Source organism: Lissotriton helveticus, chromosome 7 (genome assembly GCF_964261635.1).
Source record: "Lissotriton helveticus chromosome 7, aLisHel1.1, whole genome shotgun sequence".
NCBI lineage: Eukaryota > Metazoa > Chordata > Amphibia > Caudata > Salamandridae > Lissotriton > Lissotriton helveticus.
Window position 1 is genome coordinate 1,656,420,303 of NC_136068.1, and position 576,716 is coordinate 1,656,997,018.

The 576,716-nt window shown below is 44.7% G+C and overlaps 1 protein-coding gene across 2 annotated transcripts; it reads right to left on the reverse strand.

The window, feature by feature from the left end:
• Positions 1 to 25,660: 25,660 nt before the first annotated feature.
• LOC144767596 (alpha-tectorin-like) lies at positions 25,661 to 321,135 on the reverse strand. 2 transcript variants are annotated; one of them, XM_078651005.1, is made up of 4 exons: positions 320,933 to 321,135; positions 143,891 to 143,975; positions 127,998 to 128,033; positions 25,661 to 26,564 (listed from the first exon to the last, which is right to left on the reverse strand). In XM_078651005.1, the coding sequence occupies exons 2-4, from the start codon at positions 143,931 to 143,933 to the stop codon at positions 26,212 to 26,214; spliced, it is 432 nt and encodes a 143-aa protein (XP_078507131.1). In that variant the 5' UTR covers positions 143,934 to 143,975; positions 320,933 to 321,135; the 3' UTR covers positions 25,661 to 26,211. The 2 variants fall into 2 exon arrangements, 1 of the variants encoding a protein (XP_078507131.1); XR_013598275.1 differs by lacking the exon at positions 25,661 to 26,564 and adding an exon at positions 65,106 to 65,339.
• Between the last annotated feature and the right edge of the window lie 255,581 nt (positions 321,136 to 576,716).

Consider the following 576,716-nt stretch of genomic DNA (forward strand, 5'->3'; position numbering starts at 1 on the left):
GTAATAAAATTTGCAAAACAATAAGAAATGACAGCAGCTTTGGCGGGAAACATTGTCACAAGGGCATGCTATATCCAATCTAGAGTTCATCATAGGAAATGCAACAAGATGATGAACGATTCCCAATCGTAATCGTGTTAGGACAAACCGGTGGGAATTACGTGTGACACCTGAAAGATAGGGTTGGAAACCGGTGAATAAATTAAAGTCCCGGTAGGTCATCACGGTTTGTAACTTTCCTGACACCTTTGCACAACCTTCTTTCTTGTGATTTAAAAACCTTTGTTTGATGTCTTTTTTTGGGATCGAAAATACAGAACTAGGGTCAAGAAAAATATCAAACTTAAACAGGAGATAAAACCAGTGGTGTATGTACTTAAGCCATGGGATACGTGAGGATCCAACCTAAGACAATCAAGAATAATCTCCTGGGTAAATTGGGTTTCAGACTTGGTCCAAATTGAGCGCCAGAGCAGCAAAGGGCGCAGTGCAGCTAGATCCGAAATAAAATCAATTCCTACTTCTTCATGAATTAAATCCACGGATGCTGAAGATGGTACACATAACAGTTTTCTGAGGAACGTATTTTCGTCTCTCTGCACGCTAGGACCAACACAATGTCCCCAGACTCCCGCTCCATACAATGCTGAAGACACACATTTTACATTATAGATATTTATCATGTCTTTGATACTCCTCACCCCAAGTTTGGATGAGAATCTAAAGATACTATTGGTTGATCTCTTCGTTTTTAAGCTAATGTTTTCGAACTCAGAGTGCCATAACCCACTATTGGCAAAGGTGATGCCTAAATAACAAAATGTTTTTACTTGTACCATCTTGACCTTGTCAATAAAAAAGCTAGTTTGGGTTTTCTTAGCTTTCGTCCCACAGGACATTACAAAGGTTTTAGATTTGTTTACTAGGAGCTTCCTACCTTCAATAAACTTCATGAAACAGTCAATGAGGCTCTGTAGGCCAATCTGTGTGCGGGACAATAGCACAGCGTCATCCGCATATAGTAAAATTGGCACCGGTTTACCTCCAATCAAGGGTGAATCAGCTGGGGTCTGGCACAGTATGGAATCAATTTGATTAATAAAAAGGGAAAATAAAAGGGGGGCCAAACACAACCCTGGCGAATGCCTCGTGAAACCTTAAAAAATGAGGTACATTCGCCAAGAGAACCATAACGCACTTTACATGACAGTCTCTCGTATAGCCTTGCCAGGAAATGAACAATTTCTTTCTGAGCTCCTGACTCTATTAGGACCTGCCATAATATGCGGTGGTCAACCAGATCGAACGCGCTACTCAGGTCCGCAAAGCATAAAAACAAATTCCCCTCTTTGACTTCCGTGTATTTATTAAATAAAAGATCTAAATTAACACACTGCTCTAGTGTCCCCATACCTTTTCTAAAACCGTATTGAACCTTCGTTAAAATATCCTTATCATTTGCCCAGGTTTCCAGCCTCAGTAACATAATTCGACTCATTACCTTCACAGAGGCATCCAATAAGGAAATAGGGCGATAATTACTTGCCTCTGATTTGCTACCTTTTTTGAATATGGGAATTATAACTGATTGGCCCCAAGATGGTGGTGGGCTACCCTCGGCTGCAGCATTGAAGACCCTCACTAGAATGGGTGCCCACAGATTCATTTCAGCTTTAAGAAGGTCTATGGGTACCCCGTCGGGGCCAGGGGCCTTACCTCCTTTGCTATCAGACAATCCTTCATAGACCTCCTCCAAAGTAATTCCTAATGGTAGGGGCAACCAGAATGGAACCTCTTGGGCAGAAATTTCTAATGTCTTCCCTTCCGGGTTAAAAATATTGGAGAAATGTTCAATCCATGCGTTACAGGCTACATAAGATGTAAGTTCTGGGATCCCCTCGGTATTAAGAAAAGGGCTATTTATAGTTTCCCAATAGAGTTTACTATTTTGGGTTTCCGCAGCTTGATTAAGGTTATCCCAGGCTTCTACTTGTAAAGCCTTTTTCCTGTTAGAGAGAGCCTCCTTATATTTAACACGCAAGGATTTGATGTATTTATGATTGCGTGGTTTGATGCATAAAGCCTTTTTGAGTTCACGTAAGGACGAGGTACAAGGTTTATCAAACCATCCCATCCTAGATACCCTGGTTTTGGGTTGCTTCTTGGTAAAAATGGCTTCTATAGCAGTATTTATCCTGGTGTAACTAGACATCAAAGTAGTCATGTTGGTCTCTTTGCCTAGACAATAAAAAATCTCATCTTGACATTTATCTATGACCTCCTTAAGTTTTTTCACAGGATCGACTCTGGCCCACTTGATTCTGGGGCCATTTGGTCTCAAGGGGGCTATATCAATAGAACAAAATTCGTTATTGAAAGACTTAGAACCCCAGCCCAGTAGGGTTAAAAAGATACTATTATGATCACTAAGTGATTCTTCGTTTACCCATAAATTTGTAAAGTCACTGGTGTTTGAAAGCAAGATATGATCTATATTAGTATTAGCGTGTCTGCCTGTAAATGTAGGACAAGGATAGTTAGACTTGTTTCTATTGCAGCTAAGCAGATCTAAATCGAATTTGGCTATCAAATTGTTTAAAAGATTACCATAAGTACAGTGAGGGAAGTGAGAAGAATCCACTTTATCTGTCACCCCGTAATTACCCAGCTCGCTCCTGAAACCACATGGGTTACCGGGTGCTAGATGGCAAGGCTGAAGGTTAAAATCGCCAGCCTACAGGATGGCTGCCACTCTCCGGGAGGATGCCAGTACACTATTAAGTTCATTTTCCAGGGGGAATAAGATGTTACCCCTAGAAGCATCAAAGATGTTATTATAAAAATTAACGAGGATTAGATCTCTATATTTGTTGGCCTCCAACCGTAGCACCTGACTATGGGGTTCAATGAAGGAATAGCTCTTGATGTTAAAATCAATCATCTTGTTGGAGATTAACATCAATAGGCCACCCTTGGCTCTGCCCGATGGAGAGTTAGATGCATTAAGGCATTATGACGAATATCCCTCTACATAAATTGGTTCTTGGCACCACGTTTCTTGAAGGAAAATAATGTCGTGACCGGCCCCTATAAATTCCTCCCAAAAAGGGGTATTCAGTTTACCTGAAATGCCTGCTACATTCCAGGTAACAAAGTTAAGCCCTGCCGATTTGACTGCTGTAAGAGTAGCCCTATCTCGTAGTGGGGCGGGCGAGATGTCAGGAGCAACCTGCTTGTCACCTATGAGCTCTTTAGGTGGCTCCTGATGGACCACTGGAGCGGCTACTTCGGAGTCAGGGATCCTGCATAGGGTAAGAGGGGCAACTATGTTTCTGATGGAGTTTGATTCGCAGAGTAGGTCTGGGGCTACATGAGCTTCATGGAGAGTAACCATAGTGCTACCTATCATCTCATCTGTCCTCTGGTCCCCCTGGATAGAATCGTCCCTAGGTGGAGTGGCCGAAGGTCAATCGACCATTTCCAGGCAGTCAAACCTATTGCTAACGGGGATACCCTTCCACCCCCCTACGGTAGGGTGGTCACTAATAGGGCGCCACGGAGGCTGACCCCACTCTCTACTTCTTTTCTTCTGTGGGTACCAAGAACCTGTATTATTCCACGTACGTTCGGGAGGTTGTGCCCAGTTTCGGCCTGTCAAAAATTGGCACTCAGGTGGTAGCACCCAATTGGGAGCTATCGGAGTCTGACTCTCAGGGGGTTGTACCCAGAATGGTACACGCGGGTACTGACTCTCGAGGGGTTGTACCCCGTTAGATACTATCGGCTGCTGCAGTTCTGGTGGTTGCACCCAATTTGGGACTAGCGGGTATTTGCGCTCAGGTGGTTGTGCCCGTTTTGGGACTATCGGGGGCGGGCGCACAGATGGTAGCGCCCAGTTAGAAACTATTGATTGCTGGCGCTCAGGTGGATATACCCAATTGTGTGCTCCCATATTCTGTTGACTACGTGTATAGGGATAGAAGGAGGAGAGGCGATGGGCATCAATCCCCCCCTTCTTGGCCAGAGCGGGCCAGGAACAAATATAGTCCACCATATCTGGATCATCGCAGGTCACTATGATACAGTCTCCCTGAATATTTTTGGGTTCATCCCCGATCCATGGCACCCTACGAACTGCCGAAATTCGACTATTTTGGGGAGGTTGAAGGGACCTGTTCATAGTGAGCCACTGTGAGACCTTATTCCAAAGGGACCAGGATGGCTCCTCCTTATTTGTGGGTAGCTCGGGGACCCCAGTAAGGATGATAGTAAAGGGGGACACTTCTGGTGATAGGTGAACGGGACGCCTAGTCCTAAAGCCCTTTTTTCCCTCTTCAAGTCGAGTTGACGTAGAGTGCTGGGGTAGAAGTGGGGTAGTGGGCCTTTTATTTGATGTTTGAGGCAGACCCTTATTGGGCGCAGACAGAGTGGGCTGGGTAGACTGGGTAGGGGTGGGCTGACAGGGAAGGGTGACCGTGTTATCGGCCGTACGCACACTCCCTATGGGGGTTGAAGAAGATGTTTCTGGCTTTTTATGCTTGATTAAATTAGACTGAGTATTTAATGTAGGGGGACAATTAACTATGCTAACCGACTGGACCCCTTGTACTCCTGATCTAGAAGGGATCGTTATACCCACCCCCTGTTTTACTTGGGCCAGACTAAGCCGGGTCGAAGGTTTCTGGGTAAGAGTGGCAAGTTGTTTTTCGATTGACATAATGCTAAGTTCTAGGGGTTTCAAAACATGATGTAAGAGTTCCCTAATGTTCACTAGAAGCTGAGAATTAACATCCCCCAAAGAACAGACATCCCCATCATTGGACGTAAACGCTGGATGTAAAATAGGTTCCTATTGTGGTGGTAGATGACGAAATGAGATCCTTCTGGGCGCCCTGCTGTGGATTAATGGTTGCCCCTTTTGTATTAGAAATAGCTGGTTCATAACTCATGGGATTGCTATTCTTTAGGTCCTTAGCTTGTTTTGGGACAGCGCCCTCCTTTGCCCCCCTTAGCAGAATCTCGGGGCAATGATCTTGAGATAGCAATGAATGAAGGTCAGGAGAGTTCTCTAAGTTTTCCGTGGAGTCGAGATCAGAAATAATGTTAGTAGCTGATAGGTCGACCGTGTTCGAGATGGAATGGACCTCAGCTGTAACATTAGGTTGCAATAACACCGGGATGGATGTAGATAATTGATGTGGCGATTGAACTGATGCTAGAAGGCCCAGGGAGGACCTCCTAGCTATAGCCAAGTCATGTGACACCCTCCGCTCCAATAAGGAAATACTTAGGTTAATAGCCTCATTAGTTCTACTGAGAAATTGGTCGAGCGGGCCAGTAAGCAAGGCAGATTTCTTGGCCGTCTTGCTTCTAGTTCCCCTGGTCATGGTGGGGGAAAGGGAATTTAGAATGAAGGAAATATCAATACCCTGAAACGACAAAAGTACCTTGGTTTAGATATGTGTAGAACAGATCACGGGGCCAAGTGGGGGTGGCCCAGCCCGGCCTTGCTCGGTCTCGAACGGGCTAAAACGGGCCCGCCCTTGGCCCGGGCTTCGCCCCGAGCTACGACCCGCGCGCGTCCCGCGGTGCGCGTTATTAGGCCTGCTTAAATTTGAGAAGGAGGCGTGGCACTGGGAGGGGGCGCGGCTCGGGCGGGAAGAGGAACCAGCTGTTGGTGGTGACAGGAATGCTGGTCCTCGCAGTCCCGGGGGCTGCGCCTCTCACCTCCTCTGCGGCCACGAAGATGGTCTGTTCTCCACACGAATTTCAGGAGATGCAGGAAGCTTGAAGGGCTACTCCTGTAGCGAAGGGCTGTGGCAGGCAATTCAGAACACCTCTAGCGAGCGGCCCCCGCAAAGCGGGGGCCGCGAGAGGTAAAGAGCGGTCAGCGGGAGGCGTGGCACTGGGAGGGGGCGCGGTTCGGGCGGGAAGAGGAACCAGCTGTTGGTGGTGACAGGAATGCTGGTCCTCGCAGTTCCGGGGGCCGCGCTCTCACCTCCTCTGCGGCCACGAAGATGGTCTGTTCTCCACACGAATTTCAGGAGATGCAGGAAGCTTGAATGGCTACTCCTGTAGCGAAGGGCTGTGGCAGGCAATTCAGAACACCTCTAGCAAGCGGCACCCATCTTTCTCAGTCACTACGTTCGACATCATAGGTTTGGGAGCTATCTCTAATGTAGTTGACTGGGAGTTTTTGGGGCTTTGTTCTTGGATCCGATCGACTGAAGAATTGGTAGTGAGGCAGGACAAATTTGTATCAGTTATTGTACCCATGGCCATGTCTTTCTGGGCTGTATCAATTGGCGATGTGTTTCCATCTATGGTTATGCTTGTATTTGCTATAGAGCCAATATTCTCCAACCCAGAAGACAATTTCTTGCCTCCCTTCTGGTGGAAGTCCTCATCAAAACTAACTCCAGAAAGCCTCAATGCCATATTCTTTACTCCCCCTTTAGCTTGTATCCATTTTCTAAGCGGACTGTCATCAACATTTACTTTAGTCTTTGGCGCAGTTTTGGATACAGAGGAGTTTTCTTTAGTCACCGATTTGCCAAGAGTTTTCTTCAGTTTATTCCTAGCTTTACTTCTTGTCTTCCTTGAAGCTGTTTGTTTAAGATAGTTCTGTCTATTGTGCGTGGTTTCTATCTCACTATCTCCACCTTCTGACACCCCTTCATATTCAAGATTAGTTCCATCTTCATATGCCTCAGCTTCATCTATTAGTATGTTCTCTGTTGACCTTGTTTAATTCTGGTCTAGTAATCCATTGGATCCATTAAGGTCATTTGTCAGCTGAGTATCAGATGTTAAATCATTTCCTAGATTTTTGCCAGTCTCTAGATTTTCTGTATTTATTTCTTTAGCGCTTTCTAGTTGGTTTCCAATTGGTGCTGCTCTCTCGCAATCTGGGCTTGTCTTCTTTCCAACACCGGCACCGTCTCTATTCAGGGTTTTGATCGTTTGGTTGAGATTCTCCTCTGACTTCTTCTCCCCTGTGACCTCGCCCTCAATCATAAGTAGCTCTGAATACTCTGTCAGGCCTGTCGGCGTATTCAACGCTAACATTTAGTTGTTTGTAATTGGACTTAGGGGGGCGCTATGACTTACTTCACCCCTAGTAAGTGACTCTGATTCAATGTTTCGAGCGGCTTTTTTATCAAATACCCCCGGGCTATTTATCTGTCTAGTGTCCAGCATCATACTTCCTTTACCCCCTTCAGAAGTTCCTGCAGCAGCCACCACTACTTTTCCTTTGCCATTATTAGTACTTTCTGTTGCTTTAGAGTTGCTCTTAGAGGTAGAAGTTGAGATATTGACAGTACCTGAGCTTTCTTGTCCTCTCTCTTGTCCTCCGTTTTTTCCGGTCCGTGCAGATCGTGTGTTCAACTTAGGCGCCATATCCGTGTCTGTTTCCTTATCACTCGCTCTTAGTTCATCAGGCGTTCTCCTCTCAGCTCTAACAGTAGCTGTGCTCAATTGTGCAACCAGAGCTCCTATTCCAGTCCAACTGTACCAGTAAGTTTGAGCTTTAAAAGCTCTTCTTGTCTTCAGCGCCGGCAGTATCCTTCTGCTCAGGCTGGAGCATTCAAAACCTCAGCCCTCCACCCTCCACGGGTAAGCTTTTCCAGACTTTTTAAACTTATGGGGTAGGGACTGTTGTTGGTCGACAAAAATTAACAATCCGTGATCCGGACCGCTCAGCCACCGAGATGCTATCAACAGCAATCAGTAATCAGTAATCAACTAAGAGGAGCTACATATCCCCATTTCTCTCTGGTCTGCTGGGAGAAAAAAAAGTGTTCTCCCTCTCCTCTACGCAGTCGCTTCCATAGTCACCGACTCGAGTCGTCCTACGAGTAACAGCTGAAGCCGTAGTTAGTGAGAAAATTGGCTCCGCGTTCTCCGCGTTTCACAGTGTTTTTCCGCTGCCACAGCTGTAGTCGCTGCTGCGTTCACTCTGCCCCGAGCGCCCTGGCTGAAGGCATCTCTCCTTAATGTCGGCGGTGAAGCTCCTCCACATTGGCGGCCTCAATATTGCTCTGTTTCTGGTCAGCCGGCCCCCGGGAGGCCGAGAGGCGGTTCCTTCTTCTCTCACCGCCCGACAACCGGAGCCCCCAGTCATCCCACAGGGAACAGCTGAAGCTACAGCCGGCGAAGAAATCGGCTCCGCGCCCCCTGCTGCCACAGCTACAGTTGCACTCTGCTCCAGCCGGCCGCCGAGGGGCGGCTTCTTCCTCTCTTCCTCTATCTCCGCCCGCTGTCCGGTGACCGGAGCTTCACTGCCCAGCCTCCCGGGACACCAAGCACCGAGACTCCGTTTCTAGCTTCCAGCGTCGATCAGCTTCAAGCGCCGGGTAAGTCACGAGCTATATCGACACCGCTTTTCAACAGCCATGTCATTAATCAGACAGTCGCCAGAGACTAATTGTTTTCTAATCAGTTTTTTGCAGATTATCCCTGAGGTAACAGGAAGAGCTAGCCCGTGCTGCCTGTCTCACCTGGCGACATCAGCCCGCCATCTTGACTCCGCCCCTTGCCGGGCCCCGAGGAAAGGAGCCTTTATTAAAGACTTTATTTTCAGGCAATAAGGGTAGAGACAGGGAATTAGTTAGGATTTGGAAATGCTTATTTTCACTTATTTCTGCTAATGAAGAATATTTCTTGAACTAAGCTCTCTTATAAATGCTGAATAAACTTGTCTTTATAACATTTTCTAATGCTTGTTTAATAAAGTTCCAAAACCTACGTTTTCATGAATATGTTTAAATAAACTTACTAAATGACAAGATGGTCTTGTTTATTGTGGATAGTTTTAAACAACATATATAGATCTAATCGCCTCATGATTCAGTCGCTCTGTTCTTGATATGGGCCTAGTATTGTATGGAAAGTTTGGTGGTAGTAGGTAGAGTCATTTATGCAAAATGTTGGTAGTTGCGCTGGATCACACTCATGCCCGGAGTAGAGAGCGCTTACATCTCGCGCATGCCTAGTGTAGTAACTGACGTCGCTCCATGTCACAGGTTGGAAAATGTGCTCGATGTACAATCATTCTAAGAGTGTTGTCTTAGCGATCAACGGGCATATACAGTCTTGTATCTTAACAGACCCTTGACCCAAATTGCGACGCTACATATTAGCTGGCTGCTAAAAGAGGAGGGGGGGGTCTCAGTTGTCAAGCAGACACCGTGAATGTACACATGGAGCGGCGCTGCTCTCACGTCTAAGCACTCACAGATGTAAATGTCAATTCACAGGCAATGTGTGAAAATATGAAAAGAATATTGCTGTGGCACCAAGAAATGGAAAGGAAGGTTTGACCATCTCCCTTATCGCAAAATTACACTCCACCACTCAAATAAGATATTATTGATCATGGAACCAATGGGACAATGTAGATGTTTCTGTCTGCCAGAGTGGAGAAGCGTGGCTCAGGTGGAGAAGCGTGGCTCAGTGGTTAGAGGCGGCAGACCCGGAAGCTGAGATCGGCCGTGGACCAGGGTTCGATTCCCCGCCTCGGCGGGTCTCGGGCCCAAAAATTCCACGGACTCGACAATTCTCGCTCCGGTGCCTACTCGACTCACAGGGTCACACTCTGCGACTCTGGGCAATAGCTTGCTTAATCTCCACTACGGCCCCTCGCGGCGGGATGCCTGGCTTTCACCTTGTGGATACCCTGCCGGGGTATCTCACAGGGGAATACCAGGACGGGTTCCCTAAGCAAGCGCCTTGAGACCCCTGGGTGATTCGTGCGCTATATAAATCGAAATACATACATACATACATACATACACCCACGGGATGGTGTCATTCAGTCCCTTACTATCACTTTGGAGTCTGAAGATCCATTTTTGCTCATTAATGAATAGAAACCTTGAGTCGTCACTAATATGTGAACGTATGTATGGATGTTCAAGGATCACCCATTTCAGATTTTCTGCCTGGTGTTTCATAGATAAAAAGTGATTCGTCAGGCAGGTAGACTGTTTATGACATCGAATGGTGCTCTTATGTTCACTTATTCGAACCTTCATTTTGCGTGTAGTGTGGCCAATGTATCTTAGTGAGCATGGACAGGTTATCATATATATGACACCTTCCGTGTTGCAATTAGTGTGTTTTTTAAGCAACCACGGTTTCCCTGTACCGAAATCCACTTTGTCAGCTTTGTAGGTCTGGGGGCATGCATTACAAGAACCACAGGGAAAGTGACCACGTACCGGTGGAAGATTCCAGAGTGTATTGGACGTTTCTGTCCCTTGTGCTCTAGGTCTAGTGTGAACCAGACTGTCACGTAGGCTCCGGGCTCTTTTCGAGGAAAACAAAGGTGGCAGAATATTAGTTTGAGCTACATTCAGAATGTTCCAATGTTTACGTACTGTCTTCTGGATCTTGTTGGAAATAACACTAAATGTGCTGACAAAAGTCAGCCTCTCCAAAGGTACCTTTTCAGGTCTCTTGTCCAGAAGAGCCTCTCGATTATTGTTCGAAGCTCGTTTCCAAGCCTTTCTTACTAAATAACGAGGGTACTGTCGCTCCTGTAGTTGTTTAGAAAGAGCTCTGGCATGTTTCTCAAAAAGTGGTTTGGATGAACAGTTACTACGAACCCGTAGGAACTGTCCCACTGGAACATTTTCGCGTAAAGCTCGAGGATGGTGGCTGTTGAAGACTAGCAACGAGTTCCTGGACATAGGTTTTTTATAGAGTTCACATTCAAATTTCCCTTCTTAAGGGAAGATAAGAATGTCCAGAAATGGCAGTTGTTCCCGGCTGAACTCTACGGTGAATTTGAGAAATTGGTTCTGACTGTTAAGCCATTCATGAAATGATTCAATATCGTCTATGTATCTCTTCCATAGCACCACCTGGTGGAAGTAGGGGTTGCTATGGTTGAGAACATGCTGTTGTTCAAACAAGTGAACATACAGGTTGGCGAGGCTCGGGGCAAAAATACTCCCCATAGATGTCCCTGAGGTTTGGAGATAAATTTGATCTTCAAATTTGAAGTAGTTCTCCATCATTGCCAATCCTGCACACTCCATAATGAAGTTCACCGGGGTTATGCTCTTCAAATCACGTGTGGCTAAGAGTGATCTAATAGCCTCCAGAGTCTCTCCCTGCGGTATGCAGGTATACAGGGACTCGAGGTCGAAACTGACTAAAAGGTCAGTTGCGACGTCGAATTCCACCTCCGGTAATAGTCTGAGTACATCGGCCGTATCTTGCAAATACGTGGGCATCTCTTTGACGAGAAGCCTCAGAAAAAAATCCACAAATGTGGACAAAGGTTCCAGCAAGGATCTGATCCCTGAAATGATCGGGCGTCCTGGGGGGGGGGGACCTGGTGGATTTATGAATTTTCGGTAGACAGTAAAAACCCGGCATGACCGGATTGTTTGTTACCAAAAACTTGGCCTCTTGAGGTGTAATACACCCTTCTGCACTTCCCTCATCCACTAGGATCTTAATTACTGTTAAGAGTCGCGGAGTGGGGTCACTAGCTAGTCGTTGATAAAAGTTGGTATTGTCCAATTGTCTGTGGCACTCCTGACGGTAGGTAACCATGTCCATGATGACAGTGGCACCCCCTTTATCCGCCGGCTTAATGATGATGGATTGGTCTTCAGATCAGTTTGCAAGAGCAATTTTTTCTTTGATGGACAAGTTCTGGAAGCTACGTGGGTTTCCCTCAAATAAGGCCATGACATCATGGGTCACTGCTTGTTCGAACGTTGTTACTTTTGAGGGTACCTGGTGTGCTAGTGGAGTAAATGTAGATTTGGGGTGGAGCCCCGTGTTGATTGAACGGTCGTCTCTTTCTGTAGTCAAGTCAGTCTCTTGAGTCTTAAAGAAGAAATGTAGGCAAACTTTCCTATAGAATTTCTCTAGCTCACATCTAGTCTCAAAAGGGTTCCCCTTATTAGTAGGAACAAAACCCAATCCTTTTCCTAAGACATCCTGTTCATCAGTGGTCAAATCTTGTGAGCTAAGGTTCACTATTAAGTTCCTGTCGCCCCCGTGCTGGATGTCGCCTGAGCTACTCTTCGGCTCCTGGTGTTGGGGAAAGTCTGCTCTGCCTCCCACTGGACATTCTGCTGGCCTCTTCTTCTGTCATAACTGCGGCTCCGACCCTGTCCTAAAAAAGACGGGTCTTGAAAAAATTGAGGATGTGGAGGAAATGCCTGCATATGTTGTGCAAACGGTGGTGGTTGAAAGCCCCACGGCCCACCATTGGCCTTGATTCTGATAGAATCCCCGTGTGCCTCTTCTCCTACTGAATCTGTGCTGTTGTCCGCCCCCTCTCATTTGTGACGTCCCTGCGTTGGAACTGTCAGAATCAGTGTCAACATCTGATCCGGAGGACGAGTAATTGGAGCCATAGCGTCTTCCCTTATTATTATAATCTGGTGCAACCCAGTTATCGCCAGTGTATGGATAAAAAATTGTCATTGAAAAACGCGCTAGATCCTTTTTGAACTTCTCTATTTTAGAAAGAAGAATGTTGTCATTGTAATCCTTGTTGGTTTTGTTGGTCTCATCTAGATGTTTCTTAAAAACAGTATTGGTAAGAGTGGCTTTAATTTGTCCCTCAAGTAGCTGAATTTGTATTAAAATAGCATTGGCTGTTCTCTTTGCGGTGTTAACTATGAGGATCAGCCAGTCTCGCGTGCACCGCCATGCGATGAGAGACCAATCACGAAGAAAATCTTTATCTGTTAGGAAAAGTCGCGGAGTGTTTGCCCCGTAAGTACTCAGCCATTATTATCCCATGTATGGAAATTCGGGAATGGCTTTTCTTAAGGTTCAATAATATTAACCAATCGTCTTTTATGGTGTTAACAGTATCAGGTAAGGAGTCTAGAATGCTTGGGTTTTTCGCCAGAATATAGTTGAGTGCTTCATCATCAAATGCCAACCCCGTGAAGTCAGCCATGGTCAACAGGAAGCGTCACACACAAATAACCTGGGTGAGCGAAAAGAGGTGCAAACAATAGAGTTTGCACCCAGGGAGATATGACGCACAACCGAGGTTGCTCTAATTACCCAAAAATATTATTTCTAAGAGGGTCAAAGGGAATGTATTTAACGACCTGACATCTCACTCCCTTACTCTAATCATATCAAAAATATAGAACAGAGATGGCAGGTCCGCTGTGTATGCTTCTGTACTAGTGACTAAGAACCAATGGGATTCATGTAAAGAAAATATGAGTTACATCTGGCTGAGAAATTCCCATCAGCCCACCCTTCTGGCGGAATCCCATCATGTGGGATCAGTGATTCAGTCCAAACACCGCCCAAACCATCAATTGATGGTGAGGATGTGGATATCAGAAGAAACTCTAGCCAGAATGTTACTCAGAGGGTGATGCTAATAGAGTGCTGTGCAGTGCTTTACATGAATCCCATTGGTTCCTCGTCACTAGTACAGAGGCATACACAGCGGACCTGTCATCTCTGTTCTATATTTTGATACTCTTTGGCAACCCCATAACAGACCGACACCCTCTGGCCACTAGATTGGCCCTCCAAGTTTGCTGGAATATTCACAAGGGATTGAGGTGGTCGCAATGCCTAAACAAAGAGACACCCCTGTGGCACATGTCCTTACTTAGCCAGGTGCCCGCTTTACAGAGCTTCAACATCTGGGACATCATCATTATCTCTAAGCTGAGAGATATCATGACTGGTATTATGCTCAAATCCTTTGCCAACCTCCAAAAAGAGTATGACTTGCACAAGACTGAATTCTTTAGGTAACTTCAGCTCAGGCATTTTGATTTGATTTATTTGATTTGATTTTATAATTTATACAGCGCACGAATGCCCGGAGGCGTCTTGGCGCTAGGGACAGTAGGACCAAATCATTAAAATGGCCATCACGCATCAAGTCTATTTGTGAAGAGCCAGGTCTTCAACGCTTTTCTGAATGACATGAGCGATGTGCTACTCTAGGATTTGGGAGGAGGTTCCAGATTTTGATTGTACCCACTAGGAAACTTCTTCCTCCACAACGAACCTACTTGAACTTAGGTGTTTGCAGCAACTTGGAATGAGAAGATCTAAGGCTCCTACCTGGTGTATACCATTTCAGATGCGTCTTCAGAAACTGGGGGCCAATGCCTTTTAACGCTTTAAAGGCCAGGCATTGCGATTTAAAAATGATCCTTTTGGCCACTGGAAGCCAATGTAACCGTTCCAATCTATGGGCAACCGGCTCATGTCTGGGAATATCAAGTAAAAATCTTGCTGCTGCATTCTGTAATCTCTGTAGTTTCAGCAACAGTTGTCCTTGCAACCCAACATAAAGAGCATTGCCATAGTCCAATCTGGACAAAGCGATCGCTGTGACTAATGTCTTCAGTGCCTCACGAGGGATGAAAGGACGGATTTTCCTAATCATTCTTAAGATGAGCCAAAAGGTAGAAGTTAGCTAATTAATCTGAGCACTGAATGTAAGCTTGTCATTAAAGACAAACCCCAAGTTCTTATCCTTAGAGACTGGGATGGGACAGTTGCCCAGACTATCAGGCCACCATCTTAACGACCAAAAGGAAGGATTGTGGCCTAACAGCATAACTTCTGTCTTTTCCCCGTTTAGCTTAAGACAGTTGTCCTGCATCCATTCATTTACCTGCCTCATGCAGTGATTGAAACATTCAGCTGTCGCTTCCAGGTCATTTGAGACCAACACCACAACCTGTGTGTAGTCAGCCTAAGAGATAGCGGAGAACCCACATTGTCTATTAATAGAAGCCAATGGCGCCACATATAAATTAAAAAGGATGGGGCAAGTGAAGAACCCTGAGGTACCCCACATGGCAGTTTGAATAGTTTGGAGGCAATGTTTGCATTGTCCAGCATTCCGTCCATCAATTGTTTCTTTTGCATATGTGCCCTAAGTGGGAAGGGTATGCCCAGACGTGGGTCCCGTGCTCACTACCCCACTGGATTCAAGCTAGCCTGGCTGATGAAGAGTGATGCCCTGAAACCGGTCCCAGGATGCTTGTTTCCAGTCGAGGGAGGTCCTGGCTTGGCAGTTTGGGCTGGACTGTTCCCACAAGGAACAGGGTCAAGACTGATTTGCATATGGCTGGGTCCAAACTGGAGTGGTGTGGTGAGCAATAGAATGATGAATTCAACCCAGAATTAAACTGTGTCTAGAGGAAGCTCCACGGGTTGTGCATAGGCATTCTTGTGCAACTGCACATTTGCTGATGTGAATCTCGAACTACAAACAATCGTATACCAGGAGAAGTGCCAAATATCCCAAGCCTCCTCGAGGCAGGTGCAAAGAGGAGACATTTTTCCATTCCTGCTAAGTTTTTTTCTACGTTGCATGTGTGCTGTATTGTACAGCACACATGGAAAGCAGGAAAATGTTAAAGGACCGTTTTGCACTGAAAGGGTCTACTTCCAGTACAAAAACTATTTATTACAGAATGTGCACACCCTTGCAACTATTGCACAGGGGTGTGTGTCTTGGTGCATGGCAGCCAAAAGTGTGGCATTGCAGGGAGAGAGGTAAACAGCATCATATACCAGTATATATTGATCTGTTCTCCTCTCGTTCCTTCATGCAACCAGTGGGGTAGGTAGCAACATTTACATGCAGCATCACCAGCACCCCCACCGACTAACTTCCCACCCAGCTTTTACATATGTACAGCAACTAGTCTAGTTATGCTAGTGCATCTTTTCCAAGATGTCTTAGAATAGCTGCCATCTGAACACACACAATAGAATGTAGAACAAATGCTAAAAGTAGGACATTGTCAACTGTGTCTTTTTACCAAGCCTGTAGAACATTGCTGGCAAGAAACCATTCAACATTTTGAAAATGCTAAAACAATATCAGGACCCGGGTATAAACCCCATTATCATGCAGAGTTCACCTATAGACAGGCAGATTACAATACTCTGATAATCAATATGTTTCCCACATTATGTCAGTCTCACGTTAACAGAATATGCACTGAAAGAAAAAAAATGAAAACCTTAAAGGCTTCATTTATGAGAAGTGATGCACTGCTGCATGAAAGCAGCATTGCATCACTTCTCAGTGCGCCCTCCTTGGGACATGATGGATGCATCATATTTACTGTATGACGCATCATGTTGCAAGGAGTTACAAATTCGTCAGTATATCTCACAAATCTGGAGGCGCAAAAGTGATGCATTGCTGGAGTGTGTCACAAAAGTGATGCAACTCCAGTAATGTGACCTTGTGAAAGGGCCTGCATCAGTCTTATGCCTACTGTGAGGCTGGCGTAAGATATTGACGCAATGGTGTACTAGAAGTGGAGCACTAAAATCTCATAGATTTCAATACGCCAGTTCTACAAGTCTTTTCTGAGGGGAACGCCCACCTTGCATATATTATACCTGGCTCAGGTATGATGTGGTGCAGGTGTTTACAAAGTGACTCATCTGCCTAGATGCGTCACTTTGCCGGTTTCTCATAAAAAGTGATGCACCGCCAGCGGAAAAGTGACACAAGAATGCTATTTCAAACAAGCATATGGGGATTAACCCCTTAATTGCTGCCGTCGGCCAACGGTCGTCACGGCCACTACCTCCCCAGTGCTGCGCACGACCGTTGGACGTCCATTCAGCACTAGTTCCAATGGACAGCGCAGCACTGGGGAGGTTTATTTACAAGCTCTAAAGGGGTTAAAGCTGTTAGGTACACAACAGAGGTCAAAAATCTAAAGTCTGCAAATCAAAATGCCTAGAATACATCTAATGGTCAGTGTGGCTTGGTGGATATAAACAGCAAGGTGAGCAGCAATAATCAATAATATTAAGATTTTATTGTGTATAGTTAAATAAAACTATTACAATTGTAGCTTAAAATCATCAGTGTGACAAATCATTCCTATTTAGAAACGAAAACATGTGTTCTTGTTACATAAAACGTATACATAGTATACTACTGGCTATTGGTCACCCTCAATATCAGCATTTAAAATACTTGTGCAGAAATGCAAGTAATCAAATCACAATAGCAGCGGTAATATCCAAAAATCGACCTAACACTGGATGCTTTGGATGCTGGGAATGGTGTATTACATGCTTATTGAGCAGGTAGTCAAGTAGGCACTATGCTTGTATGCTTATCCCTTTGTAGCCACACCTAAAATATGTAAGCTCTTTAAAAGATGATACTAGATAATTGTCAACCTCAAATGTATGGCTAAGATCATGTGAAAAAAATGCAAATGTAAACTATATATAAGTAGATGTTGAGCTTTGGCCATCGTCAATTTCATAACAAAAGTTGTGTGCAAAATACAAATGTAAACTACATGCTAATTGATGCCAACTGTTACAGAGCCTCAATTTCATTGCTAAAATCCTGTGGAAAAATGCAAATGTAAACTGTATGCAAACCGGTTCTAGATCTTGAAGATCCTCATGTGCATGACTAAAAACAAGTGCAAAAATGCATCTTTGCATGTCCCTGTAACAGAACTAATATGTCTGAACTCCTATACGCAAATACAAATGTAAACTATGTACGGCTTGGTACTGGATGTTTATTGTCCTCATATGCAATAATGCAAATAAGACTGTCCCTGTAACTGTGATAGTATCTAAAATCGAATTAGCATTGAAACAATTGTATAACAATTGTATACCATGATTATTGATCATGATATCAGTGTTCCTCGATTTCATGACTAAAATCATGCACAAGAGTACCGTTATGCCGATCGCTGTAGCAGTAATAAAACTTAAAATCAGCTCAGCACTAAATGGATTGGGACTTTTGATCTGGAGTCTGGCATGAGTATTATGAAACATTAAAGTGAGCACTATTTGTTTGACTTTTGTAATAATGTGCTGACTTGTTGCAAGAGTTTGGTGGCACGATCTAACTTGAAGCGAGCTGGGAGTAGATAATACCGCCTCAAGTTATTCACTGCTGGGCAGATGCACAACAAGTGTATACGTGTCTCTTCCACCTGGTCAAAAAGACTGCACTGTGTGGTTGCCCATGTTTGTTTCCATGTTGGGACCTGATCTTTTGAGCTATAAGCTCCCAGTCGGATCAAGAGTAGCAAATGATGCACAGCTGGAGTTGTGTGTTAGACAAGGTACGGCTGTGGTGATCGACTCTCATTTGAAGATAAAACCATCGAGCAATGTTTTTTCTTTGCCATGGCAGCTTTGTCCATTAGTCAAGCAGTTTGATTTGCGGTGTTGTTAACTATTTTTTTTTAATGCAATAAAGCGGTAATTTGCGACCCAAGCATCCTGCATATTGAGCGTTATTAAGGCCTGTTCAAGTACTTTTTGCCAGTCCTTTTTTCCTTTTGGCTGGTTCTTCAGTTCCATCCAGCAATGTCCAAGCAAAGATTCTTCTTCAGCTGCTCTTAACTTCCAGCCATTTTTATTATTGCTGCTTGCCGTACCGGGTATTGATTTAATAACCCAAATTTCAGACGAACTTGTGCTTGGGATGTAAACTGCGAGATCGAAAAATTTGTTTAAATAGGCCTGATTGTTGAAGGTTCAGGAAGTTTGCATATTGGCCTTTAAATAATTTGGAGCCATAATTAAGTGTTGGGAGAAACTTGGCAGCAATAACTTTTAATAGATAGGAGTTTGATGGGCACTTTAATTTCAATCTTAGGGTGGTTAAAGCATACCATAATTGGTTAGCTTGTGCTCTTCTTTTAATAAGGTGGTCTTTAAGTGTAAATCTTGAGTCCACCAACACTATCAGATATTTGTAGGAGGCACTCTATTTTATACTGCTTCCTGCTGCATACCACTTATATTTCTTTCTCACAGGCCTGGTGTTTGTTGAGAAACAGATAACTTTGGTTTTATTGTAATTTAGCGACAGACCGAGCTCCTTTGTGTATTCCAGCAACTTCGTTATGAGGCGCTGTAGGCCTACTGGGGGTCTGGCTGCATAGTACGATGTCGTCTGCATACTGCAAACTTCTCACTTGTCAGTGAGCTATCTTTGGCGGATTGCTTTGGACTTTTGTTAGTCATTTGTCTAGATCTGCGGTAAAAATATTAAAAAGACTGGGAGCTAACACTCATCCCTGCTTTAAGCCAATGTGCGTTGGAATCCTTGCAGTGGATTTTTCCCCATTTCCTAAAATTATCCGGACCCAGGTGGATGTGTACAGATTGACTATAGCCCGTAGTAGCAATGGTGGAATGCCCCATTTTTCCATTTTTTTCCGCACGAGTTCTCTGGGTACCATGTCAAACGCTGCCTTTAAATCAACAAGACATGTGTACAGCCTGGTGGATTTTCACTTTTTCTTTTCGAAGAGAAGATTCAAGACCAGATGATTGCACGTTGTACTTGTGCCCTGTCTGAAACCTGTCTGTGTGATTGGCAGAATCTTACTAGAAGTGACCCATTCTTCTAGTTCTATCAAAAGGTTTGACGCGTATATTTTGGCTTCTACATCAATAAGTGTGATTAATGTATAATTCACCAGATCTGAACTGATGCCAACGTTGAATATTGGGTGTAAACCTATGCCTCTCCATGATGCTGGGATGTTATTTGATTGAAAAGTATAGTTGAACAATGGAGTGAAAAATTCTGCCCAGAAGGTTTTATGTTGTTTTATGTTGTTTGAAAAGCTTGCTTGGCAGGCCGTTTGGGCTGGGGCTCCACTTGATCTAAGTTTCTTTAGAATGGTCTGGACCTGGGTAGTTCAAATCCAATTTTCCTCAAGCACGATTTCTGATTGGTCATTTGTTGATGCCAGCCATGCTTGTCTTTGTCTATGGCTTTATGTGCGATATTTCCGTCCTTGTTTTTTTGTATTAAATGGTCTATCCAGTCTAGCTTTTTTGTGTGTCTGTCCGGCTCTTATGGCACAACAGCAACGACTATTAAAACGTATTTGCAACGAGCTAAATATCCGCACCTGTAGACAAGCAGTAACTTGCTGGCTGGGTGGGAGTTCTATCATTTTGGCATGCTGGGGAACAAAATTCTTGGCAGAATTGAAAAAATGTTTGAGTCAAGTAGAACAAGGAGAAGGTTAAGAAGCGGGTCATCCAGGCTGCCTTGATAGTAATGACTGGTAAAGTTCGCACAAACATGTAAAAATACTTTGATATTCCAAGATAGCGGGAGTATCTCCGGAAGAACTTTTAAAACACTGTTCCACAACATTTTTAACAAGGAGGAGACCTAATTTTAGTAAACATATTTACATTTTGTATTATAATTTATCATGTGAAAATTGTAATAATTTTAATTAATTATGCAATAAACCTTTTTGAACTTTGAACAGTCTACCTCTAAGATATTTGTGTTATGTTGACGGAAGGACCTGTTTGCTATATTATTTATTCAGCCCAGAACTTCTTGTTGTTATTTGATTTGTGTTATAAACATGAAAGTACAAGAATAGCTGAGGCGTCTGGTAAGAAACTGCCTTTATTCTTCACTGCTCCGCTCTCCAGCAATCACTCTCCTCACATGAACATTCTAAGGTCAGCTTCATAATTTAATCATAATCGAAGCAAGTGCCCTATCAACAAGGGGGTGTTTGGAACATACCAAAGTGTACTCATATAATATGATGCAACCGAAGAATAACATATAAGATTGTAACACATCTTCCCCCCTTAGAACCAATGTAATAAATAACTTCAATCGATACAGTCTAAAATAACATGTCTCCCGGAGGAGGTTCACTTGTACACAATAAAGTCTTTATGCCAGCCAGGTGTCTTGCGTGTTCTTTGGATAGGGGTAAGGTTGGATAGGTGCTCAGAACTAGGATGGTTTTGGGTCTGTCTATTTTGTTCTTGTTGAGCCTTGACTAGTCTGTCCATGCTCCACAATTGGTCATCATCTAAAATGACCGTGTTTCTTTTGACTGCTGTTATACACATTGGTTTTGAAAACTTACTTTCAGGATTCCTACATCTTGGATTTTTTTATGCAAACCCACTCCCCCACCTTCCATTTGGGGCTTTTAGTACCATGTTTTGAGTCATAACGCTCTTTGTATTTGTTTTGATGGTTTTGAGCTATGTCAGTGAAAACACTCATGTCCCTGGTGATGAGAGATCCTCCCCCTAACCAATTGGGAAAGAACTTGGTACAGCGTTTTCTCCTTCGTAATGATGAGAAAGGAGAGACTCCTGTGATTTGGTTGGGTGCGGTGTGGTAGGCCCATAACATTTCCTGAAGACCTTGCTCAATAGGAATATTGTTGCTACTGGCTATTTGAATTCCACCTTTAACCATGCGGTTCATCCTTTCTACCAACCCGTTAGCCCTGGGACAGTACAGTGGTGAGGTGATGTGTTTTATGTTTAGATTGTTGAGAAATTCTGTCATTCTATGGGAAACAAACTGGACCCCATTGTCAGTGACTATGGATGCAGGTATGCCTTTTGTAGCAAAGGTGTCCCTCAGAAACTGAATTACTGTTGCAGTGGTCATTTGGTTAACCATTTTAACAACCGTCCAATGCGAGTGGTAATCTGTTAGAACTATGGCAAATTTCTTAACCACTCTCGGTAGATTAAGTGGACCAATTATGTCGAGAGCAATCTTTTCCCATGGTCTACTTGGAATGGGGAGCGGGAAAATTGGGACCTTCCTAGGTATTTTTGACTTATCACTCTTACTGCATGCTTGGCAAAGTTTTACCTTCTGTTCTACTAGAGTGTCCATGTTGGGGATCCAGTAGCTTTCACGTAACCTTGCCTTAGTTAACCTTCTGCCCAAATGACCTTCGTGTACTAGGTCTATAATATTGTTTCTTAACGCTTCCGATGGAATTAATTTGTCCTTTCTAAATAATAGTTCTTTGTCTATGCAAAGTTCATTACGTACTTCCCAAAATTTTCTTGTGTCATCGTTCAATTGTTCTTGAGACTCGAGCCATCCCTGTAATGTGTATGACCTGAGTTGCGTCATTGTGCTATCAGAGCTCATGTGGTCTAACCATTCTTTTGGAGAAATAGTTGATAGCTCAATTTGAAGAATAGGGTATTCGCCTACCTCAAATTGCTCTTCTCTCTTGAGTGGGCTCCTGGAAAGGAAGTCTGCTGCAGAGTTTTGTGTATCTGGCACATATTCTATTTTAAAGCAAAACCCTTCCAACCCCAAAATCCACTTAGCAATTCGTGGGGTGTTACAAGAGTTGTTCTTGGGATTGAACATGAAGACCAAGGGCTTATGATCGGTTTGAATACAAAACTGTATGCCCCACAAGAAGAATTTAAAGTGTTTTACCCCCCAAAAACAAGCCAAAGCTTCTCTCTCCACCACTGAGTAGTTCAATTCCGCTTTGCTTAAGGTAGGTGAGGCAAACGTCACATTTCAGCTTTAGCCAAGTTTCTGTTTGATATGAATTTTTTGCTGTCCACACTTCTTCTTTGTATTTCTGCCTTAACTGGTGAATTTGATGTTTTGTTTCTTTGCTCGTTATTAGTGCATTGCCACGTAGTTTTCTTATTCCCGATTTAATGTCCTTTTTTTTACCTGCTAATGAGCTGGCAGGGTCTGGAAATGTTACCCTAGGATTGTTTTCATACTACCTTTTCTGTGATGAAAATGTGGAATTAAGCGTCATTATGATGTTTAACCAATTTGCCCATGGTTGTATCGTGTTTTTCGCTTGTGTATTTGGCATTAGATTTTTTAAGTAATTCATTAGTGCACAAGCATTTTTGCCATTCCATGCAAGCCTTTTTATATTGCACGGGCCAGGGACTAGCAATAGGTCATTACATTCAACCGCTTTTGGAATATGGATGCAACAATCAATAACATGAGGGCTATGGTCACTCTTTAATCTGTGAATGATTTGGTAGCTGGAGATCGTTTGTAGTAGCTCTGTGTCCACTAGTGGATAGTCGAGGACAGGGTGTGCCTGCTTAGTTGTTCTTGTTGGTGCAGCTGGTTGATCTTGTGGGAGGCGTCCATTTACAGCTATCATCCCTATTTCAGCCAGAATTAAGGCACAGAGTTTGCCATGATGATCTTTTTTGCGGTAATTCGTGATTGCAGGCTGAATACTTTTCCCTTTAAACTTATTTTGCTGTTTGCTTTGGACATGGTCCTCTTGTAACAATAACATATTGTAATCGCCTGACAGCACGATGTCTGTTTGTGGAAAGGTGGATTGCAGCGATTTGAGCAGAGCCTTAAGCTTCACGATTTTTTCCTGTTTTGTCTTTGATCCTGGGTGAATATACACATTGCATATTAGTAATTAATTTTTTTCATGCTTAAGCAACAAGCCATTGGAGGGGTCTTCTGGTAGTGACATTTTAATGCATTGAATCCAGTTTTGACCTAGCTCGATCGATTCGGAGACCCATGGTGTGTTGATGCTAAAGTAAGTTGATAGGCCACCGGATGCTCTACCTGATGCTCTTCCCTTGGTGGGGTATTGATGGTATTCTTTGAAGCCGTTGATGGTTGTGGGTGCCATGGGCCAGGTTTCCTGAAATAATAGGATGTCAAACTTTTTAAGAAAACTTAAAAGGTCAGCCTCCTCTAACTTACTGCCAAAGCCATAGATGTTCCAAGAACACATTTTTAGATCGCTTTTTCATGCCTCATTTTTTTTGTTCTCTGAACTCCCAGTAGCTGAAAGTAGAACTTTGCAGCTTTTACTAACTACTCTGGGTGCTACCTGATGGACAATGCGTAAAATGGGCCAGCTGGGCTGGACAGTATCGGTGGGTCCTACTCAGAGTAATCCGCTATCTGTTGCCGATCTCAACTATATAACTTGTAGGCGGAGTTTGGAATTAGGGATTCGTAGTAAGTTGTTATTGGCTTTCTCTTGCAGCGTTTACCTTTTTTGGGATGATCGCCAATCTTATTGTTTCTTTCATTTTACTTTTGTGGCCCTTTATTTTAAGATGTTAAACAAAAAATCGTTTTAGACATGACAGCACTAACTGCACTGCTCTGAATCCACAAATTGGGAAGGGCCATTCCATACTGTATTTAAAAGACTTCTGAACATGGAAGTTGGTCGGTGCATCAGTGAGGTGTCTATTTGTTAGTGGTAAGTACAGAGGGAGGTCCTGTGTATGCAACATTGGTGATCAGAACTGGGGGGAACATTTGCAGGTAGTTGGAGTGTATGTGTGCAGTTCTCTAAGTATCCCACAAATACATGACAAGTGTTGGTCTTCTGCGGTGTGGACCTCAGTATTGTAATGGATAATACAGGTTTTTTATTTGGGTTTCTTTTTGGAGGTATTTTCGCATGATCAGTGTTTTATGGTTGCCTTATTCTTATATGAGAATTCCTAAACTTCTGGATGCCCCTTTTGGAGGGCGCAGAAGCCACATTGTCACTTTCAATAAATTCAAATAGTTGTAGAGTTAAATTGTTTGCAAAAAACTGAGAGTGAAATTAGTAGAGGTTGGAAGAATGTATTTAATTATTAGCAATTTAACAAGCATGAAGTAAAATATGATAATGGGGCCTAGGAGATAAAGGAGAGGAAAGCTTATTGTTGAGAGTGCATTGTAAGCTTTTGGTACCACCACTTAGAATATTAAAAATTCGAACAAAATGCAGCTTTGCACTAATTTATTCTTGCACATTAAACTTTTATTTTTGAAGAACAATTTCCAGCCAAATGTAATTCAAACAAAATGGATGCAAACTATTGGCAGAGAAACATCTGCAGGAAATCTGGATTGCTAAAAACAGATTTGGGTTACAGGAGAGCAATTAACACCATGAACAATCTCTATTATGTTGAACATATTAAACAGTTGCTCATGCCAGGTGCTCACAAAAGAGTGGATGGTGCTTTGTAAATTGGTGAAACATACAGATGGCATAGGTCTTCTGTAGCGGTAGACATGTTAGGCCATGATTATGATTACTGGGGATTATGTCAAGGCATGTGTTAACCAGGACATTGTCCAGAGATTTTCATCCCTCATTGGGATATTTGACCAGCAGAGGAGTAGGCACATACCATATTTCCACAAAGTTCCCCTAATAAACTTAGCATAATCTCGTAGATGAATATTAAACCAGGGCAAACTTTCAATTATGCCGGAGCTATCACAGTAATTTCGGTAATCCCGCATTACTCTTTGATGCAGGATTATCGATAGTTACACGATTACTACTTCTCGCATAATTAAAAGTAATTTGGGGGGGAAATGGTACAGGAAGAGCACATTTAGCAAGTAGCTGCTACCTCTCACTATTCGTGTTCTCTTGCAGTTAGGGATATTTTGTAGTGCAAAATGCATCGTCCGTATTAGGTACAAAGAAGCATTTTTGTGCTAGGAAATAGGGCTAAGTGTAGAATTACTCTTCTTGCATAATTTTAGCTTATTCTTGCGGAATTCATAAACAATTCCACGTGTTTATGTTGTGTAAAATTACAAGGTTTACACCCACCCCTAAACAAAACAGACAGAAAAGAGGAAAAACATACCAAAATTCATGTTGTAAATTCTAATTGTGAATACTATGCAGGGCCGGACTGGGAACCGAAATCGGCCCTGGCAAACTGCTCTGTCGGCCCCCCTGAGGGGGAGGAAGAAGGGGCAGGCAAGCTGTATGCCAGGGGTGGTTTTGGGTGATTTTGTTACAGGGGGCTGATAATGCCGGCCCCCGGTAACAAAAACGCCCCCCAGGGGCCTAAAAGCAGCTCCCATCCTAGCAGCCCAAAGGGGAAACGCCCGATGCCCACTACGGCCAGTCCAGCACTGATACTATGCCACATTCTGACACCGCAACTTCAGAATAGAATGTATTTACCACACTCTGTAATTATCCCACTTTGGCAACTGGTATTAAGCTGGTGCTTAAATACGAATCCTCCTTTTCTGCTGTATAGACCATCTAGGCCTTAAGCATTTTCCCTTAGCAGATTTTCCTAGTCCATTACTGAGCTCCAATGTGAGAACATTGGAGCTTAGTAATAGACTAGGAACATTTGCTGGTCAGATGTGCGCCCTTGTGCCTGGTATCTACTACTTGCTCCTCAAGTCTGTCGAAATGGACCCCAGGGACTGAGATTAACACACTACACACCGTTCAATGGATTATTATTGAACATTTTAATACACTGTTTCCCGCCTGATAGACACATCTGGTTGTGTCCCAAGCAATCTGTAGGGAGTCACTTATAAGCAGAGAAAATTGCTAGCAGGACTAAATGAATGGGAAGCTGCCTCCTTTAATAACTGAGCTCTCAATAGGGTTCCTATGTACGGCATTCACTTGGGAGGATGCAGTCACCTTTATGATTGACAAATCCTTTATTACAAACACAGCCAGGAGCACACATGTCGGGGCAGGGAAATGATGCTTGGTTGTAGTTATTGCAGGTTCTCTGGCATTGCACATCACAGGCACTGTAATAGGCATTTTCTGGACATGAGTCACAATTCTCTTTCAGTACACAGCTCTGAGAATCTTCATGCTCCAGGACGTACCCGGCATCACAGATACAGTCAGCGACACACTTCTTGTTGCATTGCTTGATCACATTTCGATCTGCACAGTTTGCTTGACAACTAGCACCACAAAATGTATAATGTTGGTTTTGGGGGCATTCTGTGGAAGAAGGTAATAAAAGTTATTGGCACAAAGACAAAAACATTTTAATCCAACAAGTCCTGGTTTAATGCTGGAAATCTCAATGGGCTCTTTGAAGTATCTTTCCTTCTCTTAAGCTGGCTTAGTAATGAACCGAGCGTGGTAATAAATTCAAAGCATAAATAACTAAAAGACACCAGATGCGGACACGAGTTACCGCACCTCACAGGAAGTTCCAACAAAATAAGTTTCGCACAATTCTTTTCCGGTACCTGCTGTTGTTCAGTACCACTGTCCAACAGAAATTGAAAATGTAATAAGTGGAATGGTGCACATGAAGATATGGTTGCCCACAGCAACCCCATTTGTATTTCAAAATATATTTATTCCTTCTTTTATTCATATCAATAAAACAGTTTTTTTCATAAGAGCATCCAGCCAACGCGTTTCAAAATAAGTCACAAACATTATATATTGTATTAAGTGAATATTGGCGTCCCGTTTCAGACAGCATGTTCGTCATCAAAGTCTTTGTTGACAAACATGGCGTTTGCAACATTTATTATTTAATTATTTATTTATTTATTTCACTTATAAAGCGCGCTATCACCTCGCGAGGCATCCTGGCTCTGGCAGACTCGAAAGAAAAAAGGAGGGGGCAGCTGATAACAGGCTAAGGATTTGGAAAAAGACAGGTTTTCAAATGCTTTCTAAAAGCAAGAAGGCCGGTGACCTGCCAGAGTTCAGTGGGAAGAGAGTTCCAGAGCTTGGCCGCAGCCACACAGAGCGATCTACCTCCTGCTCTGGAACTCCTAAACCTCGGTACGGTCACCAACCTGGCAGAGGAGGAGCGTAGACTACGGGCTGGCACATGCCATGAAATCTTCCTTTGTAAGCAGGCTGGGCCTAACCCGTGGAGGGCTTTAAAGGTCAGACAGAGGGACTTAAATGTCACCCTCTGCCTCACTGGGAGCCAATGCAGCTGAGCCAGAGCCCCTGAGGAGGAAGATCTAGTTGGCCACCCCAGGGCTAATTTTGCAGTGGTGGACTGGAGTCTCTGGAGTCTGTCCAGGAGATAGCTATGGGACTCCAGCAGCAAGGCGTTGCAGTAGTCTAACCTACTGAGCACTGTGCAATGCACCACCTCTATTCAAGCAGGGGGCGGTAACAAGGGCAGGATTTTTCTCAGGAGGCGAATGATGGTCAAGCAGCCAGCTGCCACCTTTGAAACCTGCGCCTCCAGGGTGAGATCACTATTGAACATCACACCCAGATTCCGTACTACCTTCACAGGCTGGACCTGTGGAGAATAATCCGTTGGCCAGAAATTGCTAGGCAGAAGAGAATGAACCCTGGGCCTTGGACAAAATAACACCTCGGTCTTTCCTGTGTTAAATTGCAAAGAGTTTGCTTTCAACCATTCCGCTGTGGCTCGCAGGCAGTTGTGAAATTCCTCCAAAGAGGTAGATTTGTTTCCCTCCAAGAAAAGAATCAATTGCGTGTCATCAGCGTAGTTAACAATTTCGATCTGATATTGTTTGGTGACCGCTTTTAAGGGCTTCATATAGATGTTAAAAAGTATTGGACTAACTGCCGAGCCTTGAGGGACACCGTGCAAAATGGTAGAGAAGGAGGACTGAAAAGGAGGAAGGGACACAGCTTGTTCCCTACCCTGGAGGAAGGACTAAAACCACCCAAGGGCACTCCCTGCCACCCCTAACTCTCTCAACCCGTCCAACAAAATGCCAAGGTTCACTGTATCGAAGGCGGCAGACAGGTCAAGCAGGATCAAAACCCCTGCCTGTCCCCTAACTGCCCGCCAACGTAGCTCGTCCAGCACGGTCACAAGGGCCGTCACAGTGCAATGAGCTGGGCGGAAGCCAAATTGAACATCCTCCAGGAGCTTGTGCTGTTCAAGATGTCTGGAGAGGGTGCAAGCCACCACCCGCTCTACAATTTTTGCTGGATAGGGTAGGAGCGAGATAGGCCTAAAGTTCTTAAGGCAGTCTGGATCAAGGGTGGGCTTTTTCAGGAAGGGGGTCACCACCGCTTGTTTCCACTGAGGTGGAACCACTCCACTAGCAAGCGACTGGTTCCACACCATTCGAAGCGTGGGGAAGAGCTCAAGCTCGAACTCCTTCCAGATTTTAAGTGTTATGTAACATGATATTTATCAAGGTATCATTCTGGATAGACTCATTTCTGTATACTATGTGACAGGACAAATGCTTGGACTGGATGGATGACATCCGTGATTAGGATTACAATTGGATGCCAAAATTCACTTATATAATATATGATGTTTGTCATCACAATCTTGGCCCAAGTCAAGGAGGCCATTTTCTGTATATAGCCTTTTATTTCGTAACATAATCAGAAGAGAAACTTCTGCTGACTCCCAGCTGAAGCTTTGGCCTAGCAGCTGACTGACATCTCTGTAATGAGTGTCCAGTTCGTGACCAAGACAGGGTCATACATTTTTACCCACCAGGTAAAGGGATTAAATCATCCAGAAGTGGGTTGTCTTGGCAGCTCATGCATTTCCTCCCTAGACATGTAGGTTAGGGTTACCATCATAGGAGTACTCTTGATTCTTATTATCTTTTATATGTATGCATATATGACCTGTCTCAACAAGATGGTGGAACTCTTTTTTGTATTCACTTTGTTGACATTCATTATAACCTTTGTTTGCTTCAGTCTATTAATCAGCGCAGTCCATTTTTCTATGGAAGAATCACTATGGTTCAATAAATATTTAAAACACCCCATTGTGTATTCTTTGTATATTTCTCTGAGCAGAAGAGAGCACGAGTAACTGGGACAAAAGTTTGAAGTCTTTCACTACAGTTCCTAAGGAAAAAGAGTTGTCATGTTCAATGGTTGCCAGACCTGTTCGCTAGCTGCTTAGGTTTAGGGGGTCTAGCGGTGGCACTGTGAGCTAATCGGTCCAAGGCACACCATAGCCTGAGCGAGTGCATCAAATCAGTCTGAAACCATCCTAAATGTACGTCATCTGCAAACGTACATTTCCTGGAGATTAGTGGAAAGAACATGACAGCATTTTGTGATTTTTGGAGCTATTTCTCACTATAAACATTAACATCCAATATCTCCAGTTGTTCTAATTTGATTTTTGTTGTTTTGGTCTTGTTTGTTTAATAAACTATGTTATATTTTCCTAATCTGGTGTGGGATCCTTGTTGTGTAGTCTTTTAAATGTTCTTACTGTTTGAAGTGTTGCACAAATACTTTACACATTGCCTCTAAGTTAAGCATGACTTATCTGTGCCAAGTTACTGGAAAGTGAACACAGGTTAATTTAGGCTGTGCCTGTACCTTACAATGACTAGGATTGTAGTTGCTGCTTGACCAAGGTTAACTCCCCACTCAACCAGAAAACGCAGTTTCTAACACAAGTCAACACTACTACTACTGCTTTTCCTTTGAAGGGTTCTATGCTAAATTCTAAACCATTAGTACTGAATTAGCTTTTATTGCCGTAGTGGATGAATGACACTAGTTGATTAACAAAGGTGCAAAGCATATTTGATTCACCTTGATTCTCAGCCACTTTGACACCATCTTCCATGACATTTCATTGTCCAGACTCTATGATACTGGGATTAAGCATGCTGCCATTGACTGAATTACCTCTTACTGTCAAGATTGCATGCAAACTGTGAAGGTTTTTTCGTATTTCTTCACAACAAAATTAGTGCATCATGGAGTTCAACTAGGGACCTTCTTTGATGCTCACTTTGTAAAAATATATATATCACTCTTCTGGACCCCCTCATCAGCCCATAAGACTTTACTTTTATGATCTACGTGGCTGACACAACATTTTTCACCTGCTTAGGCAGTTCAGGGGGCAGGATAAAAGATGAATCAAAAGTTCTCACTCAGCAATGCACAAGAACATATTCCTCACATTTGGTGGCTCTTTTGAGAATTAGTTGGACTCCTGCTGGCTCCTTGATCTTGCCCCCACCCCCACCTACTCTAGTCACTGCTTTGAAATACCTTGGATTCTTCCTGGTAACTTCTCTAAAACTGCATTCTCGGGTATACGTAATTCATTTTTTCCGCATTGTCATCCCATATTGTTGCCATTTACTGGAGCCTATATTTCTATGGCTCAAAAGCTTTGTGAATTTTACTTCTGCTAACTTGAAGTAAAGTGCCTGCACCCAATTGGTATATTTAACTTACCTGTATGTGCCTAGTATGTTGTAGAAGGTGCTCCTGTGCCTGAAAGTTAAATACCACCAGTGGACAACACCTTTTGGGCCATCCACTACAGTGTTAACATAGCTTTAGGCCTAACCTGTGTAGCCTGGCTGTAGCAGTAAAAAATCTGAAATCCATAAAGCCACTAGTCACATAAAAACACATTCTTAAGTATTATGATACCCCTATGTAGGCCTTCTAGCGCACAAGGCAGGGTGCATGGTATTTTAAAAGTAGGCAGAAATGTAATGTTAACATGTGTTTGCAGTAACTATCACTCAAAGCGAAATACGTTTCACTGTGGCAGGCCTAGATCTGCGATGGAGAAGTGTGGCTCAATGGTTAGAGCGGCAGACCCTGATGCAGAGGTGTATCCCGGCACTAGGGTTCAATTCCCCGCCTCGGCGGGTCTTGGGCTCAAAAATTCCACGGACCTGATAATTCTCGCCTCGGTGCCTATTCCAATCATGGAGTCCCACTCTGCAACTCTGGGCAATAGCTTGCTTAATCTCCACAACGGCCCCCACAACGCTAAGGATCCCTGGCCTCCACCTTGGGGGTGCCCAGGAGTGGACACCTCACAGGGAAAGCCAGGATGGGTTCCACAGCGGTATTCGTACAAGCGCCTTGAGACCCTTGCGGGTGAGTAGTGCGCTATACAAGTATCAATTTACATTTATATACAGATTAGAATTCTAATATTGTATCTAAGGAATGGGACTATCTATAGAGGTATTTTTGGAATCCATGATTTTCTCAGTGAAATAAGTAGATTTTGCCTCGTTTATAGTTTCCTTGTATTTAGCTAAGGCATTTCCATAATGCTTTTTTATCATATTCTGAGTATTCCTTTCTCCAGAACCTTTCTTTGGCTCTGCAGATTTTTTTAAGGTCTTTTAATTTGGTGTTATATCATGGGGCCGAGTTTATTTTTGGCTCTTACACTAGTTTCAGGAGCTAGGATTACCACCGCCTGTTCCAACCAGTGATTGAGATTTATCTCAGCTTGGTCAGGATCGGTGTCCAAAATAGTGTTCTGTAATTGCAGCGTGTTTTGGAGATCAAAAGGGTTAATTTGTTTCCACGAACGTGACGTCTTTGGTATGTTGGTGCCAAAGCTTCTATTTAGGGGACCAGTTGTATGGACTTTAAAAAAGACTGCACTATGGTCCGTCCAAGGTAAGGATAGTATCTTGGTAAAGTGTGTCTGTGCGTGATTTGTAAAAAATACCATCCAGGTTGTGTTTACCTGTATGTGTTTGCTCAGTTACTATTTGCTTTAGACCTAGGCAAAGGAATCGGTCTGTTAGAGTCCATGTTGTCAATTGCCTCCAAATGGAAATTAAAATCTCCCAACACAATAAAATTAGAGTGTGCCATACATGATTCCATAACATTCAAAATGGATTCAATGAACGTATTTCTAGGTCCCGGTGGTCTATATATTAGAAGTCCATTAAGGGAATCAGTGCTGGTAGCTTTGAAAGTAAACAGACTAGCCTCTTCTTTAAAATGAGGAATTTCGGAGAAGATTGCTTTAATGTGTGAGCGATAGACAATAGCCACCCCTCCCCCTCTTTGTCCTACCCTGTCAATCCTATATAAATCATAGCCCGGTGGTATAGCGACATTTAGGTCTGGTTCAGAAGAGAGATGAGACCAAGTCTCCGTAAGGAACAATATGTCTGGCGAGTGAAACTCAATAAAATCAGCAAGTTTGTGCCTATGTTTAGGAAGTGATCTAGTGTTCAGTAGGACACTTGTTAAGGTACGCTTATTACCGAAACGTGTATCGAACGGAGTAAAGCCTACCTCTTCAGAGGGAGGAAATATTGAATGACTTTTATGAAAGGCAAGATGGCAGATAGGGCACACTAATGCCTGAAAGTCATCTCCTAGAGAGATGGGCTGACAAACATTATCCTTAGTTGTGTATTGTAGATTCATTAGAGTCGACTTGGTATAAGTTATTCTTGAAATTTGACCAGGGGGTGTGGCGCAAGGCGTGACCCGGCCGCGGACGGGCGCAGACGGGCTTGCCTTTGGCGGGCCCGCTGCACCCGTCCTCTGCGCGGTCGCGAGAGCATTTGCTTTTATAGGCTGAGGTGGAGGGAAAGTGCTCGGCAACTAGAGTGCTGAACACTCCAAAGATGGCGGCTCGCCCACAAAATGCGGGACCGTCGTGAAGAGAGTATTTAGTTTGGACGTGTGCGCAAGAAACAGAGTGATGACAAACAATTTAAAAGCATGACATTTTCAAAAACGATTTTTCCTATTTGGCAATTACCAGGTACCCCCAGCTGCTGTGTTCAATTCCCCTGGGACTACGCGAATTCAATAGTGCTGCGCGGTGGCAAGAGCATTTGCTTTTATAGGCTGAGGTGGAGGGAAAGTGCTCAGCAACTAGAGGGCTGACCTCCACAAAGATGGCGGCTCGCCAACAAGATGCGGGGCCGTCAGGAAGTGAGTATTTAGTTTGGACGTTTGCGCAAGAAACAGAGTGATAACAAACAATTTAAAAGCATTCAATTTTTAAGAACACATTTTCCTAGTTGGCAATTAACAGGTACCCCCCAGCTGCCATGTTAAATTCCCCTGCTACTACGAGAATTCAATAGCGTGCAGAGTGTGTGACTTGCACATCAGTCTTGTGTTTGTTTGATCATCAATGTGTCTTGAGTTTGTTTGTGTAGACTTTGTGGCCCTGCTGCTCCTCACTGGCATTGTGTTTGTGTTTCTCATGCATTGCAGGCACATGGTGCCTTTTCTCCTCCTGTATGGCATGGTATGTGTGGCATGGTGTGTGTGGTGTAATGCCATCCTCTATGTGTGCCACTTGTAGCTAGCCATTGTGGGTCTGCACTCCCTCTATTTATGTATGTCTACTACTGACATGCAAGTCAGTTGACTTTGATGCCAGCGGTCCCCTTGGTTTACATGTGCATGTGCCTCACCATCACTTCATTTGTGAGACTGTGCCTTGGGGTGCAGTTCTTGGGCCAAGAGTGATGTTCCACTCTGGACATTGCCGCAATGGTTTATGTGTGATGTTCTTGTGCTATTAATCAGTGAGGATTGCTCATGTGCACTTAAGCTGGGTGTGCTGCCCAGGGCTCTGGTGGAGATGGTTCTGCTCTTTGATCCCAGAGTGGTGCATCCTGTTGTTGTGTTGGATGTCTGTATATTGGCTGTGGTATTGCTTCACTTCCTGGGTATGCTGTTGTATTTGTGCTGTGCTGATTTGTGGTGTGTGTGTTGAGGTTGTGTAAGTCATGTCTGTGTGTGGCTGTTGTACTTGTTGTGCACACACTGCTTGTTGTGCATACAGTGCTGTGTTTGTGTCCTTGGCACTGCCTGATGTGCATCCCCTGATGTCATGTGGTGTTTGTTGATTTTAATTTTCATATGCATCTGTGGTTAGTTTGATGTGGCATTGTAGTTCTGTGCAGGTGCACTTCTTGTGTGATTTGTGGTATGTTGTGTGTGTTTTGTTCCTGAGTGATGATGTTGTGCACTCATGTTGTATCTGTGCTCCCATTGCGTTTCCACAGTTTGGCTGACAGGATATGTCTGTTCCTGTTGGGGTTCTGTGTGTGTTCCTGTGGTGTTTGTGTGTTGTTTTAAGGCAGGCATCTGTTCAGGCTTCCCTGTGTGTGTGTTATGTTTGTAGCTACACCCAGGGTGTGTGTTTGTTTGTTTGTGTATGTGCTGGCAAGGATTATCAGCCTTCAGTGTGTGTGGCAATGGTGTTGTGTGTTCCTTGTCAGCCAGTCCTGCAGTCGCTGTCTCCCTGGTTGTTTGTTGTGTGGTGCAGGGTGTGTATTGTGCTTGCTTGTTGCTGTGCTTGTTGCTTGTTGCTGTGCATGGGGTTGCACAGGATGGGCACCTGGCCTGTGACTTGATGGGGTGTGTTGATGTGTGGTTGGGGGTGGTGTGTCCTTGTGGTGTTTGGGCACTGCTCATGCCTTGGAGTGGCCCTGCCTTCTACATTGTGCACATGTGTTGACCACTGCGGTGACGTGAGCAGGACGTTGCTGCTAGTTTACGGTCAATGTGTGTCCAGGATGCAGTAGGTTGACTTGGTAGCAGGTGGGTCATGTGTGGGTGCCCTTGTGGATGTGTTGCTACCCCCAGCAGGGTGTCTGTGGTGGAATTGCACCCTGTGTCAGCCTGTGTGTTGGGTGTTGTATTTGTATAGTTGCTTACCTGCGGCGCCGTCCACGGATGCCCATTTGATAGTAGTGCTGTAGCAGGTACATCACCGGATGCATAAGTAGGGCTGGGTCCATGACATTCATGACCGGGTGGTGTGGACCGGGTCTCTGCTGTCCCGCTCCGCTGTCGAGTTTCCGCCGTCTCAGGTTGTGCGGTGTCTCTGCAGCGGTGCGTCTGCCTGTTTGGGCCATCCTAATTTGTGGAGCGGGGTGGACGTCATTCCGCACGGTGGTGAGTCTCCAATGGCTCCCACTGCCGCGGTGACGGGCGCACTTTGATGACGGTGCCCGGCGCTCGGCGGCAGACGGGAAATGACCTATGTTTTGCTATACAAATATGGCAGATGTGAGTACCGCTGCTCGCGGGCGGAAAAAGGCATTTTTCCGCCCACACCAGCACTGCGGTGGTGCCACCGCCCGACATCCTAATGGACCCCTAAATGTTGAGCAAAAACAAATATATGAGAAAGTGAGACAACAGATTGACCATGGATAACTTCATGAAAAGAAAGAGTGCTCATGCATGTCATTTCAACCTATCCGAATGTATGTGAGTGGACAAGCTGGAACAGAAAAAAGTTTTTTTAATTAAAGTATTTATAAGTTATCCACAAAAAAACAACTGAGTCGCATTTGTCTTTTGTTGTCACTGCTCCAACTAGGTTGGCAACATACAACATTAAAGGAATTACTTTACATCGTTTACTAATGGTACCAGTAGAGCATGAAAACAAATTGGAATACCACAAACTATCTGGAGAAGCTTGTTGTGAAGTTTCAAGAGTCTTGAAGAAAATGAAACGTCTTATTATTGATGAGGTAAGCATGGTATCAAACTTAATGCTTGCGTTTGTGCATTTAAGAATGCAGCAAATTCTTAAAACAGAGTACGACGTGTTATTTGGAGAAAAACGGGAAGCATCCTTTACAACGCAACATTTACCACGCAGTGCCTTTACGACGCAACTTTTACAACACCAACCATTACAACGCATTGCGCTGGGGGGCGCTCTAGGATAGGGAATAAGTTTAATTTGCTATCCAACACCTTCCCTAGTGTTCACGGGGACTGGAGTTGGAATAGTAAATTAAACTATTCTCTATCAAGCACCCCAAAGCGCTATGCGTTGTAAAGTTTTGCGTTGTAAAAACCGTGTTGTAAAGGCATGCAATGTAAAAGCATGCGTTGTAATGTCATACATCCGAGAAAAACATTTCATAGTTTTTGTAGATCTACTGCAACTGAACCCTTGTAAGAGGACAACCAGTATTGAGCATGAAGACACAAGAAAGTCTCTGGGTAGTGTTGGAAACGTGAACATGGGGTCATATTTTGAATCCAAAGAACTCATTACAAATATGCGACAAGCAAATGATGTTGATTATGGAACTATTCTCCAAGATATAAGAATTTGACTATTGACTGAACATGGCAACTAAGCTTTGCAGACTCGATTACTTTCCAATTTGTTTCCAAATGAAAACGTAGTTCCTGAGAAAATATATATGAAAATTGCAGAAAACAAATCTGTACTCAGCTTAATGCCAACATTGCGTCAGTGTTCTATAGTCAACTAACAACTTTTGAAACTGGAAAATGAAGAAATAATAAAAATGGAAGCCATCGATGAAATAGAGCATGAAGGAATCACTATTATTTCGAACGAAAAATGTAAAGACAAAATTGGATTCTTTAGAAAAATCAATATAGAAAAACTGCTGGTTTAGAAAAGAATCTATATGCATGTAGAAACTGGCAGATCATTTTAAGGCGTAATTTAGATGTACAAAACGGTTTAGTTAATGGAGCAATGGGCAAAGTTGTGGATTTAGTTAATTACCAAAATATAGATGGTATTGAATTCTTAAAGATTACATTTGATCAGATTGAAGAAGTTGAAGAAATTGGTTGTTGTTCTGTTCTTTTTTTGCTTGTTAAAGATTTATATGTCCGTAGAAAACAGTTTCCAGTTTCTCGGGCATATGCAGTCACTATTCATAAATCTCAAGGTTTAAGTGTTGACAGTGCTTTGGTGAACATTGGAAATACTGTGTTTAAAGAGGAAATGGCATATATTGCTTTGTGGTGAGTCAGAACATTATCTGGTTTGTTTTTCATTGATTTTGATGATACAAAGGTTACTGCAGATGCCAACTATGTCAAAAAGTACAATGGGTTAAGAAGAACATATGCTCCTAATTTAGGTCAGTATTAAGCGTGGGCGTAAAATCCATTTAGTTAGCGGAATTTGCGGAATTTGCCCAAAAATCCGCAAATTCGCAACCTGCGAATTTTTTTGATTGGTCGCGCTTGAAAAATACAATATTGCGCGCGCTGCGTTGACTTACCGTGATTCTGTGTTCGCCGAGTTGTTTTTCTCCCGGTTTGTGTGCGCCATTTTGGATCTTGCTGCGTGATCGCGCGAGAGTTTTTCAACCGCGATTACGTCATCGCGGCTCGCAATCTTGCACAGCGGGAGTTTGACAATGCGAGTACGTCATAAGGGCCCGCGCTCACGCATTGCGGGAGTAAACAATGCCGAACACGTAGATGCGGCGCGCAGCTGACTTCCGGCGGGAGATTTAAACAGCTTGCTTTCCCGAAATTGCAAACATTGCAATTCTGCACAAGAAATTCACCGCAGGCAGCATAAACCTTCTGAAAATTATGATTTTGATCAGAATAACTCCTCCGATTGACATTTGGCTGCACTTTTTGGTGCAAGGAGTCCATTTTTGAGGGGGGGGAGGAAAGAAGTGCCCCAGAGTCTCCAACTTCCTGTTCCTGTCCAGCAGGCTCCTCCAAGTGCTTTGTCCATTTCCTGGTCACTTTTGATTCGGATCTGGAGCTGGAAGGATTACTTTTTGTGGCTGCTGCTGAATATTTGTATTTGAGGACTTTTTGGACTTTGGAGTTTGGATCTCTTTTGGACTTGCGATTTTACAAGTAAGTTGGTGTTGTTTGTTTGGGGCATTGAAGTTGCTGCAACTACAGTTTTAAAACTTTTTCACAACTTTAAAAAATATATATTGTGGGTAGCCACAGTATCCCGTAGGCCCAGGGTTAGTCATGGGTGCATGATACAACTGTTTCTGTGATTTTTTTAACTTAATTCTCATTTATGTCATGGAATTTTAGCTCACTGTTATATGCTGATATTTTTTTTTTGGGGTGCCTGTAAAGCCTTACTAGCCAGTAGGCCCAGGGGTAGTGAGTGGTGCATGGACCAAGTCTTTCTGTGGGGTGTCTTTAATTTAGACATCATTGAGGGCATGGATGGCATTGGATTGTGGTGATTTTGTATGTTTTTCAACTTTTTGGGGGGTTGTTGGGGCCTGGCCATGTGGGTGGGGGCCATTTTGAGGCCTGGTCCAGGGCAGGGCCTGGCCATGTGTCTGGGGGTCAAGGGCCCATTTTGAAGCCAGATAGTGTGCTAAGGTCTGCACCCAGTTTGCCTTGCTTTCTTCCATTAGGCCCAGGGGTACTCAGTGGTGCAAGGACCAAGTCTTTCTGTGGGGTGTCTTGAATTTAAACATCATTGAGGACATGGATGGCATTGGATTGTGGTGATTTTTGTGTGTTTTTTTACTTTTTGGGGTGTTGTTGGGGCCTGGCCATGTGGGTGGCGGCCATTTTGAGGCCTGGTCCAGGCAGGGCCTGGCCATGTGGCTTGGGGTCAAGGGCCCATTTTGAAGCCAGGCAGTGTGCTCACGCCTGCACCCAGTTTGCCTTGCTTTCTTCCATAAGGCCCAGGTGTACTCAGTGGTGCATGGACCAAGTCTTTCTGTGGGGTGTCTTGTATTTAAACATCATTGAGGGCATGGATGGCATTGGATTGTGGTGAATTTTGTGTGTTTTTTTTAAACTTTTTGGGGTGTTGTTGGGGCCTGGCCATGTGGGTGGGGGCCATTTTGAGGCCTGGTCCAGGCAAGGCCTGGCCATGTGGCTTGGGGTCAAGGGCCCATTTTGAAGCCAGGCAGTGTGCTCACGCCTGCACCCAGTTTGCCTTGCTTTCTTCCATAAGGCCCAGGTGTACTCAGTGGTGCATGGACCAAGTCTTTCTGTGGGGTGTCTTGATTTAAACATCATTGAGGGCATGGATGGCATTGGATTGTGGTGATTGTGTGTGTGTTTTTCAACTTTTTGGGGTGTTGTTGGGGCCTGGCCATGTGGGTAGGGGCCATTTTGAGGCCTGGCCCAGGCAGGGCCTGGCCATGTGGCTGGGGGTCAAGGGCCCATTTTGAAGCCAGGCAGTGTGCTCAGGCCTGCACCCAGTTTGCCCTGCTTTCTTCCATTAGTCCCCGGGGTACTCAGTGGTGCATGGACCAAGTCTTTCTGTGGGGTGTCTTGAATTTACACATCATTGAGGGCATGGATGGCATTGTATTGTGGTGATTTTTGTGTGTTTTTCAACTTTTTGGGGTGTTATTGGGGCCTGGCCATGTGGGTGGGGGCCATTTTAAGGCCTGGTCCAGTCAGGGCCTGGCCATGTGGCTGGGGGACAAGGGGCCATTTTCAAGCCAGGCAATGTGCTCTGAGCCATAGGCCTGCACCCAGCCTGGCCTGCTTTCACCCATTATGCCGAGGGGTAGTGAGTGGTGCATGTAGCAAGGCTTTGTGTGGGGCCTCTTGAATTTAAACATCATTGAGGGCATGGATGGCATTGGATTGTGTTGATTTTTCTGTGTTTTTCGACTTTGTGGTGTGTTGTTGGGGCTTGGCCATGTGGGTGGGGGCCGTTTTGAGGCCTGGTCCAGGCAAGGCCTGGCCGTGTGGCTGGGGGACAAGGGGCCCTTTTGAAGCCAGGCAGTGTGCTCTGAGCCATAGGCCTGCACCCAGCCTGCCCTGCTTTCACCCATTATGCCCAGGGGTAGTGAGTGGTGCATGGACCAATGCTTTGTGTGGGGCCTCTTGAACTTAAACATCATTGAGGGCATGGATGGCATTGGATTGTGTTGATTTTTGTGTTTTATTTTACTTTTTAGGGTGTTGTTGGGGCCTTGCCATGTGGTTGGGGCCATTTTGAGGCCTGGTCCAGGCAGGGCCTGGCCATGTGGCTGGTGGTCAAGGGCCCATTTTGAAGCCAGGCAGTGTGCTCAGGCCTGCACCCAGTTTGCCTTGCTTTCTTCCATTAGGCCCAGGGGTAGTGAGTGGTGCATGGACCAAGTCTTTCTGTGGTGTGTCTTGAATTTAAACATCATTGAGGGCATGGATGGCATTGGATTGTGGTGATTTTTGTGTGTTTTTTGACTTTGTGGGGTGTTTAACTGATGTTCCTCTGGCTTCCTTCGCTTTTAGGTGCATAAGGGAACCACCAGTGCCAGGAAGAAGTCCTGCGGTGGTGTGTGCAGCACAACGTCACGTGATGTCAGGTGTGGCCACAGACAAGACAACTCTGCAACTCATGCAACTGCTGCCTGCTGTTCTGACATCTGAAGAAGATGGGCCCAAAGAAAGGTGGCCATAGCGCCTCAGCGAAAAAAGTTGCCACTGCCAGTAAGAAGGAGCAGAAGAAGCTAGTGGCACCACCTACCAAGTAGACTGGTTGGCCCACCGACACCTTTTTTGGGAAAAAAAAACTACGCCTGCAGCAGCAGCGGTGTCCACCGGGGACCAAGCTGGAAGCAGCACCTCCGCTTAATTGGGCTCAGTGCCACCACGCCAAGTTAGGTCCAAGACCATGAGTGCTGCTGAGGCAGCCACTTTACTTTCTCAATCACCATCGACCAGTGATGTTGGCTCATCACAAGAAAGCACCATCCAATCAACGCCGGGTGTAACTCAGCTGACGAGTGTTCAACAACCACAGATGCAACGACAACCACAGGTGCAACTAGTACAAGTGCAAGTACATGGGCAAGGAGAGGCACAAGGAGAGGCGCAAGGAGAGGCGCAAGGAGAGGCGCAAGGAGAGGCGCAAGTAGAGGCGCAAGGAGAGGCGCATGGAGAGGTGCATGGAGAGGTGCAACTAGAGGTTCATGGAGTGGCACAACTGACTACAATGCTTGTTCCTCCAGAAGTAGGGGCACATCAGGAAATTGATATTCAAGCGGAGGTATCATCCGAGGAAGCCACTCCTCCTGATGATGATCCATTGCCTTCCAGATCCCCAGCAAGAAAAAGGTCAAGGAGGGCTGCTACTACTACTACTACAAGTTCTTTTTCAAGCCCCCTTCATTCTGATGACCTTGATCTTGATTGGAACACAGCAATGCAGTCTGACAGTGAGGCACGCCATGAGCCGACAAAGGTAGCTAAGCCTAAAAGGAAGGTTCCCGCAAGGCTTCGACTTATGGGTGATGACGACGAACAAGAAGTGGTGTCTTCTGCTGCTGATGAACAGTCTGACGACGACCCAGTCATCACAGACGTCACTCCAGCCCCAGCGGGCATGCAGCAGATAGACATTTTCACCCTATCCCGAATGTCTGCTGAGCTGGATGTGGGTGGCGTGGCACTGGTACCACCACCAACGCAGTTAACTACCACACCAACACCGCCTACAGCTTCCATATTTTTTAGTCAGAAGGGCCGGCAGGGACCTCCATCCAGCTCGACCTCCATTACCTCAAGTAGTGGTGCTGTAAGTGAACAAGAGAAACTAATTCAGCCACGCCCATCCTCCACCTCTTACTGCTAGCGAAAAGGCAGAAAACATGGTTGTTTGTTCGATTTGTAAAGTATTAGTTAGTCGGGGTAAGCTTGGTACCAACTATGGTACCAGAGGCCAGAGAGGTCATCTCAAAAAACACCACACTATCCAGTGGGATGCGCACCTAAGGAACATCCGGGAAGCCAAAAGTAGAACTGACCCAAATGAATCAATTCACAATGCACCTGATGCTGATGAGGGTCTGATTGTGCAGGGGGGAAGTCAAGTACCGACCGACATTTTTTCTGGTACACCCAGTACCCCTGGCAGCAGCACTGCAGTGGTAGCACTCACACCCTCTACCCCTGCAACATGTATGAGGCACACTAAGAGTCTGGGAGAGACACCAATGTGAAAAAGTACATCAATGAACCTAACTGGTATGAAGAAGTCTGCATAATCATCATCACGTAAAACGGTCCAGCCCACCATTAGAAGCGGATGCGCCATTTGAACGCAACCACCCAACGGCACGTCTGTATAACGCTGGCTAAAATGCTAGCGCTGGACCTTCTCCCTTTTTCTTTCGTGGAAGGGGTGGGTTTTCTAGAATTTGTGGCAACAGTCTGCCCTAAATGGAAGGTTCCTAGCCGGTCCTATTTTGCCAGTGTTGCGGTTCCAGCACTACATCAAGATGTGCTGGAGGTGATTGGGGCAGCTTTGCAGAAGAGTGCTGTTCACACTATCCACTTGACAAAAGGCATGTGGACCAGTTGCCAAGCCCTTGATTACATGTGCATCACTGCACACTGGGTTTCTTTTGAAGGGGTTAAAGACAAGTTACAAGTAGGTGTTGACCCGGACACAGTTTTTCAAGCTACTCGGAAACATGCAACAGCAGCCATGTTTGATTGCAAGTGGGTTGAAGAAAATCCATGGTGGAAAAGGGGAGTTAGGGCCTACCTGCAGAGCGCATTTGGAGTGATTTTTCAAGTAGGCCTCAAATTTTCTGTCACATTTTCCATTTTTGCTTTTGGCCTGTTTGGGGGTTTTCTCCTTTTTTGCGGATGGGTTGAGGGGTCTTGGGGCAATGCTGGGAAGGTCTAATATCGGATGCAAGTTGTTTGGAAAACATTGGTGGAAAAGTGGGGTTTGGGCCTAGCCCTAGTTGCAGAGAGCGTTTGGCACGGTTGAAAGTTAGGCCTAGTAGTAGTAGTGCATGTTTTTGGTGGGCTGTTTGGGGGGGTTCTAGATGTTTGGGGGTGGGTTGAGGGGTCTGGGAGCACTGCTTGGAAGGTCTAATTTTGTTCTAAAATCACAGTTTACACTTTACAACTAGCTTGAGGGGAAAGATCCGCAAATTTCGCCCACACAAGTTATTTATCCTTGAAAAGGAGACTCAGAGTACGCACTTTCAAAATGATGCTTGTATGTATTGTAATACTGTCGACTCTGAAACTGAAAGTTTTATTTTTGCACTTCACAGCGTACCTTATATTTTTTTCTCCGTGGTGTTTTAATATTACAGGGCGGCTTTTACCCTGTGCAATGGCAAAAAGGATGAACTCAGGCTTATAAATAGGGACCCGCAATTCAGCATCCGTCAGGCAGGCAGTGGACAAGGTGTCTTATGGTCTCCAACATTGATCAACGGAGGGTCAGATGGAATGGAGGAGTAATGCGAAGAAGAGGAATGGCTGGATGCATGCAACTTCCCAAATTCAACAGGACAACTACAACAACATACAGTTACAGGATCCATCTTCATTTCTACTTATCTTTTAACACCTTCAATGCTACAGGATATTTTCCTCCTGTGCTGCAAATCGATATTTACCATTGTTCATGACGAGCTCAGCTCGTCATAAGCACACGACCAGTGTACTGCATGGCGAGCTGAGCTCGTCATGAGCAGCGAAGGGGTTAAGTAATGTTATTACTGTGAACTTCTATGAGTGTGACTCTGTGCATTTGTTTGCTCTCTGCTACAATTCATCCCTCCAGCCATCGTATACTTTTTTCTTTGCTATTTTTTAAACTAATTTAATGTACTAAGTGGTTCTTCTCTCTGAGGGCAGATAGGCAAGTGAAATTGCGTAATTACTGCAGCCCTGTACTGTCACATTGTTTCTTCATAGTTAGTACATTGTAGAAAGTACTACTTACTTTTCAGTAACCTATCCATTTAGCAAACAACTTCATGCATGCAGTAGTGCATGCACTTCCTTTATGTCCCTTAAAAGATTTATGGATAGCTTCGTATCCAAAGATTTGTTTACCTTCATTTGTTGTTTGTCCATGCTGTGTTTTTTTTTCTTCCTCTCTCCACAAAACTTTCCCCACAAACCCCATTCTCATCCAAGTTCCTAACCCTCTTCCCCCGGGCTGTGTGGTTTTCATTGAGGTATGAGTTAACTACAACAATGCTTCCACACACTTCCTGGGGAGGATAAGGTGCAAGCAACCTACTCAAATCAATTTTAAGGCAGCTAGATGAATCCTAGGATATTGTAATTCTGGTAAAAAAACAACAATGAGTATTTTAAAATAAATTCAGAATTTCATGCCCACCATCGCTTGGATCCATCATCAACGTCATCCTCCTACATGTCAAGAAGACTTGTTGTTACGCTGCTGTGTCACTGTTCTTGTTGCAGCCATAATCATCCAGGCAATTCTTTTTTCCCCATACTTATCTTCAGCATTGCTTAGGCTACTGTTCCTTCTAATACTCCTCCCAGGCCACTCAATGTCAAATTTTTTTACTTTGTTTTTCATATGCTGCTACTGCTAGTGTGGTACCACTCCTACTAACACCACAACAACGGAATTTCTGTCCGGGGTGACATAATCGCCATTTGCCATGCAGCCAGCGCTGTGCCTAGCTCTATTCTCAAACACGAATCACAGGTAAGATAAGCGTTTTGGGGAGGTATAATAATGGGCTAGGACTCGAAGGAGAGACTGACAGTAGTACTAGTAAAGTACTAGTAGGCCAATTGAATTCACTAACTCTGTTAGTAGAACTTTTGAAGATATTTGGATGTTTTAGATAATTCATGCTGGTAAGTTTGAGGAAACCAAACGTGCCGTAACCCCCGCCCACCAACCCACAAAATAACATAAACGCGTACACTATGTCGAAGTATGTAAAATAAATAATTGTATTTACCCTACAAAAATAAACTAGTCCCACCCCTCCCTAACCCAAACAATTGCCCATTTCAAATAGTCCTCTGAAAAGTCCCAAATAATCCCCAACTCCCGATTCCCACCCCCCCAACAGTCTTTAAAAAAGGGGCAAGGGACAGTCACTTCCTCCAGCGGTGTCCTGTAGACATGTGGTCCCGCTGCTCTTTGCGGAGATCCCGCAGCTCTTTCCGGAGGTCCCGCATCTGGCGTTGTTGTTTCTCAGCCGATATTATGGGGCGATTTTCGCCCCATCCCAAAGGCACAGCTACTCTGAGTGCATCTTGCCTTCTCATTTCAAACCTCGTTTCAATCATTTTCATCTGCGTAAACATCCATTTACTTTTTTTTTTTTGTTTCTCAGCCAGGCGCTCCAGGAAGTCCACTCTTTTTCGGAGGCGGCGCACACGTGTCATCCTGGCTCTGGGGGGGGCAGCAGTTGTTTTTGCTGCTGTGCGGCGATGGCGGGAGGCTGTCGGGCCACGGCGCCGTTTAGCTGGAGGCTGCTGGCTGGTGGACCTGGGGGCACTGGAGGAGGATGCAGTAGTTGCCGCCTCCTCGTCCTGCTCCTGAGCCCATAGCTGCCGATATTCAGCGCAAATGGCCTCCAGCTTACGGGCCCTGGCCGGGACACCCATCTCCTTCCGGGTGAGCTTTTGTTGCGTAGCATCTATATGAAGAAAGAAAGAAAAATACTGTAGCCAATAGTCTTTAACATTAACTCAAAGTAATTCATCAGAAAGTTGTCTTACAGTCAGTAACACTAGCAACTTGCAAGCACAGTATAACATTTTGGCATGTATCTTTCCACCGTCTTTGTAGGCCTGTGACATTAGAGGGAGTTTCAGGAATTCTACTAGCAGCACTATGGACTCACTACTACATAGTCAGAGTGTCAGAGACTACACCAGTCTTCTTATTTTTTCCTCTTGTTTTGCAAAGGAAATTACTTTACGTGAACTTGTGGTAGCCTAGCCGGCAGCATAATGCTAGCTCACTCAGCTTGCACCCAAGAAAAACAGACACAAGCCATGATGACTCGCATTACCTTAAGCAGTACATGCAGGTGGTGATAGGGAAGCTCTTTCTATAGGGGTGGCACTGGCCATACTTGGTTACATCAAGGGCTACTGCTCAATGTAATATGTAATTTATATTTTGCTCCCCCCCCCCCAGGCCTTGACTACTAGAAAAGGAAAATGAAGATTATTCATTTCTGATCCTATATCCTGCCGATCACATGATCTTTGCTTATATGATGGATGGCTTTAGGTGCTTTGTTTTGATAGATTGAGTGAACAACAGCAATAGTCCACCCATAACACAGCTGAAAGAAAATTATTAACATAGGGAGTGAGTGTAGTACCCATAATTGCCGGAGGAAGGGACTTTACTTGATATAATGTCAAATATACAATACATTGACACTATATGCTGTGCTTGCAAAGTAACTACTGTACTGTTAGTCAAGGGAATATTTCTGAACAATCACAACTTCTAGTATTTGGATTTCCTCAGCTTTGCTTCTCTGGCATGCTGTTCAAAGTAACACTCTACTCTACTACATACACCTCTGCTGTCTATGAGGAAGAAGAAGATACCATCCAGACTCCCAAAGTAAACGTCTATCATTCTTCTTAATGTCTCAACTGTACCAAGTTTACTTTTTCTCAACAACCAACTAACAACATTTTCATTTTATTTGGTAAACCACCGTCTTGACTTGCATTCGAGTTTGACCCAAATGATATATTACAATGCACACCACACATGCATTGTCTCTGATTCACCCACACAGGCAGTCATCTTTTCTTTCTCCTCCAACTATCCTTGTTTCAAGCAGCCATGCATGTGATTCCTTCCTATCAGCCACCTCTGCCTGCATTCAAAAACACGTATCGTTCTTTACAGTCATAAATGTTACGACTCGCTCATCCTACCTTTCGCCCTTCTTTCCCTTTTCGTTCTTCACATCCCTCAAGTTCCTCTGATATGACCTGCCTTCACGATAAAAGTTTCCCAGCTGAGTTGAAGTCATAGAGGTGGCCATTGCTTACCCGAGAACTACCGCCGCAAATGCTATGGCTAAGTAAAGGTTGACTGTCTTCTCCGTGATTAGCAAAAATGTAGTTCTAAATTAGTAACTGTTCTTAACAGTACAGTGTACTTGTACTAGTGTACTGTCTACTGTACAGTACATCATACACTCCTTTGCGAGCCTTACTCAAAAATGTCAATAAGTAAGGAGTATAATAACTTACCACCGTCCGCCGCTGCTGAGCCTTCCCCCCAACTCCTCCTGGTGGCACTTGTTGTGGTGCCACCGCATCACCTGGAGTGGACCCCTCCGCACTGCTGGCCCCGGCACTGGTGGTTGGTGCCGCATCCAATGTGGTGACGTCTAGAAAAAACATGTCATATTTTCAGATGCCATACACCACCCCCTATGTCGTCTCGTAATGAAAGAAAATGTTAATACATAACCAATTTCTAATTATTGGGAATGAAAAAAAGTGACGGTTTTGGGGAGGGTGATAACCTTTTATATGGTTAGCCATTAAATGCTTTTTGGCACAACTGATGAATGCTTGCTTTTTAACGTGCACCATTTTTATAATTACAGAAAGAAGATTCCATTGCCCTTCTGCCAACAGGACAATTCACCACCCACTCCTCATCACCAGCAGTACTTTAAGTACTTTAAAGAAGGTTGGGGCTCCCGCACAGTTATTCTAATAATTTGATGTGTTAAGTTATATTGATTTAAGGGAATGTTGTTTAAACTTTAATGTCATCTATCTCATCACCAGTGCTCGCTCGCAATACTGCGCTATTAAAAATGAAAAAATAGTTTTTTTATTTCTTATTTGAAAATAAAACTTTAAAACTAACAAACACTGTGTGGTTTTGTTCACGAGTGAGTGAACGGAAGGGTTTGAACTTTGAACTACTGCACTGTGCATGCATGTTTCCGTGTCTCTGATAGGTCGGGACTCGGCGGTAGTCTTCTTCTGTTCTTCTGGGTCGTAACGTAATCATTGGTCAGACACACTAGATAGTCAGTCAGGGGATTGGGGGTTCAACTTCTGTTCAGACTGAGGTATGTGGAAAGTCGAACTGCACCTATCATCAACAATGTCCTATTTCTCTTGTACATACTTCTGTATGTGTAGAAAAGTCCCTGAAACACTAGCGGTATGGTATGTGCTCCTATCAAATCAAAAAAGCCAACTACTAGCTTATTCTTGTTGGACACATTGACATTTTGTTATAGGAAATTGTCAAAGCACATACATTAATAAGACTGGAATAGACAGCAAGGGCAAACCAGAGGACTGCACTCAGTCCTTAGGACTTAACACCGTTTGCCGACTGGGCAAGCTTAGCTACCTACAAAGAATGACTCATAATAATAGTAAACAATAGTAGTAGCACAGAGAGTGACGGTAGAGGCAGGATAAGAATGTAGAAACAGTCTACAAGAAGATCAAAGACTATTTTGTAAAAAATAGAATTAGGAAACAATTTTGAATGAATAGGACCTGTAAAAGTTAGGGAAGTATATTTATTAATATTAACAAAAGAACAACTTACTGGGGCCCGCAGAAGAGCCTGCAGAGAACCGTTCCTGCCCACCTTGTTCCGCCGGAGTTTCAGTCTTCTTGCCCCTGGGAGGTGCTGATGATCATGAAATAAACACAATAATGTGCATATTTCTAGGACCCCCTGAGAAAGTAGATACTACAAGTCCATGGTCAGGGATAGATAGCATGAGAGATAACAACCAAGGCACTTTAACCAACCAACTGTTTTTATCACAATAGAAAAATCATATAAAACGAAATAGTGTGAGTAGGTCTAATTAAAATATTTTTATTATAAAGTATATAAACAAAGAGGAGTCAATCATACAGAATATATAATTCAAATCTTAAAATCATGAACAAAATATTTTATAACAAATTAATAGAGACATAAAAAACAATCAGTGCTATACAATATATAAACAAAGAGAATTAATCACATAAATTATATAATACAATTCATAAAGTTAAATGCAAATTATTTATCAACAAATTAATAAAATGCATGAAAAGACAATACAATACAAAAAAAGACATAATCATAATTTAAAAAGTGGCATAAAGGAATAATTCTCACATGAAATAAACACAAACATGGATGATTGTGTTTTTGAAATATTTGATTTCTTTGACCACAATCTAAAAATATCTCGGGGAAACAAATTACCAACAATTGCACTACATGTATTGATTGACCTATCTGATCTGGTCAACTAGGATAGATAGTACAGTATTGCTGGATTCGCAGACCGTCTACTTGGAAAGTTATGTAAATCACTAACTAAACCAACAACAAAAAGGTTCTACTACGACTGCCAGCACTCAACAGCACGCGACGTGAAAGACACAGTCCATCATCATGATTGCAGACCACTAAAAAAATGTCCTACTAAATAACAAGTCATAATATACTCAACCTATCAATCCACCACTATCTCTTCTTACTGGCAGCAGGAGTACAAAGCAAGGACTAGACTTGAGTCTCTAGTCTCTCTAGCATTACCCAGTTCTGCTCTCTAATAAGCACAAAGTTGCAAACAAGTAAGCATAGTAGCAACGCCACTGAGCAGGCAAGCACCTGCAATCACAGAAGCTATTTAAACGTTAATTTACCTGCAATGTAATCGAATCGGCAGCATTCTTGCTCTTCGGGAAAAACAAGTATTAGCAATATAACACAGAGCAGAAGAAAACAAAGTAGTTATTAAATAGCTACTCACCAAGGGCAGGGATCTCCACACCTAGCAGGTGGAGCAAGTCCTGTTCGCGGTCAAGGAGGTCTGACCACCGGTGCGTCGCTTGATGGTAGGTGCGCCGGACCCTCGACTCCCTCCGCATGGCCCGGCACCACTTAGCCCACAGCTGGCGACGCTCCCGGAGGCTATACCCTGAAGCGAGCCTGCCCCCTGCTGCCAAAGTCTTGGGGAGGTGGTGCTGCACATAAAAGATCAGTGCAGCCACCTCCACCGGGCTGAAAATCTCCCTGGCCGTCACATCCTCCCCTCTTAAGCGCCCGCAAGGGAGCCGGCTACGGGGTGCAGGACCCTTCCCCTTCAGATCGTTGCCGGCTCCCTTTGCCATGGTCCTGGACAGTAAAGTAAAATAGGCAAAAAGTAAAGAAAAGAAAAAGGAGTTAAAAAAGTAGTTTCAAACTAACCAAAAGTAGAAAAAAACACAAAATATAGTTGTAGAAAAAGAGAGGGATAGAAAATGAGTAAAAAAGATTTTCAAAAAATTTCAAACAAAGAAAGGATCGCAAAGATTCAAGCTGGATACAGAAAGCATGCCCAGAACCATAGCAATAAATGAAAACCAAGATGGCTGCGCCCATTGAGGACCGCGTGGGTAAGTTTGCGCGATATTGCCCACGCGAGCACGCAAAAACACACGCGAACTCGTAATAGCGCGCTGCACACAACGCGTGCTTGCCAATAGCACCCGGAAACGGAAATACGCAACGCGCACAAGATGGCGGCGCCCATGTACGACTGCATGGGTAACTTCGCGGTCGGTGCGCTGCAAGCGGCCCGCAAACACGCAAAAAGCCCCGCGAACACAGAAAAAAAAACATCCGCAAAAATTCACACGAATTTGCGGATTTTGCGGATCGCGAATTCACGCATTTCGCCCATACTTAGTCAGTATCCTGTATTTGAAAAGCGTGTGGTTGGTTGAAAAAGAAGGTCTGAGAATATCTGTTCAGAAGGTGTAGAAAAGGGCAAAAAACAAAATAATGCTGTGATTGCAAGCAAACAGAAAAAGGACACTGTTGAAGAGATTGTTGATTATCAGTTTGAAAATAGTTCTGGTGTCAATTGCTATGCTAATGTAGTGATCAATGTTGTTTTTTTATTGAAGGTTTGCAACAGCAAGTTATGGAGAATTGGGAAAAAAGATTTTGTTCCTTGTTGCATTCTGTTCATGAAAAATTGAGAACTGATAAAAGTAAAATACAAAGCGTTTCTGATGTTTGTAATCTTTTGGATGTATGTTTTGGTTCTACACAATTTAGACAAAATATCCAACAAGATGCTCAGGAATTTCTAATGTATATGCGGACTGTATTGAAAAATGAAGGGGTAGACATAGAGAATATTTTTAGCCTTTGGTATAAACGGGATATACAATCCCAATAAATAAACAATTGCTCGGGATAGATAGATATACTAAAAAGTATGATGAAGAGAATCCTATTTTCACTCTTCATATAGATATAAATCTATTTAGACATTTCAAGTATCCATAGTCAATGGCCAAACAATATATGTACTAGATTCAAGGTTCTTTGAATTGTATTTATTTCATACGTATCTTTGCGAAAAAAATATTCTTTTTGTTATATTCTGAAAAACACATATACATAAAAACATTTCAACACCATATATATACATAACACCATATATATACACATATTTACATTTTATACATAAAACACAATAACAGACCAAATTCCTGTCTTATTGCTCTCTTTGCCCTTATTTTAAAGCAGGATGCACCTCACTTTATATTCAACAATGTGCAATCCCTTCCCAATTAGATCACCATCCTGGATTCACCTAGCGGTTTTATCAATTCAAACCCCTAATTTTTTAGGTACTCCCAAATTGTTCTATATTATTTCAATTTTTTGTGGTGTCTCAAAATTTCTGTCGACGCTTTTCAGCCACTATTCTTAGTTGGCCTCATCAGGACTAGGGCAGTCAAGTGCATGAACATTCCATCTTGGCAAAAATCAACTGAGCACCATCAATAGTACGTGTACACCTTTTCCACTACACTTTGTCTCTCTCAAATGGTTCCATGGACGCATAACTTCTATCGGCATCTCCTCTCCGTCGGATTCTAGTCTCCTTGCTCCTCCGGTCTCCCACGACTGTAACTTCCCGGGCGTGCATAGATGGGTGAGATTGAATGTTCATGCACTCGACTGGCCTAGTCCTGTTGAGGCCAGTAGCAAGTTAACTATCAATATCAGGAAGGACTTTTGTAGCAGTAGCAATCATTTTCCACGATGGTCCTTCAACAACATCTGGATATTTCACTGCCTAACTAAAAATTGCTCCATTTATGCAATTAGACGACCGCATTTTATACATGTCCTCCGGACTTTCCCAAATAGGGGACCGATGTCGGGAGGCGTTAATGACGTTGATTGAGTTGCTCCACTTGTGCTTAGAGCAGCCGAAGGATCAACAGGATTGTGCCTCAGCCTTCTCAATTCCTCCCTTGCAAAATTCACAGGGTGTTTTGTTTGCAGGTGCTTCGGCATACTGGCAGTACAACACAAGTATTTATTTTTGGGGTCTCCCCTAGAAAGCACTGCCTAGCAAATGCGACAAGTAACTTTAGTAGCATTTAATTTCTTCAGGCCTGAAGGAAATGTGAAAAATGTCCACACAATACTTAAATATCTCTCTTTAGGGGGAGGTTCTGCAATAAATTCCTCTGCTGAAGAATTGTCTGATTAAGAGGAAGGTGGTCAATTTGCAGCCATAGTGGAATCAGGTGAATGAAAAACAAGATGGCCGCGCCCATTGAGGACTGCGTGAGTAAGTTTGCACGATATTTCCCTCGCGAGCACGCAAAAACACGCGCAAACTCGTAATAGAGCGCCGCACACAACGCGTGCTTGCCAATAGCACCCGGAAACAGAAATACGCAACGCGCACAAGATGGCCGCGCCCATGTACGACCGCATGGGTGACTTGGCGGTAGGTGCGCTGCAAGCGACCCGCGAACAAGCAAAAAGCCCGGCGAACAAAAAAAAAAAAAATCCGCAAATTCGCACGAATTTGCAGATTTTGCGGATAGCGAATTGGCGCATTACGCCCATACTTAGTCAGTATCCTGTATTTTAAAAGCATGTGGTTGGTCGAAAAAGAAGGTCTGAGAATATCTGTACTGAAGGAGTAGAAAAGGGCAAAAAACAAGATAATGCTGTGATTGCAAGCAAAAAGAAAAGGGACACTGTTGAAGAGATTGTTGATTATCAGTTTGAAAATAGTTCTGGTGTCAACTTCTATGCTAATGTAGTGGTCAAGGTTGTTTTTTTATTGAAGGTTTGCAACAGCAAGTTATGGAGAATCTGGATTTCATTAAAGACACGGAGGCTAGCATTATGCTTATAACTTTTAATGCAGACCCAAGCAGCCGCATATGTCATAAAGTAAAAGTTCTATACTAGAACATAACAGATGAAACAATAGCAGTAGTAACCAGGCAATCAGCCTCTTTTAAATGTGGATCAAAGGAAGGAAAAGTCCAAGGAGCATCCACGAAGTACAACTTGAATGAAGATAGAGAAACCAAGAACTTCAAAATTCAAACAACAGGAAGCAAATCCAAAGGATGTAGAACAGGAGCCATACGATAAATTCACGAGAGGTTATCTGAAAAGAAAAAAGGTATACATGAATTCAGAAATATGAAGAATAAAACAAAAAATGTTTTCTTTTTGCAGTAAATCATAGAGTAATCAAAGATAAATCCTGTAAAAAGGATAGAACAAGTATAACATGAGAATAAAATACAAGTGCAACAGATATGAAATTAAATACAACCACCCAAGGGATGGGTGGGAGGGATAATGCTAGCCTCCGTGTCTTTAATGAAATCCAGATTCTCTGGTCATGTTAATAGGAGAATCGCAATTTCATTACAAGACCGGAGGCTACCATTATGCTTGTTGGTAGTCATGTAAAACAGCATCAGACATATGAGTAATACGTTTGCAATAATGATGAGCAAATGTCCTAGAATTAGACCAATCAGCAGATTTAAGAATGTCTTCTAACTTACCACCACACCAGAAAGACTTACTTGCCATAGCACCTCTAATGGAATGTGGTTTAAAAAGATCCAGATTGATGCCAGCAAGGCCCATAACAATTTTAACCCGTCTTGCTATAGAACTGGAATAAATACCTTTATGAGGTTTAACAAAGGAGATAAGTAATTGATCAACGCCCTGAGGACGAAGAGAATTCATTCTTAAATCATATTCTTTCATGCAGTGAACAACACAAAGTTTATTACACATGTCAAAACGTGGGTAAAAAATACAATCAGACATGGTTTTGGTTCTCCTATAAAGTAAAGTAAAGTCCACATTTGTAAAGCGCACAATCACCCGTAAGGGTCTCTAGGCGCTGGGGGGCCGTCGGGAAGATTAAGCGAGCTATTGCCCAGAGTCACATGGTGCTGGGCTAACCTGCCGCCGGAGCCGGGGATCAAACCGTGGTCCCCAGATTCCAGCGTCAGTCGCCCTGGCCGCGGCGCCACCTATGTAAATCAAATTTGACTCCAAACATATCATAGCTCCTATATGAAATGTCAAGAGCTTTAACATCAGAAACTCTTCGACATGATATTAAACAAAGAAGAGTTGCCAATTTTAAAGACAGATTCTTTCTACTCAAAAGGGAGTTCTCAGGCCAGGAACAGAAAAGGTCAAGAACTAATTTAACATCCCAAAGATATTGATATCTTGGTTTAGGAGGTCTGCTGATCCTTATACTTTTAAGAATTCTACATATAATAGGATTCTTACCTACCGTCTTATTGTTGACAAGGGAATGACCAGCAGAAATCGCAGACCTATAACAGTTGATAGACCTGTAACTCAGACCTCTATCAAATTGTTCTCCCAGAAAATTAACTATATCAACGATAGGTGCTTCCACGGGATCCAGGTGCCTCTCCAAGCACCAACGTAACCATATCTTCCAGATGTTGTTGTACCGGTAATGTGTACCGGGGGCCCAAGATTCTCCAAGGAGAGCAGAAGCTGTTGACGAAAGTCTTGCGAGATGGTTAGATCTCCTAACACCTTCCAGGCAAGAAGGCTCAAATTCCCCGTCTGAACGAGAGGGTGAATTCGACCGTCTATGTCTGTAAGGAGGTCTAAAAGTGAAGGAATCAGGAATGGGAGATCGTAAGTTAGTTCCAGAGTAGTGGGAAACCATGCCTGGGACGGCCAAAATGGAGCTATCAGAACTATTGAAGAGCGCTGTTGTCTCACCTTTTGAAGTACTCTCTGGATCATTGCAAATGGAGGGAAGGCATAGCCGATGATCCCTTCCCAAGATTGGAGAAAGGCGTTCACCGCTAGAGCACCCGGATCGGGCATCCAGCTGTAATAATTGTTCAGTTGGAAAGTCAGTCTGCTGGCAAAAAGATCTATTTGGAAAGGACCCCAGAAGTGATTGAGGGAATTGAAGACAGAAGTGTTGAGTTTCCAATCGCTGTAGTCTATGAGGAACCTCGAACTCCAATCTGCACATAGGTTGGATTTTCCCAGGAGATATTCTGCTCTGAGTGAGATCTCTTGTTCCAGGCAGAAAATCCAAAGTTTCTTGGCCAGGTTTGACAGGTCCTCCGATTTGGTGCCACCCAAGCGGTTTATATAGGCAACAGCGGACATATTGTCCATTTTCAGAATTACTGATCTGCCTTGAAGAGAGTGCTTGAAACTCATTAGAGCATAGAGCCCTGCGGTCAATTCCAGATAATTGATGTGTAGAAAGGATTCTTCTTGAGACCAGATCCCACCAGTGTTGATCCTTCGATGTCGGCTCTTCCTATCATTGTGAAGCAGAATTCACCAAGCGTTGGATTGTTCACCCACTAATAGGGAACGTGAGCTGGGTTTAGACCGTCGTGAGACAGGTTAGTTTTACCCTACTGATGATGTGTTGTTGCAATAGTAATCCTGCTCAGTACGAGAGGAACCGCAGGTGAACACAAAAAAAAAACATCCGCAAATTCGCACGAATTTGCAGATTTTGCGGATAGCGAATTGGCGCATTACGCCCATACTTAGTCAGTATCCTGTATTTTAAAAGCGTGTGGTTGGTCGAAAAAGAAGGTCTGAGAATATCTGTACTGAAGGTGTAGAAAAGGGCAAAAAACAAGATAATGCTGTGATTGCAAGCAAAAAGAAAAGGGACACTGTTGAAGAGATTGTTGATTATCAGTTTGAAAATAGTTCTGGTGTCAACTTCTATGCTAATGTAGTGGTCAAGGTTGTTTTTTTATTGAAGGTTTGCAACAGCAAGTTATGGAGAATTGGGAACAAAGATTTTGTTCCTTGTTGCATTCTGCTCATGAAAAATTGAGAACTGATAAAAGTAAAATACAAAGCGTTTCTGATGTTTGTAATCTTTTGGATGTTTGTTTTGGTTCTACACAATTTAGACAAAATATCCAACAAGATGCTCAGGAATTGCGATTCTCCTATTAACATGACCACAGAATCTGGATTTCATTAAAGACACGGAGGCTAGCATTATGCTTATAACTTTTAATGCAGACCCAAGCAGCCGCATATGTCATAAAGTAAAAGTTCTATACTAGAACATAACAGATGAAACAATAGCAGTAGTAACCAGGCAATCAGCCTCTTTTAAATGTGGATCAAAGGAAGGAAAAGTCCAAGGAGCATCCACGAAGTACAACTTGAATGAAGATAGAGAAACCAAGAACTTCAAAATTCAAACAACAGGAAGCAAATCCAAAGGATGTAGAACAGGAGCCATACGATAAATTCACGAGAGGTTATCTGAAAAGAAAAAAGGTATAAATGAATTCAGAAATATGAAGAATAAAACAAAAAATGTTTTCTTTTTGCAGTAAATCATAGAGTAATCAAAGATAAATCCTGTAAAAAGGATAGAACAAGTATAACATGAGAATAAAATACAAGTGCAACAGATATGAAATTAAATACAACCACCCAAGGGATGGGTGGGAGGGATAATGCTAGCCTCCGTGTCTTTAATGAAATCCAGATTCTCTGGTCATGTTAATAGGAGAATCGCAATTTCATTACAAGACCGGAGGCTACCATTATGCTTGTTGGTAGTCATGTAAAACAGCATCAGACATATGAGTAATACGTTTGCAATAATGATGAGCAAATGTCCTAGAATTAGACCAATCAGCAGATTTAAGAATGTCTTCTAACTTACCACCACACCAGAAAGACTTACTTGCCATAGCACCTCTAATGGAATGTGGTTTAAAAAGATCCAGATTGATGCCAGCAAGGCCCATAACAATTTTAACCCGTCTTGCTATAGAACTGGAATAAATACCTTTATGAGGTTTAACAAAGGAGATAAGTAATTGATCAACGCCCTGAGGACGAAGAGAATTCATTCTTAAATCATATTCTTTCATGCAGTGAACAACACAAAGTTTATTACACATGTCAAAACGTGGGTAAAAAATACAATCAGACATGGTTTTGGTTCTCCTATGTAAATCAAATTTGACTCCAAACATATCATAGCTCCTATATGAAATGTCAAGAGCTTTAACATCAGAAACTCTTCGACATGATATTAAACAAAGAAGAGTTGCCAATTTTAAAGACAGATTCTTTCTACTCAAAAGGGAGTTCTCAGGCCAGGAACAGAAAAGGTCAAGAACTAATTTAACATCCCAAAGATATTGATATCTTGGTTTAGGAGGTCTGCTGATCCTTATACTTTTAAGAATTCTACATATAATAGGATTCTTACCTACCGTCTTATTGTTGACAAGGGAATGACCAGCAGAAATCGCAGACCTATAACAGTTGATAGACCTGTAACTCAGACCTCTATCAAATTGTTCTCCCAGAAAATTAACTATATCAACGATAGGTGCTTCCACGGGATCCAGGTGCCTCTCCAAGCACCAACGTAACCATATCTTCCAGATGTTGTTGTACCGGTAATGTGTACCGGGGGCCCAAGATTCTCCAAGGAGAGCAGAAGCTGTTGACGAAAGTCTTGCGAGATGGTTAGATCTCCTAACACCTTCCAGGCAAGAAGGCTCAAATTCCCCGTCTGAACGAGAGGGTGAATTCGACCGTCTATGTCTGTAAGGAGGTCTAAAAGTGAAGGAATCAGGAATGGGAGATCGTAAGTTAGTTCCAGAGTAGTGGGAAACCATGCCTGGGACGGCCAAAATGGAGCTATCAGAACTATTGAAGAGCGCTGTTGTCTCACCTTTTGAAGTACTCTCTGGATCATTGCAAATGGAGGGAAGGCATAGCCGATGATCCCTTCCCAAGATTGGAGAAAGGCGTTCACCGCTAGAGCACCCGGATCGGGCATCCAGCTGTAATAATTGTTCAGTTGGAAAGTCAGTCTGCTGGCAAAAAGATCTATTTGGAAAGGACCCCAGAAGTGATTGAGGGAATTGAAGACAGAAGTGTTGAGTTTCCAATCGCTGTAGTCTATGAGGAACCTCGAACTCCAATCTGCACATAGGTTGGATTTTCCCAGGAGATATTCTGCTCTGAGTGAGATCTCTTGTTCCAGGCAGAAAATCCAAAGTTTCTTGGCCAGGTTTGACAGGTCCTCCGATTTGGTGCCACCCAAGCGGTTTATATAGGCAACAGCGGACATATTGTCCATTTTCAGAATTACTGATCTGCCTTGAAGAGAGTGCTTGAAACTCATTAGAGCATAGAGCCCTGCGGTCAATTCCAGATAATTGATGTGTAGAAAGGATTCTTCTTGAGACCAGATCCCACCAGTGTTGATCCTTCGATGTCGGCTCTTCCTATCATTGTGAAGCAGAATTCACCAAGCGTTGGATTGTTCACCCACTAATAGGGAACGTGAGCTGGGTTTAGACCGTCGTGAGACAGGTTAGTTTTACCCTACTGATGATGTGTTGTTGCAATAGTAATCCTGCTCAGTACGAGAGGAACCGCAGGTGAACACAAAAAAAAAACATCCGCAAATTCGCACGAATTTGCAGATTTTGCGGATAGCGAATTGGCGCATTACGCCCATACTTAGTCAGTATCCTGTATTTTAAAAGCGTGTGGTTGGTCGAAAAAGAAGGTCTGAGAATATCTGTACTGAAGGTGTAGAAAAGGGCAAAAAACAAGATAATGCTGTGATTGCAAGCAAAAAGAAAAGGGACACTGTTGAAGAGATTGTTGATTATCAGTTTGAAAATAGTTCTGGTGTCAACTTCTATGCTAATGTAGTGGTCAAGGTTGTTTTTTTATTGAAGGTTTGCAACAGCAAGTTATGGAGAATTGGGAACAAAGATTTTGTTCCTTGTTGCATTCTGTTCATGAAAAATTGAGAACTGATAAAAGTAAAATACAAAGCGTTTCTGATGTTTGTAATCTTTTGGATGTTTGTTTTGGTTCTACACAATTTAGACAAAATATCCAACAAGATGCTCAGGAATTGCGATTCTCCTATTAACATGACCACAGAATCTGGATTTCATTAAAGACACGGAGGCTAGCATTATGCTTATAACTTTTAATGCAGACCCAAGCAGCCGCATATGTCATAAAGTAAAAGTTCTATACTAGAACATAACAGATGAAACAATAGCAGTAGTAACCAGGCAATCAGCCTCTTTTAAATGTGGATCAAAGGAAGGAAAAGTCCAAGGAGCATCCACGAAGTACAACTTGAATGAAGATAGAGAAACCAAGAACTTCAAAATTCAAACAACAGGAAGCAAATCCAAAGGATGTAGAACAGGAGCCATACGATAAATTCACGAGAGGTTATCTGAAAAGAAAAAAGGTATAAATGAATTCAGAAATATGAAGAATAAAACAAAAAATGTTTTCTTTTTGCAGTAAATCATAGAGTAATCAAAGATAAATCCTGTAAAAAGGATAGAACAAGTATAACATGAGAATAAAATACAAGTGCAACAGATATGAAATTAAATACAACCACCCAAGGGATGGGTGGGAGGGATAATGCTAGCCTCCGTGTCTTTAATGAAATCCAGATTCTCTGGTCATGTTAATAGGAGAATCGCAATTTCATTACAAGACCGGAGGCTACCATTATGCTTGTTGGTAGTCATGTAAAACAGCATCAGACATATGAGTAATACGTTTGCAAAAATGATGAGCAAATGTCCTAGAATTAGACCAATCAGCAGATTTAAGAATGTCTTCTAACTTACCACCACACCAGAAAGACTTACTTGCCATAGCACCTCTAATGGAATGTGGTTTAAAAAGATCCAGATTGATGCCAGCAAGGCCCATAACAATTTTAACCCGTCTTGCTATAGAACTGGAATAAATACCTTTATGAGGTTTAACAAAGGAGATAAGTAATTGATCAACGCCCTGAGGACGAAGAGAATTCATTCTTAAATCATATTCTTTCATGCAGTGAACAACACAAAGTTTATTACACATGTCAAAACGTGGGTAAAAAATACAATCAGACATGGTTTTGGTTCTCCTATGTAAATCAAATTTGACTCCAAACATATCATAGCTCCTATATGAAATGTCAAGAGCTTTAACATCAGAAACTCTTCGACATGATATTAAACAAAGAAGAGTTGCCAATTTTAAAGACAGATTCTTTCTACTCAAAAGGGAGTTCTCAGGCCAGGAACAGAAAAGGTCAAGAACTAATTTAACATCCCAAAGATATTGATATCTTGGTTTAGGAGGTCTGCTGATCCTTATACTTTTAAGAATTCTACATATAATAGGATTCTTACCTACCGTCTTATTGTTGACAAGGGAATGACCAGCAGAAATCGCAGACCTATAACAGTTGATAGACCTGTAACTCAGACCTCTATCAAATTGTTCTCCCAGAAAATTAACTATATCAACGATAGGTGCTTCCACGGGATCCAGGTGCCTCTCCAAGCACCAACGTAACCATATCTTCCAGATGTTGTTGTACCGGTAATGTGTACCGGGGGCCCAAGATTCTCCAAGGAGAGCAGAAGCTGTTGACGAAAGTCTTGCGAGATGGTTAGATCTCCTAACACCTTCCAGGCAAGAAGGCTCAAATTCCCCGTCTGAACGAGAGGGTGAATTCGACCGTCTATGTCTGTAAGGAGGTCTAAAAGTGAAGGAATCAGGAATGGGAGATCGTAAGTTAGTTCCAGAGTAGTGGGAAACCATGCCTGGGACGGCCAAAATGGAGCTATCAGAACTATTGAAGAGCGCTGTTGTCTCACCTTTTGAAGTACTCTCTGGATCATTGCAAATGGAGGGAAGGCATAGCCGATGATCCCTTCCCAAGATTGGAGAAAGGCGTTCACCGCTAGAGCACCCGGATCGGGCATCCAGCTGTAATAATTGTTCAGTTGGAAAGTCAGTCTGCTGGCAAAAAGATCTATTTGGAAAGGACCCCAGAAGTGATTGAGGGAATTGAAGACAGAAGTGTTGAGTTTCCAATCGCTGTAGTCTATGAGGAACCTCGAACTCCAATCTGCACATAGGTTGGATTTTCCCAGGAGATATTCTGCTCTGAGTGAGATCTCTTGTTCCAGGCAGAAAATCCAAAGTTTCTTGGCCAGGTTTGACAGGTCCTCCGATTTGGTGCCACCCAAGCGGTTTATATAGGCAACAGCGGACATATTGTCCATTTTCAGAATTACTGATCTGCCTTGAAGAGAGTGCTTGAAACTCATTAGAGCATAGAGCCCTGCGGTCAATTCCAGATAATTGATGTGTAGAAAGGATTCTTCTTGAGACCAGATCCCACCAGTGTTGATCCTTCGATGTCGGCTCTTCCTATCATTGTGAAGCAGAATTCACCAAGCGTTGGATTGTTCACCCACTAATAGGGAACGTGAGCTGGGTTTAGACCGTCGTGAGACAGGTTAGTTTTACCCTACTGATGATGTGTTGTTGCAATAGTAATCCTGCTCAGTACGAGAGGAACCGCAGGTGAACACAAAAAAAAAACATCCGCAAATTCGCACGAATTTGCAGATTTTGCGGATAGCGAATTGGCACATTACGCCCATACTTAGTCAGTATCCTGTATTTTAAAAGCGTGTGGTTGGTCGAAAAAGAAGGTCTGAGAATATCTGTACTGAAGGTGTAGAAAAGGGCAAAAAACAAGATAATGCTGTGATTGCAAGCAAAAAGAAAAGGGACACTGTTGAAGAGATTGTTGATTATCAGTTTGAAAATAGTTCTGGTGTCAACTTCTATGCTAATGTAGTGGTCAAGGTTGTTTTTTTATTGAAGGTTTGCAACAGCAAGTTATGGAGAATTGGGAACAAAGATTTTGTTCCTTGTTGCATTCTGTTCATGAAAAATTGAGAACTGATAAAAGTAAAATACAAAGCGTTTCTGATGTTTGTAATCTTTTGGATGTTTGTTTTGGTTCTACACAATTTAGACAAAATATCCAACAAGATGCTCAGGAATTGCGATTCTCCTATTAACATGACCACAGAATCTGGATTTCATTAAAGACACGGAGGCTAGCATTATGCTTATAACTTTTAATGCAGACCCAAGCAGCCGCATATGTCATAAAGTAAAAGTTCTATACTAGAACATAACAGATGAAACAATAGCAGTAGTAACCAGGCAATCAGCCTCTTTTAAATGTGGATCAAAGGAAGGAAAAGTCCAAGGAGCATCCACGAAGTACAACTTGAATGAAGATAGAGAAACCAAGAACTTCAAAATTCAAACAACAGGAAGCAAATCCAAAGGATGTAGAACAGGAGCCATACGATAAATTCACGAGAGGTTATCTGAAAAGAAAAAAGGTATAAATGAATTCAGAAATATGAAGAATAAAACAAAAAATGTTTTCTTTTTGCAGTAAATCATAGAGTAATCAAAGATAAATCCTGTAAAAAGGATAGAACAAGTATAACATGAGAATAAAATACAAGTGCAACAGATATGAAATTAAATACAACCACCCAAGGGATGGGTGGGAGGGATAATGCTAGCCTCCGTGTCTTTAATGAAATCCAGATTCTCTGGTCATGTTAATAGGAGAATCGCAATTTCATTACAAGACCGGAGGCTACCATTATGCTTGTTGGTAGTCATGTAAAACAGCATCAGACATATGAGTAATACGTTTGCAATAATGATGAGCAAATGTCCTAGAATTAGACCAATCAGCAGATTTAGAATGTCTTCTAACTTACCACCACACCAGAAAGACTTACTTGCCATAGCACCTCTAATGGAATGTGGTTTAAAAAGATCCAGATTGATGCCAGCAAGGCCCATAACAATTTTAACCCGTCTTGCTATAGAACTGGAATAAATACCTTTATGAGGTTTAACAAAGGAGATAAGTAATTGATCAACGCCCTGAGGACGAAGAGAATTCATTCTTAAATCATATTCTTTCATGCAGTGAACAACACGAAGTTTATTACACATGTCAAAACGTGGGTAAAAAATACAATCAGACATGGTTTTGGTTCTCCTATGTAAATCAAATTTGACTCCAAACATATCATAGCTCCTATATGAAATGTCAAGAGCTTTAACATCAGAAACTCTTCGACATGATATTAAACAAAGAAGAGTTGCCAATTTTAAAGACAGATTCTTTCTACTCAAAAGGGAGTTCTCAGGCCAGGAACAGAAAAGGTCAAGAACTAATTTAACATCCCAAAGATATTGATATCTTGGTTTAGGAGGTCTGCTGATCCTTATACTTTTAAGAATTCTACATATAATAGGATTCTTACCTACCGTCTTATTGTTGACAAGGGAATGACCAGCAGAAATCGCAGACCTATAACAGTTGATAGACCTGTAACTCAGACCTCTATCAAATTGTTCTCCCAGAAAATTAACTATATCAACGATAGGTGCTTCCACGGGATCCAGGTGCCTCTCCAAGCACCAACGTAACCATATCTTCCAGATGTTGTTGTACCGGTAATGTGTACCGGGGGCCCAAGATTCTCCGAGGAGAGCAGAAGCTGTTGACGAAAGTCTTGCGAGATGGTTAGATCTCCTAACACCTTCCAGGCAAGAAGGCTCAAATTCCCCGTCTGAACGAGAGGGTGAATTCGACCGTCTATGTCTGTAAGGAGGTCTAAAAGTGAAGGAATCAGGAATGGGAGATCGTAAGTTAGTTCCAGAGTAGTGGGAAACCATGCCTGGGACGGCCAAAATGGAGCTATCAGAACTATTGAAGAGCGCTGTTGTCTCACCTTTTGAAGTACTCTCTGGATCATTGCAAATGGAGGGAAGGCATAGCCGATGATCCCTTCCCAAGATTGGAGAAAGGCGTTCACCGCTAGAGCACCCGGATCGGGCATCCAGCTGTAATAATTGTTCAGTTGGAAAGTCAGTCTGCTGGCAAAAAGATCTATTTGGAAAGGACCCCAGAAGTGATTGAGGGAATTGAAGACAGAAGTGTTGAGTTTCCAATCGCTGTAGTCTATGAGGAACCTCGAACTCCAATCTGCACATAGGTTGGATTTTCCCAGGAGATATTCTGCTCTGAGTGAGATCTCTTGTTCCAGGCAGAAAATCCAAAGTTTCTTGGCCAGGTTTGACAGGTCCTCCGATTTGGTGCCACCCAAGCGGTTTATATAGGCAACAGCGGACATATTGTCCATTTTCAGAATTACTGATCTGCCTTGAAGAGAGTGCTTGAAACTCATTAGAGCATAGAGCCCTGCGGTCAATTCCAGATAATTGATGTGTAGAAAGGATTCTTCTTGAGACCAGATCCCACCAGTGTTGATCCTTCGATGTCGGCTCTTCCTATCATTGTGAAGCAGAATTCACCAAGCGTTGGATTGTTCACCCACTAATAGGGAACGTGAGCTGGGTTTAGACCGTCGTGAGACAGGTTAGTTTTACCCTACTGATGATGTGTTGTTGCAATAGTAATCCTGCTCAGTACGAGAGGAACCGCAGGTGAACACAAAAAAAAAACATCCGCAAATTCGCACGAATTTGCAGATTTTGCGGATAGCGAATTGGCGCATTACGCCCATACTTAGTCAGTATCCTGTATTTTAAAAGCGTGTGGTTGGTCGAAAAAGAAGGTCTGAGAATATCTGTACTGAAGGTGTAGAAAAGGGCAAAAAACAAGATAATGCTGTGATTGCAAGCAAAAAGAAAAGGGACACTGTTGAAGAGATTGTTGATTATCAGTTTGAAAATAGTTCTGGTGTCAACTTCTATGCTAATGTAGTGGTCAAGGTTGTTTTTTTATTGAAGGTTTGCAACAGCAAGTTATGGAGAATTGGGAACAAAGATTTTGTTCCTTGTTGCATTCTGTTCATGAAAAATTGAGAACTGATAAAAGTAAAATACAAAGCGTTTCTGATGTTTGTAATCTTTTGGATGTTTGTTTTGGTTCTACACAATTTAGACAAAATATCCAACAAGATGCTCAGGAATTGCGATTCTCCTATTAACATGACCACAGAATCTGGATTTCATTAAAGACACGGAGGCTAGCATTATGCTTATAACTTTTAATGCAGACCCAAGCAGCCGCATATGTCATAAAGTAAAAGTTCTATACTAGAACATAACAGATGAAACAATAGCAGTAGTAACCAGGCAATCAGCCTCTTTTAAATGTGGATCAAAGGAAGGAAAAGTCCAAGGAGCATCCACGAAGTACAACTTGAATGAAGATAGAGAAACCAAGAACTTCAAAATTCAAACAACAGGAAGCAAATCCAAAGGATGTAGAACAGGAGCCATACGATAAATTCACGAGAGGTTATCTGAAAAGAAAAAAGGTATAAATGAATTCAGAAATATGAAGAATAAAACAAAAAATGTTTTCTTTTTGCAGTAAATCATAGAGTAATCAAAGATAAATCCTGTAAAAAGGATAGAACAAGTATAACATGAGAATAAAATACAAGTGCAACAGATATGAAATTAAATACAACCACCCAAGGGATGGGTGGGAGGGATAATGCTAGCCTCCGTGTCTTTAATGAAATCCAGATTCTCTGGTCATGTTAATAGGAGAATCGCAATTTCATTACAAGACCGGAGGCTACCATTATGCTTGTTGGTAGTCATGTAAAACAGCATCAGACATATGAGTAATACGTTTGCAATAATGATGAGCAAATGTCCTAGAATTAGACCAATCAGCAGATTTAAGAATGTCTTCTAACTTACCACCACACCAGAAAGACTTACTTGCCATAGCACCTCTAATGGAATGTGGTTTAAAAAGATCCAGATTGATGCCAGCAAGGCCCATAACAATTTTAACCCGTCTTGCTATAGAACTGGAATAAATACCTTTATGAGGTTTAACAAAGGAGATAAGTAATTGATCAACGCCCTGAGGACGAAGAGAATTCATTCTTAAATCATATTCTTTCATGCAGTGAACAACACAAAGTTTATTACACATGTCAAAACGTGGGTAAAAAATACAATCAGACATGGTTTTGGTTCTCCTATGTAAATCAAATTTGACTCCAAACATATCATAGCTCCTATATGAAATGTCAAGAGCTTTAACATCAGAAACTCTTCGACATGATATTAAACAAAGAAGAGTTGCCAATTTTAAAGACAGATTCTTTCTACTCAAAAGGGAGTTCTCAGGCCAGGAACAGAAAAGGTCAAGAACTAATTTAACATCCCAAAGATATTGATATCTTGGTTTAGGAGGTCTGCTGATCCTTATACTTTTAAGAATTCTACATATAATAGGATTCTTACCTACCGTCTTATTGTTGACAAGGGAATGACCAGCAGAAATCGCAGACCTATAACAGTTGATAGACCTGTAACTCAGACCTCTATCAAATTGTTCTCCCAGAAAATTAACTATATCAACGATAGGTGCTTCCACGGGATCCAGGTGCCTCTCCAAGCGCCAACGTAACCATATCTTCCAGATGTTGTTGTACCGGTAATGTGTACCGGGGGCCCAAGATTCTCCGAGGAGAGCAGAAGCTGTTGACGAAAGTCTTGCGAGATGGTTAGATCTCCTAACACCTTCCAGGCAAGAAGGCTCAAATTCCCCGTCTGAACGAGAGGGTGAATTCGACCGTCTATGTCTGTAAGGAGGTCTAAAAGTGAAGGAATCAGGAATGGGAGATCGTAAGTTAGTTCCAGAGTAGTGGGAAACCATGCCTGGGACGGCCAAAATGGAGCTATCAGAACTATTGAAGAGCGCTGTTGTCTCACCTTTTGAAGTACTCTCTGGATCATTGCAAACGGAGGGAAGGCATAGCCGATGATCCCTTCCCAAGATTGGAGAAAGGCGTTCACCGCTAGAGCACCCGGATCGGGCATCCAGCTGTAATAATTGTTCAGTTGGAAAGTCAGATCTATTTGGAAAGGACCCCAGAAGTGATTGAGGGAATTGAAGACAGAAGTGTTGAGTTTCCAATCGCTGTAGTCTATGAGGAACCTCGAACTCCAATCTGCACATAGGTTGGATTTTCCCAGGAGATATTCTGCTCTGAGTGAGATCTCTTGTTCCAGGCAGAAAATCCAAAGTTTCTTGGCCAGGTTTGACAGGTCCTCCGATTTGGTGCCACCCAAGCGGTTTATATAGGCAACAGCGGACATATTGTCCATTTTCAGAATTACTGATCTGCCTTGAAGAGAGTGCTTGAAACTCATTAGAGCATAGAGCCCTGCGTTCAATTCCAGATAATTGATGTGTAGAAAGGATTCTTCTTGAGACCAGATCGCACCAGTGTTTTGGTCTTGGAGACAAGCACCCCAGCCATGAAGGCTCGCGTCTGATTCCAAAATAAAATCTGGAGCTAAACCAAAGATCGATCTGCCATTCCATGCGTCCAAATTGTCTAACCACCAATTCAGTTCTGAGACAGCCTCCTGGTTTAGAGAAACGTGGTCTCCGTACCAGAGACCAGATCTGAGAGCTTTTGCCTTTATTCTTTGAAGGGCTCGATAATTTAAGGGGCCCGGAAAGATAGCCTGAATGGAAGAAGAGAGAAGGCCTAAGATTCGGGCTAGTTCTCTCAAAGGGAGATTTCGTTGTTTCAGGACATGTTTTATCTCTTTCCTTATTTTTGAAATTTTCTTTGGAGGAAGAAGAAGAAGGCAATTCTTTGTGTCTACCGTGAAACCGAGGAATTCCATCGTTTTGGAAGGGGAAAGAATGGATTTCTCCTTGTTTATGATAAAACCCAAACTTTCTAGAAGGTCTACAACAGTTTTGAGATCTTGAATGATCTGATCATAATCTTGAGACAGTATAAGGATGTCGTCTAGATAAATGATGAGACGAATACCTTTTTCTCTTAGGGATGAGGTGACTGCCCTCATCACCTTGGTGAAACACCAAGGGGCTGAGGAGAGGCCAAAAGGAAGGGCCTGAAATTGGTAAAGATGGTTCTTCCAGATGAATTGAAGAAAAGGTTGATGAACTTTGGCCATGGGGATGGTAAAGTAGGCATCTTTCAGATCCAATTTGACTAACCAGTCCCCTTCTAATAAGAGGTCCCTGAGAAGATGGATTCCCTCCATCTTGAAATGTCTGTAAACAAGGTATTTGTTGAGTTCCCTGAGATTTATAACGGGTCTCCAACCTTTGTCCTTCTTTTCTACAAGAAAAAGAGTGCTTACAAACCGCAGAAATTCCATAGGGACTTCTATGATGGCACCTTTTTGGAGCATTGAGGAAATTTCTTCCTCTATTATTTTTTCTTGATCCAAAGAAAGTGGAATTGGCTTCGGAATTGAGTTCTGGACTGGGTTTTGAAAGAAATCCACATAGACACCAACTACAGTATTTAGAACCCAAGGATCTTGTGTGATAAGTTTCCAATTGTGGTAAAAGAACTTCAGTCTGCCTCCCACTCTTGGATTCGAAGAAGGGGGAGGGGAAGGAGTACTCACTTTGAGGGTTGGCGTCGGCAGGAGCTCCTCTCGCTCTGAAACCTCTGGAACGAAATCCTCTTCCTCTCGGGGGATAGAATGGAGGTTGGCTGGGGGGTTGATATCCTCTTCCGCCATAACCCCTGGATCTAGGAAAGGGCCGTCGGTTGAACCGGCCGAAAGATTGGCCCCTTCTTCCGGCCCTTCCAAAAAGGTTATTAGAATTGAATACCTTTTCCATGTTTTGATGAGCCTTATCCAAGGCGGTAAAGGTATTAACATATTTACCAAGGCTTTTTATTAGGTCTTCACCAAAGAGAAGACCTTTGGGATTAAGAGAAGGTTCTTTGTCAGCCAAATCGTTTAGTTTAGGGCTAATTCTGGTTAAAACCAGTCTTCTCCTCTCAGAGTTGAGCCCTGCATTAGCATTGCCCAACAAGACTAGAGCTCTTTGACTCCAACCACGAATTGAAAGGGTATCAAGAGGGGAGTCGTTGAGGTAGCTTTCCTCTGCTGCCTCAATAATTTTTGTCAGGGGACCCAAGATGTCTAAAACCTTATCTTGGCATATTTTTAAGGATCTTTCCAGTCCTTTACGAGGGTCCCTGCCGAGTTTAAATAGATAAGTAATTAGCTCAGGATCGAGATTTGGGGTTTGGCAAACTTTACCCTCTATAGAGGGTCTGGAGCATTCGGCTCTCAGAAGATTTCGAGTCTCCCTCTCCAAAGGGTTTCTGATCCACTTAGTGATAAACTTACAAATGTGGTCATGGGGGGTCCATTCGGAACTTCTAGGATGTTTAATATTAAGGGTCTAAAATACTATCTTTAGAGGATGACGGAGCGTCACCACCAAAGAGAAGTGAGTCATAATCTTGGTCATTATCATCTAGATCAAGGATATATTCATCTTGAATATCTGAGGCATCATCATTGAGATCATCATTGGTATAATTTTGAGCACTTTGGTAATATGTGTCGCGGGGGACACCTAAAACTTTTGTGCCGCTATGGACACCTTTCGATTTTGTGCCGCCAGGGACACCTGAGGCAAGTGAGGTGAATTTACCTCCGGTGAAATTCAAGGTGTTAGGACCTCCCGTGCTCTCTGGGGTGAAATCAATATTATTCGTTTTTTTGTGCCTCTTACCCCTTATTTCTGCGTTCTCATCCTCAAGGTCGTCGTTACTAAAGTCATCCCTTCCGGGAGGGAATGATCTCTTGGAGGACATGACCTGGGAAAGAGTAGAGAACATGCAAGATCTAATTTCTTTATGTATAAGATTCCTGATAGATTCATCGTTAAAATCAGATTCAGCTGTGTTAGCTTGATCTGAGTCGGAATCAGACATGAATACTTTGTTTGTGCTTCTTGAAGTTTGCTGCATTTCCGGACGTTCCTGTGGGGCTGCCCGCTGTGTCTTCATTCTACTGCTCGTGGAACCCGCTTCGCGGGTCCCGCTTCGTGAGGAGGTGTGTCCCAGGAATCAGCTGTTGTTACCGGTGAGCCTAGGGGCTGGGCAGGGCTGCGAGCGTGAGTGCGGGGACTCCATTTCCCAGGAGTCCCTGCTCGGCCAACTTGGAACACCTGGCCCGCTCTCCCTGCTAGCCGCGCCCCCTGTGCACCTGTGCTCTGCTTATAAAACACTCCTCCCAGCTGCTGACCGGTGGGTCTCCTGTACTTTGTTTGTGCTTCTTGAAGTTTGCTGCATCTCTGGACGTTCCTGTGGGGCTGCCCGCTGTGTCTTCATTCTACTGCTCGCGGAACCCGCTTCGCGGGTCCCGCTTCGTGAGGAGGTGTGTCCCAGGAATCAGCTGTTGTTACCGGTGAGCCTAGGGGCTGGGCAGGGCTGCGAGCGTGAGTGCGGGGACTCCATTTCCCAGGAGTCCCTGCTCAGCCAACTTGGAACACCTGGCCCGCTCTCCCTGCTAGCCGCGCCCCCTGTGCACCTGTGCTCTGCTTATAAAACACTCCTCCCAGCTGCTGACTGGTGGGTCTCCTGTACTTTGTTTGTGCTTCTTGAAGTTTGCTGCATCTCCGGACGTTCCTGTGGGGCTGCCCGCTGTGTCTTCATTCTACTGCTCGCGGAACCCGCTTCGCGGGTCCCGCTTCATGAGGAGGTGTGTCCCAGGAATCAGCTGTTGTTACCGGTGAGCCTAGGGGCTGGGCAGGGCTGCGAGCGTGAGTGCGGGGACTCCATTTCCCAGGAATCCCTGCTCGGCCAACTTGGAACACCTGGCCCGCTCTTCCTGCTAGCCGCGCCCCCTGTGCACCTGTGCTCTGCTTATAAAACACTCCTCCCAGCTGCTGACCGGTGGGTCTCCTGTACTTTGTTTGTGCTTCTTGAAGTTTGCTGCATCTCCGGACGTTCCTGTGGGGCTGCCCGCTGTGTCTTCATTCTACTGCTCGCGGAACCCGCTTCGCGGGTCCCGCTTCATGAGGAGTTGTGTCCCAGGAATCAGCTGTTGTTACCGGTGAGCCTAGGGGCTGGGCAGGGCTGCGAGCGTGAGTGCGGGGACTCCATTTCCCAGGAGTCCCTGCTCGGCCAACTTGGAACACCTGGCCCGCTCTCCCTGTTAGCCGCGCCCCCTGTGCTCTTCACACCCAATAAGAACAGGATTATCTCCCGCTGCCCGGGAGTTCGCCGGGAGAAGCCCGGGACAAGGGCGGGACCGTCTGTAGCCGTCAGTGGCTGAAGGCGGCTGGGCTGGGCCCACTCTCTGATATCGTGTTACTGCTCTGGGGACACTGATTTCACTTGTAAGCCATTCTGATATTTTGATTCGCTTAACTTTCAATTCATTGCCATAGTCTGTTACTGTGACTTGAGAAATTGTGTTTTTGGCTTATATTGTTCTTCCCTTACTAAGTATACTGCCTGCTAAGTATGCCTTCCCCTCTGACTACCCCTGTCCAAAGCTCCCCCCAGCCCGAGATGGGGCTAACAATCTTGGGTCCCGTAGATAAATATTTTAGTCGGGCAACTCAAGATATTGATAAGGAAATTGCTTTGGAACTCCTTAAAATTCCCTTGGAGAAACGGCCAACCTGAGTAGCAATACTCTCCAACCCAAAAAATGCCCTGATATTGTAGCCACGGGTACCAAAGACAGTTCCAAAACTGGTAACCCCGTATTGAATAATTTCCAACCCCCACCAAGCATTCCAACATCCCGCCCTGTTATTCCTGCCCCTGGTCTGCCTGTTACACTTCCTATGAGGGCCACTCGCAGGACACCACCTATGAATCTCCCTCCAGATTCTTACCCCTTCGTTGCTATCCTCACCAATGTACCACCTTTGCAGGTTGGGCAAAGAGAATCCTTCCAGATGCTGAAAAACAAGGCAATACACTGGCTAAGGACCAATAGACGATTGCCCAGGGAAGTGGACGGGCTGATCATTGGAGTAAGAAGAACAGACTGGATAGGTTGCACTCCTAAGCGCTTGGAGGGGGATTGTATAGTTGTCAATTTCCAGGATTCCAGGGTGGTACGCTTGATCACGAGGCAAAATTGGGGCACAAGCAGTGCTGGAATTGGTGTTGTCGACCTTACATTCTTCTATCCAAGACCACCAGGCATTCAATTTGGCATAGTTCCTGAAGCAGGCTGCTACAACAATCTCCCCTCTCCAGGATTTGTTCCTTTCGCTGCACCCTTCCAACGGGGAAACTATTGTAATGTACCAACGTATAATCGTTTTGAAGTGATGGCAGATCCAGGGTGGGTTCATTGACCAAATGGAAAAAATTCCCAGGGTTGGGGTTATGACGGACCTAAATCTGATTATACCACGAACAACTGGGAAAATGTGAATCTTTGGGATACATGTGAGGAGTCTGTATTAACTCTTTTGACAACCGAAAATGTGGAACCAAATGAAATTAGCACTAGCGGGGAAACTGTGAATTTGGAGGCAACATGTGGGGAGTTTATCCCAATTTCTGGGGTATCTGTAAATGAAGATTAAATTACAACTAGCACTGCTGGCACTCTAGAGGTTGTGAATAATAATGAGGACAAAAATTGTGATATGGAGAGGCTTGTAGGAAATCCAACACCCCACTCCGGGGTGTCTGTAAGAGCAGACCTTATAGAACGTCCCTGCTTAGGGAAGATGGTTTTATGGAATATCGCGGGTTGAGCAGCAAGCTGGTATCCCAAAACTGGATAGACTTCATAAATGGTTTTGATGTATGTCTATTTCAAGAGACATGGGCCTGCGATCCTATATTTCTCCCTGGCTATCTAAATTTTGCAATCCCGGCTAGTAGAGGCGGCAGGGGGCGACCGATGGGAGGTATAACAATTTGGATACGGCAAAGAAATGGTAAGAATCGCATCAGAACACTGGGGAGGGATAGACATTTATAACATCTATGCTAGGGGCAGTACCATAGGGAATTCACCCATTTTAGAGGCTGTGTCCACTTTTTTGGAAATGCAGTCCTTGGGAAATAAAGTTGTAGTAGCTGGTGACCTAAATAGGACTTTCGAACCATTGGATAGCTCCGATGTTCCCTTGGGGCAAGAGGAAGACATGCAGTGGGGCGTGCCTATTTTAAATCTGGCCCCGGTTAAGCGATGGACGAAAGATATACTACAACTGAATGCCATTTGTTTGGAACAAGGACTAAGAGCCCTAAATGGGAGAACGAAGAGCGATAGGGAAGGCGCCTGTACATTCGACAATGGTCGTCACCAAAGCCGGATAGATTATGTCCTTTGTAGCCTAAACTTGTGGCAGTTGGTATGCGACATGGAAATCAAGGGCAGATTGGAGAGTGATCATAATCCTCTCTGTGTGACCCACAGTTGGTGGTTGGACAAATCAGGGAATTCTTCATCGACTGATGGCCCACCGCCTATTATGGCCAACGACATGCGCAGACTTAAATGGCCGAGTGTATTGGCTAATGCAGAATCTATGGCATTTATAAGTTCTAAGGTAGATATTGCAATCACCGCTATGGAGGATGCAAACCCAGTAATCCCTGGGTCTAGGGAAATAACTGACATACATGACAAGCTCTTCTCCCTCCTAAAACCGCACTTCCTGAGGCCTCGCAAGACAAACAGGAAACAACCACCCAAACCAGCTAGGTGGTTTAACCATCAGTGCAGGGAAGCCAGGTTAAGTTTGGGCAGAGCAATTAGGAGCAGGGACAAGGTAGCGATTAGTGGCGCCAGGAAGCACTACAAGGTTAGCATATCCCTAGCTAAAAAAACATGGGACGAAAAGCATTGGGTTGAACTAAAGGAGGCTTCGGGGGCTAAGGACTCCAGGTTATTCTGGAATATTGTCAAGTGGGGTAGAGGTGGAACTCCAGACAAACCCGATAATAATGTCGCCGAGGGTGCCTGGGTGGATTATTTCAAACCCCAATATGCTGAGACTGCAGAGTTTAAGGATGTGGAAGCAATTTCGGCTGTATTCCCCACTGGGAATTTATTTACCCTTAGAGAATCAGAATTCGCAATATACACTGCCCCCGGGGGAAGGGCCCCGGGTTTAGATGGTGTACCATCTGATGTTTTTACAAACGACAAGGTGAGGTGGGCCAGATATGTATTTCTTCTGGGTAATGCTATAGCAAAGGGAACGGCTGTCCCTGAACTATGGAAGGGAGCAACCATCATACCCATATATAAAAAAGGGGATCGGTCTCTCCCGGTTAATTACAGGCCGATAAGCTTGATCGCCACTGTCCAAAAAGTGGTAGGGAGGATGGTGGTAAACAAACTAATTGATTGGGTTGACGAGAACAATGCCCTGTCCCCTTATCAGGCTGGTTTTCGGCGGGCTACAAGTACAGTCGACCAGGTGTTTCGCTTTGCTCTGCTGCAGTGGGGGACGGTGGTGCTTGGCGAGGGCAGCCTGTATGTTGCTTTTGTTGACCTGCGGGCTGCCTTCGACCTGGTCCCAAGGAGAAAGCTCTGGGCAGTTCTGAGCGAAATAGGTCTTCCGGCTGAGCTACTCACCCTGATAATGAGGTTGCACAAGTGTAATTTCGCCAAAGTCCAATGGGGCATGAATGGCGAATCATCTGCTGACTTCCCGATTGAGCGTGGAGTGCGGCAGGGGTGCGCAATGGCTCCCCTGTTTTTTTCCCTATTTATTAATAGGATAGTGGCTCGGATGCTGGATGCCAGTGTAGACGCGCCTTCGTTGACGGGCCTCGGGGTTCCGATCCTGATGTTCGCCGACGATACGCTAATTCTATCCAAAACCGGGGGTAAGACCAAGCTGATGGCCTTCACATCAAAACGCAGACCCCGGCAGAAAACATTTCTGAACAACTGGCAGCTTGAAGTGGTCAGTGTATTTACCTATCTTGGGATACAGATAGCAAACGACTCAAGATGGTCCCAACACATAGAAAAGGCGGTTCTGAGGCACCAACAGATCTCGGGGGCACTTCGGGCGGAACATAAAAAGTCTAAGACTAAGCCAAAAAAACCCGTCTTGGCTGTATACGACGCCAAGGCTCTTGGGTATGCCCTCTATGGGGCAGAGTTGTGGGGATTTGGGAAGCTCCTCCCTTTGCAGTTATCCGGGAATAGGTTTCTTAGGGGAATCACAGGACTCCCGCAGAGTACACCACTAATCCCACTTGGTCTCGATTTAGGGAGAAGACCAGTTAGCGAACAAGTGAGGTTGCGCCTGATTCTCTATTGGAGACGCCTCTGGACTACCCCGGAGATCAGGCACTATGCAGATGGGTTCTCGGCCATAATTAAAGCTGATACTTTCCATAAGATAGTTTGGCTAAAAAATCTCAGGACTGCCTTAGGCGATCTTGGCCTCTCAAATCTATGGGACAATCCATCTGTGGAACCCTTCCCAAGTAAAAACACGATTAAAAGCCTATATTGGGACTGGGTAGCTGGAAGACTCTGGAACAAAACGAGATCTGACACCATGACGGGCGCTTTCTCGAAGTTAAACAATATCCTGCATTGGAACCATATTGGGACAGTATTACCAGCCCAGGGGATAGGAAGATTTTCTTCCAGCTACGATCAGGTGCCCTTCCTCTGAGATATTTGACCGGTAGGTGGAGAAGCTCCACCACCTCCTGCTGCCCAGTTTGTGGTGCAGCAGACGAAAGCATAGGCCATTTTTTATTTATGTGCATAGCTTATACCACCCCGAGAAAAGTCTGGTTAGCCCCTGTCTGTAGAAATTTAGGGACACTTAGGGGTGTTGAGGCACTACGAATACTTTGTACCTCCACCGACATGCCTGTTGTCCTAGCAACAGCAAAGTACGTGGGGTGGGCATGGTCCATTAGACAAAGGGCAATTCTTACTAATGCAAATTGATCGGGGTACTTTTTGTGGGTTCTGTGTAATTATACATCAAAGTTTCTTATTGATTATGTCTGCACAATTGTTTTAAAATTTTGTATAATTCGAATGTAATCTTTTAAATGATGTATTTAAATGTATGTTTGTGCTTTTATGAGTATAATCCTCGAATAAAGCTTTGATGATGATGTAATAAATATATGATGCCTTGATAACTTAAGGGATAAAAATTATAATATATATATTTTTTTTAATATAGTACTTAAATAATTTATAATTCACTACTCTTTTTTTTTTATTAAATGTATTAATATAGCAGGTTAGGGTGGGGAGGGTCCAGAAGGACGAAGAGACTCTTAATTAATAAACAATACGTATTAAGAACAAAACAGTATTAAAACTGCAAAAATGTGAGGATAGGGTTGGATTAATCGATCGTTTTAAGAGAAATATAGGTGAAATGGTAATTTTGGTACGAGCGCTAAGAAAAACTGTAGTTATGGTCAGAAGCAGCTGATCGCGTCGGGAAACTGCCTGTCTCCTCGAGCGCGATCAGTCTGTTGCTTAGGAACACCCATTGAGAGCAATGGGACCGAGGAAGGTACCTAAGCAAGCATAACACGCAGCGCGTGTGTTGCCAACGGTCCTTCCTGGGGTCCCGGTGGACTCGGAGTCATGGGCGGCGATGAGGGGAAAAGTCTCCAAATCCGCTAATGGCGGGAAGAAGCGAGAAACGCTTCAGGGAGAGGCACATAGAAGCACCTTAAGAGCCGAAATCGGCAAATATAAAAAAATATGGCATAAGCAGACAGCGAAAACGGCGGAAAGGGGAGAGGAAATGAAGGGAAGCCGATCTCCGTAAATTGGAGAACGGGTGCCCGAATCAGGGATAGGGTAAGGAACAAGTTATTACAAGTAACTAAAACCCATTTGAAAAGTAAAATGTTCGTTAGATAAAGAGAAGGTAGTATAAACAGTACATATAGGTTGCTAATAAATAACTCACAATAAGTAAATAATCAGATAACAGTCAATAAAACTAGTAATGATAAGGATAAGAAAAACATGACTTATCTGCTTGGAGCCGCATTTAAAAGAGGCTAATTGCCTGGTTACTACTGCTATTGTTTCATCTGTTATGTTCTAGTATAGAACTTTTACTTTATGACATATGCGGATGCTTGGGTCTGCATTAAAAGTTATAAGCATATTGGTAGCCTCCGGTCTTGTAATGAAATTTATAATGTATATGCGGACTGTATTGAAAAATGAAGGGGTAGACATAGAGAATATTTTTGGCCTTTGTTATAAATGGGATATACAATCCCAATAAATAAACAATGCCTCGCGATAGATAGATATACTAAAAAGTATGATGAAGAGAATCCTATCTTCACTCTTCCTATAGATATAAATCTATTTAGACATTTCAAGTATCCATAGTCAATGGCCAAACAATATATGTACTAGATTCAAGGTTCTTTGAATTGTATTTATTTCATACGTATCTTTGTGAAAAAATCGTCTTTTTTTTATATCCTGAAAAACACATATACACAAAAACATTTCAACACCATATATATATATACATAACACTATATATATATATACACATATTTACATTTTATACATAAAACACAATAATAGACCAAATTCCTGTCTTATTGCTCTCTTTGCCCTTATTTCAAAGCAGGATGCACCTCACTTTATATTCCACAATGTGCAATCCCTTCCCAATTAGATCACAATCCTTGAGTCACCTAGCGGTTTTATCAATTCAAACCCCTAATTTTTTAGGTACTCCCAAATTGTTCTATATTATTTCAATTTTTTGTGGTGTCTCAAAATTGCTGTCAACGTGTTTCAGCCACTATTCTTAGTTGATCTCATCAGGACTAGGGCAGTCAAGTGCATGAACATCCCATCTTGGCAAAAATCAACTGAGCACCATCAATAGTACGTTTACACCTTTTCCACTACACTTTGGGCCAGATGTAGGTAGCCCAATACCGGTCGGTAACGGCCGAAATTCGGTATTTTCGGCCATTACCGACCGGTATTGAGCAATTGGGATGTAGGAAAGCGAAAATTGTCAGATTCGGTAAATTTACCGAATCTGTAAAGTTACCGAATCAGAAAAATTACCGAATCGGTAAAATTACCAAATCGCAAGGGTTTGCGATTCGGTAAAATACCGATTTGGTAAATAATAAGTGGTAAAAATGAATATTGAGATGTAGGGAAGCTCTTAAATACCGAATTTGCTTGAATTTCGGTATTTAAGAATCGGTAAATGGCATTTACCTACATCTGGCCCTTTGTCTCTCTCAAATGGTTCAATGGACGCGTAACTTCTATCGGCATCTCATCTCCTCTCCGTCGGATTCTAGTCTCCTTGTTCCTCCGGTCTCCCACGACTGTGACTTCCCGGGCGTGCATAGATGGGTGAGATTGAATGTTCATGCACTCGACTGGCCTAGTCCTGATGAGGCCAACTAAGAATAGTGGCTGAAACGCGTCGACATAAATTTTGAGACAGCACAAAAAATTTAAATAATATAGAACAATTTGGGAGTACCTTAAAAATTAGGGGTTTGAATTGATGGTGATCTAATTGGGAAGGGATTGCACATTGTTGAATATAAAGTGAGGTGCATCCTGCTTTTAAATAAGGGCGAAGAGAGCAATAAGACAGGAATTTGGTCTGTTATTGTGTTTTATGTATGTGCATATATATGGTGTTATATATATATATATGGTATTGAAATGTGTTTGTGTATATGTGTTTTTCAGAATATAAAAAATTTAAGATTTTTTTCGCAAAGATACGTATGAAATAAATACAATTCAAAGAACCTTGAATCTAGTACATATATTGTTTGTCCATTGACTATGGGTACTTGAAATATATATAAGTTATTCTAAATAGATTTATATCTATAGGAAGAGTGAAAATAGGATTCTCTTCATCATACTGTTTAGTATATCTATCTATCTCGAGGCATTGTTTATTTATTGGAATTGTATGTCCTTACCCAGGTGCCTTAGGGTTAAATTGGGTTACCCCTGTTTTAAATTTGTTATAAATGGGAACATCAATGTGAAAATTGTACGTATACATGTAACACTAATGTAGATATTGAAAGATTTCTATATTTGACATTACCAGACTGTAAATTAGTGTCTTTCAGTAAATTAGTTAAAGCTGCAAATCAAAACATGGAGTGTAGTCAATGCAAATCAGATATATTATCAACATTATTTATACAGAGATATGGAAAATATATAATTTTAATGATGCAACGTTGTACAGCTGATTGAAGACACTTTAATAAAACATTTTGTAGCAAGTTAACTATCAATATCAGGAAGGACTTTTGAAGCAGTAGCAATCATTTTCCAGGATGGTCCTTCAACAACATCTGGATATTTCAATGCCTAACTAAAAAGTGAGAAAGGCTGGAGTCTTTCTAATGATGCAGAGTTGGTTTTCAATCAATGTTTGCCTTTCGAATTACCAAATTCCTATCTAATATTTTTAAATCCAAAGTTTTAGGAAGGTAATTCAGCCTCTGACAAGTGTATTATTACCATTAAATAGGATTACCATTGGACAATTTACACAAAAATGACTGCAAAAATACAATTTGGCCTCAAGAAAAGGTATTTCTTTGAATTATTAACTTTTTGTTGCACATTGTCTCTGTGTATAATTGTAACTGGCATAATTTATAGATTTATACATTTAAGTTATAACATTTTCTTAGCAGTAATCATTCTATATATGTGTGCACTATATTATCTTGTATTTTACTATAGATGGATTATTGTTTTTTTTTAAACAATCTAATTAATTGGTTTTTTTTGCCCGCTGTTATGTGATGAGTACGATTGAAATCACTATTCCTAGTGAAATTCAATATATTCTGAGACCGGCAAAAAAGGCAAATACAATACTTTGTTAAATGTTAAAATTATGCTGTGCTATTAAAAATGTATTATTACATGTTATAACTATTTTTTCCTTTCTTTTACAGATCTTAATTTTAAGATATAGAATTTACCACAATTTAGTTTATAAAAAACAAGTGAATAAAATGTGTAGCATTTTTTAGGTGTATTACTGTTGAGGTAAGTTTTAGTAAGTCTTAAAATGCACAATGGACTGTGTTTCTACAAAGTTGATGAAAAGGAAGATGGATGGACTAGATTTGTGCCAGAAAATTCCAATGCAGACAGGTATGAAATAGGGGACAGCTTCAGAACACCTGTCTGCAAGATACATGTTATAGAACATACTAGACACATATGGTGGTTTTGTTGGTCTTGGTAATTTAAGAATTAAAAGAAATTAAACTCTTTCATTTAAACCACGTCACTGTTTTTGCACATGTCATATTAGGCCCCATCTCTTCCCTTCAGTAATATATAAACATGTCCAATCAGTTCCCTAAAACTTAAGTAGTTATAAATGTATCTAGTTCTCTGTTATCAGTACAGAAATGTACTCCATAATAACAATTGGCCTAGCCATAAACTCTCTTTCTTATTTTCAAGGTGAGGAAAAGGCATTCTGTATACCTTTTCTTTTCCATGTAAATATAATCTCATCATACACACCACTTTGCGTTGAAAAGGCGTTCTATAGGTTTTGCTGTGCGTGTTAGCACTGAACACTCATAGAACAAGACACATCTCCAGATTTATTAGAAATCATCAATCTGGACACGTTTGTGAATGCTGTACCATTCTCCTATTGGTGTAGCAAAGCACAAAGAAGAACATTGTTTTTACTTGTCCTCATTTTTTCACTTTAATATATGCCACAATGCACAGCATATATTGAAGGAGAAAAATGCCTTTACTGATTTTTTTTGTGCAGGAAGGGGTCCCTTCCTGCACAAAAGCAATCTCCACCTGACACGGACATCCTTGCCCCATGGTGCAAGGGTGCCTGTGTCACCACATGGCTGCAGTTTAAGCAGCTGTGATGAGGGAAGCACAGACCTACAACATATTTATATACATATGTTGTATCCACAGCATGCTGTAGTTAAACAGTTTACAGTGTCATGCTGCAGCACTTCCTTATAATTCTGCACTTATGCATTCACCACACATCACAAATGTATTTTTACAGTCAATTATGCACTACAGATACATTCATCTAAACTTTCACACACTACCATACTAGTTAGTTTAGCTCTCTCTTTAACCAGAGTAGTTAGTTCAGAACATAACTTTTTTTTTCTTTTTGTTCTTTTTTTTTTTAACGATTTTGTATGTTTTTTTTAAAAGAGGGGAACAAATGTGAACTAGAGAAACAGAACTCAAAACTGTGAGGAGAAAACTGAAAACGGCGGTTGTCAATGGCTCGACACACCAGATCTACCGACTGCTCCCTTCATGCAATTAGACAACCGCATTTTATACATGTCCTCCGGACTTTCCCAAATAGGGGACCGATGTCGGGAGGCGTTAATGACGTTGATTGAGTTGCTCCACTTGTGCTTAGAACAGCCGAAGGATCAACAGGATTCTCCCTCAGCCTTCTCAATTCCTCCCTTGCAAAATTCACAGGGTGTTTTTTTTGCAGGTGCTTATTTGTGGGGTCTCCCCTAGAAAGCACTGCCTAGCAAATGCGACAAGTAACGTTAGTAGCATTTAATTTCTTCAGGCCTGAAGGAAATGTGAAAAATGTCCACACAATACTTGAATATCTCTCTTTAGGGGGAGGTTCTGCAATAAATTCCTCTGCTGAAGAATGGTCTGATTCAGAGGAAGGTGGTCAATTTGCAGCCATAGTGGAATCAGGTGAATCTCTTCTCCAATCAGGAAGGAACAGCAGGTCTTTCCCTAAGAAAAGTTCTAAGAAGAGTGTTTGAAATGGATGGGGTCCTTCCATAGTTTCAATAGGAAGTCTAATGAACCAATCAAATCTCTTTTTTTGAGGTCACATGGGGTACGTGTAGGATGCACGCACTCAGCAAGCACCCTGCTCACACTTTGCTCGCAACCAGCGCGACTTCGCTAAATTGCATTTAACAGTGATGTCATTTTTAATAAAGTTAAAGAATATTATTTTTATAATAACCTCAGATAATGTCTTGTCTTAAAATTAATATTAAATATATATATAACTTTTTGAACATAAAAAAAATTCTCAGGAGTAGGGCACCCCCGCGTCCGATATGCATATGACGTCACGCCCTACCGCGCGTCCGTCACTTCACGTAATATGTATACCTCGCGCAGGCGCCAGAATTTGCCTACAAGTCGCATTGCAACCGCGTTGGAAAAGTTGTACCCGTTGCACACCCTACCCAGATCCTATACAGCAATCCTAAAATGGCAGACACGATGCGCGCAGTAAATGAGCAGGGTGCGCTTTGGGTGCGCGACTCCCAGAAAAAGAAAAAAAATAATAATAAAAATTATTTAAGTATATTATAAACAATACAAACTAATTAAACAATATATATTTTTATTTTAAAAAATGTTTATAAGAAAATGTGGAATATAATTTTAAAAATAACATGTAAAAATAAAAAGATTAAAGAAATGTAGTAAAAAAATATAAAACAAAAACAACAATAAATATATTTAAAAATTATCAGTTGAAAAACCTTTGAAATTCACTAAAAAAACATAGGTTTGAGATATGTTATAGTTAGGAATTAGCATTTAAAAAACCTTCTAATTCACTGAAAAAATCATGGGTTTCAGACATGTTATAGTTAGGAATTAGCATTTAAAAAACCTTCTAATTCACTCAAAAAACATAGGTTTCAGACATGTTATAGTTAGGAATTAGCATTTATAAAACCTTAGAAATTCACTGAAAAAACCATAGGTGTTAGGGGTGTTATAGTTAGCTAGACATTTCACTTGTACAAAACCATTGAAATTCCCCTGTTATAGTTAGTTGTACTAACTATAACTCGCGCACCCGCAATCCACTGCACTGCAGTGACATCACTGATGACATCACTGATGACATCTCAAATGACATCACTGATGACATCTCTAATGACATAATCCATGTGATAATCTGATACTCCTCATCATACAGTAGCAAAACATTTCAACACTCATTATAAAATATGGAGTACCATGTTTGAAACCATTGACACACCAATACAAGTTTATAAAAACCCACTAAGGGATTCCTACATCTAAACACACATCTAAACACTTACCTATAGATTCACTCATACATGCTAACAAAGATCAATAGACCATGATCAAATATACATATACACCTACATCAACATTACACACCAGCACACATCCTATTCACTTATGCTGTCACCCTACTCACTTATGCAAACAATTGATCATACTTACATTTACTAACGTACACACTTATAAAAAAACTACTTTATTTATTCATATAGATAGTAACTTATACTTAGTGTGCTATAAAATCACTATTACAGGTATACAGTGTTCAATACAGTCACTCATATAATCACTGAGTCTTATGTATACTTATTTATAAACAACAAGTGTCACATACACTGCCATTTATATTTCAACTTTGTTGGATATGTATCATTGAGAAATATATTTAGTCATCAGCACACCCATAAAGAGATTCACTCACCCAAAACATTGTTTCCACGTGCAGTATTAAACTCATATAAATACTAAATACACTATTTACACATTTTTGGACACTCACGCACCTCCCATCCAACCACAAATACATTCACTATCCCATACAGATACTCACTTAACTAATTATTAGTAATATAGACTTTGAGGTGGAAACCAACTTATGTAGTAGTTTACACAAAAAGAGATAAAGTGAAACAGATATTTACACAGTTTAATCAGTATATCATATATTCAGTGAGACACTTTAAATTAGTCACTTAGACAGTCAATCACAGTGCTACTAAATGCTCCATCCAGACACTTATACATCCACTCATTCTTCACTGCAGATTGCTATATATATAATACATATTTAAATATCTAACCAAACCACATTCACTGGATGATGTCATTAGTGATATCATCAGTGATGTCATTTGAGATGTCATCAGTGATGTCATCAGTGATATCACTGACCATTTCATGAATGATGCAATATGTGATATCATAAGCAGTGGATTGCAGATAAATAGTAGCAGTGGAGCGATACAGTTTAAAAGAGCTTACAAGCACAACACTTCGTATACAATACGGCGGTTTACAAGCTCGACAAACAGGGATTGGAACAAATTGAATTGTGTAACACTTTGAGGCTCGAAGAAGTGAGAGAATCAGACATCACACTGACAAGATTAACGAGGCAATTCAAACACTGCATGGAGGCGCAGGCAGCAAAACGCGCCGGAAAGGCAGCGAATCACTTCAAACCACCAGGAGACATAGCGAATGAGACATCGAGTGGAAGTAATGCAGCAGTTCTACAACCAAATACCCTGAAACAACTATTTAATCAGGCGGAAAGAATGTACAAAAAAGAAATTAATAAAAGCTGGGAAATTGTCGCTCTGTAAAAGTATATAGAAATCAGACGTATACCAAGAGGCTTAAGGATTTTTACAATGCCCACAGACCTTGACACTAAAAAAGACCTAATTGATGAATGGGTTGAAAAACAATGTGGAATGTTCATTGAATATGAGGCGCATATTAATTAAGCATGCAAAAAAGACATTTGAGAAATCACTACCAAAATCAACGAAATAGAAGACATGATTAAACAACAGATAAACAAAGAGTAAATAACCAAGTTTAGAAAGGAAATGGATACAAGACTAGACAAATATGAAACAGATATGGAGGAGCGCAAACACAGAAAATATATAAGAGATGAAAGGGACTATGCCCAAGGCAGAATCCTGACATTTGCCAAACGTTTTGACAATTTGAAAAAGATCATACCGTACCACCAGCAACCAACAGGTACACCAGCAAGTACAAGTGAATCTGAAGTTAGCGAAAACGAAATGACGGACAGAACAAATGCACCGTGCGATTTTTTTAGAAGAAGTGCGGCTTATGAATCTGGACAAAACAATATCCCGAGGAAGAGGCCGCGCGATGAATTCCAGCCAAAATTGTGGAAGAGGACAACAAACAACTGCGCAAAAACCAGAAAAAGCAGAAGAGCAAAAAGAAAGAAGATATTACCCTCTAAGAAATCGAAAATAGAAAATCTCATCATAAACCTGTCCGGACATGTGCTAACAAAGGAAGAAACATCCTTCCTCAATAAAGGTCTCTCATTTTGTCCGGAAAAGCACTTTGACCAAACACAGGTCAGGATTGATCTGTACAAATACGTACGAAAGTTGAAACTAGTGAAAATGCATGCTCGTCAAGTAAAAAAAACGCCAGAAACCAGGAGCGATATCCAAATGAGTCAAAATGTCAATTGGACAATAGAGGAAATACTAGATCTTCAAAATATCTTTGGGCTTATGGAAGACTCAAATACAGAGGACATAACGGAAACACAACTGATAGAAACCGACAAAAGAGTAGGAAGTGGTCTTAAACCAAAATCATGATTTTGTCCAATATTGTCCCCAGGTAACAAATTTGATTTATTTTCTGAAGCAATTCTGGATGACATCGAAAAAATCTCCAACATATGGAATGTATCCAGAAGAGAAAATATGACAAAAAAAGAAAGAGAAGCCATCAAATCCTTAAAAGAAGATGCAAATTTAACAATTAAACCTGCGGATAAGGGGGTCAACATAGTCCTGATGGATACCCAGGACTATGTTAATGAAGCCATGCGCCAATTAAATGATCCAAAAAACTACTGTAAATTGTACAGCAATCCTATCAACAAAATGACACTGCAATTAAATAAGCTCTTACAGGAATGGCACGAAATGGGATTACTGTTGATAAACTCACGTTTTTATCAAAAGATTTCCCAGTAATCCCTACAATTTATTTCCCACCCAAAATCCATAAAACATTGATTGATCCACCGGGTAGACCTATTGTTTCCTCATGTGACAGTCTCTATGAAAATGTCTCACAATACGTTGACATCTACTTACCTCCAATTGCTAAAAATATGAGCTTGTATATCAAAGACACGGGACACTTTCTCAGAATTCTGAATAACATCACATGGAATGAAGAATTTCTGCTGGTGACGATTGACGTAGTGTCTTTGTACACATCGATCAGACATGAAATCGGCCTAAATGCCTGCAACTACTTCCTCAAACAACGTAACATCAAACATGCTCCAGGAGATGATCAAATTGTGTCTTACTAATAATGTGTTCCTGTTCAATCACCAACTCTACAAACAAGAATGTGAAACAGCAATGGGCATTTCTTTTTCGCCGAATTACGCGAACATAGCAATGGGCTGGTGGGAGAAGACAATCGCCTGGGATCCAGCTAATCAAACGGACCTAGACAAAATAATTCTATGGGTCCGATACAAAGATGATGTGTTTTTTAATCTGGAATGGAACACTGCCGGATTTCTATCTCTACTTTTTAAAACTGTGTCAGAATGAAGTGGGTTTGGATTTCACATATGCCACAAGTAAAAAGGAAATAGACTTTTTAGACTTGAAAGTCTATATTGAGAATAAAAGAATTCACTCGGCACTATTTCGAAAGGAAACATCAACTAACAGTATATTACATGGCACGAGCTTCCTTCCCAACCGACTGATTGCCAGCATACCTTACGGCGAATTCATTCGCATGAAGTGAAATTGCTCAAAAGAAAAATATGTTGAAGACAAAATAGAGGAAACCATGACCAGATTGAAGACAAGAGGCTATAATGAAAGAAGCTTAGAGAAAAGCAAAAGGCGAGTTGCACAAAAATCGAGAACTGAAGATTAACAAACAGAAGGAAGAAAAAGATCCCCCATGGTTTATAAAAACATAAAGCAAGGAAAGCGGCCTCATTGCTACAAAAATCAGAAAGTGTTGGCATCTCATATCAAATGATTCAGACATCGGGAAAATGCTAGGAGATGGTCCATTGATCAGCTGCAGAAAACCTGACTCATTACAAGATTAACTAGTGCAAAGCCATTTTAAGGGGAAACATACAAAAGAGAGAAGCAATTGGTTGATTGATCAACAAAAGGGCTTCAAAAAATGGAACATGTGTAAGGCCTGCAAAATCGGGCAGAACAAAAACAGCATTAAACAACCTAATGGCAAAATGATGAAAATATAAGAAAGAATAACAAGCACGTCCACACATGTGGTGTACATCATTGAATGTGAATGCAAAATGCAATACATCGGAAGCACCACATGTATGCTGAAAAATAGAATATTGGAACATATAAGGGTAGTGAAAAATAAAGATATGTCATATGCCACAGCCAAACATATGGCGTCTTGTAAAAACAGCAACTGGAAAGCTATGACATACTACGAAATCTTCATGGTAATGCCGGATGAAAGAGGAGGAGATAGACGGAAAAAACTGAGACAAACTGAATCACGTCTAATCATCAGACTCAAAACTAAGGCACAAAGAGGGATGAACAATGACGAGGAGCTCTATGTACATCTTAATTGACAATGACACGGCAACATTGGGAAAGATCTGAAATACAGGATCACATATTCTGTCCTTAAGAAAATATAACTAAATTGACCTGGTCTCTCATTTTAGGGTACTATACCCCTAAAGACTGCTCAATTAGAACTGGTGAGAGAATCATGGATCCTTTAAAAATGAATAAGATATCTATTCCGAGGATGACATGACTCAACGTAATACGCTTCACTATTTGAGATCAAGTTAGAAGTGTGAATCACCAGTAATAAAAACAGAAACAGCAAAAACATTAAATATAATGAGAAAGAGAGATGATACAAGAAAAGGACTATCACTTCTTGTTTGGTCATATTGAAAGAATACCAAAAGTACAATGATACCAGGACAAGAGACTCTATGATTGACTTGGCTATTGATTGTAAAAGGCTGCACTACTTATTCCAGCATGCGACATGTGAGCAGAATAATGTTGTTTTTCAATTGAAACTGACAAAAATATGTAAATATTGAAAATGGGAACTATACCCTAAAGTAAGCACGTAAACTTGCTGCCATGTCTATTTGCAATGTTTATAGGTTTAAAAGCGGAAAAGTGATAAACGTCTGATTAAATTGTAAATACAACGTATGAATACCAGAACACTACGTATCCCATAATGCCCCTTTATGGCAGATATGATATAAAGTAAACACAAACAATGGCTTACTACCGTGAACAAAGCCGTGGGAGGCTGAAACGTGTTGGTCGAGCGAAAGTGTTAATAAACTAAGCCTTGAACAAATACCCAGTCTGGAGTGCCGCGTCCTTGGATGAAAATTGTTGTTTGGGCCATGATCCAGCCCCTACACTGAGCATCGGTAGTTGAGCGCACTGCGGTCCGAGGGTCACATTGTTGGAGATATATATAGCCTTGGTTCTGACATAACGTTCCATCTCACTATACAATGTTAATAATTGTTTCATTATTAGTTCTATTCCAACACTACCGGTTTTCCTTTGTGCATATATATGTTAAATTTACTGACATCCTATGTATATAATGTGTCAATAGATAGCAACGTTATAAAATAATGGCAAAGCACTGTAATAGCTACAAGCCAAAGTAAAAAGACTTAGCCAGGACTCATGAGTAAAGCATGTCAATAACTCTGCTATGTCTGCTAAGAGTGCCATGATAGCATCATCATGGCAACCAATCAAGTTGAAACCTGTTGTAAAAGCAGCTTGTATAATTGTATATATAATGAGCACCTAGGTTTGCGCAGATGTAGTGAACAAGGCGGGCGCTTACCGCCGAAACGCGTCTGTGAGCAGCAACTGAGATAAATAAATCTTCTTTGGATTACAATTCACTGAGTCAGCGCCTTTCTTGACAAAGAATTTGGACTGGTTTTCAATACGAAGGATTTCCTGTCCTGGAAATCCAACGCTGACCCTCCTCGCTCTGGAAGCGCTGAGTTTAAAGGACACTTGGTGGTTTTCTCTTTTGGCAAAAAAGACACGCAGCGCCCCCCGGAACCGGCATCCTGGGAACCGAGTAATCTGTCAAACCAACACAAGGCTGACTGACTGAGAATCTACGATCGCTGGAGGGTAATCGGAGATTGTCAGGTAAGATGGCGATGGTTCTGTGAGACAGTGAGCGGGCAACCGAAGTGGTTTATGGGAGAGGAAGTCCCGGTGTGAAGAGTGAAACACACACGGGCAGTGAATTATCCAAATAACATTGCAATTTCTCGGCATGGCTGCGGAATGGGAACGGGAAGAGGCAGCACTGGATATTTTTACCGACTCAGATACGGGCAAAAGCACTAAAAACAAACAAACAGCCCCAAATCAGGAAGCGGACAAAGATAATACTAACAAATTATTGGCAGAAGTAGAAAAACTCTGAAAAAAGAGGTGGCCAAGTGGTGGGAAGTAAAATCCCTCAACAGATAACTAGATGTGGGGCGAGTGGCTAGAGGGCTGAGAATCATGACAGCCCCTACATACGAAAATCCTGACCCTGATATGCTGCAAGACTGGGCCGACAACAGCGCCCAGTCATCACAGAACATGCTAAAAATCTTGATTAAATATGCAGCGAATGACAGGGTGAAACTGATAACAAGGAAAGAAGAAATCCTCAAATAATTGGATACAAGGGAGAATAAAGAAGAGATTACAACAGGAATGAATGACATAAAAATGAGACTGACTAAACACGAAGATGAAATCAAAGAGAGAAAGGCGATATAATTCCAGAGGGATAGAAACGATTACATGAACGGTAAAATATACACCTTCCCCAGGAAGTTTGACCAAGTAAGACGTCAACCCATAGCAACGACAACAAATGGCCAAGGCGCCACGGCTGAGCCAAGCGAAAATGAAGTAAGCTCGGAATATGACACAGATGCAGAAAGCAACCACAGCGCGGGTGCGACTGGCCCTGTACCTACCCCTGTACAAGAGTTGGCTTTTTTACGGCTACAGCGCCTCACAACTCTGAGGCCACGAATACCGAGGCAGGATTGGGGGGAAAGCCAAACCAAATCAAAATCAAAAACAAAAAGCAGACGGAGAAAAGACAGACGGCGGGGAAAAACAGGTACAAAAACAAACAAAGGCCCAATACAGAAGGAACAAACTCCGATAATGGGAGAAAACAAAACAAAGAACACTGACAATACAGTAATCAACCTAACCAATATGGAGCTATCCTCTCAAGAATTAGAAATGTTATCCCTTGGTTTGACATAATGTTCGAGCACTAACTTTGACTACGCACAGACAAGAATTGATTTATTTCAATATGTACGCAAGCTTAAGCTTCAGAAATATTTCAAGAACTCCAGCAGCAGAACCCTCAATAAAACAACTTCACCTGATCAAGGACAAACATTGACCATAACGAACATGGAGACACTAGGAGATCTGATGGATTTGGAACATGAAAATGAAGGAGACCGAATATCTCCATGTGCAGCAGCAGCACTCACAGACTTGGATATTTATCAAACAGCAAGAACCAATTTCAAACCGAGATCGGTATTTATGCCGATACTACCGAAAGATGGCCTCGATCTATTCTCTGATTATGTCATAAAAGACCTTAAAGAACTATCACTTTTGAGCACTAGGGATTTTGTGACACAAGATCGAAACCACAGATTGAAATACAACAACCCTATGGAAAAAATCAAAGCAATATCTGACATTGTGGTGAGGTGGTCGGATAAGGGGGGCAACATTGTCCTATGGCCACTAGAAATGTATAATAAAGAGGCACGTTCACAACTCCAAGATCAGGAATGTTATTCTAGAATCAGTCCTACCCACATCGTAGGAATACAAGAAAAGTACCACAACAAACTATACCAATGGAAAGGGATGGGAGTGTTGAACAAACAAGAATTTGAATTCCTTAAAAATGATTATCCTGTGACTCCACAAATATACTTGATCCCTAAAATTCACAAAAATGACAAAGAACCACCCGGAAGACCTATTATATCTGCCATTGGGAGTTTATTTGAAAGTACAAGCATTTTTGTTGATCATTTTTTGCAGCCCTCAGTGAGAGAATTGCCAGCATTAATAAAGGATACTGGAGATTTGTGTGTAAAATATATGATTTACAATGGAAACAAGATTATGTGTTTATGACATTAGACGTACAATCATTGTACACAAGTATACGTCATAAAGATGGACTCAGGGCACTAAAATACTACCTGGGAAAAAGACCAATCTCATTATACAACCACACAAATATGCTGCTAGAAATGACTGAATGGTGCTTAACAAACAACACATTCTTATTTGACAGACTGCACTATAAACAAATGCAGGGTTCGGCTATGGGCACTTGCTTCTCCCCCAGTTATGCGAATTTGCATATGGGCTGGTGGGAGGAGCAAGTGTTATGGGTCACACAATCAGAAGCCATGAACGCAAATCTAACTCTATACAAACGATTATAGATGACATCTTTATCCTGTGGCAGGGGTCTGTGGAGAGTGCAGAAAACTTTGCTTCAGAATTAAATGCAAATGCATTGAATCTGAAATTCACGTGCAGTACAAGCACGACTACAATAGAATTTCTAGATCTAAAAAACTGTATATTGAGAACAACAAAATACAAACACAGACATACCGCAAACCCACCGCAGGAAATGCATTGCTGCACGCAGATAGTTTTCACCCTAAAACACTCAAAGAGTCAATCCCATACGCGGAATGCCTAAGAATGACCCGCAATTGCAGTACCAATAAAGGTCTGACAGAAGCAAAAGAGAATTTATTCTCTAGACTAAAAAACAGGGGGTACAGCCAAAAAACCTTGAGCTCAGCTGAAACTAAATGTAAAAACAAAACAAGGAAAGATCTCTTGTTTCCTCCCAAACCAATTCCCGAGAGCAATGAATTACGCCAACCACCGAGACTAATCACTGGTTTTAACAGGTATCATGCCAACCTCCGGAAGATCCTAACCAGACATTGGCCGTTGGTACGGAATGATCCACCCATAGGACCATTGTGTGGTAAAACACCCTTGATAACCTTTAGGAAGGCTAAATCCATGCGAAGTCAACTTGTGTGCAATGCCCCGGCAATTAGAAAACCTACCAACTGGCTATTGACTCACAAGGGGTTCAAGAAAGGTACCAAGTGCAAAGCATGCAAATATGGGACCAACACTAGCACTGTAACAGTACCATTCAGAAAAAAAACATTCACAATCAGGAACACGTACTCATGCAAAACTGAGTATGCAGTGTATGTGTTGGTATGTAGCTGAGGGAAACGCTACGTGGGGAGCACCATCCACCCAATACACGTGAGAATACTCCAACATCTCCATGCGGTAGCCAATAACGATCAGGCTTACCCGGTAGCAAGACACATAAACCAGCTACATGCAGGAAACACCTTAGATCTGTCCTACTTTGTTATTGATAATGTACCCAAGAACATCAGGGGAGGTAACCGTCTATTGTCTTTGCGACAGTTGGAGTCAAGATATATAATTTTACTTGACTCTAAGTAACCCCATGGGTTGAACGCAGATGAAGCGCTTAATGTGCACCTGTAATCCAGTCTGTACTGTCCCGAACCCGAGTACCATTCCCAGAATCATCTACACTTTACCAGCGCTATGATTTCACATCACTTGTACATATGAGTACAACACACTCCTTCGTTTGACAAACACTATTTAGATAAGAACATGGCTAAGTCTAATTAGTTATACACACAATAACACGAGCATTAACCTATCCCCGGTTGTGACCTTAGATAGAACATTGAGTCGGACCACATGGAGACGCTTAAGGCATGCAGTCACAGGATAAGTAAAGGGCACACACACAAACACACACCGTTAGCACAGTGGATTGTTTCCTTACTTCACTTGGAGACGAGGTTCAACAAAACATTTTAAAACACAAAGAGTAAGTGGACACCATCCAGGGTTACCATTCCCTTAACACATGTGTTAACAATGTACTGACCGCGCCATTGTACTAACACTCAGTGATGTGTTACCTACACTTTTTGATTACATGTGCCGGTGTTTAATGTTTTGTTTTGGTTTATTCTGTGTTGAGGCAAGTATTATAGTCAAGACACAAATGTCCTTTAGATAAATGTTATCGATTGACTGTGCCTAAATCTGTGATAGCTTTGGTTCTGACATAACGTTCCATCTCATTATACAATGTTAATAATTGTTTCATTATTAGGTCTATTCCAACACTACCAGTTTTCCTTTGTGCAAATATATGTTAAATTCACTGACATCCCATGTATTTAATGTGTCAATAGATAGCAATGTTAAAAAATAATGGCAAAGCACTGTAATAGTTACAAGCCAAAGTAAAAAGACTTAGCCAGGACTCATGAGTAAAGCATGTCAATAACTCTTCTATGTCTGCTAAGAGTGCCATGACAGCATCATCATGGCAACCAATCAAGTTGAAACCTGTTGTAAAAGGAGCTTGTATGTTTGTATATATAATGAGCACATAGGTTTGTGCAGCTGTAGTGAACAAGGCGGGAGCTTACCGCCGAAACGCGTCTGTGAGCAGCAACTGAGATAAATAAATCTTCTTTGGATTAGAATTCACGGAGTCAGCGCCTTTCTTGACAGAGAATTTGGACTGATTTTCAATATATATATATATATATATATATATATATATATATATATATATATATACATATATTACCTACTGGCGGTCGCCAGTAGGTATATATAGTTAGGATTTTTTCCCTATGGGATTTTTGAAAATTCTATGTCTAATAACTTTGGCGTTTGTGGACGGAATTGGCTGAAATTTTCAGGAAAATGGCACATTTTGTTTCTGAGCAGCCCCTGAAAATTTTGGGGGGGTTCGTCAAGGGGGGGCCGAGAAAAAAGGGGGGTCCCAAAACGCGTTTTTCCCATGTTAATTTCCATAGGGCGGTTGGCCTCACTTTTAGCCCGAACGGCTGAATGGATTTGCACGAAACTTGGCAAAATTGTAGGGACTGGTAGCCCGATGTGCCTTTTGTAGGTCTCAATATATGTGCTCCAGTGGATTTTGAGAAATTAACGTTTAAAAAAAGATATATATCTGTAACAGCGGACCGGGCAGCGCCCCAGGACGCGTACTTTTCGCGCAACGGAGCTTTGTGAAGCGAAGCTGATTGGTTCTCCGGCGTCTGTCAACATTCCAAACAGTCCGTAGCGGCCGCCATCTTGTCTCTCGGTAGGATCGAGAGACAAGAGGAGGCCAAAGCGAAGGGGCAAATGACCATAAGGGGGCATAGTACATTGTCGCTGACCCCCTAGGTTTGATGTGGAGGTTTTAAAAGGGCCCCGCGGGGCAAAAAAAAATAAAAATAATAATAATCGAACAGCTGAATGGATTTGCACGAAACTTGGCAAAATTGTAGGGACTGGTAGCCCGATGTGCCTTTGCTAGGTCTCAATATATGTGCTTCAGTGCATTTTGAGAAATTAACGTTCAAAAACAAGATATATATCTGTAACAGCGCTCCGCTTCGCGGAGATAAAATTATATGTGTATTACCTAGCTGTTGCTAACACCAGTTAGCGACGGCTAGTAGAAGATAGCGACCATCTTGGGCCCCACTTTGCATGTGAGTGATATTTATCACTAATGACATGCAAAGTGGGCATGCCAAGATGTTAGCGACTGGAAACAGTCGCTAACATCGCTATCTCCTATTATCAACTTTTGGAAATATTCGAGATAAGCGCGAATATCTCCAAAAGCTACCACCTGCCCTGAGCAGTTCTTAGCCATGTTATCCAATGGGAGGTGGATAACATGGCTAAGAGCATTAGCTCGGTAAAACGAAAACTCAGCGATATTAATGCATTGCGGTCGTTTTTTATCGTATTTCCGATAAACCTTGATAATAGCAAGGTTTATCTGCGATAATTTCTGACGGTAAAAAAATCGTTGCTAAGCATCGTTATGGATAAATATCGCTTAACTTTGGTAATATGCCCCAACGTCTGTTAACGTTCGATTCGAAGGAAATCAGGAAGTGTTGAAAAACATTGTCTGCGCCATCTTGTCTTTTTTCAAATGCCACACTTTTGTCGTGCACGGCAGCCATTTTAGATGCCTTGACCAGACCCACTCTGTGCACGCTGTCGATCCTTAGCATGGCTCCCCACCCTCGCAAGCATCTCCCCCAGGCAGTGGTCACGCCCGCTCTCTGTCTTATGCATGGGTAATAAACCTCCCCCCATCTGCGCTGCTCTTCCCTGAGAATCACACCCTCTGCCCGCCCGACACCTCCCTTTCGCCCTATTCACTACCGCACCCTCTGACACTCCTTTTCCTCTGTGTCCGATTGTCCAGGCTGGTCCTAGGGTATCAGCTAGCCCTGCAGATGTAGTTTATGGCCACAGCTGTAAAGAATCACCCCTCTTCAAAGGAGTTATAGTAGATCAAGGCCCACACCCGATGAGATCCGTCACACCACACGCGTTCCTACTATCTGAAAACCATCCTGTATTGTGATTGGGGAGGGGACCGAGCCTGAAGCGGAAGATTCCAGGGATGACTCTTTGTACATCAAAGTTTTTACAATTATGTGTCACATAAAAAATATATAGCACTCCGACAAAGTAGTAAGATTATAAAACTTTAATAATTTATAAATATATACAAGAAAACAAAAATAGTAATAACATATAAACATTTTTAGGGAAAAACAACGAAGTAGCGGTCGGCTGTGCGAATAGTCCCAACACAGCACAACGTCCAGATTTCCGGCATGGGGCGTGGGCCATCAGTAGCAAACTGTTGTGCGAATAGTTCCAAGGCAGCAGAACATTGAAATCTAGATGACACGAAAGTGATGTCTAGTAAGTTGCCACCCAGCAAATAACGGCATGGGGCATCGCGGGGGGTGGGTCATCAGTAGCAAACTGTTGCGCGAATAGTTCCAAGGCAGCAGAACGATGGCACCAAGGTGATGTCCAGTAAGTTGCCGCACTGGTTTTGGTATCGTACAATGCTGCTCCGAATAACGGCGTGGGGCGCCCCGGGGGAGGCGGCGTGAACGGGCCTCTCCAGGTGGAGTGTCATCTGTTGTAGTGGGGCGCCCCTTTACCGTTTCAGTTGCCATTCCGTCCGTTTTTGGTCCACTGTGTCAAAAGCCGCAATTCAGCTGAGTTGCGCCCACTCTTGCGGTGCAGCGATAGGCGGCTGTCACAGGACTCTCAAAATTGCGGCAGGCTGTTTCCTTTTTGGGCCTGGTCCACTGAAATGGCCCTGGGACACCTTGGAAATCGGACGCTTGTCTGCTAGGTCTTGGACCCCATTCTCGAAAGCATCCCCTCCGCCTTGAGAATTCATCAAAAGTTTTGGGGGCTCCGACTCCTGCAGGCTTCTGGTGGGGAGCGGCTGCCATGATTGCTCGCGGAATGACCACGACTGAGCTACGAGATGGTGGTGCTCTCATGCTGACGCCAGCTTCAGTCTGAAACATCCAGAAACAAGGTGGGGCTTTCATCGTTTGGGAAAAAAAAAAGTTTTCATCCAATGAAAAGTGTTGTTTTTAGGTCACATGATCAAGCCTTCCATCATTAGGAAACCAAAAGTAAAATGAACCAATGAAAAGTTTTATAAACAAGTCACATGACCTGTTATGCGGCATAGGGTGTAAAATGCGGAGAAAATACGTTGGCACGTGAGGCGGCGTCATTAGCGGACCGATGTGCGAATAGGCCGAAGGCAATACAACGCGCCAAGATCCGGATGGCACCGAGGTGGTGTCCAGCAAGTTGCAGCAGTGGTGTGGCCATCCTACAATGCTGAAAGTCGGCGTGGGGCGCCCCGTTGGCCTGTGAGTTTGCGTCAGTAGCGGACCGATGTGCGAATAGGCCGAAGGCAGCACAACGCGCCAAGATCCGGATGGCACCGAGGTGGTGTCTAGTAAGTTGCCGCACTGGTGTGGCCATCCTACAATGCTGAAAGTCGGCGTGGGGCGCCCCGTTGGCCTGTGAGATGGCGTCAGTAGCGGACCGATGTGTGAATGGGGCCGAAGGCAGCGCAACAATATTTTCGGAATAGAAGACACCACTAGGCGCTGAGATGCCAAGATCCGGATGGCACCGAGGTGGTGTGTAGCAAGTTGCCGCACTGGTGTGGCCATCCTACAATGCTGAAAGTCGGCGTGGGGCGCCCCGTTGGCCTGTGAGTTTGCGTCAGTAGCGGACCGATGTGCGAATAGGCCGAAGGCAGCACAACGCGCCAAGATCCGGATGGCACCGAGGTGGTGTCTAGTAAGTTGTCGTAATTCTGTGGCCATCCTACAATGTTGAAAGTTGGCGTGGGGCGCCCCGTTGGCCTGTGAGATGGCGTCAGTAGCGGACCGTTGTGCGAATGGGGCCAAAGGCAGCGCAACAATATTTTCTGATTTGAAGACACCACAAGGCGCTGAGATGCCAAGATCCGGATGGCACCGAGGTGGTGTCTAGCAAGTTGTGGCACTGGTGTGGCCATCGTACAATGGTAAAAGTCGGCGTGGGGCGCCCTGTTGGCCTGTGAGATGGTGTCAGTAGCGGACTGATGTGTGAATGGGGCCAAAGGCAGCGCAACAATATTTTCTACAATATTTTCGGAGTAGAAGACACCACAAGGCGCTGAGATGCCAAGATCCGGATGGCACCGAGGTGGTGTCTAAGTTGCGGACCGATGTGCGAATGGGGCCAAAGGCAGCGCAACAATATTTTCTGAAGAGAATACACCACAAGGCGCTGAGATGCCAAGATCCGGATGGCACCGAGGTGATGTCTAAGTTGCGGACCGATGTGCGAATGGGGCCAAAGGTAGCGTAACAAGATTTTCTGTATGGAAGATACCACTAGGCGTTGAGATGCCAAGATTCGGATGGCACCGAGGTGATGTCTAGCAAGTTGTGCCACTGGTGTGGCCATCGTACAGTGGTAAAAGTCGGCGTGGGGCGCCCTATTGGCCTGTGAGATGGTGTCAGTAGCGGACTGATGTGCGAATGGGGCCAAAGGCAGCGCAACAATATTTTCTGACTGACACCACAAGGCGCTGAGATGCCAAGATCCGGATGGCACCGAGGTGATGTCTAAGTTGCGGACTGATGTGCGAATGGGGCCAAAGGCAGCGTAACAATATTTTCTGTATGGAAGATACCACTAGGCGTTGAGATGCCAAGATTCGGATGGCACCGAGGTGATGTCTAGCAAGTTGGTGTGGTCATCCTACAATGCTGAAACTCGACGTGGGTCACCCCATTAGCCTGTGAGATGGCGTCAGTAGCGGACCGATGTGCGAATAGGCCGAAGGCAGCACAACGCGCCAAGATCCGGATGTCACCGTGGTGGTTTCATAGTTGAGAGGCACTTCATCTGCAGTGGGGCGCCGAGATCCGGATGGCACCGAGGTGATGTCTAGCAAGTTGCTGTACTGGTGTGGTCATCCTACAATGCTGAAATGTAGTGGGGCGCCCATTTACCGTTTCAGTTGCCATTCAGCTGAGTTTCGGCTGCTCTTGATGCTACAGCGACAGGCGGCTGCAAGAGGACTCTCAAAATGGCGGCCTGTTCTTTGGATTTGGGCCTGGTCCACTAAAATGGCCCTGGGACACCTTAGAACTCGGACGCTCGATTTTTTTTTCCTTTCCTGTACATGCAAAAAAAGGTAAATGCCCGGTACGTTACACGCTTCATCTGCCACGATAAACTCTCCAGAGGAACCGAAAAAAAATATAGTTGTGGTAACTATACCATGCATCGTCATATGGAGAGGTGGCACCAATTAATTATAGTGCTGCATAAAAGAGAGATTTGGAGGAGAACCCCTGACCTGCTAGTACATTCATCAAAGAAGTGGCACTGAGAGCTTCAGAGGCAAGGGAAACGGTCCCAAATATTTAGAAGAACTTTGGAAAGATTAAAATGACATGTTTAGATTGTGGTAAATTAATTTCATGTGGACAGATGAGTGTTACTCTAATAAATACAGCATATGAACATCATCATAGTCGATGGTTGGTAGAGACATTTTGACTATATCCTGGACCTGCCCGTCCTCGCCCAAAATGGCGCCGGAATAAATGGGACTCGTAACTCCTTGTTGTGTACTGGTTGCAGAACCTTGAAATCACGAGATACGTATGCAGTTTTGAAGCACATGGCGGGCGGGGACGAGAATTGATTGAATATTTCGACATCCCTATTGATATTAAGTTCTGATGTGTTATTGATTACTGTACTGTTGAAAATTCGAATTAACGTCACCCATGGTACTTGCCCGCAAATGTATATCTAGATAATTTTATTGTAACTGGCCCTGTCGTATTTTAATTATAAAATGTACGTCCACCGATTCCGTAACTGTTAGACACCTTAGTTCTTGCAACCTAATGGCCCGCCCGTTACGTTCCTCTACAGTGTAAATGTCTATTCATCATATACGATTACAGTTTGCTCCGTGGCAGGCCCACGTGGTTATAGGCTCGTATTTGTATAATGAAATTTTCACAATAAAGGTTTTTAAAAGAAAACATGGTAGTAGTATATACATTGGTAAAGTTTTTAATAATAGTCACTGTTTTAGAATCATTAAAAGGCAAGTGAAATAAAGCAGACCAATTACATGAAGGGTAAAAGGTATAATACGAAGGAACGCAGTAAAGATAAATGGTCAAGGGCTGTTGTGTTTTCTATTCCTGCAACATAAAGTGATCGATAAGAATCTCATATTCAGGCGTATCGGCGACTAAGACAGCAGGTCGACCCTCTTTTGCTCAACGGCTCCGTCATGGGACGAAGAAACGCTCTTTTTCTCGAAAAAAGAATATATTTTACTTGCAGAACAGTTGTAAAATTTCCGGGAAAGTACATTAGCCTGGAACATTATAACATATATTTAAGAAAAAATAATGTTCGGAAGTAATTAAAAGCGTAATTTTTAGGTGATATGACCAAGGCTTTCATCATTAGAATAAGAAAAGTAAAATGAACCAATGAAAAGTTTTATTAACAAGTCACATGACTTGTTATGCTTACGTTACGCGCTGCGCGCCCCGGATGACTTCCGGATGCGCTAACGCGGCGCGTCATATGACGCATTACGCGACAACGCAGGTCCAGAATATAGTCAAAATGTCTCCACCAACCAGCGGTCGAAACACAACCCCTTTCAGCAGGCTAAATAGTTCTGTTAAATGACAACAGAAGGGACAGGCAACAAGAACCATCAGTCAAAGAGGGGAGGGCTAGTTCTTCTCTACCGGGTTACATTGGGGCGCTACCGGAACTGATCGAATTGGTAGTCTACAGTGTTTCTGGATGTTTCAGACTGAAGCTGGGGTTAGCATGAGAGCACCACCATTTCGTAGCTCCGTTGTGGCCATTCCGCAACTAATCATGGCAGCCGCTCTTTATCGTTATTTTGGGCGGGGTGGGTGGCGGAGCCAAGCTGTTTTGCAGCCATCATTGTGTGGAGTTCAGTTCATCTCACTAGTTTTGTATTTGTCATGAGGGGTTGTTCCTAATGTTTCTATTTTAGCGAGGTCAAAAAGAGATCCCATTAGTGGCCTACTGATTTTACTCGATTCCTTTTCTTTTTTTTTACACGATTTTTCGTTATCTGCAAAGACTAAACAGAGTATTGCGACTCTGTGTTTGTTTGTAAATAGAGAATGAACCAAAGAGAACTAATTCTAAAACAGTAAATACTTGGATAACAATCAATCAAATGGAGAGAGAAGCAGGCACGACGGATTACAACCGGGGCAAAGGCCTGCGTTAACTACCTTTCACTATCTGCAAAGAGAGAGTACTCCTAATAGAAATGAGGGGGGGGGGGCACCATTCAAAGCAGATCAGTGTGCATAAACACGAAAATGTTTTTACTTACCACGTACTTGACATTCGACAGCTTATGATATTTGCTATTAAAAAACCATTGAAATTCACTGAAAAAACCATAGGTTATAGACCATATATAGTTAGGAATTAGCATTTACAAAACCTTGAAAATTCACTGAAAAAACCATAGGTTATAGACCATATATGGTTAGGAATTAGCATTTACAAAACCTTGAAAATTCACTGCAAAAACCATAGGTTAGAGACCATATATAGTTAGCTGGACATTTTATTGACATAAAACCAATGAAATTCCATATATAGTTAGTTGCACTAACTATATATCGCGCACCCGCAATCCACTGCTGATGATGTCACATATTACATCATTCATGACATGGTCAGTGACATCACTGATGACATCACTGATGACATCTCAAATGACATCACTGATGACATCACTGATGACATCTCATTTGACATCAATGACCACATTACTGATGATATCATTCATGTGACAATACAATGCATCTCCTCACATTTTAATATAACCAGTGTTAAAAAGAGAGTATAATTTTTGAAACCATTGACACACCAATACTAGTTACTACATACGCACTCACTGATTGCTACGTCTACACACACCTTCACTCATTCACCCATACAATCATTCATACATACAATCACTCATCTTTACACTATCATATGCACTCATACACCTATACAGACACTCACAGTCTGCCACTCATTCATGGAGTTACTCACACACCTAGTCAGTCCTGTAAAGAATCAATGACACTTCCATTTTCTTGTCTATACAGTTAAACATAGAGCACCTTACATTTTCAAACATATACTAACATATACTTACCTTCTTATACAATCATTGATACAAGTACACATTGATCTGCACAGAGTCACACACCTCCCAGCTAGCCACACACACACTCAGTCTCCCATACAAATACTTGGGCAATCAATCAATAACCCATATAGTTAGTCATATAGCTACTGATCAACACATGCAGCAGTTTACAGAACAACAGACATAATGATGCACAAATTAAGACAGTTTAGTCACTAACCCATGCACTCAGTGAGACACATTTAATCACTCACTCATACAGTCAGTCATGCACCTACTAAATCCTTCGTCCAGACACTTACACATCCACTCATTCTTCAATATGTAAGACATATTTAAACTTTACAGAAACAAAAAATCACTGGATGTTGTTATCAGTGATGTCATCAGTGATGTCATTTGAGATGTCATCAGTGATGTCATCAGTGATGTCACTGACCATGTCATGAATTATGTAATATGTGACATCATCAGCAGTGGATTGCGGGTGCGCGATATATAGTTAGTGCAACTAACTATATATGGAATTTCATTGGTTTTATGTCAATAAAATGTCCAGCTAACTATATATGGTCTCTAACCTATGGTTTTTGCAGTGAATTTTCAAGGTTTTGTAAATGCTAATTCCTAACTATATATGGTCTATAACCTACGCTTTTTTCAGTGAATATATATATATATATATATACATATATATTACCTACTGGCGGTCGCCAGTAGGTATATATAGTTAGGATTTTTTCTCTATGGGTTTTTTGAAAATTCTATGTCTAATAACTTTGGCGTTTGTGGACGGAATTGGCTGAAATTTTCAGGAAAATGGCACATTTTGTTTCTGAGCAGCCCCTGAAAATTTTGGGGGGGTTCGTCAAGGGGGGGCCGAGAAAAAAGGGGGGTCCCAAAACGCGTTTTTCCCATGTTAATTTCCATAGGGCGGTTGGCCTCACTTTTAGCCCGAACGGCTGAATGGATTTGCACGAAACTTGGCAAAATTGTAGGGACTGGTAGCCCGATGTGCCTTTTGTAGGTCTCAATATATGTGCTCCAGTGGATTTTGAGAAATTAACGTTTAAAAAAAGATATATATCTGTAACAGCGGACTGGGCAGCGGCCCAGGACGCGTACTTGTCGCGCAACGTAGCTTTGTGAAGCGAAGCTGATTGGTTCTCCGGCGTCTGTCAACATTCCAAACAGTCCGTAGCGGCCACCATCTTGTCTCTCGGTAGGATCGAGAGACAAGAGGAGGTCAAAACAAAGGGGGAAATAACTATAAGGGGGCATAGTAGATCCTCGCTGACCCCCTAGGTTTGATGTGGAGGTTTTAAAAGGGCCCCGCGGGGCAAAAAAAAATAATAATAATAATAATCGAACGGCTGAATGGATTTGCACGAAACTTGGCAAAATATTAGGGACTGGTAGCCCGATGTGCCTTTGCTAGGTCTCAATATATGTGCTCCAGTGGATTTTGAGAAATTAACGTTCAAAAAAAGATATATATCTGTAACAGCGCTCCGCTTCGCGTAACGGAGGTTTGCGAAGCTGATTGGTCATTCTGTCACTGGGCTATAGTTGGGCTACATCTGGCTGATATTTGGGCTACATTTGGTTTTTGTGTGTCTGGCGGCCATCTTTGGGCTACATTGGGCTACATTGGGCTTCATTGGGCTACATTCGGCTAATTAGCAAATAGCTCATCGCAAACTAGGAATGGTAAAGAATCGCTATTTATTCCTTAAAGTTCGCTATTTAGGAAATGCAAAAAACTTTGATGATACATATGGCGGTTCATCTCTAACAAGATAAGAAGCATAGGGATACATTTATGATGACTGGCGCATCACCAGGGATGTGTTAGTCATTCTGTGCCGCTGTTCCGTCACCTATGGTGTGCTGCATTTACAATGCGGTGCATCATGGGGCAAAAACAGCACAGATGCGTGATGTATCTGTGCCGTAAAGGTGGCGCATTGCTGGAGTTGTATCGCAAGTGTGATGAAGCTCCAGCAAGGGTCGGGGGTGCCCCTGTCGCAGGGTTTCTGTTCTCACACAGAACTGTGGACAGAGGATTGGAACCTCGGCGAATTAGGGTGTCCCAAAACTCACGTTAGTAATGAAAAACTCCTTAGGAAGCTAGGTACAGTGTCACATTGGATATAACAAACTCTCAATGTTTAGACAATCCAGAATATGAACTTATAGTACCTCAGGATACGTGGAACTCATGAACAGTAGGTCGTTATAGATTTCTTAGAAACCAGAACATGGAGTTAAGAAGAACAGATGTGTATTTGAAATGTTTATTTACTAATGCCGTCTTCTCAGGCGTAGTACCTTAGATAATAAAAGTACACATATTATCAGTAGCAAAATTACCAGCATAGTTACTAGTACATAAAAAGTGAATGGTGATAGTATGTTAACATGCTGTAAATGAATAAGAGTTAGCAACACTTATAAGCAGCCGCGGGCCGTGGAGGGAGTTACGGTGAGGCAGGGAGGCGGGGAGGGGGAGGGGCAGGGTGGAGAATACAAGTACACATATTATCAGTAGCAAAATTACCAGCATAGTTACTAGTACATAAAAAGCGAATGGTGACAGTATGTTAACATGCTGTAAATGAATAAGAGTTAGCAACACTTATAAGCAGCCGCGGGCCGTGGAGGGAGTTACGGTGGGGCAGGGAGGCGGGGAGGGGGAGGGGCAAGGTAGAGAGGGCTCCACCCTGCTTCTCCCCCTCCCCGCCTCCCTGCACCATCGTAACTCCCTCCACGGCCCGCGGCTGCTTATATCTCACCCTCCCTAATACACATATTATATTATTTGCTAAGAAGGTCTCTTTGTGTTGGTTTAGGGCGTGCCCATACTTTAGTGTCTTAGATTTGAAGGAATCACATCAGCATACACCAGCTCTCTCTTCATGTGAACCGCATCAACTGTTGTGTATGTGTGTTCGGCAAAGCAATATAAAACCCGCCTCATGCCCAGAATTGGCAGAAGTTGCACTTATGTTATGAGTATGAAGTCGTGGAGATCAGACCTCATAACAATTCTGTATCGTGTTGTTCTTGAAACTTTAGCACTCGCTGTACAGATATAGTTTAACAAGCAAAGCAGATAGTAGAGCAATAACATATTATTCTCATGTAAACCACGATGAACTACTAGGTGGAAAGCTAAAGCAACAACTAAGTGTCGTGTGCAGAAGTTGCAAAAAAGGAAAAATGGCGTTTAAACCGGTAATGAGCCCATGCTAACTTAACACGGTGTAAAGATATCCAGGACCTAGATGACACCTCCCCATGATCCGGAAACGAACTGAATAAGATAATAGAAGTGCCATCTCATGAGAGCAGATTGCAAGTTTATATGTGGACGGTCCGCAAGGTAAAGCATTAAAAACTAGGAAAATTTAATGCTAAAGAAAAATAAAACAGCCAAGTACTTTATCGAGTCTTAAGCCAATAGGCAAGGTAAATAATAAAAACTTGACAAATAAGTCAATGAATTGTCAATGAAATGCTAGTACTCAGCATATCAAACATGAAAAAGGTCTATGACATAACTGTGTATGCAAAATAAGCTGCAACAGCCTCCAATAGGAAGTCACCGTCTTCATCCGAAAACAGTTCAGCCATCCAATTTAAAAGCGGAAAAGAACATACGTGCTCTCCCAGCACCGGATCCTCTATCACCATCAGAGGACAGCTCGGTGGGTTTTCAAGAAAGCTCTGTTCCAAGAAAGACTGTGCTGCCGCCAGTAAATTCCAGGGACCAAGTAGTCCATGCATCAATGCCACAGCCATAATCCTTTCGCCAGGACAAACCAACTCGTGAGTAATGATAGGAGTCATCAGCTGATTAAAGTCGACGTCAGGAGAAACCGGTCCGCAGAGACACAAATCAATGGCCCAATCGAAATCACAGGTCAGGCAGTGAAATACAGACTGATTTGCATATAGCCATGTCTGAACTGGGGTGGCACAGTGGGCTAAAGAACGGTGATGGATTAAACCCAGATCTTTTGACTGGGTGTGAGTGTTTGATTGGTTCAGATGCTCCGTCCATTACCACCCCCTTTTGTACCGCTTTTGGCCGCCATAAATGTGGCAGGGTATGCTCAGACGTGAGTCCCTTGCTCACTTTGCCACTGGATTCAAGCAAGCCGGGCTGAAGACGGCTGTAATGCCAGAAACCGGTCCTCGGAAGCTTGTTTTCGGTCCAGGGAAGGCATGGCTTGGCAGTTCGGGCTGGACTGTTCCCATGAGGCACAGGGTCAGACTGATTTGCATATAGCCATGTCTGAACTGGGGTGGCACAGTGGGCTAAAGAACGGTGATGGATTAAACCCAGATCTTTTGACTGGGTGTGAGTGTTTGATTGGTTCAGATGCTCCGTCCATTACCACCCCCTTTTGTACCGCTTTTGGCCGCCATAAATGTGGCAGGGTATGCTCAGACGTGAGTCCCTTGCTCACTTTGCCACTGGATTCAAGCAAGCCGGGCTGAAGACGGCTGTAATGCCAGAAACCAGTCCTCGGAAGCTTGTTTTCGGTCCAGGGAAGGCATGGCTTGGCAGTTCGGGCTGGACTGTTCCCATGAGGCACAGGGTCAGACTGATTTGCATATAGCCATGTCTGAACTGGGGTGGCACAGTGGGCTAAAGAACGGTGATGGATTAAACCCAGATCTTTTGACTGGGTGTGAGTGTTTGATTGGTTCAGATGCTCCGTCCATTACCACCCCCTTTTGTACCGCTTTTGGCCGCCATAAATGTGGCAGGGTATGCTCAGACGTGAGTCCCTTGCTCACTTTGCCACTGGATTCAAGCAAGCCGGGCTGAAGACGGCTGTAATGCCAGAAACCGGTCCTCGGAAGCTTGTTTTCGGTCCAGGGAAGGCATGGCTTGGCAGTTCGGGCTGGACTGTTCCCATGAGGCACAGGGTCAGACTGATTTGCATATAGCCATGTCTGAACTGGGGTGGCACAGTGGGCTAAAGAACGGTGATGGATTAAACCCAGATCTTTTGACTGGGTGTGAGTGTTTGATTGGTTCAGATGCTCCGTCCATTACCACCCCCTTTTGTACCGCTTTTGGCCGCCATAAATGTGGCAGGGTATGCTCAGACGTGAGTCCCTTGCTCACTTTGCCACTGGATTCAAGCAAGCCGGGCTGAAGACGGCTGTAATGCCAGAAACCGGTCCTCGGAAGCTTGTTTTCGGTCCAGGGAAGGCATGGCTTGGCAGTTCGGGCTGGACTGTTCCCATGAGGCACAGGGTCAGACTGATTTGCATATAGCCATGTCTGAACTGGGGTGGCACAGTGGGCTAAAGAACGGTGATGGATTAAACCCAGATCTTTTGACTGGGTGTGAGTGTTTGATTGGTTCAGATGCTCCGTCCATTACCACCCCCTTTTGTACCGCTTTTGGCCGCCATAAATGTGGCAGGGTATGCTCAGACGTGAGTCCCTTGCTCACTTTGCCACTGGATTCAAGCAAGCCGGGCTGAAGACGGCTGTAATGCCAGAAACCGGTCCTCGGAAGCTTGTTTTCGGTCCAGGGAAGGCATGGCTTGGCAGTTCGGGCTGGACTGTTCCCATGAGGCACAGGGTCAGACTGATTTGCATATAGCCATGTCTGAACTGGGGTGGCACAGTGGGCTAAAGAACGGTGATGGATTAAACCCAGATCTTTTGACTGGGTGTGAGTGTTTGATTGGTTCAGATGCTCCGTCCATTACCACCCCCTTTTGTACCGCTTTTGGCCGCCATAAATGTGGCAGGGTATGCTCAGACGTGAGTCCCTTGCTCACTTTGCCACTGGATTCAAGCAAGCCGGGCTGAAGACGGCTGTAATGCCAGAAACCGGTCCTCGGAAGCTTGTTTTCGGTCCAGGGAAGGCATGGCTTGGCAGTTCGGGCTGGACTGTTCCCATGAGGCACAGGGTCAGACTGATTTGCATATAGCCATGTCTGAACTGGGGTGGCACAGTGGGCTAAAGAACGGTGATGGATTAAACCCAGATCTTTTGACTGGGTGTGAGTGTTTGATTGGTTCAGATGCTCCGTCCATTACCACCCCCTTTTGTACCGCTTTTGGCCGCCATAAATGTGGCAGGGTATGCTCAGACGTGAGTCCCTTGCTCACTTTGCCACTGGATTCAAGCAAGCCGGGCTGAAGACGGCTGTAATGCCAGAAACCGGTCCTCGGAAGCTTGTTTTCGGTCCAGGGAAGGCATGGCTTGGCAGTTCGGGCTGGACTGTTCCCATGAGGCACAGGGTCAGACTGATTTGCATATAGCCATGTCTGAACTGGGGTGGCACAGTGGGCTAAAGAACGGTGATGGATTAAACCCAGATCTTTTGACTGGGTGTGAGTGTTTGATTGGTTCAGATGCTCCGTCCATTACCACCCCCTTTTGTACCGCTTTTGGCCGCCATAAATGTGGCAGGGTATGCTCAGACGTGAGTCCCTTGCTCACTTTGCCACTGGATTCAAGCAAGCCGGGCTGAAGACGGCTGTAATGCCAGAAACCGGTCCTCGGAAGCTTGTTTTCGGTCCAGGGAAGGCATGGCTTGGCAGTTCGGGCTGGACTGTTCCCATGAGGCACAGGGTCAGACTGATTTGCATATAGCCATGTCTGAACTGGGGTGGCACAGTGGGCTAAAGAACGGTGATGGATTAAACCCAGATCTTTTGACTGGGTGTGAGTGTTTGATTGGTTCAGATGCTCCGTCCATTACCACCCCCTTTTGTACCGCTTTTGGCCGCCATAAATGTGGCAGGGTATGCTCAGACGTGAGTCCCTTGCTCACTTTGCCACTGGATTCAAGCAAGCCGGGCTGAAGACGGCTGTAATGCCAGAAACCGGTCCTCGGAAGCTTGTTTTCGGTCCAGGGAAGGCATGGCTTGGCAGTTCGGGCTGGACTGTTCCCATGAGGCACAGGGTCAGACTGATTTGCATATAGCCATGTCTGAACTGGGGTGGCACAGTGGGCTAAAGAACGGTGATGGATTAAACCCAGATCTTTTGACTGGGTGTGAGTGTTTGATTGGTTCAGATGCTCCGTCCATTACCACCCCCTTTTGTACCGCTTTTGGCCGCCATAAATGTGGCAGGGTATGCTCAGACGTGAGTCCCTTGCTCACTTTGCCACTGGATTCAAGCAAGCCGGGCTGAAGACGGCTGTAATGCCAGAAACCGGTCCTCGGAAGCTTGTTTTCGGTCCAGGGAAGGCATGGCTTGGCAGTTCGGGCTGGACTGTTCCCATGAGGCACAGGGTCAGACTGATTTGCATATAGCCATGTCTGAACTGGGGTGGCACAGTGGGCTAAAGAACGGTGATGGATTAAACCCAGATCTTTTGACTGGGTGTGAGTGTTTGATTGGTTCAGATGCTCCGTCCATTACCACCCCCTTTTGTACCGCTTTTGGCCGCCATAAATGTGGCAGGGTATGCTCAGACGTGAGTCCCTTGCTCACTTTGCCACTGGATTCAAGCAAGCCGGGCTGAAGACGGCTGTAATGCCAGAAACCGGTCCTCGGAAGCTTGTTTTCGGTCCAGGGAAGGCATGGCTTGGCAGTTCGGGCTGGACTGTTCCCATGAGGCACAGGGTCAGACTGATTTGCATATAGCCATGTCTGAACTGGGGTGGCACAGTGGGCTAAAGAACGGTGATGGATTAAACCCAGATCTTTTGACTGGGTGTGAGTGTTTGATTGGTTCAGATGCTCCGTCCATTACCACCCCCTTTTGTACCGCTTTTGGCCGCCATAAATGTGGCAGGGTATGCTCAGACGTGAGTCCCTTGCTCACTTTGCCACTGGATTCAAGCAAGCCGGGCTGAAGACGGCTGTAATGCCAGAAACCGGTCCTCGGAAGCTTGTTTTCGGTCCAGGGAAGGCATGGCTTGGCAGTTCGGGCTGGACTGTTCCCATGAGGCACAGGGTCAGACTGATTTGCATATAGCCATGTCTGAACTGGGGTGGCACAGTGGGCTAAAGAACGGTGATGGATTAAACCCAGATCTTTTGACTGGGTGTGAGTGTTTGATTGGTTCAGATGCTCCGTCCATTACCACCCCCTTTTGTACCGCTTTTGGCCGCCATAAATGTGGCAGGGTATGCTCAGACGTGAGTCCCTTGCTCACTTTGCCACTGGATTCAAGCAAGCCGGGCTGAAGACGGCTGTAATGCCAGAAACCGGTCCTCGGAAGCTTGTTTTCGGTCCAGGGAAGGCATGGCTTGGCAGTTCGGGCTGGACTGTTCCCATGAGGCACAGGGTCAGACTGATTTGCATATAGCCATGTCTGAACTGGGGTGGCACAGTGGGCTAAAGAACGGTGATGGATTAAACCCAGATCTTTTGACTGGGTGTGAGTGTTTGATTGGTTCAGATGCTCCGTCCATTACCACCCCCTTTTGTACCGCTTTTGGCCGCCATAAATGTGGCAGGGTATGCTCAGACGTGAGTCCCTTGCTCACTTTGCCACTGGATTCAAGCAAGCCGGGCTGAAGACGGCTGTAATGCCAGAAACCGGTCCTCGGAAGCTTGTTTTCGGTCCAGGGAAGGCATGGCTTGGCAGTTCGGGCTGGACTGTTCCCATGAGGCACAGGGTCAGACTGATTTGCATATAGCCATGTCTGAACTGGGGTGGCACAGTGGGCTAAAGAACGGTGATGGATTAAACCCAGATCTTTTGACTGGGTGTGAGTGTTTGATTGGTTCAGATGCTCCGTCCATTACCACCCCCTTTTGTACCGCTTTTGGCCGCCATAAATGTGGCAGGGTATGCTCAGACGTGAGTCCCTTGCTCACTTTGCCACTGGATTCAAGCAAGCCGGGCTGAAGACGGCTGTAATGCCAGAAACCGGTCCTCGGAAGCTTGTTTTCGGTCCAGGGAAGGCATGGCTTGGCAGTTCGGGCTGGACTGTTCCCATGAGGCACAGGGTCAGACTGATTTGCATATAGCCATGTCTGAACTGGGGTGGCACAGTGGGCTAAAGAACGGTGATGGATTAAACCCAGATCTTTTGACTGGGTGTGAGTGTTTGATTGGTTCAGATGCTCCGTCCATTACCACCCCCTTTTGTATCACATCAGCATACACCAGCTCTCTCTTCATGTGAACCGCATCAACTGTTGTGTATGTGTGTTCGGCAAAGCAATATAAAACCCGCCTCATGCCCAGAATTGGCAGAAGTTGCACTTATGTTATGAGTATGAAGTCGTGGAGATCAGACCTCATAACAATTCTGTATCGTGTTGTTCTTGAAACTTTAGCACTCGCTGTACAGATATAGTTTAACAAGCAAAGCAGATAGTAGAGCAATAACATATTATTCTCATGTAAACCACGATGAACTACTAGGTGGAAAGCTAAAGCAACAACTAAGTGTCGTGTGCAGAAGTTGCAAAAAAGGAAAAATGGCGTTTAAACCGGTAATGAGCCCATGCTAACTTAACACGGTGTAAAGATATCCAGGACCTAGATGACACCTCCCCATGATCCGGAAACGAACTGAATAAGATAATAGAAGTGCCATCTCATGAGAGCAGATTGCAAGTTTATATGTGGACGGTCCGCAAGGTAAAGCATTAAAAACTAGGAAAATTTAATGCTAAAGAAAAATAAAACAGCCAAGTACTTTATCGAGTCTTAAGCCAATAGGCAAGGTAAATAATAAAAACTTGACAAATAAGTCAATGAATTGTCAATGAAATGCTAGTACTCAGCATATCAAACATGAAAAAGGTCTATGACATAACTGTGTATGCAAAATAAGCTGCAACAGCCTCCAATAGGAAGTCACCGTCTTCATCCGAAAACAGTTCAGCCATCCAATTTAAAAGCGGAAAAGAACATACGTGCTCTCCCAGCACCGGATCCTCTATCACCATCAGAGGACAGCTCGGTGGGTTTTCAAGAAAGCTCTGTTCCAAGAAAGACTGTGCTGCCGCCAGTAAATTCCAGGGACCAAGTAGTCCATGCATCAATGCCACAGCCATAATCCTTTCGCCAGGACAAACCAACTCGTGAGTAATGATAGGAGTCATCAGCTGATTAAAGTCGACGTCAGGAGAAACCGGTCCGCAGAGACACAAATCAATGGCCCAATCGAAATCACAGGTCAGGCAGTGAAATACAGGCTGGACACAGGTGAAGTAGGAGAATCGAAAAGATAATCCATATGCCGTGCTTAATATCGCCAACGGCATTGTACATAATATTCTAGCATGCGATTGCGGAACAGTGTCAGCAGCTGCAGGGTGGGAGGTTGCATAGGAGGGACATCCATATTTAAAAATGTAAAAAAGCACAAGAGCGTCCGCTGGTAATGCAAGTAAAAATGCCAATCCACGAACCAGAGTGGAGAAAATAGAATGAAAGGAAGCAGGGATGACTCCAAAGATTTTCTCAAATGAAGTCACGAGACCACTGGTAACAACTTTAAAAAAGTGCGCCAGGGACTTTGTGGAGGATGCGTTAAAGATAGTCGGAAACATGTTGCTGAAATTGAAAGGCAAATCTTAATTGAAAAGGGTGTGCACCTCTGTACGGGTGTTCGCTATGTGAAGTACGAAAGTTTCACGGGCCGAACTCAAGGCCACCTCTCTCTGAGACAAAAGAGCTCTTATTCTTGCCATGCCGTTGAAACGTGTCCCAAGGTTGGTATTTGTGGCCAGATTGAAAACTCCCTATGTTCATGTGTGGGAGGAAATAGAACATTTCTGCAGCAAATAACCCGTTCACTTACTGTTACGATAAAAGGAATACTTTTAATTAACTCAGAACAATCTTCATTATTGAGCATCAAATAACTACCATTTTCCAACAACTTGAACGTGGGGATGATAGCAGGAACTGGCGTGCCTTGCAACACGCAAGCCATATTTGGTCGGTGTTTGTTGCATGAACCGTGTAACTGTATGTGCCTACACATTAGTGAATGATCTGGCGTCTCAGTGCATTCCTCTCCATTCAGATAAACTTCTTGATCATCTTTGAAACATCTGTATGTGTATGGAAGCGACCAGACCTCATGAAGAAAAGCACTACCTAAAGGTTCATAACGACCTATTGGTATATATTTCATACAATTTGAAAACTTATATAAAGCAAAAGGCAGCGTTATTAAACCGTGGATAAGGCATGTTGCCAAAAAACCCGCAATCCTCTGCTGATGATGTCACTGAGCATGTCATGAATGATGTAATATGTGACATCATCAGCAGTGGATTACGGGTAATAGTATCTCTAGTTTACTCCCCTATAGCTGTCTTTCTTTTAACATAAGTGTCTGTTTCCTTCCCTTATACTTACTGTTTTTGGTTCGCTTCCGGTTCGCGTACCGGCGAGCGAACTGGGAAGCGAACTAAGAGAAATAGAGGTTGGCACAGTTCCAAATATTGTACCAATTTTTTAATAACGGGGAGGTAGTTCTGAAAAGAACTTTTTTTTTTATTTTTCTGAACATTTTTTTACTGTTTTTGAATTTTTCGGAACAGTTTTATATTTTTTGGGGTTTTTCTTGGAGGGGGCAATGAAAACGATTCATTGTAAAGGGCTCAACAGGAGCAACAAAACAAAAAAAAGAAGTATTTATTATTTTGGACGTTTCGTACAAACTTGCATATGATAGTCAATAGCTCTGTTGATCAGAGTGATGCTTTTTTCTCCGTAGGAAATGAATCCATCGCAAAATACGCAGATGTGTTTTACATCACCAAATCTCATTTGTATATTTGGCACCATCTCCCTGCCCTCTGGTCCCGTCACTTCCGGTACAACAGATCTTCTGGCCATAATAGGGAGATTATCTAGGTCGTTCCGAAACTGTGCAGCACTGTAGTTGTTAGGATGCCACCTAGTCATATGGCGATGCATTGTGTAGTTTCCGAAACTGTATTTTTTTGTCGGTCCCTCTGGACAGTCTATCTTGACATATAAGGCAAGTTATGTATCTTGCATTTACTTTTTTCTGACCTTTGGGAATTTTAAAAAATTGCCAAATGAAGTTTTCTTTCCGGTGAGACGTCCTGGGCTGCTCAGGCAAAAACTGCCTCTCTTCGTGCTCGTCCTCCTGTTCCTCTTCTTCTTCTTCTTGTTGAATTATAACTTGAGCAGGTGGTCCACTCTTCCTTGGATGTGGTGGAGGTGGTGGGGAAGCACCAGCTGAAGCTACTAAAGAAGCCATTGCTCAGTGATCACAAAGGGTCTTTCTCTCACAATGATGAAAGTCAGAGTGAGGAAAGAAGGAGGGATTTTCATCATTTGGGAAAAACAAGAGTTCTCAACCAATCAAAAGTGTTCATTTTAGATTATATGACCTAGTCTTACATCATTAGGAAACCAAAAGTGAAATGAACCAATGAAAAGTGTTATTACCAAGTCACATGACTTGCTGTGTTTACGTTAAGCGCTTTGCAGGGCCTCCCGGTTTGCTTCCAGAAACCTGCGCTTTGCGACTCGCTTCGCGTACCAGTTCGCTAACGTAGTACGTCATATGACGTATCACGCGACAACGTGAAACGTCATGCGGACGGGAGGCGTCACGATGTTGTTTTGTAACGCGGCACTTGCGGTAAAGAAACGTTTACCGGCTCGCGGTCTATTTCGCGGCATCAAGGTCAGCTAACGGGAAGCTTCCCGATTTGCGAAGCGGGAACGAAGAAAAAAAAATATTTAAAAAAAAAATTATTCATAAACATATAAAATATATTTTTGGATTTAAAGAAGAATACATTTTACAGCTACAGATATTAGCTGATAAAAAACCAATGAAATTCACAGAAAAAACCATAGGTTATGGACCATATATAGTTAGGAATTAGCATTTACAAAACCTTGAAAATTCACTGAAAAAACCATAGGTTATAGACCATATATAGTTAGGAATTAGCATTTACAAAACCTTGAAAATTCACTGAAAAAACCATAGGTTATAGACCATATATAGTTAGGAATTAGCATTTAAAAAACCTTATTTTACTCACACAAAACCATTGAAATTCCATATATAGTTAGTTGCACTAACTATATATCGCGCACCCGCAATCCACTGCTGATCATGTCACATATTACATCATTCATGACATGGTCAGTGACATCACTGATGACATCACTGATGACATCTCAAATGACATCACTGATGACATCACTGATGACAACATCCAGTGACTGTATGTTTCTGTAAAGTTAAAATATGTCTTACATATTGAAGAATGAGTGGATGTATAAGTGTCTGGATGAAGGATTTAGTAGGTGCGTGACTGACTGTATGAGTGAGTGATTAAATGTGTCTCACTGAATGCATGGGTTAGTGACTAAACTGTCTTAATTTGTGCATCATTATGTCTGTTGTTCTGTAAACTGCTGCATGTGTTGATCATTAGCTATACGAGAGGCTATATGTGTTATTAATTGGTTGCCCAAGTATTTCTATGGGAGATTGAGTTTGTGTGGGGGTGGCTGGAAGGTGTGTGACTCTATGCATAGATGTGTGAGCAGTTTATTCACTAGGTGTATGAGTTCAAGAGTGCATGTGGAAACAGCTACATGGGCAGTTGACTGTGTGCATGAGTGTATTGATGAGTGAATGGATATCTCAATGCTACATGTCATAGTAAGTACATATGTAAAACACAGTACATGTGAGAGTTGGCATATATAAATAACTGTGCATGAGAGCCACTGAATGAGTGAGTGGTTGTATCGATCATTGTGAACTTGTATCAGGGATTGTATAAGAGAGTAAATATGTGTTAGTATATGTTTCAATAAGTAAGGTGTGTTTAACTGTATAGTTGAAGAAATGGAGGTGAGATTGTTTCTTTGCATGACTGACTGGGTGTGTGAGTAACTCCATGGATGAGTGGCAGTGTGTGAGTGTCTGTATACACTGAGTGTATCTAAGGTTATATTAGAGTCTGAAGAGGTTTATCGTATTAGCACAAGAATGATGTCAAATGAGATGTCATCAGTGATGTCATCAGTGATGTCATTTGAGATGTCATCAGTGATGTCATCAGTGATGTCACTGACCATGTCATGAATGATGTAATATGTGACATGATCAGCAGTGGATTGCGGGTGCGCGATATATAGTTAGTGCAACTAACTATATATGGAATTTCAATGGTTTTGTGTGAGTAAAATAAGGTTTTTTAAATGCTAATTCCTAACTATATATGGTCTATAACCTATGGTTTTTTCAGTGAATATATATATATATATGTATATATATATATATATATATATATATATATATATATATATATATATATATATATATATATATATATATATATATATAACTCGAAAAAGGTTGCCCCTGTGAAAGAATCCTCACGCAAATCTTCTTATTCCTTTTTATTGGACTCCGCCTGCTGGTAAATTGCAGTGTGATTCCCACTTCATACAAAGTTCTTAAGCACAAACTCCAGACGCGTTTCAAGAACCCCTGTCCTCTTTATCAATAGTGGTGTGCTGACTGCTACAAGTTCATTCATGCTTCTTTGCACTATGTTTATTACCGTCCTGCCCTTCGTGCAAATTAATACTCACCTGGTGTCTCTTCCATATTATTATTATTAAGGGAAATTTATAAAGCGCCTGGTTACGCACAGATGGTGTGTCCCCGCGCTGTGGCGAGTGGGGTCAGCAGAGCCGTGCCGCAAGGTCAGCTCGGCTTACTGTGTGTAGAGGTGGGTTTTTAATTTCTTCCTGAAGCCGAGTTCAGATGGCTCCAGGCGAAGGTCCAGTGGCAAGGCGCTCCAGCTTTTCGCGACCAGGTATCTGAAAGACCTACCTCCCATGCGTGCCTTTTTTATCCTGGGGACCTTTAGTAGCCCTACACAGGAGGATCGCAAAGCACACGCAGGCGCGTACCGGGTGATCAAACCCTGAAGGGGAGCTGGTGCCTTACCACCCAAGATGCGGTGGCATGTGCAAAGGGCCTTAAATTCGACCCTGCTCCTTACTGGGAGCCAGTGAAGGGCCTGAAGGTCTGCCTTGGATGCTGATCTCTTGGGGAGTTTCAGAATCAGGTGAGCCGCTGCATTCTGCAGCACCTGGAGGCGGCTAATCACCTTACTGGTGGCTCCCAGATACAGCAGATTGCCATAATCCAGGCGCGATGTGACGAGGGCATGCACCAGCGTCCTGCGGGCTGACGTGGGGAGAAGATCTAATACCTTCCGCAGGCTTTTTAGGATGCTGAAGCAGACCCCCACCACACGGCCTATCTGGGGTCCAAAAGACAGGTCTGCGTCAAGGCACACTCCCAGGTTCCTGGCTTCTTGACAGGGTATAGGGACCTCCCCTAGACATGATGGCCACCATGCCGATGACCAGACAGATGGGCTCCCCCCCACCACGAGCACCTCAGTCTTGCTGCTATTTAGCTTAAGACAGTTGGTGGACATCCAGGTAGCCAGTTCCTGCATGCAGGCCCTGAATCTGTCCACCGCAAGACCGGGCGCGCGTGACAGGGAGATGACCAACTGCGAGTCATCGGCATAGGACACTATGTGCAGACCATGGCTTTCAGCGATGGGCGCCACCGGGGTGACATAGAGATTAAATAGGGTTGGGCTCAGGGACGAGCCCTGAGGCACGCCCTGGCCTAGGCCAATCTCCCTAGAGTAACAATCTCCCTGGCGAACATGAAAGCCTCTCCCTGTCAGGAAGGACTGGATCCATTCAAGTGCAGCTCCTGATATCCCACCATCATTCAGACACTGTAGCAAGGTGGTATGGGCTACAGTGTGGAATGCTGCACTTAGATCCAGTAGGATGACAGCCATAGTCTGGCCCTCATCCACCCCCTGACGTAAGGTCTCCACTGCCATCAGAAGCGCTGATTCAGTCGAGTGGCGGGGACGGAAACCAAACTGGGTCTTGTGCAGGAGGGCAGCCTCTTCCACGAAATCCATCAGTTGTATGTTTACCGTTTTCTCCGCCACTTTAGCCAGGTATGGTAGGAGGGAGATTGGCCCGAGGTTCTCCAATTTTTCGAAGCTGATGTTAGGCTTCTTTTGAAGAGGTAGCACCACCGCCTGTTTCCAATCTCTGGGCACAGTCTGGGTCCTGAAGGAAACGTCCAAAAGATGTCTGATGTATGGTTCCAGCACTGGCAAGCTTTCGGCTAGCCGTTTAGGCGTGGTGGGGTCCCGCGGGGAGCCTGACTTAACAGACATACAGATCTTCAAGAGAGTCTCCAGGGATGGGGTGACAAAGTTGGTCAAGATGTGTCTATCCCCCCACTCCCTCGGGGTTTCTACAAACTCCGAGCCTACGGTAGGATGGCTAGGGAAGGCCGAGTAAATGTTCACTATTTTTTCGGCATAGAAGTCCGCAATCCTATTACAGCATTCCACTGAACAATCATCTGGGGCAGTGGAGGGCATCCCACCCGAAAGAGTTTTATATAGCAAAAACAGTTCCTTCGTGGAGTTCCCAGCTTCCATAATCCTAGTGGCATAGTGTGCTGCCTTGGACTTCCTAATTAGCCTGTGATAGGCGCGCCTCTCAGTTAGATAAATCACATTGGCATCCATGGCGAAAGCCCCTCGCCACTGCCTTTCAGCCCGCTTCAGTGCTGCTTTAGCAACTCGAAGCTCATCACTATACCACGGGGCTGTTTTTTTTAGTGCGGCCACCCAATTTTACAAGGGAGAGTAGGGCCGTGCAGTCAAGTGCTTCAGTGATGCGTTTACAGAGGTTGGTATTAGCTGTATCGGCATCATCCCCCCCAGGGCTCCCCCCTCTAGTAAGTGCCGCACTGAACTTAGCCTGGGAGAAGGTGGCCCATGTCCGCCTAGGGTGGTACAGTGGTGCTGGCTCCGGTAATCTAACCCCCGGGATGCGTATGGAAAAAGGCACTAGGTGATGGTCCGACCAGGGAATGGGAATGGGATTCAGGGCGTCTACTTCCCCCCAGTTGACAAATATGGGGTCTAGCAAGTGGCCCAGTTGGTGAGTGGGGCCACTTACTATCTGATTCAACTGAAATGCCCCCAACGCCTGGCGGAAATCCATGGCTGCTTTGTCCGTGGGGTCATCTAGGTGCATGTTGAGGTCCCCCAGTACCAAGAACTTGTCTCTACGCAGCGCAGCCTCAAAAATGCCTTCTACCAGGCTCTCCCAAAACCTGGCCATGGGGCCAGGGGGTCTGTAGATCAAAAGACCCTTCAGCGTGTAGCCGTCATTTACCTTAATGGTAAAGCCACCCGCCTCGCTGTCAAGGACAGGGGAGTAGTCTAAGTGGCACCGTAGGCGTTGCTTGGCTATAATAGCAATGCCCCCTCCTCTTCCGATAGGTCTGTCCTGCCTAAGCATTGTGTAGCCTTCTGGTAACGCCTCCATAGCGTCAGAGGTAGAGCACTCGTCTAACCAAGTCTCTGTGAGAAACACAAGATCCCACTGCTTCTCAGTGAGTAGATCGTAAAGATCCAACTTGTGTTTCCGCAGGGAGCGTACATTTAGCGGACCGCAGGCCAGGTTGTGGTGCTTACGGCCCACATCCCTGTCCAAATTGTAGGAAAAGTGGCAGTACTCGCAGCCCGTATTCTCCTCCACTCTCATACTGTGTAAACATGGGCTGGAGGTGGTACTGTGGAGAGCCATCAGCTCCCTTCTGCTCCATTGAAAGTGCCCCCCCCCGTAGGGCATAAGGTCCGGCCCTGGCCCACGTGCGATCGCGGACAGGCGCAGACGGGCTTGACTTAAGCGCGACTTTGGCGCGCCTTCGTCGCGCCCGCTGCGCTGCCGGAAAGGCATCCGCCTTTTATGCCCCACAGCGTGAGTGCCTCAGGAGCACTAGACCGCTACCCGGCCCCCCCCCCGCGCACCGGAAGTGGCAGTCTCCACCTTCCTCGCCCTCCGCGCAACGGTGCTAGTCACCGCGTCGGACCGGGGCGGGAAGGAGGGAACAAGAGATCAGCCCCCGGCGTCGGGTTCAGTCAGGTAAGCCAGCAAGTCTTTGCGCAGCAAGTTTAAAAGGGAAGCCACAGTCGCTATCCCGTAAAAGCCCCTGTGCAAATATGGGATTTCAGCAGCAAAATTAAAAACACGTTTAAAATGCATCAGCGCTGAGCACAGTGGCTGTAGACACTGCCACTGCCTACTCACCACCACGCGACCCGGCTCCTTCAGTGCCTTTTATGCCCCACAGCGTGAGTGCCTCAGGAGCATTAGACCGCTAACCGCCCCCCCCCCCAGCGCACTAGAAGTGGCAGTCTCGACCGTCCTCGCCCTCCGCGCAACGGTGCTAGTCACCGCATCGGACCTGGGCAGGAAGGAGGGAACAAGAGATCAGCCCCCGGCGTCGGGTTCAGTCAGGTAAGCCAGCAAGTCTTTGCGCAGCAAGTTAAAAGGGAAGCCACAGTCGCTATCCCGTAAAAGCCCCTGTGCAAATATGGGATTTCAGCAGCAAAATTAAAAACACGTTTAAAATGCACCAGCGCCGAGCACAGTGGCTGTAGACACTGCCACTGCCTACTCACCATCCATAGGGGCAACTCTTTTTTGAATTATGTTAGCGGCCTTGTCCGGTCGCGGAGGAGATACACTGCAAGTGCGGGCCCGTGACGACTTCGAAAGAAGGAATCCCGAAACGGGAGGTGATGCAAATTGGAGTGCCGTGAACGCAGCGTATTCTCAAAGAACTGTATGCTTTTCGCCCACTGGGGTGTTTATTAACTTTTAAGCAATTTCAAGGCGCAACTCACTGGAGGTTGATTTATGGTGCAACTACACGAACCAGAATGCTGTTGAACAAGCCACACCCACTGAGGGAGGTTCGTAACATATATGAGAAGCACCGGCAGTGCCTTGATTCCTTTGCTGTCCCAATGCTGATGAACTTTTATGGCCCTGTGGAACTGAATAAAGTATTTGATTGAGGCAAGTGGCAACCCGGCCCAATCCACTTCTTGTATCCGAACGCCGCTCCATCACGGTCGGTCATATCTTTTCATTTTTCATCTTTTGTTGTGCAACTGAATGTCTGCAGTATTGCGCGCTTGTCTGTAGTCTTTTGGGTGCAAAAGTTTACTTATAAATTAATAACTCAAGTTCTACTGATTTGATTTTTGTCATTGTGGTGTCAAATAATTTGTTAAATCTTACTCTATTTGTCTTAATCAGTGTGTGGTTTTTCTTACGTTGTGTTTTCACTTTATTACTGTTTGTGTGGTGCATAAATACTTTACAGACTGCCTTTAAGTTAAGCCTGACTGATTTTTGGGCCGTGCTACCCAGGGTTAGGTACAGGTTAATTTAGAATCAATCATTTTTATTGTGTGGTAGCAATGTCACAAATACACAGCTTAGCTGAATACATCAGGGAGCCGGCAGAGCGAAAACTGAAGAGCATTACACAGCGTTCAGGTCTACATCCTGGGGAACGACCTCGCGATGATTTCAAACCTCAGGGAAATCGTAAGGCACCCAGCGAAGGTACCACTTTTATACATAATACGAAACAAAGAAAGAAACGTCCCCCCACCCCACCCTCCAACCTCCCTCCGCATCAGTTGAATACTGCCTTTTCTGTCACCCCCCCAGCCACTAAGCAATAGTCAATGTCAAGCAATTCAATCAGTGGATGTACCAGGTAGTTCTAATGGTATGAGCTGTAGGATTTGCAGATATTTCTGGCACGTTACATCCCACATGTCTTTGGTAAGGAGCTGCAGGAATGGGGACCATAGTTTCGCGTATTCCATGCCCTTCCCCTCTACACTAAGTGAAATTCGCTCCATTTCTAAGAGTTGCCAGAGACTCTGAATCTAGTCTTGAGGGTTTGGAACTATGGAAGACCCCCAATGCGCTAAGAGCACCTGTCTCACCGCAAGTAGTGCTAAGGCTATCTGCCTGCCCCTCAATGATTTCAGCGGGAAGGATATAGAGTGGGGAAGTCCCTGGAGTGTATGTTTGGGAGCCCGTGGCAATGTAATCTGAAAGGCTGCATCAACGTCATCGAGGATTGCTGTCCAGTAGCGCACCAGCTTTGGGCAGTGCCACAGCAAGTGCACCAGAGTACCGGTAAGGCAACACCCCGCGCCAGCAGAGGTCTGACCTGGATCTGTCCCAAGACACTCTGGAGTACAATACCAGTAAGTGACCACTTTATATGCAGATTCCGCGCCCGCTTTATTGGAAGCAGTGTGATGCGCACAGTAAAAAATGTGTTCCCACTCTTTGTGTGTTAAGGGCCTCCCCAGCTCAGTCTCTCACCTGATTTGTGCCTTTGTGCGGTGTCTCTTAGGATGTGTAGTGATCATGGAGTAGAGTTCATATATGAGTTTACGATCATCCTTCTTACACACCAGCAATTTTTCAAAGGTTTTAAGGGGGCGGGACATGGGGGCGATGTTCTCAGACCGTGTGACCCAATGCGCGACGCTGGTAGATCATAATCCTTATGTAACTGAGGAAAGGGGTTCAAGCCTTCAAGATCAAAAAGGGACCCAACCCTTTTGCAACCCTCCAGCGATGAAAGACCTGGGACACACAGCCTAGTTGAAAGTCTGGGTTGTCCACAATGGGAGACATAGGAGAAGGAAACGTGGTCCACCCTTTCCGGCGTGCTAGCCGGTCCCACACTTTGAGGGTCGGGGAGGTGACCAGAGAGGGGTATAGCCCCCATGCACTGTATTTGCGTAGTAGCCACAGTTCGTGCCATATGTTTTGTCCGGCCACTGTTTGGTCCATAAAGTTCCAGTGTTTACTGGACAGGGGCCTGATCCATTCTGTGATGTTGCGGAGGCTTGCCCCTTGGAAGTATGCACCCACTAGTGTGAAGCCAAGCCCTTCCCGCGCTTTCAAGGAGGTTACAAGCGTCAACGCGAACCGCGGTTTCTTGTTATCCCATAAGAACGTGTTAAGGAGTGCATGCAGTTTCCGAAGGATGCCTGGGAGTGGATTCACAGAGAGCATTTGGAAGATATATAGGATGCGCAGGAGCACCGCCATCTTTACTGCCGCTAATTTCCCATACCATGCCAGATTGAGACGTGACCAGGTGGACATTGCCTTGGCCGTTTGTTCCATCAATAAGGCATAACTGAGGGCGGCCGTCTTAGCGATGGACGAGGTCAGCCGAATGCCCAGGTATGTGATGTCCGTGCGCACCCATTGAAAGGAAAAGTCTTGTTGTGTATTCCGGGGATAGACATATTAAGAATTAGCGACTTCGCAAAGTTGACTTTGAACCCTGCGACGTCCCCAAAGGCAGTAAGTTCCCTAGACAGGTACCGCAGAGTTGACCGAGGCTGTGTGAGCGAGATGATGACATCATCAGCATACATACTAGTTTTATGCGTGTCAGCTCCAAATTTGATACCTACAATGTCAGGGTTAGACCGAATGCGCTGGGTGAAAGGCTCCATATAGAGAGCAAATACAAGTGGGGACAAGGGACAGCCCTGCCACGTGCCCCGTGCAATGGGGTAAAGGGTCGATTTGCAACCATTAACCCGCACCGCTGCCGTGGGGGAGGTGTACAAGCAATGCACCCACCGGACGAAGTTATGACCGAACCCGAATGTACGCAGAACTGCGAATAAGTACTCCCAATCGACGCGGTTTAGGCCTTTTACGCGTCAATCGAGAGCAAGAAGGCCTGAGTGCGCAATTGGTGTACAAGATCAATGAGGTGTAGGAGCCTCTTAGTGTTGTCCCCTCCTTGTCGTGTTGGAATAATACCGGATTGATCCAGATCTAAAGAATCATCCATAAGAGGGAGTTGTGAGGCCAAAACACTCACAAACAACTTGGCATTGATATTAAGGAGCAAAATTGGCCAGTACGACCCACATTCTTTAATTTAAGTTCCTTACCAGGCTTAAGGATTACAATAATTGCTGCTTCAGACATTTAAGGTGGTACCTCCCCAGTGTCGAGGAAGGAGTTAAAAAGCCTTGTTAAAAGGGGAGCCAGCTCCATGCAGAATGTTTTTATAGAACAGCGCCGGAAAGCCATCTGGCCCCGGTGACTTAGCCAACTTTAGCCGGGCTATAGCCGATATGACTTCCTCTATGCGAATGGAAATTGTCAGCCATTGATTCAAGCAAGGGAGTAATACCACAGGAATTCAAATATTCCCCTGGGTCATGCAAGTGGGTGTCTCCCTTCGCGTAAAGGCGTTGATAAAACTGACGAAAGGCGTCAACAATAAGGGTATCTGTGTTATGTTCCACCACCACCGCATTCAGGTCCAGTATAGATTGGATTGCAGACATCTGTGCTTGCACTCAGAGTCTATGTGAATTTGTGAAGCAGTCTCAGGAGAGCATGCTCAGCTATATCTAGGTCCAAATGCTTCAGCATGCGTCGCCACAAATCCAACTCTCTCCAAACTCTCGGCGCCCCGGTTCACTCCTCCTTTTCTGATTCAGCGTGTTTTTCTTGGCATAGTCACGCAAAGGATGCCGCAATCACGATAAATTCACCCCGCACCACCAGTTTCAGAGCTTTCACACCGCAGCGAGGGGAGTACCCTATAGGTCATTTTCCAAGAGGTAGTGTATTATTGTATCTCGGATATGGTAGGTGACCTCCTCAGAATGAAGAAGGGAGTCGCGGAGGCGCCAACTCGGTGGCGTTCAATGCGAGCATCGCGCTGTGAGTAGGACTGAAATGAGGGCGTGATCTGAGAGGGAGCGGGGCTTATATCCGCAGCGTGCAAGTTAGGTAGGAGAGATGAGGAGGCTACAAAATTATCCAGACATGCATATGTTTTGTGTGCAGCTGAAAGTAAGTATAGTCGCGCTCATTAGGGTGCTGAATATGCCACACACCCCCCAATCCACAGTCAGCCAACCATTGTTTCCCTCAGACCTCAGCTCGGACCTATCCAGCCCTGGATCCATCACAAGATTTAAGTCTCCCAAACCAAAAGCGCTGTATCAGGAGAGGCAAGAACCTCAGATAGAGCTAGTCGCAAAAAGGATTTGACGTTCATTTGGGGTATATAAGTACCCTATCATCATATGCGTGTCCCCCCATTGTACCTGGACTGCTAAGAACCTGCCCTTCATGTCTGCCACAGTGGAAACTACTTTGCATTGCGAGCATGCACTAAAGAGGATTGCCATCCCATTTTTCTTGGACGACCAAAACTGCAGTGAGAAACGCCTATCCCTCATCCGTCTGGTATCTTTAGTTAAAAGATGGGTTTCTTGGAGCAAACAAACATCACCATCAGCATTTTCTAAAAGGGAGAGCAGTGCAGACCGCTTAACAGGACTATTTAACCCCCGTACATTCAAACACACAATTTTCAGATCCTTACCCATCGCAGCTGAGGGTGGGAGAAAGGTCATACGTCTGCCCCAGCCTGTAAGAATAAAAAACAGAGAAGGTCCTCCCACATAACCTAGTTACCTACCAACCCTGCCCAAGAACTGATGCGGAGCCACAAAATAATACCCAAAAACCCCAAACCCCAAGCAATAGAGAAGAACAAAGCAAGGAAAAAAACGGTAAATTGAGAGATATGACACAAGTTTGTCTCGATGTTCAAATGTTCCGGGGGACGTGGCGCACTTACAGTCTGAACCATGTAATACAGAGCAACCACTTTGTATGCCATGGAGCAGTGTAACTGCTCACATTCAGACTGCACCCTCCTTCCGGCGCCAACAAGTAAACCCAGATGGATGCCAAAATTTGTGAAGATCAAGGAACGTTAGTGTTGTCCGTCACCTGTGACACAGATGAAAGGGCCGCCTCCCTCTCAAGCCCTCTTGAAGCCTTCTTGAGCTGGGCGACAATCTCCCAACTCGCTGCCATTCTGAGTAGCGTTGACGCCGTCGAGAAAGAGGTTTATTATCCCCAGTCGTAGCAGGGGGCTATTCCAGACCCAAGATATTACATGCGTCTTCCAGGGAGCAGATCTGCAGGAGTTTGCCTTGGTGTTTGAAGATGAGATAAAACAGATGGCCCCAGGAGTAGGGGATGCCGTGATCTCAGGGGATGGCTGGTGATGGGTTTGAATTCTCTGCACTTACCTAATGTGGAGGCCGACAAGTCCTGATAGAGTGCGAGCTGGTGGCCCTGGAACTGAACCGGGTAAAGGTCTCTTGCCTTGTGGAGGATTTGCTCTTAGAGTTGAACGTCATGCACAGTCAAGGATAACAGGGGGAGGAAGCTTTAGCAACCCACCGAAGTCGACGCAGGCACCAGGCGCAGGCCCCAACCACTCCTCTCACCATCCGCCGACTTGCGGACCCGATTTCTCATCACTCGGCTGCACCCCACACTCCAGGTCCACCACTCCTCAGCTCCAGGCACCTGGGGGGCAACCAATTCCAGGCAGTGCGGCAGTGCTACTTGAGGGCACTCTTCAGCGCAGGGATCCTGGGCAGCCTACAGGCCTCTAAGCAGCCCAGTCACACCATCAGGGCCACTCCTCTCTGGCACCGCCACCCGCAGGCCCCAGCCCAGCAGTGAAACACAAAATGGTGCCACTTCCAGCGCCATAACGTCAGGGCTCCGTCGCACTTCCAAAGACAGCCAGTCAGCAAGGCGTACCATCGTTGTCTCTGCAAGGGAGCCCCGGACGGGAACCTCACGGGGAATGCTCACCAGTCTGCCACAAGCCTGTCGGGTCACAGCAAAGCCAGGGCCAAAGAGGCCACCGCAAGTAGGAAGACTTTAAGGCAGGTGGGAAAGAAGGGCTGCCGCCAGCATCGGGATGTCTCTGAAGTGCCAGCAAATCTGCTACACGCCTGCCGGGCCGCAGCGAAGCAGGAGCCGGAGCAGCCGCACAGAGAAGGCAGGTCCTGTGGCAGGCAAGAATGAAGGCCGGCCCGTGATGTCAGGGCGTCAACGAGGTACACGCAAGATCACCACTAGCCTGCCGGGCCTCAGCAATGCCGGGGCCGGAGAGGCTGCAGCGAGCAGGCAAATCCACAGGTAGGTGCAAAAGAAGGTTAGTCTCCGATGCAGGAATGTGTGTCCGAGCCAGAACGAGCCCGAGAAGCTCAGATGGGCTCCAAAATGGGCGATATAACAAGGCTAAGAAACGGCAGCACCAGAGGGATAGGAATCTACATCCTACCTCACCACCATTTGGCCACGCCCCCTACAGGTTAATTTAGAGACGGGATGGGAGCTGTTACTTGACCAGAGTTAGAATCCCAGTCAACCAACAACCCAATTTCTCACAACTTCAAAATGTTTTGGCAACTAAATATTTCATATAACTGCCCCACTGCACAGGAAATCCCTGCTCAAACAGACAATGAATTCATGCAAGAATATTTCATTGCTTTAAATTATTTGTGAGAAAACGATCACAAATTAAACCACGGAATTTAGCATTTAAAGAAACATTTATAATTTTGATTTTGTACCTCAAACCTGTTATTAATTCATTTAAATTTTTCATCCATAAAACCACATTTTTAAAAAGACATACACTCTAGGGGCATGTCTGCTCTAGACATAGTCATAAAACGTGTGTGAGGTGCATCTTTTCACTGCCAGTTGTAATTCAGTACTGTTTTAATACTGTTTTTTTCAGTTTTTAGCGTTGAGGCTTTTTTCATTTTGCTCGCTAAATACCGGCATTTTAACAATGCTAACCTATGAAATTACGGGGTATATTATCAACGGGGTTTATCTCCGCTTTTTTGGCTTTAAAATCCAAGAAAGCGGAGATAAAATTATCTCCCTATTACCTAGCTGACGCTAACACCAGTTAGCGACAGCTAGTAGGAGATAGCGACCATCTTTGGCCCCACTTTGCATGTCAGTGATATTTATCACTAATGACATGCAAAGTGGAAACAGTCGCTAACATCGCTATCTCCTATTACCAACTTTTGGAGATATTCGCGCTAAGCGCGAATATCTCCAAAAGCTAACACCTGCCCTGAGCAGTTCTTAGCCATGTTATCCAATGGGAGGTGGATAACATGGCTAAGAGCATTAGCTCGGTAATGCATGAATATCGCTGACTTTTCAGCGATATTCATGCATTGCGGCCGTTTTTGATCGCATTTGCGATAAACCTTGGTAATACCAAGGTTTATCTGCGATAAAAATCGCCGCAGCTCAGCGGTAAAATGTTGTCTCTAACCAAGCAATAGCGATAATTATCGCTATTGATTGGTAATATGCCCTTACATCTTTACCTATTATAGCATTGCATGATCAGTCCCATGAATTCTAATGCCATAAAAACTACAACCACAGCCAAGTTTAGCAAACACCATGTTACAAGTTGCATCGTAATTGCGCCAGAGCAGATCCAACAATGGAATATAAGGGACATCCCTAAAATATACATCTATCACAAATTCACATATCTGTAATCCACAATTTTAATATTTTGCGGTATTATTTTACCAATCAGTATAAATAATATGTGCCACTTTTTAAGTTTATTTTTACATGATAGTTATTACAAGACCTGATTTTTTTTTCAACTTTGAATACCTTTACTGGACAATAAAGTTTACCTATTTTAACACATTCTCACCTTTGGTTAGTCCTTTCTCAACCGTGAAGGAAATAACTGTTAATAGAGAACACAAGCAAAGTTAGCCCATGTGCGGGCAGTCTTCATATAGTGCATTGTGTAGGCAATACAGAGAAGTTAAATCAATTCACAGTGTGTGTTTATGAAAACACAAATAGCAAGATTACGGATTCATTTTAGCCAGCGCAGTTTATAAACCGTGAGAAGGGTGTTTAAAATAAGACACTAACACGTAGAAATGTTCGTTTTAAAACAATTCTCTTTACACATTGCAGGGACATAAAAACAAGTGCCCGGGTCTATGCTAAGCCAGGGCAGCCCATCATGATTGGCCCCAGAGTATCATATCTAAAATATTGCACTTCGAAATATTGTGGGCATATGGATGTATAAATAAGTATGAATATACAATGAATAACTAAACAAATATGTGCATATATATATTTATATTGGAAATTTTAAGTTATGTTATAGTTAGGTAAAAATGTTCATTAAAACGTAACATTATAGAAGTAAAAACAAAAAAGAAATTCACGTTATAGGGCCAGAATAGAATTGCACAAGTCGACCTACCTCATGAACATTGATGAGATTGTCACAATTTAGAATTACAGCATTCACAGGGATGATGGCCTGCTGAGGTCACCAGAACACGATGTCTGTGATTGCTTTATGATAAAAGCTTCTTATATTTTTTTAAATACAGCCAATTTTCCTTAAAGGAAACTGAATGCATTTAAAAAGAAAAAAAATGAAATTTGAAAGTTTCATTTTTCAAGAGTAGGCAGCGGTCTGTGTGTTCTCCAGAGGACCCCTTCCCATTTGCGAATGGGTGCCACTAGTTTGAAAGTGGACGTAAGGTATGACTATTTTTCAACGTCTTCCTAATTCTGACGGCTATTCTCAAGAAACTTGCTACATTGAAACAGATAAGAGGACATGCCAGGATCTAGAAAGGCACCAACGCTGGTCTTACTTGCTCAAAAGGTTGGTCCCTAAATAAAGGCAATATGTACCAAAATCACAAAATTCTGTAGCAGTCACAAAAAAAGTTGAAATGCAGAGTATATCATCACACAAGCAAGGCCCTCTATCTTTCACCTTGTGGGACCGCATGGGACCAGTGCAAAAGGATGAGTCTGAATCTGGTCAGCAGGGATCGGTGATAAGACAAAACTGTAGGAGTAACGCGTTCCTGCGCCTCCTTTTCTGTGCTCATCATGCAGACAAAATGCTTCTTTGCCCTAAATAGAAGCCCTCTTTATAATTCCTCACAGATGTTCAAATAAGTCAGGTCAACACAATTTGTATGTAACATCCTTAATATATTTAATCCATGGGACATATAATACTCTGTCTAAAGTCAGACAGAACTCTATAATATCACGGTTGAGATTGAAAGAAATGCCAGAGCAAGTAGAAATATTTCTAATCTTTTTGAATCCTTTTAATGAATCCAGTGTATTTTTAAATCAAGACTCTTTCCTCTTCTGAGTCATTCAGAGTGAAGTACAAACAATGGATAAGAGATTTGTTACACAGCCGCCAACATGTTTTTCACCCCCCCAAAAATGGCTTTTCTGCCTGGGGCTTCCTCAGGGTTGTTACATCAATTTCAAAAAAGGGGGTGGTGATGGACAGAGTATCTGAGTTAATCAGAACACTCCTACCCAGTCAACAGATCAGGGCTTGATCCATCACCGTTTTTTAGCTCACTGCACCATCCCAGTTCAGAACCTGGCTACATGCAAATTAGTCTGTCCCTGGCCCAGTGCATCATGGGAACAGGGCAGACCAAACTACCAAGCCAATTCTTCACTGGAAAGGAAACAAGCTTCCGGGGACCGGTTTCTGGCATTACAGCCGTCTTCGGCCCGGCTTGCTTGAATCCTGATGGTGCAGTGAGCAAGGGACTCACGTCTGAGCATACCCTTCCACACTTATGGTGGCCAAAATAATTTCAAAAAAGGGGGTTGTTACATCAATTGTCATAAACAAGGTTAACATGCATAGACAATGTACACGTTTCCAGAAAAGCAAAAGTCATTTTGTAGAAATCAACTGCATTTGGCCATCAAGGGCAATTTTTAACACAAAAGTTATAACAAATCGAAGTAAAAATCTTAGAAAACGGGTAGCTAACAGAAAGAAAAGGATAAGATATGTATCATTATAAAGAGTTCTACCCGGGGGAAGGAAGAAGATGACAGTAGAAAAGTATATATGTATCAAGTGTATTGAGCTGTGATAATCAAATAGAAGTAAATAAGTAACAGTTACATACAGATAGAGTAGTTCGAAATGTAATATATACATATGGTTATGTTGTAGTTTTGTTGGGAACAGTAGACATAAATCCATACATAGAAATATAATTCAATAAAGGGATTCAAAAAGATTATAAATATTTCCACTTGCTCTGGCACTTCTTTCAGTTTTGTAATTCATGGGGAAGAGGTCCCCTATTGCCAAGGACAAGTAAACGCCAAAACATATCCTCAAATACACACAGGAGTGCATAAATACCTGGACCCACTAACCCCTTTCCCTCTTTCTACGGTTGAGATTGAGCACTGGGTTACACCATACCCTGATCCATCTAAGCAAGGGCAGACGTGCTAGTTGATCACACATATCAACTCTACCCACAATTATTCATGTTTTATATAAGTTGGTACTGACTGTGGGACATCTAATAGACTTCTTGAAAATGTATTTTCCACAGACTGAACATCCCTCATATCTTGGTATCCACAGATATCACTAGAATAACAGACAATTGGAATGTATTTACCCCGAGAGCCTGCATAGGTGTGGCGCCACTCTTTCAGCAAAATCATTCCTTTGTATCTTCTATTTTGAGGCCCAAGAGCCTCTTTCATCATAAAGGACCCCTTTGTATTAAAAAGTCAGGACCTTAACCAAGTCTAAGCTTCAACCCCCCAAGCAGTTTTTCTGGTGCTTCCAATCTGCAAACAACCATGGAGTAGATTTATAATAATTAGTATTTAGATATGATTCTCTCATAAAAGCCACAAAGGAGTCAACCAACTGTTGCAGACCTACTGCAGTCCTAGAAATTAAAACAGTGTTGTGTGCATAAAAAAGTGCAGGCACTACAAATGAGCCAGCCCTCAGAATTTCTTTACAAGCTGCACACAGTTTATGGTCCAACATATTAATGTATAAAATAAAGAAATGGGGCCAAGATACAACCTTGTCTCATTCCCCTGTGTACACTCACAGAATCTGACAGGTTCCCTGCCAGGTCCTACGTTATAGAGGCAGCTAGATCCAGAAGTAAATTATGTAAGAAATGTACTATTTTTCTGGTGCTCCACAAGGGCAATCAACACCCTCCACGCTTTTGATCTACGCACATGACCGAACACAGAGGTGTGATCCATAAATGTCATGTGCAATGAGCCCATCTTTGCCACGGTGTATTTTCAGATGATCAATTGAAGGCTCAGTCATTGGTCCAGGGAACTCTTATCTGGTCTGGCCTGGACCCATATTGGAGACCTGGAATCACTTTGCTCTGCTCAGATCAATCCACTAACTTTACCTAAGCCCTTAATGGTCGTATCTATAGCGGAAATAGGTTGATAGAATAGCGGGTCTGATCTTGACCCCTTCTAAACACAGGAACAATCATGGCCTTAGACCAGGACTTTACTTTACTTTAACAATTGTATCTTATTGAAATAACCTTTAAGCAACAGTTATTCATACATGAAGCATTCAAGGTTACACCTTTCATTTTAAAACCATATCACTGTAACATTACACCAAAGCTTTTTTTCCTTTCCGTCTACGAGGGATTCATAGTGAGTGGGACTCTTGTGTAACAACATAAAACATACCCCCAGAGAGAGCCAAAAAAGATCTATTTCCCCGTAGCGAGTCTGTCTCTGTGCTTTGTAAAACAAAACAGTGTAAAAAGTCTAAGCACAGGCAGGTTGTTTATTCACAGTATTGACTGGTGTAATGTTACAGTGATATGGCTTTAATGTCTTTGGCACTTATTTTTGCACACATTTTTATTCTGAAAAATGAAATGTGTAACCTTGAATGCTTCAAGTATGAATAACTGTTGCTTAAAGGTGATTTCAATAAGATACAGTTGTTAAAGTAAAGTACAATGACTAAAAGTATTGAACTTCAAATCTGCTGATTAAATGAGCAGGATTGTGAATTGGAGGCTTGGTAATTTCTATTTCATATAAATGAGGCATAAAAGGGCAGTGGCTGGCTAGACTTTGTGCCATCTGTGGCTCTCTCTACGTTTGCCGTCCGTGGTGCCCACATATAAGAATGGGGGGATGGGGTGGAGGATGCTGGCAATTCCTTCATTTGCTGCTATAGCCACCCCCACTTGCTACGCCACTGTAAAAGTACGTCACTTCCTCTAACCTTACAGTTTAGCATTTTGATTATTGGAGGCTGCAGGGGACTGAGCAGGTCAGGCAGTGAGGGGCTGGCGCTGTTCTAACCCTGTGAGGTGCTAAAAGCCTCTTGGATTGTTCCAAGTTCCTTACAGCACCGTGGCTTAAACCTAAACTGGTCTTACCTTTGAGTTGGATCACTACTGCCGTCTTCGTGATCTTTCCTAGAATGAAGGTTGCTTGTTGGACATTGACTGATGATCTAATTGAGGGTCTAGATAGGGGAGTTTCACAAGGAATTGAATCTGACTGGGTTTAAGGTTTCTATGCTTAAACCTTGGATGAATAATTTACCGACGATGTCTATTTTCTTTCTAATTGATTGCAAAATCCACCAAGAAAAATCGTACTTTGTAAAAGGTGATGAACTGTACCTAGTAAATCATTATTAAATATGGGTGACTTCAATATACACCCATGCCGCTTGAAGTGTATTATGGAAGATAACGGGGGGCCACCTTACGCGTTGCCCACGCATTTTGAACATACGAATCAAGGGGAAGCTTTGGAGAGCCTCCTGGCCTCCTTTAATCTTTACGAATCAGGTTGTGGCGCAGATGGGCTTAGACCCCCTACGTTTAAAGGTATAGACACAGGATCAGTTATTGATTATATTTTTTTATCTTCCTTTATTTTGTCCATGATTTTAACCTACAGGGTAGAAGATTCTATTTTTAGTGACCATAACCCCGTGATATTAGAGGTTGCTCTAGGGGGGTTATTGGATTTTAAAGACATTTAGGCATCATGTGCCATGGACCTGACAACAAAAGATCAGGGTAGGAGGCTGAAATGGTCCAAAGTGACTCCGATCACCTTTCTACAAGATGTTTTGGCCAAGGTTGAAGTGGAGGTTGGGATTTGCCTAGATCGCGCTGGCTCTAATATCAGGATAACCAAGGCATTTCATACAATATGCCAACAAGTGAATGCTGACTTAACGGTTAAAACCAAACCAGGCGGGCCAAGAGGAAAAAGATGGTTTGATTCAAACTGTACCAAGGCACACTCCGCTCTTCTAAAAGCTCTGAAGGAAACACCTAGAAACAGAACACATATAGTTATCCTTAGGAAGCAATATAAACAGGCCATTCAGGGTCGCAAAAGTCAGATTAAGGAAGAGGCATTGAGTGACCTGTAATCAGAAGAAGTTTTGCGGGATAGTTCTAAATTTTGGGCGGTCATCAATCAGCCCTATTTTTCAGGCGTGGAGAACCAAGGTGTGGAATGTATTATCCCAGATGAGCAGTGGATTGCCCACTTTGGAAGCATTTATAGCCAGTCAACCCTTGGACCCACACGAGTCTTTTCCCTTCCACTATGTAGGGCCAATTTTGGCCTTTGGGGAGGAAGACGCGGAAAAAGCTATAAATGAGACTCTCAAAAACAAGGCCCCGGGCCCGGATGGGGTTCCTGCGGACTTATACAAGTGTGCACCGAAATTCTGGGCCAAGATCTTGACCAATGTTTTTAACGCCTCAAGAGAAAACAACTTTCCGGAGTCCTGGGCAAGGTTTACTATTACCCCAATATTTAAAAAGGGCCAAAGGGGTGATCCTGCCTGCTGTAGGCCTATTTCCCCTAATAGACTCTGCCGTTAAAATCTTGGGCAGAGTCATCTTAGGTAGAATGACAACATGGCTGGAAGGCAGAGGAATCCTGTCCAATGCCCAGTATGGCTTCAGGGCTAAAAGGAGTACATTGGATCAATGTTTAAATCTTCATCTGATTATCAGCAAATATACAACAGTGAAGGAGGGGGCCTTGTACATGGCCTTTATGGACCTCTCCTCAGCATTCGATCTGGTCAACAGGTCGAGGCTGTGGAGGGTCCTCTTGGACATGGGCATCGACCCTCCGTTGGTTGGTTTTTTAGCTGACCTTCACTGCGGATTACAGGCCTCTGTCAGAGTTACTCAGGAGGGGAGGTGCACTAGCCACTTTAAATCGGAGAGGGGGGGTGCAGCAAGGGTGCATCCTTGCCCCCCTCCTCTTTACACTATATATAAACGCCCTTGAGCCAGCCTTGGCCACTTCAACGGTGGACGTTCCGCATGCAGGGGAGACCAATATTCCGTCCTCTAGTACGCGGACGACGCCGTTCTCCTGGCACGTACAGGTGTGGCCCTTAATCGACTATTGGCCTCTTTCGGCGATTTCATGACCTCATTAGACCTGAAAATCAATACTCAAAAATCTCAGGTCCTGATTGTCGGATCGACCAGCAGGAAAAAGAAATCAATAACATTTTCTTGCACAGGCAAAGAAGTAAAGAGGGTCCCAATTTTTACTTATCTGGGGGTCATTTTTTACGATAGAGGAACCTGGGGTGCCCAATATAAGTCAAAAACCAATGCAGTAGCAAGATCAGCTGCAGCCCTGTTGAGCTTTGCCAAAAGGATGGGGGCGCGACCAATGGAGGATATCCTTTAATTATTTAAAGCCAAATGCTTGACCATAGCCACCTATGGTTCTGTGATCTGGGGATTTACAAAACCTGACAACATCCAGAGGGTGGAAAACACATTTTTCAGATCTCTGCTCTCTGTTCCCCAGTCCACTCTCACTTTCACAGTACACTCAGAGCTAGGCATGGGGTTTGTATCAGACCTAATAAAATCCGCTCCTGTCATTTGCTGGTTAAAAACCTGGCTTAACCAGGAAATTTCCTTAAATCATTCGATTCTTAAAGACTGCCTTGCCCTGGACAGAGCTCATAGAATACCATGGCTGGTTTCCGTTAAATCGATGCTTACAAATGTGGGGCGTACTGAGCTCTTTCATTTTCCTGAACGTATTAAAAAAGAGGATGTCATGGTGATAAAATCTGCACTGCTAAACCTGTTCTCGGCAGAGCGGGAGGAGATAGAGATGAGAAAACCACCTGTCAGAAGGAATTATGCACTCACAACTGTCCCAGGCATTCAACCTTATCTTATTTTTGTAACTAGACCATTTCATCATTTTCTTTGAACCAGATTCCGTTTAAATCTGATACATTTTTTGCTTGGTTCCTATACTACTTGGGATATCCCAGTTAACGCTAATCCATGCGATTGCGATCACTTTTCCACACAGGACACATTACATTTCACCATGTTTTGTGAACACTATGCACAAATTAGAAAAAAATATCTGTTACCTATCTTGCGGGAGGCGGGCTTTCTACAGGTCAGGCCAGCGCTCCTGTTTTTACAACTTTTATCCAGTGCACGTGTAACATTTCATGTAGCAAGTTTTTTAGTGGCAGGTGCTCGCATAAATAAGAAGCGCTCTAATTTACGGCACAGACATATTACAATCGAATCATGCTAGTAGTGCCGGCGCCTTCTTAAAACCATGTAGCTAACTGTTAAATGGAATTAAAAAAAAATGTTTTATTGAACCCATGAGATATGTTCATTTTAAATTTGAAATGTCATTTACATTCTCTATTTTTATAATTAACTGTAATCGTATGTATTGTTGTATTGTATTGCTTGTGATTATTTGTATCTTGTGTCTTTTTCTGATTTTTATTAATCGAATAAAAGTGATTGACTGACTGACTGACATTATTAAATGACTATTTGTACAGTGCACCAGTCCCCTTAAAGGGTTTCTAAGTCATAATCATCAGCATTAGGCTTCTTTCGCTAATGCACTAGTGGGAAAAACAACTCCACTGGCCTCATTTACATAATATTAATTATAGGCGTATATGTATGCAAATCAGTGGTTATAACCACTCATTCAACATCCGATTTGTTTACTAATTAATACTTGCAACCACACATTGAAAATAAAGTCTGCTTCTTTGACACATGTACAACATGCATCAACTTGCTGTTTAATTAGTCACATTTTTATTTCCCAGCCCTAAGCTAGTCCTAGAATCTCCTCCTGCCACAGATACTTCTGTGATGCATGGAAATCGTGCAGTTTTGACACATAAATCATGACAACGTTTGCACTTAGCAGGCCAACTATTGACTATGCATACATTCCAGAAACTATTGAGTATCTCTAGCATTAAGAAATGGATGTAATTTCTGAGAATCATTGGCATCAAACATTACAAATTCCCCTTACTTTGCTTAAAATGGAAATACAATTCAATTGAGCTTAAATGCACAAGACCTGGTCCAATTTTCTATCGACTAGGTCATGGAATGATCTCAATCTGCTGCTCTGCAAAGGAGCTGGATGCAACGGAATGGCGTTTTTTGAAGAAAAAGTGCTGCTAATAATGCACACACTATCTGGGGATGGCATTAAATCAACATCCTTCCAGATAACACAGCTCACAAATACATCACATGTCCCTCAAAACCGGTTGCACACTAGGATCATGATAATGCCACTGCTACGTTAACATGCTCATTCGAGTTTAAATGTCATTTGAGGCTGTGAAATTCAGAATTAGAACTAGACCCTGAAACCGAACCAACTAACATGTAAAAGGTCTGACAGCATTAGATGAAATTGCATTACAATGAAAGTCAAATAAACTTTGGATTCAGTTGATGTTAGACCTAACACACTTTTGGTAGTGCTTCCCTAAAGTGTTTGCATTTTCCTTAAGTGTTTCCTTTTTTGTCCTTTTATGGCCTCAGGGCTCTGGGTATTTTTGCACTGTAAATGCCATTTTAAAATTAGGGCGCCCTTCCTACACATGTTAGAGAGTGGTCCTTCCCTGATGTTTTTAAACATGCCTCCAGCCTGCCATTGCATCCCTGTGTGCACACTTGCACCTATGAGGTTTTTTAACATATGTCAAGCCTGCCTTTGCAGGTCTGTGTATGCAGAAGCTGCCAATCCAAATTCAGAACCCCAATCCGGCCTCTAGATTTGAAGACTCATAAGTGCTACGAGTGTTACGGGTATGGAGACTGCAAAAGAGACCCTAAGTGTCCAAAGTGAGTGCCCCCATCCACTGGAGGAAAGGCTCTGGGGTTGGCAAGCGTGGTAATCAGGGACGAGGTGTTTCTAGGTATTAAGTGGGAATTTAGGGATGTCACCCTACTGTCCCTAGGTGACAGTGAGATGAACCAAGTGCCTGATACTAATGTAAAGTATAGGCAAAGGGTAGAGGCTCTGAGGGTAACAGGGGCCAGCATGACTATGGTAACGAGTCGGCTGGTCTTCGAAGAGCAGGTAATTCCCCAAGCCATGCACCAGGTGATGGTGGCTGATAACAGAGAATGTTGTTTTCCAGTGCCCCAGGTGCCATTTCGATGGGGGGAGGTTTTTGGCCTGTTAAAGGTCACCATGACACACGCCATACCAGTGTCTTGTCTGTTGGGTAATGACCTGGAGTATACTATCTGAAAGGAAGTGAAGCCTCATGTGGAGATGTTGGGTTTACCCGACTGGATCTGTTCTACCACACAGTCCATGGCTGCATGAGAAGGAATCCAAAAATGTCTGGATTCTGGGACAATGGCCCAGAACCTGCTAGGAGGGGGAGAGGACGATGAAGTGGGGGGACCGCCTCGGAATCTGGTGAGATGGAGGGATAACTGGTCTTGGCCGCCCCAATGTCCACTGAAGAGGACATTGCTCCTCCTAGTTTCCTGCCCGAGCTTGCCGGTTGGCAAGTGGAAGGAGGCCCCACCAGGAAGGAGATCTGTAGGGCACAGAGATAGTGCCCCACTTTCGGAACCCTGAGGCAGCAAGCCGAGGCCCAAGCAGCAGGGGATGGATCCAGGACTCATCACATTATCTGGACGGACAAAATTCTGTACAGTGAGCCAATGGCTCCTGGCCAGGGAGGCTCGAAGGGCTTTGGTGGTCTCCCAGTGTTATCGGGCCTTCCTACTGGGAGTGGCCCATGGCATTCCCCTGTCAGGACATGTGAGTCAGGACAAGACATTTGCACCATTTGATCCTCACTTTTATTGGCCCATCCTCAGCGTGTTCTCCAATGAATTCTGCAAGACGTACGTGACCTGCCAGGCCAGTGGTACGGTGGGACAAAAACTGAAAGCTCCCCTTAAAATGTGCCTGTTGTTGACACCCCCTTTGAGACTGTGGGTATGAACATTGTATGGCCTAAGGATCCCTAGATGGACGTAGGACAGAGGTTCATCCTGGTTCTGGTGGATTATGCTATCCAGTAAACAGAGGTGTTTCCTCTGAAGCCCACAATTACACCGGCAGTGGCAAAGGCCCTGATGGGGATTTCTACCTGAGTGGGATTACCCAAGGAGGTGGTGTCTGCCAGGGGCCAGAACTTCATGTCTGCTAACTTGCAGGCCACGTGGAAGTAGTGTGGTTCGACATATAAGTTCTCCACCTCTTATCACTCCCAAACAAATGGGCTTGTTGAGAGATTAAACAGACCCTGGAAGGCAAGATCAGAGGCCTTCCAGATGCCCTGATGAAAAAGTTGGATGTCCTATTACCATGCCTACCTCGAGGTCCCTCAGAAGGGAATGGGTTTTTAGCCCCTTCGAACTTCAATGCAGATACCTATCCAGGAGACCTCTGAGTACAGTCAAGGAGAGTTGGGAGCAATCTCCCAAGAGAACTCCCTGGGATGGAGTATGCTACATCATGGCTCCCGGAGCCAGACAGGATGTAATGAAGGTGTGGTACTACAGGAACGCCACTCCTATGGAGTTGACACCTGTACAGAAAGTGTGTATGATGGAGGTCATAGAGCTGTGGGCCCTCCAGGACTGCTGGACCAGGCCCTATGAGGTGATTGAGAGGAAAGGGGAGACAGTTGCAGCATAAGGTGAGGTCTAGCATCCAGGCACAGGTCAAAGATGGTAGAATGGAGGGTCATAGAACCCCTGGCGAGCCCTGGTGCAGTCCGGTGGTTCTGCTACTAAAAGCCACCCCAGCGGGCATCACATATGAACTAAGAACCTGCATCGAGTACATGGGGCCGAACTTAGTGACCCGTACAGAAGCCCATCCAATGCTGTGGGCAGATAAATTGATCACTAGGTTTGGGCACAGCCCAGTATTTAAGTATCTTTTACCTCACCTTCAAGTACTGGCAGATTGGCCTCACTGAGAAAGTAAAGGAGAAAACTACCTTCTCCACTCCGGAAGGGCATTACCAATTCGGAGTCATGCGCATTGGGCTCAAGAATGGCCTTGTCACGTTTCAGAGCCTGGTCAACCAAGTCCTTGCTGGTATCACAAACTTCTCTGCTGCTTTTCTGGATAACATTACCATCTTCCATAACAATTGGGAGGATCATCTCTTTCACATCCAGGAAGAACTTCAGCCCTGCAGTAAGCAGTCATCTGAACATCAATGCCTGTAAATGCCAGACGGAGCTGACTTCAAAGAAGCGCCCAGAAAAGTAATATGGGCCAAAGCCTGCTCAGGGCCCGTGACCTTTCGTGGGAAATCATTTTTCAGACAGATGCCTCGAATATGGTATCAGGGCGGTACTGTCTACGCTGAATAAGGAGGGCCTAGACAAGCCAGTAGTCTTTATCTCCTGGAGGTTACTACCCCGGCAGCAAGGGGACCGCGCAATCAAAAGGGAAGCTTTAGTGGTTGTCTTGCCACATTTGTTTGGCACTCACTTCTTGGTTCAAATGAACCACAGACCCCTCAGGTGGCTAATGCAGATTAACATTCCAAGCTGTTGAGCTGGTCCATTTCAGTACAGAGGATGGACTTTAGGGTGGAGCAACGACTGGGGTAGACCACTTCAACAGACAGTCTATCTAGGTTTTTCTGAATTAGTGAGGAGGACTACCAAGAAGCTGGGTAGAACCCCCCCACTTTCAGCTGGGGGGACACTTGTTAGACCAGACACGCTGTTGGTAGTGTTTCCCTAAACATTTTGCTTTTTTCTCAGGGGTTTTGCTGATTCTCCTTTTGTGGCCTTATGCTCTGGGCACTTTCCCACTATAAATGCCAACTGTAAGGGTGCACGCCTTTCCTACACATGTTAAGAAGGGGCTGCTTACCTGATGTTTTTAGATTTGTCTCCAGCCTGGCCTTGCAGGCTTGGGGCTGCACATTTGCAGCTGAGTGTTTTTATACATGCATCAAGCCTGCCATTGCAGGCCTGTGTGTTCTCAATTGCATTTATGCTCAGGTTGGCCTTCCTGACCACTGGACAACCCCAGGGGATCTTTCACTACAAATAGGGCACCCTTGGGGTAAGTCTTAAGAGGTCATGTACGTGGTATCTGAAAGGCAGGGCATGTAGACGTGTGTTCCCTGCCTACGAAATGAAGAATACCCATGTGTGTTTTCAAAACTTATGTGGTTTGGTCTCCCCATCGGTCAATATGGGGAAATGGTTGAAATTATTTCAAGCTGCTATAATGGCTGACAGTGAAGCAACTTTATAATGTTTCCTAACATTGGATTCAGAATGACAAACCCTCTCCTGTGGTAAAGAGTGATTTGTCATTAATAGCGCAGAAATGCCACTTCTTTCTCTGCTCTCAACTCTTTCTGTGCCGTTGACTCCAGTCCATGCTGAGGGAACACATCTGTGTGGTCTCCAGAGACAGCTATAAACATAGGGCATACAACTGGAACAACAGACTTCTGCCATTTGAGGGCCTCGCTTGATAGATTGGAGGGAGAAGTTTTGACACTTGATCTCTTGAAGTCAGATCATGGCCCCACTGAAGAATAAGATCTGCATTCAATGGCCTCCATGAAGACAGGGTTGAAATTTATGGGAAACATCTGTGGTTCAAAGGGAAAACCTTTAAACCACCCCTCCAAATTTGAAGGCACACTACAGTATAACTACTGGTGCCATACCTCAGCAGGGGAGAGATGCACTGCCAGAGGAATCTGTTGTGCATAAGGAGGATCACTGCTATTGGAATGCACCACACATCCTTCCTGAATAGTGGTTGGCCTGGGCTGACTACCTGCTGCTGTGTGGCACCCTGTTTTGTGCTCTCAAGGGCTTGTTGGCTTGCCCCTGTTCTCTTGTGGAGGTCTCAGGGTCATCTAAGACCTCCCAGGAGGGACCAACACCATCTACTTGTGACACCTGGCGAGCGGTGCCCTCTTAACTGCCCACAACATCTGCTGGATCCCATCTGATTTTTGAACTGAGTATTGTACCTGGAGCACCAAAAATTACTGCCTACATCTAAAGTGTGTGGTCCCTACATCATGGGGCCTCATCATGCATAAAGCGTCTTGTTGGTGGTGAGCGGTTTCACCGGTTGCAGGACCTCACGGGGTCCGCTTTGTCGATCATGCCACATCTCTCTTGTGTGACACACCAACTGCATGCTCAAAAGTCTACGTCAAAAGACTATTTTACCCCACCCCTCGTCTTCTCAAAATTGTGCCGGTGCCAGAAGGCAGAGAGTGGAATCCTCAGCCTGCTTCTGCTCCACAAACTGTGGGTGAACTTTCCAAGGAGTGGCCAAACCCCTATTTGCCGACTGTTGGCCCAGTTATCAACCCCCAACACTCTTCTGTGGAACCCTGACCAAGTGTGTCTCTGGCCGCGATTGGTCTAGAATCAGGGTGGAAGATTTTCTTTATCTCCAGCCCTTGGGTGTAGGGTAGTGGGGTTTAGGTGAATGGTGAAGGAGGGCTTGAGCCACAGGGTCTGCATGTGCATTATCAACTCATCTGCTAGATATCAGTGGCACTTCATTATGGTGCTGTGTGCTTGTGTGAGAGTTTGCTCCAAATCGACCTGCCTGATGTCCGTGGCACCCCGTATCGGTGCTGAGTGAGTGTGTGGGACTGACTGTCTATTATTAATTACACTGCACGACAGAGTTGCCTTACACATTAATTCTCTGCCAAAAGGATACTATTTTTGACATTGTTTTTTATCCATGAGGCCTTGGCCAATGATGCTGTTTAAAAATGTTTCAGGTACCTGTGTGTACACATTACTGACCTCACTGTAATCTGGGTTGAACCCTATAACTGTGTGGTATTGAATTATAATAATTGCCTGGGTGGACCTTTTTCTGACAAAGTTTCGCCTCGCTGGGGGAAGGGTCAATTATGATCTATTGCAAGTTTGCTTATTACTAATGTAATTTTACCATTGTAGGGGATATTGCTGCCAGTGATATTTTCAAAAGTGATTTATCCCCAGAAATACATTATGTTCATGTCATGTTAGTTAAAGTGTGTGTTGAACACAAATTTTATTTACATACACCATGTGTGAAGTCCCTTTTGTGACCCTCATTGTATTTATTGTTTGAGAGTGCTGTGCCAATGCTTTACACATTGCCTCTACGATAAGCCTGACTGATCGGTGCCAAGCTACTCAAGGGTAAGCGCAGGTTAAACAGTGAGTGTAATCGCCCACTCCGATGTGAATAGCAGATAATGTCTGGATAAAGCCTTACCACAACCAATCAGAATGTGGCAGTTCCAACAGTTGATCTATTCGAAATTTCAGAACAACCTAATATTTCCTATAATCATCCTTTGGTCCATGTGCATCTATTGTTACTCGTCATTCTTCGACCTTATGATGATATACTGACCTTGTTTGTGGCAAAAGGTCAAATGTGGCATCTGTGGATATTTCACTGTTTCCTAATGGTAACATTTTATTAATATATTGTGTTTTTGGGGGTGAGAGATGGAATTTCCTGGCATAATGTGCCTTGAACCACACCAACACTGTAGCAACTACAGATGCTACTGGAGAAACCTCTTCAAATAGACCAAAGAATTACTCCTCCTGGACACAAGGTGGCACTGAAGCCTCATTGGACCGATACGACGGATAGGGCACACTGACCTGATATGCAGTGCTTTACACCTTTAACTGGGTGTGCCACACGCAGATCAGAATAGTGCACCATACAAAAAAATTAATGAGATGTTTCTACTACAGGTGTGAACTCTCCCCTGCCCTAGGAGCAGTACAATAGAGAAAAGAGGACTGCTATTTGAAGCACCTAGCCCTCACTGTGCAGGTTGGAATCCGGTCTGCATTTGAAAGGAAAGCTTAGAACTCCCTGCAGGTGGAGGCAGTGAGTGACTGTACCTGTCCGCTTGAGCGTGTCCACAGGACCTTATTTCTCATCTTTGAAGAGGTACCCTTCTGGGGTGCACTGCCTGAGTGAGATCTCTTTTTTTGCAAACTGACAAGGCATTGCTTAATATCTCCATGAGTTCTTTGCTAATAACTGTAATAAGCCACAGAAGCAACTAGGCAAATAAAGGATCTTTCCTCCAAGACTCCAATATTACCAAAGTGCCTTTGGGCACAGTAGGCACACTTGCATGTCCATTGCTACGCTGCTGCACTCAGTCTATTATGGCCATTTGTGTTTGTTTACATCCCCTCCACATTGACATGGAGCCAACAGTCAGAAGCAAAAATGTTGCCTTCAAACATTTGTATGATTGAAAGTGTAAGTGAAAGCAGTATTTGTTTCTCTTTGCTTTTTGCGCTCATCTTTTTCATAGCAGTTGACACTACCTATTATAAAACGGTATGCTATAACAGCTCATTACACATGTGCACTCACCGAGAGCCAGTAGGAGGAAGAACGACTTAGTTTTAATCATCATGAATTTATGTTGTTCTGACGGCTTGCTGGTATAAATCTGAAACTGGAGGAAGAAAATGCTTCATTATTCAATTGTCTTAGTGCTGAGTGACATTGGTCGAGGCTAGACAATTTAGATACAAACAGAACACAATAGATGCATTTTTTGGCAAATTATTTTTCATGTTATTTTTGGCTCACTAAAGCTTCCCTTTAAAAAGAAAGTCTTAATTATTGAAGTTAAGGAATTAATCTATTTCTACCTTCCAGATATACAACTATTCTAATTATCTTGATGTGTATAAGTAACCAAAGGATCCATGATACCAGTTGTAGGCATGTTTCTAATTTTTATGCACTTGTGACCAATTAAGGAGAATAGGGAACATTTGCATATTGGTAACTTGAACATATATGGAAAAGATATATTAAATATTAAGGCCCTTTTTACGATGCCTGACCAACATCGGTTTGGAAGTGGCACCGCCCGACAAGTAGTTGGCAGTTCCACTCCCGATGGTATGATGTGACCACCAGGATGGTGGTCAGAAACACAGCCTTTACCATTGCGGCTTGTGCTGTAGCCCGGAGAAGGGCTGCATTACAAGCTGCAATGGTAAAGTGTTTGTTTCTAAACATCTATGCACCATGTGACAGGCACCATGTTTGAGCATAGATGTTTGGGGGGAAGCACATGTGCTACCAGGCCAAACAGGGGAGGTCTGGAGTGCGGGGGACCTGCTACGGGCCTCCAAAGTCCCTTTCCAACAGCCTTTCCACATCGGAAAGACCAAAACTTTGACAAGTTGTTGGATTTAATCTGCCCATGAATTTGATACCTCGAATGATATAAAAGTTAGACTTTATTAAGTTTAATAACGCCTTCCCATGTTAGCCTAAGGGGCTAGCAGGACTACAATAGGGCATATAAAACATATTTTATATAATCCCTGCTTTTTGTGCCAATGCGCCCTACCCTTGGGGAACCTAGTGTGGATCTTAGGGGTGACTTATTAGTTATGAAAAGGTAGACTTGGGCGTTGGAAGTACTTTTAATTCAAAAGTCAAATTTGGACATGGTTTTGTTTTAAAACAAATCTGAAAGGCAGTCCTGGATTTAAAATGACACCAGACACCACATCAGGGCACACCTAAGTGCATTAAGTCCACTGGGGTCCTAAACGAGCATGTCGTACCATATACTATGGATTTAAGGAAGGTTTTCCTGGCCAATTAGAATTAGACCAATTACCATAAACCTTTAGAGGAACGAGAACCAGCCCTGGGCCTGGTTTGAAAAGTGCAAGACACTTGGGGTGATCAGGGTGAAAATGCGGACTTTCCTACACAGCTTTTTCCGAAATTTGTAGGTATCCAAACACTATAAGAAATGGCAACATTGACCACCAGTAAGACTGCATAAGTAGCCCACCATTGGTGATATACCATTTTTGCAAATGATTAAATATGTTTTTTTTCTTGATAATAGAAGTAGCATAAATGATAATACTTTATGTACAAATGTACCAAACTTAATTTATTAAATCCCATGCTTTTAAACGAAACATTTAGGGATTACACTTGAGGTGATCCCTATTCCCAGTTCTGCAATCTTTTTAATTTTGCCTGAATCTTGTTTTCAAACACCTTTAATATAGTAGGCCTGTAAACCATGGTGATGACGTATATTTAACTGGCACCGGTTGGTTTACATGAGTGTCTCCAGCTTCCAGAAGATCCCTATCACATGCAGCATCCGCCAAGGTTCCATCTTGTCCCCTGTCATCTTAAACCGTTATGTGGGATAACATCATTAGAATGTGTCAATGCACTGAAGACATTTAGGTGACTCCACTGATCCAGCCATTCATTGTTGTAAATTTTGCTTGCACCTCACCTACACCTGAATGACCAGTACCTAGTTGAAGCTCATCCTGACTAACAAAGAATCCCTGCCATATGTAAAGAACAACATTAATGCTTAGGCAAAACATTGCTCAATTACATGACTTGAATTCCACCCAAATGTTACCCAATTGCAAGTCGACCTGAACCACAAGTGTCCCATTACTAAGAAAAACAAGAGAGCCTGGTACAAGCCATCTCTACTGAAGAAAGTTAACAGGCTCTTCCCACAAAGAGACTTTAGAACTGCTGTTCTAACCGTCATGCATCTGGATGGTGGTAATGCCCTTGGGGCAAACTACTTGCCAAGGAATGCCTTATAAAGGGCCTTAAGACATATGGGCAGATCATTTCCACCCTGAATGAATTCCTCGGGTTCCCCATGATGGCCCAGTCCATTTTCAAAACTAGCTGTATCATCTACAAAGCATTCAAAGCCTGTAAGTGTACGTATCTGACTGACAAGCTCACCCCCTCTGCTGGGTCACGAAACAACTGCAACCTGGACAACATCAGACCAGAGATGAAGATAGAGGGCAAAATGTCTTATCCATCTATGCACTAAGGGGGATGCCTCAAACCAGTTCCAGTTTAAGGAACAGCTGAAGATTCACCTCTATAAAGAACACTTTACTCAGCAGCAGTTCTTTTCACTCTTTGAATCAGGCCAACACCCTGGCAAAACTCATGCATAGAATTAATCTTTGCTGTTGCACTGTATAGCTCTCTGCTGCACTTCGTGTAGGTTTAAGCTACTCAAAAAACTAACACATGAATACACAGATTCATACATAGTCGTTATTTGGGTGTTCCTTTTCCACTACCAGGACTGGCTTTAGCACTGGTGGTTCCCAGTGAGACAATATTTGTTGGCCCCCACCAATGACCACCTCCGCTATGGATTCTCTCACTGCCACCCTTTAACAGTGCCCCTTAAGTCTCCATAACCACTCTCTCTCACAGATGCATTCAATTAGGTTTTTAGTGCCAGGGTTTCAGAGAAATTTACATCACACAATACATAACACACACATAACCAGGATATAGGAAATGTTACGGGGAACATCCATTACGACGTGGTCTTTACACTGAAATACCATTACAACGGTGCTTTTACAACGCAAGTCGTTACCACAACTTGCGCTGGAGGGCGCTCTAGGCTAAGGAATTGTAGATTTACTATTCCAACACCTTCCCTACTGTACGTAGGCTGGAGTTGGAATAGTAAATTATACTATTCCTAAGTCCAGCACCCTACAGCGCAAGTCGTGATAACGACTTGCGTTGTAAAACCAGCGTTGTAATGGCAGTGCGGTGTAAAGACCGCGTCGTAACGTCATCCATCCAATGTTACATAAGACAGATCCTACCAGGTGTAGGATTAATGTAATCCATACTGGTGGGCAGTATACTTTAGGAGTTCTTGGTCTGGGAAAGCACAAACTCCGAATTTAAAATGTAACATCATGGTTGGGGGTTCTTTATAATAGTAGGAATTCATTTCTATCCAAATGAACAGTTTTTGCAGCATAAAGATAATGAAAGACTGGGAAAAAACTGTAAAGCTTTAATCTATCCCTTGCAGTTTTCATGCAGCACTTTGAAGACAGTAAATAAGTTTAACAGTTAAAAAGCTAACTGTGCTATGTTAGGATCTTAATTTATAAACTGCAGGTAACAAAATGATCTCTCTGATAAAAACAGTAACTCACTGACCTATTTACATTATATGCTCTTTGTAATCTGCATAGCATACATTCTTTGCCGCAGGCATATTAACCATCGGTGCTATTTTACGATGAGTCGAAACTTCCACCAGCCAAAAACTCCGATCTCATTCCATGAAGAACATTAATCTCATGAAATATCTTGATATTTTTATTGTTGACTGAAAATTGCTAGAGGCCAGGAACGAGGCAGCAGGGAATTTATAACCATAATGGGCTTGCAAAAAGGCACCCACACCCGATGTCAGCAACTGGTGGGATGCACCGGTCGCACCGCACTAGAGCTAGCCCTGCCCACTGCAGAGCAAGGAACCTGTCATGATGAGGGATGGCCGCTGTGCAGGAAGGTCTATTAGGAAAGCAGTTTTTTTAAAAGAAATGTACATTCATAGTTTATTTTTTAACACATCCTAATCAATTCGAAAATGAACATATAGCATTAAACAGAAGCCTGACAAGAGCAGATGTTAGAATTGCAAATTGAGGAGGAAAAACTTGTATTTCTCCTTGATTTTGATTTTTCTGTGTGCTGAGTTCTGCGGCACACACAGAAAGAGCAAAACACCAATAATGATTGTTAATTTGCAGGAAGGTGTCCCTTACTGCCCATTAACAACAACTAAATAATGACAATTTTCTCTTTGTATGTGTGCTGCATTCACAGATGGAAGTAACAAATTTACATTAGTGATTGTTTATGTGCAGGAAGAGACTGTTGGATAGGGAGATATGAGAATCCCATAAATTCCCCGGGTGCTCAAGACACAAACCATATCCTGTTATAATATTGCTACACCCTTTCACAGAGGAAGAAGTATTACAGTTGACATTTAGTGCAGAGTGTAGTATGCGCTCTTCATGCAAGCTCATGAAAAACATATTTATGAGCATGGCCTTGTGTGCCTTCGTAAATCTCAAGTTATGTAACGCAGCGTATATAACTGCGTTGAGTTACTATGCTCCAGGAAAGCATTTACATGGGTGTTCCGTGGGCATTCCCGCACAACATCCATGGATTTTGACGTATTCCCAGATTTACAAGAACAGGTAAACCTGCTAATGAACCAAAAATATAAAATTCCCCAGGAGATGTGCAACGAGGAGAAATATCTTTATTTGTAATGGAAAAATGCCTCACAGGATTGTTTTTGTAGTATTTGAAACACAAATATCCTGGGACTGGATATTGTGTCAAAAATATCATGGACAAGAATATTGAGGAGGTCATTTGCTGTAGGAAAGTAAATTTATACTAAATATATCTCCACATATATGTATCTTGATTATATATATATATATACATATATATATATATATATATATATATATATTCACTGAAAAAACCATAGGTTATAGACCATATATAGTTAGGAATTAGCATTTAGAAAACCTTATTTTACTCACACAAAACCATTGAAATTCCATATATAGTTAGTTGCACTAACTATATATCGCGCACCCGCAATCCACTGCTGATGATGTCACATATTACATCATTCATGACATGGTCAGTGACATCACTGATGACATCACTGATGACATCTCAAATGACATCACTGATGACATCACTGATGACAACATCCAGTGACTGTGTGTTTTTGTAAAGTTTAAATATGTTTTACATATTGAAGAATGAGTGGATGTATGGAAGACTGAGTGTGTGTGTGGCTGGCTGGGAGGTGTGTGACTCTGTGCATATCAATGTGTACTTGTATCAGTGATTGTATAAGAGAGTAAGTATGTGTTAGTATATGTGTGAAAAGTATGGTGTTCTGTGTTTAACTATAGATGAGGAAATCGAAGTGTGATTGATTCTTCACAGGACTGACTAGGTGTATGAGTGCATATGATAGTGTTCTAATAATAAGTGACTGTATGTATGAGTAATTGTATGGGTGAATGAGTGAATGTGTGTGTAGACGTACGAATCAGTGAGTGCGTATGTAGTAACTGGTATTGGTGTGTCATGATGTCATCAGTGATGTCATTTGAGATGTCATCAGTGATGTCATTTCAGATGTCATTAGTGATATCATCAGTGATGTCACTGAAGTATGGTGTTCTGTGTTTAACTGTATAGATGAAGAAATGGAAGTGTGATTGATTCTTTACAGGACTGACTTGGTGTGTGAGTAACTCCATGGATGAGTGGCAGTGTGTGACTGTCTGCATAGGTCTATGAGTGCATATGATAGTGTTGTAATAATGAGTGACTGTATGTTTGAGTGATTGTATGGGTGAATGAGTGAATGTGTGTGTAGACGTAGGAATCAGTGAGTGCGTATGTAGTAACTGGTATTGGTGTGTCATGATGTCATCAGTGATGTCATTTGAGATGTCATCAGTGATGTCATCAGTGATGTCATTTGAGATGTCATCAGTGATGTCATCAGTGATGTCACTGACCATGTCATGAATGATGTAATATGTGACATCATCAGCAGTGGATTGCGGGTGCGCGATATATAGTTAGTGCAACTAACTATATATGGAATTTCAATGGTTTTGTGTGAGTAAAATAAGGTTTTCTAAATGCTAATTCCTAACTATATATGGTCTATAACCTATGGTTTTTTCAGTGAATTTTCAAGGTTTTGTAAATGCTAATTCCTAACTATATATGGTCTATAACCTATGGTTTTTTCAGTGAATTTCATTGGTTTTTTAACAGCTAATATCTGTAGCTGTAAAATGTATTCTTCTTTAAATCCAAAAATATATTTTATATGTTTATTAATAACTTTTTTTTAAAATATTTTTTTTTCTTCGTTCCCGCTTCGCGAATCGGGAAGCTTCCCGTTAGCTGACCTTGATGCCGCGAAATAGACCGCGAGCCGGTAAACGTTTCTTTACCGCAACTGCCACGTTAGAAAACAACATTGTCACGCCTCCCGTCCGCATGACGTTTCGCGTTGTCGCGTGATACGTCATATGACGTGCTACGTTAGCGAACTGGTACGCTTACCGAGTCGCAAAGCACAGGTTTCTGGAAGCAAACCGGGAGGCCCTGCAAAGCGCGTAACGTAAACACAGCAGGTCATGTGACTTGGTAATAACACTTTTCATTGGTTCATTTCACTTTTGGTTTCCTAATGATGTAAGACTAGGTCATATAATATAAAATGAACACTTTTCATTGGTTGAGAACTATTGTTTTTCCCAAATGACAAAAATCCCTCCTTCTTTCCTCACTCTGACTTTCATCATTGTGAGAGAAAGACCCTTTGTTACCAGTGAGCAATGGCTTCTTTAGTAGCTTCAGCTGGTGCTTCCCCACCACCTCCACCACATCCAAGGAAGAGTGGACCACCTGCTGAAGTTATAATTCAGCAAGAAGAGGAAGAAGAGGAACAGGACGACGAGCACGAAGAGAGGCACTTTTTGCCTGAGGAGCCCAGGACGTCTCACCGGAAAGAAAACTTCATTTGGCAATTTTTTAAAATTCCCAAAGGTCAGAAAAAAGTAAATGCAAGATACGTAACTTGCCTTATATGTCAAGATAGACTGTCCAGAGGGACCGACAAAAAATACAGTTTCGGAAACTACACAATGCATCGCCATATGACTAGGTGGCATCCTAACAACTACAGTGCTGCACAGTTTCGTAACGACCTAGATAATCTCCCTATTATGGCCAGAAGATCTGTTGTACCGGAAGTAACGGGACCAGAGGGCAGGGAGATGGTGCCAAATATACAAACGAGGTTTCGTGAAGTAAAACAAGTCTGCGTACATTGCAGTGGATTCATTTGCTACGGAGAAAGTAGCATCACTCTGATCAACAGAGCTATTGACTATCATATGCAAGTTTGTACGAAACGCCCCAAATAATAAATTCTTTTTTTTTGTTTTGTTGCTCCTGTTGAGCCCTTTACAATGAATCGTTTTCGTTGCCCCCTCCGAAAAAAAAAAAATATATATATAAAACTGTTCAGAAAAATTCAAAAAAAGTAAAAAAATGTTCAGAAAAATAATAAAAAAAATATAAAACAACAAAAACAATTAAAAAAAAAGTTCTTTTCAGAACTACCTCCCCGTTATTAAAAAATTGGTACAATATTTGGAACTGTGCCAACCTCTATTTCTCTTAGTTCGCTTCCCAGTTCGCTCCCCGGTACGCGAACCGGAAGCGAACCCAAAATTTTTTTTTTAAAAAAAGAACAGTAAGTATAAGGGAAGGAAACAGACAGTTATGTTAAAAGAAAGACAGCTATGGGGGAGTAAACTAGAGATACTATTACCCGTAATCCACTGCTGATGATGTCACATATTACATCATTCATGATATGCTCAGTGACATCATCAGCAGAGGATTGCGGGTAACAGTATCCCTAGTTTATTCCCTATAGATGTGTTTATTTTAACATAACTGTCTGTTTCCTTCCCTTATACTTACTGTTCTTTTTAAAAAAAAAAATTTAGATCAGTCAGAAACAGTTAAAGTAATGAAATATAAAAGACTACGTAGAATATGAGCACTGTATGCAAGAACTTTGACACTTACAGAAGCCTCTCCTTCTCCATGCCTCCTACACAGTTCTAAATGTACATCATAAATGGAAACAGTACAGAATTAATTATACATGTTAAATGGTTTATTTTTGCTGTTCTCAGAATGTATCAAATTTCACTAAAAACAGTGACTTGAAGGTATTCATCATATAACAGCTGGGAAAAAAAAACACAATCAAAATGATTGTGTTTAAAAAACCCATACAACATAACAAATCAGAATTCAGAACTCCTTAAAGTTAACTTACTTTCCATGACGTCAAAGGATGTCCTATGAACAGCTTACACTCTGTTGTGCTGTTATTACTTTCAGCCCGCCACTTTCTGAAAGAAAACCTCCATCATTTTGAAAAACATGTTACATACAATAAATGACTTCTTGCTCTCTACCACAAGTTTCCACAAGGCCAAATCTTGTCAGAGCCATTTATAACTCTTGGATTTCTTGTAAGCCAATCCCGTCATTTGGCATTTCCGCAACTTTCAGAATTAAAATGTTGAAGATCATTTTCACAATCCTGGACTAGTAATATCTTCCCCTTCTTCCTCAGTCATGTTCTACATTTCCTATGACACTGATACTGCTTACTATGAAGCAGACTTACACTACCTCTATGACTACTACAATTATTTAATTTTCTACATCACTTTTAATCACAAAGCAATGTAAAACAGTAGACAGCATTGCAGACTTACATTCCCTCTACTCTATGTTTTGATTGGCTGCTTCAATTAGCTTATAAAAAGAAATAGTTTTTCTGAACTCATTCAAAGTGCACTTATTTCTCCATGATGTCCAGTCTTATGGTTAGAAGTTATGTCTCTGAACTACACTTATCCTCAAGGCCAAATCGTGTAGGAGCCATTAGAACTTCTTGAAATTCCTCAGAGCACATCCCGAGATTCTTTCCCTAAAATTTTGGTTTTAAAAACACCAGGTAAGAGTTTTTAAGGTCCTACGGCAATTTTTTTTTGAAAATTAAAACAGAATCATTGCAGAATGACCAGCCATTTCTACACTTTAAATAAGCTGTATAATGTCCTGATGTTATTGAAGGACCATCATGATATATAATTGCTACAGTTACAAAAGTCCTTCCTGATATTGACAACTGTGAAGCCACAACATTTTTAATTAAAGTTGTCAATTTTGTTCCATCAGGCCTACATCGTTGGAACATTAAAATGACATACTGGCCATATGTTCGTATAAATAATGTGGACATCATTTCAGATTTACATTGGCTACACTCCATGTTGTGATCAGCTGCTTTTACTAGCTTATTAAAAGAGACTGATTTACTGTCTGGCAAAGTTAAATATATAAATCTTTCTGAGTCTACACTAGTAGTACTTGATACCCTACAGTTCTCGCAGTCATGCTGCCATTGATAAGAAAGCCCAAACAGGTGATCTACATCTACACCTTCATCATGCAATACATCAAGCATATACATTAAAAACTCCTGACAATCTTGCTGACTATTTTGAGAGAATTGTGTTTGGCCTGAACATCTGTCTAACAGATTTCGAATTTCAGACACACTTTCTATGTTTGTTCTATCAGTGCTACATTTCTCTAACACAGAATTTAACAAACTGCAAAATCTTTGATCAGAATTGACCACAATCTCTTCTTTTACATTTTCTAGAGAAAACAAAACATTAACCACTACATTAGCATAGCAGTTGACACCAGAACTGTTTTCAAATTGAAAACCAACAACATCTTCAACAGAATCCTTTTTGTTTCTGCTTATAATTTCAGGTTCATCAACTTTTCATCCTTTTGCTACAACTTCTCCAGTATTGGTCACATTTCTTCGTTTCCGGCCTACCACACGTTTCTCAAACAAAGGATACTGAGGCAAATGTGGCGCATACTCTCTTCTTAACCTATTGTATTCCTTAACACAATCTAGATCCGCACAAATGTTTGTGACATCACACTCAATCAAGTACAATCCCGATAAAGTTCTAACTCGTGACAGTGCCACATATGCCATACCCTCCTTGAACACAGAACTGCCAATATTCACCAATGCGCAGTCTACACTTAAACCTTGCGATTTATGGATTGTCACCGCATATGCCAAGCAAACAGGAAACTGCTTACGACGAACATATAAGTCTTTCACAAGCAAAAATCTAGCAGAACAACGAGCAATTAGCTGTACTTCCTCAATGCCATCAAATTTAATTTTTAAAAATTCAATTCCATCTCTATTTCTGTATTTTACAAAATCAACAACATTACCCATTGAGCCATTTACCAGACCTCTTTCAACATGTAAATTCCTTCTTAAAATTATACGGCAGTTCAAGCACACATTCAGAGTCTTTTCAAAACCCGCAGTTTTAGATATACTCTTCTCTAATGAATCCAATTTTGTTTTCAGATTCTCAGACAAAATAATTGTTGATCCCATATGCTCTACTCTGTCAATAGCTTCCAGTTTCACAATCTCTTGCTTTTCTAAATGCAACATTTTGTTGTTGAATTTGGCACATTCTGCAAGAGTTGGCATCAAACATATTCCAGATTTTTTCTCAGTAACTTTCTGAAAAATATTCTCAGGCACAACATCTTCGTCTGGATATAAATTTGTCAGTAATGGTGCATGTAAAGCTTCTTTCCCATGCTCGGTCACTTTTCCAATTCTAACATCTTGTAGAATAGTCTTGTAAACTTCATCCTTTGCCTGACGCATATTTTCATGCAGTTCAGCATAATTGAAGTTTAACCATATATTGACGTTGCCAATGCCCCCTAAGCACTTCCTGGTATCTTCATGCGTGAGCATTTTGAACACAGGTTGCCCTTTCACTGGTGTCAGCTGCAGAAGATCTCCGAAAACAATAATGTGTTTGCCACCAAATAACACATCATACTCTGTTTTGAGAACTTCTTGCATTCTCAAATGCACAAAGGCAAGCATGACATTGGAAACCATGCTTACTTCGTCAATGATAAGAAGTTTCATTTTCCTCAAGACTCTTGAAACTTCAAAACAAGCATCTCCAGATAGCTTGTGATATTCTAATTTGTTGTCATGCTCCACTGGCAGCATCAGTAAATGATGTAAAGTAATCCCTTTAATGTTATGTGCTGCCAGTCCAGTTGGAGCGGTGACAACACAAGACAGCGATGACTCTGTCCTTTCCTGCAAATAACATGAAATTGCTTTAATAAGGAAACTTTTTCCAGTTCCCGCTTCTCCACTCACGTACAGTCGGACAGGCTTCAACGACGTACATGAGCACTCTTTCTTGTCATGACTTAATCCATGATCAATTTGCATGGTAATCTCGTCATATATTTTCCTCTGCTCAACGTTGAGTTGTCTTTCCAACTCTTCTAAGTTAACCGCATCCTCCTGAGCATGTGCCATGGCTCTTTCCACTTCATTCATAGCAGTGGCAGCTTCATTTTCGATAAGAGGTCCTCCTAGTGGATCCTGACTCAATGAAGCAGAACTCTGACTGTCCTGAGAACTGTCTCTGGCAATCTCGGCTGCAATCGTTGCTTCCTGCTCAATTTCCACATTCAACATTTCTACATATTTGGGAAAAGCAGGACATTCTATGGTCTCCTTGGCAGCATTGAATGAGTCTTCGTAACAAAGGAAATCTCCAAGCAGTTCCTCTTCTGCACGCCAAGGCTTAAAAAGTTGCAAAAGTGCTAAATAGAAAAACTCCTTTTTTTCAGGAGATTCGCCACTCAATTTTCGATGGTTTATCAAGTGGCTTTTTCTTTGCTTGATCAGACATCCCTCACTTCCTATTACAGCATACACTCCTTTCTCAGTATCTTCTTTGATGTTCCTCTTGAATATGTAATTTTGCAGAACCTCATACAGACAAACATTCTCGAGGTGACTGCTTCGATTTGGATAATATGTATCCAACATGTTGCTCTTCAAAATGTCGGTACTGTTTGGCTCCTTTTCCGCCAAATACTCAATTTCCCGCACAGGTTTCAGAACTCGATTACGCGTTGCAGCAAGACCAACACTCGCCCAAACGATACTCCTGGACTTGGCATAGAGACTTGCTGAAGACAACCGGTCAGAACATTCGTAAGCTCCGATTTCTCGATGCGACAACATCTTCAGACTGAAACTGTACAACTTCTTGCTGAGGCTCTTTTCATGGGAAATGTCCTCCCACATATCCTTCAATTCTGTCTTCTCTTTTTTGGTGTTGTAAGATGTCACATACCGAGCCACAGCCATACAGTTATCAGCCACAAACTGTATATCCATGTTAGCATTCCACATGGACAAAATCACCGGGTTGTAGTCGTTGATGTACTTAGACTCTTCGTTCCTCTTCAAATTGTATGTGTTTTTAGGTGATTTCTTCATCACATTATGTCGCAGCGAAGACATCAAACTGTTCACTCTTCCTTTAGAAATCACCGGTCGTGGAAAGCCGAAACGACATTTGGTGTAGAACTTGTCTTTGTTCCGGAATTTACGACGACAGTACTTTCCACATCGATGGCTTTGGAAACGTAGAACTTTTTCTCTTAGGCTTTTTTTCTCCTTTGCGTTTGGAACAGCACACGTAGAATACTGTTCTATGAAACTCATCACTGAGTCTTCTGCATCCGTTCCAAATTTAGGTGCATCCTTGATCCACAGCAACATATGTATATGAGGAGCACCTCTTGCTTGGTACTCCTTCCTCCAGAAGAAATCCAACACCTCTCCAAGAGGTGGATTCTTCTTATTCATGATGAAAGACATCATACCTTCAAATCTATGATTGAAGTACCTACATACATTGACTGGATCCAAAGAGCACAGTTCTCCGGGTGTCTTGAATTCGATGTTTTCTACGTTAGCATTTGCCTCTCGTAGAAATTCAAGTAAGTCTTCCCAGCCATACTCAGCACAGCTCAAAGTGAGGAACCATGTGGGAGTTCCTAAGTTCCTCAGCATACATTTTAAATCACCATGACGACGGTACTAGTACTCATTAGTACCACGCTGACACGCCATGAGATTAATCAGGTGAGAATCCAAAATACTGTCTTGGACATTGACTTTATCCATAAAGTCACTTGCCGAGATGTTTTGCATGTGTATACCACTTTTCAAGATGTGGTTCACTGCATATGACAGTCCAGACAGATCGCTTTCAAACAGGAGATGAAACAAATAAGGAATGCATTGTCGAAACCTAGGATCTCCTGCATACAATCGCAAAGTCCGGTATTCAGAAGCAGGAATTTGATGAGATCGCTCATCATATCTTCCTCCCTGACCTGTTGGAAAAAGCTGTGGGAAACACCGAGCTTCCAAACTTTCCTCCCAAACACTAATGGGACTCCCTTTCGCTTGTTTCATTTGAAACAACTCAATAGCATTCCCCATGACTTCCTTGGAATGCAAAGGATGAACACTATAATGTTCATATATTTCTTCACTAGTACAGGGTTCTACTTTCTCAATTTGACCAGCACACAAATCGCTATCCTCTTCCTCACTTACTTCCTCTTCTGCAACATATACATTTTTATAGTATTTATTATATTTTTTCAAATACAATGTTGCCCTTTTGACTTTCCTAACATCTACTAAATCTTGCCATATTTTCTTATTCTTTGTCGGAACCCCATTAACTAAGATAACAAGAGGTTCCTCTTCCACTTTTTCTACTCCAATTGTGTTAATGTTTTTCTTCAAATCTAGAGGCAAATAAACAACTCTTCCCTTTAATCCTCTCTGTAAATCTGATGGAGGCAATTTCCCTGTCTTTGGCTCCATTCTTACAATAGCCTGAAAGGGATGGATACTTTGAATCAAAATAGATTCATAAGTATTTAAATCCTTCAATTCAGAAGGAATCTCAACCAATTCCAGATTATTATGAACTGCTCTAGCAGGCATCTGGTTTTGATTTAATTGGTTACAACAATAAGTACACACACGTTGATCCAATCCCAAATCAAAACAATTTTCTACCATCAAGTATGTTGTAAAATCCTTCCATTCACTATTATTTTCCCTTTCACTTTTTCCATATAAATCCACTAACTTAGTCTGATTCTTATAATAAGTGCGTCGACAACACACACAAGTGAAATTTGGCCTCTCACTTGATTTCACCTCAAACGTCGCAATGCCTCAGAGCTTGAACTATGCATCCATTCTCCAGAAAAAACTTCACAAAAATTACTACGATTAACTATTCTCTTCCATCTACTATTTCTTTTGAAATCATAAATTGCCTTGTTTAGCTTCCTAATTCTATTGATTGTCAAAATAAATAACTTACGTTTAATTTCAAATGCCTGATCAATAACTTTCTCAACTATTTTTTTTCTCTTATAAAAAACCACTTTCTGTTGACCTTTCTTAATATTTTTTAACAAATTGCCAATTATCCTGTTGCGGAACATTCGTTTACGAATGTCCCTAAACTGTTGTTTCCTTCTACTTTCATGCATAGAGTTATCTCTTACTCTAGCAGTAACATTTCTCATTGGCCTTTCCTTACCGTTTGAATTGCTTCTCCTTTTCTGGACTGAAACATTTTCTGTAGTAATATTTTTTTTACTAGAAATATTTCTTATGAATGTTTTTGTACTCTTACCCGGTGCTTTCTTGGTGACTTGACAAATCTTTTTGTTAGAGGACTGCTGCTTTTTTTCATTCACCTGCTGTCTTTGACGTTTTGCAGCCTTTCTCACTCTTTCTTTGCTTGGCATCCTAAAATCTGGAAATAATCTGCAGTTGAATCTGTGGTAAAATATAATAAAAAATGTTATTAACCACTATTACCCAACAGTAAATTAATAACAGTCATCAAAAACTTAACACACTACTTAACATTTTTACATAGAAGAATTTTTTGTACATGGCAAATTTAGAATACAGAAATAGCAGAAAAGAAATGGAATTTATATTCATTTTACCTGTCCTGTTTTATATATGAATCTGATCTAATTTTATGACCATATTTTAATATTTTATTGAAGACACTACACATAACCTGTTTTTGAAGGTGTCTTTATTTTTAAATTAAAAGGTTTACATATTTACTTTTTATTTATTATAAATTTATAAAATAAATGTTTATAGTTCCATAGGCTCAAGCAAGTCAGCTTCCCATCCTATGTCATACAATTCTGACAAATCTGCATCCTCATCACGTTCTTCTTCATCCTCAGGATTGAAATAATCCAAGGGATCAACATCCACTGATGTTTCTATTACGAGTTCAATGATGAGGTCGAAATCAACTGATTGCTGATTGTCGCTCATTTTGATGTTGTCTTTATCTTTAAAGAAAGATAACAACAATGAGATGTTGCACAGTAAGAGACAAATCTCAGAAATTATAATAGTAAAATTGTTTAACAAGAGTAACATTTTGCAGCTATTATTTAACCATGTCCAACGATGCTGAGGAGCAGAGGAGGTGAAGCCTATCTCCAATTTTTCACTGAACAGGACTCATCTCTTCTTAACCTTGGATAAACCTCACCGACTCTGCGTCCCCTGCACATAATTAAATGTAAAGGGGCAGATTTATATTAACTAGCACATCCCCAGGGATGCACCAGTTAACGTGCACCGCTGCTCTGCCACCCACGGTGTGCCGCATTTACAATCAGATAGGACAAAGCTACATCAAAACCCTGCGCCTGCTTGAAGCAGGCATAGATCTTGACGCAGGTAGGCTGAAAGCTAAAGCAACAACTAAGTGTCGTGTGTAGAAGTTGCAAAAAAGGAAAAATGGCGTTTAAACCAGTAATGAGCCCATGCTAACTTAACACAGAGTAAAGATATCCAGGATCTACATCAGTTTGGGGTTCACGAACCTGGCAGGTACAAGGCACTGAGGCTTTGCACCGTGCATGTCTCATCCCAAATCATATGTTGTTTGTGAATGAAACAATTTCCCAGACCAAATGCTTTGGATTGGCTACTTCTAAAAAATTAAACACCCCTACTATCCCGGAGTTACAGGAATATAATGGTTGGAGTAATTTTACTCGGTTGTCCATTAAAGATTTACAGGCCCTACTCCGTAATTCTTCCTTTAACATTTCCAGTATAAATCCAAAAGGTTGACTGCTTTGGCAACGTGCCTTATCCACGGTTTAATAACGCTGCCTTTTGCTTTATATAAGTTTTCAAATTGTATGAAATATATACCAATAGGTCTTTATTAACCTTTAGGTAGTGGTTTTCTTCATGAGGTCTGGTCGCTTCCATACACATACAGATTTTCAAAGATGATCAGGAAGTTTATCTGAATGGAGAGGAATGCACTGAGACGCCAGACCATTCACTAATGTGTAGGCACATACAGTTACACGGTTCATGCAACAAACACCGACCAAATATGGCTTGCGTGTTGCAAAGCACGCCAGTTCCTGCTATCATCCCCACGTTCAAGTTGTTGGAAAATGGTAGTTATTTGATGCTCAATAATGAAGATTGTTCTGGGTTAATTAAAAGTATTCCTTTTATCGTAACAGTAAGTGAACGGGTTATTTGCTGCAGAAATGTTCTATTTCCTCCCACACATGAACATAGGGAGTTTTCAATCTGGCCACAAATACCAACCTTGGGAGCACATTTCAACGGCATGGCAAGAATAAGAGCTCTTTTGTCTCAGAGAGAGGTGGCCTTGAGTTCGGCCCGTAAAACTTTCGTGCTTCACATAGCGAACACCCGTACAGAGGTGCAGACCCTTTTCAATACAGATTCGCCTTTCCATTTCAGCAAGATGGTTCGGACTATCTCTAACGCGTCCTCCACAAAGGGCCTGGCGCACTTTTTTAAAGTTGTTACCAGTGGTCTCGTGACTTCATTTGAGAAAATCTTTGGAGTCATCCCTGCTTTCTTTCATTCTATTTTTTCTACTGTGCTTGGTGGATTCCCATTTTTACTTGCATTACCAGCGGACGCTCTTGTGCTTTTTTACATTTTTAAATATGGATGTCCCTCCTGTGCAAGCTCCCGCCCTGCAGCTGCTGACGCTGTTCCGCAATTGCATGCTTGAATATTATGGCACAATGCCGTTGGCAATATTAAGCACGGCATATGGATTGTCTTTTCGATTCTCCTACTTCACCTGTGTCCAGCCTGTATTTCACTGCCTGACCTGTGATTTCGATTGGGCCATTGATTTGTGTCTCTGCGGACCGGTATCTCCTGACGTCGACTTTAATCAGCTGATGAATTCTATCATTACTCACGAGTTGGTTTGTCCTGGCGAAAGGATTATGGCTGTGGCATTGATGCATGGACTAATTGGTCCCTGGAATTTACTGGCGGCAACACAGTCTTTCTTGGAACAGAGCTTTCTTGAAAACCCACCGAGCTGTCCTCTGATGGTGATAGAGGATCCGGTGCTGGGAGAGCACGTATGTTCTTTTCCGCTTTTAAATTGGATGGCTGAACTCTTTTGGGATGAAGACGGTGACTTCCTATTAGAGGCTGTTGCAGCTTATTTTGCATACACAGTTATGTCATAGACCTTTTTCATGTTTGATATGCTGAGTACTAGCATTTCATTGACAATTCATTGACTTATTTGTCAAGTTTTTATTATTTAGCTTGCCTATTGACTTAAGCCTCGATAAAGTAGTTGGCTGTTTTATTTTTCTTTAGCATTAAATTTTCCTAGTTTTTAATGTTTTACCTTGCGGACCGTCCACATATAAAGTTGCAATCTGCTCTCATGAGATGGCACTTCTATTATCTTATTCAGTTCGTTTCCGGATCATGGGGAGGTGTCATGTAGATCCTGGATATCTTTACACCGTGTTAAGTTAGCATGGGCTCATTACCGGTTTAAACGCCATTTTTCCTTTTTTGCAACTTCTGCACACGACACTTAGTTGTTGCTTTAGCTTTCAACCTAATAGTTCATCGTGATTTACATGAGAATAATATGTTATTGCTCTACTATCTGCTTTACTTGTTAAACTATATCTGTACAACGAGTGCTGAAGTTTCAAGAACAACACGATACAGAATTGTTATGAGGTCTGATCTCCACGACTTCATACTCATAACATAAGTGCAGCTTCTGCCAATTCTGGGCATGACGCGGGTTTTATATTGCTTTGCCGAACACACATACACAACACTTGATGCGGTTCACATGAAGAGAGAGCTGGTGTATGCTGATGTGATTCCTTCAAATCTAAGACACTAAAGTATGGGCACGCCCTAAACCAACACAAAGAGACCTTCTTAGCAAATAATATAATATGTGTATTAGGAAAGGTGAGATATAAGCAGCCGCGGGCCGTGGAGGGAGTTACGGTGGGGCAGGGAGGCGGGGAGGGGGAGGGGCAGGGTGGAGCCCTCTCCACCCTGCCCCTCCCCCTCCCCGCCTCCCTGCCCCACCGTAACTCCCTCCACGGCCCGCGGCTGCTTATAAGTGTTGCTAACTCTTATTCATTTACAGCATGTTAACATACTGTCACCATTCGCTTTTTATGTACTAGTAACTATGCTGGTAATTTTGCTACTGATAATATGTGTACTTGTATTATCTAAGATACTACGCCTGACAAGACGGCATTAGTAAATAAACATTTCAAATACACATGTGTTCTTCTTAACTCCATGTTCTGGTTTCTAACAAATATATAATGACCGACTGTTCATGAGTTCCACGTATCCTGAGGTACTATAAGTTCATATTCTGGATTGTCTAAACATTGAGAGTTTGTTATATCCAATGTGACACTGTACCTAGCTTGCTAAGGGGTTTTTGATTACTAAGGTGAGTTTTGGGGCACCCTAATTCGCCGAGGTTCCAATCCTCTGTCCACAGTTCTGTGTGAGAACAGAAACCCTGCGACAGGGGCACCCCTGAGCCTTGCTGGAGCTTCATCACACTTGCTATACAACTCCAGCAATGCGCCACCTTTACGACACAGATACGTCACGCATCTGTGCTGTTTTTGCCCCATGATGCGCCGCATTGTAAATGCAGCACACCATAGGTGACAGAACAGCGGCACAGAATGACTAACACATCCCTGGTGATGCGCCAGTCATCATAAATCTATCCCTATGCTTCTTATCTTGTTAGAGATGAACCGCCATATGTATCATCAAAGTTTTTTGCATTTCCTAAATAGCGAACTTTAAGGAATAAATAGCGATTCTTTACCATTCCTAGTTTGCGATGAGCTATTTGCTAATTACAAATTACCCATTCATTTCCATGCAGCAGGAGGCCCATAGGAATGAAGGTGCAATTTGCGATTAGCAATTACCTCATCGCAAATTACGAATTTTTCCGAGGGTGCAGGAGTGTCTCAAGAACACCCTCCTGCACCCCTGAAAAAGAAATTTGGGGGCATATGGCGCACATAAATTTTGAAAACATTCCTTTACCTCAAAAACGATTTTCAACTCATAATTTGAAAACACTACACATGGAGAAATGACTTAAAATGTCCTTAAGACACATAAAAGCGTTTTTTGATTGCCTTTGCAGCATGTTTAAGTCACCTTTAACATGCCTATATAACGCAAACATTCAAAATCTAAATTTGCCATGCACAGGTGGCAGCATATTTACAAGCAATTTGCTCCACAGACAAACTTCTTACATTGAAATGGGAAAAATAACATCAGAGACTCTCAATTACCTTATAAACAAGCAGACACCATTATGTCCTTGTCATCAATATTAAAACCATTGCTTTTTTCTCAAAAACGATTTACAAGTCATAATTTGAAAACACTCCACAGCTCCTATGCACATAAAAACCCTGTCAGTACTAATACTTCACATTTTCTCCAATTATTATTTCTCAAAGAAACAAAATCTATTTGTAAAACACTTGAGACAAAGCAACATTTGAAAAACACAACTTTCTTCATAATTTTCTCCTTAAAGCACACTATTTTCTATCTAAATTAAAGAAATCTTTTCTCACCTTAGCAAATACTTTGAGTTTCAAAACAGTCTCAGAAACACACCAATTTGTCTTCAGCAGAGCAAAAGGTATGCACTCCAGAGTCTGCAGCTATCAAAACCCTTCCCCCCTCTGCCCCCTCTCTGCTTTTTCTGCATAGCAACCACCTCTTGCAAGACCTCTGGTGTTTCCAAGTTCACACAACAATGTTGCAATTGAACTCTGAACTCTCAGTGCACCTGCATATCCAGTGCAATCTTTCATTTAATGATTTTTTCTTCGCCACTCAAAATACATCTTTCAACGAACTCATCCATGCACCCTAACTTTCTGTTTTCAGCAATCAAAATCCACCAATCACTCTTACTGCTTCATTAACACAGAAACTCCTCAGTTTTTTTCATTTTACACTCTCATTTTTTCAACTGCCATTTCATTGCCACACTTCATCTGACTGCAGGAGAACCTTCTCTTGCCATGTTTTCTGTCTGGATTGTTGGACATAGTTACATCTATTGGGCTCAGAGGTACGCTGAAAACAGGAATTTACTTAACCTTAATTTACAAGATTTGGAAATTAAGTGGTTTGGCCACAGAGGATTAAAATGTCACCAATTGATACCATTGGTGAAAACCTTTATGCATTTGCCAAAACCTGACCTGTTAATTGTGCACTGTGGAGGTAATGATTTGGGCACTTTGACTGGGGTAGGTCTGGAAATGCTTTTAAAGGACACCTTTGAGCAATTGATGGCACTTTTTCCTCAGACTGCCTTGGTATATTCAAATATATGCCAAAGACAAAAATGGAGGTGGTCGAACCAATTTTGTCCACAAATTGAGAAATCGAGGAAGCATGTAAACAAATCTGTTTCAGCTTACATGAGACATCATGGAATGGGCTCCCTGTACAACAATAACTTGCGTTACTACATGCAAGATATCTACAGACGAGATAGAGTTCACTTCTCAGATGAGGGCAACAGAATTTTCACTCTGAATTTAAGACTGTGCATTGGTACCTACTTATAAGTACCTAAATGTACCATAAACCCAAAAGCTCTTCTCAGAGCTACCCTACATCTGATCACTCACAATTATTATTTTACTCTAACTTTTTTCACCAATTTTCAAGAAAGTACGCTCCCCAGAACGCTTCCCGGTTCGCGAACCGGGCGCACTCCACGCAAAAAAACTAAAAAAACGATATTTTTTTTTTTGCCCTGCGAGACCCTTTTAAAGCCTCCACATCAAACCTAGGGGGTTTGAGACGATCTACTATGCCCCCTTATGGTCATTTGCCCCTTCGCTTTGGCCTCCTCTTGTCTCTCGATCCTACCGAGAGACAAGATGGCGGCCGCTACGGACTGTTTGGAATGTTTACAGACGCCGAAGAACCAATCAGCTTCGAAAAAGTCCGTAACGCGAAAAGTACGCAAAGCGGAGCGCTGTTACAGATATATATCTTTTTTTGAACGTTAATTTCTCAAAATCCACTGGAGCACATATATTGAGACCTAGCAAAGGCACATCGGGCTACCCGTCCCTACAATTTTGCCAAGTTTCGTGCAAATCCATTCAGCCGTTCGATAATTATTATTTTTTATTTTTTTTTGCCCCGCGGGACCCTTTTAAAACTTCCACATCAAACCTAGGGGGTCAGCGAGAATCTACTATGCCCCCTTATGGTCATTTGCCCCTTCGCTTTGGCCTCCTCTTGTCTCTCGATCCTACCGAGAGACAAGATGGCGGCCGCTACGGACTGTTTGGAATGTTTACAGACGCCGGAGAACCAATCAGCTTCGCTTCACAAAGCTCCGTTGCGCGAAAAGTACGCGAACTGGAGCGCTGCCCGGTCCGCTGTTACAGATATATATCTTTTTTTAAACGTTAATTTCTCAAAATCCACTGGAGCACATATATTGAGACCTACAAAAGGCACATCGGGCTACCAGTCCCTACAATTTTGCCAAGTTTCGTGCAAATCCATTCAGCCGTTCGGGCTAAAAGTGAGGCCAACCGCCCTATGGAAAACTCAATGTTAAAAACACGTTTTGGGACCCCCCTTTTTTCTCGACCCCCCCTGGACGAACCCCCCCCCCAATTTTCAGGGGCTGCTCCGAAACAAAATGTGCCATTTTCCTGAAAATTTCAGCCAATTCCGTCCACAAACGCCAAAGTTATTAGACATAGAATTTTCAAAAATCCCATAGAGAAAAAATCCTAACTATATATACCTACTGGCGACCGCCAGTAGGTAATATACATATATATATATATATATGAAGAAGGGAGTTTCCCGAAACGCGTTTGTGCAAGCGTTGTAAATAAAGGATTATTGGCGATCACCCCGCGAGTGCCGTGCTTCTTTCCGGCTGGGAGAGGGGACCTTCTGAGCGCTAATATTACACGGAGCACCACCGTGTACTCGGCACCCACCTGGGTGTGCCCCGTTGTTGGTAAGGGTGCAACTAGAGCGAGCATATATATATATATGTATAGATATATATATATATATATATATATATATATACATATATATATATATTCACTGAAAAAACCATAGGTTATACACCATATATAGTTAGGAATTAGCATTTAAAAAACCTTATTTTACTCACACAAAACCATTGAAATTCCATATATAGTTAGTTGCACTAACTATATATCGCGCACCCGCAATCCACTGCTGATGATGTCACATATTACATCATTCATGACATGGTCAGTGACATCACTGATGACATCACTGATGACATCTCAAATGACATCACTGATGAGATCACTGATGACATCATCCAGTGACTGTGTGTTTTTGTAAAGTTTAAATATGTTTTACATATTGAAGAATGAGTAGATGTATAAGTGTCTGGACGAAGGATTTAGTAGGTGCATGACTGAATGTATGAGTGAGTGATTAAATGTGTCTCACTGAGTGCATGGGTTAGTGACTAAACTGTCTTAATTTGTGCATCATTATGTCTGTTGTTCTGTAAACTGCTGCATGTGTTGATCAGTAGCTATATGATTAACTATATGGGTTATTGATTGATTGTCCAAGTATTTGTATGGGAGACTGAGTGTGTGTGTGGCTGGCTGAGAGGTGTGTGACTCTGTGCAGATCAATGTGTACTTGTATCAATGATTGTATAAGAAAGTAAGTATGTGTTAGTATATGTTTGAAAATGTAAGGTGCTCTATGTTTAACTGTATAGACAAGAAAATGGAAGTGTGATTGATTCTTTACAGGACTGACTAGGTGTGTGAGTAACTCCATGGATGAGTGGCAGACTGTGAGTGTCTGTATAGGTGTATGAGTGCATATGATAGTGTTGTAAAGATGAGTGATTGTATGTATGAATGATTGTATGGGTGAATGAGTGAAGGTGTGTGTAGACGTAGCAATCAGTGAGTGCGTATGTAGTAACTAGTATTGGTGTGTCAATGGTTTCAAAAATTATACTCTTTTTAACACTGGGTGAAACAGAGGTTATATTAAAATGTGAGGAGATGCATTGTATTGTCACATGAATGATATCATCAGTGATGTGGTCATTGATGTCAAATGAGATGTCATCAGTGATGTCATTTGAGATGTCATCAGTGATGTCATCAGTGATGTCACTGACCATGTCATGAATGATGTAATATGTGACATCATCAGCAGTGGATTGCGGGTGCGCGATATATAGTTAGTGCAACTAACTATATATGGAATTTCAATGGTTTTGTGTGAGTAAAATAAGGTTTTTTAAATGCTAATTCCTAACTATATATGGTGTATAACCTATGTTTTTTTCAGTGAATTTTCAAGGTTTTGTAAATGCTAATTCCTAACTATATATGGTCTATAACCTATGGTTTTTTCAGTGAATTTCATTGGTTTTTTAAAAGCTAATATCTATACCTGTAAAATGTATTCTTCTTTAAATCCAAAAATATATTTTATATGTTTATTAATAACTTTTTTTTTTTATATATTTTTTTCTTCGTTCCCGCTTCGCGAATCGGGAAGCTTCCCGTTAGCTGACCTTGATGCCGCGAAATAGACCGCGAGCATATAAACGTTTCTTTACCGCAACTGCCGCGTTAGAAAACAACATCATCACGCCTCCCGTCCGCATGACGTTTCGCGTTGTCGTGTGATACGTCATATGACGTGCTACGTTAGCGAACTGGTACGCTTACCGAGTCGCAAAGCACAGGTTTCTGGAAGCAAACCGGGAGGCCCTGCAAAGCGCGTAACGTAAACACAGCAGGTCATGTGACTTGGTAATAACACTTTTCATTGGTTCATTTCACTTTTGGTTTCCTAATGATGTAAGAAGCTTCCCGTTAGCTCAATTTGATGCCGCGACCCGGTCCGCGAACCGGTAAACGTTCCGTTAGCGCAACTGCCACGTTAGAAATCATTATCGTGACGCGTCGCGGAAGCGTGACGTATCACGTTGTCGTGTAATGCGTCTTATGACGCGCCGCGTTAGCGCACCCGGAAGTGCTCCTGGGCGCGGACCGAGGCGCGAAACGCAGCTCCCCGGAAGCGATCCGCGGCGCGTTGCGTAAGTGCGACGTATCGCGTTACCGCGTAATGCGTCTTATGACGTACCGCGTTAGCGCACCCGGAAGTGCTCCGGGGCGCGGACCAAGGCGCGAAGCGCAGCGACCCGGAAGCTATCCGGGGCGCGTTCCGCAGCGCGTAACATAAGCGTGAGAGGTCATGTGACTTGGTAATAACACTTTTCATTGGTTCATTTCACTTTTGGTTTCATAATGTTGTTAGGCTTGGTCATGTGACCTAAAATTAACACTTTTCATTGGTTTAGAACTATTTTTTTTTCTCAAATGATGAAAACCCCTCCTTCTTTTTACCTCATTCTTACTTTCTATTTCCAGAGGGCAAGACCTATTTTTCACAATGGCTTCTGTAATAGCTGCAGCTGGTGCTTCTCAGCAACCACCACCACCACCACCACCAAAAGGACCACCACCAACACTGGACTTTGGTGGAGAGGAAGATAATGAGGACGAAGAGGAGGAGGAGGAGGAAGAGCAAGTAAGGCAGTTCCTGCCAGAAACACCAAGGCAGAGCCATATTAAAGACCACTACATATGGCAATTCTTTAAAATTCCACCTGGACAAAAGAAGGTCAATGCACCCCAGGTGTCTTGTTTGATTTGCAAAAATATACTTTCTCGTGGCAACCCCAACAAGAAATACAGCTTTGGCAATCATACAATGATTCGCCACATGGAGCGATGGCATCCTAATAATCTTTCCCAAGCACAAGTAAGGGATCTTGCTGCCAACCCCCCAGATGTCATCCCCAGCACCAACAGGGGTCAAAGCTCATTCGCCGGACCAGAAGGCCGAGAAATAATCCCCAATATTCAAGCTCCTTTTGCACACTACAAAATAGTTTGTATATATTGTGGAGGAACTATTGCTTATGGAGAGAAGAGTATTACTTTGATTAACCGAGCTGGAGAAAATCATAAATGCTACAAGATGAGAAAACAATGAATCCTTTTTATTTTTTTTTTGCTCCTGTTGAGACATGTTCTAACCCTGCTTTTTTGTTATTTCCCCCTTACAAAACACAAAAAAAACACAAAATAGTTTTCAAAAATCCAAAAAAATATCAAAAAATTGTTCAGAAAATTCATTAAAAAAAAGAAAAAAAAGAAAAAGAATAAAAAAACAGTTCTTTTCAGAACTACCTTCCATTTATAACAAAATTGCCAAAATGTTTATACCCTGTCTTTCTTTTCTCCTCATAGTACGCTCCTCCGACCGCTTCCCGGTACGCGTACCGGGCGCTTCCCACGCAAAAAAAACAAAAATTTGTTTTTGTTTTTTTGCCCCGCGGGGCCCTTTTAAAGCCTCCACATTGACGCCGCCTCACGTGCCAACGTATTTTCTCCGCATTTTACACCCTATGCCGCATAACAGGTCATGTGACTTGTTTATAAAACTTTTCATTGGTTCATTTTACTTTTGGTTTCCTAATGATGGAAGGCATGATCATGTGACCTAAAAACAACACTTTTCATTGGATGAAAACTTTTTTTTTCCCCCAAACGATGAAAGCCCCACCTTGTTTCTGGATGTTTCAGACTGAAGCTGGCGTCACCATGAGAGCACCACCATCTCGTAGCTCCGTCGTGGTCATTCCGCGAGCAATCATGGCAGCCGCTCCCCACCAGAAGCCTGCAGGAGTCGGGGCCCCCAAAACTTTTGATGAATTCTCAAGGCGGAGGGGACGCTTTCGAGAATGGGGTCCAAGACCTAGCAGACAAGCGTCCGATTTCCAAGGTGTCCCAGGGCCATTTCAGTGGACCACGCCCAAAAAGGAAACAGCCTGCCGCCATTTTGAGAGTCCTATGACAGCCGCCTATCGCTGCACCGCAAGAGTGGGCGCAACTCAGCTGAATGGCGGATTTTGACACAGTGGACCAAAAGCGGACGGAATGGCAACTGAAACGGTAAAGGGGCGCCCCACTACAACAGACGAGACTCCACCTGGAGAGGCCCGTTCACGCCGCCTCCCCCGGGGCGCTCCACGCCGTTATTCGGAGCAGCATTGTAGGATACCAAAACCAGTGCGGCAACTTACTGGACATCACCTTGGTGCCATCGTTCTGCTGCCTTGGAACTATTCGCACAACAGTTTGCTACTGATGACCCACCCCCCGCGACGCCCCACGCCGTTATTTGCTGGGTGGCAACTTACTAGACATCACTTTTGTGTCATCTAGATTTCGGCGCGTTCTGCTGCCTTGGAACTATTCGCACAACAGTTTGCTACTGATCACCCACCCCCCGCGACGCCCCACGCCGGAAATCTGGACGTTGTGCTGCGTTGGGACTATTCGCACAGCCGACCGCTACTTCGTTGTTTTTCTCTAAAAATGTTTATATGTTATTACTATTTTTGTTTTCTTGTATATATTTATAAATTATTAAAGTTTTATAATCTTACTACTTTGTCGGAGTGCTATATATTTTTAATGTGACACATAATTGTAAAAACTTTGATGTACAAAGAGTCATCCCTGGAATCTTCCGCTTCACGCTCGGTCCCCTCCCCAATCACAATACAGAATGGTTTTCAGATAATAGCAACGCTTCTGCTGTGACGGATCTCATCGAGTGTGGGCCTTGATCTACTATAACTCCTTTGAAGACGGGTGATTCTTTACAGCTGTGGCCATAAACTACATCTGCAGGGCTAGCTGATAGCCTAGGACCGGCCTGGACAATCGGACACAGAGGAAAAGGAGTGTCAGAGGGTGCGGTAGTGAATAGGGCGAAAGGGAGGTGTCGGGCGGGCACAGGGAGAAGTGGAGAAGTGTGGCTCAGTGGTTAGAGGCGGCAGACCCGGAAGCTGAGATCAGCCGTGGACCAGGGTTCGATTCCCCGCCTCGGTGGGTCTCGGCTCAAAAATTCCACGGACTCGACAATTCTCGCTCCGGTGCCTACTCGACTCACGGGGTCACACTCTGCGACTCTGGGCAATAGCTTGCTTAATCTCCACTACGGCCCCTCGCGGCGGGATGCCTGGCTTTCACCTTGTGAATACCCTTCCGGGGTATCTCTCACAGGGGAATACCAGGACGGGTTCCCTAAGCAAGCGCCTTGAGACCCCTGGGTGAAACGTGCGCTATATAAATCGAAATACATTTACATTTACATTTACAGGGTGTGATTCTCAGGGAAGAACAGCGCAGATGGGGGGAGGTTTATTACCCATGCATAAAACAGAGAGCGGGGGTGACCACTGCCTGGGGGAGATGCTTGCGAGGGTGGGGAGCCATGCTAAGGATCGACAGCATTCACAGAGTGGATCTGGTCAAGGCATCTAAAATGGCTGCCGTGCACGACAAAAGTGTGGCATTTGAAAAAAGACAAGATGGCGCACACAATGTTTTTCAACAATTCCTGATTTCCTTCGAATCGAACGTTAACAGACGTTGGGGCATATTACCAAAGTTAAGCGATATTTATCCCTAACGATGCATTGCAAAGATTTTTTTACCGTCAGAAATTATCGCAGATAAACCTTGCTATTATCAAGGTTTATCGCAAATACGATAAAAAACGAGCGCAATGCATTAATGTCGCTGAAAACTCCGCGATATTCATGCATTACCGAGCTAATGCTCTTAGCCATGTTATCCACCTCCCATTGGATAACATGGCTAAGAACTGCTCAGGGCAGCTGTTACTTTTTGGAGATATTCGCGCTTATCTCGAATATTTCCAAAAGTTGATAATAGGAGATAGCGATGTTAGCGACTGTTTCCAGTCGCTAACATCTTGGCATGCCCACTTTGCATGTCATTAGTGATAAATATCACTCACATGCAAAGTGGGACCCAAGATGGTCGCTATCTCCTACTAGCCGTCGCTAACTGGTGTTAGCAACAGCTAGGTAATACACATATAATTTTATCTCCGCGAAGCGGAGCGCTGTTACAGATATATATCTTGTTTTTGAACGTTAATTTCTCAAAATGCACTGAAGCACATATATTGAGACATAGCAAAGGCACATCGGGCTACCAGTCCCTAATATTTTACCAAGTTTCGTGCAAATCCATTCAGCCGTTCGATTATTATTATTATTATTTTTTTTTGCCCCGCGGGGCCCTTTTAAAACCTCCACATCAAACCTAGGGGGTCAGCGAGGATCTACTATGCCCCCTTATGGTCATCAGCCGTTCGATTATTATTATTAATTTTTTTTTTGCCCCGCGGGGCCCTTTTAAAACCTCCACATCAAACCTAGGGGGTCAGCGAGGATCTACTATGCCCCCTTATGGTCATTTGCCCCTTCGCTTTGGCCTCCTCTTGTCTCTCGATCCTACCGAGAGACAAGATGGCGGCCGCTACGTACTGTTTGGAATGTTTACAGACACCGGAGAGCCAATCAGCTTCGCTTCGCAAAGCTCCGTAACGCGAAAAGTACGCGAAGCGGTGCGCTGTTACAGATATATATCTTTTTTTGAACGTTAATTTCTCAAAATCCACTGAAGCACATATATTGAGACCTAGCAAAGGCACATCGGGCTACCAGTCCCTACAATTTTGCCAAGTTTCGTGCAAATCCATTCAGCCGTTCGATTATTATTATTATTATTTTTTTTTGCCCCGCGGGGCCCTTTTAAAACCTCCACATCAAACCTAGGGGGTCAGCGAGGATCTACTATGCCCCCTTATAGTTATTTCCCCCTTTGTTTTGACCTCCTCTTGTCTCTCGATCCTACCGAGAGACAAGATGGCGGCCGCTACGGACTGTTTGGAATGTTGACAGACGCCGGAGAACCAATCAGCTTCGCTTCACAAAGCTCCGTTGCGCGAAAAGTCCGCGAACCAGAGCGCTAACCGGTCCGCTGTTACAGATATATATCTTTTTTTAAACGTTAATTTCTCAAAATCCACTGGAGCACATATATTGAGACCTACAAAAGGCACATCGGGCTACCAGTCCCTACAATTTTGCCAAGTTTCGTGCAAATCCATTCAGCCGTTCGGGCTAAAAGTGAGGCCAACCGCCCTATGGAAAACTCAATGTTAAAAACACGTTTTGGGACCCCCCTTTTTTCTCGGCCCCCACTGGACGAACCCCCCCCAAATTTTCAAGGGCTGCTCAGAAACAAAATGTGCCATTTTCCTGAAAATTTCAGCCGATTCCGTCCACAAACGCCAAAGTTATTAGACATAGAATTTTCAAAAAACCCATAGAGAAAAAATCCTAACTATATATACCTACTGGCGACCGCCAGTAGGTAATATATATATGTATATATATATATATATATATTCGAAGTATCCACAAAATAAGTGTCTTTGCGCTCTCAGGCAAAAAGGCAAAAGGGATCCCAAGTGTCAATGAAGCAGTTTATTACACAACGCGTTTCAGCAAAGAAGCCTTGACACGTGAACAAGGCTTCTTTGCTGAAACGCGTTGTGTAATAAACTGCTTCATTGACACTTGGGATCCCTTTTGCCTTTTTGCCTGAGAGCGCAAAGACACTTATTTTGTGGATACTTCGAATACATTAATGTAACCGGACTGCTTCGCCGGCATCTGCGCCAACTTCCGCTGGGTTCCAGCACTCCAGAAGAAGCTGTTTGTTGTTCTTTCATATATATATATATATATATATATATATATATATATATATATATATATATATAAATAAATATCTTAAAGGTATGTAGATCTGGAATTAGGAATAGTAAATTGTTTACTTACCTGTTTGCACTTACCTACCCGATATTCTTGTCCTTGATATTTTTGACACAATATTCGGTTCACAAGATATTTGGATTCCACTAATTTGTCAGTGCACAAAAACAATCCTGCATGAAATGCAGACACCCTTGCAACATGGTGCAATAGTGCCTGCTTCAACACTTGGCAGACCATTGTGCGCCAGCGCAGGGGAAAGGACAAGAATGTGCTGTATTGCCTTAAATACAGCAGATTCCAGCCGTTTCCCAGTGACTCAGCGCTGCAAGGTGACTTGCTGCATGACTTTTTCATGTTTATGGCCTCATATTATTTGATGCAGTCCTTACTGACATGGAAAATTAAGTTAAAACATTTGTTCAAGTATGAATTCAACTAAACCATTGAATTAAAGACAAGGAAGCTACTTTACTAAGAGGTTACACAAATGAAAATAATACATTGCTGGATAAAACTCACCTCCGCTTTCTACGCTTCCAGAAGCACAACTGATGAAATCTATTGCTGCTAGGAGCCACTTCCGGCTTATATTGCCCATGAGGAGTTTTTTTTTTATAGATTGTCATATTGAAGATCACTTGACATTCTTATGTCAAGAATGGCAGAGCCAAGTTGGATAGAAAAAGCAACATCCTGCTGGTGTAGTCTGAGAAGCACGCACAAGAATGTACACATATTTTGTCTCATGATTATAAATCATGATGCCTATATTATGTGTCTTAATATTTGCATGGACGCTTACATTTTGGGTCTTATGAGTAGCAAACGCAAGACCTGTTTTGAACCCAGAAAAAGTGACTTGATTCATTTTACTTATCTTATATCTAACGTTGATTATGAAACGTTGATTATGATAAAGTTAGTTTAACACAACCCTTTACACCGTGGTTCAATGAAATGCTCTATAATCGAGGTGTTCTTAAAGTGGGGTTTGTGCTATTTTGGCAAAGTAGTCTAGTAACAAAACTGCAGGCTGTGGAACTGGGAAAGTTCTAATATTCTCTACACAAATGTTGTTGTCTCCTAGCTTCTTGTACCCATTTACATAGGCTTGTAGAAGTGTTTGTGTCCATGTCATCACTGGTCTGTTCTGTCTTGGACTCATACTGAAACCTTGCACCTAGGACAGCATCTTTCTTACTTGATCCACTGCTGGGCGACCACATCCAGCATGTGGGTGTTGGTACTTCAATTGGTATGTGGGTCCTGCAATTACACCGTCACTTCCGGGGTCTACCATCAGTATTCACAGAAGGTCCACCATAGCAAAATTGCTTGGCAGAACTTTTGCCACAGTTTGTTAAAAAATATCTGCCACAGTACCAGCGTTCAATTATTGAAAAACTGTGACAGGAAGATGTTTTTATTTAACTGTAGGCCCTGAAACAGTGCGCAATTCCCTTTTTAAGGAAAAGCTGTAAAGTCTTCAAGAAATATGCACAGCATTTCTAAATTGTTATGAGTCTGCATGGAAGTTTTCACTAGGACCTTGATCATAAGGCAGGCAGAGTAGTGAGTAGAGCTCACAGTCTTTAGTTTCTGTGCAAACTGGTAATATCACGATTGCACATACTCTATTTTCTTGTGCTCACATTTGTCATGTGACTGTTATTAATCAGCAAACTTAAGTGGGCCCAATATGAGTAGCAGATCCAATGCTAGAGTTCCAATAGGGATGAAAAATTTCTGAGAATGGTGATCAGGACAATTAATTGTACCCTAGAATGAATGGTGTGTATAACTCTCCGAAAATGTTTTGTAAACCTTACACTCCTCCCTGCTGTATTTTTTCAGCACATAACAGACTTTGCAGACACTGAATATCCAGATTTTAGGTCTATGACACGTTTTAGAACCAGACATTGAATGAAAAAATGCCTATATGCGTGTGTGGTGGTTTTTAAGATGGTCACCTGATCTTGTAACTCCGCATCACATTAAGAAATGCAGCGTCAGTTCTAGCGGTTCCAAAACTGTTTATCTTTTTAAAGGGGGCAATTCATGTTGCGGAATAGCATCTGCACATGAGGCTATGTTGACTTTTTTTCTCTACTGCTACTGCTTCAGGCTCCTTATAAGGGCGTGGGACCCTGGCTGCTGCAGACTCTCTACCATTTTGAATTCCTTTCTGACTGAAGGAATTCCTTTCCGCTAAGGTACTGTTTATTCACTCTTCTTCTTTAATGCTAGGCATGGTCTCAGTAATTTGGGGATTCCTTTTACTCTTAAAACTGAACATTTACATCACTGAGCTATTTATTTCACTTGGAGGACACTTTTACTGATTTCTAATGCTCACGCTGGATGAATGTTTCATTTAACACATGGGCAGAAGTAAACAGTTACTACATTCAAGTAGGAGACCTACTGTTGGTTTCTCTGCATTGGGCTCTCCCTCCCTTGAGCCCTCCGTGGTTGGTTTGCATAATTCTGTCAAGATGACTCCATCTGGTTCTTCTAGATCAACGTCTGTGTCCATTGCACCATCAAAAATGCAATCACCGTCTTCTGCTAACGAAAGGCTCAAGCAAGACCCCCCTTCTCTGCCGACATCTGTTTTTCCTGTTTCTTTGGAGACTGTTTTGGAGGAGATACTTGCTTTGAAACCTTTTATTGAGGAAACTAATACACATCCACAGGTTCCACATATGAAGCAGCCCTCACTTGAGTCAAAAGTATTCACAGTAGAACATGTAATTGATATACAGGATGTCTGGGCAAAGGTTTTCTTTCTGTTGAAGCAGGTTTTGCTCTTCAAAAAGTTGTCTGAACATCTTATAAATAGAAACAGTCCCAACAACCTTCGGTGGTACAGCCTTCCACAAGTAATTGAGGATGATGACCCTGTGTCCTTCTTCACCGCCTTTCTTAGGAACTTTTGGACCTTCCCATATCAGCAGCTTTGAATATTCAGCATTCTAACAAACTGGGCCCCATTTTGTCCTCTTCATCTGCTTCTTTAAAACTCGGTAGCCTACTCCTCCTATTTTTGAAGTTTACTGATCTTTTACAAGTCTTAAATGCATCTAAAGCTAAGAAACAATTACTTTGGTCCGGAGCTAAATTGTTTTTATCTCAAGATGTCTTCACGGTATTTATTTATATATTTAATGTATTCATTAAAAAGTTTTGTATATCGCAAACATGACCCCAGCGGGTATCAGAGGGCTTTACATGAGGGTTGAAGAGGATGCAGGTCAATAGCAGTAACTGTCAAACCACAAAAATTATTTCTTGACCTTTGACCAGCCTTGCGTAACATGGGTGGACGATATGGGGTATTTCACCCTTACTTCTTTAAGGTGACTTTCCAGAACTGCACCTCTACATTTAAAAATCCTGCAGACCTTCGGAAATGTCTTTGAGAGAGCGCAAATCGAGAAAAAAATAGAAGTGCACCATATTTACAAGCACGTTGCATCAGTTTAGTAAAGATTACATAAGAGTGTCGAATTTATAGAGTGAAAATACATAAGAGTGTTTAATTAAATAGAATGCATATGTCAGTGTGAAAAGCTAATGTACAGATGTTAGAATGATGTTGAAATCCCATGTTATGTGGCTGTTGTAGAGGAGAATGTAATGCTGCTAAACCTAGAAATGTGTAGGCCACATGGCAGTTCACAGAGAATGAAAGGTGCTGTTACACTCTCACATGATATGGATTTTAATGTTGTTGTAATTCAAAGTATTATTGATCATAGAACTGAAATATATGTTTTATAGAAGTGTTTCATATAACCATTGTGTGTAATAAATTAGAATACTGTTTAGACTAAGAAATTAAAGGTTTACAGAGTGCACAGGCCCGTTTCATGTAATTCTAATAGGCCTGAATAGATAAGGTCATTTCTTTTGATCTGCATGTGTTAGTTAGAGGAATGTCATGTGGAGCATAAATTGCGGAGCCTGCTCAAAGGTTTACGACTTAGAAGATACGGTGGAGGCCGGAATTTGGGGCCCACTGTACAAGTGTCTGTTTGCAGGTGCGAGGAGGTTCCAATCAAGAGAGTGATGAATAGAGTTTTGTTCAGTGAGCCAGGCACAGGCCTGGAGGAGGCTTCAGGAATTTCCTGGGGGGTACCGTCCTGCCGGAGAAGAGCCTGAGAAGCAAGGTCAACGCTAACGATGGGCCCAGAGGAGTATCAGCATGGAGAATGCCAGACCCGACACCACGTGAGGGGCGTCTCTAAAGGGCATTTCTATTGTAAATGTGATTTTTGTATTAGGGACAGCACCCCTGGGTGGAGTTAGGGCAGATGGTCTGAGGAACCTAAGAGAGCGGATGGGTAGGCAGATACCGTGGGAGACACCGATTCGATTCACAACAAAGACTAAGGGAAGTGAGTGATCTTCTTTGGAAATCACCACGGCTGACACCTTTTTAGGTTAAGATTTTACTAAGTAGGGATGTCACTTAGTCTAGTGTAGGGACAGTCTAATCTGGATTGTCTTCCTTTCTGTAAATGACTCACAAGTTACAGCTTGTGTCTATTCTTGCAACTCTGATGATTTTTGAATTGGTTTTGGTGACATTCTTCTGCCGACTAAGAGCATTTAGAAAATGTATGTTTGTATTGATACCAGTATATCTTTTGAACCTTATTTTGAGATGTTTGTATCTCCAGTTAACTTTGGCTTATAATAAACTTTTAAACTTATTCGTAGTAAGTGGTTCTTTAGAGTTGTGGAAAAGTAAATTTTGCCATGTTCTGTGTCCCTACGCCTCATCCATCATATGTTATGTGTGCATGACCAATATGCATATGTTATTCCCCATGTCCGATTAATGACGCAATTCCAGTTGTGTCCACCTTTAGTATGCTAGTTTCCAGTCCTCGTGAATACTACGAATATCAGGCCTATGTAAAGTTATGTTGCCACGTTTCTCAGTGTGCACGTTATTCCATTATAAAGTCCCCGTTTCCAGGCCTCAAAAGGGCCCGGACATCAGATTCAGCTCCTGTCTCCTGAAAGCCTCGCTGAGGAGCGATACAGCCCCCACCTGTATCCTCGACCCTTCACTTACTTCCTGCCTCGCAGTGCCCGGTGCAGCTTGGCTCTGCCTCTGAGTCTGCCAAAAGTATGTTATAGTTCCAGCTATCAGTTCAGTCCTCCTCCTCTGCATTCCTAAGCTACTGAACTGCATCAATAGTTTCCGTCATTGTCTAGCCTTCTCGTCTCCATGTTAGAGAAATACTGTATTAATGGTCATTTAATATTCTTCATCACGCACTACATGTAGAATAATGCATGGTCCAGTCTTAGAATCAAGTTAGCTTTTCCCCTCATGACTTCTAGTTTATATCAACATGTTCCCTAAACATCAGATACCAGATAGGGTTTAGGTACATGTCGCTCCGACCCTCCAGACTCTAGTCTCTGCTCCTAGCACAGAGTTCGTAGCCCCCAGCTTCTCCTAGTAATACGTCATTGCCAGTTTTCGCGCACCATTAGGTTAGAGGTCCCGGCTCCTTAGGTAGCCCCCTCCTATGTTTCCGCCCATTCATGACATATTCTGTTACGTTTGCATCACATGTCTATGTATACTCCCAGTTACACCTCTTTTTACTGTTATCTTTCGCGACTGCTACGCGTCACGCCTTCTGCTCCACCCACTGCTACGCCTACTGCAATGTAATGCTATGTGTTTGCGCTATGTATATAAGTTGATGTATTGTTATTAAAAGTGAGCGCGCTCATCCCAGACCTAGCCCCAGCAGCTGCTGGGCCTCTTTTCCCCTGCTGGGCCCCAGTTGTCCTGCTGGGCCCTGTCACCTCTGTTCCTATGCAGGTTGTCCTGATCCTGTCCTTATGCTGTAATAAACCTGCAGAAACTCCTACTACCTCGAATCTTGACTCTTATTTTATTGAGCTATCTGTTATTCATTCATTCATCCAAAAATAGATCCGGTATTATTTATTTATATACCACATAATGGCGCCCGAACAGGGACTTGCCCTTTCCCCACGCGTCGGTGAAGCCACGCCGACCCCCTGACCCTCTGCAGCCGTGACGGAACCATACCGGCCACGTGCAGATATTTCTGCTTCAAGTATCCCTCAGGCCCACGGAGGAGACGGAGGAGGCGGTCCAGCATCCGAACGAGACGGTGGAGGAACGCGGCGAGTCCCGACCAGAGCCCAAGCCGAGAGTCCAAGGTCCGAGGTATCCGGAGGCCCACCCGTAACTGAAGTCCGAAGTCCGAAGTTCGTCGTCGTAGCAGTCCAGTCCCGTCCGAGGCCTTCCGTTCCGTGCTGCCCGGTGAGTACCATTGCTGGGGTAGTATCTAGACAGGACCAATCTAAATTGACTCCTGGTCCGTGGGTTGGTGGTGCCCAGACTCACAAACGAAGTGTTCACCTAGGTGGATACGGGTCTTGATGCGTCCCTTTATGGGACCGGTATGTTCCGTACTGTTACAGCAGTGCATCCAGTAACTCTAGTCTGTTCCGTTCTCGAGAAAATTCTTGTATTTCTGTTCTCAGTATTTCAGGTAAATATTCTGTTCGAACTGATATTTATAATGTTCTTTATGTATTTTACTGTTGTGGTATGAGTGCGATGTGATTTCGTGTTTTTATTGTGTATTGTATTGTGTCCAGATTACAGTTCAGTCATGCCTATATTTTCCAAGTTACGTCAGTTAAAAACTAGAAAGGGTCTGTTAGAGGAAGCAGTTCCTGTCCCACCTAGGGACAGTCCAGGTCACTTTATGTATCAGAAACATGGCATAAGCGCCATAATGTATCTAGATTTATGGGTAGAGTATACCAAACAGTTAGAAGAAAAGTATAGATGGCCCGTATCGGGTACATGGGATGCCGAATGTATCATGCGAGTAGAAGAAGCATTATGGAAAAAGAAAGCCAGACAGTCACAGAAAGATGCCATCGAGTTATGGCGTAAAGAAGCGCATAGAAGAACCGAAAAGGAAGTCAGAAAGTCGGAGTTAAGTAGAGAATCCCAGGAACGAGCCCAAGAAAGAGAATTAATCGAGATAGGTGAACAAGTCAAAGCCGAACAGTCAGACAGACAGAGGCATGCCCTTATTAAGGGTATGTATCCTCTTCTTGCCGAAGGTTTGCCAAAAGCGACCCCAGAGGCATCCAGTAATTTCCCGCCACCATTAGTTCCGACCAAGCTACGTCATAAACAGACCGCAGCTGATATTTTTATTTCGTCCTATCTGGACGACACAGTCCCCGAATATGCAAATCCTGTTCGCGCTCCGCCAGTCCCTGCAAATCAGGCACTTCCCGCTCTTCCAGACACCGGAGTACCTGCTACGGTACCCCCGGTCCAGCCAGCATTTCAACTTCCCGCTCCGCCACGAAGAATGTCAGTCGACGATTCTAGTCTAGGGGCCGCAGGAGGAGGTCCTCCTCAAACCCCGCCGCCACACAAGCGTTTAACGTTAGCCGAGTTACATGCACAAGCATCACAGCGTACGCCTAGATATCAGTCTGTTGCAGAAATCAGACAAGCCCTTGCCGAATGTGTCTATGATCCAGTCCCAGGCGAGGATAATATGGTTTTATATTCATTCCGCGTAAGAAAGGTGGCCGAGTATCTAGTCACCTTACCGAATATGAAAGAAGATCTAGACAGAATATATCGTTTCATCCGAACAGGGGATGATCCAGAAAGTATTGGCGAGATTATGTCTCAAAGGAAAGCCGAGATCCAGCTCATGATATTAAAGTTCCTGATCAATTGTCTAATAAGAGAACAAGATTACCCGTCTAAAGATCCCGCCGAAATGAGAATCCTGACAAGGTGGAGTGATAATATAGCCGAGGGTAAGCACAAGACCGTCGGTGCCATGGAGAGTATGTACAAGAAAATTCGTAAAGAAATAATAAGGTTACACGAACAGCGTAAAGCAGCACAAGTAAGCGAGAAAGAAAGTATCTCTGATCCTGAAGAGGAAGACGAGAATTCCGCCAGAATAGCGTATGTAGGAAAATCTAGATTTCCAGATCGCCATTTACGTCTAGAACCCAAGTCTATTTTTCATCATCCAGCACCAGAACAAGGTTCTCTAGAACAAGTATTTCAAGCTACCGATCACATTCTGAAATCACGAATCGGTTACAGTGAGTTAAGTACCATGCATGAACAAGAACTAGCCCGATCAGCAGTCCGATGGATTACTGATTCTACCACTTTTCCAGACGAAATAGTGGCACAAATGTTTCTGAAACTGCCCCCAGCCGAGCAACGACTGGTGGGTACGTATATGATCCAACACCTCATTACTCTGTATGAGGGTCAACATTCTGATCCAGGTCCGTTGCATGATGTCCTGAACGAGTTACTCCAGTATAGATGGAGAGGTCTAGGTACCGATTTAATTAGTGTCATTCTAGAACAGCGTCACAAATATAGAACGTTCCTGAACCCGCATTTTGTTCATGTCTCACCCCCAGAAAGTAAATCATTCTACATAGACAGACAGAATCCGTTACGAGAAGTCCACCCAGTCCAAGGGGCGGGTGGCGTAATGCAACGAGTGTTTGTATACACTCCGATTTCAAAGATGGAACTTCTTGAAATGAAGAAATTAATTCCCTGTCATGATAAAGATCCAGCAGGGTTCCATAGAGAATTAAAAGACATGCTCCGTATGGGAGAATACACTTACCCAGATATCATTAAAATGTTAAAAGTCCTGCTGCCCGCAGGGGTATATGAAAAATTAAAAGAAAAAGAATGGGAGGTGGGAGAGAAAAAGATCGATTGGGCAGCTCTAGAAGCTGAAGACAAGGCACGAGTACCAGGTACCGGTCTTGGAGATAAATGTAAAGAATTACCAGAATTATTGATTCAAGTTTTACCCAGATTATTGACAACGAGAAAAGAAGACTGGGATGCAATCTCAGCCTGTAAACAGAAACAAGATGAAGATATTAGTGATTTTTATTCTAGATTTGAAAAATGTTTCAGTATCAACAGTGGTCTCAAGACAAGTAGTGAGTCATACCCTCATCTTTTCGTTACTAAATTAGTCGAGAATTCAAGCCCACAAATTAAAAATCGAGTTTTGAAAGTCGAAAGCACCTGGCAAGCAAATACTCCGTCCCAGATGCTCCAGATGCTCCAGTATCACCAGAATAGAATTAGGGAAGAGCAAGAACACGAGAGAAAACGTATGAAAGACACGAAAATGAAAGTGCTAGTTGCACAAGCTGTTCCTCAAGACAGTCAGAAGAGGGGTCCGAATCAAGCCAGTCATCCTGCAGCTCCCGTTAAAGGGAACTGCAATTATTGTAAACAGCCAGGTCATTTTATAAATGAGTGTGCAGTTCTGAAACATAACATAGCTACTGGTAAGACTAAAGAAAGACCACGTCCGCCTAGACAAGAACAAGTTTCACAGATTCCTCAGTCACAGAATGCACAACAGACAGTTCCCGCACCGCAGCCTATTGCTGCAACACAGCACGTTACATCACAGATGTACCAGTATGCACAGTCCGAGTATCCAGAGTACCAGCCATATTCATGAAACAGCCTAGAGAGGGAGGTAGGCTTGCCTCTCATCGAGATACCTGTAGATCAAGAAGGTCCCTATGTTCACAGTCAAGTATTAGGGAAAGATAGAAAGTTTTTGATCGATACAGGGGCAAGTAGGACCACAATTAGTCATGCCGAAGTTCCAGGGGCTCCGCTCTCAGGCTCAAGAAATGTTTCCCTTGGATTTTCAGGAAAGCCAATAGTTAATGAGATATCTAAGCCAGTTACTCTAGAAGTAGGTCCATTGTCCCGCACTACTGATCTGTTACTTACTAAGTCATGTCCAGAAAACCTATTAGGCATTAAGACACTGAAAGAATTAGGTGCAGTAATTTGCTGTTCCCCAGAGGGAATACGATTGTTCCTACGTGACTTTAAGGGTCACTATGTATTACGAGATTTTGATTCAAGATTGTCTAAAGTTCCACAGCATCTATGGGCGCAAGGTCCAACTGATGTAGGTTATATGCAAATCACACCCCATCGTGTGACTCTCAAACCAGGTGTAGTGTTACCCCGAATCAGACAGTACAGATTGCCACCTGAGGCTGTAGCAGCCTTATCCAAAATTATTGACGAGCTCATGGCTCAAGGAGTAGTTGTAGAAACTGACTCCAATGTATGCAATTCTCCGATCATTCCAGTCATGAAACGTACTGATCCGAATGCACCCCCAGTATATCGATTAGTGATTGATTTACGAGAGCTTAATAAATGTATTATTCCTCAGTACCCAGTTGTCCCAGATATCTCTTCCCTGTTAACAGCCATTGATTCCGAAGCCACGTTCTTCACTGTCATTGACCTCAAGAATGCATTTTTTAGTGTTCCAATTCATCCAGACAGCCAGTTTCTTTTCGGATTTTGTTTAAATGGAAGGAGCTATATGTTTACACGCGCTCCTCAAGGTTTCACAGAAAGCCCTAGTATTTACAGTCAAGCACTCAAGAGACAACTAGACAACATTCACATGCCAACTGACACTGCCCTGCTCCAGTATGTCGATGATCTACTGATCACAGCCCGTTCTGAACGTGCTTGCGAGCGAGCATCACTTACAGTCTTGTATTTTCTAGCCGAGATGGGGCACAAGGTGTCACCTTCGAAGCTTCAATTCTGTGTCCAGCAAGTGGTATACTTAGGACACTTGCTGTCCAAGAGGGGTAGGCAGTTGACACCAGACCGTATCCAGTTAATAGTGAGTCTTCCCCAGCCCAGAACCCAGAAGGAGGTACGTGCTTTTATCGGCCTTACTTCTTATTGTAGGCAATGGATTCCCCAGTATGCATTTCTAGCCAAGCCACTGATACAGTTAACGACACAGGAGGCAGCCGTATTGACTGTCCTCCCTTGGACATCTGACCATACACTTAGTTTCAACGAGTTAAAGAAAGCCCTATGTCAAGCTCCAGTTCTAGCTACACCGAACTACAGTAAGCCTTTTACACTTTTCGTTACTGAACGCGAAGGTACAGCATTATCTGTTCTCACACAAGATCAAGCAGGACAATACAAGCCCTGTGCTTATTTTTCGAGCACATTAGATCCAGTCGCCCAGGCGTTGCCTGCGTGCCTCAAGTCAGTTGCAGCCACAGCACTAGCTATCAGACAAAGTGATTCCATAGTTTTAGGACATACTCTGACAGTACAAGTCCCACATTCAGTAGAAGTACTTTTAAACCGAACACAAACTCAGCACTTGACAATTGCACGTTTAACAGGTTATGAATTAACACTGTTCCAGCCACACATAGAAATCAGACGCTGCAACGTCCTGAATCCTGCTACACTGTTACCATCAGTTAATCCAAATCCTGACCCACATGATTGTGTGGAAGTAGTTAACATTACGACAAAGCCAAGACAAGACCTGACAGACATTCCGTTACCAGATCCCGACCTGACACTTTATGTGGATGGTTCATGTATGAGAACTAGTACAGGAGAACTAGTCGCCGCGTATGCAGTGACTACTGACACTGAAGTTATTGAAACACACCGTATTGACACCCTGTCCGCTCAAGCAGCAGAGCTAGTCGCTCTGACACAAGCCTGTATACATGCCAAGAACCTGAAAGTTAATGTTTACACAGATTCACGTTACGCATTCGGAGTTGTACACGACTTCGGAGTGCTCTGGCAGGAGAGAGGTTTCATGACTTCTCATGGAACCAAGATTCAGCATGGTCTCCTTATTCAAGCTCTGTTAGATGCCATACATTTACCGACATCCATTGCTATCATGAAGTGCAAAGCACATACGAAAGTTACAGACATTATTTCCCGAGGTAATGATCTAGCAGACCGTACAGCCAAGCTTACAGCACAGACTCCAGACATTCCAGTTAATCAGACACATACTCCAGATCCGATTACATGCATGACAGTTAAGGACCCTACACAAGATGTCATAGATATCCAGTTACATGCTACTCCCGATGAAATCAAGAAATGGTCTGAACAAGGAGGGGTCCAGACAGATCAAGGATGGTTAACGAAGGGTAGAGCCACATGGTTTCTCCCCGATTCTATGGTTCAAGTCATTATCAATACCGCACATAGTCCAGTACATTTAGGAGAAAAAGCTATGTTAGACAGTATCCAGAACATTTGGTTCAACAAGCATTTACGAGCTGCAGCCAAGCAGAAAGTCCGTACCTGTATGATATGTTGTCAGTTTAATCCAGGTAAAAGTGTCCCGGTGGAACAAGGTGGTTTCCAGCCCCCTGACCACCCTTTTGAGGTCCTCCAGATGGATTATATTCAGATGGAGCGATGTCGAGGTTTCAAGTATGTCCTTGTAGTAGTATGCGCTTTGTCCAGGTGGACAGAAGCATATCCAGTCCCAGATTACACAGCCGCGACCACTGCCAAGCAGTTGGTTCGTGAGTTTTTCCCTAGATACGGACTCCCTAGAGTCGTATATTCTGATAACGGTCAGCCATTCTCCTCAGAGTTAATGAAGCACGTTTCCCTTTTGTTAGGGTACCAGTGGAAGTTCCATTGTGTACGCCATCCTGAAGCAGCCGGTCTGGTCGAGAGACATAATCAGACTCTGAAAATCCGTATTGCTAAAGTCTGTAAAGAAAAAGGTGTGGACTGGCTAGTAGCTCTGCCAGTCGCTTTGTTTTATATGCGCATGGTCGCACATTCCAGATCAGGTCTGTCCCCGTATGAGGTCGTATTCGGCCGCCCCCCTAACATGTGGGGTACTCCTAGACCCCGAAGTATTACCGATGTTTCATGTAATATGCTGACAGATTACCTAGCTTCCTTGATGTCTGCCCTCAACTCATGTCGTTCACAGGTTGCTGCCGCCTTTCCAGACAATACCGAGGTGGCACCGCACGAGATCGTTCCAGGCTCCTTGGTGATGATCAGAAATTTCGACAGATCAAGTCCGCTGGAACCACGTTGGAAGGAGCCACGTCAGGTCCTCTTGACCACCCGTACTGCCGTCAAGTTGGAAGGCAGAAAAGGATGGATCCACCTTTCTCATGTAAAACTTTTTAAAGGACTGAAATCCGTTTCTAAAAACATTTCCCAGGATTTGAAGGACTGCCAGAATATTGCTCTTAAGGACTGTCCCGCACAAGACATTATTACAACCCCTCCCTTGTTAGAGAAAACTCCGCAGCAGGAGTATAAGTTAAAGCTCAGGTCTAGTAAAATAAGTCAGTCAGTTTGATTGTATAAGTCCTCCCCTAGGTGAAACGGTTAGACTGTTTCTGACATGTATAAAATAGACCCCCATAGTGAGAGAGTCAGTAATAACTCAATTCGATGTATCGTTTTTCTGAGTTTCATATTATTCATCAGCATTTTGATTTCCTGCACCAGCTATGCGTTCTATCTGTATTTTACAGTTCCTCATGTAAATATGTCTGCTAATGCTACAGTAGAGCACACGTTTAGTGATCTGCCTCCTCACGAATATTCTTACCGCCTCGCTATGCGCAACAACACATTTATCCGTATGTTACATTATTCACACCAGACCAGCAATGCCACTAATTGTTGGGTGTGTGGTCGACTCCCCCCTTTCCAGACCTCGAAGGGAGTTCTGCCACTCTTTCCTTATCCATTCTCACACAATGGTTCGTGTGGAGCATGGTCCACGTTAACGTCATCCTCAACAGATATGTCTTTTCTTAACAGTACATGTTTTCCAGACAAGCAAGGTCTCCCCCACAGAACAGGGTTAGATCTAGAAAATGAAGTTTATAATTTAGGTAATTATTCGTCGAATTTCATGGTCCTGAATGTTCAGTCTGATACTACTCCAGACTTACCTGCTATTTCAGTACTACCTGTCAAAGGCGAATTATGTGTCCGTAGTTATGGTTCCATACATGTAGGTCATAGTGAATGTATTACTGTTATCCAGTATAGTGACAGTAGGAAATCTATCTTCAAAGCTTCACGTCATTCTTATTTTATTTGTGGTCAAACTGCATATGTTCGTCTGCCCCTCGATTGGGAGGGAACCTGTTACATTGCCTTCCTACTGCCACCTGTTTTCCTAGCCCCATCTGATTATCACAGAAACACACATCTAGTACACATTAGACATAGAAGGGAGTCCCCAATTGTCGATTATACTGAAACTACTCTAGAACAGTATACAGATTTCAATAAAGGTTTCTTCTTTTTCGTAGGACCTGTCCAGAATAGTAAACTGATCCGTAGGTTAACAAGAACCCTTGAAGCTGTAGTAAATGAGACTGCCTCTGCTCTAGGTAACTTAACCGAAGAACAATCTGCTATGAGATTTGTCGTTTTGCAAAATCGTCTCGTCCTTGACGTCATACTGGCCGATAGGGGCGGGGCCTGTAGAGTCATCGGATCTAGTTGCTGCATTTTCATTCCAAATAACGCGCCGTCTGTTTATTCAGCTATAACCAGACTCCATAAAATTGCCCATCTGTTACACCAAGATCCAGGCACCTGGACATGGTCCAGTTGGTTCTGGAATATAATTTCCGCATGGGGATGGAAAGTCCTGTCCTTTCTAGGTATTGCAGTAGCGATCATATTCAGCTGCTGCCTCTGTATACAATGTGGCCCTGCGATTTGCAGCATGTGTGCTACCTCTTGTATTCCTAGTCCCAAGCCCCGTTCTAAATCCCGTTCCAAGACAATTCGAGACGAGCAAATGGTACTGTATGAAATGATAGATGGTATCATGAAAATTGATGTTTCCTGATGGAAACGTAGTGACAAGGAGGGAATGTGGAAAAGTAAATTTTGCCATGTTCTGTGTCCCTACGCCTCATCCATCATATGTTATGTGTGCATGACCAATATGCATATGTTATTCCCCATGTCCGATTAATGACGCAATTCCAGTTGTGTCCACCTTTAGTATGCTAGTTTCCAGTCCTCGTGAATACTACGAATATCAGGCCTATGTAAAGTTATGTTGCCACGTTTCTCAGTGTGCACGTTATTCCATTATAAAGTCCCCGTTTCCAGGCCTCAAAAGGGCCCGGACATCAGATTCAGCTCCTGTCTCCTGAAAGCCTCGCTGAGGAGCGATACAGCCCCCACCTGTATCCTCGACCCTTCACTTACTTCCTGCCTCGCAGTGCCCGGTGCAGCTTGGCTCTGCCTCTGAGTCTGCCAAAAGTATGTTATAGTTCCAGCTATCAGTTCAGTCCTCCTCCTCTGCATTCCTAAGCTACTGAACTGCATCAATAGTTTCCGTCATTGTCTAGCCTTCTCGTCTCCATGTTAGAGAAATACTGTATTAATGGTCATTTAATATTCTTCATCACGCACTACATGTAGAATAATGCATGGTCCAGTCTTAGAATCAAGTTAGCTTTTCCCCTCATGACTTCTAGTTTATATCAACATGTTCCCTAAACATCAGATACCAGATAGGGTTTAGGTACATGTCGCTCCGACCCTCCAGACTCTAGTCTCTGCTCCTAGCACAGAGTTCGTAGCCCCCAGCTTCTCCTAGTAATACGTCATTGCCAGTTTTCGCGCACCATTAGGTTAGAGGTCCCGGCTCCTTAGGTAGCCCCCTCCTATGTTTCCGCCCATTCATGACATATTCTGTTACGTTTGCATCACATGTCTATGTATACTCCCAGTTACACCTCTTTTTACTGTTATCTTTCGCGACTGCTACGCGTCACGCCTTCTGCTCCACCCACTGCTACGCCTACTGCAATGTAATGCTATGTGTTTGCGCTATGTATATAAGTTGATGTATTGTTATTAAAAGTGAGCGCGCTCATCCCAGACCTAGCCCCAGCAGCTGCTGGGCCTCTTTTCCCCTGCTGGGCCCCAGTTGTCCTGCTGGGCCCTGTCACCTCTGTTCCTATGCAGGTTGTCCTGATCCTGTCCTTATGCTGTAATAAACCTGCAGAAACTCCTACTACCTCGAATCTTGACTCTTATTTTATTGAGCTATCTGTTATTCATTCATTCATCCAAAAATAGATCCGGTATTATTTATTTATATACCACAGAGTGGTGTAAGTCCTTAACCGATTGACCTAGTAGTGGATTGCCTTTTACTCTATGACAGGTATTAACGGTTCAGTCAACCTGAGTTGGGATCTAGATCTATAGCAATAGATCAGAAATCCCGCCGTAACATCTTCATTTACATTCCACGACTTCCATGGATACTGGTGGTCCTTCCTTTATAACGTGACCTTTATGTAACTGCCTGAAATAATACATTTTCCTCCTCATTCCCATTTGTGCTTTCTTTACAGGTTTTTTGTTGTCATCTGGATTTCACACATATCTCTCTCCTGTTTCGTCTAGCTCTCCCAATGTGGTGCGTTTTTTCCCTCTGTTGGCAGTGCCGTCTCCTATTTCTCTTCTCTCATTTTTCTCTCATTGTTCTTACTGTATTTTTTCTCCTAAACATCCTTCTCCTTACAATTTCTTTCCTATTTCTTCATTACTGTAGATCGTGTTCTTTCTTATCTAATTTGTATTTTCTGCATTCAGAGTGCTTTCATGAAAAGTGAACGGTTTTATTAACCCTATAAAGAGGCAGAGAAAATTATCCCATTTAGCCTCATATAATCCTACTTTAGGGGCCTATTACGATTGCGGTTTTTCCGCATCCTCCGGGCCGGCGGAAGCCAACACCGGCCCGGAGGATGCGGAAAAACCGCAGCGGACCCATCAAAGACCCACCGCCACATTAGTATGGCTGGGGGGGTCCTGGTTTCCGTCCGCAGCTTTTCCGCCGCGGTTGGCTTACAACCGCGGCGGAAAAGCTCTAATATGGTGGCGGTGTCTCTCAGACACCGCCAGCCATATTAGGATGGGTTTTCTAAAATGCTTTTCTGCGGTGGATTTTCCGCCGTGGAAAAGCATGTGGAACTTCACTGCGGGGGCCCGTTGTGGGCCCCCTGGGTGAAGGGGGGGTGCACATGGGGGGTACCTATGGTACCCCCCTGCATTTGTATGCAGAAATCGGCAGGCACCGCGCGGTGCCTGCCGCTTTATGCATACAAATGTAATGTATACATTTTTACCATTGCGGCGGGTGCAGCTTGAAGCCGCACCCGCCGCAAGGGTAAAAATAGAGGATGTGACCGCCAGGATGGCGGTCACATCCTAATTGGACAGGAGGGAACTCCGCAGGCCATGCGGAGGTTCCCTCCTCCTCTATGGTCGCGGACGGACTTAAGTCCGTCCGCGATCATAATGGGCCCCTTAGTTCTGCTGCAAGAAACCCATTTGTCGGAAACAGAAGCTTTGAAACTCAAACAAAATTGGGTCAGTTGAGTCTTAGTGTCTCCTATGACCACTAAAAAAATTGTATAATTATTTTATGTCATAATACCTGAAATGTTCTCTTATCTCTCAAGATATGGACTCGGAGGGTAGATGGTTATTGGTTCAGTTACTTATTAATGCTATATATTTACCTGTATGTTTATGGCCCGATTCAACCACATCATTCTTTTTGGCCTAAAAAAATATATGTTTTGTTCTAGGAGGTGATTGTAACCAGATTATTGACCCATTTATTGCCTTCCAATCCCAAATTCGCTTTTCCCCCACAAGACTCATAAGCAATTCCATAGTACAATCATGCAGCCTCACTTGGTGGATACCTGGGGACTATATAATCCAGATATAACAGAATTTTCTCTTTTTCTCTCCCCCGCATAGTTCTCTGTTCAAATTAGATTGCATATTTCTCTCTAAATATTTATCGCAGAACCTCTTTTATTCCTCAATTGAGCCAATTGTGATGTCTGATCATGCCCCGGTTATTGCACATCTCAATTTGATTCTTCCGTTAGCCAAATCCTCTAGATAGATATTTATTAACTCTCTTTTGAGAGTTAATAAATCTCTTTTTCTTCCTCTTTTATTGCCTTTGCTGAGGAATTTCTTTCTTTGAATGCAAATCCAGATGCCTACCCTGCATTGTTATGGGATGCATTTAAGGACACTGCTTGTGACTTCATTATAGACTTTGTCTACCAAAAAAAGAAGCATTCACTTAATCATCACAGAACTTTATTAGCTAACATTAAACACCTAGAACATCAGTTTTACTCTTCTGCATCTGATTCCGCATTACAGGATCTTGTTTGCGCAAAGTTAGATTTTAACAAAGTTAATACGGATAATGCCTCATCTACTCTCCTTTGTAATAGTGCTAGTTACAATTGTGGACACTAATAAGTTGGGAAACTTCTGGATAATTATCTCAAATCTCAGAAAGAGTGGGTACTGATTGACTCTATCCACTCATTCAGTGGGAAATATCTTTCAAAGACCAGGTCATCCTAGGTGACTTTAAGAAATAAAAATCTATACACTACGGAATGTCCTACGTCCAACTCCTCTATTGATTCTTAGCTTGGGCAGATTTCCCCTGCTTCTCATGCTAATCTTGATTTTGCATCTCTTAATCTGATATATCGATTCTGGAATTATCTAAATATTTAAGTCGACTTAAAAAAACCCGGGCCCAGATGTGTTTACGGTAGAATTTTATCTTAATTTATCAAACTTACTACTTCCGAAACTCTTGCATCTTTTTCAATACTTTGGTAGTACTGGCAAGGTGGATGGCACATTTTTAGAAGCTACAATATGTCTAATTCATATGATGGTTGTGATCCTAAGTAACGTAGGAAATATCACCCTTTATCCCTTGTAAATGTTGATTATAAAATTTTTGACAAATTACTAGATCTATGTCTTGAACCTCTCGTGTCAAATTTTATTGGTCTAGAGCAGTGTAGCTTCGTTAAAGACAGACTAACATCAGAAAATTCCCGGTTCCTACTTAATGTTTTAAATAAATCTTCAACCCTTTTTTACTCTTTAGATGCAGTTTCTATTAATGTGGAGAAAGCTTTTGATAGAGTAGGTTGGTTATTTAAAGCTCTTCATTGGCACGGTTTTGGTCCCAAATGTATTTCTCTTATCTCTTTACTATATACGATTCCTAAAGCTTCTGTTACAGCTAATGGCCTTTTTTCTCAATTTATTCCATTGAAACATTTTGTGTATAAAGTTTGCCCTTTATCTTCCCTTTTATTTCTTTTATTGCTTGAGCCTTTTCTATTCATATCCGCCAGCAGGGATTTTTTTACTGTATCAACATTTGAAAATGTCAAACTATATGGATGATATTTTGCTTTTTCTATCTAATCCTGAAACTTCTATTCCTCATTTATTGCAAGAAATGTCTCATTTTTCCTAGTTTCAGGTTATAAAATAAATTCTGACAATACAGGAATTCTCCCCATTACCAAATTCTGTTTAAAACATTACTTGGGAAGTGCTTGGCCAAGATGGTAGCCGAGTGAGATGCTTCTACAAGTCTCTCCAGCACCATCGTCAATTCGCTTTTACATAGCAGCCAGGTGCCGGCCATTATGACTGTGGAAGACTGGTCACAAGAACAAGGGAACATTTCAGTCTGGTCCGTAGGCTCGGAGTGGGGGTTAGTGAAACTGCTGCGGCGTGTGAAGGATAGAAGCTGGGCCAGCATCGTGAACCCTGAACCCGAGAGAGAGAGAGAGGCTGACTCCGGCGGGCGGCCTTGCGTGACTCACCATAAAATTGAGGTTGTGGACAGATTCTGCTATCTCGGAGTTACTTTTAACAACAAAGGGACTTGGGCGCAAGAGATTTTAAATGTCAACGGTAGAATGGCTAAAAGTTCCTCTGGAATTTTTCGATTTGCAGCAAAGTTAGGGAGTCGCCGCATACCAGATATGTTAGATATCTATAGGCATAGGTGTGTATCCATTGCTCTATATGGTTCTGGTATCTGGGGCTACTGTCAGCATAGGGAACTGCAAGTCACTGAGAATGGGTTCCTTAAAAGACGTCTTTGTTTACCCCCCTCGGCATCCACTGAGTTGTGTCATAGCGAGGTGTGCTTGAATTATCTAACGGATTTGATGGGATTGAGACCTTTATTGGTATGGAGGTCAATTTGGGCTAAAGACGAGACTGACTTTACCAGGCAGATTATCCTAGATTGCCTGAATCTGGACAAAGCCCTCAAGATCCCCTGGTTAAACTATGTCTCTTCTTCCTATAGTGATGTTTTTAACCTTGACATCGTCAATGACCCACATTGTGCCGTTACTGTATCAAAAAAGGAACTTAAAAATGTTTTTATTGGAACTAAATCTAACTTACGCAGGGCGAAGTGTAGCTCCATGTCTACTCATGTATTTTATTATTCTAATAGGTTGGAAGACAAGGGCATGCCGATGTATCTTAAATTTATAACCAAGCAATCTCATCAGTTTGTTCTTACGAGGTTTAGACTTGGTATTGCACATAACTTAGTGGCCTTCCCAGTGATGAAATTACATAGCCAACCCCCCTGTCCCTGTGATGGCCAGTCTAGGCAAAGCACTTTGCACTTTATGCTTATTTGCCCACTTTATATGCATCTTCGCCGTTCCTACCTCAGACCTGTGTTTTTAAAATCCTCTGTGTATACTACAGCCCAAGCCCTGAAATTGTTATTTGCACTTGATTCTGCAGATATCTGTTTTTTAACCGCTACCTTTTTACTTAAAGCCGTTTCGCATAGGAAAAGTCTGGTGTTTTAATACTTTTAAATTCTCATACTGCTGAGTTATTGTCCTCACTGTAATGTTCGTATTGTGTGTTTTTATATTGTATGCTTTTGTGATTGTTTTTAATAATCGAATAAAGCTTTGAAAATGAATGAATGAATGACTCACCGCCTGGGTCAATAGCCATAACGAGGGCAGCGGGAGCCTGTCAGGCAAAGAGGAAGGCTCAGGCTTGCTGTTTGACGACACAAGATGCACCAAAAGAAGGTGAGGCTGCATAGCGAAAGAAGCCTGAGAGTGACGGCGGCTTTGCCCCATGCAGGACCCGAGTTATCAACCGGTGATAGGCAGAGAGGGGGCTGCTGCAGCGGACCGAGAAGGAATTTAACCAGGCGGGGCACATACACCGGTGTCATCGAGGGGGATGATCTTGCGGCGATTGTGGCCCCGGCTGGAACCCCCCTGTGGATGCCTGGCATGGCCTAGAGACATCAGATGCCCCTGCTGCAGAAAACCAACTTGTGTAATCTGACACTGAAGAGCATCCCCCTGGGCCCCTGAGAGTGGTGAGCTCTGCAAGAAGGGACCAGAGCAAGTTGACGGATGGTTGAGCAGCGGCCAGAGTGAGTCACTACCGGTCGCTCGGACCGTCGGGCCGGTGAGTCCCCCCCTGCTTTTGTGCCCAGCGCAGGTGTGCGGTTATGAGCACACCCCCCAATAGAGTCTTACCAGGTTGGCGGGATTGCAGGCTATGTGCGGGAGTAACAAGTGACAGCTCCCTGGTCATGGAGCTGAGGTGCAAGGCCGAAGAGTCAGTCCCTGAGGCCCGGCGGGCCATGTACTTATGGATAGGGGCCTTGGAGGCGAGGTATCGGGCCACAGGTGGAGATCTGTCTGCTGACATTGACAAGCTGTGGGTACTTAGGCGAGAGCCAGGAGAGAGGACTGGCAATTAAAATGGCCTGCCGGGACCCTGTATAACTGGGGGCGATTACTGAGTGAACCAAGCAGGCCTGGGAGGACACAAGAGAGCCTATAGCTGATTGCTTGGTCTGCACTGACCCGGTTTGCGGCAGGCTTCTCCTGCTAGGCCCATATGCAAGGTTCAGTGGTTCATCCAGATTTAAAATGCAGAGACCCAGACAGTGCTCAGAGGGGGCCTCTGGAAGTAGTACTCTCCCACGGACATCGCTGTTGCTCCCACCCTTGCCATAGTATTGCACCCACCAACTGCGGGAATAGACAGGGACAGCCCCAGGAGGCCTAGACTAGAAAAGTTCTTTGTGAACTGCCCAGCGCCAGCACTCAGAGAGGCTGTGAAAGATGATGCCAATAAGGGCTTCCAGACCAAGCCAACATCGCCGATTTCCTCCCTCCATACAGCCGCCACCCTCCATTGCTCCAATGTCCACTGCCAGGAATAAAAAAGACAGGTCCATTAAAGACATGCTACTGAAGCGACCTCCTGTGCCCTCTATATTAAGTGTGCCAGTGGACGACAAAGTTCTGGAAGGAGATCTGGAGGCCACAAACGCTCCTGCAACCCAGGTCTTTATGTCCAAGCTCTTCACATCTCTGAGAGAAGACCTGCTTGCCATGCAAACGTAACTCTCGGCAGACCTGAAAGACATTAGAAAGGACTTGGATGAGGTTGGGGAATGCGGCGCATCCCTGAAAGAGTGAGAAACCGGTAGGGTTGAAGAGCTGAAAGCAGCAAGAAATATTGCAGCATATTTAACTGAAGGCGGCCACAGAGGAACTAGAAAAACTTTTGCTCCACAACAATGTGCACATCAGAGGCATGCCTTCCCAGGCAGAAAGAGATGACATCCGCGAATACGTCCTTGCTCTCTTCAAACAAGTACTAGGTGATGAGAGCCTACAGAGTCCCAAACGGACAGAGTGCACTGAGTGGGTCTGCCCAAAGGCAACAAAGCCCCCCTCAGCCATCCTTGTGTGTGTACATGTTTGTCAGCCTAAAGAAACCATCCTACATCAAGCTAGAAAGGCACACCTGGTACAGTTCAGGGGGCACATGTTGGCCTTCTTCTAGGACCTCTCCTTGACCACACTCTTCAAAAGGAAGGAGTTTTGGGCTGTCACCACACATTTGCGTGAAAAGGGGATAGCCTATTTCTGGGTCGGTGAGGGGCCCCTCCGCTAGCCAGAAGCCTGACTCGGAGACAAAAGCGAGTGACAGAATGGCAGTGATCAACGCCCGGCCCAAATCGCCTGAATGTGTCTCCCCTTGAATTGTGTCTCCTGGGCACCGGATGGCGTGACTCCAGATGGCACCTGGGAACTCTCGACCATTGGACTTCTCCTTCCTTAGTGACAACGAAGAGACTCCACTATTCTCACAACTGAAAATACATCCGGGGTCGGCTTTTGCTCCCTGAGCTCTTTCTTCTGATGGACTGATGTCTCCTGTTGAGATTTTTTCTTTTTTTGTGGTGGGAATATTTTGGGCCATGTTCAGGATTCTAATATTGTTCTTGTTTCCCCTGTCTTTGCACCTCTTCTTCTCACCAATACCTGACTATAACACTGTTCTGGCAGGGTGAGAGTGGCTATGTAACAGGCGGACTAGGCGCAGCAGTAGGTACATGCACACTAACGCTCAACCCCTTTGCACCTTGAGATGAAGAGTAAAGGTTTAAAAATTGTATGCCTAAATGTCTGTGGTCTGAATCACCCAGTGAAACGAGCAGCGCTATTGTCCCTCCTGGAAAGCTCCCGGGGGGACATTTACCTCCTGCAGGAAAATCACCTTTTGCAGCTCAATGTACTCTGCATGCATTCTCTAAGCTATCCCTTCCAAGTATGGTTGTCTTATATGGCCCAAAAGACCAATAGGGTCGCTATTGTCTTTAGCGCAAAGTTTAGCGGCCAGCTCCTAGCCACCATTGTGGTAATAAAGGGTTGGTCACTGGCTGTCAGTATTCAATGGGAGACCTTGCAGTTCATGCTCCCCAACATCTACACCCCAAATACACAGCAAGAACAATTCATCCGCAAAGCCCTGGGTGAAATCTTATTGTCCACAGATGCAGAAATCTTCGTGGGTGGAGATCTTAATCTGGTAATGGACTCAAATCTAGACCGCTCAGGACAAAGACACACGCAGATGAGCTTCCTGTCGGCTGATGGCCTGCGCTGGCCAGGGGAACACTGTTTTCTTGATGTTTGGCGCAATCATCACCCGGACATCAGGGACTACACACACTATTCAGCAGCACACAAAACATATGCACACATAGACCACTTCCTGGCCTCTCTGTTGCTCGCCTCGACTCTATCGGATCCCACCATGGAACCCCGCTCTCTATCAGACCACGCTGTGATCATGGTCGCCTTACAGAAGAAAATGCATACCCCACTCCTGGCAGGATGGAGCCTGAGAGATACCCTCCTGCTGTCCAAGTCGGTTTCTAGAGGTGGTTCACGCCCTTATCATAGACTATTTGCAGATCAATGAAACAGCGACGACTTTCCTTGCGACTGTGTGGGAAACACTGAAACTGGTGGTCAGGGGAGACTGCATATTGATCTCTGCAGGTGAGAAGAAATCGTACCGGGAGCAAAGGCAGAGCATAGAGCAGGAAATGCGGGAGTACCCAAAATTTGGAGGGAACAGGAGAGACTGTTGTTGTCCAGACTAGATCTTGATAGAGCAGAATATGCACTTTTATGACTCAAAAATAAAAACGTTACTAGCGGCGACAAGCTTGGCAAAATGCTGGTGCAAAGTCTCAGAGCAAAGACCTTAACGACTATGATCCGCTCCATTAGAACAGAGTCAGGGGATGCGGTGCAAAGAGATAGAGACATAGCAAGAGAATTTCCAAATTTCTATCAGCCAATATATGCAGAGGAAGACACGCCTCGGATGTCCCCCCACTTCTTTTTGCGGGACATACATGTCACCAGGCTGACTGAGACTATTGCAGAACAATTAGACCATCCTATCAGTACAGACGAAGTGATCGCGGCCCTTGCAAACCTCCAAAGACACAAAGCGCCGGGACTGGACGGGTCCACGGCCCAATTTTGTCAATCATTCTGCCCAGAACTGGCACCACTTCTGACCCAAGTCTTAAACTCTTTCCGAGAAACCAGCTCTCTGACAGACTCGATGCTGGAAGCTTTGATCTCTGTTATTGTAAAACCAATGAAAGCCCCAGCTGATTGCACTTCTTATCGCCCGATCTCATTATTGAACATCAATGCTAAGATATTCGCTGATACTAGCGACCTGGCTCCACCCGCTGATGGTGGGATTGATCGATGCGGGCCAATCGGAATTCATACCTACCCGGCAGAGCGGGGACAACACGAAAAGACTGTTACACATTACAGATGTTATACATAGAACAGGCGGGGAGGCAGCACTCCTTTCAATTGACGCTGAAAAAGCATTTGACCGGGTGAGGCGGTCCTATCTGTTTGACACTTTGTGACATTTTGGCTTCGTTGAGGGCTTTATCAAATGGGTTTCTTGTATCTATAGCGCCCCTAGAGCTTTTATTAGGGTAAACGGAGAGTAGATTCAGTTTCAGAGAAGCTTTATTCGATTTTTAAAAGAAAATCATAAAAGCAAACATTATAGTAAGAAATGCCCTAAACATTTTATAATTATACACAGTATTTTTTTTAATTCGATAATAAATAGATAAAAACAAATATTTATCAGTTATCACAATTGATAGTAGGTTTCTTCAAACAAGTTAATTCATTGTAATCCGGAATTTTATGACAAGTTTTAAAAAACCAGAAACTGCATAAATTAAAAAATCATTTTCCAGTTGCGGAAGTCTGATAAAAGCAAGTTTGCAAGTACGGATACCCCATTGTTTTAAAATTGGTTTCAGAAAGGTCCTCCTTGGGATTTCATAAAATTTACAAAAAAAGGCACAATGAATGTTAGACTGGACGGATGTATCATCACAATGACAGATTAAATTTTCCATAGCCCAATTATTAACATGAGGGAAAGTAATCAAATGGTAGAAGGTACCAAACCTAAAATGAGAGAGTAGCATTCGGGCATAACAACTGGGGTTAGACGTAAGATACCTTTGGAGCCCTTCCAGAGGAGTAATTTGTTGGTATCTTATGACAGTATGCTTGATTTTTTCCATGCCCCTCCTCTTGCTATTTAAGTGGTCCATGACCATCTTTTTTAAGGATTTCCTAGGTACGAGTTCCATGGTCAATGGGCTAGTATATCCGAATGTCCGAGCTCTGTCATCATGTTCTTCACAGAGGTTAGCCATTTGATATTGCCTACTCCTTCAAGTTTGAGGCACTCATTAATTAGATCACGATTTAATGAGGTCTCAGGGGTGACCCAGATTTTATGCCATAATAATATGGGCGCTGTTTTAATGATATCCAGTATGTAGTGAAGCCCCAATTCAATATGTACAAGGTAGGTAGGTGTTGATTTAGGTACAGCCAATAAATGGCAGATGAACGGGTTTTCGCTGTACTGAATTTTTTGGGCATTTTCCGTTCCCCAGAGGCCTGAGCCATATACAGCTGTAGAAACACATTTGGCATTGTAAATATGGATCAGCTCTCTCACTGGTCTACCCCCTATTTTAGCCTCAAAATTGTTCAGGGCGCCTATGGTCCTGGAAAAAGCTAGCTGTCTAGCTGACACAGCAGGCTGCCAACTACCTTTTCTATCGAAGTGTATACCCAGATAGGTGAATCTATCTGTGGACTCAATCCGCCTACCATCAAGAAAAATAGGAGAGGGAGTCCTCCTAGTCCCTGTCCCACATGACATTATGTATGTTTTGGGAATGTTGATTTTTAAACCCCTTTCTGCAATGTAGTTAGCGAATTTAAGGACGGCTCTCTGCAGTCCAATCCTGGTACGGGACATGATGGCAGCGTCATCCGCATATAAAAATAATGGAGTTGGTATTCCCATTATAGTTGGATGATCGTGTTGGGACTCCCTAAGATGTTGGCTGATCGAGTTTATGTAAGGTGTAAAGAGAAGGGGTGCAAGAATGCACCCCTGTCTCACACCCCTCTTAATGGGGAATTTTCCTGAGCACTCACCCAATCTGGTGTAACGGACCCTAGCACCTGCTCCCCTGTAAAGTTCTTTGATAAACTGGAGAATTTGATTGTCCAAGCCCAGGTGTTTTAATGTTTCCCATAAAAAGTTGTGGTTGACACAATCGAAAGCAGAACTCAGGTCAACAAAGGCAATGAAAAGATGCCCCTTCTTGGCCTGAGTATACTTCGATATTGTCATAGCAAGATTTAAACCCTGCTCTATTGTGCCTTTCCCCGTTCTAAAACCATATTTCAAATTTGATATAATATCATTTTCCTTAGCCCATGATTGAATCCTGTGTAACACTATTCGACCTGCTACCTTCATTAGGGCATCAAGCAATGAGATCAGGCGGTAGCAGGTTGGATCATTTCGGTTGCCTTTTTTAAAAATTGGGACCACTATAGCTTCCGTCCAAGAGGGTATGAGCCCCTGTTGATTTACTTTATTTAAAAAGTTTGTTAATAGTGGAGCCCACAGATCGATTTCATTTTTATATACGTCTATTGGAACTCCTTCTGGGCCCGGGGCTTTACCAGAGGGGCTGTCGCTAATAGCTTTTGAGACCTCCCGACAGTTAAAAATAATATCCAACGGAAACACGGTAGGTGGGGAAATGTCAGACTGGGTATTCGGCAATCCCGTTCCGGAATTTGCATTGTCTGAGGGGGTCGCGGTGTCGTAAAGATGTATAAAGTGATTAACCCATGTTTCCCCATCAATGGCCTGATCTATGATATCAGCGTCTCTGTTTGTTAAATAAGAGGTATTGACGGTTTTCCAAAAAGCGGTATTTTCCCTGCTTTTGGAAGCATCGCAGAAAGCTGACCTAGCCTCCTTTTTCAGTTGGTTCTTCCTGTTTTTAATGCCCGCTTTGTATTGTTTCCTGGCTAGGCGAATCGCAAGCAGGGATCTAGGTGATGCGTGCAAAGCCCTTTTCAAAGAAGTATGTGCTTTATTACAGCTTTTATCAAACCAACCATGTAGTTTGTTAGAGTTTAGTCGGTGTTCCTTAGTTAATAAATTCTGCATCTCACCCTGAACTTTGATAAAGGAGCTCACAACTTTAGCTGGTTCCTCTGTACGAGATAAGCAGACAAGTAAATCTTCATGACAGGCCGATTCCAGTTTTAGAAGGAAGTCAGCTGGATTCACCTTATCCCACTTTAACGTGTATCCATTGGAAGCAGCTAGTTTAACTGGCGGGAGGTATAAAGATTTCTCTTTTGCAGTCTTAGTTTGTCCTCTGAATTTTAGAGCTGTGGAAAAGTAAATTTTGCCATGTTCTGTGTCCCTACGCCCCATCCATCATATGTTATATGTGCATGATCAATATGCATATGTTATTCCCCATTTCTGATTAAGACACAATTACAGTCGTGTCCACCTCTGGTATGCCAGTTTCCAGTCCTCGTGAATACTACGAATATCAGGCCTATGTAAGTAATGTTGCCACGTTTCTCAGTGTGCACGTTATTCCATTATAAAGTCCCCGTTTCTAGGCCTCAAAAGGGCCCGGACCACAGATTCAGCTCCTGTCTCCTGAAAGCCTCGCTGAGGAGCGATACAGCCCCCACCTGTATCCTCGACCTTTCACTTACTTCCTGCCTAGCAGTGCCCGGTGCAGCCCGGCTCTGCCTCTGAGTCTGCCATAAGTATGTTATAGTTCCTGCTATCAGTTCAGTCCTCCTCTTCTGCATTCCTAAGCTACTGAACTGCATCAATAGTTTCCGTCATTGTCTAGCCTTCTCGTCTCCACGTTAGAGAAATACTGTATTTAATGGTCATTTTATATTCATCACGTACTACATGTAGAATAATGCATGGTCCAGTCTTAGAGTCAAGTCAGCCTTTCCCCTCATGACTTCTAGTTTATATCAACATGTTCCCTAAACATTAGATACCAGATAGGATTAGGTACATGTCGCTCCGACCCTCCAGACTTTAGTCTCTGCTCCTAGCACAGAGTTCGTAGCCCCCAGCTTCTCCTAGTAACACGTCATTGCTAGTTTTCGCGCACCATTAGGTTAGAGGTCCCGGCTCCTTAGGTAGCCCCCTCCTATGTGTCCGCCCATTCATGACATATTCTGTTACGTTCGCATCACATGTCTATGTACACTCCCAGTTACACCTACTTTTACTGTTATCTTTCGCGACTGTTACACGTCACGCCTTCTACTCCACCCACTGTTACGCCTACTGCAATGTAATGCTATGTGTTTGCGCTATGTATATATATCAATGTTTTGTTATTGAATGTTAGCGCGCTCATTCCAAGCTCATCCCAGACCTAGCCCCAGCAGCTGCTGGGCATCTTTTTCCCCTACTGGGTCCCAGTTGTCCTGCTGGGCCCTGTCATTCTGCTCACCCTATGCAGGTTGTCTTGATCCTGTCCTTATGCTGTAATAAACCTGCAACAACTCCTACTACCTCGAATCTTGATTCTTATTTATTGAGCTATCTGTTATTCATTCAAGTATTCAAAAATAGGGTATTATTTATTTATTTACCACATAATGGCGCCCGAATAGGGACTTGCCCTTTCCCCACGCGTCGGTGAAGCCACGCCGACCCCCTGACCCTCTGCAGTCGTGACGGAACCATACCGTGCACCTGGCAGATATTTCTGCTCCAAGTATCCCTCAGGCCCACGGAGGAGACGGAGGAGGCGGTCCAGCATCCGAACGAGACGGTGGAGGAACGCGGCGAGTCCCGACCAGAGCCCAAGCCGAGAGTCCAAGGTCCGAGGTATCCGGAGGTCCACCCGTAACTGAAGTCCGAAGTCCGAAGTTCGTCGTCGTAGTCCAGTCCCGTCCGAGGCCTTCCGTTCCGTGCTGCCCGGTGAGTACCATTGCTGGGGTAGTGTCTCGACAGGGTCAGTCTAAATTGACTCTGGTCCGTGGGTTGGTGGTACCCAAGCCCGCAAACGAAGTGTTCACCTAGGTGGATGCGGGTCTTGATGCGTTCCTTTATGGGACCGGTATGTTCCGTACTGTTACAGCAGTGCATCCAGTAACTCTAGTCTGTTCCGTTCTCGAGAATTCTGTTCTGTTTCTGTTTTCAGTATTTTCCAGGTAGTATTCTATTCGAACTGTTATGTTATGATATTGTTTAATGTATTCCTAATGTCGTGGTATGCCTGAATTGTTTTCCCAATTGTTATTGTTTTTCGTGTATTGTATTGTGTTCCGATTCAAGTTTAGAATGCCGCTCTTTTCAAAGCTACGTCAGTTAAAAACTAGAAAGGGTCTGCTGGAAGCAGCCGTTCCTGTTCCGCCTAGGGACAGTCCAGGTCACTTTATGTATCAGAAACATGGCATAAGCGCCATATTGTACTTAGATTTATGGGTAGAGTATACCAAACAGTTAGAAGAAAAGTATAGATGGCCCGTATCGGGTACATGGGATGCCGAATGTATCATGCGAGTAGAAGAAGTATTATGGAAAAAGAAAGCCAGACAGTCACAGAAAGATGCCATCGAGTTATGGCGTAAGGAAGCGCATAGAAGAACGGAAAAGGAAGTCAGAAAGTCAGAGTTAAGTAGAGAATCCCAAGAACGAGCCCAAGAAAGAGAATTAATCGAGATAGGTGAACAAGTCAAAGCCGAACAGTCCGACAGACAGAGGCATGCCCTTATTAAGGGTATGTATCCTCTCCTTGCCGAAGGCTTGCCAAAAGCGACCCCAGAGGCACCCAGTAATTTGCCGCCACCATTAGTTCCGACCAAGCTACGTCACAAACCGACCGCAGCTGATATTTTCATTTCGTCCTATTTGGACGACACAGTCCCAGAATATGCAAATCCAGTTCGCGCTCCACCAGTCCCTGTAAATCAGGCACTTCCCGCTCTTCCAGGCACCGGAGTACCTGTTACGGTACCCCCGGGTCAGCCTGCCATACAAGTTCAGCCCACGTTACAATTACCGACCCTGCAAGCACGAAGAATGTCAGTCGACGATTCTAGTTTAGGGGCCGCAGGAGGAGGTCCTCCTCAAACCCCGCCGCCACACAAGCGTTTATCAGCACTCGAATTACATGCTCAAGCATCACAGCGTACTCCCAAGAGTAATAAGTCTGTCGCAGAAATCAGGCAAGCCCTTAACGAATGTGTTTATGATCCAGTTCCAGGCGAAAACACTATGGTTTTATATTCCTTACGTGTAAGAAGGGTGACCGAGTATCTAGTCACCTTGCCGAATATGAAAGAAGATCTAGACAGAATATATCGTTTCATCCGTACAGGGGATGATCCAGAAAGTATTAGCGAGATTATGTCCCAAAGGAAAGCCGAGATTCAGCTCATGATATTAAAGTTCCTGATCAATTGTCTAATAAGAGAACAAGATTACCAGTCTAAAGATCCCGCCGAAATGAGAACCCTGACAAGGTGGAGTGATAATATAGCCGAGGGTAAGCACAAGACAATTAGTGCCATGGAAAGTATGTACAAGAAAATTCGTAAAGAAATAATAAGGTTACACGAACAGCGTAAAGCAGCACAAGTAAGCGAGAAAGAAAGTGCCTCTGATCCTGAAGAGGAAGACGAGAATCCCGTCAGAATAGCGTATGTAGGAAAATCTAGATTTCCAGATCGCCATTTATGTCCAGACCCTAAGTCTGTTTTTCATCATCCAGAACGAGAGCCTCGCTCTCTAGAACAAGTATTTCAAGCTACCGACCATATTCTGAAATCACGAGTCGGTTATAGCGAACTAAGTACTATGCACGAACAAGAACTAGCCCGATCAGCAGTCCGATGGATTACTGATTCTACCACTTTTCCAGACGAAATAGTGGCACAAATGTTTCTGAAACTGCCCCCAGCCGAGCAACGACTGGTGGGTACGTATATGATCCAGCACCTCATTACTCTGTATGAGGGTCAACATTCTGATCCAGGTCCGTTACATGATATCCTGAACGAGTTACTCCAGTACAGATGGAGAGGTCTAGGTACCGATTTAATTAGTGTCATTCTAGAACAGCGTCACAAGTATAGAACGTTCCTGAACCCGCATTTTGTTCATGTCTCACCCCCAGAAAGTAAACCATTTTACATAGACAGACAGAATCCGTTACGAGAAGTCCACCCAGTCCAAGGGACGGGTGGCGAAATGCAACGAGTGTTCGTATACACTCCGATATCAAAGATGGAACTCCTCGAGATGAAGAAATTAATTCCCTGTCATGACAAAGATCCAGCAGGGTTCCATAGAGAATTAAAAGACATGCTCCGTATGGGAGAATACACTTACCCAGATATCATTAAAATGTTAAAAGTTCTGCTACCCGCAGGGGTGTATGAAAAATTAAAGGAGAAAGAATGGGAGGTGGGAGAGAAAAAGATCGATTGGACAGCTCTAGAAGCTGAAGACAAGGCACGAGTACCAGGTACCGGTCTTGGAGATAAATGTAAAGAATTACCAGAATTATTGATTCAAGTTTTACCCAGATTATTGACAACTAGAAAAGAAGACTGGGATGCAATCTCAGCCTGTAAACAGAAACAAGAAGAAGATATTAGTGATTTTTATTCTAGATTCGAGAAATGTTTCAGTATTAATAGTGGTCTCAAGACAAGTAGTGAGTCATACCCTCATCTTTTCGTTACCAAATTAGTCGAGAATTCAAGTCCACAGATTAAAAACCGAGTTTTGAAAGTCGAAAGCACCTGGCAAGCAAATAGTCCGTCCCAGATGCTCCAGATGCTCCAGTACCACCAGAATAGAATCAGAGAAGAGCAAGAACACGAAAGAAAACGTATGAAAGACACGAAAATGAAAGTGCTAGTTGCACAATCTATTCCTCAAGACAGTCAGAAGAGGGGTCCGATTCAAGCCAGTCATCCTGCAGCTCCCGTTAAAGGGAACTGTAATTATTGTAAACAGCCAGGTCATTTTATAAACGAGTGTGCAGTTCTGAAGCACAACATAGCTACTGGTAAGACTAAAGAAAGACCACGTCCGCCGAGACAAGAACAAGTTTCACAGACTCCTCAGTCACAGAATGCACCACAGACAGTTACAGTACCGCAGCCTATTGCTGCAGCACAGCACGTTACATCGCAGATGTACCAGTATGCACAGTCCGAGTATCCAGAGTATCAGTCATATTCATGAAACAGCCTAGAGAGGGAGGTAGGCTTGCCTCTCATCGAGATACCTGTAGACCAAGAAGGTCCCTATGTTCATAGCCAAGTATTAGGGAAAGACAGAAAATTTTTGATCGATACAGGGGCAAGTAGGACCACAATTAGTCATGCCGAAGTTCCAGGGGCTCCGCTCTCAGGCTCAAGAAATGTTTCCCTTGGATTTTCAGGAAAACCCATAGTTAATGAAATATCTCAGCCAGTTACTCTAGAAGTAGGTCCATTGTCCCGTACTACTGATCTGTTACTCACTAAGTCATGTCCAGAAAATCTGTTAGGTATTAAGACACTGAAAGAATTAGGTGCAGTTATTTGTTGTTCCCCAGAGGGAATACGTCTGTTCCTACGTGACTTTAAAGGTCACTATGTATTACGAGATTTTGATTCAAGATTGTCTAATGTTCCGCAGCATTTATGGGCGCAAGGTCCAACTGATGTAGGTTACATGCAAATCACACCCTATCGTGTGACTCTCAAGCCAGGTGTAGTGTTACCCCGAATCAGACAGTACAGATTGCCACCTGAGGCTGTAGCAGCCTTATCCAAAATTATTGACGAGCTTATGGCTCAAGGAGTAGTTGTAGAAACTGACTCCAATGTATGCAATTCCCCGATCATTCCAGTCATGAAACGTACTGATCCGAATGCACCCCCAGTATATCGATTAGTGATTGATTTACGAGAGCTTAATAAATGTATTATTCCTCAGTACCCAGTTGTTCCAGACATTTCGTCCCTGTTAACTGCCATTGATTCCGAAGCCATGTTTTTCACTGTTATTGACCTCAAGAATGCATTTTTTAGTGTTCCAATTCATCCAGACAGCCAGTTTCTTTTCGGATTTTGTTTAAATGGAAGGAGCTATATGTTTACACGCGCTCCTCAAGGTTTCACAGAAAGCCCTAGTATTTACAGTCAAGCACTCAAGAGACAACTAGACAACATTCACATGCCAACTGACACTGCCCTGCTCCAGTATGTCGATGATCTACTGATCACAGCCCGTTCTGAACGTGACTGCGAGCGAGCATCACTTACAGTTCTGTATTTTCTAGCCGAGATGGGGCACAAGGTGTCACCTTCAAAGCTTCAATTCTGTGTCCAGCAAGTGGTATACTTAGGACACTTGCTGTCCAAGAGGGGTAGGCAGTTGACACCCGACCGTATCCAGTTAATAGCGAGTCTTCCCCAGCCCAGAACCCAGAAGGAGGTACGTGCTTTTATCGGCCTTACTTCTTATTGTAGACAATGGATTCCCCAGTATGCATTTCTAGCCAAGCCACTGATACAGTTAACGACACAGGAGGCAGCCGTATCGACTGTCCTCCCTTGGACATCTGAACATACACTTAGTTTCAACGAGTTAAAGAAAGCCCTATGTCAAGCTCCAGTTCTAGCTACACCGAACTACAGTAAGCCTTTCACACTTTTCGTTACAGAACGCGAAGGTACAGCATTATCTGTTCTCACACAAGATCAAGCAGGTCAATACAAGCCCTGTGCTTATTTTTCAAGCACATTAGATCCAGTCGCCCAGGCGTTGCCTGCGTGCCTGAAGTCAGTTGCAGCCACAGCACTAGCTATCAGACAAAGTGATTCCATAGTTTTAGGACATTCCCTGACAGTAAAAGTACCACATTCCGTGGAAGTTCTTTTAAACCGAACACAGACTCAGCACTTGACAATTGCACGTTTAACAGGTTATGAATTGACACTGTTCCAGCCACACATAGAAATTAGACGCTGCAACGTCCTGAATCCTGCTACACTGTTACCATCAGTTAGTTCAAATCCAGACACACATGATTGTGTGGAAGTGGTTAACATTACGACAAAGCCAAGACAAGACCTGACAGACATTCCGTTACTAGATCCTGACCTGACACTTTATGTGGATGGTTCATGTATGAGAACTAGTACAGGAGAACTAGTCGCCGCATATGCAGTGACTACTGACACTGAAGTTATTGAAACACACCGTATTGATACCCTGTCCGCTCAAGCAGCAGAGCTAGTCGCTCTGACACAAGCCTGTATACACGCTAAGAACCTGAAAGTTAATGTTTACACAGATTCACGTTACGCATTCGGAGTTGTACACGATTTCGGAGTGCTCTGGCAAGAAAGAGGTTTTATGACTTCTCATGGAACCAAGATTCAGCATGGTCTCCTTATTCAAGCCCTGTTAGATGCCATACATTTACCGACATCTATTGCTATCATGAAGTGCAAAGCACACACTAAAGTTACAGACATTATTTCCCAAGGTAATGATTTAGCAGACCGCACAGCCAAGCTTACAGCACAGACACCAGACATTCCAGTTAATCAGACACATACTCCAGATCTGATTACATGCATGACAGTTAAGGACCCTACTCAAGATGTCATAGATATCCAGTTACATGCTACTCCCGATGAAATCAAGAAATGGTCTGTACAAGGAGGGGTCCGGACAGATCAAGGATGGTTAACGAAGGGTAGAGCCACATGGTTTCTCCCCGATTCTATGGTTCAAGTCATTATCAATACCGCACATAGTCCAGCACATTTAGGAGAAAAAGCTATGTTAGACAGTATCCAGAACATTTGGTTCAACAAGCATTTACGAGCTGCAGCCAAGCAGAAAGTCCGTACCTGTATGATATGTTGTCAGTTTAATCCAGGTAAAAGTGTTCCGGTGGAACAAGGTGGTTTCCAGCCCCCTGACCACCCTTTTGAGGTCCTCCAGATGGATTATATTCAAATGGAGCGATGTCGAGGTTTCAAGTATGTCCTTGTAGTAGTATGCGCTTTGTCCAGGTGGACAGAAGCCTATCCAGTCCCAGATTACACAGCCCCGACCACTGCCAAACAGTTGGTTCGTGAATTTTTCCCTAGATACGGACTCCCTAGAGTCGTATATTCTGATAACGGTCAGCCATTCTCATCAGAACTCATGAGACACGTTTCCCTGTTGTTAGGGTACCAGTGGAAGTTTCATTGTGTACGCCATCCAGAAGCAGCTGGACTAGTAGAGAGACATAATCAGACTCTGAAAATCCGTATAGCAAAAGTCTGTAAAGACAAAGGTGTAGACTGGTTAGTAGCTTTGCCAGTCGCTTTGTTCTACATGCGCATGGTCGCACATTCCAGATCAGGTCTGTCCCCGTATGAGGTCGTTTTCGGCCGCCCCCCTAACATGTGGGGTACTCCTAGACCCCGAAGTATTACCGATGTTTCATGTAATATGCTGACAGATTACCTAGCTTCCTTGATGTCTGCCCTCAACTCATGTCGTTCACAGGTTGCCGCCGCATTTCCAGACAATACCGAGGTGGCACCGCACGAGATCGTTCCAGGATCGTTGGTAATGATCCGCAACTTTGACAGATCAAGTCCGCTGGAACCACGTTGGAAAGAGCCACGTCAAGTCCTCTTGACCACCCGAACTGCCGTCAAGCTAGAAGGCAGGAAGGGGTGGGTACACCTCTCTCACGTAAAACTTTTTAAAGGACCAAAGCCAGTCGTCAAAGACATTGCCAAGAACATTTCCCCGGACTCGAAGGATTGCCAGAACATTGTTTTAAAGGACTGTCCCGCACCAGACTTTGTTACAACCCCTCCCTTGTTAGAGAAAACTCCGCAACAGGAGTATAAGTTAAAGCTCAGGTCTAATAAGTCAGCCAGTTTGATTGTATAAGTCCTCCCCTAGGTGAAACGGTTAGACTGTTTCTGACATGTATAAAATAGACCCCCATAGTGAGAGAGTCAGTCGCAGTTCACTACAATGCATCGTTTTTCTGAGTTTCATATTATTTCTCAGCATAATGATTTCCTGCACCAGCTACGCATTTTTTCTGTATTTACCAGTTCCTCATGTAAATATGTCTGCTAATGCTACAGTAGAGCACACGTTTAGTGATCTGCCTCCTCACGAATATGCATACCGTCTTGCCATGCGTAATAACACATTCATCCGTATGTTACATTATTCACACCAGACCAGCAATGCCACTAATTGTTGGGTGTGTGGTCGACTCCCCCCTTTCCAGACATCGAAGGGAGTTCTGCCACTCTTTCCTTATCCATTCTCACACAATGGTTCGTGTGGAGCATGGTCCACGCTAACGTCATCTTCAACAGATATGTCTTTTCTTAACAGTACATGTTTTCCAGACAAACAAGGTTTTCCCCACAGAACAGGTTTAGATTTAGAAAATGAGGTATATAATTTAGGAAATTATTCGTCGAATTTCATGGTCCTGAATGTTCAGTCTGATACTACTCCAGACTTACCTGCTATTTCAGTACTACCAGTTAAAGGCGAATTATGTGTCCGTAGTTATGGTTCTGTACATATAGGTCATAGTGAATGTACTACTGTTATCCAGTATAGTGACAGTGAGAAATCTATTTTTAAAGCTTCACGTCATTCTTATTTTGTTTGTGGTCAAACTGCATATGTCCGTCTGCCCCTCGATTGGGAGGGAACCTGTTACATTGCCTTCCTACTGCCACCTGTTTTTCTAGCCCCACCTGATTATCATAGGAATTCTTTCTTAGTACACACTAGACATAGAAGGGAGTCCCCAATTGTCGATCAAACTGAAACTACTCTAGAACAGTATACAGATTTCAATAAAGGTTTCTTCTTCTTCATAGGACCTGTCCAGAATAGTAAACTGATCCGTAGGCTAACAAGAACCCTTGAAGCTGTAGTAAATGAGACTGCCTCTGCTCTAGGTAACCTAACCGAAGAACAATCTGCTATGAGATTTGTCGTTTTGCAAAATCGTCTCGTCCTTGACGTCATACTGGCCGATAGGGGCGGGGCCTGTAGAATTCTCGGATCCAGTTGTTGCATTTTCATTCCAAATAACGCGCCGTCTGTTTATTCAGCTATAACCAGACTCCATAAAATTGCCCATCTGTTACACCAAGATCCAGGCACCTGGACATGGTCCGGTTGGTTCTGGAATGTAATTTCCGCATGGGGATGGAAAGTCCTGTCCTTTTTAAGTATTGCAGTAGCGATCATATTTAGCTGCTGCCTCTGTATACAATGTGGCCCTGCGATTTGCAGCATGTGTGCTACCTCTTGTATTCCTAGTCCCAAGCCCCGTTCTAAGTCCCGTTCCAAGACAATTCGAGACGAGCAAATGGTACTGTATGAAATGATAGACGGTATCATGAATATTGATGTTTCCTGATGTAAACGTAGTGACAAGGAGGGAATGTGGAAAAGTAAATTTTGCCATGTTCTGTGTCCCTACGCCCCATCCATCATATGTTATATGTGCATGATCAATATGCATATGTTATTCCCCATTTCTGATTAAGACACAATTACAGTTGTGTCCACCTCTGGTATGCCAGTTTCCAGTCCTCGTGAATACTACGAATATCAGGCCTATGTAAGTAATGTTGCCACGTTTCTCAGTGTGCACGTTATTCCATTATAAAGTCCCCGTTTCTAGGCCTCAAAAGGGCCCGGACCACAGATTCAGCTCCTGTCTCCTGAAAGCCTCGCTGAGGAGCGATACAGCCCCCACCTGTATCCTCGACCTTTCACTTACTTCCTGCCTAGCAGTGCCCGGTGCAGCCCGGCTCTGCCTCTGAGTCTGCCATAAGTATGTTATAGTTCCTGCTATCAGTTCAGTCCTCCTCTTCTGCATTCCTAAGCTACTGAACTGCATCAATAGTTTCCGTCATTGTCTAGCCTTCTCGTCTCCACGTTAGAGAAATACTGTATTTAATGGTCATTTTATATTCATCACGTACTACATGTAGAATAATGCATGGTCCAGTCTTAGAGTCAAGTCAGCCTTTCCCCTCATGACTTCTAGTTTATATCAACATGTTCCCTAAACATTAGATACCAGATAGGATTAGGTACATGTCGCTCCGACCCTCCAGACTTTAGTCTCTGCTCCTAGCACAGAGTTCGTAGCCCCCAGCTTCTCCTAGTAACACGTCATTGCTAGTTTTCGCGCACCATTAGGTTAGAGGTCCCGGCTCCTTAGGTAGCCCCCTCCTATGTGTCCGCCCATTCATGACATATTCTGTTACGTTCGCATCACATGTCTATGTACACTCCCAGTTACACCTACTTTTACTGTTATCTTTCGCGACTGTTACACGTCACGCCTTCTACTCCACCCACTGTTACGCCTACTGCAATGTAATGCTATGTGTTTGCGCTATGTATATATATCAATGTTTTGTTATTGAATGTTAGCGCGCTCATTCCAAGCTCATCCCAGACCTAGCCCCAGCAGCTGCTGGGCATCTTTTTCCCCTACTGGGTCCCAGTTGTCCTGCTGGGCCCTGTCATTCTGCTCACCCTATGCAGGTTGTCTTGATCCTGTCCTTATGCTGTAATAAACCTGCAACAACTCCTACTACCTCGAATCTTGATTCTTATTTATTGAGCTATCTGTTATTCATTCAAGTATTCAAAAATAGGGTATTATTTATTTATTTACCACAGAGCGAAGGAAATGGGATAGTGATCACTAAAAATTAACGGAAGAGTTTCCCATGAGGAAATCAAGATTGCGTGGGAAATTGTTAAGAGTCTAAAATCAATCGTTGTATTGCATCCCCTGCCGTTGAAAGTAGGGCAGAAAGGAATGGCTGGGGAACATAATTCATTGATGTAAGACAAATTAAAGTAGAATAACATACTGTTAAAGACATTTCCAAGTTTGGAATGAATAAAGTGGGTGGGAGAGTCCTCTCTGTGTTCGGCTAGACCGCACATGTCCGACGAACCATATGGACAGATGGTGCAATTAAAATCTCCCATCCAAATAAGAACCATCTCGCCGCGAAAGTGGTCCTGAACAATAGATAGACTACTTTTAAGTTTGTCCATTACTTTATCCGCATTATTTTTGGGCATATTATTATAAAAATTAACTATGGTCATGTTTTTAACATGACCCCCGCTCATACTCAGAATCTGATAATGCTCTGTAGCTATAAACTTTAAAATTTTGATTCCTGCTGCCGTGGAAACATACATGGAAAGGCCCCCTTTATTTCTTCCTTGGATAGTTATAATGGCAGGCGTGTGGAGAGTCTGGTAGCCAATTATATGTAATTCACTCACTGCCCATGTTTCTTGAAGGCAGATTACTTCGTAGTTGTGGACAACGTCTAGCCAAGGTTGATAGGAGATTTTACTAGCTAACCCTGCGACATTCCAGGATATAAAATTTAGAATAGTTTTTCCCATCTGGGGGGTGGTAGCAGCATCAGTTTTTTCGCTGGTGTTTATCGTCTGTGCGGGAGAAGGTTGCTCTGCCTCACGTGTCAGCTCTAACCTTTGCTCGTGTGAAGAATTTTTGAGATTGGGGATACCCAACCTATATGTAAACCCTACTTCTTGGTCTTCTCCTCTCCTATTATCGGGGGATTCCTTGCGAGGAATTGCTCTCCGGTGTTGATTTAAGTTAGCCGGTGGAAGAGCTGGGACCTTCAAGGTTGTTGTCTGCGCCCTGTTTTTCCCCCTATATCAATCCTGATCATCAAGGGAAGTTAATGCGTCATAGTGGTTATGTAAGGGAATAGACCAAGGCGGGATATAAGCGGACCTCTGTGTTCTCATATATTGGTGTGGAAAGGGCCTGTCTCTGTAAGTGGATAGCGGGTAATATGCCTCCTGCCTTCTATGAAACGAAGGTGTTAGAACTGGTGAAAAGACGGTGAGATTATTCCCCGTCTTGCTGAGTGGTCTGGATAACCTCTCGGCTACTAAGGATGGAGGATAAAAATAGCTCAGATCACGGGTGGATATGCCATTGCTGCCTCTCTCGACATACCAATGCGTGATGTGAGTTACTGCTCTTCGGTCCCTAAAGTTTATAATCAAAACATCACCCGCGATGTCCTTTGGCCTATGGCCAACCCATGCCAGTCTTCTCACGAACATAATTTCACCATTAATGTTTGGTGGCAAGGGTCTATTCTTTTTTAGCCAATTAATGGCCTTATTTTTTAGTTCCAGATAGGGTTCCCTTTTCCCTCCTGGCAATTCTGGGATGCCAGTAAGAATTATGACATAGGGGGCAGCAGCTGGGGGGAGATCTATGTGTGCACCCATTTTGTTTAAGTTTTAAATTGATGAGTATTCCTTATTGGGAGGAATATTTAAATCTTCTGGGATTTTTTTTTGTAGCGGTTGCTTTTGGTCCTGTGTTTGTTATGTGGGTACTGTCCGTTACTATAGAACCCAGATTGGGCTCTTTTGCGATAGGTAAGGTTTCTAGTGTTTCTGGTGTTTTGTGAGCATCCCCCAATATCCTGCCACCAAGGGAAATGGCTTGTTTGGGTGTCAGCAGTTGCTGTAGGAGGTTGGCATTGTTAGTTGTAGCTTCAGCCATGGTACTCAGTTGGTCAGATATCCTCTTAACTCTTTCTATAAGGGGTAAGAGTAATGATTTTACTAAATGCTCAAGATTTTTCATCAGATCATTTGAATCTAAGGACAGGGGTTCTTTTAACCATGTACCTTTAGACTTTAAGGGGCTTTGATGGATTTTAGCTGTTTTTGGAGGTCTACCCTGGTTGCATGCCCCTCCCCTTTTTCTCTTTGATGTGACAGCCTGCCCTTTTTGTCTTGTCTTCGAATTATTGTTTCTGGGTGTTATAATTTTTTCTGAGGGCTTTGGGAGTATCTCCTATAGTAGTTGTAAGGATATGTGAAGACTGTCACTGCTTTTTCGTGCCCCCCTGCGTGAAATCGAAGATGTAATACAATCTTGCAGAAGTAGTGGAATACTAGGGTCATCTGTCGGAGTTACTTGAGTAGCTTGTGGCGGCGGGGATGGAACTGTAATTAGGGAGCCCAGGGAAGAGTTTCTATTAGCTAATTCCAGTGACAGACGGTGTTCGGCAATCGCTATCTCATGGTCGATTTTTGAGGCCGCCTTAGTTAAAAAGTGGTCGAGCGTCCCTTTATTTAACCCTCCCCCAGAGAGTTCCTGCCCTTAGTTGTTCGTGCAGTCATTATTCTTAGTGGGGCTGTGGGCTAAGTCTAGCAGGCCACCTAACAGCGGTGGTGATCATTACAGAATGAATGTAATTAGAAACTTTGTTACATATATTGTGGGGTTCATTAACAAAGAGAAGTTCTTACTGTGAGGGCAGTGTCCAGTGTTCGCACATCAGCAAAAGTGGGGGCCCCGCCCTGGCCTCGTCTGGCCCCGGACGGCCACAGACGGCCCGCCCTTTGCCCGGGCTTCGCCCGGCTCGTCCCCCGCGCGTCCCGCGACGCGGGGAGTCCACGCTATTTAAAGCGCCTCCTGGCTGCCGCTATGCACCATGGGAGGCGTAGTCCTCCTCTCGGCCGCCGCTGGCGTTGTAAATGCGGCGGCGGGAGGACTGTGGCAGCAGCAGTTCCAGTGGCCCAGCAGCAGGTAGGATACGGAATGCCCCAGTGAAGAAAAGCAGTGACACCCGCTCCACCGCAAGTCCGGGCTATTTAAAGCGCCTCCGGGAGCGGAAGATGACAAGGGCGGCTTCTGCCGCTATGCACCATGGGAGGCGTAGTCCTCCTCTCGGCGGCCGCTGGCATTGTAAATGCGGCGGCGGGAGGACTGTGGCAGCAGCAGTTCGAGTGGCCCTGCAGCAGGTAGGATACGGAATGCCCCAGTGAAGAAAAGCAGTGACACCCGCTCCGCCGGGAGTCCATGCTATTTAAAGCGCCTCCGGGCGCGGAAGATGACAAGGGGGGCTTCTGCCGCTATGCACCATGGGAGGTGTAGTCCTCCTCTCGGCGGCCGCTGGCGTTGTAAATGCGGCGGCGGGAGGACTGTGGCAGCAGCAGTTCGAGTGGCCCAGCAGCAGGTAGGATACGGAATGCCCCAGTGAAGAAAAGCAGTGACGGAGAGTACTCAAATCGGTTTCCTATAGCTAGAGGCACTTGACAAGGATGCCATCATTGACCAAACAATTGCAGGGGTCAACAACTGGAGGGAAATCTGGCTTCCACGTAAGCACAGAGCTTGGGGACTATATTCCTCCCCTCCCCAGTGACCTTCACATAATGAAAATTTGGGACAGTGTTTCGTGTGCCAAATACCTGACTATATTTCCCTCACCATTGGCTCCAATCACGGGAAACCCTGACTTTCTGCAGGGGCATGACTCAACGATCTTCGGTTAATGGCGAAAGCTGGCCTGTAAGTGGGTCGGTTCGCTTTTTGACCAGGACGGCCTATTTCCCTTTGACCAACTGAAACAGACTATGGACTCTCTCAGGCAGATGCCTTCCAATACCACCAGCTACGTCACTGAGTTACAGGACCCACTAATCAAAAGTCGGCATTGCGAAAGCTGACTGTCTTTGAAAAGTGAATAGTTTGCAAACCAGACGATAAGCACTTCATCTCGATGTTAACAAAGCGTGTGGGGGGGTTGCTACAAGGGTTAGTAACGGTAGGAGGAAGAATTGGGGTGGGCTCTCTCAGACAAAGAATGGGAGGAAATACATTACAGGGCCACGCACACAGCGCATAGCACCGCAGGAGCAGAATGCACGTACAAAGTGCTTTCATATTAGTATCTCACCCCAGCATTCATTGTTGGGACAAGAGCAGGTCTGAGAAATGCTGAGGAGGATGTGGCCAGACTGGCTTGCTTGTCCACTTGCTCTGGCATTGCCCTAAGCTGGAGCGTTTACGGGCGGCGGTTCTAGATGATATTGATAGAGCCTTCAACACTACCATCTCTCGCTTTACAGCTTACATGCTCCTGGGATTGCAGAATCCGCGGACATTTCCTCTACACGCCAAATCGCCCTTGCCTTATTAGCTGCGCATCAGGTAAATCTGGCTAGATGGGACACACCAAATGTCCCAGACCATGTACTCTGGCTACATAAATTATGGCTAACCCTAGCAATGGAAACCAGATAGTGAAACCTATAGTGACCTCTGGTCCCAATTCATTCAGATACTCTCAGTTGAACTGCAGGAGTTCTCTTGTCCTCAATATCCAAGGATCATGAGACTTATCCCGAGCTAATTGGGTTTCGTGGTCTGCTACTCAGTAACTGCATTGGCAACCGCCCTCCACAGGCTGTGGGAATGGGATATACTTGCCCAAGTGTCTGTGCACTGCTGCTGAACCGAGGGAGGGTGAGGGGGATGAGGTGGGGGGGGTGGAGGGAGGGAGTTATCAATCAATCAATCAATCATACCATTTGTATAGCGCACTAATCACCCGGGAGGGTCTCAAGGCGCTTGGGGAAGGGGTATGCTACTGCTCGAACAGCCAGGTCTTGAGTTGTCTCCTGAAGGCGAGATGGTCCTGGGTCAGCCGAAGATGGATGGGGAGGGTGTTCCATGTCCTGGCCGCCAGGTAAGAGAAGGATCTTCCTCCGGCGGTGGCTCTTCGGATGCGTGGTACGGCTGCGAGGGCGAGGCTGGTGGACCGTAGCTGGCGGGTGGGCATGTAGAAGGTCATACGGTCGTTGAGGTACTTGGGGCCCAGGTCGTGGAGAGACTTGTGTGCGTGGGTGAGGAGCCGGAACGTGATCCTCTTGTCGACGGGGTGCCAGTGCAGGTTCCTCAGGTGGCTGGAGATGTGGCTGCGTCGGGGGACATCCAGGATGAGTCGGGCGGAGGCGTTCTGGATGCGCTGGAGTCTTTTCTGTAGCTTGGCTGTGGTTCCGGCGTAGAGGGCGTTTCCGTAGTCCAGTCGGCTGGTGACGAGTGCCTGGGTGTCTGTCTTCCTGGTCTCGGTCGGGATCCAGCGGAAGATCTTGCAAAGCATACGCAGGGTGTTGAAGCACGATGAGGAGATGGCGTTGACTTGTCTGGTCATCGAGAGGGAGGAGTCCAGGATGAAGCCCAGGTTGTGTGCGTGGTCGGTTGGCTTGGGTGCGGTGCCCAGGGCTGGGGGCCACCAGGAGTCGTCCCAGGCGGATGGCGAAGATCCCAGGATGAGGACTTCCGTCTTGTCCGAGTTCAGTTTGAGGCGGCTGTCCTTCATCCACTCGGCGACGTCTTTCATCCCTTCCTGTAGGCAGGTTCTGGCGGTGTCGGGGTCTCTGGTGAGGGAGAGGATTAGCTGGGTGTCGTCGGCGTAGGAGATGCTGTTGAGGTTGTGCTGGCGTGCGATGGCTGCAAGAGGTCTCATGTAGACGTTGAACAGGGTGGGGCTGAGTGAAGATCCTTGCGGAACGCCGCAGATGACTTCGGTGGCTTTGGAGCGAAACGGAGGGAGGCGGACTCTTTGTGTTCTTCCGGCGAGGAACGAGATGATCCACTCCAGTGCCTTCTCTTGGATACCGATATTGCTGAGGCGCTGGACTAGGGTGCGGTGGCAGACAGTGTCGAAAGCAGCGGAGAGGTCCAGGAGGATGAGGGCCACTGTTTCCCCCTTGTCGAGCAGGGTCCGGATGTCGTCGGTGGCTGAGATGAGGGCGGTCTCGGTGCTGTGGTTGGCTCTGAAGCCGGACTGCAAGGGGTCGAGGGATCCGTTCGTCTCGAGGAAGGCAGCCAGCTGTCTGTTGACGATCTTCTCGATGACTTTAGCAGGAAAAGGGAGGAGCGAGATGGGGCGGAAGTTTTTGAGGTCGGTGGGGTCCGCTGTTGGTTTCTTCAGGAGGGCGCTGAGCTCGGCGTGCTTCCAGCTCTCCGGGAAGGTGGCGGTGTTGAAGGAGGTGTTGATGATGTTCCAGAGATGGGGTGCGATGGTGGATTCGGCCTTGTTGAAGACGTGGTGTGGGCAGGGGTCGATCGGTGATCCGGAGTGGATGGTGTTCATCGTGCGGGCTGTGTCTTCGGTGGTCACCGTGGTCCAGGTGTGGAGGGTGGCGCTGGGGTGAGTTGGTTCTGTGGTTGGGTGCGTGGATGGTGCGCCGAAGCTGTTGTGGATGTCGGCGATCTTGCGGTGGAAGAACGAGGCGAGGGAGTCGCAGAGGTCTTGTGACGGAGTGATGTCGTTGTTGCCGGTGCTGGCGTTGGAGAACTCCTTGACGATGCTGAAGAGTTCCTTGCTGTCGTGGGTGTTGTTGTCCAGTCGTTCCTTCAGGGATTTCTTCTTGGTGGTGCGGATAAGCTGGTGGTGCTTGCGGGTAGCGTGTTTGAGGGCGGTCATGTTGTCGGTGGTCCGGTCGAGGAGCCAGGCTTTCTCGAGGGTTCGGCAGGTCTTCTTGGAATCCTTGAGTTCGTCGGTGAACCAGGATGCCTTCTTGCTTCTGGGTCTGCTGGGAGCGTTCTTCAGTGGTGCGAGGTCATCAGCGCAGGTGGTCAGCCACTTTGTGAAGTCCCGGGCTGCTTCGTTGGGGTCCGTTGTGCTGGCGGGTGGGTTCTGGCTGAGAGAGGTGGTGAGCTGCTCGCAGGTGATCTTACTCCAGCTTCTGTGGGGAATCTGAAGCGGGTGGTGGTGGGTTGTGGTTCTTCTGAAGCTGAAGTGGACGCAGCTGTGGTCGGTCCAGTGGAGTCCGGTGGAGAGGCTGAAGGTGATGTGCTTGCTGGATGAGAAGACGGGATCAAGCGTGTGGCCGGCGTAGTGGGTGGGGGTGTTGACCAGTTGCTTGAGTCCGAGGTTGGCGAGGTTGTCCAGCAGGGCGGCGGTGTTGCGGTCCTTGTTGTTCTCCAGGTGAAAGTTGAGGTCTCCGAGGAGGATATAGTCAGCTGAGGGGAGGGCGTGCGGACTGATGAAGTCTGTGATGTCTTCGCTGAATTGTGTGTTATCGTTTTTTCTTTCTGTTTTTCTTCTTTACTTGATTTTGTGTCTTCTTATGGTTTTTTTTTCTTGTTAACCTTGGTTCTACAAGATTCCTGATCGCAGCCTGCCCCCTGGGTTGTTGGCTTTCAAGCTGTGTACTCCACTTAATGTTGATATGCTGCCGGCCCCAGGGTTGTAGGCAGACAGCTGTGTTTATCGCTCAGATCTCTTAATAAGAAGAATGGTGCCATAAAGCATCACTTTGATTCAACTAATTTCCAATGGAATAGTTCTAGAATTAAGTACTTCGGCATTTGGTTCAACAATTCCATATCGGAATCAGTTATAATTAACATGAAAGAAGGACTAGATGGTATTTCGAAACTCCTTACTTCCTGGATTCCTCTATTCCTTTCTTCCTTTCATGGTGGAGTAGTCTTGATTCTATTAAATTGATGATTACTCCCCTTCTGCTGTTATTCTTCTCTATCATTCCCATTCATATTCTGTCTATTTTTTTTAAGAAAATGTATTGCCTCCTCTCCAAATTTTTATGGACTAATAAATCTTGATTGTCCTTGTCCCAGCTTAGGAAACCTAAATCCAACGGAGGAATGAATTTTCCAGACTTTTGGCTCTTTTGGCTCAGCCAAGATTCTAATTGGCTTCTTACTAGCTCCTCCCCTTCACACCTTTAGGGGTCACTGTTCAATAGTCCCTACTCGCACCTTACTCTGCAAAGGAAGTTCTTACCTTTACTACAAAGGGTAATGTTACTTCCCTCCCACTGTTCAAACATACTTGTTCAATATTAAGGCCTCACTGCTAATTGAAGATCACTTCTAGGGACTCCTTCTTACAGTCTCCTCTTTGGTACAATCATCTCATTACCATTAACAATAGACCTCTGTTGGACCTGGGTTTACCAGTCCACATAGGGTAGCTTGGCACAAAGTAAGAAGGCCTATCCCAAAGGCACATGTGTTAGGTTTGCGTCACACCCTTCAGTAACTCAGCGTCCATCCATCCAAAAATAACACTACATCAGACCCATCCTTTTCCTGAGACGAAAAGAGATCAGGGAGAGGCTCGCTTTCCGCTTCCTCTGCTCCATCAGTCACCATCATCAAGATGACCTCGGGCCTCTCATGGTGGGGTTTGAGGCGATTGGCATGCAGCACCCGTAGGGGCTGTCGAGGGGTCTTAAGATCCACCAGATAGGTGGCCTTACCCTTCTTCTCCATCACCTCAAAGGGGCCTGTCCAGCGATCCTGGAGGGCACTTAGCTCTCCAGGTTCCATCACCCACACTTTCTGGCCAGGTTCCAACTCCACAGGGTGAGCGTTGTGGTCATACCACTCTTTTATCACTGCCTGGCTGGCTTCCAAGTTGTCAGAAGCTTGATTCCACAACTCAGCCATTTGGCTCCGGAAAGCCAGCATGTAGCTCACCACATCCTGGGGAAGCTTCCTGGGAGACTTTTCCCATCCATCTTTCACCAGGCTGAGAGGTCCACGCACAGGGTGCCCATACAGAAGCTCGAAGGGGCTGAAGCCCACTCCCTTCTGTGGCACTTCCCTGTAGGAAAACAACAAACAGTTGAGCAGGACGTCCCATTTCCTCCGCAGGCTCTCAGGCAGACTTCGTATCATGCCTTTTAAGGTCTTGTTGAACCTTTCCACCAGACCATTGGTCTGTGGGTGATAAGGAGTGGTAAACCGGTAGGTAACTCCACACTCCTTCCACATAGCCCGCATGTACGCTGACATGAAGTTGGTCCCCCTGTCGGACACAACCTCCTGGGAGAAACCCACTTGGGTAAAGATCCCCATCAGGGCCCTAGCCACTACAGGTGCAGTGACAGTCCTCAGAGGAATTGCCTCTGGGTACCGTGTGGCGTGATCCACCAGAACCAGGATAAACCTGTGACCAGCTGTAGTTGGTGGATCCAATGGCCCCACAATGTCGATGCCCACCCTTTCAAAGGGGGTGCTAACGACAGGAAGTGGTTCCAGAGGAGCTTTCAGCTTCACCCCTGTTTTCCCACTGGCTTGGCAAGATACACATGTCCGACAGTATGTGTTGGATGCCACTTTCATCTGAGGCCAGTAAAAGTGGGGGACAAGCCGAGCAAAGGTCTTGTCCTGTCCTAAGTGTCCTGCCAAGGGAATTTCATGAGCCAGTTCTAAAAGAAAGGCTCGGTACCGTTGAGGGACTACCAAGGCCCGTGATGACCCGGGCAAAGGTACCTTCGGTTCACTGTAGAGGAGTCCATCCTCCCAGTAAATATGGTAGTTCCCAGCAACGTTCCCTGCTGCCTGGGCTTCGGCCTGTCTCCTCAGTCACTCAAGGGTAGGGCACTCCTTCTGGCCCTTACAAAACTCCTCTCTGGTAGGCTCTCCTTCCACATGCCACTCAGCAGGGATAGGTAAGTCCTACAGGGAGTCTACTTCCCCCTCCATGGACTCCTGGTCCACCACCGCAGGTGGCCAATCTGTCTTATGGGGCGTGGAAGCCGAAGCAGGCTTCTCCTGTCCTCGGTTCTTTCCCTTTTTGGCAGCGGGCTGGGCCATTGTTCCAAAAAGAAGGGTCCCCGCAAGGAGACCGTGTTGTGTACTACACACACTGATACAGTTTAGAAACAAATTAGCCTCAAAAAAGGAATTACAATCAGAAGTATTCATGAAAGGTATTGTCCTTTATTTTGCAATACCCAATTTCACTTATGAAAAGGCAAACATATGTACATTTAACAATGTGCCCCATAAGGGTAGGAAAGGGAAGGGATGTGCTCAGGGCGGTGTAAGAAACTAAGGGATTTATATTAGCGTCCCGAGATATTTTCAAGAGTTGTGTCTTCAGAAAAATACTGCCCGTGTGTTCTAACATTCGGTGTATACATATGCCGAATCGAATTTAAAGTGACGCCGTTAAGCCAGATCGAATTGATTTTGCCTGTGGCTAAGACCTGCTGGGCCTTGCCAAGTATGTTCAACATTGAACTGCCCCACTTTACCCCTGCTTGCCTTTCCTGTACGTGTCCTGACGAAGACCCCGTTCAAAGGATCTAACGCAACCTACAGCTAGGGGTCGAAACGTCGACGGCTCTTCCCTCATTTAGGACCTCCGGCACATGCCCCTGATTAATCTGAACTATGTATGTGGCCGCGGAAGGTTCTTAGCTTAACAGTTTCTAATTGAAGCCATAACTGTTTTAGGCTTTGCTTCTGATTTGTTCCAAATTTGAGTTAAGACTGTTATTATTCATTCCCTTTTGACTGTGTTTATCCTTCTGTGATCTTACACCGCACTGAGCACATCCCTTCCCTTTCCTACCCTTATGGGGCACATTGTTAAATGTACATATGTTTGCCTTTTCATAAGTGAAATTGGGTATTGCAAAATAAAGGACAATACCTTTCATGAGTACTTCTGATTGTAATTCCTTTTTTTAGGCTAATTTGTTTCTAAACTGTATCAGTGTGTGTAGTACACAACACGGTCTCCTTGCGGGGACCCTTCTTTTTGTATAACACATAGCGCCCAGGTCCCCGCGACTGCATGGGTTCAACCCCCTCCCTTGTAACGGGCCATTGTTCCAGGCTCCAGCCCAGGCAAACTCCCCCTCCGGGTAGTCGCGGACCTTGTGCTAGCACAGGCCCAGTCAGGTGTACCCAGCATCTCAGAATGAGTCTGGTATTCCACCTCCTTCCAAGCATTGTGCTCCATGTCATTCCCCAACAGACAATCGGCTGGCATGGCAGGGCTTACGGCAACTCGAAGTGAACCTGAAACCCCTTCCCACTCAAATGGAACCTCGGCCACAGGGTAGTGGCCCAATCTGCCGTCAGCCATCGCGGCAGGGTGGAGTACATGTGGAATCACCTGCTCTGGAGACACCAGTTGACTCCTTACCATAGTCATACTGGCTCCTGTGTCTCTCAGAGCCTCCCCTCTTTGGCCATTGATGGTGACCCATTGCCCATACTTTACAGTATTTGAGGGCACCTGGATCTTAGGAACCATCTCCTGATCTCCCAGGGACACTAAGGTGATACCCGCCCACTCACCCCCCTTATCTAAGGGCAACTCCTCCCCGAGCACTACACTAGCTACTCCCGGGGCTTTTCCTCCAGTGGGAGGGGGTGGTCTCTTTGGGCACTTGACATCTCCCTTATAATGTCCAACACCACCACACTCAAAGCAGTGGACAACCCTTGGCTGCTGACTTTGGCCAGGATGAGGGTTTCTGGGCGGGTTAGCCTTAGGGGTGAATCCTGTTCCCATTTCCTGGAAACTATTTTGGGGGCCTTTTGAGAACTCCCGCTTTTTATCTCCCCCCTCTTTCTTCTGGGGGGCGCCCTGTCCGGTCCTTTGGGAATCCCCTCCAGTCCCCTTTGAGGACACCCGGGTACTTGCCCAGATGTCCGCCTCCTCTGCAAGCTTCCGGGGGTTGGTCAGCTTGCTGTCCACCAGGTGTTGACGCAGCTCGGGAAAACATTTCTTCAGTAGGTGCTCCTTGAGAATAAGGTCGTACAACCCCTCATAGTCTCCTACCTCGCTGCCTTGCACCCAGCCCTCTAATGCCTTCTTTGCGTAGTCCAAGAAATCCACCCAATTCTGTGTGCCTAGCTTATGACTACCCCTAAACTTTTGACGGTATTTTTCTGGAGTCAGTCCAAACTTCTTGATCAGCGCCACTTTCATGGTGGGGTAGTGGGTCTGCTCTTCCTGCTCTAGGGCCAAAAGTGTATCCCTCCCTGCAGGAGGCATGTATTTGTACAAGCCACCCCCCCAGTGTTTTTCCAGTATCCCATGGGCTCTTAAGGAGACCTCATAGGCGGCCAGCCACTTGGCGATGTCATCCCCTGTACTGTAACTGGCGACTACGTCCTTAGGTAGATAAGGTCTGGGTTCCCTGGTCACCTCCTTTGATTCGCTGCCACCGTTTGGAGAACTGGGAGTCCCTGCCTGTAGGACCTTGAGATCTAACTCTCTGAGTTTCAACTCGTGAGCCATCCTCTGCTCCTCCCCCTCCTTTTCCAACCTGGCTAACTGCCATTTTAGTTGTCTTTTTTCCCTCCTGTCCGCTAGTTCGGCTTCAGTCAAGCTTCTCGCTGAGACACTGCTGCCCTCTCTTGAGAGTGTTCTGGGACCTGTCAGTAAGTTCCCCCTCTCAGATTGGAACAGCACATCTACCCCGATGACAGTTTCCCTGTCTGTTTCCTCCTCCTCCTTCCCATCTGGGTGAGCTGCCACCCACGCCCTCAAGCTGGTTTGAAGTTCCCCCTTCCTAGCACCACACTTAAAAAACACTCCCATATTCTGGCAAAATTCTCGGAGTTGAGCCACAGTATAAGTTTCTAACTCCTCCAATGAGAATTCCATTTTTGCCAAGAGAGTTTCGGGACAGCCACTTGGAAGGAATTATTTCAGAGGGTAACTAGAAGCTTCCTCCACCCACCACCAGGAGTAAATTTGGAAAACAAAAAGACAATTAGGGAGGCCGCAAGGAGAAAACTCCAGGTGTAGGCCTGTGGAGTACACTAGGTTACTATAGAGTGGACGCAAGCACAGTTCTAATCCCACCGCTGGACACCAATTATGTTGGACCTGGGTTTACCAGTCCACATAGGGTAGCTTGGCACAAAGTAAGAAGGCCTATCCCAAAGGCACATGTGTTAGGTTTGCGTCACACCCTTCAGTAACTCAGTGTCCATCCATCCAAAAATAACACTACACCAGTTTTAGAAAAATACGGGCTGTTTTATAAAAATATTCAGTTGATAGGTTCTCTTTCAATTAGGTTCACAGTTGCTTCTTAATTCATTAGAGTAGCATTTTAGACATTTCTATTGGATCACCTGTACTCATAAAAGAATAACTTGTCATTAGATTTCATTACTTAAGTAAACCTCGTTTTGACATGGCATTAGTATGTAAGGTAACAGTGAAAAATCCTTCTCCATCGAAGTCTCATTCCCATGCAAAAATGCGAGCTATCGTCCGTATAAGCTGTTCTGTAGCAATTCACACATTAGAAAACCAAGCAGTTGTATGCGTTAAATAAAAAGCAGAGAATGCCTAGAAGTAATAGCTTGTAGTTATCAGAACAGTACACTCACTAAATGAAGGCAATTCAAGGATTAACTTGACAGTGTAATGTGATTCACTCAGTCAGACCAGCATAGCTCTTCCCTTCTCCAAACCAACCGACATGCCAGTTCTAAACAGCAGCAATCAGCCAGTGTCAGTTTCTCAGCACTCAGTTCCTTCGTAGCAAGGAAATCTCCAAGGTGCCCCCCTGTTGGTCTTCTTTCCCTGGGCCCACCATTCACTCTTTCCTTCCGGGGCCAGGGAGTCTGTCCAGCTCAAGTTCGGTAGAGGGATCTGAGTGCGACGCTTCCCCTCCCACTAAGCCCAGCACCCTGCTTACTTTAAAGCGCGAAGTTCAGTCAGGCTGTGACAGGCATACCAGGGATCAGAGCTCCTCGATGTCTGCCGACTCCTGAATCACTGTAGGCAGTTCGCGCTCTGGTTTCCGCCTTCCCAGCGGTCTCTGCACAATTTCCTCACACGCCCCACTGAGGGTCAACTCCTTCCTCGGGATCTCCGGCCCCGCCTCACCTTCCGGCGCCCTTCTCTCCAATGCCAGCCGGGGCTCCACTCAAGCCTCGGCAAACTGGGAACCAATCCTGAGGCGGCGCTTCCCCTCCGTCAATGCCGGCCCAAAGGACCCTCACGACAGGGGGGACTAGGCTCAAACGGCACTCACGGCGCACCTTCCACAGAGGCTCAACCCGGGCTGACGGCAAAGCGTCTACGGAGACGTCAAGAGCGCGGTGCAGCCCATGTCCGCGGCAAGGGATCCACACACTGCCCAATACGGAGGTAAGCTCTGGTGAGAGGGGTAGAGACAGCTAAGTAGCCGGAGGCGCCAGGGCTCCAGGTGACAACACGAGTGAAGGGAAATATGAAAGAAGTCCCAGTCTCTGAGGCAACCCCTCTGCCCTGATACTAGAGTCTACCAGTTAGGGGGTGGGGGGTGGTCTCCTCGGAAGGGCCTGCTTTCTTGATAACAATCCCCGATTTTAGTCAGTTCCTGCCACTCTTACTTGTGAACTTCACTTGGATCTGGTCCAGCGCCACTTGCTGGAGGAGAGGACACCCTTCACAGGTACCTCACAAAAGATGTAAGGTATCGACTCCGCTGGGTCAGATCTATGGTCATGGGGGGGCGTCAGGCAGTGAAGGAAAAGCAGCCCCCGGCGGCTGTCAGATCTTCTCCCACGCGCCCTCCTCCTCAGACCTCAGCCTGGACTCCAGCTTGCTCTAGCCCAGTGTGTCCTCTGACTCCCCTTACTCCACACGACACCTTCCAAAATGGCTGCCCAACATTCCGCCTTATATAGGCTGGCCCCAGAAGGTCCAGAAGGTTCTGGAATGTCCCTATGCCAACCTATGGGTCCGTTCTCTGAGGTAGCAGTTGTGGCAGTTACTGGCCACCATTTTGAGGGTCTTGTATCCAGTCAGAAAGGTACCTAGGCCTCGGGAAAAGAAAAAGAAGGACTATGAGGGCAAAGAGCACCTAACCCCTAGGTCAACACCTGAAAAGTCCGGTGGACATCAAAAATAAAAAGATTGAGGGGCAAAAAAAAGGGGACAAAAATAAATAAATAAATAGGAGGGACCACCCAAAGGGCTGACAGGTCTAACAACCTCTTTATTGGAAATCCTATAGATCTAGGAGAATTATTTGGGTCCAAGATGTGTTCCATTGTATCTTTCTTCTTTCCCTCAATTTCAGGTTACCTTTATGTGTCCTCGCAGCTTGTTTTGGCACAGATTCTCAATCCTTTTGGGAATAATTCTAGATGCATTTTATACTCTTCCTTCAAATGTTGTTACACCCGCAGAGGATACGCTTCATAGAATTTTAGGGGTACTTCCCAAAGCATCCCTGATCTACAAACATCTACTTACCCCATCCTCTAGTCGTCCTAAATCTAAATTGCAACTCACCTGGGAGACGGATTTGGGTTGTTTTTGGAGCACCGATTTCTGGAATAAGATCTGGGATAGATTTTTGAAGATTTCTTGATCCGCATCCCTCACTCAATCTGTGTTTTTCTTACATCATAGATTATATTGTACTCCACTTTCCATAGCTAACTTTACGATCACTAATAATAAGACTTGTCGGTCTTGTGACTTTACCTTGGCTGATTTGAGGCATCTCTTTTTCTCCTGCCCTGCTGTAGCCTCCTTTTGGAAGAATATCTGGTCTCGTAATTCAATTATATTTAATTTGCATACGCCTCTATTGAATGTTATTCTATTTATAGGAAGTTTATCAGAGTCTTTGGGATTACTTCTACATGAAAAGGGATTGTTTGAGCTGATTTCAGCTTTAGCCTTTCAGTAAGTTACACTACACTGGAAAAGTTCCACTGATTTCTCAGTTAAGTCTTAGTGAAATATTTGTCACTATCACAGACTGGATATTGCTTTTGCCTAGTCTTTTAAACCAGCTTTAAACAGGGATGTATTTTGGTCACCTTTAACTAAATATTTAAATAAGATTTCAACAATTTGTGTATCACGTACTAGTTCTGAGAATTTTCAACTTCCATAGAGTATTATTATCTCAGCTTTTTACCTTTATAATATTCCCCATCATTGAATCGTTTTTTAGGTGTTTTGATTATTTCCTTATTGTTCAGTAGCTTGTATTGTTATGGACACTCGATCTTCAGTTGTTGACTTATATTATGTTCCCTTTTTCCACTGCCCCTATGATATTGTCAAAATGAAAATAGCTTTCTACTGTTTTGGCCCCTACTTTAACTTTTTGCCATTTCAATGGTAATATGATACGTTCTTGGCTTATGCTTTGTAATTTTCATCAGCAATAAAGCTTATTAAACATAAAAGAAAAAGAAAAAATGCCAACGGGCCATATTTGTTTAGAACAATACATTTTGTGGTTTGGAATCACTACCCTGAAACTTTCCTTGGTTCCCCTTTCTAATGACCAATTCTATCTATTGTATGAACAGTTGAGCAGATTGATAAATAGTGCAGAAGGTGAAGTTGCACCAGTTTGATGGCCCCACTCCACACCAGGTGCTCACAAATCAAGCTCTGTGGGGAGGCAGAACTTTGCTTGCATTTAAGGCACATGGCACCCTTGCAACGTCACTCGGAACAAAGGAGTGTTGGTAGTTTTTAAGCATCTCTCAGAACTGACAGAATACACCTTGGTTGATAGTTTAAAAATACATCGTAAAGGGGCGTGGCTAGCCATCTAGGATGGCAGTTGTGGTCCGATAGAGCTCCGGACCCTCCCAGGTGGGAACTGATAAATACACGCCATACAACCGGCTGAGGACTATAGGGGAGTGCGGATGAAGAAGTACTGAGGCCCCCGCAGTAGCGGAGAGACTTGAACAGCGCCGAGAAGAGCCCTGAACCTGCCGCCACGGACCGGGGCCTACCCAGCGCCCATTGCTGCCAGAAGCCGGGGTCTGGCGTAGAGCGGAGGTCCGTTTGCGGTGCACATAGCTGTGTGGGCTGTTGTCCGGGCCCTCCCCGCGGACTGGCAGACATCGACCCCTTACCAGGGTCTTGGCCCGAGCCCATCCCAGAGACTTGGAGATGGGCTGAAGAGCTGACTGGCAGGACGTACTGCCCGGCCGGGAGACGGCCTGGCGACTCGCAGCCAGCGGGCGGAGGTGGTGTGTTGTAGGAGTGCGCTTAGGACTGCTGCGGTGTGCTGGGAGACCACGCGGTCCTGCATTGATGTAGGTGGTCCACCCTGGTTCCTGTAACCCAGCGCGGACACTGGGACTGGAGGTACGGTGATCCTGGGAACCTGGTCCCATTACTGGAAATGGCACAGTACAGAGCTTGTGTGGGGCACGCATGCGGTAAGACTGCTTGGCCGTGTTGGGATGTGCAACCAGCCGGGGCCTATATTCGGCCCAAATTCTCTGACTTGTACACTCGGTGCCCCGTCTGTATCCTACCATTGGGGACTCCTGTACTGAAGATCACACAACAGTACCTGCTAGACCCGAGAGCAAGGCCGTCCCGGGAATAGGAGGTGGAGCTGGGTGGGACGCGCCCAGCGGGACTGCGGAGGTGAATGGTGGCAGATCACAGGCCCCCCACACTGCAATTTGTCCCAAAGCCTGACACACCGGGGGGTGCAGCTGGAGACCACTCCTTTGGACAGACCACCTGCAGGACAGCGCTGATGGGTGCGGCCAGAGAGCCCGAGCAGCAACTTGAATACACTGCGACCCATTAACACTGGAAGGGATTTGCTTAACCTCATGCAGAGGGGCACAAGCTCGTCTAACTATTGCTTCCCTTGCTGAGGCCTGCCCAGGGTACACTGCAAAGCAATGGGACTGCGCAGCACCACCACCGCAGGCACTACCAGTATCCTTTTGAACTAGCCACATGAACTGCCTAATGGGGGGACTGGAGGCGACAGCGATGTCTGCCGTGCCGTAGGGATTTGGACCGCGACGTGTCTGTGAGGCGTAAACGAGGTGAGAAGACTCTGCAGGAAAGAAGGAGGAAGGGGTGATGACCTGTAGCCCCCACACGTAGCACTGTAATTTACTCGCTTCATGCCACTGGGAGCGCTGCTGCCCACTGGCGCCGCACTCCCTGGGTCTGCCTGGGCCCACACCCCCTCCACACCCCCCCGACGCTTCACCTGGGGGAGACATTGAGCTATGGGCAGTATTCGGGCAAAGACATTGGAAGGGCATCAAGGCCCAGACCCTCCTTCTGCCATGTCGGGCCACGCTAGTAGGCCCCCCTCGCATGGGGTGGATCCGACTGGCCATGCAGAGGGGACACCGGATAAGCTGGACCTCATCCTTTCGGGACTCTAGAACAACAATGGAACTACAGATGGTCGCGCTTACCATGGGACTCATGCTACTGAAGGCAGACCATACCAAACTGGGGGACACGGTTAAGGAACATGACCAATCTGTTGCTGACCTCACCCCTAGAGTGGCGGAACACTCTTCCTCCTTTTAACAGCTCCAACAACAGGTAACTATGCTCAAGGACTGGGTGGAGGATGCGGACGGTAGAAATAGACACAATAACATCCGCGTTATCAGTCTGCCGGAACGCTGTGAGTGGAGCAGAGCGGCTGACTTCATGGAAACGTGGTTTAGGGAACATGTGACATCTGAGGGACTCTCCCTGTACTTCTGCGTGGAAAGGGCTCATAGGATCCCAATGGAACAACCCAGACCGGGCGCGCCGCCCCGCCCTCTGATCGTGAAAATCCTCAACTATAGAGATCGTGACATCTTGCTACAGAAAGCTAGAGATAGGGCACTAATCCAGTGCGAAAACTAGATCGTCCTACCAGGCTGTTAAGAAAAAGCTACAGACTGCACAACTCAAATACACCCTCTTGTATCCTGCCTGACTGAAGGTAAATACATGATAAGAAGACCCACTTTTTCGAAAGCCCGGCAGATGTTGAGGAGTGGATGGAGGGGATGGGCATTGGCACTAGTCAAATAAGTCACCTGGGTGTCTCCTCGCAGGACTCGGACGCACTCCCAAAGCGGTCCTCTCGACGAACTCAGAACCCCAACCGGCGCAAAGGAGGTGCAGTCTCATCACGAGAACAGCAACAACACGACCAGGAGGGACTGCTTGTGGTGGCCGGTTCCTTCCGCGAAGATTCAAACAAAATCGCTACAGACTCGGAGGACAGTACTCTCAATTCGGATTCCGACCATAGTGCAATCCTTTTCCCCACCATCACATGGAGAGCAGTGATTGACAATTGAATAAGGCGGATGGGTCAGGGACACTTGAGACTGCTGCTGCGGGGTTTTGCCCTTGCAGTAGGCACAAACCCGACGCCGGACAGACTATCATATTCTTTTATTGGTATAGATCAATGTGTAAACTGGCAAACTCCTATATACAGTTGGTGATGTGTGGGTCACTGCTCGCACGTTCTATTGCTACACTTGCAGCGCCACGAGACACCTAGTATATGCGCTACTTGCTGGGGTGCTCTGCAATTTTCACAGACCATTCTAGGACCATGTTCGGACATAAGGTTGGCTACCTTTCTATTGGCGTACGCACCGTTATTTGTTCTGTACCATTTGTACACCATTGTTGGGCCCAACGCAGTTTAGGCGATGTGCCCAGTTATGTTAAAGTTGTTGGGGAAAGGGGACCCCTGGTCAGATCTTCACTGCTGGCTCCACGAAGTGATGAGTATCACTTACTGGACACAGGAACATGGCAGGGGCCGCTAATACAATAGGGTCATACAACCTGCTCACATGGAACGTTCAGGGACTAGGAGCAATCCAGAAAAGACACAGCATACATGCATTTCTTCTCATACGTAAGACACAGGTGGCGTTCCTTCAGGAATCCCATCTAACTGACTCCGAAACACAAAAGATGCGGAACAAATGGAGAGGACATATTTACTCCACTAACTATTCGGCTTTCGCTAGGGGGGGCGACTATTTGGGTGCAACATGGAGTCCCATTTGTTGAACTTGAGCACCGAGTGGATGACCAGGGTTGATACATACTAGTGAAGGGCACTCTTGACAGCTCTCTGGTGATGGAGAATTTATACCCCTAACTTCGAACAAGATCGCTTCCTGAATAAGCTGAGTGTGGTCTTGGCCGATTGAGATGGGATCCCTGGGTGTTGGGAGGGGATTGGAATGTGGTACTGGACACTGGACTAGACAGGTCACAACCGCCTACACGGTAAAACTGCTGGCAAGCTAGCAGACCAATTCACTACGTGAGCAAACGGGTGGACACTTTCTGGCGCTTGTCGATACCTTTACCCAACCCACAAGGAATATTCCTTTTACTCTCCAGTGAACAGCCTCCATACCAGAATTGACAGGTTCCTCTGCTCGGGCGCCATCTTGGCGAAGGTCCACAGCTCCACATACCTGGCCAAGACTTTTTCCGACTATAACCCACTAGAGCACACACTTTGTTGGGGCATAGTGCCCACTCCAGTGCCCACTAGGAAATTGCACCCACACTTGCTTGAGAACGCCCCCTTTCGCATGACTCTGTCAAACACTATTACCAATTACCTGGCTGAAAACTGGAAAACAGCGTCATCTAACTTGATTGAATGGGATGCTTTGAAGGTGGTGGTGAGCGGGGCGACGATCGGACAGTTGTAGGGGGCCAGACAAGAGACGCACCAACCGTTACTGGACTTTGAGCGCTGGTTACATGTACTATAGAGAGAGGAAGTATCAGATCCAGACAAATGGGAGGTGTTACAATCCACCCACATAGATCACGCGGAGACATTGGAGACATTTCGGACAATAGGCTACAGGGTGTTTCTCCAAAGAAAATACACCGAAGCGGATAGATCCGGTACACTGCTTGCCCCCATTGTCAGAGAAAGACCTGACTCACCAATCATATACAGAATCCACACCCTGGCAAGACATGTAGTCCACACACAAGCCCAAATAAATGCTGCCTTTCATGATCACTTAGAGACGCTCTATCAACCCCCGCTCCAGTAGAAAGCTCTTTGATTACCGAATTCTTGCAAGATCTTCCCTTCCCGGTACTACCAGAGGAAGTGCAGAAAGTAATTGACGGCCCTATTAATCAACAAGAAATCCGTGCTGCGATTAAGGGTCTAACCCATAACAAGACGCCTGGAATGGATGGGCTCTCCGTTGAATTTTATCTTACATACTCGGAGTCCTTAGTGCCTACACTGGAGGCTGTCTACAAGACGGCTTTTGAGATTGGCCGTCTGCCGGATTCCACCATGCAGGCACTGGTCATGTCTATACCCAAACCAGGGCGGGACGGTTTAGAGATGTCCAATTACAGACCCCTCTCTATGATAGCCACTAAATACAAAATCCTAAGCAAGGCCCTTGCCAACCGTATACAACCGCACCTTAATGCGCTTATTCACAGCGATCAGTGTGGCTTCCTCCTAAACCGCTGCACCTCTCTAAACACCAGACGGTTACATTCTGTAATGACAGCCACCCCTAGAGCTTACCGCCACGCAGGATGCATTGCACTAGACCTTAGACAGGCATTCGATTCCCTATCCTGGGACTTCATGTTCGCGACGTTGCAACGGATTGGGTTTTCGGACACATACCTTAAATGGGTTCGCTTATTATACACGTCCCCCACAGCTAGGGCCCGTACGGGCTGCTATATTTCTGACCCATATAATATTTACAGAGGCACAAGGCAGGGTGCCCTCTGTCTCCCCTGCTGTTTATATTGGCGGAGGAATCCCTGGCTCTGGCTCTTCGGAGATCGGCAGACCAGCTTGGCAGCCACATTGACGGTGTACATCACCTAATTTCTATCTATGCGGATGACATAATCCGGTACCTACGGGACATGGCGGCTGATAATGCCCCTCTCCCGGGTATATTCACCATCTTTGAACGCTTATGAGTCCTGGCCATTAACCCGGAGAAATCGACCTACTATTTCTTTCAAGAAACACCACACATAACCCACCTGTAATTCGGCACTTACACCCTGCCAGTGACCCCCGCCACCTTTAAATACCTAGGCATTCATATATACAGATCACAAGAGGACCAAATAGAGGGCAATATCCTGCGGGCCATAACAGGGCTCGTGCTATTGTTGGCCTTTGGTCTTCCTTACCCTTATCAGTAATGGGCCGGATCTCCATTTCAAAAATGGTGATGCTGCCTCGCCTCTAATACTACTTTGTGAATCTGCCTGTGGTCTTCCCACAACCCTTTTTTAATACACTGAACGCCATACTGACTACTCTCATCGGAGACGAATATGTCTTTGAAAGATCCAGCTGGCGACACAGAATGGTGGCCTGGGAGTCCCTGACTTCCAAGGTTGTTATTATGATAGTCAATTCCAGTGGCTTTCCTACTGGACTGCAGGAAGGAACTTACATGAAATTAGGTTCAAGCCACAGAGGCTGGACCGAGGTGAGCTGCACTCTCTGGTACTGCCGAGGTCTAAGATCCCCCCAGATTGTCCCCCCCTGTTACGGACGCCCCTACTCTGTGGAGGAAGACTCTATCATACACGTCTGCAGTGACCCCATATGCCACGAACATCCCGACGATACTAGGTATCCCTAAATCACAGGGGGGACTCAAGCAGACCAGAATACAGGCCTGGACGGACAATGGTGAAGAGGAGGTACGAGCTTTCTTTGGTGATGGCACTATGTTGGATCACAACTCCTTTTTGCAGGCCACTGGAGCACCACTGCGCCTGTACCTTTTACACTCTACCGTGAAACACTATATCAGAACCACATGGGCCCCACAGAGGACTGAACCCCCACAGCATACCTTGGTATACCTCTTATACTACATGAGACCTGGAGGGCATTTGGTGAGTTGGAGTACGTGCACATGCAGCAATCACACTTACCTCCCTTAGGGCACAATGGGCGGTGGACCCCGGGGCAGAGATCACGGACCAAGCATGGAAACGTATGCTGGAATACCCCAAAAAAGTGTTGCGTAATGCAAGGCTCAAATTTATACAGGCAATGATACTCCATAGGTCATAACTTAAGCCGAAAAGAATACACCGTATGTTCCCGGACTCCCCCCACTACTGCCCCCGTTGTAAAGGGGATGAGGCGGACTTTATCCACATGCTGTGGTCTTGCCCTCCCCTACGAGGTTATTGGGGAGGAGTGCGCCACTCTCTAACCACAGTGAAACAACTCCCGGTCCCGGAAGAGGCCCTAAACTGCCTGGTGGGACTTCGTAGACGCTCAAAGGTCCACAAGGTGCTGCTAAAGCTCTTTGACCGAGCACTCATCTTGGCAATCAGGATGCTCACTATGACATGGAAGTGCCCCAGATGTCCGATGGTCATTGTCTGGCAGACTGACATGCTTTAATGGGGAAGGGCAGAGGGTGCAGCTCTCCGAAGGGAGGAAGAGAAAGGGCTGAGGAAGCAACCCATCTTGCTGGATTGGGAGGCCATGTTAATCGAACTGGAAGCACTTGATTTGTCTCCCGCACAAGATACCGAGACCTAGTAACAGATTCTTGATCTGGTAGGGAAGTGCTTTGGCCTCCTCAAAATGCTCAGAAAATTCCTTCCGATGCTCTCGCTTGATCACAGGAGAACTACGGTGCAGGCTCTAATAGGCTCCCTTCTCGATTATGCAAACGTGCTCTACCTTGGCTTACCGGAATATCTTCTTTCACGTTTGCAGACAGTGCAAAATTCTGCGGCACGAGCCATCTTTGGCCTCCATCGGAGAGCCAGGGCCACAGAGCTCCTGAAATCCCTTCACTGGCTCCCGATCAGGAAAAGGATTGCTTATAAGGCGCTCACGCTTGCTTTTAAAGCGCTCCACGATTCGGGGGCCAAATACATCAGGAAACGGTTGGCTTTCTATCTACCACCTAGAGTGCTTAGGTCAGCTTCGCTGGCCTTGGCATCCGTTCCGGTCATCAGACGTTCTCATATAGGAGGCCGCTCTTTTCGACATCTGGCACCTCATCTTTGGAACTCCTTGCCAGCTTCCTTGAGAAAGAATGCTAATTTGCTAGCTTTCAGGAAGGAGCTGAAGTCCTGGCTGTTTGTCCAATAGTTTCTTTATCTGTTTATTTGCGCCTGACTTCTGCTTTGGGTTTTTTTAAGCGCCGGGACACTCCTCGGAGTAGCTGAGCGCTATATAAAACCAATTTTAACATAACATAACAGTAACATACAAGGACGCCTAGCTATTCCCCGACATTAGGCTCTGTAGATCAAGACATTATGATTCTACCTTGTACACTGCATCTTTCAGGAGGATGACTATATGTTTACTCCCTGCAACCATCGTAGATGCTAAGATACAACTGACCAGGAGAGGGTTGGGGAAGGTTGGGGGGGTGGAAGACGGGGTTTGTATAAGTTCTCACTAGTTGACTATAAATATGCACTACTTTGAAATGACGCTGAGGATACAACATGTCTATTGCTCATTTGGTTGCATTTCCAGTGCCAAAAATGATCTTTGTTAGCCTGCTCTACCATACAGGATATTGGGAGACAAACTGATATGTAAGGCATGTAATGAGATTGTTGACATGGGGGAAAAAGACTGTATCTAGAGGAGTATTTTTCTAATGCACGTGATATACCGCGGTCATCAATAAAGTGTGTTAAAAAAAATTAAAAATACATTCTAAACATACAGAGAAATATATTATTTTTTGTGACTGACAGATCGATCCTTAACATTTGTTGGCTGTTTTCCATTCTTCCTGTCTTTATGATGATCTGTTTTGGAGCAGTGTTTTTGAGAACTTTGATGAGGGAGCTTTAGAGTAGGGGTGAGAAATGAATTCTGCTATGCTAGAGGAGTTTGCAGAGTTTTCACCACTGTGGGTTACGCAAGTAACACAGAGTTCCAGCAATAGTCTGCCAACCACCGCATGGCAGAATTTATTCCAATGTGTGGCTTGCCAAAGGCAAGTTGGCGCACAAGTATTTGCATCCTCAGTGCGATTTTAAGGTGCTAGTGTGGCACCCGGTGAGATTTTCTCAATGCGGGTAGTCGTATCTGTAGGAAATCAAGACCTATTTGAAGCATCCCCCAGACCCATCGGAGACCCCTGGGTGCTGGTTTTCTGACTCTGAGAGGGTCCTAGGCTCTGTTCTGGGCAGGCCCAAGGCCATTACTATGTTGAAAACACCCACTGCTATGTTGAAAACACAACCAAAAACATACACATGCATATTAGGGTTAACCTACAATTAGCTTGACCTAATATATAAGTCCTTAGTGGATAATACGGCAGGGTGATTAATTCTTCTTATAAGTGCCTAGTATATAATAGGGCATTGCTGTTTTGAGGCCAGCAACCCTTTCTGCACTTGCATGTGTGCAGTGCTGAGCACCTGCAGGCATTTTAAAAGCAGCCCTGCACTGCAGCACTGTTTTTAAAAGTAAGTTAACTGTAAACTCAACTTTGTTGGTTAAGAGCATCTCTTAACACAAGATAATCTGCTTTCATTCTGCTTAGAGTATCAATGTGTATAGAAGAGATCTTCAGTGAAGGTCATAAAGGTGACTCCCTGGCTGTCTCAATCTGAGGGAACAAGACTTGCATACAGCAAGTGACCCTGGATGTAACCGTTACTAGATATTGTACACAGATTCTTCTCATACACAGAACTGTGCATAGAGACTTGGAACCTCAGTGAATTAGGGTGTGCCAAAACTCACCTTAGTAGCCAAAATCCCCTACCAGACTAGCAATCAGTGTCTCATTGGTTCTTCCATAACCCCAACGATTAGACAACCCAGAACATGGAACTTAGAATACCTCAGGCAATGTGGAACACATGAACACTCTTTCATTACAAACAGTGCCTCCGACCAGTCAATATGACCAAGTCAAGCAAAACGCACAATAAAAAAATGTCAGCGCCCTGGTTTTCTCTCTCCCTAGAGGAGAAACATACTGAGGTTAGAATATTAGAGAGGAAATGGCGCCGCATGTATTTAGCTGAACAACTCAGTCATTACAAAAAAGCTAGGAGGCAGTACCATGCAATAATTAAAAATGCCAAAAAAGAATACTACTTAGAAGCAATTAATTCCTCAAACAATAAACAGAAGGTGATAATCAAAATAGTTGACAACTTCATGAATCCCAGGTTTCTCCTACAAGAGATTCCTCCATCTCTCACCCTGTGTAATTCGATTGCCAACTATTTTGAGCAGAAAATATTAGGCCTTACTAGAGATTTCCCTGAACAACCGGACGCCATCTGGGAAGAGGCAAGTGAAATGGGAACTGGGATAGCGCATTTCAGAAACTTCTTGCCCATCAGTCTGAAAGAGTCCCGTCAAGCGATACTATCCAGTAAATCTGGCTCTCCCTTTGATCCCTGCCCCCTTATGTTATTGCACGCCTTAGTAGACACGGTAAACCCGATTATTAACAACATCATCAACTCCTCCCTGTCCTCTGCTATGATCCCGCTGGAATGGAAACTGGCAGCTGTGAAACCTCTGTTAAAAAAGCCTCTAGCAGACCCTTCAACACTCTCCAACCTTCGTCCTATCTCGCTGCTTCCACTACTTTTTAAACTCACAGAAGCAGCCGTGAATAAACAACTGACAAAGTTTTTAGAGGATGAGGATATTCTGCACCCTAATCAATCTGGGTTTAGGGCGTCGCACTCTACGGAATCTGCCCTTCTGTATACTGTAGAGACTTTGAGGACTACCATGGATCAAGGGAAGAAGGCTGTCCTTATTCTACTTGATCTATCGGCGGCCTTCGATACGGTGTCACACTCCGTACTGATCAGCCGCCTAGCAACATCAGGGGTAGCAGGGACTGTGCTTGATTGGCTAAAGAATTTCCTCAGCCATAGGAGGCAAGTCACGGTGCTGGGAGAGTATTGCCCTGAAGAAAAAGCAATGCCAACAGGGGTGCCTCAGGGCTCAAGTCTGAGCCCTGTACTGTTCAATTTGTACATGACCCCCCTGATCGAGCTGATTACATCTTTCCACATTAGCACCATATCATATGCTGATGATACTCAGCTCATCCTTGTACTAGATGGCGAAACGGTGAAGGCAGAGGAAAATCTTAGAGATTGCCTCGCCGCCACCTTCGCTTGGATGAGGAAAAATCATCTAAAATGTAACATGGGAAAAAACGAAATTCTACCGTTCGGGCCCCAAAACCCTTTTTCCCCCAGATTATGGTGGCCGCTAGATGCGGAGAGCCCCCAAACACTATCGATACGGCCCGCAACCTGGGGATTAGGTTTGATGAAGCATTATCATTTAAGCAACATGCAGGGGCTGTGGCAGGGTCTTGTTTCAGTATCATCAAAGGACTCAGAAAATTCTTTGATTTTCTTCCACTGGCAGCCAGGAAGACTGTGGCGGTAGCACTCATAACATCTTGTCTGGACTACTGTAACAGCGTATATGCAGGATTAAATAGATCAGTCCTGCATAGGCTACAGATATTCCAGAACGCTGCCACCCGTCTGGTCCTGAACTGGCCAAGGAGGTCATCTGCCTCGGCTGCACTTAGGACCTTACACTGGCTGCCTATCCACAAACGTGCACTGTTCAAAATATTGGTCTTCACTTTCAGAGCATACCACCAGCAAGGACCCAAGTATTTCCTAACCCGGTTCAGACGTTATTTACCGTCTCGTACCCTCAGGTCCTCTAACATGAACCTGCTGCTGATCCCCAAGTTCAGGTTATCCACGAAGGGAGGAAAATCTCTCGGAGTACTGGGTGCCAGGGCTTGGAATAAGCTTCTACCCAAATTGCGACAAATCCCCTTTGAGAACCAATTTAGAAAGGCCCTGAAGACTTGTATCTTCAACCTCCCGGATACAGCATGTATGACTGGTATAAACATAAGGATACAGGCGAAGATGGGACTGATGTGTGAGTAGTTTTTCCGGCCTATTTCCATTCTAGGTTACGGGCTACAGCGCCAAGATGCTCCTTGGAGTGATAGCTGCGCTCTATAAAAGCTTGCTTACATTACATTACATTACATTACATTATACTTTCATACCAGTCCAAAACGTGGAGTAAATAGAGACACGTGCAATTTTGACATATTTATTTCTAATGCCGTGTTCTCAGGCGCAGTATCTTAGCTAATACAAGCAGAAATATTATAAGCAACAAGATTATCAGCATAGTTACTATTCCATGAAACACAAAGGGAGAAAGCATGTTACAATGCTAAATGGAAAACAGGTTAGAATACACCTGTATCTCACCCTCCCTTGCTAATAGGTTATTTTATATCTACGGAAGGTCTCTTGGGATTACAAGGGCGTCCCCATACCTCTGGTCCTTGCAGAAATGGATCACATCAGTTTCTGCACCAGCTCTCTGCATGTGAATGCTCTCCAAGTGTATGTGTTCATGTCTACACAGTGCATTATTAAACACGCCAAAATCAGAGGTGAACACAGCTGCATATAATGTTATGTCTAGAACGTGCGCTTGATGAAGCAAAGCTTCGCATATTTTGCGGCTTGCCGAAGTCAAGAACCTCGTTTATGTGTAATAAGGTAACAAAACGTATGTTTTACTAACATTTATTTTTTGTTTAGGCAAAGTTCCCGAAGCTTGCCTATGTGTATTTCTAATGAATTTAATCCGTGTTCTTTAATATGGCCGCCGCTTGTATTTTAGTTACTGCGCATGCGTCAGCCACACTCACGTGTCCTGACGCGTCTGCAGAAGTGGAGGGAAAGTTATGCGCATGCGTAATTCATAGCTGTGCTTATCATGTGGTACTGCTCGTGCCACTGCTCTTGTGATTGTGTCAATGTAGCTAACATTTAATGCAATAGTTTTATTTCTTGATGATGAGTTAAAAGTACAAACCCTATGATGTATTTTCATAATGACATTATTATGTATTAATTTGTTTTCGCTTACTTTTCATGTACCGCGGGGAATGGGGGTCCAAACTGATTGGGAGCCATATTGACGGTCTCTTCTGCGCATGACCAGGGAGCATTGAAAGGTGGCCACTTTGGACAGTGGAACTCAGCCAGCTGGCAGCCACAGTCAAGATGCGCCTGGGAAAGCCACCTCTGCGCTACGAGAACGGCGAATGTTGCTCCTCATATGTTACAATGTTAATTTTCACTCGTATTTCTGCACAGTTCTCATGAGAAACCCAAACCTGCTAGGCGGTACCCAAGTATGCTAATGAAGGCTTAAAATCTTGTATTGTGATTGGTGTGTTACCCAAATCCTACCTTAGGACCAATCGAAATTGAGGGATTCTGACACTTTGCAACATTGGGGGGTGGTACACTGACCCCAAAACTGTATATCTACCCTGGGTTCACCTAGTGAACCGTCCGACTTGTCTGGTTTAGCTGACCTGTCACTGACCCAACGCACTCAATAGGTGACTGAAGATACAGAGCGCTGCGAAGCACTCTGTCCGAATTTGACCATAGACTGAGGTTCTACTGAGCCTTAAAGTGCTGGGCAAGCACTTAGCTGGGAGTTCGCTGACCCAATCGGGGTCTTGATCGATAGCTGCAGAGCGGGTGGAGCGCAGGCGTTGCTTCCGAACTGTGGGTTCCGGTCCTGTCCTGAAGAGGGTCCTGTCCTGAGGGTTTGCTGTCCTGTCCCGAGGGTCCTGTCCTGATTCCTATTCCGAGGGTATCCTGTCCTGTCCTGGGTGACCATTCTGCACCTGCTGTCCTTTGAGGGGTATCCTTCCTTGAGGGTTTCCTGTCCTTAACTGACCCGTGGCCAGGGTTTGGTTTCCACACCTTTCTAGGTAAATATTGCTCTGAAAACTCTTTAAATCTTGCACCTTCTAAATTTCTGACTTTTGCTTTAATAAAGTTCATCATTGCATATGTTATATTTTCCATGCCTTTCTGCAACTATTGAAAGTTAATTACATATTTTTCCGTGAGGTTTTGTTCCTATGTCTTCTCACTGGTTAGAAATTATATTTTGCATTGCAGTCTGTAATTTTATGATATGGTCTAGAACTTCATTACCTAGATTGTTCAAAGGCCCATTCACCTTAAGTGAAGCGTGCTACTCTTTATAGGCCCTCCCATAGTTATTCATGCATAAAATGTCCATGCTTAAACATTTCTGAGATTTTATAATATTTCCCATCTGCATTTCATATTACATTTGAATGATTACCCTGTCATTATTTCTTTATGCCTATATGATTTATGTTATCTTGGTTATTGATTGCCTTATTTTACTGTACCTCATGCAAGAAAATATTGAATTTAGATAAACATTTTAAAACTTCCAGTTGTCCGTGGTCATTTAAACAGTATTTGAATGTTATTGGTTGGGTTTGTATTTTGCTGCCTTTCTTTTACAGCTAGCTCCCTGATTCATTGTGGTCATTAGGTACCCGCATCGGTGGATGGTAAGTCGGGTGCACTGAAAATTATTAGCAGGGAACACACACACACAACTTGGTAGAGCTCGTGAAGTCACCTGATCGATGTATATGGTGATTTGAAAAATATATGGGCCCTGAAGCCGGAAACGGCGAAAACTATTGGTCGGGTGGCCTCGCGCGCTCTATCAGTTTTCTGGTAGCTAGAGGATGGTTAGGGACTAGTTGAGAGTAAGGCAGGGATTAGTTGGACTAGTTGAGTCGGAAGCTGCTATTATATTGATGCTGCTAGAAGAGCGGCTGTTCTAAGAGACCTGATCATTCTCTTGTGAATACGCTGCTGAAACTCATGAATTTTTGCATTGTTTTTATTCTTGTTCTTATATTGCTATATGTACTAATCCATGCATTTGTAAACCGTATCGTTTCGTGTTGTCCGAACTCCCCGGGGAATTGAAAGGGCAAGTGGTGAATAGAATCCATTGTCCTGAGGTCACAGGTTCGAGGAAAGTTAGGTGCAGGTTAGGATAACCGGGAAGCACTAACTAGGGTTTTCTGAATACATGTGTGAATAAATGACAGTAACGGGGTTCATTGGCAAAATTCCCATAGTGGCGTAACCTAGTAAGGGTCACATCGGAAGAGTAGCAGGTTCCTCGGAGCTAGCGTGAAAGCAGAGGGGTCCGCTGAGAAACCTTAAACTCGGAATATATCCCGGAAAGAAGTGGATGAGTTTAGGGGAATAACAGGTTCACCGATGCTAGAGTGAAGGGTAGGCGGAAGAGATCTGCCCGCAGCGAGTGAAAAGTAAATGGAAGTAGTTTACTTGCAGTAAAACAATTCTTTCTCTGTCTAGACACTTGAGCACTGTGGCGAATGTGTATTTGTTGTAAAATAACCAAGCACTGAGCACTTTAAAAGAAAGAAAGTTTCCGTTACCTTGTGAAGGGAGGGAGTCAGTCGCGAAGCGCCTCTGACGTCACTCTGTGCCGCGCTGGGATTGGTAGAAGCAGCGGGCGGGTAGCGGAGCTGGAATTGTAAAGGAGGGGTGAGCGCCGGAGCGTGGGAACTGTCTCACGAAGGGGCCGCGCACCCATTGGCGGAGCTTATTTGGTGTCGCACACCCATTGGTTGCACGAATTTCTGAAGCGCGTTCTGATTGGAGGTAGTTTGTAAACAAAGTTTAGCGCAGAAGTTGTATGTGGCACTCGCAGACTACAGGAACTCGACCTGATCCAAGGCACCTAGGGTTTGAAAGGGATCAGTGGAAGACTAATAGATACGATATTATGTACGGAACAAAGAGAAAAATGTCACTTATAAGTAAGGTGAAAAATTATTTTAAAACGGACAAACCGATTAAATCTAGGGAAGGTGTTCTTGTCCCACCACCTAATACTCCTGCCTCATTCATGATGTTTGACCGAGGATACAATACCTGTGTGTGGCTGGAGAATTGGGTGAAATACACGAAAGATGACGGAGTATTGGCTTTTCCGTTAGATGGTACTTTCAATGGTAGGATCCTATTTAATTTAAGGACTCGGATGAACGAATTGCATCCCAGACCAAGACTAACGCAGTATGAGGCATTAGAGGAATGGGAGATTGAGGCTTTTGAAAGAGAAAGACCCCGAATGGACAAGGGTTTGACCAAGTGGTACCCCAGGCAGAAACAGGAGTCCAGGGATAAAAGGATGAAACAGTGGAGGCAGAGCATGATTGTTGAGGGTCTGTTTCCCATGATGCCGGCATGTCATAACATTGGAGCGGGTGAGAAAAGTACTGAAAAATGTAAACATTGGGGGGCCCTGGGGGAATCAGATGATGAACTAATAGATGACATCTGTACCAGAAGTCCGCCACCTTACAATGAGGGAACCCGACCTTCCAGTGTAGGAGATGTTCCCCGACGCCACTTCCTAAAGGAAGAAGACAGGTCCCTGGGACTGGGAGGGGGTGGTCAAGTATTGCCCTATCCTGAAAAACCCGAACCGACGGAAACAAGGGATATATATCCCAAAGTGCCCGCGAGCCAGGAAGAAAAATACTCACGTACGAAAATCTTTTTTCCCAGACCCTTGTATGAAAGCGAAGAAAAACCATCAAATTCAGGACTGCCTTTTGTTCAACCTCCATATGGGGAAGAGCGCAGGTCCTTTAATACTGGAACTTTATTCCCGAAACCAAATTATGGGGGAGGACCCAGTGAAACGCATCCTACTGCCCCGAGTTTTACTCCTCCATTGACCCCACAGATATTGCATGACACAACTTTAAGAAGGGTACTAGTGGAAAAGGAGCAAGAGGCTCTAGCTAGACAAAGGACAGAAATAATTCAGAAAATTTCCCAGTTAAATACCAGTCCTGAGGCATTGACTATTCCAGTAACTATTGGACCGGTGGTCCCGTTATACGGAAATGGTCAGGGAAATCCGATTACTCCAGTTATGACCCCAGGCATGGCAACCCCGAGACAGGAACCGATCATCATAGATGATCAGTCCAGTGAGTGCGAGTCTGAAGTTGCGTTCTTGGAATTGCCAAACAAACAGACTGGAAAGGGAATACAGCAGAGGCATAACCCTTTTAATACAAAAGAAATTAAATTAGAGACAGCAACAGGTACTAGGAATGTCTCTCTGGTAACTCCGGATGAAATTGAGAGTTGGAGTCGTGAATTAGAGAAGCAGACTCCGCAAACAAAACCTTTAGACCTCTACAAACTGAGGGTCGAAATAGAAGAATTAATGGCAGGAAATGTGGGGTTGGATCGATTGAATACCTACTCTGAAGAAGAATTGTCGTTCATATGTAAAAGCTTTACAAGGAACACCAGAGTGCTCCACGAAAAACTGACCGAAACAGCAGTTAGTATGGGGGTAGATATCTCAAAATCCAAGCCCTTACAGAAACCATATAGAGCAGACTTCTCAGACAAGGATATAGAACACCTGAATGTGGCAGGGAAGAAATTGCAGATTAAAGAATTAATGGGGGTACTGCAGAAATGGGGAGATGTGGAAAGATGGAGAAGCAGGTGGGCGAAAAAGAGAGAAGAGGTTCGCTCCCGACAAGTGACTCCTGAATTTGCTTTAAGGGAGGTAGAAAAACCTGAGCAGTTATGCCCCATGCGCGAAGTGCCAGGAGGGAAATATGTGCATGTCCCCTGGTCTAGGCAGGATATTGTGTCCTTCACGAACGATTTTCCAAAATTACGAGAGAAACCAGTTGACTGGTACAGGCAGGTGGAAAGGTTCGTGAAGGTACAGAAATGTCTGTGGAAAGACCTGGATGGGTTTTTCGACATTGTGGTTCCAGTAGATTTATGGACCCAGTGTAAAATAAACATAGACTGGCCGAGTGAGGAGTACCCAAGAAATAAAGAAACAGGGGAGCCATCAAAGGATGTCATGCGAAAATATGAGCAGGTAATTCAGCACTTGAAAGAAAAGGTGCCCGCAAAGGAAACTGATTGGACAAAAATAGATAGAACAACACAGGAAAGGGACGAGACAGTGCACTCCTTCTATGAGAGGTTATTGCAGGTATTTAAAACATACAGTGGTATTGATAACATCGACCTGAAGGATATGACGCACTTTATTTACAGGTTTGTAAATGGTTTAAGACCTGAAATTTGTCAGTGGATAAAAGATAATAAAATCTGTTGGCATACTAAGAAAATGGATGAGGTTCTGCGGTACGCTAAGTACTGCGAGGACGAGATGGCAGAAAAGAAAAAGGCCCTTAAGGAAAAGGTGATGTGGGCTCAGGTGAAGCTCGCAGAACAGCAGGAAAAACAATTGAGTAACATGGTTAAGAATGCTGAGAACAAAAGTCCTGGGGGAGGGGGTGGAGGAAAGCCCCGGCCCAAATTTAGCAGGGAAGAGGCTATGAAGAAATTTCCCTGCCATCAGTGCGGCGAAATTGGACACTGGCGGAATGAGTGTCCCCAATTAGTAGATATTAATGAAAAAACTCCTGATTTAACTCCACAGACGCAGAAAGAAAGACCAAGAAAGACTCAACCCCAGGTAAAAACAGTTCAGGTGCCTCGAGCACCCAAGCAGGTATACAGAGGAAGACAGGCAGAAGATGAAGAGATAGAGGTTTGGGAAAGCGGGGAAAACAGAAATACAGCAACTTCGCAGTATCTGCTAAATGATACCTTCCTTTGTAATGATCAGGACTGACGGGGCCTGAGAGGGGAGGACGAGGAGTGCGTACTTGGCGCTTCCTTGCCGGTAGACCAGTCTGGACCATATATTGAAGGAAAGGTTGACGGAAATGATGTCACCTTTCTGTTGGACACTGGCGCTACCCGTTCTACTGTAAGAACAGTGGACGTTCCAAACCTACCCCTCTCGGGAGAAAATATCCAAGTAGTGGGTGTATCTAATCAATTGATTAGTACTCCTGTTACCGAACCAATGGAGATTTCAATTGGAAATTTTAAACAGATGCATAGATTTGTCGTCTGTGACACCAGTCCAGTGAATCTACTGGGTCGTGATTTGCTGTGCAAAATGAACTGTACCATCTTTTGCACACCAAAAGGTGTTGAGATACAGACCCCAGATGAAGATGGCATTTATAAATTATTGTTACTCAGACCTGACTCAGAAATTAAAAGATTGACCCTGCAGGACTTGCCCCAAGAACTCCAGGAAGCCGTAAAGCCAGAGGTGTGGGATTTCACTGGAAAAGATGTGGGCTTGATGAAAGATGTGGACCCCATACAGATAGCCATCAAGGACAATGCAGTATATCCTAACACTAGGCCCTACCGAATGAATGCTGAAGTGAAAGCAGGTGTCACTCTAGAAATACAAAAATTATTAGAAGGAGACATCATACAGGAAGTGATGAGCAGCCCATGCAACTCACCGATTATGGGCATCAAAAAGCCTAGTGGCAAGTATAGGGTAGTGCAGGACCTGAGAAAGGTTAACAAAATTGTAGTTCCTTGCTGCCCTATTGTCCCAAACCCTGCAGTGATATTGTACCAGATTCCTTGGGATGCTGAATGGTTCACTGTGATTGATTTATGTCATGCATTTTTTTCGATACCCCTGCACCCCGACAGCAAATTTCTTTTCTCATTTGCCTTCGAAGGTCACGTGTATTGTTGGAACCGGGTCCCTCAAGGGTATACAGAGAGCCCCTCTATCTTTAATCAGATCTTGAAAAAATGTCTAGAGACTTTGACCTTACCTGGGAACTCTGTGTTAGTGCAGTACATAGACGACCTTCTACTGGCGTCTAAAAGTCACAGGGACTGTGTAATTGACACCATTGCCCTCCTAAATCATCTGTGTGAGAAAGGGCATAAAGTGGCCCCTGACAAACTACAGTTCTGTGCGAAATCAGTGAAATATCTAGGACACCAGATAGAAAAGGGTGTCAGAAAAGTCACATCAGAAAGAGTGAGAATAATTCAAAAGATGCAGTTGCCCCGTACTCAAAAAGATGTCAGAATGTTCCTGGGTGTATTAGGGTACTGCAGGCAGTGGATTCTGGGATTTGCAGCCTTAGCCAGGCCCTTGATAAAAATGACCACGAGAGGAATGCCAGATGTTGTAGAGTGGGACGATGAAAGTCTAATGGCTTTCACAAGACTGAAAAACTGTCTGTGTACGGCCCCTGCGTTGGGAATGCCAGATTATTCCAAAGAGTTTGCCCTATTCTGTGACACTCGCGATAATTGCGCATTGTCAGTCCTGACTCAAGAACATGGCATGACCAGAAGGCCTGTGGCCTATTTCTCTGCCACTTTGGACCCAGTAGCTGCTGGGTTACCAGGCTGTCTGAAAGCAGTAGCTGCTACCTGTGCAAGTTTGGAACAGAGTGAGTCCATTGTCATGGGACATCCTGTGACCGTGTATGTTTCACATGGAGTGGTAATTCTATTGACCAGAACTAAAACACAGTATCTCACCCCTAGTCGGCTGACTAAATACGAGAGGATTCTTGTGGGTGCAGCAAATGTAAGCATTGTTAGGTGCGGTATTCTGAACCCTGCCACCTTACTCCCCGACCCCTTGGAAATAGAAGGTGGGGATGATGATGAACATGATTGTATTGACCTGACAGAGTTCAGTACTAAACCACGCCCAGACATAAAAGAAACGCCATTGCCTGAACATGATAAAGAACTATTTGTGGATGGTTCCTGTCTAAGACATGAACTAGGAGGCTTGAGTGCTGCTTATGCAGTAGTCTCTTTTACAAAAATTGAAGAAGCAGGTTACTTATATAACATCAAGTCTGCACAAGTAGCCGAATTGATAGCTATGATAAAAGCTTGCAAAATTGGGAAGGACTTACGCATAACAGTGTATACTGACAGTCAGTACTGTTATGGAGTTGTGCATGACTTTGGCCAATTATGGCTACAGAGGGAATTCATTACTTCCTCAGGTACTCCCATTCGGAATGCAAAGGTTGTTCATGACCTTTTAGAGGCCATCCAGTTGCCCAAAGAACTGGCAGTGGTAAAATGTGCTGCTCATCAAAGGAGCATGGACAAAGTATCACTGGGAAACGATTATGCTGATCGAGTGGCCCAATGGTGTGCCAAAGATCGGTATATTGTAAATCCAAAACGAGGGGGGCCAGGAACCAGCTGCCAGCTTCAGGTGTTTGAAGAAGGGCCTACGTGGGATGAAGTGAGAGAGTGGCAGGAATCGGCTCCTTGGCAAGAAAGAGAGAAATGGAAGGAGGATGGGTGTAGACCGAGACGTGTGGATGGTGTGATTTTGGGCCCAACTGGTATGCCTGTGTTACCCCGACACTTGCTTGGCACAATGGCAAGATTAATACATGAAGGATCACACATTGGTAGGGATGCCATGATTCTGGTATTTCAACAGACTTGGTACAGTAAGAAGTTCAGGAAGGTAGCAGAGTCCCTCTGCCAGAGGTGCCTGTCATGTCAACAGATGAACCCAGGCAAGAGGACAATGGTTGAACTGAGCAAAATTGGGAGATCAGGGGGTCCCTTTGTAAGGATACAGATTGATTTCATCACCATGCCCCGTTGTGAAGGGAAGCGATATGTCCTTGTCATTGTTTGCGTATTTTCAAAATGGGTAGAAGCTTACCCTACTTCCCAAAGTGACGCACTGACAGTAGCGAAGTGTTTACTAAAAGAACTGATACCTAGATTCGGGGTGCCATTCATTATTGAATCAGATAAGGGTGGACATTTCCAGAATGACCTACTGGCTGAACTCTGTAAGGCCTTTGGAATAAGGCAGAAACTTCATTGTGCATACCACCCAGAGGCTTCTGGAATAGTGGAACAAGTAAATGGAACTATCAAAAACAGACTAGCAAAGCTGACAGATGCTACTGGCATGACCTGGGTGAAGGCCCTGCCCCTGGTCCTGATGGGACTGAGAAGTGTTCCTGACCGCAAGACAGGCCTAAGTCCCCATGAAATCATTATGGGAAGAGTGATGAGACAAGCATGGGTGCCAGGAAGCAAACTGTTGAGTATTACTGATGATTTAGTGCTTGAATACTGCAGAAGATTGGGTGACCAAGTGCGTTCTATCTCTCGCCAGATTGGAGACAACGGCATCCTCAATCCAACGACTCCTCTCCACAGCTTGGTTCCAGGAGACTGGGTCAAAATAAAGAAGCACACTCGATCTAATTGTCTGGCACCAAGGTGGGGAAAGAAACGCCAAGTAATCCTGGTAACAACAACTGCAGTGAAGGTCGCAGGTGTTCCCCAGTGGATCCACGCTGGACACACTCAGAAGGTATTACCAGACAAAGAATTTGCAGAAGAAGGGCAACCAGCAGAGGACCCTGCAGGAGCCGGGCCAGAAGCAGCTGACAACGAGCAGCCCAGCACCAGTCAGGTTGCAGGAACAGCAGACGTTGGCCCAGGAGTAGTTGACTACGAACTGCCAAGAATCCAGCCTGCTGAAGAGGTCCAGGAAACTGAGCCAGGAGTAGCTGAAGACGAGCTGCCAAGCATATGGCCAGAAGAATGGATACCGATGATTGATCTGACCGAAGATCCTATCAGAACAAGAGAGCGACTTAGTGAAGGTAGAGAGTGGACTAGTCAGGAAAAGCAAGGCACAGGCGAAGAACCTCAGCCGCTTGAGATTCACATCAAAACTGAGGAAGGAGAAGGTCAGACAGGGACAGAGCAGGTATTCGATACACCACCGCTAACACCTGATGCAGATAAGGGAGAGACTAGAAATAGAGTGATAGTTCGAGCAGAAGAAAATCAAGAGATCGAAGTGCTTGAACAGGATCAGAGAGGGTTAAAAGAACGGGTTCAGGAAACAGAAACAGAAACAGAGACAATCGAAAGCCAAAAACAAAATATTCCTGAACAAGGCCTGATTAGCAACCAGGCAGAAGAATTTGATGCTAGCCCTGGAACTAGCCAGATAGGGGAAGTAGGAGAAGAAAGTGGAGAAGAATTACCACAAGATAAAGAGAACAAGAGAATAAGAAAAGAAAGTGAAGTCCAAGTACCGACTAAGAGACTAAAGAAAAGAAACAACCTTGAGCCTAGGTTTGTAAAAAGATTGAGACTAAGGATAAAGACAGTGGAAGAAAAACGTGCAGAAGCAAGAAGAAGTGCTCGGATAGCAGAGCAAGAAGAAGACTCTTCCAAAAGAAGGAGTGAACGAATAAAAAGACAAAACAAAAAGTACAAGTCTCCTGAATGGACACTGGTTTTGGAAGAACTTGAAGATCTTGATATAACTGACGTGAGCGACGGAGAACTCGTCCCAGAGTACTCAGCTGAAGAAGAAGACGAACCACCGTGAATTTGCACAAAGTAAGCTAATTGTGTAAAGCCAAAAAGAGGGGTTCGAGAGACTCCTTCTGAACCAAAATGTCTGATTCAACAGTGAATGGTAGACCTAGTTGCAGCCGTTTTAAGACGTGTTGCAAGGTGTGTATATGTAGTGTAGTAGTACTGATAGTTATCTGGATAGGATTAACAATTTTCATTCCCTTTGCTGTAAGTAAAGATACTAACATTGTCCCTACTGAAGTTGTAAATACTGACAATGAGGAGCTAACAACACAGAGTGTAGCACGACATGAAAGAGCTTTGAGACAAACAAAACAGAACTTAGAAGCATCAGATGAGGGAGGACTACATTATCATGGAGTTAAGAACAAGACACACTTAAATGTTTTCGCAAACTTATTAATACACTATGTAGAGACTATGGAAATTGAAGATTGCTATGTCTGCATGAAGCTACCTACTTCTGTGGCTGAAGGCGTGACATACCATCACCTGCCATTGACATATGGAATCTCCTGTAGCATTTTAGCTAGTTTATTTTACAAAAGGGGACCGTTACAGTATTATTATTCTAACAATGACGTGATCTTTTCTGAACTTCCTATACGTGGGAACTTGAATCCTGTACATACCAAAACTGACACCATAAGATATATGGGAGACTACTTTCTGACTATAGGTAACATTGACATAGCAGACGCACACAGAGATAACTTGACTTGTTCTTTGCGTGAGCAGGAAAAGATGTTCCTGAACATGGCAGAGAAAAGGAGAATTAAAATTCAAAAGAAGGCTAATGACGAAAGTCAGAAAAAGCCAAAGTGGGCAGAGAACATGGAAGGCACCTCATCTGGTGGAGCGGGTCCTGCTCTGTTGCTGGATTTTGAAAAGAAAGGCAAGCTATGTCTTCACCGCGAGAAGACTAGCTATTATAATAATGTTTTCATTGGTTCCAGTGAATGCGAACATAATTACAAGGTAATTGGAGGTTGGGGTTTCAAAAATGGGTCAGAGCCTGTGTTTCCTGGAATTTATTATATTTGTGGGGACAAGGCTTATTTCAAATTGCCGGATCACTGGTATGGAAGCTGCTACTTTGGCATTGTCTTCCCGAAAATATACCATGTGAATGGAAAAGCTGGAAGCAATGAAGATACTAATGGCTTAGTGCGTAGTAAAAGAGAAAGTATAGGTGAAATTATGGGTAGTATTTTCAGTGCACTGATACCTGGAGTGGGAGTGGTTCTGAACACTCACAGAATTTGCAAATTGTCTACTATAGTAGATGTGCTGTCTACTGAAACAGCTCATGGATTTCTGCTGGTCAACACTGAAATGGTTGCGATCAGATCAATGGTTTTGCAGAATCGACTTGCTCTTGACACCTTATTAGCGAAAGAGGGCGGAGTCTGCCGGATGTTGAAGGCGCAACATTGTTGCACTTATATTCCGGATAAAAGTATACAGATCAAAAGATATGTGAAAAACATTACTAATTTGGCAAAGGAACTCAAACCACTCGAGGTTGATAGTGCCTGGAAGAGACTGGTAGATGGTCTCTCAAATGTAGGTCATTGGCTTGCTAGCATAGGTAAAAGCTTATTATTCAAAATTCTGATGCCAATTGGTATTATAGGTCTTATTATACTTTCCATTTTCTTATGCTGTAAATGCCGCAAGCGCACCAAAAAGCACGAGGTAAATGCAAGAGGAGTGAAACGAAGTGTGGATGAGATTGAATTAGAGGAAGTGAATGATCAGATATACAAAAAGGTGAAAACTTCTCACCCTGCTAAAACTGAGAGAGAAAAGTTAGAACGGTTGCTGGAAGAAATAGAACTTTATAAAGTGTGAAAGAAAGTTGGCATCTGGTTCCATTATAATTTGTGATGATAGTAAATATCATCAAAGAGGGGATTGATGAAGCAAAGCTTCGCATGTTTTGCGGCTTGCCGAAGTCAAGAACCTCGTTTATGTGTAATAAGGTAACAAAGCGTATGTTTTACTAACATTTATTTTTGTTTAGGCAAAGTTCCCGAAGCTTGCCTATGTGTATTTCTAATGAATTTAATCCGTGTCCTTTAATATGGCCGCCGCTTGTATTTTAGTTACTGCGCATGCGTCAGCCACACTCACGTGTCCTGACGCGTCTGCAGAAGTGGAGGGAAAGTTATGCGCATGCGTAATTCATAGCTGTGCTTATCATGTGGTACTGCTCGTGCCACTGCTCTTGTGACTGTGTCAATGTAGCTAACATTTAATGCAATAGTTTTATTTCTTGATGATGAGTAAAAAGTACAAATCCTGTGATGTATTTCCATAATGACATTATTATGTATTAATTTGTTTTCGCTTACTTTTCATGTACCGCGGGGAATGGGGGTCCAAACTGATTGGGAGCCATATTGACGGTCTCTTCTGCGCATGACCAGGGAGCATTGAAAGGTGGCCACTTTGGACAGTGGAACTCAGCCAGCTGGCAGCCACAGTCAAGATGCGCCTGGGAAAGCCACCTCTGCGCTACGAGAACGGCGAATGTTGCTCCTCATATGTTACAATGTTAATTTTCACTCGTATTTCTGCACAGTTCTCATGAGAAACCCAAACCTGCTAGGCGGTACCCAAGTATGCTAATGAAGGCTTAAAATCTTGTATTGTGATTGGTGTGTTACCCAAATCCTACCTTAGGACCAATCGAAATTGAGGGATTCTGACACTTTGCAACATTGGGGGGTGGTACACTGACCCCAAACTGTATATCTACCCTGGGTTCACCTAGTGAACCGTCCGACTTGTCTGGTTTAGCTGACCTGTCACTGACCCAACGCACTCAATAGGTGACTGAAGATACAGAGCGCTGCGAAGCACTCTGTCCGAATTTGACCATAGACTAAGGTTCTACTGAACCTTAAAGTGCTGGCAAAGCACTTAGCTGGGAGTTCGCTGACCCAATCGGGGTCTTGATCGATAGCTGCAGAGCGGGTGGAGCGCAGGCGTTGCTTCCGAACTGTGGGTTCCGGTCCTGTCCTGAAGAGGGTCCTGTCCTGAGGGTTTGCTGTCCTGTCCCGAGGGTCCTGTCCTGATTCCTATTCCGAGGGTATCCTGTCCTGTCCTGGGTGTCCATTCTGCACCTGCTGTCCTTTGAGGGGTATCCTTCCTTGAGGGTTTCCTGTCCTTAACTGACCCGTGGCCAGGGTTTGGTTTCCACACCTTTCTAGGTAAATATTGCTCTGAAAACTCTTTAAATCTTGCACCTTCTAAATTTCTGACTTTCGCTTTAATAAAGTTCATCATTGCATATGTTATATTTTCCATGCCTTTCCGCAACTATTGAAAGTCAATTAAATATTTTTCCATAAGTTTGTTCCTATGTCTTCTCACTTGTTAGAAATTATATTTTGCATTGCAGTCTGTAATTTTATGATATGGTCTAGAACTTCATTGCCTAGATTGTTCAAAGGCCCATTCACCTTAAGTGAAGCGTGCTACTCTTTATAGGCCCTCCCATAGTTATTCATGCATAAAATGTCCATGCTTAAACATTTCTGAGATTTTATAATATTTCCCATCTGCATTTCATATTACATTTGAATGATTACCCTGTCATTATTTCTTTATGCCTATATGATTTATGTTATCTTGGTTATTGATTGCCTTATTTTACTGTACCTCATGCAAGAAAATATTGAATTTAGATAAACATTTTAAAACTTCCAGTTGTCCGTGGTCATTTAAACAGTATTTGAATGTTATTGGTTGGGTTTGTATTTTGCTGCCTTTCTTTTACAGCTAGCTCCCTGATTCATTGTGGTCATTAGGTACCCGCATCGGTGGATGGTAAGTCGGGTGCACTGAAAATTATTAGCAGGGAACACACACACACAACTTGGTAGAGCTCGTGAAGTCACCTGATCGATGTATATGGTGATTTGAAAAATATATGGGCCCTGAAGCCGGAAACGGCGAAAACTATTGGTCGGGTGGCCTCGCGCGCTCTATCACGCTGATCAGACCGAACAACAACCACTGTGTTGAAATTACCTTGAAGGCCTTGGCACTCACTGTTCAGACAAAGCTTACCAAGCAAGGCTGCTAGTATAGAAAAACATATTATTCTCGTGTGAAGCAAAACACTCTGCTATACTCTAAACATTTATAATAATGTGTGCCATGTGCAAAGGTAGCAGAAAGGAAAAATGGCGTTTAAACTTCGAATAAGCTCATGCCAACTTAACACAGTGTAAATGCAAGGCTCTCCCCATGACACCCTCCCTTGATCCTAGCACGGATAAGACAAAGGGCAAATTTGGAAAGCAGAGTTCAAGAACGACAGTCAGAACCAAGTTCAAATTGCCACAGGGAAAAAAACGGGAACAAAACTCCATCATTTGAATTTACTGCAAATCAAGCAATTCTTAGCCATGGACATAGTAAAAGTCAATAGGTCTGGGTAGAAAAAAATGCAGATGAGAAAAAAAATCCGATGTCCAACATGTGACCTCGGTCATGAAAGAGAGAGAAGCGATGACACATCTCAATCCAACAATGTATATGCAAAATATGTAGCAACAGCCTCCAACAGGAAGTCACTGTTCTCATCTGAAAACATGTAAGCCGTCCAATTCAGCAAATGGAAAGAACATACATGTTCTTCAATCACCTGAGCCTCTAGCACCATCAGAGGGCAACTCGGTGTTTCTTCAATGAAGCTGCATGCCAAGAAATCTTGCACGGCTGCGAAAACATTCCAACGTCCCAGGACTCCATGCATCGCTGCAAAGGCCATAATCCCTCCGCCAGAACAAAGCAATTCATGAGCAACTAAGGGGCTCATAAACGAATAATCCGCATTGGGAGACACCGTTTTGCAGAGACACAAATCCAGGGCCCATTCGAAATCGCAACTCAGGCAATGAAAGACAGGCTGGACGCATGCAAAGAAGGAAAATCGAAACGATAATCCATAAACTACACTCAATGTAGCAAGAGGCAGCGCTCCATAATACTCAAGCATTCGGTTGCGGAGCAGCAACGGTTGCGACAGATCTCCTCGCAACACAGGACGTGCATCCATTTTGAAATAAACAAAACAGCAGAAGTATGCCTGCAACCAGAGCCAGCATTAAGGGAAAACCACAAAATAGGCTGGAAAAAATCGAATGAAAAAATGCCGGGAACTCACCAAATATAGTTTGAAAAGAAGTCACAAGGCCACTGCTAACAACTTTAAAAAAGTGAGCCAACCCTATGGTAGAGGATGCATTAAAGATAGTGTGATTTAACTCACCAAAATGCAAGGGCAAATCCGTATTTAATAAAGCATGCACCTCTGTGCGTGTGTTTGCCACATGAAGGACAAATGTTTCACAAGCAGATGTGAGGGCGACTTCTTTCTGAGACAATAGAGCTCTTATACGACTCATTTTGTTGAACTCTGCTTTCAAGGTCGGAATCGCCGACCAGATGGAAACATCAAGCTTCCCATGCGGAGGAGGGAACATTACATTTTTACAAGAAACTACAAACTCACTGACGGTAACCATGTAAGGAATTCCGGCTACCATTCCACAACAATCTTCATTATTTAAAAGTAAATAACTCCCGTTTTCCAGCAATGTGAATGTGGGTATGATAGCAGGTGCTGGTGTACCTTTTACAATACATGCTAAATTCGGCTGGTTCTGGTTACAAGAGCCATGTAATTGGATATTCCTACACATTAATGAGTGGTCTGGTGTGGTAGTGCAATCATCACCATTCAAGTAAACCTCTTTTCCCTCCCTAAGGCACCTATAGGTAAATGGTAGTGACCAAGCTTCATGAAGATAAGCGGTGCCCAGAGGCTCTTATCTGCCTATTGCATAGTACTTCATACAGGCCTCAAACCTGAAACGGGGAAAAGGTAAAGTTATTAATCCGTGTATAAGCCACAGAAAATGGTAACGGTTCTAACTTTTCAATTTGTAACATAGAAAAAGTTGCATCTTTCATTGACATAGAACATTGCTTCTCAGTCAAATTAAACGGGGCAAATAATGATGAAGTATTCATGTAGTGCCATGGCACTTTTCCAGCTTTTAAGGTTTGCAAGGTCCATGCAAACCACATAATAGAACGCAATTGATTTTGACAATGGTACAAAACAGACACATCTTCTTGCACAATATCAACAACAGATGAAACAATATTATCTAATGTGTAAATGTGGGAAGAAAACGGGTTAATGCTGTTATCTACAACTGCTAGCACTTTCTCCAAATGTGCTTGATCTATAGCTCTAATGCGGGAAGCCGCCTCAATTTGGGACAGTTTCCAGACTTCGTTGTAAATAGCATATATCCATCTTTTAGATCTGCCGGAAGCCGGGTCTTTCACAAAATAATTCAAATCAACATCGTCAGTCAATTTAGATGAATGCAGCTTAACTAATGCCAAAGTGGAATGTTTGAGCCAACTCTGACATAATTTGCCTACAGAATAGGTAGTCACAGAATGGCTACTTTCAAAATGGGGATCCACTCGGACCTGTGTGTAGCCTGAAGCTAAACCCAGAAAACGATGCTAGCAAGAAGCAGCACTTTTGTGCCACAGCAACCAACCCTTGGGATCCAAACTGAATATGTTAAAGGAAGAATTCAGTAGCAGAGTCTGTTATTCTCTGATGGAAAACTTGGTATTATTCCAACCTGAATATTCTTCTAATTCAGGAAAAGAAAGAGCATTTAATTTTTTAGTAGTAGCCAATCCAAAGCAAGTTGTTTGTGAAATTGTAGAGTTCAAAAACAACATATGGTTCGGGATGAGGCATGCACGATGCAAAGCCTCTGTGCCTTGCACTTGCCAACTTATAGAACCCCAAACAGATGTTAGATCTATAGTATCTTTCCACAGCTCGTAGCGCCCAACCGCCAATTGGTCTAAAAAGGACTTCGAATACAATAATTTTGTGTGGGTAAGTCTAACCTTGAAAGTGGAATTTTCAGTCATTTTAAAATAAAATGCAATGGGATTTGACTGATTAAATTCAGTAAAATAAGTGAATCTCTTCAAAAGAGAATGAGAGCTGCCGTGTACAGGAGCGGGACAATGTTCCCATTGTGTGTAATTAACAGTATTCCTCCTGGTATTAGCTTTATGCAGGTAGTGATTGCCAAAGTGTTGGTAACAAAACAAATCACCATAATTTGCGGAATCTAGATACAAATCTTCAGCATCAAAGGCAGCATAATATTTCAAATCAGAAAACAAAGCTTCTACGGCCTGAACATCCCAATCATCAGAACGTATATTTTGTTGAATCACATCCCCCATGGAAACCCTTAGGACATTTGGGACATTAATAAGCTCTGTGGGCCCATGGATTTGAAATCTAATAGCATGCCACACAATCCCATCTAAGACGGGCCAAGCAGTGATGTTAACAAAAGCCAGGTCTCTCTTCAATCTGTGTGATGAGTAATGGGGAGCCAATATTCCGTTAATATGTCGAATGCATGTACTCTCTTCAATATAGTGTCCGTTGACAAGACGGAAAAAATATACCACAAATCCAATTGACATGAACAGGTAAATCCAAAAAAGCACCAACCAAATGTCGGTCCAAGGAGGAATCAAAAAATGTTTTTTAAACCATGTTGCAAAAAAAGAGATCTTTGAAGGGGTCTTTGATGTGTGAGAGTCAGTGTCAAATGAAAATCTGGACTCAGTGGCCAAACAAGTTTGCAAATCGGGCATTGATAAGTCAGTGGGGTAAGTATATCCAGTCTCATCAAGGTAAGCATCAGGTGGTATCCCGAGGGCAACATCAGGCCTGGGGTTAGGAGCCGGGGACAAAACATAATTTCTCAAAATCGATGGACATGAGACTGCCGGAGTCATACTAAGAAGAATCGGCCACTCAGTGTAGTTTTACATTGTCAATGGAGATGTACCTCTTTTCTTCACGACCTGGAAGTGGTGGTAAAATGACTGTTCTTGTGCCCTTCACGCCAAGCACTGGAACTGGAGCTCGATATGAGGGACCAAATTCTTTCTTGTTTTCGATCTTCTCTCTAACTTGGGGTAGCTAGCCAACTACCGGAATCTGCAACGCAGCATCAGATGTGGAGGGCAAGTGTTCCTTTGCAAGACTGTCTCTCGTCTCTTGTAGATTCTGTAAAACGTGATGATGTTCATCTACGTCAAAGGAGGCAGCAACCGCGCCTGGTCTAGACTGTCAAGGTCCGGGACAAACATCTTGATACCAAACAGCATTTTGTATGGGGTCCGCCCACCCAGAGACCTTCTAGGGAGATTATTAAGGGCACGCTGTGCGCTATTGAGGTGAGCCAGCCAATTCCTGCCAGTGCCTATAACCCTAGCTATCAAAGACTGCTTTAAATCTCGGTTCACCAACCGTTACTGGACTTTGAGCGCTGGTTACATGTACTATAGAGAGAGGAAGTATCAGATACAGACAAATGGGAGGTGTTACAATCCACCCACATAGATCACGCGGAGACATTGGAGACATTTCGGACAATAGACTACAGGGTGTTTCTTCAAAGAAAATACACCGAAGCGGATAGATCCGGTACACTGCTTACCCCCATTGTCAGAGAAAGACCTGACTCACCAATCATATACAGAATCCACACCCTGGCAAGACATGTAGTCCACACACAAGCCCAAATAAATGCTGCCTTTCATGATCACTTAGAGACGCTCTATCAACCCCCGCTCCAGTAGAAAGCTCTTTGATTACCAAATTCTTGCAAGATCTTCCCTTCCCGGTACTACCAGAGGAAGTGCAGAAAGTTATTGACGGCCCTATTAATCAACAAGAAATCCGTGCTGCGATTAGGGGTCTAACCCGTAACAAGACGCCTGGAATGGATGGGCTCTCCGTTGAATTTTATCTTACATACTCGGAGTCCTTAGTGCCTACACTGGAGGCTGTCTAAAAGACGGCTTTTGAGACTGGCCGTCTGCCGGATTCCACCATGCAGGCACTGGTCATGTCTATACCCAAACCAGGGCGGGACGGTTTAGAGATGTCCAATTACAGACCCCTCTCTATGATAGCCACTAAATACAAAATCCTAAGCAAGGCCCTTGCCAACCGTATACAACCGCACCTTAATGCGCTTATTCACAGCGATCAATGTGGCTTCCTCCCAAACCGCTGCACCTCTCTAAACACCAGACGGTTACATTCTGTAATGACAGCCACCCCTAGAGCTTACCGCCACGCAGGATGCATTGCACTAGACCTTAGACAGGTATTCGATTCCCTATCCTGGGACTTCATGTTCGCGACGTTGCAACGGATTGGGTTTTCGGACACATACCTTAAATGGGTTCGCTTATTATACACGTCCCCCACAGCTAGGGCCCGTACGGGCTGCTATATTTCTGACCCATATAATATTTACAGAGGCACAAGGCAGGTGTCCCCGCTGTCTCCCCTGCTGTTTATATTGGCGGAGGAATCCCTGGCTCTGGCTCTTGGAGATCGGCAGACCAGCTTGGAAGCCACATTGACGGTGTACATCACCTAATTTCTATCTATGCGGATGACATAATCCGGTACCTACGGGACCTGGCGGCTGATAATGCCCCTCTCCCGGGTATATTCACCATCTTTGAACGCTTATCAGGCCTGGCCATTAACCTGGAGAAATCGACCTACTATTTCTTTCAAGAAACACCACACATAACCCACCTGTAATTCGGCACTTACACCCTGCCAGTGACCCCCGCCACCTTTAAATACCTAGGCATTCACATATACAGATCACAAGAGGACCAAATAGAGGGCAATATCCTGCGGGCCATAACAGGGCTTGTGCTATTGTTGGCCTTTGGTCTTCCTTACCCTTATCAGTAATGGGCCGGATCTCCATTTCAAAAATGGTGATGCTGCCTTGCCTCTAATATTACTCTGTGAATCTGCCTGTGGTCTTCCCACAACCCTTTTTTAATACACTGAATGCCATACTGACTACTCTCATCGGAGACGAATATGTCTTTGAAAGATCCAGCTGGCGACACAGAGTGGTGGCCTGGGAGTCCCTGACTTCCAAGGTTATTATTATGATAGTCAATTCCAGTGGCTTTCCTACTGGACTGCAGGAAGGAACTTACATGAAATTAGGTTCAAGCCACAGAGGCTGGACCGAGGTGAGCTGCACTCTCTGGTACTGCCGAGGTCTAAGATCCCCCCAGATTGTCCCCCCCTGTTACGGACGCCCCTACTCTGTGGAGGAAGACTCTATCATACACGTCTGCAGTGACCCCATATGCCACGAACATCCCGACGATACTAGGTATCCCTAAATCACAGGGGGGACTCAAGCAGACCAGAATACAGGCCTGGACGGACAATGGTGAAGAGGAGGTACGAGCTATCTTTGGTGATGGCACTATGTTGGATCACAACTCCTTTTTGCAGGCCACTCAAGCACCACCGCGCCTGTACCTTTTACACTCTACCGTGAAACACTATATCGGAACCACATGAGCCCCACAGAGGACTGAACCCCCACAGCATACCTTGGTATACCTCTTATACTACATGAGACCTGGAGGGCATTTGGTGAGTTGGCTATACACTGGAGTACGTGCACATGCAGCAATCACACTTACCTCCCTTAGGGCACAATGGGCGGTGGACCCCGGGGCAGAGATCACGGACCAAGCATGGAAACGTATGCTGGAATACCCCGAAAAAGTGTTACGTAATGCAAGGCTCATTTATACAGGCAATGATACTCCATAGGTCATAACTTAAACCGAAAAGAATACACCGTATGTTCCCGGACTCCCCCCACTACTGCCCCCGTTGTAAAGGGGATGAGGCGGACTTTATCCACATGCTGTGGTCTTGCCCTCCCCTACGGGGTTATTGGGGAGGAGTGCGCCACTCTCTAACCACAGTGAAACAACTCCCGGTCCCGGAAGAGGCCCTAAACAGCCTGGTGGGACTTCGTAGACGCTCAAAGGTCCAAAAGGTGCTGCTAAAGCTCTTTGACCGAGCACTTATCTTGACAATCAGGATGCTCACTATGAGATGGAAGTGCCCCAGATGTCCGATGGTCATTGTCTGGCAGACTGACATGCTTCAATGGGGAAGGGCAGAGGGTGCAGCTCTCCGAAGCGAGGAAGAGAAAGGGCTGAGCAAGCAACCCATCTTGCTGGATTGGGAGGCCATGTTAATCGAACTGGAAGCACTTGATTTGTCTCCCGCACAAGATACCGAGACCTAGTAACAGATTCTTGATCTGGTAGGGAAGTGCTTTGGCCTCCTCAAAATGCTCAGAAAATTCCTTCCGATGCTCTCGCTTGATCACAGGAGAACTACGGTGCAGGCTCTAATAGGCTCCCTTCTCGACTATGCAAACGTGCTCTACCTTGGCTTACTGGAATATCTTCTTTCACGTTTGCAGACAGTGCAAAATTCTGCGGCACGAGCCATCTTTGGCCTCCATCGGAGAGCCAGGGCCACAGAGCTCCTGAAATCCCTTCACTGGATCCCGATCAGGAAAAGGATTGCTTTTAAGGCGCTCGCGCTTGCTTTTAAAGCGCTCCATGATTCGGGGGCCAAATACATCAGGAAACGGTTGGCTTTCTATCTACCACCTAGGGTGCTTAGGTCAGCTTCGCTGGCCTTGGCATCCGTTCCGGTCATCAGACGTTCTCATATAGGAGGCCGCTCTTTTCGACATCTGGCACCTCATCTTTGGAACTCCTTGCCAGCTTCCTTGAGAAAGAATGCTAATTTGCTAGCTTTCAGGAAGGAGCTGAAGTCCTGGCTGTTTGTCCAATAGTTTCTTTATCTGTTTATTTGCACCTGACTTCTGCTTAGGGTTTTTTTAAGCGCCGGGACACTCCTCGGAGTAGCTGAGCGCTATATAAAACCAATTTTAACATAACATAACAGTAACATACAAGGACGCCTAGCTATTCCCCGACATTAGGCTCTGTAGGTCAAGACATTATGATTCTACCTTGTACACTGCATCTTTCAGGAGGATGACTATATGTTTATTCCCTGCAACCATCGTAGATGCTAAGATACAACTGACCAGGAGAGGGTTGGGGAAGGTTGGGGGGGTGGAAGACGGGGTTTGTATAAGTTCTCACTAGTTGAATATAAATATGCACAACTTTGAAATGACGCTGAGGATACAACATGTCTATTGCTCATTTGGTTGCATTTCCAGTGCCAAAAATGATCTTTGTTAGTCTGCTCTACCATACAGGATAATGGGAGACAAACTGATATGTAAGGCATGTAATGAGATTGTTGACATGGGGGAAAAAGACTGTATCTAGAGGAGTATTTTTCTAATGCACGTGATATACTGCGGTCATCAATAAAGTGTGTTAAAAAAATTAAAAATACATTCTAAACATACAGAGAAATACATTATTTTTTGTGACTGACAGATCGATCCTTAACATTTGTTGGCTGTTTTCCATTCTTCCTGTCTTTATGATGATCTGTTTTGGAGCAGTGTTTTTGAGAACTATAATGAGGGAGCTTTAGAGTAGGGGTGGGAAATGAATTCTGCTATGCTAGAGGAGTTTGCAGAGTTTTCACCACTGTGGGTTATGCAAGTAACACAGAGTTCCAGCAATAGTCTGCCAACCACCGCATGGCAGAATTTATTCCAATGTGTGGCTTGCCAAAGGCAAGTTGGCGCACAAGTATTTGCATCCTCAGTGCGATTTTAAGGTGCTAGTGTGGCACCCGGTGAGATTTTCTCAATGCGGGTAGTCGTATCTGTAGGAAATCAAGACCTATTTGAAGCATCCCCCAGACCCATTGGAGACCCCTGGTTGCTGGTTTTCTGAATCTGAGAGGGTCCTAGGCTCTGTTCTGGGCAGGCCCAAGGCCATTACTATGTTGAAAACACCCACTGCTATGTTGAAAACACAACCAAAAACATACACATGCATATTAGGGTTAACCTACAATTAGCTTGACCTAATATATAAGTCCTTAGTGGATAATACGGCAGTGTGATTAATTCTTCTTATAAGTGCCTAGTATATAATAGGGCATTGCAGTTTTGAGGCCAGCAACCCTTTCTGCACTTGCATGTGTGCAGTGCTGAGCACCTGCAGGCATTTTAAAAGCAGCCCTGCACTGCAGCACTGTTTTTAAAAGTAAATTAACTGTAAACTCAACTTTGTTGGTTAAGAGCATCTCTTAACACAAGATAATCTGCTTTCATTCTGCTTAGAGTATCAATGTGTATAGAAGAGATCTTCAGTGAAGGTCATAAAGGTGACTCCCTGGCTGTCTCAATCTGAGGGAACAAGACTTGCATACAGCAAGTGACCCTGGATGTAACCGTTACTAGATATTGTACACGGATTCTTCTCATACACAGAACTGTGCATAGAGACTTGGAACCTCAGTGAATTAGGGTGTGCCAAAACTCACCTTAGTAGCCAAAATCCCCTACCAGACTAGCAATCAGTGTCTCATTGGTTCTTCCATAACCCCAACGATTAGACAACCCAGAACATGGAACTTAGAATACCTCAGGCAATATGGAACACATGAACACTATTTCATTACAAACAGTGCCTCCGACCAGTCAATATGACCAAGTCAAGCAAAACGCACAATAAAAAAATGTTCGCGCCCTGCTTTTCACTCTCCCTAAAGGAGAAACATACTGAGGTTAGAATATTAGAGAGGAAGTGGCGCCGCTTGTATGTAGCTGAACAATTCAGTCATTACAAAAAAGCTAGGAGGCAGTACCATGCATTAATTAAAAATGCCAAAAAAGAATACTACTTAGAAGCAATTAATTCCTCAAACAATAAACAGAAGGTGATATTCAAAATAGTTGACAACTTCATGAATCCCAGGTTTCTCCTACAAGAGATTCCTCCATCTCTCACCCTGTGTAATTTGATTGCCAACTATTTTGAGCAGAAAATATTAGGCCTTACTAGAGATTTCCCTGAACAACCGGATGCCATCTGGGAAGAGGCAAGTGAAATGGGAACTGGGATAGCGCATTTCAGAAACTTCTTGCCCATCAGTCTGAAAGAGTCCCGTCAAGCGATACTACCCAGTAAATCTGGCTCTCCCTTTGATCCCTGCCCCCCTATGTTATTGCACGCCTTAGTAGACACGGTAAACCCGATTATTAACAACATCATCAACTCCTCCCTGTCCTCTGCTATGATCCCGCTGGAATGGAAACTGGCGGCGGTGAAACCTCTGTAAAAAAAGCCTCTAGCAGACCCTTCAACACTCTCCAACCTTCGTCCTATCTCGCTGCTTCCACTACTTTTTAAACTCACGGAAGCAGCCGTGAATAAACAACTGACAAAGTTTTTAGAGGATGAGGATATTCTGCACCCTAATCAATCTGGGTTTAGGGCATCGCACTGTACGGAATCTGCCCTTCTGTATACTGTAGAGACTTTGAGGACTGCCATGGATCAAGGGAAGAAGGCTGTCCTTATTCTACTTGATCTATCGGCGGCCCTCGATACGGTGTCACACTCCGTACTGATCAGCCGCCTAGCAACATCAGGGGTAGCAGGGACTGTGCTTGATTGGCTAAAGAATTTCCTCAGCCATAGGAGGCAAGTCACGGTGCTGGGAGAGTATTGCCCTGAAGAAAAAGCAATGCCAACAGGGGTGCCTCAGGGCTCAAGTCTGAGCCCTGTACTGTTCAATTTGTACATGACCCCCCTGATCGAGCTGATTACATCTTTCCACATTAGCACCATATCGTATGCTGATGATACTCAGCTCATCCTTGTACTAGATGGCGAAACGGTGAAGGCAGAGGAAAATCTTAGAGATTGCCTCACCGCCACCTTCGCTTGGATGAGGAAAAATCATCTAAAATGTAACACGGGAAAAACCGAAATTCTACCGTTCGGGCCCCAAAACCCTTTTTCCCCCAGATTATGGTGGCCGCTAGATGCGGAGATCCCCCAAACACTATCGATACGGCCAGCAACCTGGGGATTAGGTTTGATGAAGCATTATCATTTAAGCAACATGCAGGGGCTGTGGCAGGGTCTTGTTTCAGTATCATCAAAGGACTCAGAAAATTCTTTGATTTTCTTCCACTGGCAGCCAGGAAGACTGTGGCGGTAGCACTCATAACATCTCGTCTGGACTACTGTAACAGCGTATATGCAGGATTAAATAGATCAGTCCTGCATAGGCTACAGATGTTCCAGAACGCTGCCGCCCGTCTGGTCCTGAACTGGCCAAGAAGGTCATCTGCCTCGGCTGCACTTAGGACCTTACACTGGCTGCCTATCCACAAACGTGCACTGTTCAAAATCTTGGTCATCACTTTCAGAGCATACCACCAGCAAGGACCCAAGTATTTCCTAACCCGGTTCAGACGTTATTTACCGTCTCGTACCCTCAGGTCCTCTAACATGAACCTGCTGCTGATCCCCAAGTTCAGGTTATCCACGAAGGGAGGAAAATCTCTCGGAGTACTGGGTGCCAGGGCTTGGAATAAGCTTCTACCCAAATTGCGACAAATCCCCTTTGAGAACCAATTTAGAAAGGCCCTGAAGACTTGGATCTTCAACCTCCCGGATACAGCATGTATGACTGGTATAAACATAAGGATACAGGCGAAGATGGGACTGATGTGTGAGTAGTTTTTCCGGCCTATTTCCATTCTAGGTTACGTGCTACAGCGCCAAGATGCTCCTTGGAGTGATAGCTGCGCTCTATAAAAGCTTACTTACATTACATTACATTACATTACATACCAGTCCAAAACGGGGAGTAAATAGAGACACGTGCAAGTTTGACATATTTATTTCTAATGCCGTGTTCTCAGGCGCAGTATCTTAGCTAATACAAGCAGAAATATTATAAGCAACAAGATTATCAGCATAGTTACTATTCCATAAAACACAAAGGGAGAAAGCATGTTACAATGCTAAATGGAAAACAGGTTAGAATACACCTGTTTCTCACCCTCCCTTGCTAATAGGTTATTTTATATCTACGGAAGGTCTCTTGGGATTACAAGGGCGTCCCCATACCTCTGGTCCTTGCAGAAATGGATCACATCAGTTTCTGCACCAGCTCTCTGCATGTGAATGCTCTCCAAGTGTATGTGTTCATGTCTACACAGTGCATTATTAAACACGCCAAAATCAGAGGTGACCACAGCTGCATATAATGTTATGTCTAGAACGTGCGCTGATCAGACCGAACAACAACCACTGTGTTGAAATTACCTTGAAGGCCTTGGCACTCACTGTTCAGACAAAGCTTACCAAGCAAGGCTGCCAGTATAGAAAAACATATTATTCTTGTGTGAAGCAAAACACTCTGCTATACTCTAAACATTTATAATAATGTGTGCTTGTGCAAAGGTAGCAGAAAGGAAAAATGGCGTTTAAACTTCGAATAAGCTCATGCCAACTTAACACAGTGTAAATGCAAGGCTCTCCCCATGACACCCTCCCTTGATCCTAGCACGGATAAGACAAAGGGCAAATTTGGAAAGCAGAGTTCAAGAACGACAGTCAGAACCAAGTTCAAATTGCCACAGGGAAAAAAAACGGGAACAAAACTCCATAATTTGAATTTACTGCAAATCAAGCAATTCTTAGCCATGGACATAGTAAAAGTCAATAGGTCTGGGTAGAAAAAAATGCAGATGAGAAAAAAAATACGATGTCCAACATGTGACCTCGGTCATGAAAGAGAGAGAAGCGATGACACATCTCAATCCAACAATGTATATGCAAAATATGTAGCAACAGCCTCCAACAGGAATTCACTGTTCTCATCTGAAAACATGTAAGCCGTTTAATTCAGCAAATGGAAAGAACATACATGTTCTTCAATCACCTGAGCCTCTAGCACCATCAGAGGGCAACTCGGTGTTTCTTCAATGAAGCTGCATGCCAAGAAATATTGCACGGCTGCGAAAACATTCCAACGTCCCAGGACTCCATGCATCGCTGCAAAGGCCATAATCCCTCCGCCAGAACAAAGCAATTCATGAGCAACTAAGGGGCTCATAAACTAATAATCCGCATTGGGAGACACCGTTTTGCAGAGACACAAATCCAGGGCCCATTCGAAATCACAACTCAGGCAATGAAAGACAGGCTGGACGCATGCAAAGAAGGAAAATCGAAACGATAATCCATAAACTACACTCAATGTAGCAAGAGGCAGCGCTCCATAATACTCAAGCATTCGGTTGCGGAGCAGCAATGGTCGCGACAGATCTCCTCGCAACACAGGACGTGCATCCATTTTGAAATAAACAAAACAGCAGAAGTACGCCTGCAACCAGAGCCAGCATTAAGGGAAAACCACAAAATAGGCTGGAAAAAATCGAATGAAAAAATGCCGGGAACTCACCAAATATAGTTTGAAAAGAAGTCACAAGGCCACTGCTAACAACTTTAAAAAAGTGAGCCAACCCTATGGTGGAGGATGCATTAAAGATAGTGTGATTTAACTCACCAAAATGCAAGGGCAAATACGTATTTAATAAAGCATGCACCTCTGTGCGTGTGTTTGCCACATGAAGGACAAATGTTTCACAAGCAGATGTGAGGGCGACTTCTTTCTGAGACAATAGAGCTCTTATACGACTCATTTTGTTGCACTCTGCTTTCAAGGTCGGAATCGCCGACCAGATGGAAACATCAAGCTTCCCATGCGGAGGAGGGAACATTACATTTTTACAACAAACTACAAACTCACTGACGGTAACCATGTACGGAATTCCGGCTACCATTCCACAACAATCTTCATTATTTAAAAGTAAATAACTCCTGTTTTCCAGTAATGTGAATGTGGGTATGATAGCAGGTGCTGGTGTACCTTTTACAATACATGCTAAATTCGGCTGGTTCTGGTTACAAGAGCCATGTAATTGGATATTCCTACACATTAATGAGTGGTCTGGTGTGGTAGTGCAATCATCACCATTCAAGTAAACCTCTTTGCCCTCCCTAAGGCACCTATAGGTAAATGGTAGTGACCAAGCTTCATGAAGATAAGCGGTGCCCAGAGGTTCTTATCTGCCTATTGCATAGTACTTCATACAGGCCTCAAACCTGAAACGGGGAAAAGGTAAAGTTATTAATCCGTGTATAAGCCACAGAAAATGGTAACGGTTCTAACTTTTCAATTTGTAACATAGAAAAAGTTGCATCTTTCGTTGACATAGAACATTGCTTCTCAGTCAAATTAAACGGGGCAAATAATGATGAAGTATTCATGTAGTGCCATGGCACTTTTCCAGCTTTTAAGGTTTGCAAGGTCCATGCAAACCACATAATAGAACGCAATTGATTTTGACCATGGTACAAAACAGACACATCTTCTTGCACAATATCAACAACAGATGAAACAATATAATCTAATGTGTAAATGTGGGAAGAAAGCGGGTTAATGCTGTTATCTACAACTGCTAGCACTTTCTCCAAATGTGCTTGATCTATAGCTCTAATGCGGGAAGCCGCCTCAATTTGGGACAGTTTCCAGACTTCGTTGTAAATAGCATATATCCATCTTTTAGATCTGCCGGAAGCCGGGTCTTTCACAAAATAATTCAAATCAACATCGTCAGTCAATTTAGATGAATGCAGCTTAACTGATGCCAAAGTGGAATGTTTGAGCCAACTCTGACATAATTTGCCTACAGAATAGGTAGTCACAGAATGGCTACTTTCAAAATGGGGATCCACCCGGACCTGTGTGTAGCCTGAAGCTAAACCCAGAAAACAATGCTAGCAAGAAGCAGCACTTTTGTGCCACAGCAACCAACCCTTGGGATCCAAACTGAATATGTTAAAGGAAGAATTCAGTAGCAGAGTCTGTTATTCTCTGATGGAAAACTTGGTATTATTCCAACCTGAATATTCTTCTAATTCAGGAAAAGAAAAAGCATTTAACTTTTTAGTAGTAGCCAATCCAAAGCAAGTTGTTTGTGAAATTGTAGAGTTCAAAAACAACATATGGTTCGGGATGAGGCATGCACGATGCAAAGCCTCTGTGCCTTGCACTTGCCAACTTTTAGAACCCCAAACAGATGTTAGATCTATAGTATCTTTCCACAGCTCGTAGCGCCCAACCGCCAATTGGTCTAAAAAGGACTTCGAATACAATAATTTTGTGTGGGTAAGTCTAACCTTGGAAGTGGAATTTTCAGTCATTTTAAAATAAAATGCAATGGGATTTGACTGATTAAATTCAGTAAAATAAGTGAATCTCTTCAAAAGAGAATGAGAGCTGCCGTGTACAGGAGCGGGACAATGTTCCCATTGTGTGTAATTAACAGTATTCCTCCTGGTATTAGCTTTATGCAGGTAGTGATTGCCAAAGTGTTGGTAACAAAACAAATCACCATAATTTGCGGAATCTAGATACAAATCTTCAGCATCAAAGGCAGCATAATATTTCAAATCAGAAAACAAAGCTTCTACGGCCTGAACATCCCAATCATCAGAACATATATTTTGTTGAATCACATCCCCCATAGAAACCCTTAGGACATTTGGGACATTAATAAGCTCTGGGGGCCCATGGATTTGAAATCTAATAGCATGCCACACAATCCCATCTAAGACGGGCCAAGCAGTGATGCTAACAAAAGCCAGGTCTCTCTTCAATCTGTGTGATGAGTAATGGGGAGCCAATATTCCGTTAATATGTCGAATGCATGTACTCTCTTCAACATAGTGTCCGTTGACAAGACGGAAAAAATATACCACAAATCCAATTGACATGAACAGGTAAATCCAAAAAAGCACCAACCAAATGTAGGTCCAAAGAGGAATCAAAAAATGTTTTTTAAACCATGTTGCAAAAAAAGAGATCTTTGAAGGGGTCTTTGATGTGTGAGAGTCAGTGTCAAATGAAAATCTGGACTCAGTGGCCAAACAAGTTTGCAAATCGGGCATTGATAAGTCAGTGGGGTAAGTATATTCAGTCTCATCAAGGTAAGCATCAGGTGGTATCCCGAGGGCATCATCAGGGCTGGGGTTAGGAGCCGGGGACAAAACATAATTTCTCAAAATCGATGGACATGAGACTGCCGGAGTCATACTAAGAAGAATCGGCCACTCAGTGTAGTTTTACATTGTCAATGGAAATGTACCTCTTTTCTTTACGACCTGGAAGTGGTGGTAAAATGACTGTTCTTGTGCCCTTCACGCCAAGCACTGGAACTGGAGCTCGATATGAGGGACCAAATTCTTTCTTGTTTTCGATCTTCTCTCTAACTTGGGGTAGCTAGCCAACTACCGGAATCTGCAACGCAGCATCAGATGTGGAGGGCAAGTGTTCCTTTGCAAGACTGTCTCTCGTCTCTTGTAGATTCTGTAAAACGTGATGATGTTCATCTACGTCAAAGGAGGCAGCAACCGCGCCTGGTCTAGACTGTCAAGGTCCGGGACGAACATCTTGATACCAAACAGCATTTTGTATGGGGTCCGCCCACCCAGAGACCTTCTAGGGAGATTATTAAGGGCACGCTGTGCGCTATTGAGGTGGGCCAGCCAATTCCTGCCAGTGCCTATAACCCTAGCTGTCAAAGACTGCTTTAAATCTCGGTTCATTCATTCCACAACACTATTATCCCCAGGTCTGTATGGAGACAAAAATTTGACTTGGACCCCCAACGAAGACATGGCATCCTTATAAGCCTTAGAGGCGAAAGCAGGACCCTGATCCGAATGTAAGGTGCCACAGGCAAATATCCCTACAAAGACACGCAAGTCTGTTATGACAGTTCGCGAATCAGCGTTGCGGTGTGGCCATACCCACACAAAGCGTGTGCATGAATCAACTGCAACTAAGATGTACTTATGCGCAATATCAGAGGAAAAAGGACCGCAGTGATCTAAATAAACACAACCAAGTGATCTATTAGAAATGTACAACTGTGTCTGGGGTGTACGCGGAGCAGTCGAAGGCTTAATCTGCTGGCAAATGTCACATCTAAGGACATAATTATTCATGCGTCTGTTTGTACGGTCCTCTCCACCAGAAATGTTGTTGTAACTCAGATACAGTAGCCGAAACACGCGCAGACGCAACACCCTTGTGGGCAGCTGTAATCAGTGTGGACCTGCGGTCCACGTTGGGAATCAACCTTTCACCAACGTCCGGTATTTTCACATAAGGAACTTTATCAGGATCAAACTACTGCCAACAGTGTGAACTCCCAAGCGCTGATGACCGAGAGTATGAATTATATACGCGAGTGACAATTGCTCCTTAAGCTCAGCCACTCAAACCCAGATCCTTTTATGTTATATCGTGCTACCTTTGGAATCACGAAAATCATTCTGAATCCAAAAGAACAGGTTTTCATTGTAAGACTGGACACAGTAGTAAGAATTACTCACAATAAGAGTCGTCACACTAGGATCAGCATACTCCAATGCAAGCATCAGAGTTCGGAGCTCTGCCAATTGTGCGGTACAGTACCCTAAAGTCTGTGTATGCACGACTTTGGACTTGAATTCATCATTCACCATGGTACCTACCACAATGGTGCAAGCTGAGACTATACGCGCTTAGACCCATGCGCAACTTGCCCTGAAACATCAGTGTAAATGATACAATGGAAATCCTCCAAAGGTCGCATAGTCAATGGAGCATGATGAACAAATTCATACTGCAAAAACTCTTGTGACTGTAATGAGGCATAAAAAAATAAACGTGACATCCGGAAACGTCAATAATGCAGCCGATTAGATCCACCGGGGGTGCAAAGCTTTGGTACACTGGCTTTCGTCACTGCCTCTAGTGCAGGATGCGGGGTAACAACCAACATGCATTTTCCCTGTGACAGTGCACGTTCCTTAAGAATCGCCATTTGCACTGCTGTCAAAACTTTTTCCACAGTGGAAAACCGCATTTTAGCCGAAGTGTTCAAATGTGACTTGTAAGCAATTGGCACTGTGTCACCTTCGTTAAAAGTAAGGTAAGTGAAACCCACTGCCCCAGGGATGATCCTTATCACCAGGTTGGTGTGGTTATCATGAGTCAGTAAGAATTTAGATTCTAGAAGATCAGTCTGAATGCTCAGGTAGCCAGCATGATTTGGTAAAAGTAGGTTGTATCAAGGCATACAAAGGCTTGATACGCTGGGCATATTCGGGAATGTAGGTACACCCGAAATTCAAAAAACCCAGCACGGACTGTAATTTTTTCAGTGTTGTAGGAGCGCGCAGCTGTGCGCATTTCTCCAAGAAGTGAGGAGCCAATCCTCGACCTTCATTGTTGAGCTCGTAGCCCAGGAACAACACGGTGTCCTCTGCAATGTGAGACTTTGCAAAGTTGAATTTGTAACCGTAGTCCGCAAAGTTACAAATTATGCTGTCAACGCGACACAGATGCGCCCAAATTTCGTCGTCTGTGAGATAGATGTCATCCACATACGAACACGCATCTGGGTCAACTCTCCAAGAGAGAGACGATACAGGCAGAAAACACACCTGGACTATTCCTATAGCCCATGACCAGGCGTTTAAATTGGCGTTATTTGCCACCACTGGTAAAACTGGTCCATTGGGAACTTAGACCATCCAAATTGTGGGCAAAAAAAACGTTGGATATGTCAAATGTGGTTTTAATCCGTTTTCGCTATAGACCATCCACCAAAACAGAGCCGTGGGTATTCTGTACTGCACAGGTACGGCAATGCGAGTTCACATTTCGGTAATTCAATACCAAACGGTACGAACCGTCAGGCTTGGTCACAGTAAAATGTGGGTTATTCATCGGTGACAGACAAGTTTCAATCACTCCTTAATATTATAATTGTTCAAGGATTTCCGCAACGGAGGCCTTAGCTTCACGCCGGATGGGATATTGAGGTTGAGGCTGTGGCTTAGACCGTAAGGGAATCTCGTGGTGCGGGGAAAATGTATCCCAACCACAGTGCGTAGGGTACAGAACCAGCGCAAGGGCTTTAGCCCACTCTTCTGCAAAATTCAGCGCATGCTCCTTTGAGACCGTGTGCGCGAAACTACGGAGGATTACCTCCTCCCCTCTCAGAGCTGCGAGAACAAAAGGTGGGGGCCAGTCAGCCTCCGCTAACATAATGTCATAGGTAGTTGTAAGATTTTCCCAAAAATGGTATGTTGTATGTCACCTTCAATCAAAAGGACAATTTCATGAAGCCTATCAGGTGGAGCTACTCTGGTATCAGCTGTCTCTACAACAGCATATTGGTCAGTTGCTATCACCTTCAGTAGTGTACGCAGGGCCTCTCGCACTATGGTAAGCTCCGCCGCGCTGTCCAACAACGTTAGCGCCCATGTCTGATTCCGAAGCTGCGTTTTCACTATCGCTGTTAAATCGGCAACTTTCTTTTTCTGAAACTGGGGTCTCTTCTGTGAAGGATCGTCCTGCTTGCCTTTTCCGTCTTTCGGGCGGGGCTGGCTGTGATTCTGCGGGCCACCCCTACCTCTTCCGCCGCTTCCACCACCGTACGATGAGGCCGATGTGTCCTGTAAAGAACGAAGAGAGCGATGATCAGGAACCTGAAATCTATCAGGCGATTTAATCGTAGTGTGGTCGCGCAATCATAAATGCGCTCAGTAGACGCAGGCACAGGTGATGGGGGATGGGATTCCTGTTTCTGTTGTTGTTTCCCCGTTTTTTTGCTTCTGTTCCAATTTTGGAGCTGTGGGTTGAATGTCTGTTTCAGACTTCGCACTTTGGGTTTGTTTTTTATCTTTAGCAGTAAAGGACTTGACACCTAAACTATTGCGGCCAGTGGTCTTATACGCCGCCGTAATAATTCTCGGTAACTGTCGGGGTTGGGGACATAACAAAAGGCATTAGCCACTTGAAAGTTCACCAAATCGCCCTTAACATTAGAAAGGACAAGATCGCCAACTACGTCAAATGTGCCAACGAGTCTCATTCCCAATTCAACCGCAGCCTCAGGTCCGTGTTCGTCCTGAACACGCTTAATGACCGTCAGAAGGACAGCTATTGACGGAGTGCCGAAGCACCTCGTGTACACTGCCGCAAACATTCTTCCCCATGACTCACAGTCACCGGCTTCTGGTACCAAGTCCTTTGGTGAACTAATTGTAAGAATCCTGTGTTTTTCAACGGGAGTCGAATTAGGAAATACTGCTTACAGCTGGTCAAATTTCTCGGCAAGCCAACAAGCTATATCATTCTTATCTTGGGGGCGCTTGCCCATCACCGCATTGACCATCACAGGACTAAGCTTTATTCCCCTTGGTCCAGCTACAAGGGCCGCAACACCAGGGGCCCCGCCCGGAAACTTGTGGGTAATATATTGAACTAGGGCCCTAATAACACTAACAGAAGAGTCATACAGGGTCCATAATGAGCATATCAAAGTAGAAGCACCTGATACTAGGGTAAGTGTCCCACATCAGTTATATGAAATAACAATGCATATGGAGGGGGACAAACCAAGGAAATTGAAGGGTCTCTTTTGAGTGAATCTGACATATGAATATGACATCCTTTTGGCTGAAAATGATTGGCCACGTGAGTTTGTTATTGACTGCCCAAAAATAGAGACAATATTTTACCAGCTTTCTCCGACTTCATTCCAGGATCAATAAAACATTCATACGCGCAGGAAGGGCAGTAGTACTAGCTCCTGCATTATACATCAATCATGTAGGATGAGGAGGAGGAGCTTCGCGCGCGCCCAAGATGGTCGCGTGAGCACAGGGCTCCCAGACCCTCGCCGCCTCCACCGACTATCCTGTACTTTATCCTGTTTTGGACGACGGGTGTTTATAGGCGAAGATGTGCTGATTCTTTATCTGTTCTCTGAACTTTATTTGGACTTCGGGGTCCAGAGCTACGGATCGCCTTATTTTCGGGCCTGCTCCATGGTGACCCGGGATATCCTGTCTTGGCCGGCCGCCCAGTAAGTGAACAACAACGGATTGCTGGATTCGCCTGGGCTTGGCAATCACTTTCGGTTTCGATTCCTGTCCAGAGACCAGCTTGCCTTTGCCAGTTGCGCGGCAAGCCCGAAGTGTTTTTGCTTTTTGGTCTCTCCGTTTCTGATGCCGATCTATTGTGGCTTCCAGTTCTGAGACTGGCACCGACTTCATCCCTCTTGGTCCTGCTCATGCTACCGCAGTAACCATTTTCACCCGGCAACAGGCGACCCTCAAGGGTCCGGGATCTGAGATGGCCACCAAGCCGGAGAGTGAAAAACGCAAGACCAAAAGGGGCATTCGAGGTAGTGCTTTGCAAACGAACATCATGGACCGGTACACCCTTACTAAAGGATCGCCGGGTGCAGCATCTAAACCCTCGACGACTATTCCGGAGGACTCATCGATTGAAGAAGAGCTCTCGCTGCGGGATGTCATGGGTGCCATTTCCGAAATGAAGGCTTCTTTGGGACAACAATATGAGGCCTTGACGCTCAAACTAGATACTGTTTCGATAGACGTCAATTTGATCAGGACGGACCTGGCGAAGATGAACGAAAAGGTCAAGTCCCTGGATCTCAAGACCTCTAGCCTAATCACTGACGTCTCCGACTTACAAGCCGAAGTCGGGAACTTGCGTAAAGCTAATGATTATTTCTCTGGGCGTCTGGAGGACTTTGAAAGCCGTGCCAGGCGCAACAATATTCGCCTAATTGGGGTCCCGGAATCATCGACTGCTGCCTCGACGGACTTATTGGTGGAAGACCTGGTGCTGAATCACTTGGCACCCAAGGGTCTCAGTAAATTTTTCACTGTCGAGCGTGCACATAGGGTCCCTGGTGGCAAGCCTAAAGTGGGTGCTAACCCACGTCCCATCATTGCGAGGATCTTCAATTTCCGGGACAGAGACGCTATCCTGCAGGCTTCGAGACAGTCAGGTCCCATTGCCTTTGAGAACTCTACAGTCAGCTTCTATCCAGACTTTACACAACAAGTCCAGAAACAGAGGCTGGGGTTTCAAGGTGTCAAGAAGAGACTCAGGGAAAGATCTATGAAGTATGCCATGCTCTTCCCGGCCCGTCTGCGGGTGGTGCATAATGATCGCACTTTTTTCTTCGACCATCCTGGGGTCGTGAGTGACTGGCTTGACTCGCTGCCTACGGATCATGAACGTTCTGAGGACTCTGGCAAATCGGATCGAGCGGAGGGTGGCCTAATGGAGCAGGAGTAGATATCGTCTTCGACCCCCGTTCCCTTACAGTTGACACTGATTTGTGCTAATGCCGTGACATTAATGTCTGCAAGTATTAGTCCATATGGGGGCGGGTGGGGGGTGGGCAGGTCCTTTCTCCTCCTGGGTTTTCTTTTCGTAGACTAGTTGGGTGGTTGGGCGACAGGCACACTGCAAGTTTATGGGGCTTTTTGGTCTTCAGCAGGGGTGCGGGGTGGGGGGTGTAGTTGTTTGGGTATTGTTGGGGAAATGGGGATGTTGGTTTGAATTTTATTGTTATTTGCAAGGCGAAGGAAAGACGAACTCCTGTTTTTTGAAGTTGCCTCGGGTGTGGGGCGGGGGGGGATTGACTTCGGGGATGGGGGGTAGGGGACTTCGGGTGCTGTGTTGGAACGTCAATGGGTTGGGGGATGGGATTAAGAGGAGGGTGGTATTGCAACTGCTGAAACGTTTGTCTCCTGATGTTGTCTTACTGCAGGAGACACATTTGCTCGGCAACAAGTGCTATGCTCTGAACAGGCGTGGTTATCGCCTTGTGGCGCACTCAGGTTTCACTTCAGGATCCAGAGGGGCGGGCATTTTGGTTCGGACCTCCCTCCCATTGGCCATTGATGATGTCATACTGGATGATAAGGGACGATACGCCGCCATTGTTGGGCGTTGGGAAGGGAAGGTTGTTATCCTGATTTCCGTAAACGTGCCCCCGGGCCTCCAGGCCACCACATTCGCTGACTTGAGTGGACTTATCCTGGGTCTCCCCGAGGGTCTGCTTCTGGTTGGGGGTGATTTTAATGCAGTGGTCTCAGGGATGTGTGACCGTCACCCTCCCCGGGAACTGCCTAAGGCCCAGACTTGGTTGAGCGACTTTCTGGAAACGCTGGGGCTAACTGACTGCTGGCGTTTGCTCCACCCGGGGCAGTCGCAATATACTTTTCATTCTGGTGCTCATGGTAGTCTCTCGAGGTTGGATCTAAGGGTGGGCGTAGTTCGCGAAGTAGCGCTACGCGAAGCTACGCGAAGTGCACTTCGCACTACGCGAACTTCACGTAGCACTACGCGAGCTGCGTAGTAGCATGTTCGCACTGTGCAAGATGCGTTTTCAATGATTGCACTGTGCGGACAAGCATCCGGCACTGTGCAAGCATTGAAAACGGCTTCTTGCACAGTGCGAGCTGTAGTTTTCTGCTGCTCGAGGAGATTATTACTCGAGCGGCAGCTTTCTCAACGCGAACAAGTAGTTTCTCATTGAGAGCGGTCGCGAGCATGCGCAACCACTCACAATGAGAAACCTGACCTCCTCGCGTTGAGAATCTCACCGGGATGTCATTTTGCTTGCTCGCGGTCGCGAACATGACGTTCAGGACCGCGAACAAGCAAAAAATGAGCGCTGCACTACGCTACGCTGCACTACGCATGTTCGCACTGTGCTACGTGCCGCTCGCGTAGTGCGAAGTTGCAAAAACTTCGCAAACTCCGCGAGCGGAGCGTAGTGCTTCGCCCAGGGTTAGTTGGATCATATCCTACTGCCTTCTGCTCATACTTCCATCATACGGGAAGTTAAACACCTAGCGAGGGGTATCTCAAACCACTCTCCGCTTTGGCTGGTGGTTGATGCACGGCAGGGTTCGGCGGGCCGTGTGGCTCCGATTAACCCCTGGTATTTGCGGGATCCCAGGGTCAGGGCTGAGCTAGTTACAACGCACGAATGTTATTTTGCTGAGAATGTGGGCTCTGTTTCCTCTCCAAGTTTGCTCTGGGAGGCTTACAAAACTGTCATTCGTGGCCAGGCCCTCTCGTTGATTGGTGGCGTGAAGTCGGCTAACCGTGCTGAGGTGGTTCGTCTCGAGGGAGAGGTCACGGCTTTGGAGGGGAACTTGGAATCTGGGGTCACCGCTGAGGGGCTACACTTGTTGGAGCTGAAACAATATGACTACAGGGCTTTGGTTACGGACGCAGCTAAGGAAATGGGCAGGGACCAGCAGGGCCGCCTTGCTTGGCTGGATAAGAGGGAGAACGCAAGTCGAGTCGTCCCTGTGATTGTTGCGGAGAATGGTGAGTGTTATACTGACCCTGCTGATGTGGTTACATGTTTTGCTGACTACTCCCGTGAGGTGTATTCCCCGGTGTCTGATCGGTCTGAGCAGGATTCCCACTTGCTATTGCGGGATATCGCACTTCCCCGATTGTCTGACATTGATAGGGATGCTCTAGATGCGCCGCCTGGTGTGGAGGAGATCGCCGCTGCCATCCGTTCGGTCCGATCCGGCAAGGCATCGGGCCCTAATGGACTCCCCATTGAGCTCTATAAACTGCGTCCGGACACGCTGGCCCCGCACCTACGCTCGATGTTTCTCGAGTCTTTGGAGGTGGGCTCCCTCCCGCCGGACCAGAGACTGGCCTCTATAGTCGTCATCCACAAGGATGGCAAACCTTGGGATCGCTGTGCCTCTTTTAGACCCATTTCGTTGATTAATGCTGAGCCTAAAATCCTGGCCAAACTGCTGGCGATGCGTTTGGCGACTGTCATTGGGGACCTTGTTCACCCTGATCAGTCCGGCTTTATACCGCACCGCAACACGGCACTTAACCTCCGAAGGTTGCACGGCGTCTTGGCGCGAGCCGAGACGCTACGTGAGCCCGCCATCTTGGCGTCCTTGGACGCTATGATGGCGTTTGATACTATAGAATGGCCATATTTGTGGGCGGTTCTTGCAAAGTTTGGTTTTGGTCCGGACTTCGTTCGGTGGGTCAGGTTGCTTTACACCGATCCCATCGCTCAGGTGGTGGTAAATGGTCGGGTATCTGCTCCCTTTGCATTGGGCAGAGGAACGCGACAGGGCTGTCCTCTGTCCTCTTTGTTGTTTGCTCTTGCCTTGGAACCACTGGCGGCTTGGTTGCGGTGGGAACCGTCCCTCAAGGGCATTAGATGGAATTCGGAGTTTGAAGACCGTGTATCTCTCTACGTGGATGATATTCTGCTGTATCTCACATCTCCCCGTAAATCCCTCATTGTACTGTTTGATGTCTTGACGTCCTTTCGTAAAAATTCGGGTCTTATCATTAATTGGTCGAAGTCCTGTATCTACGTCCTGTCGGGAGACGCTCCTCTTTTGCCCAGTGGGTGCCCCATCGCGATTGCGCGTGATGGATTTCGATACCTAGGCATTTTCATCACTCTGAAGCCTGAACTGCGGTTTGACCGGAACTTGTTGCCCCCTCTTCAGCGCCTTCGGGCAGATGTTGTTGCTTGGGGGAAACTTCCTCTCTCTCCCCTGGGTAGAGCGGCATTGTTCAAGATGATGTCGCTGCCCCGCTTCCTCTATGCGTTGCAGAACACACTTGACATAGTCCCGGCCAAATATTTCCGTGAGATTGAGAACCTACAGAGACAATTGGTGTGGGGGGGGGGTAGATCCCGAATCGCCATTGCTAAACTGACGCTCCCGTGGTATGGCGGGGGAATTGCCTTACCTGATATCCGTCGCTATTATTGGGCGTCTCAATTGGGGGCGATAAATCACTGTATGTATGGCCCTTCACCGAACCCAGCCTTCGAGATGGATAAGTGGCTATTGCCAGGGGGTGACTATAATAGAGCCCTTTACTCCAGACTCACCCCTCGAAATGTAACGGGCCCCACTAGGACGGCTGTCTAAGTGTGGAGACATGCCTCCATGGCGCTTGGGTGGTCTGATAAACTGACTCGTGCCACCCCATTGTATGAATCTGATAGACTTGGATCTCTCTGGCAGTCGAAGGGGTTTGACAAGTGGGACTTGATAGGCATCAGTAGGGTGGATGACGTTTGGACCAAAGGGAGAATTAAAACGTTTGAGGAATTGAAAGCCGAGTACGCTTTGGGCGATCGCGAATCTTTTCGCTATGCGCAGGTCCGTCACGCGGTACTCTCGGTCTTCCCTCCGGGTGTTGAGATACCGGAAGCGTCCCCGCTTGAGGATAGGGTACTGGACGGACATGCTCCTGATAGTACTATTTCGCTTATTTATAAGAAACTCATCAATTCCAGATCCGATCTCCTGTTTCGTCTTAGAGAGGTCTGGACTAGTGATGGGCTGGAACTTGACGTCGAGGATTGGCAAGCGGCGATCTCCTCCCCTAAAGAGGTGGCTATCCCGGCGCGCCTTAGATTTGTTCAGCTCAAAATCCTACATAGAGTGTACGTGACTGGTCCCCGCTTGATACACATGGGCTTTTCTGTGGATGGTTTGTGCCGGCGTGGCTGCGGTCTCCTGGGCACATTTCTGCATATCATTTGGGAATGCCCTGAGATAGTGCGATTCTGGACCCGTGTGCATGAGGTGATGAGTGAGGTCACGGGTGTGCGATCGATGCCGGAGGCTAGGAGATGTTTGCTGAATGTGTGGAACCGAACGACTATAATGTGTCGCAGCTTCGATGGGTGACCTTGGGAAACATGATAGCCAAGAGAGACATTGCGCAACTGTGGGGTGCTCAGGGACCACCCGGGATTCGGAATTGGAAACAAAATATGGATTGGTGCATGTTCAGGGAAAAAACTGTGTATATTTCTCGTGGTACGCCCCGTAAATGGGGGAAGATGTGGACTCAATGGAACTCTTACCGTGGTGATATATGTACCCCCCTCTCCCAGACCCAGATATTGAACCTGTGTCCCCATAACCCGTTGGTTCCTCCACTTACTACTATGTACTAGACTATTTTGTGCTTCCTCTGCTCCCCCACACGAGACTCTTTGTTTGAATAACCCTTCTGCTCAAAGGTTGACCTTTCCCGCTCACACACCACACAGTGCAACGTTATTTGTAATGATGTCTTCTCCTGTTCCTTGTTCCTTTCAAGTTGTTTGTGTTTATAAAATCAATAAAAAGAGTATAAAAAATAAAAAAATCATGTAGGATGAGACGCTGAGTTATCTTACCATGCAATCCTAGTAAATACTACTCCAACTCCACTGAGACAGCACCCAATAAAACATGATGCAAAAAACAAATCAGGGAGATCTTAGATCAGCTTAAATACCAGGGTGTAATCAAGAATTGCACTTCTTTCATGAAAAATCCTTTTTTTCCAGTAATGAAATCCAACAATTCATAAAGTCTAGTTTTAGACTACAGCTATTTGAACATTTCAAGAAATTTGCAGTACAGAATGCACACAGTGCCGCATTAATGAATAACTTAATGCGGAAAAAATACAAAACAACACAAGATATCTCAAATGTATTTGTCTGCCAAAATATAGCGCCTGAAAGCGGATATTTAACAGCATATTTGGCCCTTGGCTCTCAGAGACAATTCTGTAGACTGCCCCAAGGGTATAAGAAAAGCCCTGAGTTATTTCCGACAAGAGTATCAGAGTATCAGATTTACTTCAGAATTTTTATGAGGAGAAATAGTCTTATGTAGATGATATTTATCTGACATATGATAAACTATTAGATCATTTTACAAGGGTGAAGAACATAATTCTGGGGTTTTCCTCTGAGGGATACAAATTTCACTTTAAAAGTTGCCCACCTCAATGTCCTATTTATGGGGTAAGAGCTCTCAAGGGAAGGGAAAAGCCTTCCAGCAAATTGTTTAGAAAAATGTGTGCTGCGCCAACCTCTGAAGAGTCTGAAAAACTTACAATCCATTTTAGGATTCCTAAATTTTGGCAGAACATACATTTTACATTACGCAGAAAAAGTAAAACCTTTCTACGACTACATTAGACCTGATTTCTTAGCTCAACATTGAATATAGGAACATACAAATATTCTTTGTTCCTTACAAGCTGACATGATAGCTTCCAAACATATGTGATTGTTTGTAATTATGGGTCAATCAGTGTACACTTACTTGACCTTCAATGAAGGCAAAACTGTAACCATCGCATACAAATCACATTTGTACACAAACGCTGAGTTTAAAAAATACTAACAGCAGTACAGACAGTAATGAGAGATAGAGCACTAATTCATGGGAAATGAATAATTGTTGTGACTCCAGTACCAACCTTAGAGGCTGTTACAAAAGTGAGCATTCCCAACCCAAAAGCACTACATTCACGATGGATATAATGGGCTAATTCTCTCACTGCAACAGATGTAGACTACAAATTTGATGCTACATTAACGACCCAAGCTATCTTGCAGTACGAACAAGAATATCCTCTTCCAATGAAATAATGCCTCTAAATCAGTATGAATACATAATGTACACTGGTGGTTCGGCTCAGCTGGCCGTAGGAAGTAAACAACACTACAGCACAGCTTGCACAATTGTAAAGGGACCTATGCGGGATGATAAGTTCCGTCCTAACAATATGTAGACGTAGTCTTAAGGAGATAGCATGGCACAGATTGCAGAACTTAAAGCCCTGACTCTGGCACTAAAAAAATGCGGATCGAGAATTCCTCACATTAATGGCATACAATTCATTTCATTGTGTCCAGTCTTACAATGAATATCTTCACTACTGGTGACAGAATGGGTTAAAAGATTCAAAAGGTTGCACAATAAAGCAAATATTACTCTAGGAACAAATGGTAGATCTGAAAAGAGGCTTGCCACGGTCTCATGGGATTCATACGCTGAGTCATCAGCATGTTGGCATGCACTTTAAAGGACATTCATTGGCTGGTGAAGCCACTAAGGTGACAGTGCTAACTGCTGCCATTGCTGCAATCATTCATTCTAGCATGAGGATAGACAGACAGGTAATGGTAGCTGTCAACACTACACGTAATAACAGCTCAGCCTTGCCAAAAGATTTTCCACTCAAGTACTCCTATAAGTTAGAGGTGAAAAATATACCCTATGCTCAAGTTCCAGGAATGGAGGATAGAGTAATACCAAACATGAGTCACAGATTAGGTTAATACTAGCTGCACACAAGGGTCTGGGTTCAGTACAAGCAGGTATTGCTGCAACAGTTCAATTGCTGAAACAACATTATTGGTGGCCAGGTCTTACCAACGCAGGCCAAGAGTTTTGTTCTTAAGTGTCAGCAGATGAAGGGTTCCACCGTTGCACGTCTGCCACAGAAACCACTTGCATGTGTCTACTTAGACCACTTTGGCCCCCTACAATCTGATGGGGCTTACAAGTACTTCTTGGTGGCAGTGGATTCATGCTCAAGTTTTCTGTGGGTTTCACCCCAGCGCTTGGCTGACGCTCGAACTTTTATAAGGGATTTGCGTGTCTTCATAGGGACAAACGTACTTGGCATATTACATTCTGACCATGGCCCTACGTTTAGCTCTCTGGCTTACAAAGAGGCCATGGGAAGTTTGGGTGTTGCATTGTGGTACTCCTCTCCGTATCATCCCGAGGTAAATTCGATTGTGGAGAGGAAAAATTGAGACTTAAAGCAATCCTTAACAGCAAGAGTATTAGGCAGGGGTGGTACTTGGGTCAATCACCTGTACGGAGTCCAGAGGGCACTAAATAATATGCCAAGAAGTTCCCTGGGAGGAAGTACTCCACATGAGGTCCTGTTTGGAATGAGAATGTGGGTACCCAACCTTGATTGTGGCAGCACAGTGGCGAATCATAATGCATTTGGCATTGAGGATTGTTTTGCTATTTTACAGGAATTCAATGAATTGCGGACACTACAAAGCAATGTCCAAGGAAAACGCACTGCCACTGGGAAGTGAAAGCTGTTCTGGAAGTTCTGCATGGGTTCAAAGATTGGGTACCTGGTCAAAGAAAAGATTGTGAACAAAAAACAATTTGGGCTGTATTACTGAGCCCCAGTACTTGTTATGGCTGTCGGAGAAACAACAACAGTACTTCTACCGCCTCTTGCCGGAAAGAAAGAAAAGAGATTCATCTCTATTGATCTGATCAAATCACACTATGTGGCCAATACTGAATAGGAGGCCACTTGGGCTTTTGAATAGCCATCAAATTCCTCTTGCTACCATTGAGGAAGTTCACACAGAAATAATAATAATGTTTGACAATTCTACTTTACGAAGTAACGGAATTACTAACTATGGAATGGAACTCGTACCTGTCGAAATTCAACAACAACAAAATACAAATGAAACACAGATCTAAATTCTGCTAAATACCAACATCTATGTGAATATGTCTTGCGACAAATCATTTGCCAGTTCAACAAAACCTGCTGAGCTACCAAAGATAGATCGAACAGCGCCTAGGTCATCCATCAATTTTGACACCTTTTCTATGGATCCTAGTGAACCCGAGTCACAGCCAGCTTCTGTTTCACTCAAAGAAAATATATTTAAACTCTACCTTTGCTTCTCCTTGGCTACAGCTCTGGATGGAAATTGGCCTAGTTTTCCTAGTACTCTGGATAGGTGTAGTGACTGTCTTTTTCCCGCTCGAGAATGGACATTATCTCCCAGAACGCTCATCAGTACAACATGTGAACTTTGATCTGAAACCACATACATCAACTCATCATGAACAAAGAGACCTGTCTCTCAATAACATTACAACAGTTCCGATTCCTGAAGGAACAGTTTGGGATAGGGTTTCATATGATGTATTTGGTCTCACTGAACTTTTAAAAATAGTGTTGCAGGGATTCTGCTCAGACACATAACTGTGCACAGAGATTCAGGACCTCAGTGAATTAGGGTGTGCCAAAAACTCACCTTAGTACCCAAAATCCCCTACCAGACTAGCATCAGTGTCTCATTAGCTCTTCGTCCTATAGCAAAGTAACCAATGATTAGACAACCCAGAACATGGATACCTCAGGCAAGGTGGGAAACATGAGCACTCTTTTGTTATACTCTCATACCAGTCCAGAACAGGGAGTAAAGGGAGACACGAGCAAGTTTAAAATATTTATTTTAACGCCGTGATCTCAGGTGCAGCATCTTAGCTAATACAAGCAGACATATGATAAGAAATTAGATTGTCAGCATAGTTACTATACCATAAAATACAAAGGGAGAAAGCATGTTATAATGCTAAATGGAAACAGGTTAAATATATACCTATATTTCACCCCCCCTTGCTAGTAGGTTTTTTATACCTAAAGAAGGTCTCTTAGGCTTGCATTGGCGACCCCATACCTCAAAGATTAGCAGGAGTGAATCACATTGAGTTCTGCACAAGCTCTCAGCATACAAATGTTCTCCAAGTGTGTTCAATCATGCCTACACAGTGCATTGTTAAAGACGCCAGTATCTGAGTCGGCCACAGCTGCTACAGCTGCATATATGTTATGGCTAGAGCGTGTGCTGATCAGTTCGAACAACAACTACAGTGTTGAGATAATCTTGAAGGCCTCGGCACTCACTGTTCAGACTAAGCTTACGAAGCAAGCCTAGCAATGTAAAATAACAAGTTATTCTCATGTGAAGCAAAACACTCAGCCTAACGCTAAACAATAGCTAACGTGTGCCATGTGCAAAGGAAAGCAAATGGTAAAATGGTGTTTAAACTTCTAATAAGCTCATGCTAACTTAACACTGTATGAATGCAAGGCTCAACCCCACTACACCCTCCCTTGATCGGAGCACGGACACGGATTTGTAATGGGGGTAAAGCAGGAACGCAGAGTTCAAGTTCGAGAGATAGAATCAAGTTTGCCATAATTGAAAAACGGGAGCAAACTCCGAAATCTGGAAATACTCCAATTTAGTTATCACTTGTGGGTACAGTAAAGCCTAGAGACCAGAAAAAATGAAAATAAAAAAAATCGATGTCCAACATGTGACGTCGGTCGTGAAAAAGAGAGAGAGAGAAGGACATGCACCTCTTTCCAACAGTGTATGCACAGTATGTTGCAACAGCCTCCAACAGGAAGTCATTGTTCTCATCTGAAAACATCCAATTTAGTAACGGGAATAAACATACATGTTCCTCAATAACCGGAGCCTCTAGTACCATCAGAGGACAATTCAGATTTACTTCAATATAACTGCGTGCCAAGAAATCATGCCCCGCTGCAAAAATATTCAAACGTCCCAGAATTCCATGCATCGCTGCAAAGGCCATAATCCCGCCTCCAGAATAAAGCAAATCATGAGCAACTAAGGGGCTCATCTGTTGATCATAATCTGCGTTGGGAGACACCGTACTGCAGAGACACAAATCCAGAGACCATTCTAAATCACAGCTCAGGCAATGAAAGACAGGCTGGACGCATGTGAAAAAGGAAAATCGAAACGATAATCCATAAGCTGCACTCAATGTAGCCAGATGCAGTGCTCCATAGTAATCAAGCTTTCGGTTGTGGAGCAGCAACAGCCGGGGCAAATCGTCTCGTGTCACAGGATGTGCATCTATTCTGAAATAAATAATGCAGTAGAAGCACTCCGGCAACCAGAGCGAGCATCAATTGAAATCCACCAAAGAGGCTGGAGAAAATCGAATGAAAAAATGCCGGGAACACACCAAATATAGTTTGGAAAGGAGTCACAAGGCCACTACTAACAACTTCAAAAAAGTGAGCCTGCCCTGTGGTCAAGGAGGCATTAAAGATTGTGTGAATTAACTACCCGAAATGCAGGGGAAGATCCGTATTTAATAACGCATGCACTTCTGTGCGGGTGTTTGCTATGTGAAGGACAAACGTCTCGCGTGCAGATGTAAGGGCGACTTCTTTCTGGGACAAAAGAGCTCTTATTCGACTCATCTTGTTGAACTCTGCTTTCAAGGTCGGAATCAATGGCCAGATGGAAACATCCAGCTTCCCATGTGGAGGAGGAAACATTACGTTTTTACAACAAAATACAAGTTGGGAGACCGTAATGATTTAAGGAATTCAAGCCAGCATCCCATAACAATCTTTTATAGACATAAATTGCTGTTTGTCAGTCAAATTAAAAGGGGAAAACAACGAGGACGTGTTCATGTAGTCCCAACGTTTGTAAAGTCCATGCAAACTGCATAATGGGACGTAATTGATTTTGACCATGGTACAAAACAGAGACATCTTCTTGCACAATATCACCAACAGACGAAACAATATTATCTAATGTGTAAATGCGGGAAGAAAGCATGTTAATGCTGTTATCTACAACTGCTAACACTTTTTTCTAAATTTGCTTGATCTATAGCTCTTAAGCGGGAAGCAGCCTCAATCAGGGACAGTTTCCAAACTTCGTTGTAAATAGCATATATCTACCTTTTGGATCTGCCGAAAGCAGGGCCCTTGACAAAGTCATTCGGATCAACATCGTCAGTCAATTTAGACAAATGAAGCTTAACTGACGCAAAAGTGGAGTGTTTGAGCCAATTCTGACACAGCTTGCCTATGGAATAGGTAGTTACAGAATGGTCACCCTCAAAACGGGGATCCACCCTAACCTGTGTGTAGCCAGGGGCTAAACCCAGAAAACGATGTTGGCAAGAATCTGCACTTCTGTGCCATGACAACCAACCCTTAGGATCCAAACTGGATATGTTAAAAGGAGAATTCAGCAACAGGGTCTGTAATTCCCTGATAGAAATACTGGTATTATTATCCCAACCAGGGTTCTCTTCCAATTCTGGAAAAGAAGGAGCATTTATTTTTTAGTAGTAGCCAATCCAAAGCATGTGGTTTGTGAAATAGTCGAATTCAAAAACAACATATGGTTCGGAATGAGGCATGTACACTGCAAAGCCTCTGTGCCTTGCATTTGCTAACTTTTAGAACCCCAAACAGATTTATTATCAATAGTATCTTTCCACAGTTCATAGCCCCTCAATAACCATTTGGTCAAGAAATTACTTGGAATATAACAGTTTTGTGTGGGTAAGTCTAACTTTGGAAGAGGACTTTTCGGACATCTTAAAATAAAATGCATTAGGATTTGACTGATTAAAATCAGTAAAATAAGTGAATCTGTTTAAAAAAGAACTTGAGCTGCCTTCAACAGGAGTGGGACAATGTTCCCATTGTGTAAAATTAACTATATTCTTCCTTGTGTTTGCCTTATGCAGGTAGTGATTTCCATAGTGTTGATAACAGAACAAATTACCATAAGTAGCCGAATCTGAATATAAATCCTCAGCATCAAAAGCAGCATAATATTTCATATCTGAAAATAAAGCCTCTACGGCTTGAACATCTCAATCATCAGAGCGTATATTTTGTTTAATCACATCCCCTATAGAAACTCTTAGTACGTTCGGAACATTCATAACCTCCGTGGGACCATGCATCTGAAATTTAACAGCGTCCCATACATTCCCATCTAAGACGTGCCAAGCAGTAATATTTACAAAAGTCAGGTCCCTCTTCAATCTGTGTGATGAGGAATAGGGTGCCAATGTTCCATTAATTAGTCGAATAGCAGTCCCCTCTTCAATGTAGAGTCCATTCACAAGATGGAAAAAATATATCACAAAGCCAATTGACATAAACAAAAAAATTGAAAAAAGCACCAACCAAATGTAAGTCCAAGGAGGAATCAAAACATGTTTTTTAAACCACTTTGCAAAAACAGAAAGTTTTGAAGGGGACTTTGATGTGGTAGAGCTAGTGTCAAATGAAAATCTGGACTCATTTGCCAAACAAGTTTGTAAATCGGGCAAGTCTGTGGGGTAAGTATACTCAGTACCATCAAGATGAGCATCAGGTGGGGTATTCAATAAAGGACTTGAAACTGCAGGCATCTCGAAGGCGACGTCAGGCCTGTTGTTAGGAGCCAGAGCCAAAACAGAATTTCTCAGTATCGATGGACAAGACACCACAGGTGTCATACTAAGAAGAATCGGCCACTCTGTGTAATTAGACATAGTCAATTGAGATGTACCTTTTTTCCTTACAACCTGGAAGCGGAGGTAAAATGACTGTTCTTGTGCCCTGCACGCCTAGTACAGGAGCTGGAGCTCGATATGAGGGGCCAAACTCTTTCCTGTTCTTGACCTTCTTTCGGACCAGTTCTCCGACTCGGGGTAGCCAGCTAACTACCGGAATCTGCAAGGCAGCATCAGATGTAGAGGGCTTGTGTTCCTTTAAAAGACTGTCTCTCGTCTCTTGTAGAGTCTGTAAAACATTACAATGTTCATGTACGTCAAAGGGGGCAGCTGCCACCGCCTGGTCTAGACCTTCAAGGTCTGGGAAAAACATTTTGATACCTAAGAGCATCTCGTATGGGGTATGCCAACCCAGAGACCTTCTAGGGAGATCATTAAGTGCACGCTCTATGCCATTGAGATGGGCTAGCCAGTTACGGCCGGTACCTATAACTCTAGCTGTCAAGGATTGCTTTAAGTCACAGTTCATCTGATCTACAACACTATTACCCTTAGGCCGGTATGGAGACAAAAATTTGACCTGGACCCCCAATTAACTCATGGCATCCTTGTACGCCTTAGAGGCGAACACTGGACCTTGGTCCGGATGGAAGGTGCCACATGCAAAAATTCCCAAAAAGACACTAAAACCCCTTATGATAGTTCGTGAATCAGCACTTCGGTGGGGCCACACCCATACAAAGCGCGTGCAAGAATCAACTGCAACTAAGATGTACCTATACGCAGTATCTGAAGATAAAGGACCGCAGTGATCCAAATAAACACAACCAAGTGGTTTATTGGAAATGTACAACGTGTCTGGGGCGGACGCGTGGCAGTCGAAGGCTTAATCTGCTGACAAATGTCACATTGAAGGACATAATCAAGCGTCTGTTTATACAGTCCCCGCCACCAAAAAAGCTGTTGTAGCTGAGATACAGTAGTCGAAACGCCCGCATGAGCGGACACAACACCCTCGTGGGTAGCTGTAATCAGCGCTGACCTGAGGTCCGCGTTGGGAATCAATCTGTCACCAACGTCTGGTATTTTCACATAAGGAGCTTTATCGGGACTTAAATGATAAGAATACTTCAAAGGAAATCCAGTAGGATATTTACTTCCATTCTCAGTAGCGGCAATTGCTGCCAAGATGTCATCATTAATCTTACTTTTGGAACGTGTAACTGCTGCAACCAAATATGTCGAAACTGCTGTCTTCGAGGCCTCATCGGACAGACTATTGCCAACAGCGTGAACTCCCACACGCTGATGACCACGAGTATGAATTACATACACAAGTGGCAGTTGCTCTTTAAATTCAGCCACTCGAACCCAGATCCTTTTATGTTTTATTGTGCTACCTTTGGAGTCACAATAGTCGTTCTGAGTACAAAAGAACAGATTGTCATTGTAAGAGTGGACACAGTAGTAAGAGTCACTCACAATAAGAGTAGTCACACCAGGATCTGCATACTCCAATGCAAGTATCAGAGCACGGAGCTCTGCTAACTGGGCGGTGCAGTCCCCTAATGTCTGTGTATGTACGACATCGGACTTGAATTCTCCATTCACCATGGAACCGACCACAATTGCGCAAGCTGAGACGTATGCGTGCTTAGACCCATGCGCGACTTGTGCTGAACCATCAGTGTAAATGATACAATGGAAATCCTCCAAAGGGCGCATAGTCAACAGGGCAGGATGAACAAATTCATACTGCAAGAACTCCTGCAACCGTAAGGATGTGTCAAAAATGAACATGACATCTGGAGACATCAATGATGTCACCCATTGTATCCACAGTGGGTACAAAGCTTTAGAATTAGGTACACTGGTTTTCTTCACTGCCTCCAAGGCAGGATACAGGGTAACAATGAACATGCGTTTTCCCTGCGACAGTGCACGTTCCTTCAGAATGGCCATTTGTACTACTGTCAAAACTTGTTCCACAGTGGAAAACCGCATTTCATCCGAAGTGTACAAGTTGACTTGTGAGCGAAAGGTACTGTGTCACCTTCGTAAAAAGTAAGGTATGTGAAACCCACCGCCCCAGGGACGATTGTTATCACCAGGTTGGTGTGGTTTTCACGAGTCAGTAAGAATTTAGATTCTAGAAGATCAGCCTGCAAAGATAGCAAAATGGCTGAATGTTCAGGCAGCCAGCACGATTTGGTAAAAGTTGGTTGTATCAAAGCATATAATGGCTTGATACGGTGGGCATATTTGGGAATGTATGTACGCCCAAAATCCTAAAATCCCAGCAAGGATTGCAATTTTTTCAGTGTTGTAGGAGCACGCAGTTGTGCGCATTTCTCCAAGAAGTGAGGAGCCAATCCTCGACCTTCATTGTTTAGCTCATAGCCCAGGAACAACACTGTGTACTCTGCAATGTGAGACTTTGCCAAGTTGAATTTGTAACCGTAGTCCGCAAAATTACAAATTATGCGGTCAACACGGCACAGATGTCTGTGAGATAAATGTCATCCACATACGAACACGCATCTGGGTCAATTCTCTCTAGAAGAGAAACTGTACGGGCAGCAAAACACACCTGGACTATTCTTGTAGCCCATAGCCAAACATTTAAATTTTTTCTGTGTGCCACCACTGGTAAAAGCGGGCCATTGATTACTTAAATCAGAAAGATTGTGGGCAAGAAAACCATTGGCTATGTCAAGTGTGGTTTTAAACCTTTTACACACAAGACCATCCACCAGGGCGGAGCAGTGGGTATTCTGTACTGCACAGGTACAGCAATGCGAGGTTAGATGCCGGTATTCCAATACCAAACGGTAAGAACCATCAGGCTTGGTTACAGTAAAAAGAGGGTTATTCATCAGAGACACACAAGTTTCAATCACACCTTGATATTCCAATTGTTCAAGGATTTCTGCGACAAAAGCTTTCGCTTCACGCCACGTGGAATATTGAGGTTGAGGCTTTGGCATAGACCACAAGGGAATATCATGTTGGGGGGAGAATTTATCACAACCACAGTGAGTATGGTACAAAGCAGGCGCAAGGGCCTTAGCCCACTCTTGTGCAAAATTCAGCGCATGCTCCTTTGACACGGTTTGCGCGAAACTAAGGAGGATTACCCCCTCCCCTCTCCGAGCTTGCAGAACAAAAGGTGGGGGCCAGTCAGCCTCCGCTAACAAAATGTCATACGTAGTTGTAAGATTTTCCCAAAATTCCCCTTTTATGGTACGTTGTATGTCACCTTCAATTAAAAGGTCAATTTCAAAAAGCCTATTTCTAGTATCAGCTTTCTCAACAACAACAAATTTGTCAGTCGCTGTCACTTTCAGTAGTGGACGCAGGGCCTCTCGAACAATGGTAATCTCCGCCGGGCTGTCCAACATCGTCAGCGCCCACGTCTGAATCCGAAGCTGCGTTCTCAATATCTGTGGCATATCTCGCTGTTAAAGCGGAAACTTTATTTTTCTGAAACTGGGGTCTTTTCTGTGAAGAATCGTCCTGCTTGCCTTTTCCGTCGTTTGGGCTGGGTTGGTCACGACTCTGCTGGCCAGCCCTTCCTCTACTGTCGCCTCCACCACCGGACGATGAGGCGGATGTGTCCTGTAAAGAATGAGGAGAACGTTGATCAGGAACCTGAAAACGATCAGGTGACTTAATCGTAGCGCGGTCGTGCAAGTCATAAGAGCGCTCAGTAGATGCAGGCACTGGTGATGCAGGACGGGACTCCTGTTTCTGTTGTTGTTATCCATGTTTCTTGTTTTTGTTCCAATTTTGCTTTGGAGCGTTGGGTAGATCATCTTTCTCAGACTTTGACCCCTGAGTTTGTTTTTTATTCTTAGCAGAAAAGGGCTTGACACCTAAACTATTACAGCCTATGGTCTTATAAGCCGCCGTAATAATTTTCGGTAACTGTTGATGTTTGTCGGCATCATGGACTTCGCACAAATCATTAGACACTTTGAAGTTTACTGCATCTCCCTTTATAAGGACGAGATCGGAAACTACGTCAAATGAGCCAACGACTCTCATTCCCAATTCAACCGCAGCCTCTGGTCCGTGTTCATCTTAAACACGTTTAATGACCGTCGGAAGGACAGCCATTGACGGAGTACTGAAGCACCTCATGTACACTGCCGCAAAGATTCTACCCCATGACTCGCAGTAAGCGGCCTCCAGTACCAAGTCCTTGGGCAATCTAATTGTAAGAGTCACGTGTTTTTCTACAGGACTCGAATTAGGAAAAACTGCCTCGAGCTGGTCAAATTTCTTGGCAAGCCAGAAAGGCATATCATCCTTATCCTGGGGACGCTTGCCCATACCCGCATTAACCAAGGCGGGACTAAGCTTCATCCCGCTCGATCCAGCTGGAAGTGCCGCAACACCAGGGACCCCGACCTGGAAATTACGGGTAACATATTGAACCAAGGCCCTAATAACTCCAATTGCGGAAGTATATAGGAGGCTTAGCTCAGCAACGGGGACTGCTACCGCACGAGGATGCGGAGTAAATCCAACCAAAACAGGCCAAGAAGCGCCTGGAATGGACAAAGGACCTAATCTAATCGCCATTAAACTGTGGGGAAGGGGGCCATTAAACCAAACACAGTGCTGCCATGCAGAAATTGGAATTTCCTGTGTCCTATAAGGAACATATTCCACGGGCACAGCTGTGTGAGAATAAGTGTGAAACACATGAGTAGCTGCATCCACTGCAGGAAATGTCACCCATGAGTAGAAAATCTCAAACGGGTAAGCTATCTCAGCACTCACTACCAAAATAACCGCCATGCCCACCAAGGAGACGTTATGAGCCTGCAAATGATTGCAGACCGCAATGCGACTATGCTGCGGTGTGTCAACGTCACCCATAACGACACAGACAGGATAGGTACAATGCAAGACAATGTAGCACAACTGGGTAGTAATTCAAAAGGAAACCGTTTTGAAAGATTCAAGCTTGAAAAGACCTAAATGACTATAGCTAGGTTTATCGTTCACCACTGTTAACCAGAAACAATAGTGAAGGGGTTAAGGACCCTTGAGCACTACTCAAGCGTCATGAAATAGAGCACCACTGTTTGGGCGCCATGTTGCAGGGATTCTGCTCAGACACATAACTCTGCACAGGGATTCAGGACCTCAGTGAATTAGGGTGTGCCAAAAACTCACCTTAGTACTCAAAATCCCCTACCAGACTAGCATCAGTGTCTCATTAGCTCTTCGTCCTATAGCAAAGTAACCAATGATTAGATAACCCAGAACTAGCGACTTAGGATACCTCAGGTAAAGTGGGAAACATGAGCACTCTTTCATTATACTCTCATACCAAAACAGGGAGTAAAGGGAGACACAAGCAAGTTTAAAATATTTATTTTAACGCCATGATCTCAGGTGCAGCATCTTAGCTAATACAAGAGGACATATGATAAGAAATAAGATTGTCAACATAGGTACTATTCCATAAAATACAAAGGGAGAAAGCATGTTATAATGCTAAATGGAAACAGGTTAAATATATACCTATATTTCACCCTCCCTTGCTAGTAGGTTATTTTATAACTAAAGAAGGTCTCTTAGGCTTGCATAGGTGACCCCATATCTCAAAGATTAGCAGGAGTGAATCACATTGAGTTCTGCACAAGCTCTCAGCATACAAATGTTCTCAAAGTGTGTTCAATCATGCCTACACAGTGCATTGTTAAAGACACCAGTATCTGAGTTGGCCACAGCTGCATATATGTTATGGCTAGAACGTGCGCTGATCATTTTGAACAACAGCTACAGTGTTGAGATAACCTTGAAGGCCTCGGCACTCACTGTTCAGACTAAGCTTATGAAGCAAGTCTAGCAATGTAGGAAAACAAGTTATTCTCATGTAAAGCAAAACACTCAGCCTAACTCTAAATAGTACCTAACGTGTGCCGTGTGCAAAAGAAAGCAAAAGGTAAAATGGCGTTTAAACTTCTAATAAGCTCATGCTAACTTAACACTGTATGAATGCAAGGCTCTGCTCCACTACATTAGTACATGCATTAAAAACATCTTTGAATGATATCATCACCTCCAGTACATTCTCTGATGCTAGGGATGTTGTAACTGTGAAAAGTATGTTGTCAGATCTAGAACAATCTGCAACATTCTCTTTAAATGAATTGTATGATGATACATTGGATTTGATACTGTGTGTTGTTGCCAACATTATGGTCATCATTTCTTGTACAAAGCAAGTATCCCACATAATGTTTTTACTTACAATCAATGGGAACATTGCCCAACACTACCAAAAGTTAGTTCCCAATCATTTGCACAAATGTTTGCTTAGTTTTCTGGGTTTAACTCTACCTCATACTATAAAAAGGGTACACCTACACCTGCAAAGAAAAATATGCCCACTAGAACTAAACACATATACTCTGGTTCCTTTATTTCCCAGCTGTCTTTACAAGGGTTCAACCTACTGGAGGGACACCATAGACACAAAACTTTCTGGGGGAATAAAGATTGGCAAGTTCAGGGAACTGACACAATATTTAGAGCGTGCCTCATACCACAGCAAACTATCTTTCTGACCAGCACAACAGACTTCCTGTCTTGGATTAACCAAGATTCGGGATTTGAAAACACCTCGGATTCCCTCACCTTCACACTTTGAGGGATGGCAGAACTATACACAACATAGTGAGGATACACTAGTTGACACTATACATGAGGGTTCATACAATTCTTCATACCCCAAGTTGAATGGATGGTTGGTTTGGCCTGTCAGCACAAACACATGTCAGCCAAGATTCGAGGGTACCACCGAAGGGTTTAGTATCCCTAGGCCTAACCCTGGCTACGTGCAACAAGAACATCCAGGGTGGTGACATGCTATAGTGTTGGGAAGTTATGCCTAGAGTGGCTGAGAACCGCAACACTGTCCCAGGGGAAAAAACACTTGTCCTTACTTTCAGATGACATGGATCTAAGGGATTTTTAGTTAGGTTCCCAGAAACAACGTTGCAAGTGCTTCTTATACGCTATTTACAGCAAAGTATGGAAAATCTCTCAACAGCAAGCTGAGGAGAGATTGCGTGAAATTGACAGGGTTAAATTAAAAAAGGCTTTGGCAGTGGTTGACACTGGCATGACCACACTAACATCCAGAATGTCTTCACTGGGCAATGTTGTGTCTTCTGCAATAGAAATAATAGAGCAGGATCCAACGATTCTTTAACATGGGCAATTGCAGTTGCGATCCATTCCATTATTAAGCTGGATGCTACAATCATTGCGCTCTGGTTACGTGCCCTGGTGACATATCAACAGTATGTCTCTGTGTTCTGCTTATAATCTAAGAGAAAGGCAGACAAAAATGTCACAAAGAGATACACATTGACCAATTACCTTTCACCTTGGCTAAGTGACCTTCCAAAGAATGGGTAACCCAAGGCAGGTATGAAGTGTTGGGTAGGGAATACATAATTGAATCATGAGAATTACCATACATACATATTCTGATGAAGGAATGAGGATACTAAAGTCTTTCTCAGCAGTTCAGACTGTGAGAATTTGTTAAGCGGGTCTCTAATTTGTCAGGATATTATGCTTCATGGAGCTTCTAATGCTTCAGTTGCAAACCTATCAAGCTACGTTAAAGGGTCCCTGGCTGTGGTGATTCATCTGGTATTCAAACTGCTCTCGAATGGAAGTTACTTGATGTTGAATGATCGAGGTTGTTGTGGTATGCTACCAGTTATCACCTATCTGGTTACAGGAAGTTCCTGGGTTACATGTTGTATGCACATATTGTTTCCACTGGCCCACACAATCAGGTAGGCTCCGCTATGGCCTTCATTGAATGTTTCCCTTATACAGTTTGATTCTCTGAGCAGACTGAAAGCCATACCTTTACAGAAGGAGGTTGCCTTAAGCTCAGTCTGAGAGACTTTAGATCTCCAGTGTGCAAGGTCTTTGGCTGAGATACAGGCACTAGTCCAAACTAACTTCCCGCTCTATTTTTGGGAAATGAAAAATCGTATCTTAAACATGTCCGATATGAGTGGGAGAGTATACCTATTTTCGAACATAGGTTCTGGGCAATTGAGAACCTTTCAGCCGATCTTCAGATTTCTTCCAACATTGATACATTCCATAATGGGAAGCGCTTTCAGAGCCCTTCCGCTGGTCTCACTACTTGTAGTGGGTATCCTGGTTTTAATTTTCCTTCTACGCAATGGAAATCCCAAATTCCAAATAGATGGAAAAAACGCTCTTGGAGCGATGTTGCAGTGAACGTATGGTACTTCATCTGAGCACACCTCAGCTGGAGGTAAGCCAGCATTGGTTTCTGTCGTTCAGATCGGTCAGGGTTGACTGTGTCTTGCCTGTACTCTGCTGCCTATTCTTCAGATAGAAATGTGTGTTGGACATCTGTCAAACATTTCCATTGGTTGCTCCTCCAGACCTGAATGTACTGCTGGATCCATTAAAGACCCATGTAGTGCAGTGTCCTCAGAGCATTCCAATTCTGATGTCTGCATTCTAAGAGCCATATAGAGGTGGGTGTACCAGCAAATTAATAGGGCAAGCCTCTAGGAGTCCATGTATGAGCCTAGCCATGAAAACATTTGTCATGTGTATCATACAACAAACATAATGTAAAAACATGATAAAGAATATTTTTTCAACATGTGGAAGCATTTCACCTTAGTACATCAGATTATAGACAGACATTTATCAAAACCTGAACTTTGAAACATTAATGGCTTGCCCTCCAATGCCATTTGTGAACTAAGAGGCAAGTCTGTAGTCACATAAACCCTAAACATGGTCTAAATTCTTATTATAGAAGCAGCAGCATTATAGTCTATTAAATCAAACATAACAGGTGCTTGTACTGCGCACATCCAGAACTCATACGTGATGATAAAGAAACAGGAGGATCTGCGAAATAACACTCTCTGCCCCCAGTCCTAACTACCAAGCCAAGAAAGCATTTATTTGTTTATGTTTATGTGCAGGAAGAGACACCTTACTGACCATAAACAATCATAAGAGATGACTTACACGTTTTATGTGTGCTGCAGAATGCAGCATGCATTGAACAGGAAACAAATAAGAACTAAATGAATACATTTCTCCCTGTTGCGCCTTCCTGTGCCTCCACTTGGGAGGCCTGGCATTCAGATGCATTTTCAGATTTACGATATCTCGTAAATCTGGAAATGAGTCATGTTCCAAGGGTGTTGTATGGTAACACCCAGAGCAACACCCATGGAAGTCAAAGTGCTGTATGTAAAGGGTTGTATATACAAGGACTGGAAAAGCCTGTCATTGTCAATATGGGGCTGAAAAATAAGCTTGTAAATAATCTTCAAGTTTTAGGTCGGCCATGATCCAACAAAGGTTAGATAGGCTGAGCGCTAGTTCCTGGTCAAAAGTTTGGCTTCAGATTGAGGGGCAGATTTCCCAACATTTTGCCCAGTGTTTGCATCACAAAACTGACGCAAACCAACAATGTTTTTTTTTAGATTTTATTTTCCAGTTCAAAACTTCTTTTGTGCTAAAAATTGTCTAAAAGTAATGCAAAGTAGCATGAGGAGCTGGTTTGCGTTGCTTAGCATCAAGGGGGCATTACAAGAGGTGTTCCTTGCAACCACCCATGCTTTTTGATGCAAAACTATACCATAAAACTGAGTTGGGTTTTGAGGATGAAATTCACACCTTTAGAAAGCAGCCCTGAAAGGAGAAATGTGTTAATTTCTCCTGTCTTTTACGACTTTTCATGTGTGCTGCACTGTTCAGCACAAATACCCAGTTGAAGGTGTAAAATCGGCTCATCGCCTAGGAAACCAATGCTTTGCCTCCGGAGATCCATGCATGGGACAGTTTATCACTGCCCCTGCATCTTGGTGAAATTGAAGCATCCTCTCAACTGCATGGCAGAATCTAGTGCATTGCTCAACGCCTCTCGACTCAGGCACCCGACTGAAGAACTGACGAACTGCCTTCACTGCCTGGAGAAGATCGATGCATCTCATTGTTCGCTACCAGGAAAAGTACTTTGTTTACTGGGGCCTGCATGGGTCTGTGGAATTTTAGTTCGTGTACTGAACATCATCTGCGCCATCTTGCCCATCTTGCAGACTCACGTATGAACATACACGACAGCCATTCTAGGTATCATGGTCTCCCTGTTCACGATCGATCATCAGCGCCCTTCCCTGACCCTGCAAGCATCCCCCACGCACCCTGGCTGCCCCCGCTCTCACATGCACAAGTCATGAACCCTCCCCTCCCGCATGACTCTGTCTCTGGGAATCACACCCCGCGCCTGACCAACACCTCCCTTCCTTTCATGAATACCCCTCCTTTGATGACCCCTTCCTCTGAGCCTGATTGTCTGCACGGACCGCTGGTCATCCCTCAGCCTGAGGATACAGTTTATTGCCCACTACTGTATGCACTCGCCCCTCTCCAAAGGAGCTACTATTGATCATGACCTCCCCACCCCCTGAGATTCGATCAGGCGCACACATTCCAAAGGATTCGGCAGAACACTCAGCTGCGTGACAGCCCCCTCCTATTGTATGGAGGGTAAGGGCCTCTACTGTAGCCACGTGTTGGAATGGGCCGGAACTGGGGGGGGGGTACCGGGGATGTCATCTTCATACTTCACAATGTCATTATTGTAATAAAGAGCGTTCACATGTCTTAAGCCAGTGTATAAAAGACCAGGTCTCAGAGAGGCTAGAGAGAGCACCTCGAGACGATACCTCGTTGTCCGATCTGACGTGTTCTACTCCGTTGGAATAAAACTTGTTTCCTGTCTTCCTGTCTCCAGCGCCTGCCTCTTTATTTGACAACTTCGTATGGTATTAGAGGCGTTTAACGCCGGGCAAAATTACTTAAGAAACATCGACTAAATCGCCTGACCATTTTGTATTGATCTTCATCAATTGGCGTCCCAAACATGGGGCCCATCAGCGACACGTGGATCCAGTGGGAGAGGTCCCAACGACAGAGTGAACGACTGCAACGATCGGGAGAGCTCCTGTCCGATAGACCCTCGTCTGACAGCCGATCATCTGAACTTCACCTGTTCCGAGCAGACCTCTTCCCGAGTGATCTACGGTCCTGACTGGGAACCATCAGGAGTGCCACGGTAGCAGCAGAGAGTAGAGGATGATCGGGCGCTGGAAGCGGAAGACGAGAAACTGTCCATGCGGTCCGGGTAAGGTCGTGACACACGACGAATTGCGAATTGATTGATTGTTTGATTGATTGAAATACTAGCATTTGCTTTGTCGCTCTTTGAGATATTCGCTGCCCGCAAACGGGGAGGAATAGGAATATTCTATCTCCCTTTGCGAACAGTGAAGGGTAGGTAACGCGGACTTTTGTCCCCCATTGTAATCTGCCGTACCTATTTTTCTCCCCACTGATTGATTGTTTGATCGAGCATTGAATTGTTCGAAGTTGGTTCTCTTAAGAGTCTTCTCTGCCTACAAACGGGGAAGAATAGGAATATTCTCTCTCCCTTTGCAGACAGTGAAGGGTAGGTAACGCAGGCTTTTGCCCCCGTTGTAACCCGCTGTGCCCATTTCATTCCTCATTGATTGATTGTTTGTCCGAACATTGACTGTTTGGAATTGGTTCTTTTTGGAGGTATTCTCTGTTTGCAAATAACGTAGAATAAAAATATTCTGTCTAGTCTTTGCAAGTAGTGAAAAGATAGGTAGTGCAGACCTTTGTCTCCCGTTGTAAACCGTCATGCCTATCTTCTCCCCATTGGTTAGTAGTTGGGTCAACCCGCACCGCTTATTAGAGATGAACCATGCAGCTCCATTGGAAGGCACCCCTAATAAGGACATGTTCACTAAACAAGGACTAGTCGCTATAGCTTATAGTAAGTTATGGCATAAATATACAAAAAAGGACCCCGAAAGTCAGTGGCCACTGATAGGTTCTTTTGATGAAAATACAATAAAAACATTAGAAGCAGCTGTTAAAACAATTAAAGCAACACCCACTATGCTCGATAGTATCGGCATGTGGCGCAAGGAAGCAGAACAACGAAAGAAAAGAGAAGAAAAAAGAATAGGGAAAGAATTACGAAAGACAGCTCACCTGGCCGCTAAAGAACTGAATGAAGAAATAAGAAGAAGAGAGGAAGTTAGGCAAACGCAAGAATCAGGGTCGGCAGGCCAATGCCCTGTTAGGACCCCCTCTGCGCTCTACCCAGAAGTACCCTCCAAACAACGGGCAAACGACGAATTACTGCTAGGCCCTCCGATTATCTACATGCCCCCTCCTTATGCCCCCTGCCAGCCTCTAGCACAACACTTACCAGTTCAAAGTGCGGGCGAGGGTGACCCTAGCGCTAGTGCCCCGGCTCTTACGGCCTTCGCACCAGCCACAGTGGTAACAACATCGGATGAACTCGAGACTGGCAAGCAGCTAACGGCCAGATCAAATAGGTTGAGCAAAGACGAGCGGGATGGGATTGACAAGATAGCAAAGACACTGGTAGAGCGGAAGGAGAGCGAAGAATATACGATGGATATGCACAATTCACATGCCGGTAGCCACAGACGGCATTTCATTTTACGGTTCTGCTACCACACCCTGAACGCATATGAGGATAGGTATCAAAATAAGGGTCCTGCTAAACTGACGGCTCTATATAGAAAGGTCGATGTCGGAGATGGGACTGAGAACGATGTGACGGACCTCTTCATGCAAACGCTTGAAGTCTTCCGCCACCTCACGGAACAGAAACCAGAGGTTAAGATCACAGTCCCTGAAGCGGCTGAGTCCCCATTAGAAGTAGCCAACACTATGGTGCCTATCAGAGAAGCCGCCCCCTACTGGGTTCCCCCAAGAGGTCAGGGAACAAACGACGACATCAACCACGCAGACGCAAAAGGAAGGGTTGTGTACAATTGGGTTTATCAACCATGGGATCGACAAGATATTTTAACCTTCCGACAAACCCTGCCAGATTTAAGGAAAAACCCGACAGCATTTTATACCGAACTAGGTACAGCCTTGGGCTCAACCATAATGACTCTAGCGGACATTGATTTGTTTTTCGGGTTATGTCTGCCGGCCGATGTGTGGAAGCAAATCCGGAAAGCCGAACACACAGATCTGTTCGGACATACCTGGAATCAACTCAGGGAACTAGATAGGCAGCGAGAGCCCGGAAAGAAACCTGTAAAAGACATACTGGAACTCCCGGACAAAATAGTGCAAAAGCTAAAGACGTTGATCCCAGAGAAGAAGGTAGACTGGTCGGTAGTCATGGCTTGCCGTCAGAAAACCCAGGAAGACGTATCAGAATACTTCTCCCGATTCGAGACGGTGTTCTCCGACTACAGTGGCCAAGACATGACCACCGCAACCGGACAACACCTATTCGTGCAAAACTACGTAAAGGGGCTATCACAAGAGGTCTCCCAAAAGTTACAGACGAGTGAGAGTAGTTGGGGGGCCTCCAAACCTGCAGCTATCCTTCAGATGGCTCAGTATTACGAACACCAAAAGAACGAGAACGAGAGGGCGACAGAGAGAAAGAAAAAGGACTTAAAGGAACGAGTGATGATTGCTCAATTGCAGGGAGTGACTACAGGAAGGTAACGGTATAGGGGAAACTACCAGTCGAATGCCCCTATAAATCCACCCTCTAGAGACCGCACACCCACACCCGGCGCTCCACGAACAGACCTTGATGAGAACCAGTGTGCATTTTGTAAAGAATTTGGTCATTGGAAATCTCAATGCCCAGCCCTCCGGGAAATGATTAAAAATAAAGAGACAAGGGACATGGCAAATGGCCCCAGGACTAGAGGGCAGGGACGAGGGCAAACCTACGACACCAGCAATGACAGGCCTGGCAGACCGAACACATTTGACCGCCCCGACAGAATCAGTGCCAACAGTCTGATTGCAACAATGCCCGCGACTCTGCATAGGACTGCCAGGGGCAAGGGAGGGATCCAGTCGAGCTCTGTGTTGACCAGCAAGGTCCTTACGTCACTGCTAAGGTCCTGGGTACAAAGTCTCCATTCTTGGTAGACACTGGAGCGACACGTAGTGTATTATCAAAGCGACTGATTCCAAGGGCACCCTTGTCTGGCTCACACATTACATCGATAGGTTTCGATGGAACGCCCTCCACTAACCCCCTGTCTGTACCTATCTCCTTTGACCTAGGAAACAACCCCACTGACACAACATTTCTGCTCTCCTCCAACTCCCCTGACGCTATTATGGGTATTGACTTACTAAAACATTTCCGAGCTACTATTAGGTGTTCCCCAGATGGAGTCCGAGTCATCCTGTACGACAACCCGAGCATGCCCAGATCCCGCCCAGCACGACATATGTACCCTATAACAGACGCTGACCTATCCTTGCTTGACACCCAGCCCCTGTACCTATGGGCCAGAAACGACTCGGATGTAGGACGAATGATGATCGACCCCGTACACATAACTGTTCGACCAGATGCAATACTCCCGAAACTCCCACAGTACCGGATATCGCCCGAAGGCGAGAAGGCATTGGTGGCGATAATTCAGTCCCTGGTAGATGCAGGAGTGGTAGAGGAAGTGGTTAGTAATGTTTGCAACAGCCCTATCCTGCCCATTGTTAAGAAGCAAGGTGAGGGAGATGAGAAAGCGTACCGCTTCATCATCGACCTGCGAGAAGTCAACAAAGTAGTGGTGCCACAGTACCCCGTAGTCTCAGACATCACCACCATTCTGACCCTCATCCCGTCCACTGCCACCACCTTCACTGTTATTGATCTCAAAAATGCATTTTTCTCTATCCCCATCTATCCAGACAGCCGTTATCTCTTCGGCTTCACTTTAAAAAACCGTTCGTACCGATTTTGTAGAGCTCCCCAGGGCTACACAGAAAGTCCCAGCATTTACAGCCAGGCCCTCAAAAGACAGCTGGACGCCGTCCAGCTACCAGATGGAGTGGTGTTGATCCAATATGTCGATGATATCCTTTTGGCGGCCGACACCACTCCACTTGCAATCACGGCCACTATCCAACTCTTGCACTTTCTTGCGGAGAATGGCCACAAAGTCTCCAAAAAGAAACTGCAGTTCTGTCAGCCTCAAGTGACATACCTAGGCCGTCTCCTGTCCAAAGAAGGGAGGAAACTTACGCCCGACCGAATCCAAACCATCCTAGACACCCCAATCCCAAAAACACAGAAGCAAGTCCGTTCATTGGTGGGCCTTACCTCCTTTTGCCGACAATGGTTACCAAATTTCAGCCTCATTATAAAGCCCCTACTTTCCCTATTGGCCAAAGATGTTCCTTTCCCACTCCCTTGGACCCCCTTGGACCCCCGAATGCCAAGCGTCCTTTAAGGATTGCGGGATGCCCTTTGCTCGGCACCCGTCCTAGGAACACCAGATTACTCCAAACCCTTCTCCCTCTTCACTCACGAAAGGGAGGGATGTGCATTGTCTGTTCTAACTCAGCCCATCTGCGCCAAACAACGCCCTTGTGCCTACTTCTCTGCCACTCTTGACCCAGTCGCCAGAGCTCTACCTGCCTGCCTGTCTCTCACGGTGTTAGTACCCCACGCAGTTGACACCCTTTTGAACCAGACCAAGACTCAACACCTGACTAGTGCACGACTGACAGGGTACGAATTGACCCTACTTCCACCCCACATCACTCTGAAGAGATGCACGACATTGAATCCTGCTACACTGTTGCCCTTGCCTGAAAATGACCCCGATGTGCCCCCTATACACGACTGTGTGACCCTCACGGACGAACAGACCAGGAGTAGAATTGACCTCCGAGACACTGCTCTTACAGACCCTGATGGAGAACTATGGGTAGATGGCTCTTGTATCAAACTCCCAGACGGCACCACCTCAGCTGCCTATGCGGTGACGACAGCTCGAACAGTAGTTGAGACAGCCCGCATCACGCAACGATCCGCACAGGCAGCAGAGCTAATTGCCCTCACACGAGCATGTATCATAGCAGCAGGAACCACGGCAAACATTTACACGGACAGCCAATACGCCTTCGGGGTGGTTCATCATTTTGGGCTCCTGTGGAGGGAAAAGGGATTCCTGACGTCCCACGGCACACCCATCCTTCACGGAGATCTAGTCTCCGCCCTGATTGAAGCAGTTCTCCTCCCCAAACGATTAGCAGTAATCAAATGCCAGGCACACAAGAAGGTGACGGACTTAGTTGGACAGGGAAACGCACTGGCCGACATCACTGCTCGAACCACAGCTGAGAATAGGACAACGACACGCATGTATGTGACCAGGTCACAAGCAGAAAAATGGACTGACGCTAGGGAAACGATTAGGGACATCCAGTCGGCCAGCACACCACACGAACTGACTGAGTGGGCGCGGGTGGGTCTAAGGGACGATGAAGGCTGCTGGCGGACAAAAGACACAAACAAATGGTTACTGCCTGATGCATACTTGATCCCCATACTGACAATGGCACACTCCCCTGCACACATAGGTTCTGCCCCCATGATTGAACTCATTTCCAAAGTCTGGCACAACAGCAAGATCCCCGACTCAGCCAAACGCCTGGTCCAGCAGTGCCTTATCTGCCTACAACACAACCCCGGGAAGGGAACTGAGGTACCCCGGGGAGGGTTTGGGGTCCCTGACCACCCCTTTGAGGTCCTCCAGATGGATTACATCCAGCTGGAAAGATGCCAAGGCTTAAAGTACGTATTGGTCATTGTATGTGCCTTCAGCAAATGGGTGGAAGCCTATCCAACCCGTGATAACACTGCCATGACTACTGCCAAAGTGCTACTGAAAGAATTTTTCCCTCGCTACGGCCTTTGTCGAATTTTATGGAGCGACAATGGCCCCCACTTCATAGCTGAAGTTATCCAACTTATATTGAAGGGGCTGGGGGTAAAGCAGAGGTTTCATGCGGTCTTCCACCCCCAATCCGCTGGCCTGGTTGAGCGACACAATGCTACACTGAAACTGAAATTGTCAAAAATAGTAGCCACTACAGGGCTTAAGTGGCCAGATGCCCTCCCATTGGCACTACTATCGATGCGCTTCACTCCCACTAAGCACCACTTGACCCCCTACGAGGTTGTGTTTGGGCGACCAATGAACCTCTGGACTGCCGCCAAACCGACCTCCATTCACGACGTCCCCGACGTCTTGCTGTCAGATTATTTATACAAGTTAACTAAAACGTTGTCTGTCATTCATCAACAGGTGCAGCAGGCCATCCCCGATGCTTCCAGGGGTCCCGGTCACGATATCCAACCGGGAGATTATGTTTTAATACGGAATTTCCAACGGGCAAAGAGTCTGGAACCCCGGTGGACGGGCCCCTGGCAAGTACTGATCACCACTCGGACGGCTCTTCGAGTAGAGGTGAAGAGGCACTGGCTGCACTCACACCACTGCAAGAAGGTCTCCTCGACCCTGGCCACAACAGAAAACGTCGACACCCAAGAAGAGCTCCTGAACAAAGATCGGCCATCACTGAACTGCTATCCTGATACCAAGGCACTTGAACTTGCAAAATTCTCTGATCCCACTGTGCCATCCCGGGAAGGGTATTTCCTGCGTCAAAAAGGAGGGAGCTTCGGCTAAGTAGACCACGGACTAAGTTAAAATCTCAGAACGGTGACCTTAAAACAACCAAGGGTCTCCTGGAGAGAAGCTAAACAAAGTCTGTGGTTCTGCCCACTACCGAGCACCTTGAAGATGAAGATGATGGAAGCGCCAGATAAGAAGATGATGGAAGCGCCAGATGAGAAGATGACGGAAACAACCGGAAATACCCACTACAGGAACCCAAAGACTGATAATTTGCACAAATCAAAGACAATCGCTTTCTTCATTGTCTTCCTCCTTTGCCTGCTCCTCATGACTTCCTTCTGGATCTTGGAGGAAAGCACTCCCGCTCATCAGATATTGCTGACCACTGCACAGCCAATCACCATGAAAGAGCACCACTTGATCTCCCTGTCGCCTAAGCTCCGAGAAAGGCGTAAGGAGTTCTGGAACAATTCCTTCGTGCAACTACTGCACCAACACAACCTTGCTGCAAATGCCACGAACTGCTGGATCTGCGGGTTGCTCCCGCATGCCACTGGACACTCCATCCCCTTCATCCCTTCTCCCTTCTCAGTTCACGGCTCCTGCCTCGCCTGGTTGATCCTCTTGCAGGAAAGCCACAAGGACAACACCGCTTCTGGTCAAACAGTGTCACACTTCTACTATGGGTTCTGGATGAACAAAACAGGAAGGACTTCTGCCCCCTTTTGTCCTGTGATTTCAGGTTCAGCCTTCCTTATGAACATCCCTGCCAAAGAACGAGTTGAAATGCAAGTGCTCCACAATCCAGCCAGACCCGCCTTCTCCAACCTGCTGAAACGAACGGCTGCCACTCTGACTGTGGCCCTGTCTGTCATCAATGTCACAGGTCTCGTATGCCTCGAAGGCTAGGGAACACAGCTGGTGGGTCACAGTTCCTGCCGCATCACCAGAACATTGGTCTCAGCTGATCCCCCCTCCTTTGTTGCTTCTCCGAATATGTACTTTGTTTGTGGCATCAAAGCTTACACTTGGCTCCCGAAAGGCTGGAGGGGTACGTGCTACATCGCCTTCATTCTTCGTCCCACGTATGTGGCTCCAGCCTACCATCACCGGCAAAAGCGCGCCGGAGACATTGGACAAGCCGACTCCACCGGAGCAAAGTTCCTGGATGCGGCGAAGGGACTTGTTCCTCTGTGGGGCCCAATGGCAAATAGCCGCGCTATCCGACACCTGACTCAGGCAGTAGAAACAACCATCAACATCACCGCTGGCATCCTCGCCAACAACAAGGCTGAGCTTCAGGCAGTCCGCCTGGTGGCTCTTCAAAACCGTCTTGTTCTAGATGTGGTTCTGGCCGACCGTGGAGGAGCATGCCGCATCATCGGCTCCAGCTGTTGCACCTACGTGCCAGATAACTCACCTTCAGTCTACAAAGCAATCGAACACCTCCACAGACTATCCTCAGAGGTTCACCAAGAGCAGGGAGGATGGTCGCTTGGAAGCTGGTTCTGGGACACTTTAAAGGACTGGGGATGGAGATTGTTTACATTTATACTGATACCAATCATGATACTATGTGGGTGTTGCTTGGGTATTCAATGTTTGCCACCTCTGTGTTCACTCATTCCTAACTGCATGTGCCCTAAGACTTTGGACTTTAAAACTGAGCACATGAGTCCCCTCTATGAGATAGAAATACGTGGCCTTATGGGAATAGATCCGAATTGACAAGCTGGCGAGACATGTTAAAAGGGAGGACTGTGGAATTTTAGTTTGTGTGCTGAACATCATCTGCGCCATCTTGCCCATCTTGCAGACTCACGTATGAACATACACGACAGCCATTCTAGGTATCATGGTCTCCCTGTTCACGATCGATCGTCAGCGCCCTTCCCTGACCCTGCAAGCATCCCCCATGCACCCTGGCTGCCCCCGCTCTCACATGCACAAGTCATGAACCCTCCCCTCCCGCATGACTCTGTCTCTGGGAATCACACCCCGCGCCTGACCAACACCTCCTTTCCTTTCATGAATACCCCTCCTTTGATGACCCCTTCCTCTGAGCCTGATTGTCTGCACGGGCCGCTGGTCATCCCTCAGCCTGAGGATACAGTTTATTGCCCACTACTGTATGCACTCGCCCCTCTTCAAAGGAGCTACTATTGATCATGACCTCCCCACCCCCTGAGATTCGATCAGGTGCACACATTCCAAAGGAATCGGCAGAACACTCAGCTGCGTGACAGCCCCCTCCTATTGTATGGAGGGTAAGGGCATCTACTGTAGCCACGTGTTGGAATGGGCCGGAACTGGGGGGGGGTACCGGGGATGTCATCTTCATACTTCACAATGTCATTATTGTAATAAAGAGCGTTCACATGTCTTAAGCCAGTGTATAAAAGACCAGGTCTCAGAGAGGCTAGAGAGAGCACCTCGAGACGATACCTCGTTGTCCGATCTGACGTGTTCTACTCCGTCGGAATAAAACTTGTTTCCTGTCTTCCTGTCTCCAGCGCCTGCCTCTTTATTTGACAACTTCGTATGGTATTAGAGGCGTTTAACGCCGGGCAAAATTACTTAAGAAACATCGACTAAATCGCCTGACCATTTTGTATTGATCTTCATCAGGTCCTGTAGCCGGCCGGTGCTCTATGGCGGTCGACCCCAACTTTGACTCTGTCCCAGTTAAGCGAGACATGAGGTAACCATTTTAGCGCTACTTGCTCCTATGCTCTTTACTGCGTTTATTCCTATAAAATTAAATATGTCAACTTCTATAGATTGGATTTATGTTGTTTTGGTCTTACTTTGCTTATAATATAATAATCCGTTTTAATAAACTTGTGTGGAGTCTTTTTGTGTGGCATCCATTGTGTTACAGTGTGAGAGTGTGAACAATTAATTTACACATTGCCTCTTTAGATAAGCCTGACAGATCTGTGCCAAGCTGATCGATCTGGCCTGGGTGCATACTACAGCCAAACAGGAAACCCCTTTCTAACAGAGGCAATCAGTGATGCCCCACCTCATATTGAGGAAAAGGGCCTCAAGCCACTTTCTGGGGCATTTATTGGTCCAGTAGCTCTAGCCAAGGGTTCATAGACTATGCTTTGGCACTTGATGGCTAGGGCTCAATTACCCACCTGTGTAGCCCAGGAAAATCTAGATGTGACTCCTTCCTGCACTTTTTCAGCTGGTACTGATCAGGGATTCAACTGATTTTCCTTTGAGTAAGGTGCAGTCTTTTCTTGGTGTTTATCCTTTTGAGTGCAGCTGGTGTAGTTTTCCAGTGTGCAGGCCATCTGTGGTGCAGTCCAAGGGTCCAGCAAGGAAGTCCTTCTTTTTCTGATGTTCCAGTCAGTGATTTGAAGAGTTTAGGCAGCTCTGTCATATTTATCCTCTATTGTTGGCCTTCAGAAGAGGGGGCACCTTAGTCAGAAGGGGTAATGCTACCTGACCCTACTATGACCACTTCTTGTGAAGTGTGGAACATATTTAACCTATAATGCACTGTTATCCCCAATATTAAAAGGCTAAAATCTCCTCCTTGGTGTGTGTGTCTGTGTAACCTGGCCCAAAGGCATGGCTAACAGCTAACTATACTCTCCCTCCAGCCCCTTTGCGCATCTAATTAGGGGGCCTTCTATCTGACTGGGAATCAAGAAAGTGGGGCAGGCCTGGCTCCTAGGACATCTGTTCTCCTGCATTTGAAGTCCTGGTTATCTCACCAGCCTTCTACCTCTCCCTGGCTTCTCTAGGAATCAAATCTCCTCACACCAAATACCAGTAATGTTTCAGTGTCAGACTCTTTGCACCTACTCAGGGACCAGTTTGGTTGAGGCTATCAAAAGCCGACCAATCAGAAGAGACTGCTACAGGGCTGCTTTTGATAGCTTCTGAATAGTAAGGTCTAAAACGACTTTCTTGAAACTTGTATATAATTATGACCTTGGCAAGTTGTTGGATCTATTGTAACCATTATACTGGCACTTTGAGTTTTATGTCTACCTAGCTCCAATCAAAAGTTAGACTTTATTAAGTTTAATAAACGTCTTCCAATGTTTGTCTATGGAGCTAATAGCACTATAATAGGTAACAATGATTGTGGCTGTTTTTCCCTACCAGGGCACATAAAAAATATTTGCTTTTTTATAACAAAGCACCCTGACCTTGGTGCACCTAGGACCGACCTTAGAGGTGACCTATCCATAATAAAAAGGTAGTCTTGGACTTTGAAAGTACTTTTAATTACCAAGTCAAATTTGAGCATAGTTTTATTTTAAAACCAGCCTTCAAGGCAGATCTAGCTATAAAATGACATTGGATACCACAGCAGTGCACACTGAAGTGCCTTACATCAACAGGGGTCTCCAAACCTCTATGTCTTAGCATGTACTAGGGACTTAGAGGTATATTGTCTTTGCCAATTAGAATTACACAAATTGCAATATATCTTTTGAGGATACTACACTGGACTGGGGCCTGGTTAGTATATTCCAGGACACGTTCAGAGTCAATAACCACCAGCTTCAGTCAGAAAATGGTGGTAACCAGGGCAAAAAGATGACATTCCCACACTTAGTAATGCCCCATACTGGCAGCCTCTTCAGTCATATGCATTTACAACAATGCCTACTGGCAAAGCGTAGACCTCTCCTTTACAATCACCTATACCAAATTGGCCCCTCCTGGCCCATGTGGTTGCTGCTGGGGCTCACACAAGTCTTGGTGCTTTTTTTCTGGGCAGTCACTTTTAAGGTGGACCCCTTGGGCATTTGGGGTCTCTGCAATGAGGTAAGACAGAGTTGGCGCTCATCGTACAGCACTCAATACATGCTTAGTCCACAGTGGCCTTCTCCTGGTATAATGCAACAACCTGATCTCTGCAGAGAAGTCTCCTCACACCTCACACCTTGCACCAAGAGTCCTCTCACTCTGGCTCCCCACTGACCCTTGCTGCCCCCAAAGTGTTCCTCTGCCTCACAGGGTACACTGGTCCTAGAAAACAGGCTGGTGCTCCAGGCTCCAGGTCAGATGGTCTAGGTTTCCCTAGGTGATGTTTCCTCACCCAGCAGTTCTTGCCCCCCAGTCCTGGTCACAGGCAGAAGTTTTGGAGAGTTTCCTCTTCTCACACAGTTGGTCTGGCTGCCTGGTAGATAGCAATTTTGGGGGTCTTTTAGTCTTTTTCCAGACACCAAATGTGATTTAGGGTTGTTGATGTTTTATGTTGGAGTTCTGCTTCTTTTGAAGGGTACACTATTCTCCCTCTTGAAATGTTGTTTGTCAAAGCAGAAGACAGTCTAAAGATGGTAGTCCCAGAACACACGCAATGACAAAACTAGAGTTAACACATGGATGTCAGTCAGAGTGCATCAAATGTTAATCCAGGGCCCCCAGCCCTCCTCATTATGATTCCATTATCTGCCCATCTCATTCCTTTCATTGAGATCTTTCTCTGAATCAAATAACACTCTTTTGAAGTGTCCATGGGGAGTTTCTCTCTATCTACCTTCAGTGTATCTCACTAAGTTCATAGGAATGCAACAATATACAAACCTTTTCTGGGGGGAATTCTCCTACTGCACATGTCTTCACCAGGTAAAACGTGGCTTCCCAAAGTGGAACCCAGGGTCCTCCATATAATGTACCATTGAAGGCACACTTGCACTCTGTTTAAACACACAGTGCCCATACTGCCCAGTACTGTCTCCTTCATGTTTGAGCCACCCCTGGTGCAAAGACATCCAGCACACACAATCACTCTGTGCGCACTGCTCAGTACTGTATCCTTTTTGTAATATGCCATGGTGTTACTATATACAGGCACACATTGTATGCACACACACTGACCATGCATGCACTGAACACAACTTCACCCTTCATACATTGCACGTCTTGTAAGCCTACAGACACCCAGCACATGATTTCATTGCACAACACTGCATCTCTTGTGTAATGTATTCCTTGCAGGCATACATACACTCATTATATGCACAACCCATTCATATACTGCACAGCACTCCTGTATCCATGTACTGCACCCTTCAATGGCACACATGCATACATTGCGGAATCATCACTCTTCACAAAACTCTACACCTAACTCATTTAGTCCAAGGGTGAGTTAAGCACATAGCAGCTGAATGGTTAACAAGCATTTGCAATGCAATCAGCCTCCCTTTTGGTTCTTTATATGTATTTAGCTATGAGGCACATTAGCCTAGGTGCTGAAACTTCTTTAACATGGAGGGAAAGTAAGCATCAAACTGAGGAACATGCCAGGTGTGGGAACACATATGGTTTGAGATCTTGGTGACTCACTATGAGTAAGCAACAAGTGAGTCAATATTCAATGCAGTTTTGCCCCTTTACAAAACCAAATTTGAGTTCAGATTACTACATAACATTAGATCACAGCAAGGGTGTCAAGATCCATTGTTTAAGTATTCTCTGACATTGGAAACCGCTTTTGCTTTCAGTTGGGGAGGGATACAAGGGTCAAATAGGTCCATCTCTGATAGATTCTACATCTTTGGAATGAGTAGACTTTAAACAGGAGTGACTTTGTTAACTCAGAGGTTGGTCACTGGAACTTTTGAGTCATAACCCATTGAGACAGTGACATTTGCTTCTGTGTGCCATTATTAGTGTTTCAGCTTAAGAAGCTTGTCTGCCAATAAGAACATGGGATGTAGCCAGCCTGTTGTAAATGTAATTCCCAACACAGGCAATGATGTTTGTGCAATAACATTTTAGTTTTATCTGATCAGTGCAGGCAGATTTCAAAGCAATTGCATCTTAACACCACTTGTGTTCTTGAAAGCTTGCGGCAAATGGAGAATACGGCTAGGTAGGATCAGCAATGCAGAAACGGTGGGCATCTTGACTGGCAGCAATATCGATCTACTGAACAATCATGGCTGAAAAAGGGTAAACTGGAAGGAGACAAGCATTTGCAATGCAATCAGTTTCGCATTTACAAGCATTTGAGCTATTGGCATTATAAATGACAATGCCTTTTATTTATGAGTATTTTTGAAAAAAGATAAATAAGAGGCAATGTTATTTACAATGCCAATAGCTTAAACTCTCGTAAATGCGAAACCTATTGTATTGCAAATGCATTTAGCAACCGTGGTATAAAGATGTTTAAAAAAACAACAGGAGAGAGCATGCCCTGCCTGCAACAGCAGGCAGGAGAAAGGTATTTGAGAAAATAGTGCCCGGAGTGAAAATTGCCATTGGTGTGCACTGGAGCGAAGCAGGCCACCTTAGTGCTGTTTCCAAAGTCTCTTCATCCATCTGACCCTGTGAAATATCCATTAGGATGGTGCTGCAGGTGTACCAGCCAGACTCTCTACTATCTGTATGCGGGGCTGGAAGTGGAAGTATGCGTAAGGTTGCCTGTATTAGGCTGGTTGAAATGCATGTGATGCTCCTAAGGTACGTACTGGCACTGGTTCTAAAACCAGTATGCTCAATTAGCAGTGAAAGATTTAGAAAGATGGATGGCAATCAGATGCCTAGGGTGCAGGCAACAAATCTGTCTTTCAAACTTATCATGCCTTGTGAGCAGTGACACCTGAAGTAGTGCTTCCAAGCAAGTAAGGTGACATTAAAATGATGCAGTATTCAGGAAAGCTTATTTAATTATTGTATTAAAAATCAGTACCAGAAAAAACATCAAAAGCAATAAAAAGAAATAAACATCAATCGTAGCAGAAAACAGAGGTCACTTGCTTCAAAAAGTGCAATTGTGTGTAAATGCTCGAAGGGGGGGGGCATAATTAATTTAATGTAATTGAAACAAAACAAAGTACCACAAGAATTGCAGTCGGGATGGTCAATTGGAGGCAAGATGGGTCATTTTAAAAGCACTCAAATGTGTAGGTGCTACAGAAGCACATAGCTTCAAAATAAGTCTGTCAAACCAAGGTTTGTAGACTTCGGGGCAACTCTTCTGCATTGCGATTTAAGATAATTTACAAGCATCCACGAGTAGAGACACCAGGGTATCCAAGGGCATTTTATAGAATCCAACAGATGCCGCTAACACCTTAGGTACGTAAGGCACCCTGCTCCCTGAACAAGACTAGATATTCACTGGTCCACTGTTATTCAAACAACTGGCTACCCAGATGTGCAAACGATAAAGTTCCTTGCAGAATGCAGTTTCTTTTTTTTTTAAGTTCCAGTTTATTGGAAAACAAACAGAACAGAAATGAAGAAACAGTTAAAATGATAAAACTATACATGTTATACGATAAAAATAAAAACTGATAAAAGTATTACAGAATGTATAAGAACAAAGAAGAAATTCAATTAAATTATAAGAATAGAAATAACATCGTAAACATAACAATACCTGAAAATGAGTAAATTATACAATATATCAATCAAAAGACAATTGGTAATCAGCCAGAGAAATGGTAAAAGGCAATGGGGGAACTCAAGGTGGTTTCTGTACTTCATCTGATCTAGTCTTAGAAGTAGTGGTTGAGGAAGCAACTAAAGATAAATATTGGGCTAGGGGGAGCCAGAAGAGATCTCTTTTGATTGCCAGGGAAATGGGAGAAACATAATTAGTATCTAGCCGATTATGGAAACAAACCGCATTCCACCAAGAGCGAAAAGTGACATTGTTAGCCTTTTTCCAATTGGAGGTGATGAGATGAAAGGCAAAAGCTAACAAAAGGTCTAGGAGCTTATATTATTGTGAAGATTGAGGCCAGAGAGGAATTAGAGTACCCAGGAAGATGTGAGTAACGGAGAAAGGAATTTGGACTTTAAACATTTTCTCAATTTGGGAGAAAACAAGTTTCCAAAACTGGAGTATAGGAGGGCATTCAAATAGCATACGTTTTAAATCAGTAGTAGAGGCCGAGCAAGACCAACAAGTAGACGGAGTGTCCGATAAAATAGTCGACAGAATCAATGGAGTAAATAAAATCTGATTATAAATCAAAAAAAAGGATTGGCGTGGTATTGGCGGCTCTAGAGGTCTTATGAATCTTTGACTAAATCTTGTCCCAAAGAGGAACAGTCCAATCCTGAGAAGGATCTTCTTCCCATGCTATCTCAATTTTAGTTTTTGGTCTATCTAAGGAAAGTTGAAAGGATTTATAGAGAAAAGTAGCAGAGAGAGAGTGATCCAATGCAGAGGATACAGTTTGAGATATAGTGGGGTTATCATTAGTAATGGGTATGGATTGAACAAGAATGGGACAAAGAAAATTATACTGTGAACGAGAAGACAAAGAAAAGGAAAATTGAGATTGGAGATCAGAGAACGGAAGAGGTTGATTACTAGAAAGAAGTTGAGAAATCAATCACAGGCCTTTGGAATACCAAGACTTTCAGTATATGGAACGATTATGGATTCAGAGATGTTTATTATGCCAAATAGGCTGTAGATGAGTGGAATTATCAGAGGGATCAGAGGAGGACATAAAAGCGATAAGGAGAGTATGAGAGTGGGAAATAACAGAGTTGCGAAGAGAAGTCATATTAGATGTAAAGGAAAGGATTTCTCGGAACTTAAAGGGAGTAAGTAATCAAGATTCTATTTTAGCCAGAGAGGAGGTTAAAAGATAAGATCAGTAGAAATCTAACGGGCAGCTTGTTTCAAGGAGAAAGCGCGATGGTAAGTTTTAAAATCAGGGAGTCGAAGTCCACCATTAGATTTATCCTTCTTCAGAGTGGCGAGAGCTATACGAGAACGTTTGCCTTTCCACAGGAATTTAAGTAGGGTAGAATTGATCCTCCTAAAATAGTAATGAGGAATATGAATAGGAATCATGGAGATAGTATATAATGTAAGTGGTGATAACATAATTTTAATTGAATCGAGACGGCCCCAACAAGATAGAAATAGAGGGTTCCATTGGGTAATGGCAGCATTCCATTTTTTGGTTATATAATCGAAGTATATTTAAAGAGTGTCAGACAAGAGAGGTGCGAACCAAATTCCCAAGTATTTGATCTTAGACGGTTGCCAAGAAAAACCAGAATGGTCAAAGAGATGTTTTTGGGATAAGGGATTTAAAGGTAGAATTTCACACTTGTCAACGTTAAGACGATATGCAGAAACTTTAGAGAAGGAAGAAACCTATTGAAGGAAGATAGGAAGAGAGGATGGAGGATCAGAACAGTATGAAAGAATATCGTCAGCGTAAACTGAAAGCTTAACTTGTTGGGAACCGAAATGGAAACCAGAGATATTATCGTCTTGTCGATTCTTGGTGTGAAAGGGTTCTAGAGCTAAAACAAATAATAAAGTGGACAGTGGACAACCTTGTCTGACACGTCTGTGCAATGAAAAATAATCTGAAACCATACCATTAACAAATATTGACGCCTGAGGACCAGAATAAAGTAAGGAGAATAAAGTTAGGCGGGAAACCTGCCCATTTGAGAGCATTGAACATAAAATCCCAGCTAATCCTATCGAATGCTTTCTCCGTATCCAAAGAGATAGCGGCCAGAGGATGATTTAGTGAAGAAGCTTTACTTCAAACATTAAAAAAGACACGTGAATTATCAGAAGAAAGTCTTCTATTAACAAAACCTGATTGTTCAGGGCCAAGTAAGTCAGGTAAAAGTGGATCCATCCCAAGAGCCAAAATCTTGGCAAAAATCTTATAGTCAGTATTTACCAAACGAAATAGGACAATAATTCTTGCATAAAGAATGATCTTTATCTTCTTTAGAGATTAAACAAATCAAGGCTTCTTGAAACGTACCACGTGAAGAACCTAAGTCAAGAAAGGATTGAAATAAAAGTAAAATATTTGGTAAGAGAAGTGAAGCGAAATGATTGTAAAATTCAATGGTAAATCCATCAGGACCAGGTGCTTTTCCAGGACGTAAAACCGAAACCGCATGAGAGATTTCTGCAAGCGAGATGTCAGATTCCAAGAGCCCAAAAACAACATGTTTGGAAGGAGGTGAGGGTATAGATTGAAAATAGGAAAGAAGATCATTGAGACTCGAGTAGTTTCAGGAGTATAGAGATTTTTGTAGAAAGCGACAACCTTATTTAGAATATCCCTGTCTTTAAATAAAGAAACACCAGTAGGATCTTGAATAGATTCGATTTTCGTTCGTTCTTTTCATACTTTCAGGTAATTGGCTAGTAGTTTTCCCATTTCATTCTTACCTCTGACTCAGTATTAATGATTGACAATGATTGACAACTGTCTTGCTTTATTGGTGGTTTAATAGAGTTAGTGGCCCATTAGGCACAGTGGCGGCCGGAAACTGCATGGACTAGTTCTCCTTGATTAAAGCAGTCGAAATTTCCAGGGGAAATTAGAAGGAAGAATGGTAAAATATTTACAGATATTAATATAATATATATAATTACAGATTCCACTGGTAAGTGCTCATTACTCACGGAAGCTTCAGGGGTTTAGTCTGTAGTATCTGTTATTTCAGGAGGTCTTTGGTCACAGGAAGCCCCAGGGTAAAGACGATTTCCTCAGGCCACGGGGTAATGAGGCCGTTGGCAAAATACTCTGTATGTATTTGACCATAAACTGTCATCACTGCCTTTTATTTTTTAGAACAAACCCTCATAACGCCAGCGGTAGTAAATGGTAAAGTAAACATGCTATAAGTCACTCAGACTGCTTTTGTTTAAATAACCATTTCACGTGCCTAGAGGAGATTCCTTGCACGGCCAAGGCTATGAAAGATGCCTGCTGTTTTACTTTTAGACCCGTTAATCTTGGGGTGGCTGGATGTCGTCCGTCATGCACTGGAGAGAAAGCCTGGGTAAGGGTGTAAAATGAGACATTTGGAGTGGTTTATCTGCATGTTGATGGTACAAGGTCTAGGTAGAGATGCAGGCAGAGAAAGGCTGCAGTAAGCACGTCCCTTTGGAACGCACCCACAGTACATTTGGAAGAGGGCACTGAATCACATAATACACCGGTTCTATTTTGAGCTTTTAAATAGTGTCGCTGTTGTTGAGTAATAACATCGAAATGTAGCACCACGGAAATTCAAGCAGAAATAAACGTAGAGCCAAGTGCTGATTTTTAAAGGCCAAGTGAGACATTTCCATAACTGTGCAGAAGAAGCACAAACATATCCGAGGCGATTCTTACCTGACTAGCTTTGTTTAATGCTCCATCTTGTGTACCTCTGTACCTCGCGCCTTCATGCCACCAGTGAGGTCCAGCCGAGAGGGGCTGCCTGCTGAAACCCTATGACTTTGTGTGGTGGCTGTTAAGGGGCTCAGCTGTCAGAAAGTTCCAGATAACTTCAAACATTTAAAAAACAAACCCGAGCTCTTGTGCACTCCCTCCACTCGGTTGTTGATCAGTTCTTTCTCTGGGCAGCTTGTTTTGAGATGTTGTCGGCGGGCGGGGAACGTGAAAAATGCACAGGAGCTTCTGTTTAGAGGCTGCTGGACGACGCATGCGTAATATAGTCGGCTGGACAGGCCAGGCAAAATAAAGTACATGACTCAGCCAGCCAATCCGATGAGAAAACAAGCATTTCTAAATGCAATAGGACTCGTATTACGCAAGCACTATTGCATTATAAAAGAAAAGTTGCAGACTGCGGGAGGGAAGGGGGGCAGAGGAACAAATGAGTTTGTAAAGTAAAGGGGCCGATAGCCATGGAAGGATTAAAATAACGACATGGCCATGAGGAGGAGGGACAAACAAGCCATAAAAAAACAGAATAGAGCATTTAAGATTAAAGCGAATGAAAAACATGGATGGAAAGTGGGTGGAGCTTCCACCCACTATACTGTATACTGCAGGTTTCGTAAATCAAACAGTGCATTGCACTGCAACGCTAAGTGAAACCTAAAAAAACAATAATATGATGTAGCCATGTCTGACTTTGAAACGAATAGCTCTTGAGGCTACTTTCTATGTATTCAGCTACAGGTGGATCTCTAAAACAGTGAAGTACCTGGAGAAAATAAGGGGTGTCCAATTGTATATGTCCCAAAAATGCTGTAGTTGTTATATCTTTTTTGTAAAAACACTGGCTATGATGCCTGGTATGCTGTGTATCAGGCACTGCAAACGTGCCCTAACGCAGCCTACGAGCACCCTATTGTACCCAAAACATGAGCACTACCATCAAAAGATAGAAGCATGCTATGTTGGAGAATTAACCATTGTCTGTATTGTTTATCATTATTCATGCACATACACCAATGAAGGGTGCAGACAGCTGCTTCAAAAAAGTGGAGGCTCCTAATTAGTTCAATTAGGCGAAACTCTGCATGTAATCCTTTTCCACTCTCAGTAGTATAAATGTGACAAATAGCAGAAGTAAGTTTAACAGTTGTACACACTTCCGTGAGCTCGCCTGCCAACCAGCTGCTAATTTCAGGCAGGCAGACAGTGAAGTGCAGGGTTATGCAGGGGTTGGGCTCACCATGTTAGCTATCGATAATGCTACTCCCTCTGTCTCGTGCTAAAGCACACCCAGGGCTCTTTCAAGCTTCTGAAGTCCACTGTCCAATAAGAGTGCTTGACCCCAGGAATTCTCCCCCCACTCCACATTTTATGTTTGAAGCAATGGGCATGCGGCTAGAGACCACAGCTCCGCTCCATCTGAATGTCAAACAACTCACAATTCAACACTCTTTTTGCATGGCGCGTTTGGAAAATAATTAGTCACTGATAGCATATTAAAAAAACAAGGACATTCAATAAAACAGAAAACACTGCACTCCTTCCTTAAATGAAAATCGTAAACACATCACTGGCGTACATGGAGGAAAATGGTAAATCATGCCAGCCCTTCAGTTTTACTCTGTACCTTCTTTAACCATCGCTGTCTATGCCAAGGTAATGCTTGTTGGAAATGGGATCCCCGGCTGGCCAGGGCTTTCACCAAAGTCAGTCAGAGACCACCACACCCAAGTCAGGGCAAGGGAGTTACACGCCAAGATAACCCCTACTCACCCTCTAGGTAACGTGGCGCGAGCAGCAAGGCTAAACTTGGAGGCGATGTAAGTTAAGTATTTGCGCACGCACCCCAGCAACAACACCCAAAGGCCCACCACAAAGGAAACTCCACACAAGGTTATATAAAAATAGCCTTTGTATTACACCAAAACACATTAGATAAAACACACTTTACAATGTGCCAGAGGCACGGGCAGAATTTACAAGGGATTATTTACAAGACAGGGCCACCTGGACCACTGTCAGGAATCAGCACTTTTAGAAGTAACAATACAATACTTGTAGGCCTAGAACTTAGAACATAGCCTATCAGACAGTACCTTCCATCCTGGTTGCACGGGATAATGCGAGTGACCTCCTTAGTAAGCTTGAGCGGGCGACCCAGCGAAGCGGCGCGGCTCAGGGGAGAGCGGCGCTGCTCGAGGCTTGGACGGGCTGCTGGCACGGTACAAGCGTTTCTCTGGGGCGACCAATGTGTGCGGCTCAGAAGAGGAGGGGGAGGCAGGATGCGGGCGACCCAGCGAAGCGGCGCGGCTCAGGGGAGAGCGGCGCTGCTCGAGGCTTGGACGGGCTGCCGGCACGAGCTGCCGAGGGGAACGAGCGAGGCACACTTCAGCGAGGCCCCAGGGGCCAAGGGAGATCAGACAAGTCCCAGCAATTTGGCAGGGAAGGCACCATAGAGTCCACTGGTCCTGGGACTCTGGTCAGGGGGCAAGCTCAGTATCAAGCCCTTGGGATCACTTATAACAGAAGATCACTGTAACACAAAATAGGACATAAAGCACAAAACCAGTACCCACTGGTAACTGGTAAGTCCCCCCTACGCAATCCTAACCACCCTAGGAACAGGTCACGCAGGGAACCAGGACCTTACTAGCACCACCTGCACTAGCAAGAACAACCACCTCAGTATCACAATACAAGTAGGGGCATAGACCTGGGGACAAAACACATGATGCAGAACCTACATTCAGCGGTGTAAGGAACAGGGCACATAATGTATCAACAACACATTCAGAGGTGCAGAACACAGGGTGCGCAAAACATACTACACATTGTACATTTCCTAACACCCAAAAGCAATAGGACATAGATCATAACAGCATCTAAAACTTTAGCGCAGAACTCACAAAGTCCAGGTTGCGCCACTGCGCCAGAACCTAAACGTAGCAGCTGCCCACTACTTGCTGGGCAGCTGAGGGACAGGACAGGGGGGCCTAAACGCTGCAGCTGGCACTAAGTGCTGCGCAGCTGGGGAAAGGCCAGGGATGAAGGAGTGCGTCTCACTCCTAAGTCCATAGAACACATGTCCCTAGGAAGGAAAACCTAAACGGTGCAGCTGCCCACTAATTGCTGGGCAGCTGGAAACAGAACTGCGACAGGGGCCCTCACTGGCCCCTCAGGACAAGGACTGTGCCCAACTGAGCCCTCTGGCTCTAAAAACAAATATGCAAAAGGTGGAGCCTCTCAGGGCTCTAAAACATCAAGGGGCGCAGGGAGCCTCTCTCAGGCTTTAAACACGGGGATGGCCCCAGAGCCCCAGAGCCCCCAAGCGGCGCTTGGTGGAGTCCCCCTCCTGGGGCTCTAACATCAATGCTGCCCCTGGGGTCGCTGGAGCGGCCCTCTGCCATCTGGGGCCACTCAGTGGGGGAAAGAGAAACTGCCCCCGGAGCCTTTCATTAGGCTCAAGAGCAGGTAAGGCCCCCACGAGCCTTTCACTTAGAGGGGAGGGGCGGGCAATGGGCCCCGAAGCCCCCCCTCCCTTCACGGGCACTCACCGGTCTCACGGCGGCTGGGGGGAAGGAGAGCTCCCGCTCCTCGGGGCTCTCCTGTGCTGCGGGCTGGACTCCTTGGCCGGGGCTCCCTCCATTACATGGGAGCCCCGCAACACCGGCGCTGCACTTGGCTGGCTGCCCCGGGCTCTCCTCACCTCACGGGAGCCCCGGGCGGCCATCGCTCCGCCTCAATCCTCTTCCGGTCGGCGGCAGCCAATCCCAGCGCGGCAGCGGGCGGGACTTCCTCCGGCAAACCGGAAGTCCCGCCCCGCGTCAGGCACCTTAGTGCCTGGTTTCCTGTTTTGCGGCACTCGGGCTGCGGCGGTGAATCTCGGGGGTATTTACGAGGGGTGACACCCTCGAGAGATTAACTAAGCACTCGAGCGAGGTAGGCACTCGCCAAATAATTAAATAACCGGGGTGGCACCCGTATTTAAGAAGAAAGTGCAACGAAGCACTCTGGGGCACCAGAAGGGCAGGAGCACTTCCCTCAGAGGGAAAACGACAGCGCTCTGCCCAGGCCTGGAAAATAAAGCGCTCACAGGGCGCTAAGGGCAGCCACAGCCCTGGGGCAATAATCCAGCGCTCCCAGCGCTCTCTGAGAGAAGGAAGCGCTTCCAGGCGCTAGGCAAAATATCCATAAAGCACTTCCAGGTGCTAGGGCAACAGCCAACAATCAGGTCCTGGTAGAGTCCAGGACAGCAGAAGTCCAGGGGCTGGGCAGGGCTCAGGGAGGCAAGCCATCCCTGAGCCCAAGCAGCAGCACGCCCCTGGCAAGATTCTAGTTGGGAACAAGAACATTTTTCAAGAGGTCACAGCCTCTTTTTATACAGACAAATCCTTTGTCTAAGGGCAGGGTGGGGGCGGAACCAGTCGCAGCTGGTTCTTGAGTACTCTTGATGGCCCAACCACCCATTTCTTTCACTGGGGAGGCTAGGGTCATCAGTCACACCACAGGGGGGCGGAGCCAGCATTGTGTGGGGAAAACCCAGCCCATCCAGGACACAGGTACACTCCTCCCACACATCACTCATGCTAATCTCACACTCACCACCGGGCAGACCCATCCAGACTTCCTGGAGCCTGGCATGCCAGCCAGCTCCAGCCAATCACGCTCCAGCACCCTCACTGCACACATATCTCAATGTCCAGAAGTAGCACTTCCCTTCTAGACACATACATGCTGCATACACAATCTCGCAGCATTCACTCCCCCGAGTTCACACATACCAAACTTGACCATGCACACCTCACGCATCAGGAACTACCAGGGACACAGACATTCCCCATGCATTCCTATGGGAGGGCAGGCCAATCTCACACACGCACTCAGGGAGAGCACGCACTTTACACTGCGCCACAGTGTCAAAGTGCGCAAAGACCAGAAATCACTATAATTTCAAGGCAAAAAGTTCAGGGGTGACCCTGCCAGAAGGCCCAAGTCCAACAATGCTATGAGAAGATGTTTGCACGTTACCGTTCCATAGCCTACATCTGTGCTTGATGAAGACAATGTCTGTGCTAAGGTCGAGGAAACCAGCAGTAAAAGCAGCTTAAAAGAACATAGAACAAGCCCACAAATAATCCAACAAGCATTTGCAATGCAATAGGTCTTGCATTGACGCGAGTTTTAGCTATTGGCATTGAAAATGACAATGCCTTTTATTTATGTTTTTGGTTCTAAAACGTAAATAAAAGGCATTGTCATTTACAATACCAATAGCTTAAACTCTTGCAGATGCGAGACCTATTTGTTGCAATAAAGGGCCTTCTCAACCGTTTGTTTAGATTGTAAATATCAGAGGAAGAGACCGACATACAACGACTTTAAAGTAGTGATAAATAGTGCAGTGAAAACGAAGTGTAAGAATTGTAAATTACACAGACACAAAGGGTGAAGTGAGAGTTCAATATGATATGAGCTATAAACACTAACAAAGTGCTCCAACACCTTTCGCTCTGTGATTACACTGTCGTGGCTGAGGGTGAAGAGCAGGAGGGGGGCTATTTCCTGCCCTCTCCCTGATTTGAGTGTGCAGTGTGGCATAGCGTAATGTCATTGCTATCTTTAGCCTTAAAACACATTCCAGCTGTAGTTGGGCCCTGGCATCACCTCCTGGTGCAGGGGGTGCTGTTCTTTATGGGAGGCATGGAGGGAGGGAGGGATTGTCTTGGCTGTAGCTCTGGCCTCGTACAGTGCCCCTGTAATTTATAGTGATAAAGAGGCTCTGAGGTGGTGGTATTGGTTTGGTGGTGGTGGTGGTGGTGGTGGTACTGGTATTGGTGGTATTGGTGGTGGTGATGGTATAGGTATTGATGGTATTTGTGGTGGTATTGGTGGTATTGGTGGTGGTGGTTCTATTGGTGGTGGTATTGCCATTGGTGGCGGTATTGGTGGTGGTGACATTGGTATTGGTGGTATTGGTGGAGGTGGTATTGGTGGTGATATTGGTGGTGGTATTGGTGGTGGCATTTATGGTGGTGGTATTGGTGGTGATGGTATTGCTGGTGGTTGTGCATTGGTGGTAGTGGTAGTATTGGTGTTGGTAGTGGTGATAGTGGTGGTATCGGTGGTGGTGGTATTGGTGGTGTTGATATTTGTGGTATTGGTGGTGGTGGTGGTATTGGTGGCAGTAGGATTGGTGGTGGATTTGGTGGTGGTGGTATTGGTGGTGCTTTTGGTGGTGTTGGTGGTGGTATTGGTATTTGTGGTGGTATTGGTATTGCTTGTGGTGGTATTGGTGGTGGTGGTACTGGTATTGGTGGTGGTATTGGTGGTTGGGGCTGGGACTGGTGGTGACAGTGCTATTGGTGGTGGCAGTGGTATTGGTGGTGGTGTTGGTATTGGTGGTGGTATTATTTGTGGTGGTCTTATTTGTGGTGGTGCTATTGGTATTGGTGGCAGAGGTATTGGTGGTAGAGGTATTAGTGGTGGTGGTGGCATTGGATGTGATGGTATTGGTGGTGATAGTGTTGCTGGTGGTAGTATTGGTGGTGGGGGTATTGGTGGTGGTATTTGTATTGATGGTGGTGGTATTGTTGGTGTTGATATTTGTGGTGGTGGTGGTATTGGTTGTGGTGGTATTGGTGGTGATAGTGTTGCTGGTGGTAGTATTGGTGGTGGGGGTATTGGTGGTGGTATTTGTATTGATGGTGGTGGTATTGTTGGTGTTGATATTTGTGGTGGTATTGGTAGTGGTGGTGGTATTGGTTGTGGTGGTATTGGTGGTGCTGATGTTATTGGTGGAGGTGGTATTAGTGGTAATGGTGGTGCTGGTGGTATTGGTGATAATAGTGGTTATTTTGGTTTTGGTGGTATTGGTATGGGTGGTGGCATTGGTTGTGGTGGTATTGATGATGGTATTGGTGGTGGTGGTATTATTAATTGTATTGGTGGTGGTGGTGTTGGTGGTTGTGCGTATTAATATTGATGGTACTTGTATTGGGATGGTGGCACTGGTGGTGGTTGTATTGGTTGTATTGGTGGTGGTGGTATTTGTGGTGGTGGTATTGGTGGTGGTATTGGTGGAGGTATTGGTGGAGGTGGTACTGGTGGAGGTGGCATTGGTGGTGCTGGTGGTATTGGTGGAGGTGGTATTGGTGGTTGTGATGGTATTGGTGGTGGCGGTGGTATTGGTGGTAGTGGTATTGGTATTGATGGTGGTATTTGTATTGGTGGTGGTATTGGGGATGGTTGTATTGGTAGGATTGGTGGTGGTAGAATGGGTGGTGGTGGTGGTGGTAGTGGTTGTGTTGGTATTGGTGGTGTTGGTGGTATTGGTGGTGATGGTCATGGTATTGGTGGTTGTATTGGTGGTGGTGGTATGGGTGGTTGTATTAGAGGAGGTGGTATTGGTGGTGGTTGTATTGGTGGTTGTGGTGGTATTTCTGGTGGTTGCGATGGTATTGGTGGTGGTGGTGGTGTTGGTGGCGGTTGTATTGGTGGTGGTATTAGTAGTATTGGTGATGGTATCAGTGGTATTAGAGGTGGTGGTATTATAGGTGGTGGTATTGGTGTTGGGATTGTTGATGGTGGTATAAGTGGTAGTGGTATTGGTGGTGGTGGTAGTTGTATTGGTATTGGTGGTGGTGGTATTGGTATTGGTGGTGGCATCGATGGTGGTGATGTTGGTATTAGTGGTTGTAGTATTGGTAATGGTATTAGGGGTGGTGTACTGGTATTGGTGGTGATGGTGATGTTGGTATTATTAATTGGTATTGGTGGTGGTGGTTTTGGTGACATTGGGGGTGATATTGGTGATGGTGTTCGCAGTATTGGTGATGCTGATATTGGTGGTGATGGTATTGGTGGTGGTGGTATTGGTGGTGGAGGTATTGGTGGTGGTGGTATTGGTGGTGATGGTCTTGGTATTGGTGGTGCTGGTGGTATTGGTTGTGGTGGTGGTACTGGTGGTATTGGGGGTCATTGTATTCGTGGTTGTGGTGGTACTGGTGGTATTGGTGGTGGTTGTATTGGTAGTGGTAATGGTGGTGGTGGTCGTATTTGTAGTATTGGTGGTGGTATTTGTGGTATTGGTGGTGGTGGTATTGTTAGTGGTGATGGTTTTGGTGTTGCTGGTATTGATGGTGGTGTGTGGTATTGGTATTGGTGGTGGTGGTACTGCTGGTGGTGGTATTAGTGGTGGTAGTATTGGTGGTGGTATTGCTGGTATTGGTGCTGGTATTGGTATTGGTGGTGGTGATATTGGTGGTGGTGGTGGTATTGGTGGTAATGATGGTGCTGGTGGTGTTTTTGGTGGTGGTAATTGTGATTGTGGTGGTTTTGGTGGTGTTGGTATGGGTGGTGGTGGCATTGGTGGTAGTGGTATTGCTGGTGGAATTAGTGGTGGTGGGATTCATGATGGTTTTGGTATGGTGGTGGTGATATTTGTGGTGGTGGTGGTAGTGGTGGATGTGATATTGGTGGTGGTATTAGTGGTATTGCTATTGATGGTGGTATTGGTGTTGATGGTATTGCTGGTGGTTGTGCATTGGTGGTGGTGGTAGTATTGGTGTTGGTAGTGGTGATAGTGGTGGTATCGGTGGTGGTGGTATTGGTGGTGTTGATATTGGTGGTATTGGTGGTGGTGGTATTGGGGCCAGTAGGAATGGTGGTGGATTTGGTGGTGGTGGTGGTGGTGGTATTGATGGTGCTATTGGTGGAGTTGGTGGTGTTATTGGTATTTGTGGTGGTATTGGTATTGCTTGTGGTGGTATTGGTGGTGGTAATGGTGGTGCTGGTGGTATTGGTGATAATAGTGGTTATTTTGGTTTTGGTGGTATTGGTATGGGTGGTGGCATTGGTTGTGGTGGTATTGATGATGGTATTGGTGGTGGTGGTATTATTAATTGTATTGGTGGTGGTGGTGGTGGTGTTGGTGGTTGTGCGTATTAATATTGATGGTACTTGTATTGGGGTGGTGGCATTGGTGGTGGTTGTATTGGTTGTATTGGTGGTGGTGGTATTTGTGGTGGTGGTATTGGTGGTGGTATTGGTGGAGGTATTGGTGGAGGTGGTACCGGTGGAGGTGGCATTGGTGGTGCTGGTGGTATTGGTGAAGGTGGTATTGGTGGTTGTGATGGTATTGGTGGTGGCGGTGATATTGGTGGTAGTGGTATTGGTATTGGTGGTGGTATTGGTGATGTTGTATTGGTAGGATTGGTGGTGGTAGAATGGGTGGTGGTGGTGGTGGTGGTGGTGGTAGTGATTGTGTTGGTATTGGTGGCGTTGGTGGTATTGGTGGTGATGGTCGTGGTATTGGTGGTTGTATTGGTGGTGGTGTATGGGTGGTTGTATTGGAGGAGGTGGTATTGGTGGTGGTTGTATTGGTTGTTGTGATGGTATGTCTGGTGGTTGCAATGGTATTGGTGGTGGTATTGGTAGTATTGGTGATGGTATCAGTGGTATTAGAGGTGGTGGTATTATAGGTGGTGGTATTGGTGTTGGGATTGTTGGTGGTGGTATAAGTGGTGGTGGTATTGGTGGTGGTGGTAGTTGTATTGGTATTGGTGGTGGTGGTATTGGTATTGGTGGTTGCATCGATGGTGGTGATATTGGTATTAGTGGTTGTAGTATTGGTGATGGTATAAGGGGTGGTGTATTGGTATTGGTGGTGGTGGTATTGGTGGTGGTGGTGGTATTATTAATGGTATTGGTGGTGGTGGTTTTGGTGACATTGGGGGTGATATTGGTGATGGTGTTTGCAGTATTGGTGATGCTGATATTGGTGGTGATGGTATTGGTGGTGGTGGTATTGGCGGTGGAGGTATTGGTGGTGGTTATATTGGTGGTGATGGTCTTGGTATTGGTGGTGCTGGTGGTATTGGTTGTGGTGGTGGTACTGATGGTATTGTGGTCATTGTACTGGTGGTTGTGGTGGTGCTGGTGGTATTGGTGGTGGTATTGTATTGGTGGTGGTTGTATTGGTAGTGGTATTGGTGGTGGTGGTGGTATTTGTGGTATTGGTGGTGGTGGTGGTGGTATTTGTGGTATTGGTGGTGGTGGTGGTATTGTTAGTGGTGATGGTTTTGGTGTTGGTGGTATTGATGGTGGTGGTGGTATTGGTATTGGTGGTGGTATTGGTATTGGCGTTGGTGGTACTACTGGTGGTGGTATTAGTGGTGGTAGTATTGGTGGTGGTGGTATTGGTGGTATTGGTGCTGGTATTGGTGGTGGTGATATTGGTGGTGGTGGTGGTGTTATTGGTATTAGGCGGTGGTGGTACTGCTCTTGGTGGTATTAGTGGTGTTAGTATTGGTGGTGGTGGTATTGCTGGTATTGGTGCTGGTATTGGTATTGTGGTGATGATATTGGTGGTGATGGTGGTTTTGGTAGTAATGGTGGTGCTGGTGGTGGTAATGGTGATTTTGGTGGTGTTGGTATGGGTGGTGGTGGCATTGCTGGTGGAATTGGTGGTGGTGGGATTCATGGTGGTTGTGGTATTGGTGGTGGTGGTATTGGTGGTGATGGTATTGGTGGTGGTATTTATGGTATTGGTGGTGGTGGTATGGGTGGTGGTGATATTGGTGGTGGTGGTGGTAGTGGTGGTTGTGATATTGGTGGTGGTATTAGTGGTATTGCTATTGATGGTGGTATTGGTGGTGGTAGTGGTATTGGTATTGCTGGTATTGGTGGTGGTAGTGGTAGTGTTGGTATTGGGGTGGTGGTGGTATTGGTGATATTGGTGGTGGTATTGGTGGTAATATAGGTTATAGTGTTGGTGGTATTGATGGTAGCGGTATTGGTTATGGTGGTGGTGGTGTTGGTACTGGTGGTGGTGGTGGTACGGGTGGTGGTGGTAGTGGTGGTATTGGTGGTGGTATTGGTGGTGGTGTTGGTAGTAGTGGTCTTGGTGATGGCGGTATTGGTGGTGGTGGTATTAGTGGTGGCAGTGGTAGTGGTGGTATTGGAGGTGGTGGTATTGGTGGTTGTTGTGATATTGCTGGTGGTGGTATTGGTGGTGGAATTAGTGGTGGCATTCATGGTGGTATTGGTGGTGTTGGTTGTATTGGTGGTGGTGCTATTGGTGGTGGTGGTGGTATAGGTGGTGGTGATATTGGTATTGGTATTGGAGGTGGTGGCGGTATTGGTGGTGGTATCCGTGGTGGTGGTATGGGGTGGTAATATTGGTGATATTGGTTGTGGTACTGGTGGTGATATTGGTGATGGTGGTGGTGGTATTGGTGGGGCTGATATTGGTGGCTGTTGTAATGGTGGTGGTGTATTGGTGATGGTGGTAGTGGTGGTATTGGTGGTGGTGGTAATAGTTGTGGTGTTGGTGGTGGTGGTATTGGTGGTGGCAGTATTGGTATTGGTGGGGGTGGTATTGGTGGTAGTTGTGATATTGGTAGTGGTGGTATTGGTGGTGGTGATTTTGGTGATGGTGGTACTTGTGGTTGGTGGTGGAATTCGTATTGGTGGTTTTGGTATTGCTGGTGGTGGTATTGGTGGTATTGGTGTTAGTGGTATTGGTGGTGTCGGTATTAGTGGTGTTGGTATTGGTGGTGGTATTGGTGGTGGGGATGGTATTGATGGTGGTCGTTATGGTATTGGTGGTTGTATTGGTGGAGGTGGTATTGGTGGTGCTGGTGGTATGGTGGTGCTAGTATTGGTGGTTGTGTTGGTTTTGATGGTGTTGGTATGGGTGGTGGTGGCATGGGTGGAGGTGGTATCGGTGATGGTATTCATGGTGGGCATAGAATTGGTGATGATATTAGTGGTATTGGTGGTGGTGGTATTGATGGTGGTATTGGTGTTATTGGTGGTTGTGGTATTGGTGGTGGTAGTGATGGTATTGGTGTTGGTGGGGTATTGGCAGTGGTGGTATTGATACTGGTTGGTCATTGTGTTGGTTTTGGTGGTGTTGGTATGGCTGATGGTGGCATTGGTGGGATTGGTGGTGGTATTTGTGGTGGCAGTTGTATTGGTGATGGTATTGGGGTGGTATTGGTGGTGGTATTTGAAGTGGTGGCATTGGTGGTAATGGGGTGGTGGTATTGGTTGTGGTATTTTGGGTGTTGGTAGCATTGGTGGTGGAGGTGGTGGTATTGTTAGTGGTTGGTGGTTGTGGTGGTTTTGGTGGTTTTGGTGTGGCAGGTGGGGGCTTTGGTGGTGGTAGTATTGATGGTGGTATTGGTAGTGGTATTGGTGATGGCAGTTGTATTTTTGATGGTATTGGTGGTATTTGTGGTGATGGTGGCATTGGTGGTACTGGTGGTGGTGGTATTAGTGGTGTTATTGGTGGTGGTGGTATTGGTGGTGCTGGTGGTATTGGTGGTGCTGATGGTATTGGTGGTGCTGGTGGTGGTATTGGTGATGGTGGTGGTATAGGTAGTGGTTGTATTGGTGATGGTGGTATCGGTGATGGTGGAATTGGTAGTGTTATTGGTGGTGGTGGTGGTAATGGTGGTGGTGGAATTGGTGGTGGTGGTAGTGGTGGTATTGGTGGTGGTGGCGGTATTGGTGGTGGTGGTATTGGTATTTGTGCTGGTGGTAATGGTGGTGGGGCATTGGTATTGGAGGTGGTATTGGTGGTGGTATTGATGGTGGTGGTATTGGTGATGGTATTGGTGGTTGTTTTATTGGTGTAATTGGTGGTGGTAGTATTGGTGGTGGTGGAGATGCTGGTATTGAGGGTGGTGGTGGTATTGGTGGTGGTGGTATTTGTGGTGGTGGTGGTATTGGTGATGGTATTGGTGGTAGTGGTGGTACTGGTGGTATTGGTGGTGGTGGTTGTGGTATTGTTGGTGGTGGAGGTGTTGTTGTTTATTAAACAGGCTATTGAGAGCACGCCATCAGGTGGCTTTAGTGCAGATGGCATGTAACACAGTTGTGCTGTTCCCAGCTTCAGCCCATTATCAAGTGATTATGTCCCACCTGGAATTCACATGACTTAATTTTTGAATTATTTCTAAATCCATTTTACTTTGGGGCTTGAAACAGACACAAGATAATGCTGAGTTTAAGTGATTGAAAGCGGGCATCCGTGTTGCGTTGGCAGCCCTGCTTCTTAAAAAAACACAAGCGGTTTCAGCTGAAGCAGCGCTTGTCCGGCTTACAATAAGAGACACACAATAAAGTACATAGGGCCAGATGTAGGTGGCCAATTACCGGTCGGTAACGGCCGAATTCGGCCGTTACCGACCGGTAATTGGATTTTGAGATGTAGGAGCATGCTTTACAGAATCGGTATTTTACCGAATCTGTATTTACAGATTCGGTAAAATTACCGAATCGGAAATACAGACTCGGTAAAAATACCGAGTCTGTAAAAGCATATGTAGGTAGCACATCTTTGAGTGCCGCAGGCCTTTCAGATTCGGTATTTTAACACCCAATCCAATTGGGTGTTAAAATACCGAATTCAGGTGTGCATGCACATGTGTCCATGCACACCTAGCCATGTGACAGACAGACATGCCCTTAGGGCATGTCTGTGTGCCACATGGCGCACATGCCTATTTTTGGGGTGCCAGAGGGTATCAAAGTGACACCCCCTGCACCCTTGCTAAAATCGGTATTTACCGATTCTGTAATTACAGAATCGGTATTGCCCATTGATTCCTATGGGCTTCACAGCCCATAGGAATCAATAGGAAATACCGATTCAGTATTTCGAGATTCGGTAAATACCGAATCTTAAAGATTTGGTATTTACACATCTGGAAATACCTACATCTCCCCCCTTCATATTTACCACTTCTTAAATACCGAATCGGTAAAATTCGGTATTTAAGAAGTGGTAAATAAGAATTACCTACATCGGGCCCATAGTGCTTACAGACTAAATAACAGGTCCCGTGTAACAACCGAATAAAAGGAGCCAGTAGCCAAGGGAGGTTACAAATGAAGACAAGGCTGTACCAAGGACAGACTACAAATCCTATTAACAAATCCAAAGGCAGCATTTACAAAAGACAATGACACAAGCCAATTAAAAATATGGGAGCAGTGTGATTCTCTTCCATACTCTGCTACAGCAGTCTCGGAGAGTGAGCAACGCTTGTGCACAGGCATATTCTCGACCTAAAAATGGCCCAAACACTCACCTGTTAGATCAACCCACCGGGCACTGCCGGATTCCCCTGCAGACCTATGCCGAGCCTGTTGCTACTTTTGCTGGTCTTGAAAGGAAATATTGTTCCATGATGCCGGTTTTTGTAATGTACGTCCTAATTGTAGTGGTCTAGATGTCTCGAGGAGACCACCCTGCAACCTGCTGGCCCGGAAGGGCATACACACAATGTAGCATTCTCTTGCCAGGCGTGGCCTGAGAGTATAAATAAATGGGCTGAGGTCGCTCAGGACTTCCGGCCTAATAGTTGCAGCCTTGTGTCTGTATGTGTTATTTCTCCTCATATAATAAAGGGCCTGCTCCTTTGCGCTGCTGCGACCTATGCAGTGAGCAACTTAACACTAATCATTTTGTCTTACCTTTGCGCGGAAACTGCCCAAAAGTATATTATATATTTAACACAATCTACATACAAAGGTATTGTATTGTATTGTAATTGCATTTATATAGCGCTTACTACCCCTGACGAGGCGTCAAATCGCTTTTTTGGCGAGTAGCATGCTACTCCGGGACCCATAGAGGATTAGTGTTGAATTAGTATAGCGAAACATGCAAGTACATTTTAAGTGGTGGATAGGTTAGTCAGTTATTTGGATTTGGAATGATAGCAGAGGGATAGAGGAGAACAAAGGTTTGTATTTATATAGCGCTTGTTGACGCACGCTATTGAGGTAGCCTACAAAGGATTAGTGGTGAATTAATATGGTGAAATATGAAGTAATTTCAGTGGTGGATATTAGTCAGTTACTTGGAGTGAGAACGATAGCGGCGGGATAAAAGGGGAAGAAATATTGCATTCATATAGCACTTGTTACCCATGATGGGTGTTGTATCGCTTTTCTGGCGAGTAGCAGGCCACTCCGGAACCCATAAAAGATTACTGTTGAAAATTAGTATAGTATAAAAAAAAAAAATGAAGTAATTTGAGTAGTGGATATGTTATTCAGTTATTTGGGTAGTATATTAAACGGACACAATAAGCAACATGTTAAAGAAAAAAACGGCAAGCGGCTGAAATGACACAACACACCGGCGGCTTTTCCAGTATAACCACTACAGCTACTCATACACAGAAGTGTCAACAAGCTGGCACAGCCGTGCCTTTTGAAAGGGCACTCATGTGTGTAGGTCTGTAGGATGGGTAGTAGCAACAGACGAGGCGTAAGGTGCGTGGTGCACTGTTGCACTGTTGCAGAGACAGTATGCAATTTTACACATACAGGCTTCCCTCTATCCCCGTCTGTGTGGTTTGGGCTCATTCATTGGTGTCATGTTGCCATAGGAACTAGGCAGCATGGTGACATGTTAGCCAAGTTGCAGGTTTCTCGTATTTTACACAGCGCCCCAGCAGGGCCGTTTCTAGGTGTTTTGCCGCCCTAGGCGAGAATTGAAAAATGCCCCCCCCCTCCCTTTTACTACAATCACTTTCCGCCCGTCATCCAGGCTAGAAGAATTAATACATTAGATATAAAATAACTTGGAAAGTTTGGAATTGACAAAATGGTTGTGCTTTGCCCAGAAAGCATATTAAAGCAAGATAAACAGCAGGTGCCACATTACTACAGTGAACCAGCTATATTGCCCAATTCATGATTACACTGGCATACATCTTGAGCTGCTCAAGTCACAAAGCTTACGATTCGAAATAGCACGCTCTTGTACCATACTGGTATACCTCCAAATGGTTTGCCATGGAAGGATGCAGCAGGGGACATTTATTTAGCTATGCATAACATGAAGCTGGAAATGTTTGACAAAAATTATATAATTTCGATTAAAAAATGATATGCGTCCAATAAAATGCTTTCTTCTTAGTAGCCCCACCTCTATTTGGGTTGGTTTGAATAAGGGCGAATTTGTTTCTGAATATTAGCAGAACATAGAAGGAACATACCGGCAGGCCTCAGTATTGTAGAGTAAACTTGATTAACATGTTACACAAAAACGTAAGCTGTTCATTTATGACAAGTGTATCTGAGTGCATCCCATTTACTATTTTCTTTCATTTTTGTAAAGGGAAATATTAAAGAGTGCAGAAAAACATTGTTCTCTGAATGGTGTTGGCATGTTTGGGATGCATGCCTCACACTCACATACTCTATTAGTAATTGTGCATTACTATAAAAGAACGCTGTTCACTATCTGCTTTGCTAGACCTGACATAGGAAATGATCTCTCAATCAGCATTCTTTTAACGCTATAAGGGAAGAGCGAGTTCCTTTCTTTCCACGCTTATCAGGATAGAACTCTCATCTTGACGGAAGAGAATCCCAAGTCCCCTCTTCATCCTGATTCCTAAGATTAAAAACTGTGCTTTACATCCTCCATGTTTAGTTCACCACCAAAAATGACCATCGGATCCTGTCCTTGCGGTTCGTCCTTCTAGTCCTGTATAAACAAGGACTGCAAGTCCTCGTGGGCACAGAACTTCCCAAAAGCGGAAAACTTTGTTTTATAGACATTTACGACAATGGAGAACAATGCTGACACATCTAGAAAAATCATTTTGAAATAGAGTGCGTTTGTATTCTCAAAAGGTACCCTCGCCAAACTGTAGTATGTCACTGCGCTCCAACGCACCAAGGAGCCACCGTTAACCCTTTGCATATACGTGCTAGACAGACACTGCAGTGTGTCTGGCAAAAGGTAGAGGGTTTCTAACTTTACCAGCAAGGGAGAAGGGAATCAGCAACCTGAATTATTTAGCACTGACAACTCCTGGGTGCTAGTGAAACAGAACACTGGGACCTGAACCTGGAGTAATGGGCTGCCTCTAATTTGGGACCATCCGGGTGACACACATAATTTACTCCATAACATAAATTCTTTCCTCTACGTTACCTCAATTACTTTTGGTATTGGGAAAAGATATTCGACAAATTGGTATTACTTGTGCACAAAAATACAGGATGCACACTAGTCCAGAGCATAGACCATTAAACTTGATATATTTCAAATACCCTGTAGCTATGACGCCATACCTGGCCACCTGCTCTGAACGTCTTAAAAAATACCTTTACCTCCTGTTGCAGACAAAGCAGGAGAGAGTGATCCTAAAGCCCTTACCGTATGGCTGAGATAAAAGTGCACCCCTTAAGTGTTTTGGGCAGCGTGCCATGAAGCACACACATCACAATGAAGCAAACGAAATGGGAGATCACAATAAAGAAAAAAACTTTTTAGTGAAAAACAAAACTTAAATCAAAAGAAAAACGGAATTTTTGCAAGTACCATTTGTACGTTTACTATTGTAACGCTCACAATATACAAATTGAATCTGGAAAACATGCCTGAACTGGGGTAAAAATGAAGCACATATATACTGCGGATGTTTTTCAAACCAAAAATATACAAACATTTATACATTTATACAATGCATAGGCATTAACTTGTGTATGGTAATAATGTTATTGTGAATCAGGCCCACGTGAAATATCCTCATGGATTGCACCTCAATAGGTAAACCTGAACACAAAAAGGGAGTAAGCAAGCAGCGTTTGACACACAAAAAAACAGATTATTGCTACAAACCGGGAATTTACTCTATCTATAAACTTGTGGTAGCCTGCTGTAACTTCGTCCCTGTTGGAGGCTTTCCTTTTGGCTCCGTACCCGGTCTCCCCCAGCCGCCGCAGCTTTTTCGACCTGAGCACGGCCGCAGTGGGGGGGGACCGAGAGGGCACAACTACATTGCCCGAGTGCCCTTGCGGCCGGAAGCCGCCATCGGGGAATCCGCGCCCGGAGGCGCTCAAATTCAAAGGTCACCTTCGGTGGAGCGGGGACTCTATTTATAAACTTGTGGTTGCCTGCTGTATTTTCGTCCCTGTTGGGGGCTTTCCTTTTGGCCCCGCTTTGTTCCTGTGCTGCCCACCGCTGCACCCGGTCTCCCCCTGCCGCCGCAGCTTTTGCGACCTGAGCCCGGCCGCAGTGGGGGGGGACCGAGAGGGCACAACTACATCTCCCAAGTGCCCTTGCGGCCGGAAGCCGCCATCGGGGAATCCGCGCCCGGAGGCGCTTAAATTCAAAGGTCACCTTCGGTGGAGCGGGGACTCTATCTATAAACTTGTGGTAGCCAGCTGTAACATCGTCCCTGTTGGGGGCTTTCCTTTTGGCTCCGCTTTGTTCCTGTGCTGTCCACCGCCGCACCCGCTCTCCTCCTGCCGCCGCAGCTTTTTCGGTCTGAGCGCGGCCGCAGAGGGGGGGGACCGAGAGGGCACAACTACATCTCCCGAGTGCCCTTGCGGCCGGAAGCCACCATCAGGGAATCTGCGCCCGGAGGCGCTTAAATTCAAAGGTCACCTCCCGCGTCGGGGGAGCCCGCGGGAGCACTGCGGGAGAGGCCCAGGACAAGGGCGGGCTCTCTGTGGCCCTCGGAGGCCAGAGGAGGCCGGGCAGGGCCACCCCCTTTCCATTCATCATCTTGGGCAATTCGCGTAACTTAATAATAAGGAACATTGAAATTCTGCAACCCAATTACTTGGCATTTATCTATTTCCCATATATACTAATTTCCAGTGCGAGAATATTCACGATACATATTGATATAACTGTGGAAAGATGTCCCAGAAAGGCAGCAAGGGGAGGAAATCCCTAATGGGTGGGTCAGTGAGAGGGACACTTGACCATTTTATTACTAGAGCGACCTGAAGACTGGAACACGAGATAGCCGTCGCGGAGCTACGGCTTTCATCTGAATTCCTGAACAAGCGATCATCACTAGGATCCCTCAAATTAGCAACCATTCCGAACCCAGGGAAGGAAAAATCCACAGTCAGTGACATTAGCGTTCCTTCCTTATTTCAGGAAGCATGATCTCTGTCCGACTTAAGTAGAACACATAGTAACCTGGACACCAGTGTAGATTCTCTACTAGAACTAATCCCAGAACCATCGACTGTACATACCCGCTCAATGCCTCTCCCAAAAAATAAACCTAGAGCTCCCATACACCCGAAAGGATCCACACTAAAGAGAAAGAGGACGGGAAATAGACAAAAGGGTAGGCATACTAAATTAGCGAAGACTTCCCCACATCCCACAACAAGCAAGAACATAAAAGCAGGGACTACTGCCCCAGTACAGATACTCACGCCCATTCCCCCATTACAAGACCTTTTGAGGAACATTGAAGTCTTAGTGAAGTCACTACTACTTCCATTGATAGAAAGGGTGAAACGGATAGCCGTCCACCTGGGTTCTATACAAGACGCAATTACCACCAACACTGTCCTTATTAAGGATTTGGTAGCTGACAAACAGGAAAAAAACACTACTGTCCAACCCAAAAAGAACAGCATAAGTACTGTGAATCCAACTACAGAGGCCCCGAGATTAGTACACGATAAAACACCAATTCCATCGAAGCATAGCACCCATTAAATTACACCAGGGAAATAAGGTTCTGCAGGACATACAAATAAGTCAGGGACCAAACAGGAAAATAGTGCCAAGGAACCTCTAAATACCAGGAATTATAAAAGCATCCACACACAAATAGACCTGCCGCCGGAAGCGGCACCGTATGTCACAGTCTTGACGAGGGTTCCAGAATTAACCATAGGGAAAACTGAAAGCTACCCCGAGCTCAAAAATAAAGTCATTTACTGGCTAAGAAACAACAGACCTTTACCCCTCAACAAAAATGGCGAAATTCTACATGTGAGGAGGTTGGGGTGGGTCGGCCAGAGGCCTAAAGACACCCAAGGGGATGTAATAATCATTAATTTTAGGGACCTAAGAGTAATACCGTACCTAAATGATTGGTACCATGAGAATGGAGGGGAGGGAATTAGGATATACGACCTGAGCCACTTTTACCCCCGGTCCCAACTACCCCAGCAGCCCAGCCGAATGAACCCGTATCAGAACACTGTGGGGGTCAAGTTTTCCACATTAACACTGCTAATCGATTTGCCCCACTAATGGGACTGGAAGATGTCGATTGACTTAATGCATTACCTGCAATCCCAAGTGCATTAAATTACCTTGCTCCGTCAATTGTTGCTACTAGCCCCTTACACCTCATTATTAATTCCCGGGCGGGACATAAAATTCATACTGTCGCCAAAAAATCCTAGAGACAGGAGGCTCCAAGAAGCGGGCACGGGGGAAGCCAGGATATGGTAAACCTGGCAACGAACACTACCCCACCTATCCCTTCGATGCCTCTTGCTGAGGGAAGCTCTGATACTTTTAGCATCCCCCACACTACACTAAATGAGGACCATAATATTAGCAACCAAAAAAAGGCTAATAACCCTTTAAATAACATCCATAAAACAAAAGATATGGGAATTACATTTTTGCTGCCGGCCAGCCCGGTTTCAATTTCTCCCACTGAAACCGCTGACTGTGAGGGGCACCAACTTGTTCATGGCCTGGCTCCCCTACAGGGAACTCCAGAAACTGCCATACTTACTGGTACAAACAATCCCCCCATTACAGTATCGCCATCTTGCAGTAGTATTATTAGCTGGAATGTAGCGGGTCTCTCTGATAAAATCTACAACCCAGCATGGCGAGCAGTGGCCTTAAATCATAGCATTGTATGCGTCCAAGACACCTGGGCCAAAAAGAGACAACATATCTTGGGTTATAAAACATTCCATACCTCAGCCATGCCCAGCAATAGTGGCCGATGCAAGGGGGGTCTGTGTACGTATATTTCCTCCACTGTTGGAGTCCCAAACGTAAAGTTCATATCTGATGAATTCTTTCAAATAATAAACTCTTCCTGGGGATCCGTACAAAATATGACATTGGTAAACTTTTACAATAATATTCCCCCTGCTTTGACAGAGCACGTAATAAAAAAACTCCTGTCAACCCAAATAAAAATTGAAGAGCAGATGGCAGGAGACATGGCCCTGTTATGGGTAGGGGATTTTAACTGCCCTCTTTGTTCCCGGGGCACGGCTGGTGTCTGTGGGATGGGGGACCTCAACGAGGGGGCCCGACCCATTTCGTTCACTCGAAACTGGGGGAACACTTCAACTCTTGTAATTTTGTAATTTGTAATTTGTATTTGTAGAGCGCAACTGTCGCTCCGGAAGGAGCATCCTGGCGCTGGATTGATAGTATGCAACTCTATTTCGTCCCGCTTCATCTTGTTGTTTGTAAATGAGCTCTGCACCCCAACTAAACCATTTAGACCTACCTTTAACGGGAGGGGTTGCAACTCAACCATCGACTTCATGCTTTTGTCATCTAGATATTCAGTGCTTGTCGGAAATTGGGACACCTTAGACACCACCCTTAGTGACCATTACCCTGTCTCAATGATCCTGAAGTCCTCTGAGTCCACTCTAAGATCAACAAAAAACATTCTGTATAATGTAACACCTAGACTAGCGGGCCAAAATGGGTACTGTATTAAATGGGACAGGGTGGTGCCTACTGACTTTATTCAAACACTCGTGGGTAACACCCTCGAGGATATCTTAAATTGCCTCCGCTATGAGGAAGATCACCAAACTGTAGTTGCCTCCTTCTTAAAAATCTGCACGGGAATAAAAAGTCTACTAACCAAAACGCCACGCCATCCCCCAAAGGAGAACCCGGGCTGGTTCAACGGGACTTGCACCAAGGAGCTTGCCGCCTTAAAGAAAGCTATTCACTCCTCCCCAAGGCCCAGGGAAATTATACAGTCAGCCAGGCGCACATATAGGGCTGCTATAACTACTACTAGGAAGAAAGAGTTAAAATCAATGGCTTGGTTGGCTCTCCATGAAGCCTCAGAAAAGAAGGACAACATAGCCTTCTGGAAGGCAGTTAACACTCCGTTCCTACAAAATAGTCAGGGGCCCCAAATTGATCTAGCCATCACTGCAGCAACCTGGGTCAAACACTTTGAAAGTCTATATAATAGGATCGATCTTCGAGAGTCAAGGGCTAAAGATCCGGATGCTCTGGTAGAAGATGCCCTGAGAAGCTCTTTTCCACTGCAGATCCGGTTCCGCCACGACGAAGTGATCAGGGCACTCAAGAAAAGCCCGTCCTGGAAGGCACCGGGGCCGGACTGCGTCCCAATAGATATTTTTAAGTCCATGCTTGATCTCTGGGCACCCATACTGACCAACATGCTCAACTCCTTAAACAACATAGGATTTATCCCTACCTGGCCGGAGGCAATTGTAGTCCCGATATTCAAGAAGGGGGACCGACCAATTTCTTTACTTGATGGTCTTATGAAGGTAGCAGGCAGAATCATCCTAAATAGAATGCAGGACTGGCTGGAAGAGCAAGAGATCATCTCCAACCTACAATACGGTTTCAGGGCAGGAAAGCGAGCCGTTGAGCAGGGACTAAATCTGGCCCTAATAACAGCAAAATATACTGATGCCAAAAAAAGAAATCTCTTTGTAACCTACGTAGATTTAAGCTCGGCATTGGACTGTGTGGACCATGTGCTGCTTTGGACAACATTATCTGAAATTGGTCTAGACCGTCAAATGCTTACGTTCATTAAAGAGCTTACAATGGGGCAGGTGCTCGCGTCAGATTCGGCCGGAGAGGAGAGTGCTCCGATATGTTCCGGATCCACAGAGGAGTAAGGCAGGGGTGCATCCTAGCACCCTGCTCTTTACCCTATATATCAACAAAGTAGGGGGTTATCTTCCCGAAGTTTATCATGACTACCCCACAATCAACGGGTTATCTATTCCAATACTCCTTTACGCGGACGACGCAGCAGTCATGTCCCAGACTAGGGTTGGCCTGCAAAGGGCGGTGGAAACATTTTCAGATTTCATAAAAATTAGAGGCCTCCGTGTGAACGTTTCAAAAACATACACCATGTCATGCGGAAACAAGAACAGAAGGGTACCCTGCCCAATTGTCCTGGATGGTAGAAGGGTGGAGGTTACCGACACATTTTGCTATCTCGGTATAAACTTCGAGAGAAGGGGATCATGAAAACCAGCTGTAACTGCCAGGGGGCTTGCGTTCTCTAGAGCCACGGGCGCACTGATAAATTTCGCAAAAAAACTTGGTGGGAGGCCCGTCAGAGAACTGCTCCAAGTCTATAAAGCTAAATGTATCCCGACCGGCACATACGGGGCAGGCCTCTGGGGGTCGGAGCATGCGGACTCCATTCAACGATTGAAAACCGTTTTCTCCGTTACTTGTTGGCAGTTCCAAGGAGCACGGCAACATATGTAGCACATACTGAATTCGCCTTGCCATACATCACAGACATTATTAAATCTTCTCCTGTCTTGTTATGGCACAACGTCTGGGTTAACCCAGAGACCAGTATGAACAGAGCTGTACTGAAAGAATGTCTGGCACTAGACGGAGTTGGCAACATCAAATGGCTCAGCTATGTCAAAGATTTATTGAGTGATATTGGTCACCCTGAATATTTTTCGAACCCAGAAAGTATGCTGAACGTGCCCAGAAAAGTGTTGAAGCAACTCCTCTTACATCATCTAGAGACCAAACGATGGTGGGTGGAAAAAAACAAGAGAACGGTCGTGCAACACCACCTGATCACTCCCACCAAGGGGATCCAACTCTATCTTTTGATCGAACAACCTCTCTTCAATCGTATGCTCTTGACCCGCTTCCGTACAGATACCTTTTTCAGGATAATAAGTTTCCCCCACTGCAATGACTGGTTTAGAGAGGACGAACTTTGTCCATGCGATAACATCTCGTACCAGTCAAACATCCATTGCATACTCTTCTGTACTTTTTACAGCCACCCGAGGGCCCACCTGTTGAAACCTCTACTTGTATCATGGGGCCTGCGAACCTGTAGAGGAGCATACGACAAACTTAAATGTCTAGATAACGTAAAAACCATTGCAGTTGTATCCACTTTTCTGAGACCGATCGTCAGATCTAGAAACACGATGTAATCTCTTTCTGATTTGGAACAGGCAAAGCATGAACTATGTAAATTACTACCATTAATGCCTGACCGACTTGGTTTAAAGTACTTGGTCTCCCCAGACTTTTTAGACCTTTTATCTTTTTATAATGTATTTTCGCATTTTAAAATCGTCTTTTTAAATGCACTCATTGATTATGTACTGGAATCAACTTTTAAACGTATTACTGTCTGTATGCTTTTATGATTTTGTCTTTCTACAAATCGAATAAAGCTTATCAAAATGAAAAAAAATGAAATATCAGTATGTATGTTGTTGTGAGATTATTTACAATGCAGCGTTAAGCCATGTTAAGTAGATTAACGCTGCCTTGTAAATAAGGCTAGGCCCCTATCGCATCACAATGCCACTGAAAGTGATGTTGTGGTGGCGATAGGGGCTTGTAAATATGCCCCTAGTGTTGATAACCTTTCCAGAGGAAAAAAACGGCAATCTGTTCCTGTTTATTGATTCTGCAATGGCCCAGGCATGCTTCTTAAGAAGACCCACATAAAATGTCTACATTTATTTTTAATATGGCCTTTCTGTCTTATTTTATTTTTAACTTCAGTTATCAGTGAGTGCTCACTGGGGCAGCTGTGAAGTGTTTTAATCTCAAATTTCCTACCTAAAATAAGTATTAATAGGGTGATAAAATACCATATTCTTGTGATTTTTCAAATTTTTCATTAAAAAACTTGTCATGTTGGTAAAAAACTGGCATGGTAGCAAACCTAGAAGAGAGTGGTTTGGCCAAAAACTATTTGGTGGTGCTCAGAAACACACAAACCCTATGGAGCAAAAAGGGAAATAAAACCCTGGTGGCCCTCCACTCAAATCATTAATGCACAAAAAGACCAGGGTCCTGGGACTGCGGAGATCTTGATATATCGTATCTCCTCAATGTAGTCCTATTCAGAGGTTTGTAGTCTTCTACGTAACACTCTGTGTACTCAATTTTGTAGTATTCATATATGTGTAATCCTAAAACCTTATCTCACACTTTTTGTTGACAGTATTTCAGAATATGATGGGATAATGCGTTGCGATCCCAATTATACAGCTCCCATAAGGTAAAAAAAGTGAAGCGAGCGTGATGACAACTCACGGACGTACCACCATGCGGACCACTGAGAGGTACTCACCAGTGAAGTCCATTGTTGTCATCATTGGCATTCATCACGCTCTTAACAGAAGAAAGGGGTGTCCAACAGAGAAAGAAAATAACAGAAAAGGTGCAAAATGTGAAGTGCAGGAGTATGTCACACCTCACAATGTGGTGAGAAATGTAATAAAATTGATAGGATTCACTCACTTCGCGACAACTTTATTCTTTCACTCAGTGAATCCAACCAAAGTAAAAACAGTGTAGGTTGCTACTTATGCATACCACTGTTAGATGCCAACATGTTTCTCTGCCTCTAAACTTTATGCAGATTCATCAGGGCTATGTTGTATTTGCCACTGCACCGTGTTGGACACATCAATCTGGAAGACCTCAGCAAGCCATCTTGTAGCCTACCAGCTGCCAGATTTCAAAACAAGTTTCCTTTCGTAAAACTCTTACTCTTGGGGTACCCAATGTTCCTATTGTTGTAGGTATCGCCCAGGCGACGCGGAGCATATTCTCTCACTCTCTGAAATACCAGATTCTTGTGATTTTTCTAATTTTTCATTAAAAAACGTGTCATGTTGGTAAAAAACTGGCATGGTAGCAAACCTAGAAGAGAGTGGTTTGGCCAAAAACTATTTGGTGGTGCTCAGAAACAGGCTGATATTATCAATCAATCAAACAATAATATAGAGCTGCAATTCACCTGTGAGGGCCTCAAAGCACTGGCACTGTATACTGCTGCATGGAGGGTCATTCAATCATCCAGGTCTTTAATTCCCTTCTGAATCGATAGAGCGAAGGTGCAGACCTGAGGTGCAAGAGGAGGTTGTTCCAAGTCTTTGCTGCAGCATGAGAGAAGGAGTGTCCTTCGCTGTTGGCTCAACGGATCCGTGGGGTGTCTGCAAAGGAGATGGAAACTAATTAGAGGTGTCTGATTGGTTGGCGGAGGGTCAGGCATTTGTGGATGTTTGCATTTCCTTCGTTGTGCAGGGCCTTGCTGGCGTGGTTCAGCATCTTAAACTGGTATATCTTCTGAATTGGTAGCTAATGTAGTTTCTTGAGATGTGGTGTTATGTGAGTTCTTCTGGGAGGTCAAATAGGACTTTTACAGCTGAGTTCTGTATTGTCCGAAGTCTTTTTGGGAAGCGTGCAGTGATTTCTACATAGATCATATTTCCATAGTTCAGTCTACTGGTGATGAGGGCCTGTGTGACGGTCCTTCTGGTGTTTGCCAGGACCCATCTCAGGATCTTGCAGAGCAGGCATAGAGTGTGGGAGCAGGCAGATAAGACTGAGTTGACTGTTGGGGCGGGGGGATGCGGAGCTCTGTGGTCACCATGTATCAGTCCATGGCAAGGGGTTGTTCCCATAGATCAGGACTTACGCTTTTTCGGTGTTGAGTTTGAGATAGTTGTCTTTCATCCAGTCCGTGACATTCATCATGTATATGTGGAAGTTAGCTGTAGTGGTTGAGGCATCTTCTGACAGTAAGAGGGAGAGCTAGCTGTGTGTCATCAGAGCAGGGTAGGCTCTAGGGTGGTATGATCGGTGCCACCACACCGGGTGCTGATACTGGAAGAGGGCCATGTTTTCAAGTAGAATATAGTATTAAAAGCATCTTCTGCTGCATTCCTTGCCTCCAGCAATTTTCAATCAACCACAAACATATCAAGATAATTCTGGTGATTGAAGGACCTGCTGCAGAGAAATCAGAGTTTTGGCTTGAGGAAGTCATAAAGTAGTGTAGGCATATGCAGATAACAAATTGCTTACAATGTAAAAAGGTTAGTACATTGCTGCGTCTGTCGGAGACCCCCCCTTGTTGTTTGCAGTTTATGAGTTTAAATGCTAATATTGAACAGTGAGTTATTAACTATCATCATACTGCCGCACTCAAACTGAAAGAAATTGATTAGAGGGTTGCGATTTTTACCCCAGAATTTCATAATCCTATTTTTGCAAAAAGGTTTCACTTGAGTAGAAATCAATTATTATTATTAAAGCCAATTCTGAGTGTGCTTCTTCGGGCCAAGCACTCTTAAAATATACCAGTAGGGATGACTTGTAAATCCTACAACTTGTAGTCCTCTGTCTGATGCACCATTTCCTATACACTGATTTGCACAATTTTGATTCACTGGTATGAGTAGCGCTATAAAATAAAAGGAATGCATGATAGAGAGAGTGGTTATGGAGACTTGAGGGGCACTGTTAAAGGGTGGTAGTGAGGGTATCCGTGACTGGGGTGTTCATGGGGGCACTAACAAACATTTTCACACCAGGCACCACCAGTGCTAAATTACCCTGTGTCTGCATACGAAAATGTGTTGAGTCTGAGTCTGTGTGATCTGACAGGGATGGCCAAGTGGGTTATGTAGTTGTTGAAGAGGTTCTGGCTGAGGGATGATCCTTGGGGGACTCCGCAGATACTTTTCTTGTGCTCTGAGGTGAATGGTGGGAGGTGGGAGGTGGATCCTTTGGGTTCTGCTGGTGAGATACTGGGTGATCCATTTGAGGGTGTTTCTTTCAATTTTGATGTGGTGGAGTCTGTGGATCAAGATGTGGAGAGCGGCTGTCAAACACTGCTGACAGGCCCAGGAGGATGAGGGCTGCTATTTCCCTACGGTCCAGGAGGTCTCTGATGTGCCTTTGTATTCGATGTGATTTGTCTCAGTGCTGTGGTTAGCTCGATATCCATATTGGGAGGGGTCTTGAGGTTGTGGTCTTCTAGGTATTGGGTGTGTTGCTGGTTGATCACTTTTTCCGAGGACTTTTGCTTTACAGGGGAGCAGAGAGATTGTCCAGAAGTTCTTCATTTCAGTTGGGTCGGCAGATGGTTTTTGCAGGCAGAGCCTCACTTTAGCATGTTTCCAGCCACAGGGAAGGAGGACGCGGTGATGGAGGTGTTCAGGAACTTGCTGAGTTTATAGCTGATCTTCCTTCTTCTGAGGTTGAAGATGTTATGTGGGCCTAGGTCCTTCCGAGTGCAGAGTTCATGATGAATATAGTGTCCTGCGTGGCGAGGAGTGTCCAGTTGGTGAGAAGTTGTTCGGGCTTTCTGTTCATGGGTGTGAGCTGGGTAATGCTGTCTGCGGCAGAGGGTTATTTATTTATTTATTTTATTTATTCAAAGTTTTATATAGCGCGAACATGATCCTTACAGATATCAGAGCGCTTCACAAAGACAGGGAAGGGGCAGTAGGAGTAAACAGAGATAATGGGAACAGTATAATAGTCAATAACATGGTAATAACATGGATAATAAAAACATACATAAAACCAATCCATATACAATCAGGTAAGGAAGTAATATAGAACAGCACAAGTCATTGATCCCACTACAACAGTGTACAGGTGGATCAGTAAACCAACGTGTATCATATCTTGGTCGGTAGTAAGAGAGTATCATAGTAGTGCCCCCAACAAGTCGAGTATAGTGCCAGGGGATAGGCTGAGCAGTGGTACAAAGCAATGCAGAGTCTCTGAACCAACATCTGTAGCGATCAGGAGATCTTGGCCAGAAGGATTGTTTTCACCTCTTTCTTGAAGAGTGCAGTGGAGGAGATTAGCCTGGTTTCAGGAGGGAGCGCATTCCAGATCCTGGGTGCCATTCCTGAGAAGGAGCGTTTGTAAGTTTTCACTTTCCGGAATCTACGAGGTTTCAGGAGTAGATTTTTTGTACTCCTATTGGATCTCGAACCTCCTGATATAGACAGCTTTTGAGCGAGGTAGTTGGGTGCCTTGTGGTGCACGGCCGCGTGTGTCATAGTTGCAATTTTTAGCTGTATTCTGGCTTCAAAAGGCAGCCATTTTAGAGACCTTAAGTCTGGGGATATGTGCGAATGCTTTCTAGAGCCAGTAATGAGTCTCGCGGCAGCGTTCAGGGAGGCTCTTAAGGGTGCTGTTGTGGATAGTGGGAGACCGCTGAGGGTCGCAATTCCGTAGTCTATTCGAGGGATGACTAAAGCTTGTACAGCAGTTTGGAAGTCTTTGGCCGGGAGGAAGGGTTTAATTTTCGTGTTAATTTGGAAATTAGCTGCTTTTGTGGCTTTGCTGACGTGCTGCTGCATGTCGAGCTTGGCGTCGAGTGTGATGCCTAGGGATTTCGCCGAGTCCACGATGGTAGGTTGGACATTGAGTGCTGTTAGGTTGTTGAGCCAGGTTTGGGTGGTGGAGATTTTCGCCGGGGGTGAGATGAGTAGGAACTCAGTTTTCAGAGCATTTAGTTTGAGGTGATTATCGGCCAGCCAAGATTGGGTGTTAATAGGCGTGGAGTTCAGATGTTTGATATCTTCCGGGGATTGTAACTTTAGGTAGAGTTGTGTGTCATCAGCGTACATATGGAATTGAACATTGGATGCTTGAAGCAAGGTGGCGAGGGGTTACATAACGAGGTTGAACAGTGTAGGGGAGAGGGTGGATCCTTGTGGAACCCCTAGATCTGCAGGCACAGGTGTAGATAGTACATTGTCGATCTTGAACCTCTGAGACCGGTTGTGAAGGAAAGACGAAAACCATTTGAGAACAGTTCCCGATAGCCCCATTCTAGTACTTAGCAGCTCCAGCAAGTTCTCATGTTTGACCGTGTCAAATGCTGACGAGAGATCAAGAAGGATGAGGAGGCAGGACTCATTGCGATCCAGAATTTGGAGGGCGTCATCAATTATGTGTGTCATAGCTGTTTCCGTGCTATGTTTCGCTCTGAAGCCTGATTGATGAGGGTTGAGGAGGTCAAATTGATCAATGTGTTTTGTTAGTTGGAGTTGGACACATTTCTCCAGCAATTTGGCCAGGGTGGGGATATTGGTGATGGGCCGATAGTTGTTTAGGTCAGACAGATCAGCTGTAGGTTTCTTGAGTATAGGCGTGACTTGCCCCACCTTAAGGGAGTCTGGAATGTGTCCTTGTTGCAAAGAGCTGTTGATGATCTTGGTCCAGAGAGGGAGGAGCAAGGGGATAAAGTCTTTTACAGCATTAGCAGGTAGAGGGTCTGTGAGGTGATTAGAGGGCTTCAAGGTGCAGAGCAGTTTGTGTATAGCTTCTTCCGAATAGGTATCGAAGTACTGCCAGGATGCCTTGTTTTTAGGTTGAGTGTCTGCGATTCTGGTGTAGTTGGAGTATCGGTTTACATCCATGATGAGGTCATTTCTTATGTTGTCAGTCTTATGTTTAAAGAAAGCAGAGAAGGCTTCACAGTGTGGGGTGTCATTTGTTGTGCTATTTGATTGTGTGGGTTGTGCCTTTGTTTGGGTCTTGATTAGCTCGAACAGCTTTCTTGGCCTATTCTTCGCTTGGTCCAACTGGCGGCTGAAGAAGTCCGACTTTGTGCGCTTTATTTTCCTAAAGTAGGCATTTCTCTTGTTCTTAAGCTTTTTGAGATGCAGTGCTGAAGGGTCCGATCTCCAGGTGCGCTCTGCCATTCGCATATTACGCCTTTCGTCATTGAGTCTGTCATCATACCAGGGGTTAGAAATTTTGGTGGAGACTCTCTTCAGTTGCAGAGGGGCGACTTCATTGACTATTGTATTCATAGAGTCAAGGTAGTGGTCAGTCAGTGATTGAACATCTGAGGCACCTGAAGGGGGAAGGAGGAGGTTGCCGATGTGGGGAGGTAGGGTGGAGGGGTTAAGATTCTTCAAATCCCTTTTCCATGTTTTGGATTTGATTGGTTGAGTAGGGTTAGGTTTAACTTTTTCGTTGATAAAGAAGGTGATAATGTGGTGATCTGACCAATCGCAGGGTAGAATCGCCTCCAGTTGAATAGCGTTCTCTTTGGCAATGATGAGATCGAGTATCGCGCCTTTGTCGTGTGTTGGTTTATCGCATAATTGGGTGAGGTCAAGCGCATTGAGGAAAGTTTTGAGACTATTCACCACGGTGTCTTTCTGATCGTTCCAGTGGAGATTGAAGTCACCCAGGTAGACTTGAGTGGTCTGCCGACCGGCATTGGAAGTGATCAGGTCCATGACTTGTTGGGTGAATATGAGATTGTCACCAGGCGGGTGATAGATGAGATGTAAAGTACAGACTTGTTTGCCCTCACTGGTGATGTCTAGGCAGAGGAGTTCACAGGAGGAAAGGGAGGGGGAGGTGACTTGAGTAACGGAGAGGTTGCTCTTAAAAATGCATGCAATTCCCCCGCCCGTCTTGCCAGGAGACCTGTCCAGCCTAATGATGTGATAATTGGGGGGGACTAGTATGTCCATAATCGGGGTAGAGGCTTCAGTGAGCCACGTTTCCGTTAGAATGGCTAGGTCTAGCTCCCTATTTGAGACAAGATCCGCGATGTCGGAGGAATGTCTCTGGGCCGATCTGCAGTTTAGTAGGATGCATTTGAGTTTGGGAGAGAGAAGGGTGGTCGAGCTTTCTAGTGTGAGGGGAACTTTCCTGAGGTTGTTAGGGACGGAGCCTCTGTTGTTGAGTGTTGGGAGCCTCAGAGGGTTTGTGGGAATTGTGGGTATGGGGATGTGCGAATTGGAAAAGTCTTTTACCGGACCTGGGCCATAAAAGCGTAGGAGAGAGCAAAGGTCGTGGTCCGACAAGGGGCTGAGAACACGACGGGGGCGGTGGGAGTTATTGCGAACGGGGATAGTAGACCATTGCTGGTGTCGTCGGGGGCGAGTGTATGTAGGAAGGGTGCGTCGTTTGTAGGGTAGTGGGATGGTGGGAGGTAGACTGGGCTGTGAGGAGAGAAGGTCTTTGATTGCGTGGACGTCTTTTTTGATTTGTAAAATTTCCTCTTTGACTTGTTGGAGTGTGGATAAAGTCAGGTCAGGAGGGTTGCTGAGGTGTTCCGCGGTGCTAATGAGTGGGATGGTATTCAAGGTGTGGACGTGTTTGTGGGCGAGGGGTGTGAGTGGTGAAGGTGAGGCAGGCGGTGGGTGGGAAGCATAGGTAGTGACTTCAGTGGGAGACGGTACAGGTGAGTAGAAGAGTGAGTGAAGGTTGAAGACAGTGGGGGAGACAGGAGGGTAGTGAGGGCTAAGAATAGGAGGTGGGAGAGAGGGGGGTGCTAGGGTAAGGGAGGAGGTATGTTCTGTATCTTGTGTTGGGAGGGGGATGGCGTTGTGAGTGGGAGTGGGGAGGGAGCAGGGAAGGGAGAGGTGTCTGCCGTGGGGGGGATGGGGTGGATGGGTGGATAAACTCCGAGTGATGGTGTGTGCAGATGTAGGCGTGTTGTGGGTGGGAGTTGTTGTGTCGGGTGTGAGAGACACGTGGGTGGGAGTGGAGAGGGAGATGGGGAGGGAGAGGTGTCTGTCGAGGGGGGGATGGCAGGGGGGGTGGATAAACTTTGGGCGGTGGCTTGTTCAAATGGTGGTGTGTTGTGGGTGGGGGATGTTCTGTCCGGGGGGAGAGGGATGGAGGGGGTGTGGGTGGGGATAAGAAGGGTCATGTTAGAGGGGCTGCTAGTATGTGCGGTGGAGATATTTGTGACTGTCCTTGGGGAGTGGCGGGCGTTAACAGCAGGTGGGCCATTTACTGGGGTGCTGGGGGTAGAGGTGTAGTAGGTGGTGGCTGCGAGGTCAGGGGGGATAGTGCTGGCGGAGTTCTGGCAGGCCTACACGCTGTTCTCAAAGAAGTCTGATAAGTTGTCGCACAGTTCCTAGGAGGGAGTGATGTCATGCTCAGTGGCTGTGGGATTGGTGTCCTCCTACAATTAGGAGAAGAGTTCTTTGCTGTGATTTGTGCTGGCTGATGTTTTTTGGGGGAGTTTTATTTAGTGCTAACGAGACCCGCATGTATCAGAGTGCTTTACACGAGCACCAGTTACGTTACATGCGGACACATTCATTTTTGCTAGGCACGGGGAGATTATGTGATTTGTCCAGAATCTTCAGTGTCCCTGCCAAGACTCGAACCCGGTTCCCCAGCTCTGAGGTTGAATACCCTAGCCGTTAGGCCACATTTTCTCTGTTATGCAGTCTGCTACGGCAAACTTCTTGGTCTCTTTCAGGAAGTGGTGGTACTGGTTATGAGTGGACCTAAAAGTGAATCTGACTCCTGTTTTTTTGCTGGTGTGTTATATTCCATATAGGTACCCAGATATAGGTCTAGGTGTCATCATAACCCTTCACCTACGTTCTCGCCTATACCACATACATAACAGATTTGGAGGACTGACTTTTTACCCAGTTACAATACTGCACATAAGTACATAAGGTTTTTCCCCGGACGCTGACCTCATAAATTATGCATGAGAGTTCTTAGTTTCTTGGAATCACAGCAGGACCATCATCTCTTGCATAGAAACTGTGTATAAAGTTAATTCCCAACGTCATCCTAAGTCTGGCAGAGCAAGGTAGAACCCTTGTGGATACCTTAGGGTATATAAACACACATCTTGATGAGATAGGGAGAGGAAATTATGACTTCCATGCCGACACACTGGAGCAAGATGCTGAGGTTCCTGCATGCAGATACTCCAGCTCGTAGTGGTCTGACATCCCTCATGGTGTGTTTAGCTCGAGACCAGAACGAGATCCTGCAGGCTAACATCAGGTAATGTGGCTGGTTTTATCCTAGAGGGATTCTTGGCTTTACACCTACTCACATGCTAGGTACACTTAGGTGCATCTAGTTAGGGTGCATCGTAGGAGTACACATTTTATTGCCATGTATTTTATATACTCACCTGTATTTCTGGTTTTTAGCAAAATGGTAGAAACCTAGCATTTGTTTACTTTCTTAGTGTTGCTACTCATTTATACATGCTACTGTCTACTGGTGATTTCGTTGCACCTATTTTCCCCAGAATAACGACTGTTCAATAAATACTTATTGAAAACCTCCCAACCCTTTATTCTGTGTATCTCTTAGAGAACAAGTGAGCACGAGTGACTGAGCGAAAAGTATGTTACTGTTTCCAGGGTAGTCATGTTCAATAGTTTCCAACAACTATTCTCTTTTTGGTAAGAGGAGGTTATAGTGGCATTGCGAGCTAGCTGGTCGACAGGCCAACATACCCGGTGGGGGTGTCTGTAATCAGTCTGGACACCAATACCGCAGTGTATGTTGTCTAAACATGCAGATCCTATATAGGTCTTATAGGAACTACACAACAGGTGCACCACTTTCCTTCAAGTTGTCACCAGTTGCATTTGGTAGAGTGCAGTCCTTTGGTGAACCAGCTGGCTCTTATGCTTTGTGCGTTGATGCAGCTGTCTTGACAGGAGCAATGGTGTTGGCCATTCTGTGATGCACTGGGGGAAGTTCTTAGCTGCTTTTTTAGGGTCGTGTGTAGAGTCTGGGATTTGCGATCAGAGGGTTCCACTATTCTTTTAATACCCTTTTCCAGTCCCTTCATATGGATCTGGGGGGCACGGTACCAGGGTAGGAGTGTCTTGAGATGGTAAAGTGTATGATGTAGTGGTCAGACCAGATGAGTTGCGTGGTGTGGATATACCTGCAGGGACCAACTAGCTCAGCTTTACCATACTCACCTGGGCCCATAAAACATTCACACTTTGAACTAGTAGTCCTGCCTAATCGATTAATAATTTTAATCACCCTATCAGTGCTTGGAGTCCTTTTAGGACTTATACCTGTAAACCATGAAATACCAATCCTTGTCACCTTTGCTATAAGTCCTAGGGATCGAAAGGGAGTTGAATTTAAACTGGCAGTATCTGAAACACCTTTATTTCCTGTAATAAACCACAGACTCGAAGAAAGTTTTAAAACCTTTATCTATGAGAGATTTACAGAGTCAAATTGATACAGCCACAATCATGTGACTATGAATTTTACAAGCAAGAATATAACCAGTAGGACATAAAGTGTGTAAGAAATCACAGTAACACCTTTAGACATTGGTACCTGGGAAGGGTGAGAAAGGGAAATAGCACAAGGACATACCACATAGATTATATTGACCTAGAATGGTGCAATGACCAATCCTGGTCACAGGCTGGGCAAAAAGACCAGGGCCAGGCTCCCGTCTAATCAGGTGCCCATGGGAAAAGACAGGTGCAGATCAAGACTGGGGACCTCCTCTAAGTGCAACACCAGCGTCACACTCCTCTCTCTCTCGGATAAGCTAATTAGTACCCCGATTGGGTAATTGATTCTTCTGACAGAGTGCTCCACCAGCACCTCTGCTCTCGATCGCCTATTGAGTGCATTGGGTCAGTGACAGGTCAGCTATTCGGACAAGTCAGACAATTTCTCTATCTGAGCCTACCTTAGATATACCATTTCGAGGGCAATGTACCACCCCTAAATGTTGCAAATCTATGTGTTCCCCTTCAGTGATTGGTTGGAAAGACGAGGAGATGTTATCACACCATACTAAGATGAGATCATTTCAATTGACTTGAATTGATCAAGTTCCCACCTATAATTTATTTTCTCACAATTTTATTCTGCCCACCAATATTATTTCATTTTAGCATACAATGTTGAAACAATTTGTAAGTCTTCTTCCTTTTCCCAGGTCATGGGGTGAGGTTCTCAGGCGCATCGCGGGTAAGACAATCCCTGGCACAATTTCAATGCCACAGTTCAAGGTCTCTTGTTTCTCCCGGCTCATGCGCAGAAAGGGTTTCCAAATGGCGATTCAAGACACTCCTCAGGCCCAAATACGAGCTAGTAACAAAGTCAAAGAGAAACATAGAATACAAAAATAAATGAATGCACTGTATACCACCTATCTCTACTCTAACCCCATTACTTTATTTTATCTTTTGCATTAATGGTTAAGCAAGACGAAATAGCTTAGTACAAGCTGCAGCATAAGTGTTAGCGTGTGAGGGTGTAAGGGGCCATTTCTGGCACTAGTGCGCAGAAGCAAAGATTTCCCACCAAAGCAGAAAAGAGGTCACATCACGTGAGTGTGGCAGACGCACGTGCAGTGAAAATCCTGCGTTGCGGTGGCCATTTTAATGCATTTGAGTTACTGTTAGTAAAAGAACATATGGAAGATTCCCCTGCTTACTAAATATGTTGTGTAATGCAAATATTAATGGACGAAATATGTTGATTAATATATTATATGTTATTTTGAGAGGGTTGAATGCAAGCAAGTTTCTGTACGTATGAAACCTTGCTCCATTACTTGCTCTATGCTCTACTTCTACATCTCTCCATTTTCCTTCTGATTTCCTTCCCATGTTAAAGGGAGAAAGAGGTGTCCAACGTCTGAAGTGCATGTTTGCAGGGGCTAGTCAACATAATTTGCTGCACAATACCTCCTTCCCTCATAGAAAGAAACTCATCAATTTCTTTCAAATGATTCCATGTTTTGGGAATCACTGGGGGAGTCCCACCAAGCCTTCACCCTGCTATGATAAAGACTTCTGAACATGATGCGACCAAGATATTTGTTTGAGTCTGGTGATGAAGATCTTTCTCTCATTTTTTTTTTTTATTCTTTTTATTGACAACTTTTTACATATTATTTTTCCCCCCTGCACCGGGGGTGAGGAACATATTACTGTATACATTCAATCATATTTCCACAAAAGAGAGGGAAAAAAAAAAAAACTTATGCTACAATACACATAGAGGAACATATACATCAGGAAGAGCTTAAATTTAGTAATTGATCAATCCAATCATGTGGGGCACCTAAAATTAACAAAAAACATACGACACATTGTTTCCTACTAGACACTTATGATTCCTCCCTCCTACCACAATAAACATTACAAACCTATACATTATATACATTATATACATTATGCTTCTTCTCTCCATTTTGCTATCGGCTCCCATATTTTCAATCCTAATTTCCTCCCATACTTTCCTTTTCTAGAGTATATTGCTTTTTCCAGACTGTAGATGTTTAAGACCTTAGCTAACCATTGTTGAAATACTGGTGGTGCCTGATCGAGCCATGCTGAGGCAATACATAATCTAAAGACAGCCATTGCAACAAAAATAAAATAGCAACCCTCTCCATGTGCATTGCCTGAGTTCACTCCCAATAACACAATCGTAGGGGTTAAGTTGACGGTTATTTTCAATGCTCTTTGTAAAAAATGTTGCATTTCATTCAATATTATTGATAGACATGGACATGTTGCAAAAATATGAATTATATCGGCTTGCAAGCTTCCACATCTAGGACAGTTAGTCCCAGTAATCGCCCCCCATTGTGCGAGTTTTGCCGGAGTATAATACAGCCGGTATATAGTTTTATAATGCTGAGCCTGTAATGTTGCAGAGCACAAAATATTTTGTCCCAGTTCTAATGACAAATTAAAACATTCCAATTCTATATCCAACTTAGTCGACCAACTTTCCCCCCACTTAACCATGTCATCCGGTTTTGTTTCAATTAACTCTGCATAAAACCTTTTAATAGTGCAGTTTACTCCGTTATGTATCGCCTCAAGTATAGAGTTTTTCTTAAATCCTCTCGGGCCCCCTCTTTTGTTCACCAAAAAACTTCTTACTTGAAGATATTTTAAAAAATGCCTTGTTGCCAAATCATATTTCTCCTGTATTTGTACAAATTGTTTCATCCCCTGTGTACCCATCAAATCCCCCACTTTTATAATACCCTTCCTATACCATTCTATGTACACTAGATCAGAAAAGATATCCTCAGGGAATACTGAATTGTCTTTTATTCTCGTATATCTATTAATTTTCCCCAAGCCATATTTCTTGGTAAAAGCTTTCCAGATATTATGGGCTCCCAAAATGGTCTTAAATCGTGTCCTTTTGAAGTAAGCTGTGTCAAAGTGTTTCAAGAATATATTTTTTACCTCTTCCCCCAACAATAAACCATATATTGCTAATGATCCTAAATCATCCTCCCCTTCTGCTTCTGCTCCACCTATCAATCCAACCATATACTGTAAAGCTGCAGCCCAATAGTAGAGTTTCAGGTCCGGTAAAGCCCACCCACCTCTCTCTCTTGGGAGTACCATAAATCTTGCTGCTCTCCTAGTTTTACCTTTAGACCAGATAAATCTATTAATCATTCCTTCGATCTTTTTAAACCAGAGATTATCAAACCATAACGGGATTGTCCTAAAAATATATAAAAATTTCAGTAAAATTAACATCTTTATAATATTTACTCTACCAACTATTGTAAGGTGTAAATTATTAAGTCTGTCTAGATCTTTCCCCACCTTCCTTATAATAGGATCTATATTTAGTTCTACTAACTTTCCCAGCTCTGCAGTGATCGTTATACCCAGGTATGTTCCTGTCTGCACCACTCGTGGATCTTGACACATTGCCTTACTATTTTTTATAATCTGTGTTTTCCCAGTATTTAAAGTGTAACCTGACACTTTTCCAAATTTTATAGCCTCCAGTTCCAGATATCTGATAGCCTCTGTGGGTACTGGTGTTACAACAGCCACGTCATCGGCATATGCAAGTATCTTACAGTCCCCCCTGGGCGTAACAACTGGAGGTATATTCCCATTCCCTTCCATTCTGCGTATTAACGGGTCCAGATATATAGCAAAGAGTAATGGGGAACACGGACATCCCTGTCTAGTACCCCTATTAATTGTCACTTGTTCAGTTATTCCCGAGTTTATTCTTATCGTGGCCACCGGATCCCTATACAAAGTCTTTATTGCCGTAAGAAAGCCATTTCCAAAACCCACTCTTTCTAAGATACTCCACAGATACACCCAGGATACACGGTCAAATGCTTTCTCGGCATCTAACAGTAAGACCGCTAATGGTTCTCCTATAACTTACATTTTATCAAAAAGAGTAATTAATTTCCGTGTATGGTGCGAGGTTCCTCGTCCAGGTATAAATCCATGCTGACTAATAGTAACTAATGGTGTTATTACGCTAGCAAATCTTATTGCTAATGCCTTTGAGTAGATCTTTGTATCGGTATTCATTAGCGTTATTGGTCTGTACGAACCCGGGTCTGTGGGTGCCTTTCCTTTCTTTAAAATGACAACTATTTCTGCACCAGACCAAGAGTTTGGTATTGATAAACCCTTCTGTGCCTGTTGCATTGTACATACCATATCCTTCCCTAACTCATCCCAAAACACCTTATAGAATTCTAGCGGGATCTTATCCGGCCCAGCTGCTTTGCCAGATGGAAGTTTCCTCAGAGCACTTCCTATCTCCTGTTGATCTACTGGATTGTCTAGTCTCTTTCTCTCTGATTCATCCAATTCCACCCCTGCGTAATCATTCAAGTATGCCGCTATCTCTCCAGGATCCCTTACATCGCTTTCTTGGTATAAATTTGTATAACATTTTCTAAAGACTTCTCTAATTTGATGCACACTCGTTACCACCTTTCCCGAACTGTCTTTTATTGCCTTTATCTCCCCAATCGATGCCTTTTGCCTCGCTCTGACTGCTAACATCCTGCCTACTCGATCACTCAACTCATAGCATTTTTCCCTATTAGTCACATATTGTTTTGCTGCCTTTGCTGTTATATATTCTTCTGCTTCCATTCTCAATTTCGCTAACTTAATTACAGCAGGATTTGGCACACACCCATTACTATTGGGTGAATCTACACCCTTACTCACTTCTTCCTCTGCTAATAGTATCTCCCTTTTTAAAGCCTGACTTCTCTCTTGTTCCTGCTTCATTTTCCTTACTCCAAAACTTATAGTCTCTCCCCTCACCCCAGCTTTAAAACTATCCCAGACCATACCTACAGTTGCTGTAGCTCTATTTATTGTCAGGTATTCTGCTATCCAAATCTTCATATGCTGGATATATGCCTCATCTTCCAACAGTGCTCTTTCAAAAGTCCACACCGAGCCCCCTCTTGCCGCTGATAATCCTTTTAGGTTAATAATCAGGGGGTTATGATCCGCCAATAATCTTGGCAATCTCTCAATATGTGCACCTTCAACACCCTGATTACTGATCAAAAAATAGTCTAATCTTGTACTTACTTTATGCAGTGCAGAGTAGTACGTATATCCATCCTCACCTGGTTTGAGAGTATCCCAAACATCCAGTAACCCATTATTCCTGGCTAGTGAGCAGACTGCTTGAAACACTCTTCTTTTCCTTCCTTGGTATTTAACTGGGGGTCCTAACCCCAATCCCAGGCATCCTGCGCCATTAATGTTAAAATCCCCTCCTAGTACAACATATGGGGCCCAAGTTGCCAACTCTATATCGACCTGTTCAAAAATTTCCGCATCGTCCCCTGTAGATCCGTATATAGAACCAAGAGTGACCCATTGTTTTCCTACCAGGCATTCTATCAGAGCCCATCTCCCCCAAACATCCTCCCATTTTTTCCTAGTAGTGATGTCTCTCTGTCTTGCTAACACTGCCACTCCCCTATTCCTAGACCCCTGTCTTGAATACGCTAATAAAGAAAGTCCCAATTGTTCAAGCAGATGAATTTCAGACACCTGAATATGTGTTTCTTGCAGTATTAGGAAATCTAGTCTAAGACTCTTAATTAAAATAGCCACCTTCTGTCTTTTTAGTCTGTCATTTAACCCGCAGACATTCCATGTCATTATTCGAGTATTCATTCTGGATTATTAAATGAGTCAACATTTCTTATATCAATGCACAGCTCAAACCTTATACACGATGAACTAACAGCCATATAAAAATCATACAGTTTTCTTTTATTAGTCATTATCTTCTGACTTGCTTCCTTTGTTCCTCTACAATATCTCCAAAATTTTTGTTCCTCACCCCCCCTGTCCTCCCCCCCTGAGTTCCCACCCTGACTATCCCACCCCCCCTACTGGCAAATAGGTCCATGGGACCTATATGTGGCAGCTGTGACTGTCTGGGAACACCGTATCCCCCACTCCCCCTTTCTTAATACCAGCCTATGCAAACAAGATGAAAATATCCTATATATATACAGCTTCTTAGCTTACTTTGCTATAATCATTTGTACTTCTCATCCATTTTGTATGTGCTTTTACGGCTTCTTGCTTCCTTGCGCCACCAGAGCTACCGCTCGCTCTTTATCAGCCTGTGTCTGGGACTGTGGGCTATTCTCTTTCAACCATATCAGAAACTCCTGAGCTTTAATTTCAGAATAAAAATGTTTAAACTGTCCATCCCTTACCACTTTTAGCCTGCTAGGGAACATCAGGTACGCCTCACATCCCATTTTCTGAAAAGGCACAATCAACTCCCGCAATCTCCACCTCCTTTCTACAGTTGTGTGGCAGAAGTCAGGCCTAGCAAAAAACTCAACATCTTTATACCTGCACTTGGCCTGTGGTTTTGCCTTTGCCATTATCTCCTCTCTTAGCAGATAATTACCAACATATATAAGTATTGCTCTAGGTTTGCTTGATACATCCCCCTTTCTCTGTGTAAATGGAAATCTATGCGCGCGCTGTATCTCCGATTCCCAATCCCAGCCTTCTATTCCAGGAAGCGCACCCTTGAGTAGCTCAATAACGTATGCTCTCACATCCTGCCCCTCTTTCCCCTCCGCAATACCCAAGAGTCTGATATTATTTCTACGCTGCCTATTTTCAAATTCTTCCGATTTCCATCGGACATCTGATGTAGTCTTCTCTTGCTCCTGCCTGAACTCCTGCCATTTCTTCATTTCATCCTCCAACAAACCGGTTCTTTCTTCCACCTCTGTGACTCTCCCTGACAAATCTGCGTATAGTTTGTTCACTTTGCGGAGAGATCCTTGTATCTTTTTACTTTCCTGCTTGGCTCTGCGACTTTCCACTCTCGCCTCAGTCTGTATTTGCTTCAACATTGAAAACATCATTTCAAACCCTTTAGGTGGTGATTGCCCTAGATACTGACTCTGATTCTGCCTCTGCCTTTGTTCTGAATCTTGCTCTGATATTTCTATAGTGCCCATATTTTTATCTCCTGGCACCCCAGCAGTCTCTTGATACTTCTGTGATGTTGCAGAGTAATCCCAATCCAGTCGCTTTGCAATATCAGCATTTATAGGACTTACAGTATTTTTTTATTTCCTTCGTTTTTTTGTCATAATTTTTGACTTACGTTTAGCAGGTAGCTTTTGAACCGAACCCTCTCCAGATTCTGATGTGGCTACTGCCTCTGTCGCTAATCCAGACAATGTTTGATCATTCTCTGTCTCCACAGAGCTTGAAGAGGCTGCAGAAGTGCTCTCCCCCCCAACTCCTCTTCCCCGTCCTCCTCCTCCTCCTCCTCTTTCTCGTCCTCCTCACCCTCATTTACAAAAAAAAAACATTCATCGGAAGGAGAGCCTGGAATTGCCAAAGGGTGCCTGCTGGAATGGCCTCCTTTTTTTGTATAAGGCTCATCGGAATCTACAATAGCCATGTCGTTCACTGTTATCATGGGTCCGGATTTAGTAAGTCCTTGAGCAGACCCCCACCCCGTAGTATCTTCTGAAGAAAAAAACATAACTTCAGCCTGTATTTCTGTTCTTACTTTCTCTGTTAATGCCCCTATTGATGCCATTTCCTTATCCACACACACAGAGACAGTCCCCTCTTCATCCTGGCAATTGCCATTATTGCCATTATTGCCATTATTTACCGCCCCTTGCTCCTGCCGAGTTAATGTCACTTCCATTTGGGCTATACTGTTCACTTGCACTTGGTTCGCCGCCTGTTTCTCCCCTTTCAGTGAATCACTCTCATTCTCATTCTTGCCTCGCTCCGCACCATCCGCCTGCATTGCTACTCCTTCCGACTGCTTTGAAGCACCTTGCCCCGCCCCTTGCTCGTTTGCTGTGACCGTTGCCTCCCCGCTTACCGGTACTGTCAGAGCTGAATCCATAGCGCCGTCTTGACCCAAATGTTCTGGAGCAGGAGCAATGATTGACTCAACCACAGCAAGGTCTGCGGAAGCCGATGTGTTTGCTAATGTCCCGTGAGTGCCGACGCTGACACTAACAGGTAGAAAAGCCTCGTAAACCGTAGGTTGCCTCATGGTTGTCTGTTCAGCTGCTTTACCGCCTGCATTTCATTTCTTGTTAGAAGCCGCCTTGCTTTTTTCCTTTTTCCTCTTCCTTTCGGTCGTGCTGTTAGCTACATCATTTCTAACAGCACTCCTATCTTGTTCGCCAACACGAAGATTATCACGCTCCTCTTGACTCCGAAGTATTTTCTTCACTCTGAGGTTAGCCGCCGGAGCATCCGAATCGCTCCAGGCAGCTCTCTCCCTCTCCTCTCTCGCGTTCTTCGATATTTTCGGAGCCATCATATCCCAATAGTTAGACGATGTAGCTAGTGCTCTTTGATAGTGTGATCGAGTCCAGCCAGTAAACTTAGCAATCAACTGATTTGAGCGTGTCAGCGCCCACACCACCGCCGTCCTCACCGTCTGGGCGGTTGATTCTTGTCCATATAACTTGTATTCAGCTATAATCGAGGACACTAAGATTAAATCTTTCTTGCTCTTTTGCCCAAGCAAGTACACCATATCCTCGTTTTTCTCCGTGTACATCAAAAAGATTCATCCGCCGGTCTGCATGCACGTTTCCATCTTTGTCTCAAAAATCAGGGAGAGAGGAAAGACACGTCCTCTCCCTACAGCCTGCCAGCGGCCATCTTGCCTCCACTGTTCCCCATCTTTCTCTCAATGCATGTTTGTGTTTGAATTCCTCTTTTATGAGAGCTGCTTTCTTCTTACTTTTAGATGCTCCTGTTATCCTGTTTGTCAGGCCTTTGCATAAGTTTGGCCTCAGTTATGAGTCCCAATGCATCCCTAAAATGGTCTTTTATTAAGATATCGTTTTTATCTTTATTGTCAATGTTTTTAGATGTCTGTACCTCTGATCATCCTTGAAGTGTTATCAACTGAAGGATTTTGTTGTTTTGTAAGAGCAGTGGTTTGGTTAGCCTATTTCTTACTAGCCTCAGTAAATGGGGATGAAGGCAATCTCTCTGAATCCAGGTATCCTTCATGTTGGTCATGATCAAAGGCTTTCAGCTCTTTCCTATTCCTCCCATGTCAAATGTAGGTATGTGGCCTGTTACTTAATGTGTGCTTTAATATAACATAACATAATGTATATTTGTAAAGCACACATTCACCTGGAATGGTATCTTGGTGCTGAATACCAAATGTTTACTGTTACGCAACTCAATGGTACTCATTTTATCGACCTCAGAAGGATGATAGGCTGACTGGGTCCATTGAGATTTGAACCTGTGACCATGAAGTTATTCACAGGCTCCTACAGTGGATGCATTAGTCAGAGTAAACAGAGAAGCATATTTACTAAGAAGTAACTGAGAGCAGTGTTATCCTTCGTGGCCTAACGCAGCACTCCTCCACTTCTGAAATGCAGGGCTGCTCCATATTTACAAGAAGATGGTGCAGCCCTGTGTTTCCCCTTGCGCTGGCGCTATATTTAGCAGCCTAGCGCCAACGGAGGCACCCTTGCACAAGAGTGCAAGGGTGTCTGCGTTAGGGAGAAGATTGTTTGTATACAGCAAGGTCTCCCTTCCTGCACATAAACAATCTTTGACCGACATTTCGTAACATGTATGTGTGATGCTGGATGCAACACACAGAAGTTGCAAAACTTCATTTTTTTATTGTTTATGTGTAGGAAGGGTCACCTTCCTGCACATAAACAATCAATGGCAAATTGCTGTTTCTATGTGTGCTGCACAATGCAGCACACATTGAAAAATCAAAAACAAGGAGAAATAAAGCATTTCTCCTTGTCTGGCCTGTTTAAGACCAGATGTTCCCTGATCTTAATGTTGCTGCTGCCTCCTATTTCATAGATTATGGTAAGGAATCAATCAAAAGTTAGAAAAACTGAGAAAGTGGAATAAAGTTCACATGCAACAGAATTTCTGTTGTGCCCACTCCAGCCGAAAATGGGCATTATTTTATTTGCAGAAAGCAGAATTAGAAAAAGAATATGAATTCTACTGTGTATTCACACTGTATACAAGATAAATAAACATGACTGATGTGCCCCAGTGTTGTGACCATAACCAACAGTGAAGAAATATACAGTGACAATAAAAAAGAGGCAGTTGGTTATTAGAATAATGAGGGAGGTCCCTTAGGAGACATGGTTTTAATCAATTTTTAGAAATTATTTCTAGTGTTCTGGGACTCTCCCTTCTTTTGTTATTAATGACGTTTTGAGTAGTGTTACGGGGTCTCTTCAGAACAGGGGGTTCTGGGGACTGGAATAAGACATATTGTTAAAATACGAGAAGGGAATAGTGTGAGCAGTGAGTAGGTAAAACCTAATATGGGCTTACCCTAGGCACTCTGAATTGGCAGAAGGTGTTGTGGAATCAATCATCCTACAGTTGTAGTAGCCAGGCAGTTAATAACTTGGTGGGACAGGGGAGTACATTAAGGTACACTTTTAACAACCTGTGGGAATAATTCTGCCACAAGACATAGGGCCAGATGTAGGTAATTCTATTTTACCACTTCTTAAATACCGAATCATACCGATTCGGTATTTAAGAAGTGGTAAAATAGAGGGGGGGATGTAGGTAATACAGACTCGGTAAATACCGAATCGTTAAGATTCGGTATTTACCGAATCTGTAAATACCGATTCGGTAATGCCCATTGATTCCTATGGGCATTGAAGCCCATAGGAATCAATGGGCATTACCGAATCGGTATTTACAGATTCGGTAAATACCGATTTCAGCAAGGGTGCAGGGGGTGTCACTTTGACACCCTCTAGCACCCCAAATACAAGCATGTGTGCCATGTGGCAGACAGACATGCCCTAAGGGCATGTCTGTCTGTCACATGGCATAGGTGTGCATTCACACATGTGCATGCACACCTGGATTCGGTATTTTACCACCCAATTGGATTGGGTGGTAAAATACCAAATGTGAAAGGCCTTTGGGACTCAGAAGAGTCCCACCTACATCTGGAAGTTACCGAATCGGTAAAAATACCGATTCGGTATTTTACAGATTCAGTAAATTTACCGATTCGGTAAATTTACCGAATCTGTAAAATGTTGCCCCTACATCTCAATCACCAAATACCGCTCGGTAACGGCCGAATTCGGCCGTTACCGACCGGTATTTGGGCTCCTACATCTGGCCCTAAGGTTCTTACCCTATTGTTGTGTTAACACTTGCAGGACTCTTTCAATAGATCAGCAGGGTATGTTCCTACAGAAATGCTGGATTACATCCGGAAGGTACATGTCAATAAATATCATCATTAAGGTGTGTACTTATTGCGATAAAAAAGACAGACAACTGGCAGGAAGGACAAGGCTTCCTGTACTCACCAGGAGTCAGGGTAGCTGATAGAGCAATATCAAGCGCGCTGATAACACGGGAAAAAGTGGTGGTGAATCCTTGCTGCTGTTTTCAGCTCTGAAGCAAGTCTGAAAAAAATTGTAAGGATAAAGTGGTCAAATATTTTGGTAAAGACAGCCATGATTGAGCGAGGCATACCTAAATCTCCAAATGGTGCATCCGTATGAATCTGGAGCATGGATGAAAGGAGCCGGCAAGAATCTGGCTATGTAGTCACAGAAGCATGCCGGTTGCTAGTGCATCACGGTGAGCACATGCGCAGATAGCACAGCTGCATCATAGCCAATACGGACCGTCTCAACAGGAAAAGTGAGGCAACCACGTTGGAAGGTGTTTATGGGTGGAAAGCCCTCTGTATCCCAACAGCCAGCATTACTTTTCTGGATAATTCTCAGTCTGGAGGCTAATCAAATTGAAATTTAATCAAGACTTGGTGGTAACGAGTGCATTACTTAATTAACGGGTACACAGTGCCAATAACCGCATCAATTACGCGGTGCCGCTTATTACCATTAGAATAATAGGAGTGAGCGGCAATGAAGAATTGGCAACAGGAGCAATGGATTCTATAGTAGATATGCGGGCATAGCTGTTCACCATATATTGGTCCTAGGGAATCATATAATTTACTTATTGATAAATTGTGCAGACAAGGAAGCAATGGAACACCACTACTTAAGGAACAATCCCACTACAGACAGATCGTGGAGAGGGTACATGATTACAATTATATAAGGCTCCTAGCTGCAGTGATTTTTGGCAATAATACTAGGAGGAACTAGATGAAATATCCGGACATGACTTCCTGTAAATATAGAATTACAATATCTATTCGCAGGTTACTGGTGAAATGGGGCGCTAGTACTGTGCCCTTAACCGGAAGGTAGCATTGATAGGTAATGAGAAACACAGCTATAGCGTGGGATGGAATTACTTGGATTGCTTCTTAAGAATGGTGATAAAGATGTACATTTCATATTTCTTATTTCATTTGTGCCATCGTAAATGCATGCAACTCGAATTTGTCGCATACACGTGTTGTTTAGAAAGATGCAATAAAACATGGGCATCAATGGGTTACAGAAGTATAATGTTCACAATTTGTACATGTAAGACATTGTGTACAATTTATGAGAAAAAACAGAAATGTGGAACTCAAAGAAACACCAATGGTGCGCCTTATTTATGTAAGAAATGGCTTGGCAGTTCGGCTGGACTGTTCCCATGAGGCACAGGGTCAAGACTGATTTGCATATGGCCATGTCTGCACTGGGGCGGCTTGGTGAGCAAAATAACGATGGATTAAACCCAGATCTGTGACTGGGGTGAATGTTTTGCCATTGTGCAACATTCCGTCCATCATATTGTGTGTTTTGCTGTCCACCCTTTGTGGGAAGGGTATGCCCAGACAAAGCTCTCCCGTGCTCACTACGCCACTGGAGTCAAGCTATCCTGGCTGAAGACGGCTGATAGCCAGAAACCAGTCCTAGGATGCTTGATTCCGGTCCAGTGAAGACATGGCTTGGCAGTTCGGGCAGGACTGTTTCCATGAGGCAGAGGGTCAAGACTGATTTGCATATGGCCATGTCTGAACTGGGGTGGCTTGGTGAGCAAAATAACGATGGATTAAACTCAAATCTGTGACTGGGGGTGAATGTTTTGCCAATGTGCAACATTCCGTCCATCATATTGTGTGTTTTCCTTATTTATGGTCCACATTTCCACAGGCAGGGCTGTGAACACAAAATGTATGACCCAGGATCTAGACTGTGTCCTTATCCATAAGCCATACTATGGGGGTCAATGCGATGGTGGAAGGCCTCCACTGCCATCCGTGCGGTGGCAGGCCCTCTACCATCGGACATTAATTTTCCCCCTTCCACATTACGATGCCGGGGGGAATCGATATGTGACTGCGGCGGGCGCAAAGACCACCTGCTACACTACCACAATTTTACACATGCTGACCACTCCGCCAGGCAATCGGAACGATTGCCTGGTGGAGTGGTCAGCATGTGTAAAATGGTGGCGGTGCCTAGCAGACACCGTCTGCCTTTTTATAATGCTGGCCGCAGAGAGCCTTTCCGTGTCGGGTAAACCGCATTGAAAGGCTGGTGGGGATTGGATTTGGGGACATGTTGGGGGCCCCCCTTGTGCTGGGGGGAGGTGGTTGTGCACTGGGGGGTATGCATTTCCCTGCACTGAGTGGCAGGCATGTGGTGCCTGCCACCAAGTACAGGGAAAGGCACTACATGCATTTTTACTATTGCGGCAGGTGCTGCATCCAGCAGCACCAGCCGCAATGGTAAACATGCAAGGTGCGACCACCACAGTAGCAGTTGCATTGTAATTGTATGTCCCAGGCACCGCTACGTTGGCGGGTGGACTAGAGTCCACCCACCATCACAATGACCCCCTATGATAAGGAGGAGTCTGGGTAGTGATGGAAAATTAAAATCAAGAAATTCTGCCTGAGATAATGTGTCAGGAAAAAAAATTCACTTTAAGCTAATGAATTTGTGCCACTACTCAAGGCTGTTCAAGCCCTTTCTTATGGAGACGCATTTATTAATCCATTTGCACTCTAGGGCTTGCAGGATTAGTGAAATGTTGTCACCTCTTAGCTTTCTCGATGACCGGCCAGTGCATCTCACCTGCAGTGTGGGATCTGTCTTTATAATGTTGAACCAATGGTGCATTTTCAACTAAACAGCATATTCTGCTTCTGTGCTGGCTAATACGCGCCTTTACTGGCTGTGCTCTCTGCCCTATGTAAACGAGGTTGCAAGGGCACCAAATATAGTAGAGTAAATTGGGTGTAGCACAGTTAGTGTGGTCGTGTAATGTTTTCATGTGTGAAAAGTTTAGTGCCGATGTGTATTGGCATGCTATTCAATTGCCACACTTGAAATTGCCAGAGATTGGTGGTAGTGACCTAATCTCAAAGATGGGGCTTTTTGGTTTGGGAATGCTGGTATCTGAGTGCACAAGATGGTCCCTTATATCTGTGCCTTTTTTGTATTAGATCATTGGCAGTTCTTGGCATTTATCAAGTGTGCCGAGTGTGGGCCATTGTCTCTTTATTATTGTTTTCTCTATTTGTGTGCTGTGAGGGCAAAAGGTTGTGATACGAAGATATCTTTTCATCAGTGTCTTTGATTTGCTCTTCAGTATTTCCTCATAAGGGCTAAACCAGGATATTTTCATTGAGGTTTTAATCAGCCATTTGGGGTATCCTCTTACTCACAATTTTGCACTTAATTATTAGCTTATTTGAAAAAATATTCTTTATCCATGCAGTTTCTTCTTAACCTTAAGAACTGCCCACATGGAAGTCCATCTTTCAAGGCATGTGGGTGAAAGCTAATGTACTCCAACAATGTATTTCGCTCTGTTGGTTTACTGTAGAGGCTGACAATCTAATGATTATCTTCGTTGCATATTTTCAAATCCAGGAAGGGAATGCTCTCTTTATCTGCACTGTAGGTGAAGGTAAGTGCTGATGGGCAATCACGAACATAGATGATAAACCTCTTCAAATTATTGATGTTTCTATTACATATCATAAAAATATCATCAAGATATCGCTTCCAACATTTGATGTTACTGCTGTATGGATTGATCTGGAAGGCGACGAATTTGCTTTCTAAATAACCCACTTACATATTTGCCAAGTTAGGGGCGAAAATCACCCTCATGGATGCCCCTGAGCATTGTTGATAGTATTTGGTATTAAAGAAGAAATAGTTCATAGTAACTCAATGATAAAAACAGAGGGGACAGCGACAGGAGCTGGACAGTAGTCGGGAATTTCTTTTATGCCCTCCATACTTTCTTTCTGCTGACTATTCGTGTATGGACCTTGGTGTCAAATGTCACAAGTATCTCTTCCATGGGATCATAATCTATTCCTTCAACAAAATTGATCATGAATTTACTTTCTCGTACATAGGTGTCCAGGGTGGGAACGAAATATTTAATGAAGGTATTTATATAATGGCCCAAAGGCTCCAGAATGGATCAACAGACAGATAAAAAGGGTCTTCCTGGGGGCCTTCTAGTGTTTTTGTGGATCTTTGGCAAAGTAAATAACACCGGAGTTCTATAATTCTTCTGGTTCAGGAATTCAAGTTCCAACTGGGTGAGAAAACCTTCCTCTAGACCATTGCTGTTGACTTCCAGTATCTGTTGATTGATTTCCATTAGGGGATCATGGGTGAGTCATTTGTAATGTCTGGCATCGCCTACTTATCTTATTATTTCTGCCTTGTAGTTCGTTCTGTCCTGGATGACAATGCCACCACCTTGATCTGCTGCCTTTAAAATGGTTGAATCCTCTTTCTTCAATTCGAACAGACATTGTTGCTCCAACAGTGAGATTTTGTACGGGGTAAATGATTTTTTGGTGTTCAATTTATGAATGTCCTCAGGGACAGCTTTTTCGAAAGCCAGAATCTCTGGAGGCATCAAGGCATTGGCAGGGATAAATGTGGATTTTGGCCTCAGGATGTAAGTTTGGGTTGATGGAACCGATTCTTTGTTATTGAAGAAAACTTTTATTCTTAGTGATCTAAAGAATTTATGCAGTTCCGTTTGCAATTTGAAGGAAAACTGCTTTTTCTGTCATGACATATGACAGACCTCAGATTACGAGTAATAGTTCACTACTTACTTAAAATCTTTATTCGCTCACTTATTAGAGATCATAAAAGCACAAATTCATTAAAAACACATTATATATAGAATACAAACAGTCTTATGCATCAGGTAAAACACTTTCAGGACATATTAAAACTGTAATATTGAAATGTGCCCAATACGCCTCATTTACACGTGTTAAAATCAAATTTACAGGGGTTAATCGGTTAACTTCTCGAGCTGCCATAAATCGTTCTTTTTATAAGGCAGGCCCACAGGAATAAGGCTAAGGAAAACAGACAAAAGGGTATGAATGGGACTTTAAAAAACTACAATGCCACCCTACAATAATTAAAATTATGAAACCTTAAAATTGGAAGAATGGAAGCCTCTATTTCTCTTTGGTACAGTTTGCAAAACAATACCAGGCGTAGGTCTGACTGGGCGACTTTTGAACGCATGGACATGGTATTAGATCTGCATGCTTGTATAGGTTCTCTGGAAAACCTAGCATCAAGGGGATGAAATTCATGCGAAGGTGTAGCAGGATGACTATACACTGTCCAAGTGGAATACTGGATAAGTGGAACATCCTTTCTCTGCTCTTTGTGGAATGAGGTCATATGCGATTGACGTTTTTTGGTGCCTGTTGTTTTCCCTGCCAATGAAATTCGCCATCTGCATGAACAATTCAATTATTTTCTGCTTAGAAGCCCTTCTACAAGATGACGATTCCCTGAATATCACCCTGTCCAATCGCGGTCAGGTCAGCCTCTCCGTATCTGAGCCAGTCGCTCCTGTTGTAATGCTCCAATTTCATACAGTCACCGATTATACTCTGCATTAAATCAACAGTCGTCCTGCCCCAGAATTAGATCAATAGCAGGATTGGGACCAGTCTAATTAAATCAACTATATAGGGCAATCCCAGTTCACTTTATAGTATACTAGCAGCCCGTCCCGACGTTGTCCGGGTATGAATTGCTGCCAGGCAGTAGTATTTTGTTTCGTAGGATTTCGTTTTGATAGCATTTATTATCTGTGACAGGCCTATGAAACGCACCGATTCACAGTGCACTGCTGATTCCCTTAAGAGTGCGCGTTCAGTAGTGTGTGAACTCGAGTTTCCCTACTTTATTTTTCCTTTCAATATTATATAGCGCGAACTCGACAACATGGCATGAGCACAATTTACATTACAGAAGAACACATTCATTTGTGGTAGGCACGGGGAGACAAAGCGATTTGCCTGGAATCACAGGATGTTGAGCTGATGCCGATATTCGAATGTAGCTCCCCAGCTTTAAAGTTCGCAATTCTAGAACTTGTGGCAGGAAGTGTGTCTAAAAGTGTATGTCGGTGCTGGCCATCAATGAGAGAGACCTGTGCATTTTTCAAATGGGAAGTGAAAAAATATGAGTATGTTGCTTGAGATGTGGGCCGCCGTGCCACCAATGTACTTACCGGGGAGGCTAAACACCCATTATTCCGCAACTTTCTTTCCGCATACCAACACTCCGCATACTTTCATTACGAAAGTACCATGACTCCGCAATGCTTTTATAACGCATGGCATTACATTTTATATGCTTTTACCATGCATACATTTACAACGAAATTCGTTGTAAATGCATGAATGGCAAAAGCATGTTTTTTTAATGTTTGGATAAGGTAAGTATGGGTATAGGGGTATATGTCTTGGCGTACTGAGGTATATGTTTTGGGGTGTTTGGGTATTTTACGGGTTCAGATATAGTTTTGGGTTAAGGGGTACAGTGGTAGTTTTAGGGTTTAGGGATAGGTATGGGTTTTGGGGTACAGGGGTATTTTTAGGGCTCAGGGCTAGGTTAGGGTTTTGGGGTATAGGGGTATTTTTAGGGTTCAGGGGTAGGTTTGGGTTTTGGGGTACATGGGTATTTTAAGCGTTCAGGGCTAGGTTTGGGTTTTGGGGTACAGGGGTATTTTTAGGGTTCAGGGCTAGGTTTGGGTTTTGGGGTTCAGGGGTATTTTAGGGTTCAGGGGTAAGTTTAGGTTTTGGGGTACAGGGTTATTTTTAGGGTTTAGGGCTAGGTTTGGGTTTTAGGGTACAGGGGTATTTTTAGGGTTCATGGGTAGGTTTGGATTTTGGGGTACAGGGGTATTTTAAGGGTTCAGGGGTAGGTTTGGGTTTTGAGGTACAGGGGTATTTATAGGGTTCAGGGCTAGGTTTGGGTTTTGGGGTACAGGGGTATTTTTAGGGTTTAGGGATAGGTGTGGGTTTTGGGGTACAGGGTATATTTATAGGGTTAAGATGGGTTAGTGTTTAAGGGTGTTGGGGTATTTTAAGGAGTAAGGGTGGGTTATGATTATGGGGTACAGGGGTATTTAAAGGGAGCAGGGTGGGATTAGCACACGATATGAGACATGGCATGAAGGGCGGAACGTACCACATGCCCCCTGCGTTTGTCACTCCCCCAGCACACGCCCACAGCACAATGCAGACACGTCCACAAGGGACTACTTTGCTGGCACGGTTCTTTTACCTTTTAAATGTATATGGTGGGCGTCTGCATAGCCTATGTCCTTCTGCTGCAACTGCTCTTTCCAACGCTGTATTGGGTGTTGTGATTGGTGCTGTGGTTCCTGAGATTACCCGCCTCAAAGGTTTGGGCTCTCTCTTTATTATATTTCCACCATCAGGGCACAAGCCCTGATGGTGGAAAATGATCACCCGACCTCCACCGATTCGGTGGAGGAGAGTTATCAAAGGTATTGCAGCACTATGGTCAGGAATCTAGATCGCCTACTCCCAAAGGGTAAAATTAAAAATAAGGAAAAAAATTCAGCCCCATGGTTTAATGCGGAGCTAAACGAACTCCGCCTTCTTCGTAGAAAGGCAGAAAGTAGCTGGAGGAGACAGGACAAGGATGCTGGTAGGAACCTTTTTAAGCTAGCCCAACTCCAGTATAAAATAGCTATTGCCAAAGCAAAAGCCAATTTCTATGCCACTACAATCTCGAACACCACGAATAGTACCAAAACTCTTTTTAGGATACTTAAGGACATTACTTTGCCCCCAAGTCAATGTAACAAGACAACTGCTTCACAACAGCTCTGTGATGATATTGCAAGTCACTTTCAGGAGAAAATTAATAATATTGTCGGGAATTTATCCCCTCATAATACTCAGCCTCTAGATACTGAACAGAATGAGCTAAGAATCAAGTTAAACGACAATTCTTTATTAACTTTGTTTCAATTATCTACAGAGGATTCTTTTGCCAACATGGCTCTTAGTGTTACATCAGGTTCCCCGGCTGACCTTATTCCTCACAGATTTGGGAAACTATTTAGCAAAGCGCTGTTTCCACAGCTTTGTATAATCTGCAATCAGTCCTTGGAAGAAGGTGTAGTCCCAGCTGCATGGAAGCAAGCAATGGTTTTTCCGTTGCTAAAAAAGCCATCACTGGATCCTACACTACCTGCCAGCTTTAGGCCGATCTCCCTCCTCCCTTTCCCAGTAAAGATCTTGGAAAAGACAGTCAGCAGAACCCTATCTAAACACCTAGAGGACAATCAGTTGCTGGACGCATTCCAATTCGGGTTTCGTCCAGCACATGGGACTGAAACGGCACTGACCACAGTGATGGACAATCTTCGACAGCGTGCCGACAGAGGGGATGTGTCGATCCTCGTCCTTCTGGATATGTCGGCGGCTTTCGATACCGTGAGTCACACCGTGCTGCTACAAAGACTGTGGAACAACAGATTGAGAGGAAGAGCCTTTGAGTGGTTACAGTCCTACCTCCTGGACCGCCAACAGACGGTGACCCTAGGCCAGTTTTCATCAGAAGTCTCTCCTGTCCTTCACGGAGTCCTACAGGGGTCTTCAGTTAGTCCCATTTTATTTAATGTGTACCTGAAACCCCTGTTGTCCATCATTAAATCTTTTGGTATCAGCATCAGAAATTACGCGGATGATACTCAATTTTTCCTAGGAAGGCAAGCAGGAGCCCTCCCTAGAGGCCTTCCAGGAATGTATGCGGAAAACTGCGGACTGGCTCAGGGCTAACTCGCTACAACTGAACGGAGGGAAAACGGAGGTGATGTATTGCTCAGCCGCAAAAATCTTAAAGCACCCTATGACAGACTTTAGGCTCTCCCCAGAAGAAGATTCTCTGAATTTGACGAATACCGTACGAAATCTGGGAGTGCAAATGGACGCCAATCTTCAAATGGTGTCACAGGCCAACAAAACCATCCAAACTGGCTTTAAGCTAATCCGCATGCTGAGAAAGCTCCTCCCGTTACTACCAGCTGACTCTCGAGCCCTGGTAGTGAGGAGTTTAGTGCTAAGCAGGCTGGATTACTGCAATGCCCTGCACCTGGGGGCCCCTCAGTACATCTTTCAAGGGCTCCAAACGGTGCAGTCGGCAGCAGCTAAGGTGGCTTTGAACAGACCATGGAGCTCCTCAACATCATTGGCCTTGAGAGACCTCCATTGGCTACCAATAAAAGAATGGGTCAGCTTTAAATCACTGTGCATCGTCTTTAGGGCGGTTCATGGACAGGGACCTTTACCATTACAGGACAAATTCAACTGGTACGAACCCCCTAGACAGTTACGGTCTGCTAACACTGGCCTAATCCTGGTCCTCAGATTTAAACGGTCTAGATTGGGTGGCAGGGCTTTTAGCGTGGCAGCTGGACAATTATGAAACGAGCTGCCACAGTATCTTAGGGTAGCCATCTGCCTGTCGGAATTTAGAAAGGGTTTGAAGACCCTATTGTTCCCTAGGGGCTAGCTCTCTGCTTCAATCTGCTTCAATCTGGAACTGCAGGTATAACCGTCACTTCCTGTCTGAGCGCCAAGATACCCGTAGGGTGATAGTAGCGCTATATAAGAACACAATACAATACAATACAATATTATTATAGATAATTAGAAAAAGACAGAGGAAGCAACACCCTATTTTTGAAAAATGCTACTATTGTTTGTAGTTTCCCAATCTGAGCCATACCCCATACTCCCAACCCAAATGTTACTGCTGATTTTGCTTTTGCGAGGTAAATATTTTCGATGGGATCCAAGGGGCTTGCACCCAACTTCTTAGCAAAGACCTTTATGGCTTGAAGGCTTCTTTTCCTACCTAGGGCTCTCGCGGTCCTCAGGTTCGAACAGGAGTGTATTTTATCGAATTATACTTATTATACTCCCAGGTATGGAAAAGATTCCCCTAGCTCGATTTTCTTTGTTACCAGATGGAAATAAGAGGATTCTAAGATTTTCCCTGCTCCTGCTATAATGATAAAGGAGTTAGATTCATTCACCTGTAGGCCTAATTCAGTCATAAATTGGGCATACAGTGTTATCAGGCCTTGTTACCCCAGTCCTAGCAATTAGGACAGCGTCATCGACGTATACCAAAACTGGAACCGGAGTTTTTTTTTTAAATTGGCACGTCCTGGGGTGAGTCAGTCAGGGCTGCCCCCAGCCCATTTGTATAGATGGAAAAATTAATGGAGCAAGGACACAACTCTGTCTTACTCCCCTCTCAATTTTAAACGAGCGTGTACATTCCCCATTCGAACCATACCAGGCACAGGTGCTTGCATTGGCATAAAGCTGTCGTATGAAATTAATTATTGGTGAATCAATCCACATTCCCTCCATCACCTGCCACGGCATATGATGGGATACACAGTCAAAGGCCACTGATAGGTCCACAAATGCCATGTATATCTTGCCGCCTTTGACTTTAGTGAATTTATTAATGCAGAGTGAGAGGTTAAGGCATTGATCAACAGTCCCCTTCCCCTCTGGAAACCATATGTTATGATCCTGGGCCCAGTCCTCCAATCTGGTTAATAGGATCCTGCCCATAAGCTTGGCCGTGGTATCCAGTAGGGAAATGGGTCTGTAATTCTTAGGGTTGCTTCTATCTGCCTTCTTATCAATCAGGACTATGATGCTGTTATTCCAGGATAGGGGGCCCTCTATCACTATGCTATTAAATACATTAGTTAATAAGGGGGCCCATAGATCATAATTATCTTGAAAAAGGTTGATTGGAACCCCGTCTGATCCAGGTGCCTTCCCTGGAATACAGGCCTTCGGCCCCTTTGTAACTTCACTAACTGAACATTTTGGATTATCTTGCGGGGAGTAACTTATGTTAGACTGCCAAAAAGTGGGGGTGGTATCGGAGCCGAATATGCTTTCGAAATATCTGACCCATACATCCTCACTTAAGTGAACATCTAGGGACGGGTCTTTAGGCTCTTTAAAAAAGGGTGCATTTATAACTTTGCAGAACTCGCTGGAGCTGGCCAGATCGGCGGTCTGATGGAGGTCATCCCAAGCTTTCTCCCTGATGTTCTTCTCCCTTTCCTTTCTTAAAGTTTTATAACACGGGGTAACCTTTATATCTGCTCAGGAGCACTCAGCTTGATCTTTAAGGCATTAACAAGGGCTCTTTTGGCTTTCAAACAGGCTGTATTAAATTAGACTTGACCGTGCTCAATTTCCAAGCTTAGGGCGAGTCAATGCATCTTTTAGCTTCTCTATCAGAACTGTGAACTGGGAGACTAGGAGTGCTGGGGATGTCTCCAAAGACAGGCATAGTAAAATACCATCCCTTGGGCCATGTTCTGTTTGACCACCTGGGTCCACTTCAGTTGATACCCATTTTTCCTGGTTAAAGAAATATTTCCTGATAACACTTGCTGTTTGTTCCACTTATAGTGGGTGTGTATGTGGGTAAATGAAATTGCATGGTCACTGTAACAGGTAAAAATAGTATCTGTATGAGTGACTTTGTGTGAGATTTATTAGGTAAAATCAATAGTCGACTCATAATTGTTCTTCCTAAATGTTTTCCCTATGCTACCATCTTTTGTGATATTTAGTCTGCCTAGGTTTTTTTTACATAAAGAAGTTTGTGAAGACTATGACAATAGTCACTGTGGGAAAAATGAAGAAGGGAATTACCCTGATGGTCTGGGAGCTGACACACAGTATCATCTTTATACATACAAAGGTGAGCGTTAAAATGCCCCATCCAGATAATATTTCGGGGGCCCTTTTTTGTGGAACAATCCACTTTGTTCAACTCCCTATTTAGAACCTCTACCACTATCTTCCTACGTCCCCCCCATGTCATTGTTATAAAAGTTAATTAGGAACCATAGTCTTTCCTATATGACTTCTATTAGTAGAAAATGGAAATGTCTATTTTGCAGCCCGACCATCCTTACTTGAAAAGAGAAAGTATTGGATATCAAAGTCAACAATCCACCCTTCGCTTTACCAGACACTGAGGCAACAGCTTCTTCATATAGGCTTGAATGCCTGAGGGATTAATGCTTGCGGCGGGAGAATAAGTGGCTGGAGTTAGTCAGTCACAAGTCTTCAGATCTGAAAGAACAGCAAATCTCTTATGAAGCCCCACCCCCATAATGTTACTCTAGGCTCCCCCCTGGGATAGTTGGTGATCTTGTTTTCGCCTTGTCTCAATGGCTCTGTTGAGCCCTGCATGTAGAAGTATTCCAGAGATAAGCGTATAATCTGAGTACTTCCATTTGTCATCCCATGACAATTGCTCAAAAGGACTTCAACCATTTGTGTGTTATTAAAATGAATTACAACACAGTCACCGTCAATAGATTTTGTAGAGCTGCCCACCCAGCCAACTCTCCTGGTCATAATAATCTCACCGGACAGGAGATAGTTTCTCATTCTCATAGCCATTAGATGGCTTGACAGCCAGTACAAATATGTGTCCATTAGCTGTAGAGTGGATTCAGGCTGGTTCTCATGGAGTGGTGCTACATTAGCCAAATCTAGGGCTAAGGTAGATGCTTCAGGCGGGAGATGTAAAATGTTATGCGGTTAGGGTATGTGTCTATTAGTGTTTGCCCGTGGTCTAAGTGATGGTTGGGCTTTCTGAGGGTCGGCCATCCATGGTCAATGAGACTCTGGGAGCCTGATATGCAGAGCCCATATTACCCAATGGCAGTGGAATTTGGGTTTCCCTGGGTATATTACGGTGAGCTATGTCCATGGGGGCGGCCCACCAGGAAGTGTAGCAACAGTTGGTACAGAGCGGGGCAAAGTCAGCACCGGCGCACCCCAATTGCTGTGAACCTGACAAGTGACAGGTGCAACTTGGTGGGTTGAGGGTCCGAGGGACAAGTGGAGCAAAGCATATTTGGCCTCCAACCCTGATAGACACTATCCAATAGCTGACAATTTGGATAGGATAGGCTTCAGCAAGAAGGTCAAAAAAGTGCTTACTCCGGTGCAGAATGCTAAGTCTAGTATTACGGACTGAGGCGCTATGCTTGTGCAGGATAGTAATGCCAGGGTCTCGATGGGCATCTTGGGGTCTACTCGATTAGCTTTCTGGGATCGGGTTAGGGTTGTTATCTTGAGCCTTGGGCCTAGGCTTCGTAGTATCTCTGCCCCTACGTCGCTTAGCTGGAAGGTCATTGGGGAGGTCACTTTGAGGTGAATGCGCAGTCCCCCTGCTAGACATGCGTTGGCGTGTGACATATGGAAGGAAGTCCCCAAGGCAGCTGGGATCCTTAGTCCTCAAGACAAGCATTGCTGCCAGCGGGATATTAACAGGAAGAGCAGACTGTAGCTACTTGTCAGCTGATGTGAAAAAAGGTTACAAATAGGAATGGTATTTTCCTGGGTCAATGTGTCATTATCAGTTGTAGTTGTCATAATGTAGTCTGTGTCACCTGAGTCAGTATTCAGGGAGGAGAGATTTCTTTGACCCATGACCATTACCGCCCTCCTGGTCCCCATGTGTAACACTGTCGCGTGTTAGTCACTCTCCTGAAAATTGGATTCATGGTCCTCTTCTGGTTCCGATGGGTCCCTCTCTGGGCCTGGCATAAACAATTATGTTGTTGTTGGTTCTGTTGACCACCACTGGGACCCTCACCTGTGTCGTCTGAGAAATCAGATCCTGCTGAAGAATCTGAAAGCCTTATCAGGGTGTTGTAATTATATCTGGTCCAGGTAACGTTCTTTCTTGCAAGCTGTGGTTGAGAATAATAGTTGTCTTGTAAGTATGGGAACGCTTTTTCTGTACTGTATGTGTTGATGTCCTTTTGGACTTTGTCAGCCGTCTTTAAATTGAAGGTTCTAAACTCTTGGATTGTTTTATTGAGTTTTTTTAAGCCCAGTTTGAAATCACACCCATACAGCTCTTTCTCCAAATTCTCAATCTATACTAACTACTGTTTTCTGTGCTCAAGTGCTTTCTCTATTCCAAGCACCATCCAATGCCTAGAGCATGTTGTAGAAATATGTGAGAAGCAGAATTATTTACACAGGTTATAAGTGTATCTTAATGTACTCCCCTGTCCCACCAGGTTATTAGCCGCCTGGTCACTACAACTATAGGATGATTGATTCCACAACAACTTCGGGCCATTCAGAGTGCCAAGGGTAAGCCCACATTAGGGTTTTCCTACTCAAAGCTCCCACTATTCACTTCTCGTATTTGAACAATATGTCCTATTCCAGTCCCCAGAATCCCCCGTCCTGAGGAGACCCAGTAACACGAGAGGTTGGAAACGTCATCGACAACAAAGGAAGGGAGAGTCCCAGAACACTAGAAATAATTTCTAATATTGAATTAAAACCATATCTCCTAAGGGACCTCCCTCATTATTCCAATAACTAACTGCTTTTTTTTACTATGACTGTATAATACTTCACTGGTGGTTATGGTCACTACACTGGGACACAAAAGTCAGGTTTTTTAACTTGTATATAGTGTAAATACACAGTAGAATTCTTATTATTTTTCTAATGGTTGTTCTGCAAGTAAAAGTATGCCAATTTTCGGCTGAGGTGGGCATGACAGAAATTCTGTTGTGTGTGGGCTTTATTTCATTTTATCAGTTTTTCTAATTTTTGATTGATTCATTACCATAACCTATGAAATAGTGTTAGAATGTTATATTTTTCCGCTCTCACTCCAATTCTAATTTAGATGCAAGAAACTAATAATCCTTGCTTAATGTCATCTTTTTTTTAAATTAGTTCTTTGGCCACCTATTTATGCCACCCTTGTTAATAAGGGGCAGCTTTAAAATCAATGGGTTTTGCTGTGGAACACCCACGGCAACATCCATTGCCCTTCCGGTTCAGGCTAAGTACAGTGTGAAAGGGTGCCTTACTTGCAGGGCAGTGTTAAGCCACGTTAAGTGGCTTAAGGGTGCCTTATAAATAAGGCAAGGCCCCTCTTGCCATAACAACGTCTCAGAAAGTGATGTTGTGGTGGCGATAGTTGCTTGTAAATATGCCCCAAAGTGTTTCTATTGATTGCATGAAGGGTCTAGCTTTCCTCCCTAAGAGCATGGTTGTAGTGAGAAAACTCAAATACATTGTGATTTTGCTGCCTTTCATGTGAATAACCTCATCCTACTCATCTTCAGATCTGTCTTTTATTCTTACATACTTGATGAGAACCTCCTCTCAATTAGCAGGGGTTGTATAGTGGGGTCATCTTCATTGCTCAGTCCCTTTCTAGATCAGATTATGAAGATTTGTATCTGTCCATGTACTTAGCACCTCTTCTGGATATTGTCTATAGTCTCTGCCAGCTGTCCAGGAGAAACATATGAAGCACAGTTATATCTTCACCTGTCATCCACTACTGCATTAAAGATCATATCTGGCTTTGCAGAAGTTGAACAGCTATATTTTTCTATACCAACAACTTTTCTTTGTAGTTCCATGTTGAGAGAAAGAGGGAGAGATGCACGGGTCTCCCATCCCTTTGAAGAATGTTGCTTCAGGTTTCTCAATTCCCATGATAATAATTTATGAGTACCCCATCTTCCTCAAAATTTTAAATTTCTATAACATTCCCATACTGGACACTGATGACCAGGTTGGTTTAGTAAAAGGCACAGCTTGAGTTTCATGAAATATTTTGCTACAGCATTGTTTCTACTGATTACTTTCTTAGATGTCCCTTTGATTTCAGGTAATATGATTCTCCCTCTCTCTCAATGCACTGCAGGTGGGGCGATGAAGTCTCCTTGTCTCCTGAGGGCTGCAGGATTAAAGTGGACTTCTTCCCCCAAGCAGGAGTATGCCAGGAGGCGCATTTGCAGAGTGGTGGAGGAAGGGGTCATGGCCATTGATCATATCTCAACAATCCAGCTGAGTGGTTCTTACTTGAGGTAACAGGAGGGCTCCTTGGCACCCAGGGACCTATGACAGTTAAGGGAAATTCAACCACCAACTAGTAGTGTGCCAGGAGTTGTGTTTGCAGAGTGGTGGAGAATGAGGATGTGGCCACCAAAAACCATTCACAAACCCTCTGTGTGGGACTTCCTGGAGGTAACAGGAGGAGTAGATTGCCCCCAAGGTCCCTTAATTGCCAAGGGGACTTCATACCCCTACTCGTAGTGCACCAGGAGGCAGTATTACAGAGTGGTGGCAAAAGGGGGCATGGCCTCCTTATTTTTTTTATTTTTTATTTTAAAGGTTTTATATAGCGCTGGCTAGACCCGGAGGTATCAGAGTGCTTTACATGAGCATCACATCATAGTTACAGGTTACATTGTTACCAAGGTTGCACAGTTATTAGAGCATGGCAACATAGTTACTTGCAAGATCGAGATAAACAATAAGCACAAATAACGAAGGGGAGAAGCATTCAATGGGAAAGATTCAGGGAGGGGGAAGGAGCTGGGGAAGTAGACAGGTAATGAAGGCGGGAAAGATGAGGGGAGGGTGAAGGACACTGCATGGAAAGAGGAGGGGAAGGGCGACGGGGGCGCAAACCGGAAGACGAGTCAAAGCAACGTCCAAAGTCCAGTAAGCAGTGATCCCAGGGTAAGTTGCATCACTTCCCTATCTCAGTTGTGGTAGGCTCCCTTTACGCAGTGGACTCTCTCAGAGGGGCCTCTGAGACTCCAAAGCCTACATATTGGATCCTTCCCACAAAGGATAGAGGGAATTCTTTGGCTAGGGGTGCCAAACCATACCTCAGCTGTGAGTGGCTCCCTTGGCACAGTGGACTCTCTCAGCGGGTTCGCTGAAACTCCAGAGTATAAATATTGGATCTTTCTCCAACAAGAGGAGAAGAAGTGCTTAGTCAAAGGGCACAAAGGACAGGGGGCTAGGCAGACTAGCAAGCAAGATGGGAGATTCAGGGGAGAGGGGATAGGAGCTAGTGAGGTAGACAAGGAGAGAAAGAGTACTAAATGAGAACAAAAATAATTAATGAATTATTATATAGCGCTGGCTAGACCTGAAGGAATCAGAGCGCCTTACATGAGGAATAATAATGTTGCAATTTACAACAGTTAATAATGTACATAAGTATCAAGAAAAACATTTAAAGAACATAGGGCACAAGGTGAATGGAGCAAGGAAGGGTAAGGGGATAGGGTAAGGGGTAGAAGAAAGATAGGACGTAGAGATGAGGGGAAAATCTGCCCAAGGTCAGGCTTAGTAGGTGACGGCAGGGGGGAGTTCACAAACCATCTCCTCTTTAGCTATATGGTAGCTCCACCGGGCATCAGCCAAATAGCTAGGTCTCCACAGTCTGGGGTAAGTTCCGCAGTCCTGATGTGTAGGCAGGTTAGGGGATAGGTTCAAGGTCTGGTCAATGTTCAATTGTTATCCCAGGGAAGTAAAACAACATGTAGGGGGCCACTATGGACTGTACTGTGAACTGGTACACTGGTGGCCATCCTAAGGTCAGGCATCTGGCAGTTAAAGTCAATATCCAGGACAGCGGCCGCCAGAGAATAACAAATCCAGCGTGCACACACCATCATATGCACAGACATGCACAATCCCACTGTGTGGGACTTACCAGAGGTAACAGGAGAGGTGGTTGGCCCCCAAGAACATCCTTGGCAGCCAACTACACTTCCTGTTAGCTCCAGTATGTTTCACACAGTGGGTTTGCTAAGAGGTCTTCGTAGGCCACGCCCCTTTCTCCACCATTCCGTAAACAAGGCTTGTGATGAACTACTGGTTTGAGCATGAAATCTACTTTATTCCTGAGGGACCTTGGGGGCCAAGAAGCCCTCCTGGTACCTCCTGTACCTCCTACAGCATGATTTCTTAGTGCTGGTGAGAGGCCCGCCCCATTTCTCCACCACTCTGCAGAAATGACTACTAGTTTTAGAAATGTACTGAAAAAAGAGTCAGTATAGTTGGAATTAACATTAAAAAACCTTTAGAAATGCACTGGAAAAATCAAAGGTTACAAGGACCTTACAGTTAGCAAATAGAATTAAAAAAACCTTTGAAATTTACTGGAAAAACAAAGGTTACATAGACAATATAGTGAGGGTCAGATTTCACTCCTACAAAACCAGAGAAGTTTGGCAGTTATAGTTACCTGAGCTAACAATAACGTACGCCCCACAATGTACGGCTTATGACCTTGTACATTATATCACTCGTGAAAGGGGCAGTGACATCCCTGATGACATCTCAAATGTCATCTCAGTTGACATCCCTGATGAGATCATCCACAGACCCACTCACACACCTATTTATAGCCCCATACAACCTCTTGTATGCCCACATACATACCTGTACAACCAATAACATACCCATTCACATACCTATACTAGTACTCACATACCTACTCACTCCTCCATAGAGCCCCTTGCAAACTAACTCATTTATACAGCCACTCACACAACCAGTCATTCACCTATACAGCTACTCATGCAACCACTTACTCACCTATGCAGCCAGCCACATAACCACACACTCACCCATACAGCTATTCACATACCCATTTAACTACAAACAGTCACCTATCAACTCACTCACCCAATCAGCGTCTCAACACAGCCACTCACTTACCCTGACCCATCTTAGAGAAGATGTTAAATCCCTCAGCCCAACTCTCGCATGCAAATGCCCCCACCCCAACCCCCGCCAACTACAATCTTCATCATTGGAATAGTTCCCCCTCCACAACTGTATATCTAGGCCTCGCCGCACCTCATACCACCTCTCCCTGTCCGGTCTCTCCAGCCTATGCAATTCCTACCTTCCTAGCACTTTAGTCAACAAGCCACCTCCCCCCTACTCCTACATCCCTGTCATTCTAGGGACCAATGGAATTCCCTCCATTCCCGCCTTTCTTAGACCCCACCCTCAACTCACCTCCATCCACTCCTGCTCTCCATCCCAAATTAACCCCAATCCACTCGCCTGCATGCTTGTTAACTGCCGATGCGCCGTTCGGCATGCCACTAAAATCTCTAAATCTATCCTTAATGAATCCATTAACATTGCGTTCCTCACAGAAACTTGGCTCAATGAACACTCAACGAACATGCTTGATCTACTCACCCCTCCCCGGATACTCTATCCTCAGAATAGACAGCACTAACGGAATAGGAGGTGGCCTGGCCATAATCTTCAAATATGAACTTCAACTCACCTCTGAATCAATCCTCCAAACTGATAACACAGTATGGGCAATTGGTCCTAAGGGGAAAGGGATGAAAGGTTACACCATCAATGGTGAGTTGGAGATCTGAAGTGACGAGAAGGAAGGTGTTGTCAAATCGTGACGGGAGCAGGTTGAAGGAAGATACAAACAGCGCATTTAGGGTAGCAATAGGATAGACCCTATCTCTGTAAAACAGAAGGGGTAGAAGGACTTTACTAAGAGGAATAATTAATGGGGAAGACAGTTATTCTATTGTCAGTGGTTGTCCCAGAAAGGATATAGAAGACGAGGATAATACACTTAACAAGGGATCACAGTGTGGCAAGAAGTATCATATCATCCGGCTAGGTACAGAAGGGTAGGTTCCAACAGCTTGAGAGTTCTCCATGGGAAGAGGGGTTGGTACAGAATGGACAGCGGAAGGACTGAACCAAAGGGGGGCAACTCTTGTAGGCGCTTGTTCCGGAGTGCTAACAAAGAAAGACAGTCACCCACGCACTAGTCACTAGCCGACTGGATTATGGAAACACCCTCTACGCCGGAACCACAGCCAAATTACAGAAAAAACTCCAACGCATCCAAAACGCCTCAGCCAGACTCATATTGGACATCCCCCGTCAAGACCACATTTCCGGTCATCTGAAAGATCTCCACTGGCTTCCTGTCAACAAGAGAATAACACTCCGTCTCCTCACCCACGCGCACAAGGCCCTCTACGACATTGGACCCAAATGCCTCAACAAACGTCTATCCTTCTACACACCCACCCGCCAACTACGTTCATCCAATCAAGCCCTCGCCACAATCCCGCGCATCAATAGATCCACCATGGGAGGAAGATCTTTCTCCTACTTGGGGGCCAGGACCTGGAATTCTCTCCCCACTCACCTCCGCCTCACACAGAACCACCTCTCCTTCAGAAAGCAACTAAAAACATGGCTATTCGATAAATAATACACCCACCCTCACTCAAGCGCCTTGAGACCCCCTGGGTGAGTAGTGCGCTATACAAATTATTGAACTTGAACTTGAACTAACACAACACATAAATGAGATAAGAAACCACAAGAAAGTATCCTCACAATGGGAGGCGGTGCCGCCAGCTCCTGCTGTGCGCCTCTAGAAACCAACCTAACAACAAATAAAAAGGAATAAAAAGGAATATTCCCCAGTGGCTTCTGTTGCTTCACAGAAGATGCCTTCTGAGCTTTCGTGGGGTTAAAGAAGCTGTATGGCGTATGCAGCGCGATTCTGTGGATCTGCGGCTTCGGCTGAGTTGGATTTGTTTCTGAGGCTCCTGCCGCTTTAGTTTTGCACTTGCGGCTCCTGCTGCGTGAGTATGCTGGAACGCGGCTTCTGCCGTTTTGAATAACTTTTCAGCGGCTCCTGCCGTGTGAGTATGCTGGACGTGGCTTCTACCACTTTGGAGTGCAGGTCGCGGCACCTACTGCTCCTGCCGCTTTGGAGTGCAGGTGGCGCCTTCTGCCGCGTGGAAGGGAAAAGTTCGGCAGAACCGCCGCACCCAAAATTTGAATCGCGACGGCTGCCACAGTGCTTTCCACAAATGAGAAAAGTGGAAAACAGGACGATGAAACGAGGCACGCTTCAGCGTCCTAGGAGGAATGAGACAGGGAAAATCTAGACCACTGGTGAGAGAGGCACGCTCCGGCGTCCCCTCAAGGTTATTCTCTAGATAAACTTTTAAGCTAAGCAGGTGGGAGTTAGGTGTTGAAGGCTCCTATGTAGCCACCACCCCCCTACCACCTGACTGGCTGCTACCAATTACAGGGGACAGAGAAGAAAGACAGAAATGTGGTATTTGGAAACAGGGACAAGAATAAAGGGAAAGTGGTAACATTCAGTCCCCCACCCACACCACAGGTGCCATCCTGGATGCCATCATTACCAGTAATGACTTAGCCGCCCTGACCAACATCATCCCCATTGACTGGTCCGACCACCATTTCATACTGTTCACTGTTTCCACCACGCCGCCTCCTCTCACCTCAAAACAAATTAAACCTATCAAATGGAACAGAAATCTAAAACGAATCTCTCCTGGCGAACTTGAGTCCAAACTCCAAGTTCAACTGCTCCTCACTCCTCTCTCACAAAACACAAATGAGCTTACTGATCACTTTAACAAAGCCGTCATGGGTGTCCTTGAACAATTGGCCCCTGCTAAACTTAAAACTCTAAGAAACATCCCTTCCAAATCTTGGTTTAACCTCGAACTTAACAGCGAAAGACGCTCATTAAGACTAATTGAAAGAACCTGGAGACATCCCTCCCACTCAAACCTGACACTCCTCGGATCAGCTTGATCTACAAACAAAAAACTATTTTTCAGCAAAAAAGGCATCTTTTTTCCATTCACAATTTGATCAGGCCAAAAACAGACCTAGAGAACTGTTCAACATGATCCGGCACCAAACTTCTTTAGCTCTGCTTAACCTGATGGCCTCAATCACTACATGTGAAGAAATTGCCCACTTCTTCTGCAAAAAAATCACCAAAATAGATCAATTCTTCCTCTCAACACAGATCCCAACCAACCCCCTAATTTCTCCAGACATCACCTCTAATTCACACTTTACACTCCTGACACTGCTAGTTTCCCCTTCATGCTCACCCCCTACCCCACCTCACCCTAAACCCTCCTCCACATTCCTTCTCCTATTTCCTCCCTAAACTACCCCCCACACCCTCCCACCCTTACTCATCTCACACCCAACCTCCCAAACTCACGATCGAAAAACAATGCCTCTTGGCATAATTCCTTCATTGTAACTGAGCCCGAAGTCCGCAGCATTATTACTAAACTAAAACCATCCTCCCATACCAAAGAACCCCTTCTACTAACCTTGTCCAAGACCTAAAGCACATCATCGTCCCATCCTGGACCACAATCATCAACACCTCGCTTGCTATGGGAAATGTCCCTAGCTCCCTCCAACTTGGTCAAATCTCCCCCATTATCAAAAACGCTGATGCTGAGCCCAATGCCCTTAACAACCTCCGCCCCATCACTAACCTCCCCCTTCTTTCTAAAGCCCTCGAAAATTGTGTTTTGCTCCAATTAGACAAACACATACAAAAATTCAACCTTCTGGACCCCTTACAATCAGGCTTCAGAAAAGGCTGCAGCACTGAAACTGCCATACTAAACATTATTGATGTCATCCACCACTCCCTCGATAATGGTGAGAGATGTCTTTATATCCTCCTTGATCTCTCCACAGTTTTTGACTCTGTAAACCACTCTGCCGTACTTAATGTGCTCAAAGATTGCATCAGCCTCAATGGTACTACCCACAAATGGTTCATTTCCTTTCTTCAACATCGAACCCAACAAATTTAAATTCAAGACTGTCTTTCTAATCCCACTCTGGTCAACCTAAGAGTCCACCAGAGATCAATTCTCTCACCCTCACTCTTTAACCTCTTTATGGAACCCCTCACCCTCATTCTAAATTAAGCTGGTATCAACTACCATCCTTATGCTGATGACACCCAACTCTATTACAAGATCAAAACCCAAGCTGACATCATACAACTTAATAACACCCTCACTAAAATATAATCCTGTTTCCACCTGAATTATCTCAAATCAACCCCAAAAAAACTGGAATAATCCTCTTCACCCTCAAAAACAACCCTCTCCCCATTAAAACTTGGATCTCCAACCTCAATGACTCAAAAACGCATGCATCTCACACAAAGTCCTCCATCAAAATTCTCCACCTCACCTAGCCAATAAACTCTGCAAGCGAGCAGCACACAACCCCTAAGAAGCACCAACGCTCTCCTCCTTGTCCCGCCCCGGCTAAAAAAGAAATCCATTCAAGCCCGCTCCTTCCCCAGAAATGCCCCCTACATCTGGAATGCCCTCCCCAAAGACCTATGATGCAACCCTTCCTACACCAGCTTTGAAAAATATCTCAAAATTCACCTCCCCAATAAATATTGGGGGTCTCTTCCTGAGCCTTAAACTTGCTCGTCCATATCTTATAGGTATTTCAACTCAAATCAAATACAGATCTCTGAGTATTTGTTTTACATGATATGTATAACCTCAAGCCTTTTGTTATTCCATGTCTTACCTGCTGTTATCCTATATTGTTGTTGCACATGTTGTAAATGTTGTAATTTTGTTTTACCATATGTATCTTAATCTTGTAAAGCGGTCTGTTGTTTTTGTTATTCATTGATGCTGTACCTTGACTCTTACTTTAACTGGCTCTAGCAGGTAAAGCGTTCTGACAACTCTGGGTCCAGCCAGCGCTATATAAAACCTCTAAAATAAATAAATAAATAAATATATCTCTGTACTAGGTCTTAATTGCCCAGACAACACCAAAGGGACACTCAGTCATGGAGAAATCATTTGACTAAAGGGTATGGAAATGAATTGATAATTTGTGACTTGGGGTTCAATGGCCGTCAGACTCTTTGTGCCAGGATCCAGGCCAGAGGCTCGCTGACAACCATCATCAGCACAGAGCAGTAGACAACAAGGCAAGGTTCCTCCTTTTCCCCGCTCCTGTTTGTAATATAAATGGAACCCCAGAACTTGGTAGTGCTGAAACATAATAAAGTTAAGGGGATGACTATAGGACGCATGCAGCTCAACCTTTGCATGCATGCTGATGATGTACTAGAAGGATCCCTCTAAGAGGTAATCACAGAACTAAGGGCCCAATTATGACTTAGCAGCAGTTGCGCCAGCTCTCCCCAAGCACAGCTGAATGACTGCTTCCTGGTGCAGCAGGTGATTTACCGCTGGTACGACTTTTAAAGTCATAATCTGGTGAACAGTGAACTGCCACTGCAGTGCCATTGCAAGTGTGGAGGTTGGAAGACCGCTGCACTCATATTCAGCCCCGAAATAATTTTGGCAAGGCCTTGGTTTTCACAATCAATATTCATAAATTGCTTTGTCCCTTCCTAATTGAACTCAAAAACGAATTTAAGCCAAACTCCTCCTGAGGATGTGTTATATCTCACAATGGGGGCTGAAGTTGACTTCTGCTGCTGCCAAACCCTCCAAGGTCTATTACGCATATCTCATAGTATAACTTAAAATGATTTAAGGGACTGGCAAGGGGCCAGCCTCTCTGGGCTAGGATGAATTGCTGCTGCCAAATGAGTGGTTTACCTAGATTCATTTTTCTGGCTCAGACTATGACCCTCCTTCCACTGAAGACTTATGGTATTGTTATGTTAATAGATCTTATATAGCACATGTGACTCACTCCCAAAGGAGAGTCTCGGAATTAGGGTAGTATGGGTTTAATTCATTGCTTCTTCAGCTATTTCATTTGGATGGGAAACAACTGTGGCTTGCTGCAAACAAATGTTTCGAACAATGGAGGAAGAAGAAGAACTGGGATTGCCCAGTATTACACAGTATTATTATGTCACACAACTCAGATACACAATAGAATGGCACTGTGAAGAAAGTGAAAATTGTTGGTGTTTCATTTATCAATCCATCAAATGCACTCAGATTTGGAAGGCAATTTGGCTTGATGAGAAGTACTGAGCCTGGGGACTCAAGCCCTCCTCATCATAAAGATGACAATGACGTGTTGGAATGTAGGAGTAGTAAAAGCAGGACTGGCTTCAGTCCACTCTCCCTTGACCCCAACAACAGGAGACCCTGTCTTCACAGCCGCATTGGAGGCGGAGGTCTTAGGAATGCCAGTGGCTGGGATGTAAATATATCTCTACGATGCACAGGGCTTTAAGTCATTCGAGCAAATGAAAGTTGATTATGGGTTGCCAGTAGGAGAGTGATTTCGATATAGACATGTGTGAAGGATTAGGCTGTTGGCCAGCTGGCCAGTGGCACCCTTTGATAAATGTATTATTTTCCACGTGGGAAATAAGCATGCTCTTTTAGAAATCTTCAAACTTTATTGCACATGCTCAGACATGTTAATATACAGTAGACTCTCTAACAAGGGCGTTCAAAGATACAATCCAACAAGTTAATTGGTGACCATGAGTTCTGTTAGAAAATAGAATATTTATCTGAGACGGTGGTCACCCCTCAAACTTAATTAGGTGCATTCGTGCTATGCTACAACACAGTTCACTGGGAAAATTCTTCTCAACACTTGGTAGCTCAGGCACATACAGAATACGTTATTTTTACTAAGAGTAATATGTGATGGTTGAAGCAGTACAAAACATCAATTAAATTCACAAACCCCACACAATACAATTCGAAATCAAATTTTGAAAAATGAATAAAATCAGAGAAAGTGAGCTAGGGACACATGTAGGTATGTATAGATGTTTGTATGTATGTCTATGGTAAATGATTAGTGATAAAACACTGAAAAATCCATATGTTATCGGGCGAAATTACCAGAAAACTGTTCTGTCTGATGGAGACAAAGAGGTCGGGGAGAAGTCTGTCCTCTCCAATACTTTCCAACATTCTGATAGTCCGTGTGTGACTGTAGACATAGCCTAAGGAGTGGGACACACCTCTCTACTACTGCTTCATGCCATGCTCAATAGTATCAATTACTTAGAAATACTAGAAAAGTCACTGCTGGTCTGTACCACATATCCCAGCCTCGAAGGGACAGCTCCTAAGATCCTAGATGCTCTCCAGACAGGGCTGCTATGAGCTCACTGCACTCAATATCCAGTTGGGGAGTGGCTTCTCTCCCACAGAATGGAGCCCTTCTACACCTTATGTGTTTCTGTGAAAATAGATAATTACAGCAAACAGACCTTTGGAGGGCCATTTCTGTCAATGGGATACAAGTGGAGAGCTCTCAAATCCTGCATCCCAAGCTAAGGTGACAGGTTTCTCAGTCGCAATGGTAATGAAGTACCCTGTCTGCCAACTCTCTGTGCCACAATTTGGAATCTTGCCAGAAACCGGTCCTAGGACGCTTGAATCCGGTCCAGGGAAGGCATGGCTTGGCAGTTCGGGCTGGACTGTTCCCATGAGGCACAGGGTCAGACTGATTTGCATATGGCCATGTCTGAACTGGGGTGGCAGAGTGGGTTAAATAACGGAGATGGATTAAACCCAGATCTGTTGACTGGGTGCGAGTGTTTGATTGGTTCAGATGCTCCATCCATCACCACCCCCTTTTTTACCGCTTTGTTCGCCATAAGTTGTCAGGGTGTGCCCAGACGTGAGTCCCTTGCTCACTTTGCCACTGGATTCAAGCAAGCCTGGCTGAAGATGGCTGTAATGCCAGAAACCGGTCCTAGGAAGCTTGTTTCCGGTCCAGGGAAGGCATGGCTTGGCAGTTCAGGCTGGATTGTTCCCATAAGGCAGAGGGTCAGACATATGGCCATGCCTGAACTGGGGTGGCAGAGTGGGCTTAAGAACGGAGATGGATTAAACCCAGATCTGTTGACTGGGTGTGAGTGTTTGATTGGTTCAGATGCTCCGTCCATCACCACCCGCTTTTGTAACAATTTAGAATCTGGCATAATGCAAGGATTACACAGAAGAGAAAACTTCCATTGTGTGTGAGTAGCAATACCTTTTACAATTTTGATGGAATCGTACATCACCAATGACGAAGCATATCGACTTTTAAATGGTTTGGTATGAACTGCCATGACAGTGGTTCATATTAGCTCATGGAGTTCACTGCAGGGCTGGTGGAGAACTCTAAAACTGATTGATGTAATAAAGGCTGCGTGGCAGAGGTAAAACCCTCCAGCACTCGAATTGTCTTTACTCTATCCACCAAACACACATTCAAGTCCAAAGACATGAGTAATTGAGGGCGGGGCTAAGCATGTCCGTTCTTAAGCGGAGTTCTTGTCCCAGGCTCCAGAAATGTAAAGTATCAGCTGCAAAAATATTTAAAAAAATGTTTAACTAAGATTTCGGATGTAGTGGACAAACCCAGAAGAAAATTGAGATCTGGTGGATAATGAATGAATGCAAAGTGACAAATGAGAGAACTGATGGCTACAGGGAGCGTGGTGGGGTGCGAACAGAAGCACATCTTGGCTTGAATGCTGGCTGTGACGGAGAGATCAAGTTTGAAAGAAATTATATGGGCGCTTGCTGAGGTGAACCAGCATCTCATAGGCGGTTGGATCTGCAGAGTTTGAGTTAAGTCCCCTACCTGGTTCCATGACCTAGTAATTCTTTTCTGCCTCAAAATGACTTTCTACCCTGAGTGAGTTGCGGGTATGTTAGTCATGGATTCTAATGGCGGTTCTCAAACACATCCTGGCATTGTGGCTGATGAAGGAGACAGGATTCACAGGACTTAACATACTATTGAGTCTGCCTCCCAATAGTGAGTAACTCTGAAGAGTTTTTGAGGAAACAGTCTGGCTTCAGTGGGTGGATATTGGGTGAAAGAGACATGTGCCTCTACTTTTGTCTGAGCTGTCATTGGAACTCCTATTCAGAATACAACAAAGGTGTGGAAGAGGCAATTGTCTGGGTCATTTTAGTGACAAGAATAGGCAGGTGGGCAGGGGCAGTGAGAAGATTGGAAGCATAAATGGTGAACATGTTTCTTTATTTTAGAGGTCAACCCAACCCTAACTTGAAGTTTATCTATATGAATTCTTTCTAAGGCTGCTGACACCAGCTCACTGTCCCCCAAGCCCTGTGGAAAGTGCACTCACTGGGGTGGTTGACTGTACCTATAATGGGTCAGTCCTTTTGATAAAGCCATAAAAACATTGCAGACTCTTGCTGTCACTCACAGTAACCCTGCAAGTGACTTAAGTGTTGGATGGTAGGGAAGTGTGGACAGGCATATTGGTCTTCCATGGAGGATTTAAGGGTGCGCTGTAGACAATACCATGTCAGGATGATCATCACCCCTAGGCAGGGGGAAAGCCTTGGTCCTGCAACTGAGCTGCTCCTCAGGAGAAAGATGCAATAGAGGCTTCAGTAATTCTTATGAAAATCCTCCAGTAAACCTGAGGCACATGAGGAGGTGGTCATGGTGGCTGGGGTCTACCAGTAAGAATAAATGGCCATCAACTCCTCAAAGATGAAAGAGTGCAGTGGGGACCAACTAGCTGCTTGTATGCAGCATGTTTAAATCTGAAATGTATAGATTAGTGTGAAGGACACATCCAGTGTGATTACAGTGTAGTCTTTTAATAGTCATTTTTGGTTTGGCGTTTGTATGGCGACCTCTTCACAATCCTGTGATTTTGTGTCAGAGTATCTCTTACACGTGGGGGTGGCCAGACTGTCATAATCATCCCACCTAGGAAGCTGCAGCCTTTGAACCATGGCCTGGTGTAATGGGGACCTTGGGGGCACCTGCTGCGTCTTCCTCACCATGCACAGTAACTGAAAATGTCTGTGAGTATAGTGGACACAGTCTGCTTTTTAACAGCATCTAAAAGGAGAGTACAGGGTGCCAGGTAGGCCAGCAGGTTTGTGAAGCTTAAGGATCTTGCTGCCTGTTCTGTCTGTGGCTTGTACCTCTATAGAGATGCCAGTTAAATACCCACTCTGAAAGCCATGCATTCATGTATTGCCTCTCTTAGTAAAACTGACAACAAGATATTGACTAGCCAATGATATCCAAAACTGTAGCAGTAAAAACTCCTCATTTAGAATTCAGCATAGTTTGAGGCAACAGAGACAATGACAGGCTTGGTTTTATAGTGTATATTATGCCTCAGATAACATATTGCTGGTGTTAGTCAGGAAGGAGCTAACATTCAATACCTGTATCACTCAAAGATTTATGAATAAGCGTGTGTGTGCCCTACAACACTTAGGTTGTCCGGGACTAGCACGCAATCCCATGGTTCAATGCTGAAATTATTACTGGGTATTAAAGATTAGGATTGCCAAAGCTAGATTTGTAGCAGACCGCTTGCACTTTTCAAGACTAACCCCATATAAAAGAGTTCTTCATAACGAGAACTAAAGGGCTTTTTTTTCAAAATCTGTCACATGTAGATGGGAAGGAGTGAGTTTAAAGAAATGCTACTAATCTTTATGTAAACAATGTAACCAGGATATAAATCATGTATCACTCTGTTGTACGTTGTTTAACAATGTGTGTTGAAAACCTGTACTCGCTACATTTATTAATAACGAGAGTACTACGGTTTCAGAAGCATTGTCGTATAAGTGACAACTTTTTTTGAAGCATTTAAAAATTGTCTGAAATTGTAACTCTAAATTAGTTTTTTTCTTATTTGCATAATTTAGATGTTGTCATTATTGATCCATTAGGAGGTTTTGATGCAAATATTCTACAAATGATAGTAACAAGTTCTTGGCGTCCCTGACAAACCATGTGAATCTGCTTCCTGGGGGAGACATCATGACACCAAGCAAATATACATTTGTGATATGGCCAGTATTGTTTTTGGGGTCCCTGTGGGCAGATGTTTGTTGATAACTTTGAAACATGTTTTCAGTCTGTTTAAGGTTGGGTTATTGGCTACACCACCACAGATAGAGACCTCATGCACATTATGGGTTTTATTGTAAAATGGTCTCCTGTACTTTGTTTGTGCTTCTTGAAGTTTGCTGCATCTCCGGACGTTCCTGTGAGGCTGCCCGCTGTTTCTTCATTCTACTGCTCGCGGAACCCGCTGCGCGGATCCCGCTTCGTTAGGAGGTGTGTCCCAGGAATCAGCTGTTGTTACCGGTGAGCCTAGGGGCTGGGCAGGGCTGCGAGCGCGAGTGCGGGGACTCCATTTCCCAGGAGTCCCTGCTCGGCCAACTTGGAACACCTGGCCCGCTCTCCCTGCTAGCCGCGCCCCCTGTGCACCTGTGCTCTGCTTATAAAACACTCCTCCCCAGCTGCTGACCGGTGGGTCTACTGTACTTTTTTTGTGCTTCTTGAAGTTTGCTGCATCTCTGGACGTTCCTGTGGGGCTGCCCGCTGTGTCTTCATTCTACTGCTCGCGGAACCCGCTTCGCGGGTCCCGCTTCGTGAGGAGGTGTGTCCCAGGAATCAGCTGTTGTTACCGGTGAGCCTAGGGGCTGGGCAGGGCTGCGAGCGCGAGTGCTGGGACTCCATTTCTGAGGAGTCCCTGCTCGGCCAACTTGAAACACCTGGCCCGCTCTCCCTGTTAGCCGCGCCCCCTGTGCTCTTCACACCCAATAAGAACAGGATTATCTCCCGCTGCGCGGGAGCGCGCAGGAGTGCGCCGGGAGAAGCCCGGGACAAGGGCGGGACCGTTTGTGGCCGTCAGTGGCTGAAGGCGGCTGGGCTGGGCCCACTCTCTGATATCGTGTTACTGTTCGGGGACACTGATTTCACTTGTAAGCCATTCTGATATTTTGACTCGCTTAACTTTCAATTCATTGCCATAGTCTGTTACTGTGACTTGCGAAATTGTGTCTTTGGCTTATATTGTTCTTCACTTACTAAGTATACTGCCTGCTAAGTATGCCTTCCCCTCTGACTACCCCTGTCCAAAGCTCCCCCCAGCCCGAGATGGGGCTAACAATCTTGGGTCCCCTAGATAAATATTTTAGTCAGGCAACTCAAGATATTGATAAGGAAATTGCTTTGGCGGAGCTACGCGCAGAGCGTAGGCTATCTATCGAACTCCTTAAAATTCCCTTGGAGAAACGGCCATCTCTGGGTTTCCCGGGATTGGTTCCTCCTTTATCATCCCTAACCCTGCCAGCGGTATTAGAAACGCCCTATGCTTTTTCCCAGTCACCTGGCCCATCCATCAACTTTTCTGCGGGTGATGATAGGACCATCCTGGTCCCTACCTCGCCTATTATATTAACTGACTTATCTATTAGTGAGGTAAATACTGCCCAATCGAGTTTGCCACTCCAAGTGGTTACTAACAAACCGTACACCAAAAGGAAAAGATGCATTGCCCCGAAGAAGTGCTATCTTCCCAAACATCCCAAAAAAATAAGGAAAACTGGAATAGGCTTGTGTGCCCCTTGTGAGCCTAATGGGGTTGGCTCCGATGGGGTCAAGACTATTAAGGATGGAGTCACCTCGGCTAGCTCTGCATCTAACCCTAGTGACCCTTCAACGGTGGGATCGGCCGAGACCCTATCTCCTGCTCCACCCCTGCTAGTCCAGTTGGAGAGGCTGATGAGGTCTCTCCTGACTCCTATCGAAGAACGAGTCAAAAGACTAGCCGATCGACTAGACCACTTCGGACAGGCTACCCTTGATAATTTCTTTTCCACCAAATCCCTAATCAAGTCCTATCCCAGGGTGGGGGATAGTAATAATCCTCCAAAATCAAGTAGGTTGGCAAACAGTGCTTCCGCTGTTGAGCCTCTCCCCCCTGTAGTCACTATTACAAATAGGCCTCGGTCAACGGGACAAATCCCAAAGACTAATTTACATTTACCGGACAACCTGAGTAGCAATACTCTCCAACCCAAAAAATGCCCTGATATTGTAGCCACGGGTGACAAAGACAGTTCCAAAACTGGTAACCCTGTATTGAACAATTTCCAACCCCCACCAAGCATTCCAACATCCCGCCCTGTTGTTCCTGCCCCTGGTCTGCCTGTTACACTTCCTATGAGGGCCCCTCGCAGGACACCACCTATGAATCTCCCTCCAGATTCTTACCCCTTCGTTGCTATCCTCACCAATGTACCACCTTTGCAGGTTGGGCAAAGAGAATCCTTCCAGATGCTGAAAAACAAGGCAATGCACTGGCTAAGGACCAATAGACCATTGCCCAGAGAAGTGGACGGGCTGATCATTGGAGTAAGAAGGACTGACTGGATAGGTTGCACCCCTAAGCGCTTGGAGGGGGATTGTATATTTGTCAATTTCCAGGATTCCAGGATTGTACGCCTGATCACGAGGCAAAATTGGGGCACAAGCAGTGCTGGAATTGGTGTTGTCGCCCTTACATTCTTCTATCCAAGACCACCAGGCATTCAATTTGGCATAGTTCCTGAAGCATGCTGCAACAACAATCTCCCCTCTCCAGGACTTGTTCCTTTCGCTGCACCCTTCCAACGGGGAAACTATTGTAATGTACCAACGTATACTCGTTTTGAAGTGATGGCAGATCCAGGGTGGGTTCATCGACCAAATGGAAAAAATTCCCAGGGTTGGGGTTATGACGAACCTAAATCTGATTATACCACGAACAACTGGGAAAATGTGAATCTTTGGGATACATGTGGGGAGTCTGTATTAACTCTTTCGACAACCGAAAATGTGGAACCAAATGAAATTAGCACTAGCGGGGAAACTGTGAATTTGGAGGCAACATGTGGGGAGTTTATCCCAATTTCTGGGGTATCTGTAAATGAAGATCTAATTACAACTAGCACTGCTGGCACTTTAGAGGTTGTGTATAATAATGAGGACAAAAATTGTGATATGGAGAGGCTTGTAGGAAATCCAACACGTCACTCCGGGGTGTCTGTAAGAGCAGCCCTTATAGAAGGTCCCTGCTTAGGGAAGATGGTTTCATGGAATATCGCGGGGTTGAGTAGCAAGCTGGAATCCCAAAAGTGGATAGACTTCATCAATGGTTTTGATGTGTGTCTATTCCAAGAGACATGGGCCTGCGATCCTATATTTCTCCCTGGCTATCTAAATTTTGCAATCCCGGCTAGTAGAGGCGGCAGGGGCCGACGGATGGGAGGTCTTACAATTTGGATACGGCAAAGCCTACATGCAACAATCAAAGTGGTGGATTTGGGTTGCAAGGATATCCAAATGGTAAGAATAGCATCAGAACACTGGGGAGGGATAGACATTTATAACATCTATGCTAGGGGCAGTACCTTAGGGAATTCACCCATTTTAGAGGCTTTGTCCACTTTTTTGGAAATGCAGTCCTTGGGAAATAAAGTTGTAGTAGCTGGTGACCTAAATAGGACTTTCGAACCATTGGATGTTCCCTTGGGGCAAGAGGAAGACATGCAGTGGGGCGTCCCTATTTTAAATCTGGCCCCAGTTAAGCGATGGACGAAAGATATACTACAACTGAATGCCATTTGCTTGGAACAAGGACTAAGAGCCCTAAATGGGAGAACGAAGAGCGATAGGGAAGGCGCCCGTACATTCGACAATGGTCGTCACCAAAGCCGGATAGATTATGTCCTTTGTAGCCTAAACTTGTGGCAGTTGGTATGCGACATGAAAATCAAGGGCAGATTGGAGAGTGATCATAATCCTCTCTGTGTGACCCACAGTTGGTGGTTGGACAAATCAGGGAATTCTTCATCGACTGATGGCCCACTGCCTATTATGGCCAACGACATGCGCAGACTTAAATGGCCGAGTGTATTGGCTAATGCAGAATCTATGGCATTTATAAGTTCTAAGGTAGATATTGCAATCACCGCTATGGGGGATGCAAACCCAGTAATCCCTGGGTCTAGGGAAATAACTGACATACATGACAAGCTCTTCTCCCTCCTAAAACCGCACTTCCTGAGGCCTCGCAAGACAAACAGGAAACAACCACCGAAACCAGCTAGGTGGTTTAGCCATCAGTGCAGGGAAGCTAGGTTAAGTTTGGGCAGAGCAATTAGGAGCAGGGACAGGGTAGCGATTAGTGGCGCCAGGAAGCACTACAAGGTTAGCATATCCCTAGCTAAAAAAACATGGAACGAAAAGCATTGGGTTGAACTAAAGGAGGCTTCGGGGGCTAAGGACTCCAGGTTATTCTGGAATATTGTCAAGTGGGGTAGAGGTGGAACTCCAGACAAACCCGATAATAATGTCGCCGAGGGTGCCTGGGTGGATTATTTCAAACCCCAATATGCTGAGACTGCAGAGTTTAAGGATGTGGAAGCAATTTCGGCTGTATTCCCCACTGGGAATCTATTTACCCTTAAAGAAACCGAAGTCGCAATACACACTGCCCCCGGGGGAAGGGCCCCGGGTTTAGATGGTGTACCATCTGATGTTTTTACAAACGACAAGGTGAGGTGGGCCAGATATGTATTTCTTCTGGGTAATGCTATAGCAAAGGGAACGGCTGTCCCTGAACTATGGAAGGGAGCAACCATCATACCCAAATATAAAAAAGGGGATCGGTCTCTCCCGGTTAATTATAGGCCGATAAGCTTGATCGCCACTGTCCAAAAAGTGGTAGGGAGGATGGTGTTAAACAAACTAATGGATTGGGTTGACGAGAACAATGCCCTGTCCCCTTATCAGGCTGGTTTTTGGCAGGCTACAAGCACAGTCGACCAGGTGTTTCGCTTTGCTCTGCTGCAGTGGGGGACGGTGGTGCTTGGCGAGGGCAGCCTGTATGTTGCTTTTGTTGACCTGCGGGCTGCCTTCGACCTGGTCCCAAGGAGAAAGCTCTGAGCAGTTCTGAGCGAAATAGGTCTTCCGGCTGAGCTACTCACCCTGATAATGAGGTTGCATGAGTGTAATTTTGCCAAAGTCCAATGGGGCATGAATGGCGAATCATCTTCTGACTTCCCGATTGAGCGTGGAGTGCGGCAGGGGTGCGCAATGGCTCCCCTGCTCTTTTCCCTATTTATTAATGGGATAGTGGCTCGGATGCTGGACGCCAGTGTAGACGCGCCTTCGTTGGCGGGCCTCGGGGTTCCGATCCAGATGTTCGCCGACGATACGCTAATTCTATCCAAAACCCCGGCTGGCCTGCAGCGAGCTTTGAATATTTTCGATCTCTTTTGTGGGGAGCATGGCCTAGATGTCAACGTGGGTAAGACCAGTTGATGGCCTTCACATCAAAACGCAGACCCCGGCAGAAAATATTTCTGAACAACTGTCAGCTTGAGGTGGTCAGTGTATTTACCTATCTTGGGATACAGATAGCAAACGACTCAAGATGGTCCCAACACATAGAAAAGACGTTCTGAGGCACCAACAGATCTCGGGGGCACTTCGGGCGGAACATAAAAAGTCTAAGACTAAGCCAATTAAACCAGTCTTGGCTGTATACGACGCCAAGGCTCTTGGGTCTGCCCTCTATGGGGAAGAGTTGTGGGGATTTGGGAAGCTCCTCCCTTTGCAGTTATCCGAGAATAGGTTTCTTAGGGGAATCACAGGACTCCCGCAGAGTACACCACTAATCCCACTTGGTCTCGATTTAGGGAGAAGACCAGTTAGCGACCAAGCGAGGTTGCGCCCGATTCTCTATTGGAGACGCCTCTGGACTACCCCGGAGATCCGGCACTATGCAGATGGGTTCTCGGCCATAATTAAAGCCGATACTTTCCATAAGATAGTTTGGCTAAAAAATCTCAGGACTGCCTTAGGCGATCTTGGCCTCTCAAATCTATGGGACAATCCATCTGTGGAACCCTTCCCAAGTAAAAATACGATTAAAAGCCTATATTGGGACTGGGTAGCTGGAAGACTCTGGAACAAAACGAGATCTGACACCATGACGGGGCGCTTTCTCGAAGTTAAACAATATCCTGCATTGGAACCATATTGGGACAGTATTACCAGCCCATGGGATAGGAAGCTTTTCTTCCAGCTAAGATCAGGTGCCCTTCCTCTGAGATCTTTGACCGGTAGGTGGAGGAGCTCCACCACCTCCTGCTGCCCAGTTTGTGGTGCAGCAGACGAAAGCATAGGCCATTTTTTATTTATGTGGATAGCTTATACCACCCCGAGAAAAGTCTGGTTAGCCCCTGTCTGTAGGAATTTAGGGACACTTAGGGGTGTTGAGGCACTACGAATACTTTGTACCTCCACCGACATGCCTGTTGCCCTAGCAACAGCAAAGTACTTGGGGTGGGCATGGTCCATTAGACGGAGGGCAATTCTTACTAATGCAAATTGATCGGGGTACTTTTTGTGGGTTCTGTATAATTATACATCAAAGTTTCTTATTGATTATGTCTGCACAATTGTTTTAAATGTTTGTATAATTCGAATTTAATCTTTTAAATGATGTATTTTAAATGTATGTTTGTGCTTTTATGAGTATAATCCTCGAATAAAGCTTTGATGAGAATGAGTATAATGGTTTGTACCTGGTTGTACTGCTTTTTTTTTAATTGACAAAATCAGAATGCTGAACTTGTGTACAGTGAAAAGCCGTATGTTGATGATATAGGCTTGTTTCATTTATATTGCTGTTTATCGGGGTACGGAATGCTGGTATGCACATTAACAGATAATACATCATATTTCATGGGAGGACATTTGATTTAAAAGGATTAGTTGTCTCCTGTAACATTCCTTTAGGGCTCGTGATTTGCAGCTGGTTTCATCTGTTAGTTCTCTTTAGCTTTGGGTTCCAAGTTGTACTTCATCCTGAAATACTGTAAATATTTCCAATTTAGTATGTATTATTCCATTATGTGTGTATTAAACTGTGTTTCTGTTAAAAAGCAATAGCTTGGGATTGTTTTTTGTGTGTTATTGGGTGAATTGATAAGTTTTGAGTTTCTATTACACAGCTCCTTCTTTAATCAGCCTTGAACTAATTCTCAGCCTGAGTCTTATCCTGAGCTCAGGTGCTAAGAGGGTTTCTTGCTCCCAGTGTGAGGTCCGCAGTGAAAAGGGTTCTAAAACCAGAGGTCATTTAAACTCAGCAACATCTGATTGCCCTATAACCTCCAGAGCTGGATTTCGCCAAAGTCCCAATTTAAATATGTGAAATAACTTAACGGTGTTAATATTTAATAGTTTCTGCAAAAGTTAAAACTGTTGAATGTAAGAGGAGCCTACTTTCTCTTTGAGGAGTGTGAGGATTGCTTATTATCCTAGGATGGGCTTTATGAACGGTAAACTTACATGACATCCTCAACCTCAGGAGAAAATAAAGTAGAGGCTCTTTGCCAATGGGTGAGCTACAATCGCTTATAAATGGAGGCGTGAACTACAATCCGATTCACTGATTAGGATACCACAAAGCCACACTACATTTAGGTTATGTTTACACTGAATATGACGTATTAGAGACTGTATACTTGTATACAATGTTTTGCCTTCCTCTTCCCATTGACCTTTTAGAGAATTAGGGAATTAACGTTCATGTCGAAGTCCCGGCATCATTTGAATGGCCCTCTCACAGTGTGTCTGTGAGGTCTGTACAACATAAGTAAGCTTCTGAGTCTCAGAAAAAGATAATTTAGGCTAAAAATAAATATTTTGTGTGTAAGTCGTGTACTTTAACAAGCTGTATTTGAATTCATGCTGACATTGCACTTCTGCCTAATTTAAAAGCGTCACTCTGAGAAGATAAACATAGCAATGTATATTTTGTATTTCTCGTTGGAGTGTATTTACCTGAAGCCATTTCTGTTGTCTACTGAATAACATTTATTTAATTATTTTGAAGTCTTGTGACACTAGGCCCTTCTCCGCTACAGAAATGTTCTGTAAAAACTATTTACAGATCTTTTGCTGTAAAACTAAACTCAGTTGTGTAGTTTCTATTAATGTATATAGGATCTGTGCTTTTTAGACAACATAACCTAAGGGATTGGTGTCCAGGCTGATTCCAGACACCCCCAAAGAATATGTTAGCCTGTAGACCAGCTAGCTCACAGTGCCACTATAAGCCCCACAACCTTACCATGGAGTGAATAGTTTCTGGCAGCTATTGAACATGGCAACCATGCCCCCTCAGGGATCACTTTAAAAAGTGTACTACTTTTTGCTCAGTCACTCGTCCTCACTTGGTCTCAGAGAAACACACAGAATACGCAATGGGGACATTTTCAATAAGTATTTATTGGACCAGCATCATTGTAGTCTACAATACTTGTGCTGGAGCAACCATTTGGTGGAAAAAGATATATATGATTAAAAGCATCAACAGAGTCAATAAAAGGTAGAATTCTACCATGGTGCTAAAACAGTGAATATATGCAGGCATATAGACACATGGAAGTAATCATGCGAACTCATAAGATGCTAACCCTAGCAAAGTGTACCTAAGTTTACCTTGCATGTATGTAGGAGGAAAGCCGAAAATCCCCCTAGGAAAAAGCCAACCCCATTACCTCATGGGAGAGAACAAAGTACCCCTTTTTGGTCCTGAGTTAGACACCCTGCACGGGATGTCAGAGCACTGCGTGCTGGACTGTCTGCATGCAGGGACTTCATCCTCTAGTTTCAGCATGGGCGCTTCTTCTCTGATTTGCTCAGTGAAGATGTGGTACTTATATACCCAAAAGGCACCCTCAGGAGTTCTACCTAGATGTGTCATGGTACTGTGGGCCTATCGTCCAAGGTTGACGATAGAGGTAACTTTTGTACAGAGTTATTATACAGAAGATTATAATCCTGATGTGATACTACAAATCCTCATGCATACCAAATGAGGCTAGCTTTTCAAAGAAAACTAAACAACATTTATTTGGCACGTAACTAAGTAAAAGATCAGCACCAGATCCATTTTGTAGAGCATGGTAGGACAAATGTATGGAAAAGGTCATGCAACTACCTAGGCCTATATTGGGTTAGATTGGGGCTCATAACAACTCTTTTGGTTGTTTTATTTCATCTGATGAATTTGTACCTCTTTTCAAATTGTGTAAAAGTAGCTGCAATCAGTATAGAGTGCAGTCTGCCCTCTTCACTCATTAGTTGCTATGTCAGTCCCGGGCACTGGACCACCTCATAGGATGATAGTCTGCTTGGCATCCCAACTGAGGTGCTCCTTAAGCAGTACCCCAGTACAGTGCTGATAGGGTACAGGTATGCAAGGTCCTTGCAAAAAATATTGTGCTTATTACAGTGGATACACTAACCTATTAATTTTACAAGAAGAGCATGACTGCAGACGTTTGAGCTTTGAAACAAGAAGGGGCAACTAACACTATGGGGCACATTTACAACAAATTCACACAGCCCTGCAAAGAGTGAAAGTAATATGAGCAGAACACCATTTTATCTACTAAAATATGGAGCTGTGTTTCTCTCTGCCTGTGCTAGCTCACTATAGGCTGCCTTCCACCAACACACATACCCCTACACCACAGTAAAGTGGTGTGTGGTTTCAAGTTTAGGTTGTGAGCTAGATTGGGACTCTTCCAGTGGAAAATACTATGGGCCTTATTTATATTCAGTTGGGTGGCAGTTTATCTGTAAGCGAGATGGAGGTGCCATTCGTCTAATTTAGAAAAGACTACCAAGCTTGCAGTCGTTTATAAAACATTGACAGAAACTGCCTTTATGGAGATACCTGCCAATATTGTTTCCAGTTTAGGGCAGGGCTCTGTCAACTTGACTGTTTTCCCTCAAAAGGGATTTAATTTTTTTTAAATAAACAAGAAAATGCTCTCCTTGCTATGAGAGTCCTCTCCCATTGCAAGGGAAGCATTTTGCCATTTTCACTGGCCCCTAACGCCAGTTTTTTTCCGGTGGTGACGTACAGTGAAAATTGACCTTTAATTTCAGCAGTCTAAATTAGGTGTGCAGAATTAGAGGTCAACCTCTGACGTCCTTGCTTCACAGGGCCGTTGGAGAGGTTTAATTACGGCAGAGATGAAGTAGTCTTCGCTCTGATTAAACCTAAGGACTGCCCCTTTTTAAATATGGTGAGCAGACTTTTACCTTGGTGTGAATATACTCTGTTGCCATTATGATCGGGTATACATACCTCCAAGATATAAATTCTGCCTTGTGTTTTGGCATGGTATAACATTGATATAACTTTGCATATGCATTGTACAATACAAGATAGATGCAAAGTAAGAAAGGAAGTATTTTTTAATGTTTCACCTGCCTCAAGAAGCAGTGAAATTTTATGCACATCCCTGTTTTAAAAAGATGTAAGTAGATAGGGTTTCAGTTAAACCCATGAATATTTGCTTGTGAATGCTTTTGTAACACCCATGGTTGGGCCCTTTTATGCAAAGTTGTGAAAAGTAAAGAAAATATTCTTGGGACTTCTTTCCAACATAAGACTTTTTACAGTGAAAAGTAAATTCCAAAATCAACAATCTGCACTGTCTTGCATCACAATTATAAGACAAACCCAGCACAAAGTGTGGATAACTTTCACTCTTTTTCTACCGCCAGCAGCTTCTGCCTCTACATAAATTACCACAGAGTGTATATAGAGGAATTTCATTGGAAACTGGCACATTGCCCTGTACATGCCTGGACATCCCTGAAGATGTTTTAGATCTGGCGAGTGCATTCCAACAGCAGGCAAGCGCTTGTGAAATGTTACTTGTTTGCATCAGAGAGACTCTAAACTGCAGTGCCAATATCCTCAGATTTATAATATGGCCCTATGCTGCTCTGTCTTTAGCTCTGGCACACAATTGGGCTGCTGAGTGACAAACACATATACACGCACACACACAGACACACACACCTACACACACACACACCTACTGACATGAAACCAGTTACCACTTTGTATGCATGCAGTACAGTACAAGACAAGTGCAAAGTCGGAAAAGAAAGGAGAAAAAAAAACATTTAGTCTTTTTAATGCCTGCTTTTACGTGGCAATAATTATTAGTGCAAAACCCTATCCACTAGTGTTAGTAGATAGGGTTTTCCATAAACGTCCTCTCATGGCTACACATGAATGCCCATGTACCACCCATGAAAAGCGGCCTTCATGAAGAGTAATGCAAAGGAGTGCTACAATACTTTTATTTACAGACCAAAACAAGGAGCTATTTGCATTAGTTTATAAACCCCGAAATGGATTTTGTGTCAGTTCTGCATTATAAAAGTAGAGTACTTGCCCAAAACCTTTCTAAATTTGGCCCTTGGTCTGATCGTGCATTTGTGAGTCAGGCAGACCACCAGGATTGTGCAGACGAGAAAACTCCCATGATGTTAGGGCAATTTCTTTTTACTTTCCCAAAACTAAAATCCATCGTATGAGTTTGCTTTTGGAAAAGAAAAAATGAACAAACTATAGTGTCATCTACCATCACCAATGATGGACCCACACCAAACATATAAATGGTTTTGTATGAACTAATGTGACAGTGTTCATGCACATAAGTAGAGTTTACTGCAGGGCCCTTGGAGAACTTTCATTTTGGCAAGTGGAGTAAAGGCAGAGTGGAAGATGTACAGTCCTCCACAAGCCCCGACTTCCTTTACTACACCCGCCTCTCTCTAAATTAGGTCATACGTCATCAGCATTCATTACTTTGGGCTACCCTGCCATCAGAGCTGACTTTTCGTTTTCTAACAGAAATCACTTTGCACACCTTATCAGAGTGTTAATTCCCTCCACTGAAGAAAAGGGAAACAAGTAGAACGGGTTAGCTACATGAGCGCCAGAAAGCAAAGATCATCATTATTAAATATTTTTAAAATAGCTATAAAACATCTACTGTCAGTTTTACACTTTATTGATGATCGATATTAAATTGAAACATTAAATTTCGTTTTATGAATTTCCTTTCTAAAATTGAGAACTATAGCTTTTTGCCAATAATTTTCCTATGTAGTAAAAACATTTTTTAGTAGTTTTTAGTACTGTCTGTTTGTTATAGGGATATCATTTTTAAATAGCTTAGATTTCCTATGATTTTTTGTCAGGTTTGTGTTCATTTTAAGCCATGCAAAAAGTACTACTTTGCATCGGGTTGGCAATAAATATGTGACGTGGAATCCACCCATGGAATTTAGTGCAAACTCAAATTTACAAACACTTGTAAGCCTGGATGTGTGGCAAAATGCCATGAATACCAGACAGAGGCATAACAAGGAAAAATATCCTAATTCCTCCTTGCCACTTTCTCTGTCCATGCATGCTGCCTCTGTAGCACACAGAAAAAAAACAATCCTTCCTTCACAAACACAATCCTGCCTTTAATGCAGGTACCATTGCTGCATGGCACATGTGTGTCTGCGTTGATGCTAGGTAGCACAAAGTGCAACTGTGCTAGGAGAGCAGAAGGGAATTACATCTTAGCAGTTATGGCATATTTTTGTTTTTTCCCTTTCTGGAAGGTTACCTCATTGTGCTGCGTGACATGCCAGTAAACCTGCCAACTAGTCTGTCTCAATACTATATGTGAGAAATTGGGTTGTTGTTTGAGGAGGGTGTGAGTCCTTCTCAATCAGCAGCCTCAATACTTGAAAGGGTGAACCTCAAAAGTCTGTAAATTGACCTGCCCTTAACTATCTAGTAGCTTTGCACAAAAGCAGCCAGGCTTAACTGAGAGGCAATGTGTAAAGTATGTGTGCTGCACTCAAACAGTGAAGTGGAAACACGACACAATTAAACTCCCACATCAATTTAGATATTTGTTGTAAAATGTAATAAAATATTTGACCTCAACAGAATAAACATCCAATAAGTAGAACAAGAGATAGGTAATTTTAATGGTTTGAGATAAGTATAGTGCCTAAAAACATAAAACCCTAACTGGGGCTATCTGGTCATGCAAGACAAGGGCAATGTCGAAAGTAAAGGCTAAACACGATGAAGGATGGTGCGGATAAATAGAGTGGATATCTGTCTTTGCTTACCTTCTGAAGTTTTAAAGAACATTGTTTGAGAAGATAAAGTTCAGCACGGGTACACAGCAGACGGTGTCTGAAGAAGAGGCATTGTCATCTGGGAGCTGACGGACGAAGTTGTGATGAGGATTTCTACTTTTAAACATTGCCTCTTTTTTGGAAGTCGAAAATCTTCAGTGGGATCAAGCCATAGGCTGTATTCGATGAGAGTTCCGAAAGGCTGGATACTCTTCCAGAGAGGGATTGCTGAATAGGATTTGCTGCTGTGAAAAAAAATGTAGCTGGATCTACTGCAAAGTCAGTCTGGCCGGCGATGCACCAATGGTGGATTGGTGCGTAGGTAGGACCTGGTCTCCTCTCAGTTTTCAGGGCACTTTTTAGATTTTTGTTCTTGCGGTCACCTGCAGCACCATTTCCAAAGATGCTCACTCAGGTTTGGTTAAGGTGTGGATTGGAGTCCTTTCTATTCTGAGGCTTTAATCTGGAAATCAGTCAGCTAGCAGTTGGAGTCACCCTGATAGCCCTGGGTTCAAGCAGATAAGCGGGTCTCAATGAGCAGGGCAGTCCTATGACAGCAGTCCTCTTGGTGTAGCAGGGCAGGCCTCTAAAGTAAACACCGACAAGCAGCAGCTGAGCAGGCCTCTGTAAATCCTTCCACTGGTCTAGAAGGGAACTGAAGGGTGGATCTTGGGGTCTCATTAGCTATTACCCACTTTGAAGTGGGAGTAATGTCTGGAATCTTTCCTCCTTAGAATTGGCTGAAATTTCCTGCCACCCTGCCCTGGTACCAGAATGTCTGGAGTCACAATAGCCTGGTCTGTTGTTTTTGTGTGTTTGTGGGGGTTGATGCAGTGACTTTGAAGTGCAAGTGGAGCTGTTCACAAGTCTGCTTCCCCATCTTGCCAAAGTGCCCTATGCTGCCACCACCCAGTCTCCCTATTGTGTGACTGTCTCGGAGGAATATACAAAGGCCAAAAACCACTTACATCTAGTCATGTAACATAGGAGCAGGTTGTAGCCACCCAATGGTTAGGACAAGGAAATGCCAATGTTCTAAAAGTGAACATTTTCAGAATTGCGACTTAAAATTACATTTTACCATTGAAGGAATTTCTAAATTACGATTTTGTAGACATTACACATGATAATTTTACCTGCTCCAAACCAAAATTATCACTTATGAGGTAATCCAATATTATCCTATGGGAGAGGTAGGTATTACAGTAGTAAAGAACGACTCTGAGGGTTTTTCACTTAGAGGACATGTAAAGTTAAAAGTATATGTACACATTTTTAAATATAGTGCACCCTTTCCTGCTGGCTTTTTAGGGCCTTCCTTAGGGGTAGCATATAAGGAAGTTTTAGGCTTGGGAATTGGGTTATTTTTCCAAGTTAAATTTGAAGTTTTAAACTCCAAGCAGACTGCAATGTGAGGCCCACGACATGCTTTAAAGGGCTGCATAGGTATGTGGCATAATAAGTACTACAGGTCTACTCATAGAATGTACTTTACATGCCCTCTGTATATGGCATACAAAGTCCTACACGACCTAGGACCTTCCTACATCAGCCATCAACTGAACTTTCACCAATCTTCTTGACACCTGCACTCTTCTTCACTTGCCTTCAGACTCACCTCGCCTCCATTGCAGCTGCAGTGGTGGCTGTTCCTTCTACTACACCACTGCCAAGTCCTGGAACAACCTTCCCTTCCAGCTCCATACAGCCCCCTCGCTGGAAGACGTCAGCAAAAGACTTAAGACGTGTCTCTTTGACAGTCACCCAGATACCCCTAGGAATGGCAGTGTCGTGCTTTACCAATGCTGTTTGATTGATTGATTGATAGTATACCACTTTGCCAGGGACTTAGAAGTGAACTAAATATGCTACTCAGGTGTACGCCATTGTTACCATATGTTAGGAAGTGAGCACCAGCTCTTTAGTATTAGAGTAGCAGTGGTAAAGTGCACAGAGTACTAACAGCCAATAAAAACTGGTTAAACCAGAGGGGTGGAGGCAAAAACTTTGGGGATGACTCTGCAGTGAGTGCCATGTCCAACTCTATTCATTAAACACTTGGCCGTGTGGGCTAAAAAACACACTGAGAGAGTAGCCTATCTATTGTATAGAGGTACGTTTTTCTAAATGGAAGAACATGTTTATCTGGCATACTTACTACACTTTGTCAAGCAGCTTGGGCATAATAGTGAAGAATGACCCACGCTTTTGCAGTCATGCACGTTGGTTTTGAAAATAATATCTGCAGGATACATCGCATTTAAAACATTTTTGTGCAGTTTTGCATAGCACAAACTCTACTTAATGCATTATAAGTATTATATGAGCACCAGTTACATTACTAAGGCTCACTCACATTTATTTTGCTTTTACCCAGAATCACAGGATGTTGAGCCAACAACAAGACTTGAGCATGGGTCCCTAGTTCCAAAGTAAGCAGCTCTGGCCATGCACACAATTACTGATGCCTAAGTGAAAAGTTATGTAACCCTTTTGGATGTAGCCAATTTTAACTCGTAGGACAGAGACATATGTATCTGAACAGTGGCCAGCATAGAAATGCCATAAGAAAAACATTCAATAAAAAGGTGGAAAACATATGCCATGTAAATATTGTTACTTTTCTATAAGAATTATTGTATCATGTAATATATATTTTTGGGACAGCAGCCATACAATTTCTACGAGCACTGAATGCTCTAGAGTGAGAAGAGGACATAGAAAAATCAAATACATTTCTCTGTTAAACTCAATACTTTTAATTTGACAAAGAATAGTGCAGTGCACGTGATAAGGTGCCTTTCTCAACTCTGTACTCCTCCATTACAATTCTTATTGAAAACCATGTAGAATTGTTATTTTATTTACATTATTTCCTTTCCTAGTGATGCTGTTGTTTTTGGAATTCCCTAGTTGAATCCATTAGTCAATCACTCCGCTCAAAATATTGTTATGATCAGAGTTTTGTCATAATTATGATAGTTAGGACATAGGTATGACATAAAGAACTCTGCAAAAAATTTGGTGGTGGCTGTGAGAAAGTGAACTATTAGCTAAAGTGGGTGGTAGTCATCTTTCAAACAATAATGGCATAATCTAGTGTAAGTGCAACTTGGGTCTCAATAATTTAAACATGAGCCCAATCTTTGGTAGCTGTAGCACACAGCAGACAGGTTTAAGGAGTTTTCAGGAGGTGCGAGGCATATATCAGTAACTAAAACAATTTACGAAGTGATTGTTCAAGAACAGGTTAAAGTCAAATGATAACAGCGATAGAAATGATACAAGGATCACGTTTGTATCTTTCTAATTGTTATATTCTGACTTTTGCACTTTTCTTAAGAAAAGTCCTCAAAGACGAGGTCTCTGGCAGGTCATGTGCCAGCTGGGTCCGAAGTGGCATTCATCATCTATGGACGGGTAAAGTACAGGAACTTGGTGGGAGTCTTTGCTCTGGAAGGAAGTTTAAGGCTTTTGACAACAACAAAACACCAGTGGACGTAGGTTCAGGAGTGTGCATTATAAGTGTGCTGTTCCGCTGTGGTCTTCGTGCAGTTCTCTGCATTTTGTGTTAGGAACATTTCTGGAAGTCAGGGCCCTTTCAGTAGGACAAGCCAGCATGTTGAGTCTGTCGGCGACTGCGGCTCAGCAGTGGTCCAGTGGCAGCTTCTGGTTCTTTCGCAGCAGGTTGCTAAAAGGTTTCTAAGGGTCCAGTCTTGCAGTTTCAATGTGTAAAGATTCTTAGCGCAGCCAAGGGCCCAGGATGTGTTGGGCTCCACATGGGGGTTAATACTCAACCTCCCTAAAGCTAACAGCAGGGGCCAAGGGAAATCCAGTTGGAACAGGTGAGCTGGGATTTGCAGTGTTTGTTAAGGCTTGGAGCTTTAAGATCCTCTCCTATGCTGCTGATACTCAGCTTATTATTTCTTTTGACAAGTGACATAGGGAGACAAAAGATAATCTCATAGATGCAGTCACAAGGTTTGAAACTCAATGCTGAGAAAACAGAGATCTTGCTCTTCTGGGGGACTTGTAGAACCTGAATCTTGGTGGCTGCCACTTCTAGGCCCCTCTTAGAAACTAACACCCTGCAGATTCAACACAGGCTGAGGACACGGATACCGCTTGTGCTTCACCCCAAGCATGCCTCTCGTGATCAACACGCAGTCCACATGGAATGCTCCTTGGCAATGCATTGGTCCTCATCAGTTGCAGACAAAGTAGAGTAACAAGCATCTTCTTTCACTGAAGATAGGCATTTCTCCGATCAGGAGATTGCTCTATGAATCGGAATCCTTCCAGCTGCCCTATCGCAAATAACATCGGTGAGCACTTGACTCAACTTTACTTCAACCCTAATAATCTAGAGCATTTAATTAATTATAATATTGTTAACTTTACAAGGGTACTAAGGCTTGCCCATGCACTTCACAATTGTAGGTATCACTCCTATGATATATAGCGGATATTCTCTTATTATCAAGAAACTTCCTTGAATAAAAGATGTGCTTTCCTCCGACTGAAAGATCACCTATTTAGACGTCCCCCACCAACAGGTCATACCATAATACCTGGGGTAAGCACTTTACTCAGGGCATACTTTTTGTCACACCATTTCGGAGGTTTTTCAGTGACAAGTTCTCTAATCTCCACCAATATTAACGTCTTCCAAAATACAGCTACATTTTGATTTTTTTTAAAGAAAAGTGGAAAAAGTGCTGCAGGAGAAAGTTCCTGTTTTTTCTCTCCAAATGGTGTCAACAAGGGCTTGCGGTGCGGAACTCACCATCTTCTCAGCTTTCTGGCATACCTTTGTCAGAAAGCCAAAATCTTCTTCACAGTTTTGGCATTTTACTTGGACATAGCCTATTATTGCTGTTTTTTGTGCTTTCAACTTCCTTCCAGTTTGTGGGAGAAATGGGAAGAAAGCAATAACGGGTCCATAAAAGCGGGGAACATCCTTTACAACGCAACTTTTACAACGGAGTACCTTTACGACGCAACCATTACAACGCAACTTTTACAACGACTTGCGCTGGGGGGCGCTCTAGGATAGGGAATAGTTTCCAACACCTTCCCTACTATCCACGGGGACTGGAGTTGGAATAGTAAATTAAACTATTCACTACCCAGGCCCCCCAACGCAAGTCGTTGTAACGACTTGCGTTGTAAAACGTGCATCGTAATGGCATGCGTTGTAATAGCATGCGTTGTAACGTCATACATCCCATAAAAGCTATACATTTCTGAAAAGTAGACACTATTCTGAATTTAGCAAGGGGTCATCAAGGGGTCATTTGTGTAGATCCTTCAAGTTTTTTTATAGAAACTAACAGTTGATAATAAAACATATTGAAATTGAGTTGAAAAAAAACTGCCATTTGTGTCAACGTTTATACCTGTAACTTCTTCTAAGTATGACAGATTTTTTTAAAGAAATATCCTGTTACATTTGTTGAACCCTTCTTGTTGTGGGGATATATCAGACTGGTAGGTTCACCAAGAACCCAAGGAGCCCAGAGCCAATAACTGAGCTGAGTCTTGCAATGGTTTATCATTGAGTACTAGATATATAGCAATTCTTTTGGTAAAATATAAAGAGCAAAAAACAGGTACCAAGGAAACCCATATATTTCCCAAATGGAAATAAAATATAGAGCTTAGAAGCAGTGGTTATTTGCACATCTCCAAAATTGTCGATACCCATACAAGCATGTGATTCAGACGTCATTTTTTTACAAATTGTCTTACATTTGAAAGGCAGAAATGCAAAGAAAGTCTATTGATAATAACACTTGTTCTATGTTCTCATTCCCGTAAGACTCCCTGTGTCGGTCGGCTTAGTGCCTGCAGCAGGAAATGGCCCAACAAGCAATGTTGACACACCACATTTTCCCCTGTGAAAACGGACACTTTTTTTGCAATGTGCCTAGATGTGGATTTTGAACCCTTGCTCTGCCGGCACCTAGGGAAACCTAGCAAATCTATATATTTCAGAACCTAGATTCACAAACGTCCACCCACCCATTTTTCACCAAAGTATCCGATAAAAAAGGTACCTCAAGTTTGTGGATAGGCCTAGTGCGCGTAACAGTACATGGCCAAAAACGCAACGTGGACACACCACATTTTCCGGTGGGAATGGACTCTATTTTTTGTATTGTGTCTAGCTATGGATTACGAACCCTACCTCTGCCTGCAAATAGGGATACCTAGCAAAACTATACATTTTTTTAAAACTAAACACCCAGGGACATTCAGGAGGGTATGACTTGTGGGGAAACAGCCATCACAACGCAGGCACAACAACGCACTAACATTACAACAAAACTTTCACAATGCAAGATCCATTACAACGTATGCTATTACAACGCATGCCATTACAACGCAGATGCTATTACAACGCATGCCATTACAACGTAAGTATGGGTAAGCATTTAATTTAATTATTATTAATTTAATTTAAATTTAATTTACTTAGAATTTTTTTTATTTATATAAATAAATTTAATTTTAAGTTAATGTAATATATTTTAATTTAATGTCATTTAATTTTAATTTAATTTATTTTAATTAAACCCCTACACTATCCAACACTTACCCTACTATTACACCCCGCCCCTGGAGTTAGAATAGTAATTCTAACCCCTACACTATCCAACACTTACCCTACTATTACAGCTCCCTGGAGTTAGAATAGTAATTGTAACCCCTGCACTATCCAACACTTACCCTACTATTACACCCCCCTGGAGTTAGAAAAGTATTTTTAACCCCTACACTATCCAACATTTACACTACTATTACATTTCCATTAAGTAAATAAAAAAATCTTACCCATACTTATGTTCTAATGGCATGTGTTGTAATAGCATCTGCTTCGTAATGGCATGCGTTGTAATATATCTTGCATTGTAATAGTTTTCTTGTAGTGGTATGCATTGTGAATGTATGCGTTGCAACGTCATACATTCGACTAGTGTGGCTCTCACCAGGTTCTGTTAAACATAATCCCTTACACACCTTAAACTTTGTCAAACAAAACACATATTCCTCACTTTTCTGTGATGTAAAGTTCTGAACTCTGCGTGGATCCACACATTTCCATCAGCCCAGCATCCCCATTGTCTCTCAATAAAAATGGTACCTCACATGTGTGGGTAGGCCTAGTGCCCGAGGCAAGGAAGGGCCCAAAATTAATTGTGGAGACATAAAAATTACTTATCACAAAAACACCTGGTTTTGCCAGGGGGTCTCCTGCGTTTTTAGTCCCGGGCTTGACAGCCATCTAGGTAAACCTACCTAAACCAGACATTCCTGAAAGGTAGATGTTAGATCTTGGGGTCTCTAGTTGGCAATGAATATCACCTTTGTCCAAATAGGGACCCTTACTTCTAAGTCAGGACAAGGGAATTAATCTCCTTAATAACCCCTGCTCACCCCCTTGGTAGTTTGGCACGAGCAGACAGGCTTATCTCAGAGGCAGTGTGTTAAGCATTTGTGAATATACACAGTAATACAGTGATAGCAATACAGATGGACACAACACAGGTTTTATAAAAATAGGTATTCTTTATATAGACTTAAACACAAGACCACAAACGACAAAAATCCAAAATACTATACTAAAGGTTACTTAACGGATGATAAAAAGTCTCTTAGTTCAAGTTGTTGGTAAATGCGACAAAGTTCTCAACAAAGTTCTTGGATGCGGCACGCAAAGTAAAGAAAAGGCTCGCAGAAGGAGAGATGAGTCGGTACCGTGACCCGGGGGAACAGTTGCGTCCTTCCTCAATGCTTGCGCAGAGTAGGGGACTCATCATGAGCCTTAACGGTGCGGAGGTGATGCGTAGATTCTCGACCTGTTGCGGTGCGCAAGATGGCACCATGATGCGATGCTGATGCGATGATCCAGTTGCGATGCAAGAAGATGGCGCCCTTGATGCGGCAATGCGATGACGATGCGATGACGCCCTGGCAGCCTTGCGACGACTCTGTACTTTGAAGCCGCGACAGGCCCTGCGATGTGCTTCTCCGGTGATGCGATGACAGCTCTCTCGATGCGTCATGCTTCTCCAGCGGTGCGACAGCAGACAGCTTTGAAGAACACACGCTTCCAGGGAGATGCGATGAACTCTCGCTTCTCCGGCGTTGCGATGATTTCAGCTGCGGCGGCGACACGCTTCTTCTCGACGCGTCGCGCTTCCAGCTCCCAGCGGCACGCAAGTGACTGGAGTCAGAATTCCCAGCAAGGAAATTCAGGAGGGAGCTGGGGGTGAAGTCTTTTGGCCCTGAGACTTCAGCAAGAGGCAAGCACAGTTCAAGCCCTTGGAGAATATTCTGTAGATGAAAGTCCTTACAAAGTTCCTTCTCCTTTCCCTTGGCAATGAAGTAACCACTGCAGGCCAACCCAGCAAACAACACAATGGCAGAGGGGCAGTCTAAACTCCTGCAGCTTCCTTGGTTCTTCTCCTTGGCAGAAAGGTTTCTTGTACCAGAAGTGATCTAAACTCTATGGGACTGGGTCCCAATATTTATACCCCAAAATCCTATGTTCTCTGAAGGCAGAGAGGCCTCTGCCTCGTTCAAACCAGTTCCTGAGCACTGTGTTTACATGACTCTTCTCTTCCTTTCACTGTGCAGGGCAGAAATATCAGATGCTCCACAGGAGGTTGAGCCAGCACAGCGGAGGAAAGATGCAGCTCTGGAGCACTCTGTTGACATGATTCCCCTTCTCCTTTTACTGTGCAGGGCAGAGACATCAGACAAGCCACAGGGGGTGGAGCCAGCATTGTGGAGGGAAGGCCCAGCCCGATTCAGGTCCCAGGTGCACTTTCCACCTCCCATCTGGAGGTAAATCTCCCTATTCACCACTGGGATGTCCCAGACTGTCTCCTGGAATTTCCCCAGCCCTGTCACACACAAACCCAGACAAGGAATACACAAGTCAGCAGAGGTGGGATCAAATGGTTAGGCAAGCAAATACCTACTTTCTAAAAGTGGTATTTGCAAACACAAAATATTAAAATAAACGTTACTAAGAGATGTATTTTATTATTCTAGGTGCAGGCATACTAACTCGAATTTCTACCATGTTCCCTGAGTCAGTTAGGATTGTAGGGATGTAACAATCTTCACTTCCCATTCTAGTCTATGAGAACAGGTAGCCTTCAATAGTGAAAAACGAAAATGGCTGTAATTCACTACTAGAACATGCTACACACATCAGAGCATGTCCTACCTTATACTCACAATGCACCCTGCCATTGGGCCTACCAAAGGGGTGTCTAATATGAAGCAAAGGGAAAGTTTAGGGACTGGCAAGTGGGTGCACTTGGCCAAGTCGACATGGTAGTCCCAGACTACACACAGGCCTTGCAATGGCAAGCCTGAGACACACTTTACAAGCTGCTTCTGTGGGTGGTGCAGCCAGTGCTGCAAGCCCACCAGCAGCAGTTGCTCTACAGGCCCTGGGCACACAGGGTGCACTGTACTAGGGGCTGACAGTAGGTCAAATAAGCCAATCATGGAATCCAATCGGTATATCAATTTAACATAGGGAGCACTTGCACTATGGCACTGATTAGCAGTGGCACAGGGTCCAAAACATACAACCAGCAAAAATAGGTCAAAACAGAGGAAGCAATCCGTCAAAAATGGAAGGGAGACTCACGCCAACGATGTCAGTTCTAACAGTAGACAGCCAGGGAAATCCGGGGAGGTATGGCATGTGTGGATCCCCAAACAAATTCCTACCCAGGATCCCCTGCAAACCTCAATATTAGCTGAAAAAATCTACTTTTTCTCACTTTTCTTTGTGGAAAAGTTGTGGGACCCCTGGCTGACACAAATTTCCTACCACCCAGCTTTCTTCCATATTTCCTGAAAAAAATGATACCTCACTTGTGAGGGTGGGCCAAGTTCCTGTGGCAGGGAAGGGCCCAAAACGTATTGTGGACACATCAAAATGCCCTATCACGAATCGACCTGGTTTTACAAGGTGGTCACCTGCGTTTTTGGTCTCGGGCTTGGCAGCCACCTAGGTAACCCCCTTCATAACCCAGATATTTCAGAAAACTAGACAGCAGGCGGAGTCCATGGAGGTATGGCTTCCAATGTTTTCCTACCCAGAATCCCCTGCAAATTTAGCTAAAAAACAGCATTTTCATTACATTTCTGTGTAGGATCACCAGGCCGACACAAATATCAAATCACCTAGCGTGCCCAGGTCTCTCGATAAAATTGAGCAGACAGCTCCATTCAAGTGCCCACACTTTCACATGCCAACATGCCTGACAGAGCAACCACAACAGCTGTTTAATTGTGCGGACTGATGCTTGGCTACCAGTGTGTGTAGTGGCCAGCAGCAAGTCACTTCTTACCCACTGCCAGCCAAGCGCCAGTCCGCTCACACTGTCAGCCAAGCGCCAGTCCATGCACACCATCAGCCAATTGCCAGTTCACCCTCACCGCCAGCCAAGCCCCAGTGCACACACACTGCCAGCCAAGTGCCAGTTCACGCTCAATGCCATCCAAGCGCCAGTCCACGCACACTACCAGCCAAGCACCAGTCCATGCACACCACCAGCCAAGCACCAGTCCACACCACCAGCCAAGAGCCAGTCCACACCATCAGCCAAGAGCCAGTCCACCCACATCGCCAGCCAAGCACCAGTGTACACACACCACCATCACATTCAGGTTTTTTTAATACTAAAAAGAAAACACAAACAAATTGTAAGTAGATACAAAATTGCAAAAACTATATTTGATACTAAATATATTGCACTAATGCCAACCTTGAAACTGAACAAAAAATATAAAACAATACAGACCAGGCATTTCCCTTTACAACTCATGGATGCTCCATAAAATTATTTTGCATGTGGTACATTCTAAAACAAGCAGGCACACACAGCACAGTGTTAGAAGGACACTTGAGGCAGTACAACTGAGTCTCTTTTCATGTACCTCTTTGCCAACAGACTACATCTCGTACTGGGAAAGTATTTTGTGTTTGTGGGAAGAATGCAATCAGGAAAGTGGCGAACTTTCAATCTAGGAACATCCTCCACTACTCCAACTCTAGGAACACTTGCCTGTTCCACTACAACACGGCTGCCTATCCCAGAATCCTAAAACTTAACAAACATCATTGGTGACTCTGGAGAACAGTCCTTAGATGCAACAAAAGCATTAAAGATTGGATAGCCAACTTCTTATTCCAAATGTAAGCCTTACGAAGAGCAGTGTAAGGTTCCAACCTCTGATCTACTCTATCATCACCACCCATGTGCCTATTATAGTATAAGAGGCAGACAGGTTTGCGCGCTTCAGCAACCTGACCCCAAACAGTCACAGGTGAAGTGCTTGATTCATGGATGGTAGTCAGCATTTAGACATTTCTCCTGTCTGCAAACTTCACAGCTAAAAGGCCCTCACTATGCACCCCACTGCACTTTCCCTGCGCAAGCTTTTGGGAAACATTTATAATTAGAGTAGATTTTGCTGCAGGCAACAGTGTCCTCTTTGGCCAAATCCCTGAACAACTGCACAATCACGGGGTCAATCCTGGAATCCCTATGGCTGTACACCCTGAAATTAGACAAATATCATGTCCTACAGTCACACAACATATACATCTTAACTCCATAGTATGCCCTATTGGTAGGAATATACTTACTGAAAACCAAGAAGCCCTTGTACAAGACCAAAGACTCATCCACAGCTATTTGTTTCCCTGTAGCTTGGATCTCACAAAACCGATCTACAAAGTGATCGATGATAGGCCGAATCTTTAAAAGAAGATCACAATCAGGGTGATCTTGTATCAACTCAAAACCATTATTGACAAAATTAAGCATCCGAAGCAGAAGCAAATACTGATCATGACTCATGATTGCTGGAAATATAGCCATTGCCGTCAATGGACTAGTAGACCAATATGAAGATATCAATGACTTCCTTTACAAGCCCATCAAAAAAGTTAAACCCAAGAACTTCTTCAACTCTTCCAGATTTGAGGGAGTCCACTGGGTAGCTCTAGAGTAGGACCTAAGTCTAGCGCTGTTGTCCCTCAATAACTGTTCAGCATACAGATTAGTGTGCTCAATAACCTCACCAAAAAATAAATTGTCCATAAACAACTGAAATAAATGTGTAGGCAAAGGGTTTTCAGTATCCACTCTACACTCTGGAACACCAGTAATGTCAGGCGATGCCAGCTGCGCCATTCCTGCGGTAACTTAGAGGTCAGCTCTTCCGATGGGAAGCCTTGCAGCCCAGGTGACTCTTGCTGCACTATCAGCACATTAATGTCCTCCTCGAAAACAGGCACTTCATTGTTATTATTATTGTAGCTTGTAGAGTGCACAGCTATCTCTGACGGAGGTGTCCCAGCGCTAGTACAGCAGTTGATCTAAGGCATTGAGTCAGAAGAGCAGAGTGCTTGGGGAACAATGAAGAGACATGTTTTTAAAGCTTTGTTGAACATGGATTTTGATGTGGTCTTCCTCAAATGTTCATGCATAGAGGTCTGGAGTGTAGCAGTTTTAACCGAAAAGGCCCGGCCACCAGTCCTGGCCTTCGCAAATCGTGGAATGACCGGAAGATTCTGGTAATTTGATCTGAGTACTCTGTTCTTACTATATTTCTGAAGTCTTTGCCTTAAATACTGCAGGCAGTGTCATTCATAGCTCTATGGGCCAAAGTGAGTGCTTTATATTCTATTCTTCTTTTCACAGGCAACCAATGAAGTCTGATCGGATGGGGGTTATGTGGTGACGCATTGGCACATTCTGAAAAAGCCTAGCCGCCGCATTTTGAATAATCTGCAGTCTTCTGAGCAGATACTCAAGAAGCCCCAAATAGAGGCTGTTCGCATAGTCAAGCTGGGAAGTGACCAATGTGTGCACCAAAGTCTTCCTACAGTCCATTGGCATATAGTGAAGGAAGCTCCGTAGAGCCTTCAACTTCCAAAAGCATTGCTCGGAGACATGGGCAATTTGCACTTTGCCAGTCAACTGTGCATCAAACTAGAAGCCCAGATTCCTAGCAGAGGCAACTGGAAGAGGGGGTGGATTTAACTCAGCCGGCCACCAAAGTTCTGGCCGCGGAGTGGTAGGTTGGTTAAAAAACAAGACCTCTTCACCAGGAGTGGCTTCATCATCTGATAAATCCTTGTGGACAGAAAACTCAATGCCAGAATCTTCCACTCCCTCCTCTGCCTCAGATGCAGAGTCAGTCTCTGAACCATGGTCTGAAGAAGACTCAAAAAGCATACCAACAACTCACTGAGCAGTAATCCTGGGACCAGCATTAATCCTTACTAAGAAAGGAGACTTCACAAACAAGTCAACAGCAACCAACACTATGCAAGATAAGTAATAAACAAAGCTTTATCACAAAGAGCTAGAGGGCACATGCATCAAGCAATTTTGCGATCGCAAACAGTGCAATTTTCAAAAATCGGCCTTTTGCGATTTCAAATTGGCAGTTTCCAAAATTTTTTGAGATTCCGTAAAATGCGAATGCAAATATGGAACCGCAAATTGTGATTCCCTAATGCACATGCAAGAAGCCTTTCTTAAATGCAAACTGTGCATTTAGGAAACGCTAATTAACATCAACTTCAAGTTGATGTTAACCATGTGCATACTTTGAAAAATGCACAAAACACATTTTTCAAAATGCCATGTGGCGCACACATGTCCTAGGGCATGTGTGTGCTTTAGATGTGCATATTTTTTTAGGGGCGCTTCAGGGGTTGGGTTGCTCTTGTTTCCTAAACTATTGTTTGCACCGTGACACACCATACAAGCTTTGTTCATTTCTCTACCCATAATTGGGTTTTTGTTAATTGTTTGTATTTTGTTATGCATGATAATTACACTTAAGCTAAGACTCTATTGTAGTAATGTTTTTCTATTTCTACCACAACCCTATAAACAATGCGAAACAGGTAAGGGCCACTCTACACCTAGGAATATATATCTAAAGTTATCAGTGGACCCTTACTCTTCTCTTTCAGTACACTTGTAATAAGCCAGAAACACTAGAGAAGGTAAAGAAAAAAACACACGAGAACAGAATTGGATGCTCGGATGCTCACTGAATAACTGAATCAGACATCATACCCCGAGGTTTACAAGTAAGCAACATCCCTAGTATTTTTTGAGTAGACAAGAAGTTCAAAGGAGGTTTTAACCATATTGCCACCACTTTCTCGAGACTTTGGCTGGCACAGATGTACTCTTTGTAGGACACAATATGTCTTTGCACCCTTGTTTTAACAACCAAGCAGAGGATTAAGCTCAGAACCAACTCATATGCTTCTTCGATCCCACTGACAAACCCTTGTAACACGTTTGTTTAATTGGTTCTGTGGCAGATGCAACGGGATTGATTGGCTTATCACACTGTCCTCCTTGCTGACTTCCCACATGAAAATCTCAATAGGAAATATCATATGTATCATATGTGTCAAGCAATTGACTAGCCCCCATTTGTCCATCTCCATGATCATGCTTTCCCATTTGCATTCTCTGCCATTAAAAGGACATAGTCGGTGATCAATCTGTACTAATCAAACAGACGTTGCAACACATATTAGGTCGAGTTCCAACTTGCTGGCTTTAAACTGTACTCAATTAGCAAATTTAATGATCCTCAGCTGTTTCCAGACTTTACAAGAATGACTGAGCAGACAGCAGAGACTTCTGTAGGTGACCAGAATGTTGTTGACTATGTCAGAAATCATGCACAATCAGGTTGATGTATGGGTGCCAAACACAGGACCCTGAAATATCCACCATCTGCTTTGCCTTAATTATATTCCGACCAAGGTTCATCCAATTTTGACACCTCTAGGTGGCAGCCATCCAAACACCTTGCAGTTCTTCCAATATGTTTGCAGCTGTATGCCATTTTTCCAAGGTTGAAATTGCTACAGTTGCATGCCAGAGGACTACCTCAACAGCTTCTTCAGCGATGAGACCTGCAAATAGCAGTTTGCCTAACTCCCACCAAAGAGATACAGTGTATAGTGATACACATGTAATCAGTTTGTTAACAGCTGGCCCACATGTTTGGTTTCAGGCAGATAGTGTAAACAGTACTTTGCTGCAAAGCTTATCCAATCAATTGCAGCACATCGTGATGGAGTGCTGGAACAGCAACTGTGGCAAAAAAGGTCCGGCTGGGAACATTTCAATTCGGGCAAGTGGTTGCCACAAATTCTCTACAAGAAACGCACCTCCTCTCCAAGGATACTAAGAGAATGAGAGATAGACGCTTTCCAATACAGGTGTGGTCCTCATGTGCTGCGAAGAAGCAGGGGGTAGCGATTCTGATCAGTGCCAAAGCACATTGTAAAATATTGTCTCATGTTGTCGACATTAAAGGCCGCTTTTTAGCGGGCAGGATTCAATGGGGCGACAACCGCCTTACAGTAGGCTCTCTCTATGCTCCTAATGTTCAGCAGGAACCCTTCCTGACCTCAGCGCTTGTGGATGCCCTAGCATCTCCAGACCCCTGGGTGCTTGTGGGGGGTGATCTGAACGTGGTCATGGACCCGTCCTTGGATAGGTCAGAAGCGCGCTCGCACCAAACTGGGGCCATGTCCAAGGGAGGGCTATTGTGGTTACAGGAAGGGGGACTCCATGATGTTTGGCGTACTCTGCACCCTTTAGAGCGCGACTACACCTACTACTCAGCGGCCCACAAAACTTACGCACACTTAGACCACTTCTTTGCTTCCACCTCACTCATGCCCCAGCTCTCTGCGGCGGAGATTGCCCCGCGCTCACTATCTGATCATGCCCTCATTTCCGTGCGGGTGGCCGGGGGCGGGTGCAAGCGACCATTGGGGGGCTGGTGCATGTGCGACTCTCTCCTCAATTCCGCCTCAGTAGTCACCTGCCTGAGAGACACGATCACACAACACCTCGTGACCAACGATGTGGATAACATGCCACTGAGCTCGGTTTGGGAAGCGCCTAAGTTAGTGGTGAGGGGCGACTTCATAGTGGTTTCGGCGTCCCTGGCTAAGCTGCGCAGGGAGAAACAGGAAGAGCTTGAGAGCGACGTACGGGGGCTGGAGGCGATCCATAAGCGAACCGGGTCACCGCGGGTCTGGAGAGAACTGGAGACGAAGAGGCGCATGCTCAAACACATGGATCTTGACCGCGCGGAATATGCACTCTTGCGCTTACGACACAAGTTCTATCTCAGTGGTGATAAAGGGGGCAAGATGCTGGCACACTGCTTGAGGGCGCGCACGCAGCAGGCGGCTATCCCGGCCATTCGGGACGTGAACGCAGTAGAGCAGACGGCGGACGACCGCATGGCGGCGGCCTTTCAACGCTTCTATCACACGCTGTATACTTGTGAGCCGCCCGAGCCTGACCGTGTCCAAGCCTACCTGGCAACATGCGGGATCACGCCTCTCTCCCCGGGTTCAGCGGTTAATCTCGATGCGGAGATACGCATTGAAGAAGTCATTTCCGTAATCTCGCGCCTGAAGCAGGCCAAGTCCCCGGGGACGGATGGCTTCTCGGCCATCTTTTATAAGAAGTTCTGCAAGGAGCTGGCTCCCTTCCTGATGCGCCTCTTTAACTCCTTCAAGCAGACGGGGAGAGTTACTCCCTCTATGGCAGAAGCGGTGATCACGGTTATCCCCAAAGCAGGAAAAGATGCCAAGGAGTGCAGCTCGTACCGCCCCATCTCACTCCTCAATGTTGACATGAAGCTATTTTTGGGTATCTCAGCCGCTCGCCTTAGTCCTTACATGGATGGAGTTATTGAGCCTGATCAGGTGGGATTTGTCCTCACGCGACAGGGGGGTAAAAACACTAAGAGGCTCCTAGATCTAATGGACTCAGTGCAACGTTCCCGTACGCAGGCCTTATTCCTCTCCATAGACGCTGAGAAGGCGTTCGACCGGGTTGACTGGTCGTACCTGTTCGCGGTCCTAAAGACCTTTGGGCTAGGGGACACCTATGTCAACTGGGTGCGCTGCCTCTATGCCTCCCCGAGAGCGGCGGTGAGGGTCAAATGGATGCCGGTCGGAGCACTTCCCCATCACACGCGGTGCGCAGCAGGGTTGCCCCCTGTCGCCCTTGCTCTTCGCACTCTATATGGAGCAATTCGCTCAACCACTCTGAGACAACGCGGCCATCCACGGGATTCACTTTGGCGCAGAAGATCACAAGGTGAGTCTCTACGCCGACGATGTGATCCTCTCGCTCACCCACCCTCATTCCTCTTTGCGGCACCTCTCACACGAGGTCCGGGAGTTCAGGTCGGTGGCTGGCTTCAAGGTCAACTTCCTTAAATCTCAGGTCCTCAACATCTCAGTACCGGCCGAGGATGTCCGGGATCTTCAGAAGGACCTCGACTTCCAATGGGCCCACACGGACATCCCATACCTCGGAATTCGATTAGCACCCACAATACCACAGACTGTTTCCCTCAACTACAGGCTCCTGATTGAACAGACAGCCAAGTCCATCTCGGATTGGTCCCGGTTGCAGCTGGCCTGGTTTGGTCGACTGGCGGCGGTAAAGATGACGATCCTCCCGCGCATCCTCTACCTCTTTCAGATGTTGCCCTCGCGTCCCCCACCGGGTTCGTTGAAGAAACTGCAGGGGCTGCTTACCAAATTTCTGTGGAACCACAAGCGTCCACGGTTGGCGTTCTCCTGGATTACGATTCCCCGGGCCGATGGTGGTCTGGGCTTCCCCTGCATTGAGGCATACTATCAAGTGTCGTGCCTGCGCTATATTCTTGAGTGGAATAGACCGCTGTCCAGCAAACACTGGCTATTTATGGACCAGGCAGTGGCAGGCCGCAATATCTGGCACGAACTGTGGCTCCCGTGTAAACATAGAGCATGGGGCTTGTACTCGTCACCGGTCACTTCCCCAATGCTGGACGCCTGGGACCGACTAGCACGTAGGCGGGGCTGGACCACCGTCCCGTCGCCCTTGACGCCTATTGTAGACAATCTGGAGTTCCCCCCAGGCTGCGCGTCGCCAGTGTTTCAACGCTGGAGAGAACAGGGCTGTAAGAGGGTGGGCCACCTCTTTGATCTAGAGGGGCTGATCCCGTTCTCCTCTTTACGTAGGGAACACTTTGATCTTCCTGAGTCTGATGCCATTCCCTACTCGCAGGTTGCTCACTGGGTCACGCTACCCTCTAACGTGGCTGACATGTCCCGCCCCATGACAAAGCTGGAGCGTTGGGTTGTCTGTAAAAAGGACGACCGCAAACTCATTTCTGAACTTTACGCACTGATCCTTGCGCGGCAACATGCACAGCGTACTAAGGCGCAGGTTCGATGGGAGACGGAGTTGGGCTGCCCGTTGACTCGAAGGAATGGGACAAGGTGCACTATCGCGCACACCACACTGCTGCTAACGTGGCTGGGGCCGAATCGGCCTACAAAATGGTGTCCTACTGGTATCACACCCCGGCTAGGATTCACACGTGGGATCCCAAATGCCCGAGTCTCTGTTGGCGGGGCTGTGGTGCGACGGGCACCCTGACGCATCTGCTCTGGCACTGCCCCAAACTAGTGCGATATTGGCAGGCGGTCCTGGATGACGTGGACGACGCATTCGGCATTACATTTCCCAGGGCCCCGGAGTACGTGCTGCTGGGTCTACCACACTCCAAAGCGTTCCCCTTGCGCTCCATGCGGGGTAGGCATATAGCCCTAGCTTTACTGGCCACGCGCCTAGTCATCCTTGGGCAGTGGCGCTCCCCTGATGCCCCTGACCCGAGAGAATGGATTAGACGGCTTTGGCTACTGCTGGGTATGGAGAAGCTCTCGCTTTGTGTGGACGGCAAGGGTGAGACATATGCGGAGCTGTGGGAACCATTCATACACTTGCTATCACGAGATTTGCGTGAGGTGACATGCCCCAAGTTCTTGCAAATCCTGCAACTTATCCCGTTGGGGCCGGTGAGGGCAAGCTCCTAGGGAGATTTGGGTGGTTATGTGCTGGCTGGGAGGCAAGAGTGGGCAGATGCGGAGGCGCAGGCAGGCCTGATGCAGAGAGGGGAGGCGGGGGGGGACCATGGTGGAGGGGGGTTGGAGGGGGTGGGTGGGCTTCTGTTTTCATGTCACTGTTTGTTTTTTCTTCTCTATAAAATGCAGTATCAATACAAGACCTGGTTGCTCCGCGTGGCCTTTAGTTTATCCTCGCCGGGTCGCCCCCAGGGGTGTAGGCCCTAAGTCTGTGTTTAAGCGTTGTTGGACTGTGCTCTGCCGGCCGTTGGATGTAGGCAGCCTAGCTGTGTTAAGTGTTACTTTGCTGCTCAATAAAAAACGTTTGATTCTAAAAATCCTTCCACAAAGGAAAACACCCCTTCACTCACTTCCTTGAACAGTATTTATAATTGGATTGCCTCCGCTTCTAATGCTTGCCTTCCATCCACAGTGAAAAAATGTAATAACCACCGGCCTCCTGCCCCCTGGTTCACAGAGCAGCTAAAAGCTGGAAAAAGCAAGTGTAAAGTTATGGAAATAAGTTGGAGAAGGAATTACGCCCCCGAGTCCAAAAATATCTACAAAGTCACATTGTAAAAATATCATGCTTTATGCAAAAATGCACGAGCTGATTATGTCTCCCCCACTATCCTGGGGGCAAAAAATTGTCCTCGTACCCTATTTTCTGTGGCTAAGAAGTTAGCAGGTTCAGGGGCACAACCCAGTCCGCCTGTTCTTGTCGAACCACAATGTAACACTCTTTCTAACTTCTTTTTAAATAAAGTTGAACAAATACATCAGACATTAGAAGGAATTTGTGTGTCAAACCCGGCTCTGCCTGACATCGCTCAGGTACCCACCGTGATAGAGGGCTTTCGGCTAAAATTGGAGCAGTGGGTTCTCTTGGACACTCGCTCCTTTACAAAAATTTTAGCGAGCATTAAATCGGGTTCTCAGTGCGACCTGCTTCCAGCTACAGGGCTTTTACAAATGGAACAGCCTGCCTTAAGAGTGGTTATGGAGCTATTAAATGCCTCTCTTAGTGAGGCAGTGATACCAGCCACCTGGAAACATGCAATGGTTTTGCCATTGTTGAAAAAGCCTAACGCAGACCCTGCTATGCCGCCTAATTTTAGGCCTATTTCCCGGCTCCCGACTTTTTCCAAGGTCTTGGAGAAACATGTGAATGGCATTTGTGGAATCCTCTCACTTTCTGCATACCTCACAATCAGGTTTTAGAGCAGGGTTCTCTACGGAGACCACATTGCTGGGCGTCACTGAGATGCTACACCAGCGTCTGGACGCTGGTTATACAGTGGCTCTTATATTATTAGATCTAAGTGCCGCCTTTGATACGGTTTCCCATACCATATTAATAAAATCTTTACAGGCATTGGTCATCTCTGGATCGGCCCTTGGCTGGCTGGCCTCCTTTTTATCGGAGCGAACATTCCAGGTGTTTTCCACTAGGGCCACTTCAAAGTCCTACACATCCCTGTATGGGCTGCCACAGGGCTCAATTTTGAGCCCACTCTTTTTCAACATCTATGTGCAACCCCTAGCAGTGATTGCTGAAGCAGCAGGGCTGGCACTGTTTTCCTACGCCGATGATACTCCCTATCGGCTAATAAGAAACAGGGCCCTTCTACTCTGCAATTGGGCTTGCGCAATATTGCATCATGGATGCAACTCAATTTGCTCAAGCTCAACGGGGAAAAGACGGAAGTGCTTATCTTTGGGTAAAATTCTGAACATTGGGGCCTTCAACATTGGCCAGATGAAATGGGACCTTTACCTATGCCTTCCTCTCTGGTCCGCAATTTAGGCTTTATTATTGACAACAAATTGTCAATGAAACAACAGTCAGTACAAATTGCGGCCACCTGTTTTACCATCTTAAAATGGTTAAGAAAAAATCATTTGGATGCTCCCTTTTGATACCCAAAGGACGGTAGTCCAGGCACTTGTAACATCTCACCTGGACTACGGTAACGTTCTCTTTTTGGGGTTCTAACAGGGAGGTACTGCATAAGCTCCAGGTGGTGCAGAATTCTGCATCCAGATTGCTGTGTGGACTTCCCAGAGTGTCCAACACGGGAAATGCCCTGAGAGAATTACATTGGCTTAAGGTAGAACATTGCATAAAATTTAAAGCCCTTTGCTATATGTTCAGAATTAAGATTGGCTCTGCTCCTAAATACTTACAAGATCTGGTTCGCCCTTACCATCCCTCTTGCCTGCTTTGCTCCTCTTCAGAAGAGTTCTTTGAAATTCCCAGGATCAAATTGACGAGAAAGGGAGGTCGCTCTTTCTCTCTTCTTGGTCGTACTTTGTGGAATTCCTTACCTGATGTGCTGCGGAAAGAGAAGCTGTACCCTAATTTTCGTAAGCTATTAAAAACTTGGCTTTTCAATCAACATTGCTAATACAGATGACTTGAGTCTCTGTTATGGCCTGCGCTGGGAAACCCTTGTTGGGTATCTGTGCGCATTAGAAAAATAACCATAACATAACAGATCCAGTGCTAATCTTTTAGCCAGCTTCAAATTGTACAAACATGCCATTGGGGGTTGCATCCGTAGGGCCCCTCCTGCCTAACCTGCCCGCAATCGTAGCTTGCATTGTGTTTTGTTTCGATGCCACTGACACAAGTGAGTTCTGGAGAGAACCAGGAGGTGGTAGACTCAAAGTGCATCTTGGGCTAATCATCACAGCATGCAGTAATGTCTGCTTCTGAGTCTTGTGCCATTTGGAGGCTGCTAGTCTGGGTGATGCTGGCCCAATGGATGGGACAGGGCTGCTTTGTGATTGGAGCTGATTCCTCTCTCTCATCACCACCATCGGCTACCTTTTTAAAATGCAGCTCCCATGGGATTGTGTGATGCTTCTTCACATGGGGCATTTGGCCTGCAGCACCATAGTGTTATCCAGGCTTACCTTGACAAACACTTATGTGGTGAATGGAGCATGCTGCAATGTTATCCTCCTGCTTGCTAATCAGAAAGAAGTCCCAAACTGTGGAAGAGAATATTCTTAGTGCGCCACTGGCAATGCCTGAAAAACTTGAATTTGGTGGGTGTATTGATGGCCTCTCTGATGTCCATATTTCAACTGAGGAAGTAGTGAACGCAAGTTTCAGCGAGTGCCTTACATATATAGAAGCTGGCCATAATAGTGGTTGAACCAGTGCAACATCCCTCTAGGCAGTTAGAATGGGAGGGATCATCTTTGACCTCTGAGCTGCCTTATATATTGACAATTGCTGTCTCATCTTTATTACTGTCCCTTTTCATAACTGTATGGATTTCAGGAACCTTCCTTTTCCCCAGTATCTTGTGGTGGGTCTCAGACTCGGCCGGGGTTCCATCAATGTCTAGATCATCAGAAGGGAGGCTTGGAGAAGATGAGTACCCATTCTTTTTCTTTCTGAAGATCGGGAAGTCAATGGCTCAAGAACTACATACTGCTCAGCAGGAAGATCAAACTAATTTTCAGCTGGTACTTCACGACGAACTGTTGCTGGCTGTGACTCCTGTTATCCACTTTGCTCAGTTTCCTGAGATGAATGGATATTTTGTGGCTGAGGCAAATCCATTTCTGACTCACTGCTCTTCATCATGATTGCAATGGCTGCCTCACTGAGGGAATTGGTCTTGGCCTTAGGTTGGGGTTGTGCCATTTAAGTGGGAGTGCTGCTTCCAGATTGCTGCCTGAAGGATGGTGTGACAGGCACACTACCTTTCCTGAAAAATGTAGAAGGTGGTCCGCCAGTGGTGGCACTAGCAATCACTACTCACTGGCAACAGTCTTGGAAGGATCACCTTTCTTTGGGACCATCTTCAAACTCTGTCCGTCAGCACTAAGCTACACAAGCACAATCAGACATAGGAGGACTATATAGGCGCTGGTATCATTGCAACCTTTCACCTATATTCTTCCCCACATTACAAACATAACGGTTCTTAGGGGCTGACCTTCTACCTAGATACGGCATTGCATTCAGAACCGGGGTTTTCCCCTAGTTTGAATCTCATACATTATGCACGAGGCTTCTTGGAAGCACAGCAGGAATAACCACAGGACGAATATCTCCTGTGTAATATCTCTGTATAAAGTTCAGGCTCCACGTCATCCTTTAGGCGGACACAGTAACACAGCAAGGTAGGACCCCTGGGTAGACCTATGGGTGTATATATATATATATATATATATGTAAGAACACAAAAGGGGAGCTAAGGTCAGTGGTAGCCTCAAATGTATGAAGTGTACTGCAAAGTTGAAGATATGGAATATAGAAGTATAAACTATGAAGGTGAGAGCAGAAGTAAACCCAAAAGCCCACCCATTGGCGGAACTTCGTCATCTGGGTTTTAAGAAGCACCAGCTTGGTATTCACTAGGTGTCTCACCTTGAGGATGTGAGTACAACAACCAGTGTAAATTACGCCAGTGATAGAAATCTGGGTAATAGTATATGGAGGGCTGTGGGAAGTGAAAAAAGTTGCAGTGTATAAAGCATAAGTGCTAATGAAAAAATGGTGAAATAAAATTGACTAGCATGGTGCCTAATAAACCTTTATTCAAACGGTCGCCATGGTGCCAACATTAAAAGCAGAGTGTGAATGGATGTAAGCATATTTTACCATTCGTGAGTGGATCAGTCAGTCGACATGTTTCAGCCTTAAAGAGGCTTTCCTTAGGACCTAATAAGACACTACTGCAACTATAAGTGAAAAATAAAGGTACATACCATGCCAGAAACAATAACCTACCAGTTATATGTGAATGAATTTGGTAGGAGATGAAGTCATGGTATTGTGAAACCAACTGCTCCTAAAACACAAAAATAGTGTATACAAACAAACAGGTACACATGTTGTAAATATTAACACAACATCATGGGCTACAGAGATATTGCTCTATCATTGTCAATTGATTAGTTAATTGATCACTCACCCGCAATTTTGCTAGGATAAGGCCTCACCTCGCCTGGCGCTCGCTCAGAACAAAGAGGCCCCGCTCTAGTAAGAAATAAATAAAGAAACACCAACAAAAACTGATTATGCTGAGAACATATCTATTTCTTTCACCGCTTGGTGTTTAAGAAGGCAAATGTGGCAGGACAGTAGTATTTGTTGGCCTTTAAAGAGATGATGATAGGATGTCAATACAAGTAGAAAAATAGAAGTATCTTACAATCTATTAATGGTTCTGACTCACAATAAGTATCTTAATAAACAGGCACGAGCAGATACCATATTAAGTCTACTCCTAATTCGAGTAGTTCCACGATGTTTAGCATTAGAACATTGAGGAAGTTGAAAGCATCCCCTCAAAATAATAGAGATAGCAGAAAAGCCAAGCAATCTCTCGAGGGATACAAAAAATCGTTTAAAAGTATTAGAAACCAAGAGCACTCACCTGTCCATCGGTACCTCGGATCCCTTCTGAGTCGAGGGGAAGGTAACACGACGTACAGGGAGGTCTGTTTTAGTAGCGATGTGGCGGACCAGAGAGGAAAACACTCCGAAGTGTTGTCCTCGGCATGGAAAACAAGCCGATTGGCTCCTCGTCGGAAGTTGGATAGATGCAGAGGCTGAGAATTCCAACCAGACCTCTGATTGGATTAGAGCGTGTGTGGGTAATGTTGATTGGTCAAAACGTTAACCAATCAAACAGGGAGCCCCTTGGAACGGACTCGCCCGCCATGTATTATGCCGCATCATTCTTAACTCGGCAACAAATACTACTGTCCTGCCACATTTGCCTTCTTAAACACCAAGCGGTTAAAGAAATAGATATGTTCTCAGCATAATCAGTTTTTGTTGGTGTTTCTTTATTTAATTCTTACTAGAGCGGGGCCTCTTTGTCCTGAGCGAGCGCCAGGGGAGGTGAGGCCTTCTCCTAGCAAAATTGCGGGTGAGTGATCAATTAACTAATCAATTGACAATGATAGAGCAATGTCTCTGTAGCCCATGATGTTGTGTTAATATTTACAACATGTGTACCTGTTTGTTTGTATACACTATTTTTGTGTTTTAGGAGCAGTTGGTTTCACAATACCATGACTTCATCTCCTACCAAATTCATTCACATATAACTGGTAGGTTATTGTTTCTGGCATGGTATGTACCTTTATTTTTCACTTATAGTTGCAGTAGTGTCTTATTAGGTCCTGAAGAAAGCCTCTTTAAGGCTGAAACATGTCGACTGACTGATCCACTCACGAATGGTAAAATATGCTTACATCCATTCACACTCTGCTTTTAATGTTGGCACCATGGCGACCGTTTGAATAAAGGTTTATTAGGCACCATGCTAGTCAATTTTATTTCACCATTTTTTCATTAGCACTTATGCTTTATACACTGCAACTTTTTTCACTTCCCACAGCCCTCCATATACTATTACCCAGATTTCTATCACTGGCGTAGTTTACACTGGTTGTTGTACTGACATCCTCAAGGTGAGACACCTAGTGAATACCAAGCTGGTGCTTCTTAAAACCCAGATGACGAAGTTCCGCCAATGGGTGGGCTGATGGGTTTACTTCTGCTCTCACCTTCATAGTTTATACTTCTATATTCCATATCTTCAACTTTGCAGTACACTTCATACATTTGAGGCTACCACTGACCTTAGCACCCCCTTTGTGTTCTTACTAGTTCTTTAGGGGTAGGGTGCTGTTAGGTTTTTAATCTTATACCCCCCGGACCCCCACCACTTCTTTTGTGTTTCCTATATATATATATGACCAGAGAAACTGAGGTTCCTGCATGCAGACGCTCCAGCTCACAGTGGTCTAACATCCCTTGAGGGGTGCCCAAATCGAGACAAAGACGGGGTCCCCCAGAGGGATTCTTGACAAGAAACCTACACAGATGCTAGTTACATTTAGGTAGATCTAGTTAGGGAGGCATCGTAGGAGTACGCATTTTTATTATGTGTTTTATATACTTGTATGTATTCAATATTGTTGGAAGATGGTAGAGCTATACCATCCATTTACTTTCTTGGTGTTTTTAATCATATATCTCTGCTAATGTCTATGGTTGTTGCAGCTCATTTATTCTACACTAGAATAACAACTGTTCCCTAAATTCTTATTGAAAACGCCCAGCCTGTGTTTTCTGTGTATCTCTATGAGACAAACTAAGTATGCACGAGTAACTGAGCGAAAGGTAGTATATTGTTCCCACAATTCTGTAGGAGCAGGGTTGTCATGTTCTGAGATTGCTAAGAACTATTCTTTCCCTGATAAGAGCAGATTCTAGTGGCACTGTGAGCTAGCTGATACAAGACAGGCTAACATATTCGGTGAGGGTCCACAGAATCAGTCTGCCACCAATTCCACAGTTTATGTTATCCAGACGTACAGATCCTGTATAGGTCATATAGGAAATACATGACAAAACCATATAATAATATTTTAAATAGGATAATAACAACATGCACATTTAACATTTTGCTTAATGTGCCTCTAAGATGAGACACCTGTGGCAGGCAGGGAATGCAGCAAAAAATCTAATATTATAATCTATTTTTTTTTTTTTTTAAAGAAAGACCTTTATTGTCCGATTCACAGTGTACACATCAGCATTGCTTACAACCCAGCCGGGCCAGCTGCAGTCAGTGGAGTTCGTGACATATAGAGAGAATAAACACAGCTTCAAGCTCGGCAACCCTGGGGTCCGGCAGCGTATATCAACATTTCACATAACATCATGACGCGTACATCTTTAGTGTCTAGCATGTGTGCGGTCTATGGGTTTTTCAGTATGGATACAGTGGTTCTAGGTGGGTGCGCTGAATCTACCCCCATCTGAGTCCGTAGTGATGGTCGTGTCCGTCGCTACCAATACGTGTCGGTTGCGAGTGATTCTGTGGGAGTCGGCATTAGGACGGGTGTATCATCGTGTGAGGGAGCATGAAGGGTGTTCAGCGACTTAAGGTGATTGGGGCGTGTAACCTCCATGTGTATCCGCATCAGCGGGGAGAAATGTACTGCACCTCAGCGCCCATGCGGGGTGTGGTTTCGCGGTGCATTGCCTGGGCCTCCGCCGCCGTTGTCATGTGGCGGTGTAGCTCCGGGATTGGGGTAAGTGGCGGCAGTATGAAACATGAAAATAGCAGTCAGACAGCGTGTCGAGTTCGACGGCAATGGGAAGTCGCATGGAGTATCGTGTGTAATCAGTGTGGTGCCGTATCAGGGAAGGGGAGTGGGAGTGCATGTGTCTTCACGTGATTCCCTGTTCCGCGCATTTCTGCAGGAAGGAGTGTAGTATGCCCTCCCATTGGTGTGCAATGGGGAACTTCCTGAGCCCCGCCGTTTCCTCTCGCTGTAAAACAGAGTATTCAGCTCGCGCCCAGTTTGTCAGTGACAGGCACCAGTGTCGGAGGTGAGGGGGTGTGGCAGCCTTCCATCTCTTGGTGAGCAGTCGTTTGGCCGTGATAAGTCCGAGATCCCAGAATCTAGTTTGGACTCTATTTAGGTGTGTGCGTTTATCTAACCCCAGTATACAGGCTTCCCATGTGTTCGGTACTTGTTCCCCAGTACAGTGTCGGAGTATCTTGGTCACACCTTCCCAATACTGCTGAAGGGCGGGGCAAAGCCATAGCATGTGAAGGAGATCTGCGCCTATGAGGGAACAGCGGCCGCAGGCAGTATCAGTCACCGAGAAGTATTTATTTATTTTATCAGGGGTGAGGTAAGCACGGTGTAATATGTAAAATTGTATAATTTTAAAACGTGGGCTGCGGGGGATGTTCACTGGGCCAACGAGGATCATAGCCCACTCCTTGTCCGTCCAGTCCCGCCCCCTGTCCGTCGCCCATTTTTCCCGTAGGTGTACAGTCACCGGGTATGTATGTAGGAGAAGCGCTTGTGTCAGCCAATGAATGATGTGGGTGCCGTTGCTCATGACATGCAAGTATTGTATGAAGTGGTGCGTCGGTGGTTCGCTAGACATGTCTCCCCAGGCGGCGGTCAGCGCGTGAACGAGAGACTCGTGTGTCAGGAACTGACCAGCTGGGAGGGACGTGTCTTCCGCGAGGGTTGCAAAGGGTAGAAGGGCGCCGTTGGAGTAAAGGTCACCCAAAGTCTCCACCTCCGCGGTGATCCAGCTGTTCAACCGCGTAGCGGTCAGGGTCCCCGCCGTCGTCGGGGTGCCTAACAGTGGCAATATCGGCTTAGGGTGTCGTCGCTCGCGTTAGGCGCAAACATCGGAGGAAGCATTTGCGCGCCACTGCGAGCAGTAGTTGCGATGGTCTGGGAGTCCGAGTCAGCGGGTGGAACAGTGTTTGAATTTGGGGCTGGGACCAAACGGCGGTGTCGGAAGCCGTGTCACTCAGATTCTTACCACCCAGCCAGCACGACACCCACTGCATTTGTGCAGCCAGATAATATAACTCCATGTTGGGAACTGCCAGCCCGCCCTCCGTAGTGGGCATGTAGAGTTTCGTCAACGCTACCCGGGGTCGGCCTTTGTTCCAAATCAGGGTTCGGAGCAGGACCTCAATGTCTCGGAACACCCGGGCAGGCACATACGTCGGGATGTTCGCGAAATAGTACAACAGCCGTGGGAGTACTATCATTTTAGCCAAGGCAGTGCGACTAGGGACATTGAGTGGAAGAGTATTCCAGAACCCCACCTGCGCTCTGGTGGAGGCGATCGCCCTCATCAGGTTGCCTTCCAGGATGTCTGTTGGGTCTCGGTAGACGTATATCCCCAGATATCTAAACGTGCTGGGATACCACTGCAACCTCCCACCCCCGATGTGTATGTCACATTCGGGAACGTTCGGGTCGAACGAGTAGGCCCCCGATTTGGCCCAGTTCACTCGCAGTCCCGACATTTCCTCGAAGGTGCCGAAAATGTCGGTGAGGGATCCCGGGACGTCGTTGAGGTCCCTGACGTAGAGAAGCAGGTCGTCAGCGTATAAGGATACTACATGCAGTCCGTCCGCCAACGGTATTCCCCAGTCGGCTCCTTGCAACCGGAGCATCTCGGCTAGGGGTTCCACAGCCAGGGAGAACAGCAGGGGTGACAGTGGACAACCTTGCCTAGTGCCTCTCCGTACGCGGATAGAGTCAGAGAGTAATGTTCCTGTGCGGACCCGGACCGTGGGCTCGCGGTATAAGAGGCCCACCATCATCAGATAGTCATCTCCCAGCTCAAACTTTTCCAACGCCGCTCGCAGGTAGGGCCACTCCACCGAGTCAAAAGCCTTCTCCAGATCAAGCACAAGGCACCCCGCTCTCGGCCATTGTCTCGTGGCGTACTCCTGCAGGCGAAATAATCGTCGGATATTGTGTGATGTGTGTCTTGTCGGCACAAATCCGTTCTGGTCGTGATGCACCAGCGTGGGTACGAAGGGGGCCAGCCTGCGGGCAAGCGCGGAGGCAAGGATTTTATAGTCTGTATTCAAAAGCGCGAGAGGGCGATAGGAGCCCAGCTGGGTGCTATCCCTTCCAGGTTTGGGCAAAGAGATAAGTGTCGCCTCATTGAGGGTCGGGGGCAGGGCGAAGTCGTCGGTGGCTGCGGAAAACATTTTCACCAGTTGTGGGATCAGGATGACCGAGGCGGCCTTATAAAACTCGGCCGGTAAGCCATCCGGTCCCGGAGTTTTACCGTTCGAGAGGTTAAATATGGTGTCTCGGAGTTCCTCGGGGTCAAGTGGTGCCCCCAGGTCACCCCGTTGCGTCGCAGTCAAGGTGGGTAACCGTATTTCAGAAAGATAGGTTACAATGGTGGGCAGGGAGACTTGGAGGCGGGAGCGGTACAGATCAGTGTAGTGTTCCGTGAATGCCTCGTGTATTTGGCGCTGAGAGTATAGTGTCCTGCCATCTCCGGTTTGTATGTTCGATATCGGAGCTGATCGGTCTTCCCGCGCGATCAGCCAGGTCAGTAGCCTGCCCGGCCTATCACCTTGCCTATGTGTCCGAGCAGAGTGTGCCGCAAAGTTGACACATTTCAAACGGTCCAACAGGCGGTCATGTTCCGTTCGAGCTGCAGTCAGTCGGGCGCTCTCACCTCCATCCGCAGGGCACTCGAGGTCAAGCAGTTCCGATTCCAGTCGCGTCAGATCACGTTCAAGCTGGCGTCTCATGTGACCCTGTGTACCTAGACAGTACCCCCGTGTCACCACTTTGAAAGCGTCCCATTCGACTTGGGGGGAGGAGGCTGAGTCAGCATTGAGTTCAAAATATTGGGCTGATTGTGTGAGCAGCGAGTCTCGGAACGATGCATCAAGTAAAACGTCCGGCTGAAGGCGCCAGGTGGGAATGGGGGGATGCGGAACGTCCCATGCAATGGTCAATGTGTGAGGGTTGTGATCCGAGTGGGTGCGGCCCATATATTGGGAATCTAGGACTAGCGGGAGGAGGTCCGGGGAAATCATGTATCTGTCTAGGCGGACATGTAGCGCATGCGCACCTGACCAATAAGAGTACGTGCGTGTCGTGGGGTTGCGGGTTCTCCATGCATCCTGCAGCCGCCATTGTTGGGCCCAGTTGAGGAGAGCTTTCGATGTGACGTGTGCCTGTGCGCTGGGCGGGGGAGCAGTGGACCTATCTAAGTGCACGTCCAGGACACTGTTATAATCGCCTCCAAGTATCCATGGAAGCCCATGCCAGGGCGCCAGCGCTGTGGAGAGGCCGTCGAGGAAACCGCTTTGTTCAGTGTTAGGGGAGTATATGGAGGCAAGTACTATCGGATGTCCATCGAGTCTGCCCCTAACTATCACATACCGGCCTCCCACATCTATCTGTGTGTCCATGACTGCCCAGGGAGTGCCCGGCCTTACCCATATGAGCGCCCCACGGGCATAGGAAGAATATTCAGTAGCATAGATTTGTCCGCGCCATCTCCTGTGCAGCGCGTGTACCTCAGCCTTATTGAGATGCGTTTCCTGTAATAAAGCTACATGGAATTTGTGGCGGCGCAAGTATGAGTATATTTGGTAACGCCTCGATGGTGTGTGCATACCTCTCACATTCCATGTACATATCTGAATCTCAGCCATACCCACTATCTCGGTACGAGGCCTCCGCCTCCTCCGCCGCCCATCCCCCAGGCGATCGCCCCAACAAGACCACTCGTCCCCCCCTCCACCCCCCGCAGGCACAGACATCGACATGTGTAACAAGGGCATAGGCAGCTCTCTGAGGTGGGGAAGAAGGAATATAACTGGGGTCACTAATAGTGCAAAACAGTAGAAAATACCAAGAGGTCGGCAACAGAATAGGCGAAAGTTTTAGCGTTCAAGTCTAGGGGGCAGCTTGAGCTAGGTATCAAGAAGGTAGTCTCTCAAAGTCCAGTCAAGTGATACCGGACTGTTGCCCTTCCCCGGGCCATCAAAAGTTCCCACCACGCAGTCTACTGCGACATCCGATTAGGCCATACCTGGCCCAGTGGTTCCGCCCCTGGGTGACTAAGTATGTATCTTTGATGGTAGCAAGCCAAGTTCCCCAATCATGCGGGATAGGAGTGTGGCTACATGACAAGAACGGAGGTCGCAGCAATCCCACCCTCTAATCGCCTGCTTTAGCGTCCATACCTCTTAGGTGAGTACTCACAGCGCTAGGACTTCTCCGTCTGTTTCCAGGGCGGTGAGGGGTTTCTCCATGTGCAGCTGTGTCCGCAGCATCCCAGCAATCGTTCGCCCATGAGTCCCGCCTCTACCGCCCCGGCGTCAGCTGCTGGTCGCACATGACGTGAGTCAATGGGGCATGTCGGCCGTTTGTGGCGTGACATCTGGAAGCTCTACCGAAAGTTGAGAATCCGGAATTCCGTAGATGGCTTCATCTTCATCGCTGTGTGCCAATGGCGGACTCGTGGCTCGCGTAGTCTCCGAGGTCGGCGAGGCGCTGATTTGGGAGACCCTCCTGAGGGCGTCTTGTTGTTCCTGAATTATTTGGTCCATTGGCGGGGAGTGGTGGGTCGCGTCGTCTGGGCGGTCATTTGCGTGGCCTCTGTTCCTTCGCCTACGCCGTGGTCCGCGGCCCCGGGGCCGCGGCTCAGGATGTTGCGCATTTCTCGGTGTCGTGTCCGTTCCGCTGTCGAGCCAGTCGCTTACTTCCACAGGGTTGTTGAAGAAATAAGTTTTATCTCGCGCCACTACTCTGAGCTTTGCGGGGAAGAGTAGGGAGTACTTGAGGCCTGCCTCTCGTAGTCGGCGCTTCACTTCCAGAAAGTCATGACGTTGACGTTGAACCTGTATGGTATAGTCCGGGAAAAACATCACCGTGACGTTATTGATCCGGACCTCCCCGAGTCGTCTGGTTTCCCTCAAAATGGTGTCCCTGTCTCGGTAGTTCAGGACCTTAAAGAGTAGCGGGCTTGCGTTGGAACCGGTGGCATAAGGCCTCGTGGGTACTCGATGCGCCCTTTCCACTACAAATTGCGGTGAGAGCGTGTCCGCAGGCAACAGCTCACGTATCCAATCCTCCACGCGTTGAGCCGGTCTGGCGCCTTCCCATTTCTCCGGGACACCGACGAGTCTTATGTTATTGCGTCTCGCCCTCCCTTCCGCATCCTCAGCACGGTCCTCCAGGAATTCTACTCTTGCCAGGAGGTCTTGCACGTGCTTGTCAGTTTGTGAGACAGTGGGGCCAAGGTCTTTCACTGTCCCCTCCAGCGTTTTAGTGCGATCAGCCAGTTTCTTGTGGTCGTCTCGCAAGTGGGTAAGATCTATGGCTACTCCGTCTATCTTAGATTCCAGGGACGTCCTGGTTTGTTGAAGGGATTGTTCCAAGCGTTCCATGGCAGCAAGCATGTTGTCTAACCATGATGTGACCTGTTCCGCCGCCATTTTGCGTGATGTCGTATCAGATTTTCCCTTCAACAGGGCTCCTCCGGTGCCAGTGCGAGTCCTCACCCCTCCCGACATGTGCGAGGTAGTTCCACCGGCGGCGAAGCCAGGGGACGGGGTGGTCGTCGTTCCCAGGTTCAGTTATGTCGTCCGAGCACAGGGGGGGCGCATTCGACGTCTGCTTCCGCAAGGCCGCGTGATCCGTCCTCACCGTGCTTCCTGCTTGAGGGGTGTAGAAGTACAGCGGTGTGTTACAACAGGCTGCCTATGTCAATGTTGTGCGCCTCTTGCAGGCAGCCAAGTCCCCAGGTAGGTTCGAGCTCACAGGTGCAGATGTTCCGAGTCTTCTACCAGGTCAATGAAAGGGATCAGCTCGTGGCCCGCGATCTCCAGGGAGTTCAGGAGCATCTAGCACGGTTATGGCGTGTTGTCCAGTGGCTGCGGAGCGGAGCGCCGTTGTGGCCCCCAAAGTATAGTCAGTGTGGCAAGTGGGCCGGGCCCCCAGCGTCCATCTCATGCAGGACTTCACTCCTCGAAAGGTGGGTCGCGCCCCGGAGTTCCACCACCGGCCGGCACTGCGTCTCGTGGGTCTGTCCCGGGGGGGTTCCAGTCCAGGAAAGTCGCTGATCCCTGCTCAGGTCGTTCAGGGAGTAGTGAGGAGTTGCGGGGCCCGGCGTGGCATGAGTGCTGTATCCACTCGTGTGCTGGTGATGTGGTTGGTCGTGGTGGGGATCAGTCCCTCCGTGCAGCCCGGGCACTGTCGTGGCGGGGGTGCCACCTGGCGGGGGGGATCGCCGCAATGTCTATCAGTTAGGCAGGCGGGGCCCTCATGCCTCCATCTCCGATCCGCTCTCTGGTCACCGGCCCCGTCTCCTCTGAAGTGCAGGCGGTCAGTGCGTCAGCTGCTCTGCAAGTGTGGGCGCCATCCGCATCGTGGCGCTCAGCCGGGTGCCAGCCGGTCAGTCCATCCGCAGCAGCTGCAAGGCGAGGGGGAGAAAGGTACCCGCCAAGGAGACCAGGCAATGGCTGAGTCCGGGGTCCGAAGTCCGGCCGCCCCTCTAAGCCGCGTTGCAGAGCTGGGTCAGTGGGCCGCCGCCTCGGGCTCCCGCTGACTTCCCTGTTGCTCCGGTCGCATCAAAGGCCCTCCAGCGTGGCCGTCACCCCACTCCCGGGCAGACAGCCCCGTGATCGCAGTCCCGGCCCGCGTCGCCGGCAGTTCAGGATCCCCGTCTCACCCGCGGCGTCTGTATGACGCGCTCGGCTCCGCTCCAGCAATGGGGTGAGGGGGGGTGCAGGGGACAGGTCGCATGGGGACCCCTCGAGGTCCGGTCTCCAACGTGGATGGAAGCGGGCAGTTCCGGACCCTAGGCCGCGTTTTTGGGGCCTTGATGCACGGCCTAGTCCCCGACCTCTCGTGGCCGTCCTCACCGGTCGCGTAGCAGCAAGTCCCGCTCGGGGGCCGCAGGAAAGTCCGGTGCTCCGGCGGCGGTCCTTGAGAACGAAAGTCGGCCAGATCGCCGAAGTTACTTAGCTGGTGGTCCGCCTGTAGTTTCAGGCAGATTCGGCTGGAAATGACGGATAAATCGCCCGGGGAAGGGGAGGCTCAGCTCGGAGCTCTACCCGGGTGCTACCGTTCTCATTGCGTGCCTAGCCACGCCCCTATCTAATATTATAATCTATATATATAAAAAAGAATGTATTTCTGTCTGTCTGTCTGTTTGTCCTTTATGCATTACTACACCATTCATCCGATCGCCATGAAACTTTGGGAAGTTGTTGAGTACACACCTGCCAAGGTTTCTGGCATAACAATTTGTTAAATATCGGACCGCATCACATTTTAACATTAAAAATTGGTGTGCCTATCATTCTTCTCCGAAACATCAATCCACCACGACTATGCAACGGTTCAAGACTTTCGGTGAAAAAGATGAGTAACAATGTCATCGAAGCTACAATTTTAAATGGGAAATTCAAGGGCGAATATGTACCGTTGCCATGTATTCCAATGATCCCAACAGACATGCCATTTGAATTCAAACGTTTACAGTTTCCGGTGCGACTCGCTTTTGCAATAACCGTCAACAAAGCACAAGGACAATCGCTGCAAGTGTGTGGACTAGATTTGGAGAATCCATGCTTCTCACATGGGCAACAGTATGTGGCCAGCTCACGCGTCGGAAAACCTTCTGATTTATTCGTGTACGCACCAGACGGGAAAACAAAAAATATCGTGTATCCACAAGCACTAGAATAAATAAACAAAATTAAAACAACACTTTCAAATGTTTTCCATATTAAAATGAATATGTTTCAATAAAAATGACACAATGTAAATTGAATGTCATCATAAAAAGTTTCCTTAAATGTCCTTTCTTCTGAGATCGCAGCAACGTGCGACGGGTAAGCTATTGCTTAATAAAGTGAATGCTGTTGTACACCTATGTCCTAAGAGATGCATGGAAGGCAGGAAGTGTAGGGGAAATTAATAATCCTTAAAAAGTAAATGCTGGTGTGTGCCTATGGCCTAAGACTCAGAGACCTATGGAAGTCTATGGGTTAAGGAAAACATTGAATAATCCATAAATAAAAATGAAAGCTTTTCAGTGCCTATAGCTTAGGAGACCTATTGCAGGCAGGGGGCATGGGGAAACATGAAATAATCCTTAAACAAAAATAATGCAGTTAGTGCAGGGAAAATTGAATAATCCATTAAAAAAGGCAATGCAGGTGTGCATTTTTGGACCAAAACTCAGACTTTTGGCAGGCAGAAGAAAAATCAAATAATATTAAAAAATTAATTGGTGGACTATGGACTATGAGACATCCTTTGGGAGGCAAGTAGGTGCAGGTGAAAATGGAAATAAAATACATATAATATTATATAAATACTCTACTTAGACACCACAATGATCCTCAAGCACATTAAACTGATATCAGGGACAAAAGTAAACAAATATACAAAAAGGCATAGCCCTTTTCTATTGTTAATAAACATCCGATTCAGTGGGGGTGATGTTGTGTAAATATTAAGTAAAAGTGACTATTTAAAAGTTAGACATTGTTTACCTAAATCTTGGCTAATTATTAGCAGCTAGTCTATCAGTGCATCAACTTGATGAGGTATGAAAACTGCTCCAGTGCATCAACTTGATGAGGCATGAAAACTTCTCCAAGAGCAGAAATGATGACTTAGCCATTTTGCATGAAGACATGGGTTTGACGTATGTTACACAAATCAGCTTAGAACTTGTAGCTGGAGGAGGCTCAAGAACTTCATTACCTTGAAAAAGACCAGGTTCAGGGATCCCCATGCATAAATAAGTGTAAATGGAAAGACAGGGAATGGAAGCCCTTGGTTGCTGTGCCACCAGTAGTCAGCGTGGCACCAGCCTAGTGGGAGGGGGAGATGGTCCCAGAGCTATTTTGAGGAGGAGGGGATTGCTCACAAAAATCCCTGGCTGGCATACAAACCACCTCTAAGGGTGAGCCATTCTGGATATTACTTAGACAAGTGTGCTGTGGAATAGTTTTCTGTAACGTAAAGAAGGTGTTCTGAAGGACTGGGAAGATTCGTGCTTGAGAACTTTGTCTTCATTGTTAGGTAGTGTGCAGGAGTCACCTCACCCACTGGTTAGTGAATCGTGAAAAAGCAGCATCTATCAAAAGGTCAACAAAACACTTTTTGTAACTGTGGAAGAGAAAAAGAAGTCTAGTCTTGCTACTGGAGACCTCTATGAAAACCTGAAGGTTAGGACCTGTTCCAACTTGTAACCAGGACTCCAAAGCTCAGCTGGTGACCCCCTGTGGAACATCAGAGATACAAGTGAGACAAGAAGCTTCAAGATTCCTTTTTTTGAGGTACCCAGCTGATCAATAGCAATTGGGCACGGTCTGTAACCTGCTGGTGGCTTATGCAGTACCTGAGAAAGCCTTAGAGGTGTGCATGTTGAATTGCTCTGGAACCTCTGTAAGGGTTGTACTCTTGAATCTAAAGCCTCTGGAACTTCAGCAGAACTTAGCAGTGACAGTGGCCCACTGGAGGACTTTGAGTTCCATACAGATAATAGTTCCATAGGTAGAAATTGTGACTAAGGTGCATCAAATTTCTGCCCAAAAATGTACAAACCTTTTCTTCAGAGCCCTGACCTTCCTGGTCTGTGCACTGCTCCCCGCAGCCTCTACCTAACACCAGAGTCTAGTGCCTAGTTCTGCCACAGTTCCCTTGATCCCAGGTTTAGTCCAGCAGTCAACCCCATGTGCTTACTTAATTTTCTGCTTATTTTGCTTGAATGTATTTTATTTTCTGTTCAGTGTTTGTTGTAGTTGTTGTTTTGGTTATTTCGGAGCTTTGGGCCTGATTACGAATTTGGCTGAAACTGTTTCGTCATCAAAACTGTGTCAGACTGCCCACCTGCCTAGTTGGCTGTCCGCTCACCGTATTAAACAGCATGTGGGCGCATAGACAAACGATTGCTGTGGTCCTGCCAGGAAATCTCAACCCTGTCAACAGCGGAATAGGGTAGAGCAGCTGTTGGAGGGAGGACCATCTGTTTTCCCTACGGGGCAGAACAAGATGTGCCTTCCTGCCGACCAGCCGCGGTCCGTGCAGGTAACAGCGGTGGGGCCGGTCGGGGGATTCCTGTCACATATCCATCCATGGAACATTTTCCCTTGTACTGTGTAACTCCTACACTGGATCCAAGGACAATAGATACAAACCTCTTCATATTGCTCACCAATCCAGGTGTAACAAACATAGCTGTAGTCACACATCCCAATGAATCATCTCACATCAATTAGTTGGTTCAAGTGGTCATTACTATGAATATTGGCTTCACATATAATCTAATGACCATCATATAGCTTATCAACCTCTATATGTACATAACAAAGGACACTGTAAATGTAGTATAACGTGCCATAATGTGCAAAATAAATAAATATTTCACACAATCTAAGCTCTGCAACAATGTCAGGTACCCAACAATAGCAATGGAAACGGCATGCGAGGACTAATATGGTCAAATATTAACCAAATATTTATTTTCCAAACAAGAGAATATCTCAGTGCATAACCCAAGGCCAATTGCAGTCCCAAAATCAACAGTGCTGCTGTGCACAGTATACTGCCACCAATCATGTCTCAAAAGACACTGCCAGGGGAACCTCCTCCGGAAGGGTCATTCATTGGGTAAGGCAGGCACCTCATCGATCTTACTTGCAGGAGGGAGGTTTGGGTTTGGGTAAGGTGCCCTTGTGTTGGGAAGGGGTGGGTAGAGGAAGTTGTGGACCTTTGTTTAAGAGGGGTTAGTTGGGAAAAAGACAGGGTGGGCATTATGAGGGTTGGGTTAGGATGTGGAAGGTCTGGTCTTGAGTGTGAGAGGGGTAGGATGGTGTTTGGAATGGGTGGTTGGAGGTTTGGGAGGGTTACATGCAAGGAAAAGGTAGGATCTTCAGTGGGTAACTTCGTAGGATGTTTGGGAAGGAGTGGGGACTTGGAGATAAAGGCAGTGACAGTGTGTGCTGTGCCTGGGGACGGTGCAGTTACTTGAGGGTCTGGTATACGTTCTGCAAGTATGGGTGTGTCTTGTGTCTCATGTGTCTGTTGGGTGTTTGATTGTGTGTGTCTGTATTTCTTGGGTGTGTACTGTGAGATTGGATTGGTGTATCTGTAGAGGGTGTTGCTGTGTGTGCATGCTGTGCATGTTGATGTGGTAGTAATTTTGGGTGTGGTTGTGTTTGCAGTGTGTGTGATAATATGATGGTGGTTGGGGGTGCATATGGGTGTGGTGGTGTGTGTGCATGGTGTGGATTTGATGGTGGTTGTGTGTGAATGTGGGTGTGGTGGTATGTATGCTGGGTGTGAATGTGTTTGTGGTTGGGGGTAAATGTGGGTGTATTGGTATGCGTGCTGGATGTGGATATGATCGTAGGGGTGTAGTATTGTCATGAGTGTGTGGTGTTGTCTGTTCTGTGTGTGGATGTGATGAGGCGGGGTGTGTGTATGTGGGCATGGTGTTTTCTCTGCTGTGTGTGGATGTGGTGTGGGTGATGGGCTGTGGTGCTGTATGTGGTGTCTTTCTGTTTGGATGTGTTTAAGTGTTCCTTTGGTGTATGTGTTTATGTGTGGATGTGCTGGATGAGTCTGTATCAGTGAGTGTGTGCAAATGTCTGCATGTGCCTGTGACGAGTTTGGGTATAGGGTATTGAGATGGGGAATGAGCGGGGGAGGGGAGATTGTGGAAGACGGGAGGCTGCTTTGAGATAGCCAGAGCCTAGAAAAACCTCTATACACCAGACATTATGCTATTAAGGCCTTCCAGGTAGGCCATGATTTGTTGCAGTTGTCTAGCTTGCCCCTGGATGTCATTCAGTAGTGCAGTCTGACCTACAGAGATGTTTCTCAGGAGTTCAATAGCCTCCTCAGTCAGCGCAGGTACCTGGAGTCAAGGAGATGGCACCTCTCTTAGGGCTGCGGGCCCAGCAAACTGTGTAAGGAGTGACAGGGAGGGTGGAGATTGTAGGGAGGGGCAGCCAGGGATGATGTTGTCAGTGGTGGCTGTCCTGGGGGTCAGCCACCACTAGGGCGTGTCTACTTGAGGATGACTCAGATGATGATTATGTTGCACTTCCCTCCTCCGCAGCACTCCTCTCACCCTCTGAGCCTCTTACCACCTTGTTGCTTCTATTGGGCCTTCAACTGCCCATCAAGCTCGGGATAGGCCAGCTCAAGAATGTGGGCCATTTGGGGATGGCAGGGTGTGGTACCCACCCCACACACGTAGGGAGAAGTTCCCCAGCAAAACCTTCCAGGTCCAGCACCTTAGGTCCTCCCTCGCTGTTGATGGAGCAAGGTTGCACACGTAAAGTGACTTGCTTGTATTCAGCCCTCTCGAAAATAATATTAATGTACTAACTAACATGTTTCGTTATATTAATATTGCATTACACGACATTTCTAGTATCTAGGGGAAACTCGACAATGTGCTTTTACTAACTATAATCCGCTTGCATTAAAATAGCTGCTGCTACGAAGGATTTTCTACTGCACACGCATCTGTCACACTCACGTGACATGACGTGTTATTTCGCTTGGTGGGAAACTTTTACTTCTGCGCACTAGAACTAAGATGGCTGTTTTGTGTCCTAACGTGCAAGAAGCTTGCATCGCGGCTTTGCTAAGCTGTTCATTCTGCTTAATCTTTAATGCAATAGTTAAAATAAAAAGAATGGGAATAGAATAGAGATAAGTGGCATACAGTGCATTCATTTATTCTGTGTCTCTAAAACTGTTTCTCTTCTATTTTTGCATGTAGCGCATTTGGGCCTGAAATGTACCTCTGAACGATTGAAGCTGTGGCATTGAACCAGTGCGATAATCAGACATGGACTGAGAAACTATGAGGAAAATGACCTCCTCACCCTGCCAGAGGAAGCTGAATTGAATAATTTGTTAAAATATTGTATGTTACTGTTAAATTCACTGCCGGGTGGAATAAAAGTGCATGGGAAGATAAAGTCATGGGAGGGAACATTTAAATACATGATTGAAAAGTTACCTCATATTAATATGGTGTGATGACTTCTCCTCGTATTTTGTCTAATAAAATTGTGTGATTCACACATTTGCAACATTGGGGGGTGGTACATTGACCTGGAATATAGTATAACTAGGGTAGGCTTAGTTAGTTAGATTGTCTGACTTGTCCGAATAGCTGACCTGTCACTGACCCAACGTACTCAATAGGTGATTGAGAGCAGAGGTGATGGTGGAGCACTCTGTCAGAAGATTTGATAACCCAATCGGGGTTCTGGAGAGGAGTTCGATGACCCAATCGGGGTTCGGCTGTTAGCTGCAGAGAGGGGTGTGACGCCGGCGTTGCACTTTAGCTGTGGGTGCCGGTCTTAGCCTGTGGTGGTCCTGTCCTGATCCAGTTTGGTCCATAACCTGTACTGATTCTTGCCTGCACCTGTTCTTTTTTGCTGGCACCTGCATTTTGGGATTCTTATCCTTTGACTCCGTGGCCAGGGTTGGTCCTCACACTATTCTAGGTAACTACAGAGTGTGGGTTTGTCATATGTATTGTTTTCCCTTTTCTTCCCAACCCTTTGTTTAATGCTTAACGATATTTCTTCAAAAAATTATTGCACCCATTTGTTTCAATCTTCATTCATTTTAATAGAATAAGAAATTATAATGGTTTCTATATTACTTTAGATAAAAGAACTTAAACCTTTCCAGAGTTTGTGGTTTATTATAAAATGCTAAATGTTATTTTACTACCTATTTTCTCGCTAACTCCCTTGATCCTCTAGGACATTAGGTATCGGTGACTTGGATTAGTAAGTCAAATGGTATAGATTCTGAATGGTGAAATTTAAAATTGATCGAGTGTAGGTTTACCTGTTTAAATATATACATAGTTTTATGGGCCCAGGTGAGAATGTTGAGCAGGTGAGCTTGCGCTCCATCACTGTCCATTGTCTCAGGACCAATGTGGCCAGATGCTTCCCCAATGATATTGGCCCTTTCTCCTTTGCTTGCCTGTGATGATGTTGAAATGATATACACAATACCTTTACTAAGTCTGTCTAATCACAACTGACCCTGATCTTTGTTGCTCAAATATACATTTTCCTTAACTTAATGAAAAGACAAGAGGCGTTTGGCAAAACAGGAACAAGTTGGTTTAATTACACGCAGCCACCGGGAGAGTAACAACAGAGGCTCGTTTGAAGACAGTCTTAAAGTACAGACGTTTTGGCTGCATATATATACATTTTGTGGGTACAATAAAAAACTTTGACATTCTTTGCAAAGCATCATATCACAAATAACAAGAAAAAACATCTGATGAGGGGACACAGATGGCTCTCGACCTCAGGGAGAGCTAGTATGGGCCAATATGTGTGTGCCCAGTTGCCTGGTGTGCTGAGAGTGTGATCACCTCAAGCCACGTGCATGTTGTGTCCTGGATAACAGATTGTACCTAACTACATGTGGCATCTAACTTTGTGGTATTTTGGGAACACTTGCTTTTGGCAAACGTTTTTCATTGGGGTCAATCTCCTGGGACCTGTTTGTGATGTGACTACCTGCAATGGGATCAATCAGGGTGTTCCCTGTCAACCAGTAGGCTTGAGTTAGGGGTCGCAGGGCCTGTCTGACCACGTATCTTGGACTTTGAGTTGATGTAGAGGTCAACAAGTATATATATACGGCAGTAATTATATGAGTTTATGAGTGTGAGCACATGTAACATGGGGGTCATTGATATCATATTTACTGATATTCTCCTTACTACACATACAGTTGTTGCATTGTGTATCAACATTGCATTCACTGAGATTGACGTCATGATGCTGGCATAAGTTACAGTGTACATCGACATTAGATTTACTGCTGTTGACATCACTGTGCAGGCACAGATTACAGCTTACATTGCCATGGCATTTACTGGTAATGACATCATGGGCGTGCAAAGATTAAAGCACACATTAATATTTCATTTAAATTGAGAAAACATGATTAAGCCAAAAAATATAATAAAATGATTAATACCATATGATCATGTATTTGATTTGATATTTCTAGTTATGGGCAGCCCATAGAGCTCTAGTGAGCCAATAGATAAAGAATATAGGTCACATTGGAGTTTTATCTTATAATTTTTGTGTTTTTTCCCCTTGCTCCTTGTTAGACCTGGCATCTTTGGTGAGGTTTCCCCTGACTTTTTGCGTCTGCCTCCTGTATTTTTGACGCTGTGGTGGATTTTGTTTGTGCTGGTTTAGATGCTTTGGGCACTTTGCCACTGCTGATCAGTGTCAAAGTGCAAGTGCTCCCTGGGTAAATTCCTATTATTATTGGTTATTCATGATTTGCAGATTTTTTCATCAGTAGGTCCCTAGTAAAGGGCATTGAGTGTGCCAGGGCTGGTGATTCAAATGCTACTAGTGAGTGTGCAGCACTGATTGTGCAACCCACATGAGTAGCCCTAAAATGGTGCCTCAGTCCTGCCATCTGTGTGCAGTTGCTAACTGCCATACTGACCTGACCAGTGTGCCAACTGGCCAGGCCTAACCCTTACCTTTCTGTACACACTGGACACCCCTATGGAAGGCCCAAGGTACCCCCTGGGCAGGGTGCTGTTTTTGTAAAAGGTAGAGCATGTACTAGTGTGGGTGACATGCTCAGATAGTGAAATACTGCCAATTTTGTTTTCACTATTGAAAGGCTATCTTGCCCATAGGCAAGAATGGGGAATGCTGTGAATAATGTTTACCTGCATATCTTCCCATAGGAGCAAGATGTAAAATTGAAGTCTGGTATCCCTGAACTCCGAATTCAATAACCCATCTTATAGGAAGGAGGGTTGAAAAAAGCACTTTTAGAAAGTAGCTGTTTTCTTGTCTGACCTTTCTGTGTGCCTGTTTGTGAATTGACTGTCTGGTTTGTGAGTGGCAGGGGCTGGGGTGGCTCCAAGAGACTGGGTGAGTCAGCACTAGGCTGACTAGCTTCATCTGCATCTTGAGTGGTGGGAGGGATAGCACCTGGGCCTGAATAGGGATGTGTCTGCCTTCCACAATGCTGGCTCCACCTCCTGCTGGGCGGCTGACAACACTGCCCCTCTCTCTCAAAGGAAAGAAGGAGTCATGTAAACAGAGTGCTCCAGGACTGACCTGAACTGGTTTGGACCAGGCCAAGGCCTCTCTGCCTTCAGAGAACAAACAGAATATTGGTATGAAAAAGGGGAACCCAGAACCCAAGACTTTAGATCATCCTGGAATCAAGAAGGAACCTCTGCCAAGGAGAAAGCTGGAAGACTGAAGAGGAAGGACTGCTCTGCTGTGTGTTTGTAGGCTGATCTGCAGTTGCTATTCTGCCAAGGAGAGGGGAAAGACTTTACTGTAGCTGTGTCCCCTGCTTGAAGAGATCTCCAAGGGCCTGAGAAGAGCTGGCCTCCTGTTAAGAAGTCCCAGGAAGAAAAGGACTTAACCACCCAGCTTCACCCCTGAACTCTGCTGTGTGAGTTCTGACCTGCCTAGAGTGCTTGATTCATTTGTGAGGCCTCTGGAGGTCGTTTCCTGCTGTTTGAGGAGCTGGAAAAGAAGAAAAGAAGAAGATCTACAATTTTGCACGCATCGCTTGCTTGCAGAATGCATCGTCGACAGTGCGAGAGAATTCCCGTCGTCGCGAACATCGTCGCAGCGCCTGTTGCCGCTGCCAGACTCGACGCGTCACTCGCTTGCGGAGTGCATCATCCCAGTGCGAGAAGATTCCTGTCACTGCAAATATCATCGCAGAGCCTGTCGTCGCTGCCGCTTGCCTGCGGACCGCATCCCATCGTTGTGAACATCGTCCCAGAGTCTGGCGTCAACGCATAGAGGGGCCATGACAGAAGAGGATAAACGCTGCACCACGCATCACCGCTGCACCGGAGATCGTCGCCGTCCCGAAGAACATCGTATCATGCCTGTGCGAGACGCTTTCTACAAGAGAACCTGTAAACTGGAATCAAGACAAGGTATCACATCGCTCTCCATATAGACCGAATGCAACGCAACCCTCCCGCTGCGCCTCCCCAGGGTCTCAGGAGTGACACATGGCTTGTTTTCTGACGCTGCAGCTGCTGCTTGGGACTTTTGTTGCATCTACTGGTGCTTTGGGCTAAAAGTGACACAACTGGAATATTTTGGTGCAAATATCTGAACTCTTTTTAAAGACTTATTTTGGAACAGTGTATATTGGATTTTTGTTGTTTTGGTCTTGTGTAATTTAGATAAAAATACTTTATTTTTCTAAACTGGTGTGGAGTCCATTTGTGGTGTTTTGACTGTGTTACTGTGATTGTTGGTTCAAATACTTTACGCATTGCCTTTGATAAGCCTGTCTGCTCATGCCAAGCTACCAAGGGGGTGAGCAGGGGTTATCCAAAGAGTTTATCCCCTTACCCTGACTAGAAGCAAGTGTCCCTATTTGGACATTGGTACCTACCTCTGCCAACTAGAGACCCCCAGATCTAACAATCCTTAACCTATAAATCAATCCTAGGGGGTACCTTTTTACATATAGTCTTAAACCCTGTTAATGCACAGGTTGGAATTATAAATTGCTTGAGTTTTAGCAAATGTATTCATTATCAGATGCATATCATAACTCAAACTTCATTAAATTGCTGAATGTCAAATCTGCAGAAATTTAATGTGAGAAAATCATACAGTGTACAATATATATGGAGTTTGGTGAGTTAAACACCAACATTTGCATGTTAAACCCCAACAACTCATAATAGGTGGCATTTATTGAACAATAATATACCCTGTGGTATCATTATTTTTCTTCTGTAATAAATACCACCTCTACTCCTAATCAGGTCCTACATGGAAACAATTGGACATGGCCCACGTTTCCTGCAGGAAGATCACCCTAAATCTCCTAATGAAAGGGAACCATACCCCATCTGTGCACTAGCCAGCTAGGCCTGCTACATTCCAACTCTAGATCTCTTAATCATTGAGATCAGAAGTGGAAGGTGAGTGGACCAGGAACCAAGTGTCCATGTACAAGTTCAAAAGGATGGAACCCTACTCCTGTGTGCAGAATCTCTTGGTAGGCAAATAAAAGGCATGGAAGTAGAAGATTCCACTACCTCCTGAGGTTCTCTGGCTGAGACCCCATTGTGCTGTTCAGTGTCTTGTTAAACTGCTCTACCAAACCATTGGCTTGTGGTTGGTATGCCATGGAGAAGTGGCATGTCACACTATCTTGCTACCATATGTCTCTCATGTAAGAAGAGATAATATTGATTCCCTCTTCAAGAAATTTCTATCTTTGGCAATCTGACCCTAGATAAAAATTACTAGGAGAGCTGTTGCTGTAACAGTGGTTCCAGGGAGCATTTCCTCATATTTCAGGTACTTCCACTCAACCATGGTGCTGAAAGCTGCAGCATCACTCAGGAAGGCACTTTCCACCATTACAACTAACTTCATGAACAAATCCCATTATGAATATAGCATGTTACATGCATGTTATTACATTGTGTTCCTTTACAACGTGATTGTTCCATTGGCTGCTTTGTTAGAACGCGATACCTTTACAACACAAGTCATTTGATCGACTTGCTGTAGGGGGGTGCGCTGGAATTAGGAATAGTATGATTTACTATTCCAACTCCAGCCTGTGCAACAGTAGGGAAGGTGTTGGAATAGTAATTCATACTATTCCTTATGTTAGAGTGCCCTTACAGAAAGTCGATCTAATGACTTGCGTTGTAAAGGCATTGCGTTCTTACAACATGGTTATAGTAACAACCACGTTGTAAAGGAACTGTGATGTAATGACTGCGTTGTAAATGCCCCCCCCCCCAATATGTTAGAATGAATGTGCTTCAGAGCACCTGGGTCCCTTTTCCAAATGTCCATAGCTACTAAGTTCCTCTTTTGGAGCTTCGCCCACATGTAACATATTTGCTATCACTGGTGTTGCATGGTGAAGTTAATTCTCTTGACAATCTCTTTTAAAGTATTTGAATGCGTCCCAAGAAAATTAGCCTAGCCCTTACCCACCTGTTTGGAACCAGTCTGTGGAGAGTTCTTCTCCCCATTTGGCTTAGAACAGGGATGCTGTTGTATTCTCATTTATATATATTTCCCTTTTAATATTATATTCCATTTATATGCATATTTCCCTTTTAATAGAATGTATCTTTGTTGTTGCACATGCACACTGTGGAGCAGTTCCTTTTGGAATTGTATTGTTATGAAATGTACTAAAGTCAGATTTACTGGATTTTACCTGGAGACTGGAAGTACTGTGCTGCAACTCAATAAATCCTGGATTTTCTACTATAGAAGTGTGTGCGTTGAACAACGTTACAAAAAGTTTTCAAAATTATAGAAATATATCAAGCAATTGTGTTGAATGTTACAGATGTGGGAGTTACAATCATGTAGCTTCCTTCAAGTTTTGCCCTGCATTAGGAAAAGAGTGCAATAAGTGTGGGAGAATTTACCATTTTTCTAAAGCTTGCAGGGAAGACAAGAAGAAGGTTGGGGACAAAAGTACTTATTTTAAAAAAGGGGAAGTTTCTTGTGTGAGAGAAGACACGGATTTTGGGTCCACTTTATCCAGGTGTGAGCATTTTGTGTATGATGAATCCCTTAAGGAAAGAGGTATGATTGTATCTTTGGTGAGTTTAGGGTCACTTGAGGAGGATGTTTTAGACTCTCCTAAATGTGTAGTTAAATTTAAGGATGTTGAACTAGAGCTTATGGCTGATTCCGGGTCTCCTTGGACCATTATAACAGAAGAGTATTTTGATGAGAGGTATGAATCCAAATTTGCCAAGAGTGATTTATGTCCTCCTGCTGTAATGGCACATGGTTTCAATGGTTCTAACATAGATTTTATTGGTTATATTGCTTCCACCATTTATTTTAAACACAAATCTGCTTACATCAAATTGTATGTTGTTGTAAAGGGTGTAAATGTTCTAGGTTGGCGTGATCAATTCAAACTTAACATCATGTTGAATCCACATTGCAAAGATCCTGTTATGGTTTTGCAAGATGATTGTGTTTTGGATAAGAGAGTTATGTGTGTGGAGGAAGATAGTGCTTGGAAGCTGCTATCCAGTGAGTTCCCTGATGTATTTTCAGAAGAGTTAGGTAGGTTAAGGGGCTTCACTCATGTTATCAAACTCAAACAACGAGCTGAACCCATTGTACAAAAGCTTAGACCTGTACCGTTAAATGTTAGAGAAGAGTTGAGTGGTGCACTTGATGAAATGTTAAAAAATTATGTTATAGAGGAGATAGAATCCTCAGAATGGGTTTCCCCAGTAGTTTTGGCACGCAAGCCCGATAAATCCCTAAGGCTCTGCCTAGATTTGAGGGCTCTTAATGCTAACATTGTGGTAGATTGTCATCCGCTGCTGAATATTAACGAAGTGGTGAGTATGCTTGGTGAGGCTGTTGTGTTTTCTACTTTGGATCTGAGGTCTGCGTACCACCAGGTTGTATTGGCAGAGGAGTCACGTCATCTCACGGCATTCATTACGCCTCAAGGTTTGTATCAGTTCAAACGGATGCCGTTTGGATTAGCATCGGCAGCCTCAGTTTTCCAGAGATCAATGTATTATATATTTAAGGACATGGGAAACTATGTGAAGTGTTTTCAGGATGACATTCTTGTGTTTTCTAAGAGTGATGAGATACATATGGAACATCTTAGAAGTGTGTGTAAAATGTTGACTAATTTTGGTCTTACCATTAAGAGTAAGAAGTGTAAGTTATTTTTAAAAAACTGTAGAGTATTTAGGACATACTGTTTCTAAGGATGGTGTTGCCCCCAAGACATCATTGGTTAATGCTATATTGAAAGCTACTGCACCTGATTGCAAAGATAAACTACTATCATTTTTAGGACTGTGTGAGTATTATAGTAAGTTCGTCATTAGTTTTGCAATGGAGCCGTTAAGGGAGTTAACTAGAAAGGATGTAGAATTTTTGTGGGGTACTAGGCAACAGAATGCTTTTGACAGTATTCAGCTTGATATGGTGTCAGCTCCTACACTTAAACCATTTTGTTTAAACAAGTTGTGTGTTTTAACAGTGTATGCCAGTCTTTATGGTCTGGGATGTGTGCTTTCGCAACGTTCAGGTAAAGAAGATTGGAATGTTGCGTTTGCTTCTAGGTCATTGAGTCTTACTGAGAGATGATATGCGGTGATTGAAAAGGAATTGTTAGGATGTGTCTGGGCAGTTGAGCATTTCCGGAATTATATTTTGGGTGCAAGGTTTTTGATACGTACTGATCATAAACCCTTGGTGAGTATTCTCTCACCAGGTGGAGGTTTAAGAGCAACTGCTCGGATTGCCAGATTGATGTCGCGACTGCAGGAATACAATTTTGACATAGAATATGTGCCGGGTAAACTTAATGTGACTGCAGATTGTTTGTCAAGGTTACCGTGTCCCAGTGTCAATTTTGATGGAGATGATGAAGTGCTGGTCAGTATAACTGAAAAGTTATCTGAGAAGTTCAGTGTGATTTCGGAAGGTTTGTGGATGAAAAGCATGAGTGAGGATGTTGTCTTATGGAAGGTAAGAGAATTTGTCAATTTGGGTTGGCCTTCTAAGGATCCAATTTCTGCTGAAATTATGCCTATTTTCAATGTTGCTGATGAATTGGCCATCGAGGGAGATTTGTTATTCGGAGCTGAAAAAGGTATTCCACCATTGTCTGTAAGGATTAATATTTTGCAAATGAGTCATGAATGCCACATGGGAATGTCATCCATGAAAAGGTTAATTAGGTCACATTTTTGGTGGCCAGGAGTTGATAGGTTTGTAGATAGGTTTGTTAGAGAGTTTCCTGAGTGTATTGAAAGTGATAAAATGTGTAAGTGTGATCCAGCACCTTTGACTCCTGTGAAATGGCCAGATCATCCATGGCAGAAATGAGGGATTGATATTGCTGGTCCATTTAATTTTTTGCCACAGGAGTGTAGATTTGCCATTGTTGCTGTAGATTATCATTCCAAGAGGCCTGAGGTCAAACTTGTACCCCATCCTAACACTGAAAGTGTTATTCTTTTCTTGAGAGAGATTTTTTCAAGAGAAGGTTTCCCAGAAAGTGTTGTATCTGATAACTGGGTACAGTTCAAGTCTTTGGAGATGTCAGAATTCTTGCGTTCATATGGTATAAAACATTGTACTACTGCTTTGTATGAACCGCAGGGTAATGGACAAGTTGAGAGATATAACAGGGTTCTCAAACAAGATATCTTATGGGCACGGAAGTTTGGGGGAATGTGGAAAGAAAAATTGAGAGAAAAGTTATGGTTGTACCGTATAGCGCCTCATGCCACAACAGAGGTTTCACCTTTCCGTCTGTTAAAGGGTAGAGATCCTGTATCTAATTTGTGTCCTTGGTGGTTTAAAAAGAGTGTTGGTTATCGCATGGTTGATGTGAATGTCAAGGATGTTGCTGAGAAAGTGGAGCTTAAACAAAGCAAATGCAAATGTGATTATGATTCTCGAATGAAAGTCAAACCACCTGCATTTATGGTGGGTGATGTTGTTAGAATTCGGAAACCTGGTTATGTTACCAAAGGTGAGACAAAGTTTGGCAAACCTATGAAGGTTGTGAAAGTTTATCACAATAGCATTGTTACACAAGATGGTAAGAGGTGGAATGTTAGAAGGGTACCTAAGTGCACATCTTAGTGATCTAATAGTGGATCGAAATAATGATGGGAATCATTTTAAGGTGTTCAGTTGTATATTCATTTGTATAATTTTATTTAGTAAACTTGAGTTGTTACTTATTTTCTTTTAGGGGAAAGATGTGTTGTATTCACATTTATATATATTTCCCTTTTAATATTATATTCCATTCATATGCATATTTCCCTTTTAATAGAATGTATCTTTGTTGTTGCACATGCACACTGTGGAGCAGTTCCTTTTGGAATTGTATTGTTATGAAGTGTACTAGAGTCAGATTTACTGGAGTTTACCTGGAGACTGGAAGTACTGTGCTGCAACTCAATAAATCCTGGATTTTCTACTTGGATTTGTCTCCTCTTTACTACAGATGCTCTAACCCTTTGTGAACCCGGTTAGAAAACCACTTATCAGCTAACACTGCAAGCTTTGTTAGATCCCTCTTTTTCACATCAGTATTGCCTATATAGCATAGCACACTCTTCTTTGAATCCTCCTGTCACATTAACTGGCTAAGGGACTGAAAATACTCAGCCTTCTTCTGTCTTACCCATACATTCCAATCAGGCAATACACAAGGAATCCAACACTGTTCTCTTGCAGTCACCAGATCTCCTTAGGTATTGAACTAGCTTGGGCCCAAATGACCTAGTGAGAGCTTCCTTCATTTGCTCATAGACCATCTGGTCTACAAGGCTGTCCCTTCCAGTGGCATTCACTCCATTAAAACAGCTGTCTTAGACCTCTCATTTAAGGCCTGCACTTTACAAAAGCTCTCAAAGCTCACAAACCATTCCAAAATAGTATGTCCTTCCACATAAACATGCACAAGATATTTTGAAACTGTGGCCACAAAATGGCCTGAACTGGATGTTGAGTCACTCATCCCAGATGGAGTTGTCATTGTTGCCATACTAAGTTTCTCTGTTTCAAGGGCTATGTTTTCTATTTTACAGTTCCCTTTCCTTTTTGTTCTATTTATCTTTCCTTACTCTCTGTTTTTCCTCTCTCTCTCAATTTCCCGTTCCCATCCCTCTGCTCCTGTCTGTCCCTGGGGTCTTAGCTTCTCCCTCTCAATCTCTCCGGCTGGGTTCCCAGGGAGTTCTTTTCATTTCACTATACTCACGGTTTCCCAGAGTCACTGCTTTCCACAATAGGTAGTGCAAGCCTCCCTTCAGGTATTTTGACATGTAAAGCGCCTGCCTACATGTATGTCATTTTCCAATTAGGACCACTCGGTGATGGTATCTTCCTGGATGTATGACACTACAACGCATGCTTTTACAACGCATGCCATTACGACGCAGGTTTTACAACGCAAGTCGTTACAACGACTTGCGTTGGGGGCGCTGGATAGTGAATAGTTTAATTTACTATTCCAACTCCAGTCCCCGTGGATAGTAGGGAAGGTGTTGGATAGTAATTAAACTATTCCCTATCCTAGAGCGCCCCCCAGCGCAATTCGTTGTAATAAATTGTGTTGTAAAAGTTGCATCGTGATGGTAGTGCGTTGTAAAAGTTGCGTTGTAAAGGATGTTTCCCTATCTTCCTATTTCCTTTTAGATGTCACAATATTTCTAGGTCCTGAAGAGACCCTATATTCCAAACTTGGTCGAAATGTCGTCGACAGTTAACAAAGGCAAACCATAACGCAGCACTCATGACAGTATAAAGTTTGGATTACATTGTCTTTTTTCTCATGGTCGCTGAAATGTTCCAAAATTTTAAACCTTGTATAAATGTCACATAAAATGTCACCATTAGTTTAAGTTCGTATGTTTTCTCACAGGGACACCTTACACCTTTGTTTAATGTATTTTTCAACTCTAAACTTTTATGTATGTATTGTTTAAATGTTACCTCCTATATAAACAGCTTTACCAATAGATTGAATCCTTGAAATGTGTAGCCAGTTTTCTCTCTGACATGCCCACCAACTCTGTACATTGCCATTGTGCATAAACTCATTTATAAGCATTTTTATTACTCCACCGGAGCCACTGTTTCCTCACTATTTTAATGTTTCTCAGCATTAGCTTTCTCAAGTTTCAACTACAAGCTCAGTGACTCTGCTAGACTCAACCCACCCACGGGATTTACTCCTGGAATTGCTGTACCCCCAATTGTCAGAATCCTTTCAGAGGGCAATGGGGTACGCAGAGGCACCTAGTAGGCTCAATTGTGGTGTTGGAGGCCTTTACTCCCGATGTCCCAGGGCCCAACCTACTATTGATCATGAGGCACAGGGCCAAGTACCAGTAAAAAGCTCCGTTGGGTGGGGGGGAGTGAATTTAATGGTTAATGATCACAACTCAACTCAAAGTGCACTTAGCAATGTCAATAAATCAATGTCCAGTCAAATGCCTATTTTTATATGAAAACAGTATTTTCTTTCAAACTCTAGGCATTCAAAGAAGTATACAACATTTTTAAGCAACAACACAATCCCCATGAGGTGAGGCTCTAGCGTTTACCTGACAAATCTGTCTCACCCTCGTCCTTGAAATGTGAGCTTGAGGTTATTAACCATTCACAGGCAGCCACATACAGGGAATGCGCACTAGTAGGCTTTACTCATGAGTCCCCCTGACTTCTAGGAAATAGCCAAAAGTGTCAATGGTGCTGCAGCATGTCCGCTGGTGCCTGTCAGGACCGATTCAATTCTTACCCGCTCCAGCAGCATGGAAGCACTCAGTATTTCAGCGGTTGATCCGACTGCAGGTACTTGTAACAGGGGTGAAGCTTAGTTAGTGAGATTCAGTGTTGAGGGGTGAATATCAAATGTTCCAACTTGAAAAGCAGTGTTCTGCAGAGTGAAAGGGGGAGATGTCAAAGGTTTGATATGCACTGTTTCCAGGAGGAACGGGTCTCTACTGATTTGCATAAGAATGGCCTCTTTCTAGTGTGGGAAGCGGGCTAAAAACACTGATTTGAAATTCTACCCCGAGCAATTGCCACTGGTTAGACTACTTACAAGCACTTTTCCCATTACCTTTTAGGTGTTTGATTGCCAATATTGTGCCTTGAAATCTGAGACAGGTACAACTTTCCAAACTATGAGGTCCATTAGGATGGCGGACAGACAAAGTCCGTCTGCCATCCTGTCTGAGGACGGGACCGTCCGTCACAGGGGCGGAGGTCCCGTACATGGAATTAGGATGCACACGCCACAGTGGCGGGTCCATCCCGTATTTTTAACATTGCGAAAGCACCGCCCGACGCAGTGTTAAAAATGCATGTTGTGTGTTTCAAAGCACAACATGACAGGCACCGCGCGGTGCCTGCCATGTTGTTTTGAAACGCAGGGGGGTACCATAGGAACCCCCCATGTGCACCCCCCCTTCACCCTGGGGGCCCGCAACGGGCCCCCAAAGCAAGGACCGTATGCCTTTTCGTGGCAGCATTGCCGCCACGGAAAGGCATAGCCCTCAGCACATCCTAATACGGCTGGCGGTGTCTGATAGACACCGCCAGCATATTAGAGCTTTTCCACCGCGGTCACCCGGCGGACGGTCTTCCCGTCCGCCACAGTCCCCCCGCCATTGTAATATGGCGCTGGGGAAATAGGTGGCAGACGGGCAAGGATGGCGGACGGATCGCCACCGCCATGCAGGCGGTGGCGATCCGTCCGCCATCCTAATTGACTCCCTACTACTTCCAATGTTTGTGAATTCCAAAAAGTAGTACATTTGCACCAACTGAAGGAGTAATTCTGAAGGTGCATATTTACTATTTTTTTTAGTAAATCAGTCACTACATACATTCATGTTTCCATCCCAAAAAGTGAACATGTCAAAAGATGTTAATGAAGTGAGAAGAACAAGAAAAATGGACACAGGTATAGCAAACACGACTCACGGCCTAGACCCAACTACAATACTAACAATTACTTTGTGGTTTTCACACCCCAATCAACCCCTCTGAAGCTATGCCCCTGCCCATTCCACCTGTAATTCGTAGTTGCGTGTGAAAATGCATGACTATGCTAATGTACAACACAATGGCCACAAAAAAGTGATACCTACCCTAGGATCACTTATGATAAATGTAGTTTCACTGGACGCACTCTTCTTCTTCACTGCTATGAGAAGCCTTGATGGTACAGTTGTCAAATTGGTGAATGTACGTATCAATCAACCAATCAATTGATGGTTTATAAAGCACACTACTCACCTGTTAGATTCTCTAGGCGCTGGGCAGTCTCCTGCCTGTGCCTCATCCCTGTTGGTCTGGTGGAAGAGCACCCTGCTCCTCTGTTGTTCCTCTCTGTTCTGTGTCTTCTCTGCCTGTTTTTCTCTTTTTTCTCCTTCCTTTTAACGCATTCTCTTTGTACTCTTTCTGCCTTGCTCTTTCAATTTCTTGCTCTCTATGGGTTTAGCTTTTCTCTTTTGCCTCCGTTCTCTTTTGCCTCTTTTTGCTCCCTCTTTCCGTGCTCCCAGCCAATGTTGCCCCCAGGGACCTCCCCCCAGTGTAACGCTCCCATCTCCCTGATGATTGGCCTCCCCTCAACCCCCACATAATGGCGGCTGCTGTTCGGCTGCATGCAGCGGGTGCACCATTGGCACGTAAAAGGCAAGCCTGTCTACGCCCGTATGCATCCCAACAGCAACCAGAAGCAGGGACCAGGTCCCCTGACCAGCAGCCATTATGACCCTAGCACCCTCCAAACTCTCAACCCCAGACACAGCAAAAACTGCCAGCTCTCATCACAGGCAACACCCAAGGCCCCATCTCCTGCTGACACTGCCGTCGCACCTTCACCCACCTCCAGAGCACACAAACCACTGAACTCCTCAACATGCGCTCCCTGCACAGACACGCCAAAAAAATATATGACCCCCTCAACACTCACACACCCAACGTTGCCTTCCTCACAGAGACGTGGACCAAACCCAGCTCTGCACTCAACATTGCAACTGACAACCGCAACGGATATAAGATCCTGAGTAAATACCACCCCTCCCGCCCAGGAAGAGGCCTCACCACTAACCACAAAAGCTCACTCCGCATGGCAACCATCGACTTGAATGATGCCTTGCCCCCTCCACCATGGAACACATCTATTTCCAACCGCAGAACAATGCACCATGGAATCCTCCTCTACAGACTACCTTGTCCCCGCGCTCCGTTCACCAATGTTTTCGCCTCCACAGACCACATACAGCTTAAAGACCTAAACTTCCACCTGAACAACCACAGTGACCCCAACACGACAACCCTCGTAAGGAACCTCACCAACATAGGACTGAAGCAACTTGTCTACGCCCCTACTCACACAGAATGACACACACTGGACCCTATCTTCACAGGAGGAAACAGCATCTTCTTCAGCCACACCACAGAACTGCTCTGGGCTGACCACCACTATATGCATTCCTCCTTTAGAAAACCCACTGCACAAAAGCACACGCGCCGCCCCCCATGTAGAATTTGGAACAAAGACTCCAAAGTACACCTCACCACGGCCCTCACCTGCACTTCACCCCCAGCTACAACTGACACCAACACCGTGTCAAGAAACCTCCACCAATGGATTGCCAATTGCACCAACACATTCGCCCCATTCTAGTTGACACAACAAGAAAGCACACTGATTCACCACGGCACTCCAAGTCCTGTTGCCGATGACTGGAAAAGACGAGAATAAACAGCAAAACTGAGGAAACACGCACCGCACACCACCAACTCATCAAATCTATAAAGAAGAACTTCTTCCAAGACAGAATTCTCTCCAATGCCCACAGCACCGTGGAACTCTTTTCCATCATACAGTAATTTGCCAAACACAATAGCAAAACAACAGACATCCATACCTTCCAAGACCTCTGCAACAGACTCAGCTACTTCTTTCCCCTGAAGATCAAGACGCTCTACTACAATTTTGAAGACCAAAACCTCTGCACCACCTCAGCCACCACCCCCAGCAATGGCATCCAACAGTCCCTACTTACTTGGACCCCACTCACGACGGAAGACACCCTAAAGACCATTAAGAGCACCCACTCCAGAGCACCTTCAGACCCCTTCCCGCCACACATCTTCCGCGGGGCTCACACAGACATCACACCGGAGCTGTGTCGAACCATCAACTGCTCCCTCAAGACTGCCACACTTCCCAACAACTGGAAGCTTGCCAAAGTCAACCCCTCCTAAAGAAACCCTCTGCAGACCTGACACACATCAAAAACTTCAGTCCCATCTCGCTGCTTCCTTATAAAGCCAAGGTCATCAAAAAGGCTATCAACATCCAGCTATCATACTTCATTGAAGCCAACAACATTCTAAACAACTCCCAATCTGAATTCTGTGGCAACCACAGCACCAAGACCCCGCTTCTTGCTGCCAGAGGACATCTGCGCCCTCCTTGACCAAGACCAAATAGCAGCCCTCATCTTCCTGGACCTATCAGCAACCTTCAGCATTGTCTCCCACTTTACATTAGCCACCAGACTCCATGACACTGGCATCCAAGGAAAGGCCCTAGACTGGATATGCTCTTTCCTCAAGGGCAGACCACAGAGAATAAGACTACTGCCCTTCCTCTTGGGACTGACAGACACCAGATGCAGAGTACCCCATAGTTCCTCCATCAGCCCCACCCTCTGCAACATGTACATAGCCTCCTTCACTACCATAATTGGAAATCATGGGCTCAACATCGTCTCCTACGCCTATGACACCCAGCTCATCCTCTTCCTACCAAGGAACCCGATATAACCAGGCACAACTTCCATAAAGGGATGAAAGCTGTCTCAACCTGGATGAAGAACAGCTGCCTGAAACTCAACTCAGAGAAAACAGAAGTCCTCATCCTCAGTTCCACCCCCTCCACATGGGATGACACCTGGTGGCCCTCGCTCCCGAAAAAACCACCCACCAGACATACCATGCATATGACCTCGGCATCATACTGGACTCATCGCTCACTATGAATCGCCAGATCAACGCCGTCTCCTCCGCATGCTTAAACACCTGCTGCATACTACCTGAAACATTCGAATGGATACCCTCCGACTCCAGGAAAACAGTCACTCCCGCCCTCATCACCAGCACACTGGACTATGGCAATGCCCTCTATGCTGGAATCAACAGAAAACTATTCCGCAAACTCCTTACTCTGAGCTGTGGCATTCCTCAGGGCTCCTCCCTTTTGCCAATTCTGTTTAACATCTACGTACGTCCCTTGATCTCTGGTCTGTGGCAGATGGGAGTAAAGATCTTCAACTATGCTGACGACATGCAGCTCATTTTCGCCCTTGATAACTACACGGAATCTAAGGACTTAGTTAGGAGGTCTGTGCTGCAGGTCGAAAAGTGGATGAATGAAAACCAATTAAATTCAAATTCTGAAAAGACCGAGATTATTGTCCCCTACAGCAAACTTGCTGATTGGACCCCTTCGTATTGGCCCTCTGAACTGGGTGTGGCACCCACTCCAAAACCAGCGATAAAGAGCCTGGGCCTTCATATTGATGCGGATCTCTCCATGAATACATAAATTGGTTCAGTGACATCGGCATGCTTTGTCCAATTGCGCAAATTGAGCAATATCAGATGCTTTTTCAGTAAGGAGGCAGCACCCAAATTGCTATAGCCCTAATTCTATCCAACATTGACTATGGGAATGCCCTTTACAATGGACTCTCACAAGTCCAGAGACATCGTCTTCAGATGATCCAAAATCAAGCAGCAAGAATCATCTACCTTAAGGATAGACCCTGTCATATCACCCCACTGCTTGAAGCTCTCCACTGGCTTCCAGTGGAGCAACGAGCCTGGTTTAAAGCTGGCTGCATAATTTTTAAAGCAATACAAGACACTGGGCCTAGATTTACTGTCTCACTCATCAACAAACACCTACCCAAGCGCACTCTGAGATCTATGCATCAGAACCTTCTGAGAGTGCCTAGCATCCAACGTAAACGCATTGGCGGGACTCGGTTCTCTTTTTTAGGTCAGAAGATCTGGTATGCTTTAGACCTTAAGCTTAAGACATTGTTATTCACCTTGGCCTAACTCTAGCTGCCTACTTGCCTAAACTGTTTCACCTGACACTCCGCAGCGCCAACAGACCTGTTGGTGTTCGTGCTCTATACAAATACCCATGTAATATAACATAACATACTCAATATCTGACTGCACAAGCACTTCACTCAGCACCTCTGCGACCTCCACTGGCTCCCCATTGAAAGAAGCATAACTTTCAAGCTGCTCACACACACCGACAAGGCCCTCCACAACATCGGACCACAACAGCCGCCTCTCCTTCAATGCCCCCAAGAGAAACCTTCCCTCAGCCAACCTCTCCCTACCCACCATCCCATGCTTCTAAAGGAGTAGAATGGGTAGACGGTCCTACTCCTACCTCGCAGTCAAGACCTGGAACAATCTCCCACTTCACCTGCAGCAAAGCCCAACATCCCACCAATTCATAAAAGACCTCAAGAACTGGTTAAGGCCCTGTGCTCAACCCTCTGGTAGCTTGGCGCAAAATCAATCAAGTTTAACTTAGAGACAATGTGTAAAGTATTTATACAGCACACAAGCAGTGATAAAGTGAAAACACAACACAATTGAAATGTAACAAAATAGTTACCGCTAAAATTACCAACATACAATTAGTGGACCTGAAATATGCAATTTCAACAATTTAATTTAACTATAGCACCTAAAAGCATAAAACACTATTTGTGGTTATGTGGTATTGCAAGAACAGGTAAAAGTCACAAGTTCAGACTGACCGAAATGGAGCACAGGTTGGATACAGAGACCAGTTTAGTCCCAAAGAAAATGTTACCTTCTGAAGTCCAACGCAAAGTTTTGAGACCATTATGGATGGTGGTCGCTATAGCCCGAAGTGTATGCCGGACGTCATGGACGGTCATCGCTGTAGTGCAAAGATCCCGTCGGGTGTCACTGACACTCGTTGCTCGAGATTTACATTGGCAATCACCGTGGGCTCTCAATGCTGTAGCACAATGTGCAGATCTCATGTTGCCAGTCATCACTGGCGGTTGCTGTAGCATGACAAGTCACCAGAGCTTCACATTGGTGGTTTGCGCTGCAGCAAATCTTGGCATGAATGTGCCCATTCACAGTTGCAAAGAACCACAATTTATTTCTGATAAGGCAATCATCAGGTATGAAATCATAAATTGGCAAATAAGTACAGAATTATGGCTTGCACCACAATGAACACTCCTGTCTCAATCCTTTAATTCATTGTAATACCAACCAACACTTAGTCATATGTTTTTATGAATATATAAGTTAGGCCCTCTGTTGCAACGTTCCATATTAAACATATCAAACCCATCACATTGGACATAACCAGTGGAACAAAAGGCTTATTACACTACCATATTGCTATCCCAAATGGCATTAACTGACTAACCAATAGCCTACTCTTCTGTGAGATTCCACGTATCGAAATAACTCTTCGCAACCTTAATATAGTGAAATAATTAATCTTCCTTAAATGTCTACTAGCTTTACCATATGGTGTTCACAATGAATATGACATGTCTCCTGCCTTTATTGTTACTCTTCATAAGGAGCAGAAGTGTCCAAATTACATAAAGTGGCCTGTGTGCACAACAGGCATGTCTGACCACTTTTTGCACACCCAGAGCACTTTGTTATTTCTTATGTTAGGTTATTTTGATTTAATATAGCACACAATTCATCCATTGGTATCTCGGCGCTGAGACAGTTAAGCAAGTATCCGTAGGGAGATGAGATTGTGAATCAGAGTAGGTGGGCTTTTAGCAATTTTCTAAATTTGCAGTAGTTAGCACAGGTTGCTTGCTCCAATAAAAGAGGGCAAGGTAAGAAAAAGCTCTACCCCCACATCTGTGTAGAGGCGAGTGCGGGGGATACACAGCAGAGCCTTTACAGAAGGTGCCACAGAGGATTGTGCATCCCCTCTGTAATACTGACAGTGCTGGCAGACATGTGTGCCAAACCCATCGTAAGAGGACTTTCCCTCATTTGCATGGGGGCGTTGCCCCATGCAAATGAGGTCATCTGTGCCTCTGTGCTTGTGCCGTATTATGGACACTGGCAAAAAAGCTGTCAAAGGTGGTACACTGTTAGTGCACCACAAGAGGGCATCCCTCAGGAGGGGGAAAAGTGGGTCCCATGGACAGGTGCACTCACTCACTGCAATCAAATGCAAGGGAATCTCTAACTGCTCTTTAAAGTGCAGATGGGTTGCTGCCTGCCCAGTGAAACTCGAAGCAGCTTATAAACAGCTGCTCCGTACATCACTACTTACCTATTAGTGTGAATGGACTGCACTCAGGGAAGATGAAAACTCGAATTGCACTGGGGGCAGCACATTCACCATATTAGGGTAAACTTTGTCTGTTTTTTGAAAGGTGCACCTAACTGTAAACATGGAAAGTGTGCCCTGTTAGTTATATGTCCTCTGGCTGAATTATTCATTGTGTCCCAGGGGCGAAAAGGGCATGTGAGCCTGTGGTGTGCGCCGTTGGGGACACAGGTGTTACAGAAGGGGTCACAGATGCTTGTGCATCCAGTTTCGCAATATTGAAAGTGCTGGCTTACACTTCGCTTCAGCACTATAATGATGGGTGACATGGCCCAATGCAAATGAGGGAATTGCTTTGCCTCTGTGCCATGTTAGGGACATGGGCGCAGAGTCAAATATGCCCTCAGGAGTAGCACTGAAACTGAGCCACAAAAATAGTGGCCCACTTTTAGTGCACCTCCTAAAGGTAGCCTTCAAGGGAAGAAGGGGGTCCCAAGACATCATTGCAACTACCTGCAGAGGGATCTCTCTCAGTTTTTAAAGTGCAGTGATATGCCACCTGCACTGTGAAACACAGAGCAGCTTTGAAGCAGCCGCTCTGTATTTCACTTGAATATGCTGGCCCAGAGGCAGCGCCAGTTCGCAGCAGCCCAAAAGACAGAGCACATTCTTTGTAATGGTGCGCACTGTCCCTGATTGCAACAGTCCCTGTCCTGGTTTGTAGCCCAACCAGGTTAAATGTGCAGAATGTATATACCCACCCTTCACTATAGCCGTCATCAGTGATTTGTTACTGGAAGCAACTCAGTCCTGCTGTTCCGAGTCTACAATTGCCACAAAGAAAAATGTATAATACAAACACTCTTTCAGAGGGAGCACATACCTTAAGTCCAATCAAATGCTGGATTCAAGGAGATCAACATTGTATTCAGATTGAGCAAAGCCCTTCTCTCTAATACTGGCTGCCTCTGATCAAAAGAATGACCTTCAAGCTCCTTGAGCACACCTACAAAGCTCTCCATAATGCCGGACATGCATACCTCTACCACTGCCTCTCCTTCTACACCCAACTGGCCCTGGCCACCAGCCCATGGATCCGCAAGACCATGGCTGGAGGAGGGTCCTTCTTCTACGATGCTGGAAAGATCTGGAACACCCTGCCTCTGCATCTTAGGCAATCACTGTTTCTGGCTCAATTCAGGAAGGACCTCAAGACCTGTCTCTTTGACTGAACTGCATATCAACTCCCCTCCCCCACCCCCAGCGCCTTGAGTAGTTGCGCTATACCGGAATCCTGCTTGATTGATAGCTAGTGTTTCTGAAAACTCATTTTATGTCATTCAAATTAGGCCAGGCAACTGTCAAGCCAGACAGTGGACAGTGGAGAAGTGTGGCTCACTGGTTAGAAGCGGCAGACCTTGAAGCAGAGGTCAGGCCCGGGACCAGGGTTCAATTCCCGGTGTGGCAGGATCTTAGGCTCAATGTCCGCGGACTCGAAAATTCTTGCCTCGTGCCTACTCTAATCATGGGTCCCACTCTGCAACTCTGGGCAATAGATTGCTTAATCTCCACAATGGCCCCAACAGCGCTGGGATGCCTGGCTTCACATTGGGGGCGCTCTGGAGGGGGCATCTCACAGGGAAAGCCAGGATGGGTTCCACAGCGGTATACAGCTCCAGGATGCCCCGAGATGGGGCGGCAGTGCGCTTTACAAGTATACACACATTTACATTCACATTTACATATAAATGTACAGACACCTCTTGCTTTGGCACAGGTGAGATTACATGATTTTCCCAGAATCACAGGATGTTGAGCCAATGCCAAGACATGAACCCGGATTCTGAGTCAGCAACTCTGGCCACTGAACCACATCCTATTGCTATGTTGTTCCGAGCTCTTCCAATTTAAAGCTGGTGTATGGGCAAACATTGTAAATCCTATAATTGTTAGTTACAAGACAAGGATGGCTTATACATGTAGAATGGTATTTATTTGAGTAAAAAAGCAATCAGTGCATGAGGGTGAGGGGCTGACCAGTTACATATCTGTCGATGTAGATTTCAAGAATTACCCATGACATGTCAATCATCATTAAGGCAAACCTAAAGTTTAACTTAATTTTATCAGCAGTTTTAGCTGCAGTTGCACAGATGTTAAACCTAATGATGGACTGAAATGCATCTAAAATACGTGACCTAGCTTCTAATGCAGATGAACTGGGAGTCAAGAAAGCATTCTAAATTAGCTATAATAGATCTTATGGTAGTTCGAGGGTGTGAGAAAGAATGTGCGAATGTGTGAATTCAATTTTAACTAGTGTCATGGGATCTCAGAATAAATACATACTATTTTGAAAAATAGCATGCACTCCTTCAGGTAAATAAACTTGTGTGCCAATTCTAATGAAGCAAAAGGCTGTGTATATCGTGTCATGGGGACATTTTTACATTTGCCAAACCTGCATTGCAAGCATTTTTCCAAAGCTGGTTCTAGTGCACAATTTTTCATACAAAATGTAAATTGGTTTGGTGAGCTAAAAGACGTATGTCATGGAAATTAGAAGTTTTGAAAGTTATGTGCTGTCATTCCCAATAAAAGCCTATAAAACATTAGCTGTGTTAGCCAGCTATGTTACCCACTAGAATTCAAATGTAATCTTAAGGGCGATATTGGAGTGAATCATTGGTACAGAAAAGTTGATTGACGTCACTCCGTAATGATTGAGCCGAAGGTGTTTATCAGCAAAGTCAGGCGTCTGTTGTGTACACTTTACAGTTTATTGAACCAGTCTAGCAAATGTAGCACGGAATATATGGATCGAAATATTGGGGGCCTAAAGTCCGTGCATTGCATTCACAAAAAGTGGTTGCAATTTGCTCATCAACATTTTTGCAAATGGACTTTGATTTTGGAAACCAACTTATGCACGAATAGGTCACTTCCCAAAATAGCAAATCTCAGTGGGTCACAATACAACCTATTCATTAGGCAGGTCACAACCCCCTGTATCTGAAGGCAATTAAATCAATTGTGGCCTGCAAGGACAGCAGACCACCATCCCCATGTGAACAACATTCAATTGCCATGTATCATGCCTTGCCATAGATATGGATTTTCTCCCAGCTGAAGTCTTTGACTTTTTTTGATTTTCTGTGTTTTACAATGGGTTCCTTATACATATTTGAGATTGTTTGACCTGGTCCTCTCTGTGGGGTCATCCCCCACCCCTCAAATATTTGCCTTGCTCTTCCCCTTTTTGCTGAATCGTTTTGTTGAGTGCAAACATGCTTGTGCCCTCTCCTTAAAACATGGTAGAATTGGCTTATACACAAATTGCATATTCAATTTACTCTTATTCCCTAGTAAAGTGGCACTAGATGTGCCCAGGGCCTGTAAATTAAATGTTACTAGTGGACCCACAGCACTTGTCGTGCCACCTACTCAAGTAGCCTTTCTAAACATGTTTTCAGGCCTGCCACTGCAGCCTGTGTGCTCAGTTTTAAACTGTCATTTCGACCTGCCAAAATAAATCTTTTGCCAGCGATCAAGATGGCCGAATAAACCGAGAGCTCCGTCCAGCGAACAAGCTATCCTAAAGGAATCCTGCCTAAAAACAACAGCTCAGCCCTATAAACTTGAGACGTTGCTGTTTCGGGAGCTCCGGCGCCTCCTGCGGCAGAGTAATCAGCCAGAGAACGCGCAGGCCCCACATCGAGGGCTGAATTGTGAGGCTGAGCCCTGGAGCGGCGTAGAGATGGCCGCAGCATGGAACGCCAGGAAGCCCTTCCTCCGGTGGCCAAGGATACCAGTGGGCGCAATTGGGCATCAGCGCGTGCAGAGTAACCGTGCTGATCCTGGGGAAGCTGTGAGTAGACAGAAGTGCTCGGTGCCCCGGTGCTAACCCTGCATGATTGGGAAGGAGGCGGCCCGGCGGCGCTGGGTCTGTAGCCACAGCAAGGAGCAAGTGCACGCCGAACTCAGAGAGGCTGCCGGGAATGAGCGCTAGCCAGCGCGAAGAGTTGGGATACCCTGCGCTCCCACAACCTTTTGCCAAGTCTGGGAATGTAACGTGGACCCCGATGAAAAGAGAGCATGTTGGCGGCTGATGCCATTTTGAGGCATCGGTGACTACTAGCAGCATGTAGGCAAGACACGGCGGAAACTCCCCCCTCAATCACCGAGGTGGGGGGTGCACTACAGGAACAAACAGGGCCTCGGTGGGTTACTACCCCTCATCACACTGACACTCCAAATTGTCACACCCAGCTGCGCGAATTGCGCCTTCCCAATCCGGCTGACAGACTGAGTTGGAGACCTTCTTAGCTCCTGCAACTCGATCAGCTGGCCCCTGCACACAATTAGCATATCTGGTGGCCTGGAGCACAAACGCAGATCAGGAGCACACTAGTCCATAGGGTGGCGTGGGGGATCTGACGTGCCTAAGAGCTGACTGCGGCGATCCCCGCCCTCCAAGTTTGGTCTGGCAGATTCACTACCACGGTAAAAGCAGTAATCTGGTTATTGTCCAACTGGCGGTCAGAGTGACCGAGGAACGCCACTACGAGTTGAATTGGCAGACGTTTGGGCCAAGCAGGGGTATCACAAGTATTCAAACCTGACTGGCAATGATTGGAAAAGTGGACAGAAACCAGCCAAAGCTCATATTTGAGCAAAGAAAGACTAAACAACGAGAACAAACCCCAGAAGTGGAGCGGAGCACAAATGAACAATCTGCGGAGTTGGCGGAGTGGGACATACGCAGCTTATTAGCGGCAATGCCAAAGAGCTTGTCATCCATTGACAGCAAAATAGTAACACTAGTATACAGAATGGACCGGTTGACTAAACGGATGGACAAGCTGTTGGGGAGGCAAGACATGACCGAGCTCTGAGTGACGGAGGTCGAGGAGGTGCAAATGGAGTCAAATATCGAACGCAAGCAGATGAGCAAACTCCTACTCACCCTACAGGACAAGGCAGAGGACCTCGAAGCAAGGTCTCGCAAAAGTAATATCAGGATCATGGGCCTGCTGGAGACCACCAACATGGGAAACATGGAGCTCTTTGTTGAGGAGCTGCTGATGAAGCAACTGAGTCGAGACACGTTCTCACAGATGTTAATTTTAGAACGCACACACTGCTTTCTGGGGCCGAGGCTATCGCCGGGGACGCCCCCATGACCCATTATTGCTAAACTGCTCAACTACAGGGATAGAGATACAGCTTTGAGGATGGCACAAGAGCAACAGTCACTATGCTATGAGGGACCGACTATCTCGCTGTATCCAGACTTTACCATAAAAGTGCAGGAGGCAAGCAGGCAATTCGCCTCACTGAAAAAGCAACTGTGTGACCAGAACTTAGACTATGCCATGCTATACCCAGCAAGACTATGAGTCAACAGGCAAGGCCAATCCCGCATCTTCACGGGCCCCAAGTCCCTGCAGAAAGCGTTGAAGGAATGGTTGACGTCTGGGGCGCTACTTCTACTATCCCTGAGGGCGCGTCTGGTGGTACCATCGATGACGAGGACTAATACCGATACAAAGTAAATACCAGATACGACAGCTCTTATGTTCACTTTATTGTTGATTATTAATTGCATTACTTCCCAGGAAGTTGGATCTACTACCCAGTAGCAGAGAACTGGAGAGTGAAGAACATGCGGGGTGGGTGGGGCAGTATAATACGTCAAGCACCACTGAGGCCTCTGGAAAGGGACATAGGTTACCCAACCCCCTGGGCTTAGTACACCACCAGGTCAGCCTTGCACCACCTTACAAGTTATTAGAAGCTCAGGAGGAGCGACACGTTTAATGGCACAGTATTTGCTGTATGCTGGGAGGAGGATGCGAACAGACTGCTGAGCGGAAGCAGTCTGCGGGAGCAGGCAACATCTGCCCACGAGTGTATCCCACACCTAGATATTATTATTTGGGGTTAGAATGGTGTTGTATGTTTTTTTAATGTTATTCCTTAGGGGGAGTCGTACAAGGGGTAATCATTTTCGCCAAGTTGGGGGCAGCAAGGCGTGGGCGAGGGCGGGAAGGCTTTGAGACCAAAGACATGGTCCACTGTCGAAACCCACAGAAATTGCTGATAGATTTAAGGCGTACTACTCTTCTCTGGACACTTTCGAAATGGCAGGCCTAGACGCTGAAATACTCGACTTCCTTTGCTGACAAATACTCACGAGAATACCATATGCGCCCACTAGACGCAGAGGGAATCTCAGCCGCATTGGCCGGTATAAAATCTGCCAGTGCCCCTGGCATAGAAGGCCTTCCGGAATACTTCTACAAGGAGTTTAAAGCTATCTTAATTCCCCATCTAAGCACCCCTTTGAGGAAATAAGTGAGAGTGGACAGATGCCACCCTCCATGAGGGAAGCCCTTATCATTGCCATACTCAAACCAGATAAACCTCTGACTTCATGATGCGCCTTGTATTGACCTCTATCACTTTTAACTGTGGCTATGAAAATATACACCAAGATTTTGGAGAACAGACTTGCCCCTCTGGTTCCGCTCCCGGTCGCTGCAGAGCAGGCAGGATTTGTCCCAGGCAGGAACCTTACATATAAGTTACCAATAGTATTCGGTGCTATGCAGCACACATGGAAGTTGTGCAGGCAGTCGCAGTGTTCCTGGATATGGAAAAGGCTTCCGACTCTGTTGAATGGCCATTTATGACGCATGTCCTGATGAGACTAGGGTAAATGTAAATATAAATGTAAATGTAATTTGCACTTGTATAGCGCCTATCACCCAGGGATCTCTAAGTGATGTACGAATACCGCTGTGGAACCCTTCCTGGCCTGTTCCTGAGAGGTGTCCACTCCTGGGCACCCCAAAGGTGAAGCCAGGCATTCTAGCGTTGTTAGGGCCGGTGTGGAGATTAAGCAAGCTATTGCCCAGAGTTCCAGAGTGGAACCCATGAGTAGAGTAGGCACCGAGGCGAGAATTATCGGGTACGAGGACTTTGAGCCCAAGACCCTGCCGCAACGGGGATTGAACCCTGGTCCCGGACCAGACCTCTGCCTCAGGGTCTGCCGCTCTAATCGGTGAGCCACACTTCTCCAATCGATGAGCCACACTTCTCCGGGTTAGGAGGTATATTTCTGCAAATGATCAGTGTCCTGTATAACAGCCCCGCAGCTAGAATAAAAATAGGCGACCTGGTTACGGACAAAATCCACATAACCATAGGTACGAGGCAAGGGTGCCAGCTATCTTCAATCCTTTACGCCATTGTGGCAGAACCTTTAGCTTGCATGCTGCATTAGTACTATAGATTTAGAGGTATACGTTTCCTAGGATACGAGCTGATCATATCAACATACGCTGACAACACGCTACTATATGTAAGAGACCCTGCAACAAACCTATCTCCGGTCCTCCGTGAAGTTGTAAGATTTGGTGTGCTCTCTGGCCTCCGGGTGAACTGGCCTAATTCAACCATTTTCCCACTCACCCCTGACACTTCCATCTTCAACTCAGACTTCCCATTGCAATGGACCACCGTCTCCATCAGTTATCTGGGCATTAAGGTGCACACTGACACTGATGTAAATATCAGGGAGAATTAAGGGGTTGCGGTCAGCAAATTGGAGGACGATATTGATCGCTGGATCAGGTTGCTCTATCCCTTGCCGGTAGAGTCTCGATAATGAAGATGGTGGTCGTTCCTCGTTTTCTGTTCCTGTTCACCAATAGTACTCATTAGCACTTTCTTCAAAGAATTAACCTTCCTTATGATTAAGCTCGCCTGGGCTGGAAAGCAGGCACGGGTGAAGTGGGACATACTCACGCTTCCATACCACATGGGAGGACTAGGCGCCCTGGACCTATACTATAGGGTGGCACAAAGCGCCCACGCTCACTACTGGATACATGGACCTGAGGGCACACCGCATCTCCAGATTGAGAGGACTGTGGCGGCACCGCTTCCACTGCCGGCGCTCTTGCTTAGACGGCTGGATCGCTGAACTAGAATTCTGGATTCCATTAAGTCAACCGTGCACGCATGGCATCACATACTGAAATTGCAGGCTGGAGCTGTACTTTACTCCCCATTAATATCTCTAGAATGGTGTCTATGGCTACCTGCGTGCACGGACAGAGGGGTCACCCGAGCATTGCACACCGTTCAAATCGATAGCATAGTGGATATGTTTTCAGAGGGTATAGCGAAAACTTGGGAGGGGGTGGTCCCGCTGGAGAAACAAGCTACACTGATTGTCAAATTCCAGAGAATACGACAATCCTTAAGAGAGATGTTGGGCAATTACCTAATTGAGCCCCCAGAAGTGGCAGCTTTCACATTCCTGGTCAAAGCAGACTTTCCTACATGAATTGTATCTAAGCTCTACAAAGATGCACATAGAACAAATCACAATCAGAAAATGCTTTATTCGAGTTTAGACAATTAATAAAATCATAAAAGTAGGATTAAAGAGACAAATCAATCAGATAAAAGTTAACAGCACTGTATATAAAAACATCTGAGCCAACAATACACAACCTTCAAAAATTTAAATCTATCCAGTTATACTTTTTCTTTTCCTCACAATACTTTTCAGAAGTCCAGTCACTATACCTATGCAATACATATTATTCAATAATTGAAGATATGAAAAGGCCGGGCGACATTGCCGCCAGGCTTCCTTCTTCAGAAAAGGCATGCTCCATCTTGTTCTTTCCTTGGAATAAAATTTACAAAATAAGGTCACATGCATTGTTATTTCTACAGATGTATTATCACAAGGACAATAGCAAAGGTCTCTGGACCAGTCATTTATAGCTGGAAATGTAACCAAACGATGGAAACTATCAAACCTAAACCTAGTGAGGACGTATCTGTCGTATCCACCAATACACCACACTAGGTAGGGTTGAATACCGTAGGTGACCAAAGGCAATTGGTGCTGTATCACTGAACATTTATTAATTTCTACCGCAATTCTAAGAGACTGAAGATGTGTAAAACATAAAACTTTAAACTCTTTCCTAGATGTAGCGCACATGGTTTCTGGATTAATATAAAAATCCGGTCTACTCAAATCATTTAAGAATTTCCTTACATGATTCAGCCAGGGGATTTTTTTACCTGATCCAGCCTCATAGAGTCCTTGATAATTTCTCGATCCAACCCTAAACTCAGGGAAGTCCAGGCTCTATGCCAAAGCAAAATTGGTTGTATTTTAGTTATATCAGATATGTGAGAAATCCCCAATTCACTGTGACAATCATAAACGGAATTGCTCTGGGAAACCGCTAAAATAAACCTTAAAAAAGCATTTTCTACTAACTGGCTTAGGGAAGCAGCATACAAACCCCTAAATCTTGCCCCATATATTGCAATACTAATGCATATTGCTTGATAAATTTTGAGAAGGATTCCCGGGGGCCTTTTTCCCATTTTATCAGAAAAATTCATCACCGCCGCAATCGACCTCTTAAAAAGAAGGGTCCTACTTTTGACCGCCGGTCCACAGGATCCTGAATCCTCAAATAAAACACCATAAAACATTGGATGGATACCAAGAAGATATTCTTCCAGTCCCAGCTGTGATATCTCTACATTTAATTTTCCCCTTCCCACATGACATCACAAATGTTTTCTTTACATTGAGTTTAAGGTCCCAATTATCCATAAAATCAATACAAGTGTCAAGGGCTCTCTGTAGCCCAAGATGGGTTCTAGCCATTCAAACAGCATTGTCCGCGTTGAGTAGTGAGACAATCGGCTTGTTGTTAATTTGTGGAGGATCCCTAGCCCTGGTCACCAGTTCCGCTTCCAAAGCATTAGTGTATAGTGTGAAAAGGAACGGTGCCAGGACGCATCCTTGTCTGGCGTCCCTCTTCATGCCGAACGGCTTTGTACACTCCCCCTTTAATCCACAGCTAACCTTAGCTGTGGTTCCGCATAAAATTGCCTCAAAAATTGCACCAATGCGGGATCAACTTTTAAAACCTCTAGGATTTCCCACAGACTACTATGAACAACACAATCAAAGGAGGCTGTAAGGTCAACAAATATCACATAAAACTTCCCTGCCTTAGCTTGGGTATACTTCCCCATTAAAATACTAAGATTTAAACCCTGCTCAATTGTACCCATCCCCTGCCTAAAACCGCATTAGACCGTACTTAAAACATTAATATCTTCTGCCCACATTTGAAGCCTGTTCAAAACGACCCTTCCTGCAATTTTCATGACCGTATCTAAAAGGGATATGGGTCGATAGCAAGCCGAGTCTTCACGGTCCCCTTTTTTAAAAATAGGAATTATCACACATGCTTCTAAATCTCGAGTTAACAGGGGGGACCATAGCTCTGTGGTGCATTTATACAGGTCTACCGGTACCCCGCTGGGTCCAGGTGCCTTACCTCCTTTGCTTGCCTTAATAGCCGCTAAAACTTCATCATGAGTAATGTGGATATCAATAGACGAGAAATCAGTGGAAACTCTAGATCGTTGTAAAACAGAGACTATAGTAGGAGTATCCTCGTTCCCCTTGTTACTATAAACTTTGGTAAAGAAATCAATCCACGTTTTCTCGTCAATAGCAACCTCTATCTTTGCTCCCTCATTATTTGAGAAAAACGGGGCCTTCACCACCTGCCAAAAGGAGGTACAATCCTTATGCAGGGACGCTTCATACAAGTTAGTACAAGCGTGATCTTTAATTTCTTTCTGACGGTTTTTTCTAGCGAGGTTGTATGCTTTCCTACAAGCTCTAATTTCCAGTGCACATGGTGTCGAACCATCCATTATTCCTTTAAGATGAGCCCTTAGGGGGTAGACTAAGAGTATTTTGTACAGCTATTGTAACTAAGGAGAACGCTTTCAATATGCCCGTATGAGAGGTGCCTTACTGTAAACACTCAACTATAGGGCCCATATCCTCTGTGATAATCTGTTTATTCAACACCTCCGGGTCTTTCTTGCCCCAACGTAGTAAATAGCCTGTCTGGTGGGCCAAGACAACATCTTCGGTCCAGGTCAGACTATTTAGGATTGATTGAATACCTGAAGGGGGAATCACTATATTAATACTTTGGGGAAGATGGTCGCTCAGGACATTAGGGTGAGTTGTAAATTTATCAAACCAATTCACATAGCGATTTGGAATGATAATAAAATCCATCAATGATTCAAAACCTCTACCAATGAATGTATACCCAAAATCCACTGGTGGGGAGCACAACATATGTACAAAATTCAGATCATAAGATGCCATGATTTCATAAAATCTTTCACCCCTGTATGAGTGAGCAAAATGGACCACGTGGTCATTCTCTTCTATTTCTGTACCACATAACCCGCAATCAACCAGAGAACATATACTAGTATTAAAATCCCCACCCTAGATCATAATCACATCCATCCCCTTTGGGACTACTATTTTGCACAAATCATTACTTAGGCTCTTTAATACATCACCCATTTGACCCCTGTCTATATATATATTTTTTTTGTGTTCTCATTTGCCAAACCCTCGTTCCAAGAAAACGTCAACCACCTTGCTTGTCCTTAGGAAAGAGACCAGAAAATGATCCTTTCCCACACCCGGACAGACGTACCAGATTGGCGGGAGGTACTTTCAAGAAGTTCTTACTCCATCAAGGCATATTCCAGCCTATTGGACCATGTTCTTTATCGGATTCGGGCGAGACCCCAAACTGGACCGTGGAGTGTAGGGGCATAATCATCGGACCCGGGGAAAAAAAACAAAAAAACCCGGAAGCCCTAGTAATAATTCATCTCCACTGAACCAGCAGAATCCAAAAGGCAAGGTTCCGAGTACTGCAGGATCTGGCCTTATCCACCCTTGATGTTTCGTAGAGGGATAACAACCAACCTGCGTGCGTTGGTGCTTTGGAGTCGACACAAAATGTACATATCTGCCGTCTCGCCAGGAGGATTGCATAGAACAGGAAGGTCCTTGCCAACCCAGTAATGTTATCATCCAGACCAAATATAATTAATGGCAAACTGAGGGATATCGATATTTTGAGAATTGATTCCAAGGTAGATTTAACTTCTTCCCAAAATGCGGTGATATTGGGGCAATCCCAAAACATGTGAATATCAGAAGATGCTGGGAGATGGCACTTGTGACAGCACTTTCCTGGCTGGAATTTAGATAGCCTTAAGGGAGAAAGGTATGCTCGATGCACTGTAAACAGGTGGTTACGCCTCAAAGAAGCTGGCTTAACAACTTTGTACAGGAGAGTAAAAGATCTTATCCGTAGGTCCTCACCCTGTGCCCCAATGTCGCCTCCCCACAACTCCATCGGGAGATTAAATTCGCCATCTGCCTCCTCCAGAATGGTCCAGTACCAGAAGGCTACTTCCTTATCCCCTGTTTGCCTTTCTACGAGGTGTTTTTCCAGAAAGCTACTCCTCCCAATTTGAACGTTTTTCCTAATCTGCTCCCGGGACCAGCTGACTAATTGTATATATTTGAATCTTGATAGGGCTGGGCCGACCCTCTCATGGAGCACCTCCCATTCTACCAGTGAACCTCCTGCCATCAGCTCTCCCCATCTTAGGATCCCTGCCTCTAGTAAGGGGACTGCAAGCCTATCCTTTAGGCAGGGGGAAGCCCCGGGGAATCCCAAATAGGGGCGAGATTGGTAAAATATGCCAACCCAACTCTAGCTTTTATTTGCACCCAGACTTTTGCCAGTGATTGTAAGATCTTTAACCTCACCTTTTTGAAGAACCTCTGGTCTCCAAACTTAAATAAAAATCCGTCAAGTTGAAGGTTCACCCCAATTAACATGCCCTTAAACATTATCCCGTTTGAGGAGCTTACTGGAGTTTTCAGCAACATCCTTGAGTGGGACAGCTGGAATGCCCAATCGTAATACTGTAGGTCTGGCAGTGCTAGCCCTCCCTTTTTCCTCCTCCTCCTTAATTTTTTCCATGCCAACCTTACTGCTTTATAGCTCCAAATAAAAGAGTTGAATTCCTGCTGACATTTCTGGATCTGTTTGGAGTCAAACACTAGTGGGATGGAATTAAAGATAAACGTGAATTTGGGGAGGATAGACATTTTCACTAGATTTATTTTCCCAAACACAGACAGAGGGAGGAAGGACCAAGATTTTAATAGTGCCTTACAGTCACGAAAGACCTGGTCTAGATTGGTCTGAGCCAAAATGCCGATATCATGGGTGATCTTAACTCCCAAGAAGCGGATTGAAGGGGTCACTGCTAGATGTGAATTATCTATGTTCCAAGTCATAAGCTCGGTTTTCCCCGCATTCATTTCATACCCCGAGAGCCGCCCAAATTCCTCCGCCCTCTTTACAACCATGGGGAGAGCCGGAACCGGGTCGGTGGTGTAGATAAGAATATCATTGGCGTAGAGTCCTACCCTCTTCGCCCATCCTCCAAATTCAAAAGAGGGGATGCTAGGCTCATCTCTCAGGGTTTGATATAAATATTAAATAGGAGGGGGAAAGCGGGCAGCCCTGCCTAGTACCCCTCATGATTTGAATGGGCTCAGTGCGGGTACCATTGACCAGAAGACTAGCCCTGGGGTCTCTATATAAAAGGTTCATGGCTCGACAGAACTTGGCCCCAAGTTGGTACTTCCTCATTACCGCAGCCAGATAGGGCCAGTTGACCCTATCAAATGCTTTAGTAGCATCTAGGGTCATAATGGCCAAGGGGAGGGTGAAGGTTGAAGCGATATCAATCGCACCAACCAGGTCGTGAGTGAGGTCTGCTAACTGGCACCCCCGTATAAATCCCTTCTGATCTTGGCGAATGATTGTGCCGATCTCGCTCCCAAGCCGTGCCGGAAAAATTGCGGCGAAGATGTTATAATGATCGTTTAGGAGCGAAATCGGCCGATTGGACCCACAGTCAGCTGGGTCCTTACCCGGCTTCAGGATCAGCACGATAGTTGCCTCACCCCACGACTCGGGTGGCACCGCACCGTTCAATAAGATGTCATTAAACAGGACAGTCAAAACTGGGATAATGGCAGGGCCCAATGTGCAGTACAGCTCCCCAGGAAGACCATCTGGCCCAGCAGCCTTCCCCCGCTTTAGTTGTCTGATAGCGTTACTGACTTCTGCCTCTGATATTTCCTTATCCAGATGGTTGCTCTGTTCTAGTGAAAGCATAGGAAGTCCGACCTTCTCTAACCACACCTCCCTAGCAATTGGGTCTTCCACAGTTTCCTCTTTATAGATGTTCTGGAAAAACTCCTGAAAGGCATTTCTTATATCGATATTTGAGGTCCTGGCTGTAGCTTCCCCCTCCTCTCTCACTTCCCTGATATACTTTTGGCCTGATCTGATTTAATTTTCCAAGCTAAAACTTTGCCTGCGGCCTCGCCGTACTCAAAGTGTGAGAGCTTGCTAGCCTCCCACCTCTTTGCCACCCTTTCTTGGAGTACATTTTCCAGATTTTCTTTTAGCTCCACCGGCCTCTCCTGGTGTGCTGAAGGTCCAATGCCAGAACCAAGCTTTGGATATAGGAGTGACAATTCCCGCTCAATGCTTGATATTGCTTCTCTATATTGATTCCCTCGATAAGAGGTTCGGTTGGTAATACACCCTCTTAAGTAGGCTTTAAATGCCTCCCACACAGTCACCAATGAGGCCGAGTTTAAGTTACTTTCCAAAAATGAGGTAGACTCCGCTATAAGGAAGTCCGTCTCTTCTTCCTTGAGCAGAATCGTCCGGTCAAAGGACCAGGAGGTATGTCTAATCTGCTGACCAAGAGTTAGAGAGAAAAGGATAGCCGAGTGGTCGGACAGGTGGGAGGGGAGGTAATCCAGCTCCTTCAGAGCATCTTTGAGAGCATAGCTAAAAAGAGCGTAATCAATTCTAGATTTGTGTTTATATTTAAAGTTGTGAAAAGACACCCCTAAGGTGGTGCCCGCTCTCTCCCTCCATAGGTCCGCTAAACCCAGAGTTGTCATACTTGCTATAAGGGTTAACCTAGATTTGACATGCGTCAGCGAAATGGAGTTGGGCGATTTGTCTAATTTGGGATTTAGGACTAGATTAAAACCTCCCATCCATATCACAGGGTCCTGGGAAGTTATCAGATGGCTCTGGATCTTATTCAGGTAGGAAGGATCATCTTGGTTAGGGCCGTAGTAGCCCACCAAGGTTAGTGCCCTCCCGTCTAATAATACTTTAGCAAGTAGCCATCTTCCACTCGGATCATCATTATATTCCATGATCTAAGCCTTTGCCTGCTTCCTGAAAAGAATAAGGATCCCACATATGTTGGCATTGTGGTCCGTGCAGGAAAATTTGTCCACCCAATTCAACCTTTTCAACATATCATTAACTTCTTGTTTGAGTAGATGCGTCTCCTGGATGACAATGACCTGCGCGGGGGAGTCTCTCAAATATTGTAATATTCTATTGTAGTGTAGCTCCTATTTTCCCAATAGGCTCTGCGCATTGGAATAATACCTACAGTAGTAAGGGCCTAGGCCAGACGTTAACTAGGTCTACTACTGTCGATACTAGACTTAATTTTTGGGTTTGCCAGCTAAGCTCAGAGTTCGCTAGAAACTTTCTCGAATGTTCAAGGAAGGAATTAACTCCCCTGATTAGACAAGAAGGGATTTAGTTTCTGACAACCATAGAACATGACAACTTTGCTCTCCCCTAATCAAGAGTCAATCTCGAGAGTCGTGTGAGCACAAGGCAATTATTTTACTCAGTCAGTACGTGCATTCTTAGTCTCATCAGAATGTAGAGAAAAGGAAGAGACGGGCGTGTTCAATAAAAAGATGTTATTTATTGATCAGTCTCTTTTCTCGTACAAGAGAAATGGATCGATATTATTGCAATGCTTATAGTTAAGTAAAGTGCATACATTAAAAGCAATAGTATAAAATAATACTGTAAAAACATTGATATGGTTTCTGAGCCATATGATGTTTAAAATGATTAAAATATATTTACATACACATATACATTTGACTAAACGTACTCAACTGGTGTTTCTAAATACGCCTACCCCGTGTACCTGACCTAAGTCTAATGCGTGGGCGGGAATAGAAAGTTACAGTTTAAGTTAAGTTTGTTTTTGCCAAGTGAATAACTAAAGAATTCTCTGTGAGGGGTTATTCAGTTCTGTACCTGGAATTTAGGATGGATGAGGAATGGTATCTCTTTCTCTGCTCTCGATATTCCAGGCTGCCTGCGAGGGCTGCCCGAAAGCGCCGGTGCTGGGTCTCTCGGCTTGAGATAGCAGCGCGTCTCTCAGCGCGTCAGGAAGGCGGGGCTGCGCCAGCGGGGTCTGCTTCCGCTCTCGGCTTCGGCAAGTATGGCTGCTCCGTCTTGTCACCACGCGTGTGTTTGCATAGGGCAAGATCGGCAATATTTATACCTTAAAGGTGCCGAGATTGACGTAAGGATGGACATAGATACGTCAATAAAGATGTCATACGACTTGCTCGTTAGCACATTCTTTACTAAAGTTCTCTGTGAAATCAAAACAATGGCCGCACGGATTTTCCAGGTTGTCATAGGTTTGATTTGTTATGAGAACGTCGTATGCCTTATCAGGGGCTGGAGGAATGTCGCTTGTCTAATTAGATCTCAAGCGTTATGACCTAATCAGATAACACGTTCCTGTGCCGTAGTGTGACTGCATCAGATAACGGTATCTGCATCATGGGGGCTTTTCTTGCCTCATGGGCTGACTGTTAGTTAACTTGATAGTTAGTTTAACCAGAATAGGGTCAGGAATAGGGGGACTGATTCAGAACCTATAGAAATACACGACACCCACTCCACGCTAACTATGGTCATATCTACTAATCTATGCATAGTATAACATAGTACAACATACTATAGAGTATAGTGTATACATTACCACCCCAAAATACATAAATGCATTTCGAAATTTTCAAATATACTGAAAAATTGCAGTCATATATATTGTATGCACTTAAGCTATGAATTAAATGCAAAAGTAAACACGCATTTGTATGCATTATTGCTTATTGGTATATGAGAAATACACATGAAATGGCTCTTAATATGGCTATACAGAAAGGAAGTTCGAGACCACTTCATCACATAATAAAATATTTGTGAACATCCCAGCGGGCAACTAAAGTCTATAAAGTATCTGAAAATAGAAATCTTAGTTCTCTAGGAATAGTTTCTTACTTTAAGCAGAAGATAAGTGTCCTGAAAAATTTGTGAAAAATAATTTGGGGCTGCTAAAAAATTGTTGTCCGTGAACTGGTGGGAAGAATTGTTCATGCGACTTTATTTTTAAAGTTGAAGGCCGAATTCAGGGAACGCCGTGTGCGAGTTTACTCAAAAGTCTCTATTTCTGTTCTGGAGAGAACATCATATCATTCAGGCTTTCGAAAAAACTGTCAACAGCTTCATGGGAAAGTTCCACTAAGTCGGAAATAGGTGTAACCATGCATTCGTGCGCATGATTGTCTGCATTGACATTCTGATTCGCATTGCTGACAGAAGGTCGTACCTGTTCGATGCTGCTTTCTTCTTGAACTTCACTACTCTTCAATCGCAGTGGTGAAGATTCCAGGAATGCCGTCATCAGGATTGGCAGCCTTTGAGGGCAGCACAAAGCGTGAACCTTGGTAGGAACCAACAGTGTATCTGCATCCACTGGCGCATCCGATTGTAGCGTCAGACAGGTGTCTAACACGCATTCTTCTCCGCATAGCAGACACCTTAGTACAGGTAAAACACACCTTTGCCACATTGGTCGAAATGATAGAAACCAAGTCATGTTTAGGTCTCTAAGCCGGGAGAGTCCCAGGATTTTTGATATCCGGTCCCGGTATCCAATGGCTAGGATCGTATCTTCCATTGTCGCGAGAGTTTGATCTGTGACATGGGTTGCCATAACGAAAAATAAGGACTAGGAATAGGATTCCTGCAATTAGTCCTAGGATCAGGGGAAGTCCGCCAAAAATCGAATGGACGAAATCTGGAAAAATACCCAGTATGGCTTTGAATGGTGTTAATGCCATCGAAAATACTGTCTTAAATACCCCTGAGATCCCATTGGTATCAGAAATATTTAAGATTTCGCTTAGGATTTCCGCGAAATGTACGGGGGAATTAGTTGATAATAATGTATGTATCTCTGCAGTCGTCCTTGCGACTTGTAGATCATACGTTTGTTTTGATGACGTGAGCCTTGTAGGCGTCTGAAGAAGCACTGTTTTCATTCTGCTTAAAGTATCTATTCGAATAGAAGTAATTTTCAAACTGGGCCATGCCCTTGCCTCTCTGTCTGGAAAGGAGCTGGGGAATAAAGAGCGTCCACAGCACTTGACCTTCTCCGTCGTAGTGACTAGATAAGGAGTCCCGGGCATAAGACTGCAACATCTGCGGTCTACAATAAGAATGTAACTCCCATTATAGAGTCTTTGAAAGAATGGTTCTATTTCAGTTGCAGGTGCGCCTTGCTGGTGACATGAAAGGTTGTATGAATTCCCTTCACAGGCTCCGTGCAAACTAATACCGTTACACAGAAGCGTGCCGCTTAGTGACATAGCACAATTGTTGCCACTAAGAAACACTTTCTGTCCTTTATTACTGACACATGCATGTGAATAGGGCAGGTTCCAAGTTGTTTTAAGGTACCCCTTTCCCAATTTCTCGTACATGCCAGCCTGTATATATTTTTGGCAGTATTGAAACCTGAAGGTTGAGATTGGAATATTTATGATTCCGTGGATTATCCATTCACTGACAGGTCGTTCTGACATTGTCATTGGTAATCTTTCTAGTTTTTCAATGCTCAAGATTGTATAATCAGCACCCTTTTGCGCCATACCGATTTGTCTATCAGTAAGGTTAAAGATTTGGAATAGTGACGTTGTGTTGATTAAACGCCAAGGCACATAGCCTGAACGCAGATTTTGTAACGTCCAGCCAAGCTGTACAATGGAACGCAATTGTGACTGACCATGTTGTAATAACAGTAAGTCTTGCGATAATATATCGATTGCTGAAGACACAATGCTGTCCAAAGAAAAAATTCTGGAGGACAGAGTCATTAACCCATTGTCCACTACAGAAAGTGATTTTTCCAACTTGATACGGTCAATTTCCCGTATTCTTTCTGCTGTCTCAATTTGAGTAACCTTCCAGGCCTCATTGTATGCTGCATATACAGAGGCTGCTATGAAACGCTTTTGACGCTGTTTGCGTGGTCCCATTATGAAATCACGCAAGTCAGCACCATCAGTAAGTAAAGTTAGGTGTTGCTTAATTTCAGGCAGTGTGGAAGTTTGTAGCCACTGAAGGCATAATTTGCCCACACTGTAGGTTGTTATTATCCCTGGGTGATGTCTTTGGGGATATCTAGGGTCTGGCCTGGTCATTTTGAAACCCTGTGTTTTGTTCAGGAATCTATCTTGACAGTTATTTGTATCTGTGGGCCAGATCAACCATTGTTTCCAATCAGGATGTGTTCTGTTTTGGTTTAATATATGGTTTACGTCTATCTCTTCATCTGTATCAGAGTTATTGCTAAACATTGTTGGCTTTGGAATAGACGGTTTATTTAAATCTTTGATTTTGGCTAAGCCAAGACAGGTGGTTTGTTGAACAGTGTCATTTAAAAATATCATTTGTTCTGGGATCATGCAGGCTCTAAACAAAGCTTCTATACCCTGTACTTGCCATTCTTTTGTACCCCAAACACTTTTCAAATCAACATTTTTGTCCCAATAATCAAATCCAAATGTATTCATTTTTTCAAAGAATGAATCTGAATATATCAATTTTGTGTTGGTTATCATGGTTTTCATCCCTGTCTTGTTTGACAATTTAAAATAAAATGTTTCAGCATTACTTATGTTAAAACCTGAAAAATATGAATATTTGTCATATACGGTTCTAGAGCTCCCTTTTGGAGGTGTAGCACAATGTTCCCATTGATTATAATTTAAAACATTTCTAGGTTGTGCTGATTTATGCAAAAAATGGTTACCATAGTGGTTATAGCAATACATACTGTCATAATTTGTAGAACCTTGCAAATAATCATGTTTTGTAAATTTAGCAGACATTACTAAGTCAGACATCATATTGTTGATGCTTTCGAAGTCCCAATCATCAGCAAATGAGTTTGGTTTTGCAAAATCACTCAAGGAGATCTTGATTTGGTGTGGATATTTCAGGATCTCGACCGGACCATAAATTTCATAGTCAGTGTTGTCCCAGGCTACCCCACCAGGTATAGGATTGGCTGTGAAGTTGGCTGAAGAAAGTTCTGAAGAAAGTTCTCTTTTCTCGACGTGTGAAGATGTGTGTGGTTTGAGGATCAAGTTGATGTTCTGACTTGCTGTGTCCATTTTAGCATATTTTCCCTCAATGAAGCGTCCCAAAGTAAATACCATGATGAGCCAAAGTATGAGGATAAATGCACCAAAACCCACCCAAAATTCAATCCATGGAGAAACCAGATATGTTTCTTTCAGATGTTTCAAAAGTTCCTTCGCTTTGTCTTTAAAGGATTTTGATGATGGCTGTGTCTTTGATTCACTGAAGCCGTCAGAGGAATCATCGAAGTTGATGAAGTAACCGGATGCAGTTCTGTCAATTGTTCCAATTGGTTCAGGATTTCTGTTTTTTGCATTTTCACTTGGTACTTCAGTATAGATTGGTGTGTCTCTGCTAAATGTCTTTATTTGGGTTTTCAGAGGTCTGAGTTCTATTGCATTGTTGCATAGTCCTTCTTGTTCTTCTTTAGGCGTTTCGAATGTGATGAGCCTTTTTGTTAGGACCTCTGTGCTGGTAGCAAACCTTGGTGTTCTGCTACTTATTGGGAGTCCACTTGGCCTACTGTTTGTTATCGGCCACATGTTGTGGTTTTACCAGGTCGATGGATACAACTCGGTTCTCCTTTTTACCAGCAAGTGGCGGTAGTACAACTGATCTTGTCCCGTTGACAGACAAGACAGGAACTGCTTTTCTGTAAGAAGGCCCAAATTCCTTCTTTACCGCGATCTTTTCCCTGACTAGATCCCCGACTTTTGGAATCCAGACAGGTCTTGCTGGGACAGGTGGTGATTCTTCAGTGGTTGTTGGCTGTTGTTTCAACTGTATGTTGCTCAGGTCTTTTCTTGTTTTGTATAAGTCCTGCAAAATAGCCAAACGGTCTTTGACATCAAAGGTTTTTTCTATTACCACTGAAGTCTGACTATCAAGGTCAGAGATCAACATCCTAGTTCCGAATAATAATTCGTACGGACTGAATCCCTTCAGAGAATTTCTTGGCAAGTTATTTAGACTACGTTGGACACTTATTAGATGTTTGACCCACCCTGCTCCCGAACCTAATATCCTTTCTATTATAGATTGCTTTCTGCCTTGGTTTTTTCTTTACACCATCCCGTACCCTCAGGAAGGAAGTGAGAAGATTCCCGCTGGGCTGTGCTCATTTGGCCATGTTTCCCCCCCAGGCTGGATTGCCTGAGTGAAAACAATGGTCGAACGTAGCATGCTCTTAGCGTATATGCCATTTAGACTCGCAAATCTTTGTATAACAGTCCGGACGTCAGCCGAGTGCTGAGGATCTACATTATAAGTGGAAACTAGCCTGTATATGTTAATCGCAAGCCATTCTTTTTGCTGGTAATATTATCTGCCTTGATACGACGAGGTATTAAACTGTTTCTCTCCCCACTGCGATCTCTGTTGCAGTTTGGGCAGTTTTTTACAAACATGGTGTAGTGCAGGCTCATGCCTGGCCACCAGTACCGTGATTGTAATTCTTCCAGAGAATTTTTCAGTTTGAGGTGTCTGAGACCCTCGCCCATGTGTGCGTCTGCGATTAACAAGCTTCTCCTGTCCATGTTTGGAATCACTCTATCCCCCACTCCAGGGATCCGAGCAAAAGGGACGGAGTTTGCATCGATTATGTATGTATAATTGAGTGGATAGTTGATCGGTAACGCTGAGCAGTCGCCTTTTGATGACGTTTTCACCGCCAGCATTGTTTCACCGTCAATGTATTTTAATGTACGCTTTTTTCGATCTACGGGTGCCGGTTTAGTGGCTGCCGCTGCGGCTGCTTCAGCCAATGAATTCCCCACAACGTGAACGCCATCACGTTGATGACTCAGTGAGTGAGTCACGTGAGTCTTTGGTACTTCTTTTTTCAAAAGAGCTACTTGTTCCCAGAGCAGTTTCTGCTTTATTGGTGCATCTGTGTCATCTTTGTAACCGTTCTGAATCCATGTCTGCAAATCCTTGTTATATGCTTTGACGCAGTAATATGAATCTGACACTATAAGTGTCGGGAATTCGCGATCCGCATTATCTAGCGCCATTTTTAAAGCTATTATTTCAGTTTGTAGTTCTGAATTAGTTTCTACTGAGTGTGATTTTGTTAATAGAGGTTTTAATATACCTCCGCGCCACACTTCTTTTGTAATTTCACATGTGGGGTTGTATGCATGTTCTCCCCAAACGGAGGGTTGAGCATGTCCGTCTGTATAGATTACACAGGCGTAATGTCGTAGAGGAAGAATGTCGATTGGCAGAGGATACGTTTTTTCATATTTTAGATTTTTTAATTCTTCTAGTTCTGGATCAAAGTAGTAGTATACTTTGTCCGTTGTGATTGAATTCACCCATTGTATCCATTCCGGATTCAATGTTGTTGTTGGTAAATTACACGGTGTTGTTAGTGCCTCAAAGGCTGATTCTGCTGTTCTGACTGTGATATGTCTACCGTCAGCTATGTCTTTTTCTCTAGCTATTGCGGTTTGAACTGCACGAATTATTTTTTCTGTATTACTGAATTTCTGTTCAGCTTCTGTGTACAAGTGTGATTTGAATGCAATTGGTACCTTTTCTCCCTCATTAGAGGTCAGGTATGTGAATCCGCATCTCCCTGGGATGACTCGGATCACAAGGTTGTGTGTGTTATCACGTGTTTCTAATTTTGTTTTAATTAGCATGTCTGTTTGTAAGGATCTCAAAATTTCTGTGTGTGTTTGAGTCCAACTGGATCTTTTAAAGTCTGGTTTAATTAGATCATAAAGGGGTTTGACCCTTTCTGCGTAATTTGCAATGTATGTTCTTCCGAAATTTAGGAAGCCTAGAATTGACTGTAGGTTTTTTAGTGTTTTAGGGGCTTGGATTACGGCACATTTCTCTAGGAAATTGTCTGCCAGGCTTTTGCCTTCACTTGATAACTCATATCCTAAGAATAGGACCGTCAGATGGGCAATTCTGGACTTTTTGAAGTTGAATTTGTAACCCTCTGCAGCGAACCCAAGTATTATGGTGTTCACTCTTTTCAAGTGAGTATCCAAGTCATCATCTGTTAAGTAAATGTCATCGACATAAGATAATGCTTCATCATCATATAGTTGTAGTAATTCTGTTACTCTCGCTGAGAATACCCCCGGGCTGTTCTTGTACCCCTGGGCTAACCGACAGAATTGTTTTTGAGTGCCATTTACTGAGAATGCAGTTAAAGATCTGCTCTCTGGTGCTATGTTTTGACAAAAGAATCCATTGGAGATGTCCAGGGTTGTTTTGTATTTTTTGCGCACTATGTTATTCATTAGTGCAGCACTGTGTGAGTTTTGCACTGCAAAGGTTTTGCAACATGTGTTAAGGTGTCGGTAATCCAAAACTAGACGATATGAATTGTCTGGTTTGGAGACCGGAAACAAAGGATTGTTCATTTGTGAGGTGCAAGTTTCAATCACCCCCTGGTATTCTAGCTGATCTAGTATTTCATTTACCTGTTTTTTAGCTTCTTGCTTAATTGGGTACTGCCTTTGTGCAGTAGGTTGTGATTTTAACTGGATTTTGTGAGGAGGAGAATCCTCATCCCATCCTACATGATTTTTATATAAAGCAGGTGCTAAGGCCACTGCCCACTTTCTAGCAAGTGTGTATTTTTTATGAATCGGTATTTGATTCGAGAAGGCAGGCATAATTACTTCTTCGCCATGAGGGCACTCCCTGACAAACTCTGGTGGCCAGTCTTTTTCAGCTAGAAGGATGTCATAGCCTTTGGAGAGGTTATCCCAAAATAGTCCCCTTATTTTCCTAGTCTTATCTCCCTCTATACGTAATGTTATCTCGTATATCTTGTGGGGCTTGCTAACTCTGGTGTCTGCAGTTTCCACTTGAAGGTATTCATTCGTGTCCACTGTCTCCAGATGATTCATAAGGACTTTGCGAGCTATGCTAACCTCTGCTGCGCTGTCTAGCATTGTCTGAGCCCACTCTCCGTTTTTCAGTTGTGTCCTCAGTATTCTCGGCATTTTTAACTACCTTGATACTGGCTACCTTCTTTTTTGGAAATTGTAATTTCTTTTTTTGTTGAGCAGGTTCCTTGTCTTTGGACTTGGCGTGCTCTTCTGATCGTCCTCTTCTTTCCGATTTCTGCGAGGAAGTCTGAAAAGATTGAGAGGGACGTGTATCAATGTCTTGATATCTATCAGGTTTTTTAATATTATCCCTATTTCTAAGGTTATATCTATTCCCCGAGGGGTCACTCTGCGGTGACCTCTGTCTTTGGTTTGGAGATTTCTCTCTTCGCCTAGGAGACCTTCCTCGGGACTGGAATTTCTTTTCTTTAGGATTGGATTGTTTGTTTCCATCCCAGTTCTTTTTTGGTGAATTATTATTATTAAAAAATATTTTTTCTGGACTTGTAGTCAGTTGCGGCTTTACTGGTATTCCACCTAGACTATCTCTGCCTAGTTCTTCATAGGATTTTTCTATGATTCTGGCAATTTCAGCTGGTTGGTCTGCTATATCTGTCTCTTTTAACCTCTGGCGGATCGCCACGTTTGCTGCTTCACCTTTTATGTTGGCTAGTAATATAGCCGAGACCTGCTTGAAGTCTTTCAGTAATTTCATACCAAGAGTTAAAGCAGGTTCTGGACCGTATTCATCTTGAATTTGTTTTAGCACATCTGGTATTACCGAAATGGATGGAACACCGTGCGTTTTTGTGTAGATGGAAGCAAAGACTGTACCCCAAGTGTCACAGTCCTCAATGTGTGGTGCGATTCCCATTGGGAGACATATAGTCAGAATCCTGTGTTTTTCTAATGGGGTGGTGTCAGGAAACACCGCCTCTATTTGGGTAATTTTCTGTGCCAACCAGAATGGTATCTGTTCCCGTTTAGCTGGAACTTTACCTAGGCAGGATTGGATGTTCTGTGGTGTAATTTTATTTGTGTTCCCCTGGTGAGGGGTCAGCTGTGGAAGTTTAATCGCTGGCTGAATTGTTGAAGTCCGCATTACATACTGAACTAATTGTCTATGAATTTTTAGTAGTTGTTTTAGCTGTATTAACAGCTCTGCTGCAGGCATTCTTTCGATGTCTGGATGTGGTGTGTATCCGGCTAAGACCGGCCACGTTGCTCCTGGTCTTCCTAAAGGACCGAGTCTTGTAATGTGATTGTTATGTTTTAGGGCGCCATCAAATAAGAGCAAATGCTCTTGGAATTTGAGTGGTACTTCCACCTCCTCGAAAGGAGTGTACGTTTCAGGAGGTTCCTCTACTTTGTAATAGTGGAAGTACTTTGTTACAGCATTTGCTGCCGGAAAATGTATCCATGAATAGTATACCTCTGTCTGCCGATATTCGTGTGCCTCAATTACGAATATGACTGTGCCACCTCTAGGTGTCAGTCCATTTTCTATAAGTTTTAAGGTTATAGATCTCCTTTTAATGACCGGAATGAGTGTTATATTCGGGTCTGCTGCTTGCATGGTAGCATCAGCATCTGCGAGTTCAGTAGCTAATCTAACTGCCTCTCTTTCTTCATCACTGTCTCCCATTTTACAGACAGGATGGTATTATGTTTGTTTGCAGATCAGGTTTCTTTATGGAAACAGAGATTAGATGCACAATATTTTGGAACTGTTTATCCTTCAACGTTGACTTGACCAAGAACCATACATAGGAGTTCCCTCCTGCGAGGTTTTGGAGGATATAACCTTTCACCCACTCCAGACGTCTTTGGAGTATTTGGGAAAAGGGGTCTGAGTGAGAAAGCACGACTGAGTTACTCTAAATGTCTTACGTTAGTTTTATCGCCCTTTCCAAACACGTTGGGCGCCATGTAGTGTAGCTCCTATTTTCCCAATAGGCTCTGCGCATTGGAATAATACCTACAGTAGTAAGGGCCTAGGCCAGACGTTAACTAGGTCTACTACTGTCGATACTAGACTTAATTTTTGGGTTTGCCAGCTAAGCTCAGAGTTCGCTAGAAACTTTCTCGAATGTTCAAGGAAGGAATTAACTCCCCTGATTAGACAAGAAGGGATTTAGTTTCTGACAACCATAGAACATGACAACTTTGCTCTCCCCTAATCAAGAGTCAATCTCGAGAGTCGTGTGAGCACAAGGCAATTATTTTACTCAGTCAGTACGTGCATTCTTAGTCTCATCAGAATGTAGAGAAAAGGAAGAGACGGGCGTGTTCAATAAAAAGATGTTATTTATTGATCAGTCTCTTTTCTCGTACAAGAGAAATGGATCGATATTATTGCAATACTTATAGTTAAGTAAAGTGCATACATTAAAAGCAATAGTATAAAATAATACTGTAAAAACATTGATATGGTTTCTGAGCCATATGATGTTTAAAATGATTAAAATATATTTACATACACATATACATTTGACTAAACGTACTCAACTGGTGTTTCTAAATACGCCTACCCCGTGTACCTGACCTAAGTCTAATGCGTGGGCGGGAATAGAAAGTTACAGTTTAAGTTAAGTTTGTTTTTGCCAAGTGAATAACTAAAGAATTCTCTGTGAGGGGTTATTCAGTTCTGTACCTGGAATTTAGGATGGATGAGGAATGGTATCTCTTTCTCTGCTCTCGATATTCCAGGCTGCCTGCGAGGGCTGCCCGAAAGCGCCGGTGCTGGGTCTCTCGGCTAGAGATAGCAGCGCGTCTCTCAGCGCGTCAGGAAGGCGGGGCTGCGCCAGCGGGGTCTGCTTCCGCTCTCGGCTTCGGCAAGTATGGCTGCTCCGTCTTGTCACCACGCGTGTGTTTGCATAGGGCAAGATCGGCAATATTTATACCTTAAAGGTGCCGAGATTGACGTAAGGATGGACATAGATACGTCAATAAAGATGTCATACGACTTGCTCGTTAGCACATTCTTTACTAAAGTTCTCTGTGAAATCAAAACAATGGCCGCACGGATTTTCCAGGTTGTCATAGGTTTGATTTGTTATGAGAACGTCGTATGCCTTATCAGGGGCTGGAGGAATGTCGCTTGTCTAATTAGATCTCAAGCGTTATGACCTAATCAGATAACACGTTCCTGTGCCGTAGTGTGACTGCGTCAGATAACGGTATCTGCATCATGGGGGCTTTTCTTGCCTCATGGGCTGACTGTTAGTTAACTTGATAGTTAGTTTAACCAGAATAGGGTCAGGAATAGGGGGACTGATTCAGAACCTATAGAAATACACGACACTATGTCTCCTACCCCTCATACGTAGGCCATTGACATTCCAGGATAAAAACTGTAACCCACTCATTTCCTTTCGCAACCCAATCCCACCCTCCCGCCCATCGGGCCTGTCGGACAACCCGCTCTTGGAAACATAAGATGACCACTCCTAACCTGACTGATGCTACTCTTGAGGCGTATAAAACAATTGCTGATGTAAACATAAGAAACAAGACCCGGCCTACAAGGACTTTTTAATTCTTTACCCCCCCCCCACCCTGGAATATTCACCCTTATTTAACCTGGCCCGATGAATAGCCAGATTTGCGTCTCTAAAGTGACCCTATCCTAGCCCTGTCTACTCTGGATACAATTATGAACCGGCAGAAATCAAAGCATTAGGGAGCTGGGTGTCAACCCAAGTAGTCATAGGCTATGAACAGAACAGGGCAGGGGGTCCCTCCACCCCCATAAATGTGTCAGAAATAAACTCGAAAGAGTGTGCATTCAATAGTGTTTTCCTTTCTTTTTTTTCCTTTCCTTCTTTTTTTTCCCAAGCTTTTTATTTTCTGATTATCCATTCGTTTTTCCCATTATTATTTGTCAGTTGTTTATTATTTAGTATTTGTACCTTACTTTCCTATATTCCTTCTCCGGATCAGATCGGAAGTAGCGATGTTACTAGGTGGAATTTGAACTGGAGTGTGCATAGTTGCTGATGGTTGCTAAAAGTTCGTCAGCTTCCAAGGGCGATAGAATATTATGCATTTTGTTGTTAAACTCAAAAGAGAAATCCGGGGCCTTTAGTGACTTGGCCTTTAGAGCAAGGTTCAGGATTTTTGCTTTGATGGAGTAAGTAAGGAAGTTCACTAGGATTTTCCTTGGTTTCACTCTCCCGGAGTTAAGGCGAAAGGGATCCCTGTGAATCCTCTGGATATCTTTCTCCAGATCCGCTGCTGTCTCGTCCAAGTTGAGGGTGTTCTTTAATAGGGACACTACATACTTCTTGATTTCACCACCCTTCTGGAATCTTCAAAAGTCTAAGATTGTTCCTTCTTGAGTAGTTTTACAAGGACTCAACCCTGTCCTTCGTTGCATAGCCTTCTCTCCGTAGACTATGGATCTTGATCTCTGCGGACTCCAGCTTAGCTTTTAACTCCCCCACGGAACCTTCCAGACTCTCTGTTCTCTCGAAGAGACCATCCACTTTCTTTTCGAGGGTCTCACACACAGCCCTAATCTCGTTTTGGTTGTGCTTGGATTCGGCAAAGCCACTCTTGATCTCATCCCTCATTGCAGACAGAAGTGTTTCGAGAGGGCCCCTCCCCCCATTGCTCCCAAGTGTTGGGTCACCGTTCTCACATCCAGCCACTTCCAAAGCAAGCTCAGACCCCTGGGGTCTCCTGCTAGCGCAGACTTGGTTGCCCCTATTGTAATCACAGGGCCGAAAGACTCGACCCCCTGAGTGGTATTGGAGGTGCTCATACTCTTTGTCTGAATACCACTAGCCCCCTCTGAACTTTGTAGGATGTCAAGCACTTGGGGTAACACTTTGAAGTAGGAGCGTAACAACAGTGTAACTCGTGTTGCGCTCTTTCGTAGCCCCTTAGATTTCCCTTTCCCCACCAACTGGGTTTTAGAGCTTGTGTTAACTTTAGGGCGAGTAGACCCCCCTCCTGCTGTAACCCCTTGAGATATCCCTGGGGTAACTACTTCAGGCTCCACTTCCACCGTGATCTCTATTCTGGGTACTCCTTCCCACTCTACACACTCTCTCTCAGGGTCCTTTGCTTGTACGCTGTTATGTATTGTCTTCCTGCCTCCTCCGTGATTGTCAGGCAAGGTACTGGACCTGGGGCCCTTCCCCCGTCTTCTGCCCTTCCCGCCTCGGTTTCCAGGAGTGTTGCTGGAACATACACTAACCTTCGGGCACTCTCCTCCCTTCAAGCCTCCCCGTGCACTCTCCTTGCTTTCTGACGCTTTGTTACCTCGCACCGCCATCGCTGTGCTCTTGGCTTTTGCTGTCCCGGTACCTTCTGGGTCAGAATCAGGGTCAGACTCAGGCTCAATCAGGCGTGTCTTCCCGAGCAACAAAAAGTTCCCCGCCTGCCCTTCCACTCTTTTCCGATGAAAACCACGAGAACTCCCTCTAAGGAGTCCGCGAGCTGCCGCCCTGCGACTCCGCCGAAGCTCCATGGCTGCTTCTGACCACCGTGGGAGAGAGGCCGGGGCGGTACCAGGCTCACACACATCGGCCGCGCTGGATCTGATCAAGCCGAGTCCCGCCGAACCAAACACTGACGTGACCGAGAAAAGGGCCGAAAAGAGACGTGGCTGCAGACCCTCACTTCCAGAGACCACCGGGACCTCCAACTACGGTAAACAGCCGGCCATAGCGCGTAATTACTGCATAACTCCAGGGACTAGGCGAGGTCCATTAGAGACGCGCGCACCGCCCTAACCAGCGGCCGCCATGTTTCCCCACCCAAAATCGACCCCTGTCTATATTATTATAAAAGTTTATAACCACTACCTCAACTTGCGTAAGCAGATGAATGGTAACAATCTGGTAAAATGTGGCTGATTTGATCATTTTAATTTTTTGGACCCTCAGGACATGTGAAATGTAAAGAATAATCCCCCCTTTATGTCTTTCATGAACTGACCGCAACACTGGGGTGTGGAAAGTCTTAAAACCTTCGATGTGTAGCTCGTTCAGCAATCACGTCTTCTGGAGACAGAGAATATCGAAGTTACAGATAAAATCCTTCCATTTTGGATTATTCACCTTAGTTTGCAGGCCAGCAGTATTCCCAAAAACCAATCTAACAGTCCCTGGGATAGTTTCATTTACTATGCTAATCGCTTGACCCCTCAAATTCTGGCCTTGGCTCCCCGTCTTCCACGCTTCTCGAATCAAACTAGAGCCAATATTTGCACTAGATGGTGCATCTATAGATTCTCCCCTACTTGATAGCTTGCTCTAATTAACCATTAATGGCCCACAACTCTTGTTGATATTTGTCACATGCCTTTTGAGAAGCCAGGGAAACATTGAGTGACTGGACAGACCACAGCTGCGTCCACTTCAGCTTCAGAAGGACCACGACTCACCACCACCCGCAACAGGTTCCCGCAGAATCTGGAAAAGATCACCACCGACCAGCTCTCCACATCACTGAGCCAGAACCCTCCCGTCAGCTCAACGGACCCCAACCAAGCAGCCAACAACTTCACACAGTGGATCACCAACTGCGCTGTCAACCTCGCACCTCTGAAAAACCACCCCAGCAGGCCCGGCAGCAAGAAAGCCTCCTGGTTCAACGACGAACTCAAGAACTCCAAGAACTGCCGTACCCTCGAGAAAGCCTGGCGCAAAGATCCGACGACAGACAACATGACCGCCCTCAAGCACGCCTCCCGCAAACACCACCAGCTGATCCACACCACCAAGAAGACAGCATTCAAGGAACGAATAGACAACAACGCGCACAACAGCAAGGAACTCTTCAGCATCGTCAAAGAGCTCTCCAACCCCAGCGCCGGAAACAACGACATCACTCCCTCACAAGACCTCTGTGACTCCCTCGCCTCGTTCTTCCACAGCAAGATCGCCGACATACACAACAGCTTCGGCGCACAGACCACGCACCCAACCACCGAACCAACGCCTGCCACCACCACCCTCCGCGCCTGAACCCAGGTCAGCACCGAAGACGTGTGGATGATGTCTTCGGTGATCGTGTGATGAACACCATCCACTCCGGATCACCTACCGACCCATGCCCCCACCACGTCTTCAACAAGGCCGACTCCGTCATCGCACCCCAACTCCGGGACATCATCAACTGCTCCTTCAACACCGCCACCTTCCCGGAGAGCTGGAAGCATGCTGAACTCAGCGCCCTCCTGAAGAAACCATCTGCAGACCCCACCGACCTCAAGAACTACCGCCCCATCTCGCTCCTTCCTTTTCCTGCCAAAGTCATCGAGAAGACCATCAACAGACAGCTTGCTGCCTTCCTCGAGACGAACGGATCCCTCGACCACTCGCAGTCCGGCTTCCGAGCCAACCACAGCACCGAGACCGCCCTCATCGCAGCCACTGACGACATCCGAGCCCTGCTCGACAACGGGGAAACAGCGGCCCTCATCCTCCTGGACCTCTCGGCAGGATTCGATACTGTCTGCCACTGCACCCTAGTGCAGCGCCTCAGCAACATCGAAAAGCGCGAGATCGGGAAAACGGAAAGTCGCATTTCGAGCACAGTGATGACATCACAACCAGGAAGCAGCCAGTTCCCACCCCCATTCACCACAGTGAGGCAGACCTCGAGGCAGCAACAGAGACAGCTCCTGCAAGGACACCTGCTAAGTTGGACTACCACCTCCAATACCACTGCAGCAATGGCTGAGGAGGCAGTACCTGGGCCCAGCAACCCCGGGTGCAAGAGGAAACTCAAGTTCTCGGAACAAGAGTTGGAGCACCTAATTGAAGGGGTGGTGGAGAACCACTCCAAACTTTTCGGGAAAGACTCAAGGAGGGTGCCCGAGCAGGAGAGGCGCAGGATCTGGCTCAGGATAGCGGCCGCAGTGAACTCTGTGGGTGTGGCCGACAGGTCACTGGATGACCTGAAGAAAAGGTGGTACGACCTCCGAGGTCGTGCCAAGGAGAGGGTCGCCGAGAGGCTGGGAGAGTTCCTGGGCACTGGAGGGGGAGGACCTACAGTCCCTCCAAACACCCCCCTGGAGGATCGCGTTGAAGACACGCTGGAGGAAGAGGCGTGTATTGGAGTCACCCGAATGGACTCATCCCGCCCCACCCAAGAGAGCCAAGGTAAGTGGCATACGACTGCGACCCTGTCCCCTATGAATGGCCATGACCCTATAGCCTCCCATAATGTTCCAAAGTCATGCCATCGGTGCACATCAGTTAATGCCCTAAAGCATTGTGGGACATGTAGTGTGGCCACAATGTACAAGTACCCCAATGCAGCCAGACAGGTCCAAAAGTACGCAATGCTATAGGCAGTCAGGGAATGTCACCCAGCATGCATGTAGCAACTGCACGTGTGACAGATACATGCAACTAATGTACGTCCACTTCCCCTCACAGGTGGCGCTGAAAGCAGCGACAGCGAGAGGCTGCACATAGATGAGGATGCACAGGATTACGAGGAGGTGACGTTACACACACAGCCTCCTGCGTCTGCCGCAGCAACAACACCTGCAGCCCGGACCACTACCACTGTGCCTCCAGCCTCTGCCCCAGCACCAACACCTGCAGCCCGGCCCACTGCCACTGTGCCTCCAGCCTCTGCTGCAGCACCAACACCTGCAGCCCAGCCCACTACCACTGTGCCTCCAGCCTCTGCTGCAGCACCAACACCTGCAGCCCGGCCCACTATCACTGTGCCTCCAGCCTCTGCCGCACCAGCAATGCCTAGCTTGACTCCACCAGCAGCTGGCGCACCAACATCAGGTCCCGCGACAGCGGCGACACAGCGGCCACCCACTGTGGCAGGCCAGCAGAGCAGGCGTGGCAGGGCTCACCTGCAGACCAATGCTCCCAGCACCAGGAGGGGGAATGGACAGCGGCTGCCGAGCATGAGTGTCGAACGACGCATGCTCCGGATTCACCAGCTTCAGGCACACCGGCAAGTGGCCATACAGCTGCAGCTGCATAACATTGGCCGCAATGTGGCAGGTGTGGGGGACCGGATGGACCGCATGACGGCAGCCATGGCAGGTGTGGGGGAGGGGATGACCCGCATGACTGCAGCCATGGAGGCCAACACAGCTGCAATGATTTCACAGTGCAACACGGACCGCCGCCGCCACCGTCAGCTACTGACCCGGCTGACGGCTTACACCCGGTCAAATATGTTATTGGCAATGCCACCTCGCAGCTATCGCGCCGGTGCCTGGCGCAGCAGCAGCAGCTCATTCAATGCTGCGAGGATGTGGCCAGGGTACTTGAGGGCCTGACCACTGCCGTGATGGCACTTCACCCTGCTGTACCTGCCACTGTCGGGGTGACGATGCCAGTGAGGGGACATCAAGTGTGAGCAGCCACCCTGCCTCACACGTAGGGGCGCTGAGACGCAGCACCAGGCCCAATGCAGGGACACGTGCGGTGGATGAGGAGGAGCTGCAGAGGCACTTGGGTGCTTTGCGCCGGAGGTACACCTGACTGAATAGTACTTGTACAGGTACAGGCTGAACATAAGCCTGCCCTGTGTATTGGACGCAGCAGTATGCTGAAATACTGTTTGCAATGAAAGGATGTCAACTGGAAACATTATTGTGATTCAAACAATAAGATTTCATTTGGCATCACACATTGGCGTAGTGTCATTATTAAATTTTGCATGCAATTGTGATTTGTTGGGTGAGGGGAGAGGGTGCACTAGAAACAGTTCATTGTGATGTGGTTGCGGGTCTGTGGCCTTCAGCTGGGTTCTCCCCGCGTGCATGACGCCCATGTGCAGGTGGCCGGTCGTCCCCTTCCGACTCACTGCCAGAGATGTCAACAGGTATGCTGCGCTTGGTAGCAATGTTATGTAGTATTGCGCAGACAGCCACAATGCGGCAGCACAATTCAGGACTGTAGTACATGGCCCCACCTGTCTTGTGCAGTATGCGGAACCGGCTCTTCAGTAGCCCAAAAGTCCGTTCAATGCAATTCCTTGTCCGTATGTGTGCAACATTGTAACACCGTTGCTGTGGTGTAGCAGGGTTGAGGTATGGGGTGAGGAGGTATTTATGGAGGGCGTAGCCACTGTCACCTGAATGAGAGGAGCAGAGGGTGAGTGCCTGTGCTGCGCAGCTACTTCATTGCAATGTGACATTGTTGACAAAGTGTACTTACTAAATAGGTGTCCTTCCCCAAAGTCTCCCCTGGCCAGTCGTGTGTGGAGGCCGCTGTGTCGGAATATGAATGAGTCATGGGTACTCCCTAGGTACTGGGCCACTATGTCCGTGATGTATGTCTTAGCATTGCAGACCATCTGTATGTTGAGGGAGTGGTAGGACTTGCGATTGCGGTACATGTACTCCGTTGCAGCTGGTGGGCAGATGGCGATGTGGGTACAGTCTATGCATCCTATCACATGTGGGAAATTGGCCATATTGTAGAATTGTAGCTTGGTCAAGTCCAGATCCTGTTGGCTGGTGGGAAATTTGATGTGTCGGTGTAGCTGGGTCAGCATTGCGTCAACGAAACTCCTGAGGCAGCGTGACATGGTGGGCTGGGATATCCCCCCAGCAACCGCTACTATCCCCTGGAAGCTCCCGGAGGCCAGGAGGTGCAGGCTACACAATACCTGGACCTGTGTAGGCATGGCATTGGTCCGCCTTGTTGGGTGCTGCATCAGGGGGTCAAGGTCCTGTATTAGCTGGATTATCATTTCCCCATTCGGGCGGTACTTTGCATATATCTGCTCTCTGGTTTGGCCCAGCAGGGTGACCCGCTGTCCTGGATTCTGCGTCTCCTCCGTGCTGCTCGTTGTAGCCTTCGCCGCCTGACCACCATGTACATTCCTGGCATTGTGAGACTCCAACTGCTGCTGCTGAATCTCCTTATGTGTGTTTGGTCAGGCCTGCACCTGTTCCTGATTGGCAAACGGTTTTTCAAAAAAAAAATTCCAATGGCTTTTATGGTTACCACCTGCTTTGGGTTGTCCTTAATTTGCGCCTCGCAAACAGCGATTTTGGGGTTTTTCGCTATTTGCGATTTTTCATGAATACCGATTGTGATTGTATAGCGAATTCGCAATTTTTTTCGCAGATTCCATGGTTTGTCACACTCCTGTCGGGATTCTGCGAATCTATTTGCGAATTCTCTATTTTTTGTTTGCGCTTTCGCTATTTTCATGATGAATGCCGATTAGCGAAATTGCGCCCGCAATAGCATTTTCGCAGCTATTGCGGGTGCAATTTTGCTTCATGAATCAGGCTGTAAATCCTAAACTTACTACTATTTGGTATTCACAGAATGCACTTACTACTTTCGGGATTCACAGAGTGAACTTCCTACTTTCGGTATTCACAGAATAGATTTAAGACTACTAACTTTACGTCCGCACTCGGGCCGGAAATTCCGGCCCGGAGGCAGAGCTTGTGGCCCGGAGGCGGAGCTTCTGGGCTTGGGTAAATCTCCACCTCTGAGCCGGAAGCTCCGCCTCCAAGCCGCAAGCTCCGCCTCCGGGCCGGAAGCCCCGCCTCCGGTATTAAGTGCATTCTGTGAATACCAAATAGTAGTAAGTTTAGGATTTAGTCTTCAGTTCATTCTGTGAATCGGGCCCTCAGATTCTACCGGTGGAATAGGTAGAATCCACTTGATACACAATTTTCTTCGAGCTAGAAGAACCAAAATGAATATGAGAGGCTTTAAAGATTTGTTAATATTAACCCCACATTCTTCCTCTGGTATCACCCCAAATATAACCAGTGCCAGACTCACGGTGACCTCTTGATGCACCAATTCGGACATAATTTACCCACTTTCTGCCAGAATAGTTGGATGGAGGGACACCACCGGAACATGTGCGCTTCGTCTACATTCGGCTCACCGCACTTTTGGCAATACCTCAGGGATTGCTGCCCCATCTTGGCCGATCTTCTTGGGGTCCAGTAAGCCTTATGAATAGTAAAAACATGATTTTTCTTTAAAGGCGCCGACTTCACATAGAGCCATAATAACGATGTGGATACTTGCTATAGTGCCTCAAGGTCGATCTCCGGTAGCTCCTTCCACAATGTCTCCGTGTGCCATGTAGTTGAGCCTTTTATCGAATGTATAAGTGCCCAATACCATATGGAAACTTCTTTCTGTAGGCCTGGAAATAGGGCTGTTTTAGCTTCATAAAATATGTTTTGATTGCCCGCCTGTCTCAGAGATTTAGCCCAACTTAATAGCTGACAGTATTTAAAACGGGAGACCGCTCCTTCTGTGAGTTCTTGAAAATTCTGCCAGGCTATTAATTAGGCATCTACCAATAGCTGGCCCCATCTACAGATTCCCTTTTCCCTAATCGGAGTTGCTTAGGCGTCTTGCAGGCATTCAGGGGTACCAGAAGAGTTCCATATCGGGGCATAGCGGCTGTAATATTGTAGATGGTGAATTTTCCTATTGTAGAGCCACAGTAGACAGGCGCATTTAAGAGTATTGAATCTCATTTTTTTTTTTTTATTTAGGGTCTCCAAACTTGTAGAGGAAATGATTAGATATGTCTGGTGGAGCGTACGCCAAGGCACGAAACAAGGGGGGGAGGGGAATTATTGGAGTCTTTTAGTAGCTGTCTAAAAATTTTCAAGTGAAAGGCTCTCTGGTAAAGTAAGAGATCTGGGCTTGCTATGCCCCCATTTTGCTTTTTCTCCCTACATTTTCTCCAAGCAAGTCTCTGCCTTTTATTTCCCCAAATAAAGCTAGTAAAGAGTCCATGAGATTTTTTAATCCACTCTAGCTTGAATACAAACAGATTTGTGCTAAAAATGAAGGTGTATTTAGGTTAAATAGACATCTTCAGTAAATTTGATTTTCCTAGGGCAGTGTGATACGTCAAGCAGCACTGAGGCCTCTCGAAAGGGACATAGGTTACTCAACCCCCTGGGCTTAGTACACCATCAGGTCAGTCTTGCACCACCTTTACAAGTTATTAGAAGCTCGGGCTGAGCGACACGTTTTATGTCACACTATTTGCTGTATGCTGGGTGGAGGATGCAAACAGACTGCTGAGCAGTAGCAGTCTGCGGGTGCAGGCAATATGCATTTTTTATGAGACTAGGGTTAGGAGGGATATTTCTGCAAATGATCAGTGTCCTGTATAACAGCCCCGCATCGAGAATAAAAATAGGCGACCTGGTTACGGACAAAATCCACATAACCAGAGGTACGAGGCAAGGGTGCCAGCTATCTTCAATCCTTTACACCATTGTGGCAGAACCTTTAGCTTGCACGCTGCATGAGTACTATAGATTTATAGGTATACGTTTCCCAGGATACGAGCTGATCATATCAACATACGCTGACAACACGCTACTATATGTAAGAGATCCTGCAACAAACCTATCTCCGGTCCTCCGTGAAGTTGTAAGATCTGGTGTGCTCTCTGGCCTCCGGGTGAACTGGCCTAATTCGATCATTTTCCCGCTCACCCCTGACACTTCCCTCTTCAACTCAGACTTCCCATTGCAATGGACCACTCACTCCATCAGTTATCTGGGCATTAAGGTGCACACTGACACTGATGTAAATATCAAGGAGAATTAAGGGATTGCGGTCAGCAAATTGGTGGACGATATAGATCACTGGATCAGGTTGCCCTATCCCTTGCCGGTAGAGTCTCGATAAAGAAGATGGTGGACCTTCCTCATTTTCTGTTCCTGTTCACCAATAGTACTCCCTAGCACTTTCTTCAAAGAATTACCCTTCCTTATGATTAAAAGCTCGCCTGGGCTGGGGAGGCAGGCACGGGTGAAGTGGGACATACTCACGCTTCCATTCCACATGGGAGGACTAGGCGCCCTGGACCTATACTAAAGGGTGGCACAAAGTGCCCACACCGCATCTCCAGATTGAGAGGACTGTGGCGGCACCGCTTCCATTGCAGGTGCTCTTGCCTAGACGGCTGGATCGCTGATCTAGAATTGCAGATTCCATTAATTCAACCGTGCACGCATGGCATCACGTACTGAAATGGCAGGCTGGAGCTCTACTTTACTCCCCATTAACATCTCTAGCATAGGGGATATGTTTTCAGAGGGTATAGCGAAAACCTGGGAGGAGATGGTCCCACTGGAGAAACAAGCTAAACTGCTTGTCAAGTTCCAGAGAATACGACAATCTTTAAGAAAGATGTTGGGCAATGACCTAATTGAGCCCCCAGAAGTGGCAGATTTTACATTCCTGGTCAAAGCAGACTTTCCTACACGAATTGTGTCTAAGCTCTACAAAGATGCACACGGGTATAGAACAAATCAGAAACAGAAAATGCTTTATTCGAGTTTAGACAGTTAATAAAATCATAAAAGCAGGATTAAAGAGACAAATCAATCAGATAAAAGTTAACAGCACCGTATATAAAACATCTGAGCCAACAATACACAACCTTCAAAAATTTAAATCTATCCAGTTATACTTTTTCTTTTCCTCACAATACTTTTCAGAAGTCCAGTCACTATACCTATGCAATACATATTATCCAATAATTGAAGATATAAAATGGCCGGGCGACATTGCCGCTAGGCTTCCTTCTTCAGAAAAGGCATGATCCATCTTGTTCTTTCTTTGGAATAAAATTTACAAAATAAGGTCACATGCAGTGTTGATTCTACAGATGTATTATCACAAGGACAATAGCAAAGGTCTCTAGAACAGTCATTGATAGCTGGAAATGTAACCAGACGATGGAAACTATCAAACCTAAACCTAGTGAGGACATATCTGATGTATCCACCAATACACCACACTAGGTAGGGTTGAATACCGTAGGTGACCAAAGTCAATTGGTGCTGGATCACTGAACATTTATTAATTTCCACCGTAATTCTAAGAGACTGAAGATGTGTAAAACATAAAACTTTAAACTCTTTCCTAGATGTAGAGCACATGGTTTCTGGATTAATATAAAAATCTGGTCTACTCAAATCATTTAAGAATTTACTTACATGATTCAGCCAGGGGATTTTTTTTACCTGATCCAGGCTCATAGAGTCCTTGATAATTTCTCGATCTAACCCTAAACTCGAGGAAGTCCAGGCTCTATGCCAAAGCAAAATTGGTTGTATTTTAGTTATATCAGATATGTGAGAAATCCCCAATTCACTGTGGCAATCATAAACGGAAGTGCTCTGGGAAACCGCTAAAATAAACCTTAAAAAAGCATTTTCTACTAACTGGATTAGGGACGCAGCATACAAACCCCAAACTCTTCCCCATATATTGCAATACTAATGCATTTTGCTTGATAAATTTTGAGAAGGATTCCCGAGGGCCTTTTGCCCATTTTATGAGAAACATTCATCACCACCGCAGTCGACCTCTTAAAAAGAAGGGTCCCACTTTTGACCGCCGGTCCCCAGGATCCTGAATCCTCAAATAAAACACCATAAAACACTTGAAGGATACCAAGAATGTATCCTTACAGTCCCAGCTGTGATATCTCTACATTTAATTTTCCCCTTCCCACATGACATCACAAATGTTTTCTTTACTTTGAGTTTAAGGTCCAAATTATCCATAAAATCAATACAAGTGTCAAGGGCTCTCTGTAGCCCAAGCTGGGTTCTAGCCATTCAAACAGCATTGTCCGCGTAGAGTAGTGAGACAATCGGCTTGTTGTTAATTTGTGGAGGATCCCTAGCCCTGATCACCAGTTCCTCTTCCAAAGCATTAGTGTATAGTGTCTTTCTGTTTGTCTGACGCCCCTCTCCATGCAGAATGGCTTTGTACACTCCCCCTTTAATCCACAGCTAACATTAGCTGTGGCCCCCGCATATAATTGCCTCAAAAATTGCACCAATGCGGGATCAACTTTTAAAACCTCTAGGATTTTCCACAGACTACTATGAACAACACATTCAAAGGAGGCTGTAAGGTCAACAAATATCACATAAAACTTCCCTGCCTTAGCTTGGGTATACTTCCCCTTTAAAATACTAAGATTTAAACCCTGCTCAATTGTACCCATCCCCTGCCTAAAACCGCATTGGACGGACTTAAAACGTTATTATCTTCTGCCCACATTTGACGCCTGTTCAAAACGACCCTTCCTGCAATTTTCATTAACGTATCTAAAAGGGATATGGGTCGATAGCAAGCCGGGTCTTCACGGTCCCCTTTTGTAAAAATAGGAATTATCACAGACTCTGACTTAGTAATTAATAAAACCCTTTGCACAACATGCTTCTAAAACTCGAGTTAACAGGGGGGACCATAGCTCTGTGGTGCATTTAAACAGGCCCACCGGTACCCCACTGGGTCCTGGTGCCTTACCTCCTTTGCTTGCCTTAATAGCCGCTAAAACTTCATCATGAGTAATGTGGATATCAATAGATGAGAAATCAGTGGAAAGTCTAGATCGTTGTAAAACAGAGACTATAGTAGGAGTATCCTCGTTCCCCTTGTTACTATAAACTTTGGTAAAGAAATCAATCCACGTTTTCTCGTCAATAGCAACCTCTATCTTTGCTCACTCATTATTTGAAAAAAACGGGGCCTTCACCGCCTGCCAAAAGGAGGTGCAATCCTTACGCAGGGACGCCTCATACAAGTTAGTACAAACGTGATCTTTAATTTCTTTCTGAGGTTTTTTTCTAACGAGGTTGTATGCTTTCCTACAAGCTCTAATTTCCAGTGCACATGGTGTCGAACCATCCATTATTCCTTTAAGATGAACCCTTAGGGGGGAGACTCATAGTATTTTGTACAGCTATTGTAATTAAGGAGAACGCTCTCAATATGCCCGTATGAGAGGTGCCTTACTGTAAACACTCAACTATAGGGCCCATAGCCTCTGTGATAATCTGTTTATTCAACACCTCCGGGTCTTTCTTCCCCCAATGTAGTAAATAGCCTGTCTGGTGGGCCAAGACAACATCTTGCGTCCAGGTCAGACTATTTAGAATTGATTGAATACCTAAAGGGGGAAGCACTATATTAATACTTTGGGGAAGATGGTCGCTCAGGACATTAGCGTGAGTTGTAAATTTATCAAACCAATTCGCATAGCGATTTGGAATGATAATAAAATCTATCAACGATTTGAAACCTCTACCAATGAACATATACCCGAAATCCACTGGTGGGGAGCACAACATATGAGCAAAATCCAGATCATAAGATGCCATCATTTCATAAAATCTTTCACCCCTGTCTGAGTGAGCAAAATGGACCACATGGTCATTCTCTTCTATTTCTGTACCACATAAGCCGCAATCAACCAGAGAACATATACTAGTATTAAAATCCCCACCCCAAATCATAATCACATCCATCCCCTTTGGGACTACTATTTTGTACAAATCATTAGTTAGGCTCTTTAATACATCACCCATTTGACCCCTGTCTAAAATATTATAAAAGTTTATAACCACTACCTCAACTTGCGTAAGCAGATGAATGGTAACAATCTGGTAAAATGTGGTTGATTTGATCTTTTTAATTTTTTGGACCTTCAGGACATGTGAAGTGTAAAGAATAATCCCCCTTTTATGTCTCCCATGACCTGACCGCAACGCTGGGGTGTGGAAAGTCTTAAAACCATCGATGTGTAGCTCGTTCAGCAATCACGTCTTCTGGAGACAGAGAATATCGAAGTTACAGATAAAATCCTTCCAATTTGGATTATTCACCTTAGTTTGCAGGCCAGCAGTATTCCAAAAAAACACTCTAACAGTCCCTGGGATAGTTGCATTTACTATGCTAATCGCTTGACCCCTCAAATTCTGGCCTTGGCTCCCTGTCCTCCACGCTTCTCGAATCAAACTAGAGTCAATATTTGCACTAGATGGTGCATCTATAGATTCTCCCCTACTTGATAGCTTGCTCTGATTAACCATTAATTGCCCGCAACTCCTGTTGATGTTATGTCACATGCCTTTTGAGAAGCCAGGGAAACATTGGGTAATATTAATTATTGGTTATTAGGAGCAAAACGTCTGTTGTGAAGCTCCCCCACTAGTGTCTTCTCTCTGAGCAGTATTTCAAGGCCCAGATGAAAAAATTACCCTCGTGGGTTCTTTAGCAACCAAATTTGCCACAGGATTACAGTAATTTTCAGCAGCTTGAAGTCAATCAACCTCATCAAGAAATTGAAGGGGCCCGAATCTTTTTGTTACCTCTAGATTATAGGTCGGGTTACTGTCAGACTGTGAACGTGGGTGTGAGGCTATGTGCTTAGTATGCATTCTTGGCTGATAAAAATAGCCCAAAGGAAGAACTTTAATCCCATCTTTCATAAAATTATTATCGCCAGATCGAAGAAGGATTTCATGAACCAAGGCTGGAGAACCCAAAGAGAGGACCACACAATCCCCTCTAAAAACGTTTCTGCGTGTTCCTACCCAGGAGACGTGTCTTACCATTTAAAAAAAAGAGAACATGTTTTGAGTCAACCCTATGTTTTTTTTATATAGTCTTCATATATCAATCGGTACATCTGTAGAGAAGGAAGAGATATCCCCAAAATAGATTCTATCTGACCCGGCCTGAGTGACCCCCGCTCACTCCACAGTGGGAGGGGATGGTAACCATCATGGGGTTCTGCTCTTCTGGGTGGGATTACTCTTTTTTCCAATGCATACAGGTTCTCAGGCTGTTATCACCAATACCTCTTGGTAACTCTCCTTGTTTATTGAGAATATCCTGCAGCTTACTGATTCTTAATCATTGGCTTAATGAGAAGGAAAAAAAAGTAGAAAAATCTAATTGCATGATAAGAGTTACCTTTAGTGTTAGCTAGAATCCCACAAGTGAGGAGAAAAAATAATTATGATTTTTTTTTAATAAATCTCTTTATTGAGCAAATAAGCAATCCACTCTTATATATAGAAGAATCATGCAAATAGACAATAAGCAACAGTTGGAGCATTATCCAGTAGTAAGATATTCGCGCAGAGGGATTTCGGACGTCGTGCATGACACATTGCATTTGCACAATTTTGTTTTTAGTGAAACCATATTCACAATAATGAAATAGGAACGGAAAAAAATAAACAATATACAGAAAACAAATCATATCTGCAAGTTTACGAGAACGGTAGAGCAGATCAATTAGCACAATAACTGTCCCAATCTTAGTATGGTGGTCCGAGAAATGCAAACAACAATACATTCTGCAACAGGCCAGTTTTCATTGAGCACCACTTGAGTAGGAGTAGAGTTCAACAGTGACACAGGCACAGTACAGGGCCGCCCACAGAGCCTTCTCGCCATCAATGATTACGCCAAACAGCTGTAGCTGGTTGCGTAGTTCTAGCGTATCTTATACAGAAATATTGGTGAAGTCGGCCACAGCGCCGCCATGGAAACCATCCTAGCCCACCCCTTCCGGTACAATGGAATTAATCGATTGGGAGTAAGTTACGCAACATACTTGCGATATGGCCCCCATATGTCCACTGGTCGGGAAGCAGCCGGAACCTGTTCTGAGTATTCCACACTGATAACATTGCAGGAGGCCATACTACGGAGCCAAGCTTGGACGGTTGGAGCGTGCCTAGCGCACCAGAGCAGTGCTATCTCTCTTTTTGCCAAAAGAAAGCCAATGGATGCCAATTTGCGGAGAGAACGTGAAAAACTTGCGACATAGCCAAGCAACGCAATTTCAGGAGTGGGTAGCAACTCCAGGCCCAATATGTCCCCCAAAACATGGTGCACCTGTAGACAGTATTCATGCAAAAGCGGGCATGTCCAGGAAAGATGGGCGAAATCCGCCTGCGGGGCTCTGCATTTAGGGCAACAGTGTGGTCTGCTAGAGTCAATCCTATGAGCAAGTGCAGGAGTGTGATACATAATTCTCAGAAACTTGAAGTGTATAAGTTTATGTCTGCTGTTTATGGACACGTCCCTAGTGGCAGCACAGCACACCGCCCATTGGTCATCAGTGATCTGGGTACCCAGGTCGCCCTCCCATGCGGCGCGCACCACTGTGTCTGAGGAATGAAGTGTGGCCAGACATAGCTTGTAAAGTTTAGAGACCACGTGTGATCCCGTCTGGTTCTGTATTATGAATGGAAGTGTGGCAGCGTCCTCAGGGGGGAGTGGGAATGTGCGGAACTCAGCACGGAGCATAGATCTGAGTTTAGTCAGTGTGAAAGAGTCCATAAACGTTCGGTCAGCAAAGCGTTGATACTCTGTCATGGAGAAAACATGACCGTCCGGGAAGAGGTCCCCGACTGTATGCAGTTGGTATTTGGATAATGTGCGCTGTACCACCGATTCGCCTGTGATGGGGAGCCAGTGAGGGTTAGGCAACGGTAGTGCAGAAGAGTATAATGTCTCAATGTGAAGTAATCGTCGCAGTTTATCCCAAGCCCAGCACGTGGTGGAAACTGGTTGTTTGTCTTGAGGGTCCCGGGGGAGCCCTCTAGGAAGGATGGAGTTAAGGGGCACAGGAAGCGCCAGATCGGCCTCAGGCCTCAAATAAAGAATTCTGTCGTCTGGGTGAAACCAGGAATATGCATACGAACATTGTGTAACTAAATAAAAGAGAAAAAAGTCTGGTACTCTGAAGCCACCCCGCTCATAAGGAAGCGTCAATGTACGCCAGGCCCCTCGCGGGTTTTTACTGCCCCACACTAAACGCAACAATAAGGAACGAAGTTGCGAAAAAAAGATCTTGGTTAGAGGGATCGGGATATTGTTAAACAAATACAAAAACCGAGGAAGTACGATCATTTTAATAATGGCAATCAGGCCAGCCATGGACAAGAGGAGACAAAGCCAGCGCTCCGTGTGGTCTTCCAAGAAATCCAGGGCATGTCCGTAATTCAAGTGGACAATGGACACCGGGTCAAGGTGGACATGGATTCCCAGATATCTCACGGAGTCCATGCTCCATCCCAGAGAAAAAGCACATGGCCATTGCGAGGTGGAGGGGGTAAGCGGAAAAATAACCGATTTATGCCAATTTATTCTGAGGCCCGAAAATTCGCCAAAGCGGGCTATCTCCGACAACAGTGGCTCCAGATTGGTCTGAGGCGTCCGAACGTACAAAACCTTGTTGTCCGCGTACAGAGAGACGAGGAGTGGCCCAGTGCGAAACTGAAGCCCTTCTGTGGAGGTGCTTCTCTTGAAAATGGCCCACCAAAGGGTCCATCGCTAGGATGAACAGGAGCGGGGATAAGGGGCATCCCTGGCGGGTGCCTCGCGAAAGTGTAAAGCTTTCAGAAATGGTGCCATTTAAACATATCCGGGCAGTGGGCGCTGTATACAGTAACTCAACTGTCGCCACAAACATCTCAGGCATGCCCATTCGCCTCATGATTGATAAAAAAAGGTCCATTCCAAGGTGTTGAACGCCTTCTCCGCGTCCAAAAACACCGCTGCAGCCGGGGTGGAGGGGTCGATTCTGTGCAAAACAGAGAACAGTGTCCGCAGATTGAAGGAGGTGGACCTTTGTGGAACGAATCCGGACTAGGCTGGCGAAATGATGGACTCCATGAGTAGTGATAAGCGGATTGCAAGAACTTTAGCCAACATTTTGTAGTCCAAGTTTAATAGGGACAGGGGCCTATAAGAGCCACATAATGAGGCGTCACGACCTGGTTTGGGAAGAAGAACAATTACCGCTTCCCTGAGCGTGGGCGGGAGAACGCCCGACTCCAGCGCCTCTGCATAGACCTCGACTAGCCTTGGCACAAGTTCTTCCTTGTATTCTTTATAAAAATCGGCAGAGTAACCATCAAGGCCCGGCGCCGAGGAGCCCTTCAATGAATCAATGGCCTCAACTATAAAATCCGGAGTTATGGGTATGGCCAGAAATTCCTGCATGTTTTTCTCGAGGTATACCATGGCAATCTCATTCAAATAAGGGCCGGGGTTGCGATGTTCCCCCGAAAGCGTGGAAGGGTAAAGAGTTTTGTAGTATGACAAAAAAGTGTTACATATATCGGGAGTGGAGTGATGTCGTGTGCCCTGCGTGTCAACAACGTCAGAGATGTAAGCTGCCTTGTGTGGCGGACGGAGCATTTGCGCCAGTAACTTGCCCGGCCTGTCTCCCTCTCCATACTGATGCGCCATATAGTGTTTGCGCATGAACCGCAGTTCCCTATCTGCAGCGTCTCGAAATTCCAAAAGCAACTCAAGGCGTCTGGCTTCCCGGGACGCCGAGGGAGCCTCAAGTATTTCCTTCTCTACCGTAGAGATATCCGTTTCAATACGGGTCAAGGTGGAGCGAATCTCACGTAGGGAACCTACATGTTTGGCAATACAAACCCCGCAAATGGTGGCCTTGAAACCCTCCCATAGCGTGGCCCAGGAATCTACAGAGCCGGTATTAATGTCGAAATAGTCGTCAATGGCGTTGCGGATCTCTTCTTTAAAAACCGGGTCCAGCAGGGCCTTACCAGGGAAACGCCATTGCCTCTCGTAGCCACCAAGCCTAGGGATTGTTAAAGTTAACACAATGGGGGAGTGGTCTGATAGCGTGCATGGAAGAGTGGAAAGGCCATCCACCCAGCCTGCGATGCCTGGGGAGAGGAGCCAATAGTCAATTCTAGTGCTAGTGTTGTGAAATCCTGAGTGATGTGTATAATCGTGTGCTTTTGGGTGCAATCGAGCTTCTATGTCTATTAGGGAGAAGTGGGAGCAAATTTCTGCCAGCACTGAGCGGGCCTGGGTCTTGCAGTCTGGAGAAGGAGAAGTACTGTCTCTATCTGGATTCATTAATAAATTAAAGTCACCTCCCATCACTAACAGATCTATGTCAGAGTGAAGCAGCGTCAGTTGCAGGTCTTGAAAAAAGGCCGGGGAATCCATGTTGGGACCGTAGACTCCTACCATTGCGATCTTGTACACAAACAACACTCCTGTGATCAGCACATATCTGCCCTCCTCATCCGTTGTACTACCAGTCAATACAAAGGGAACACGCCTGTGCACAAGAATTGCAAAACCTCTTGCATATCTGCTATAATTCGAAAATACTCTGTGTGTACCCCAACCCCTAGCCACGGAGGTTGTATCCGCCTGCACCAAGTGAGTCTCTTGTAGAAAAAGGACATCTACTTTGTGCCGTGCTGCATAATTCAATACTTGTTTACGTTTTCGTGTGGTGTTTAAACCACGAACATTCCAAGACATCAAAGTAAGTCTGGACGGGCCAGACTGCAGACCGATCCTGGCCATAGCACCACACCAAAGATAATCACAAACAGGCGTGCATCTGCCAATCCACTCTCATGTGTCACGCAATCACTCACAAACATAAATGAACATACAAACAAAACACGTCCCGACCCCCACCCACCACCCAGCCTCCCAGCATCCCCAGAGAGGCAATCCCCGAACAAGTGCTGACTAACAATGTAAAATACAAAATGTAATAGCCATACAATGAAACGATGTCGCTTAAAAAAAAATAAACCCCCAAAGAAGGAAGACAAAAAGGCATTTGCCATAGGGGGTAGCAACGCCACGCCATGCGGGCATCCCAACTGAAGCGACCCCAGAAGTGATGGCAATTTAACAAACGCTGGAAAGTCCACATCCAATAAGCAACACAACGAGTATGGCCCAGAGATTAGGCAATAAAGAACGTTCAGCCTTGGCCGGTTTCAGCAAAAAGGTCAGCACTGAACTGTGTGTCGTAGCGGGGCGGAGATCGTGCCGCGGGTCCTGAAGCCGATGGTGAGCCCTGTTTCCTATAACCTTGACAAAAGTCCTGTGCCTCCGTGGGGGAGTCAAAAATGTGGAATCTGCCATTCACATCGACCTTCAATCTGGCCGGATACAGCATACCGTACTTTAAACCTAGATTGCGAAGAGTGGCTTTGACTCCATTATACTTGCGGCGCGCCTCTTGAACCATTAGCGTGAAATCTGGGAAGAAGGACAAAGCGCTGCCCTGCCACCGCACATCACCGGCCTCTCGTGCAGCACGAAGCGCTGCGTCCCGGTCGCGGAAGTTCATGATCCTGGCGATTATAGGCCGTGGTGGTTGCCCAGAGCGAGGTTTAGGTCCCAGTGACCTGTGTGCTCGTTCGACCACAAAGCCAGCCGTGAAGGTGTCCTTGCCGAATTGTTCAATGAGGAGATGTTCAACAAAAGTGTCAAAACGACCTGTCGCTGTCGTCTCCGCCACACCAAGGATACGAATGTTGTTGCGCCGGCTACGCGCCTCTAAGTCCTCATTCTTTATGGCCACGTCTTTGAGAATTTTCTCGACCCGTTCAAGTCGTTTCAGCGTTTTGGTGGCACCAACCTCTACATCCGATATTTTGGACTCCGCCACGTCCAGTCGTCGGTCATGGGCCTGCACCTTGGTGCCCATGTCAGCAAGTTTCTGTTCGAGGCTGTCGAAGAGGGTGTCGAGCGCCTTAAAGCCAACGCGCATTTCACCCATCATGGCGGCGACCATGGCAGCGGCGTCCCCATGTCTGCAGAACTGGCAGCCCCAGGTGTCACGGACCAACGATTCCTCAGGATCGATGAGATGCTATAACGGGGTCCACCTCCAGCTGTCCCCGTGCTCCAACTCAACAGAGGTACAGAGCACGATGGTCAGCAGGTGAGGGAAAAATGAAGCCGGGGCGGGAACCGTCGTGGAAGGGAAATCTGTAAAGGACAAGAGAACATGCATTAGAAGTGTTCTCACTCCTACACCCTACTTCTCTTACAACCCTAGGACAGTTGCCCACCTGATACGTCTCAGATGCTGCTAGGCCCTTCCTTCTTCAATTCAAGTATATGAGATGACGTCTCTCACTTCTTAAGGATAAGCGCCTGCAATTACAGAAGCAAAATAAATAACACTCCTGGGGCATCACTGGAGTAATACTCGATGTAACTCATGCTACACATAATGCCACATACATACCATGCGTTCTCGCCCCGTAGCACAAAAGAAATCCTAGGGTCCTCACTTGTTTGATTCAGTGATAGTCCCAAAAGTAATTTAACGATAGTAACCAAGGAACAAACAAATATAGTCACAGCAGTTCAGCAGAATGTAGCAGTCAAAACTTAGGACATAGGTCTTACCAGAGACCGTGATGAAAGCCGCTAGCAAGGGAACGTTCCAACATACACACTCACCACCCTGTGTCCTCCGGTTCAGAGAGGGGGAAATCCAGCGTCTCTCTGCCGGTTCTAATGCGGGCTGACTCGAGAGGGTGCAAATCCAGCGTCTCTCCGAGTCCACAAATTATCAAAGTCACTAGTACCGCGAGGGGGGGAAATCCAGCGTCCCTGGCGATACCACAAGGCACACAGATACTGACAACAAATCAGAGGAAACCCGCGTCTCCGATCTGTTCAAAGGCGCCCAAAATCTCTCAGCCAAAGAATCCTCTGCTGTTGAGCCGGCTCGGTAACCACCAACCGGAAAGCCACAGCAGCGGAATAGGATGTCAAAACAACCAAGTCTCTCAGGGCACGAAGGCAACGGGCTTACACTGCCCTCGATCTCCAGACGAACAAAGACAAATCACGTGCACCGCCCCCAGCGTCTCACACATATTTAAAGCCTCTCCCCTTCCAGGTGCCCATAAGGATTCTGGGAGATGTAGTCCGTTTCTTCACAACTGGGTAGGCACACGTCAGACCCTGACACCAGGAGACGAACCAGGTGGAGGGTCCGTCGTGAGGAGGGGAGTTTTGTCAAAGCTCAGCTTCCTCTGGTTCGGATCTCTCTTCCCCATCGCCGAAGCAGTATGAAGTGCGCTGTCGCGGTGTAATAGTGCGTGGTGACAAACAGCGAGGTGGAATGTAGCAGGGCAAAGCTAAGCAACAGTCAGCCCCACGACCAGACAGGCCTCAATGTACGTCGCGAGACCGGGCAATATAAGGTGAGTCCGAGTATGTCCAGTGCCGCATACCAACGCCGATAGCGTCAGGTAGTCGTGTCGGCTAAGGTCTGGATATCTTTGAGGGCCAGAGTCCATTAATGGAGAGACACTCGCGTTTGACAGTATAATGGGGAGCGTCCCTCTCCTGGTGCCCAACGCAGGAGGGAGGGAGGGAATCAAAAGTCCCCCCGAGTGGGTCGGAGGCGGGGCCGCCGCTGATTACTAGGGAGCGCCCCCCGGCTTCCCCACCGCCGTAGTCCCCCACCCCCGCCGCCCCCCAAACGAACGCTCCCGCCCGCCGCCCAAGATCCGTCGCGGGCCCGCAAATAGAGGCCCTGGTCCCAGCGCGTCCCCAGGCCGACAGGCCTCGGTCGCGCCCAGGAGCACGCCGCCCCCACCCGAGAGCCCACGAAAGACGGGCAACGAGCGAGAGAGCTCGCACGTGGCGTGCGAAGGGGTGAAAGGCCCGGCAGCAGAGCACCGCGCAGCACTCACCCAGCGATCTGGCACAGAGAGAGAAGATGGCGCCGAGGTCCAGAAGGCCTCGATTCTCCTCCGCCGTTCACACCACTAAGGACGCTCCCACGGTCTACCGAGCCACCCGGGTGGTCGGGGTGGCATCCACATGCGGATCTGCAGTGATGTGGGGGCCAGGAGCAGCGGATCACATCTTATTCGTCGCGGCTGGGAGCCTGCATGGAGGAGCTTCACGGAAAGGCAGCCATTCCGATCGACGCCGTGGCCACGCCCCCCAAAAATAATTATGATCTTAAAATAAAAAAGAGTATTCAGCCCAGCTATCCCATATACACCAGTGTTTAGTTCCCTTATTGGATAGTGTTGCTCTATCCATTTTAGCAATTCTGTGGATTGAATATAATCATTCAGATTCTACCGGTGGAATAGGTAGAATCCACTTGACACACAATTCTCTTCGAGCTAGAAGAACCAAAATGAATATGAGAGACTTTAAAGATTTGTTAATATTAACCCCACATTCTTCTTCTGGTATCACCCCAAATATAACCAGTGCCAGACTCACAGTGACCTCTTGGCGCACCAATTCGGACAGAATTTTACCCACTTTCTGCCAGAATAGTTGGATGCAGGGACACCACCGGAACATGAGCGCTTCGTCTACATTCGGCTCACCGCACTTTTGGCAATACCTCACGGATTGCTGCTCCATCTTGGCCAATCTTCTTTGGGTCCAGTAAGCCTTATGAATAGTAAAAAGATGATTTTTCTTGAAAGTCGCCAACTTCACATAGAGCCATAGTAACGATGCGGATACTTGCCCTAGTGCTTCAAGGTCGATCTCCGGTAGCTCCCTCCTCCATGTCTCCGTGTGCCATGTAGTTGAGCCTTCTATCGAATGTATAAGTGCCCAATACCATATTGAAACTTCTTTCTGTAGGCCCGGACATAGGGCTATTTTAGCTTCATAAAATATGTTTTGATTTCCCGTCTGTCTCAGAGATTTAGCCCAACTTAATAGCTGACAGTATTTAAAACGGGAGACCGCTCCTTCTGTGAGTTATTGAAAATTCTGACAGGCTATTAATTGGGCGTCTTCCAATAGCTGGCCCCATCTACAGATTCCCTTTTCCCTAATCGGAGTTGCTTAGGTGTCTTGCAGGCCTTCAGGGGTACCAGAAGAGTTCCATATCGGGGCATAGTGGCTGTAATATTGTATATGTCGAATTTTCCTAAGATCCACAGTAGACAGGCGCATTTAAGAGACTTTAATCTCATCTTTTAAAAAAATTCAGAGGTCTGCCCGGGGTCTTCCACATTGTGCGCGGCTACTTCCTGAGCAGGTGTTAACAAGGAAAGTGTCTAATGATAACAGCTGACAGAAAAGCATTCATACATCTCATTATCTCTGTTTAGCATGTGGGCGTGACCCCATTCATAATCTGAGAGTGACACAGCCACAATGTCCCTCTGCAGCAGCCTGCAGCCTTCCTGACAGAGAAGGGTTGATACGTTTCAATATTATTAGCACGGCCACTGGAATTATGCTGCACTGGAGGGCCAAAATATGCGGCAGTGTTGAGTAAATTATGAGGCAAGAAAAGGCAAATTGTGCAGCATTATGCAGCACATTTTTTGATAGTATGACTTCATTATTATGTCAAATTTAAACTTGTTAACACTGTTTGGGCATAAGTTTCACCTTTTTAGTGCCAGTTTAACACCCAATTATAGCAATAGGCAACAGAAAGGTGACCTGTTCAACATCGCAAAGGGCCCTCCACTGCACGGGAACACATGGTGCTGCATTTTTATTAACTTTTGAACAGTTTGAGCTAGAAACATTTTTTGGGGGGTAAAAATCTGCAGATTATGCAGCAGGTGATGGATTATGTAGCAAATGCGGCAAAACTATGAGTAGGCGAAAATCGCCGGAGGCCACACAATTAAATAATTCCAGTGCCCTTGATTGTAAGATAGCAAAGAGTGCTGTTCTGCTCCACACTGTCTTTGTAATGTGTGATGGAGAGACCTACATATGAATATTGGGTGTTAAACTGGCACTAAAAGGTGAAACTTAGGCCCAAATAGTGTTAACAAGTTTAAATTTGACAAAATAATGAGGTCATGCTATCAAAAAATAAAATGGCAGCCATTCTGCAATCAAAGTCTTGAAGGGATTTTAATTCACAAAAGTAAGCTTTACATTTTAGGTCCCATGTTTTGTAGCATCCATAAGGAAACAGTGTTCTTTTAGTTATTTGAAAGCGGAAATGTCACCAGCCACAGGGAAAAGACTCTCTGGGATTGTGGAAACATTGGAATTTTTGGCGTCATTTTTTTTCTCTCATTTTTGTCCTTCTGTTCCAGAACACGCTCTCCGTGGCTGAAAAACGTGCTGTCCCTATAATCTGATTCTAATTAATATCTAATTAATACTTCGAAACTGCGGGCATCCATATTGACTTAAAATCAGACAATGATATTTGATAATTTAATGAGGATTCATACCTTGTTTGTTAAAGTGCGCAGTGCAAAATGCTGCCGCCGGTATTGTGTTTGTTAATGTTGAGCACGTGCGTGGGTCCTGCCACTGACAAGCCCACGGCGCGGAGAATGTTCTAGGCGTGCCATAAGCTTCTTGCTAATCAGCAGTATGTCATGCAGGTGCTGAGATGGATGGACTTGGGCGCAGAGCTCCCCCGGGGCGACCGTCTTTGCTATTACTGGGGTAAGTGAAGGCTTGATTGACGGGGCTGAAACGGGAGACTGGCGTGCCTTGCTCTTTGATCTCGGAAGGCAGCCTGGCCAGCAGTGTCAGGGAGGCTTCTCGCCGCCATCTGTTGCAGGCTGAAATATATTAGCACGCTAACCAGCCGAGGTATGCCTCATCGCCAGAACATCAATGCACTCGGTCTTAAGAAATAAAAAAATATAACATTAGGGGAATGCAAACAGCCTGTTTTAAATATAGTGAACTTCACATTTTGGTTTTCTTTGTCCTTGAGTAATGCTTAGGGCGGCCTGCGCTGATAAGCCTCTTCCTTGCCCGCTCCGCTGAAGCCCTAGGGAATCGATGCAAGGCGGGGTCCGGAAACAGGCATCCAAATTCCAGACGTGATCGGAATGCGGGACGTGGCACTACATCGAAACAAGAAGAGGCCAGGGAGCCGCTCTTCACTGCTAAAAGGCATCGCTGCTAATTAAAACAAGTGCGAGCGGAGGAAAACTGTAGTTAGGCTCTGCTGCTTCAGGACTTCAAGGAAATTACTATGAGATCAACAGCCAACAGAAAGCAAGATAAGAAAAGCAGTGCCACAGTTAAACGAATCACAAGCTGTATAAGAAATGACACAGAGTTTCACCCAACATATAGATTACTATAGGTCTCACTGAGACAGCACATGCAGCGCATGCGCTGCCAAACACGAGACCTAAAAACCATATAATGACAATAAAATATTGCAAAATGATTCATGGACAGACAATCGATTACTAGACAGAACACTTCTATACATTGTATTCCAAACTAAAGTGCCTTTGTGCCCTATTAGTTCACCACCTCCCCATTCCCTTATTAATACAGTGGTAGGGCAGATTATACGAACAATTGAAACATCAGGCATTAAAAAGAAAGTGCCATGTGCCTTGTTGAGACCCTTTCCGAACCTCCCTAGTCTCTTGTTGATGCAGTGACAGATCAATGTGTACAATACAGCTGAAATAGCAGCCACCAAAGGGAAAGTGCCCTTGTGCCTTGTTGAAATCCTTTCCAACCAATAAAATAACCTAGTTTCCTCATCAAGAACCTGGAATAAATAGACTTTACACTTGCACTAGTACTGCATCGGGGTCACCTTTTCTATTGTATCCATATGTTGCCATGATGCATTAAATCGCTTTACCAGTCTTGCATTCAATTCTTCAAAATTCTTAGTCCAAGCCATTTTATTATACAACTCTTGGGATGTAGGAACCCTAGAAGTTTCCCAGTTCTTTAGAATCCGTGAGTGAGGAATCAAAGAAGCTATCGATATAAATATCTGACCCCACTTGCCAATCCAGTCGCCGTGACTCTTGCTAAGAAACCCAAACAATACCACACAAGCCTCTGGATCAATCTGAATCTGAAGACCAAAACTGAAAGCACAAAACACGGTTTCCCAAAACTGTGCCAAATTGTGGCAGGTGAAAAAGATATGCAGTCAACCTCCTATCCCCTGTTGCTGACAGTAAAAACAGCGATCCTCCACTGCCAGGTACATTCTATGGGGAGCCACGGGGGTGTCATAGGCAATCTAGCGAGACTGAAAGGATATTTTTTTTAGTTTGCTGCCCTGAAAGTCTTATCTCCTTGCAATGAGATAGACTGCCATTTCGACTCTGAAAAGTGCATTGTGTGGACAGGCTGATTGTATCTAAATAGCTTCTCACTTGCTTACCACCCCCCTGCTCCCGAATTAATCCATACCAGTGTCCCATACCCCTACGTTTTGACCTGAAAAGTGCATGCATAATCAGATGGGAGTTTAAGCTGGACTCTGGGCAATGATTCGTTTGTTTTTTTAAAAAGGGCAATCTACTGAAACCCTCCAAAAACAACTTACATCGAATGCCGCATGTCTCTTGCAGTCCTTGCCATGTAATACATCTACCCCACAATACAAATTGCCCTAGTTCTTTAAAACCACAGGTATTCCACAATCTTAGCTGAAAATGAGGAATTCTCAGGCCAGCAAACTTGCACTCCTCTAAAGTAAGATACAAATAGTCTGAAATTTGGTTAGAGAGTTAAGGTGCTTGAAATCCGGCGCTAAACTCCTGTGCAACCTTGTATCTCGTTTCTTTGGTAATTTAGCTGTCTTATTAAAAATTGGGAGCTGGGATCTTGCTTCCTTGATCATTGTGTCTATAAAAAGAGATCGACTATCCTCTTTCCATCATTGGATGCGTTTCAAGGCCTCCACTTCCCCTCAGTGTCTTCTCTAACATGTCTTTGTCTCTTCTCACATCATAATGTACCATGTAAGGGAATGGAAGATGAAAAGTCGCTGTCAGGTTCCAGTCTACCACATATATCAGCTTGTAGTTTTTTGCCTCTCCAAGTCCAGGTAGAAACTGGTATATGGAGCTTATGTCTGACACAATGTAGATTTGGAGGGCGAGTGCCTTAATTTCGAGAAACTCACTTTTCTCTCAACACAATCTATTTTCATATACATTAATTGTAACATTCTTGTAACCAAATCCACACCATTTCCCAAAGTAGATTTGGTACGTGGACTTTGTGCTGCATCTTTCTTACTTCTTCTTACTATTTTGCTGCCTGTACTACAGTGCCTAATTAAACTGACCTGCTGCTGTTAGTGGCAAAATGCCAGTCTGCAGAGTGGGACATAGAGTGAAGGCCCGCGAGGGGCACCCCTCATAAAAAAAGAAAAGCACAAACACAGCAGTGAACACAGATGTGGCGAGTGACTAGGTGTTTGCTACACGATGAAATGTTTGCTAATTAGAATAATCATCTATATTTGGTCCAAAATAAAATAGACTGAATTCATATGCAGAGATACCTTATGATATGACTGGAATTAATGCTTCCGGGTGATAATCCTGCACATAAACGCTGCCATTACGAATTCATACACATAGAATTTGGACTAATTGTACTGATCATTTTTTTCTGGAATTGAACTCACTGTGGATTTCCGAATTCCAAGGGCAATAATGACCCTTTTTAGCACCTGCTCCACGCAGGTGGTAAATTAGAAGGGGGGCCATGTATTGTGGGGTTGTTATTGGGCACTGTCTGTTTCACGGTGTGGTTTTATATTCCTTTTAGCGTTTCTGTTGCACATCGGCTTTAGCGGGTCTGGTGCCCATGTTACTACGCATTTAGCACGAGCACAGTTCGGCACGTTTTCATCTTTGTATGAGTTTTCTCCGATAGCTTTGTAATGGATCAGCACTTTTGAAGTCAGTTTACCTAGCTTTTTCACGTTCTTTATTCAGATGCATGATACAGCATTAGTGATCGCGTTTTATTTTGCATGTATATGTGAATTGATTAGTGACAGCATCATTTCTTTATGTTTGTAGAGCATTCCCCTAAGGAAGGGCTACGCCTTAGCCCGAAATGCATTGGGATTGGGATTGTTGAAATTGGATGATACCAGATTTTGATTATGTACTTTGAATTTGCATTTCAAGCTTAACCTTAACAACTCATGAAATCAATGAGTATGAATTAATAAACCAGAACAATCTTTTACATTGGTGGATTTAACTTTTTTCTGAACTGGCTTAAACCTTTAGACTTCATTGTCACACTCAAGCTGAGCACCGGGGAGTCTCTTTCTCAACAGAGGAAGCTTTGTATTAGTCGTTATTGCCCACGCTGATTGGTTCAGACAGCGTCATCCCTGGTAGCTCGCCACAGATCATCATTTCAGGCATCAACGTTTGGACACACTACGCAGTGCAGGTCCTTTTACATTTCTTTGTTAGCAAACTTGATTCTGTCCTCAGGACCTGGCACGCTTTCTAAATCAAAATGAATTACGATTCTGTCTCCAACATGACTGAACTCAAGGCCGATACTTTCGCCTTCACGGCGGATGATGCTGATAAAATTTATGGAATGATTCAGGAGGAAGTTGTAGCGCTGCCAACACCCGCAGCGCAGAAAGTCACATTAAACAACTGATCTACCTACTAAAGAAGGAGTCCAATCAAAAACTCCATTCATGCACACTCGTGCGGTATCACCGAGCCCAGCGGATTCCTCGGGGCCTACGGGTACCCCTCAAACCTTTATTATGTGAAGTTTGTTGAGCGATGGTTCGCCATCCTCAACAAATGTTCGCTTGATCTGATTCTCCTCATTGTAGAGGAACTGGCCAAAACACTTGAAGATTTAGCCCAGGAAATTAAAAGCGTACGTACTGAGCTTGACAATGCCATGGAGGCCAGGGATTTGGCCAAAATGATGGAAGACATAAATGTTCAATTAGACAAACACACTCGTGAGACCCAAGAACGCAAATTTCGGAAATACAAGAGGGATACAATCGATTACAAGCTCGGCGAGGTGTACACTTGGGCAGAAGTGTACGCCCGCCGACGCCCAAATCGTTCTTACAATCCCTACTCAGAAAACGAAACCTCTTCATCTGATGGTGATACCAGAATGCAGACCTCCACTAAATCGACCTCTGGTACTGAGCAACAACAACCCAGTACTTCCAACACTGCGGTTCATTTTTTAGAACAGCGCCAAGAACAACCTTCGGATCCAGGCGGGGAAAAACCCGCAGAAGTAGAAAAAGAACAACCAAGAGCCAAGAAGGGCAACCGACGGAGATAGCTGATCATGACAACTTGGTGATTAACATCTCACAAATAAAATTGGACAATGAAGAAATCCGCGTTTTGCAAAAAGGCCAGTCCTTTGTACCAACTACTAGAACCAATACTCTCGAAATGGAAGTTAGTTCTTTCAAATTGATTCGCAACATCCGATTAAGACATTATTTTCAGAATGTAGTAACTACACCTTTGGTTGAAGATGATTTGTTACGAGGCCTCCGGCCCCACAGCACCTTCATGGCTCCTGTGAGCCACAAGATTGTAGATATGTTTGAAAATTTGGTTAAACGTGATATTGCCACTTTGCCTTTTCAATCCAGGGGTAAACACGATAATTTGACAAAGAAGGAAAAGAACATTTTGCAAAGAATTGCCAATAATCCATCTATAGTGTGTCAGACTGCGGACAAGGGTGGCGCCCTGGTCATTATGGATTTCACCTACTATGAAGAACAAGTTTTGGCACACACATCGGATTCTAATATCTATGCCTCATTACCTTCTGATCCTACCAGTGAGTTTACTAACATCTTGCTCAAAATTATCACACAGGCTTTTGAGAATGGAACAATTACTGATCGAGTAAGACGCTATCTAACTCCCATCAATCCCAAACCACCGGTGATGTACATGTTGCCCAAAGTGCACAAGCACCCAACGAGACCACCATTCAGACCTATTGTCTCCACCAGAGGCAGCATTCATGAAACTACGGGAACGTTTTTGGACAGATATCTCCAACCTTTTGTTTTGAACACCCGGTCACATGTTCGTGACACCACAGACTTTTTGAACAAATTGAAACAAGCCACTGACTTGTTGGAAGATCAGGAATTGGTCATGTGTACAGTGGACGTCTGTTCTCTGTACACGTCTATACCACATGACTTAGGGATCATAGCTGTGGAACATGAACTATCTAATTCAGATCTAGATGCCGACTTCCAGGTACTACTCATGGAATTAATGGTATTTACTTTATACCACAGTTACTTCACCGTATTTGACAAATGGTTCCATCAACTATGCGGGACCGCCATGGCGCGGCGCCGTCGTACGCTAATATTTTTATGAAATTTTTTGAGGAATCTCACATTTTGAATCAACCCTCATGGTCAAGTTTCGGTAGACTCTACCTAAGATACATTGATGACATCTTCATCTTATGGGCTGGAACTGAAAATGCTCTTTTGAATTTTTTGGGACTATGGAATGGAGTGAATGACCGAGTACAGTTTACTTGGACCATTGACAGGGAGTGCATTCACTTTTTAGATGTTAAGATTCAACGACAAGCTGGAAAAACGACAACAACTGTATTCCGTAAACCCACTGATCGGAATTCAATTTTGCATTATCAAAGCTTTCATCGACCTGGGCTGAAGCAAAATTTACCCCTTTCACAGTTGATGCGTGTCATACGCATCGTTTCATCTCAGAACTTGTGTAAAGAAGAAATGTCACACATGACAGAAAGATTCAAGAAACGAGGATATCCTCATCATACTCTGGACAAGGCCGTCAACCTCTGTGGGAACATAAAACGTGAAGATCTTTTGCAAGTCAGATTGAAACCTGAAAATTCTCGAATGGTGGTAGTGTCCAAATATTCTGTGGCGAGCAATCTTTTCAGAGCCATCATTCTGAAACACTGGTCCCTATTGAGTTTGGAACCTGATTTTCAGGGAGCCTTTGCTGAACCACCTTTGTTTGCCTACACGAGGGGACGCAATCTTAAGGAAATTTTGTCTAAACCCAAGGAACCACACAAACCTGAATCCTTCAAAGGTCTCCGACCCTGCTATAATTGCAGCAATTGCAATAACTGTATACTAGGTAATGTCACCAACCATCCCATGAAGGGACAACCCATCAAATTGAGAGTGAATGCCACGTGCAATTCTGCAAATGTAATTTACATGCTCAAATGTCCCTGTGTGAAGTGTTACGTGGGCCACACAGAAAGAAAAATAAGAGTGAGATTGTTGGAACACAAGAGCAACATCAGAACTGGGAATATGAAATCAACTGTTGCGGCACACTTCCTTGAACAAAAACACATCATAGCCCAATTAAAATATCTCATATTGGAGCAAGTGACACCCTCACACAACAACAAAAACACGTTACTGAAGAGAGAGAACTTCTGGATCCGCTACCTGGCGACGATGCAGCCACACGGATTAAATGATACGATGGAATTCCTATGTTATCTATAGACCTTTCATCATGTGTCATCTGCTGTTGTTGTATATTGCGCATCATGCCTTCACATTTTCTTATTGTTATTTTTAATTTTTGCCTTTTCAATTCATACTGCTGTGTGTTTCAGTTTACATTTTGGTACATACATGGGGTAGAATCTTGTGATTATGTAGGGAGCACTTCTTTGTTTTTCACCCTTTCAACATGGCGCCCACGTTTTCACTTTTTTTCAGTCCTTTGTCTATCTCTTTTCTTTCAGCAGCGCGTCTCTTTATCAGTCTCTACTTGCGTTTACTCACGCTTTCAACCAGTTGCAGCTCGAGGGTGACCTCGTACGTTTCCTTAAGTGAGTTCCTTTTCTGGGGACTTTTGTTATTATATCACGCGCATACTCTTTGAACGGGTCGTTTAGAATTGTCACATTTTGAAATGTTCACCAGTGTTTGATTTTGCGAGGCACTGTCTGTTTCACGGTGTGGTTTTATATTCCTTTTAGCGTTTCTGTTGCACATCGGCTTTAGCGGGTCTGGTGCCCATGTTACTACGCATTTAGCACGAGCACAGTTCGGCACGTTTTCATCTTTGTATGATTTTTCTCCGATAGCTTTGTAATGGATCAGCACTTTTGAAGTCAGTTTACCTAACTTTTTCACGTTCTTGATTCAGATGCATGATACAGCATTAGTGATCACGTTTTATTTTGCATGTATATGTGAATTGATTAGTGACAGCATCATTTCTTTATGTTTGTAGAGCATTCCCCTGAGGAAGGGCTACGCCTTAGCCCGAAATGCATTGGGATTGGGATTGTTGAAATTGGATGATACCAGATTTGGATTACGTACTTTGAATTTGCATTTCAAGCTTAACCTTAACAACTCATGAAATCAATGAGTATGAATTAATAAACCAGAACAATCTTTTACATTGGTGGATTTAACTTGTTTCTGAACTGGCTTAAACCTTTAGACTTCATTGTCACACTCAAGCTGAGCACCGGGGAGTCTCTTTCTCAACAGAGGGAGCTTTGTATTAGTCGTTATTGCCAACGCTGATTGGTTCAGACAGCGTCATCCCTGGTAGCTCGCCACAGATCATCATTTCAGGCATCAACGTTTGGACACACTACGCAGTGCAGGTCCTTTTACATTTCATTGTGTCAAATGGAACAGGAGGACGTGGCTGGGTGAGCAGAGCATCACAAGCTGTCTCACAGTGCCTGTTATAATTGGGCAGATAACACTCCACCAAATGAGTAACTGAGACTTTAGATTTTAGGAGCTCACCCTCCAAAGAGCAGCACAAATGTAAAGCTCTCATGCCTCCCCTCAGTGAAAAAAAGCCGTACAGTATCTTTTGACTTCTTTGTGGAGAGTAAAGGTCTCCATTATTTAACTTTCTTGCATTTCTTTTTTCATTTCACTCGATTTTCTTGTCTATATCACATGCTGCAGTAGGCTGCTTCCTTTGATTGTTCTGTATGGGTGTATAACCATGCCACATCTACCAATAAACTCTAAACTTGGAATTCCTATAACATTTCCTTACAAGTTATGGTTTATCTGGGACTACTGCTATAGTCTCAGCACTGCTTGGTACTTTTGCACCTTGTCCTTCTGATTATCCATGATGTCCACTTTTACATTGTATGCTCCTGCGCATGTAAATGAGTGGTTGTGTCTGTGTTTGCTGCCTTTTTTTCTCTCTTTTTTTTTTGCTGTTTGCTGACTTCTTTCTGTGTAGCTTTGTACAGGTAAAGGGTTTGTAATTCTGCACTTTGGCCCTACTCATTGTCTGTCCTTCTCTATGTGCGAACATATATTGATTCATTTTCATATCCACAGGGCCCATTCCTTTATTGATGTTTGTTAGGCCCTAGGCTGATGTTCCGCCTAAAGTTTTGCCTTCCTCCGCCATTTTTTCTGAAATCTTTTTGCTTTTTGCTGGCCTCAGGACTCTGAGAATTTTAACACTGCTAACCAGTGCTAAAACGCATATACGTTTTCCATTACACACAGTAAAATTGGCTACTCCCCAATTGGCATGTTGAATTTATTTATAAGTACCTAGTAAAGTGCACTGCATGCTCCCTGGGCCTGTAATCTAAATGTTACTAGTGGCCCTGCAGTACTTATTGTACCACCCACTTAAGTAGTTCTCTAACCATGGCTCAGGTCTGCCATTGCAGAGCCTGTGTTTGCAGTTTACACTGTCATTTTGGCCAGGCAAGGTAAACCTCTTGCCAGGCCCAAAGCTTCCCTTTTTATACATGTAAGTCCCCCAAAGGTAGGCCCCGGACAACCCAGAGGGAAGGGTGCAATGCATTTAAAAAGTAAGACATATATATATATTTTCTTGGAGTTTTATATAGCGCAAACTAGACCCGAGACATCGGGTATCAGAGTGCTTTACAGGAGCACCCGTTTCTTTACATGAGGACACATTCCTTTTTGTTAATCATGGGGAGATTAAGTGATTTTCCCAGAATCACAGGAGGTTGAGCGTTATTGCCAAGGCTCGAACCCGGACCCCTAGCTTCAAGGTCGACGGCTCTAGCCGTGAGGCTACATTCTCTCCCTAATGTTTATATGTTTACATTTTATAAGTCCTGTTAGTGAAAAACTCTCAAATTCGTTGTTCACTACTGCGAGCCGTATCTCCCCCACAGAATAACATTGAGATTACATATTACATTTAATAAGTGTAATTACATTTGACTGGGTCCCAGTATCTGGCCTGCACTTCACTGCAGTCAGTATGAACTTTTGATTTTGTCCAGTGCAGGTGCGACCAGATATTCCAAGTATGCACTTATTGCTTCTAAGCACTATTTTACAGTTTATACTTTATGTGACTATGGTTTTAATAACCCTAGTACAAATAAAAGAGCCCCCATGCTAAATAAAACATACAATTTTTGGAGTATTAATTGTCGCTCCCTTCCAAAACATAAGGAGGAAATTTGTAATTTGTTAAATAGTGAAGGTCCCGATGCTATTTTTTTAACTGAAACTTGGTTAAACGATGGTTCTGGTCCGGATGTGGCATGTGCACTCCCCGACAATTATACTATATTAAGGAGAGACAGAATCCTTAGGAAGGGGGGAGGGATTGCGATTATTTATAAAAAAGAGCTATTCATGTAAATGAGAGAATCTCCCACTGCAGGAATGTGAAGCTGCTCTTTTTAAACTCATTCTCTCTCCTTAATTCACTCTATCTGGGGCTTTGATCTATCGTCCCCCAGGACCAGCTGGTACGTGGATGCCTCTGTTGCCAGACCTGCTGGCCCCTTGGCTACTTAAATTAGCCAATATTACAGTCTTAGGAGACCTAAACTTACATTTGGATAATTTGGACTGTCCTGCAAGTAAGGCGCTTATCGCTAATTTAGCTGCATTGAATCTTCCTCTTTGTAATGTTGGCCCTACTCATATAGCTGGCCATTTTTTGGACCCTATTTTCACTAACCTACCTGATATTAATTGTCTGCCGGCACTGCTTTTGTGTTGGTCTGACCATTTTGTGGTTAAGTTTCAATATAGTTGTTTACTCAACTTGGCCCCATTGCCCTCGGTTACATCAGGTCGAACTAGAAATTGGGAAAAATTGGATATTGCAAAGTTCAATCAGCTATTGTCTAGCAATGCACCATCTTTGGCCTCTTTGAATAGTATTTATAGTTGGATTACCTCCGCCTCTAATGCTTACCTGCCAGCCACGGCGAAAAAACGTAATAATCACCGGCCTCCTGCTCCTTGGTTTACAGAGCAGTTAAGAGCGGAAAAACCAAATGCAAAGCTTTAGAAAGAAGCTGGAGTAGGAAATATACCTCAGAGTCCAAAAACATCTATAAAGCCACATTGAAAAAATATCATGCTCTATGTAAGAAGGCACAAGCTGACTATGTGTCCTCTATTATTCTGGGGGCAAAAAACTGTCCCCATACTTTATTTTCTATGGTGAAGAAGTTAGCAGGTTCAGAGACTCAACCTAGTCCACCTGTTTTTGATGAACCACAGTGTGACTCTCTTGCTGACTTCTTTATAAATAAAGTTAAACAAATTCATCAGACATTAGGTGGAGTTTGTGTGTCAAACCCGGCTCAGCTTGATAGTGAGCGGGTTGATACTATGGTAGAAGACTCTCAGTTAAAATTGGAGCAGTGGTCTTTATTGGACACTGATGCCTTTAAAAATTTTTTAGCGAGCATTAAATAAGGCTCGCCATGTGACTTGATTACTTCCACATTACTTCTAGAGATGGAAGAACCCGCTTTAAGAGTGGTCATGGAGCTCTTAAATGCTTCTCTCAGGGAGGCATGAATGCCAATGGCTTGGAAACACGCTATCGTCCTGCCATTGTTAAAAAAGCCAAATGCCATGACGGCTAATTTTAGGCCTATTTCCCTGCTCCCAACTTTTTCTAAAGTTTTGGAGAAGCATGTGAATGGCCAAATAGCCACGTTCGTGGAATCTTCCGAATTTTCGCATACATCACAATCAGGTTTCAGACCAGGATTTTCTACTGAGACCACACTGCTGGGCGTCACTGAGGTGCTACGCCAGCACCTGGATGATGGTAATACAGTGGCTCTTATATTATTAGATTTAAGTGCCGCTTTTGACACGGTTTCACATACCGTATTAATGAAATCCTTACAGGCACTGGGCATTGCTGGTTACGGCGCTTGGCTGGTTGTCCTCTTTTCTATCGGAACGTACCTTCCAGGTGTTCTCTCCTAGGGCCACTTCAAAGTCCTTTACATCCCAGTATGGAGTACCTCAGGGCTCTATTTTGAGCCCTCTCTTTTTTAACATTTATGTGCAGCCCTTAGCAGTGATCGCTGAAGCGGCATGGCTTACACTGTTTTCATACACAGATGATACTCAAAGCATCTTTTCTTGTTGGCTGATAGGAAACAGGACCAGTCTACTCTGCAATTGGGTTTGCGCAACATCGCAGCCTGGATGCAGCTCAATTTGCTCAAGTTAAACGGGGATAAGACGTAAGTGCTTATCTTCTGATAAAAGTCTGAACATTGGGGCCCTCAACATTGGCCTGACGAAACGGGGCCCTTACCCAAGCGCAATCTAGGCGTTCTTATTGACAATAAATTGTCAATGAAACAACAGGCAGTATAAATTGCAGCCACCTGTTTTATCATCTTAAAATGGCTAAAAAAAATAATCTGGATGCTCCCTGTGGACACCAAAAAGACGGTGGTCCAGGCACTAGTAACATCTCGCCTGGATTACGGCAACGTCCTTTTTTTGGGGTCTAACAAAGATGTACTTCGCAAGCTTCAGGTGGTGCAAAATTCTGCAGCCCGTTTGCTCTGTGGACTTCCCAGAATGTACAACACGGGTAACGCTCTGAGAGAACTACATTGGCTGAAAATAGAACATCGTATAAAATGTAAGGCCCTGTGTTACATGTTCAGAATTAAGATTGGTTCTGCGCCTAAATACTTACAAGATCTGGTACGCCCTTACCTTCCCTCTCGACTTCTTCGCTCTTCTGCGGATGAGCTTTTTGTGATTCCTAGGATTAAGCTGTCGAGAATGGGTGGTCGTTCTCCCTACTGGGACCCACCATGTGTATTTCCTTGCCTGCTGTAATGAGGAGGGAGAAGCTGTTTCCCAACTTTCGTAAACAATTAAAAACCTGTTTTTTAAATCAATATTGCTAATGCTAGATCACTTGTATGCTTCTGTTGGCTTGCGCTGGGAAACCCTTGTTGGGTAGCTGTGCGAATTATAAAAAATAAATTAACATAACATAACATATACTTTAAAAATTCACATCTTAAGTTGGATTTATTGGATTTTTGTTATATTTGTCTTGTTTCATTTAATAAATTAAGATCTATTTTTCTAACCTGTTGTGGAATCTTTTTGTGTGATTTTTTCACAGTTTTAATATTTGAAGTGTTGCACAGATACTTCACACATTTTCTCTAAGTCAAGCCAGACAGCTCTGTGCCAAGCTACCAGAGGTGGGCACAGGTTAACAGAGGGGTTAGCTGTTTCTTATCCTGACTAGGATTGTGGTTGCTGCTTGACTTGAGTCCATAACCCAGTAAAGAAGTTGGCAGATGGTCATGTGTGTGACAACACAGCAGTCCAGTATTGAGGGTGTCTGGGTTATAGTTCCACTGTTCCAGAGAAGTGAGGGGTTTTGTTAATCTCTTAGAAGTTGTAAATCTACAATTGCTATATTTCCAAATTACAAAAACCTTGTTTGTGAATGTAGACTATTTACACTACAAGGAAATGAGAACCTTAATTTTACTTAGGCTCCCTATGCAGCCACTATTTCTAAATCTTGAACCTTCTCTATCAGTGGCCATCGTTGCTCAGTTATTTTGTCTTTGACGAGCGAGAGTAATGAGCATAACAAATTAAGAAAGTTATGAATTTCAAAGTTTATTCATAATGTCCCACACACTGTCTTGCACATTATGCACTATTCACTCTACTTTGTTGCACGGATTATCTGGCATCACCATCGTTGAGTGGCAAACCATTTCTGACATTCTACTACCAAAGTACTAGGACTAAGTGTTTAGGAGTTATACATGTTTGGGTACTCATTGTGCTTAGTCCATTCTGGATATAAATAGAAAGGTCTGCAATTGTGTTTCCTTGTGGAAAGCTCAGCTACAAAGCAGTCTTTAGCTCTCTCTTGAATCTGTCGTTGTTTGTATTAGGTGAGAGTGTCTGCTCATCTCCATAGGTTCCAGGGTTCCACCATGTTTTTTTCTGCTGCACTGTCTGTAAGCAAATTTGGCTAGATATACTTAACTGTAGGGAGCTCTCTTTGCCAAAGTGGGTGCCTTCACTTGCATATGTTTGGGCCCTTTTTCAGCAGGAAAGGCTTGTACATCTGAGGGAAATAAATACTTAATGATCATCTTTCCAAAATGCATAAGGTGGGAACCTCACCATGTAATTCATTGTGTTTACCACCACATTGCTTCACTTTAATAGGAAATCGATTTCTTTGGAGCAACCACATCTATGTATCTCAATGTGCTGACTGAAACACATCACTACTGCAAAATTTGAATCAATCACCTCAGTCACAACTGGATAAAACATGGATTTGATATTGTACATCCCAAAAACAAAAACAAATCCAATAACGTTCACGCCCATCAGCACCTTGGTAAACTAATGTCCTTGTTGCTAAGGTAGAGCGCAAAAGAATAGAGGAATACTATACAAAACCGAGGCTAAAAGAAGCATTGAAAGCCTGCATGAAGCATATTACTAGCAAAGCAGAATACTTTGCAAAGGAAATCCTAGATGATACCAATGCGACAAAACATTTTTGTTTCCAATTGTGCAGACTCTAGTGATTCCTGCGTGTACAAAAGACATTTAAACATTTACAGCGACAACATTGCTGATGATTTGGAGGATAAAATCATTAACATTGTTGGGAGTTTAAGACAAACAGGCATTCCGCTCAACCAATGTAAACAATTAGCTATAGTGCATTCAGGTGTCAGCACCAATCTGGCTGTGGAAGTAGTTTTCAAAACATTGTTGATTGTTGCCAGATGGGCCCTATAACCTAGCTAAAATTTGCAAACTATGTCGTCAGGCTCAACCTACACCATCCACTACCCATGATCTGTAAGGGAATTGTTCTCTTCCTTGGCAAATCCTCTACAGGCCATATGGAGGCCTGAAGGTGTTGTACCTTCGGAAAAAAAGAAAAAGGATATCATAATCCCCTTGTTATACAAATACCTAAAACCAACATTTTAAACCTGAACACCTTCTGGCCCATTGCCATTTACAGCGAAAATCATGGAGAAATATTTCAAGAAGCTCATATCTGACCTCTTGGAACATCATTGATGGACATTATCTGTTAGACCCATCGGTTTTGGGCTGTCTGGGACGAGCCTAAGCCAGACAGAATTCACAGTCCTAGATTGGGTGAGTATGATACACTTGTCCGATAACCTGTGCTCACGCTTTGGTAGCCTCGCACAGAGCAGCCAGGCTTATCCTCAAGGTTAATGTGTAAGGTATTGGCAGAGCGCCGCCCCTGCAACACACCGAGTGCAGTACAAAAAGATGGCATTCTGCATGTAAAAAAAGTTGGTCTTTGAATTACACACACATTGAAATCAAAATGATATACACATTGGATATATGCTTTACAGTTAAATGCAATTGTTGAACTCTCCCATTTGCATCAGAATGCCATGAACATATATGGCCAATCTAAGAAATTAATTTGCTCAATTATCCCCTAAACCCCGAATGCGACATAAAGCCATGTGCAAACTTTCCCAATGTATTCACGATCCAAGCTATCCCTCCCACATCAAAATGACAGAAAATATACACAGGCTTGTTCAGAGGTATTCCACTTTCCTGCTATGACATAAGCATGAAACACAACATTTCCAAATATCGCCTAACCTGCACAGCCTGTAATCAAATTACAGGTTTTGACTAAGCCTTGTGGCCCAGCCCGTAGCCACTCAAACTACAGCAGTCAACAATACACATTGCACCTTCTAGATACACTTCAATTAGTTCATCTGGACCACCTAAAGTGGAAGGAAACAGTTACTTAGTTTCACCTATCCATATTAGGCAGTCAAGGCACCCAGCGGCACCCAGTGGCACCATCATTAGTGTGGGATCACGCCCCCCCCACCATAGGCAAAAGACTGTGACATATGAAGCTGGTGTGCTTTCAAATTGGAGAAATGTTTCCCCTTTAGGCAAAGATGTGAGCCACAGTTGCTCTAGCCAGCCAGCCAGCTGTGGATGCACACAAGGCATAACGAGACCACTCGGGTCCAGTCGTGATGTCACCGACAGCAGAGTATCTTGTGGCGTCAGTCCGAGGAGACAGAGCCAGTGATCTTGGACTGAGGTCACGATGTCAGGCAATGTTTTCCTCCCTATCCGGAGGTCAGAGGCAGTCCAGGCTTCCAGCTCAGGTCCACAAACACCCATCGGACATCATACGCTATGAAGTGTGAGCCAGCACAGGTTTTGGGTTGCAAGCTCGGTTCTCAGACTCTGTAATCTTTCCCAACACTCCTCAAACTCCTCACATTATGGCATCCCATGTGGGCCACTAATCTTTATGAGCACAATGTCATTACTGCACGTCAGGACGGTCATTGTCCCAACAAACTATAACTTCCACCCTTTTCCGCTGCACCCTGAGTGGTCCTTATGATCTCATGGAAACGGGGAAATCTTTTCTGACCCTGGGATCTTGTGGACAGGAGGTTAGCCAACCAGGCCTTGAATTGTGCATAGGGCTCCGTGCCACAGAAGGCGATTAACTGCAGGTCAGCAACATCCAGGCAAAAACCCATTAAGTGGTGGTCCCCTTCCTGGAGCACAACAAGCCCCAGGCAACCACAAGTCTGCAGATAATTCCGTTGCAGTTCCTTCTGCACCAATGGTTTCTCCTAAAGAGGTCCCAGCGTCTAACCAGTGTAGAATGGTTACAATCCCAAAAGAGTTTACAAACTCCTGAAGACAGAGCCCCAGTAGTTAGGCCCAAAATGACCTTTGAAGAAGAGGAGATCAGTTCAAAAGGCCACCTTTGAAATGCACAGGTCCCCTCTAAATTTAGTTCTGTCTGCCATCCTACCATGGGAGATTTGATCAATTCAATTAGTGGGGCCAGGAGCCTGATTCTTGGAAAGCAGGTGCTAATTCCTCCCTCCTCTTATACAGCCCAGGAAGGTGAGTCAGAGGTGTGCAGTTTCCCTTGAGCGCCCCCAGTTTATGGTCATCTATCAGAAAATGCACAGATGTAGTATGAAGCTATACCCCCAGCACTCAGATTTGGATTGGAGACAGGCACACAGAGAGCCATGAGTATAGAAAAGCCACTTTCCAAAAATAGCATTTCCATGTCAGTAATGACAAATCCACTCTTACAACCGGAGAGGATTTGCCATTATTAATCCATCGATACTAAACACCACACTGCTATTCTTCTGCATGTAGGAAATACAGCTCATTGTGAGAAGCATGCCTCACAGTAATGAACACACCATCCAATGTCATTCACTATCAGGGCATGTAGCGCAAATGTGCGACTGCCCTACTTCTTCCCTACATCGTAACCTACCCCAGGGAGTACTCCAATGTAGCGAGAGACATTCAGAACTTTGACAAGCAGCTTTTCAATGCCAAGCTGGGTAATAATAACCTGCACACAGGCCCAGCCATGGAAATCTGTGCTACGTTTGAAGATCTACCTCCCTGGGTGGCACAAACAGTGCTGCAGATCCATGGAGAAGCTTTGAATTATATGCTCTAGGGATATTTCCTACCACTGGAAAAGGGACTTACAGCTTACTCAAATCATCCAATCATGTATACACCAATCACCAGTATGTATATGACAATATGTAGTGAGAAATCTAATTCAGATCCCCCTGGCGGACTTGAAAGTCAAGATAAGCTCTCTCCTTCACATCCCCACAGAGGATCTCACTACAACAGAACTCACCTCCCACTACAACTCCACTAGGACTGACATTCTAGACGAAATAGCATCCTTGAAACAAAAAAGGGGTAGAATCACCCCATCCATATCCTGGTTTAACACAGACATAAACTCTGAGAGAAGGCAACTAAGAGCTGCTGAAAAACTCTGGAGGACCAACCCGTCCCAAATCCTCCGAGAACAACTCGAAACAATACGGGGTATGTAAAAAAACACATAAAAAATGAAAAGACTTCTTTGTTTAGCAACGCTTTAGACAATGCTAACAACAGTCCCAAGGAGCTCTTCAAGCTCATTCGCCAACAAACTTCCAACCCCCCGGCACCCTCAGTCCTGGCTTCCATAGACTTGTTTGAGAATTTCGCTAACTTCTTCAACAACAACATTTCCAAGATTGAGCTCTCCCTTGATGTCACCCGCAATCCCCCACACAAGAGTACACCCCTAGTGATAGGAGCTGCCACTCACGAGCTCCCACCTACACACTGGAAAGTTTTCAACCCCATCTCTGAAGCGGAGATAGCCAAAATGATCTCCACCGCTAAACCCTCCTCTCACGCCTCCGATCCTATTCCGGCCTAGTTAGCCAAAAAGCTCATTCTCTCCTTAGCCCCACTCTGGACCAAGATCATTAACAGCTCCCTCTCTACTGGAGTCATACCGGACTGCCTTAAAATCGTCCAAGTCACGCCACTATTGAAAAAAACGGGCTTAGACACGAACGACAAACAACTCCAGACAGGTTTCTAATCTTCATCTCCTAGCCAAAATCCTGGAACGGTGTGTTCTCCTCCAATTGACTCAACACACAGACAACACTAACCTCTTAGACACTCACCAACCAGGCTTCGGAAAAGGTTGCAGCACAGAGACAGTGATCCTCAATGTCATTGACGACCTACGCAAATCTCTAGATGCAGGCCAATGCTCCCTAATCATTCTCCTGGACTCATCGGCTGCCTTTGACACGGTAGACCATAACCTGCTCATCAAGATATTTCATGAGAGGGTAGGGGCAGAAGAGGCAATCCTAAAGTAGTTCTCCTCCTTTCTCCAGAACCGCACCCAAAGAATAAAGATTAGAAACTTTTCATCAGACCTCCACCCCGTCAACAGAGGCGTCCCCCAGGGATCAGTCCTATCACCTCAACTGTTCAACATCTACATGGAACCCCTCACTACCATACTCAAAAATTCGAACATCCCATTCTACCGCTACGCGGACAACACCCAGATCTACCTTGAAACCTCCTCCATTGATGATATTCACAGACTCAATGACACTCTAAGAGTCGTCCAACACTGGTTATCACAAAACCACCTGAAACTCAATAAAGACAAAACGGAAATCCTCCTCATCTTTAACAAAGAGGAGAACCCCCAAATCACAGAATGGATAAACTCAATCAACGCCCTAAATGACAATCTCCCCCTGGCGGATTCCGCAAAATCGCTCGGAATCACCCTGGACCCCAAACTTGACATGACCAAACACATTAAGGACACCTCCAAAAGCGCCTTCCCTAACCTGAAGCTTCTTAACAACATGAAGCCCTTCATCCCGCCTAACGATCTCAAACTAGCCACTCAATCCCTGGTGCTGTCAAGACTAGATTACGGTAATGCTTCCCTCACAGGTACAGAAAAATCCCACCTAGCCCCCCTCAGATCTACGCTCAACGCAGCAGCCAGAATGGTCACTGTAGTGAAGAAGTTTGATCACATCTTGCCCACACTCAGAGAGCTAAAATGGCTCCCAATTGAAATGTGTGCCAATTTCAGAACGGCCTGACTCACGCACAAAGCTCTTCATACAGGGAAACCAGCCTACCTGGCCACCAAACTCAAGAAGGCTGGTCAGACAAGGAGCCTAAGAAGCTCCAACACTCTACTCCTCATTCCGCCGAAAAGCCGCAAACAAAATACCGCTTCACGATCCTTCTCTGGAAATGCCCCCTAAATCTGGAACTCCATCCCAGTTCATATGAGGACTACCCCACCTTTCTACAATTCAAAAGACATCTCAAAGACCACTTCCTTAACCGGTCTTTCCCGAATGGATAGTCGCTGCTGAAAAACCTAAGCCTGCACTTCGCAGGATATAAAAACGGCCTCACCAAGACTTATGCCTCTTCCCCCCCATGGCTTGTGCTCACTATTGTGACTCCCTCTGTTTTCCTTTCCTGAAATGTTATTCAACACACAGGTCTTCCAGTTACGCCTTGATTCAATGTGTTTACGTTCGCCTTAATATGTTGCCTCAACCCATGTTGTGAAGCGCTCGGATACCTTCGGGTCTGGCTAGCGCTATACAAAACTCTACAATAAATAAATAAATAAGCACAGCACTTTGGAATTGAATGGCAGCGTCAAAGCACTCAAACGCAAAGAAAATCGAGGGAATCACCCTAAAAAGGGCCATTTCTACCACTACCCGATCTGGGTTCTGTCCTGTGCATGGTATCACATCAGCTCGTCTCAGTCCGGCATGACCTCAGAATGTGTACAGATAAAAGAGACTCTGTGGCCCAAGTCTTACCAGACCGGTCTACCATTTTCAATACCGTTACCCATGACATTTTGATCAACAGTCTAGTAGGGGTCATTATCAGAGAAATAGATCGGATTTTCTGTGAATCATGTTTAAAAATAAATTTCAAAGCTATTCATCGTAATTCTCTCCACTCCACATTCAAAGCAGTGGGCCAAGGAGTCCTGAAAATGTCTGCCTCTAGGCCAACTCATACACAACACATATGACCGCTGGTCCAATTGTTCAGAGCTCACTCATGGAGTACTTTTTTATGAATTAAGCTCAGGATTCCCATTTGATCATATCAGTTGGCCATTCCTTCTCCACGTGGGGCTTTTCAGAATTGTATGTATGCAATTACTGCTTGGCTCGCTTAAAATTCCCTAAAATTCAATAGAGACTAAAGGGACATTTTGAGCCAGTCCATCAGCAGGCCTTATCGCACACTTATCGCACACTGTCAGTTGACTTCTGCCAGTTGGCATTCAATTCCTTTATGTCTGTTCCATCCTTTGTTTCCAATCTAGGGTATCATCTAGACAATGATATGTTATTCTTAAAACCGGTAAACAGACCGAAACCTCATACTATACTTTGATGCACATACCATACCTCTTGTTCCAACTCACCTGTCTCTCTTGATGGTACACTCATCAACAATAACCAGGCATGATCACTGCAATACACTGTTCTTGGGTTCCCCTGAATAAATCCAGAAAATAGTCTATCGGAAATTACTCTATCGGAGTCAAAATGCTAGTCCAGACAAGCACTGTTTCTTTCATGCTGCTCATCCACATCTAACACCCTGGACACGCTGCCCTGGTTACCCCTGCCCAAGAGGATCATGTTCAAAGTTGTTTGCATTGTACATAAGGTCATCCATTAGTCAGGGCGTAACTTTTTCAACAGAAGTTTGGAGAGTATTGCCCTAATGAACATTTGCGCTCTGATGATGCAAATTTGTTAATCCTTCCTAAATTCCTAACAGTACAAGCAGGAGACGGAGCCAACCTCTAGTAACGCAGTGTCACTATTGTTTATTTGTGCTTATTGATAAGTTAACCTGTAACTCGCGCATACACTGCTCACACGATTTACACAACGTGTTCAATATTTCACATATTTCATGCATCATGCTATACTTTGAATTATATTTTGACTCCGTAAAAGGGATAAATTAAATATATTGTTTGACTTTAGTTAGCATATGTGCATCTTAGTTTTATTGTGCCTAAGCACCTTACCTCATTTTAAGATGAGCGTTGTATTTCTGGGCACAAGAGTCACTGTTTCCTTATTTACAGATGTTATTCTTTTTTAGTTCACATTTTGAAGGCCATATAGGACCCAATAAATAGTTTGGATGATAATTCCTAACACATTCTGGATTGCAGGAGAGAAAGTGAATACTGCTTCGTGAGATAGGTCGCAGTGATGGAAGAAGTTGCCTTTGTCTCATACTTTAACCCTATGCTTTTTAATCTATATGTGCCCCTCTGCTGGTCACGCCAATTAAAAAGTCAGGATTCTCAGTCATCACCTATGCAGACGACTCTCAGATAATCATTTCAGTGGCTGGCAATCTGGAAGACACTGCTAGTAGGTTCCATAGTTGCATGCTGGAGTTTAGTAGTTGGATGTTCAAAAATTGCTTAAAACTAAACTCCTGCAAAGCAGAAATGCTCCTATTGGACAACAATACCGCCTTCTGGTCCCCTTCGTGGTGGCCACAGGAACTGGGAGCACTACCCACACCGCACTCAGAAGCAAAAAGTTGGACATTCTCTTTGATGACAATTTGTCATTTGATAAAAAAACATCAATGCTGTGTCATCCTCTTCATTATATGCTCTCAAAATCTTGAGGAACATTTTTCGGTTCATTCCACAAGACATGCAGAAACTTGTGATTACTGCTCTTGTGCTTTCAAAATAAGATTATTGTAATGGACTGTGTCAACTTACAGCAAAGGCTAACATACTACAAGTTCTGCAGAAGGCCACGGCGCACATATTACTTAGGATCCCCAAATATCACTTAGGTTTCTTAGCCCTGCCTCAGCTTCATTTAATGCCTATTCGCAAGTGCATCAATTTTAAAACACTTTCTATTGCTTTGAAAGCATCGAATGGCCTCAGCCCAGAACATCTGAACCAGAAATCCATGTGGTACCACCCATCTAGATCCTTGCGGTCCTCTTCTGCCCTCAAAGTGAAGGATCCCAAAGTAAAGAGCGTTCATTGGGGGAGGCAGGAGCGATTTTTACTGTGCAGCTTAAATATAGAACTCTCTTTCTCTTTTCTTTGAAGAAATGTACAGCGCATTGCGCTTTCAGGAAAGCTCTGAAAACATGGCTTTTTAAGCAATAGCATTTTCTTCTTCCGTTTCTCAGGATTTTCCTTCTTATCCAAATATCCTGTTTGTTTCCTTTTTTTGCAGCTGGAAGTGCCTAGACGCCTTCAGGCAGTAGTGTGCTATATATTTAAAAAATATCATTTAATTTCATTATTATTCATATAATGATGGCCAACACAGAGTACAGAAAGAAAATTGGTTTTCTATTGGTCCCTTTGGGAACATGAAGAATATATCATTTGGATGTAAGTTCCGACGACAATCTCGCAGCCGCAGAATACCTCCACTTCCAGATCCACATTGACCCCAGACCACTCTAAGAGGCACCCTCATCTACAGACCACCAGGACCCCGCTCACAATTTAGCGAAGATATCACCGACTTCATCAGCCCACACGCCCTCCCCTCCGAGGACTACATTCTACTGGGAGACCTCAACTTCCACCTGGAAAAGAACAACGACAGCAACACTACCACCCTTCCGGACAACCTTGCCAATCTCGGACTCAAACAACTTGTTGACACCCCCACCCACTATGCCAGACACTCTCGACCCAATCTTCTCCTCCAGCAAGTACATTTCCTTCAATCACACCACAGCTCTCAACTGGACGGACCACAGTTGCGTTCACTTCAACTACAAAAAGACTATGACCCACAACCACCCACAACCAATTCCCCGCCGAAACTGGAACAAAATTACCACAGACCAACTCTTCGCATCGCTTCACCAAAACCCTCCTGCACTATCATCGGACCCAAACCTTGCAGCCACCAATCTCACACAATGGATCACCCACAGCGCTGAGGAATTAGCACCCTTGAAAAACCATCAAATCAAGCAAGGCAGCAAAAAAGCCCCCTGGTTCAACGATGACCTTAAGAAATCCAAGAAATCCTGTCGCACCCTGGAGAAAGTCTGGAGAAAAAACCCAACCACTGACAACCTAGCCACCTTCAAGAACGCCACCCGCAAACACCACCAACTGATCCGATCCACCAAGAAATCAGCATTCAAGGATCGACTTGACAACAACGCCCACAACAGCAAGGAACTATTCAACATCGTCAAAGAATTTACCAACCCCACCGGCGGCACCAACGACATCACTCCCTCCCAAGAACTCTGCGACTCCCTAGCCTTATTCTTCCACAACAAAATCGCCGACATACATAACAGCTTTGAAAACCAACCCGGAGACCACTCCACTCCACCTATCCCCGCACTTAAACCCCCCTCTCACAACCTCTGCGCCTGGAACCCAATCACCACTGATGACACCATCCACCTGATGAACTCCATCCACTCAGGATCGCCTACCGACCCTTGCCCCCACCACATTTTCAACAAAGCAGACTCCATTATCGCACCCCATCTCCGAGACGTCATCAACTGCTCCCTCAATTCCGCTACCTTCCCTGAAAGCTGGAAACACGCCGAACTCAGCGCCCTTCTGAAGAAACCCACAGCAGATCCAACTGAACTTAAGAACTACCGCCCCATCTCGCTCCTCCCATTCCCTGCCAAAGTCATTGAGAAAGCCGTCAACACTCAGCTCGCCGCCTTCCTCGAATCCAACAATTCCCTCGACCCCTCACAATCCGGCTTCCGAGCCAAACACAGCACCGAAACCGCCCTCATCGCAGCAACAGCCGACATTCAAACACTACTGGACAACGGAGAAACAGTTGCCCTCATCCTACTTGACCTCTCCGCAGCATTCGACACAGTCTGTCATAGTACTCTTATACAACGCCTCAGCAACGCCGGAATACAAGATAAAGCATTGGACTGGATCATCTCGTTCCTCGCCGGACGAACCCAGAGAGTCCGCCTCCCCCCTTTTAGATCAGAGGTCACTGAAGTCCTCTGCGGCGTACCACAAGGATCATCACTCAGTCCCACCCTCTTCAACGTAAACATGAGTCCCCTCGCATCCATCGCGCGCCAACACAACCTCAACATCATCTCCTATGCAGACGACACCCAGCTGATCCTCTCCCTCACCAACGACCCAAGCACCGCCAAAACAAACTTACACGAAGGAATGAAAGAAGTAGCCGAGTGGATGAAGAACAGCCGTCTTAAATTGAACTCGGGCAAAACGGAAGTCCTCATCTTAGGCTCATCCCCCTCTGCCTGGGACGACTCTTGGTGGCCACCAGCCCTGGGAAGAACACCCATACCTACGGACCACGCACGTAACCTGGGCTTTATCCTGGACTCATCCCTCTCAATGACCAGACAAGTCAACGCCGTCTCATGATCATGCTTCAACATCCTACGCATGCTCAAAAAAATCTTCAGTTGGATTCCCTCCGAAACAAGAAAGACGGTCACCCACGCACTGGTCACAAGCCGACTAGACTACGGAAACACACTTTACGCCGGAACTACAGCCAAACTACAGAAAAAACTCCAACGCATCCAAAACGCCTCAGCCAGACTCATACTAGGCATCCCTCGCCAAGCTCACATTTCCGGTCACCTGAAAGACCTCCACTGGCTCCCCATCAACAAGAGAATAACATTCCGTCTCCTCACCCACGCACACAAAGCCCTCTACGAACTAGGACCCGAATGCCTCAACACGCGCCTGTCCTTCTACACCCCCACCCGCCATCTACGATCGTCCAATCAAGCCCTCGCCGCAATTCCACGCATCCACAGATCCACCATGGGAGGAAGATCCTTCTCCTACTTAGCGGCCAAAACCTGGAACTCTCTCCACACCCACCTCCGCCTTACACAGAACCACCTCTCCTTCAGATAACAACTAAAAACCAGGATATTCGATAAATAATGTACCCCCTCCCTCAAGCACCTTGAGACCCTCTGGGTGAGTAGTGCGCTATATAAATACTTGAACTTGAACTTAAGTTCTGTTCGATTTGTTGAAAGCGTGTTAGGTAGATCGATCCCTTGCCCATCCCAGCATGTGGAACCCCTTTTTTAGGTTTCGCCCTGGCGTTGCAACTACGTAGCAGTTGCTCCGCTCAGGGCAAAATCTCATGATCCTACATATGGGCTTTGGTCCCGCCTCTGTCTCCCATTGGCTAGCTCCATAAATGGAGGCTAGCCATTGGGAGACAGAGGCTGTTAATCACGCTTTCCCCTGAAAACGAGATTCGGGGGCGTTTCCGTGTCTTTTTTAAAGTCACGCCCTCTCCTCTTCCCATTGGCTGGAATTTTACCTTCCAGCCAATGGGAAGGGGAGAGCACGAAAAACACGCCCCCGAATCTGCCGGCCCGGGACACCCCCGTGACGTCATTTCCCGGGCCGCGCTGTGATTGGCTGCCGGCCCGGGACCTGACTTGTTTTTTTTTCCTCGCAGGTGGCGCTCTTTGGCGTGTTACTCTCTAGAACTTCCAGGCCAAGCCCTATGTAGGCTCCTTTTATCATAGACGACAGCGTGCAGGTCGTGAACGCACATGTGCGGCTGGGTCTTCACTTCCAGTGCAGCAGCAGCAGGGTGGTCCTTTTCTGGCGCAAGGTAAAGAATGGTTTCTTTCTGGGCGTGGTTTTATTGCGGGTCATGTCTTTCTAGCCAATCACAGAGCTTACTGGGAAGTGCAGCCCCGTGAGACCTGCCTAGTGCTGCCAGTTGATTCGCTGGGGTTGGAGTGTAGGCGTGTCGCAGCCGCCCCAGCTGATCAGGGCCTCCTAGGGTTACTCTTCGCTCACAATACCGGCACTGCTCCCACGTGTGCCCAGCTGAAGACGAGCGCCGTCACCCGGCTTCCTCTGAATGCCCCTGAGCCGCCGGTTGTCTGAGACCTAATTGGGCGCGTGAGAAGGGACCACTTAAAAGTTCGGACGTCGGCTGCCAGGTTAGATGGCATTTCCCGCTTGCCCAGCGAACGTATTACAATGGCGGGAAGTCAGAGCCACTTATTGGGAGACGCAAAGTGTATTCGGGGCGCCCTCGCGCGAGAACAGAAGCGCGTGAGAGCGGTAGCTTTTAGAATGCTGGACCTGATGCAATGCTCTGCTTGATAAGTACATTTCTCGTGACAGCCCCTCTTCCCTTCCCGTGCGCCAGGCCTGAGAGAATATATCAATATTTGTACAGACTCTGGATGGTATGACCACCTGGCAAGATAGCAAGTTCTGGGCAGTGTACAAATTCAGGGCAAAAAAGACCGCTGCCAGCCCTACAAGTCACCAAAGGTTTATGTGCATTCGTTTGTATCACATTTTACAGTATTTGACTTGTATCACATTTTAGAGTATTAATCAAGCCCCCCCACATACACCTCAAATCCAAATGTAATTTTCTTTTTGTTAGGTCTGGCATTTGCGAAAGATTAAGCTATTGACATTGTAAATGACAATGCCATTTATTTATCTGTTTTCAAAACCAACACATAAATAAACAATTTGTCATTGCCAATAGCTCTAACTTTGTCAAAGGCGAAACCGTTGCATTGTAAATGCTTGTCCTTCTCTTGAGATCAATGCATCCTAGAGTTACTCGCGAGAGCAAGAACATTACTTCTCATTCTACTTAAAACCTTTATATGGTTCTTCTTTCAATGGTATATTTGCTGATGCTTGCTGCTCCTATATTTCTCCGACCTGCTCACAACCTTAGCTTAGCATTAGAGAGTATCCATTATGTAAAGAAGATTTTTAATAATGCAATATTCACATTTACTAAATTGAATTACTTGGATCATACCTATGAATGCTGTATTCAGGTGAAGTGGGATTGATTTCAAATTGTAATTTTACTGATTTGCTAATAAACGTTTATGTTTTGAAAACTTACTCCTCTCTGTCACTGTGGGGCAACATCTACTTCACTGCCATTTTAATGTTATGACATTTGTGATTTCAGCCTCAGTTCGAGAAAAGGGTGAATCCTAGTGGACATAACAGAGTTCCAAGTTTGTACTGTGCAAAAAAAACATCTCATCTATCCCACTATCACCTCTCCCTAGCTCTAAATTCCGATCCACCAGAGTTTCCAAAGTATTGCCTCCTCCGCATTATGCTTTTACTGGAGAATTCCAGCAAAACTCTGTCAACCGCCATGTGGTGGAGTATTTTCTTCACGCATGTCTCAACAATGTTAAGTTGACGAGCAAGAAATGTTGCCCCATAGTGTGATACTCAGGTGCTAGCGAGATTTTCTTAACGAGGGCAGCTGCGACCGCTCACGGTGAGAAAGCTGCCACTCGAGTAGAAAATCTACTCGAGCAGCAGCATAGAAGCAGCACCCTCTGGAACACCCTGTGGTGCCATCAGCACTGATTTTGCAGCATACGTCAAGCTCCTGTCGCTAACAATTAGCATGACATGCCGATTCCACCTGCTCAAGGAATCTCTAATTTTTATGAAACTCTGTGGACCCCAAGACGTGATCTGAAGAGATGGTCTGAGGGTCCCTTTTTCATACCAGGTTTAGGAAAGGAAGTTATTATGCAGTGGAGTTGGTAGGTGGCACTATGTAACAACTTCATGTTACCATAAGTTAGGTTCTTTGTTTCTTCTAATAAATTCTTAGCTTCATACTAGGTATTGTGGCATAGAGCAGCCAGGCCTTGCCAGAGAAACATGTGTAAAACATCTCAAACGAAATCCCACACCAATTTATATAGTGCTGCAGTCATCTAGTCATTAGATATCGGAGTGGAGCGCAAATCCAAAAGGGACTTAATACTACCTAGGGAGGTGGTCCAAATGGTGTCCCCCTCAGGGTAGAGCCCCAAAAATTATTTTACAGTCAGACTTACCCACCAGCAAGTTTTTAAGGCAAGTTCAGTGTCCTTTGCAGCTTCAAGCCAATCAGATCTCAAGATGAGGGTAAAGAAGTTGAAAAACATGATTCTAGAGGTCTTTGAGGAAAACTGCTGGAGTGGGGGCTCTTTAGTCTTTGGCCTGGGCTCTGCAATCAGGTTTGGTGGGCACAGGGGTCGATTTCCCTTGCAGTCAGCTCAGTTGTCACCGGTGTTCAATCGGAGGTGGACCTCTGGTCAGCTCGTTGTAGCAGTGATGCCTGGTTGGGGATTTTTCTGCTTTTGGACAAGTAGGCAGGAGGGAGTAGACTTTGATTACATGACCGGGCCAGAACTTAAAAACATTACATTCAGCCTTTGCTGTGTCTGAGGCTGTCAATAGAAGACTAGCACAACTAGTCCTTGGAGTTTCTGGTCCGTCTTGGCACCTTGGACAGATCATAGTCGTGGTTCCCGTCCTTGTCCTTGAGACAAAGTTCTGGAGCCTAATGTGTCCCCGGGGTGTGCAGGTGCAGTAATCAGTGCAAATGCTCTTCTTTACAGTTCAGAAGATTCACAGGAACAGTCCTTCTCTTTAGTTCAGGTGATCTGAGAATCTGGTGCTAGGGGAGCCCCTTAAATCTTTGATTTAGTAGCATTTTAAGGGAGTGGACACAATGACTGATGGGCATCTGTGTCCGACGTCTAACACCCCATGTGGTGATCACTGCCTGTGAAGTGTGACACCCTAAGGTCCCCGAGTGCCTTGCTCTGGCTCTCTTAAAGATGGCAGAACTGATTCTCAGCTGTACAGACCAAGCTGACAAACCTAGGGGTGTGGTTAGCCTCTGGGGGTGTACGCTACTTGACAACTACCTACTCTTTGATACTTCCCACCTAGCCCGGCTGCAGACATGCCTGAGGTTAGGGGGTGAGCTTCTCTGCATGGGGGATAAGGGGAATCCATTTACATATCAGAGGTGGTATCAGCTTTGGCGCTACCAACTCTGATGTGTTACCCCTGATCCAACGCTACTCCAAACCCTCACTATATTTCCTAGGAGCTATCACACTTTACTCGTTGGTGGGGCCCATGACACCGCGAGTCATTCATTCACACAAATCACCCTGCTCCCAAGATCAGTGAAGAATAGAGGAGGAGATGCTGGATTTTAGTGGAGTGTCTTATTTCATCTTATCAATCTAAATTTTTATACACAATATACAATTGCCGTTTATCGTATTTACTATGGTTTACCCTTAAGAAACATTAAAACACGCCGCCAGTTGGTCAATGGATCAGATACTAAAAGTTAACTAATGGATAACAAGACCAGCTTAATTCTTGATTTATTTAATTTCTATTGGAAGACTTAATCTCCTAGCATGACCTTAATTTTATTTAGCCTTAATTCAATAATCATTAAACATTTTAATTCACTGAAAGAAAAAGAAAGTTAAATTCAAACAGTTTACATTTATTGGCAGAATAGTTCAGAAAATAAGTCAAAACCATATTACTGAAGATCTCAGTAAATGGACTTCAGGGTTAGCGCAGAATAATTCCCAAAAAAACAGCCTCTCTATTCATTCTCGATGTTCATCTCTCATCAAGACTCCACCCCCATCAAAAGTTAAAGTCAGGAAAATGTCAACATCTTTGCACCATGGTAGAATTAATCAGTCAGACAGTATGTCGAGGTACGAAAATAAAATCAAAAGCAAGCTTTTTCTTCACTTTCAAACGTCCTCTTTTATACTCTTTTTCTCCAACTATCTAAAATTGGAAACTTTTAGGGTCCACGCTCATTTTCATTGGTCCATTTAAGGGGTGGATGAAGATCACCTCATCTCCTCATTGTCCATATTTCCGCCAAGTCATCGTTATATTCAAAATAAGGTTCCGATTGTTCATTATTGCGTTTTTTTTTTGTCTTGTGTCCTTTAACTTGTCACTTCGACAAAAGTACTCATGCTCACAACTCGGTCATATAAATCTTGGCACCCTTCCGCACTCCAGGCCATGCTGACTTTGACCCACACTGCACAGGCACAGGTTGCTTGCACATCTCTCGAGCATAGTTGCGCATGCGTATTGAATTACCCTCTCGGAGTCTCGCAAACCTTCCAATTTTTGTTTAGACTGCATGGGCCATAATGGGAACTATTATATAAACAAACACAATTAAACGTTAGATTTCGAAGTATAGCCCTTCTGTTTACCTCCCCCATTCTAAGATAGCCCTGTTAGTCATTACCTAGCTTTAAAAGCAACGATTAAGCAATGTTTTCTTACCATTCTCCATCATTTCTGCCACAAGAATACATTTAGGAAGCTTGCATGCACAGGGTTTCATTAGATTATGTGATTTGTGTACTATATTAGTATGACAATCTAACTTAATTAGCATATGATTATTTGCAACTCAAGCAGATTAGTATCCCACGTGTATATGTGTATGTGCTTCCTATTCTATGTTGGTTAATTTCAAAACCACACAATTAATACACATTACAGTTATGGGAAAGAGATTTCACAAGGGCTATACAAATATTTTTGTTTTCATCCTCTGTCCATCACCTCCTTTGCCATCCTATCAGGAAGGAAGGTCAAACCTCCTCACAGGGGGTCAGATTCATCTCAGGGTGGCAGCAGTCCGGAGCCATCAACCAGGCACAGAGAATGCAGCATTAAATCAGACTTGGGGAGCAACAGGGTTTTAATGAAACAAGCCATTTGATGTAAAATCAGTGGGACCATAATCGTGCTGCATCATGGGATTGCCCAGGTGCCAGCCCATGTTATCCTATGGCCCCCCTGAAACACTTATAGCAAACCAACACTTAAGGGACACAATAGAGGCAGATATGCTTGCACATATCTGTCTGCCCTTTTCATATAAGGCACCCTGCTTTTCTGTGCTTGAGAAACCTTCTTTAGGGGTGACATATTGCATGTGAAAAGTTGTGCTAAGGCTTTGCTGCTCTGTGTGAGGGCAAAGTTGTGACATCTAATTACACTGCACAAGCAGCCTGCTAAGGCAGAGCTGATGAATGTGTTAACTTGTGTCACTCAGTGGTGGTAGAGTCAGTGGTACAGGCCCCTGGCGACCCTTTACATCCTCTGCCCTGGATACCTTGAGTACCCTCTACCAGATACTTATAGAGGGGTAAAGTTGTTACCAAAAGGGTATATCAATTCACATCTACTTTATTTTGAGGGTAGAGCACTGGCACTGGAGCCTGGCTAGCAAGTCCCATTGCACTCTGAGTCCAACCCATTAGCATCAGTCAGAGAAATGTTAGGGTGACCAAACCAAAGGAGGAGAAAGAGAATGGTTTTGGTAGGTATCAGGAAGTCTGGCGCTCAGCTTGTTCCCAGTGTATGAGAGGTCATCAGGTAGTTCAGGTCGGTGCGAGACAGGTCAGGGGAACAAAACCAGCTGAAAATAGCCCCTGGGTAGACAGAGATGAGGATCTTTAGTCAAGTACAATGTAACAAGTATCCTGTGCACACGAAAAAGGTACATAGTTCTCAGATGAGAACCAGAATGAATTGGTTCTTTAAGAGGAGTAATGTACTTCAACAGTGTGGTTTTGAAGAAAAAGTTTTAATTGTTCCGCATAGAAAATCAGTAAAAACAAGAGCACAAAGCCGACACGTGTTTCGTCACACCGTGTACGGGTGGTGACTCATTAGGGCTGTACTGGGGCTGCCTCGTGTGGAAGCGCGCCAGCGAGGAGCTTAGTATGGTTTAAGACACATCAAAGGAGGCGATCCTCGCTTCGGGTGAGGGTGAGATCAAATAAACACTGGTGCTGGTAAAGGACGGGTGCGTCCTGGTCGTGGAGTTTAGCTCTAAAGCGGCACAGGTGTGTGCGGAATGACGGTCTGCATCCGGGTAGTGGATCCAAAGGAGCCATTTCCCCACACATGGTGTCCACTTTGAAGTGGGAGAAGCATGTTGAGTTTCCCTCTACAGAGGTGTCTGAAATGTCCTACCTCCCTTCCCTAGTCTCATTCCGCTATGGGGGTTGAGTGTAAATTCCTTTGTGTTAGCGTTGGGCTAGTGCCTTTGAAGTGCAAATGTGGCAGGAGACAGCTCTGCCCCCTCATTTTGCCAAGCTGGCCCTTCCTCCCAACACCTAGACCCTCTATTGTGCTGCTGTATGGTAGTAATACACAAAGGCCAACTGCCAACTACACTTGGTCATGTGACCCAGGAACATGCTTAAGACACAAAATGGTAAAGGCTATAAAAATGACAACTTTACATTTTAAATGTTTAACTTTCTGAAAGTGCCATTTTTTGAGTTACAAATTAAAATCCCATGTTACCATTAAAGAGGGCTTTAAAGTACAATTTCTCAGAAACCAGATAGGACTTTCTTACCTACTCCCAAACAAAAGCCATCACAAATTAAATGTAATAAGGCAACTCAATGTTATCCTTTAGGAGAGGTAGGCCTTGCAGTAGAGAATAATACATTTTCACTACCAGGACATGTACTACTTAAATGTCCAATTCCACCATTTAAAGACAATACACTCTGCCCTAATGGCTGTTTAGGGGCACCCCTGGTGGTGACCTAAATGTATATAAATGTTGGTTTAGGCCTGGCAAATAGTTTATTTTACCAGGACAAAATGGCAGCTTAAACTGCACACACAAGCTGCAATGGCAGACCTGAGACGTGTTTAAAAAGGCTACTTTAGGATTTGAACAGACAGGGTTGCAGGCCCACTAGTAGCATTTAATTTACAGGCCATGGTTACCTTGTAGTACCACCTTGCTAGGGACTTATAGGTCAATAAAATGTGTCAACTGGGTGTAAGCCATTTTTACAATGTTTAAAGGAGCGAGGACCAGCACTGTAGCATTGGTGAGCAGTGGTAAAGTGCCCGAAGTACTAAAGGCCAAAAAAAGACAGGTTCAGAAAACCCAAGGGATTAAGTCAAAAGGTTTGGAGATTACCCTGCAGAGAAGGCAAAGTCTAATAGACAAATTATAAAGGCTTTGTCTGGCCGCCATCACATTGGGTCACTGGAACGACCGCCCATGTCGCGGCAGTCCCACCATAGACATTAGGATGCCTGTTGGGCACATACTGCTTTTCTTACATTGCGGAGGGCGGTGCTGTCAGCAGTACCCGCCGCAATTTCAGAAATGCATGTTGCGCATTTGCATGCACAAAGTGACAAGCACCGTGCGGTGCCTGCCACCTTGTGCATGCGAATGCAGGGGGTAACATAGGTACCCCCATGTGCATCCCACACACCACCAACACCTTGGGGGCCTGCAACGGGACTCCAGAAGCAAAGACGCATGCCTTTCCATGGCAGCAACGCCACCATGGAAGGGCTGATCTCTGCCAACATCTTAATATGGATGGCAGTGTCTTGCAGACACCCCCACCATATTTAACATGTTTTCCGCCCGGTCGAAGAGTCGACCGGCGGAAAAGCGGCGGACGGTCTTTTCGTCCGCCGCGGACCCCCTAGCCATCCTAGTATGGCAGGGGGTCCTTATGGTGTGAATGGCGGGCGGCTCGCCCGCCATCCTAATGGGCCCCTTAGTTCTTTTAGTGTTAGAAGTTGTATGTAATAAAATATTATTTGTGTTTATTTTGCCTTAGTTTACTAAGCTTAGTCTTAGTATTAATTAATTTTATTAGAACTTGTTAAATTAGTTGTCAATTGTGGGGCCTGTAATATATTGTATTAGGAGATTTTTTTAAATCAATATTGTTTTAAATTTGTAATTATTATTTTATGTAGTTTAACATTTAATTGATAGTCATGTGAGTTACATGAATACATCTTTAAAATGTGATGTTTAATTAATTGGTTTATCAGTTTAATTACATTGTGTTTATTTTAAATGCATTACTTTCTCTAATTCTCATTTCTTTTATTTAATTTTTAGTTTCTGTATTTTTTGAAAAAATTTACCTCAATAATGGAAATTGTTTGTCTTTTAGGAAAGTAGGGTGAGAAGTGTTTTACTTTAAAATTATCCTTTTTAAATGTAACTTTATTTGTAATTAAAAAAAATTTTTACAATTTAATTTTATTTGTTTTGTATTGTTTTGTTTAATATTTAATAAATAGATGTTTTCACTAAAAATTAACTTTTTTCTAAAATTTAAATGCCTTCTTTAAAAAAATAAGTGATGTTAGTGTGAGAATAGTTTATATGGCCCCTCTAAAATCTAAAACCTTGCCTACTTTTGTTCACATTGGATTGGAAATAGTGCCTCTGACCCAAATGAAGTTCAACACTCTCCCTATTATTGCTAAGGTGGGAGCACTGAATTTTACTTCTGGTCTAATTTTTATATGAATTTTTAAAGTGTTAATACATATTTTAATTTTTAACACAAGTGTAATATAGTTTATTATTTTTTATCATTCTGGTTCTTTTTTATGCCGTTATTGCATCCATTGTATAACATAAACCATTTCCGATAGCCACACACAGTGCACGGAACGCGCTCTCGGCTCCAGCAAAAAGAATATTATACTCTGATTTGCATCATAAGATTATTTACTCGAATGTCGATATACCCAATGCGTTTCGATGTATTATACGCCTTGCTCATGGGTGGGACAGGTTTGTTTCCAGCATACATTTAAAGTGCAAAGATTACATCAACATAAAAAAAATTAAAATTTCATGTATCTGCAGTGAGAGGTAAATGGGTCCGCCATTTCGCCATGTTCTTACACAATACACAAAGCTGAAACTCAAGCAAGTATCTAAGGAAGTATGTCCCTCCTTCATATGAAAAATATCATATAAGCAATAAGAAGCTTTTAAACATACGTCAAATAAATGTACCTTGAAATTAACATATCATTGCAGATGTTTGGTTACTATTAAGGTAGCTGTCCCAGACAAGCAACAAAGTACATATATTATTTTTTCATTTTTGCCATATGACGTAACTAGAATTATCAAGTTATGTGACATTCAATATATTCCCACTTGGCCCAGATTGGCAGTGTTTCATTGAGTAAATGTTGGTTTGTCAATTATCGATGCCATTGCTTATGATTCGAGCATGACCGAGGTTTTGTAGTTACTTGTATGAGCAAATTAACAACTGTGTAGTTATTCCCACCAGATCTAGACTGGTAAAAAAAAATGTATTTGGGCTAATCTTGTCACTGTTGTATTCATCTGGACAACATAATTGGCATGTTTTAATAGTGCAACAGGCTGTTTCTTCTCATCTATGTTTTTTCAATTGTCGCACTTTGATATTCATACACTGCAATATGATTTTAATATTAATGTACACTTGTTTGACAGAAGTTTAAAAGCTTCATATTGTTTATATGATATAATTGATATGCAGGAAGGATGTGCTTTCTTAGATAGTTGTTTGAATTTCAGTGTGGTGCATTGTTTAAGAACATGTCAAAATGGCTGATGTATTTACAACTCACAGTATATACATAAAATGTCAATTTTTTTATGTTGATGTAATCATTTGCACTTTAAATGTAAGCTGGGAGCAGACCTGTCCTATCATGAGCAAGGCATGGAATATGCCGAAATGCGTGGGATATATCAGTATTCAAGTAAATAAACTTGTTTTGAAGCAGATCAGAGTAAAACTATCTTCTTGCTGGAGGCAAGTACATGTTCCATGCACTGTATGTGGTTATCAGAAGTGGTTCGGTACTGTTCCTGAGTCACTGCCTTTTGAGGACTTTCATGGTTACCTGTTTTTATTAATATTTAACATTTCAATTGTTATGAGCATGTTATCAATATGTTTAAAATATTGTTCTATTATGTTTTATAGGGGGCGTATTTTGTAAATGTAACTCAGCGCACCAAGTCACAGTCATTTTAGCTGACACAGAACTCTAAGCACTTTAACAATGCTAATCAGTGCTAAAGTTCATATGCTCTCTCTAAACATAATAACATGGGCATATACCTAATTGTCATATTTTATTTACTTATAAGTCTCTATCAAAGTACACTACATGTGCCCAGGCCTGTAAATTAAAGGCTGCCAGTGGACCGTGCAGGAGTGTGGCTAACTGATTAGAGCGGCAGACCCTGATGCAGAGGTCTGGCCCGGGACCAGGGTTCAATTCCCGACGCGGCAGGGTCCTGAGCCCAAAATGTCCACGGACTCGATAATTCTCGCCTCGGTGCCTATTCTAATCATGGGGTCCCACGCTGCAACTCTGGGCAATAGTTGCTTAATCTCCACTACGGCGGCTAGACTTCAAGATTGGTGTCACTGAAAGCACAATTTAAAATCACAACTTATGGTGAAGTTGGATTTCAAATTCCAGTTTAACAAATGCCACTTTTTGAAAACTGGCCTTCACTTACTTTTTTTTTTTTTTTTTTTTTTGAGAGTTTTATATAGCGCGAACTTGAACCGAACCGAATCAGTTATCAGAGCGCTTTACATAGCACCAGTTACTTTCATTTTTTAGGCACGGGGAGATTAAGTGATTTGCCCAGAATCACAGGGTTTTTTTTGGCGTCGTTAATAATGTTCTGCCTTTTCCCTGTCTTTGGAATGCACATCTGGTGTGGGTGACAGCAGGCTTCATGCATTCCCTCCGGACAGTCACAAAGGAAGGGTAGGTGTGCCTCAGAGGTCATCTGCATGCTAATGGACCATCCTGAACAGGATGGGAGGGAGGAGATGACACATACTTAAAAGGGTTGTGTCCTATCCCCACACAAAGGATAGATTACCCCCTGTAGTGTGTCGGTTAAACACAGCAGGAAGGGAGAAACCCAGTGCAGATTTCTTTGAAGTCTCCCACACTTCAAAGGCACTACTGGGTATATGTACTGGACCTCAGACACCATCAACTCAGTACACTTCTGGACCTGTGAACAATCTGACAGGAAGAAGAGGATCTGCTGTGTTGCTCAGGGACTGGCAATCTTCTGGAACTTCTGTTTGGTGGACTCTTGACTTTCTGTGTTGCCCTGCTGTGCTCTCTTCTGCCTTGGTAAGAAGGACTGGCACTGCATCACTTCAAACCAGAGTGACTCCAAGGGCTTTCTGGCTTGCTTTCTGGCTTTCCTCCTGTTGCCCAAGTTTCAAGGACACAAAGAGTTAGAACCTTCCTGTTTCAACCCTTGGGCTCATCTGCCGGTGAGTCTGTCCTGCCAAGTGATACCATCCCAGTCCTGGACCCTTGAAAGTGGACTATTAAGCTTGCTCAAGTGGAACCAATGCATCGTCTGTTGTGCGAGCAGATCCTAAGCACTGCTGCTTTTGCAAGAACCGGACTAGCACATCGCACCCAGAACTGCTTCAGAACTGATGCATCATCGCCACTACATAGAGAACATAGGCTAATCACCACAAAAATATGGAGACATCCTGCGTATTGCATTCGGAAACGCTGCACTTCGGAAACAATGCTTTGCTCACCAAACCTATGCATTGTCGCCGTTGCGTGCAGGAATTTGCCTCAACACCTCAACTCCGAAGAAATCATCAACACATCTCACTGTTGTGACCCGGATCAAGGTACTTTGGCTCAACCGGCCATGCATGGGTCCTGTATCTGGCCCACACTCAATTGCAGCCACCCTAAGGGCTCGCCTTTGTTCCGGTCCAGGACAACCAATTAACTTTTTAAGCGCTACTTGCCTCTAAGTGATATTTTTGTATTTAATCTTTAAAAATTCAAATCTCATCTTCTACACATTGGAATTTGTCGTTTTGTTCTGATTTTATTCATAACATCCTAATCTATTTGTCTGACCTAGTATGGAGTCTTTTGTGGTGTTTTCACTGTGTTATTCTATATGATGTTCCACAAATACTTTGCACATAGCCACTTGAGTTATGCCTAGCTGCCAAGTTACCAGAGGGTGAGCACAGGATAATGTAGGTTATGTTGTGACTTCCCCCAACTAGGATTGTGGTTCCTGCTTGGACAGGATGAATACCTCTGCCAATCAGAAACCCAATTTCTAATACTCTGTTTGTCCCCTCTGTCCCCGTTTTACCCTTTCCCTTCATAGTCCTGCACTTTTTTTGTCCACTTTCTCAGCAACTCAATATTTATTACTCTGCTTATTTCTGCTTGCCCTCTGTGTGTCTTGTGGCCTATCACTCTTTTGCCTTCAATGCCTTTCCTCTACTGGTCCCCAATCTTGCACTTCTGCTCATTCTTTACATAACTTTCTTTTAATGTATGGCTTAAAGACTTCTTCAGCTGAACAGATAGTCTCTTGTTATAATAAAAAACTTGAGAAAAAATAAACTTGAAAAGGCTTTTACAAATGTAGAAAGTTACCTGCATCAGCTCAGTTCTTTTCACTCACTGGTCTAGTCATTTGTCAGTGGCAACTCACCACGCATGCAGAATAGATCAGTGTTCCACATGGACCTTTTTGCAGGTTTATCCACAAACTGTGTGCATTTTGCCTCCTATTTTCCGACATGGTTTTTGTTGGTTTTAGGATTCTGGGCACTCTACCACTTCTGAGGAGTGCTAAGTGTATAAGCCATCTGTGTAAAATGTTGAATATGATTGGTTATCCATGATTGGCATGTTTACTTTACTTATAAGTACCTAGTAAAGTGCACTGAGTTTGTAAGGGCATTTAAATCGAATTCTACTAGTGGGCTTGCAGCACTGGTTGTGCCACCCACATAGGTAGCCCTGTGAAGGTGTCTCAGTCACTATCACTGTAGTGTCTGTGCATGCAGTTAACTGCCATGTTGACCTGTCAAGTGCACCCACTTGCCAGGCTCCAACATTTTCTTTCCTTACATACAAGGCAACCCCAATGTAGGCCCAAGGTAACCCCAAGGGCAGCGTACCTTATAGATAACTGACCCCCCCCCCCACCCCTAGGTATCCCAGGGTGACCCTGCGGCCCCCCAATATGCCAAAACATGTTAGGTTTTTCATTTTTAAGGTCCCCTACCCCCAAAGTCGAGTTTGGGCACAATTTGAGGTTCAAAAGCTGTCCTGGCAACCAGTGCTGCTTTTAAACTGACCTCGGGCTTCAGCACTGCACACATGCTGGTGCAGAAAATCTGCTGGCCTCTAAACTGCCATGCCCCAGGATACTGGAGACTTCTAGGTAGTTTCAATCCCCTGCCCTATTACATACTAGGGGCTTATGGGGTAGGTCATGCCAATTAAAGGGGTACCCCACCTTACCATAGTGTACCCTAGTGTATGTTGGGTGCCTTAACTGTATTCTAATGTGTTCCTTTTATCTTGGCACTGGCACTGGGCCTGGTTAAACAGAGCCCAGGGTCAGTCAGAATCAGTTACCACCAGTTCCAGTCAGCAAAAAAGTTAGGGGGTACCCAGGGCACAGGATGACTTTGCAACATAGCCCCCCCCAACCCCCCACAAATGAAAGGTGATTGGCTACTAACCTACACCCTGGTAGTCCTCATCGGCTAAGTGGAAAAAGCTGGAAAGTCCATCGGCATTGGCATGGGCAACTCCAGGTCTGTTTTCCACTGTAAAGTCCATTCCCTGTAGGGCGATAGACCACCTTAACAGCTTTGGATTCTCCTCTCTCATCTCCATGAGCCACCTGAGAGGCCTGTAGTCAGTCTGAACGCGAAAGTGAGTCCCAAACAAATATGGTCTTAACTTGTTCAGTGACCACACCACAGCAAAAGCCTCTTTCTCAATGGCACTCCACCTCTGCTCTCCGGGAAGAAGCCTCCTGCTAATTAAGGCAACTGGCTGATCAAGGCCCCCTTCATTTAGATGTGACACAACTGCCCTAATCCCTTGCTCTGAAGCAACAGTCTGAACTACAAATTATTTTGTGTAGTCAAGGGCCAGTAACAATGGTGCTGAACACATAGCAGCTTTCAGAGTGTCAAAAGCTTTCTGACACTCTGGGGTCCAAATCACCTTTTTGGGCCTCTTTTTAGAAGTCAGTTCGTTTGGGGCTCCACAATGGTCCCATTGTTTTGAACAAACCTTTTATAGTACTGTGTCCGTCCAAGGAATGCCCTGACCTGAGTCTGGGTAACAGGAGCTGTCCAATCCAAAATAGTTTGGATTTTAGCTTGGAGAGGCTGTACATAACCCCCACCTACCAGGTGGCCCTGGTACACTACAGAACTCTGCCTTTTTTGGCACTTGCTTGCCTTAATAGTCAGGCCTGCTTGCTGCATGGCCTGAAGCACTTCCCTTAGATGGTTTAAGTGATTCCGCCCAGGTAGAACTGAATACAGCTATATCATCCAGGTAAGCTACACTGAACTGTTCCAACCCAGACAAGACCCTGTTCATTAACCTTTGGAAGGTGGCAGGTGCATTCTTTAACCCAAAGGGCATTACCTTGAACTGATAATGTCCCTCTGGTGTGGAGAATGCTGACCTCTCCTTTGCTTCATCAGTGAGGGCAATCTGCCAGTAACCTAAAGTCAAATCAAAAGTACTCAGGTACTTAGCAGCCCCTAACCTATATACAAGCTCATCAGCTCTAGGTATAGGGTGGAGTGTCAGTCATTGTGATTGCATTCCAACCTCTGTAGTCCACACAGAACCTTAACTCCTTGGGTCCCCCTGAGGATTAGGTTGAGGTACCAGTACCACTGGACTGGCCCATGGACTCGGAGAGTTCAATTACCCCCATCTTCAGCATCTTAAGAACCTCAGTTTTATTGCTGGCACTGACGTGGTCAGACGACCTGTACAGTTTATTTTTGACAGGTAGGCTGTCACCAGTGTCAATGTGGTGCACACGCCACTCAATGATGCCTGGGGTCAAAGAAAACAGGCCAGCAAACTGCTCCAGCAACTGCTTACAGTCTCTGTGCTGTTGGTCTGTCAACTTGGGAGAGAGCACAACTCCCTCCACAGACCCATCTTGCACATTAGTGGAGAGGTCGGGCACAGGCTCAGTTTCCTCCTCCACACCCTCATCAGTGACCAGTAACATGGTCATGTCTGCCCTATCATGGTGGGGTTTCAATATATTCACATGCAGGACCCTGTGAGGGTTCCTGGGGGTGCCAAGGTCAACCAAATAGGTAATCTTACCCTTCTTTTCTAAGATTGGAAAGGGCCCACTCCACTTCTCATGGAGGACCCTGGTAGCCACAGGCTCAAACACCCACACCAACTGTACTGGAGTATACTCAGGCATAGTAGCCCATTGATCATACCAGTGCTTCATGAGCTCCTGGCTGGCCTCCAGTTTCCTGTATGCCTTGTACATGTACTCCGCCATTCTAGATCTCAGGCCTAGCACGTGATCAAGCACATTGTCCCTAGCTTCTTTAAGAGGCTTCTCTAAAGACCCTCTTAGCAGGCTAAATGGCCTCCTCACAGGGTGTCCAAACACCAGCTCAAAAGGACTGAAACCAACCCCTTTCTGTGGCACCTCCCTGTAGGCAAACAGTAAGCATGGGAGGAGAACATCCCATCTCCTCCTGAGTTTCTCTGACATCATTTATCATGCCCTTCAGAGTTTTGCTGAATATCTCAACAAGACCATTTCCTTGTGGGCGATAGGGGGTGGTGTACTTGTAGTTGACACCACACTCATCCCGCATAGCAGTCAGATAGCTGGACAGGAAGTTTGTGCCCCTATCTCACACCACCTCTTTTGGAAAACCCATTCTGGTGAACACACTAAGCAGTTCTCTAGCCACTGCAGGAGCATCAATGGTTCTAAGAGGTATGGCTTCAGGGTATCTAGTAGCATGGTCAACTACCACTAAGATATACCTATTCCCTGATGCAGTAGGTGGGTCCAGGGGACCAACAATGTCCATCCCCACCCTTTCAAAAGGAACCCCAACCACTGGCAGTGGTATTAAGAGAGCCTTTGTCTTTCCCCCTGCATTGCCACTGGCCTGACAGGTGACATATGAGCTGCAAAACTCCTTTACCTTTTCAGACATATTGGGCCAGTAGAAATGGGTCACCAACCGGTTCCATGTCTTTGTCTGTCAAATTTCCTGCCAAGGGGATATCATGACCCAAAGTCAGGATGAACTCTCTGTACTTCTGGGGCACCACCAACCTCCTGGTGGTCCCCTCCTTGAGGTTTCTGGCCTCAGTATAAAGAAGTCCATCTTGCCAGTAAAGTGTGTGAAACCCACTGTCATCCCCCCTCTTGCTTACAGGCAATCTGCCTCAAGCTCTCAAGAGTGGATCAGTCACGCTGTCCCTGACTGATCTCCTCTCTGGAGGGTCCACCTGCTCCGATCAGTTCTGCCAAATCTGACAGCTCTAGCACGTATGGGGTCCCTCTCTCATAGGCCAGATCCTCCCCATCAGGGTTAGCTTCTTCCAGCACCTCTGGAGTTCCCTGGGCTGGCTCACCAGGCTCAGTGCCCTTGTCCTTTTCCTTGGATGCTTGGCCCTTTGTTCCAGGGTCCAAGTGTCCAGCCCCTCCCTTCTGGCTAGTCTGTGACCTAGTCACAGCACATACCCACTCAGGGAGATCCGATATTTTCATATGGAGACCTCTCTCCACCTCTGACCACACAGGCTTTTAGATCATTGCCCAGTAAACACTGGACTGGGAGCACCCCTGACACCGCTACCTTCATAGGGCCTGTCACACCTTCCTATTCCACATCCACCACAGCCGTAGCATGGAGTTTGATAGTGCTGTCTGCATAGGTCACCTGGTGAAACTCACCAGGTAACCTCTCTGGGGGCACCAGTTCATCCAGGACCATAGTCACACAAGCCCCAGTGTCTCTGATAGTCTCAATGTCAGCCCCATGCACTTTAGGCCTCTGCCTGTGCTTGTCCATGTTTGGAGGTAAGGCAGCAAGGGTGGCAATATTCAACGCTCCCAAGGACATGAAGGTTGCTTGCACCACCTGACTACCCTTCTCTCCCGCACTACTCTCCACCCCTACACTCACACTGGCAATCCCAGTGGATGGCCCCTTAGGGGGGAGCTTCTTGGTGCAGACATCTCCCTGCTTATGCCCTGGCTGGTTAGAGTCAAAGCACTTATCTACTTTTGAGGGATCATATAACCTACCAGGCTTTCCCTGAAACACCCTCCCTTTGAATTAGGGTTGGCTCAGGCCCCTCCCTCCTTGGGCAGGTTTTTGTGTGTCTTTGGAGGACTCCTTAGGTTTTTGACCTTCATTTCCCTGGGCTTTACTTGGGGAGGGACCTGTCCTCCTTTCTTCTGGTCACCCCCCTGGTGCTGAATGGAAACCCGGGTTCTCGCCCACTAATCAGCTGATTCTCCCAGCTCTCTGGGGTCGGTCAGCTTGGAGTCCACTAGATACTGGTGTAACTTCTCTTCCTCACAAGGAGTTAAAATGTGTTCTTTCAAAAACAAATTATACAATCCCTCATATGTGTCAACTTTGTTACCAACATTCCAGCCTTCCAGTGCCTTTACTGAAACGTCCACAAAGTCTACCCAAGACTTTGAACTCAATTTCTACATGCCTCTAAACTTTACCCTGTACTGTTCTGGAGTCAGACCAAATCTCTTGACTAAGCATGCCTTCATCTGCTGGTATGATTCTGCATCCTCACCCTTCAGGATCAGGAGCCTATCCCTCCCAGATTCTGGAATCAAATCAAACAGGAGTGCACCCCAAAACCTAGAGTGGACGCTACTCATTTTAAGGGCCCTCTCAAAACCTGCTAGCCACGTGTCAATGTCATCCCCCTCAGTGTACTTGGGTACTATGCCCTTGGGAAGTTTAGGTTCAAATCTACCACCCCTGGACATCTCAGCATCTTCTTCACTTTCGCTGCCACCATTCCTTTTCTCATCCTCCCTATCCCATTTTCTCTTAGCCAATTAGAATTTCTCCTTCTCCAAGGCAATCAACTCTAATTGAGCCTGAAGTTGTCTGTCTCTATGTAAGGACAGTAGTGGTACCCGAGTAAAGGACCCTTCCCCACTCCCACCACCACCTTGATTCACCTGGCTAACACTACTCATAATGGGAAGGGTCTCATCCTCGCCACTCTCTTGGGTGAGGTTGGGGGGGAACATCTTTCCCCCCCCCTTGGGTTTTCCTCCCCTGCCCTGGCCCTGGCCTTTAGGGACTCCAGCAACCCTGCCTTTCTCATTTTCTTGGCAGGATGCAGCCCCTTAAGCCTACACTGTTTCCTAAGATCCGCTAACTTAAACTGGGGCAGTTTAGCCAGGTCCAGCTGCATGGTTCCCTAATTGTGGGTCACAAAAACTAGGCACAATAGACTTAGAACAAGTTGGAAAAATCAAAACAATGGATTAAAAACAGTTTGGTCCAAATTCAAAAAAATCAAACTCAAAGGTTTTGTTCTAAGGCAATTTAGAGGATTTTTAATATCTTAAATCATTCACTGAAAGGTGTACTTTTTAAACACAAGTCCTCATCCACACCGCTGAACACCAAATGTTGGAAAGTAGGTTATTGGTAGGGGCAAATGTAGGTCTGCCACTGGCAATAAGGCCACTAACACATGATAGGACCCAGCATAGGTCTTAGAAAATTATTCTTATGCTCAACCCTTGGTAACGTGGCTGCGATCAGACAGGCTTAACTTCAAAGACAGGTATGTAAAGCATTTAAAAACATCATTTAAGTAAATAATTAAAACACAAAATAAAAATCCCACACCAATTTATAAAACCAGGTAATATTTTTATCTTTTAAATGACACCAAAGCGAAAACAATCCACTGTAGGGAACCAGAGATATGCATTTTTAAAGATTAGTCACTTTCTAGGGCTTAGAAAACAACAGAGGCCCTTTTAGTCATTTCGTTTTCTTTGGCAGGAACACACCTTTTCAAATTGTTCTGAAGGATTTTCTCACCACTCGGGTGGGCCTCCTTCAGCAAGCGGGGTCCAGTTAGAACACCTTCCTGGAGTTTTGCTTGCAGGTCCCAAAGTATACAACACACAATCCAAGGTTCTGGAATCTCCAAGAGGGTCCTTGAAAGTGTGAAACTTCAATTCCACAATCCACTTGAACAAAACCCTACCAGATCCACTGGCACTCCAGGCTTTGAATTCTTTGTGGGGCTGTCCAGGTGAGCTCTGTTAACCTTTCGCTTGCAGGGAGTCCACTGAGTCCTTTTGCAGCAAGGTAATCCACAGGGCTGCAGTTTCACTTGGTGCTGTCTTCATAGGTCAGGCCTTAGAGTTCCTTGCACAGCAAAATCTTTTCAGCAGGGCACTTCCTGCTTCATTCAGTTTCAAGCAGCAGATCTGGAGGGCTCTGCCCCGCTCAGGTACTTATTCAAAATTCTCTGGGTCAAGCACCAGGTCACTTTTGACCAATGAGAGCAGGGCAACTCTTCATAGTTATGACCACATCCTGTAGAGTGCGAAAATATTTTGGCTCAGAGTGCATCATTCTTTCAAATCCATAATGGTTGATTTTCCAGCAAGGAGGTAAGAGCTGGCTAAACGCACCCCCTGGTATGGCCTATTTCCATGGACTCTCCCCCTACCATCTGCACATACCTTCCTTAAGCCTAGCCCTGACTCTGGGTCAAGAGTGTCAGAGTGAAACTAAAACCCAGGCCTCCCCCTGCCTTTGAAGAGGATGGTTTACGACTCCACCCCCCTGGCCTGGCATTCCTATAGACCAGCAAACTGCTCTCCCAGCAGAGAGGTTCTTTATCACCTCTTCAAAGCAGCCTGGCTAATCCAATCAACTCTGACCAATCAGGGCGGACCACTGAAAGGCTGAATTTGGACTTACAAACAAGAAAGTCTTATAACTTCTTGTATGTACACTTTAGGAGATATTCAACGATATCATATTGTTGGATTTACTACTACCATCCTGGGAAGTCTTTGAATGGTCCTATCAATATTTATTAGTCAATAACTTCCTACCATGTTAACCTATGGGCCATGGGGTTTTCGATGGAGAAAATGACTTCGGCCACTTTTCTAGCACCAGGGCTTATAAAACCATATTTTTAAGTATTTCCCTAATTACTACAGAACCCCCACCCCCTGTGCAACTAGGGGAGACTTCAGGGATACTGAATCTGCAGAAATATTGCAGATCCTCCATACTCACTTCTTCTGGCATCAAAGTTGAATTGGAGCAGCTCTTTAATACAATGTGGGGAGTAAAATGTAGGTATACCAGGGGTGACCCTCGGGGTCCCAAATATGCAAAAACATGGTCGGTTTTTCATTTGTAAGGGCCCCTACCCCGAAAGTCGAGTTTGGGCACAATTTAAGGTTCAAAAGCTGTCCTGGCAACCAGTGATGCTTTTAAACTGACTTCAGGCTTCAGCACTGCCCACATGCTGGTGCAGAAAATCTGCCGGCCTCTAAACTGCCATGCCCCCGGATACTGGAGACTTCTAGGTAGTTTCAATCCCCTGCCCTATTCCATACTAGGGGCTTATGGGGTAGGTCATGCCAACTACAGGGGTACCCCGCCATACCATAGTGTACCCTAGTATATGTTGGGTGTCTTAACTGTATTCTAATGTATTCCTTTTAGCTTGGCCCTGGCCCTGGTTAAACAGAGCCCAGGGTCAGTCACCACCAGTTCCAGTCAGCAAATCTTGGGGGGCACAGGATGACTTTGCAACAAGAAGAAACTATCCTGCCTGGAAGGTGAGCTAGAGAAGCTGTGCGAGGAGCACTGCCCCTGCTTGTGTGGGGCAGGACAGCCTACCGTGCCCGGAGCGGAGAAAGGACTGGACTGATCTTTTCAAAATTAGCCAAACAGCACATGGTGAGCGCCATGTTCTTCACCTGTGTTCCCCAGAAGGATCGCAGTGTCGATGCTTAATTTTACCTTGTGGTTGTACTACCACAAGCAGCGTATGGTGAGGACTTCATTTGCCCTATTTCAGGGCCAAGCATTGCATGGTGAGTGATTCATTTTATGGTGAAAAGTAAGAGCGTGTTGAGCGCTCGGTTGCCAGTAGTGCTCTCCATTTATTGCAAAAAACAGTGGACCCTAGTTCTACAGGATCAAGTAAATGATAGACATACTAAATAGTACGTATGTCCTTTGTCCAGCCGGACAGGATTTTATTAGTTTCAGTAATTTGGTTCATGTAATCAACATTTATACACAAGTGGGCACAGCCAGTGACCCACAGGAGACAAGACAAAACAAGAGGAGGGAGTTTATGCAAGGTTGCACAAGGCGGTCTATACTAGTATTCAGTTTTACAGACTTGGTTCTGTTTTAACACACCATTGTAAATAACATTATGTGACATATTAAAGTACATATGGTGCTCTTAGGTCGACGACGTTTTGATGCCACTACTCAAATGCACGCATGCATGACAGACAGCTTGTCCCTGGGAGAGAGTGAGGAACACGGACCTTACTGTGGCTTGATTACTTCATTCAGAAAACGGGCCAATTTTAACTGCCGGCCTGAACTGAGGCCAGTGACCGGCCGCTTCCCTCCCCGTGGTCTGCATAGCCAGACCTACACGCGCAAAAATAATGTGAGCTGCCCTGATACCCGCAAGCTTCTGAAGCCTGACACCACGCCTTAAGTCCTGCTCTGCGCCTATTGCAGGTGTGAACACGATATACCTACGCCACGGCAATCTTTGTGCCCGCGTGCAGAATCTGTTTCCCAGTCCCTGTCCTGAAGAGAACCTTGAATACTTAGGTTCGAAACGCGTCGACAATACCACCCTGTGGCTACAACAAAGGGTGCCGCTAGGATGTAAATCATACCACCACTCTGTATCCTAGCCTCGCAACCCTATTTAACATTACACCACAGGCTTTCGTTGACAGGCAGGCTTGTTTTCGATCTCAACCCCGCCTGTCACTTGGTTTTTTCAATCTCTAGGACTGGTGCCCGTTTGTTTGCTTATGGACTAATCTCTGCACTGTATATAATTGTAATTTATTTGAATTATTATACATATGTGATTGTCTTTTGGTGTGTCTAACCAATTTTTTGTTTGATTCTTTGTTGTAAATTTGTAAATGTGTGCATTTGTAGATACTGTATATATGAACCTTTTGAATTGACAGTGGTTTTGTTTGTGCTTGTGTTTCAAAAAATTGCTGATAAATGTAAAAAAGAAAAATAAACTTGTTTGGAAAATTAAATCCAGTGGTCACATGGTACAGATTGACTGTGTGTCTGGGGAATTGTTTCACGAATAATCCTGTCCAGCCACCTTGTTCTGTTTTTACTACTCAAATGCAAGCATCATCATCAGGACAAAAATGATATAAAATTTTTGTCTTGAGAACATTTATAACCTTAAGCCTTTATGACATTTACATAAAAATGAAGGAAGAATTGGAGAGAAGGGAGGAAAACATAAAGGAAATAGAGTTAAAATGCTTGCAGGTTTTTAGGACAGCTTTCATGATTATTTTCGACAACCCGAAAGATACTCAAGCGAGGTTAAGACCAAGAAGACTCAGATATGATCTGTGCAAGTAAATCGCCTTTTAACATTAGTGATTCCAAAGGCATGCTTATCGGATCAATAAACCGTGTGTGTTGGTGGTGCAGGAAGATGATTAAAAATAGAAATATATATAGTACGGCGCAGTGAAATTCTTCACTCGTAGAAACAACTAAATAACTTTTCGGCGAAGTGAAACAATTCAAAGTGCGGTGCCAAGTAGAGAGAGGTGTATACCTGCGTGATGATTCACGCGTTCCTCGCAATGGAGGAGAGGTTAGGCGGTCTTTGTGCTACTCAAGAATAAGAGTAGAGTACGTCTGTTGGGGTAGACGAAAGAAGTGTGAGTTACACGGGTTATTAAAAAAGGGGGTGGGTGCAGGGTGGGGAAATATTTCGTAACAGTTTAGCCAAATACTCACTAAGCCGGCCTGTCCAGGCGATGGGCGGCGCAGTGAAGTACTGTGCAGAAGGCTGCGGGAAAAGGGGTGGAGGGTAAGTATGTTGAAGAACATAGGTAGCCGATATGAGGACCAGAGGGAGACTGGCTTTTACCTACTTATCGAGGCGATTGTTCCGGGGTGTGGCATTGCCCTGTGGAAAAGGTATATTGACGATATCTTCGTGCTGTGGACGGACTCCGAGGATTCACTCAACCATTTTCTACACTGGTTAAATAATAACTGTGGCGGACTTAAGTACACCTTAGCTACCAGCAAGGAATCAATACCTTTTCTTGATATAAAAATAAAGCACACTGCTGGACGCTTAACGACTAGTCTTCACCGTAAGCCCACAGAGCGAAACACTCTTTTGAATTACAGTGGCCACCACCCCAGGGCCCTTCGAGATTCCTTACACTACTCACAGTTTCTGCGTATCCGCAGAAACTGCTACTTCAAACAAGATTACTTCACAGAGGCTAAAACTCTCAGTGCCAAACTTAGACAAAGGGGTTACCCACGCAAACTGGTACGCCGCTCCTTAAAACGGGCATGGTATTGTCCTAGAGAGACTTTATTGGAACCCAAAACTAAGAAAAATCAAGACAGAATCACCTGTGTGACCACTTTTTCTCCTGCATCCAATGCCATAAAGAAGTTTTTTGAAGCACTGGCCTGTACTGAATACCGGTGTACTTAATTTGGAACATCCAATGTTTGCCTTCAAAAGAGCAAAAAATATGAAAGACCACTTAGTATGTGCGTCATTACCACAACCTGTTGCAAGAACTACCCTTAATGACATGTGGAACCTACCAGCTCTCATTGGCCATGCTAAATGTGGCAACTGCGTCTCAATTGAGTCAACTATTGAAGGCAAGACGTTCTCCTTTGGCACAAATAATTATGAAAGACACCACTTCACCAACTGTAATTCTACAAATGTAGTTTATGCAATTTTTTGTCCATGCATGTTGATATATGTAGGACAGACAAGCCAGAAGATAAAACTCCGAATGGGACAACATCGAAGCAGGATTCGTTGTCAAACTGCCAATGCCCGAGGGCTTTTGAGTCTGTTTACACGTGCAGAATGCGAATGTGCCGACAGGGAATGCAAGCGTTGGGCGCGGAAAGCGGGTTTATAATCGTTCCGTTTTCACGGGCATTTTCTTTTGTGCTCATTTCAGCGGTGATCGATAGATTAGTTGACAATGCCGCCACAAGTCGTACGCTGGGGCATTGAGCACTAGTTTGTTTGTTTTTTACCGTTTGATTAAGTCGCTTACAGGGAGCTGGTCGCAGTGCTAAATAATGCATTTAAACAGTGAGTGTGTTAAGTGTTATTGGCGCGGAAAGCGTTCGTGCTCTCACTTTAACACGCTAAATTCAGGCGCTTATTTAGTGGCAATCGGATGTTGAGCCTATGCGGTAGCCTCCTGATGGTGCCGAGTTAGAACATGAAGATTTCTGCATGAACCCACCTCGAAAAACAACACGAGGGCGTCAGTGTTCTGGGATGTACGAAAGTGTGGATGAGATATTGTGCCACAACATGCATGACCATATATTTCCAACTTTATATGTCGCCAGAGGGATAGCTGTACCACTGAATGGTTGCAGCGTATAAGCAAATAGAGTCGGCAAGATGAGAGAGGTCTTTGGCACCACAATATATGCCTGTCCTCTTGTTATATGTGTAAAACTGACATTAGGCTAAAAACATCTTGCATAGATACAATACTGAGAGGGTCTAGGTGACATCCTTATTGACCCGGCTGGCCATATTGATGAATGTTGTCAAGGAGTAAAAAAAACTTATTTCTGGCTCACTGGTTTTTAATCAGTTTTTATCCCCCATCCAGAGCGGTGCTCCACATACCTGAGCCGCAGCCAGGTGAGGTGGGGCTGTTCCCTCCTGCCACAAAGGTCAGTGAGTCTGTATTATTAGATACAGCAGGTAGATCAGGGTGCCTAAACCTGTGAAGATATGGTAGCAGGCAACAAGAAACATAATGATGCTCTGTTTTGGCGAAATTCACTTCATCCAATGATCTATTGTTGTTGTGTTTTTCTCTACTTTTGTGTCTTGTCTTGTATGTTGGATCATGGCTTCTACTCTCATTGGAGTAGCCAGGAGGACGATTCACAATATCGCAACATCAGGTGATATTGTTTTTGTTTTTCTCACATTTTATGATTTATCACACATTAAGGTAGCAGTAGCGCAAAATTGGTCCTGAAGAAGCAGCAGGGTAGCTTTTGTCCCTATTTTACTGCAGAAACAGGTCGACCCTTTTTACTGAAAGTAAGTAGTTATTTGTTCAGACTACTTCTTGCACTGTTTTTAGTGACTTGAGAGAGAAGGAGAACATATTAAAGTTTCTTTCCCCTTCCTTACTCAATTGTATACCACTCTTTCACCGTTGCACATACACTTTGGTTCTACACCCAATCACTTTATTTTGCACTGCTACTCAGTCAATCCGAGAACACATTACCGGTTACCAACTATTCATTGGGAATCCCATGGCAGGGTAGGTCATAACATCACCTGTTCTGTTGTGGTTTTTTCACCTGTAGGTGAGAAGGAGCCCAAATGATGAAGGGCGGTCTCGGTCGTTGACTGATGGGTATTTTTCTGACACTACTTTGAAAACCCTTGGCATGACTGTAGGCATACCATTTGGTCCCCTGACACAGACAGCGAAGTAGTTGATTGTTTCTTTGACCCCATGCTATAGTTAGTTGGTATATTTGTAGTTGTTGGGGGGTGTAGCATGGTAGGGTCGTTAAGCTTCCCCTAGGACCCTCCTCATTTGGTGTTGTATATGGACAAACTGCCAATGCGCCTCTTGTCGGACATTTTCAGGCTAAAGGTCACACCGAGAATGATTTCAAGTGGACTGTAAATACACCGATAAAAATCCCCCCTCGGGGAGCTGACATTTCCCAAATTCTAAATAAAGAAGAACTTCATTGGATCCTGAGAACTGACAGAATACGGAAAGGCCTCAATCGTGTTGAGGACTGGACATCATGGTTATAAAAACTTTCGAAAATGTTCACTCCTTTTCTCAAAACCACGATGTAACTAATTTCTAACCTGTTTTGATGTAGGGTAAGTAGTGCGCTATATAAATGCCTATACATACATACATACATACATACATACATGTTGATGTATATATTTAAGTCACTCTGAGCACTGATTTCTGTCACAAAATCACCCTTTCTGAGCTCCCTAGCTCCACTCCAATATGGCCACCTCGCTATCAGGCCTCCCTCCCTCCTAGTCCCTTCTCCATTCCCACGATTGCCGTTTTTTTCTTAAAACACTTCCATGCTGGATTTCAAGCAGCGATCTCCGCCAGACCCCATCAGTCCCGCCATCGTGCAAGACTTTAAGTACCGCTATGCTGTGTCCCTCGGACTCGATGCGCTTTGCTATCACCACCTTCACCACAGCGCTCATTACCCTTGCACTTTTTCTCCCCCCCCCCCCTTTTTTTTTACCTCATAGAACCTCTGGGCCAGAGCCCATAGTTGCCCCGCCCACACCCCGGAACAATCGCCTTGATAAGTAAGTAATAGCCAGTCTCCCTCGGGTCCTCATATCTGCTACCTATGTTCTTCAACATACTTACCCTCCACCCCTTTTTTCCCCGCAGCCTTCTGCACAGTACTTTGCTGCGCCGCCCATCACCTGGACAGGCCGGCTTAGTGAGTATAAGGCTAAACTGTTACGAAATATTTCCCCACCCTGCACCCACCCCCTTTTTTATTAACCCGTGTAACTCACACTTCTTTCGTCTACCCCAACAGACTTACTCTACTCTTATTCTTGAGTAGCACAAAGACCGCGTAACCTCTCCTCCATTGCGAGGAACACGTGAATCATCACACAGGTATGCACCTCTCTCTACTTGGCACCGCACTTTGAATTGTTTCACTGCGCCGAAAAGTTATTTAGTTGTTTTCACGAGTGAAGAATTTCACTGCGTTGTACTATATATATTTCTATTTTTAATCATCTTCCTGCACCACCAACACACACTGTTTATTGATCCGATAAGCATGCCTTTGGACTCACTAATGTTAAAAGGCGATTTACTTGCAGATCATAGCGGAGGAGTCTTGGTCTTAACCTCGCTTGAGTATCTTTCGGGTTGTCACAAATAATCATGCAAGCTGTCCTAAAAACCTGCAAGCATTTTAACTCTATTTCCTTTATGTTTTTCCCCCCTTCTCTCCAATTCTTGCTTCATTTTTATGTAAATGTCATAAAGGCTTACGGTTATAAATGTTCTCAAGACAAACATGATATATAATTTTTGTCCTGATGATGATGCTTTCATTTGAGTAGTGGCATCGAAACGTTGTCGACCTAAGAGCACCATATGTACTTTAATATGTCACATAATGTTATTTACAATGGTGTGCTAAAACAGAACCAAGTCTGTAAAACTGAATACTAGTACAGACCGCCTTGTGCGCCCTTGCATAAACTCCCTCCTCTTGTCTTGTCTCCTGTGGGTCACTGGCTGTGCCCACTTGTGTATAAATGTTGATTACATGAACCAAATTACTGAAACTAATAAAATCCTGTCCGGCTGGACAAAGAACATACGTACTATTTAGTATATGTCTATCATTTACTTGATCCTGTAGAACTAGGGTCCACTGTTTTTTGCAATAAACTACCACCCAAGGACCTTAGAGTATTTCCTTTGGGTTTCCCTTGTCTTTTATAATAGTAAGAAGTGCTCCCCAAGCACTGTGG

Bases quoted from the DNA above. Each gene is read 5' to 3' on its own strand.
- LOC144767596 (XM_078651005.1), bottom strand. From the start codon at position 143,933: ATGATGATTAAAACTAAGTCGTTCTTCCTCCTACTGGCTCTCG. The intron at 128,034-143,890 runs GTGAGTGCACAT...CTCTATTAACAG, and splicing joins CTTCCTCCTACTGGCTCTCG to TTATTTCCTTCACGGTTGAG. The intron at 26,565-127,997 runs GTGAGAATGTGT...CTTCTTCCACAG, and splicing joins TGAGAAAGGACTAACCAAAG to AATGCCCCCAAAACCAACAT.